This window comes from Myotis yumanensis, unplaced genomic scaffold (assembly GCF_028538775.1).
Source record: "Myotis yumanensis isolate MYYU_CA2020_CCGP unplaced genomic scaffold, mMyoYum1.0.hap1 SCAF_7, whole genome shotgun sequence".
Classification (NCBI taxonomy): Eukaryota; Metazoa; Chordata; class Mammalia; order Chiroptera; family Vespertilionidae; genus Myotis; species Myotis yumanensis.
In genome coordinates this window covers 17,762,071-18,317,643 of record NW_027223758.1, presented here as the reverse complement: position 1 = coordinate 18,317,643, position 555,573 = coordinate 17,762,071, and the positions used below count along the sequence as shown (strand labels likewise).

General features: G+C 43.2%; 11 protein-coding genes, 1 long non-coding RNA gene, 1 other non-coding gene and 2 pseudogenes across 25 annotated transcripts; 8 read left to right on the top strand and 7 right to left on the bottom strand.

Moving 5' to 3' along the window:
• Positions 1-21,317: 21,317 nt before the first annotated feature.
• On the bottom strand, positions 21,318-50,520 carry OVOL2 (ovo like zinc finger 2). The gene is made up of 4 exons (XM_070421429.1): positions 50,180-50,520; positions 49,294-49,535; positions 36,596-36,785; positions 21,318-21,986 (listed from the first exon to the last, which is right to left on the bottom strand). Exons 1-4 carry the CDS (start codon positions 50,277-50,279, stop codon positions 21,673-21,675), a joined length of 846 nt encoding a protein of 281 aa, XP_070277530.1. The 5' UTR covers positions 50,280-50,520; the 3' UTR covers positions 21,318-21,672.
• A 35,908-nt stretch (positions 50,521-86,428) lies between these two features.
• PET117 (PET117 cytochrome c oxidase chaperone) lies at positions 86,429-90,399 on the top strand. The gene is made up of 2 exons (XM_070419869.1): positions 86,429-86,598; positions 90,249-90,399. The coding sequence occupies exons 1-2, from the start codon at positions 86,449-86,451 to the stop codon at positions 90,390-90,392; spliced, it is 294 nt and encodes a 97-aa protein (XP_070275970.1). The 5' UTR covers positions 86,429-86,448; the 3' UTR covers positions 90,393-90,399.
• Positions 90,400-90,703: 304 nt separating this feature from the next.
• KAT14 (lysine acetyltransferase 14) lies at positions 90,704-152,119 on the top strand. 6 transcript variants are annotated; one of them, XR_011472103.1, is made up of 13 exons: positions 90,704-90,969; positions 93,005-93,123; positions 94,950-95,144; positions 100,213-100,334; positions 106,442-106,623; positions 108,960-109,376; positions 109,494-110,059; positions 115,703-115,839; positions 116,979-117,154; positions 118,502-118,692; positions 122,258-122,346; positions 148,578-148,684; positions 149,594-152,105. XR_011472103.1 is itself a non-coding variant. In XM_070419865.1 (12 exons), the coding sequence occupies exons 1-12, from the start codon at positions 90,711-90,713 to the stop codon at positions 148,624-148,626; spliced, it is 2,502 nt and encodes an 833-aa protein (XP_070275966.1). In that variant the 5' UTR covers positions 90,704-90,710; the 3' UTR covers positions 148,627-152,119. The 6 variants fall into 6 exon arrangements, 5 of the variants coding, with proteins under 5 accessions (XP_070275966.1, XP_070275967.1, XP_070275965.1 ...); XM_070419865.1 differs by having other exon boundaries at positions 148,578-152,119; XM_070419866.1 differs by lacking the exons at positions 148,578-148,684; positions 149,594-152,105 and having other exon boundaries at positions 117,045-117,154; positions 122,258-123,090.
• On the bottom strand, positions 143,182-146,173 carry LOC139013674 (uncharacterized). The gene is made up of 3 exons (XR_011472104.1): positions 146,063-146,173; positions 145,272-145,381; positions 143,182-143,303 (listed from the first exon to the last, which is right to left on the bottom strand). It is a non-coding gene; the product is annotated as an uncharacterized lncRNA (long non-coding RNA).
• A 4,466-nt stretch (positions 152,120-156,585) lies between the features above and the next one.
• On the top strand, positions 156,586-164,799 carry ZNF133 (zinc finger protein 133). The gene is made up of 4 exons (XM_070421428.1): positions 156,586-156,614; positions 160,890-161,016; positions 161,154-161,249; positions 162,904-164,799. The coding sequence occupies exons 1-4, from the start codon at positions 156,612-156,614 to the stop codon at positions 164,502-164,504; spliced, it is 1,827 nt and encodes a 608-aa protein (XP_070277529.1). The 5' UTR covers positions 156,586-156,611; the 3' UTR covers positions 164,505-164,799.
• Positions 164,800-168,012: 3,213 nt separating this feature from the next.
• On the bottom strand, positions 168,013-228,716 carry DZANK1 (double zinc ribbon and ankyrin repeat domains 1). Of its 4 annotated transcripts, none has more exons than XM_070419860.1 (21): positions 228,431-228,716; positions 225,908-226,024; positions 223,223-223,376; positions 217,837-217,951; positions 216,351-216,444; positions 215,289-215,371; positions 209,001-209,086; positions 203,065-203,182; positions 201,157-201,270; positions 199,574-199,666; positions 194,178-194,300; positions 193,193-193,357; positions 191,730-191,934; positions 188,097-188,200; positions 186,066-186,140; positions 184,212-184,308; positions 183,039-183,139; positions 180,417-180,497; positions 179,758-179,885; positions 169,829-169,903; positions 168,013-169,158 (listed from the first exon to the last, which is right to left on the bottom strand). In XM_070419860.1, the coding sequence occupies exons 2-21, from the start codon at positions 226,014-226,016 to the stop codon at positions 169,035-169,037; spliced, it is 2,244 nt and encodes a 747-aa protein (XP_070275961.1). In that variant the 5' UTR covers positions 226,017-226,024; positions 228,431-228,716; the 3' UTR covers positions 168,013-169,034. The 4 variants fall into 4 exon arrangements, with proteins under 4 accessions (XP_070275961.1, XP_070275962.1, XP_070275960.1 ...); XM_070419861.1 differs by having other exon boundaries at positions 225,908-226,021; XM_070419859.1 differs by lacking the exon at positions 228,431-228,716 and having other exon boundaries at positions 215,289-215,356; positions 225,908-226,031.
• A 146-nt stretch (positions 228,717-228,862) lies between these two features.
• On the top strand, positions 228,863-244,775 carry POLR3F (RNA polymerase III subunit F). 3 transcript variants are annotated; one of them, XM_070419855.1, is made up of 10 exons: positions 228,863-229,236; positions 230,742-230,859; positions 233,436-233,503; positions 233,844-233,864; positions 233,993-234,060; positions 234,796-234,908; positions 238,308-238,451; positions 238,645-238,752; positions 239,567-239,758; positions 241,016-244,775. In XM_070419855.1, exons 1-10 carry the CDS (start codon positions 229,175-229,177, stop codon positions 241,091-241,093), a joined length of 972 nt encoding a protein of 323 aa, XP_070275956.1. In that variant the 5' UTR covers positions 228,863-229,174; the 3' UTR covers positions 241,094-244,775. The 3 variants fall into 3 exon arrangements, with proteins under 3 accessions (XP_070275956.1, XP_070275957.1, XP_070275955.1); XM_070419856.1 differs by lacking the exon at positions 233,844-233,864; XM_070419854.1 differs by lacking the exons at positions 233,844-233,864; positions 241,016-244,775 and having other exon boundaries at positions 239,567-239,899.
• RBBP9 (RB binding protein 9, serine hydrolase) lies at positions 243,605-253,605 on the bottom strand. Its single transcript, XM_070419858.1, has 5 exons — positions 253,473-253,605; positions 252,037-252,079; positions 250,746-250,851; positions 246,644-246,729; positions 243,605-245,825 (listed from the first exon to the last, which is right to left on the bottom strand). Exons 1-5 carry the CDS (start codon positions 253,569-253,571, stop codon positions 245,590-245,592), a joined length of 570 nt encoding a protein of 189 aa, XP_070275959.1. The 5' UTR covers positions 253,572-253,605; the 3' UTR covers positions 243,605-245,589.
• LOC139014829 (U6 spliceosomal RNA) lies at positions 249,448-249,551 on the bottom strand. The gene has a single exon (XR_011472355.1). It is a non-coding gene; the product is annotated as a U6 spliceosomal RNA (small nuclear RNA).
• A 3,767-nt stretch (positions 253,606-257,372) lies between the features above and the next one.
• LOC139014266 (small ribosomal subunit protein uS14-like) lies at positions 257,373-257,843 on the bottom strand (annotated as a pseudogene).
• A 256-nt stretch (positions 257,844-258,099) lies between these two features.
• SEC23B (SEC23 homolog B, COPII coat complex component) lies at positions 258,100-304,233 on the top strand. Its single transcript, XM_070419853.1, has 20 exons — positions 258,100-258,494; positions 263,267-263,501; positions 265,481-265,538; positions 268,185-268,271; positions 269,380-269,616; positions 269,938-270,023; positions 270,861-271,005; positions 271,641-271,799; positions 272,388-272,503; positions 277,845-277,968; positions 279,431-279,511; positions 283,975-284,064; positions 284,786-284,892; positions 286,446-286,599; positions 290,047-290,124; positions 293,020-293,181; positions 295,845-295,931; positions 297,563-297,718; positions 298,054-298,119; positions 302,430-304,233. Exons 2-20 carry the CDS (start codon positions 263,281-263,283, stop codon positions 302,517-302,519), a joined length of 2,304 nt encoding a protein of 767 aa, XP_070275954.1. The 5' UTR covers positions 258,100-258,494; positions 263,267-263,280; the 3' UTR covers positions 302,520-304,233.
• Positions 304,234-312,611: 8,378 nt separating this feature from the next.
• On the top strand, positions 312,612-328,021 carry SMIM26 (small integral membrane protein 26). Of its 3 annotated transcripts, XR_011472102.1 has the most exons (6): positions 312,612-312,773; positions 314,875-314,925; positions 315,028-315,223; positions 315,836-315,960; positions 326,067-326,135; positions 326,501-328,021. XR_011472102.1 is itself a non-coding variant. In XM_070419852.1 (4 exons), the coding sequence occupies exons 1-3, from the start codon at positions 312,656-312,658 to the stop codon at positions 315,180-315,182; spliced, it is 324 nt and encodes a 107-aa protein (XP_070275953.1). In that variant the 5' UTR covers positions 312,612-312,655; the 3' UTR covers positions 315,183-315,223; positions 315,836-319,264. The 3 variants fall into 3 exon arrangements, 2 of the variants coding, with proteins under 2 accessions (XP_070275953.1, XP_070275952.1); XM_070419852.1 differs by lacking the exons at positions 326,067-326,135; positions 326,501-328,021 and having other exon boundaries at positions 315,836-319,264; XM_070419851.1 differs by lacking the exons at positions 315,836-315,960; positions 326,067-326,135; positions 326,501-328,021 and having other exon boundaries at positions 315,028-315,349.
• Positions 328,022-329,559: 1,538 nt separating this feature from the next.
• On the top strand, positions 329,560-480,921 carry DTD1 (D-aminoacyl-tRNA deacylase 1). Its single transcript, XM_070419857.1, has 6 exons — positions 329,560-329,710; positions 338,983-339,073; positions 341,932-342,167; positions 364,778-364,884; positions 472,272-472,443; positions 480,384-480,921. The coding sequence occupies exons 1-5, from the start codon at positions 329,668-329,670 to the stop codon at positions 472,422-472,424; spliced, it is 630 nt and encodes a 209-aa protein (XP_070275958.1). The 5' UTR covers positions 329,560-329,667; the 3' UTR covers positions 472,425-472,443; positions 480,384-480,921.
• LOC139014464 (interleukin enhancer-binding factor 2 pseudogene) lies at positions 352,980-354,042 on the bottom strand (annotated as a pseudogene).
• A 32,840-nt stretch (positions 480,922-513,761) lies between the features above and the next one.
• On the top strand, positions 513,762-514,232 carry SCP2D1 (SCP2 sterol binding domain containing 1). The gene has a single exon (XM_070421427.1). The coding sequence runs from the start codon at positions 513,762-513,764 to the stop codon at positions 514,230-514,232; it is 471 nt and encodes a 156-aa protein (XP_070277528.1).
• Positions 514,233-555,573: the final 41,341 nt, after the last annotated feature.

Below are 555,573 nucleotides of genomic sequence, written 5' to 3'. Positions count from 1 at the left end.
TTATGGCAAGTTATCCGATCGTTCTGTGCCTGATTTCCTCATTTGTAAATTGGGGAGAAATACCGGTACCTACTATTATAATACAGCAGTACAGTGATGTAAGCGCCTGGCACATCATGGGAACACAATAAATGTTAACCGCCATCATCATCAAATGAACACACCTGGACGCATCTTTGCTGGCCCCAGTATGTGCACAGCTTAAACGTTGCTGCCCGGTTCCCCTCCCAAATCATCTTTATGTTCCCACCAGTGATGTCTGAAATTTCCTGCTTTACCACACATTCATTAACAAGAAGTTTAAGACTTTTGTTTGCCAACACGATGGGGTGAAAACAGTTCGTTTTTACTTTTTGTTTTGAACAGCATTATCGCTTGAATGAAATCTGCATGAAAACGTGATTGCCACCTAGTGGTGGGAGAAGTAGACTGCACTTAGCGGGCAGAAGCCAAATACAGTAGGGATGGACCTATCTGGAGGAACTGGGGCATCTCAGTTCCTAACACAGGTCTGGTTGGATTTAAAGTAACTGTGTGAGAGGTTTTCTCTCCGTTTGTAGGCAGCTTCATGATTTCCTTCTCACTCTTCCTAGTATGGCGACATGGAGACCTGTCCGCACAGCCCTGTGAGGCTTCCTACAGCTGAATGAATCTGGGTCACTGGCTCCGAAAAGAGAAGTGAGATAAATTAGGAACAAGGCTATTTACAAACTGGCAGGAGACTGTGGCTCTAAGCAGGGCAGGATTTTCATGGAGATATGGCCAAATGCAGGCATCGGGGCTGCTCCCTCAAACCGCCTCAGAGGGCTGAGCTGAGAATCTGTCTGTTAACTTCTTTCCAAATCAGGGGCTGGTCCTGTCTACTGCAAAGACTCCTAAAGTCATAATCTAAAAAGATTTCAGGGTGCATGAAAATGTTAGCTATTGATTATCAAAGAGATAAAATATATTTTAAAAGATCTATACAAAAATGTTCCATGAAAGCAAGGGTGTAAAAAAAAAGTTGCTGAGCCTGGCTGGTGTTGCTCAGTGGTTGAGCGTCGACCTATGAACCAGGAGATCATGGTTCGATTCCCAGTCAGGGCACATGCCCGAGTTGTGGACTCAATCCCCAGAGTGGGGTGTGCAGGAGGCAGCCAATCAATGATTCTCTCTCATCATTGATGTTTCTACCTCTCCCTCTCCCTTCCTCTCTGAAATCAATAATAAAAAATATATTTTAGCTGTAACCGGTTTGGCTCAGTGGATGGAGCGTCGGCCTGCAGACTGAAGGGTCCCGGGTTCGATTCCGGTCGAGGGCATGTACCTTGGTTACGGGCACATCTCCAGTGGGGAGTGTGCAGGAGGCAGCTGATTGATGTTTCTCTCTTATCGATGTTTCTGACTCTCTATCTCTCTCTCTTCCTCTCTGTGAAAAATCAATAAAATATATTTAAATATATATATATATTTTTAAGTTTTTCAAAAATTGCTGAACTGTTATATTACATGTCTTTAAATAAGTACAATCACTAAATTAATGGGATATTAAAAGTTAAGAAAAGGAAACAGAGTCCAAACAACAAGCAAAGGTCAGCTGTGATTAGAAATATCCGTTCAGACAGATCTCGACTGTCCCACAGCCCCAGGCTCACGCCCATTTCTAAGCTCTTGTTTGTGATGATACTTTTGCCAGAAATAATTTCCCTTCATCCCTTTGTTCAGCCAAATCTTAATTTTCTTAGTGTTTGGACCTGAACCTCAGTCCTACCTGAGGTCCAGCGCAAGTCTTCCTAACTCTGCAGGAAAGAAGATGGTGTATGTGCAGAAAGTAGGAGCCTCAGAATCAGGCAGACAAGGGTTCAAATCCCAGCCCTGCGGCATTAGGTGAATCACTTTACCTACTTCCTCATCAGTAATTTGGAGATAGCACTGACCCCAGTGTTGTCAGAGCAGGCACTGGGCAAATACTTGTTCCTTCCTCCTTGGAATGACTCCAAACAGCACGTGATGACTGCACCCTTCACTGAACTCCTAAGGGGCCATTATTTTTACCACTTGCATTGATTCTTGTTTGTATTCTGCCTTTTTCTGTCACTTAACCATTTCAGATGTGTATATCCATATCCCCAGTCATTGGGACACATCAACAGCACTGGACAAATGTGCTGGACAAATTCACTACACATATTCTCCTTGTTGCACAAACGGTCCTACTTTTCCATTACCCTAATCAGCAGTTACACATAAGGAGTGGGTGCGGTTTTGTTTTGTTTTTTAAAAAAAAAACAAGACTTGGGTAATAACTACAGAACATGATTCAGGCTTCAGATGGTCACTGATTAGGAGATCTGGGTACATCTTGAATTCAAAATCAGGAAAGTGAAAGAAGTAGACAAAAGACACACGGAACAATTTTAAGAGAGATTAAGTGAGGGACAAACAACAAAAGGAAAGTGTCCTGCCCCAGAACAACAGAAAAAGAGCTGGGGACCAGACTGGCCCACCGGAGACATTGTGGTTAGTTCTAGGCAGCCCGTTGCTAAGAGGCTGTGGGTTCTGTGAGCTCAGTGATTAGAAAGTAGATGCGGAACTAGAGGAGCCAGCCGGTGAAATCAGAGTTGTAAGATGGGATGTGTGCAGCAGTACAGAGATGGACAGGGTGGGACAGAAAGCACACGGTTGCAAGTTAGAGGTTAATTCATCCCTTCACCCACAAATTGAGTGATTGTTTTGTGCCAGTTCGTGCAAGACACTGAGGATCAAGACAGACATGGAGTTTGTAATCTAGAGGAAGGGCGGGCAATTAACAAGTGAAAAAAGTAGTATGAAAATTACAGATTGAGAGAATCACTGAGCCAGCAAGGGGATTGAAAGTTTGGATTGGGTGATCAGAGAGGGCTCCCCTGAGGGATGACCTAAGATGAAACCTGAAAGATGAAAAGTAGCCAATGTAAAGAGCCACAGGAGCCCTAGCCGGTTTGGCTCAGTGGATAGAGCGTTGGCCTGCGGACTAAAGGGTCCCAGGGTCCCAGGTTCAATTCCAGCCAAGGGCACATGCCCGGGTTGCGGGCTCCATCCCCAGTCAGGGGCATGCAGGAGGCAGCTGATCAATGATTCTCTCTCATCATTGATGTTTCTATTTCTCTCTCCCTGAAATCAATAAAAATATATTTAGAGAGAGAGAGAGAGCCACAGGAAGAGTATCCTCAATGCCTAGAAGAAAGAGAGCTTACAGCCCTGACTGGTTTGGCTCAGTGGATAGAGCGTCGGCCTGCAGAGCAAAGGGTCCCGGGTTTGATTCCGGTCAAGGGCATGTACCTTGGTCCCCAGTAGGGGGTGTGCAGGAGGCAGCTGATCAATGTTTCTCTCTCATCGATGTTTCTAGCTCTCTATCTCTCTCCCTTCCTCTCTGTAAAAAATCAATAAAATATATTAAAAAAAAAAAAAAAAGAAAGAAAGAGAGCTTACAGTCTGGAGGAGGGACATCAGAAGACAGGGGTGGTCAGGAAGCAGTGAAGAAAGGAAAGGAATTGCAGACCAGGGACAGGTGGGCATCCAGGCGATGCTAAGTTCAATAGGCCATGAAAGGACATTGGAGTAATTCTAAGGAAGATGGAAAGGCAGGCTAAGCAGGGGAATAAAGTCATCCCATCCCCTTTCAAAAAGATCAGTCTTATTTGGAGAGCGGAAAACGGGGACAGGAGTTGAGTCAGAGACCAGCTGGACAGCTATTGCAATAGTCTTCTTGCTCATGAGTCAGTGAACCGTGGCCCACAGACCAAATCCAGTCTGCTGCCTACTTTAGCACAGTCCATGTGCTAAGAATTGTTTTCACGTGTCACATGGAATTGAATGAGAAGTCTTCACCCCCTTCTGGTGTAGCTTGCTTTCTGAATGCCTCGGATCATTATCGTGGTTAGGAATTCTAGCTGTCCAACATCAGACGGCAGCTACCACATGAGTACAGAGACTCTGAACTGTTTTTTTTTTTTTAAAAAAAAAATATGTTTTTTAATTGATTGATTTGAGAGACATCGACTTGTTCCACTTATTTATGCATTCATTGGTTGATTCTTGTATGTGCTCTGACTGGGGATGGAACCCAAAACCTTGGCGTATCAGGACAGTCTAACCAACTGAGCTACCCGGCCAGGGCGAGACTCTGAACTGTTAATGACACATATGTGACCCTCAACTGGTATCTGGCTCTCAAGACTCAGCTTTTGTTCCCTGTTCTGTGAGCTTCCTGGCCCCTTCAGTGGTGATCTACCTCCCACAGCATTTGACATGGGCCTCTGTGTTAGTGGTCACTTCTACTTGTACACCCATCTCCCCCACTAGACAATGAACAAGGATCTGGTTTTTTATTTCCTCTGCACCCAGTGCTAGCACAGGACTGACTTGTGGCAGACAGGCCATGCTGTTCCATGTAGCAACACTATCATGCCCTGTCCATATCCCCTCAGCACTCACTGTTCCACATGATGGTGCAATGAAGTTTGTGTCCCCCAGAATTCATAGGTTGAAGCCCTAATCCCAATGTGATGGTATTTGGAGGTGGGGCTTTTGGGAGGTGATTAGGTCATGAGGTTGGAGCCCTTGGGAATGGGACTAGAGCCCTTATAGGAAGAAGCCAGAGACCTTGTGCTCTTTCCACCACATGTGGGGACACAAAGAGAAGTCAGTGGTAGTCTGCAACCCGGAAGAGGGCCCTTGCTAGAACCCAACCATGCTGGCTCTCTGATCTCAGACTTCCAGCCTGTGAGAAAGAAATTTCTATTGTTTACAAGCTTCCCAGTCAATGGTACTTGGTTACAGCAGCCAAGCTAAGACAGATGGCTTCTTATTAAAAACCTTAGAACTGCATGAAGCTTTTATCTGGCTGCAGGGTAGGCCAAAGTTCCATGGAGTTAATTCTCTTGGAGGCAACCCTTGGCCAATGAAACAAGAAATTAGTGGCTGAATAACCCAGTTTACTCACCCTTCAGGTGGTACAGCTCTAGGGCATATTCTACTATATAGCTGCCCAGAGCTCCCCAGCTGACTGAGGCCCAGCGACAACCTGCTGTATTGGCTTTCTTCTCTTCCCTGTTTCACTTCCCCAGGACAATGTCAGTAATAAGCCACTGTCTCAGGGTCTACTTCCGGGACAGTTGGTGAGATGGTTCATTGGATGAATGGATGACGTTGTTTAGCAGCAAAGAAAGAAATGGAAGCCAGTTTGTCTGCTATCCCCTGGTACATGCTGTTGCTTCCCCAGTGAGTCTACATCTAGACTATATTGGGGCACGTGCATAGCCAACAGTTCTGACACAGGAAATAGCACTTCCTAGCTGTCCTCACCATCCTGCTATTTGTCATCCCATCCATCTGCTGTCCCCATGAAACACTCGCCCACATGAGCTAAAATGGTACACTGGGCTTGGAATTAGTTGAGAAAACGTCAGGCCTAGAGAACAGGAGAGAACCCAAATAGCAACTGTGTGGACCATGGTGGTGGCCATGCCAATCTGCCCCTTTACATAGAAAGCAGGACTCTTGGAGCCTAGGAGGCCTCTCTAAAGGAATCATTAGATAGCCGGGGGTGCAAGGCAAGCCTGGGAGTCATTAGAAGCTGGGCCAGTGCCCCCCATCATGTCCTCCCTGGTACATGGTGCTCTTCACCCCTTCTTCCAGCTGGCTTTGCATCAGCTACTTCTTCTTGCCCCCTCTTTGGGAACGCGGGCGATTCTCCAAACACAGAGCTGGATTTGTTTAAAGTTGCCAGTTATTTTCAAATGTTTATCTGTTAGTTCTCCAATCAGTCTTCAATGTAGCAGGAGTTCAATTAAAGTGTGTGGATGTTGATGCCTACGGTCAGTTGCAGGATGTTCCTTACAAAAAGAACAGTGTGTGTCCCTGAGAGCTGAGGATTAGATTACTTTTCTCAGAGGGAAAGGATCATTCTATCACCAAGGCTATTTTGATCTTAGAAGAGTGGATATTTCTATATTTGCTCATTGAGTGTTTATTAGGCACTGTCCTAAGATCCGGGAATAAAGCAGTGAGCAGAACCAATAAATTTCCTCATCTCACAGAGATCACAGTCCAGTGGGAGAGATGGACAGTAAATTTAATGCATGTTAAATGTCAGGGAAGTTTAAGTTATGTGAAGAAAGACAAAACAAAGAAAGAAAACAGAGAAGAGGGTATAGTCTGCGCTGCGGTGGTCAGGGAAAGCATTCAGTGATGTACTGCTGCATGAGAAAACACCTCAAAACTAGTTGATTAAAACAATTGCTTTATTGTCTCTCAAATTCCAGTACTGTCTGGGCTCATCTAGGTGGTTCTTCTGCTCTTCACAGATTTCTGGGGGGCTGCAGGGTCCCGAAGCCTGACTAGGCCGGAGTGTCCAGGATGACTCATCCACATGCCTGGTGTGCTGGCAGGGAAGGTGAGGAGGCTGGGCTCCTCTCTCCAAGTAGTCCCGGGACCTTTCCCTCTCCAGGTGGCTTGTCCATGTGGCTTCTCCCATGGCCTTTCCAGCAGAGCAGTCAGACTGAGACAGGCCAGTAAGCCAGGAAAAGCGGAATCGGGAAACTGAGACCAAATAGTTAAACAGCAGCTTGCAGGCAAATAGAAAATCAAGATGCCAAGCAGGTTCGGCCATCTTCCCTAAACCAGGGACACTTAAGAATAAATGGTTTGCACTTCCCCTCCCCAACCAGAGGGTAAATAGCTTAAATCACCCTACTCAGGGAGACAGCAGAAATCCAATTAGTGCCATTTGCCAACCACACCCAAGGACAGATAAGAGAATAAGCCTCATTTTGATACATCAGCATAACACTGATGAATATTCTATTGATATCCTCCTCCCAAATCCCCTTAAATGCCCAGCCTTTATTTTATTTACTCTTTTTTATTTTTATTAATCCTCACCCAAAGATATTTTTCCATTGATTTTTAGAGAGAGGGAAAGACAGAGAGAAGGACACATGCATGTGAAAGACACATATTGGCTGGTTGCCTCATACACGAACCCTGGGACCCTTCAGTCCGTGGGCAGAAGCTCTATCCACTGAGCCAAACTGGCTAGGGCAATGCCCAGCCTTTAAAATTCCTCAAAATGAAGGTCAAAGACACCCTCTCCCTCTCAGGAGTGCACCCGGGCTCCCCACACCCTACACTTCCCTCCCCCACAGGCATGCATCTCCCAAACTCTAAGGGACCCCACAAGGTTTGCAACCAGGACAGCAATGGGCAGTGATAGTTCATCCCAGGCAAACCCCTTGAGCCTGTCCCCCAAAGCCCCTTTTCCTTTGATTTCTTAGTGAGCTAAAGCAGACCAGCCTAGGTTCATTTCACTGTCCCCCGCTTTAACAAATGCCCTCTCAGCCAATCCAGCGTGGCTCAGTGGTTGAGCATCGGCCCATGACCCAGGAGGTCACAGTTCAATTCCCAGGCAGGGCACATGCCTGGGTTGTGGGCTGGATCCCCATTGGGGTGCATGTAGGAGGCAGCCAATCAATGATTCTCTCTCATCATTAATGTTTCTATCTTTCTCTCCCTCTCCCTTCCTCTCTGAAATCAATAAAAATATTTTTTTAAAAAAGAGGACACGCAAAGGCCCTGAGACAGGAATGTGCTTGGGATGTGTGAGGAAAGCAGAGCCCACTGCGGCTGGAGCTGAGTAGTGAGTGGTGAGGTCAGGAGGCAGCCAGGGCCACATCCCCTCAGTGCTGCAGGCCACGGAAAGGAAGGATCCAGGAGTTATTCTTAGTGTGATGGGCAGCCCTGGATTTGCCAGGATTCACAATAGCCACCTGACCTGGGTGCTGCTGGATCCTGAGCCTGAGGTGGAGACACCCCTCCTGTTCTCATTAAGGCCTCCAGGACCACCCTGTTTGCAGCTTCCTCTCCTTCGAACTCTCCACGCACCTTCTCTGCTTGATGATGTCCCACAGCTCTTAGCACCACTCACATTCTCAGATTTTACTAGGTTTTCTTATCTATTGTCTACCTTCTCCCTCTAGAACAGTGATGGCAAACCTTTTGAGCTCGGCGTGTCAGCATTTTGAAAAACCCTAACTTAACTCTGGTGCCGTGTCACATATAGAAAATTTTTGACATTTGCAACCATAGTAAAACAAAGACTTATATTTTTGATATTTATTTTATCTATTTAAATGCCACTTAACAAAGAAAAATCAACCAAAAAAATGAGTTCACCTGTCACCTCTGGCACGCGTGTCATAGGTTCGCCATCACTGCTCTAGAAGATACACTCAAAACTGGCAGGGATTTTTTTCTGTTTTGTCTGTAGGCCCATAACTAATATTTGTTGTAGGAATGAGCTAATCAGTCACTGTAGCCCCTGCTGGGGCTCACACAATGCTTGGGACACATGGGAGGGTGTGCCTAGTAAATACTGTACGACTGATTAAATTGGCAACAAAATAACTTTTATAGTTCCATTTCTCTTACCCACAAGTGACCTTCCAGTAAGCAGTTATCCAGGGAAAATGAAGAAAGAAAGAAACAAGCCTTCAAAGCAGAAAGTAGTGACTAATGGTCACAGGACAGGCCCTCCCTTCGCTTGCAGTCCTAGTGTGCTCCTTTAAAGCCGTGCATTAAAAGAGGAGGAGCTGCGATAAAATAAGGAGGAAAGTGACTGGAAATTGAAATACAAGTGGAAGGTGCAGAACACATTGGGCTGCAGGACACAGGGACAAGCGGGCCTGCGGGCCACAGGGCCTTGCAGAAGCCATGCCTACAAATGGGTGTGACCACAGGCAATATTTACGATGATGACTAAGTCACTTTTAACAGCAGATGGGATTTATTGTCCTCTGTTTAAGATGAGGAAGTACACATATGTAAGAAAGATTTTCATTCACAGCAAAGAGCAGGCACCCAGCGAGGGACAGAAAACACCTCTCAAAGGGTGCTAGCCCTCACCTCCATCCCCTACCCCGTACCTCCTTTCCTATGGCAGCGCCTTCCATTCTTCATGTAGGTCCCAGCCTCATGGCTTCATGCTTTCTGTGGTTCAGCAACCGCTGGACTTCCCCTCTCCACCTCACACCCTGTCCCGGAACTGCCCCCTCCCAGTCAGTGGTCCTTGTGCTTACCAGACACTTGGAAGTCTCTTAATGGACTTGAAAGATTCAAACTGCAACTCCTGATCCCATCCTTCCCCCAACCCAGCTCCTCTGGCAGAGCAACTCTTCCAGTTGCTCAGTCCAAAAGCTTTGGAGCCATTTTTTTCCCTTTTTATTTTATTTATTTTTTGATTACCATTTATTTCCCCTATATGGAGCCATTCTTGACTCCTCTCTTTTTCTCATAACCAGGGTGACCATGTCATTTATTATACAAACTGCAACTGTCCCAAACAAATAAGGTTGTATGGTCTGTCCACTAACCCACATCCAGTTCATCAACAAAAAACAGCTGTTTTTTTAAAAAATATATCCAGCATCTGGCCATTCTCATCTTGCATTATCACACTGGCCCAAGCATTCATGGTGTCCTGACTGTATTTTTGCAATGGCTTCCTAGCTGGTCTCCCTGATTCCACCCAAATCTGTTCTCACAGCAGCAACAAGTCCATTAAAACGGAAGTGAGATCTTGTTACTCCTCTGCTCAAAACTCTCAATTGTTTTCCAATTCATTCAGAAGAATAACCTGCACTGGCAATCTGCTCCCCAGGACCTCTGGCCTCATCTACACTCTCCCCTTCTCTTCTCACTCCGCTAAAGCTACACTGGTCCTCCTGCTCTTTATAGTCCGATATACCCCTACTTCCTGGCCTTTGCCTTTGCTGTTCCCTCTGCCGGGGACACTCCCCCAGATAACCACAGGACTTAGTCCCTCACTTCCTTCAGGCCTTATATGCCTGACTCCCTATATAAATGCTCACAATTTCCACTGACTTCACATATCCATCCTCATCCCAGCCCTCCTTGGCTTAGGTGAAAGATTCTATTTTCTAAAACTGGCCATAGCAATTTGCCTGGCCCTATTGGTGATACAGCCTCCACCTGACTCTCCTAGGACATTCTTCCTTGGAACCCATCACATCAGAGGAAGCCCAGACTAGCTCGCACAGAGAGACCATACAGGGAGCCCCATGTGGAGAAGAGTCTAGACCAGTGATGGCGAGCCTATGACACACGTGTCAGAGGTGACACACGTGTCAGAGGTGACACTTGAACTCATTTTTTTGGTTGATTTTTCTTTGTTAAATGGCATTTAAATATATAAAATAAATATTAAAAAATATAAGTCTTTGTTTTACTATGGTTGCAAATATCAAAAAATTTCTATATGTGACACGGCACCAGAGTTAAGTTAGGGTTTTTCAAATGCTGACATGCCAAGCTCAAAAGGTTCGCCATCACTGGTCTAGACTCCAGCCAACAGCCAGCATTAACCACCAAATGCATGAGTGAACAAGCCTTCAGATGGTTAGAAAGCCCCAGCCTTCAGTTCTTCTAGCTGACGCCCCAGACATCATGGAGAAGAGGAAAGCCATGCCCTGGGCCTCTGTGTTGTGACCTGTCCGAATTCCTGACCCACAGAACCCCTGAGCTTTGGCACGATTTGTTACAGTCATAGTCAGTGGAACACTGATGTGATTTCTCTCTACAGTAGCTAACACAGTCTATGTTTACTTGTTTATTTCTTGTCTGTCTCTCCCCCAAGAGAATGGGAGTCCTGGTGAGCAGAGACTTGGGTCTGCTTTTTCCCAGCCTCGGTATCTGGGGAAGTACATGCCACACAGTGGGCGCTCAGCAGATATTCATTGAACAAATAAATCTTCGCTAATTAAAGAAAACTGCTTCTCACTGCAATTCACAACACCTGCTGCGGCACGTGAACTTTTCCTAAAGAAAGCATTCTCTGGTGTTTTTTGGACCTGCTTCCCGTTAAAAAATATCTCTTGGCAACCATCTGGAAAATGACAAAGTTGGATCCATACCTCCCACTATATACCAGGAAGTAGTTCAAATGGATCAAAGATTTATACATGATCAAATGAAACCATTAAAGCCCTAGAAGAAGGCATGACTGAATTCGGATATAACGTTGGAGCGAGAAGGCCTTTCTAACTGCAACTCGATCTCCAGCAGCCATCAAAGAAAAAGATGAATCGATTCAAACGTCATAAAAAAATCACAAAACGTCTGCTTGGCCAAAAAACAAACCAGCATGAGCAAAATTGAAAGATAATCTGGGAGGGGGGAAAAAGATAATGATCATCTGGGAGCTAAACTTCCTAATACATTTAATTAAATAAATAAACTCCTAGAAGTTGGGCAGGAAACAAAAAGGCCAACAACCCAGTAGACACATGGGCATTCAGGCAGTTCTCAGAACAGGGAACTACAAATGGTCCTTGATCATAGCAGAGACATACAACTTCTTTCTCTCACACATAGTAAGAGAATGTATAATAAAACTATCCTGAGCCCTGGCCAGTTGCTCAATGGTTAGAGCGTCAGCCTACAAGACCAACGGGTCTGGGTTTGATTCCGAATCAAGGGCATGTACCTGGTTGGAGGCAACCAACCGATGTGTGTCTCTCTCACATCGATGATTCTCTCTCTCTCCCCCCCTCTCTCTGCCTTCCAGTCTCTCTAAAAATCAATGCGGGGGGAGGGGGCGGGGGGGGGGGGCGGGGGGGGGGGGAAGGATATAAAAAAAACCCTACCCTGAGGAACGATTTCTCCCCTATCAGATTGGCCCAAATCCCAAACCATGACAGTACAACACCAGCAGAGTGGTGAGGAGAGGAGCACTCTCTCCCATTGCCAGTGGGACTGCAAAGTGGTACATTTCTGTGCCAAAAAACTGGGCCAAATCAATCAACACTGTGGTGGGCATACCCTTAGCCTCACAATTGCACTTCTGGGAAATTACCCCATAGACATGTTTGCACATATGTGAAATGGCATGTATAAAGTTACTCACTGTAGCATTCTTCATAGTAGTAAAACATTGGAAATAACATAAATATCCATAAGTAGAAGACAGATAGTCTTAATTATGGTATATTCAAAATACAACACAATACCAGATTGCTATAAAGAAGAATGAGAACACTTTTTTGTTTTATTATGAAAAGAACTACTAAATATATTTTTTAAAGAAAAATGCAAGGCTCCAAATAATATACATAATGCTATCTGCTAATTGAAAATAAAAACAGTAGAGAACAAGGATAGATATATTCATATTTGCTTACATATGAGTAAAGAAACTCAAGAAAGTTCTATAAGAGTTTAACAAGTTCAGTGAAGGAGGTGGCGGCGGCGGCGGGGCCCGGGGCCCGGGCCCGGGGCCAGGAGCCCTGCCCAGGAGGAGCCAACAGACTTCCTGAGCCGCCTTCGAAGATGCTTTCCTTGTTCTTTGGGTCGAGAAGCAGTTCCCCCTGAGTCCCCTCGGCCTTGCTCCCTGCCCCTTCGCCCCTGCTACGGTTCGCAGCCTGAAGATATACGAATGGTCAATGAGCACATGAACAGACGCTCAGCAGCAGTGGTCAGAGCACTACAAATGACAGCCGCGACGAGATACCACTGCGTACCCACCAGCCTGGTGCAAACGAAAGACGGATCCTATCAGGTGCTGGCCAGGACCTGGAGCAGCTGGAACTCTTCATGCACCCCTGATGGGAATGCAAAATGGTAGGACACCCTGGAAGACTTTTTGGCAGTTCCTTATCACTACGGTGTCGGGTGAATTTCCCGCCAAAATATAAGATGGCGCAGGCAATTATTTAGGTTTCCTGCGCAAAAGCAGAGTTAGTTTAAAATGCCTATATCTTTTGAAGTATGGGTTCGATTGAAATTAAATTTTCGGTTTCTTGTGTAAAAAATGAAAATTTATTCAATCACAGACATTTTTTTTATCTATTCAGTACATAAATAATTCGATATATATAAACTAAATACGAAAAACCCAAAAAATACTTATTACCTAAAAATATACACATATTTTTAAAGTTTAAAATAAAATTTTCATAATAAAACAAAAAACAAAAAAAAAAAAAAAAAAAAGAAAGTTCTATAAGAAGCTAACAGTTGTTGACTATTACAGAGAAGAGGGGCTTGGCAGATGAGAAACAGATTTGGAGGGAAGATTTTTTTCTGTATACATTTTAATTTTTTTTTTACCTCTCCCACAAATACCACATAATTTGCAATAAGTGATTCACTCCTTTAGCATCAGAAGAGGTCCTCTCTCAAAATGTAAATATTCCCTGGAGAAGTAGCCAGAGCTTATGGACCTCAATCTTTTTCACCCTTAAGAACCCATTCCTGCTATTTCTCTCCCTCACCTTGGAAACCTCCAAGTGAATCAGCCCCCAGCTGCTTAGAACATAGGCCGCTAAACAGATTGGTGGTCATGCCTTTCCCCTCCCTCCCAGGGGTAACCACAGCAGCCAATGACTTGCCTCTGGCCTCAAGGTGAGACAGTATCTATGATGCCATTCACACTGCAGAGCTTTCCCTAAGATCAGGCCGAGGTTAGACTGCAATTGAACCCACAGCTTTGCCTAGTTTCTTCCTCTCTTGTACCTTGTTCCTCTTACCTCATTATTGGTTTATCCCTAGAGCCTCCCCCAATAAATCACTTACCTCAGACTCTCTCAGGCTCTGCTTGTAGGAACTCAACCTAAAACATCAACCAAAACTTCTAGTCAAGATGGCGGTGAAGGTAAATGCGGTACTCGCCTCCTGCCACAACCACATCAAAATTACAGAACAATCATCATTCAGAACCATCTGAAATCTGACTGAATGGAAGTCCTACAACTAGGGATTTAAAGAAGACACATGGAGACTGGTAGGAAGGGCAGAGATGCTGAATGGGCTGGTCCCACACCCACATGTAGCAGATAAAAATTGGGAGGAATATCTCGCCTGCAGAGGTCGCCCAGCCCAGGGTTTCAGTGGCAAGAAGAGAAGTACCCATAATTTCTGGCTGTAAAAACCAGTGTGTGTGTGTGTGTGTGTGTGTGTGTGTGTGTGTGTGTGTGTGTGAGGGGGGGAGGGGGGGAGGGCAGGTGGTAAGAGATCAACTGAAGGACTTGTATGCATGCATATAAGCATAACCAATGGACATAAGACACTGGGGGGTAGGAGAGGCCGGGGGAAAGTCAAGGGGGGGAAAAAAAGGAGACATATGTAATACTCTTTGTAATACTTTAAGCAATAAAACAAAATTTAACAAAAGAAAGAAAAAATAATAATATATTTGATATGTAAAAAAACAAACAAACAAAAAAACAGTGGGGATTGAGGCTGTGAGATAGAGGGCTCCTGGAGTCCAAGGCAGTTCCTCTTAAAGGGCCTGCAGACAATCCTTCTGAGCTCCAGTGCTGGGGCAGCAACTTAAAAGGCACCAGAGCCCTGGCCAGTGTGCTCAGTGGTTAGAGCATCAGCCTGTGTACCGAAGGGTTACAGGTTTGATTCCAGGTCAAGGGCAAGTACCTGGGTTGCAGGTTTGATCCCCCACCCCAGTCCAGGGCATGCAGGAGGCAACCAATTGATGTGTTTCTCTCACATTAATGTTTCTCTCTCCCTCTCTCTCTCTCTTCCTTTCCCTCACTCCCTTCCACTCAATGGAAAAAATATCCTCGGGTGAAGACTAACAACAACTAAAGGCACCAGAGACATACAGGAACAACTAAATTACCTGGCATCAGGATGAGAGTTGCGGTGGCAGCTTTCTCCCAGACAGAAGTGCGGGCAGAGGCCATTGTTCCTTTGATGAGCCCTGAGCCAGCAGGTGGGCACCGGAGCTGAGACTCAATCAACTTGGCTCACATAGTTCACCCTACCCTGGTGATTCCCTGAGGTCCTGCCCTCCCAACTTATAGGCCCACACAAACCATTTCCAGTGGCTTTTCATACAAATGGCCCCTCTTGCCTCAGGCTTTGGACTTTCCTAAAATCTCTCAAACAAGCAATATCTGGCCTCAGTGTGCCTGTACTTCTCGCTAAATGGCCCTAGGCCCGACACCAGCAGCAGCTCACCTTGGTTCACAGCTTGGCCTTGCTTGGGTACCTCAAAGCCCAGCACAAGTACCAGCCATCTGCAGATTGCTTTGTAGATCATTCCGGGTGGCCCTGGGCAAAACACAGACAGCAGCTAACCTTGGACTGCACCTCCTGGGAGGCCCCAGAGTGAAGGCACCCAGTGGATAGCTTGAGACCATGTGGAAGCACTACCTCCCAACCACCTCCACAAACGACACAATCTAGGGGTGGACTCAGCAGACACTAGAGCCCATAAATCCTGCTCTATGTGGTGGGCCCCTGCACAGCTGTTCCTTCATGGTGGTCAGTGGTGGCAGCCAGTCCTTACAGTTGATCAGCCTGGGCATAAATCCCTTCCATTGACATGCCAAAAGCAATGAAGGCTCAACTACAAGAGGAGGGTGTGCACAGCCCACATGGGGTGGGAGGAAAGTGGGACACACACCTACTACATTAGGCCACTCTACCAAGCCTGAGAGATGTAGCAGCTCTACCTAATACATAGAAAAAAACACAGGAAGACTGTCAAAATTAGGAAACAAAGAAACATGTCCCAAATAAAATAACAGAAAAACTCTAGAAAAATCACTAAACAGAATGGAGACAAGCAATCTACTAGATGCAGAGTTCAAAACACTGGTTATAAGTATGCTCAGTAAACTTAGTGAGAACTTCAACAGCATAAAAAAGGAATAATTAGAAATGAATGTCACACTAAGTGAAATGAAGAATAATTTTTAGCAAATCAACAGTAGAATAGATAAAGTGGAGAATCAAATCAGCAATTTGATAAAAAAAGGAAAAAAATCAAAACAGAAAATAAAAAATCCCGATAAATGAGGCTAGTGTAGGGATCCTCTCGGACAATTTCAAGTGTAACAACATTCACATAATGGGGGTGCCAGAAGAGAGAAAGAAATTGAAAATCTATTTGAAAAAATAATGTCAGAAAACTTCCCTAACTTAGTGAAGGAAATAGACATATAAGTCCAGGAAGCACAGACTCCCATGCAACATGAACCCAAAGAGGCCCACACTAAGCCACATCATAATTAAAAGGCAAAAGTTCAAAGACAAAGAGAGAATTTTAAAAGCAGCAAGAGATTAGCACTTAGTTACCTACAAGGAAGCTTCCATAACACTGTGAGCTGATTTCTCAATAAAAACTTTGCAGGCCAGAAGTGGGTGGCAAGAAATATTCAAAATGATGAAAAGCAAGAACTAAACCAAAATTACTCTACTCCGCAAAGCTATCCTTTAGAATTGAAGGATAGAGACAAGAAAAAGCTAAAGGAGTTCAGCACCACTAAACCAGTGGTCGGCAAACTCATTAGTCAACAGAGCCAAATATCAACAGTAAAACGATTGAAATTTCTTTTGAGAGCCAAATTTTTTAAACTTAAACTATAAAGGTAGGTACATTTTTATTAACTTAATTAGGGTACTCCTAAGACTTAGGAAGAGCCACACTCAAGGGGCCAAAGAGCCGCATGTGGCTCGGGAGCTGCAGTTTGCCGACAACTGCACTAAACCATTATTACATGAAATGTTAAAGGGTCTTCTTTAAGAAGAGGAAAAAGATAAAAAATATGAACAATTGCCGAAACCGGTTTGGCTCAGTGGATAGAGCGTCGGCCTGCGGACTGAAAGGTCCCAGGTTCGATTCCGGTCAAGGGCATGTACCTGGGTTGCGGGCACATCCCCACTGGGAGATGTGCAGGAGGCAGCTGATCGATGTTTCTCACTCTCTATCTCTCTCCTTTCCTCTCTGTAAAAAATCAATAAAATATATATAAAAAAATATGAACAATAAAATGGCAATAGATACATATCTATCAATAATTAAATCTAAAAAACAAAATAAACAAACAAGCAGAACAGAAACAGACTCATAGACGCAGAGAACATTTTGACATTTGCCAGGTGGGAGGGGGGAAGGAGATGGGTGAAAAAGTGAAGGGATTAAGAAGTACAAATTGGTTATTGGAGAATAGTCATAGGGATGTAAAGTACAGCACAGGGAATGTAATCAATAATATTCTAATAACTATGTATGATGTCAAATAGGTTCGAGATTTATCAGGATGATCACCTAGTAAGTTATGTAATGTCTAATCACTGGGTGTACACCTGAAACTAATATAATAATGTATGTCAATTGTAATTGGAAAATAAAAAAAATAATTTAAAAAAAGACATCACCAAATAAACCACATTGATTGATAACAGACCCCTCTCTCCAAAATGAATCACCAGTAGGTACTTCTAAAACAGGGGTGGGCAAACTTTTTGACTCGAGGGCCACAATGGGTTCTTAAACTGAACCAGAGGGCCGGAACAAAAGCATGGATGGAGTGTTTGTGTGAACTAATATAAATCCAAAGTAAACATTACATAAAAGGGTACGGTCTTTTTTTTTTCTTTTTTAGTTTTATTCATTTCAAACGGGCCGGATCCAGCCCGCGGGCCGTAGTTTGCCCACGGCTGTTCTAAAACCATGAACAAATTTCCACAAGAGCTCATCCATCTACACCCTACCATCTAGAGGCCTATGGTTCCAGAGCTGCCGGCCTGAGAACCAGTGCCCTAAGACGTGACCCTGCACATGGTAGCTGACTCTTCTGACAATGAACTGAGAGCAGGACAAGCAAACAGGGTTGGGAGGAGGAGGGAGACAAAACTAGGGTGGACGTCATTGGTTTGGCTTGCCATAGTAGAGACTGCGAGTTGTCCACCATAATCCATTCCCACATTCTGGCATAAAAGAGCATCAAGACGAGAAGGCTGCATTTTCCTACCCCACCCCCGTGCCACATCCAGGCCAGCAGCTTCAGAGTAAGTGACCTTTCCATACCTGTACCAGACCTGGTGCCACCCTACCCAGGTCTCCAGAGCATTTAGTTCTATGTGCTGAAGGATGCTTATGGACCACCCGTCACACTGCCCGAGAGCTTTTCCTGGCACAAGAAGCATGTTTGGCCAGTGCACAGGGAAAGCTGGAAGGGACCAGAAATGAATGTCCCCAGTGCCAGCATCTCAACTAAATCCTCAAGGATGGGGAGGTAGTAGACAAATGGTTTCCTATGCCCCTCAAGTGGGGTTACTCTGAGGCAGGTCTGTACTGTCTCCCAGAGATCCCTGCAGTGATTAAGCTCCAGTTGTCCACTGCAGTAACTTCCTTATCTTCCCTTTGTTGGCTGCCTTCCCTTCCCTGTCACACTTCCCCACTGCCCTGCAGAAGCTTCCTGGGATCACTCTCCAAAGCGATTGAGTAGAACTTGAAACCTTGCCTTGGAGGAACTCAAACCAAGACAACTCTCCTACTGGCAGAAACTCAGAGACCCAGTTCAACCATGCATATGTTGACAATGTCCTAGGGCAGTGATGGCGAACCTATGACACCCGTGTCGGAGGTAACACGCGAACTCATTTTTTTGGTTGATTTTTCTTTGTTAAATGGCATTTAAATATATAAAATAAATATCAAAAATATAAGTCTTTGTTTTACTATGGTTGCAAATATCAAAAAATTTCTATATGTGACACGGCACCAGAGTTAAGTTAGGGTTTTTCAAAATGCTGGCACGCCGAGCTCAAAAGGATCGCCATCACTGTCCTAGGGCATGGCAGAGCAACGAAGGAAAGAAGTCTGGGTCCCCAAGTGATAGCATGGAGGAGAGACACCCATCAATCCAGGACTGCTGGGTGAGAAATGACCTTCTTAAAAAATAAATAAATAAAGTGACCTTCTCTCTTCTTTAAGCCACAGCACTTCTTAGGAATCTTTGTTACTACAGCCATAGGTGTCTTAGCTAGTACACCTACTTAATATCTATTTTCTCTCTGGTCACAGCACCCTGCTTTTCTGCTGGAGAACAACTCCCAGGCCAGAGGTATAGCTGACCTGCTGTCTCTACCCCTGCTTCGGGGGAGGCAGGGGCATAAGACTCGGGCCTGGAGGAAAAGAGCCCCTATCTCCCCCAGCAGGGTAACTGGCTCAGGGGCAGGCCCAAGAGCCAAACCAGGCCAATCAGAGACAAGAAGCATCAGCCCAAGATGGTTGGCTAAAAGACGAACCCTCCTTCCGCTGGGCTGCTGCACTGTGGGATAGAAGTCCAAGGGTGGGTGGTCATCTAGCTTCCACTTGAGCCTGCCTGAGAAAGAAGCCACCTGGGGGGAAACTGGGTAAAAGAAAGAAGAAGGACGATGACTTGATTTAAGCACTTGTACTTACCATCCCTGAAGCAGGAACAACCCTAGACTTAGCTAATAGATCAGCATTCCTGTCAAAGACCTTTTAAGCTGGATTTCTATCACCTGCAACCAAAAGAGTTCTGCTTAGTAAAAATCTGACCCCAAAGAGAACATCACATCAGCTAGTTCACAATTCCTGTGCAAAACAGGCCACAGGCCGTTCTTCCAGCCAGAGCAATTTAGATATTTCCTTACAGGAATGTTCGTTTTGGTTTTTAAAATATATATATTTTTTTATTGATTTCAGAGAGGAAGAGAGAGGGAGATAGAAACATAGATGATGAGAGAGAGTTGGCTGCCTCCTGCACACCCCACACTGGAGATCGAGCCTGCAACTTGGGCATGTGCCCTGACCTGGAATCGAACCGTGACCTCCTGGTTCATAGATTGACACTCAAACACTGAGCCACCGCCGCCAGGCAGGAATGTTCCTTATGTTGTCTAATGACCCAGAAAACTGAGGAAAGCAAACCAATTCTAGCCTCTCTCTCCTCTGTATCAAGTGTTAGGAGACACAACACAATGTTAACAACTTGCCCACTGGAGCCAGGGTTGAGCCTCAGTGCAGGCTGACCCTGGAGGCTGCACTTCATCCCATGGTGCTGCTGTGGGTCCCTTCCAATGGCCACCAGTTGCTGGCCTCTGCTGTCACCTCATCTGCTCACAGGTACAGAGAGCTGGCCCCCAGTTGTGCTCCGAGGATGGCTCCAGAGAACATGTGCGGCAACATGCAGGTCGTAGGTGCCCTGCAAATGGGCAAATTTCCTTCCTTCTGAAAGAAAAGTGCTGATTTGGGAAAGAAGTGTCATGGTATATGCTACTAATACCGTCCAGATATTGGCATAATGGCTGGCCCACAGTGTGGAAGAGGAAAAGGTGAGGGAAGGTGGAAGAAAAGGAGGGAGAAAAAAAGGAAGGGAAGAAGAGAGGAGGGAGGACAATGGAAGAGGGAGGAAATAAGGAAATGGTCTCATCATCCAAATGTTTCCCTAGGCCAGTGGTCGGCAAACTCATTAGTCAACAGAGCCAAATATCAACGGTACAACGATTGAAATTTCTTTTGAGAGTCAAATTTTTAAAACTTAAACTATATAGGTAGGTACATTGTTATTAACTTAATTAGGGTACTCCTAAGGCTTAGGAAGAGCCACACTCAAGGGGCCAAAGAGCCGCATGTGGCTCGCGAGCCGGTTTGCCGACCACGGCCCTAGGCCATGGAGCGACCTGGTCCCCAGCAAGGTTTTCTTGATCTTCCAGGGTGGAAATGGACCTGAGGCATTCAGCCCAGTACAGGGGCAGGACAGCATGGTGCAGCTTCTGAACACGTCCCTCAGTGCTGGGGACTGGGGTAATTACCTCACTCAGCCACCACCGTGGTTTCCTAAGGGTTCTGGGCCCCTCCTGCTGCCCCTCCAGGCATGGAAGCACAATGAAACTTCCTCACCATCCTGTCCCCATGGCCTGGTGCCGCCCTTTTGCCCTATAATGGTCTCAAGTTGGTTTATTGTTAACCTCCCAGGCCTCCTAGGGGACCGGATGCAGGGAGCTAAAGGTCACTGCCCTCAGCAGTCACCTGCTGCTGCTGCTGCTGCCCCTCCCACAAGAGCACTGTGCCTGCCAGTGAGCCTGCCTCACACTCCATGCTTGCCACACGGTGTCCCCAGTGCTGGATTCAAGGAAGGGAGAAGTGCCTTCATCCAACAATCCCAGTCCCAGGAAGTCAGAGGCCTGCAGTAGCCCCACAGCCACAAAAAGTGACCAAAGTCAGTTACCTACTGATTGGACCCCAGGCACCTCTGGCCACCAGTGAGGGAGTCAGTGGTTCAGTACTCTTAAGATTTGCCTCTTCAAACCCACCCACTGACACAAAATGATCAACCCCCAAATAACTTGAAGTTGAAGGTCACACAATAAGCCTGAAGCAAGGAGCGACATAGCTCAACCCTCTCCTGTTTGGTTATTATAAGGAAAGTTTCAAGAGGACATTTCATGTATTAAAATAATTCCTATAAACTCTTTCAGGATAATAAAATTCATTTTTCTCACTTAAGTAGCATTTCAAGTGGAAGTACTTTTATTTCAAGGCACCATAATATGATGGTCTCTCTAAGAACACATCTGCTTCCATGTATGAAAATCCTAAAAAACACACAAAAAGTTCTGCACGGTGATCACAGCCACCTACCGATCAACTTTCCTTAACATGAGTGTGTTCAACAGGGCATGGGTGACGGGGGACCTGTCACACTCATTACAACTGACAGCCTTGGAGCAGATCCCCCTGCCGAGGCCCCAAAAGGACAGAGAGATAAACTGAACACTTGTAATTAGAAAGAGCTAGTGGGACCCTCAAAACCAAAAGTCCATGTAAACGTGTCAGCACTGGCGTCTCCCCCTTCCTCCTCCTCACTTCTCCTCCTCCTCGCTCAGGTTGGCATTCCCCTGGAGTGCGGATGTCAGCTTGTTTTGCAACAGGGCTGCCAGTTTTTTGGATGTCTTTTTGAGAAACGCGCTGCCCGGGTGGGCACTGTTCACGTGCAGGTACAGGTCCTCCTGGGTGGGGCCTGTGTAGCCACAATCCTCACAGACGTAGAGCTTGTCCCGGCGTTGCTTGTAGGCATACTGCTGCTGCACCCCGTGGATTTTCTTCAGGTGGGACTCCAAGGAGCAGCGCTGGGTGAAGGCTTTGTTGCAGACGTCACATTTGTAGGGGCGAATGCCTGCAAGGGCAAGGGGCAGACACATCACCGGTTGGTCATGGCCAAGCCAGAGCCTTCCAACTAAAAAGCCATAAAACACCATCATGCACATCGAAACAGCAAATGACCCGATTCAAAACCAGGCACAGGAACTGAACAGACGTTTTTCCAAAGCGGACATACAAATGGCCAACAGCACATGAAAAGGTGCTCAGCATCATTAATCATCAGGAAAATGCACCTCACAACCACAATGAGATATTACCTCATACCTGCTACAATGGCTATTATAAGAAAGACAAGAGATAAGAAGTGTTGGCAATCTTCACCGATACAGCTCCTAGGGCATTGGAAACTAAAGAGAAAATAAACAAATGGGACTACATCAAAATAAAAAGCTTCTGTACAGCAAAAGAAACCATCAACAAAACAACAAGAAAGCCCACTGCATGGGAGAACATATTTGCCAATGTTATCACCGATAAGGGTTTAATCTCCAACATTTTTTAAAAATATATTTTATTGATATTTTACAGAGAGGAAGGGAGAGGAATAGAGAGTTAGAAACATCGATGAGAGAGAAACATCGATCAGCTGTCTCCTGCACACCCGCTACTGGGGATGTGCCCGCAACCAGGGTACATGCCCTTGACTGGAATCGAACCTGGGACCCTTCAGTCCGCAGGCCGTCGCTCTATCCACTGAGCCAAACAGGTTAGGGCAAATCTCCAACATTTATAGGGAACTCATACAACTTAACAAAAGGAAGATAAACAATCCAATCAAAAAATGGGCAAAGGACCTAAATAGACACTTTTCAAAAGAGGACATTCAGAAAGCCAAGAGACATATGAAAACATGCTCAAAGTCACTAATCATCCGAGAAATGCAAATCAAAACAACAATGAGGTACTATCTCACACCTGTCAGAATGGCTATCATCAACAAATCAACAACGACAAGTGCTGGAGAGGATGTGAAGAAAAAGGAACACTCGTGCACTGCTGGTGGGAATGCAGACTGGTGCAACCACTATGGAAGACAGTATGGAGTTTCCTCAAAAAGTTAAAAATGGAACTCCCATTTGACCCAGTGATCCCACTTCTAGGAATATATCCCAAGAAACCAGAAACACCAATCGGAAAGGATATATGCACCCCTATGTTCACAGCAGCACAATTCACCATAGCGAAGATCTGGAAACGGCCTAAGTGCCCATCAGTAGATGAATGGATTAGAAAACTGTGGTACATCTACACGATGGAATACTATGCTGCTGTAAAAAAGAAGGAACTCTTACCATTTGCAACAGCATGGATGGAACTGGAAAGCATTATGCTAAGTGAAATAAGCCAGTCAATGAAAGAAAAATACCAAATGATCTCACTCATGGATAATTAAGACCATTATAAACTGATGAGCAAAAATAGATACAGACACAGAGCAACATCGAACAGACTGTCAAACTACAGCAGGAAGGCCGGGGAGGGTTGGGGGGGTGGGTAAGAGATCAACCGAAGGACTTGTATGCATGCATATGAGCATAACCAATGGACACAAGACACTGGGGGGTATGGGAGGCTAGGGGAGGGTCAAGGGGAGGAAAATAAAGGAGACATATATAATACTCTTTGAAATACTTTAAGCAATAAAACAATTTAAAAAATAAAAACTTGAAAGCATAAAAAAAAGTGTTGGCAAGAATGTGGAGAAAAGGGAACCCTTGTGCACTGTTGGTGGGCTTGTAAATTGGCACAGCTACTATGGAAAACAGTATGGAAGTTTCTCACAAGAGTAAAAATAGATCTACCAAAAGATCCAGCAACCCCACTTCTAGGACATATATCCAAAGGAAATGAAAACAGGATCTCAGAGAGATATCTGCCCTCCCACATTCATGGCAGCATTAACCACAACAGCCAAGATATGGAGACAGCCTGTGTCCATCAATGAATGAACAGATAAAAAAGCCGTCATCTATTTATACAATGGAAGATTATTCAGCCACAAGAAAAAAGGGAATCCTTTGTCAAATTTTTTGACAACATGGATGGATCTTTAGGGCATTATGCTAAGTGAAATAAGCCAGACAGAGAAAGACAAATACAGCATTGGTATTACCTATATGTAGAAATGTTAAACCTATAGAAATAGAGTAGAAAAATGGTTGGTAGGGGATGGGGAGTGAGGGTAGAGAGAAAAGTCATCATGACCAAGGATTCAAAAGGAGGAAAATGGTTAAGGCAGGAGACAAAACTGTCCACAAAAGTTTACGACATCCACATGAACAAACGTAACCAAAATGGATGCAAATATAACAAACACACACCACCTGGCTTGGGAAGGAGGAGTTTCATTCTTCCTACTTGTACACCATTTTAATGTTTTGATTTTAAGGTGGGCAAAATAAACACTGTTTTTATCTTAGTTTGAGTTTTCCAGGAACCATACTCTGCGACAAAGATTTCTGTACCAGTTACTTGGGATGGGTCTCCAGGAAGCTCCCGTAGGGGAGTGAAGAATTGAGACAGGGATACAGGAAGAAGCCCCTACAAGGTGGGGTCATCGAGCCAGCCCTTGCCGTGGGTACCAGAGTCCCATCGGCTAGGCAAGTTGGGAAACACTGCAGAACACTCACCTCTGAGTCACCTGCCCCCTGGGAGCTAGGTCTTTACCCACCAGCTCCAACAGCAGTGTTGAGGGCTGCCCTTGGGTCAATCTGAACTTCTGGCCTGCCTCACATAGGTAGAGTGGGCTCCAGCAACACAAGAACAGGGTGCAGGCGTGGGCAGTTGCTGCAAGGATGGGTATGCCCAGAAATGGCATGGGCTGGGGGCAAGGGCAAGACGCTTTTGTCAGCTGCTACAGTTATGAAAGCATTTCCACACTAGATCTCCTGCTGGCTTTAGAATTGGGTTAATATTAGTGGGGCTTGCCTTCCAAATGGAGAGTTCCCATGTGCCAAATATACCATGGAGCTCAGTCTTACCAAAGCACAGTCTCTCCTATTTCCACCATCAGTACTCAACTCGACCATGGGGAGGTCGGATATCAGATCAAGAGACTTAAGTAAGGTTCTAACTTAGGCTCTAAAGTTGGGGATCCTGGCTGTAAAGTAAGCACAGTGTCACATAAGCATGAAGCCCCGGAGAGGGTGAATATTGTGTTTGGGGTATATGGAGCAGAGGGGGGGGGGCTGCCACCACAGTCAGACCACCCCACAGCCCAGAGGTCAGGAGGGTCACGTCCTGGAGGAATCCTATTAGTCTCAGGCATAAAATTAAATGGTATCCCCAAAACTCATCTATCAAGTAAATATTTAAAAATCAAAACATAGAAAAAATACAGTATGATAAGTTATTAAAATTTTAAATAAGGACAGGATCCATCAATACCATGTGCAGCCACACTGGAACTTGAGGTGAAAGGAAAAACATGCACCCTATGCTATATACACACACACACACACACACACGTATATACTACATATTTTTAAAATTAAATGTATTGAGGAACATTGGTTAATAATATTCTATAACTTCCAGATGTACAAGATTATAAATTGAATATCTATGTATTCTAGTTTCCTTTCCTTTTTTTGTTTTGCTGTTAATCCTCACCCAAGGATACTTTTTCTATTGATTTTTTTTAGAGAGAGTGGAAGGGAGGGGGAGAGACAGAGAGACAGAAATATCAATGTGAGAGAGGGGCAGGGGATCAAGCCTACAGCTGAGGTACGTGCCCTTCAGTCTGCTGGCCAGCACTTTAATCACTGAGCCAAACTGGCTAGGGCAGAAATTAGGATTTTTAAAGATTAAGAATTTAAATATGTGTAAAGATACAAAAATTAGTAATAGGGCTCTGGTTTCCTTTCTGTACCATATATTTGATCCATTTACCCACTTAGCCCTATTTCTCACCCTCTTTTTCTGGTAACTACCATTCTGTTGTATCTATGAGTTTGTTTTGTTAGTTTGATTCTTTTGCTTTATATTCCACATGAATGAACTCATCCAGTTTTATATATTTTTAAGTTATTTTCCCCCATAATGTTTGAGTTGTTGAAAAATATTGAAAATAGATGTATTAAATGAAAATGAAAATACAACAACCCAAAATCTATGTGACACAGGAAAGCAATCCTAACAGGGAAATTCATAGCAATACCGGCCTATATCAAGAAACAAGAAAAACCTCAAATAAACAATCTAACCTTACCTAAAGGAACCAGAAAAAGAACAATAAAGCCCAAAGTGAGTAGAAGGAAGTAATAAAGATCAAAGCAAAAATAAGTGAAATAGAGTCTAAAGTCAAATGAAGACATGACAACTGACACTACAGAAATACAATGGATTATAAGGAAATATTATGAACAATTATATGCCAACAAATTGGACAATCTGGAATGGATAGATTCCTAAAAACATACAATCTCTTAAGATCAAATCAAGAAACAGAAAATCTGAACTGACTGATTACTACCAACATAATCAAACCAGTAATCAAAAACTCCCACAGCCCTGACCAGTTTGGCTCAGTGGCTAGAGTGTCGGCCTGTGGACTGAGGAGTCCCAGGTTCGATTCCGGTCAAGGGCATGTACCTTGGTTGCAGGCATATCCCCAGTAGGGGGTGTGCAGAAGGCAGCTGATGGATGTTTCCCTCTCATGGATGTTTCTAATTCTCTATCCCTCTCCCTTCCTCTCTGTAAAAAAATCAATAAAATATATTAAAACAAAAAACTCCCAACAAACAAAAGTCCGGGACAAAGATGGCTTCATAGCTGAATTTTACCAAACATTCCAAGAATTAACACCTACCTTTCTCAAACTATTCCAAAAAATTCAAAAAAAGGGAAAGCTTCAAGCTCAGAATACTCAAAACAATCTATCAATTCAATTCAATCCTTATCAAAATATCGATGGCATTTTGCACAAAACTAGTATGAGTAATCCTAAAATTTATATGGAAGTACAAAAGACCCCAAATAGCCACAGCAATCTTGAGAAAGAAGAACAAAGTTGGAGGTATCAACTACCTGATGCTACAAAGCTACAGTAATCAAAATATCATCCGGCCAATGCAGCTCAGTGGTTGTGTCAAACCAAGGACCAAGAGTTCACTGGTTTGATTCGCAGTCAGGGCACATGCCTGGGTTTCAGGCTCCATCCCCAGTAGGGGGAGTGCAGGAGGCAGCCAATGGATGTTTCTATCTCTCTATCCCTCTCCCTTCTTCTCTCTCTAAAATCAATAGAAACATATTTAAAAAAAAAAAAGACATAGCTACTTAAAAACAACAACAGATACATAGATCAATGAAATAGATTAGAGAGCCCAGAAATAAACTCACCCCTATATGGTCAATAAATCTATGACAAAGAAGGCAATATGCACCCCTATATTCATTGCAGCATTATTTACCTCCAAGATATAGGAGCAACCTGTGCCCATCTATACATATAAAAGCCTAAGCAACTGTTACGACCAGATGACCAACGACTGGACGACTGGCTGTTAGCTATGATGTGCTCAATGCAGGAGCTGCCCCCTGGTGGACAGTGTGCTCCCACAGCCAACCTCCCACGGCTGGCCAACCTCTCAGGATCCCTTCCCCGAGCCAGCTGGCCTGCCCCAATCAGGACTGTGCAAGACGGCCCTGATCGTGCACCGGGCCTCTAGTTGATACATGAATGGATAAAAAGTGGCCCTGGCCTGAGCATTGTCCCATCCATGCACTGAAAGGTTACCGGTTTGAATCCTGGTCAGGGAAGCCTGGGAGGTCTGCACAGCAAAGGCTAGAAGATTTCGTAGCCCTGTCTCAAATTGGGTGACTGCAGCACATTTTGTGTGTGTTTTTCCAGGAAGGGGTGGGAATGAGCCTGGCTTGGAGGACAGGTGACTCAGAGACACAGAGATGGAAAGGAAACAGCAGGCCCTGAAAACTCTAGTTACAGCAATTCTGACTCTATACACCTGCCTCCCCTCCCCTCCCTTCTCTGTAAATAACACATTCACACCTCACTCATTGGTGTAGGCAGACACGCCATACAGCAGCCTCTTGGTAACCCTTTCTGGAGTTGGGAACAAGCCCCTCCCTCCTGAAGCCCCTCATTCCCCCCATGAATTCAACAGTGGGAGATAAAGGTGACCAGACAGAAGCCCTGGACAAGGGGGACTGATGCCAAGTCCTGCCTGACATTGGGGTCTCGCCACCTTAGAGCTCACAAGCAAAGGCCAATCCTGCCCATGTCTGTAGTGGGATACTAAAAAACACCATCCCTGCTCCAGACACCATTCACCTACTGACACCTAGAGAGTAACAGAGTCCAAGGCCACTGAAAACCCAGGCATCACATGCCTGCTACTCTTTAACTGAGACCATCGTCAGATTGCTGAACACCCTCCCCCCAGCTTAGTTTTCTTACCTGTAAAATAGAGATAATATTCATACCCTTGCAAGGCAGCTCTGAGGATTAACTGAGACATCACATGCAAAGGACCGGCACATTCTAGGTGCTCAATGGGACACAGCTGCAAGAGCTTACAATATAGCTCAACATAACACAGATATTCGCCATTCATAAGTGGGGATGTATTTAGTATTTGTCTTTAAGTTGTAATTATATCTATGCTTTTCGTATTTGTATGCACTTTTGGATATATTATTTATTTCACAGTAAAAACAAAAAAAATGTTTTTTTAAATGATGGTCATTAGGTAGAGAGAAGGGAAGAGACTTCCTTCACTGTCTGTTCTTTTTTTTTTATATATAAATTTTATTGATTTTTTACAGAGAGGAAGGGAGAGGGATAGAGAGTTTAGAAACATCGATGAGAGAGAAACATCGATCAGCTGCCTCCTGTACACCTCCTACTGGGGATGTGCCCGCAACCAAGGTACATGCCCTTGATCAGAATCGAACCCGGAACCCTTCAGTCTGCAGGCCGACGCTCTATTCACTGAGCCCAACCGGTTAGGGCCACTGTCTGTTCTTTAGAATGTGTGCCCTGGGCCTATATTACCTAGGTTAATATTGTGTGCTGGGTTATCAAAAAGGGTTTCTCCTTTTCAGATTTGCTATTCCTACTTCCAAAATCAAGCTTCAAATCACCCAAGAAAATTCTTTGTTATTGGCGCTTTCTGCTTGCTTTCCTTATTGTAGCTAAGGGCTGCTTTATTGACCTTTATGCAAACATGAACTTCAGCGAATAACTTTTTACAGGCCTCCGTGTGGGAGTGGATATTTAGGGCACCCTTCTCAGAAGGTAATGTGGCAATGCTCATAAAAAAAAAATCGTAATAACTACCCTTTGGCCTACTATAGGAACTTTATCTACAGAAAGACTCACAGAGGTAGGCAAAGGCTATACAAGAATATTCATGGTAGTACTGCCTGAATATTTTTTTAAAAGAAAGAAAGAAAAAGAAAAATGCTGAAATGGAAATAACTGTTATTAACTGGGGCAAGGGGAAATGATGGAGCCTCCATATTTGAAAATATGTCATAATCATATTTAAGAAATGAGCCGAAACCGGTTTGGCTCAGTGGATAGAGCGTCGGCCTGCAGACTGAAAGGCCCCAGGTTTGATTCCGGTCAAGGGCATGTACCTGGGTTGTGGGCACATCCCCAGTGGGAGATGTGCAGGAGGCAGCTGGTCGATGTTTCTCTCTCATCGATGTTTCTAGCTCTCTATCTCTCTCCCTTCCTCTCTGTGAAAAATCAATAAAATATATTAAAAAAAAAAAAAAAAGAAATGCTCTGACAATTATTAAAAAGAGTGAGGTGTGTCTACCTGTGCAGATGTGAAACAATCTCTAAGATATACAGTACATTAAAAAGCAATGTGTACTTAAAACTTCTGCCCCGCCAGCATGGCTCAGTGGTTGAGCATCGACCTATGAACCAGAAGGTCACAGGTTCAATCCCGGTCAGGGCACATGCCCAGGTTCCAGTGTGGGAGTTGCAGGAGGCAGCCGATCAATGATTCTCTCTCATCACTGATGTTTCTATCCCTTTCTCCCTCTCCCTTCCTTTCTGAAATCAATAAAAAACATTTCTTTTTTTTTTAGATTTCTGGGGACATGGATGGAACTGGAGAGCATTATGCTAAGCGAAATAAGCCAGTCAGAGAAAGATAAATATCACATGCTCTCACTCATATGTGGGATATAATAATCAATATAATTTGATGAACAAGAATAGATCCAGAGACAAATGGTAGGGGGGTTGGGTAGAGAGCAACCAAAGGACTTGTATGCATGCATATTAGCATAACCAATGGACACAGACACTGGGGCGACGGGGGCTTTCCTGGAATGGAAATGACTGGGGGCGAGGGGAGTGGGGCGGGGAGTCAATTGGGGAAAAAGAAGACATATATAAAACTTTAGATAATAATAAAAAAAATTTCTGGAGGAAATTAAAACTTTTTTTAATGATCTTAGAGAGAGGGAGCAAGGAAGAAAGGGGGAGAGAGAGAGAAAGAGAGAGAGAGAGAGACCCATGTGAGAGATAAAACAATCATTTGATGCACCCTAACAAGGGATTGAACCTGCAACCTAAGCATGACTGGGAATCGAACCCATGACTTTCTGGTGCACAAAATGATGTTCTAACCAACTGGGCCATACTGGCCAAGGCTGGGAAAAACATTTTTTTAGTTAAGTGGAGTGGAACATGGGCATGAGGAGGGAGGCTTACTTTTTTTTCTGTCATTATTTTCCCGTTCATATTACTTTTTTTTTTTTTTTTTTTTTTTTTTAAATATATTTTATTGATTTCTTACAGAGAGGAAGGGAGAGGGATAGAGAGTTAGAAACATCGATGAGAGAGAAACATCGATCAGCTGCCTCCTGCACGTCTCCCACTGGGGACGTGTCCGCAACCCAGGTACATGCCCTTGACCGGAATCGAACCTGGGACCCTTCAGTCTGCAGGCCGACGCTCTATCCACTGAGCCAAACCGGTTTCGGCGTTCATATTACTTTTTAAGCTAAAAAGTAAGTCAAAATAAAATAGAGGAGAGACAGTTTAATGAGCGCAGGAGGCAATCCCACAAGACCATTCAACTCGCTAGAGGTGGAGGATACTTTATTCTTTTCCCTCCATCTGCCCCACTCCAAATTTCTCCCAATCTGCATTTTTCCCGATCCAGTCAATCCTTCCCTTTAGACTCCAAAGAAAGACACCATTGTTTCCTCTTCTTCAATCAAAATGGGATTTGTTTGCCTTCTGTCCCTCTCAGTGTGGCCGATGGAAGATAAGGTGGAAGGTGTCCCAGAGGCAGGACAAATACTTCCCTTTGGTTAGTGCTCCCTCCCCGCTTCCCTGACCTCAAATCTGAATTCCTCCACTCCTCTCTATGGAACTCAGAAGCGTCCCCAGGAACCTTGGACTCCTCTATTACAGAGGTGGAAATTATAACCAACATGGGTTATTTCCCCTGGCACCTTGCTCCCCAAAGACTAAGCTGGGGATCCCACAGATGTATATGCCCTTTTCAACTGTGTATAGTGGCTTACACTTTCTTCTCTATAGCTTTTGTATTGGCTAAAGTTTTTTGTTTTTTTTTTTTACAGAATAAGTATTAATTTTACAAAGGAGAAAAATAAAACACTTTCTAGAAAACTGTACTTGTCTGATGAGCCTGGCACATCTGGTCATAGCTGTAAACAATGCCCAGACCATGCCTGACATGTGGCCCTCAATAAATGTGATTCCAACATGCTCCCAGGTGCTGCCAGGGCACGGACTACAGACACTGTGAGTAACGAGGCTGTAGACAGAATGCAGAGTCTAGCACAAGCAAGTGTTGGTAGTGTTATTTTCTACTTAAATTCTCCCCCCCACCAAAAGCAAACCATCCCCTCAATGCATTCATAGAATGCATCCCAACTGGTTCAACTCAAATCCAAACATGTATTCTCTATAAACAGGCCCACTATGTTTTTCATTGGCTGTTAACTGAATTTACGTTGGTTTTTGTAAAGCTCATGCCTCCCCTGCCCCCGCACCATTTTGACCTAAGGTGGATCAACAGCCATAATTTTCCCCGATAGCCTCAGCAATCCTGTCGACTTAAATAGAGCAAGTCCCTCTCTTATGTGTACTGGATGCTGATGGTCCCCAGTCCAGACCCACATTCAGGGCCAGCGCATCGTCCCCCAGCTATCATGTGTGAGGAGCTAACAGTGCCTGGCTGCCTCCTTCTCCAAGGAATGGGCACTGAGTAATTGACCTCCCTGCCCAGGGAGGAGGCAGCCCTCAGCCAATGCCTGGCTGGCGTGGAGTGGAAATGTCCCCCGCCTGCCTGTAGACAGGACAAGGCTGTGGTGCCATCCACACTCCGGAACCCCAATGGGATCGGGCTTGGGCTGGACTCTAGCTCAGGGCACTCAGCTCCATCCTCTACCCTGTCCCGCTCCCTCCTCCCTTATAGGTTTCTTCTGGGCGTTCTCCCTCAACAAATGATTTTATAAGAATTGCCATCTTAGGATCTGCTAAGACAATTTGGATTGAAAATAGCTATTTGTTTCCTGAAATATTTTCACAAACTGTTATGGAGTTTTTTCTGCTGTAGTTTCTCTCTCCCAATCTTGAATCAGATGTCATTTGGCTAGCATCCCAGCTCTCCATCTCACACTCCTCTGATTTACTGTCCTCTTGGAGAAGTTATATCCGAAAAAGACATCTTAATCTTTTCTTTCATCTGCTTAAATATTAAGGTAAGACATTTTCAGGCTCTGGTTTCCCTGGATCTTTTCCAAGATGTTTCCTTGGGTTTTGAGTCCTTCCTTAAATGCCCTGTCCCCTCAGTAGTTGCAGGGCACAGGAGGAGGTGGGAATGGGGTGGGATTAATCCTGATTCTTTATCCCACTGTCTTCACCAACCTCATCAATATTGTCGCCACAATCTCAGAGGGTCCTGGGATCCCTGAGAAGTCTTTTCATCACTCATGGCCTGGCTAATCACACTATGAGCAAGCATATCCTTCACTCAACTATCTACTGTATTTGTGTTAACAGTGTTCATATCTTTGCTTCTGGTCTAAATCCAACATTCACTTAATAGTCAATAGCAAAAATCCAACATTCACGTCTCAATCAAAGGCAAGACGGAATTCACAGAATTCTAGTGATATCTTTTGGAAACAGGAAGGTTGTTCAATGAACTAAAAAAAAACCAAACACGTCTGAAAATCACACATTTTTGCTCTTTTTACTGAGCATCTGTTTTGCACAGAGCTCAAGAGATGGCGGGGCAGGTCTCTCACACCAGGAGGCAAGCCTATTCCTCCAGCTCCAGGCACAGCAGCAGCCCCGCTAACTGGTCAGTAAGCTCCTGGTTCCTCTTTCTAGTCCATTATCACTTGAAGGTACATCTCCATCCGAAAATAGACCAGGGCAGGGAAAACAAGTTGAAGATATTCTCACAATTTTATTTGTTTATCACTTTAAGAGTTAAAATTATGACTAAAATTTTAAAAAATGATTATCTGTAGATTTCAATTATCTAAATTAGAATGAAAGCCACTTTGCAATTTTAAAATGTCTAGTAGCCTCATTAAAATAAGTTTAGAAAAGGTCAAATTAATTTTAATGATATATTTTTATCTAACCTAATATATTCAGGTATTACCATTTCAAAATGAAATTAACATTAAAAATATCCTTGTGTATCCTTTGCCTACCAGTGTGAGTCTTTCCTGTAGAATTCAGGAGGTTGGTCCCCCAAGCAAGGAGGGATGGGAGTTGATAGACCAATACCTAGCTTCCTCGCCCCTAGATCAATTCTGGGATGCATTCTATATATTTCTTCAGGGGACCCCAATGGGATTGAGTGCCAGTTGCCCACAGTGGTAACCTGCTTATGTAGTCACTTTAATTGACTGTCTTCTCTTCACTGTGTCTCCTGGGACCATCTCCCAAATAAACTGCTTGCATAGTCAGCTAACTCAGATATGAGTTCTTAACTACTATGCCAGTGACTCAACTTGTAAACTCTTGCCTGAGAAGCAGTCAGTCCCTAATATTTCCTGGTTGATTCTACGTTGACGGCACTGATGAGTAAATAGCTCCACCAGCTATTTACTCCAAGTGAAGGTACCGAACAGCCAGCAATGCTCCCTTTGTCTTAAAGGACAGGATTGAGGAAGTGACACAGAGTCTACCAGGAGAAGAAATAGGCCATGTTCTCAAGGACATCCTCAGACAGAGATGAAAAGCTGAGAACTCTCCAGGACAACCAATGACAAACGACTGCATGAGCTGTCCCCAGTTTCTCCAGCCCTTGGGTCAGTTGTCTATGAGCCTATATTTGCAGCTACTTGATGGGTTCATTGATAGCCTTGGGACCCTCCTCCACTGTGATACTCCCTAAGCATTCTCTCTGCCTCAACCTAAGGTACCAGCCTGGCCACACGGAGGTCAACCTTTTACTGATTCACTGGTGCTAGGGACCCAAAAAGAAGCCTTGTACTCAGACACTATAGGATTCCATTTCTATCATGTTTAAAGCCAGGCAACAGCAATTTATGCTATTGGAAGTCACAATATCGGTGCCTCTTGGGAGAAAGGAGATAGTGATTCATTTATCTTTTTGTTGTTGTGTTGCTCAAGATTGAAAGGGCAGCCCTAACCGGTTTGGCTCAATGGATAGAGTGTCGGCCTGCGGACTCAAGGGTCCCAGGTTCGATTCCGGTCAAGGGCATGTACCTTGTTGCGGGCACATCCCCAGTGGGGAGTGTGCAGGAGGCAGCTGATCGATGTTTCTCCTTCTCTCTATCCCTCTCCCTTCCTCTCTGCAAAAAAATCAATAAAATATGTTAAAAAAAAAAAAAAAGATTGAAAGGGCAGCTGGAGAAGAGCAGTGGGCCCCAGTTATGCACAAGCATGTGCTCTGGAGCTGCAGCCTAGACCTCCCCGTGCTACTCCCGGGCTTAGGAGATAATGATTTGAAGGGGGCACGAAGGAGCGGGCAGGAACTTCCAGGCTCTGGAAATACTGTTTCTTGGTCTGGGTGCTAATGATATGGGTGTGTTCACTTGGTAAAAATTCTTAAATTTGCTGAATTATGCACTCTTTTGGATGTATGTTACACTAAAAAAAAAATCCCTCCAGAAATAGTTTTTAAAAAGGAAAAAAAACACAAAAACCACCTAACCGGTTTGGCTCAGTGGATAGAGCGTCGGCCTGCGGACTGAAGGGTCCTGGGTTCGATTCCGGTCAAGGGCATGTGCCTTGGTTTCGAGCGCATCCCCGGTGGGGGGCGTGCAGGAGGCAGCTGATGGATCTTTCTCTCTCATCAATGTTTTTAACTCTCTATCACTCTCCCTTCCTCTCTGTGAAAAACCAATAAAATATATTTAAAAAAAACAAACAAACAAACACAAAAACCTTTTAGTTCATCAGCTCACCCACTAAGGTGGAGGACATTCTCCCCAGGCCAGGGAGGAGGCTTATGGCCAGTACTCTAAGAACACAGAAGCATGGGGCCATAAAAGAAATCTGAATTAGAGGATCTGAGAAGGTCCTACGGGGTGTTGAGGGATTGGAAACTCCATCTGGAGGGAGGAGTGGACATTTTCCCATTCCACTAAAATGCCAGAGGAAATCCTAAACTCTGAAAGGGCTTCAGGGGTCAGAGACACTATCTACAGTAAATTCTATGAGGCTGTAGGGAGAGTGGGTAGTAACCAGGATGAGGCTGAATGGGCTGGGATGGGATGGAATTGGGACGGGCTGAGATAGGATGGGGATTTGAAGATGGGTCCCAGATCCTGAGGGGCCTTACATGAAGCTCCTCAAGATGAGGAGTTTGGATTTCCTCCTGCCCAGAGTTGGAGACTTTTTTAGCAGGGAAGTAGCATCCTCAGAATTCTCCTCAAGGGATCATTCTGGCACGGTGTGGACCATCTGACCTCCGAGCTAAAGGAGAAGCTTGGAGGTCAGATGTTTCTAAGATAAAATAAACGAGGCTATCACCAAGCAGAAGAGCTTAGAGAGAGGCCTGCGAGCACCCCCAGGATTCTCTGTGTAATGAGCTGGGGAGGACCTAGACTCCCACTTCATGAGAAGGGAAACTGAGGAAGGCCCAAAGGGAGGAAGACGCTTGCCTGCCAGCCTCAGGTAGGAGGCTCAGTCAGCTCTAAGTGAGCGATCATTTCCTTCTCTTTTTGAGTTCTTGGGAAAAACAAGATGCTATTTGGAGACAGGCTTACTTCCCAAGAAAGGTGCATAAAATAGCACCAGTGGGACCACAGGAACCACATCCCTGCATTCAGGCGGGACTGAGGGGCCAAACTATATCTCACAGCATTGCGTCAGGCATCAATTCTCAGAACGTCTTCAGCCAGTGATTTGTCTTGAGTTATGCTAAAACTTGTATCATTATCCCCATCTTAAAGGGGGCGAAAACAGGCTAAGTGAGGAGGCTTGCCTGGCCCAAGATGACACAGCTGGATGTTGGCACAGCCTGGAGGTAAACCCAGATGGGCTGGCCCCAAATGCCCCATCCCATGGTCTTTCCAGAAATACAACACTGTCCCATCTGGTTCTTTGGTGGGAGGAAAGCAGCAGGAACTCTTGGGCAGAAAAACAAAACTAAAATTAAGCACATGACCCTTCCTCACCTGTATGTGTGCGGACGTGCCTCTTCAGGTCAAAGGTGTCATTGAAGCCCTTGCCGCAGAAGGTGCACAGGTGCCTCTTCACCTGGTTGTGGCACTTGAGGTGCCGGTTGAGCATACGCTGTAGGCGGAAGCACTTGCCACACAGGTCACAGCTGTGAACCGCCGAGTCGCCGCATGTGCCTGTGGTGAACTGGGACAGAGAGAGAGGCTGTGAGGACCACAGTGCAGGCGGGCACATCTCACAAGCTTACTATGGGCGTCCACCTCCCTAAGCCTCTAGGCTTGGCCTGCTTTTGGCTTTGGGGAAGATGGAACAACTGGCAGTTCCTCCCAACATTCATTCTCCCCTTCTTCCTGAGAACAGACCTCGGATTTCTAGCAGGACGTTGTCCCCAGCTAAACATCTGCATTCCCCACCAAGTCATGGCTCTATGGCCACCTGGCCGATGAAATATACTCTCTCTAAGGGGGGAGGATGTTGCCCTCTCTCTCATTTTCTCCTTTCTTGGACCACAATGGGAAAGCCAGTGCTGAGGATGGAAGAGCAGAAAGAAAGGAGGAATCTAAGTCCTGATAACATAGAGCCTGTGGTAGAGAGTCCCTAAAGACAGCTGCAGTCAATTCCTTCCTCCCTGTTCCTGCATGCTGCTGTATCCATCAAGAGATGCAGACTATCTCCTCTCCCCTTGGACCAACTGGATGCAGAGATAATGTGTCAGTTTCAGGTATTAAGAGGCCATGCAGCTTCTATATCCTCCCTCTAGGAAAGTGAGCTGCCACATTAGAATCTAAGACCACCATGCTGCGAGGAAGCCCAAGCAGCCATGTGGAGAGTGGAAGGCCACATGGAGGAGCACAGAAGGACCAGGTATGAACAAAAAGCCTCACTGGACCTTCTAGCCCACCCATGGCTGCCACCAGATGAGTGAGTGCTGCCTGGAATAGAACTACCTAGCTAAGCCATGCCCCAGTTCCTGATGCACAAAATCATGAACAAACAGAATGATAATTTTGGGAAGTGACTTGGTTGGGAGCCCACAGCTTCATTACCAGCAAACTCACAACTAAATTTCAGACTCTGGGCTCCCATTCCAGCATTCTCTCAACTATGTTTGCCATCTCTAAGAAAGAAAACTGAGTCTATTATGGGAGTCCACCTGGATCGTTCTTCGGTGGTGAAAACCACCAGATCTAATATATTCATCAAAGGTTTCCTAGTTACCAAATCAGATCCTTTAGAGCAGCGGTTCTCAACCTGTGGGTTGCAACCCCTTTGGCAGTCAAACGACCCTTCCACAGGGATTGCCTAAGACCATCCTGCATATCAGATATTTACATTACGATTCATAACAGTAGCAACATTATAGTTATGAAGTAGCAACGAAAATAATTTTATGGTTGGGTCACAACATGAAGAACTGTATTTAAAGGGCCAGAAGGTTGAGAACCACTCCTTTAGAGGAATGATCCAACTGTTCTGCCAAAATTCTACTCATAAAAGAGCCTAAAAAATGTATTTTCAGACAAATATCATTAGCAAGAAAAGTTTGACCTTTCTGGGCTCGAAATCTTTCTAGCCTCAAATACCCTCCTCCTTTCATCCACCCTGGGTGTTACCCTCCGCTGAGACCCAGCTCAACTGTTCCTTCTCTGATGTAGCTCCTCTAACGACTACAGCCCCTGCCTGCACTGTTCTCTGACCCGCAAGACCAGTGCCTCTCAAACTCAGAGTGCACACAAATCCCCTGGGTGACTTACTAGAATGCAGGATATGATTCAGGAGGTCTGATGGGGTCTACACACTGCATTTCTAACCAGTTCTGCATGAGAAGTGAGGCTGGAGCCTCACACAGTCCAGTACTTTATTCCATCTCATTCCAGAGGGTTCCATCACTCACAAATGTTTCCTCAGAGCTCATCCAGTGTCCTCAATGAAGTGCCTTGAGTCAGCAAGTGTTTGTGCACATTCCTGCCCCCACCCCCACACCCCAAGCCCAGACTCAGGTCAGTGCACATTCAGAAAGTGTCGATGGGCAGTGGGTTCACAGGTGGCAAGATACAAAGAGATAGAAAGAGACCTGAAGGAGGCCCAAGACTCCAGAACTGGGTTTTCCAGTTAGCCTCCTCTGTACCAGTTCTTTTTCATTGGCTCAGAGTTTAATTTGTCTCAGCTGACCAACTAGTGCCTAATCTGTAACAGGTCCTGTGCTCAGAGCTGAGGGAGTACAGTCACCTGGACCACCTGTCCCCAAGAAGCTGCCAGTCTAGTGGGGGAGCGGACTGGTCAATAGGTCACTGACATCTGGAAAGCCCAGGTGCAATGTGCATCTCGGAGGAGCACCTGCCTCTGCCATGGGACAAGGGGGAAGGTGCCTTTAGACTCTAAAGTTTAGAGGAAGTGAGCTCCTCAGCCAGGTAAAGATGAGGAGAAAGAGAGGAGGAATGGCAAAGAATATTCCAGGAGAGGACGGTGGGAAACAGGGACTGTGTGTGGTTCCACACCGCTAGCCTGAGCCCCAGGAAAGCAGATAATGAAGAGAGCTGTGGTAGCAGAGAATGGCAGGGTCCCCCTTAGGGCTCTACCTTGCAGGGAGGTGAGCTTAACTCTGTTCAAAGAGGGTGAAGGGGTTGGACAGTGGAAGATAAAGGAGGACAGCTACTGGGTTGAGTTTGATGACTCAGATGGATAGTCATCATAGGCCTCCAACTTCCTCATGCCCCACCTCTGCCATGTGTTCCCCGAAGGGGTAGGACCTGGCACCCAGCCTGAAGGAGACCCAGCTGTGCCCAAAGCTTCCATATTCCAATCACCAGGACAGGTCACGGTCTCCTCCTGGTCTTGCCTCCCTTGAAGAGAAGTGAAAATACTAAATATGGCCCATGTCTTGGCAAAGTGAGTACTTTGAGCTTCTCAAGGTAATGATAAAAGTCATTTGAGAGGTAGTGAGGGGCTAATAAAATAGAACAAAGACAACTGACCCTTGTAATTCTAATTAAAAACATGTAGAAAGTTAGAACTGTCTTTTGAAAGTCCTATAGAATGTGCCTGAGGACTGGACAACTACATTTCCAACCTGACCTCTTGCTTACTTTAATCACTCTGGTAAATTCCTATTTTTAAAATGCTCAGCATGTAATATAGATACCTTCTAATACAGTCCAGGATGAAAAATCTCAAATCACTGGCACTATTTTCTTTGAAAAGAATAAAATCTTAAAGGTCAGAGGGAAGGGAGATTAGTGACAACTTAAGGGAGTGCAGGGCCAATGGATCATCTGACCAAGATATAGAAAACTTTTTAACACAGGGGAGAAAATGAGAATGGGGAGAGGGGGTGGAGACCGAGGGCACCCCATTCCCAGCGGGAACTTTCCTTTGGTTTTCTTGGAGCAAAAATAGAAGTTCTCCAAGCATGCTTCAGCAAAGGCAATTTTTCCATTTCTCCACCTTCATATACATCCCCATTTCACAGTATGAATAACTGAGTCAGCACAAAATGACTCACTTAGGGAATTCCCCTAAGGTGCAACCACCAATTCATGAAGTGATACTTGCTAGCTATAGACATCTATGACCAATCCAGCCACCGCACATTAAGTTATACTTGAAGCTTTAAGAGACAGCTTTGTTGAAACAAGATGTAAGGCTAATTAAATAGTAAAAGATCATGGCTGATGAAGCCAGCTTCTCCCAGACTAGTCCACTTCCCAGAAAAAAAGGGATATTTGTAGGATAAATTTCTACATGTGAACTTTATCCCAGAGTGAATTTCACATTTTCTGCCTTGAAATGTGGTCTGTTCTGTAATAGCAACAGACTGGAAACTACTTATATGTCTGTCAATAGGAATTTGTTAAAAATAAAAAAAAGCATTTCATTAAAGCAGCTGGAAAAAGAAAAGCATCAATTGTCAGCCACGTGTGTGAACCCTCTTGGATGTCCCGTCCAGTCAAAAGGCTCAGAAGAGTCCAGCCACACCTGTCATCTGACTGCAATAGCATGAGAAGCCCCAGGGAAGACCAGCCCAGCAGAGATGAGTCATTCCACAGAACTGGAAGACATAATGATAAATTATTTTAAGGTGCTAAATTTGTGGTTATTTGGGAAGCAGCAATAAAGTAAGTGGTATAGTAACCAACGTATCACATCCTCTCCAGAACACCAGATCTGCCACATTTCTGTCTCCCAAGATGGGCTGCATAAGAAGAGACACATCTGATCTCTGGAATGACATCCTGTGAGCCAGAGGACCAGCAATCCCTCCCTGGGCACATGTCTGCTCACTACACCACTCTTGCTATGTTTACACAGGTTAGACCTTACACTCGACCTCCTAAAGTTTCAAAATAGGGTTAACCAATTTTACACTGTTACTCTACTCTACAAGTAGTAGACCCAAACTAGTTACCCTTTAGTCATCTTAGTTACAAAATGAGAGTGGAATGTTGAAACAGAAATGCTAAGGATCAAATAAAAACCTAGACCTGGCTAGTTATGTGATGTCATGTAATATCCCTGGGCCACAACTTCCTGCATGTAAACATAACAAAATGGTATTAGATGAGCTCTATGGCAGAATAAGAGGCTAAGAGCATCTTTTTTCCAACTTCCTAAGTTCGGATCCTGTTCTGCCACTTACAGACTGTGGGATGTAGGCAAGTTACTCAACCTCTCTAAGCTTTAATTTTATCACCTGTAAAATGTAGATAATAATGATATTTGCCTCTTAGGATTATTAAGGAATTAAATAAGAAAAACTACTTAATAAGCCTAACTCTTATAGTTAGACCAGCTCCAAAATTCTGTGATTCTAACTAAAAATCAATTGGTCAAGCCCTAGCTGGTTTGGCTCAGTGGATAGAGCATTGGCCTATGGACTGAAGAGTCCCAGGTTTGATTCCAGCCAAGGGCACATACCCGGGTTTAGGGCTCAATCCCCAGTGTGGGGCCTGCAGGAGACAGCCAATCAATGATTCTCTCTCATCATTGATGTTTCTCTCTCTCTCTCTCTTGCTCTCTCTCTCTCTCTCTTGCTCTCTCTCTCTCTCTCTCTCCCTCCCTCCCTCCCTCTCCCTTCCTCTCTGAAATCAATAAAAAAATATATTTTAAAAAATCAATTGGTCAAAACCCCTCGTTTACTTATTTGGCTTTTGAATTTTTCTTTCTCTGATGAAAGAAAAAGGGGATTAACTTTAGTGTGAGCCACAAGTCCCCAGTCCTTCATCCGAAACTAAAATCCAAAAAGCTCTGAAAACTGACATTTTCTCCCATCTTCCTTGATAATAAAACCTGACACAAGTGAGCATGAATCTACACACAGACTTTATCCCTTTGGTATCAATATTCATGTGTTTTGATACAGAAATTATTAATGTGTTTAATTACAGGGTACTGCTCCAGACCCGCCAGGGGTGGTATTTATACCATGCTACTTTCTAAAAGCTTAATAGTCTCACCCTTAATCCAAAATTAACACTTTGCAAAAGGCTTAGTAATGAAGTGAGGAAGCTACTATGGAAGGTGGGAGATGACATCAGTCTGGAGATTAATTCAGGACAAGAAAAATGAAGACAGAGAGCAAGCAATTCATCAACCCCTCAGCTTGGCACTGTCTTGCTCGCTGTCCTGTTTTCTGCAAGGTCTCGGCTTTCATTTTAAAAAACACACAAAGTTCCCCTCTAGTTTTTCTAAAAAACAGGCCTCTGCAGCAGAAACAAACCGATCATTGTATCAGTGCTGCTGAAAACTTCAGGAGCATCTGGGGAGGTAGGCCTTCTGACCAACTTCAAAACTGGCTATGGTCACTTACCTGTCAACCTTCTAAAGTGAAAAATTTTATAATCCTTTATTTTCTGCTGATGCTTCCATCAAATAAGTTCATTAAATTAATGGTCCTATTTTCTGTGGGAGGGTACTGTGAGTCCAGGCTATCTTATGGCGGCCACATGAACAAGATTGCCAGGGGCACATTTGCTATGCTGGAGTGCTCAAAACATGCGAATTGTATTTCCCCAATTCCTTTGGGATAAAAACTTCCCTCCTGGTCCCATGTAGCATATCCTTAGGCTTCACCACTCTGCTATACGGCAGTGGAGAAGCTTCTCAAATGCAGAGATGATGAAGGAAATATATTCTTATAATCCATAAAAAACTGAGGCTCAAAGAGCTATAAAATGCCCATGGCCATATGGCTTTTAGGTACCCACAATGAGATTTTGAATGTGGTTTGTCTGCCAAACTAGTGTCTGCCGTTGAACTGTAAGGGAGGGGGAGGGAAGGACTCTGTTGTTTGTCTCATATGGTGAGAAACAGCTTCAAATTCCTTTATGTCAGACCGTCAGCACTAATGATAAAGTGTTAAAAATCTCCCATAATGCAATACAATAACATTGAAAGAATAAGGATCCTTGAGTTGGGCTTTGTCACTAACAGCTGTGAGGAATTCAACAAAACCTCCTGGTCTTTACCTTTCTCCCCTTCAAAATGAGGAGACTGCCCTAGCTGGTTTGGCTCAGTGGATAGAGAGTCAGCCTGTGGACTGGGGGAGAAGGGGATGTGTCCTGGGAGGGGGTGGTCCTGGGTTTGATTCCAGTCAAGGGCACATGCCTGGGTTGTGGTCTCCATCCCCAGTAGAGGGCATGCAGGAGGCAGCCCATCAGTGATTCTCATCATTGATGTTTCTATCTCTCTCTCCCTCTCCCTTCCTCTCTGAAATCAGTTAAAAAATAAAAATAAAAACAAAACAAAATGAGGAGACTGGACCATGTAAACTTTAAAGGTCCCTGTAGTGGATCCTATGTACACACAGTCAGCCTCTATTCCTACTCTTCTGGTGAGCCTTCGTATACTGCAGAGGCCAGTAAGCTAGCAACTGCATTTTCCAGACTCCCTTGCAGCTATGATCTTTACATGTAACCCAGTAGGAACTTAGGTTCCACCAATTACTAGGTTAACTGAAGAGAGGAAGGCACGTGGCAATTGTTTCACACTCTGCATTAGCAGAAGCATCATGATGCATGATTAGGCAGCCATAGAGGAGGCAGCTGCAGCTCTCTAGGTTGCCCAATTCTGCAGTGTGGCTCTCGGAGGAGAGCCTGGGAGCTCAGCCTGGTCTTTCTTTAGTTCATTTGTTGCCCTAAAATCAACCATTCTCTGCTTAAGCAAGCTATAGTAGATTGTTTTCTGTAACTAAACTCATGCAGTCCCTTCCAACAATAAAAACCCACTTCAACCCAGTGAGTGTGGCTCATGGTTCAGTGTTGAATCATGAACCAGGAAGTTCATGGTCAGGGCACATGCCAGGTTGCGGGTTCAATTCCCAGTGCAGGAGGCAGCAGATCAATGATTTTCTCTCATCACTGATGTTTCTATATCTTTCTCCCTCTCCCTTCCTCTTCGAAATAAAAATAAGTAAAAACTTATATTCAAATTAAAAGCTGATGCAGTTCACATGTATTGTTCTCTTATGCCTCCTTTTTTTTTTCCTCTTTAAATTAAATTTTTTCGAGCATCTATTCTAAGCATTTTCCCAGATCTCCCTTTTCTTCTTGCTTCCTGTTTTCCTCCAAATGCTATCACTTACATCTAGGGACTGTTGACCCCTTCTTCCCCATCTGTATTTCTGTTCTGTGTTGACTTATGTCCTCCCATGAATCAGGCATTGCTGTACCAGATGCTGAAGATACAAGCCTGCCTTTGGTGTGTCCAGTTCAAGAGGAGTCTGGTCAGCCAAATGTGCAGTCAAGGAGATGATCAGTGAGTTACAATGGAGGCAGGAAGAGGGGCATCCAATTTTCTTGGGAGAAAGAAGACAATTAGGGACTGCACTTATGGTCCCTTCCAACTATCAAATGGATGTGTTTTTATAAACTGCTGTACTTAAGTCTACAATTCATAACAATACTTAAAAATAAACTAATTGGCCATCACTAAAGAATTCTGGTGAACCAACTGATTATCTTGAAAATTGGTAAATAAAAAGAATTTTACTCTGCCTTTCCTAAGTGAACTGTCTCACTAGGAAACAGGGGAAGTATCTCTCCATAGAAGAATTTCAGCTAATAAAGAAGGGACAGCCCTAACCAGTTTGGCTCAGTGGGTAGAGTGTCAGCCTGCGGACTCAAGGGTCCCAGATTCGATTCCAGTCAAGGGCATGTACCGTGGTTGCGGGCACATCCCCAGTAGGGAGTGTGCAGGAGGCAGCTGATTGATGTTTCTCTCATCGATGTTTCTAACTCTCTATCCCTCTCCCTTTCTTTCTGTAAAAAATCAATAAAATATATTTTTTTAAAAAAAGAAGGGACAGAATTAGAATATTACTGATCTATAAACCGTAATAACCTAAAATATTTAGACCTCGAGCATCAATGGCTGCTAACATCACAAAGAGACAACCAAACATTATGTAGCTCTTGATGGAAATAGACACCCCTACTGTGACAGATTTTAGCTATAATAAACCTGATCAAACATCTACAGCAGTGTTGGTGCAATACAACTTTCTGTGATGATAGAAATGTTCTAATCTGCTCTGTCCAATACAGTAGGCACTAGTCACACATCGCTACTGAGCACTTGAAATATGAGTCGTGCAAGTAAGGAATTTAATATTTAGTTTTACTTAACTTTACTTAATTTAAATGTAAGTAGTTATATGTGACCATGGCTACCATTTTGTACATGTAGCTGCAAATCCAACTACCATTTAGAGAAAACATATGGGAAGAAGGAGCATTAGACACCACGGTGATGCATTCTGCAAAACCCAGATTGCTGGACTCTACAAAACAAATTAGCCATCTCTTCAACAACTAACTAAAAAAGTGAGGGAGGAAAAATATATAAATTAAAAGACACATCAATGAATTACAATGTGTGGACATTATGTGGACCTGATTCAGCAAACAAAAAAAAAATGAAGTTATAAGACAATTAGCAATGTGAACATCATTGTTAATGTGAGTATAATCATGTATTTTGGTCTTTATCTATTAGAGACACATTCAAAATATTTATGTTGGCTGAGATTTGTCTCAAAATAGTGTTGGGGGAGTGGATGGAGGAAGGATGGTAGTAGTAGCCTTGGGTTCATTGTTGTTAGGACCAAGTGACAAGTATTCCACAAGTATTTAAATTTTCATAATAAAACATGATGGAACAAAAAAAAAAGACACACATTCACACATCCATGACTACTAGAAGACTCAGGCTACAGAGCCAGATAAAAGGCCAAGAATACTTTTGAAGGAATTCTAAACTCAATTCCTTTGAAGAATCCTTGGGAGAAACCAAAGGAAAAGAGAGAAAAGAATGGGATGGGGTAAGAAGACATTCACTTCTAGTCTATACTTGCACATTGGTCCCACCAGCCACTCTGAGTCAGGAATGAATAACATCAGTCAATTACCTGATTTAATTTCTGAGTCACTTTGTTTCTGATAAGCCTTGGGAGGACAGTGGTGATTGGGGTTGGGGGGAGGGGGTATCTCCCACCGCTAAAGACCTGCAAATGGATCCAGCTTTACAAAAGGGACTTAAAGCGACTTATACCTCTGGCATGAATACTTTCCCAGAGGTACACCATCTCCCCACCCCAAATCTGTTTTATAAATTACAGAATCCTCAGTAGTAAAGAAACAATTTCATAACCTACCCTAAGGCACACAGTTGAAAGATAGCTAGGCGGGGAAATAAAACGACTTAACTGGCACTTACGAGTCCTGTCCAGATCCACTGATCAGCACAATCAGGTTAGCAAATCCCTTGTTCCTACTGTAGGTAACAAAATAGCTATCAGTCATTGTCAGCTAACTTCCTATTGGGCAGTTCATACATGCACAAAAAGTGCTAAACATTTTGCACCCATTATCTCATTTAATCTATGCAACACTTCTGAGAGGATGATTCTATTATTTCTCCACTTTACACAACAGGGAACTGAGGCTCAAACAGGTCACATATCCCCAACCACACCTGATGGTATAGATCCGAGGTTTTCCTTCTCAAAAACCTCCCAGAAAAAACACACACAACACAACAAAAACCTTCCAGAGCCCCACCCACAACCCCAAGGGAATTTCCACACTTCTTGATTTAGCCTCTTTACCATCCCACCCGGTACTAGCTACATTTCCAGCCTCACCTTCAACTTTTTCTGACCCCAATAGTTTCCCATCCTGCAGTCAACACAGCTGAGTTCTTTCCTTACTCAAGTTTTGGGCTGAGCCCATACCTCCCCTTCTCCATGGGCCTCAAATTCACACAAGAAACTTTCCCCTGCTCAGAATTTATCACATCTTTGCTTGTGCTTCTGGGTTAGCATTCACATTCCTGTCGTAGTTAATAATTAATATTTGAGTCTTCCCACCTACCCAACTAATTCTAGCTAGAGTTCCTACAACTTCCACTCTTAACTCATTTATCCACAACTCTCTAAGTATCCTTATTATCCCCACTGTAAAAGCAAGAAAACTAAGGCCCAGAGGGATTGGCAATTTGCCCAAGGTCACACAGCTAAGAAGTAACAAAAGCCAGAGCCTGGAGGCTTAGTCATTTCTGTCCAATGATTCTGGAACTCTAGGATGGGAGCATTTTTATGCTGGCTGCCTGATACACAGCAGGCACTCCATGCTATTGGATGGGATGTTGCTTTTCTCTGCAGATCACACTTGCCTTTCCTCTGGTCCTAATAGCCAACAGCCAAATGTCTTCAAGTCATTGAAACTGCAGTCATTACCACAAGGGTCTCATCCTTGAGAGACTTTTCACTTCTAGTTAGAAGACTAATTCCTAGAGAGTTCAGCTTGCTTTGCATAGAAATCTAGAGTTACCCAATGCGCTAAATTTAACCAGTCAACTGAAAATGGCCAATATCACTACTAATAATTCTGGAGGCTCAAAGCATCTTAAAGCCAAGATGTCTCCTATTTGTGGGTGAAACTGAGAGGGAGAAGGAACCAGACTGTCCTCCTGAGTAAACTAACACTCCTCTGGAAACTATGTTAACAGTTGAGGGGCACACTCTATGCCCCACCCCCATCCCTGGGGCTGCACATAGAGGGTGATCATGGAAATAGATTTGGTTTATTCATTCCCTTAAGCCAGATAGCGCTGTTTGCCTGAGGCAGCAAAGAAAGATCTCCTAAAATGGTGGTAAAGGGACTGGATATTTTCCCTCTGCTACTTTTTCTCAAGAGTAATGTGGGCATCCAGGGGCAAACTGTCTGCAATCCATTCCAAAACAACGTTGCAATTGTCCTTCCTCCCAGGCGATAAATATGCAAGTGGGACACTGTAGAATTTCCTGGAGGGCAGAACTACCAGCCTCAGGCAAACTGAGCCCTCCCACTTAACCCCATCTGGCCCACAAAAGCCTCAGGCTAGCTGACTTTGAACCTCCGCAGAACCTTTAACACTAAGCAGTATGCCTACTTGGCAGCATCTTTTAAAGATGTCTTTAAGATTCCAGCACAGGCCTCTAGCCCCAATTCATAACCAAATTCACCCCCAGACCACCTCCAGCCAAGCCCTCTGAGCTATGCATCAGAAAATATGCATAGGGGAGGGGTGGTCTCTCCCAGGAAAAGTAGCGGAGACTTTCCTAATCCACAGCCAACGCTAGGGATCTTCTTCCCCAGTTCCCCACCCCCCAGCCAAGCCCCAGGAGCCAGGAATATGCAAAGGGAAGAGCCCGCCTGTCCCAGGAAAAGTAACGTAAACTTTCCTAATCCATAGCAAACTCTAGGCTTCCTCCTCCCTATCTCCTCCTCGGCAGCCGGACCGCGGGAACGCCCAAGAATTATCACCTACAGCGAGGACCTGGAGTCCGCGAAGGGTCACATTCTGGCCCATCCGGCTAGCGACGGGGTTCGTGTGATCCCTGAAACACCACTCCCTGACTCCAGGTGGCTGTGAGTCAGTGGAACGGGACTCCTTAACCTAGGAGGTAGCGGATACCTTCGAGCAGGCAATCGTGTGAGCACAGAAGAGCGTCCGGATAAGATGTAGCCTACCATTCTAGAAGAAGACGGGGGGGGGGGGGGGGGGGACTGAAGCGCGAAGATAGAGGGGAACAAACACCCCAGCCCACTGAGGACGCGGCATGAGGCAGTTTACAGTTGACCTCATTTGTCCATCATTCAAATTCAAGAAAATTTGAAACAGACCCATTTAAAGGGCCCTGCAGACCTGGTGTCTAACGGGCACTCCATAATTGGCACTGGGAATCGCTGTTATTATGAGTGGCCCACTGTGTGCCAAGCTGCCACCACTGTCTCCAAAACTAAAGAAAGAGTGTGAAATTTAGAATTCACAGAGCGCTTGGAGTTCCGGTGCCTAGGTCCCTCCTCTCCAACCACCGGGACCTCGACGACCTGATTATTCTCTGGCCCTTGCGCACCGAATGGGAGGAAAGAAGCTGAACCTGAGCCTTTCAGGTAGTTCCATAGGCCGCCGACTGACTGTGCCCGCTCGGGGAGCTGGCCTTGGGGGCGCAGGCGGCCGGCTCCCCTGCCGACCGGAGGACGCGCGGAGGCGCCCTGGCCGCGGCCCAGGGGCAGGTGCAGGAACCGCGCGGCGGACGCGCCAAAGGCTCGGGAGCCGGGTGCGCGGGCGGGCGCGGCAGGGAGGGGCGCTGGCCCCGGGAGCCCGACGCCAGGGCGTGGTGTAGGTGGCGGCGCGGGCAGAGTCGGCTCCGTACCTTGATTTTCGATCTGGCGACCGGGCGCTGCTTCGCCGCCAGGTGTCCACCGGGGTCCTCGGCATCTCCAGGCTCCAGGGTTTCGCGCTCGGGGGTGCGCGTGGACGAGTTGCTCTCGGTGCCTCCAGGCTCCCCCGCGCTGCTGCTGCCGCCACCACTGCTGCTGCCGCTGTCGCTGCGGCAGTCCTCGGGGGGGTCGCAGAGCAGACGGCCCAGACCCACTGCGAAGGGAGGGGCCGAGCCTAGACACACAGACACACGGCGTCAGGCCCGGGCGCCCGCGGTAGTTTGACCTGAGGGCGGTGCCGCCGGTGCCGCCGCCGCCCCGCCCCGGACCTGGGCATCTCGCCAGGTGGGCAACGCCGAGGGGGTGGGCTAGCGAGCCCCCGGCTCGGCCTCCTGAGAGAGCTCGGGGTTCCGGGGGCTGCTCCTCGGTCCGGGTTCCCGGGCCACGAGGAAGTGCGGGACCCCGCGCGCCAAGTTTCCTCTACCTGGGATGGGGGTGGAGGGGTCTGATATCTACGTACCCAGCCCCAGAGGGGATCACCGACCCTTGTGCAACCCATGAAGGCGTGGAATTGGGGGCTAGTAGCCCCTACCGGCGTTCAACCCCACCCCCTTCTTAGACCACCTCGGCCCCCACTGCAGCCAACGGTCCCGCCGCCGGGCAATTAAAGGCGCCCACTAGGGGGAAGGGGAGCACGATGCCCAGGGTTTCCCAGCCTCTCACTCTCTCTTTCCGCACCTCTGAGACTTCCTACTCCCCCCTGGAAGACGAAGCAGGGGGCTGGGGGGCCACCCCCAGCCGATGAGCAGAGGGAACCCGGTCACCCCTGCCCTCACCCCAGGAGCCCCGCGCCAGGCCTGGCCCCCGAGCCGTGCTCACCTGGGATGTAGGTGTCTGCCCTTTCCTCGTCCGGGAGCTCATCCCAGCTGCGGACCGAGACCCCCGGGCTCCTCCGCTTTACCAGGAAGACTTTGGGCATGGCGAGGCCCCCTCCCGGCCCCCTCGTCCCGGCTGCTCACCGCTAGGGACCGTAGCGATGTCTGGGTCCCGGCTCCTGGCGGCCAGAGCCCACCTTCCCGCCTAGCCGACCCTCTCCCTCCGCCCCCCGCTCCCCGCCGCAGCGCGGCCCCGGCCTCCCTCCGGCACTACTGGCGACTCCCAGACTCCCGGCTCGGCGACACCTATGCCTTAAATCGCGGGTGAGACCACGCCGTGGTAAAGTTTCATAAGGTGGAATAGAAAAGGCACCAGGAAACTTGGGAGTGAGCATGCGCCCTGCAACATAACGGTGTCAACAAGCTCGCTACCTGTCCGACCGGTTCCGGCGGCCGGGGCTGCCTGTTCCAGCCCTTCCTTAGGCATGAATGTTTGCAAAAGAATTTAACGTCTGATTCTCCCCCCTCCCCTTTTTAAAAAGGGGAGAACTTTTTTTTTTTTTTTTAATCAACCCCCAACCATTCCCCTTCACAGGCACCTCGGGGCAAACTCTGAGGTAAACCCTAGGTCCGCTTCCCAGGGCATCCCTCCCGAGACTTAGGGCCTCCTGAGAATGCCGCCCCCCCCCCCCACACACACACACATACCGCCCGCCCCCCCCCCCCCCACAAGAGCTTTTGTCTCCGACCAAAAAATGGACTTTGTGAATCGTTCCCGGCGGTTGCTGAAATCTTGGCCGGCGGATGGGGGAGGCTGTGGGGAGACTCCCCAGGACTGTGATCTGGTAAAGGGGGACCTTGAGGGCTTAAGCTCCCATCAACTACAACAGTCCCACCAGATAAACACAGTAATAATGAAATATAAAAAGTCAGCATCTTTAGAACACATTGTTTCGTACCGTGCAATGAAAGAAAAACAAGTCGGCTTGTTCCACCAACGTAGCTCCCACCTCAAGACCTTGCACCCCAAGAGCACCATCACCAGAAATTGTAACACAATGGAAATAAACGCCAATTGCGCTTTATGCAAACACAGCTTCGAATCGAATTTCTTATCCTCGCCCACTTCCATGCTTGCCCCCCCTAGCCCGCCTGCTCCCCCAGTTCTGAGGCTGGGAAATACCTTTTCGGGAAGCCAGCAAGAAAGCTGCATCCCCTTACTGCCTCAACTGGGGAGGTGGCTGGAAATTTTGTATTTATTTTTGGTTTTGCTTTTCCCTGCCTACCTTTATACCTGGAGGGGAGGGGGAGAGAGAGAAAGATACCAAGTTTCTAAGAGCAGTCCTGCCCGCGTTGGGGGACACGCTACCCTCCCACGGCCCCTGCTCGGGTGCGCCCAGGGCAGCCCAGCACCGCCTCCACCACTGTGGACGGCGCACCCTCCCGGGGGCGGTCAGATGTGTGCCAGCTCCGGGGACTGCGGGGGCGCGCCTGGCCAGGGGTTCCCTGGCGCCCTCAGCTTGCCCCTGGGCCAGACTCACCTGTCTGTAACCTGAGCCGCTACCCGCCCAGCCCACAGGCCAGGAGAACATGCACAGCGGTTTCCCCGTTCTCTTCCGCCCTGGAATGGCCCTGAGGGACACAGCCGCCTGGTAACGGATTTCTCCGCTCGGCTGGCGTGCTCCGCGGGACGGAGAGGGGGCGCAGCGCTAGCGACCGCGGAGGGAGGGGGCGCGCGATGCCTCAAAGTCTGCCCTCAAGGGGTCGCCCTCTCTGGGCTCAACCCTGTCTGGACTCCAGATTTTCTTTGAGAACTACCAAGAATGAAAAAAAAAAAAAAAAAAAAAAAGACTTTGATCTGTGTAGCCCGGGCGAGGGCCGGGAGAAGGAAGACATTTGTACAGCAGCGTAAGGAAACGAGGCTCCCTTCTAGTCTAGGAGGCTGATGGCGCAGCATCTGGGAGGCTCTGCGAATGTATTTGTATCTGCCGACAAACTGGAGATGTGCTAGGAAGAAGGAGCTTGGTTGAATGGAAGTAAAGATGAAGCAAAACGACAAAATCGGATTATTCCTCATCTTAAAAATATTTCAAACTTCGCTTTGCTCAACATTCCTTATTTTACAAAAACGCGAACCCCATTAACAGAGCTTTTTTTTTTTCCAATCAAAGCGATGAGTGACAGGATCACTTTGTCCATTATTTGAGAAGATTGTAGAATAATGAAATATAAGGCTAGACACCTCGAAAAATGCCAAGTTTGGAGAATTGGGGATGAAAATAACAGGGATAACTACACTTTTATTCAATGATTGTTGGATGTTATTTGTTGGGTGTTTCTGAGCGAAAGGAATTACAATGTGTTATTTCTCTGATTCTTGATCAGACTTGAAAAGGGTTTATCAATATTATTAACATTTTCAAAAGAACCAGTTTTGCCTCTGTTGACTTTTATCTGTTTGTAAAGTTAGTTTTCTATATATTATGAGGAGCTCATTGAGCACCCCCTAAAAGTGGAATAAGAAATAAACCAACTTATTTTTTTAAAAAATCAAAGCTTGTAACTGGAAGAGAAAGAAAACATGACATGGTCCACACCCCACCCACTATTGGGGAGAAAAGATGGCCCTGCATATTATCCTTGGTAGGTGTGTATCCAGTCCTGTTAGAATATTCCAGTGCTGGGGAGCTCACTTTTTTAAAAAACAACAACAACAGACTATTCTCTGTTTAGGCAATGATGTTAGAAAGCTTTTCCTTCTGCTTCATGGAAATCTGTTTTCCTGTATTTTCATCTCCCCATTTTGCCCTCAGGGACTGCTGAGACTATGCCTGGGCCCCTTCTCCCTGGTAGTGCTTAAATGTGTGAAAGAAGCCATTGGTGTTCTCACTTAAGACTTGTTTTCTCCAGTAATGAATGGTCAGGTTGAAAATAGACAGGTACAGCCCTAACTGGTTTGGCTCAGTGAATAGAGCATCTGCCTGTGGACCAAATGGTCCTGGATTAGATTCTGGTCAAGGGCACATGCCAGGGTTTCGGGCTCGATCCCAGTGGAGGGCTTGCAGGAGGCAGCCAATCAATGATTCTCTCTCATCATTGATGTTTCTCTCTCCCTCTCCCTTGCTCTCTAAAATCAATAAAATATATTTTAAAAAAGAAAAAGAAAATAGACAGGTACAAACCTGCTCAGTGGCATCCTTAGAGCATACAGTTATAAGAAACGGTTAGGACACTAATCAATGGAAATTTTACCATATTAATAGATTAAGAGACTGAATGAAAAAGAAATTAACCCCCCCCCACGTTCATCTGTAAATTTAATACAACTCTTAAAAATACTTGAAAAAGGGTATTTTTGTGGGACCTGACAAACTCATTCTAAAGTTTATATGAAAGGACAACCAAACATTCCTGAAGAACAACAGATGTGGAAACTCGCTCTATCAAATATCAATAGTAATTACACTAGTGTGCCATTGGTGCATAGCTAAACCACCAGTACAGAACAGAGTCCGAAACAGACTCACACCTGGGCAGCCATTTGGTTTATGAGGGCATTGCAGAGCAGTGGGGAAAGATGTGCTGCTCAATAATGTGGATATGGAATTGAAACGCTTGGTTATGCATTTGGGGGGGGGGGGGAGAAGGGGATTTGAATAATGCACATACATATCAATTCTGGTGGATTAAACATTTAAATGTGGGAAGGAGGGAAGGAACGAATGAAGGAAGGAAGGAAAGAAGGAAGGAAAGAAGGAAGGAAGGAAGGAAGGAAGGAAGGAAGGAAGGAAGGAAAGAAGGAAGGAAGGAGGGAAGGAAGGGAGGGAGGAAATATAAGAGAATATTTTTAGGACTATAGGATAGAGGAGAATTTCTTAAGACACAAAAAAACAAACCATAAGCCTGGCCAGTGTGACTCAGTGGTTGAGTGTCGATCTATGAACCAGGAGGCTGAGGTTTTGGACTCAATCCCCAGTGCAGGGCGTACAGGAGACAGCCGATGAATGATTTTCTCTCATCATTGATGTTTCTATCTCTCTTATCTCTCCCTTTCTCTCTGAAATCAATAAAAATATTTTAATGAAGATTTAATTTTTAAAAAATCGAATCAATCAATCAATCAAAAATTTTTAAGTTAAGAATCATAAAAGGGAAGCATGCAGGATCCTTGGGCTATGGAACCGTTCAGTATCTGTGGTAGGTGGTACACAAACCTACAAATGTGATGCAATTATAGAACTAAATACACACACAGCCCTGGCTGGATTTGCTCTGTGGTTACAGCGTTGGCCCTTGGACTAGACAGAGGGGTCTCAGGTTCAATTCCCAGTCAAGGGCAAGTACCTTGGTTGCAGGTTCCCCAGCCCTGGAAGTGGGGAGTGTGGAAGGCAACCTATCAATGTGTCTCTCTCACATCGACATTTCTCTCTCTCTTCCTCTCCTTCCTCCCTTCCACTCTCTCTAAAAATCAATGGGAAAAAATATCTTCGGGTGAGGATTTAAAAATAAAAAATAAATACACACACACACACACACACACACACACACAATGAGTACAAGTAAAACTGGGTAAATCTGAATAAGACCTGTGGATTGTCTCAATGCCAACACCCTGCTGGTGATACTGTACTGAAGTTCTGTAAAATTTACCACTGGGAAACTTGATGAAGAGAATACAACTGCATGTCAATGTGCATGATCTCAAAATAAAAAGTTTAATTTAAAAAATTGAAAGTTGCTAAGATCTTAAAAGTTCTCATCACAAGAAAAGAATTGTAATTATGTTTAGTTAAGATGGATGTTTAAAAAAACTTGTGGTAGCCCTGGCTGGTGTGGCTCAGTTGGTGGGCGTCCTAAGCATGGAAAGGTTGCCAGCTTGATTCCCAGTCACAGCACATGCCCGGGATCCCCAGTAGGGGGCTTGCAGGAGGCAGCCCATTGATGTTTTGTTCTCAGATTGATGTTTCCCTCTCTCTCTCTCTCCCTCCCTTCCGCTCCCTTCTTCTCTCTCTAAAAATCAATTTTAAAAAACACACACTTGTAATCATTTTGTAACATATTCGTATACAAACTCATTATGTTAGACACCAAAAACTACTGCAATGTTATAGGTCAATTATATTTCAATTAAAAAAAAAACCATAGGCAGCCTAGCCAGTTTGGCTCAGTAGATAGAGCGATGGCGTGTGGACTGAAGGGTCTCTCGGGTTTAATTCCTGTCAAGGACACATGCCTGGGTTTGGGGCTCGATCCCCAGTAAGGAGCATGCAGGAGGCAGCCGATCAATGATTCTCTCTCATCATTGATGTATCTATCTCTCTCCTTTCTATCATGCTCCCTTCCTATCTAAAATGAATAAAAATATATTTTAAAAAAACATAGGCAAATCAAGAAAATGATTGATATAGAAGTCAGGATAGTGCTGATCACTTGGGGAGAGGAACAGGTGTATAATTAGGGAAGGACAGATGGGGATTTCAAAGTAAGTTGTAACCCCCCGCTCCCCGCCCCCCCCCCCCCCCCCCCCGCATCCACAGTTTTACTTTCCATGGTTTCCGCTACCTGTGGTCAACCACAGTTCGAAAATATTAAATGAAAAATTCCAGAAATAAACAATTCATAAGTTTTAAATTACTCACTGTTCTGAGTAGCATGATGAAATCTTACTCCTGCTGGGGACGTGAATCACCCCTTTGTTTAATGTCTCCATGTTGTATGAGCTCTCTACCCAGTAATCACTTAGTAGCCAGGTAGGATGTCAGGTCCACTGTCTTAGTATCATAGTGCTTGTGCTCAGGTAGCCCTTATTTTAGTTAATAATGGCCCCAAGGCACAAGAGTAATGATGCTGGGAATTCAGGTATGCCAAAGAGAAATGGTAAAGTGCTTTCTTTGTGTGGAAGGGTATATGTGTATAGGAAAAAAACATTTTATATCTATATATATGAAAGCCTAAGCGACCATTCGACTGTTTGACCAGTAGCTATGATGCTCACTGACCACCAGGGGAAAGATGCTCAATGCACAGGCATGGAAACATGGAACAGACTGATGAATCTCAGAGGGAAGGGGGGAGGGGGAGGGCGGAAAGAGATTAACCAAAAATCTTATATGCATTCTAGAGGTCCAGTGCATGGATTCATGCACACCAGTGAGGTCCCTCAGCTTGGGCTGTGGGGATTGGGCTGAAATCCCCTTGGGGGTCCCGGATTGGTTCAGTACTGTCCATGGTGTCTGGCATCCACTGGGGGTCTTAGAAAGTATCTTCTGCAGGACTATTGTACTGGTAATTCCAAATTTATTAACCTAGAGGGTGAGAATAATATTATTTTACCAAGTATACATATTATAATTACTCTTGTCTATGTTATACATGTCACAATAATTTTTAAATAAGAAAACCAAATCAGTTGGTGTAGTGAATATGGGGCCATGTTTGAGGAAACCCAAAACTCTTCCCACATCTCTATTTTTTAATAATTTCCCCTTAAGAGTGAGTCTCTCTTCCTCACAAGGACACAGAAAATTGTTTTCCCAGACTTCCATGCTCTGAATGCAAGCATGTGACCCAGGTTCTACTATACACACAAACTCATTAGGAAGGCTACTGTGCTGAGGGAGAGGGCAGCCGCAGAACCCCTATTGGAGAAGCCTGGAACTGCAATTTGAGCATCATTTCAGGCTACTACTCCCTTCAGAGACTGATTCTTTGGTCTCCTGGAGATTCCATGAGCTACCTACCATCCTATATAATAAAAGGCTAATATGTAAATTATCCCCTTAACCAGGAGTTTGACCAGGAGTTCGGCCAGGGGGTGGGGCCAGCCCACCAACCACCTCGGCCCCTCCCCCCTGGCTGGCCTTGCCCCTGATCAGCCCCCCCCCCCCCCAATTGGCCCTGAGCAGGTCTGGCTGGACCCCACCTGTGCACAAATTTGTGCACCAGGCCTCTAGTTCTTTAATAAATCCCTTTTCTGATTAAACTAGCTAGAGTGGGTTCTGTTGCCACATCTTGGGTCATCTATTCTGCAATTGGCATTGTCTCCTAATCAAGGGTAAGATTTGGTGTCCCACCATTCCCACACTACTATAATTCAAAATAAAAGCAGTACTAAACCACAAAATATATATGCTTATTTTAAATCTCTTCTTTCTAGACTAATTTGCAAGATTCTGGTTAGACATCGAAGCAAAATCACTTTCTCCCTTCAGTCCTTCTCTTTTATGCCCCTGCTTTGCAGGTGTCCTAAATGTATGCCTAATCTGCCTCTAGTCCTGCACTGTTCAAAATAAGAATCACCAGTTGGTCATATGTGGCTACTGAACACCTGAAAGGGGTCTGAACTGAGATGTGCTAGAAGTATAACATATACACTGGATTTTGAAGACTTACTACAAAAAAAAGTGCAAAATATTCCATTAATAGTGTTGTATGTTGAGTTATAAGTGAAACAATACTTTAGATACATTGGATTAAACAAAATATGTCATTAAAATCAATTTCAGGCCCTCCAGTGTGGCTCAGTTAGTTGAGTGTAGTTCCATGCACCAATAGGTCACCAGTTCAGTTCCTGGTCAGGGCACATACTCAGGTTGTGGGTTTGATCCCCAGTGGGTGGCATGCAGAAGGCAGCTGATTGATGTTTCTCTTTCATTGATATTTCTCTCTCTCTCTCCCTTTCCCTCCTTCTATCCCTAAAAAATCAATAAAAACATATTATTTTAAATCAATTTCAGGATTTATTTTATTTTTTAAGGTGACTACTAGAAATTTTAACATTATATCTGTGGTTTGCATTGCCATTCTATTGAACAGCGCTTGTCTAGACTAGTAATGGCTGGCATAACGATCCTGGGTCATTGAAACAGACTCATAGAGACTAGCCTGGTGTTTGCCAGAGGGGAGGGGGCTTAGGGAATTGGGTGAAAGAGGTGAAGGGATTTAAGAAGTACAAATTGGTAGTTACAGAACAGTCTTGTGGATATTGTGATAACTATGTATGGTTGCTGGGTGAGTAATGGAAATACCAGGGCAACACTTTGTAAAGTATATGATTATCTAATCACTATGCTGTACCCCTGAAACCAATACAAAATAATGCTGAAAGTAAACTGTAATTGAAAAATTAAAAAATAAAGTTTTAAAAAACTACATAAAACAAAGAGCCTATGTCATTCTGGAAGGCTGTCCTTAGGCATCCCCACATTTTCTTGGTCAGCATTGTGATTTGGGGGTAACAGGGAGATACCACTGAGAGGCCAATGATTTGGCTTGGAAACCTGGCTCTGCCACTGACAAGCTCTAGGAACATGGCAACATCATTAACATTCTCTGAGCCTCAGTGTCTTCATTCCTAAAATAATATCTCATTTATGTGTCTTTTACCCTCCTCTCCGAGAATCAAACGGGACCATGTTTGTGAAGGTGCTTGTAGAAAGCATGTTCCTATTGTTCAAATAACAATGACCAATGCTTTCCATGATGTACATAAGACTGTTTCACAAAGCAGCCCTTTGTGGGAGAGAACTACTCCGTATCACCAGTGAGTAAGCAAACACTTAGCAAGGTCAAGAATCCCTGTCTCAAACTGCAGCAGGATGCCAAGAATGTACGTCAGGAGCTCAGCAGAAACCAGCAGTGTGTCCATCAGGGCCCCTGGTCGACCTCGGATGTGCCATGTGTGGGGCCTCCTTGTGGGAGGGTTACTTAGTCCGTAGACACACTCAGAATTTTCCTAGAACAAGATTCAGTGTCTCTTCCTGCTTCAGGTCGCACCTGTGTCTGGGGAAGGAAAGAGTCTACCTGAAGAGGACACCTGGTGTTTTCACTTGCCCTCCAGCATCTATTCCCCCAACTTCCAGTAACTGAGCCTGCAGTTCTGGGCAGGCTGACTCCACCCCTCCTGCGGGAGGTGGGCCTCTAGAGCAGCGGTTCTCAACCTGTGGGTCGCAACCCCTTTGGCGGTCGAACGACCCTTTCACAGGGGTCGCCTAAGACCATCCTGCATATCAGATATTGACATTACGATTCATAACAGTAGCAACATTAGAGTTATGAAGTAGCAACGAAAATAATTTTATGGTTGGGTCACAACATGAGGAACTGTATTTAAAAGGCCAGAAGGTTGAGAACCACTGCTCTAGAGCCTTCAATTTGGACACAGCGGTTGCTTCCAGGGCAGACATGAGATTCAAACTGAATCAGCACTGGAGAGGAGCTGTTTGTTGTTTAGACTCCCGTTCCCACCGTAGGCTGAGAGAGGATGAGATTCAAGCCCCGGGCAGGTAGCCAACTTTGCCACCAGCAGCTGCCTGAGAGTGATGCCACCACAGAGGAAAGCAATGCCAGGAGATGGAGAGAATAAGAGTGAGTTCTCATGACAGTACTAGCCCTGCCTGAAGCAAACCTACTGCTGGAGTGGTCAAAGAAATTCTCTTCCTCTTTCTTGCTTAAGCCAATTAGAGTTGTGCTTTCTCACTTGCTACCATCAGTTTCAACTAAATAGCTATTAGGACAGCACTTGCTCACTATTCTGCTCTCCCGTGACTCATGGAAAAGACATGTCCTTTCCCAATGAACTACAGGCTGGTTCTTCAAAAGCCACAAGATCACAATTACTTTTTAGCTTACACACTTATGAGACAGAAGGTATGGTTCTGTAAATTAAGCACATACACATGGAACAATAAACCTCTGTCATTTGGGTACCGTAAAAATGTCAATGTAAATAGATATATATGTAAATAGGTAAATTTCAATGCAAAAATTCAATGTAAATTGGCAGTAGTTGATTATCATTCTGAGTTACTGATCTAACAATCTTCTTGAGATGCTTGTACTGTAGGTGTATATGAATCCGGATCCACAAACTCAGATGAGAGGACATCACATAATTTTATATCCTTTACCCTGGCTTCAAGGTTCCATCCCAATATGGTGGGCTTGCCATGCAGCCACCTTCTTCCTCTTCTCCTTTTGGTCCTGCCCCCAGCAAAGGGCATGAAGCTTCACTGCTCTCTGAATCTTGAGTCTCCCCGGCTTTGCAACCCCCTGCTCTCTCTCCATGCTCTTGCATCCACATCTCTATATCCCCCATTCATGAGTTTGGGCTTTCTTTAAAGACTACCTTAAAAAACTATGCTTCCAGACCTCCCCAAAGACAAGAAAGGCTGAAGGAACATCTACCTGAGTGGTACTGCTAGAGCAAAACACAAATTAATATCTTAATAATTTTCCTACCACAAGGCTTCCCAGCAGAGTGTCATCATTGTTGCCTGTCAATCACGTGCAAGGCTCTGAGACTGTTTGAGGCATATTTCCTGGTCTATGGTAAATGTTAACATGGAGGTCCAAGGTGAGAAAATTATTCTCTTTTTAATTCTGTTTTTACCCTTCTGATTAGGTCTAGGAGAAAGTCCTACCTTGGTGTTAATAGCTCTTTAACACCTTTCTAACACTCACTAAAGTCCTTTTAATGAGCAATCCAACCTCGGCCTGTCATCCTCTGGTAGGCAAGCAAGGGCTACATGGCTGAAACTTAACAACATCATTTTGTTGGTCTATGTCTCTATTTTCAGTTTGACCTCAGCTTATGGCAAGTGATATTGGCTTTCTGTTTCTAGTAGTGATATAAAGTTTCCTTTTAAAATACATTTATTTAATGATGACTTATTTAAAGATGAGTATCACGTAGATAATATGTGTTAGTCTAGATCAGCGGTTCTCAACCTGTGGGTCGCCACCCCTTTGGGGGTCAAATGACCCTTTCACAGGGGTCGCCTAAGACCATCGGAAAACACATATATAATTACATATTGTTTTTGTGATTAATCACCATGCTTTAATTATGTTCAATTTGTGACAATGAAATTGGGGGTCACCAAAACATGAGGAACTATATTAAAGGGTCTCGGCATTAGGAAGGTTGAGAATCACTGCTCTAGATTGTCTAAGAAGCAGATACTAGGAAGGGATTAAACATGCAAGACATTAGGGGATATGCCTGAGGGAAAATGGAGAGGGACCTGGGAAGACTTTGGAGAGCTGTCAGACCAGGATAGAAATCTGACCCCCGTGAAGGAGAGCGGGGAAGGGAGGGAGGAGGTTTGATGAAAGTGTCTTTAACGGCTGCGCAGTTTTAAGGAAGGTTCAGCCAGGCTTTCAGGGAGTCCTCAGCCAAAGTCACGTGTCAGAGGAGTCCCATGTCTCCTGGGTGGGTCTGCCTCAGTATCCCTGCTGTGCTCAGTCACTGGCTGGAGCAACCCATGGGGAGCATGGCCTCCTCCCCAATTCAGTGAAGGACATCAGAGTGTAGTGGCTGAAGCTCAGAGTCAGGCACACTCCCTACAGTCAGAGAGTTAGAGTCACATGCTCATAGTCACCATGTGATGGAATTGGTAATGCATACAAAAAGCTGAAATCTTCTAGGTGATGTCAGAAAGAATGATTTGGGGGGCAGTACTGTTCTAAAGGAAGGTGGCCTTTCAAGTGGGAGAGTCTGACAAGTTGATGTCCTCACCTCTTTTCCTTCCTCTCTCCCACTGAAGTAGGCTGAAAAATGCCCCCCACCCCCACCCCACCAGAAGATATTCATGTCCTAACCTCTGGGACCTGGGAATGTTATATTATTTGGGAAAAGGATCAATTTGATTACATTGACAAGATTATCCTGGATTACCTTGGAGGTGGGCGGGGCTTAAATACCACCACAAATGTCCCTATAAGAGGGGGACAGAGGGAGATCACATGGACAGAAGAGGAGGCCATGTGACCACAGAGTTGGAGACTGGAGTGATGTGTATAAAGAATTGTTCTCTTCCCGCAGGCATATCTTAAATACAATAAAAACTATTGGCAATGATAAAACAGTAAATTGTCCTTTTGATGGTGAATACCTCCTGCTTCAGATATCTCTTGCTGTGTAACAAACTACCCCCCCAAAACTCAGTGGTTTAAAACAACATTTCATTTGAACGTGATTTTGTGGGTCAGTAACTTGATCAGAGCACAGTGAGAGTAGCTCAGCTGTTCTATGATGTCTGGAGCCTCAGCTGGAATGGCTCAAAGAGCTGAGGTCTGCTTGGAACAACTGGAGTCATATGTCCAGGCCTCAGTCCTTGCAGTCAGCTGGGTTCTTCAGTTCTCCTCTGCATGGTTTCTCCATGAGTTTTCTTGGGCTTCTTCACAGCATGGTAGTCTCAGGATAGTTGGACTTCTTCCATGGGGTTGGCCCCCCACAGGGAGCAAAAGCAGAAGCTACCAGACCTTCTAAAGCTTAGGCCTGGACTTGCCTCATGTTGCTGCATTCCTCTGGTTAAGGCAAGTCACAAGATTAGCCTAGATTCAAGGGAAGTAGAAATAGACTCTGCCTCTCAGTGGGGAAAAACACACAGAATTAGTGAGTCTTTAATTTACCCCACCTTCCTCCCTCCCTACCTCTCTTTCTTCATCCTCCCTTAGCCTTCTCTGCCACTCTGCTTTCCACAAACATGTGTGGAATCTTAAAGTCACCATGCTAATTATAGGTGGAGAGATAAAGCATAGTCCTTGACCTCAAGAAGCTTACAATTTAAATGGATAAAAATTAGCAAACCAACAATCACAATAGAGTAAAAAGTGTAATGGTATGTGTACACCCAGAATCTTTAAAAGAGAGGTCAATATATCATTCATATTTGTAATCCCCACACTTTATTTAGAGCCTGGGTCAGGCCCTCTACAAACACTAATTGAACCAAAGAACTCATGACTGCCACCAGTTTGGCTCAGTGAATATAGAGCCTCTGTCTGCGGACTGAAGGGTCCCAGGTTCAATTCCAGTCAAGGGCACATGCCTGGGTTGCAGGATCAGTCCCCAGTAGGGGGCATGCAAGAGGCAGCCAATCAATGATTCTCTCTCATCATAGATGTTTCTATCTCCCTTCCTCTCTGAAATCAATAAAAAAAAATATTAAAAACAAACAAACAATAAAAAACTTGAGCATGGATGAGTTAATACGATCACTGAAGAGAAATAAGTTTAGTAAAATTAACTGCACAGTTATTAATTTGCCTAATGATAAATATCTCAGGAATTAAAATTTCTATTGTTTGGCATAAAATATTAATTTACGTATGCAAAGTCTTTGAAGCACCCAAGTCATCTAAAAATTCTCAATTTTTTTTTTTGCTGAAAATGACTGGAGGGAGCATTCTGACATCACTGGGAATCGTGGGAGAAAACAGGAGTGGGGACCAACAGAGGCAGAAGGGTCCTGAACCGTGAGTGGGATGGGAAATTTCATTTATCTCATAGTTCTGCCTGGAAAACTGCCACTTAACTGGCACTTGTCACATTGAGACAAAAGTTGCTCGAGAAAACACACAGATCCTTGTTTGTTTAAGCCACTGCTTATCAGGTTATCTGGGAGTTGCAGTCAAACATCTAGTTTTTCTAACAGTATACACAGAACTCGGGGCCCTTGGGTCGGAGGATGTTGCAAAGCTGTGTGGGGTCAGGTTCCTTAGCAGGAGAGCCGAAAATGGGAGTTCTTGTCTAATTTCTTTTTCTTTTTTTTTATTGATTTTTTACAGAGAGGAAGGGAGAGAGATAGAGAGTTAGAAACATCGATGCATCATGCAGCCCCCTACTGGGGGTCGAGCCTGCAACCCAGGCAAGTGCCCTGACTGGGAATTGAACCCGGGACCTATCCGTCCACGGCCCGACGCTCTATCCACTGAGCCAAACCGGTCAGGGCAATTTCTTTATAGGGGTGGTGCTCACAAGAAAACCTTGTAAGGGAGTGAGGGGAGCAGGACCCGGCAGGAGGAAAAGCCAAACGAGGATGTGGTTTCAGGTGAAGTCACTCTCAGCCTGATCCCTGGGGAGCTCAAAAGTATAAATTGCAACATTGTGAAAGTCTGCCTTGAAGCAGGGGAACTGGGCTTTGTACCCCATAACAGCCAGCACTGCCTGTGACCACCCTGTGTGTTTGAGGCCTAGGGGAGGGGGATGAAAACTGTGTGGCAGCTCTAATGGCCCAAGGGCCAGAGCTGGCTAAAGTCGCAGGTGTGAGTCGTTAGCAGCAGCACCTGCAGCAGCTGTGGGACAGTAAAAGGGATCCCAGGGGGTCTGGGCAGGTCACCAACAGCATCTGCTACAAAAGATGGCTAATTCTTTCCATGACTTATGACGAACCTTAAAATTGAATTTGCATGCACACCTATCAGAACAACTGAAATGTACAATTGCACTGGCCAGGATGTTTCCCAAGTGCTGGTGAAGACAGGGAGTGATCAGAACCATCTTGCATTGCTGGCTCAACCACATAGGAAAAGTACTTGGCTGTACCTACCAAAGTTAAACATCTGATGAAACTATGACCAAGCAGTTGCCCTCCCTCAAAGTATACCCAATAGTTGTGACAACAATGTGTGGTGCCAGTTGGGTACTGGAAATATCGAGGGGAACACTATGTAAAGTATATGATTGTCTAACCACTAAGCTGTACACCCAAAACCAATACATAATAATAATATAAAAAGCTAAAAAAATACCGTAGCCAATAGAAGTGAGTACTAACTATGTCTACCAAAAAACATGTAATTAAAGTCAGCAATAAAAAGGAATGGATTATTGGTGAATATCAAAGGAATTATTTGAGTGGAAGAAGCCAGCCTCCAATGGTTACATACTATACAATTCCATCTTTATGACATTCTCAAAAAGACAAAGCTGTGGTAATGGAGACTAGATTGGTGATTGTCAGGGATTAGGGGTGAGGACTAGTAGGGAGTTCTTTGGGGTGACGGACTGTTATCTTGATTGTTCGGTGGTTGTATATGTTTATACACACGTTAAAATTCATAAATGGTGTACCAAAAAGACTATAAATGAATAAAATAATTTTTAAAAAAGATATGTGTACAACTGTTCATAGCACCTTATTTATGACAGTCTAAACTGGGAACCTCCCAAGTGTCCATTAAGGAGACTAGGTATGTAAATTGTTATGTCTATGCTAAGAAACCTTGCCCAGCACTGAAAAAGAACAAACTAGCCCTAGCCGGTTTGGCTCAGTGGATAGAGCATTGGCCTGCTGACTGAAGAGTCCCAGGTTCGATCCGGGTCAAGGGCACATGCCCAGGTTTCGAGCTCGATCCCCAGTTGGAGGCGTGCAGGAGGCAGCCAATCAATGATTCTCTCTCATCACTGATGTTTCTATTTCTCCTTCCCTTTCCTTTCCTCTCTGAAATCAATAAAAATATATTTTTAAAAAAGAACAAACTATTGATACGTGCAATAGCAAGCATAAATCTCACAGAATATATGTATTTTTTATTGGTTTCAGAGAGGCAGGGAGAGGGAGAGATAGAAAAATCAGTGATGAGAGAGAATCATCAATGGCTGTCTCCTGCATGCCCCACACTGGGGATCGAGCCCACAACCCAGGCATGTGCCCTGACCAGGAATCGATCCATGACCTCCTGGTTCATAAATTGATGCTCAACCACTGGGCCACACTGGCTGGGCATCTCACAGAATATTAAGTGAAAAAGGCCAGACACAAAGGGACCACATCGTATGATCCCATTTACTAGTATATAATGCTCAAAAACAGGCAAGATGAACCTAAGATGATGCAGGCAGGATCGTGACTGGGATGGGACATAAGGGTACATTGTGGGGTACATAGAAACGTGCTCTATCTTGATCTGGATGGTGACTTCATGGACGTATTCATTTGTAAAAGTTCATTAAGTTCTATATTTCAGATGTGTACTTTGACTTGTATAAGTAACACCCTAGTGTTTTAAAATGCTTACAAAATTTAAGGAATTATTTTCATCTGCTTTGTATATGCCTAGGTGATGTACAAAAGTACTGAACTTCACTGTGGACTCTTGGTTCCTTGAAAGCAGGCTCCCTATCTTCACTTGACAAACGGACAGGGCACCGTGCTAGACTTGGCTTCTGCCCTCAATAAATATTTGCTGTTGCTCACCAGGTGTCTGAAGGTTGGGGCGCCAGGTGCCCGCAGGAAGGCCTAAAACAGCCCAGACTAGCAGGAAAACCTAATTCTTGGCTTGGAACATATCTACCTCTCTGTATATGGGGAACCAGTCAACAGTACCTGGAGCTACCCTTTTGGGATGCATATTCACCAGCTGGAGAAATTTGACCCAGTTCCTCAAGCTTCTTTTACAACATAGCCTGGTCCCATGAGGAAGTGGGCCATGGAAAGGTGTGGCCACGTAATGGCACCATTAACTTTAATTTTACTATCTTACAACTACACCTGTTACTGGTGAGACCAGGAGACCTCGGTTCTTGTCTTCTTGAGGGAAAGATTTCAATCAAGAGACAAAGTGTAGAAAAGCAAGCAGGAATGTATTGACTGCAGTAAAAAATATACTTAGAACAGTGAAACAAGGAAGGACATAGAAGTAACAGGACAGCCTAGATAGACTATCTTTACAGAGCTGCTCTGGCTCACTGGGAAGTCAGAGAAAAGGGGCCCTGGAGGCAGGTTCAGGGGGTTAGCCTGGGATGACTTGCCACTGTGCATTGCTCCCCTGGTTGCAAGTCTCCTGGGTCCCTTAGAGGTTAGGAAATTTGTGCCTGTGGGGGAAGGAGAGAGAGAAGAGAATGGCATGGGTGTGGTCCCTGGAGGGAGAGCATTCCGGGACCTTCCTTTTCATGGGTTTTGGGGGCTGGGTGTTTGGGGGAGGTCTTAGAGAATCAATAGAATATTCATCAGCTTTGTGTTGATGTACCAAGGTGGGATTTATTCTCTTAATTTGTCTGTCCTTAGGTGTGGTTGATAAATGGCAATTAATTGGATTTCTGTTGTCTGTCTCCCCAAGTGGGGTGATCTGAGAGCTATTTGCCCTCTGGTTAGGGAGGAGAAGTGCAAACCATTTGCTCTTGGGTGTCTTTGGTTTAGGGAAGATGGAAATGACTAGGTAGCTGCAAACTGCTGCTTAACTACCTGTCTTAGTTTTCCTATTCCTGGAATTTTCTTAGCTTCTTACTATGCTATAACAGACCTGTTTTGCTGTTCCCAAGGGAAAGGGATGGAGGTTAAGGCCTCGTAGATCAATGTGTCTTCCACAGACAAGCCTTTATGGATCTCAAAAATGACTCTTAGCTATGTACTACAGGTAAACTAGATCTCTCTGTAATACAGAGCCTGAAAGAAAAATATACCCAGATGGAAGGAGACATTCAAAAAATAGATGAATGAATTTGTTAGTCCTTTGCCAACATCTGCCAATCCTTGACATATTAAAAATGACTGTCCTTGTTTTGCAAATAAAGTCTTTACAGAGCCAGAGGTGTGGGTCCAGACGATCAAAGCCCACTAAATCCTTTTACCTCCCCCAAAACCTCCACTTGGCTCAAAATGCTTATAGATTATTGGCTTTCTGAAATCAATGTCCTCCTAGGAGAAGTTTGCATATCTTTCCCTGTACCTTGTCTTTAAGAACTCTTATTTGGGCCTCTGTTTTTATTTATTTTGTTGTTGTTAGTCCCACCTGAGGATATTTTTCCAATGATTTTTATAGAGAGTGGAAGGGAAAGGGAGAGACAGAGAGAAAGAAACATCAATGTGAGAGAGACACATTGATTAGTTGCCTCCTGCACCACCAAGGATCGAGCCTGAAACCAAAGTATGTGCCCTTGACCAGAATCAAGTCTGGGACTCTTCAGTCTGCAGGCTGATGCTCTATCCACTGAGCCAAACCCACTAGGGTTGGGCCATCTTTTAAAAAATGAAAGTTTTGGGGAGGAAATCCTTATTAAAAAGAAAAAAACCTTAGCCATTTGAGCAGATCAATTAACTTATTTCAGCTGTTACACATTGATTGCTAGACAAGTCTTAAGTTCACTTATTTTTGGCCTTTTATTACAGAAAAGCTAGAAAACATACTTGAAACTTAGTGACTATTTTATACTTCATTAGAAACATGTCTCTCAAAAGTGTGAATGTGTTTGCCAATAAAGGCGACTGTTTCTAGAAGTTATAAAATCAGATGAATAAAGTGTGATATATACATAAACAATATAATATTATTTAATCTTATAAAAGAATGAAATTCTGATATCAATAAATGATTCAATAAATTAATAAATGGGGAAGAGAAGAGACGAATCTCTGATGCAGAATTCCAAATCAATAATGTAGCTTCTCCATTGAATTCAGTGATCAATTCCAGTGCCAGAGGAAAAACTGTGCTGGACTTATTGAGAGAAAGTCTATTGTCTCCAACATGTCACCTTTCTAAGGGATTTTCAAGAGAAGTTTTGAATGTGATTGTTTGCTTATATGCTGATGGCTGACTTTAGAACCTAAGCCTGAAGAAGATGGGACCCCAAAGTATTAGCCACCTGTAGAGCCCTCCTTCAAGGACCATACACAAGGCAGGACTCCACATTTGCTTTTTAAATAGTCATAATGGCGCATTATGGGGTGCCATGTCATGTGCTATTTCTGCAATCAATGGGTGCTGACATTGTAACATTTACACAAAAGTTGGTCACTGGCATCAATTCAGCTGACACTCTCCACCTTATTCCCAAACAAACCACTTCTCCTGGCCTCTTCTTTCTTTCTCAGCCCTGCCCCATACAACTTTCTAATTCATTGCCTTATGCCTCTGCCCTCACCTATTTTAGTTGTGCCACCAACTATTCCACTTTAAACCTACCAATGTGTTCTCATTAATGCCTCCTACTAGAGTACTGATGATTAATGTTCTCTAAGACAGAGGTGACTTGGAAACCAGCTCTCGCATATTAGCTGTGAGGACCTGGCCCTGATTCAAGCCCACATAACACAAGCCAAATTACACACTCAGTGGTGGAGGCATTTTTCAAGTCCCGCCCTTGTGTGAGTGAAGGTGGAACAAGCTTTATGTGACCATGTTGATCAAACACGGAGATGACTGTACTCCCCTCCACTAGTTTTCATTTCTTGGTTCTTCTCCAAGCCTTCTTTTTGATGTTTCCTCTTATTTAGACGAGGCTGAAGTGGGGAAGGGCATAGGGTAGCGTGCTATTCTAAAGAGTTTGGGGCTTTATCCTGAAGAAATGGGGAGCCACTGAGAGGTTTTTAAGAAAGTCAGCTTCATGTTTTTGTCTTAAAAGGCAAGTTCAATCTGGTGGCAGTGGTTATGTCTCCTAGTGATTTTGCATAAGAATTATCATGCAAACAATCAATTTCTAAAGGACTTCAAGTTTTTCTTTTAATTTTTTTTTTTTTTGTATTTCTCACTTTTTATTTTATTTTATTTTATTTTTTTTATTTTTTTTATTTTTCGCTTAAAGTATTACAAAGGGTATTACATAAGTGTCCTTTTTTCCCCCCCGCCCTTGACAAACCCCTACCCTCCCTTACCCCCCAGTGTCTTATGTCCATTAGTTATGCTTATATGCATGCATACAAGTCCTTCGGTTGATCTCTTACTCCCCTCCCTCCTGCCCCCCAACTCTCTCTGGCCTTCCCACTGCAGTTTGACAATCAGTTTGAGGCAGCTCTGCCTCTGTATCTATTATTGTTCAAAAGTTTGTAATGGTCTTTATTATCCATGAATGAGTGAGATCATGTGGTATTTTTCCTTCATTGACTGGCTTGTTTCACTTAGCATAATGCTCTCCAGTTCCATCCATGATGTTGCAAATGGTAGGAGTTCCTTCTTTTTAACAGCAGCATAGTATTCCATCGTGTAGATGTACCACAATTTTCTAATCCATTCATCTACTGATGGGCACTTAGGCTGTTTCCAGATCTTAGCTATGGTGAATTGTGCTGCTATGAACATCTGGTTACATATATCCTTTCTGATAGGTGTTTCTGGTTTCTTGGGATATATTCCTAGTAGTGGTATCACAGGGTCAAATGGGAGTTCCATTTCCAATTTTTTGAGGAACCTCCATACTGCCTTCCATAGTGGCTGCACCAGTCTGCATTCCCACCAGCAGTGCACAAGTGTTCCTTTTTCTCCACATCCTCTCCAGCACTTGTCGTTTGTTGATTTGTTGATGATGGCCATTCTGACAGGTGTGAGATGGTACCTCATTGTTGTTTTGATTTGCATCTCTCGGATGATTAGTGACTTTGAGCATGTTTTCATATGCCTCTTGGCTTTCTGAATGTCCTCTTTTGAAAGGTGTCTATTTAGATCCTTTGCCCATTTTTTGATTGGATTGTTTATCTTCTTTTTGTTAAGTTGTATGAGTTCCCTATAAATTTTGGAGATTAAGCCCTTATCAGATATGACGTTGGCAAATATGTTTTCCCAAGAGGTGGGTTTTCTTGTTGTTTTGTTGATGGTTTCTTTTGCTGTGCAGAAGCTTTTTATTTTGATGTAGTCCCATTTGTTCAGTTTCTCTTTAGTTTCAACTGCCCTAGGAGCTGTATCAGTGAAGAAATTGTTTTGGCATAAGTCTGAGATTTTGTTGCCCTTGTATTCTTCTAGAATTTTTATGGTTTCCTGTCGTACATTTAAGTCCTTTATCCATTTTGAGTTTATTCTTGTGTATGGTGTAAGTTGGTGCTCTAGTTTCATTTTCTTGCATATGTCTGTCCAATTTTCCCAACACCATTTATTGAAGAGACTATCTTGGCTCCATTGTATGTTCATGCCTCCTTTGTCAAAAATTAATTGAGCATATTGGTTCGGGCTAATTTCTGGACTCTCTATTCTATTCCACTGATCTATATGTCTGTTCTTGTGCCAGTACCAGGCAGTTTTGAGAACAGTGGCTTTGTAATACAGCTTGATGTCTGGCATTGAGATCCCACCTACTTTGTTCTTTCTCAGGATCGTTGCAGCTATTCGGGGTCTTTTTTTATTCCAGATGAATTTTTGGAGAGTTCGTTCTAGATCTTTGAAGAAGGCCATTGGTATTTTAATGGGAAGTGCGTTGAATGTATAGATTGCTTTGGGTAGTATGGACATTTTAATGATGTTGATTCTACCAATCCAAGAACATGGTATGTTCTTCCATCTGTTTATGTCTTCCTCTATCTCTTTTTTCAACGTCCTGTAGTTTTCTGAGTAGAGGTCTTTAACCTCTTTAGTTAAGTTTATTCCTAGGTATCTTAATTTTTTTGGTGCGATGGTAAATGGGATTGTTTTTCTGATCACCCTTTCTGAAAGTTCACTATTGGTGTATAGAAATGCCTCAGATTTCTTGGGGTTAATTTTGTATCCTGCTACATTGCCAAATTCATGTATTAAGTCTAGTAGCTTTTGGATGGAGTCTCTAGGGTTTTGTATGTATAATATCATGTCATCTGCAAATAAGGACAGTTTTACTTCCTCTTTTCCAATTTGGATGCCTTTTATTTCTTCTTCATGCCTAATTGCAATGGCTAATACTTCCAGTACTATGTTGAACAGGAGTGGTGAGAGTGGGCATCCCTGTCTTGTTCCTGTTCTTAGGGGAAATGGTGTTAGTTTTTGTCCATTGAGTATGATGTTGGCTGTGGGCCTGTCATATATGGCTTTTATTATGTTGAGGTATGATCCTTCTATTCCCACCTTTCTGAGAGTTTTTATCAAAAATGGGTGTTGGATTTTGTCGAATGCTTTTTCTGCATCAATTGATATGACCATGTGGTTTTTTTCTTTCAATTTGTTTATGTGATGTATCACATTTATTGATTTACGGATGTTGTACCATCCTTGCATCTCTGGGATAAATCCTACTTGGTCATGGTGTATGATCCTTCTGATGTACTGCTGGATCCGATTTGCTAAGATTTTGTTGAGGATTTTGGCATCTATGTTCATGAGGGATATTGGCCTGTAATTCTCTTTCATTGTGATGTCTTTACCTGGTTTTGGTATTAGGGTGATGCTGGCTTCATAGAATGAGCTTGGAAGCGTTCCTTCCTCTTGAATTTTTTGTAGTAGTCTGAGGAGGGTAGGTTTTAGTTCTTCCTTGAATGTTTGGTAGAACTCCCCTGTGAAGCTGTCTGGCCCTGGGCTTTTGTTTGCTGGAAGCTTTCTGATGACTGCTTCAATTTCTTCCATAGTTATTGGCCTATTGAGGTTTTTAGATTCTTCCTGATTGAGTTTTGGAATGTTGTATTTTTCTAGGAATTTGTCCATTTCCTCCAGGTTGTCTAGTTTGTTGGAGTAGAGTTGCCCATAGTATTGTTTAACAATCATTTGTATTTCTGTGGGGTCTGTTGTTATTTCGCCTCTATCATTTCTGATTTGGTTTATTTGGGACCTCTCTCTTTGCTTCTTGGTGAGCCTGGCTAGGGGTTTGTCAATCTTGTTTATCCTTTCAAAGAACCAGCTCTTGGTTTCATTGATTTTCTGTATTGTTTTTTTGGTCTCTATTTCATTGATTTCTGCTCTAATCTTTATTATCTCCTTCCTTCTGCTCACTCTGGGGTTTTCTTGTTGCTCTCTTTCTAATTCTTTGAGTTGTAGAGTTAGATGATTGACTACCATTTTTTCTTGTTTTTTGAGATAGGCCTGTAGAGCTATAAACTTTCCTCTCAGGACTGCTTTCATTGTGTCCCAGAGGTTTTGGGTTGTTGTGTTTTCATTGTCATTAGTGTCCAGGAAGTTTTTAATTTCTTCTTTGATGTCATCAGTAACCCAATCAATATTTAATAACATGCTATTCAGCTTCCAAGTGTTTGAGTATTTTGGGTTGTTTTTATTGTAGTTTATTTCTAACATTATGCCATCGTGGTCTGCGAAGAAGCTTTTTATGATTTCAATCTTCTTGAATTTGTGGAGACTTTGCTTGTGACCCAATATGTGGTCTATTTTTGAATATGTCCCATGAGCACCTGAGAGGAATGTATATTCCGCAGCTGTGGGGTGAAGTGTTCTGAAGATGTCAATTAAGTCCATCTGATCTAGTGAGTCATTTAGGATTGCTGTTTCTTTGCTGAGTTTTTGTCTAGCGGATTTATCCAGTGATGTCAGTGGTGTATTAAAGTCCCCTACTATGATTGTATTGTTGTCGATCTCTCCCCTGATATCTTCCAGAAGTTTTCTTATGTATGTGGGTGCTCCTGCATTGGGTGCATATATGTTTACCAGGGTTATATCTTCTTGTTGTATTGATCCCTTTAGTATTATGAAGTGGCCTTCCTTATCTCTGGTTATGGCCTTCACTTTGAGATGTATTTTGTCAGATATAAGTATTGCTACCCCAGCTTTCTTTTCCTTTCCATTTGCGTGAAAGATATTTTTCCATCCCTTCACTTTCAGTCTGTGTGAGTCCCTTCTAATGAGGTGGGTCTCTTGTAGACAGCAGATGTATGGGTCATGTTTTTTTATCCATTCAGCCACTCGATGTCTTTTGGTTGGAGCATTTAGTCCATTTACATTTAAAGTTATTATTGAAAGGTACTTGTTTGTAGCCATTTCTTTTTTTGTGTGTGTGTGTGGCTGTTTTCTTTCTGAGCTTGATATTTCTTCTTTTTACACCAGTCCCTTTAGCATTTCTTGCATGGCTGGCTTGGTGGTGATAAACTCCCTTAGCCCTTTTTTGTCTGTGAAGCTTCTTATTTCCCCTTCAATTTTGAATGATAGCCTTGCTGGATAGAGTATTCTTGGATTCAGTCCTTTGCTTTGCATCACTTTGTAGATTTCCGTCCATTCTTTTCTGGCCTGATGTGTTTCTGTTGAGAAATCATTTGATAATCTAATGGGAGATCCCTTGTATGTTACTTTCCGTCTCTCTCTTGCAGCCTGTAAGATTCTCTCTTTATCCTGAACATTTGCCATGGTAATTATGATGTGTCTTGGTGTGGGTCTTTTTGGGTTCACCTTGTTTGGGACTCTCTGGGCTTGTGTGACTTTTTTCTTCCCCACCTCAGGGAAGTTTTCTGATATTATTTCTTCGAATAGGTTTTCTAATCCATGTTCATCTTTCTGTTGTTCTGGCACCCCTATTATTCGTATGTTGTTTCGTTTCATGTTGTCCCAAAGCTCCCTTAGGCTCTCCTCCTGTCTTTTAATTTTTTTCTCCATTTGCAGTACAGTTTGAGTGTGTTTTGCTTCCTTGTCTTCTAATTCACTAATTCGGTCCTCCGCTTCTCCCAGTCTACTGTTGATACTTTCAATGGAGTTTTTTATTGAAGCTATGTCACTCTTCATTTCTTCTTGGGACTTACTTAAGTTGTTGATTTTTTCATCTGTTTCTTCTAGCTTCTTGCATAAGTAGTTGAGTTTTTCATCTGTTTCTTCTTGCTTCTTGAACATCTGGTGCATGTACTCTAGGAACCTTATTCTGAATTCTTTTTCCGTCATGTTGCATATCTCTGTCTCACTTAGCTGCTTTTCTGGCAAGTCCTCCTTTTCTTTCCTTTGGGGGTTTCTTTGCCTACCCATGTTTGATCTCGCTGACATATGTAGATGTTGAGATGTTCAGTGGCTGCTCCCTGGGTGGCAGGGGCTCCTTGGGTTGTGGTTGCTGCTCAGACGGTTGCGGTAGCAGCTGCTTTCCAGTTGGCAGCAGCTCCTCTGGTGGATGTTGTTCACAGCTGTGATGGCTCTTCTGGCTGGTGGGGGGAGGCTTCACGTACAGCTGCTGTTCCACAGACAGAGGGTGTGGTGATCAGGAGGCTGTGGTGATCAGGAGGCGGTCTGGGAAACGCTCCTCTCTTACCAGCACTGCATGGTCTGGGAAACGCTCCTCTCTTATGGGCACTGCATGGTCTGATCAGTTCCTCAGGATGCCCCCTTTAGTCTCAGTTCTCCGCAATCACAAAATCCAAATCTCAAATCTCCTGGCGCCAGCAAACCCGCGGAACTCCTTACCCCGGTCAGGGTCTGTGTCTGTCCCAAGAGACGCGGCTGTCTGCCATGCGGTCTCCCTCCGACCCTCTGGGCTCAGGTCTGGCAAACTTTCCTGCCCAGATCCCTGGTTTTTAACCTTTCCAGGGGAGGTCTGCCCTTCCCGGCTGCAAACCGTCTCACCAGCTGAGTAAATTTGCCAATTCGGGGTGGGTGTTGTTAGTTTCAGCTGCTTACTCCGTTTGCTCCGGGACAAGACCTGGGACGCGTCTGCCTATATCGCCGCCATCTTGCTTCCTTCTTTTAATTTTTTAAAATACATTTTTATTGATTTCAGAGAGGGAGAGGAAGGGAGAGATAGAAATATCAATGATGACAGAGAATCATTGATTGGCTGTCTCCTGCACTCAGACCTCACATTGGGGGATTGAACCCCTGCAACCCAGGTATGTGCCCTGACCAGGAATCAAACCGTGATCTCCTGGTTCATAGGTTAATGCTCAACCGCTGAGACTTCAATTTTTGAAAACAACTCAGTGAGGGTTGGGTATCCCGAAGCTCCTAGACCTCCAGTTATAACTGAGTTGGAGCAGATTTACTTCTACGGCTTCCTATTTTAATGCCACCACTAGCCCCTTCTCCAGCTCCCATCAGAACTGACATTGAAGGGACAGAAGCTGTGGATGTAGAACCATTGTCCCCTCCAGGAGAGCAGTGGTCATTCTGGTCACATTTGGGTCAGTCCAAAGCTGAGAGGGATGGGAGCTGATGTGATTTCAGGATACTCAGACTCAAGAATAGAATAAAGGCAGATATAAAGTTTAGAAGTTTTGGCCTAAAAGCAAATTGTGTTAATTAATCATGCTTCCTAATCTTTGTCCCACCTTGTTAAACATTAAAAACAGGGAATTTGTATAGCTCACTGGGATCAACTTGAGGGAACTTGAATAATTTCAACTGGAGTTTACAGATAATAATTATTCCTATTTTTTTAACATAATATTCTTATAAAACAAAAAACTATGATACTATAGATTATGAGACGAAAAATAAAAACAGTATTGGGGCAGATTTAAACTGAATTTGTATAAAATTTCCTGATAACAAGTTTGTGATTTTTTTAATGAAAAACTAGACACAAGGAAAGGAAATAATGGTGCACTTTATAAGCACTGCATTGTAAAGTGGAAAATGCAATGTCTTAAATAAAACTGTATTTAAATTGGCACCATAAGTAAGAAAAACTAGAGCTTATTTCTTTGAGTCTAACCTTTTTTTTTTTTTTAATATATTTTTATTGATTTCAGAGAGGAAGGAAGAGGGAGAGAGAGAGAGAAACATCAGTGATGAGAGAGAACCATTGATTGGCTGCCTCCTGGAGGCCCCCCACTGGGGATCGAGCCCGCAACCCCGGGCATGTGCCCTTGCCTGGAATCGAACCTGGGACCCTTCAGTCCGCAGGCCGACGCTCTATCCACCAAGCCAAACCAGCTAGGGCTTGAGTCTAACCTTTCAATAACATGTTTTATGTTTAAAATGTCTGTACAGCCCTAATCGGTTTGGCTCAGTGGATAGAGTGTCGGCCTGCAGACTGAAGGGTCCCAGGTTCGATTCCAGTCAATCAGTTGCAGGAGGCAACTGATCGATGTTTCTCTCTCATCAATGTTTCTAACTCTCTATCCCTCTCCTTTCCTCTCTGTAAAAAAAATCAATAAAATATATTTAAATAAAATAAAATAAAATGTCTGTACATAGCCCTAGTGGGTTTGGCTCAGTGGATAGATCAGGTTTGATTCTGGTCAAGGGCATGTACCTTGGTTGCAGGCTTCATTGGGGGCCCCAGTCAGGGCACATGTAGGAGGCAACCAATGGATGTTTCTCTTTTTCTGTTTCTTCCCCTTCCTTCCACTCTCTCTCTAAAAATCAATGGAACAATGGGGGAACAAAGGGGACATATTAATACTCTCAACAATAAAGAATTCTTTAAAAAATAAAATAAAAATAAATGGAAAAATATTCCCTGGTGAGAATTAACGAAAAAAATGAAAATAAAATGTCTACACATAATTCCTGATCAAGATGTTTTAAATGATAATCTCTTCAATTTTTGATAGTCATCATGGAGGAAAAAACCTTTCTTGGTGCAAGAAATAATTATAAAATATAAAACCATTTTTTTCAGTTCATAACTTTACATAAGATTTTTCTGAGGAGAACCAAGATGGCGGCATAGGTTAACGCCAGAGTTTGCTGTCTCGAACAACCACTTCAAAAATACAACTAAAAGACGGAACGAACATCATCCAGAACCACAGGAAGGCTGGCTGAATGGAAGTTCTACAACTAGGAGGATCCGAGAATCAGAGGAGGCGCAGTGCTGAAGTAAAATACTAAGGTGCGGAGTGCACGCGGCTCGGGCTGGTGGCTGAGGGCGTGGTTGTCTGTTTCAATCCAGAGGGAGCCTCAGACTCAGAGCTCCAGATCCGGGAGAGTCTCTAGGGACCCAGACTAAAACAGGAGAAGCAGGACTGTCTGGCTACGGTCCCTCCGAGGTTTGCAGCTGTTGCTGGGACAGAGAGGCAGAGCCCCTGGGGACGGAATGAGAGCAGCCATAACTGCTCCCTCCTCTGCCCTGTTGATCCCGTGGGACCCGCCCCGCCCAAGCCCTGCACAGAGGCATTTGCCGGATAGCCTCAGGCAAAGGCTAGATTAGCACCTCCCTAGAGGACACAAGTTCTTCCACTGCAAACACAGCTGATTATCACAGCCAGTCGGCTTGGAGGTCAAATCCCTCTAGTATTAACTATAACAATCAAGGCTTAACTACAACAAGACTGCACACAAAGACCACTAGGGGGTGTACCAAGAAAGCGTAAAGAATGCGGAGACAAAGAAACAGGACAAAACTATCAAGGGAGGATATTGAGTTCAGAACCACACTTTTGAGGTCTCTCAAGAGGCTTCTAGAGTCTGTTGATAAACTTGATGAGATGTACAGGAAATCTAATGAGACCCTCGATGGTGTGATAAAGGACCATCTAGAAAGTAAGCATACACTGACTGAAATAAAGAATATTATACAGACTCCCAACAGCAGACCAGAGGAGCGCAAGAATCAAGTCAAAGATTTGAAATGCGAAGAAGCGAGAAACACCCAACCGGAAAAGCAAAATGAAAAAAGAACCCAAAAATACGAAGATAGTGTAAGGAGCCTCTGGGACAGCTTCAAACGTACCAACATCAGAATTATAGGGGTACCAGAAGATGAGAGACAGCAAGATATTGAAAGCCTATTTGAAGAAATAATGACAGAAAACTTCCCCCACCTGGTGAAAGAAATAGACTTACAGGTCCAGGAAGCGCAGAGAACCCCAAACAAAAGGAATCCAAAGAGGACCACACCAAGACACATCATAATTAAAATGCCAAGAGCAAAAGACAAAGAGAGAATCTTAAAAGCAGCAAGAGAAAGAAACTCAGTTACTTACAAGGGAATACCCATACGACTGTCAGCTGATTTCTCAACAGAAACTTTGCAGACCAGAAGGGAGTGGCAAGAAATATTCAAAGTGATGAATACCAAGAACCTTCAACCAAGATTACTTTATCCAGCAAAGCTATCATTCAGAAGTGAAGGTCAGATAAAGAGCTTCACAGATAAGAAAAAGCTAAAGGAGTTCATCACCACTAAACCAGTATTATATGAAATGCTGAAAGGTATCCTTTAAGAAGAGGAAGAAGAAGAAAAAGGTAAAGATACAAATTATGAACAACAAATATGCATCTATCAACAAATGAACCTAAGAATCAAGTGAATAAATAACCTGATGTACAGAATGAACTGGTGATTATAATAGAATCAGGGACATAGAAAGGGAATGGACTGACTATTCTTGGGGGGAAAAGCGGCGTGGGAGATCCGGGAAGAGGCTGGACAAAAATCGTGCACCTATGGATGAACACAGTGGGTGGGGAGTGAGGGCGGAGGGTGGGGTGGGAGCTGGAAGGAGGGGAGTTATGGGGGGAAAAAAGAAGAACAAATGTAATAATCTGAACAATAAAGATTTAATTAAAATTTCAAAAAGAAAAAAGATTTTTCTAATAAGTCAGTCATACATACAGATCTGAGCACAAAATGTGTGTGCCACTTGATTCATTTTCACACACAATTAGTACCAGCAAGCAGATCAAGCAACAGAATGATACCAGCATCCCATTTGCCTTCTCCCAGCAAGTACTCTCTCAACAAGGTGACCGACCGCCTTGCCGACTTATGTAAGTGGAATCTTTACAGATACACTTGCACATGTCTTTTGGTGCTCACATGTATGCAGTTCTGTTGTGCTTGTATCTAGGGGTGAAGTTACTGAGTCAGAGGGTTTGAACCAGTTCAGCTCCAGCAAATACAGGTCAAGTGGTCCAGTGACACTGCCACCAGGATACAGAACATTCGGTTGTTCCATGTCTTTGCCAACATGTCTATTGTCAGTTAAAGCCATTGTTTTATTTTAACAATGATTTATAAATTTACAGCAGCAGAAATTATATTGAAAGGATCTAACAGCTCTTTTCTTCCATTAACAATGTTAATGTTGACATTTTTTTTCTCTTCCTGACAATGTGACTGGGTTTTGAATCTGAAAGAACTCAGTCACACCAAGTCTTTGGAAACAGCAAAGAAACTCCAGTCCACAAATGTGGCCAAGCACATTGAGAGGTGAGAATGCTCATGCTGGGAGGTCACCAAAAGGCCCACTTAGCTGCAAGCAAACAGACATCTCCTACATTTGTGAAGACAAGAATTCAGGGCCACTGCCCCCAGGGGTAGTGAAAGGAGCCCTTTCCAGGTAGTGAGTCGTATGACTCCTGGAGGCGGCCATTGGAGACTTCTGGCGGGGATGCTGTGACATGCATTATCACCACATGCTGATCTGAGTGGAGGCATAGTATTAATTAATCACCTCAATCAGTAAGCCAAGGAGGAATCGGACATATCATTGTCCCCTTAGTACAGAGGAGGAAACTGAGGCCCCGAAACCGAAGGGATGAGTGAAGCCAGAAGTCCTGCTTTCCACCTCTGTGTTTCAGCAAACTTCAGAGACGCCAACTTCTGAGAACAATATCCCCAGGGAGGGCTGCAGGGCTCTCCTATCAAAGCGAGGAATGCAAGACCCCAAAACAGAGTTGCAAAGGGCCACGTGAATGGGCATGTTTCTCAGAAGCCCCCTGAGGCAAATCCTGTTACCTCAGAACCTACTTAGAGTCCCTGTCCATTTTTCTGTCCTCTTCTGTTTTTACCTCTCTCTCCCATCCATGTATCTCCTCACATCGCCTTCCCTCTCTTGCCTGTCTCTCCCCTCCCATTTTTAAGTAGCTAAAATATGGAATTGAGCCCCAGCTGGTTTGGCCCAATGGATAGAGCGTCGGCCTGTGGACTGAAGGGTCCCAGGTTCGATTCCAGCAAAGGGCACATGCCTGGGTTGCAGGCTTGATCCCCAGTGGGGGGTGTGCAGGAGGCAGTCGGTCAGTGATTCTCTCTCATCATTGATGTTTCTATCTCTTTCTCCCTCTCCCTTCCTCTCTGAAATCAATAAAAATATATTTTAAAAAATATGAAATTGGAAGATTCTAAATTTACATATTACCCTTCTATCTATTGACCAAAGATATATGTTCTATTTTAAATGTTTAAACCAGGCAAATTTAATCTTTTATGTCTTTTGAAAACAAAACTAAAAACCAACCAGGTTGCTCTATAATTTTTACCCACTTCTCTGTGCCTCAGTTTCCTCACCTGGAAGATGGAGATACTAACAGCATGTATCTTACAGGGTTATTTTGAAGATGAAATTAGTTGATATATATAAACACCTTTATTTTTCATTCTTTTAACAGCTTTATTAAGATAATAATGTATCATAAGATTTATCCTTTTAAAGTATACAATTCAGTGGTTTTTAGTAGCTTCAAAGAGTTGTGCACCCACCATCATGATCTAATTCTAGAACATTTTCATCACCCCAAAATGAAACCCATTAACAGTCCCCAATCATTCCTGCCCCCGCCCCGCCCCCCCCACCAGCCCCTGGCAATCAGTGTTCTGCTTTCTGTCTCTATGGAATTGCCTATTTTATATAAATGGAATCATATTATACCTGGTCTTTTGTGACTAGCTTCTTTTTATTTAGCATAATGTTTTCAAGATATCATGGTTCATCTGTTATAGCATGTATCAGAACTTCATTTTTTTTTCTGAGTATGTGTATATATGTAAATAATTTTTTTCTTCTTAATGCTTTAAAAATATCTAAATTTTCATTTGTTTCTGGCTTTATTGAGGCATAATTTACAAAGAAAAGTTGTACATATTTAAGGTGTACAACGAGATCATTTGACATACTTATACATTATGAAATGATGACTGCAATCAAGCTAATCACACACATCCATCACTTCACATACTTTTTTTGTGTGAGGTGAGAATGTTTAAGATCTACTCTCCTAGTAAGTTTCAAGAATACACACAGTATTATTAACTACTAGGGGCCCAGTGCACGAATTCATGCACCACAAAAGGAACTGTGGGCCACGAGGCTGCGTTGGGCACAGGGATGGGCCTTGGCCCATCCTTCGCACCCCTGCCCAGCCCCTTCTGCCGCAGCCCTGTCTGCTGTCTGCCTTCAGCCCTGCTCCCGCCACTGCTGCTGTACTGCACTGATGGTGCCGGCCTCACTCTCACCGCTGACAATCTTGGGGCCAGCAGTGGGTGTGAGTGCTGGGCAGGACTGCGGCACACAGGAGCAAAGAATTTTCAGTAACCACCAGAGGCTCACCCCGATGACAGCAACGGGAGCCCCACCTTGGTCTGGCACCACCCCCCCCACCTGCTCCACCATCCTGCACATGGCCAACGTCCGCCATGTTCTGCACTCTGCCACCTGCTGCCCATGCCTGCTATGTTCCACGCATGGCCCCTGGTGGTCAGTGCACGTTTTAGCGACCGGTTGTTTGGTTGTTCTGCCGTTCAGTCTATTTGCATATTAGCCTTTTATTATATAGCATAGTCACCATGGTGTACATTAGATTCTCAGAATTTATAATCTTATAACTGAAATAGTCAACAAGTATATGAAAAAATATTTAACATTACTAATCATCAGGGTAATGCAAATTACAACTGCAATGAGATATCACTACACACCTGTTAGAAAGGCTATTATCAAAAAGACAAAGGGTGCACTGACTGGTTTGGCTCAGTTGATAAAGCTTTGGCCCATGAACTGAAGGGTCACAGGTTTTTTTGTTTGTTTGTTTGTTTTTAAATATATTTTATTGATTTTTTACAGAGAGGAAGGGAGAGAGACAGAGAGCCAGAAACATCGATGAGAGAGAAACACTGATCAGCTGCCTCTTGCACACCCCCCACTGGGGACGCGCCCGCAACCAAGATACATGCCCTTGACCGGAATCAAACCCGGGACCTTTCAGTCCGCAGGCCGATGCTCTATCCACTGAGCCAAACCGGTTTCGGCAGGGTCACAGGTTTGATTCCAGTCAAGGGCAGGTTCAATCCCTGCCCTAGTCTGGGTGCGTGCAGGGGGCAACCAATCAATGTGTCTCTCTCACATCATTGTTTCTCTCTGTCTCTCCCCTCCCTTCCACTCTCTCTCTAAAAAAAAAAAAAAAAATCAGTGGAAAAATATCCTTGGGTGAGGATTAACAACAACAACAACAAAAAGACAGGGGATAAGGATGTGGAGAAAAGGGAACCCCTAGTGAGCTATAAATTGCTGCACTGTAAATATAAATTGATATAGCCACTATGAAAAACAGTATAGAAGTTTCTCAAAAAATTAAAAATAGAACTACCTTATGATTCAGCAATCCCTGGGTATATAACCAACGGAGATTAAATTGGGATCTCTTTTTTAAAAAAAATATATTTTATTGATTTTTTACAGAGAGGAAGGGAGAGGGATAGAGAGTTAGAAACATCGATGAGAGAGAAACATCGATCAGCTGCCTCCTGCACACTCCCTACTGGGGATGTGCCCATAACCAAGGTACATGCCCTTGACCGGAATCAGACCTGGGACCTTTCAGTCCGCAAGTCGACGCTCTATCCACTGAGCCAAACTGGCCATGGCTAAATTGGGATCTTGAAAAGGTATCTGCACTTCCATGTTTACTGCAGCATCATTCAGATTATCCAACATGTAGAAATAACCTGTGTTCATCGGCAGATGAATGTATAAAGAAGTTGTGATATATACACACAATGAAATATTTTTCGGCCATAAGGAGAAGGAAATCCTCCCATTTGCCACAGCATGGATGAGCCTGGAGGACATTATGCTAAATGAAATAAGCCAGGCAAAGAAAAACAAATACTTTTTAAAGGTCTAACTCATAGCAGCAGAGTGGAATGGTGGTTGCAGGGGCTGAAGGCTCTAGGAAATGGGGAGATGCTAGCTAAAGCATAAACAGCTGCCAAATGTGTGCCTGAATGTGCTAAATGTTTGCTAATGTCATGAGGTCATGTTTTTTACCCTCCCTGTGGGTGTGTTGGCTTCAAATTTAAGTCTTAGACCTTGTAGTAGAAGTTCCACCTGTACATATATCTGTGATTATTTCAGTAGCACCTCTCACCCAGAGTCTCCAATGGTTAAGCAGGATTTTTTCCATTTAATCAGCATTAGAGATGGTTTACCACAGAGAGAGAGAGAGAGGAATTTAAGAGCAGTTTCTGTAGGAGAGTTGTTGGAAGATTCTGACAGAGCACTTTGTCTTGAATCTTCTGTGTTGGGTGATACTGACTCTAGAGCAGTAGACCTACACCCACACTTTGGGGGAACAGTTCATTGCTGTCTAAGCTGTGGCTGCTATAACAAAAAATACCATAAACTGAGTAGATTAAACAACAGAAATTTATTTCTCACAGCTTTGAGGCTGGGAAGTCAGAGATCAGGTGCTGGCATGGTTAGGTTCTAGTGAGGGCCCTCTTCCTGGTTTGCTGATGGCCACCTTCTTGCCGTGTCCTTACACGGTAGAGAGGTAGCTTGAGCTCTAGTGTCTTTCTCTTCTTACAAGGACAGTAATCCCATCATGGTCTCTACCCCCATAACCTCATCTAAACCTAATTTCCTACTAAAGGTTTTCCTCCTGATACCATGCCATCAGAGGTTATGATTTCAACATAAGAATGGGGGGGGGGGGGGCGGACACACAAACATGCAGTCCATAACCATTCCTACTCGTAAACTGCTTTTTAAATTGTGATTATTTGATATGCCAGTCTGTCTTTCTTGCAGAAATTAAGCTGCGTGAGGGATGGCGTGGGGATGGGGGAACCTTGAATCCACTGCTCCTGGCACATTCAGTCAAAGTTTGTTGGAAAAAAATAAAAAGTCAATTAGCAAGTCTGGACTTGTATTCATTACTAGAAACTCTTCAAGTTGTCCCAGAAAACTGCTTTTGTTAAAACACTGCATACACTTAGAAATATACTTAGACTGCCGAAACCGGTTTGGCTCAGTGGATAGAGCGTCGGCCTGCGGACTGAAAGGTCCCAGGTTCGATTCCGGTCAAGGGCATGTACCTGGGTTGCGGGCACATCCCCACTAGGAGGTGTGCAGGAGGCAGCTGATCGATGTTTCTCTCTCATCGATGTTTCTAACTCTCTATCCCTCTCCCTTCCTCTCTGTAAAAAATCAATAAAATATATTAAAAAAAAAAAGAAATATACTTAGACTAAATGGAAATCATGATAATGAAAAAAAAAAGGTGGTTTTAGTGTTTGATGGCATGCAGTCATTCTCTCACAACCTAGCAATTTATGTGACAATAATCATACAATACATCCTGCTCAGGCTTATAAATATTTAAGCAGATAATCCATCGTTTAATTTGACACTGTTAACATTTAAAGGCTCTTTCAAAAGTATAGTAACAAAATATTTTAAGAAGACGTTGAAAAATTAGTGATGACAGGATGAAAGACCATCTAATTCTCTGGGCTGCAGTCTAAGGACATGTTGATGGTTTATTGGGAAACAATATCTGGAGAAGACAATATAAAAGTAGTCCAATTGTAGTAGACTACAATTAAAAGTAGTCTAGTAGTTTTTTTTTCTTTACAGAAATATGCAAATACACCCTGAATTAAATTGCTTCTGACTTCAAGGTCTATTAGGGCAAGACTCCTGTTTTCCAATTCAACGGTTCATTCCTCCAGCTGAGAAATATGTTGTGAACAAAATGACACTTGAAAGGATTTTTTCAACTTTTTTATTATTTCGTTTTATTGTATTACATTTCTTCAGAGCAGTATCACTCATGCCATTTACACTTGCATAACTTAGGCTGGAATAGTAAAGCGCTACAGAAATGAATGTCAAAGAAGCCCTTGGTGAGGTTAAGATCGAGGCCAAATTAATATCATCCAAAGTTGTTTCCTTAGGAAAAGTTTGTTTTCTATGAATTCTGGCAAGTAAGAATCATTTAATGACAATACCTCTTCATTAGAAAGCCAAACGTCTTTCTGCACCTTGGACAGAACCTTCAGCTATTCTCGAAGCACTCCTTCATTCCATCATTTATGTTTCTAGTGATGTGGGCTCAGGAATCCTGTTGTATAAATGGCGGGAACTGAGGCTCAGGGTGTCAAAGTGATCTCTTAAGGATTACCTGGGCAAGGAGGTAACCAGCTCTTTTCATATCAGGGAGCAAGGAGGTGTCGCTGCCCAGTCAGCAGGCTCTTTAGCCAGAAGATTATGATTTTAAGAAAAATCAGACCCTGACCAGCCACCCCACAGCGTCAAGGTGAAAGCAGATGACTGTGTCTACATTTAACTAGCAAAACTCCATCTCCTGGTGGCACCTGCCCCGCCAAAGGGACAATGAGGGCTGAGTTTGGTGAAGCTGCTATTGAGCAAATAGCAGCATCGTCGCGGGTGGTGGTGGTTGGGGGGGGGGGGGAAGGTGATACAATGAAGAGGTGCAGGCATGGAACCCTCCAACTCACCCCGGCGAGGAGCTGGGGCTCTAATTTATTTATTTACATTTTAATTTCTTTATTGATTAAGGTATTACATATTTGTCCTCATCCCCCCATTACCTTCCCCAACCTCCCCCCGCCGCCCTCACGCCCTCACCTCACTGCTGTCTGGGTCCATTGGTTAGGCTTATATGCATGCATACAAGTCCTTTGGTTGATCTCTCCCCCTTACCCCCTCCCTCCCCTACCTTCCCTCTGAGGTTTGACAGTCTGATCGATGCTTCCCTGTCTCTGGATCTGTTTTGGGGGGCTCTAATTTAGAATTTGAATTGGGAGTGCTTTAACCCGGCCGCCTGTAGGGTAAAGAGAGCATCCCTCCGTTCCCCAGGCGCCACCCGCAGTCGCACTGCCGCGGAGCCGCTCGGCTCTCGATTGCTCGCGCCTGGCGGCAGCGGCCCGCATCGCAGTGGCTGGGGATCTGCGCTCCAGGGGTCGGGTCTGGCTCGCACTGGCGGCGACGCATGCTCGGCGGCGCCCTGGCCCTCGCGTGGTGGGAGGGGGCGCCCGGCGCGGGGATGTCGAGGAGCTCGAAGCTGGTGCTGGGCCTCTCGGTGGTGCTGACGGCGGCCACCGTGGTCGGCGTGCATCTGAACCAGCGGCAGGACCGGCAGGTCGGTGTCACGTGACGGTCTCTTCCGGGCCCGGCGGCGGCGGCGGTCTTGGGGGTCTCCGGTCACTCCGCGTGGTTTCCTGCTGGTCCTGGTCTTTCCTTCTCTCCCGCCCTCGCCCCCGCGGCGGTGCGGCCCGGCACCCGCACACTCACCCACGCGTCGCGGGCTCGGCCTGGGGCGCTGTACCCCCCCACCCCCCACCCCCGGCCGCTTGCGCCCTCGAGGTCCAGGCCACCCTCCCGCCCGCGGGCGCCTGGGAGCCCGGCCCTCGGCGCTGAAGTTTGGCTCCGCGAACGCACGCCCGTGGGGTGGGGAGCGGCCCCGTTTTCTAGTGGCCGCCAGCTGGCAGCGACACGACCTTTCAGAATGTCACTGGGGCCGCAGGAGGTGGAGGAGGGGAGGCGTTTCCTTGGGGTGCACTCAGCAGGTTATGGCCTCTCCACCCCCAGGCCCACGATTGGTCCTGCGGTGTTTAAATGCGAATAAGACTTTATCCCACGATAAAGAAGCATTCCCGCATCCGCCTTCTTGCCTTTGGCCTAGGTAATTTGGTGAGATGCTTGTATGTTGTTCTGTTGTTTTTATCTTTATTGTTGAAAGCAATACACGTGTTCCTTTTCTCCCCTATTGACCCCTTCTAGCCCGTCCCGGGCCCCGCCCCCGGCCTTCGCCTCACTATTGTCTGTGTCCATGGGATCCACACAAGTTCTTCCTTGATCTCCATGAAAGCTAGATTCTGTGAACGTTAACGATGCCAGCCTCCAATTTTTCTTTTTTTGGTACTTACATCCCTAGAAATAATACCCTGACTTGCTGATCACTGGCCTGACTGACCATTCTATGTCTCTCTGCTCATACTTTCTTATTCAAGTTAGTAAACGGTTAATGACTGATCACTGTGCGCCAGGAACTTTTGGGAAACAAAGATAAGGAAGCAAAGCCGCCCCAGAGACAGACTAACTGATTGAAAACAGCGCTGCATGTTGAGTGTGGGAACCGGAACTGGGTGGTTGGTGAACTCTCAGAGGACACCTGGGCGCGGGTATTGGTAGAGCCTAGTTGGCCAGGGGTGAACGCAATGACCTGAATCAATAGTAAAGTCACTGCTTGCATTGGACTGTGCTGTGTGCTCGGTATTCAGATATGAAGCAGATGAGGGCTTTGTCCTCGGTGTTCACAATCCACGGAAATCAGAGGAGAGGACACCTGTGAAGATACAAGAATTGTGTGGAGGAGGGAATGGGGTGATTAATGATGAAAGGGCTTGGAAGAGACTAGAGATTTGGGATTCTAAAGGGGTAGCTTTTGTATTAGAGGCAGGAATCTTCCTCCCAAGAAGGAAGAAGATGGTGATCCCAAGAAAAATTGAGAGGGAGTAGAGTGTGTCAGATATAGCTTCGAGGTCAGTGAACAGGGAATCTCAGTGTCAGGTAGGACTGGATTATTAGAGCTTGGTTCTGAAACCTAGCCACACACCCGATGTTCCTGGAAAGTTTTTACAATGCAGCTGAGGCTGGGCCCTACTCCAGGCCTATTAAATCAGAATCTCTTGGGGATGGGGATTCTGCTTAGATATGTTTTGTTTATTGATTTTAGAGAGGAAGGAAGAGGGAGAGAGAGAGAGAAACATCAGTGATGAGAGAAAATCATTGATCAGCTGCCTCCTGCACGCCCCGCACTGTGGATGGAGCCCGAAACCCCCAGCAAGTGCCCTGATCTGGATTGAAACTCAGTCACCGAGCCACACCAGCTGGGCTTAAGTATGTTTTAAAAGCGACCCAGCCCTAGCCTGTTTGGCTCAGTGGATAGAGCGTCATCCTTCGGACTGAAGGGTCCTGGGTTCGATTCCGGTCAAGGGCACATGAAGGGGTTTTGGGCTCAGTCCCCAGTAGGGGGCCTGCAAAAGGCAGCCAATCATTATTCTCTCTCATCATTGATGTTTGTCTCTTTCTCCTCCCTTTCTCTCTGAAATCAATAAAAAATATTTAAAAAGAAATAAAAGTGACCCAGAGGATTCTAGCAGGCAGCCAGGGTTAAGAAACCCTGGCTGCCTGCTAGAGTGGAAGAACAGGTAGATTTAGATATTTGGAAGTTAGAGATGAAGAAAAGATTGACCAGCATAACCTGTGTTTATCTTATCTTACATCCAATCATTCATTGTGGGCTTACTTTCTAGCAGTGGGGAAGAGTTGGCCAAATGATTGACATGGTGGATATGTAAGAAGGTTCAAGGAAGCAAGAAATAAATAATGACTGTTGTTTCTTGACTGTCTACTACATACCAGGCACTGTACCAAGCATTTTATATACATTATCTTTCATCCTCATGGGAACCCTGCAAAACAAGTAGTACTTACGTGAGGAGCCAGAGTTCTAGGTGTTAGAATTGGAATAGTGGAGAAGCCTTAGTGGTTAGTAAGTGAGGTGGTTCGTAAGGTAGTTAAGTGGACCTCACAGGAAAGATGTGGGAGGCGGTCAGCATGCCCATTGAAACTTGGAGGAAGAGAGCAAATGATGGATTCAAGAGCAAGATCCTAAGCATGTACTCAAGTCTCTGAAAAGGGTAGGATCTCAGACAGTTGTGGCGGGATTACAGTGGAAGGTATGAGCTTTGGGGGTGGGGTGGTGAGGAGCACAGGATCGGAAGAATTGGGGAGGGAGGAGTGGAATGAGCACTTCCTTTTCTGTCTTTGGAGGTCTTGCCAAGGGTTCAGGGATCAAGAAAGTTGGTTTTCAGTTGAATTATTAGTCTTAGGACCCTCTACTCCTCATAATAGGGAATGAAGCTCTAAGCCTCGAGGTCCAGCAAGTAGATACTTGGTGAAAGTCTCTTAAATAGATATCATAATAATTTTTAAAAAAAGTTCAGACCCCTGCCCAATCCCCATTAATTCTGCCTCACAAGGCTGCTGTTAGAAACTTATTAGAGTATTTTGTGACCTGTGACTATAAAATGTTATTTATTAGTCATGACTGGATTGATGCTTTAAAAAGTCTTGTCTTTGGTGCCAGGTCCATGTTCTTTAGTGCTTATCAAAGTAACTGCCATTGATGGGCCTTTAATTTTTCCTCTGATAGTAGCATTCTATTTTTTTTCCTTCTCTGTTAAGTAATTGATTAGTAATTTTGTATAATTTTTACTTTTTCTCTTTGTATACTAGAAGCTGGGTTTTTTCACTTTTTTGCATCTACCTTATAGCTTGTTCATATTTTAGCAGTCTTTTTTTTTCTTTGATGTTTATTCAGCTAGGAAAATTGCTAACAGGAAAGTAGTTCACAGAGTTACTGTAATAATTCTTATCAAATATTTTAAGTGTCATATATCAATTAAAAGTTTTAAAATTCAACAGTGACAGTTTTTCTTTTTTAATTGTTATTTCCATTTAAATTTTCTATACTCAGTGTTCAGCAATTTTTTAAAATATGGTCAATAGTCATTCAAGTAATAACGTTATAGCATACTCCCAGATTAATTTGATGGTTTCTTTATTACATTTTACATTTATAGAGAAAGTTAAAAGAGTAGTTGGATATTTGGCGTCTGAAAGTTTTAAGTGTATTTTGGTAACACTGTTATTTGGTTTTGAATGTAACAAGGATGGGAACCACCTGTTCAGGGTGCTACTGAAATCTGTTTCTTACATTTTTAGAGGCTTCGTGACGGAGTGATCAGAGACATTGAGAGGCAAAATCGGAAAAAAGAAAACATTCGTCTTTTGGGAGAACAGATTCTTTTGACTGAGCAACTTGAAGCCGAAAGAGAGAAGATGTTATTGGCAAAGGATCTCAAATAACATGACTTGAAATCAATGTGAAATATTGATGGGACAGATAGTGTTGAATGTGTATGTGCATGTGAGTGTGTTGATGGAGAATAGCTTAGTAAGATTTTCAACCTTTTTTTGGTCACTGTCCTTTTTAACTCAATCAAGGAAAAGGACAATGGATTATACTAAATTATTACTTTAAAAGTTCATTATATCTGAGTAGAGAATAGGGCAGACACTCTCCTGAAGAGTTTTTGTTTGTGTAATCCTGATAAAGGCCTCTTTAAGCTTGGTCAGAGCTTAGGATTGTTACGGAAGCAATTCTGACCCTCTGAGAAAGAAGGGATGGATAGTAACATCCACCTAGGTAGTTTGATAAGTCGCCATGATGATGAAGCCACAAGAACCTCTACCTCAGAAGGACTGGAGGAGGGTGAGGTGGAGGGGGAGACTCTCCTGATTGTTGAATCGGAGGACCAGGCATCAGTGGACTTGTCTCATGATCAGAGTGGGGATTCCCTCAACAGTGATGAAGGAGATGTGTCCTGGATGGAGGAGCAGCTGTCCTACTTCTGTGACAAATGCCAAAAATGGATACCAGCCAGTAAGGAGCTTCTCGATTCCTCTGATCTGTCAGTTTCTATGTGTTTGTTTTTCTAACCTGTGGGGGGAAAAAAAGAATGTAAAATAGACCTAAATAAAAAGATAATTATTATATTTTTAGTTTAGTTGATTAACTACAAATTTATATAAAACAGACACATTTATTCTTATAAAAATTACTGTTGATATTTATCACATTGTTAAAATAACATTCTTGATGGTAACCCAATAAAGACTAGAAAATTGGATATCCTGTGTTACTTAAAAAAATTAGCCAGATTTTTCTAATAAGGCTATGTTAAGACTTTGGGGCCCAGTGTAGAATTAAAGTTCAAGTTCATAAAAATTACTCTTAGTATTTAACTTACATGGAAAATTCCTGCTATGGTAGGCTGAAGTAAGGCCAGAATTAGCAGATTAGAGTTGTATGCTCTTTTTTTCCTAGGATCATTCTTGTTATCTCTTTTTGGCCTCTATGATCTGCTGACAAGAGATAGATACACACACATGCTCCCCTGATACTTTAATTTTTCAACTCAGTCTTTTCACCTGCTAGCTTCCTAGTTCTCAAGGAAGATATGCTTTGCCAGTCATCATGTGTCTTACCACAACAGGGTTTTCCTTTTAGGCAGAGACTAGTAAAGACGTATGCACTAGAGCCGTGGTCGGCAAACTGCGGCTCACGAGCCACATGTGGCTCTTTGGCCCCTTGAGTGTGGCTCTTCCTAAGCCGTAGGAGTACCCTAATTAAGTTAATAACAGTGTACCTACCTATATAGTTTAAGTTAAAAAAATTTGGCTCTCAAAAGAAATTTCAATCGTTGTACTGTTGATATTTGGCTCTGTTGACTAATGAGTTTGCCGACCACTGCACTAGAGGAATTCTTTGTGTAATAGAATTTGTAACTAGGTAATTGTGAAGTGGGTTATTTTCTGGTATGTGGAAATGTTTTTGGTGAAGATTCAACTATTCAGATTAATAGTTACTACTAACACATAACTTTTCACAGAAAACAAATCTAGACTTCATTATAGGTACATTTTGTTTGTGAGGTGTCTCTTTCTGCTTATTAATTCAGGGTCCTGCCTGAAAATCTCAGTGGCTTTCTCCTTGTCCTGACGTATACATCTTAACCTGCCCTTTATGATTATGCCACTGCTAACTTCTTTAGCCTCTCTCTCTAGTATCCTATTATCCTCATACATAAACAGACCTCTGCTGTTAGGGTGAGCTTTTAATTCTCTACAAACAAGTCTCTCTCATCCCTGGGACTCAGCACATTTTAATTTTCTTTCTGGAATATTCATCTCTAGCTTCCATGCCCTTCCCCCATACACACAAGCACCTCTTTTCCCCTGGCCAATTCTAGTCATCCTGTAGAACCCACTTTTTCTAGCTCTCCTATCTTCCCTTTTATGTGCCCTCACATTGCCCTTACTACTGCAGTGGTTTTCATATCTTCCAGAGCATGTGTATCTTTAAAAAATGCAGACCCAGGCTCCACTTCAGAGATTGATTTATTTCATGTGTCGTAAGCCAAGACATTAAAACAAAACCATTCTGATGTACAGTGAGGATGGAGAACCACTGTGCTGTTGTGATTACCTATTTCCTCATGTTTCCCCTACAGAATTTGTAAACTGAGAGCAGTTACTATGCCTGTCTTGGGCATAGTATTCCCAGTTCCTAGCCCAGAGCCTGATACTCGGTGGGAGCTCAGGTATTTTTTGAAAGAGTGTGTGAAGAGACCTGTAGGAGTCTGGAATGTTAACAGTTGGAAAATCCAGTGAGCAATAATAACTGCTTTTTCCAACATCTTCCAAAAGTTAGGGAACCAAAGACCTTCATGGGCATACCCTGATGTTGGAAGAATAAAAATCTCTATTCCCTTCCCTGCCTCCTTCTATCATGAACCGGCTGAAATAAAGGAAAAACAGTATGGGAAACTTAAAATCTGGTTGCTAAATGAATTAAACCTTTGAGTTACCCCTCTTCTTAGATAAACCTATGATATACTTTTTTGTTCTTCTCCTAGGTCAGCTGAGGGAACAGCTCAGTTACCTTAAGGGTGATAATTTCTTTAGGTTTACTTGTTCGGATTGCTCAGAAGATGGCAAGGAGCAGTATGAAAGGCTGAAGCTAACATGGCAGCAAGTGAGTAAAGGCTCTTCCCATAGAATTCAGGAGGTTGGTCCTCCAAGGAATTTATTGGAATATCTACAGAAAGAGGAACTTATATGAGATTTTGAGCTGATTGGAGGGTCACTTTTTATTTCCCCATGAAAATTATATATTGAATGTGTGAAGAAAGGAGTTCTTAGACGGGACTCACTGCTAACTTAGTGAATTGGGTTTGAGATTCTTGAAAACTTCACACATGATATCATTTTTATCTATAATACCAAATTTTGATTTTAATTGAAAATGAGGGTCACATTTTTCTGGCAGCCTTTTTTTGAACAATGAAACCATTTTTAAAATTGTAAAGATGGCCACATAGGAAATAAATTTGGAAGGCATGGTTGATTGCAGAAACCAACATAATCCACTTTTCTGCATTTGAATGCAAACCTATTTGAATATTTTTTGTTTGATGAATACTTATGTCTGCTTTTTAAAAAATCCTCACCCTGTTAATTTAGAGAGGAAGGGAGAGAGAGAATCATCAATCTGTTGCCTCCCGCATCCCATCTGGCGATCAAACCCACACAATCTAGGTATGTGCCCTGACCAGGAATTGAACCCACAATCTTTTGGTGCCCAGGACAGCACTCCAATCAACAGCCACCAAACCAGGGCCCTATGTCTGCTTTTAACCATCTTCAGTACCAATACCATAATCCAACTATATAGTCTGAATAATAGCTTTTTATTGATCTTTGGTTATATTAATTTTTGGTTTGTTTTTATATTAATACTAGTATATCTATAGTAGGCACAATGTACATATAGTCTTTAAGCTCTAAAATGAATGAATTATGCATTTTCAATTTTATGTTTATTGATTCAACAAATTTTGAGTGCCTGGAAACTACTGTGATGAACAAGACAGCTATAACCCGTGCCCCAGGTGTGACATTCTAGACATTTCTTTTAGATTGTAAGCAGACAAATAAGTTAGTTACCCATAGCACTTTTTTGTTATGAAGGAAATGAACAGGGTAATGAGAAAAATTGTAGATTATACCATCTAGGCCACTTCAGGTGTTCCTTGTAAATTGTAGTTGCTTTACCAGCCTTAGATGTCTTAGTTATCAGAGCTTTATTAGATAGCTCATCATGAAATCTGTCAGTGCTCAATAGAAAGAGTGAGTCTTTGACTTGTCTGAAAATGTATTAGTAGAAAATGAAGTTTGTATTGAGGATATAGTCTCATGAATATTGTAATTCCAATATTTTTCTCGAAGCATACATGAGATCTGCCTCTAGCCAAGGTCAGGTTAATATTAATAGGTTATTCTGATGTGTGCATATGTAGGCAGAATTGCATTTGCCTGCAGGTAGCTTTTCAAAAGCTATAGTATGGAAGAGCAAATATATGTATTTTTGTTATTTTCAAGAATGTGAGTTTTCTGTGAAGGTTCTTTTTAAAAGAAAAAGTAGTGTTTATTGTGTTGCTCAGAATATGTAATATTGGCTCAGTTTGCACATTTAGTTAAACTAACATCCCTTGAAAATTATTTTTTACTTCCAAAGACACACTGATGGTAGATAATACTGGTCTGATTAAATCATAACTTAGATCAGACACATCTGGTTCTTGGCAAGCTACTGATCAGTGTTTCTGTTGCATCTTAAAAACTCAGTCTCATTAAAGAGCTGAAAGAGACTCAGTTGGTCTTGAGTAGATTCCATTGATGCCACCAAATACTGGTTATAGATATATTGGAATGTGAATTTTCTGTGTGTTTTTTAAATCTTAAACTTTGTATTTGTTAATTTATCAAAGTAATACATAGAAATGCTTGCTTGTATTACAGAATACCAACAGTAAAAAGAGGTCTGATCTCCTGACTAAAAGGCCTCTTTCTCCCATGTCCTCTTTCTGTCTCCTGCACTCCTCTTTGGTGGCTTCTGAACAACAGTTTGAAATGCAGGAGAAATTTTATCATGTGCTTGGGAAGGAGAGTGTATTTTTTACATTCTTGTCCTGGACAGTTATCCTTACCTTGCAGGTAAAGAAAGAGACCATGTTGGTTTTTCAAGATGCTTGGGAAGTGCCTGCTGTGGCTGTGCCAGCCCTGGGCTAGGCCCTGGGATGCACTGGTTCACAGGGCTAGCTTGGTCTGAGAGTGGGAGAGCAGAAAATTGAACTGGGATTAATTCTTTTAGATTATAAATTCCAGGACAGGAGGAAAACTATGTCCTTTATATATTGAATTTGTAGTTTCCTCAGAAAATACTGTGATAATAGATAAAAGTTGTTTTCAAGTAAGTATGTGAATTTTAACTTTTTTTTTTTTTTAAATATATTTTATTGATTTTTTACAGAGAGGAAGGGAGAGAGATAGAGAGTTAGAAACATCGATGAGAGAGAAACATCGATCAGCTGCCTCCTGCACATCTCCTACTGGGGATGTGCCCACAACCCAGGTACATGCCCTTGACCGGAATCGAACCTGGGACCTTTCAGTCCGCAGGCCGACGCTCTATCCACTGAGCCAAATCGGTTTCGGCAACTTTTTAAAGTCATGAAATGTTTCATATATTAAAAAAATAGTATCAGAAATAAGTAAATTAATAGATACTTCTGTATTTACCACTGAGATTAACAGTGAATCCTGTTTCTGGGTTACTCTAGGAGTCTGAGAGCGGCCAGAAGTTCACTTCATTCTTTCCTTAGAGTATTTTTTGAACAGTAACTTTTAAAAATTGAGGTAATATATACATAGCGTAAACGTTTAAGGTTTTAAGCATTTTTAAGTGTACAATTCAGTGATATGAAGTATATTCACATTGTTTGGCAACCATCACCACTATCCATTTCCAGAATTTTCTTTTTTTTTTTTTAAATTAAATCTTTATTGTTCAGATTATTACAGTTGTTCCTCTTTTTCCTCCCCATAGCTCCCCTCCACCCAGATCCCACCCCACCCTCTGCCTTTACCCTCCCCTCCACTGTCCTCATCCGTAGGTGTACGATTTTTGTCCAATCTCTTCCCACATCCCACACACCCCATTCCCCCCCCAAGAATAGTCAGCCCACTCCCTTTCTATGCCCCTGATTCTATTATAATCACCAGTTCATTCTGTTCATCAGATCATTTATTCACTTGATTTTCAGATTCACTTGTTGATAGATGTGCTATTTGTTGTTCATAATTTGTATCTTTTACCTTTTTCTTCTTCTTCCTCTTCTTAAAGGATACCTTTCAGCATTTCATGTAATACTGGTTTGGTGGTGATGAACTCCTTTAGCTTTTCCTTATCTGTGAAACTCTTTATCTGACCTTCAATTCTGAATGATAGCTTTGCGGGGTAAAGTAATCTTGGTTGTAGGTTCTTGGTATTCATCACTTTGAATATTTCTTGCCACTCCCTTCTGGTCTGCAAAGTTTCTGTTGAGAAATCAGCTGAGAGTCGTATGGGTACTCCCTTGTAGGTAACTGACTTTCTTTCTCTTGCTGCTTTTAGGATTCTCTCTTTGTCTTTTGCTCTTGGCATTTTAATGATGATGTGTCTTGGTGTGGTCCTTTTTGGATTCCTTTTGTTTGGGGTTCTCTGCGCTTCCTGGACTTGTAAGTCTATTTCTTTCACCAGGTTGGGGAAGTTTTCTGTCATTATTTCTTCAAATAGGTTTTCAATATCTTGCTCTCTCTCTTCTTCTGGCTCCACCATAGTTCGGATGTTGGTACTCTTGAAGTTGTCCCAGAGGCTCCTTACACTATCTTCATATTTTTGGATTCTTTTTTCTTTTTGTTTTTCCGGTTGGGTGTTTTTTGCTTCTTCGTATTTCAAATCTTTGACTTGATTCTTGCGATCCTCTAGTCTGCTGTTGGAACTCTGTATAATATTCTTTATTTCAGTCAGTGTATGCTTAATTTCTGGTTGGTCCTTTATCACAACATCGAGGGTCTCACTAGATTTCTTGAGGGTCTCATTAAGTTTATCGGCGGTTTCTAGAAAATTCTTGAAAAACCTAATAAGTGTGGTTTTGAACTCTATCCAGTAGTTTGCTTTCCTCCATTTCTGTCATTTGTGACCTGTTTCTTTGTCTCCACATTTTTTATGCTTCCCTGTGTTGATAGAGTGGCTTTCTGTGCTAGGTGTCCTATAGGGCCCAGTGGCTCAGCCTCCCCGATTACCTGAGGTGGACACTTTTGGTGCACTCCTTTGTGGGCTGTGTGCACAGTCTTGTTGTAGTTAAGACTTAATTGTAGTTGGTATCACTGGGAGGAATTGACCTCCAGGCCAATTGGCTGTGAGAATCAGCTGTGTCTGCAGTGGGAGAACTTCTGTGCTGGAAACACCCTTATGGGGCAAGACTTGCTTCAGTGGGGCTTTGGTGCTCACTGAGTCTGCCCCCTGAGTGTGTCCCTTATGGATCTGAGGAGTTGTAATCTGGATGGTCCCACTCTGACCACTGGGTACACTGGCTCTTGGATTTCTAAGGAGGTGCTAATTTAGCCTCTGCCTGAGGCTACCCAGCAGGAGCTATGGAGAGATCTGCAGATTCCTCTTCTTTGTTTGGGGTTTGGAGGTGCCCAAATGAGGCCCAGCTGTGAAGCAATGCAAGCTGCTGTGGGGCTTTGGGCCTTCTTTTGGAAGTTCTGGGTCTTTCTGACCCAGCCGCAGTTTGTTAGGTAATTTTCAGATTGCAAAGGGCCAGGCCTTTCATATGCAAAAGCCTATGCGCACAGCTTGGGTGGGGCGGGGTCTCAGGGAATCAACAGGGCGGAGCAAACAGCTATGGCTGATCCTCAGTCCTACCCTAAGAGGCCCCGAGTCTCAGTGTCCCGGTAATCGCAGCAAGCAACTCTGAGAGAAAGCCGCCCTCGAGTTCCGACCGATGCCAGACAGTCCAGTTTCTCCTATATGAGTCTGGGTCCCCAGAGACTAGCCTGGAACTGGAGTTCAGAGCAGTTGGGAGCTTGAGACTCCCTCCCGATTGAAAAAGACAACTGTGTCCTCAATTGCTAGCCCTTTCCACATGCGCCTTCGTACCGCTGCACTTTACTTCCGCACCTCCTCTGAGTCTCAGTGTGCTTTTCTCTTTCCTTCTAGTTGTAGAATTTCCACTCAGCCAGCCTTCCTGTGGTTCTGGATGATGTCCGTTTTGTCTTTTAGTTGTATTTTTGAAGTGGTTGTGTGAGGCAGCAATTTCCGGTGTTTACCTATGCCGCCATCTTGGTTTCTCCTCCAGAATTTTCTTATCTTCCCAAACTGAAATTCCATATCCATTAAATAGTAACTCCTCATGAACAATTACTGCTTTTTGGTTGACCCAATGCAAAAATCAGTGAAAGAATTTGAAAAATCTGTTCATGGGGTTAATTATTTGTTAGGCCGTCTGCAAGTTTTACAAGTTTAAGGATGGCAGAAATTGAAACTCAGTGGAAACAGCAGAATTGCCTTCAGGCATAAGTCTTCTCGTGGTACCATTGGGAGTGATGCTGTGGACCCAGATGATGGGGCATGAATTGTACTTCATTAGATTCCTTACAGCTTCAGGACACTCCTTATGGAAATAATTATTTAAGGATTAAATTTTTTTTTCAAATATATGTCTCCCATTTGTCCCTCTTTACCCCCCTCCTCCCAGTTCTTACCAACCCCCCAGGTCTTCACCATCCTAAAAAAATATTTTTATTGATTTTAGAGAAGAAGGGAGAGGGAAAGACAGATAGGAATATCAATGATGAGAAATAATCATTAATCAACTGCCTCTTGCACATACCCTACCGGGCATTGAGTCCACAACCTGGATATGTGCCCTGACTGGGAGTCTTAACTGTAACCACCTGGTTCATAGGTTGACACTCAACCATTGAGCCACACCTGCCAGGCATGATTTTTTTTTTCTTCTCTTTAAATTCTCTGTCCCCTTTTCAATTTCATTGGCCCAAAATTAGTCATTATTTTTACTAGGTTGAATACATGATTTTGAATAGCTTGTATAGTTTTGTTCATTTACATAAAATTACATAATTACAAAATTACATGTAGACACAAAAAGAAATGTCTGAAAGGACAATCACTGAAAATGTTAAAAGTGATTATTTTTTTAAAATATATTTTTATTGATTTCAGAGAAGGAAAGAGAGGGAGAGAGAGATAGAAATATCAGTGATGAAAGAGAATCATTGATCGGCTGCTCCCTGCATGCCCCACACTGGGGGTCGAGCCTGCAACCCAGGCATATGCTCTCCACCGTGACCTGGATGCTCAACCACTAAGCCACGCCGTCGGGGCTGATTAGTTCTTGATTGTGGATTTAAAGTGATCTTTACGTACTTCTTTCCTCTTTTTTCTATTATTGAAGTCTTTTACAATGAGCATGTGTTATTTATAGTCCTAGAAAATATTTCCCCATTTGGAGACATGAATTTATTATCTGTAAAATACCCAGGTTGTTCTAGATTAGGAGTTTTCAGATTGAACTCTGGGGAGTGAACCCTTTGAGAAGGGGCAGAGCAGCCAGGCCTTTCAGGTCTCTGCCCCTTGTTGATTGCTGATTTCATTTGAAGAAAAGTTTCCACAGCTAAAAATGATTAAATACTGAGTAGATGGTGTGTCACATTATTTTCAGCTCTGAAATTCTGAGTCATTTGTTTCTGCACTCTAAATAGCTTAGAAAAATATATATGCAGGGATGATTTTCAAAATATTCAATAGAGTTAGCACTGTTGGTCAAGATGCTGGCTGGAGTAGATACCTGGAGGCCTCATGATGGCCAGTAGTTAACACTTTTGTTAGTTCTGCATTGTGGAGGATGGAGGGTACTGGGCTGGGGGTTCACCCCAGGACAGTGGTTACTTATCATAATCAGCCAACCACACATCAGCCCTGCGTGTGTAACACGTAAAGAAAGACTGCACATAACTAAATGGATGAGTCAGACTCATCTGAGAGCAAAAAGGAAAGTAAAATTCTATACTGAGAATATTCCAAGATATTATCCTTCCTTTTTCCCCCCTGTTCTCCAGCATTACTATTTAGGATATAAAACAACAAATTTTCTCCCTCAAGATTAACACCCTTAATCATGCTTCTGTCCCAGTCCTTGTTTGGTTTGTTTTTCAGGTTGTCATGTTGGCAATGTACAACTTGTCTCTGGAAGGAAGTGGACGTCAAGGTTATTTCAGGTGGAAAGAGGATATCTGTGCTTTTATTGAGAAACATTGGACTTTTTTACTAGGGAATAGGTAATGTGATTTTTTAAAAAATCTTATACTTGAACAAAGATATAAAGAATGAATATAAGATGTGAGCCTGCCTAGTGTAGCCCTCTAGAGCAGCAATTTTCAACCTTTTTTATCTCATGGCACACACAAACTAATTACAAAAATTTTGCAGCACACCAAAAAATACATTTTTGCCAGTCTGACAAAAAAAGAAAAGGTATAATTTTGATTTATTCACACTGGACAGCTATTGTTGTGTTTGCTATTGCCATTTTTTTTTATTTGACAATCTAAGGGAAAAGAGGTCAGTGCCCCTGACTAAATAAGGTATTGCATGTTTTAAAAATTCTTGTGGCACATATGTAATACTTTCAACAATAAAGAATTATTTTGAAAAATAAAAATGCTTGTGGCACACTGGTTGAAAATCACTGCTCTAGAGAATTAGAGTATGCATTTGCTTGTGGCAATTACAGAGAATTTTGTAATCCAGAAAATGTTCCTTTTTTAAGTTAAAAAACTTGTTTATGAAAAATCAAAGTGAAAGTATATACTATTAAAAGTGTAGTCACTCGTCCTATTTCAAGAAGTAACTATTGATTTATACTGAGCATTAGGAGATTTTGAAGAGATTTGTAGAATGTTAAAAAATAGTTTGATTAGATGAGGTTGTTTAATAGTTGAATAAGTAACTATTTAATTGGAGGAGGTAGCATTATTACTATCCTTTTAAAATCATTGCCTTATCAGAAGAAAAATAATGGCAGTTATTGACTGCACCCATTTAGATTTCTTTTCATTAATAGAGTCATTATTTTGTATTTATTTTTATTAACTAGAAGGGAGAAACAGTTTTATACTTTTTGGTATGACAGTGCTTAGCAAGATCTAGATACGTTATACATATGGCTTAGTCATTCATTCCTCTTTTCATTTTAATACTTTTTTTTTTTTGCTGCTGCTAAGTGCACTCCTCCTTTGTGGCTGTTTTAGTTCATCAGACTTAGGGATGTCAGTGCACAGATATTGAGACCATACGGTGTCTTTTTGTTTGCTTGTGTTTTTTTAGAGAAGGAGGAAAGGCGGGTGGAGAGAGAAATATACATGAATCGGTAATCTGTAGCCTTCTCTATGCTCCCCGACTGGGGATTGAACCTGCAACCCAGTTATGTTCCCTGATTGGGAATTAAACCTGACCTTCTTGTACACAGGACAATGCTCCAACCAACTGAGCCACACTGGCCAGGGCTTGAAACCATGTGTTTTAACTAAATGTTCATGTGAATCTACTGAGATTTTTATTGCTATTCTTATTGCTATTTATAGATTAATGAGTTTACAATTGGATTGGTCAGTTCTGTTTGAGATTCTGATTGTTAATTGCCATCTGAAGTCCTGTGTGGGATTCATAAATCTTGCATATAGAGTCAGTATAGACAAGATAGGTAAAGGCTCTGAACACAGCAGGTCAGAGCAGGGAGTTCGTACATGTCCTCTCTCTGAACTCACTACAGCCTCTATTTCCTCTGGTGCTGAGAAGTCACAGCTCTGCTAATGCTGCTGGGAAATCAGGGAAGGCATTTAAAAGGAGGGTCGACATTCTGAAGGCTTGCTGTGAGGAAAAAATAGAATAGATTCAGTACATTTTTACAAAAGAAGTTATTTTTGTTCTTGAGTAATTTTAGTGGTACTAAGAAAAGAATTGACAGTATAACTGGTTCTTTTTCTTAAAAAAAGGAAATCTGTTGTCTTAGTTCAATGATTTAGCGCTATTTGTGGGACTTAATACATCCCATTTATAAGGGACAAAAAAGAAAAAAACGGATAAAATTAGATCTTGGAATGTTTTCATGATCTCAGTGCTGCTCTGTTTAATGGATTATCTTCTGGAAGAACTTCGATTTAAATTGCCTGTTTTTAAGGATTTTGCCGTTATTTTAACAGAAGTTGTTAGTGTCATTTGTTCATTTCTAGAGCCTGTTCTTTTTAATGTTTACCGAAAGGCATTAATTACTTTTCAGCTGCTGTGTAGTTTAACCATTGAGACTAGTAGTTTGGGCCATAATAATGTATCACTTGAATTATCATTTACTTATTTAAAATTATCATTTACTTACTTAAAAAATACATTCACTTTAAAAAGAAACTTCACACCACCTTGGTGAGCAAAAAATAATATAATTTGCCATAAATATAATGAAACTATAAAAATAAATGCACTAAAAATAAAACAATGCCATTAAGTTGTAGCTGGAGCCCATGGTCTATTGAGTCAATCTGAGACCTTCTTTCTTGATCAAAAGGGGTGGGTACATGTGTTAGAATTTCAAGCAATAAATTTTCTCCTTGATCTAACCAGAAGGAGGAAAGAGAAGGAAAAATTACTCTGTGATTCCTTGCCACTCAGTTTCCTGCCCAGTGCTAACCTTTACTTTGGGAACTCTGCTTTATTTTATTTTGTTTTTGTCTTTTTTTCTGTTTGTTTGTGGTTTTTTTTTGGTCTTTTTTGTTTTGTTGTTGTTATTGGGAACTCTGCTTTAAACATCAGTGATTGGAAAGTCACCTGAAGCTGCTCCCTGATGTGATTACCATGTGCTCAGATGTCTCTGTATATGAACATACACAGAGTTACTACACCCTAGAGGACCACGCTGCAAAAGAGCACTTACAGTCATAATTTTTTTATAACTATTAAAGATTTTAATTCTGCTATCCATAGACCAGTGATGGCGAACCTTGACACGCGAACTCATTTTTTTGGTTAATTTTTCTTTGTTAAATGGCATTTAAATATATAAAATAAATATCAAAAATATAAGTCTTTATTTTATTATGGTTGCAAATATCAAAAAATTTCTATATGTGACACAGCACCAGAGTTAAGTTAGGGTTTTTCAAAATGCTGACACACTGAGCTCAAAAGGTTCGCCATCACTGCCATAGACCATATTTTAAATTCCTAACAATAATACCATTTCTCATTTGCCGTAAGAGATAAGCTAATAGCCCTGGCCTGTGTGGCTCACTTGGTTGAAGCATTGTCTGGTGCACCAGAAGGTTGCAGGTTCGATTTCCGGGCACATACTTAGGTTGCAGGTTTGATCCTCGGTTAGGGCACATGCAGGAGGCAACCAACCAATCGATGTATCTCTCTCACTTCGGTCTTTCTCTCTCTCAAATCAATTTTTTTTTTAAAAAGAGCTAAGCAAATAGTATATTGTGTAATGAAGTTCTAAATTTGAATACATTTTCTTCCAGATATTTACAGGATTTGCTTTTATGCCTTTAATTTTTATTAAAGTTTAAGTGTGTAAAGGATTATTTAGGGTCAACCTAAATAACTTTATGTACTTATTGTAGAAACAAAAAGTATACAAAAGCTTTATTAATTACTATAGTTTAATTGCCATTGTGTGTGATCATTTAATTTGCTTTTACAGTCCTAGCCTTGAATTCTTCCAGAAGATATAACTTTGATTATACCTTTGAAGAATAATTTGAATGTTTTATTCTGTTACCATATTTCATTGATTTTAAGATGCATAATATTTCAAATTTTGATTTCTCTGACAGCTGGATATAGCTTACAAGTAGTGATAATGTGTCAAAATTTGATAGTTTCCTTTCTTGTACATAAATGATATATCTTAAAATCAGTAGATCTTATATTTGATGAAATATGAGACAGCACATTCATAGTATTTAAAATTCAAAAAAATTATATGACGATTCTGGGGAGATGGCAAAGTAGGAAGCACCAGAAATCTGTCTCCCTACTTAGAAAACAATTGGAGTTGTAGAATCTGTCTGATACAACTATTTTGGAATTTTGGAGTCTGTTGAAGACTTGCAACTTCCAGGGGAAGGTTTGTACAGTAAATTGCTGTTGATTTTAATCACTTTCAACTCTTAGCACTGTAGCTTCTGCCTGTCCCACACCTTTCAGCCTGTAGTAGGCAGCAATGTGCACGCTCTTAGAGCAGCTTGCACACAACTTATGGGAGCCAGGGAATACAAAAAGAACACTCCTCCAAATATTGTGATCTGTGCTCTGATCACTGATTGCTGCTGCTGATCATAAGGTTGCAGACAAAGGTGGGCAGCCATTGTTGCACCTTCCCTATTGTGGCCAGCCCCTTTCCCTCTGGCTGAACCAACTTTACGGGATTAACAGGCTGGTGCCTTCTTTTCTCCCCTTTATTTTTCTCTTTGTTCTCCTTTTGGAGCTAGACATTGAAGGCTAAGATATTCAAAAGCAACTACATTTATATATACAGAGGAAATTAGAAAGTCACTACATGTGCTCAGGGGAAGGTGCAAGCTCAGAAATGACCCAAGAAGACCTTATACAACTCATGCTGATATTTGGCACAGGGGGACAACAGTAAAAAAACAAACTTTGGGTAAGGATAATCTAATGTCCAGAGTTACTACATTATTAAGTTAAATTTTCAATTAAAAATTAGAAAGAATACAAAGAAACAGCAAAAGGTATGGCCCATTCAAGGGAAAATAAATAAACCAACCAGGACTTCCTTAAGAAGACCTAATGGATCTATGAAGGAAAGACTTTAAAACAATTGTCTTAAAAATGCTCAAAGGACTAAAGGAAGATGGGGAGAAAGTCGAGAAAACATTGTGTGAACAAAATAGGAATATCAATAAAAAGGTAGAAAACCTAAAAAGAAATTCTGGAACTGGAAAGTACAATACTGTAATGAAATATTCACTGGAGGGATTCAAAGGCAGATTTGAGCAAGCAGAAAAAGATTTAGTGAACTTGAGGATGGGTCAATGGGAATTATAAGATCTGAGGAAGAGCAAGGAAAAAGATCAAAGAGAAGTGAACAGAGCCTATGGGACCTGTGAGACACCACCAACTGAACTAACATACTCATTGTGTGAGAAAGCAAGTAGAATGGCTTCCCCCTTGATCATATTCTTTGGGCAAGAAGAGGGGGCTTGAAAAGTTAGAAAAAGTTGAGTGGAGGAGACTAAAGGAGTGAGAGTGCTCTGTGACCAAAACATTGCCAGTGAAAGCTAAGGTGTTATTTGCCCCATCACAGACAGTGCTTATGCCTATTAAAGTGCTTATGCCTATTAAAGTTTTTTCTTCTGTGTGTTCTAGTACATCTTTGTTCTTAACACATTGTATATGGAAAACGTATTTATATGTTTTACGTTGACTGGTAAACACAATTTCCAGTGAGTTTTCCAGTATTTGTCTGTTTAAAATTTAAGAAAAATAATTCAGTATACATTTTATAGTAAATCACAAAAAGTTTCATTGAAAAAAAAATACGTAAAACTAAAGTTATCGTAATTTTACTGAACGTTGCCATTTGCACAAAAAATTAGCAAAAACGGCCCGCATACAATGTGCTAAGAATACTTTTTTCTTTTGCCTCCTAGCAATATTTTGAAACTGTTAGTCTGGCCTTCTTATGAAAGTATTTCTGGTGATTGACGTATGTTTTCAAGGTGGAAATAAAACAGTTGCCTTTGAAAGAATTTTCAACAGGAGGAATCTGAATAGTTGACATTTAACATATTTAAAAAATTTTGTTATATACATTCTTTTTTTTTTTTTGCAAAGTTATTCCCCCAAAGTTCAGTTCTTTGTGGAACACACAATATAATTTTATTCCCACTCTGCTGTGTAAAGGCCAATAGGAACAGAGTGAGAGATGCATCTGATACCTGGGTAAAATGAACTATTTACCATGGCTAATGATTCTCCTGCATGCATTCTTGAGAGCTGTATTTAATTCACATATAAAAGCAACTTGTTTAATTAAAATTATAGAACTTGGTAATCATGATGATGGTAATCAGAATTGTTTTATAAGCTTTGTTTGAATTATGTCATTTAATCCCCACAATGACCTAGTGAGGTAAGTTCTATGATCCTAATTTTAAAGATGAGAAAACTGAGACAGCTAGAAAGTGGTAGAGCCAGGATTTGAAGCCAGACAGACCTCAGAGCCTCTCTTAACTTACGTTCCTTCAAAGTTTTCAGGTTCAGAGCATATCGTAGGCCAGGAGTCATAGAGTATACATAGAGTGTATTTTCTATATAATGATAGAATTTAAAAAAACAATCATTTTTAAATTCTTGGACTCTCCAGGAAAAAAACTTCGACCTGGTGGAGCACAGTAGCAGGTTGCCTCAGCGTGGGAAGTCCTATGTACTTCCGTTCAGGTGCTCAGGAATTCGGAGAACCAGGATGGTGGAAACTTGTTCACAACAAGCCCCCGACAATGAAACCTGAAGGAGAGAAGTTGTCTGCCTCTGCTTTGAAAGTCAAAGGTACTGCTGTGAGAGCAGTGTAGGAGGTGCTAGCCAGCCCAAAGCCGAGTAAGGGTGAGCTCAGGAGACAATCCCACTTTACCAGGCAGAGCTCATCTGCTCTGGAGGGACTCTGCTTGGCAATTTTATTGTGACACATTTTTTTGTATCCTATAAATAAATACTAAATAAAAATGGGATAATTTCCTAATTAAGTTACCAGTTTTAATAAATTTCCTTTGATACCTGAAAGGTTCTCTATTTTAACCTGATTCTGTTTTTAAACTTTTTATTATGGAAAATTTTTTAAATGTGCAAATGTGCAGAGAATAATATAATGAATCCCTACGTACCTTTCACCTCATTTCAACAGCTAACTGCTGGCAATCTCATTTTATCTAGACCAGGGGTGAGGAGCGTCCAGCCCTCAGGTCGTATAAGGCCCACTTAATCATTTGGCCTGGCCTTGCCAAGGCATCAGGGGTGAGTTAATTAAATGTTTGACCAAATATAGCGGCTGATTTTTAAATTGATACTTCTGTATGGCCCATGAATGATGTTATAAATATCCTAATGGCCCTTGACATAAAAAGGTTCCCCACTCCTGATCTAGACCCATAGTACTTTCCCCCAACCCTCTACCCATCCCACCCTTGGATTCTTCAGGAGCAATCCTAGGTACCAACATAGCATTCTTAAAAATTTCAGTATGTATCTCTACATGGTGTGAACTCTTTCTTTTTTGTAGTCTAACCATAATACCATTTTCACAATTTTAAGAGAATTAATAGTAATTCTTTACTGTCATACATTTGTCTGATTTTTTTGAATCTAAAAAGGTTTTAATGAGCTTTTACATTTAGAAAAAATATAATTGGAAAGAAAGTCAGGTAGGATTAAGGATATAAGGTCTGGAAGTTACTCCTCTGCACCCACCCCTTCCTGCAGTTTCACTTCCCAGAGTAACCACTGTTGACTCTTGTGAATGCATTCAGAAATCGTCTGAACATTTAAGCATTTTCTTATTTTTTTAAAAGAAAAACTGTAAATGGACTCACAATACTTATTCTCCATTTTTCCCTCCACTTACCAGTATACCTTGGATATCTTTCCATAGCAGTACATGCAGATCTGCCATGTTTTCTTTCTTCCTTCCTTTCTCTTTCTTCCTTCCTTCCTTCCTTCCTTCCTTCCTTCCTTCCTTCCTTCCTTCCTTCCTTCCTTTTTAATTAATTTCAGAGAGGAAGGGACAGGGAGAGAGAGACAGAAACATCAATGATGAGAGAGACTCATTGACTGGCTTCCTCCTGCATGGTCCCCACTGGGAATCGAGCCCACAACCCGGGCATGTGTCCTGACCAGGAATTGAACCAGGACCTCCTGGTTCATAGGTCAACACTCAACCATTGAGCCACGCTGGCCAGGCTGCCATGTTTACTTTTATTTCATTGCATTCCATTGAATGGCTATATGATAATTTATTAAACCCCTGTTGATGGACATTTTGGTTATTTCTAGAACCTTTTATTGTTGTTATTTTAAACAACAACATGGCCCTAGCTGGTTTGGCTCAGTAGATAGAGTGTTGGCCTGCGGACTGGAGGGTCCCAGGTTCGATTCCAGTCAAGGGCACATGTCCTGGTTGTGGGCTCAGTTCCCAGTAGGGGATGTGCAGGAGGCAGCTGATCAATGATTCTCATCATTGATGTTTCTGTCTCTCTCTCTTCCTCTCCCTTCCTCTCTGAAATCAATAAAAATGTATTTTTTTAAAAAATAAATAAACAACAATATAATTGTACACTTTTGTGTGCATGTGAAAATTTTTGTGTAATTAATTCCTGGAAGTGTGTTACTGTATTAAATGCATGCTCATTCAAAACTTTAATCCGTATTACCAGGCTACCTTCCAAAAAGTTATAATAAAACTTATGTGCTGGTATGAATATGTTTATTTCCCCATATCCTTGCTGAGCATTATCAAACTTTTAATGCTTACCTATTCCAGTCGGTGGAAGATAGTGTTTAATTGTTTAAATTTTCATTATAATTTTTTTCTTGTTAAGAGATGTCTAAGTCTTCATTTAAGGCAGGGAGGGAGAGAGAGAAAAATATTGATGTGAGAGAGAAACATCGATTGGTTGCCTCTCATATGGTCCAGGGCTGAACACGAAACATGGTCATGTACCCTGACCGGGAATCTAACCGGTGACCTTTCAGTGCATGGGACCATGACACACCCACCAGGGCAAACATTTCTCTATTTTGAATGTGGTAGTAAGTTTACAATAATAAATTAGTAAAAGAAACTAAAGTTGACTGGTTATTTAAAAATTGAGTTATTTATTCTTTTCCATCAGCCTCAAAACCAACTTTAGATCCCATCATTACTGTTGAGGGACTTAGAAAACGGGCGAGTCGCAATCCTGTGGAATCAGCCATGGAATTAAAAGAGAAAAGATGTCGTACTCAGGAAGCGAAAGACATTAGAAGAGCCCAGAAGGAAGCTGCTGGCTTTCTTGACAGGAGCACTTCTTCGACCCCTGTAAAGTTCATAAGCCGAGGCCGCAGGCCAGATGTGATTCTAGAAAAAGGAGAAGTGATTGACTTTTCATCCTTGAGCTCCTCTGACCGCACTCCGCTGACTAGCCCGTCTCCGTCTCCCTCTCTGGATTTCTCTGCCCCCGGGACCCCTGCCTCTCACTCAGCCACGCCCAGCTTGCTTTCAGAAGCAGATCTGATTCCAGATGTGATGCCACCACAAGCCTTGTTTCACGGTAAGTCTTGCCTTTCATGGGTCTTTATTTTATGCACGGCCCATGATGTGAAAGGGTATGTTTTCACCTTGTGTGCGGTGTGCTCTATTTCTTTTGTCCTGTTTTATACTTCCACAGATGACGATGAGTTGGAAGGTGATGGAGTCATAGACCCAGGAATGGAGTATGTCCCGCCCCCTGCTGGGTCAGCAGCTTCTGGGACAGTGCCTGGGGGCAGGAAGAAGGTCAGAGTACCTGAACATATAAAGCAGGAGGTAGAGAGTGAGGAGGAAAAACCTGACAGGATGGACATTGACAGTGAAGACACAGATTCCAACACATCTTTGCAAACAAGGGCTCGAGAAAAGAGGAAGCCACAGCTGGAAAAGGACAGGAAACCCAAAGGGCCCAAGTACACCCCTGTTAGCATCTATGAGGAGAAGCTGCTCCTGAAGAGGCTGGAAGCTTGTCCCAGTGCCGTTGCCATGACACCAGAAGCTCGGAGACTGAAGCGTAAACTGATTGTCAGACAAGCAAAAAGGGATAGGGGATTACCACTTTTTGACTTGGATCAAGTTGTTAATGCTGCTCTTCTGTTAGTTGATGGGATTTATGGAGCCAAAGAAGGAGTTTCTAGGCTTCCAGCTGGCCAAGCCACATACAGAACCACCTGTCAGGACTTCAGAATCCTTGACCGGTATCAGGTGAGCTAGCACACATGCTAAAACCCTCGAGGCAGGAGTGGAGGTGGGGCAGGCAGCACCAGGGAGTGGGCACAATTAGGCAGTGACTATTCAAGTCCTGAGTAATTTTGGGAGAGAGAATAAAACAGCAAGAGAGAAAAATAGAAAAATTGCTGGGCTTTATTTTTTGAAATTGTTCAGTATGAATACCTCTTAATACAGCTGGGTTATTTTCCTCTTTGGGCATTTCAGGCAGAACCTAGACATTTTCTTTGTATCATTTAGTCCCTAAGTACATGGTTTGTGTCATGACTTTGATTGATAGTTTTGTTGAGAACATAAGTGTACCAGACCCTGTGCTGAGCAGGGTCTGAAAACATGTAACCATCTGTGGGTTAGAAGACAGCGTGGAGACATAGCAGCCAGGGGAGCAGTGTGGTGTCAGCGTGGCTCAAGGTGACTCAGTGGAACCCAAGGCTAAGTGTGCTCCTGGAACAATGAATTCCACTCAGAGCTGCCAGAACACACCTTCACACAGCAGGAACGAGAGGTCTTAGATTCCCTGTATCTGTGCTAGCACTGCTCTTACCCAGCCTCTTACTAGTTAGCTAACTGAGAGCTGTAAAGTGAAAACTTGTTTTTTATTTACTTTTCTTTGATTACAGGTGAGGTTACAACTGTAATCATGTTCCCTCCTTGTTTCTCTGTGAATTGCCTATTGGATTCTTTGCACATTTTTCTGTTTTGTTCTTCTTTGGCAACAAAAGTGGGCTCTTCTCTTTGTTGCCATTGTTCTGGTATTATTCAGTGTGTACCATGTGTGGGTTTTTTGTTTCATTGTGCTCAGCATTTGGTGTGTGGGCCCTTTGAATTTGAAAGTCCTTGAGTTCTGGAAAGTCTTCTTAATTTCCTATCTTCTGTTTTTTCTGGTCTGTCTTTTCAGAGCACCGCTATTAGGACAAGGGTTAGCAGACTTTTTCTGTAAGGGGTCAGATAGTAAATAGTTTCTGCTTTGCAAGCCACACAGTCTCAGTTGCAACTATTTAACATTGCTGTTGTAGTATGAAAGCAGCATAGGTAAGATAATGAATGGGCATGGCTGTGCTCCAATAAAACTTTATTTACCAAAACAGGCTGGATTTGGCATATGGGCTGTAGTTTGCCCATGACCCCTACTCCAGATGGATCCCCTTAATTTTCTTTTTTTCTCCTGTTCCTCATCTTTCCTGGGAAGTAGTAACCTGCCTGCCTGCATCTTAGGAGCCAAGTAAGGGAGGCCAGGAGCCGACCATTCAGCTGGAAAATTTCCATTAAGTGTCGCTGTTTTAGGACAGTACTTCCACCCTTGGCTGTGCCAGGGCCCCTGTGTCCAGAATCTTTCTCCTTTGAGCTTCTGCAGAGTCTAGTCTTCTGCCCATGGAAGGGAAGATCATTTTTGGATATGGGCAGTGGGGGCTTTAACCTCTAAAGTAAAGGACTCTGAGCTTTAGTAGGACCTGGCCTTTCCTATTGCTGCCCTTTCCTGAGGCTCTGAGCTGCAAATCCTGCTGCTCCTGGCCTGGCCTCCCTGCTGCCTTAGGTTTTGTCTCTCAAGTCCAAGTCATTTGGCACTTTTTCATATGCTTTTGTTGCCATCATCTGTTCATTTGTTCTCATGAGCTTTTCTTTTTAATATCTATACTTTATTTTTTTAATTATGAAATGTGTCATACCCATAGAAGAATGCCCAAGGAGAATGCATAGAACATATGAGTATAGCGTAGAGAGTAATAAAATAAATGCCTGTGCTTCTAGCTCCTGGGTTTAGAAACAGCATTACAAACACCTGAGAAGTCTGTACACTGCCTGCTCCCCCCCCAAGAGGAAGTCATTCTCTGACTTATTGTTAATCATTCTTCTACTTTTTTAATGACTATATCCCTAAACACTGTACTTTTATTTTTAAAAAAATGAAGTGGGAAACACTTAGCTGTGGAAGGAAATTACCTCTTAGATGAAGGTTTCCAGAAGATAAAGCTAAGTAGTCTGTGGGCGGTTGTTGTAGATAAACTGTGTCCCACAAAAGGATATATTGAAGTCCTAACTCCTGCTACAGGTGAATGTGACTTACTGAGAAATAGGCCCCTGTACATATAATTAATTAAGATGAGATCATGCTGGAGTAGGGTAGGCCCTTAATGCAATACGACCAGTGTTCTTAGAAGAGATGAGACACAGAGAGAGACACATGAGGGAACACCATGTGACGACTGAGGCAGAGTGCTGGGTCCACAGCCAAGGGATGCCAATGATTGCTGGCAACACCAGAAGCCAGGAGAAAGGCACGGGACAGTCTGTCCCCCAGAGTGTTCAGAGAGCATGGCCCTGCCGACACCTTGACTTCTGACTTCCAGCCTCCAGAACTGAGGGAATAAATTCCTGTTGTTTTGAGTCACCCTATGGATACAACAGCTCCAGGAAACATACAGTTCTGTTCTGGCTGCACCTTCCATGAGCCCCTCCTGGAGAAGTCAGTGGTCAAGGTCACCACCCGAGCTGTAGCGTATACCAGGGAATGTGACAGAAGTCTGGGCCATGGCAGTGGAGCCCTCTGCATTTCCTGCCTGGGATGACATGCTTCCTTCCAACTTGTAGGTAGGTCAGCAGTTATTTGTGGGGCAAGTATCCTCAGCTGATGCAGGGAGTAGAGTGTCAGAGAACTTGGTGAAGACAAGCAGGGCACAGATGCGATTCTGAGCTACTACTCCTTAGGGTTAAAAGATGGTCCAGTAGTGGGCAGGGATTCTCACAGCCTTTGTGTTCCATCTTCCCTCTCACTTTTTGACTTCTCTCCAATTGGATTGGGGAAGGGAACCAACAATCCACCTAGCTCCCCATTTTGTTTAGACATTTAACATTTTCCAAACTTATTTGACTTTGGGACTCCCCCCACTTCCCGCACCATTTTGTCATTCAACTAACATTGAGTACCTCATATATGCCAAGCACTATTCTCTTGGGCGATACTGCAGTGAATTAAGACAGATAAGGTTCCCCACCCTTATGGAGTTGCCACCGGTGAGCATCGAGGTGACAGAACTAACTCCCTTAACAAACAGGATCACTTCCCACAAGGTGAGTCTGCAGTGGGATGGAAGAGCAGAGGGCAGCAGCCACTTCAGACAGGGTAGTTAAGGATGGGCTTTCTGTAGAGGGAGGGAACACTTGAACCAAGTTCTGATCCACAAGGAGGAGCTGGGCTGAGGAAGGTTCAGGGCAGAAGACTCAGGCACAGGACCTAAGGCAGGAGTTAGTTTGGTGTCTGAGGCTGGAACATAGTGATGATGGAGGAGGGGGATGATGGGAGATGAGGCCACAGAGGTAACAGGGCCAGATCCTGCAGGTCACGGCAAGGAGTTTGAATTGTATTATGAATTTACAATGGAAAGCCAGATAGGAGCTTTCCTCAAGGGAGGTGAATTTAGTTTTTAAAAGGAGAATCTGGCTGTGTGTGGAGAATGGATGATATGGGGTAAGAGTGGCGGGCAGCAGGGAGACTGATAGGAGGCACTGGTAGTGACCTGGACAGAAATTGAGGGTGGTTTAGATTTGGGAAAGCAGTGGCAATGGAAAGAAGTTGGGGCCCTGTATAATATCTACAGAGTTCCACAGAACTCACCTTGAGACATTGAGTGGATAGTCTACCGCGGGCTAGTGGTTCAATCGCTGGTGTTTCAGTTGTCTATTGCTGCATACATATCATCCCAAAACTTCGTGGCTTAAAACAGTGACTATTTAATATTTCTTCTGATTCTCTGGGTCAGCTGGGCTCAATTGTGTGGTTCTTCTGTGGCTGCGTTTAGCTGAGAGCTGGGTCAGGACTGGAATGAACAGGACGGCTTCTCTTCCTACAGATCCTGTCTCTCTGGCCTCTAGCCGCTTAGTGGGCCAGCCTGGACACCATGGCAGCTGGACTCCGGGAGGGGAAAAGTGGAAGCTGCCAGTCCCCTTTAGGCCTGGGCTCAAAAGTCCCAGAATGTTACTTCTGCCACTTTCTGACTGGTCAGTCACAGGCCCGCCAGATTCATGGGGAGGGAAATTGACTCTGCCTTGTGATAGGAGGAGCCACGTGTACCCAGAGGTGGGGAAGAACCATTGGGGCCATATTTGGAAACTGTATTACACAGCTTTCAATTTCACTTTGAAACTTACTTTAAAGTCCTGGAAGAATTTCAAAGTTGGCTTTTGAAAGTTTTGGTGTCCAGTTTGGTAAGATCATAAGAGAAAATTATAAAAGAAGGAATTTTTGCTCTTCTTCCAACAAAGTTATTTTCTAGGCTAAGAGCAAACTGATTCTACAAAAACAACTCAAGTTTCTAAACTTTATCCATTCCTTGGCAAACCACTTTATAAGTGTGCCTTTTAATCTTCCATTTGAACTCTTTGCTATAAAACCCTAATTGCACATGTTCTGTTACTACATGACTGAGGGCCCTGGAGCAGCACTCGCTGAAGAACAGACATCTCCAATCAGTCTCCCAGGGCCAAACCTACCTGTTCAGTTAGGACACCTGCCTAAGGAGCCAAGACAAACCACATCCTCCTTGAACCTCTGGTAGGGCCGCTCCACTATGGTGATTTGTTTTAGGGATGATAATCTGTATGGTCCTACTTTTGTCAAATTTACTCAATGGAATGGAGACATATTTTAATAAATCCATATATAAGTATTGCAATAATAGGTCCCCATGGCTGTTTGGGTAACAGACTATACTCATAAAACCCGACCCATGTATATATGTTACCTTCATGTCACTGGTGCTGGTTAATATTTGATGAATTGACTGAAAGTGTAATATAGATAAAATGAAACCTATAGAAGCTATAAATCCTGTGCTCAATCCTGCATTTCACTCAATTAAATGACTTTAAACATTTTAAAATTACTTAAAAATTTTTTAAATTATTTTTATTTGATTTTTTGTTAATCCTCATCTGAGGATATTTTTTCCATTGATTTTTGGAGAGTGGAAAGGAGCGGGAGAGACAGAGAGAGAAACATTGGTGTAAGAAATACATGTTGGTTGCCTCCCGCACATGGGGCCAGGGATCAAGCTAACAACAGAGGTACATGCCCGTGATTGGAATTGAACCCAGGACCCTTGAGTTTTTGGGCTGATGCTCTGTCCACTGAGCCAAACCGGCTAGGGCTAATTATTTTAATTTGAAACTATTACAACAAGGATGAGTTTTCCATATCTTATTTTATACAATGACTTTTTTTTAAAATCCTCACCCAAGGATATTTTTCCATTGATTTTTTTTTAGAGAGTGGAAGAGAGAGGGAAAGACAGAGAGAAATATCAATGTGAGAGAAACACATCGATTGGTTGCCTCCTGCACACGCCCTGACCAGGGCCCAAGCTGGGGAGGGGCCTGCAACCGAGGTATGTGCCCTTGATCAGAATCAAAGCCGGGACCCTTCGGTCCATAGGCCGATGTTCTACCCACTGAACCAAACCGTCTAGGGCACAATGAAATTTTTTTTAATGAGCTTTTCAAATATGTGATGTAAAAAAGACCTTTCCGATACATAAAAATGTCATAAGTACTAATTATCTGTGGGAATTAAACCAATCTTTTGAATAATTTTGTTTTTATATAACCAGTGTTTCTTTCTCATAGACTGCCCTGCCATCCAGGAAAGGATTTCGGCACCAAACCACCAAGTTTTTGTACCGTTTGGTGGGATCGGAAGATTTGGCTGTGGACCAGAGTATTATCAGCCCTTACACTTCTCGGATCTTGAAACCGTACATCAGGTATATGGAGAAGAGCATGATGTTGAGTGTGTCATGAGAAGTAATGTTTGTGGTTTCTGCACTTCGTCTCTCTGCCGGAGTGAAGAAATACCAAAACCTGTGAGCAGGAGTCATCAAGGGCTGAGTCTGTGCTCTGTGTCTAGCTCAGCCTTGACTCGTTTCAACTGTACTTGTTTGCAGAAAGGATGGCCCTTTGGTAAAAACATAAAAAGCAAGGATAAGTTAACTCTATTAGATATCATTATGATGATCATATTTATTGTTTCATTTAAAATTTTAAAGTTGTATATATTTAGTAGTCTGTGAAATAAAAAAATAGCAGCGATGTCTCCATCAGACCTATGCCTGGACTGGATGTTGGGACAGTTTCTAATGATGAGTCTAGGGCGGGTGAGGAAGCTTTTTCCTGCCAAGGGCCATTTGGATATTTATAACGTCATTTGCGGGCCATACAAATTATCAAGTTAAAAATTAGCCTACTGTATTTGGTCAAACATTTAATTAACTCACCCCTGATGCCTTGGCAGGGCCAGACCAAATGATTTCGGGGGCCTTATATGGCCAAGGGGCCCGACATTCCCCACTCTTGGCTAGGCTGTGCTGCAAAGCTGAGCTGACAAGAGAGGCCCCCAGTGCTATCTTGGATGTGGTGACAGAGCACATGGTCTCCGTATACCATACTTGTTCTGCAGCTCATAGTCACCTGCTCCGTGCACAGCACCGCCTCCCAGGCAGACAGGTGGACAGGCAGTGTGGAGCCTGCTCTGCTTCCCCTGGCGCTAGTGGTCCGCAGCTGCCCTGGCAGGGTTGGATCTCCCCTGCCCTGGACTCTGTCTTGGCCAGAGCACTCAGAAGGTTAAATTAGGATGCTCTTTGTTTCCTCACTCTGTTCATAACCCTCGCCAGCACCAGTAGAGTTCCCAGCAGGTACAGAGGGGCTTGGTCTGACAAATGTTGAAAGAGTAAATTTTAAATTTATACCAAAGAGTCCTGTAGCTGTTGTCAAGCTAGTTGCCATATAAAGTAGTGCAAATTAACTCAAAATTTCAAGCAGATAAGAGTTTGCATGAATCAAATGGCTAGGAATAATATTGAGTATTTTTTTTACTTGAATTTGTTTATTTTCTGTGGTACTGGAGGCGTGATTATGAAACAAAACCACCCAAACTGCAGCTCCTGTCACAGATTCGTTCCCACCTGCACAGAAATGACCCTCACTGGATGCCGGAGCCCGATGCACCTCTCGATTACTGCTATGTCCGGCCAAATCACATCCCAACGATCAACTCTATGTGTCAGGAGTTTTTCTGGCCTGGTATGTTCCCCTTTCTCAAACTGGGCAGATGGGTTTTCTATAGAGTAAATTTTAATTTTTTAAATTAGTGTATGTCATGTAACCCTAACATTTTTACTTATGATTTTATTCAGTTTGTGTCTACTAATATAGAAATATTAAAATAGAAATACCTCTTTCTTTTCTAAGATCAAGGGAAAGCCTACATTTAAATTAATAAACAGTGTTTTTGTTTGTTTCTCTTCCCTGTTTGTCTCTGCTTCCAGAATAAAAGATTCATCCTGTTTGCTTCTACATATGTTTAGATATCAGGTAATATCTATCAGCCAAACACAGACTGGTAGCCGGGGCATTTGGACACTTTTGAATTTGCTTAATAATTCTGTATGCTTTGCTTACTTAGCTGTTCCTTAGAAAGTATTAGTAGAGCCAAAAGGTGTTTTTAAAAAGTCAAATACCCCAATCATAGACTTTAACCCAATATGATTTGTCATTTTATCAGCCTTAATATACTGACTGTCTCTAATGACCAGAGCCATCAATTAAAGAAGAGCATTTTCATTGCTAAATATAAACACACTTTTTGTGGATCTGCTTTACCACTATGCTTTGAAACATAAAGCGGGAAATACGTCTTCCAGATGTTAGATAAGATTCATTGGGATGAGAGCTTTGTGATCTTTATTGTCTGGCAATCATGTAGTAGTGTGTGTGGTGGCAGAGCTGTGCTTGCTCTTTTGAGAGTGTATGGGGCTGAAAGGAACATTCTGGGAGCATTTACTATTTCCCTCCTGTACACTAGGTGACTTTCATACGCTATGCTAGGACTCATTTTTTATTTAAGCTTTTTATTGTAAAATGTAGTGTTTGTACAAAAGAGCTTATAAATTGAATATGTCTGAGGTAAAGAATACAATGATATGGACACTCAAGGGATCTTTCCTCCAACTCTGTGAGGAGGCCTAGGGACTTTCACCTTAAACATGTAGAAACTAAGCCCAAGACATTTAGCAATGTGCCCACTGATACACATGGCCAAGGAGCCTGAGCTCAAAACAGGTGTGTTCAGTTCTGACCCTGTTCACTCTGCTACGCCCCGCCCCCGGCCCCCCCCGCCCCACCACCACCACCCATCCTGCCTCTTCTTTTAACGTGTACTTAGAAAAGATGATGTTAAGTTTGGTATATTCTAAAATTCACTTTTAATTTTATGATCTGAATGTGGTATCTATGGTAGTATCTTTGTCTCATTTTGTTTTGTGGGGTTTTTTTAGCACACAGGTGTAGCTGCAAGTACAGACTGAACAGCTTGGTGTTCATTAGTTTCAAAAGGCACATGGTGTGAATCTGATTGTTTCTTTTCTTTAGGCATTGACCTTTCTGAGTGCCTGCAGTATCCAGACTTCAGTGTTGTCGTCTTGTATAAAAAAGTTATCATTGCTTTTGGCTTCATGGTTCCTGACGTGAAGTACAATGAAGCTTACATTTCATTTCTGTTTGTCCATCCTGAATGGAGAAGAGCAGGGATTGCAACTTTCATGATTTATCATCTGATTCAGGTATGTATTCTGTGTTCATCTTGTACCCACTAGCTTCTGGGCCAGTGATGGCGAACCTTTTGTGTGTCAGCATTTTGAAAAATGTCGGGGTCCAACCCCAGCAGGTCCAGGGGTTCCCAAAGGTGTGGACGGAGTCGGCGAAGAAGGAATGACACGGAGACAGCGTTCAGTTGATCAGCAGCCTAGCCAGGTTCTCTAGTCAGATTCTCCAGCCAGGTTCTGTCTTTATTTTCCTGTTACATCTGTATTTATACCAGTTGATTTTAATCCTATCCATTCTATTCCAAAGGTTAGGGCGTTTGTTATCTCCATTCCAAGGTCACTACTCTATTGTTCTGTTAAGCTACAAGGAAGTAACTGAAGGAGATTATCCTAAGTAAAGATTATGTAGCTTAAGCATGATTGTTCGTAGTTAAAGTGATTAACTAACTACCCACTTGGCACTTAGTTAAGGGGTTTTACTGATTTATTCCCTTCCTTAGTCCTGTTAATCCCTAACTCCAGGGAAAAATCCCCACCTGGGGAAACAACCTTTCTCGGAGAGGTGACCTTGGTTAAAACACATAGCGCTAAGAAGGGGAGCAAACATATTAAGAACAGTATGCCATATACGCCAGGTCCCTTGAAACATATGCTGTGCAGATGTTTCTTCCCTGCAGCGACTGTGTCAAGCGACTGCTTCCGGCAGAAAAACCCTAACTTAACTCTGGTGCCGTGTCACATACAGAAATTTTTTGATATTTGCAACCATAGTAAAACAAAGACTTATATTTTTGATATTTATTTTATATATTTAAATGCCATTTAACAAAGAAAAATCAACCAAAAAAATGAAGTGACACGCGTGTCATAGGTTCGCCATCACTGTTCTGGGCTCTTTGGAGAGAATTGGAGGAGGGGTGAATCTGAGCGGGGCCCTCCCAGCACAGCCCAATGGAATATGAGACCAAGTAACAGAAAGCCAGTCGCCATCATTTGTGAGGTTATTAAAACACACAGACAAAAATCCTCACCTCTCTAAAATAAGATTGCTACTTATTTTTTTATTTTTTGTTAATCCTCATCCAAGGATATTTTTTCCATTGAATTTTAGAGTGGAAGGGAGGGAGGAAGGGGGAAAGACAGAGAGAGAGAGAGCATCAGTGTGAGAGAGACACATTGATTGGTTGCCTTTCTGCAAGCAGTGGGATCAAACCTGCAATCCAGGTACATGCCCTTCACTGGGAATCAAACCTGTGACCTTTAGATACATAGGCTGATGCTCTAACCACTGAGTAGCACCATCCAGGGCTAAGATTGCTATTTAGACCCATATTTTAAAGAAGCCAGTTTGTAAATATGTGTAGTAAATAAAATGAGACAATGCCAAAGGGAAAGCATGAAGCACTTGTACTATCCATGTTGGTAATGCTGCTGCTCTTAGAATCAGCACCGCCACAACTCCGACATGGAGATGGAACTATGATTTTTAGTTTTAGCGGTTTAAAATATTTTAGCCAAGCTGTATCAGTCAGTAGTACATAGTCTGTAATTCTTGATTTTTTTTCATTTTACCATCACTTTATAACCTAGTATGAACCTTCAAAGACTTGTTTTTAATATCAAATTATAATTCATCCTTTGATATATCTGGATCATCTTTGAAGAAAGTATACCATATATTTATATACTAACATCAGAAAAACATGCAAAGATTTTTGTTTTCACCCAGAATTTTTCTGGTAACTTTTCTTTAGAAACCAACTGGTATGGGCAATTTTGTGTTACTGGTCAAGATTCCTTTTTGGTTTTGGATTTTTTTTTATTATTGAGGTATAATTGACATACAACATTATATTAATTTCAGGTGTATAACATAATGATTTAATTTTTGTATATGCTGCAAAATGATCACTACATTAAGTTTAGTTACCATCCATCACCATACATATTTTAAAAAATTTGTTTTTCTTGTGATGAGAACTTCTAAGGTTTACTCTCTTAGCAGCTATCAAATATGCAGTGTAGTATTATTAGCTATAGTTGCCATGCTTCACATTACATCTCATGACTTATTTATGTTGTAACTGGGAGTTGGTACCTTCTGATTCCCTTCACCCATTTTGTCCACCCTCTACTTTCCCCCATCTTGGCAACCACCAGTCTGTGTTCTGTATCTATAAGCTTGGTTTTCAGGATTCCTTTTAAATAGAGGATGGAGTTGATAAAATATTTATCCAATTTTTGATGAAACTTGCTCAGTAATTCCCAAGTGTTGGCCAGAACCTTGAGAACCATCGTCTAGAAATTGCTTTCTCTCACCTCTCTCAGCAGTTAATATGTGCTACCTGTATTGTCTTGGACTGAGACCTTCTCAGTGATTTCTACCACACCCCCCTTTTCTCTGCCCCACTTCACTCGCAGAATTGACCTCTACTCTGTGTTCCTCCTTCTAGCCTACCAGACTGCCTGCAGGATTTATGCCTTTCCCTTCACTGGCAAGGGCTTGGGGGCAGGCAGGGATGACAGTTTGATGTGTCTGCTTGACACAGGCCTGGCCCAGTCAGTCCCCACAGAGCATTTCCTGGGTTGGAGGAAGAGTGTTCATCTTTGTTTGCAGGTATTTAGCCCACAGCCAAACCCCACAGCCCAGGCCCAGACACAGCCTTCCTCAGTCAGTAGCACTCAGTGATGGCCTTGGTCAGACTGTGCTTATTTGCAGTGGAGAGAACACTGGCCTTACCTCAGCACACATTCTTGTCCTTGGTGTACTAGACGCAGATGTGAATTCAACAGAGTGGAAGGTAGCCGTCTGCCTTTGACAGAGTTCTTTATTGAGGCCTTGGGGGAACCATGGACTGTGAAGTCTTAAGGACCCTATCAACTTCAGTATTTCGGTGCCTTCTTCGTGAAAAGAAGTTCTTTATTTATATTACTTTTGGGCAGCTTCAGTCTGTGTACCTAATTACAGAATCTAAGGACTTGCCTTGTATTGGTCGAATGATTATTACTCTTTTCTCCTAGGATTGGGTGATGGTAAGTATAGAAATCTCAGTTCTGAGAAGTGAATTTTGTCACTTTGGGAGGGGTGGGAGGTGGACTTTAGGATTTTGAAGGTCTGTGTAGATTCTTCAGGTTTTATAATTAAATGTAAGTCCTAATATTTCATATTTGGTCACATAATTTAACATCTAGTTGTTAAAAGCAGAACTTACCTTTTTCACTATTTCTTCAAAATTTTCATGGAGTTTGGTATAAGTATGTTTGACATGTAAATGTAATTGAATTATAAATAATACAGTTGGTAATGAAATATCTCCCTTGGCCCTTTGCTTCAGAGAGAAAAAAGAATACTCAGCATGCCATGCATTTCCTCAGTGTTGATGAATGCTTCAGGGAATGTTTTGATCAGTGGCAAAGTGTCATTCGGTTTCCAGCTGTTGCCAGGTGTTGCGAAGTCTCAACTTCAGTCCCTGACATCTCTGGTTTCCAAAACCAACTACCTCCTCTTAGAAGAGTTTCTTCACCTACTCATTTCCCTCGGGCGTTCTCCTTTTCATCTTGTATTTTTCCGCTCTCTTGACAGACCTGCATGGGCAAGGATGTCACTCTGCACGTCTCAGCAAGCAACCCAGCAATGCTGCTGTACCAGAAGTTTGGATTCAAGACTGAGGAGTATGTTTTAGATTTCTATGATAAGTATTACCCCTTGGAGAGCACAGAGTGTAAACATGCGTTCTTTCTGAGGCTCCGGCGCTGATGGGACTTGGAGAGAGCTCTTCACAGAGAAACACATATGCTTCTACAGACAGGTCTTCACATAGACCTTACTCATTTCACTGTGAGTCTAATCTCTGCGGTTAGACATTCATCCAAACTCTCAGCGAAGATGAGGAAAGAGGTGGGCGGTGGAATGAGTAGTGACCAGCCCGTCAGTAAAATCGCTGTGTCCAGTCCTTTCTGGAGAGGCCTTCAACCCACATCTGGGGACTCCACAGTTAACTAGCACTGAGATGCTGCTGTCCTCTTTCCATCAGACAGTTTGTAAGATTAAAAGTATCTAAACTGATACTCTTGGTGAGAGAGAATTCATCTGTCCTAATTTAAAGAATGAGCAAATGTGATCGCTGTCAAAGATTCATGCAGAGTCCTGGGATGGTGAGAGATTATGAAATGGTTACATAAAGGGATGCCAACCCTTTTCCCAGACTTGATGTGCTGTCATTGAACCCAGCAGGACTTTAAGTCACTGAGGTTCTGTTGTCTCCCTCTGACTTTGGTCACAGTCAAAATAAACTAAATGTTGTCTCTATACATTACTTCGCCTGTTCTGTTAGCATCTCACACCAGGGGTTGGCCTGGGAGTGGAGGGTCTCAGCCTCCCTCTGCCTGTGAAGTTGGTTTGGTGTTGGAGTGGCTGAGCAGCCTGGATGGAGGTGTGCGGTGGAGGTGTGCTGGGGGCAGACCTGTATGGTCTGCAGGACTAGGCTGTTTGGTGTGGGGGGGTGTTGGAGACGGACTCTTTTTTTGTTTGTTTTTTCATTTATTTACAGAGTATTTACTAATAGTTAATACATCCCAGACATTTTGATGGTATTTGGAAGGTTAACATGATAAAAGTGAGTTCTCAGAATGCTCAGGTTAAGAGAGAATCATAAAAATGGGGAAATTATAAATGACCCCCTGAAAATTGGCATGAAATGTGTAACTCGTAAAGGCATTGCTCCCAGGGATACATTTGATACAAATTTCTTGGATTGCACACTTCTGCCTAATAGAGAATTTTTCCCCCAAAACATTAACACTGCATGTGGGGAGTTAATAGGTTTACAAAAGAAAAAGCATTTCCTTGAGCAATTTACAGTTAAACAGCTTTAAAATAAATTTATCTTTATTGTTAAAAGTATTACACATCCCCCCCCAGACTCCCTTCATTTCACTGTTGTCTGTGTCCATGGGTTATGTACATATGCATATAAGTTATTTGGTTAATCTCTTCCCACTGCCACCCTACTCTTCCCTCAGATTCCTCAGTCTGTTCCATGCTTCCATGTCTCTAGATCTGTTTTGTTTGTCACTTTATTTTGTTCATTATATTCCACCCATGAGTGTGATACTTGTCTTTTTCTGACTGACTTATTTCACTTAGCATAATACTCTCCAAGTCCCTCCATGCTATCTCAAAGGGTAAGAGAGCCTTCTTTTTCACAGCTGCATAGTATTCCATTGTGTACCACATCTTTTTTAATCCACTTATCTGATGGGCACTTGGGCTGTTTCTGGAACTTAGCTATTGTAAATAGCACTGCTATGAACATAGGGGTGCATATATTCTTTCTGGTTGGTGTTTCAGGATTTTTAGGATATCTGGGTCAAATGGCAGTTCTATTTTTTAATTTTTTGAGGAAACTTTATATTGTTTTCCATAGTGGCTGAACGGTCTGCATTTCCACCAGCAGTGTACTAGTGTTCCCTTTTCTCCAATACTTGTCATTTGTTTATTTGTTGATGTTAGCCATTCTGGCAAGTGTGAGGTGATACCTCATTGTCACTTTAATTTGATGATTAGTGACTTTCAGCATTTTTTCATGTGTCTCTTGGCAATCCGTATGTCCTCTTTGGAGAAGTATCTATCTAGGTCCTTTCCAATTTTTAATTGGATTGTTTGTCTTTCTTTTGTTAAGTTGTATGAGTTCTTTATATATTTTGGAAATTAAGCCCTTATCAGATATATCATTGCCAAATATGTTTTCCCATACAATGGGATCCCTTTTCATTTTGTTGATGGTTTCTTTTGCTGTGCAGAAGCTTGTTATTTTGATATAGTCTTATTTGTTTATTTTTTCCTTTATTTCCCTTACCCTAGGAGATGTATCAGCAAACATGTTTCTATGAGAGGTGTTTGAGATTTTGCTGCCTATGGTTTTTTTCTAACAACTTACATTTAAGTCTTTTCTCCATTTTGAGTTTATTCTTGTGTATGGTATAAGTTGTGATCTAGTTTAATTTCTTTGCATATATCTGTCCAGTTTCCCCAACACCATTTGTTGAAGATACTGTCTTTACTCCATTGTATGCTCTTGCAAATGGCTTTCTAGATGTGAAGAGGAAAGCTGTCCAGGCTTCCTGGCGGAAGCTGCTTTTAGAGCTCAGTCAGCAATGCCTGTTCTACACGGAGCACTGAGCTCAAGTAGAGCCTGGTGTGTTAAGCAGGTCTTTCACATCTGTCACCCTTCAGTAAGATGCCGGCAAGTATTACAGCATTCCCACTGCCACTGCAGGGCATAGCAGCAGTGTCGTGGGAAAGTGGAGGTACTTCAGTCTGGGGCCAGTTACTCAGTGCCTTATAGGTTGTGCATCTCAACATTTACCAGAACTATGTGATAACAAAAAGAGTAAGTAATATCTTTGCTACCTATCGCTACATAAGAAACCACCACAAAATCTAGTGGTTTAACACCATACCAGTTTATTATCTTGGAATCTGTGGGTTTTCTGGGCAGTTCTCTCTGCATGGTGCCGGCTGGGTCACTGGGGCAGCTGCCATCACCTGGGAGCTCAGATGGAGGTGCTGGCCAGGGATATTGATTCTCTCCCAGGTGGGTCTCTTGGAATGGTGGCTGGGTTTCAGGAAGGAGCATTCTTCCAACATTCCAGGAGAACAAACCCCAATTGCAAGTGCTTGTCAAGCCTTTGCTTATAACGTGCTTACTACTGACCCATTGGCTGGGGCCAGTCACCTGCCCAAGCTTCTAGTCCACGGGGGAGCGCTTCAGAAGGGACAAATACCAGGATATGTGGTTCATGAAGGGCGCCACCAAAGTGCAGCCAACCACAAAAGGCCATTACAGAAAAGTCATCTAAAGCGCGAACACCGCCCCAGTGTTTGGCTCAGTGGGTAGAGCATCGGCCTGTGGACTAAAGGGTCCCAGGTTTGATTCTGGTCAAGGGCACATGCCCGAGTTTCGGGTTTGATCCCCACCCCAGTACAGGGCGTGCTGAAGGCAGCCAATCAATGATTCTCTCTCATCACTGATGTTTCTCTCCCCCTTCCTCTCTGAAATCAATAAAAATTTAAATAAATAAATAAAGCTCTAACACCTAGATGGCATCTGCCCAGCTTAGAATAGTTCCCCTTTGGGGCCTCTGGGTAGGCCATTGCTGGTGGACACCTTATTCATGCTGGGAATTTTAGTGAGTGTGTGTCCAGTGTCTCTAATCATGCAGGAGCTCTGGGGTGGCCACAGTCTTTTGTATTTTATTTTGTTTCTGGGTTAGTCTTAAAGAGAAATGGAACAGAAAGCATGAGACTGTTGCAGACAGACGTGAGGTGAGAGGCCTCTCTCTCCCTGAGGCCTGGTTGTGGTTCCTCCTCAGAATCCGGAAAGACACCTCCTTACCCCCGTCCCATTCTCATAGTAAGTGGCCTCTCTCCCCTTTTAAAGTCTTATTGAGATAAAATTTGCATACTATAAAATTTACTAATTTTAGATGTACAGTGCAATGATTTTTTTAGTGGATTATTACAGAGTTGTGTAACCATCATCCAATCCAGTGTTAAAAACATGGGCCCAGAAAGATCCTGGTGCTCCTTTGCAGTCAATCCCCACTCCCACCCCCAGCCCTAGGTAACCACTAATCTGTGTTCTCTCTATAGATTTGCCTTTTGTAGACACGTCAACATGTCAAAGGACCTTTTTTTGCTTTACCTCAAGTTGGTTTCTGTTACTAGCTACCAAAGAGGCTTCTCTAACCCAGAAGAGCCAGTCACTGTGGATATGGTATAAAGCTTCCAAGGCCTTTTATGCACACAAGTCCTTACATATACCAACTTTTTTCCATATACTAATTTTTAAAAAAAATATATTTTATTGATTTTTTACAGAGAGGAAGGGAGAGGGATAGAGAGTTAGAAACATCGATGAGAGAGAAACATTGATCAGCTGCTTCCTGCACACTCCCTACTGGGGATGTGCCTGCAACCAAGGTACATGCCCTTGACTGGAATTGAACCTGGGACCCTTGAGTCCGCAGGCCGACGCTCTATCCACCGAGCCACACCGGTTAGGGCTCCATATACTAATTTTTAAAATGAATTGTGATCACACTGTATATTTTGTTCTCTTATATGTATAATTTTTTTAAGTGATCATAGCATTCCAAGTTATCAAACATTTTTTATATATTTTTTTATTGATTTCAGACAGAGAGAGGGGGGGAGGTAGAAACATCAATGATGAGAGAGAATCATTGACTGGCTGCCTCCTACCCGCCCCCTCCTGGGGGTGGAGCCCGCAACCCCAGCATGTGCCCTGACCGGGAATCGAACCGTGACCTCCTGATTCATGGTCCATACTCAACCATTGAGCCACACTGGTCAGGCATTGATTTTCTCTCTTAATCCTCGTAGAGATCCTTCCAGGTCAAAAAGCATAGGTTTAGCTTACTTTTAAACAGAGCTGCAGAACATTCCATAGGTGTATAAGTATCACAATTTCTTCAACCATCCCCCCATTGATGGATAATCTGCCAGTTTCCCACTTGGGGTGACTACAGCCAAGGCATCAAAAACCATCCTTATACATACAGCCCATTGCATTTGTGCTGAGTACTCTGAGTCACTTCTGAAATTAGATTTCAAACAGAGTCAAGCAGCAACACAAATTTCCTCCAGTCCATAATGTTCAGAGCTCTTCTGCAGAGGGAGTAAGGCTGGTCTCCAGGATCCATTGGCTCACACCTCATGTCCAGTAGCATGCAAGCCTGGCATTTTCCAGAGCAGGACCGAAACATCCTCTAGGAAGCTGGCCACACCACATTTCTCTTTCAACACGAACAGACTGTTGAGACCTGTCTGCTATCTCCTAGCAGATGCCTCATCTTTATATGGCAGATGAGTCCAACATTACCACCTGTTGACCGAACTTCACACATCCCTTCTCAGCTAGTTCACGGGTGTCTGCTAATTATATACTTTAGAAAGGTTTTGCTAGAAATTTTAGGCAGAGCCCAGGCTTCTGTAGGTGGGACTACAGATGGTCCACAAGCAGCCAGTTGCAGACTTAGGTGGAGTCAACTTGTATGACAAATAATTTGTCTGAGATCATAATTTTGATCTTCACATGGGGCACAATGCCTTACACCAGGAATAATAGGTAACATTCATGGAATATTGTTTCATGTCAGGCACTGAATTAAACACTTTTACATAGACCACCTCATTTAATTTCCTCCACAACTCTGTTGTATAATCCTGGTCTGTTACCTATTGCCACGGTAATTCTGCATAAAACCATGCCAAAAATTGTGACGTAATATAGCCACCAATTTTTTGCTTATGATTCTGTGAGTGAATAATTTAGGCTGAGCAGTCCTTCTGGTCTCATCTGGGCACCCTCATGGGTCTGTGGTCAGCTGCAGGTCAACTAGGGAGCTCAGCTTCTGGTAGTTGGCTGGCTGATAGTAACATTTTAAAATGAGACCAATTATTAGAAGTTATGAAAAAAAGAAAAACTACCAATGAAGTGAAGAAGGGCAGCTACTGTCTAAAAGGGTGTAGCCCCACTTCTCCCTCTCCTAGTGGAGACCTCGAATGTGCTATCTTAGTAATGACTTGGGAGCAGTAGTGTTAGGTGCCTGCAATATCACTAGAAGACTTCTAGTTCAACAAGTTGGTCAGCAGGATATAAGCAGACAGTTAACTGCAATCTGAATGACTCACACTCAAGAACTTTACACCCCAGGTTTTCAACGTAATTTCCAAGAGAACAATAAACTCACAGGCTGGGAGAGAAGGTCATGAGTCAGGACTGGACCAAGACTAGGAGAGTATGTAACACAACCATCTCACATGGCTTGGTGTCTCATCTCTTCATCACCTTTCACAGCTGGGGAAACCAATTCACCAGATTATGTGGTGAAGTCAGATGGACCAGTCTCCTTCCCAGTGGTGGTAGCATCTGGGTACAACTGTATAGTTTTCTTTCTGCACTAATTTCATGGGTTTGTTTCCATGGAGAATACATTGGGGCTCTCTTATTCATATATATATATATATTCACATATATATTTACACATATATATTTACATATATTTTATTGATTTCAGAGAGGAAGGGACCTATGAATCAGGAAGTCAGGAATCAAACCTTGATCTGGTTCATAGGTCAACGCTCCACACCAGCCAGACAATTTCTGCAAAAAGTGTCATTGGGATTTTTGATTGTACTGACTGTAGATCACTCTGGGTAATATTAACATCTTAACAATATTGTCTTCTAATCCAAGAACATGAAATGTCTTTCCATAAATGTCTTATTTATGTCTTCTTTAATTTCTTTTAGTGATGCTTTGTACTTTTCAGTGCACAAATCTTTCATCTCCTTGGTTAATTCCTAAGTGTTTTATTCTTTCTGAAGCTACTGTAAATGGAATTATTCTTTTAATTTCCTTTTCAAATTGTCCATTGTTAGTGTATAGAAATGTAGTTGATATTTGTGTGTTTGTTTTGTATACTGCTCTATCTCTTGTTTTTTTTAAATAATTTTTTATTTATTTCAGAGAGGAAGGGAAAGGGAGAGAGAGAAACATCAATGATGAAAGAGAATCACTGATCAGCTGCCTCCTGCATGCCCCCTACTGGGGATAGAGCCACAACCCAAGCATGTGCCCTTGACCGTAATCGAATCCGGGATCCTTCAGTCCGCAGGCCAATGCTCTATCCACTGAGCCAAACTGGCTAGGGCTCTATCTCTTGCTTTTAAAAAATGTCTGCATTGGGCCAAAACCGGTTTGGCTCAGTGGATGGAGCGTCGGCCTGCGGACTGAAAGGTCCCGGGTTCGATTCCGGTCAAGGGCATGTACCTGGGTTGCGGGCACATCCCCAGTGGGAGATGTGCAGGAGGCAGCTGATCGATGTTTCTCTCTCATCGATGTTTCTAACGCTCTATCTCTCTCCCTTCCTCTCTGTGGAAAATCAATAAAATATCTTTTTAAAAAAATGTCTGCATTGGGACTTTCCCACACAATCAATATTTACACAAACCTCATCATACCCTGGATAGCATTTCATGGTATGGGTATTCTAGCCTGTTTTTGTACCTGAGCTGAGAATAGTTTTAAAGTAGTACCCACTTAATTACCTCTATTTTGCCTCTTGGCCCACAAAGCCTTTTAAGAAAAAATTTGTCAAAACCCTTTCTAGAACACACTTGGCCAGTCTCCCATTGAAAGGACAGTTGAGTTGTTTCCAACACAATGCTATTATAAACAACTAGAGGCCCTGGTGTAGGAAAATTTGTGCACTGGGGCGGGGGAGGGTTTCTCAGCTCAGCCTGCGCCCTCTTAAGGGATGTCCACCTAAGCCACAGTCGGACATCCTTAGCGCTGCTGCAGAGGCGGGAGAGGCTCCCTCTACTGCCGCTGTGCTGGCCAGCCATGAGCTGGCTTCTGGCTGAGCGGCACTCCCCCTGTAGAAGCACACTGACCACCAGGGGGCAGTTCCTGTGTTGAGCGTCTGCCTCCTGGTGGTCAGTGTGCATCATTGCAACTGGTCTTCCTGGTAGTTCTAGGGCATTTGCATATTACCCTTTTATTATATAGGATGGTTCTCTAACATTCTCTTCACTGATTTGCCCTCAGATAGATCAATAGGGTAAATCTCTAGCAGAGGAAGAACTGCTAGATCAAGGAATACATTTTAATTTTTGATAGTGAACCCCAAATGGACCTGGAAAAAATCACAGCCATTTTCCTCTCATCAGGAGTGCCTCTTTCCCTACATGCTTACAATGTGAATTATTGATTTTTTAATTTACCAGCTCTCAAAAACCAACAACACAGTTCTTTATATATTAAGGCAATTGAGCCTTTGTCATATGAGTAGCAAATATTTTTTCCATGTTAGTTGTTTGAAAAACTTTTAAAATAAATATTTCCCCCTAAATATCTGTATATAAATGTAGCAGTTTTTTCCTTTATGGCTCCTGGGTTTTATGTCTTACTTAGATCTCTTCTTAAAGATGATTTTTTAAAAAAAATGCTCGAGTTTTCTTCTGGTACTTTTATGTTTTTAAAAGTACTTTCATCCATCTGGAATTGACTTTGGTGTAAGGAGTAAGGTATGGCTCCAGCTGGCACTCAGCTGTCCCAAAGCCATTTATTGAATAATCCATCTTTTTTTTTTCCCACTGCTTTGAAATGCCACCTTTCCATATGTATTTGGGTCTATTTTTGGGCTCTCTAATTTGTCCCATTGATCTAGCTGTAAATTCATATGCTATTTCAAACTTCTTTAATTTAGTTTTATAATGCTTTTTATTATTTGGAAGAATAGTCTCTCCCTATTAGCCTTCTTTGTAGGATTTTCTTAGCTTTTCTTGCATATTTTACTTTTCACATGAACTTTAGAATCATCTTGTGTAATTAAAAAGTAGATCTTTTCATTGACTTTGCATTAAATTCTTAGATAAATTTAAAGAGGAAAAGTATAATATTGGTCTTTCCTATTTGAAAATAGGGTATTCATTCAATTAAAAAAATTCTTTGCTAATGCTTTATGGTTTTGGTTTATATAAATTCATTTTAATTGAGTTTATTCCCAGGTATTCTATCTTTTGTGCACTGTAAATGGGATTTTTCTTATATTATTCTAATAGGTTTTTTGCACATGAAAAAATGATTTCTTTGCATATTAAATTTGCAATTAGCCACATTATTGAAATTTCTTATTTCTATTCATTTTTCAGTTGACTCTCTTGCATTTCTCAGATACACAGTTGCATTGCCTGCAAGTAACAATTTTACTTTCTCCTAAAAATTAATTACATGTGTACTTTTACTACAGGATTTCATTGCAGGGCCATGTAAGGAGCTCCTAGTTCTGTCCTCCTAGAAGTCTATGTCTACAGCTGGGATATACCAGCTTCAAATGGCTCTTCTCTCCATTCTGGGCCCCAGTGGCTGATTTCCCACAAGCATAAAGCTTAACAGAAAGGAGTTTTAAGCAAAGGAATGACAGGATCATATCTGGAGTTAGGAAAACCACCCTGGCCAGAGTGAACAGACTGCCTAAAAGGACCGGCAGAGTCTGCAGAAGACTGGTAAACAGACCAGCACAGCCCTCATGATGAGAGGACCCAGCAGCTGGGACGTGGGCAGAGGCCAAACCTGAGGGAGATCAAGGAGGTAGAATTTGTTAAAGTTGTTATTACATGTCACATATTAGCACTTGAAGCCCAGCTGTCCTAGGATCATTTCCCATCACTTACAGATGGAGGAACTGGAGCCCAGAGCAGTAATGTGCCTAGGTCTCCTGGCTAGCAGATGATGGTGCCAACACTGGGCTTGGCTGTTAAACCCCTGAGTGACACTAGAGGGCAAGAGAAGGAGCCACTGAGGGCTGGGGGTTTTGGAGGCTGCCACCCAGCAGGAGAGCCAGCAGGAGCATGGGAAGAGTTCTGGGGCCGGGGAGGAAGATTTCCACTCTGGATATGCTGTGTGGACAGTCTGACAGACAGTGGGGTCTCTACCAGGTACTGAGACACCCATCCTTTCTGCAGCCCTGAGGGTGGCTAACTTAAGATTAGGTGTCATTCAAGTTCAACAGTGGGAGCTGAACTTCTCCACAACAGGCCATTCCCCCTGCAACATGCCCTGGGCGCTGCTCCATCTGCCACATTGACCTTTCTCATGGCACCTACCTGACCGCTCTGCCACTTGCTATCTGGGAGACTGTGGCCAAGTTTTTTAACCTTTCTATGCCTCCATCTCCTCATCTGTAGAGTGTGTATGTTAATGGTACCTCCCTCAAAAGGTTGTTATGAGGATTAAATGAAATAATATTAACGCACGTGTAAGTGCTATTTAAGTATTTGTTAAGTAAATAAATACAATGAGAATTTTGTATGGGATATACTATGAGTATTATAGGACAGTTTTATTTGGGGGTTGGAATGATGTCAAGAAAGATAATTTTGGGGTGCCTCTTACCTGAACTTCCTTGCTATGGGCCAGGTAGACCCAGAATTCATCTCTCCTTGACAGTCCAGTGTCTATGGGGAAGTAGGCCATTTTATGATTCTAATTTTTTAGTTCCTTCTCCCACTAACAGCTATGTCAGGTCTTTTGTAATCATTTGTTTCTTGTGTGATATATTTTTATCATTAAAAAACCTTTTTATGAGGTATATAAACTCAGAAAAGCATATTGTAAGTGTACATTGCAATGAATATTCCCAAATTGAACACACCCTGTCATCAGATCAAGAAACAGAGCGTGGTCAGCCCCTCCCAGTCCCTCCCACCCCCAGGGTCACCACTGACTGAGTGGACATCTGACTGCGTGGCTGTGCTCTGCCTGTCGTCACACTTGATATAAATGGAATCCCATGCCAGCTCTGGCTTTTTGGGCTCCACACTACGTATGTGAGATACATTCATGCTGCTGAGTGTAGCAAGAGTGTGTGTATTCTCATTGTGTGAATGTTTCTGTCACATATTTTCATTGCTATAAAAGACTGTTGTGTGAATAAACCACGATTTACTTATCCATCCTTCTATTGATGCACATTTGAGTTGTTTCTAGTTGGAGGATGGTACAAACAAATACAGAGAACACTCTTTGGGTGGTTCCATGCACTCATTTTTCTTGCTATATCAGAGAGTCTGGGTGGAAATGGTGCCAAACAGATTTCCAAGGTGGTTGTACCAATTTACACCTGCCTGGAATTAGTTAACTTTAAGAGGTTGGACCTTTCTTTAATAGTTCCTATATTTCAGTAATTCAAATGAGTCCTGGGATGGCTTACGGTGATCCCAACTGTCTTCATTTTCAATAGAGGATTGTAAAATGGCGCTCAAGGAATATAATTTGCTTTTCATTTACTAACGTTAAAGAGAGAAGTTAATTTATTTACCCAAAGACCCAGAGAACAATGGAGACTAGCATTCTTAAGTCACTCTTCACTTTGTTAACTATCAATTAATTAACAGCATGCTGGTCAAGATCTGGGGCTCTGGAGCAAGCCTCTCGGGTGTAGGTGCTGGCTGCCCCACCAGCTCGCCGGCCATCCCAGTGCAAGGGATTTGACCCCTTGTGCCTCTGTGTCCATTGTAAAATGGGTATACAATAGTACTTACTTCATAGGATGGTTAAATGAGATTTTCTATGTGAGATCCTTAAAATAAGGCATGACACACAATAAATGCTCAATAAACATTGGTGGTGGTTGTTTTGGTATCCTCAAAAGTGGATCAATAATTTAAAAATAAGAATCAAGGCAAAATGTATTAAAACAATGCTGTTAGCTGCTGTGCTTATTAACACACGGACCTCTCCTAGCCAGAAGCCAGGTATGCAGAAACACCACCTGAGAGAGCAAACACAGTGGGTTGTGAGAAGCCAAGTCGCCACACTAAGGCTCAAGTTCAAGACTGGAGCATAGCTTCTCACTCACCCCAGTACAGATGGTGGGCCCCATGTGTAACTGAAACTAAGGTTTGGCTGCCTGCTGCCACAAAAACCAAACTCATGAGAGATGCTCGTGAAAAAGGAAAGAGGTTTATTCAAGTGCTGGATACCTGAGAAGATTGGCGACTCTTGTCTCAAAGCCCAACTTAACATCTCAGTGTAGGCAGAGGTTTTTTTGTTTTGTTTTTTAATATATCTTTATTGATTTCAGAGAGGAAGAGAGAGATAGAAACATCAATGATGAGAGGGAATCATTGATTGGCTGCCTCCTGCATGCCCCCTACTGGGGACCAAGCCTGCAACCTGCATGTGTGCCCTTGGTGGGAATCAAACCCTGGACCCTTCAGTCCACAGGCTGACGCTCTGTCCACTGAGGCAAACCAGCTAGGGCGGCAGAGGTGTTTTTTTAAGGAGAAAAAGGCAAAGCAGAACAAAGAAATAAAGGGGTAGAGGGGCAAAAAGTTCTCTATGTGCAGGTCAGCACCGTTAATTCTGATAAGGACCTCAAAACTGGTCAAGTGATGGTCTGATGTGCATCATCCTGATCTTCATCATCCCGGTTCTACATTTGAAGGTCAGCAAATCTGAAACTGGGATGACTGAAGGTCAGAGTCTGCATCTTCTGAAGTTAGTTCTGGGATTCTTATACAAACATGCTGTTTGTCTACAAGCTACATATTATTATAGAGTCAACATTTACAGAAACAATGTCAAAAGAATGGTGGTGTGGCTTACAAATTCCCACTGTTACACAAGTCTGGTGAGCTGCTGGTTAGGGGAGAAAGAGGATCACTGCAGGCAGGTCTGGCCTTGAGGTGTGACCAAAGGATCACAGGAGCAGAGCAGAACAAACAAGAAGATTAACAAGACCTCAGTCAGCTCAGATCTGTATGGTAGGAAAGCACTGAAAAGATTTCCATTGTAGCGGAGAACAGTATCTGACATTTTAAGTGATAATCCCAAGGCATCAAGAAAAAGACAAATATTGTCAGCTATAATTAAAAATAAGTTAAGAAAGAAAAATTCAAGTAATATTCTCTACCCTCTGTCTAGAAAGTAAACAATAGATATTTTGTTCTGATAAAGAGAATTTAGGGTTCTTCAACATTTTAAGAGGCAAAAAAGAGATGTAGGCCAAACTTTAGGGTACTTAAAAATCATATCACAATTACAAAGTGAGGTTCTTATTTGAATCTTGATTCTCTTTTAAAATCTGCTAAACTGCTAAATGAAATATCAGAGAAAGAGAAGGGTTCAAAACAAAAGGAATTTTATCTATTACATAAGAGAGTCTGAATCTGAACAGCTCACTAATTTAGAGTAGGATCTGGGGTTAAAAGGTTGGCCAGCAAATAGAATAGAGCAGGCACATGAAATATATGAAGAGCACAGAGTAATGAGTTCCTCACTCCTAAGGAGTTTCTCTTTAAATGGTAAGGGAGAGAGAGCAAAAGCTAGAGCAAGAATGAAAGAAAGAGCATGTTACAAGGTATTTCTAGGTCTTTATTTCCACATTGGAAAAAAATGCTCAATCTCCTACAGGTAGGTATGAGAAAAGCACCCTGAGTGGAAACATGTTAGCAATGGTAGATTAGCACCACCTATTAGAATACTGTGGGCCCAGTGCATGAATTTGTGCACCTTGAAAGGAATTGTGGGCCGAGAGGCTACAGTGGGCACAGGGGTGGGTCTCAGACCATCCTTTGCACCCCCACCTGGCCCCTCCTGCCATGGCCCCCTGGTCCCCTGTCTGCCTGCAGCCCTGCTGCCATGGCTTCCATGCACTGATGGCACCCGCCCTGCTTGCACCCGATGACAGTGCAGAGCGATTGGGGCCAGGGCCAGCAGCAGGTGTAAGTGGGGCCGGTGCCGGCAGTGGGTGTGAGCTGTGGCTACCGGCCCCGCTTGCCCCTCAGGAGCAGGGGGAGGTGGAGAAGCCCCGAGGGGTGATCGGGGCCGGCAACCACCGCTCGCACCTGCTAACAGCACTGAGCAATTGGGGCCAGCGCCAGGCGCTGGCAGTGGGTGTGAGTGGCAGTTCTGGCGCCGGCAGCGGGTGCAAGCAGGGCCAGCACTGGCAGCAGGTGCGAGTGCCGGGCAGGACTGTGGCACATGGGAGCAAAGAATTTTCAGTAACCACCAGAGGCTTGCCCTGATGACAGTGACTGGTGCCCCACCTTGGTCTGGTGCCCCTACTCACCTGCTCCACCATCGCGCTGCAGCTGACACCCTCTATCTTCTGTGCTCTGCCATCTGCTGCCTACGCCCGCCATGTTCTGTGCACGCCCCCTGGTGGTCAGCACACGTCATAGCAACAGGTTGTTTGGTTGTTCGTTCCACGGTTCAGTCTATTTGCATATTAGAGTTTTATAGAGAGAGATGTAGGCTGTACTATTTCAAACCCATGCTTCCTTTCACTTTTTTCATACGTATCTTTCATTATACAAGTACTGAATTCAAATTTTCTACCTATATCCACAGATATTCTGTTCCACTCCTGAATAAATGTCTTTTAAAAAGTCTGCTAGCCCTAGCCTATTTGGCTCAGTGGCTAGAGCATTGGCCTGTGGACCAGAGGGTCCGGGGTTTGATTCTGGTTATGGGCACATACCTTGGTTGCAGGGTCCTCCCTGGCCTGGGCCCTGATGCAGGAGGCAACCAATCAATGTGTTTCTGTCACATCAATGTTTCTCTCTGTCTTTCCCTCTCTCTTCCACTCTCCCTAAAAATCAGTGGGAAAATATCCTCATTTGAGTATTAACAACAATAACAACAACAAAAAGCTGCTCCAGAGTGTGGAATCTCCGAGAGAAGATGGGAGGAGTGGGAGGGGTTGGGCAGGTGGGAGGTAATCAACCAAAGACCTTGTATGCATATATGTATAACCCGTGGACACAGACAATAGGGTGGTGAAGGATGGGGGTGGGATGGGCAGGTTGGAGGGGGTCAATGGGGGGAAAAAGGGGACATATGTAATACTTTCAACAGTAAAGATGAAAAAAAGTTAATAAATAGAGTACAAAGAGGCTGAAAATAATATAGGATAAGTGGGTGGCATGAACTTGTAAAAAATATAAAAGTAAAAATAAAAAGCTCCAAAAGCAAAAATTAAGAAAATATGTAATGTATTTTTTAAATTTTTCCATCAAAATTGCTTTAAAATATGAAAAAGAAAAGGGAGGAAAGGAAGAAGAAAGGAAAAAAGAAAGTAGAAAAAAATAGTAATGTATTTTACAAGAATGTTAATCCAGAATATTATTTAGGAAGTTTTTGCCATATGGAAGAGTAGGGGTTGAGGTTGTCAGCAACCTAGAACTCTTTGATGAGTTTGTTGCTGAGATCTGTGGGTAAACAAGTGGTGGATCGTCAGGGACCCCGGCATCGCCCTGCCTGTGCCGCACATCTGTGGCCACGTTGCTAACCTCCAGGTACCAGATCAGCACCCACTTCACTGTATTATCTATACTAATAAAAGGGTAGTATGCTAATTAGACCGGGCTGACCGGCCATCTTCTGGATGTCCAACTTCCTTCCAGACAAAGCCATCTTGGTGGGGACTGAGGCAGAGGCCATTAGGGGTGAGATCAGGCCGGCAGGGGAGGGCAGTTGGGAGCAACAGGGTGGTGGGGGAGGGTTGTTGGGGGTGAGATCAGGCTGGCGGGGGGGGCAGTTAGGGTCGATCAGGCTGGCAGGGGAGGGCTGTTGGGGCAAGATCAGGTCAGCAGGGGAGGACCTTTGGGGGAGAGATCAGGCCAGCGGGAGGGCACTTGGGAGCAACCAGGGCGGCGGGGGAGGGCAGTTGGGGGCAAAATCAGGCCAGCAGGAGGGACAGTTGGGGGTGATCAGGCCAGCAGGGGAGCAGTTAGGCGTCGATCAGGCTGGCAGGGGAGTGGTTAGGGGTGATCAGGCTGGCAGGCCGAAGCGGTTAGGGGCAATCAGGCAGGCAGGCAGGCAAGTGGTTGGGAGCCAACTGTCCCGGATTGTGAGAGGGATGTCCGACTGCCGGTTTAGGCCCCACCTCACATGGATTGGGCCTAAACTGGAGGTCGGACATCCCCTGAGGGGTCCCAGATTGGAGAGGGTGCAGGCTGGGCTGAGGGACACCCCCCCCCCCATACACAAATTTTGTGCACCAGGCCTCTAGTGAAGAATAAAGAGAATAATGGATGAAGGTGCTCTCACTTCATGTAGGAAACTAAAAGGGGCAAGGAAACAGATTTGCTTGTGGAATGATGCTCTGGGCAGGCAGGGCAAGCAAATGGCAATTTCATTTGTTTATTTATTTACTTAAATTTATTTTTCAGTCACAGTTTAAATTTGATATTACTTTGTGTTAGTTTCAGGTGTACAAGCATAATGGTTAGACAATCATATACTTTATAAAATGGTCCCCCTGATATTTCAAGTACCCACCTGGCACCATACATAGTTATTACAGTATTATTGACTATATTCCCTATGCTGTACTTTACATCCCCGGAACTATTTTGTGACGACCAATGTGTAGTTCTTAATCCCTTTATCACCCAACCCCTCAAACCCCCTTCCCTCTGGCAATTCTTTTAGAGACGTGCACAGAACCCTAATATTTTAGTACAATTGTGTCCCCTTATCTACAGGGTATGTATGTCCCAAGACCCCCAGTGGATGCCTGAAACTGAACCTTATGTGTACTACGTGTGTGGACCCTTTAAGTATTTCTGGGGCCAGGCCTACATTTGCAAAACGGCAGGACTCTGCCATGGATAGCTTGAGCACCTGTTTGCTAATTGATTCAGGCTGCACCTAATCAACTTAGCTAAGAACTTGAATTTAAAAATGGTCAAATAGATCTCTATTAGAGCTTTTATAGTTCACATCCCAGGTGATGGGCCACTGTGACACCAACCTCCATTTCCTCCTCTGTGCAATGGGTACACATCCTCAAGGTGGTAGGAAGATGCCACTCTGTTGTTAATGTGGAGAGGTCCTTGAGGAGAGGGCCTAGGAAGCCGGACCTGGGTAATTCTCCTTTGTGGGTGTGCCCCAGAAACTTCTGCTCCTGCCTTGCTCACTGAGAGAGACTGGGTGATTCACCAGGTAAATCTGGGAGCAGCACCGAGGGTCCAGCCCATCTTCCCAGACACGCAAGATCCCAGGTACCGTTCGTTCTTCAAGTATTGGTGTCTTCAGCCAAAGTTCCTGGGCTCTGGCCGCAAACCGTGGGAGAGTGGAGCACCCACTGGCTCCTCTCTGTGGGGCATCGTTAGGGCATTAGTCACCAGGGAAGCCCTTGAGCATTTGTTTAGTTAATGTAGCAACAAGAAATGTTCTATGCTGGCAACTTGGGTATTTCAAACTGTCACCTCCAGAAAGCCCCATGGAGCCATTGCCCTTTACTCAAAAGGACAGTGGCCCTGAAAGCATAATGCCGGAACGTGGGCGGTGAGCCTGGCTCTGCTGCTTTGTATAAGCACAGGAAAAGATACTCTCTTTTTCAAAAGCCCTCCCGAAGTTATTTGGGCTCAGGGTGTCACTCCCTGGTCACACCTAGATTCTTGACTGATTTATTAAGTTCTCTGGGGAAAGGTTTTTCTCTCTTATTTGCTTGGCTCCTGTTCAGAGATGGTTACAAGAAGTGTGTGAAGACCTGGAGGCTCCAGTCACATGTGGCCCCCAGAGCTGCTTCAGCAGTTTCACGGAGCCCGAGGAGCGGGGCTGGGCTGGGGTGAGCCATTTACCTAAAGGTTTGGACACATGGGCAAGTTGAGGGCAATGCTGACCATTCCCAGAGATCAGGCAACAGGGAGTGTTGGGGACTGTGGTGAGCTGGAGAATGCTTGCCCCTTCGAGAGCAGCCCATGCCCCTCCAGCTAACGCTGCCTTGTGGGAATAAGTGCCCAGCTCTGGCAGAGCTTTTGATTTGTGACGCCCAGACAGCATGGCTCAGTGGTTGAGCATCAATCTATGAACCAGCAGGTTGAAATTCAATTCCTGACCAGGGCATATGCCTGGGTTGAAGGCTCGATCCCCAGTAAGGGGCGTGCAGGAGGCAGTCGGTCAATGATTCTGTCTCATCATTGATGTTTCTCTCTCTCCCTCTCTCTTCTCTCTGAAATCAATAAAAAAAATTTTTTTTTTTTTTAAAAAGGAAGGGTCTGCCCTAACCGGTTTGGCTCAGTGGATAGGGCGTCAGCCTGCGGACTGAAGGGTCCCAGGTTCGATTCCGGTTAAGGGCATGTACCTTGGTTGCAGACACATCCCCAGTAGGGGGTGTGCAGGAGGCAGCTGATCGATGTTTCTCTCTCATCGATGTTTCTAACTCTCTATCCCTCTCCCTTCCTCTCTGTAAAAAAATCAATAAAATATATTTTTTTTTAAAAAAGGAAGGGTGTTTTAGCACATGTTACAACATGAACATCCTTGAGGACATTATGCTATGAGAAATAAGCCGGTCACAGAAAGACAGACACTGTATGATTCAACTTATGTGAGGTACTGTACTTAGATTTGTCTAATTCTTAGAAATTCGACAGAAAGTATAGTGGTTGCCAGGCACTGGGGGAGCTAGTGTTTATCGGGGGAAAGAGTTTCAGTTTGACAAGATGAAGAGCTCTGGAGATGGCTGGTCATGATGGTTGCACAACATCGTGAGTGTATTTAATACCATTGAACTGTATACTTAAAATGGTTAAGATGTAAATTTTATGTGTATTATACAACATTTAAAAAATTGGGAAGAAATTTAAGCATAGTGCAGTCTGAACAAAACTTGTCTTTGGGCTCAGCCGAGCCGCAGGCTGCTCGCGTGTCCCCTCTGCTGTACATGAGCCTGCACAGCAGCCCGCCCACTGGATCCACTTCCCTGCCCAGCCAGCTCTGCAGTCCCAGGGGCTGGGCACGCTGGGTTTGAATCTGGCTCTGTTTCTTACCAGTCACGAGATGTCAGGTACGTCTCTGGGCAGGTTGGGGTTATAAAAGCTTTGTGCGCTCGTGTTTGCTTCTTGCTGAAGGTTTCTGGAGGCAGTGACCTCAAATGCTTCAGCCCAAATGCCCTGGATTCACTGGTCCAGGTGTGACCTTTGTTGCTGATTGGAATACGCCCTGAAGGAAACTAACGTTAGCTCAGTTCCTCACCATAGGACCTGGTTACCAACACACTGATTTGAAGCGGTTCTTTAGAATTACAGACTCTCTTTGAGCCTGTGCTTAACAATTTAAAAAGAGGGCAGCATAATCTCCAAGGCAGGCTGAAGGCAGATGTTCAATGGGGCCAAACGCAGCATTGTGAAAAAAAGAGGAGGGAGAGGATGTGGTAGCAAAACAATTTTTAATTAATTTCCCTTCACAGTTTTATTAATTTTTTTTTAATTTTAGGGAGTGAGGAAGGGAAAGGAATAAAGGGACAGAAACATCGATGAGACAGAGACATCAATTGGCTGCCTCCTGCAGGCCCCCTACTGGGGATCAAGGCCAAAATCCGGGCATGTGCCCTGACTGGGAATCGAACCTAGGACCTCTTGGTCCCCCATAAAAAAGAAACAGAATTTCTCGAGGATGAGGCCCAGAAATCAGGATTTTTAAAAGATTCCCAGGTAATTCTAACGTGCAGCCAAGGTTGAGAACCACTGGTCTAGAGCCATGGTCGGCAAACCGCGGCTTGCGAGCCACATGCAGCAATTTGGCCCCTTTGAGTGTGGCTCTTCCACAAAATACCACGTGTGGGCGCGCACGTACAGTGTGATTGAAACTTTGTGGCCCATGCGCAGAAGTCGGTATTTTGGGGAAGAGCCACACTCAAGGGGCCAAAGAATCGCATGTGGCTCGAGAGCCGCGGTTTGCCAAACCGCAGTTTGCCGACCACTGGTCTAGAGGAAAGACGGAAAATGAGATGTAATTGTTTTAGCAAGAGGGTGTGATGAGGGCTACTCAGGATGGGTAAGTGACCTCGCTGGAGGAGAGAGGTCAGGAAGTGTCTGCTGGAGAGGTTGCCGGAGCTAACTTAGTCCGGAGAGTCAGTGGGAGTGGGGAGGGGAGAAGTGCACGGGGAAGAAACTCGTGCCTGCAGAGTAAGGCCCCAAACCAGGGCCCAATATTAGGGGCTGCTTTGACATCTGGTGAAAACTGGGGAAGCCTCAGATGCCCTAACCACACATCCCCCTCCACACTGCTCCCAGGTCCCCCTGCAAAACCACCCTCCTTGTCAAGGGGACCAGTCACAGTTCCTACTTAATCTCTGAGCAACGGGTTTTGGTTTCCTGTCAGCCCCTGGAATTGTTCAAACAAGCCAACCGCATTCTCCTGCCTGAGCCAGAGGTCACCTCAACTTTTTGATGCTGCAAAGTCAACCTCCTCGGGAAATAGGTCGTTCACTCTGCTTCCCAGTGCAGCCCTGTGTGGCCCTGCAGAGCGTTGGTGTCCTCCTCGCTGGCCTGTCAGTGTATGTGACCAATAAACATCAATCTCACCTGTCCAGGGCCGTGTGTGTACTTGGCCATGCCCATCACTGCTGCTGGAGATTTGCCCAAATCAGAGGGGGTCTCTCCCCTCCTCGGCTCTTGTCACATTCACGTGAAAGAATTCAGATGAGTGGCAGAAAGCAGTGTTGAAGCAAAGCAGGCAAATTTATTAAGGAAGCGAAGCAACTGGATTTATTAAGAATACAGTTGGCATAAAGCACAAGCAGGCAACTCAGCTTGTCAGCGGGGGTTCAAGGGTTTTATACTTTCCCCCACTGGATATCCTGGGCAACTGACTAGATTTCAAAGTCCCCCTTTTACATTGTTGTAGTTTTTCCCAGGATTTATGAGACTATCTGGTGATTTTATTGGCTGCTGACTTCTTTGTTCAGGAGTGAGATAAACTCCCCTCACCACCCCTCCCCTTCCTCCTGCCCCAGCGGCTATCTATCCTGCCTGACAGAACCAGTGGGCAGAATCCCTCCCCCAGCATCGGGATGACAGGAAGTGATGAAAACAATGCGCGTTGGGATGTGCACGGAGAGTCACAAATCTACGTTGCCAGAGGATCTGGGGGGGGGGGGGGGGGGGGGCGCCAGGGCAATGGGGTGGCTGCTAGGGAAGCGGGCCAAGACCAGCTCATGAAAGTCCTCGTCTCTTCAGGAGCCTCTGGAGGGTGTTGAACAAGGATGAGAACTGGCCACATCTGAGTTTTTGTTGTTGTTTTCTTTTTAAATATTTTTATTGATCAGAGAGGAAGAGAGAGGGAGAGAGAGAGAGAAACATCAGTGATAAGAGAATCATTGATTGGCTGCATCCTGCAACCTGGGCATGTGCTCTGACTGGGAATCGAACTGACCTCCCAGTTCATAGGTCTACACTTAACAATTGAGCCATTCCGGCCGGGCTGAGTTTTAATTAGTTGACTCTGGCCAATGTGCGGGCTGGGGTTGAAGGGGATGAGATTAGAGGCAGCAAGTCTGATTAGAGAGCTACTGCAGACTTCCAGGTATGAGCATCTCAATTAGGACCGGGAGTGTGGGATGGAGAGGAAAAGAGCTTCTCAGAAAGTGTTTATGACAGAAAATGTAGTCCATTTGGCTCCATGTAATCAAAAGGCAGCAAATATGTACAAAACCCATTAGTGAATGAAGGAATATTCATCAATCTCTTGATGGGTCCTGGAAGGACTGCAGGGTGAGGCTGTGCAGGGTGATACTCCCCAAGGGCAGCCAGCCCGAAAATGAGTGAAGGCTGTGGGCCCACCTAGCACTCAGAAGAGATCCGAGACAAAGATACGCCCCCCACCCCCCACCCCAGGCAGTTTACAACTTCTATTTGTAAACCTGAAAGATGACTGTGATCACATGCAAACTGCTGATTCAGGCTGGGCGTACTGAGTTTTGAAAAGGCAAAATGCCATCTCTCTGTTTTCTCACATGAGATAAGAGTTGGTCTTTTTAGAACAAAAAAAACCCCGGCACTCAACAACTTTCATTTCTTCCCTTTGGGCAAGATTAACCTTCAAACATGTTGACTAAAGTGTGAATCAACCAACGGGTTCAAATTTAGGATTTTCCTTTAGCAAGACTAGGGAGTGTTACCAGGTCCCTCTGGACTGTGATTTCAAGAGAAAATTTAGAAGGATGAGAAACTCAATGAATGAAACACTACAAAACTTTGTGTCAGTGGTTCTCAGCCTTGCCTCATAAACATCTGGGGAGCTTTTAAAAATTCTTGAACCCAACTCCGTACCCAGAGGTTGGAATACAGTTAGAGGGGCGAGGCCCCAGCAGCTGCAATTATGTTATCTTCTTCAGAAAAGCTGTAGGGGAGGTGCCTGCAAGGTCCTTAGCTCAGGCACTGAAGGAAGAGAAAAGCATATTGTGAAACCAGCAAGGGATATTTTACATTGAAGGACTGTTAAAATCACAAAGTTTGCCCTAGCTGGTTTGGCCCAGCGAATAGAGTGTCAGTCTTCGGACCGAAGGGTCCCGGGTTCAATTCCGGTCGGTCAAGAGCACATGCTGGGTTTGTGGGTTCGATCCCCAGTGTGGGACATGCAGGAGGCAGCCAATCAGTGATTCTCTCTTTTCATTGATGTTTCTACTTCTCTCTCCCTCTCCCTTCCTCTCTGAAATTAATAAAAATATATTTAAAAAAAAAAAGATTTAACAAATTTCCTCCGTGACGTTGGCTTTGACTACCCCACAGGCCCCGTGAGCAACTGTAAGATTTTGTGGCCTTCCAGAGAATAGCAATTGACCAGGTTGGGTGGCTAAGTTGCTTAGAGTATCATCCTGTGCACCAAAGGGTTGCGGGTCCGATTCCTGGTCAGGGCACATATCTAGGTTGTAAATTCAATCCTCGGTTGGGGTGTGTGTGTGTGTGTGTGTGTGTGTGCGCGCAGAAGGCAACCGATAGATGTTTCTCTCTCTTTCTCTCTCCCTCTTTTCCTCTCTCTCTCAAGTCAATAAAAACATATCCTCACGTGAGGATTAAAAAAACAAGCATTCTCAAACGCAAGAAGCTTTTGTTTGCGCCCCTTCCCCCTTGGATGATCCAGACACACTGTGGGAATTCTAAAACCCACATAATAACCTGGAAGCCTCAGAATTGCTCAACTGTTGAAGTCAAATTCTCCCACGGTGGAAATGGACAAACAATGTGGCTTCCTCAGCCCAAATTTACTTACCTTGTCCTCCACTTCCCAAGACACTGGAAATATGCACTACAGTGGTATGAGGACCCTCAGAAGTAGATTGCTGGAGACAGGAATGATCACACAGGGACACACCAGTACCTCTGGAGAGAACCAGGTTAAAGACGGTAGTAAGGAAAAATGCTTCATTATAACACACCATCCTACATATTGACTGCCATTCTTAATTCTTTTATCCTTCTACTAGAGGCCCGGTGCACGAATTCATGCACAGGTGGGGTCCCTCGGCCTAGCCTGCGGGGATGGGGCCGAAACCGGCTCTCCGACATCCCCTGAGGGGTCCCGGATTGTGAGAGGGCAGTTTTTGGGTGATGCACCCAGGAATTGGGCTCCCTCCTTTCTGGTTCCAGGTGCGTCGCCTGAGAACCACAGCTGCCAAGTCACTGCAGCTCAGCAGCTCCTGTGTTGAGCGTCTGCCCCCCTGGTGGTCAGTGTGCGTCATAGCTACCGGTCAGACAGTCTAACGGTCAGACGGTCACTTAGGCTTTTATATATATAGATGTCCTTATAAAAAAACCCATTGTGATCTCCTTTAGAAAGCTGCTGGTTATAATGAAACCAGGCAGAGACAAAGTCCACTAGAGCAGATTGCACTAAAAACAATCTGCTGTAATTGTTGTGGCTCCATAATCATCTTCTTCCAAGAAGCTGAGCTGATAATCATTTGCAGACATGACCTCATTTATCTATATGACAAACCTATCCATAGGTGGGGTATTATCATCCCATTACAACTTTTGCACTTAGGACTGTCTCAAGATCACCTGGGAAGTTGGCCGTAAAGATGAGACTGGAAACTGTGTGCTGCAATTTTCGCTTTCGTTCTGGGCCTGTTAGAGCTTGTTGCCACGAGCTGCAAGGAGCAGCAGACAGTGGGGAAAATGCGCATGCATGGTGCCGTCCAAATGTGAAAACAGCAATATCCACGCCTGGGTGCTCGAACACCCTCCAAAAAAGGAAACGGAAAAGATTCTAACACGTCACTGAAAGAAACCGTAGAATATCTCTAACACACATGCCAAAAGCACGTGGGTCTCCCAAGTGTTACACTGTGAAAATAAAAGGGGGGAAGATAGATGAATAAAAAAAAATCATGAAATCCAGAAACATTCCTGTTAACAAAACAGTGCAGAAACGGAAGAAAGTTTCCTTCTGGAGCCTCCACTGCCAGAGGTGCTACAATACTCGCGCATGAGAGGGACTCAAAGCCAGGGAAGAAATACATAGAAATGATTTCCTTTTCAGGACATCTAATTTTAATCTCCATTTCACTGCAATCTTCTTCCTATTTGGTGTATCATTGAGTGACAACCAAGAATCTGAAGAGCCTCCGGGTCGTCTCAGTTCATGCATAAACCCTCAACACATGCGATGTACTCATGACCCTATGTGGTGGACATAAGTAACTACCTTGAGCTGAAGATACCCTGGCCTATTGTTAATTTGAAGCTATTTCCAAAATCAGAAAAGTTAGTTAACTAGAACTATAATAGAACGCTGTTTTAAAATAAAATTGGAAGCCCTGACCGGTTTGGCTCAGTGGATCGAGCATCGGCCTGCGGACTGAAGGGTCCCAGGTTCGATTCTAGTCAAGGGCATGTATGTACCTTGGTTGCGGGCACATCCCCAGTGGGAGGTGTGCAGGAGGCAGCTGATCGATCTCTCATCGATGTTTCTAACTCTCTATCCTTCTCCCTTCCTCTCTATAAAAAAATCAATAAAATATATAAAAAAATAAAATAAAATAAAATTGGAAGCATCTCGAATGCATCAAGTTAAGAGTTTGGTTTCCACCTGACCCAGTGATGGCGAAGCTGTCCTAACCCACCTTCAAGACTTCAGGGCGTCTTGTGGAGTGAGATGGAGCACTAGGCCTGGCTGGGGGGACAGGCACTGTGCATGGCCTGGGTGACCTTGCACAAACCACCGTCCCTAAGCCTCCAGTTTTCATTGTAAAGGAAAAGGGCCAAAGCAGAAGACCCAGAAGCCTCTTCCTTGAGCTCACGCCTGCTTATACATGAATTTGCTGGATTAAACTGTACACTTTGGGGGCAGTTTGTGTCCCCCTCTGTGATATGTACCTCAGCAGAGCCAGAGAATTGTCTGATTGAACTTTGTGCACCAGAAGAATGTTAAAGACCTTTCAACACTCACTACATTTACAGGAATATTTCTCTACTTCATCATTTCCCCAATGAGACTGTGAGCGTCTTGGGTGCAGGAGCAGGGTCCCTCCCCTTTGAGTCTCAGCAGCCTGGCTAAGCAGGACACAGTCGGCACCCAATCCATGGCTGTGAGCTGTCCATAGGTTAGAGCATGCTATTGAACTAATATAAATATATAACTAATATGTCAAACTACTATAAATGTAATATAAATGAATATAATTGTGGGAGATATATTTGTTTTTTAAATTAACTTACGTAAAAAATTATAATCTAAGATGACCTTTGTGTTTCTTTTAAATAAGTTCGTTAAAATCTTGTTTCCAGGCAAAAAGAAAATGAATTTGATATCAATGAATTTAAACAGGCAAGATAACAGGAGCCATTCATATTTTATTTTTAGTAGAATTTTGAACTCCAAGGAATTAAAAATATATCATATAAACAAGACTGAATTAGCTTTTGTAACAATTTTGAGCAATAAATTGAAGAAAGATAGAAAAGGTAACAACTTAATATCTGACCCCTTGTTGGAGCTCATAAATCAATTCCATAACTCTAAATTTTCATTTCAGTGATTTTTTTTTCCTGGTGTCTGTCTTTCTTAAAGATAATCACTTTATAGTCAACAGCACACATTCTTTTATTTCATTTTGTAAAGCCACAGTCCAACAGAACCCCAGAATGTCAAGTGTACAAAACAGGAAACTTTCTGGTGAAAGTTCTGATTTTTAATAATCTGAGTTTTGCCTGGCTGGTGTGGTTCAGTGGTTGGGCATAGACCTATGAACCAGGAGGTCACAGTTCAATTCCTGGTCAGGGCAAATGCCTGGGTTATGGGCTCAATCCCCAGTAGGGGGCATGCGGGAGGCAGCCACTCAACGATTCTCTCTCATCATTGATATTTGTCTCTCTCTCCCTCTTCCTTCCTCTCTCTGAAATCAATACAAATATATATATTTTTTAAATCTGAGTTTTCTAGTTAGCTAAACAACCAATGGCCTGCCTGGGCAACAACAGTCTCCTCTGTTCCATTCCTAAAGCGCATCAAAAGTCTCCCAACAGTCCCCGGAGTCACCTGCCTATCTCATCATTCTTATCTTTCCATTTCAAGGTTTCGACCAAGTCTTGCGGATTTGGAGTATCAAGTTCTGAGGACATAAGGAGATACAATGACATCAAAGGCAGTGAGGAGCTGCTGGAGGTTTACAAGTAGTTCAGGTGAGTGGTCAGATCTCTGTGAGATAACAGGAGCCCAGAAAATTGAAAGGTGAGCAGCCTTCTGAAGGCCAGAACACTGGCTAAGAAACTCTTGCCTTACTCCAGGGAGAACGGATAAGGGACCAAAGCTACTTCCAACTCTGAGGCAGTGGAACACAGAGGAGCTGACAGGTTTAAGAATCTAGAGCAGGCAATGGGTGCCTGATAAATGATTTGATGTTGGGGTGAAGGGAAAGGGAGATGTTGTGGAAGACTCTGAAAAAGGTGATTAATCATTTGTGAAACTAAGAGGAGAGTAATGAAATCTATGGATATCATTGGACTCAGGAGAAAAAAGATTAGGAAGGAAAAGAATGGGGTAAATTGCAGACCTGCTGAACTTGAGATACTTGATGGTCAAGTGAAGACATCTACCCGGCATTGGAGATGAGGTCTGCAGTTCCAGAAACTGATATGGGACAGATCTTATATTCTCCCACACATACAAACAGAGTTTGGTTTTGGTTCCAGAGATTGCAGAGCCATTGTAACTCCAAAGTGATAGAACAATACTCATTCAGCAGAGGTGATAAAAGCATGAAAGCTAATCTGGCAGCTGAAAAAGATGGCCCAATGCCAGACCGAACTGGGATGTCTTCTGTGTTTTGTTTGGTTTGGTTTTTGAAGGTGTGTGTGTGTGTGTGTGCAAATTTATTTGCTTGTTGTTTGTTGTGGTCATCTAGACATTAGCTAACTGCCTTCTCCCAAAAATGTACTTAATTGCTAGGATATGGTAAAGACTTTCTAATCACTGGCATGACATTTTGTGTTTGCCTCCAGGTGAGAGGAGTCGTCACTAGGGGGAAAGGTAGAAATAAGGCAATTACAAAATTAAGTTATGAAATATGTTGCTCTTCTTCTCTCTTCCAGGACTTGATTAGAACTAGCAGGAGACCTGTTTGATATCACCGTGCAGGATGTGCACTGAACAAAACAAGAGAGTGCAATTCATTTATTAAACTTTGTAGAAATGAGTATCTTTCAGGAAAAATTTCAGGAAGATGGAAGTAAAATGCCTTGAGGAAGAGGCATTTTTCTAATTTGCACAAAGATGCTGTCTGGACTAATAGAAGCTTTCCTTTCCTGCTGAAGATAGTTGGTTCACTGGTGAGAAATGTAAAAGCAGTAACAATAATGTATATATTCATTTCACCCAAACATTAGAAGGCTGAAAGGAAACACAATTCATTCATTCGCTAGTTGCTAGAATTATACTAGTGATCAACCCGGAATCCAGTCTTTAGCCAGAACAAACATAATTTATGATATAATCAGGTTAAATTCTTGTTGTAGTTAAATGCAATGTTCTTTTACCAAAAGGAAATGTGTAGGATCTCTAGCTTCTACTTACATCTTGTGGAAGTGGAGAAGGAGACCAGAAGATATCTTGACGTAAGGTTTTTTCTAGGATTCCAGTATCAATTCCTTAGGTAGAAGATGTTTTCTCACATGAACAACCATCTTAGTCTGTTTGGGCTGCAATAACAGAAATACCTTAGACTGGGTGGTTTAAACAACAACTATTTATTGCTCAGAGTCCTGGAGGTTGGGAAGTCCGACCAAGATCAAGATGCTGGCAGATTCTCACTACTTTCACATATATATATATTATTGACCTCAGAAAGGAAGGGAGAGGGAGAGGTGCTTTAATGATGAGAGAGAACCATGGATTGGCTGCCTCCTGCACACCCCACATTGGGGATCGAGCTTGCAACCCGGGCATATGCCTTGACTGGGAATTGAACAGATGACCTCCTGGTTCCTGGGTCAATGCCCAACCACTGAAGCACACCCAGCCAGGCTCACATATTATATTTTAATTAGAGGCCCAATGCATGAAATTCATGCAAGGGGCTCAGCCTGCCAAGCCCCGGCTGCCTCGGCCTTTGCAGCCTAGCTGCCTCAACAGCCCCGGCTGCCTCGAGGCCCCAGGGCCCCACCCACTGGTCATTCTGGAGGGTCATACCACCGTCTGGTCTAATTAACATATTAGCTCTTTATTATATAGGATGCTGTTAAAATTAATTGCAAAGAATGATATGCAACTTACATCTATTGTATCTTCACTTATTTACTTTTTTTAAAAACTTACTTTTAAAATATATTTTATTGATTTTTTTACAGAGAGGAAGGTAGAGGGATAGAGAGTTAGAAACATCGATGAGAGAGAAGCATCAATCAGCTGCCTCCTGCACACCCCCTACTGGGGATGTGCCTGCAATCAAGGTACATGCCCTTGACCAGAATCAAACCTGGGACCCTTCAGTCCCCAGGCCGACACTCTATCCAGTGAGCCAAACCAGCCAGGGCACTTATTTACTTTTTAATGTATTTATTGCCTGGTACCTACCCCCCCCCCCCCTCCTGGAAATTATAAGCCCCTGAGAAAGTAGACACTCTGCCTTGTTTATTGCCAAATCCTCAATGCCTAGAACAGTGCCAGGCAAATAGTATTTGCTCAATATTTCTCTCTCTCTCTCTCTCTCTCTCTCTCTTTTTTTGCTAAGAAAATGTATTCAGTTTTGTAAAACTAAGATTTAAAAGGATTTACTCAGGATGAAAAGAAATCAGGAACTGGGCCAATTTAAAACTATAATAATAATCATGCTGATGAGTATGGTGATATTTATTGAGAAATTACTATATGTCAGGCCACTGTTCTAATGGCTTAAATATATGGACCCATTAAATCCTTACATGACTCACTGAAGGTAGATTAAAAAATTTCCCCCAAGTCAGCCAGTTGGTGAGTGGCATTCCAACTTGGACAGCCTAATTCTAGAACTTGGGCTGTTCACCATAACTGGTGATGTAGCTGCCATGGTTAGTCTGAAAACTAATATCCTTCCACCCAATTACTCCCCTGAGATTGATATACACAGACAAACTGAGCTGGCTTTTTTGTCTAACTCTCTCCAGAATGTTCTATCTATACATCTAACTCATTCAACAGTCATTTTTTTCAATTACCCCATTTTGCTGGGGGGGAAAATTCCTGAACAGATAGCAGATTTCCTACACCCAGAGTTATTTTATTTGGATACTATGGTGTTTGTAAGGGCCACATTGTTGGTTAGCTCAAATATGGCTCCACATATGAAATACTTTCCATTTCAGCCCACCATCTTAAGATGTTCATAAATATAAGCTTTAATGGGGGCAAGGGCTTTGTTTTGTTAATGCTGTAAACAAACAATGTTGGCACATAATAAACCCTCAATAAATATGAATGAATGAATCAAATCATGCTCTGAGAATCCTTGTACATTATGTTAACCCCCCCCCAATAATTATGTTAATTATGTGTTTGATTTTAGAACAGTAAATTATCCTAGATTATAAGAATATGAGTCGCCGAGACTGGTTTGGCTCAGTGAATAGAGCGTCGGCCTGCGGACTGAGGGGTCCCGGGTTCGATTCCGGTCAGGGGCATGTGCCTGGGTTGCGGGCACATCCCCAGTGGGAGATGTGCAGGAGGCGGCTGGTCGATGTTTCTCTCTCATCGATGTTTCTAACTCTCTGTCTCTCTCCCTTCCTCTCTGTAAAAAATCAATAAAATATATTTAAAAAAAAAAAAAAAGAATATGAGTCATTATCTTCTTCAATGATATCCATTCTTAAAACACAATTAAATGGTTCACTCTCACAAATATTTGGAAAGATGCAAAATCAACAGATTTCTCTGAGGCCTTGGCTACCCAAATTGTTTAGGAAGAAGACTGGCCTCTGGGCAACTGAACCCTGACTTTTTAAAAAATATATATTTTTATTGATTTCAGAGAGGAAAGGAGATAGAGATAGAAATATCAATGATGAGAGAAAATCATTGATCAGCTGCCTCCTGCACGCCCCCTACTGGGGACCAAGCCCACAACCTGGGCATGTGCTCTTGACTGCAATCGAACCCAGAACCCTCCAGTCCTGAGCCAAACCAGCTAGGGCTAAATCCTGACTTTTGAGAAGTTGGCCTGCTCCCATTCTCCACCTGAATTTTCAGAAGGGCCTAGGAAGGGAAAGGAATGGATCACTGTGTTTAGGGCGCCCCCTGATGTTCAATGATGTTGAGGCTGCTTGGAAAACAGGGGCAGGGCTTTCAGTGGATGAGTGTATTTGGTCAAAGGTCAGGAACCACCCACTGTACTTTCATTCCTAGATAGGACCTTAGAGGTGATTAGTTCAAGCTGACATTAGAAATGGGGAAACTGGCGCCCTAAGAAGTCAAATGTCTCATCCATGGTCACTCAGCTGGTTAAATCTCAAACAGGAAAGAAGCTGTATTCCCTGACCCACACCTCCCACTAAAGGAAACTAAACTCATAATTCCAGTCTCTCCACCCTTTTTATATTTATTTTTTTGAAAAATTTTAATATATACATCCTAATTGTTGACAGTATTACAAATGTCTCCCTTACTCCCTCTCCGCCCCCAGGTCTTCACCTTATTGTCCATCTCCATGGGCTATGCCAGTGGTCGGCAAACTGCGGCTCGTGAGCCACATGCAGCTCTTTGGCCCCTTGAGTGTGGCTCTTCCACAAAATACCATGTGCGGGCACGCACGTAGAGTGCGATTGAAACTTTGTGGCCCATGCGCAGAAATCAGTATTTTGTGGAAAAGCCTCACTCAAGGGGCCAAAGAGCCACATGTGGCTCACGAGCCGCAGTTTGCCAACCACTGGGCTATGCATATAAGTAGGGGTGCATAGGGGAGCATATAATCTGATTGGTGTCTGGGGGGATTTAGAATATATTCCTAGAAGTGGAATCACTGGGTGAAATGGCAGTTCCAGTTTTAATTTTTTGAGGAAATTCCATACTGTTTTCCATAGTGGCTGCACCAATCTGCATTTCCACCAGCAGTGAACTAGTGTTCCCTTTTCTCCACATCCTCACCAGCACTTGTTTATTGAAGATAGCCATTCTGGCAGGTGTGAGGTGACATCTCATTGTGGTTTAAATTTGCATTACTCTAATGATTAGTGACCTTGAGCATTTTTTCATATGTCTTTTGGCCACTTGTATGTCCTCTTTGGAGAAGTGTCTATTCAGGTTTTCTGCCCATTTTTTAAGTTGGACTGTCTTTCTTTTGTTCTGAGTACTTTATATATTTTGGAAATTAACCCCTTAAAGATGTATCATTGGCAAATATGTTCTCTCATACAGTGGGTTCTCTTTTCATTTTTTTAAAAAATATATTTTGATTTTTTAAGAGAGGGAGAAGGATAGAGTTAGAAACATCGATGAGAGAGAAACATCGATCAGCTGCCTCCTGCACACCCCCTACTGGGGATGTACCCGCAACCAAGGTACATGCCCTTGACCAGAATCGAACCTGGGACCCTTCAGTCCATAGGCCGACGCTCTATCCACTGAGCCAAACCGGTTAGGGCTCCCTTTTCATTTTGATGGTGGTTTCTTTTGCTGTGCAGAAGCTTTTTATTTTGATGTAGTCCCATTTGTTTATTTTTTCCTTTGTTTCTCTTGCCCTAGCAGATCAGCAAAATGCTTCAAGAGATGTCTGAGACTTTACTGCCTATGTTTTCTTCTAGGATATTTATGGTTTCATGGCTTACATTTAAGTCTTTTATCCATTTTGAGTTTATTCTTGTGTATGGTGTAAGTTGGTGGTCTAGTCTCATCTTTTTGCACTTGTCCAGTTTTCCCTACACCATTTGCTGAAGAGACTGTCTTTACTCCATTGTATGTTCTTGCCTCTTTTGTCAAATAATTGACCGTAATGGTGTGGTCAATTTCTAGGGTCTCTGTTCTGTTCCATTGATCTCTGTCTTGTGCTGTTTTGACTATAATGACTTTGTAATATAGTTTGGTATCCAGAATTGTGATCCCTATTCTCCGCTCACAGGAAGTCAGACAGCCCCTCATCTTGGAAGTCTTCCTTGGTCTCTTATCACCAGAATCCTGTGATCCCTGACTTTCACATACAGGAAGCATCACTGGACACTTAAACATGGATGTCCCTGCGTTGATCCTCTGAACTTTTCTGTGTTAACAGCTAATTTTTAGGTAAATGACTAAGTCATAGGGACTGTGAGAGAGAGACCTGAAAAGGTTCTAAATAAAACGGGCACTAATCTAGGGCCAGGGCTGAATTGAAATTCACTACAAACCAGACACCAGGCAGCCTGAGGGAAAGAGAAGGGAATGGATCCATCCTGCAAGAGCTAAGAAGAAATTTTAGAAAATTCTCATCTCTTCCTGGTTCTCTGGGACACGTAGAAATTTTCTTGGTCTTCCTAGAGAAGGAGTATGTTTCGGAGCGCCTACTATGTAAGGTAGAGAAGTGAGAGGTGTCCAGGTGGAAATGCCCTCCCACCAGTGAAGTGGGGCTTGCTCTCCGGCACCTCAGTTGAGGTGTCCCCAGATAGCAGCAGCACAGCCCAGTTCTCAGAGTAAAAAAAAAAAAAAAGACCCTGAGAGCCCTAGCCGGTTCAGTGGATAGAGCTTCGGCCTGTGGACGGAAGGGTCCCCATTTGATTCTGGTCAAGGACACATGCCGGTTGAGGGCTGGATCCCCAGTAGGGGGCGTGCAGCAGGCAGCTGATGAATTATTCTCATCATTGATGTTTCTTTCTCACTCTCTCCATTCCTCTCTGAAATCAATAAAAACATTTCTTTTTTTTAAAGACCCAGCCCTAACCGGTTTGGCTCAGTGTATAGAGCGTCAGCCTGCGGACTCAAGGGTCCCAGGTTCGATTCCGGTCAAGGGCATGTACCTTGGTTTCGGGCACATCCCCAGAAGGGAGTGTGTAGGAAGCAGCTGATCGATGTTTCTCTCTCATTGATGTTTCTAACTCTCTATCCCTCTCCCTTCCTCTCTGTAAAAAATCAATAAAATATATTTTAAAAAAAAAAGACCCAGACAGCCAAGCCGACAATGGCTCAGCCCCGCGCTATGGCCTAAGAGGTCCTCTTCCCCAGAAGATAAAGGAGTTTCCCTATAATTTCAGGGACTCCAAAGGAGGAAAAAGGTCCCAGGTCACCGGCAGTGGAGTGTTTGGGTTGAGGACTCGTGCCCTGATGAACCCCCGGGGAGAAGGCTGCACCCCTCCCATCTTCCTTCTCGCCTTGGGTGTAAATGAAGTTAAAAGGGCATGTGACCTGGACGAGACCTCATCCCTCCGGCGCTCACGGAATACCGGGAACAGGTTACAACCCACAGCAGGAGCTGGGAAACTGGACTGCCGAATCCCCTCTGCCCCGCATCAACTCCAGAATCGGAAAGCAGCCTCCGCTCACGTCACTTCCGCGCGCTGAGGGGCGGGGCCGGATGCGGAAGTCACTGCGGGCACCCCTGGGAAGTGTAGTCTTTGAGGCGAAGGCGTTAGAGAGGGATCGGCACAACGGAGTACTACGGCCATGGCCCTGTACATGTTTTGTGAACATGGTTTGAAGAAGAAAAAGTTGAAAGCCAGGTGCCACACTGGTTGTTCTCCAGGGATCGGAGTAAATTTTTCCGAAGTGCTCCCTTGGAGGCCAATGGGAGCGCGGGCCAGCTGCGCGCTCCGGCCGCGCCTAGCATCCTGGGAGGTGGGGCGTGGTCCCGGCGCCGTGGTGGATTCTGGGTAGTGTAGTCCGCCCGCGTGGCTGGAGTCGGTCCCCAGCTGGTGGCTGGATTGACCCCTTGTTCTTCGGTGGCGCAGGTGAGTGAGGCTCCCGCGGCACCTTTGCCTCACCGTGCCCTTCCCTGCTCCGGAAGGTGGGTCTAAAAGCCTTGCTGTGGGCCGGGGCTGCGGATGGTGCCGTGGGCGGGCGAGGAGGTAGTGATGGGGACGTGCTGTCGTGGCTCAGGCCGTGCGCTACCGGATGTCTTATTTGGGGGTGTGGGTGCGCATCCCCGACGTGACTGAAGCTCAACCTTGAAGTCCAGTGATGGTGGGTGCTGAGCTCCGGCCTTTCGTCCTAGGGTTCCTGTGGGTTGCGACATGTTTGGCCTTGGCCGAAATACGGGTATTGGGAGAGGGGGTTTCTCGTGCCACAAGTCCCTGGGTTTCGGGGGGTTGAGTTAGTAGGCTCTGGGGGCCCTAACATTTCCCAGGTGGTGGAGTGGGGGCTGCCATTGGGGTTTTGGTGGGTGAGGGCTGAGAGTCTCGCATCGATCCTCCCTCTCCGTTTTGCTGAGGCGGGGAGCGGGGTCCCTGGCTTGGACTAGGTGTTGGAATGGCCATTTGGGCGCGATCTTAGGGTCTCAAATCGGCAGGTCACACCTGGGCTCGGGCCTTGGAAGCAGTGGGGCTGGGGGCCACTGGGCAAGTTTTTCAGAGATGCGGAGGACTGTCCCTGTTCCCAGGAATCATGAGTTCCCCCATCTCTGGTGTGGCCAGGCTTTCTTAACTTTTTATTACAGAAAATTTCAAGACAGAAGTAGATAGAACTTCATAGACCCATCACCCAGATTCAGTGCTTACCACCTCTTGATCATTCTTGATTTCATCTCAGAATGACACCCTGAGAACCCTTATAATCCACAGTGGTTTCTTATCACCCAGAGCCACATTTCATCCAGGCTCTGTGACTTTATAGCTGTGTCCCCTTGGGCAAGAGACTGACCTCACTTGTGCCTCAGTTTTCTTATCTGTGAAATGAAGATAGCAAATCCGTACTCCATTGGGTTGGGGAGGTAGAATGAGGTAAAACTTGTGCAGGGCCTGGAACAGCCTCTGGTATATATGTATATGCTAAGTGCCTGGTAGGTGTTAACTTTCCTTATTAGAGCAAAGGTGAGAGAGGGTCAGCTCAGGGCCAGCGCCAGTAGCAGGTCTGAGCTGGCAGCGTTCACAGCCCACAGATCAGCTCTCTCCCCAGCAAGCTGCCCACTGTCTTTTCCAATGTGACAGCTCCATTCTTCATGCTTTTAAGGAAGAGGAAGCCCTACCCTGCTGGATCTTGAGGGTTTCCGGTGACGCTCCTGAATCTTTTTGTTCTTGTTCTGCCGCCCCTACGTCTACTGCCTGCCCAGAGAGGACTTCCTCGTGGGCAAAGGGAGGCTCCTGGGCTCTGGCAGCCCAGCTTCAGGGAGGGTCCTGCTCACCTTTTGCATGCTGCAGGGTTTCCTTTGCTCACCTTTGACATCCAGAGATCAGAGCCCCAGCTGGCTTCCCCAGGAAACGAGGCCTGTGGTAAGAGTGACAGTTTTCACAGGGACTGTTCTTCAGACCTGGGGCCCTTATTCATGACCTCTCGGTCCTGGCCCAGCATTTCTTCCCTCGGCATTTGTTCAGACTGCTCACTTCACAGCTTGTCTGCATCTGAAGTTGTCAACATTCTGCTCTTTTTCCATCCAATACCCTCACTTACTCTTTTCCCCTGCTAGACTGGTTTGCAGCAAATCTTCATAGCATTTCACCTTAAACACTTCAGTAGGTATCTAACACAGAAGGACTTCTTAATTTAAGGGAACCACAATCTTATTGTTATACCCAACAGAATTAATATTTGTTTCCCTGGTTGTTTAAATTTTTTTTTTCTTTGAACAGCCCTTGTCAGGAGTGGAAGAGGAAGACATTTCTGGAATCGAGAATGCTGGTTTTCTCTGTCCCTGCCTCCCTTTCCTCCCATTTCTTCTGATCTGGTTGGTTAATAGCTGCCGCTGCTACCAGTGGTGCAAGCCTGGTCTCTTGAGTTTTCCTTGCCTCTTTCTTCTTTCCAAACCTCCCTCCCTTTTAATTGGCTGTTGTATCCTCTCAATTCTGCCTAAGTGGTACCCCTTAGTTCCTCCTTCCTTTCCTTTGTCTCTACTCCTGCACTACCCTAGCTTCCTGTCTCCTCTCCACCTTCTTGCCTGTCTCCCCCACATTCCCCTTTCTCTTAAATTGGGCTTCTAAAGTATAAATACAGTCATGCACTGCTTATCGATGGGGATATGTCCTGAGAAGCGTGCAGTCAGGAGATTTTGTCATGATGTGAACATTATAGAGTGTACTTACACACACCTGGATGGTATACTAGTAAGCCTACAGATGGGAAGTAAAAATGGTGGTCAGCAGGGTTTGAGGGTGAGGAAGAAGTTACTGTTCAATGGTTACAGAGTTTTAGTGTGGGATGATGAACCAATTCTGGAGATGGATAGTGGTGATGGTTGTACAACAATGTGAATATACTTAATCCTACAGAAATGTACACATAATGTACACATGTGCCGGTCAGGGCACATGCCTGGGCTCGATCCCCAGTCGTGGGTGTACAGGAGACAGCCAGTCAATGATTCTCTCTCATCGTTGATGTTTCTATCTCTCTCTCCCTCTCACTTCCTCTCTGAAATCAGTAAAAATATTTAAAAATTTTTAAATGAGTCGAAACCGGTTTGGCTCAGGTGATAGAGCGTTGGCCTGCGGACTGAAGGGTCCCAGGTTCGATTCCGGTCAAGGGCATGTACCTGGGTTGCGGGCACATCCCCGGTGGGGGATGTGCAGGAGGCGGCTGATCGATGTTTCTCTCTCATCGATGTTTCTGACTCTCTATCTCTCTCCCTTCCTCTCTGTAAAAAAATCAATAAAATATAAAAAAAAATTTTTTAAATGATAAAAAAATTGTTGTTCTGTATATTTTATGGTAATAATTTAAAAAACCTACAGATGTCTATACTCCAACTATGCTGTGTTTACCAGTAGGTGCCTTATTCCTCCCAGGTAGTCCTCCCTGTCCACGTTGTGGCTTCCTCTCTCCCTTTGCTCACAGTGTCCTCTTCTCTGCTTCCTCTATCTGGAATACCTAGCACTTTTCTCTTGTGATTCTGGTCCATCCTTCAAGACCAAGTTCTTAGGACTCTCTCATGAAATCTTTCTTTTTTTAAAAAAAATTTTTTTCTTTATTGATTAAGGCATTACATATGTGACCTTATCCCTCCATTGCCCCCCACACACAACTCCCCACTCATGCCCTCACCCCCAAGTGTCTGTGTCCATTGGTTATGTTTATATGCATGCATACAAGTCCTTTGGTTGATCTCTCCCCCTTACCCCAACCCTCCCCTGCCTTCCCTCGGAGGTACTAGTATGAAATCTTTCTTGATGTATGTATTCCAGTGTGCCCTCCATTTTGAAAAAATATTAAGGATATGAATAGAACTGGGCAGGGGGGTGAGAATGGGGTGTAGAAATTAATTTGTAGATTGACTGGCCAAGAAGGTTCGCCCTGAGCATCTACAGTGTGGGGCTGTAAATTTGCTGTTATCCACATTTCACAGGTGAGAAAATTAAGGCACTAGTTGATGGCAGACTTGGGTCCTGAACCCAGGAATTATGATTCAAGACCCTCCTCTTCACCACTTCCTGCTTCTCAGGCCTGAGAAGGCTGAGGGGCCATGGGATTCAGGGGAAGGACTGAGTTGTAGTTTATTCTATGCCATTATTGAATTTTATGAACTTTAGTCACTCAGATGCTTCAATATTTTGTTGTTGTTAATCCTCACCTGAGGATATTTTCCCATTGATTTTTAGAGAGACTGGGAGGGGGAGAGAGAGAGAGAAACATCGATGTGAGACAGACACATTAATTGATTGCCTCCCGCACAAGCCCGGACCGGGACTGGGCATTGAGCCTGCAACGGAGGTACATGCCCTTGATCAGAATCGAACCCAGGACCCTTCAGTCTGAGGGCTGATGCTCTATCCACTGAGCCAAACCAGCTAGGACCAGATGCTTCAATATTGATTCATTTGGTTATGCTATTTAATTTTTTAAATTCTTAAAACTCAGAAAGTCTTTTATGTTTTACTATTGTTTAATTTTTATATGTTGTCTGCTCTTCTCTGCCTGGATTTAAAGTTCTGAGAGTTAGGGACTCTTTTTTTACATATACAGGGTGTCTCAAAAAATGTATATATACTTTAACAGCTGATAGCTGAATTTGGAAAATGAAATGTATTTTAATAAACACGGCCTTTATACAAAGTGTGTATATACGTTATAGGATACCCTATATTCTCCAAACAGTTCAGCCAGGGTCTTGAATGTATAGATTCACAAGTGATGCTTGCTGGATAGCCACAGAGGTTTAAAGGTTTTAGAACACTGGCACCAGGGTCACAGTCAAAGGCAGGATTTAGATATCTCTCCTGCGTCCCCCAGGGACGCCTTCTCCCTGCTCCTTACCTTGAGTCGTGGGCAAGGCTGGCTCCTTGGTGAGCAGGACTGTGTTTTGTTTTACAGGCACACATGGCATTCCGGGATGTGGCTGTGGATTTCACCCAGGAAGAGTGGATGCTGCTGAGCCCTGCTCAGAGGTCCCTGTACAGGGAGGTGATGCTGGAAAACTACAGCAACCTGGTCTCACTGGGTAAGCCTAGCATCTCTGAGGACCCCCATGCATGCTGCTGGGCATTTTAGGATCTGCTTGAAGCAGCCATCTTGCCTTCTGACTTGGCCCTTGAGTCCGTAACCTGCAGCCACCTTTTTTTCTTTCTCTGTGAGCAGGAATTCCATTTTCTAAACCAAAGCTCATCACCCAGCTGGAGCAAGGGAAGGAAACCTGGAGAGAGGAGAGAAAATGCCCACCAGCCACTTGTCCAGGTGAGTGGGGAACTGGGCAAATGGATCATAGCGCTGCGTGTGGGCAGCTTGGGGTGGGGGAGAGGAGGCATTGCTCAGGTGTAGGGAGGGAAGACTATCGCCTCACGTCCCTGGCTGCTGTTTGCATTGCCTGGCACAGCCGCCTCCCTTCCAGACCTTCATCCTTACCCTAGGACGGGCCTCCCTGGTGCGTCTTCTTCCACTAGAAGCCTTTCTCCCTCCTACTGAGTTTCCCTCTCTACCTCACTCAGTTCTCTTCATATTCATAGACTTCTTTCTCGTTACTTTTTGTTTTAAAGATCAAGCAAGAATGTGGAAAAAATCTGAGTGAGCTAAAGAAATAAGGCAAGCCCAGGGAGAGGGAGGAAGGCTAAAAATCCAACCAAGAAATCGAAATTGAATTCTTAAAAAACTGTGAGCCAAAAGTAGTTTTTACATTTTTAAATAGTTACATAAGTATATAATATCCTCAATTTTATACCTCTTACCCTCAAAGCTTAAAATTATTTGCTATCTGACCATTTAAGAAAAAGTTTGCCGACCTATGCTCTAAGGAATTACGATATACAGCCCTAACTTTTCCTGACCTACTTATTATGTAAAAATGTAAGAACATTGCAATTGCACAGTTCCATTTTCCCCTTCCCCCAACATTCTTTATTCTATAGTTCTTATTTGTATTACGCTTACATACATTGTAAATTCCCTAATACGATATGTATTTTTTTAATCAAGAAGAAATTATCTTATATGCATTCAGATAATTTACCATTTTCTGTACTCTTCATTTTCTTTCTGGAGATCTGAGTTTCCATCTGGTATCATTTTTCTTTAGCTTAAATAACTTGTTTAACATTCCTTGTGCAGGTGGCACTGTATTTGCTTACGTTTTGTTTTTCTGAATGTTGACATCTCCTACTTAAGTACTATAAGAAGAAAATTTTTCTTTTATATTGATTTCTGGGGAAACTCACTTATATTAATTATAGAAATTATCAGGGATTGAACTGATCAGGAGCTCCAGCAAGGAGCATCTCTTAAGGCTGTTTGTGTTGCCCATTGCTGTCGACCTGCTGCATTATGGCACAAAGAAATCTTCTAATAAACATTCGTTAGTGAGTGGGAAAACTAGTTCAGGCATCTCACACACAATCTCTCTAGCCACTCTTTTGTGCTGCTGCTTACACTAGGAGTTCTCCAGTCTAAATGACTGCTCTCTCAATCTATCCCTTTGTCTTCATAGGGAAATAGGGAAAGACGTGGCATTTCCACATGGGTCCTCTGCTTAGAGATCTCTCGGTCACCGAAAATACTTGCGGACCCAGATTATATAAGGGTGGGTGGTTGTGAGTTAGAAGATGGTTGTAGTAAGTGGGGAGACTGTTGCATCTTGGCCCTATTTACAGATCTGAAACTGCCTGTGATGCTTTTACAGTCTGACACATAGAATAGGTTCAGGAATGGGTTTTCTGGATTGTTGTGGAAATTGGAAGATGTTGTGATGGGCTGGAAAAGGATCATGTAAAGGTAGGTCTTGTTTGGGTAGCACTTAAATTTTAAGCATTTTGAAGAACAGGGGATTGAGTCTCTCCATCAGAATTACTGGGGTTTCCCTCCTGAGTCTCAGTTCTGCCTCTGACTCTTCTCTCTGCAGGAGAACCAAAGCCAGAACTCCACCTCTCTGCTTTCTGCCCTCCGGATTTCTCTAGTCAGAAGTTCCACATGCAGCACATGCTGTGTAGTAATTCCCCTTGGATCTTCCCATGCTTGTGTGCAGAAAATCACATCCAGCCGGGGGATCTGTGCCAGGGGGACCAGAAAAAGCAGCAACAGACCTCTGATCCAAGTTGCTGGAGTGATAAAGCAGAAGGTCAAGAAAGAGAAGGCCCCAAGCCTTCATTTGGAAAGACAAAGAAAAAAGCTTTAACAGCATCATCCAAGCCACCCCAAAGGCAGCTAGTCAGCTCTAGGAATGGCATCAGAGGGGCGGAAACAGAGGCCACCCCTGCTCAGGCGGAGAATTCTGAGGAAACAGACAAATTATTGAAGAGGATAGAAGTCTTAGGATTTGGAACAGTCAATTGTGGAGAATGTGGACTGGGCTTCAGCAAGATGACAAACCTGCTTAGTCACCAGAGGATACACTCAGGGGAGAAGCCATATGTGTGTGGGGTGTGTGAGAAGGGCTTTAGTCTAAAGAAAAGCCTTGCCAGGCACCAGAAGGCACACTCAGGGGAGAAACCTGTTGTGTGCAGAGAGTGTGGACGAGGATTTAACCGGAAGTCAACACTCATCATACACGAGAGGACACACTCAGGTGAAAAGCCTTACATGTGCAGTGAATGTGGGCGAGGCTTTAGTCAGAAGTCAAACCTCATCATACACCAGAGAACACACTCGGGGGAGAAGCCCTATGTGTGCCGGGAGTGTGGGAAAGGCTTTAGCCAGAAGTCAGCTGTCGTTAGACACCAGAGGACACACTTAGAGGAGAAGACCATCGTGTGCAGTGATTGCGGACTAGGCTTCAGTGATAGGTCAAACCTCATCTCACACCAGAGGACGCACTCAGGGGAGAAACCTTATGCCTGCAAGGAATGTGGGCAATGCTTTAGGCAGAGGACGACCCTTGTCAACCACCAGAGGACACACTCAAAGGAAAAGCCTTATGTGTGTGGAGTGTGTGGGCACAGCTTTAGCCAGAATTCAACCCTCATCTCACACAGGCGGACGCACACCGGGGAGAAGCCTTATGTGTGTGGCGTTTGTGGGCGAGGCTTTAGCTTGAAGTCACACCTCAACAGACACCAGAACATACACTCAGGGGATAAGCCCATCGTGTGCAAGGATTGTGGGCGAGGCTTCAGCCAGCAATCAAATCTCATCAGACACCAGAGGACACACTCAGGGGAAAAGCCCATGGTGTGTGAGGAGTGCGGGCGAGGCTTCAGCCAGAAGTCAAACCTCATTGCACACCAGAGGACACACTCAGGGGAAAAGCCATACGTGTGCAGAGAGTGTGGGCGGGGCTTTAGTCACCAGGCAGGTCTCATCAGGCACAAGAGGAAGCACTCGAGGGAGAAGCCTTACATGTGCAAGCAGTGTGGACTAGGCTTTAGCAATAAGTCAGCTTTAATCACCCATAAATGGGTACATTCAAAAGAGAAGCCCTGTGTATGCAGAGTATGTGGCCAAGGCTTTATCCAAAAGTCATACCTCATCTTACATCAGATGACACACCAGGAGGAGAAGCCTTAGGTGTGCAAGACGTGGGCGAGGCTCACCTCAACAGACGCAGGAGAATGAAATCTCTCCACCACAAGCTGCCACTCCAGACTGACAGACCTATTGAGCAATCTTCCGACCTGTTATACTCTCTTTAAGAGTGAAAGTGCTGGTGAGGACTAAATACTCAACATTTTTACACTTTGATGAAACGGGATAGAAAAATGCATTCCATAAGTGGTCAGAGGACATTTGGCTTCATTTACTTTCTTCACACTAAGTCTTCATGTTTTGTGGCCTTCTATTCTAATAAACGTTGCTTCTTTACAACTCTCTTACCTTAGCCTTGTACCTCATTTACTCATCTTTAAAAATAGGGAATCAGGAGTGGTACAGATAATCTTGAATTCCTAAGTCCACTCTTCTGCAAGAATTCAGTTCCTTGGAAGACCTAAGAACTGAGTCACTAGTATATTTATTAGAAAGTCTATTCCCTTACATTGGGAGAAAATTTAGGAACTGTATTCAGAGATCTCAGGTGAGGGGAGGAAACCTCCCAGGTTTCTTCCAGAGAATATGGCTTCCTCTGGAGCCCACCTGCACCTGGAGCTGCCTCTTCCCTTGGCTGCTGTGACAGCTCCCCTTCTGGCATCTCTCCTCTTAGCTCTCAAATGTCTATTGTTGTCTTTGCTAAACAATCTCCTAACCACCTTTCTTGCTTTTTGTCAGGCTTTCATCCCTACTTCTCCCATTATGGAGCGTCCTTAAAAATACACTGTCCCCAGCACTCCAATCCCAGGGGGTCTTTCCATTTTGACCAAACAATACCTTAGTGTCACAGCCTGGGGTCTCCAATCACACCCATCTGAGACCACCCTTAACTGTACCTCCTTATTGGCACTCTAACAATATAATGGTCTTTAACCATGTTCTGTGCTCGGCCCTCCAATAACATAAGATTCTTAAAGCCACACTCCAAAATTAGTTGTGTAATACGAGGATTTAGAACTTACAGTCTTGCTCCTCAGCACTCCATCTTAGACTTGTCTAAGGTCCCTTAAGCCATACACTCTCAGTAGTTCTCCAATTACAAGGCTAAAGATATTCAGCCATGTTTAAAGATTGTTAATCATATCTCCTCCATTGTGTTTCAGTCCAATGGTTTTGCCCAAAATAAGTGGCCTTTAAGGTAAGGATCATTTCAAGGATGTGGGAGTAATACCTTTCAGAAAGGAAGGGAGAGGGAGAGATAGAAACATCAATGATGAAAGAGAATCATTGATTGGCTGCCTCTTGCACACCCCCTACTGGGGATCTAGCCCGAAACTCAGGCATGTGCCTTTGACCGGAATTGAACCCGAGACCCTTCAGTCTGTAGGCCGATGCTCTATCCACTGAGCCAAACCAGCTAGGGCTAGGACTGACTTTTCTAATTTCTAACTAACTCAAAACCTTGAAGCCATAATGAAAATAGGTCAAGGTTGGCTACAGAAAAATAAATTCCGCAAGGTAGCCCACACCTTCAGCCAAAATAAAATACAAACTGGAGGGAAATACTGTAGTCCATATCACAGAGAGATCTGCATAATGTTACTAGACATGGATTTTTAAAATTAATGGTGGAGCCGGAGGCGGAGGAAGAAGGAATTCAGCTTTGCCTGAGAACAGTCAAGTTCTTACCACCCTCATTATTTTAGCAATGGCAGAGGGTGAGGCCCATGCTTACCACGAGCAGGCTCCATTTTCAAACTTATCAACAGAGTAGTGGGCAAAAGAGTGGTTAACAGCCCTAGCTGGTTTGGCTCAGTGGATAGAGCATCAGCCGTGGACTGAAGGGTCTTGGGTTCATTTCCGGTCAAGGGCACCCACCTGAGTTACAGATGGATCCCTGGCCCTGTTTGGGGAGCATGTGGGAGGCAACCAATCGATGTGTCTTTCACATCGATGTTTCTCTCTCTTTTCCCTCCCTGCCTCCCTTCCATTCTCTCTAAAAATCAGTGGAAAAATATCCTGGGATGAGGATTAACAACAAAAAATAGTAAAGTTCATAATCAACTGACTAAGGAAGTGAGATCATCCTAGGTGGCCTAGCTGGGCCTGAGTCAACCAGTTGAAAGGCTTTAAATGCAGAACTGAGACTTCTCTGGAGAAGAAATTCCCTGGTGGGCAGGGAATTTGATCCGATTAAACACACATTCGCTTCCATTTACAAATAGTCTCAGCATCTGTTTCCGGAGAGCCCAGCCTGGGACAAGCTCCATGGTTAAAGACACCAGTGTCTCCTATGGGTTCGTTTGTCTATCCAAAGGTATTTTGTCCACTGATTTTTAGAGAGTGGGAGGGAGACTCACATTGTGAGTCTACCATTACACTGGTTCCAAGTAATAATAAACATAGCTCAACTTCATTTATTTAAAAGATATAATAACTCTAAACAGATTGAAATGAAACCCTGGAATTCAGTAAGAATATGTTGTATTTATCCCAGCAACAGAGGAGGTATGACTCAAAAATATATACTAGCAATGTAATTTTCTAATGAGAAAAAATAAATTTATTTCAATGAGTGCTGAAAAATCCTTAACACGGTTTTGATTCCTGATATTTTAGTAACTTAGGAGTAAGTGGAAACTAAATTCCACTACTGGGAAATTTACTTTCATGTATGTGGCTTGTATTACATTTCTATTACATAGCGCTGCTCTGGGCTCTAGAAGATACTCTGCTTCTATAGCATATACAGAACATCTCCAAATCAATAAAAACAGAAAAGGAACTCAGTTGGCCAATAAACACGTGGGAACTCACTCACCTTGATGGTAAGGAAGGAATGGCAAATTCCAGGTCACGGGAGCCCTGTGGGGACGTGGGACGAAGGCATGAAGCAGCAACCAGGCCTCGGGAGGAGATGGCAGTGGATTCAGATGCAGGGAGGACACTGAGCCACCAACCACTGCACATTCAGCCCCGGGGGTCAGGCCATCCCACCTGGAACCCTGAGCACCAACTGCAGCAGTGTCTGGTGCCCTAACCCAGCTTCCAAGAGTGATGGCTATTGTTTCACTGCCACCTTCTAAATCTCGAACCCTGTGCAGTTTACCTTGCGGCCAACCCTGACTGATCCATAATGAAAGAGAACTCTGGGAGAGGTGGTCCTGGCTAAGCAAAGTCCATCCCCAGACACCAAACCAGAGGATCACACTCCATGGGTCTCTGCAGACACTGGTTATCCTTGCAGTGTCCTAACACAGCCTGCCAAGGGTGTGCCAGGGGAAGACGGTGCTGGCACCACCCGACTCCACTGGGAGCTTGGATTCCAAGGACTATGTCTGTCCTCCCTATAGACAGCCACCACTTTCAGGAAATAAAGTGCAGGTAGTGATAGCAACCACTTAACAAAGTCTGTTATTTATTGTGCTAAGTTAGTTATTTTATATTAATGAATATTCTTGTTATATACATTAAAGGAAACAATTTAGGGACTCCACAATTCAATCACCAAAGACTGAAATAACATTCTGAAAAAAGGAATAAGTCAAAATTAGGCATTCATGCAAGTACTTTATTTAAACCTTATTTGTCACCAAATTACAAGCCATAACAATAGGAATATCCACGAGTTCAACACAAGAAAAACATTTTTAATAAGCCAATCTGAAAAAGACAAATATCACATGATCTCACTTGTTTGTGGAATCTAAGGAACAAAATGAATTGACCAACAAAATAAGACCCAAAGCATAGAGACATGGAATAGACTGATATACCTCAATGTGGGGTTGCGGGGGGGACGAGAAAAGATAAACCAAAGACCTTATATACTTATAGGCATAGCCCATGGACACAGGCACTAGAGTAGTGAAGACATGGGGGTGAGTAGGGTCTGGAAGAAGGGAGGCAAAGGAGGGGGGGAAATGGGAGTATCTGTAATGCTTTCAATAATAAAAGACATATTAAAAAAAGAAAAACATTTTTAAATAAACTCAGTCTTTATATACTAATTTGGAACCACCTATAAGACACATTAAGCAAAAGAACAAGACAGGACAGTATGTAGTTCACTACTACTTGTCTCACAAGAGGGGATATCACCAGACACTGATGATATATGTGTGTGTTATCTATATTTGTATTCATGCCTACTTTACCTGCACATGCATACACTACTCACACGGCTTATACAACCCTATACTTTTTCTGGAAAGACACAGTTGATACTCTCACTGGCTACCTCTGAGGAGGGGAAGTGGGTGGCTGAGGGACAGGGATGGGAAGCAGATTTTTCACTACACAACACTTCTTTTTAGCTTTGAGCTTTGTGCAATTATTATCTATTGAAAAAGAAATTCTAAAACAAGCAGCAATAAGACATGCATCAAGTTCATCACCATCACATTAGGAAATACCCATGCTTCCACTGTCATATAATTAAAAGACAAAAACATCTGAGTTCATCTTAACCACAATTACCAAACCTCAAATACACATTTCAGAAGGAAACGAGCAAAGAACTGCCAGAGCTGGATGGTTTCTTTAAGTGAAGCTCCGTGGAGGCCCTAGCGTCTAATAGTCATCAAGGCCCAGCTTAGCAGCAAAGAGCGAGGTGATGAGGTCATCCCCAATTGTCAGAGCCAGGTCACGGGGCGTGTGGCCTCTAATATTCTTCTTTCGGATGCTTGCATTGCATCTGGGAAAGGAATGGGGGTGAACTGAAGGACATAGGCACTTGGACCTGAGCGCCTGGCTCTTTCTTGACACGAAGGCCAGTCCGGGAGCCTCCTGGCCCCACCTTCCCAATTCTGTCCCCAAGAGGCCACCATGACCCTCAGCCTCAAGGGTGGCTCTTAAACAAGTGAGACCTTTTGAGGGACTTCCTGATTTCAGACGTTCAATTGCCAATCCTGGCTCTTGGTCCTCATTGCATCAAAGTCCTACAACTAAAGGTGTTTAAGAGGTGGGCAACATCTTAATTGCGTGTTTAAAAGTTCCTAATGGCCCTAGCTGGTTTAGCTCAGTGGATAGAGTGCCGGCCTGCAGACTGAAGGGTCCCGGGTTTCATTCCAGTCAAGGGCACAGGCCCAGGTTGCTGGCTTGATCCCCAGTAGGGGGCATGCAGGAAGCAGCCGATCAATTATTTTCTCTCAGCATTGAAGTTTCTATCTCTCCCTCTCCCTTCCTCTCTGAAATCAATAAAATATATTAACAAAAAGCTCTAGTCCCAGTAGCCATGGTGAGTGGTGGCCCCCATTGACGGGATTAACTATACATTCAGGCACCAGGGCCCTCTGAAATCACCCCAGGTCAGCAGGGGAAGCATTGTGGCCCTCAGAAGTCCCCCAAGCGGCCAGGGAACTTACCCCAGTAAAGCAGCGATACACTCCCTTCCTGCCATGCCAAGCAGAGTTGCTTCATGAAGAGCTGTATTTTGGTACCTGTTTGGAGAAAAAAAATCACCCTGGCTAAAAAAACTGGAGAGGGAGCACATGACCAAAGGGGCCTTGGTTTCACCCACTGACCTCTTTAACAAATTGAGATAATCTCTTGAGTCTCCCCTCACTGCCGCTTCCCTTGGAGAAATACTTTGATGGAGGCTAAGCTGTGATGTTAGGTAGAAAGTGAAACGTCTATGGACACATTCATTTTTTATTATGTATTTTTAAAAATTTATCTGACACATTCATATCTTAAAGTGAGAAACCCCACAAAGATCTGGTTTGTAGGTGATTTAACAAATGCTAATAAACACTATTTTAGTAAATCTCCTGCCAAAGTTTATGGAACATATTAGACACAGTATCACCACTGGATTGGACCTCTTGGGCATTGTCTGTATCAGCAGTCGCCAACCGGTGGTCCATGGACCACTGGTGGTCCGTGAGGTCCGAAAGGTTGGCGACCACTGGTCTATATGATAATAACCTTTCAGGGCTGAGGCTACTATTTCTTTAAAAAAAAATATATATATATATTATTGATTTCAGAGAGGAAAGGAGAGGGAGAGAGAGAGAAACATCAATGATGACAGAATTACTGATCAGCTGCCTCCTGCACACCTGCTACTGGGGATTGAGCCTGCAACCCAGGCACGTGCCCTGACCAGGAATCAAACCATGACCTCTGGTTCAAAGGTAGACACTCAACCACTGAGCCACACAGGCTGGGCAGAGGCTCCTATTCTTGTGTAGGAAAATGACTTTGGCTTCAGTGAGTTGAGTTTGTAGGCTATGAAAATAAACAGCGATCTTAGAACCCACAGAGCACGCTCTAGAGGTGAGACAGCATATTTTGCTGCATGCCAGACTGTCTCTCCACCTTGCCTGGCCAGGTTTGGCCCGGATAGAGAGCAGTGGATGCCTGAAATGGAGGATGGGGTGATACCTGCATTCTAGAACTCATGAAAGGATCCTGATCAGAGATGGCAGGAGTGATGGTACATGGGAGTCACGATTGGACTAGAAAGGGGATGAACAATGGAAGTTCTTCATTCTCCCAGACCTGCTCTTTCCCCTGATACCACCACTCCATCCCCTGCACCTGCAAATATACCTGCAGCCATCAATTTATCCCAAAGGAAAGAAAAATATGCTGACCTCTTCTCTGAAAAAGATAAATGGTGCCTCCAGAAAAAAATCAGGTAAGCAATTACCATGCCCAGAGGGAAGTCTTCCACTTGTCTCCTTCTGAGAACAGCTTCATCTACCCCAAAACTCTCCAGTTGACAAACTCCTCTCAAGTACACAGAATCCCACTCATTTAGCATATTCCCCATTTTAATATGGACAGACAACAAAGGACCACAGACATCTGAGAAAAACCAAAACATGCAACATAAATTTTTAAAAGATGAAATCTAATTGGTATCCTCAGAATGATTGAAGACAATATCAGACAAAAACATGAGGCCATGAAGAAGAAACAATAAACACAGGGAGGCAGAAGGAAAACAACCATGTGATGACAAAGGAAGAGATTGGAGTAATGCAGCTACAAGCCAATGAATGCCAAGAGTTGCTGGGAACTACGAAAAGCTAGGAGGAGGCAAGGATAATTCTTCCCTGGAGCCTTCAGAGAAAATATGACCTTCTGACACCTTGATTTCAGACTTCTGGTCTCTGGAGCTTTAAAAGAATAAATCTGTTGTTTTCAGCCAAGAAAAAAAGGAAGAAGAAACAATAAGAACATAAAGTAGCTCTTAGAAAGTAAACATATGATTGTTGAAATCAAAAGTATTAAACAGAAGGGTTAAGAAAATCTCGTAGAAAAAGGGAAAAGGGAGATAAAAATATGGGGAAAAGTATATATATAGGAGATCAATTCAAGAGGTCCACCATCCAACTAATAGGAATTCTAGAAGGAGAGAACAGAAAAAAAAATGGAGAGATAAAAGACATCTCCCTTGAGCTGAAGAAAACATGACTTTTTAGACTTAAAAGGGCTAACTGGGTGAATGGAAAATGGCACATGAAAAAAAGACACCCTTGTGAAACATCAAAGATAAATGCTTCTAGAAAGAACAAATAGGTCACAAATAAACAAAAATTTGCTGTAAAATTTTCATGGCTATGTGGGATGCTAGAAAGTAAGAGAGCAAGGCTTTCTAAGACTTGAGGAAATTTTGTTTTGAACACAAATTAATAGTAGTCAAAGTATTAATCAAGAATGAAGAAAAAAAAGCCATTTTTAGGCCATTCGAGGACTCAGAAAGTTATTTCTACACACGCTTTCTGAAGAAGTTACCTGAGGCCACACTTTATCCTGACAAAGGTCAAAAGCAAGAAAGAGGAAAATGTGAACAATAACTACAGGTGAATTCCAATAAAATAAAAATCCCACAATGACCATTGTACAGCAGGGTTGGAAAGCTAGCAGGCAAAATCCAAATAGGAAATGTACTCTAAGAAGAATGTCTCTAAGAAGAACGACACTGAAAAAGTAGGAAGTCAGACAGGATTATGAATTTGGTAACGCTATGTTCTTTTTCAAACCTGAAAAAAAAACAAAGGCAATCATAAATTCCAGGAAAATCAAAGATACAAAAGTTATATGTTAGTCATAGTTTATGAAAGAATATGAAATGCGACAGGATTTTGAATAATTCATGGTGTGTAAAGAGAATCAATTTGGCATTTCTGATAAGAAAATTTTACTTTGAGTGGTCTAGGGGTCATTATCTCGATCCACAAAGAAGAAAATGTAATCACAACATACCTCTTAATTCTTCAACGACCAATATTTATATAGCTATTACAATGCAATTGCTCTTTGTGCTTCTCAACTATTGAAATCAATGCTTGGAATAAATTATAATTAGGATATCTAATCACAAGGAACAGGAGTCTTCATTATGTTAACACAAGAAAATATAACTGTGATCAGCCTTGTAAAAATAATAATAGAAATAAAATAGTAATAGAAATTGTGAGATGGAAGACGAAGAAGAGGAAGAGGTAAAGATAGGGAGCAGTAATATAGAGTTATATGCATTTATATACAAGGCAGTCAAAAGATACCATTGAAAGATAATGGTCAAGGCCCTGGCCGGGTAGCTCAGTTGGTTAGAACATCACCCTGATATGCCAAGGTTGTGGGTTCGATCCCTCGTCAGGGCACATACAAGAATCAACCAGTGAATGCATAAATGAGTGGGACAACAAATCTCTCTCTCTCTCTCTCTCTCTCTCTCTCTCTCTCTCAAATAAATCTAAAAAAGATAGCAATCAAAATATGAGTTTAGGAACATTATTTATAGCAGAAATTAATAAAAGAACCAAAAATAGTAAAATAGTAATAGAATGATTAAAACATGAATATGGGGATAGAAATAGTCAGGTGGGGTCAGTGAGCCAAATCATCATCTGGCATGGCAAGAATCAATAGACAATACCTAAGCATGACAAATCAGGAATTATCAGTTTTAGCATATTATTTAGTGACAGAAGTAGCTGACTCCCAAGAAAGTTAAAAAATATTTCAATGTAGCTCTAGCCAGTTTGGCTCGATGGATAGAGCATCGGCCTGTGGACTTGAAGGATCCTGGGTTCAATTCCTATCAAGGGCACATGCCCAGGTTGCAGGCTCAATCCCCAGTATGGGGATGCAGGAGGCAGCTGATCAATGATTCTCTCTCATCATTGATGTTTCTTTTTTTAAAAATATATTTTATTGATTTCAGAGAGAAAGCGGGGGGAGATAGAAACATCAATGATGAGAGAGAATCATTGATTGGCTGCCTCCTGAATGCCCCACACTGGGGATCGAACCCGCAACCCAGGCATGTGCCCTTGGCTGGAATCGAACCTGGGACCCTTCGGTCCGCAGGCTGACACTCTATCCATTGAGCCAAACCAGCCAGGGCTCATTGATGTTTCTATCTCTCTCACCCTCTCCCTTCCTTTCTGAAATAAAATATATATCTAAACAACAACAACAAAATATTTCAATGTAGTTGTCCCTAGGGACAAGAAATGGGGATTAAGAAGTGAGGACATGATATTTCATTTACATAATAATCTCCAGGTCCCTCCATGCTGTCTCAAAGAGTAATAGATTCTTCTTTTTTACAGCTGCATAGTATTCCCTTGTGTAAATATACCATAGCTTTCTAGTCAGCGAAAGACAAATATCACATGATCTCACTTATATGTGGAATCTAATGAACAAAACTAACTGATGAGTAAAATAGAACCTGAGGCATGGAAACATGAAACAAACTCAGAGGGAAAAGGCAGGAAGAAATTAACCAAAGAATTTATATGCAAAGATGCATTGCCCATGAACACAGAAAATAGGGTGGTGAAGGCCTAGGGCAGGGTAGGAACTGGGTGGAGGGCACAATGAGGATAAAAGGGAGGACATCCATAATACTCTCAACAAAAAAGGTAAAAAATAAATTCAGCAAAAACAACAAAAAAAGAAGTGAGGGTAGAGGACTGATAATCTCTTCTTCTATAGGATTTGACTTTTCAATCATGTGCATGTCTTACTTTGACAAAATTAAAAAATTATTTGGCATGTAAGAATTGTTTTCAATAAACAAATACAAATTTTTTAAATCTTTCTGCCAGCCCAGATGGTGTGGCTTAATAGTTGAGCATGACTCATAAACTAGGTCACGGTTCAATTCCAGGTCAGGGCACATGCCCAGGTTGCAGGCTTGATCCCCAGTAGGGGGTTTACAGGAGGTAGCCGATCAATGATTCTCTCTCATCATTGATGTTTCTCTCTCTTTCTCCCTTTCCCTTCCTCTCTCTGAAATCAATAAAAACATATATTTTTTTAAATCTTTCTGCCAGACTAATCATAAATAAGGAAATCTCACTTTGGAACAACCTCTCCAATAGTCCTCTGCACCTAAAGCAAGTCTGTTCCAGACTAATTCTGTGTCCCTGGTCCAAGGGGGTAAGTTTGAATCCTTTTCTGACCACACCCGCTATTCTTCTACCTGACTTTATTATCTGCAGCACTTATTCTCTGAAGTTACTTATTCATTTGCCTGTTTATTGTCTGTCTCCTCCACTAAACTGTAAACTCCACGAGGGAAGGATTTTGTCTTCATCACTGCTGTATCTCCATTACCTAGAAGGTAACTGGCACACAGTAGGTGCTCAGTAACCACTAGTGAAATGAATACATCCACAAAAAGAATGAACAGACAAATTAAAGGAAGAAGTATTGCCTCCAAGGTTGAAGCCTATATGAGTTGCAAGAATTTCAGGTAAATATAATTATGACCCTCCCCATACAGAAGTGGAAGGGTAATCCTCTGATTTGGGCACCAGAATCTGAACTGTCCACTTAAATAGATGGCTCTCCATTTTCCAGAGTAAATGAGAAACTGAGTACTCTCACTGATTTTCACTGCAACAGCACTCCAAAAGCATCAAACACCCTAATGGTTCGAGATCTTATCTAGTTTTAAATCTTATCGTGCACATGACTTCTGTTATTAAATAACTTATTTGGCCAAGGCTCCTGGTGTCAAGCAAATCTGAATGGTCTTTTTCCTCCTATTTTCTAAGAGGCAATAGATGGAAGTGTCAAAGCAATGTGCCTTATGTCAGAATTTCCAAAGGTTTGCCCATTGGTTCTACATAGTTTCTTCAAGCAACTAAGTTTTGGGGATCAGTCTTCATATTGTTGTTGGTGGTGTTGATTATATCATCATCATCATCATCATCATCATTATCATTATTATTTTTATCAGGTCAACATAACTGACCTCTCAGGTACAGGAGGAAATCCCCAGTGTCCAATAGCATTATGAGGCCATTTCCTTACCAAGTGCCATGTTGGGCTGTCTCGTAAAAGCTCAATTCATATTAACACATTGTGGATGGATCACGAGAATTCTCGTGTTTTCTATTCTAAGGCTTGTGGCCAATCATACTTTAAAAAGATATTAGCTTGTAAGAACATGTAATAAATAACTTCAAAATGCAATGGGTATTTAATTTTAAAGTGTGCCTTTAACATTTATGTAAAACTTTTTTGTACTCATTCAATAGAAACTTATCTGGCCACTGGGTAAAGCTAGCAATAGAACTACTGGTCCACAATGTGTTAAGAACAGTCTCTATAGCCTCACTACTCGAACTATGGTACCTGGGAAAGTGGCATCCTCCTGGATCAACTGTATATGCATTTTAACAAGGTCTTTGGATAATTCGTATGTGCAGTAAATTATGAGAAGCTCTTATCAAGTCCAACTTCTTAGAATTTGATATATTAAAAGACTATAACATGCCCTTTCTTAATTATGAAAACTCAGGCCTAGGAAGACTTGGTGATATCTATTAAGAGTAATAGAATATAGAACTTAAACTAACTTAAATTGTATTAACCAGTTCTAACACCTTTCACCCTGGGTTTCATTGTGTGGTCCATATTTCCCATTCAAAGCCTGCTACCATTTATTAATGTCCAATTATTAGGCTCTTCATAGGAACTACAAATACATGGTCTCATTTTCTCCTCCAAGCAATTCTATGACAGTAAGTATTATTATCTCTATTTTATGGATAAAAAGGCCTAGCAAGAAGAATATGCTCATTTTCTCTACATTTTGCTCTCTTCTGCTCTACCCTGTTCTCTGTCACCACAGAGGAGTCTATGTGCTCTCTCCCCAAGAGCAGAATTTCCAGCGCTCACCTTCTAAGTTTACACTTTTCATGAGGTCTATTGGATTACCTCTGCCTGCCTCTCAGTCATTCTGATCGTTTGTTCATCTACTCAGCACACATTTGAATGCCAGCCTGATGTCCCCATTTGTGCCAGGGCCAGGGTCCTCTCTCCAGGAGCTCAGGGTACCAGTTGTAAATGCAGGCAGAGGGGTACACAGCATGTGATGGGAGCACTGACAAAGGATGTCTCAGTCACACCAGTGACACCAATCTCCTCCGTATCTTTCAGCTTTCCTTCTCCCTAGTAGCATATGGCTTAACTGTTTGCCACTTCACCCCTCAGGTTCCTTGGGTCTTTATAAGACACTTACCATTTGAACTTAGATATGCCGATGGAGTCGCCACATTTCCTAAGTAGACATAATGATCGTCTTTCTTCACAACTCTCCCCAATCTGAGAGCAGAGTGTGTATTCCATTTACAGTTTAGTTTTGGGAAATGATGAATTGTGACTTTGCCAATTCTAATTTTGTATACTGCTCATCAAACAACTTAACTCAAATATGGAAAGTAGGGGGAAGGGAGGGAGGAAGTGGAAAAGGGCATAGAGGGGATAAATGGTGATGGAAAAAATAAAATAAAATAAATATATGGAAGGTGTGCTGGGTGGAATACACCTCCTTGTCAGAACCCCATGCTTCAGAGTAGTTTGTGAGTTTGTTCCTCCGAATAGCGGTGTTCTCTCATCAGACCTTCTAGAACATGTTTTGTACAGTAGTTATACCTTCGTGTTCCTGGAATTTGTATTTTAAAGAAATTTTACTCTTAACGAACAAACAACTCAAACTGTTTATTCAAATCTAAGCATCATAGTGGATTAAGGTACATTCTCTTTGTAAATCTTGAATTACCTCACTAACAGAACAAATCTCCACAGCTGAACCTCTAAGAAATAGATTGCGGGTTGCATTTTCTTCACCTGGAGCAGATCTGAGAGATTAATTGTCTGAAACTCCCGTGAAGAAGGGCAGATATTGTCCAAAGCAGACAACACTCCTCTGTGTCCTTCTCCCAGTGAGACCTTGAGTCTGTTTCTGAAGTCTGCGAAGAGGTATCAGCTTCAGTGGAGAATGTGTACCTAGCCTTTTCCTTCCTGTTGAATATGAGTTTATTCTGATAGAAATGATACAAACATGGTAAACAGAAACACTAGGGAGGGCCTCTGCTACCTGCCAACCTCCTTAATGGAAGTGACCTCATGTGGAAGCCAATGGGGCTGCTTCTCTCCACTAGCCAAACATGCCCGGGAGGGAAGGCGCATTTCAATCCGGGTGTGCTGAGGACAATTCACTGGGCCTCTTCTCCAAGATAGCCAGGTCTCCGGCTGGCTTCTACCTGAAGAGCAGTAGGGTGAATGGAAACTTGAGATCATGTTCCTGAATCCACAGAGGTCCAGCTGTGGGGCAGAGGGCAGGCTGACCTAGGCCTAAATACTTCAAACCAACAAATATAAACCAGACTTGCATCATTTGGCTTCCAGTGGAAAAATGTGCTTTCCTCTATTGGCATAAACTGAAAAGGAAGAAGAGATCTCTGAGCTCTATTTAGGGGGAAGGCATTCAGTCTAGCTTTCCTCCCTCCTCCCCATGTGAGCTAAATTCTGCTAATAGTACCCAGGAGCATGCAGTAAGAATGGCAAAGGGCTATTATACACCCTTGAGACAGATGGCATAACCACAGACTTAGTAGAAATGCAATGAGATCACATGGATAAATGACATGGTGGGTTCAAATGGTGATGAAGCAAAAATAAAAACTGAAGAACACCAAAGAAAACCAGTGAATCTGTTGCCCATCCAGAATAGTTTCATCCTCTTAGCTGGGTTTTTCATAAAGCTAGGACTCATCAGACTTAAGCATCAGCTCAAAATGTGCTCAATATATTTTTGTATTAACCATAACATACTTAAATGTTATAAGAAAAGATTATCTGAATTATACAAATATAAACTATACCTTCACACAAAACAAAGTAGTAGTATTTTTATAGCTAATGATGATACAAGTGTGGGATAAAGAAGTTGACAGAGTATGATGAATATGAACCCTACAAAAACTTAAGAAAGTAAACTCCAGCCATCAAATGTTTACACCAATGTGCCAAAATCCTGCTATAAAATAAAACTAAAAAGGGGGTCATGCCTACTGGTATAGTATAGCTGTCTTTTTGGGCAAAGACTAATAAAAATGCACATCAAAAATTAAGAGGGATATATTTTGAATAAAAACACTAGAAGAAATTTTGAAACAGAGAAAAACAGAAGCAAAACTACTGAACTTTTGTCCCCTATGCTGGCTTGAGATACTCAGCAGTATGATTCACAGACCTGGGCTTCGGCCCTGTCTTAATAATAATTCAGGAGGCAGTAATGTTAGACACCTGGGATGCCCCTCGAGACCTCTAGTTCAACAGCTTGGTCAGCAGGATAGGCAGTTAACAGGAAGGACCCATACTCAAGAAACTTTCCACCCCAGGTTTCCTACTATTTGCAAGAGAGCAACAGGAACACAGGCTGGGAGAGGTCAAGAGGCAGGACAGCACCAAGACTAGGACAGTAGGTAACAAAGTCATCACACATGATTTGGCATCACTCTGTCCTGCTTCACAGCTGGGGAAACCAAGGCACCAGGAGATTATGTGGTGAACTCAGATGGACCCGTCTCCTCCCCAATGATGTTAACATGTGAGACAACTGTATATCATTTTCTTTGTGCATTAACTTCATGGGTATATTCCTGTGGGGCTCTCTTCTCTTATGGACCTTAACAATTCAGATCATGATGAAAACATTGGTTAACACCCTAAGCACTAAGAACCTGCCAGCCCCACGATAGTATACAATTCATGAATTAACAAAATGTACCATCCTTTATAAAAGCTACTAAAATTTAGGCAATCCAAAGGTCCATTTTGAAGATTTCGTTCTATCCAGATTTAGAAAATATGGGCGGTTGAGTCTCTCACTAAGGCCACAATGGGTGCGGATGGTGCCTAAGTGGATGAATTGCACAGGGCATGCATGTAGCTGATCCTGCTGCAGCAGAGCTCAAGGTACTGGCTGGCTGCCGCATGGCGCCAGAACTCTCCTCCATTGTGTCTCACTTACGGTCCCCACGGCCGCTCGAGGTCTGCTCCTCTCTGCACGAGGACTGGGATTGCTTCATGGTGCCTATTGATCACAGCCACGGTAATAACGGGTCGGTCTTCATTGTCACTGCAGTTGGGATCTGCTCCCTGCAGCACATGGAAAAGGACAAGCCTGCCACAAAACCCTGCACTCAGGAGCATCTAATCGCCTTCTTAGTCACTAACAAACATCCTTGATGGAACTAAACGGCTTTAAATCCACAGAGAAGGGAATCAGGAACCCCGAGACCCAACAAAGAACAGACAGAGCTGCCATGTCACTCGGGTGGTAAAACTTCTGTTTCCACATCGGGAGGAGTAGGCACCCAGACAACCTTGCTTCTTTAGGAAACATGACGGTCACATGGGATCTCACAGACCAGGGATTCTGTCCACCTTCATGCACGTTATCTGGGCTCATATGCACTTTTCTGCCTATTTCCTTTGTCATAAAAACTAGCAACAGGTAACAACAATTCATGTAAAGCTTTGGACTTGCCATTTAATCGATTCCCAGCATTAAAAAATTTAACTGGCCCTGTGATAATCACAACATTGGACAGAACTTCCATCTGAAAGAGACAGAGATGAAACACAGGCTGGAACCCCCAGGGAGACTTGCTCTTCGGTTGCACTTACTTCATCAAGCAACTGTTCAATCACAGAGACTCTTCCTTCCCCTGTCGGTCCGACTTCCTTCAGCAGGAGCCTGTTTTCGGGCTGCAGCATTACAGAATGTGGTCATTTCCGCCGCCGCAAAATACGTTTACTGTCAAGTCCCTCTTACCCAGGCTCAACCCTCGAGGTAAATGTTTCCTCTCCAGGGTTAAGTTCTGAGCCCCAGGGACAGGGGAGCATGAGCAGAGCGTGTGTGTGTGTGTGTGTGTGTGTGTGTGGTCTCCAACAGCCAGCAGCACTGAAAAAACCCACCTAATGTACATTTTCCTGGTCTCTGAAACGCTGCCTTGATGAAGGACACCACACTCACATTGTTTTACATTATTAAAGACAGGGATGCAAGGAGAAATCTTACCAAAACCAAGAAACGCCACACTAGTTTTTTATGACTATTTCTAGGAGAAGCAACCAGGTGAATCCTAAAATTTACTTTGCATGCTGGTATAAAGTGCTCAAAGTCAGCCTAAGTGTGACAGTTCACAATACATGCACCTGAGGTGTGAGTGAACCAATAAAGTCAACCTCTTGCTTGGGGGGAAAATAACCTCCCATCTACCTATCATCAGAAATCTGAAGATTTTATTATTATAGTTTCAAAATGCAGTGAAATTTATCTTTATATCATCTTTCCTTATGGAGAAAGGAGTGCAAATGCTGGCTACTGGAAGACTAAAAGAAGCAGTCTAGAAAGCAGGAGACATTACCTCTATTATGTTTCTGCCACTGGATCCCACCCAGGGGTGACTATGGGATAGTTCCGGGACCACCATTTCTCGGTTTATAAAGCGGAAATAATACCACCCCTCCCTGGCTCCCTGGAAGCCACAGGGATGAGGGCACTGGCCAGGGCCTCTGAGCCTTTGGAAGAAGATGCAAGGTTCACCCTGTGTCCTCCCAGTGAGCAGCTCAGAACAAGGTGCTCTAATCCATCGGAGGGTGGGGGCAGTTGTTTATACTGAATTCCATTCCTTATGGGAAAAATGTACTAGAATGTCAACTTCATGAGGTCTGAGACCTGTATGGCTTTTGTTTATTTTCAACACCTAGAACTGCACATAGAATAGATGTGCTCAAAAGTAATCACTGGATGAATGAAGAGATGGTATAGCTTCTGTCACTTGTTCCCTAAATGAGAATGAGAAGATAAAGGCACATAACACTGGGGGATTCAGATCATGTACAGAATAACTGGGTAGAATTTCCAAAATGGTAAAATTGTTATGAAGTTTATGGAATCCTATACTTCTCTTATACTTTCTGACAACATTTCAAAGGTAGAGTACAAGGAATCATAAGCAATTAAGTTTACAACAATTCTCAGGTATTCTTCCCAAATTTATTAGTGTTTATGACACAAGATGAACAGCAGAGTCCCTGCCTCCAGAGGAATCACAATGCAAGCTAGGCGGCGGGTTTGTGCGTCCTGAGGACCCTGCGGGCCTGGCTTAACTGAAAGCTGGAGGGCGTGACTGACACTGTGTCCATCCCTACTGCCAGCTGGAGACCCAGGCTCTGCGCTTGTTGCCAAGCTTCTCTGTTCTCTGCTGCAGCCAGAGGACTGACTACAAGGTGAGGTGGTTTACGGAGCAAGGACACCCACTGTCTCTTTCTGCAAAGCTCCCGCTGAAATTATTTAAACTCTACCAGCTGTGGAAACTCTGAAAGGATGCCATCAGTGGATCAGAAATGGTAAGGAATCCAGAGATTGAAAGTTGATGGGATCTGACTGACAAGGAAATCTAACCAAAGAAAAAACCCGGGTGAAAACCAGGGTGAATGTGCTTTCTTCAGGGAGCCCTGCGGATGCTCAAAGTTAATCAACAAGGAGGGTGGAAGCTGAGTGCTGGGCCGCATCATGAGTGTGTCATTAGAGGGCGTTATTGTAAGTAGCTGAGATGGCTGGTGTCCTCCTCTCCAATGCAAGGACAGGAGGCTTTTGCTTTCTGCTTAAACCCTGATAGCTATTCTCCAGAGAGTTCATGATTTGCCTCACAGGCACCTCCTGGGAGCACTGGGGCCCAAGAAGGGCAGAGCCCCAACCTCTATGACAGACATAGGGAAGGGTCTGGAAGACAGTTCACACTGGAGTACTTCGAAGCACCACCCTCACCACCAGAGGAAAGGCCTTCTTGTACTTTCTCCTGCCCCTGCCCACAACCCTCCAGGGAAGCCAGCCCCAAGTATGCCCATCCACCCACACAGAGACTCCAGACCCACCCATGCTGGGCACCCATGCCAGGTGCTTGTGAGAATCAAACTAGCTCTTCATTTGTTAATGTGACCAGACAACCAAGGATCATCACATTTGAGACAAACCAAAAATAAGAACGAGAAAGATGGGCACACAGAACTGACACCAGAGGAAGCAGAGGTGATTCAGGACACTGATGAGAATTTTTAAATAATTCTAATTAATCATCTTGAGATATTTTAAAGGATTCCAAAAAATCAATACAAACTGTCATGAAAAAAGGAACAAAAAATGAAAAAAAATTTTCTTCCATTAAACAAAAAATCTCAAAATAAAACATTAAGTAGACAGGCCAAAGAAGACATCTGTTAAGGACCAAGGGATACACATACTGTAAGCTGCTCCTTCCTTTCTTGAAATGTTCTGGTCTTGAAAGTCTTCGTCCTCTTGATTTTTTCAGTGGTATCTGAGGTGCTATGGCAGTAGTCGCTCACTGGAATGACAAAGAGTTGTGGACCAAAATGATGCCCCCCAGCCTCTCCCTACAGATAGAGAACTAGAGTCTAGTGCCATGCTCCTCAAGAGGATAAAATAGATTTTGTAGAAATTTCTGTTTGATTAAATCTGGTACGAAGGATTCCAGTAGCCATTCATCTCAGTCCAGGACCAGGGAGGATGGGGGTAGGGGGGAGGAGAAGAATAGAAATGACTATAGTTTTTAGTCCCCAAAGAGCATCCACCCCTGTTTATCTCCCTAAGCCTGTGAAAGACTTCAAAAGTCTCACCCCTGCCTTCAGGGAAGCCAGAGAAATAAAATGGCTGGCACATGAAAGTAAGACATATGGTTGGGCTGGCAAATTTTAAGCAATTCTGCCATCCTTGCCAAGTCAGTGTGTTCCTGTTTAATGGCTTTAAAATCAATGGGAGGACCCTAGCTGGTTTAGCTCAGTGGATAGAGTGTTGGCCTGCAGACTGAAGGGGCCCTGGTTTGATTCCGGTCAAGGGCAGATGCTTGGGTTGCGGGCTCAATCCCCAGTAGGGGGCATGCAGAAAGCAGGCAATTAATGATTCTCTCTGAAATCAATAAAATATATTTACAAAACCTATATACTAAAAGCCTAATATGCTAAGTGTCCAGTCGGCCAGTCAGCCATTCAACTAATCAAAGCGTTATATGCTAATGATATGCTAACACCACTCAACCACTCGCTATGACATGCACTGACCACCAGGGGGCAGACGCTCCGACCAGTAGGTTAGCTTGCTGCTGGGGTCCGGCCGATCGGAACTGGGTGAGATGGGCCGGACACGCCCGAGAGCCCTCCCGCGGTCCCTCTCTGGCTGGCCAACCTCCCGAGTCCCTCCCCGGCCCCGATCATGCACTGGTGGGGTCCTTTGGCCTGGCCTACACCCTCTTGCAATCCAAGCTAAGGGACCCCCTCCCCAGTGTACAAATTTGGTGCACCGGGCCTCTAGTAAATAAATGAATAGTATCTACTGTACCAATGTTAATAGTAATGTACTTATAAAAAAAATAATAAAATCAATGGAAGGGCACAACTTACCCAAACTATACCTGCTGCCAAATATCCCGTGACCACCCTCGGTGACAGTGCTCAGAAAGTGGTCGCTGAAATTCATCGCCTTACTCAGGTAAAAGTTCTGGCCAATAAAAAAATGCAAGCACCGTGATGATAAGGCTGCTGTGTCCTAACACCTCCCTGCCAACCTGTTCCTCTTTCTGTTAATGACAACTCTGTCCACACCTGGACATCCTTCCTACAACTCCGTCACACCCAGGATGTTCTGTTCATTCAGCCTCTTAAACAGGTCCTCAGTCTGGCCCCTCCTCTTGGTCATTACAGCCTCACACCGGGATTATCACATTAGCCTCCCAACAAGTTCCTGCCAGCCCACCTTCCATGTGGCTGCCCACTCACCCTTTTTATAAGTAACCGTGTCCTGACTCTGCTTAAAACCTTTCTGTGTCTTGGAATTCGGTGGCAGGGTGGGGATGCTTAGGCTGTAGAATTTAAATCCTGGTTCTGTCACTTACTAGATTAGGGATCTTGGAAGAAGCAAGTTGCTTAACTTCTCTGAGCCTTTCAGTTCCCTCACCCACAAAGTGGAAATATTATGACCTGCCTCAAAGGGATGTTGTGAAAGTAAAACGAGGTGAAACAGATGTTTATAAAATGAGGACAGATAATACATAGGCCAGGCTTGAAATCCTGTATCCATCCTACCCTCACGTGGCTGCCGGCTCCTGCCATAGGGAATCACCTGCTACTTTCTGAACACAAAGTGCAGGCTAAGAAAAAACAGTGAGCCTGGGCATATTTACTCCCCTTCTACTTGATAGATAGCATGTTGTAGATGCTATTGGTGCCCACCCAGTTCCCCCTAACTGGTCAGCTGCTGTGTTGGTTGCTAACAGCTCACAGCTAACCCCCTTCTCCTGCCCTCAGTAGTTGGGTGCTGCCTTACCGTAGAAGTTATGCCCCGCCCCTCTCTGCCTCAACTGGGGACAACTGTGTGGTGTCATTCACAATCCAGAGCTCCTCGTGGATCCAGCTAAAGCCAGACATTACTTGTGACCACTTGCTCATTTAGCTCCTTCCCCTGCCCTGTCCCAAGTCCTTCACTCCCCTTCTCCTGAAATACCTCCCTGACCTAAGCTCTGCTCTGGCCACACCAGAAACATGGCATTTAGTGCTTTACTTGGTTACAAAGCACTTTCATATGCATTATCCCTTGGATATGCCCAGCCTCCCTGTGAGGTAGGCAGGGCCCATGAATCTAAATTTTAAAGACATTGTTAACACCCTGCTGGGGATGGCCAGGACCTAATAAATAGGAGTTCCTCTCCTTTTCCTTGCCTTCTTTACCCATCTTCTCAATCCACTGATTCTTCTTTTGTATATTTCGACTTCTTGTCCAATGACATTTAAAGTTGCCAATATCACTTACACACTTACAGGCTCTGTGGCAATGCCCCAGTCACCATATAAGAGGGCAGACCAAAGGAGACATGGCCACAGCGGTTGGTTTCTTTTTTATAGGCAAACAGGTCATAGTACATGTCAGCAAACAGTTTTGTCAGTCTTTTCCCAAAGCAGTTGTATCACAGACCTGCCATCAGATGTCAGTGAATAGGAATAAGGCTGAAAATCACAGGCCCAATCGGGTGGGTGACAATTCTTGTTCTCACTGTATCACTATGTGCCCGAAAGCTGGCTTCTCTCAAGCTTAGCTCAGTTATTTATCTAAATCCATGAAAGTGTTGGCCTAATTCAAGTTCCATAATATTTGAAATTTTCCTTTCTATGAATTACACAGAAACACTTCAATAAATCATAAGCCATAATTTACTAGTTCAGTCAATTCCCCAATAAATAACTTCTGAAGGTTTCACTCACCTTGTTTGAGACTTGAACATAATTCAGCCTGATGCTAACTTCATAGCCATCTTCATGGACAGTAGCAGAAAGAAGCTTTTAAAAAAAGTATTAGAGAGGAGTCACAACTGTGGGTATGGAACTCAGTGCCCTGAGCTACAACAAAGAAATTCATGTTAAACTGTAAATTTAATCAAATATTTAATTACCACAAAATAAGGCAAAAAAGATAAACAGAAAAAAAACTAGATACTATAGAACACAAATAGCAAAATTGCAGACACAAAACTAGCCATATTTATAATTTCATTAATTATAAGTAAACTAAATAAATACTCCAATTAAAGAGCAGAGACTGCCAGAATGGATAAGGAAGCAAGATCCAAATTTACACAAGAGACATGCTTTAAGTTTAATCAAGCCCTATGGCTGGATGCCACCACCTTGGAAAAGGTGTCCTGGGGGCCAGGTCTTGGCAATCAAAGGCAATGATTATAGTTGAGCAGCTTTCTCTGTAAGCAGTGGGAGGGATTTAGATCAAACCAGAGATCAGCAAATTCTTTAAGGATCATATGGTAAATGTTTTAGGTTTTGTGGGCCATAGAGTGCTTGTCATGAATACTCAGCATTGCCATTGTAACACAAAAGCAGCTACAGAAAATAAGTAAATGAATGAGTATAGCTGTGATTCGATAAAACTTTATAAAATTGGATGGCAGGCCAGAATTGTCCCACAGGTCATAGTTTGCAGACCGCTGGATTAGGCCAAAAAAACTAACTAACCATCAAAATAGATGATCAAAGAAAATTGAGCAATACTTGATCATGAAATAGTTTCAATGTTGGACTTTTAGTGGCAGAGGAGCAGACAGGTTGATTTTCAAAGGTTCCTCTGGTCTCGTGACAGAGGAATAGGTCTTCTACAAGGTGTCTCTTTACAACAGCAGATAAAGGGCATGGTGTTTGGGGCCTGACAGACCTGCTTCAAAGCCTGAATCCCTCTGAGACCTAGCAGTGCGGTCCTAGGGAAATCACCAAACCTCTCTGAGCCAGTGTCCCTGGGTGTCAGGTAGGGTTTGTTCTGATTATCTACTGCAGTGTAAAAAATCCCAGACTCAGTTGCATCAAACAACTCCCATTTTTATATGTTCATGGATTCCAATGGGGCCCAGCAGCAATGGCTTGTTTTTGTTCTATACATCTGAGGTCTCAGCTGCAAAGACTCACATGGCTAGAGGTGGCTTCATGTTTGGGAACTGGAATGACCTAAAGTCTCATCACTCACTGCCTGGCTCCTGAGCTGGGATGACTTGAGGACTGAATTCATCTGGAGCTGCAGACGGGTGCACCTAATGTGGCCACGCCATGGGCTTGGGCTTCTCACAGCAGGATGGCTGGGCTTCAAGGAGTTGTGAGATGAGCATGCCAAACGAGAGGAATCCATGTGCCTATATGACCACACCTTGGGACTCCCAGAGCATCATTTCTGACATACCCTTGTCCAACAGTCACAAGCCCACCAGACTCAAGGTGAGGAGATATAGATTCCATCTTCTAAAGGGAAGACTGTCGAAGAATCTGTGGCCATGTTTTAAAAACTGCCACAGTGGTAATACTCCTACCTTGAAGGTTTGTTTTGAGGACTAGAGATGATAAATATGATACAGATATTGTTATATGGTTAAATCTCATAATTACTATTGCTAATATAATGTAGGGTTTAAGAAGACAATTTGGCTGGGTTAAGCTATTCTGGGTCATTTAGCTCTGACCATCAGGATTTCCACAGCATGTGGCATCTAAAAGCATGAGATGCTCACAATTTACTGTCTTAGGTCAGGTGCCCAGGAGCAGAGCCTAGGACCAGACTCATGTGCAGGTGATTTACAAAGGCAGTGCCTGCAGGGGAGGGTAGTAAGGAAATGTAGAAAGCAGGACAGCAAAGGGAAAGGAGCCAAGCAAAGTACAATTTCAGGTGAAGCTGGCAGAGGGTACTTCAGCCTGATTCCGTGAGACACTGTGAGGTGGAAGTTCCATTCAGAGTCTACTCACCTTTCCCATCCTGGGTTCGGCAATCAAGGCCCGAAATTCAGAGTTGTTCTGAGTATAAGCCCTGAGGTGAGCAGAGATGTGATCCAACTGTTTTCTCCAGTATCCTAAAGAAGAGGAGAAACCCATCCACATGGTTAATTCTTCTGAGGCTAAGAAAGAAAATGCTGATGTGGATCGTGTATTCTCAGAAAGGTTGTTTTCCTTTGCCAAACTTTGTGATGGTTTTTACTTACTTGAACCTCAGCTAGTACTATAAGTTCCATTTTTGTTCCCAGCTTCTTTTTACACATGATTAATTATAGAATATTCTAGAATCTTAAAAGAACATATTTTGATTGTTGCACATTGGGTCTTTTTCTTTTATTCTTTTAAAATTATGTTTACATTAACCATATTGAGATATAACATTAGTAAAATGCACCTACTTATACTAAATGTACAATTTGAGTCCTGGCCAGGTGGCTTAGTTGGTTGGAGCTTCGTTCTATACACCAAAGGGTTGCGGGTTTGATTTCTAGTGAGGGCACATATCTAGGTTGCAGGTTTAATCCCTAGTGGGGTTCGTACAGCGGGCAAGCGATCAATGTTTCTTTCTCTCTCTCTCTCTCTCTCTCTCTCTCTCCTCTCTCTCTCTGTCCCCCTTCCTCTCTCTCTAGCAACAAATCCTGGGTGAGTATTAACATATATATATATTTATATAACCTGTATATAAAATTTACAATTTGAGCTTTGGCAAATGTATACATCCCCATCAATATGTTGAACACTTGAACATCTCAATTACAAAAGACAAGCAACCAAATTTAAAAATGGAAAAATGATCTGAATAGACATTTCTCCAGAGAAAAAATATAATGGCCAACAAGCACATGAAAAGACAATATCACTAGTCATCAGGGAAACATTAATTAAAAGCACAATGAGGGACCACGTCACACCTATGAGGATGGCGACAATGAAAATATAGTAAGTGTTGGCAAAGATGTGAGAAATCAAAACCCTCATACAATGCTGGGCAGAATGTAAAATAGTGCAGCCACTTTGGAAAGCAGTATGGAAATGTTAAACATAATTTTATCATTTGGCCCAGCAATTGCACTCCTATGTATATACCCAAGAGAAATGAAAACATGTCCACAGAAAAACTTATACATAAATGTTCACAGCAGTATTATTCATAATAACCAAAACTCAAATGTCCATCAACTGATAAATGAATCTACAAAATGTCATAAATCCTTATAATAGACTAGAGGCCCGGTGCACAAAAATTTGTGCACTCGGGGCAGGGCGGGGGGGGGGATCCCCCCGCCCGGCCTGTGCCCTCTCGAAGTCTGGGACCCCTCGGGAGATAACGACCTGCTGGCTTAGGCCTGCTCCCGGGTGGCAGAGGGCAGGCCCAATTCCTAAGTGCAGCCCCTGGTCAGGCTCAGAGCAGGGCCGATTGGGGAGTTGGGGCACCGCCCCATCATGCACAGAGCAGGGCGGATGGGGAGGTTGCGATGCCACCCTCAGTCACGCTCAGGGTAGACTGATTGGGGGGTTGGGGCACCGCCCCCTGTTACACTCAAGGCAGGGACAATGGGGAGGTTGCGGCGCCACCCCTTGTCACGCACAGAGCAGGGCCCATCAGGGGGTTGGGGTGCTGTCCCCTGTCACGCACAGAGCAGGGCTGATCAGGAGGTTGAGGAGCTCCCCGCTGTCACTCACAGAGTAGGGCCGATAGGGGAGTTGGGGCACCGCCCCTTGTCACACACAGAGCAGGGCGGATCAGGGGGTTGGGGCACTGCACCCTGTCACACTCAGGGCAGGGCCAATGGGGAAGTTATGGCTCTACCCTGTCACACACAGAGCAAGGCCCGTGGAGGGGGGTTGGGGCGCCACCCTCTATCACCCACAGAGCAGGGCCGATCAGGGGGTTGGGGCGCCGCCACTGTCACACTCGGGGCAGGGCCGATGGAGAGGTTATGGCTCTACCCTGTCACACACAGAGCAGGGCCCATGGGGCGGGGGGGTTGGTGCGCTGCACCCTGTCAAACACAGAGCTGCAGGGCAATCAGGGGATTGGGGAGCTCCCCCCTATCAGGCACAGAGCAGGGCAGATAGGGAGGTTGTGGCCCCACCCCCTGTCACACACAGAGCCGCAGGGCGATCAGGGGTTTTGGGCGCTGCCCCCTGTCACGCTGATCCCAGTGCCGGGAGGCATATTACCCTTTTGCTATATAGGATAGAGGCCTGGTGCATGGGTGGGGGCTGGCTGGTTTGCCCTGAAGGGTGTCCTGGATCAGGGTGGGGGTCCCCACTGGGGTGCCTGGCCAGGCTGGCTGAGGGGCTGAGGGCTGCTTTCCGGAAGCGAGTGACTGAAGCTTCCAACCGCTCCTTCTTTTCTTTTCTTTTTTTTTTTTTATTCTGGGCCAGCTTTAGCTCTGAGGCCTGGCCGCTGAAAACATCGATACAATGTTGCTAAAGCCCGGCTGACTGAAAGCCGGTTTCTGGGCTTTTGTTTATTTTCTTATTTGCAACATAGTAGATAGTTGCTTAGAGTTGCAACTGAGAGGCCGGAAAGTGAGGTGGGGAATGTTGGAGTCTGCAGTCACTGAAGCAAGCCTCATGTTTGCTTCCAGCTGCCTGGCTGCCGGCCGCCATCTTGGCTGACAGTTAATTTGCATATACTCACTGATTAGCCAATGAAAAGGGTAGCGGTCGTACGCCAATTACCATGTTTCTCTTTTATTAGTGTAGATTATTATTCAGCTATAAAAAAGAATGAAAATCTAAAACATGCCAAAATATGGATGAGCCTTGAAACATTACACTAGGTGAAAGAAGTCAGTCACAAAAGACCATATGCTTCCCATTTATATAAAATGTCCAGAAGAGATAAAAGCACAGAAAGTGGATCCATAGTTGCCAAGCACTTGGGAGAAGAGATGTGGGAAGTGACCACTTAAAGAGAATAGGGTTTACTTTGGCGTGATAAAAAGTTCTGGACACAGAGTGGTGACAGTTGTATAATATTACTAATGTACTAAAGGTTGCTGAATTGTACACTTTAAAATGATTAAGAGGGTGAATTGTTATGTCAATGTTACCACAATAACATAAAGAGATAATAGCAAACAGCAAAAACAACACAGGTTAACATTTCTGCCGTAATAGTAGAAGTCCATGTGTGCTATTTAATTTACAAACTAGAAGAGGGGACTGTGAGTCAAAACATCACAATAGCCGAAACCGGTTTGGCTCAGTGGATAGAGCGTCGGCCTGCGGACTGAAGGGTCCCAGGTTCGATTCCGGTCAAGGGCATGTACGTGGGTTGCAGGCACATCCCCAGTAGAAGATGTGCAGGAGGCAGCTGATTGATGTTTCTCTCTCATCGATGTTTCTAACTCTCTATCTCTCTCCCTTCCTCTCTGTAAAAAATCAATAAAATATTAAAAAAAAACAAAAACATCACAATACTAAAAGTTAAAGGAAGAGCAGTTTAATTCCAATGAAAATTCCTTTAAAAAAGTAAAATAAAGGGACTTATTTCTTATATATAAAAATAAATCTAAAGGAAGAAAAACTGAGATTTTCTTTCAAAGAAAGAGTGAGTTCCCTCCTGACAAGAAAGCATATTTTTATCCTCACCTCTTCCTGGGCTGACGGCTGTAAGGAGAGGCTTATGGTCACTCATTTTCTCCTGCCTCTGCTGATGAGAAGCCATTTCCAGTTCCTTTTTTGCTAGCAGGTTGCCAGATGGGTAGAACAGGCCAGTGGTCTGTGTACCTACATTCTTCTTAGTCCCATCATGTTTGGGTAAAGGAACATTCAGGGACTGCCAGGCAGATCGGGACTACAAGTGAGGCAGAAACATAAAATATTATAATATAATTTTATTAATCCTTCATATTACCCTCGGAAAACAATTGTAATCAGAAGTAAAAGTATCTCAAAAAACAACAACTGTATTTTAACCTAAAAGAGGGTTTTCAGCCCTTGCCTCATCTTCCTTGCTTCTGTTTTCCCAGCAACTCCTAGCCCCATCCCCTTAGCCATTTACTGTCTCAAATTCAGCAAATCCACTGATGTTCCCTGTTCTGCCTGAGGCCTGGAAGAAATCTATCTTCCCAGCCCTACACTTCATTAAAGCACAGACTTTACTATCCATCCACACCCAACCTCTGGGCACCAATATTTCCTGTGAAATAGTCCCTTGCGTCTGGACCTGAGGACATAAGAGAAATACATGTAAGGTTATGTAGGTTGTGCACTGCATCTAAAGGAGTACTAGTCACATAGTGGACATGATATATTTGCATATTTATTAGGATAATTTTTATGGTGGATAGAAAATGTCTTTCTAACAAAATTAGTATATTATAATCAATTTCCAACAGATGGCACTCAAGTGTCTTCAGGAAAGATCACATTTGCACAAAGGTGCCATGTAGACTATTGGCAGTCCCAGGATGTACAACCCAATTTGGATTAAGAAGGCTATGAATTTCCTAAAAATGAACACAAAGTTACTAAGTGCATGTGCATTCTCTCTAATAATTATTCATTCTTCTAATGAAGAGATAAGAAGAAACCTGAAGTACTCATATAGTTTATAGAGAAATTCGTGAAAGGCTAACACAAAGCTGGTGAGTGTTTAAGTCCTTCTGAAAATAACCTTGTGAAATTTTCCTCAAACCATGTCCAGTTTTTATAAATGGAAAAAGCAATTTTATATACCTGATCTAAGTTTCTAAAATATAAAAGAGCCTTGGGGAAAGTTCTTCATGTGCTACATAAGACATTCAAGAGAAGTACTTCCTCTCTCATATATTTTAAATCCACTTCTCCTAAAAGATATTATATCTATTGCCTTGCAAATGCAATTAGACTTCAATCTATTGTAAATAAATGATAGATATTTGATTTCTGAAGAAATCACTCGAGTGTTTAAAACCCAAATTAATTAATTTTATTTTCACACCTAGTTGAAAAATCCATGTGAAAGGTCTAAATGTTTTGGCTCTCTTTCCCTGGGTTCATTCATAGAGGAGAGCACACAAATTCACTTACAACCTCTTCCCAGGCACCAGTTCTTACAGTGGAGGCCTCACCTCAGCAAAAGGGCCCGGTTCTCCGGCAGCTAGAGCCCGGCTGTTGTCCACACTGAGTTTTGCCAAGGACTTCAGGTAAATACCACAGGAGCCACAGAATCGGGCAGATGGGTGATTGTTGGCCCCACATTTGAGGCAAACAGAGAAGCAGGTAGCGACGACAGGCTAGAGGACAGAAAATATTTTTATAATTTCATTTATATTAGGGTCATACTTTTCCCATATAAATTATTTCCATACCAGTCATCAAAATAACACATGCCCATACCCTCCATCCTTGCAATTCTACCTTTTAGAATAACTGTGTATTTTACCCTATGGATGGACAAGTACACAAAGAAGTGTATTCAAGACCATTCCCTGAAGGATTGTGATTTTAGAGAAAATAACTAGAAACAACCTAAATGTCCAGCAATAGAGGATGGCCTAACTATATCATGGTACATACAGACAGTGGAATATTATGAAATTGCTGAAAAGAATGAGGAGGTTACTAACTAGATGTATTGCTAGGTGCAATATCTCTAAACTACCACCAGTTTACTTACTAATGCATTGAATGGCTGAAATAACAGCTCACATACTGGGTAACAAAGATTGCTTCTAGGGAGAGGAGCTGTGGGACAGGGATGAGAAGAAAGACTAACCCTTCACTAAATCTTTTGTATTATTTACATGAAACACTCAGATAAATAATTTTGAGTGCTTTATTTAAAAGGTAAGCAGACAATTCATAAAAGAAAAAATATCAATAGTCAACAAATGAGTGAAAAAGTTTAATCTCAAAGAAATACAAATTAAAACAGCAATGAGAGACCATTCTCAATTTAAGAGAATTAATCATCCTGGTCTCCAGATTCTTAGGTGCTAGGACCCAAATCCCAAGGTGTGATTTCAGCAAGGTCGTGGAAGAGGGGGAGCCTGGCTCTTTCTAGGGTCGGGGTGAGGGGCTCTGCACCAAGAAGCTCAGTGTTAAAATACCCACCGTGGCTCCACACCAGTCACAGAAGAAAGCACCCGGGCGGTTCTGGCGACCGCATTTGGAGCAGGAAATGGTCTCCCCTTTCAGAGTGGGCGCGGGACCAGCTTTATCTCCACTGCACATGGACTAGTGAACACAACGGCATTAACAGGCAGATTAATACTATCTTCTCCAATCCCCCTCCCACAGAAAAGAAAAAATCAACACCAGACCCGGAAATAAGGTATTTCTGCCCAAAAGAGAAAAACTATCCTAAGCTTCACCAATTAATAAATTTGTACAAAGAGCATGCATTCCTTCACAGAGAGTTGATGAAACTGCTGCCTTACACAACTTAATATTCTTCGGTATCTTTAATACCAGAGGTAGCAAGCCTACTGTTGATTTACTATACCAACATTAACAAAGAAAGAGTGTAAGGACAGCTGAGCTACCTAAGGTGTCACCATTGAAGTTTATCTTCTATCATTTGGGGTTCTGGTTTCGATCTGGAAATGTGAATTTATTTTCCACTCCTGACACATGTAAAGAATTACTTTGGGAAGGGAGATAGAATTGTTCCATAAGAATTTCTGACACTTTGATAGGTAGACCTATATTAGAATCTTTGCTCCTACTACTTACTTACATTGCCTAGTAAAAGGTTTTCTCATCAAACAACTAAGGATGATATTCTTCATCATTGCTACATAGTTACCTACTACATGCAGGCACTGTTCTGCACACTGCCCCTAATACCCTCACATCAGTTCGCACAACAGACCTGTGAGGTGGATGCCATAATCATCTCTGTTTTACAGAAAGGGAAACTGATACACAGATAGGGTAAGACCTAAGATTTGAACCCAGGCCCTGACTTTACCCATGACTCCACAAACCCTTTTCAATACAACAGCTTTCTCACAGGTCTGTAGGGGGATCCCCGATGACTAATGAAAATTAATTATGTAAGAACAGTTAGCACAGGGTCAAGCTCCCTAGGTCAGCTTCCTCCCCTTCACATCTTTCTTTCCACTAGATCCTGATTTCTTTAAGGAAAAGGACTACCATTTCACATTTTTTCCCTACCAGCATAGTGCCTGGTACCTTAGCACATGGGAGTCATTTAACTAGTTACTAAATGAAGGAATAAATCAATGAATAATTGATTTAATCAATAACTAAACATGGTATGGTCATACCTTCCATGTATATTACTACTAAGAATGCATATACTAGGGAAAATGCTTTCTAAGGGCAATTTTTCCTCAAACATCATTATTTCAGTTAACTTTATTTGCCCAGCTCTATCCTGTTTTACTTCGGGGACTGTTCTGTTATCCTAAAACAGACAGAGGCCACAGAAGCCCCCAACATCCAGAGACTGAGCAGGAAGATCTGCTTTGTGTACACTGACCCTCAGCCCATTTCGGTGAAGTAGAGGGAGATGCCTTGGGATAAATCGAAATAGAAACCCTTTGCACACTTTTGCTTCAGACTTAAGTTTCAATTTATCCTGTTAAAAGAGGGTTTTGATAAAACTTGCCAACCTGGGTTTCTAAATATAAAGCCTTCAGATCTTTTGCTTAAATACATCTACTATTTAAGTGAATTTTAAAAATATATGTTTTTATTTATTTTAGAGAGGGAGGGAGGAAGGGAAAAGAGAGAGAAAAATATCAATATGAGAGAAAAATATGTATCATGCCCTGGAATCGAACTGGTGATCCTTTTGGTAAATGGGACCAAGATCAACCAACCCAGCCACACCAACCAGGACAAGTGAATTTTTAAAAATATAACACTGCTTTAAAAAAGAAAAGTAATCTTACCACATTCAAATTAATGGTGCTAAACAAAGAAAAGGTATACAGCTATCAGATTGGACATGCACTGTTACTTTAATGGCACTTCAATGATAAATACTATTGTGACATCGAAACCCTGATATACTATTCAAATAGAAATACAACTTTGAAAACAAACTCAATTTTGTAATTGTTCATGAAATAGTTTTGTTGATAAGTGAGACCCAGAAACAACTTCATCACTGACAAATCAATTTACTTTACTATTTATGATTTTTTAAAAATATATTTTATTGATTTTTTACAGAGAGGAAGGGAGAGAGATAGAGAGTTAGAAACATCGATGAGAGAGAAACATCGATCAGCTGCCTCCTGCACATCTCCCACTGGGGATGTGCCCGCAACCCAGGTACATGCCCTTAACCGGAATCGAACCTGGGACCCTTCAGTCCGCAGGCCGACGCTCTATCCACTGAGCCAAACCGGTTTCGGCTTACTTTACTATTTATATAAGAAGTCTAAGATGCCTGAGAAAATAAATTTTTGTTTGGCAATTTACTTCAATCTATCTGCAAGATCACCCCAAGAATTCCAAAGAACTAGTTCTCTTTGTTCATGCTTTTCCAATCTCACTATTTTTCTCTCTGGTGCCTTGAAAAATTATAAAGTACAATTTCATGATGGGAGAGTGACATACAGTCTGAAGACAAGTTAATTTAGAGAGATAAACAAATAGCAGTTAACAAAATCCTACCCTAAAATTACATCTGATTTGATTTGGGAATAGGTGGGTTTTCTTATTAAATTTGTCAGCTCATTAGCATGTTTTTAGTCTCAGTTCTGAAAACACACACACACACACACACACATTATAAAGTCATCTTTGAAAAAAACTATAGATTTTCCTTCTGGTAATGATGGAGTAAGACCATGCCAAATGACTCCACACAGAAAAGAACTCTAAAATCTGCTCTTAATGCAAATATAGGCACTGGAGAATCAACAGAAGCAGATAGACTCTTGCAGCAAGTACCTACAGGAGGGAAGGGGATTATACAAAGTTAGTTTCCGTTTAGCCTGGTTCTAGGAACAGTCCACATAGCGCATGTAAAAAGGTAGGAAATGTATTTCTGGGTAGGAAAACCAAAAGACTGAAGCAGAGTAATATCTGGCTACTGAAGAGGTAGGGGGCTCTCAGAAAGAAGACAGAGAAGAGATCCCCAAATTCTGTGTATTCACATCTCTTACTGACCTGTGAACACACATGCACAGAACACTCAATGCAGCTCAGCTAAAGATGAAATATATAAAGAAAGACCAAACGTTCTGCTCCCCTCTCTCTCTTTCCCAAATAAAGCATATTTATTGGATTTTTAGTATCTTGAGTAATTTTAAATTGTATCTAGCGTTATACATGTTAAGTTGTGGTTCTTTTGGATTCTATTACTATTCTCTGATAAAAAGTGTTTGGTTTGTTCTTGTTCTTGTTTGTTTTGTTTTTATTTAGCAGACAATTATACACTGAGTGGCCAGATTATTATGAACGGCCAGATTATTATGACTACCCCATCGGTACTTCATTGACACTTCCAAAAGTACTGGAATATTGAAAACTTCCTAAGCAAATACTCTCAAGATTTTATTATTATTATTATTTGCATAACTAATTCACTTCGTTGTACTGATGGGGTGGTCATAATAATCTGGCCAGTCATAATAATCTGGCCACTCAGTGTATATATAGCTGCCTGATAATACCAAGTTTTGGTGAGGATGTAGAGAAACTGGAACCCCCGTATTTTGCTGGTAGAAATGCAAAATAGTGTGGCAATTTTGGAAAAAAGTATGGCAATATCTTACAAAATTAAACATGAACTTAGGTAGTATCCAGGAATCTTACTCCTCAGCATTTACCCAAGAGAAATGAAAACTACGTCTACACAAAATTTTGTACGTAAATGTTCACAGCAGTATTATTTATAATAGCCTGACACCAGAAATGAACACAAGTGCCCATTATTTGGTTAATAGTTGTATTATATCCATTCTGTGGAATAGTACTCAATGATCAAAGTTATTAATACATACAACAACATGAATGAACCTCAAAAACATTGTGCTAAGTCAAGAAAATAAAATACAAAAAAATTACATACTTCTGTAAAAGGTGAAACTACAGTGTCAAAAGCGATCAGAATTTTCTGGGGGTAGTGATTAGAGGAGCTCAAATGAAAGGGGCATGAGAAAACTTTTTAGGGTAATGAAATTGTTGTATATCTTCATTGTGGTAGTTTAAATGATTATGTATAATTACTGACATTTACTAACCTGTATAATTAAAGTGAGTGAGTTATATTGAATATAAATTATGCCTCAATAAAAATTGTAACAAAAAGAGTTCCTTCAAATCAACTAATCTTATATTGTCAGTAATTAGACACAACCTTAAAAGACATCTTGTTCAACTCCCCTGTTATGGGGTTAACAAGTGTCTCCTCCAAAGAGATATGTTGGAGCCCTAACCCCCAGTACTTCAGAATATGCACTTATTTGAACATAGGGTCTTTATAGAGGTAATCAAGTTAATATGAGGTCATTATGGTGGTCCAAAAGAGAAGTTTGGACACAGAGACAGACACACAGAGGCAAGAAAATGTGAAGACACACAGCGAGAAGATGGCCATGTGGCTGAAGTGATTCGTGCACCGGCCAAGGGAAGCTTGACGCTAGGAAGGAGGCATGAACAGTACCTTCCCTAGAGCTTCAGAGGAAGTGTGGTGCTGCCAACACCTTGATTTTGGACTTCTGTCCTCCAGAAACGTGAGATGATAAATTTCTGTTGTTTTAAGCCACTCAGTTTGTGGTGCTTTGTTTTAGCAACCCCAGAAAAACCAACACACCCCCATTTGATACTAACCATACTGGCCACAGTAATCATCACCCATTTGTCCAGTTTCCCAAAGAATGTCTCTGACGTGAAAACAAATCCCCCAAAGTGTCAAGTTTTTCCCTTCTAAGTTGGCTAGGAAATAGAGACTTCTTTTAGTATTGTTAGGCCAGGGCAAGAGTCACCTGGAAGTAATTTTTAAAGCCTCATCTTCTCAGAAATATTTTATAAACATAAAACAGATCATCTAAACTGAACCCATTCGCTCTACTTAACTTGCATACACTCCTATTCCTTCATCTTAAACGCTCGAAATACGCTGGTAGGAAACCCAGAAGTGGGTGCGGGCAGTGTTCTCAATTTCAAAAAATAGCATGGTACAGTTAAATAAAGACATACCTGACTATAAATCAAAATGAATGGATCTATTAACCAATGGCTGCTGCCAGCCTTCCATGCAAAGTTAGTAAATAAAATGGTAAGAAATTGTAGATTTTATTGAATCCCCATGAAGACTTTGAAAACAATTTTGTATTGGTAAATATATAAAGTTCTCTTCACATTTGGAAACATTGCTTTCTGTTTACCATGAGAGGCTTTTTTGTTGCTGTTCTCTCTCCCTCCTCCCACCTCCTTCCTGCTCTGCAGATTATATTTATTCATTATCATTAACACTGAATCTTAGCAGCCACTAAATATAGGACAGGCACATGCAATCAACCTACCTCCTTTGATGAAGGCAGGGTGCTCTCACAGGTGAGGCAGTATTTCAGGTAAGGATGATTCCCTGTGCCACAGGTGCGACAGATTACCTTCTCCTTGAAAACAGAAAATAAAAAATTCGTGTTCCTCTGAGCAAAAAACTGTGCAAACAGAGGCATGAAGCCACTTTAAGAACAAGATTAAAAGTCAACATTAATTGCAATGTTCAAGTTTAAATATATGAAGTAAAAAGTTGTCTAAGTTAGCTGTAGTGCAATTTGTCTTCTAAATCCATGTTCAGGGAACACATTTCTATGTATTCCTTTTTTTCTTAGTTTTTTTTTCTCTCTCTCTTTTTCTTTTTTTCCTCAGTCCCTCCATCACCCCCTGATAGCTGTCCGCATGCTCTCTATGACTGTCACTATTCTGCTTGTTAGTTCATTTTGGTCATTAGATCCCACACTTTAATTATGTTAATTCTTCCTATCCATGAACACAGTATATGCTTCCACTTATTTGTATTTTCTTCAATTTTTTTCTTCAGTGTCTTATAATTTTCCAAGTACAGATCTTTTGCATCCTTAAATTTATTCCTAGGTATTTTATTCTTTTTGAAACAATTGTGAATGGAATTTTTTTCTTAGTTTCCCTTTCTGATACTTCATTATTGGTATATAAAAAGCCAACTGATTTCTAGATATTTATTTTGTATTCTGCTACTTTCCTGAATTCATTTATCCATTCTAGAATTTTTTTGGTGGAATCTTTAGGGTTTTCTATGTACTGCATCATGACATCTGCAAATAATGACAGTTTTACTTCCTCCTTTCCAATTTGGATGCCTTTTACTTCTTTTTCTTGTCTGATTGCTAGGGCTAGTATTGTATTGGTAAATATATAAAGTTCTCTCCACATTTAGAAACATTGCTTTCTGTTTACCATGAGAGGCTTGGTAATAAGAGTGGTGAAAGCAGACATCCCTGTCTTGTTCCTATTCTTAAGGGAAATGCTTTTAGTTTTTGCCTATTAAGTCCAATGTTGGCTGTGGGTTTGTCATAAATGGTCTTTATTATATTGAGGTATGATGCCTCTATTCCCGCTTTGCTGAGAGTTTTTTGTTTGTTTTTTTGTTAATCCTCACCCAAGGATATTTTTCCATTGATTTTTAGGGAGAGTAGAAGAGGAAAAGACAGAAACATCGATGTAGAGAAACACATCGATTAGTTGCCTTTTGCAACTAGCCCCAACCAGGGCCCAAGGCAGGGAGGAGCCTGCAACCAAGGTATATGCCCTTGACCGGAATCAAACCCAGGGCCCTTTGGTCTGCAGGCCGATGCTCTATCCACTGAGCTGAACCAGCTAGGACTTGCTGAGAGATTTTATCATTAATGGCTGCTGGATATGTATTCTTCTTAACATGATAGATCCCATTGATAAATTAAACTTTTGGACAACATGCCTTTCCAAAAATTCGAGTAGATTTTGTTCACAGATATTGGCTTATCACTTGTTAGCCAATTCCATCAACTGAAGAAAAACAATTAATTGTCCAAACATTACTTTCCATATATTTCATTCATGTTTTTACAAAATCGAATTTCATTACCTTCAAGTGGAAGCCGGCCGGTGGTTGCATCTGCAGAGCAAGAGGAGCCTCACATACCACACAGAAGGAAGTGTTCATGGGCACCATGCTTCCACATTCTGCACACAAGCCCAACTGGGCAAAGAAAGAGGTCAAGTTTGTCATGGGATGCAAAAACTGAAGGTATAAGTAGATCATAGAATGTAAGATTTAATTTGCTTTTGTAAAAACATTTTTTTAGTAATTACCTCTATTCTTATTTTTTCATATGAAGATTAAAACCATGTTTATTTTAGAAAACAGAGATATAAAAGAAAGGAAGAAAGAAAGAAAGAAAGAAAGAAAGAAAGGAAGGAAGGAAGGAAGGAAGGAAGGAAGGAAGGAAGGAAGGAAGAAAGAAAAAACATCCTCCAGCACAATACAGTGAGGAGGTTGATAAATCCTCTCTCCAAAAAAGCAATTAAAAAGTTGGTAAAATTGTTAAAAACAACCATTTCGGACTCAGAACATCAACCAAAGACTGACAACAGACTGAAAAGTACTTAAACTTCAAACAAGAACACTACAAGTCTGCATGGTCCTTGCATGGGGCCACTCCTATCCCCGTCTAGCTTTATCGGCATGGTAGCTCCAGCAGGGCAAGGCAGGCTGTGAAAACCACAGGCTTTGTAACTAGGGTGAACAGGACTCACTTGATTTGGAGCCCTTCTAAGGTTACAATCTCAGTGGCAAGCAAAGAGGATGGGTCAGTGGCTCCACTATTTTGAGATTGTGGTTCTGTTTAGGGCAATCAATGAACCAGCAAGTAGCCAGGAATTTAACAGGTAGTTTGAGGAAGTAAGTCAACTATAAGGGAACAGTCAAGGTGTTGGTAAGGCCACGCTCTCTCTGAAGCTCTAGGGAAGGCACCATTCCACGCCTCTCTCCTAGCTCTGGTAGCCTCAAGCTTCCCTTGGCCTGTGGATGTATCACTCCAGTCAGCTCTGCACATACCTTTAGTTGACTAGAGGCTGTGTGCATGTGCAGCATAAACCAGAGTGGGTCCATGCCACCCACTCATCCCTGTCTGTACATGGAGATACAATAGAGCTCAGCATAAAGTAAAAGCTGGGGCAGATTTGAAAACAGCCTGAAGATGGAATGCTCTACCACATACCTTTAGTTGACCGGAGGCTGTGTGCATGGCCAGAAATTGTGCTCAGATACCTCGATCCAGTAAGGCTTCCACTCTCTACTCATATATCTATTTATGACCATCTTTTATCCTTAGTGTCTACCTTTTTTAAATGGTCATTTTCACATTCATTGTCATTTCACAGATCCTTTTATTTCCCCCCAAAAAACAAAAATATCAAGGAATAAAGGATGAATGTGTTTTGGTGCAGGTATTAATTTTTAGTAAGCCAACTATATTTTCTAACTAAATGCAAACTTAGTAGTAAGATAATATGAATTATTATCTATACTTGGCTAAAACTTTTAAATTTAGATATACTAATCTATCTTTAGCCTATATAAACAGCTTCTTTGGACAAAATGATGTATTTTATGACTATATATAGGCTGGTAATTAATACATCTGATTTATTTCTAGAATATAATTCCTTATTATACCCAGATTGTGAACAGAAATATCACATAAGTAGGAAATTAATATTTAACCATTTATGCATCATTGAAACAATAAGATTTCACTCTTTTTGAGCCTGTGCTTCTACAAGGTCACACACCAAAAAAAAAATTTTTTAAGTGGCATTGCAAGCAAGTTTTTTCATTCCTAAGTAAGGAGTCAGACAGTAAGAGTTTAACCTGCCAGTAATATTTTCAACAAGTATTTATGTTTGTGGTTTGTGCCAGGTACTATTCTACTGCTGCAAATAAAGATCAGATAACCCAATGAAAGAAACTTTTAAGGACTCTGCTGCTCACCTGAGCTCCTTCTGAGGGTGAGAGACGACAACCAAATACAGGTGGAACAGGAAAGCCACAATCTTGACAGAAGCGAACCAAGGGATCAGATGGGCGAAGGGCGAGGCACTGGGCACACCTACAACAGAAGAGGTTCCTGATTGGTCATGTACTGATGGGTTCACATTAAGAAGTCAGGTGAAAATCTAAGTGTTCAAGAATCTTTAAAAATAAAAAAAGTAAAATACTCTCATAGACTATGGAACAAGTTCTCTAGTCATTTTATTACAAAGTGGACTCAAGCTGGAACCACTGGTACCCTTCACCTACAGGCCATCTCACTTCCTGAATGCAGCTGAAGTTAGCAGCAGCCTAGAAGCCACTTCTTGTGGGGTTCTGACTTGTCCTATCACATTGGATTGGCACTGGATTTGTGAGGATAAGCCAAGGGAATTCTAGTAATGTCTACATTGCACTTTTCTAACTTTCTACCTGAGCAGTGAGCCCAGTCTGTGTGACTCTCTGGAGGGTCACTGTCAGTTAAGCTCTGCCTTTGTCTCCACTCACCTGGTTAGAGTTCCAAGGCCCTGCCCCAGCAATATCTGTCCCAGTTTCCTAGGCAGATGTATCCCATCATTTAGCCCTCACCAACCTACCTGGGTTCTGAATATCAGCCAAAGTGAGAGCATTGACAAAATTCAGCATTCTTTTATTATTAAAAGCATTGAATAAACTAGGAACAAAAGAAAACATCCTCAATATGCTAAAGATCACATACAAACACCCCAGAGCTAACATCATACTCAGTGGTGGATGACTGAAAGCTTTACCCCTAAGACCCACATTCACTGTTTCTATTCAACATAGTATTAGAAGTTCTATACAGAGCAATTAGGCAAGAAAAAAATAAATAAAAGGCATTCAAACTAGAAAGAAAGAAGTAAAATTATCTCTGTTCATGGATGATAGGATCTTATATGTAGAAAACCCTAGAGAGTACACCTAATAAGAAAATTTAGAAAAGTGGTAGGATAAAAAAATCAACACACAAATATCTGTTGTATTCCTATGAACAATTTGAAAAGGAAATTAAGAAAACAATTCTATTTATAATAGTATCAGGAAGAATAAAATATTTAGGAATCAATTTAACTAAGAAGGTAAAAGACTTGTACAATGAAAGCTATAAAACTTCTCAGAAAGAAATTTTAAAATGACATAAATAAAAGGATAGACATCCTGTATTCATGAATCAGAAGACTTACTATTAAGATGAAAATACTAACTAAAGCAATGTATAGATTCAATGCAATCCCTATCAAATTCTCAATGACTTTTTTTGCAGAAAGAAAACTCATCCTAAATTCATACGGAATCTCAAGCACCCTCAATAGTCAATATAGTCTTTAAAAAGAACAACAAAGTTGGATGACTCACACTTCCTGATTTCAAAATTTACTACAAAGCTAACTAATACATGAAGTATTGTTCTAACAGAAGAACAAACATATGGACAAGTGGAATAGAATAGAGGGCCCAGAAATACCCAGTATACCTTTGCATGGATGGTCAAATGATATCTGGTGAGGGTCTGAACACCATTCAATGGGGAAAGGACAGTCTTTCTGACAAAGGTGCTACGAAAACTGGATATCCACATGCAAAAGAATGAAATTGGAACCCTACTTACAACATATACAAAAACTAACCCAAAGTGGATCAAAGATCTGAATGTCAGAGGTATATCTATAAACCTCTTAGAAGAACCCATAAAGGACAAGCTTCATGACACTAGATTTGGCAATGATTTCTTAGATATGCCATCCGAAGCATAGGCAGCAAAAGAAGAAATACATGCCCGGCTGGCATGGCTCAGTGATTGAGCATCGACCTATGAACCAGGAAGTCACTGTTCAATTTCCAGTCAGGGTACATGCCCAGATTGTGGGCTTGATCCCCAGTGTAAGGCGTGCAGGAGTCAGCCAATCAATGATTCTCTCTCATCATTGATGTTTCTCTCTCTCTCTCCTTCTCACTTCCTCTCTGAAATCAATAAAAATATTTAAAATTTTTTAAATTTAACTTAAAAAAACCTTTTGTGTATCAAAGGACACTAACAAGGGAGTGAAAAGACAACCTACAAATGGGAGAAAATATTTCCAAATAAAATATCTGATAAAGGATTAATGTCCAGAGTATATAAAGAACTCCTAAACTTAAAACTCAAACAACCTATTAGAAAATGCGCAAAAGACTTGAATAGACATTTCTCCCAAGAAAATATACAAATATCCAAGAAACACATGAAAAAAAGCTCAATATTACTTGCCATTCTGGAAATGTAAATCAAAACCACAATGAAATACCACTTTATACTCATTAGAATGACTATTATCAGAAAAATAAAAAATGAGTACCAGTGAGAGTCTGAAAAATTGAAACCCTTGTACATTTCTAATGAAAACGTGAAATGATGCAGCTGTTGTAGAAAACTGTTTGGAAGTTCCTCAAAAAGTTAAACATAGAATTGCTATATAACCCACTCTTAGTCAAATACCCAAATGAATTGAGAGCAAGGATTCAAAACAGATACTTGTGCATCAATGTTCATAACAGCATTATTCAAATAGACAAAAGGTGGAAATGATTCTATCTATTAACAGATAAATGGATTAACAAACTGTGATATATACACACAATGAAATATTATTTATCTTTAACTAGAGGCTCAATGCACGAACTCGTGCAAGGGGCTCGGCCCTCGCAGCCCCAGCTGCCTCATTGGCTGTCCCACCCACTGGTTGTTCCAGAAGGCCGTTCCAGAAGGTCGTTCTGCCATCTGGCCTATTTAGCATATTAGCTCTTTATTACATAGGATAAGAAATTAAATTCTGATACATCCATGATAACATGGATGAACCTCGAAAATATTATGCTAAGTGAAATCAGACACAAAAGAACAAATGTTATCTGATTCCACCTACGTGAGGTAAGTAGAATAGACAAAGTCATAAAATCAAAAAGTAGAACAGAGGTTACCAGAGACTGGAGAGAGGGAGTAATGAGAAGTTATTGTTTAATGGGAACGAGGTTCTGTTTAGAATGACAAAATAGTTCTGGAATGGATAGTGAAGATAGTTGCACAACTTTGTAAATGTACTTAATGCCATGAAATTTTACACTTAAAATGCTTAAAATGCTAAATTTTATTTATGTATATTTAAGCACAATAAAAAGTATAAAGGACCACAAAAATCATTATCTATATAATAAAAGCCTAAGCGACCATTATGGCGGAACGATTAGAACGACTGGTCGCTATGATGCGCATTGACCATCAGGGGGCAGACGCTCAATGCAGGAACTGCCCCCTGGTGGTCAGTGTACTCCCACAGGGGGAGGACCACTCAGCCAGAAGCCAGGCTCACAGCTGGCAAGCACAGCAGCGGTGGCAGGAGCCTCTCCCACCTCCACGGCAGTGCTAAGGAGCAGCGAGCCAAGCAGCAAGGAGCAGTGAACAGGCGGGCAGTAAGGAGCAAAGGGTCCCAGACATCCCCCAAGAGGTCCCAGACTGTGAGAGGGCGCAGACAGGCTGAGGGACCCCATCCCCAGTGCACGACTTTCATGCAACAGGCCTCTAGCATAAAATAAAAGTAATAATGTATTATGGGTTCAGAATATTTGTAAAAATAAAATGTATGACAATAGCACAAAAGCTATTGATATTCAGTTATTGGAAATATACTGTCATAAGGTTCTTATGCTATATATTAAGTATTATAATATTACTTGAAGGTAAACTATGATAAGTTTAAAAAGTACACATACTATAAACTCTAGAGCAACCACTAAAAAAAGTTATTGCTAATAAACCAACAAAGGAGATAAAATGGAATCATAAAACATACCAATTAATCCAAAAGAAGGCAGAAAAAAAGGCAACAAATAAAAAATAAGATAAACAGAAAACAAATAGCATGATGGCTGATTTAAATTCAAACATATCAATAAGTAAAATAAATAGGCTCTCAACATCTCAATTAAAATGCAGGGTTACCAGATATAATTTTTAACAAAGCAAGACCTAAAACACCAAAAGATACATCATGCAAACATCTTGAGAAAAAAAGAGTGGCACCAGAACAGGCATACACAGAAATAAATCCATGCCTTTATGGTCAATTAATATTTGACAAAAGAAGCAAGAAGATACAATGGGGTAAAGAGAGTCTTTTTAATAAATGGTGTTGGAAAAATTAGACAGATACATACATACAAATGAAAGTAGACCACCAACTTACACCATACACAAGAATAAACTCCAAATGGATAAAAGACTTAAATGTAAGTCACGAAACCATAAAAATCCTAGAACAAAACATAGGCAGTAAAATCTCAGACATCTTTCATAGTAATATTTTTGCTGATATGTTTCCTAGGGCAAGGGAAATACAAGAAAAAAATAAACAAATGGGACTTACATAGAACTAGAAAGCTTCTGCATAGCAAAAGAAACCATCAATAAAATGAAAAGGGAACCCACAATAAGGGAGAAGATATTAGCCAATGATATATCTGATAAGGGGTTAATTTCCAAAATATATAAAGAACTTATACAACTTAACACCAGGAAGGCAAACAATCCAATTAAAAAAAGGGAAAGGATCTAACTAGACACTTCTCCAAAGAGGACACACAGATGGCCAATAGATATATGAAAAATGTTCAATGTCACTAATCATCTGAGAGATGCAAATTAAAACTACAATGAGATATACCTCACACCTGTTAGAATGGCTACCATCAATAAATCAACAAACAACAAAGTGCTGGTGAGGATGTGGAGAAAAGGGAACCCTGGTTGGTGGGAATGCAGACTGGTGCGGCCACTGTGGAAAATAGCATGGAGTTTTCTCAAAAAATTAAAAATCGAACTGCCTGTTGACCCTGTATCCCATTTCTGAGAATATATCTTAAGAATTTTGAAACACCAATTCAAAAGAATATATGCACTCCTGTGTTCACAGCAGCCTTATCTACAATAGCCAAGATCTGGAAACAGCGTAAATGCCCATCGGTAGATGAGTGGATAAAAAAGTTGTGGTACATTTACACAATGGAATAGTATGTGGCTGTAAAAAAGAAGGAACTCTTACCCTTTGTGACAGCATGGATGGACCTGGAGATTATTATGCTGAGTGAAATAAGCCAGTCAGAGAAAGACAAATACTATATGATCTCACTTATATGTAGAATCTAATGAACAAAATAAACTGATGAACAAAAGAGAAACAGAGGCATGGATACATGGAATAGACTGATAGCTATCAGGGGTAAGGAGGAAGGGGGTACTGAATGAAAGAAGGTGAAGGGATTAGCCAAAGAATATATATGCATAACCCATAAACTACACAACAGTGGGGTGATGGCCAGGCAGGCAAAGGGGTGGGGGTGGGGGTGGGGAATGGAAACATCTATAATCGTGTCTACCATAAAAAGAAAAAAATGTTTAATATATGCAAAACATGGACAAATCGCAAAATAATTAGGCTGAGTTAAAGAAGCTGGCAAAAAAGAAGAGTACATACAGAAACATTCTAGTTACATATGGAATGAAATGCAAACTAAGCTACAGTGACAAGACGCAGATCAACAGTTGCCTGGGGATAAGGAGAGGCACAAGAGAGAAATTTCAAAAGGGTACACACTTTTGGAGGTAATAGATTTGTTTATTTTCTTACTGTGGTGATAGTTTCAGAGTTATATTCATATGTCAATTGTACTCATTAAATAAATGCAGTTTATTGTATGCCAATTATGCCTTTAACATCTGTAAAAATTTAATAAAACACAGTTAGGGGTAGGCAAACACCATTATGTTCCATCCTTAAATTCTTTTTGACCATAATGTGTCGTAGAAGGACTTAAGAAACAGTAAAGGGAATGAGATTACTTACTTGAGAAAGTCTGTCTCCCTTTGAATTCTCATGATCTCTGTGGCTGTCAAACTCGGATGGCCAGTTATGTGCGCAAAACTAGGGAACTAAAATTAAGAATATAACAGAATCTTGGTAAAAGCTGTGATATAGCAAAATTTCACTACAAATTGTAATATTTTGTCTTACATCCAGCATCCACCCTTTAAAAATCAAGATTGGGAAAGTCATAGTTAATGATTATCCCAGTACACACCATTAAAAAATTAAAGTGCTAGTCATAATCATATATGTAGATTACATTAAAAAGATAAGTTTAGGCCTGGACGGTGTGGCTCAGAGTGGTTAGAGTGTGGGCCCCGCACACTGAAGGGTCGGGGGTTCAATTCTTGGTCAAGGGCATGTACCTGGCTTGCAGGTTCATCCCCAGCTCTGGTTGGGATGCATGTGGGAGGCAACCAATTCATGTATCTCCCTCACATTGATGTTTCTCTCTCTCTCTCTCTCTCTCTCTCTTTCTCTCTCTCTCTCTCTCCCCCCTTCTCTTTCCCCCAGCCCCTTTTCTCCCTCCTTCTTTCTCTAAAAAAATCAATGGAAAAAATATCCTTGGGTGAGGATTAACAAAAACAAACAAACAAAAACACAAAAAACCATAAGTTTACAAGAAAAGATATCTGAATTTACCATCAGACAGACCCGATTTCAGTATTTAAACCTAAGTTGGCTCTATTTTCTCAAAGATTATATCCCTAGGAAACTCAAAAGGACACACCTAAAAGAATAAATGCAGCAACTTTCTGCTGTTATCCACAAACATTTAACTCACTTTGACATACTCATTTAAGCATTCACTTTGTACCAGGTTACTGTGCTTGATGCCAGGAGGGGACTAGGATAGATACTATAGCACATAGCCTATCCTGGGACTCAGGTGGTTTTATGTGATCTGTATGTTCGAGTGGTAGGAGAATGGGACAGAAAGAAGTTTGGAGAAGGAACATGAAGGAAAGAAGCTAACAATTATTGAGGGTCTGACAGTAGTAAAATGTGCCTGGCCATTTTTGTAGCCATTTTCTCCTTGACACTTCACAATGACCTTATGACTTGAGTACTATTATCCCCGTTTTATTTTATTCTCATAAAATTTTCTTTTGATAATTTCAAACTTACAGAAAAGTTGCAAGGATTATACAAATAACTCCTGTATAACCAGTATGACCAACTGTTCATGTTAACATTTTACCCAAGTGTGCGCACACGCTCTCTCTCTCTCTCTCTCTTTCTACCATGGAAAATAAACTGCAGTCATGATGCCCTGTCTCTAAATACTTCAGTGTGCATTTCCTATGAACAAGGATGCCCTCTTACTCAACAGAATTATCAAAACCAAAAAAATTAACAGTGACATAATACTATTATCTAACCCACAGATCTTTATTTAAATTTTATTAATTGTGCCAATGTCTTCACAACTATATTTTTCCTGGTGTAAGATTCAGTCTAGTATCATACTTTCATTCAGTTGTCATGTCTCTTTTGTCTCCTTTAATTTGGAATAGTTTCTCAGTCTGTCGTGTGTTTTTTGTTTTAATAAATATTTATTGATTTCAGAGAAGAAGGGAGAGGGAGATAGAAACATCAATGATGAATCATTGATTGGCTGCCTCCTGCATGCCCCCTATTAGGGACTGAGCCTGCATCATGATGGATAAAGACAGACTGAGGCCGTAGCTGGTTTGGTTCGGTGGACAGAGCAACCTGCGGACTGAAGGGTCTGGGTTCGATTCTGGTCAAGGGCACATGCTCGGGTTGTGAGCTTGATCCCTAGAAAACAGAGTGGGTGGGGAGAAGAAAGAACCCAGGGGTTCTGGCTGAGGCACACCACGGCACTAGAAATTGGAAGTGAAGGAAAGGGCTTAACCTTGAGATAAGGACAGTTAGTCTTCCAGGCCAGTGATTCTCCAACTGGACTGATCATCAAAGTCCTCCATGGAATCCATCCAGACTTATGAAATCAGATTATTTAGAAGGATTTCAGGAGGAATAGCTGAGAATCTATACTAATAAAAGGGTAATATGCTAATTAGGATGGACGTCTTCTGGACATCCTTCCAGATGTCCTTACGGACAAAGCCACAGTGGCTGCCTGAGGCTCAGGCAAGCCGCGGATGGCAGCTGCCGCTGCCAGGGCAGGCCCGAGGCTCAGGCAAGCCATGCATGGTGGCTGCCGCTGCAAGGGCCTGAGGCTCAGGCAATGAGGGCCAGGCCGAGGCTCAGGCAGCCACAGTAGCCAGCAGTGGCTGCAGCAGAGGCATGATGGGGGCGTTGCCTTCCCCTGATCAGCCCGGTCGCCTCCCCCAGAGGGAGGCCAGACTGCGGCTTCTGCCCAGGGGGAGCGGGCCTAAGCCATAAGTAGGACATCCCCTGGGGGCTCCCAGACTGTGAGAGGGGGCAGGCTGGGCTAAGGGACCCCCCCACCCAGTGCACAAATTTTCATGCACCAGGCCTCTAGTCTGTATATATAAATATATATAGTTTCCGCCAGATGTTCCTGATGTTCAACCAGGTTTGGAAAACATGCTTTTTAGCCACACACTGGGGATTTAGCCTGCAACCTGGGCATATGCCCTGACTGGAAATCTAACCAGTCATAGGTCGACGCTCAACCACTGAGCCACGCCGGCTGGGGAGAAAACATGCTTTTTAATTTTATACTTGACTAGAGGCCCAGTGCATGAATTCATGCACCAGTAGCATCCCTCAGCCTGGCCTACGGGATTGGGCTAAAACTGGCTCTCTGACATCCCCTGAGGGGTCCTGGATTGTGAAAGGGTGCAGGCCAGGCCCAGGAACCCCACCGGAGCATGATCAGGGCTGGGGAGAGACATGGAAGGTTGCAAGCTAACCTACCAGTCGGAGCGTCTGCCCCCTAGTGGTCAGTGCACATCATAGCGACTGGTCAATCAGTCAACTGCCTGCCCCCTGGTGGTCAGTGCACACCATAGCGAGCAGTTGAGTGGCATATCATTAGCATATTATGCTTTGATTGGTTGAACAAATGACCAGACAACTGGACACTTAGCATATTAGGCTTTTATTATATAGGACTAGAGGCCCGGTGCACAAAATTCATGCACGGGGGTAGGGGGGTGGTCCCTCAGCCCAGCCTGCACCCTCTCACAATCTGGGACCACTGTGGGATCGGGCCTAAACCGGCAGTCGGACATCCCTCTTACAATCCAGGACCGCTGGCTCCTAACCGCTTGCCTGCCTGCCTGCCTGCCTGTCTGTCTGATCACCCCTAACCATTCTGCCTGCCTGCCTAATCACCCCTAACCACTCATCTGCCTTCCTGATCACCCGTAACCGCCTCTGCCTGCCTGATCGCCCCTAACCACTCACCTGCCTGCCTGATCACCCCTAACTGCCTCTGCCTGCCTGCCTGATCACCTCTAACCGCTCACCTGCTTGCCTGATCACCCCTAACCACTCTGCCTGCCTGCCTGATTGCCCCTAACCACTCGCCTGCCTGCCTGATCGCCCCTAATCACTCTGACTGCCTGGCTGATTGCCCCTCATTGCCCACCTGCCTGCCTGATCACCCCGAACCACCTCTGCCTCGGCCCTGCCGCAGCAGCTTCGTCTGGAAGGATGTCCAGAATGATGTCCAGAAGGTCATTCGGCTGTCTGGTCTAATTAGCATATTACGCTTTTATTATTATAGATTATATGTGTGACCAGACTTGGAATCATGGGTACATAAGAAGCAGTTTGTGGCTGTATAAAAAATGTGACTCCATATATGCTCTACCTAGGGCTCAGATTGGAGGAAGAGAGAGCAAGAACTCTTGGGTTGCATTTAGATGCCAAAATTCTAACTTGGATTTTATAAACATTGAAAAATCAAATTGCTATAACAGTAGTAGTAGATGGCCACTAGTATAAGGGCATCTTTCTTGTATTATATGGTAAGAAATGTATTGATATAGCTTTTATTTCTATTATAAATCACCTCCATCTTATTTAAATCCAATGGGAAAGTCCCTGTGCTTGTCTAATTTGAATCCCAGCAACATTTGACATAGATGGCCACTGTCTTCTTCCAAAACCCTTTCTTCTCTTGGCTTTCTATGTTTGTTTGTTTTGCTTTCTTCCTACTTCTCAGGCTCTTCCTCTTCTACTCAACCTCTAAAGTCAAGGATTTTGTCTTGTGCTATCTTCTTTTTCTGGACAGCTTTATTTATTAATTATTGTATTTTTCATATGAACAACTGTAAACCTACTTTTGCCCACTCTGGTATACTAAATATTTCCACATATATGTATTTCTAGCCCTGGACTCTACCCTGGGTTTGAACTTGCATGGCCAACAGTGTATTTAACACCTCCACTTGAATTTTTTTAATTTAAGAGAGAGGGAGATAGATTTATTGTTCCACTTATTTATGCATTCATTGTTGCTTCTTGGTTTGCCCTAATGAGAAATCGAACCCACAACCTTGGAATATCAAGATGATGCTCTAACTGACTGAGCTATCTGGCCAGGGCCTCCACTTTAATTTCTAATGAGTCTTTGAACACCTGCTCCTCCCTCATCTTTCTCTCCATTAATGATACCATCACCTCCAGATGCTCAGGGCAGAACCTTGAGAGTCACTCTTGATTCTTCCTTTCCCCTCATCTTATCTATCGAATCCCTCAGCCAAACCTGTCAGCTCTATCTCCAAAACACTGGATTCCCACTGCCTCCTATGATCACCACTTGCACAACCTTGGTAGAAACCACCTTCATCTCTCATTTCTCCCAAATGATATTCCCCTCTGATTCCTCTACAGCCCAATCTCCATACTACTATGGCCAAAGAAAAAAACTTTTATTCCCCTCCTCTTTTTTTAAAAAATTTTATTCAAAATTGATTTGAGAGAGAGAGGAAGGGAGAGGGAGAGAGAGATAGAAATATTGATGGGCTGCCTTCTTCTGGGGATTGAGCCTGCAAGTTGGTCATATGCCCTGACCGGGAATCAAACTGGCGACCTCTCAGTGTATGAGACGAAGCTCAACCAATTGAGCCACACTGGCCAGAGCCCCCTTCTCTTCTTTTAAATGTAAATAAGATCATGTCTTACCATCCAAATGAATTCCCTTTACAATTAGAAAATCAAACTCCTTACAATGGGACTCACCCATAGCATCTGCTATTCCCAATCATGCCTGCCCATTAGAATCACTTGTGGGTGAATTTTTGAAATAAAATAAAATAAAACCATGCCCAAACCCCATATCAGACCAATTAAATCAGAATTCCTGAGGTTGGCTTCCTGGGATTGGTTTGAAACCCCTCAGGTGATCCTCATGTGCAGTGATGTTTGAGAACCACAGTGCTCCATGCTCTGGCCCCAGTCTACTTCTCGCACCCCATCTCTCACCTTGCTCTCCACACCAGCCTCCTTGCAATCCCCCCTTTTCTGTACTTGCTATTACTGCTGCCAAGATCTTTACAGGGTTGGCTTCTGTTCATCTTGAAGGCTCAATTCAAATGTCATATTTTCAAGGAAGCCCTCTCTTATTACCCTGAATTAGAATACTGTCCTTCCTTCATGGTCATTCTCTATCCCAGTGGTTCTCAAACTTGAGTGTGTATCAGAAAAAGGGCTAATTAAAACAGATTAGTGGGCCCACTTCCCAAGTCCCTAATTCAGTAGACCTGGGAAGGGGCCTGAAAATTTGCATTTCTTTTTTTTAAGTATTTTTTTAAAATTGATTTCAGAGAGGGAGGAAGGAAAAGGAAGAGAGAGATAGAAACATCATGATGAGAGAGAATCATTGATCAGCCGCCTCCTGCACGCACCCCCCTCCCCTCCACTGGGGACCGAGCCTGCAACCCGGGCATGTGCTGCCCCTGACCGGAATTGAACCCAGGGCCCTTCAGTCCGATGCTCTACCCACTGTTCCAAACCAGCCAGGGCTGAAAATTTGCTTCCACGTGATATTGACGCTACTGGTCTGTGAGGTCCACACTTTGAAAACCACTGCTCTATTCCATCACCCAGTGTTATCTTTTTCATTATATTTATCCCAAATTAAAATTTTTTGTTTATTTACATATTTATTATCTGCCTACCCCCACCCCCAATAAAATATAAGTTCCATGAGTATAGGAGGCTTTCTTATCAAACACAGTGTCTCAGCTCTGAAACAGTTCCTGGCACGTGGTGAAAGGCTGAGAAACACTACCTTAAAGTATTTCATGGGAAACATTAAAAAGGCAGTAGGTATTCAGTACCCTGAAGATTTTCCTTAGAAGTTACCTGGGGTGGATTTCTGGGTGGTCTAGAAACCGATTCTTCACGGTAAGGGGGCCTTTCCAGGTGGCTGTCTGAAAAGCAAAGATCTTTCGATGTTTTAGACTTAGTTCTTTCACCTACCTCGAGGTATACAAATACATCAAAAACATCGTTCTGTGAACAACTGTAATTATATATATAATCATGCGAATGTCTTCATAGACAAAACCTTTTATAAGGGACCACCGTCATCACAGTCTTTCTTTAAAGTACCAACTATATAAAGATGACCCCACTCAGGTGAATTAGCACTGAGAAAGAAAAAATTAGCCCAGACTAAGAAAATTAAAATCTGCCCAGCTACATTCCAGGTTAGAAAAATAGATAAATCCAACTGCAAGTTTATAAGGAAATATTTCTCCCCATAACACAGTGCAGCAGTAAAATGTCCTAAGAGCACTCCCTTTGAGTGACATTGTTTCTTCCCTGCCAAGAAACCTTCTTCTCTAAAAATCAGGTTTTCAGAAACTGGTGTTTCAAAGCATCTCAGTAAGAATGAAACATCTGACTCTTGCCTGAGGACCTAAGTTACTTTGACATCGACAAGAAGCCTTAATTTCCAACTCAGTGCAGAGCTTCAGAGAAGGGTTTCTGACCACAAGGGTCACATTTATCTTTGTTGTTTCCAAGATAAGAGAACACTGGTTCCCTTAGGCAGCCCACACCAGATAGTAACCACTTCACATTCAGCCCTGTTGTGCTTTGAGCCTTTCAAACACTCTGCTTTCATTTCCATTTCACACAAACTCCACTCTTCCCCCAAACCCTCTACTATCTTTTCCTTTGTTTGGTGATACACCCCATGGATCCTCTTGTGTGTTGCAAGGAGTCATAAACCTGACTTTGTTGGACTGCTAGGTTAGCCCTCCTGGATAAGCCATTAGCTTAGATAGCATTAAAATTCAAATTATGGCTTACTTTACTGTTCCAGTATTTCTTATTCCAACCCTTCTGCAGACAAAGTAAGTTATGAACCTGTTTGGGGTTTAGAAAACTAAATGTTAACCTCATCCTCTCATGTCATACCTAGATGTCTATGGTTAACATTCCAACCAGGTTTATGTTCAACATTCTTAGATTTCTTCCTTGGTTTTGGTGCAACAAATCCATTTTTCAATTCCTAGGAATGAAAACATTGCATGTTAGTGTCTTAATTAGGCCCACTTTAGAATGTGAACATTAAGTCACATGGTAGAGGCAGTGTCATAGCGTATACTTCTTACTTGAAAGGATTTACAAAGTGACTTCTGCCTCACCTTACTCTGGAAATACACAGCTTTGTATCTGAGCTGCTTGGCTGACAGCATAAGCCCCACCAGATCAAGTGGTCAAGATGAGAGGCAGGTAGCAGCACACGTAGGCAGGATGTTGCCATCATGGGAGTCTGATAATGACCAGGGAACTACCAAATCCAGGGAGCAAAGACAGGGTGGGGTCAGACCAAGATAGGACTTCCGTACAGTACCTGCCCACATACAGTCCTTAACACTCCTCTCTGGGCTTTCTTCTCCATGGACTCAGTCTCTTATGCTTGACCAAGCCTGTGCACCTGCTGACACATGTAGGCTCAGCCTCTGCTGGCTGGCCCTGCCTTGTGTAGATCCCTTCCCTGATCATACTTGAGCCCCATGTTCTACCTACACCCACTGCTTTGGTTCCACAGCCTCCCCTCTGGCCTCTTGGACCACTGTTGGGCTGACGGGACTCCCCAGAAAACTTTATGTCACCCCCAACACGACCTTTGTGACAGACTCTTTAGTTGATTGCCTTCCCATGGGTTAGCCCATCTTCTGATCCTTGGATCTGTCTCACTGAGGTCCACAACACAGGGTCTGAAGTTTCAAAAGTCATTTTTAGATAGGTCTCGTTCACTCCCCAAAGTGGGGCTTTGCAGCTGCTTGGGAATAAAGATTTCAATGTAACAGGAGGCTATACCCACTGAGGGCTTCTCTACTAGTCTGGTGCATCTATTCAACAAATATACACGCACCGCCCTCTCCTACCTGGCCCTGTGCAAGGAACTGAGTACGGCAGACGTACTCTCTGTCACCTTGAAGCTTACAGTGCAAGGGGATGATAGACAAGGAGCAAATAATCACATATTCACAGCATTTTATAAAAGGAGAAGGCCTGGGTGCTAGGGGAGCAGTGACAGAATACAGAAAACACAGTTTAGTTTGGCTGGAGTATATACAGGGGAGTCACAAAGCAAGAAAGGATGACTTAGGACAGAAAGTGATCCTTTGAGATGCCAGCCTAAAGGTTTGCTACTTCAATAGGTAAGGGGGAGTCACTGAGGACACTAGAACATGGGCAGTTCTGATAGGTAGGAAAATCTACAGGCAGACCAAAGCGGGGAAATCAGCAAAGATACTTTGCAATGGTTGATAATGACCATGGTTGTGGGTAGAATGACTGTGGTGATGAAATGAAAGGGAAGATGTGACCACTAAGAAAGGAGGAACCAAGAATGTGGTAACTATCTGAATGTATTATAGTTTCATTAACTTGCCTGCTTTGAAGAATCTTCGAGAATGTTTTCAACACTGTCTTCTGAAGAGGCTGCATTTGGTGGTTCATATTCCACCTGAAACATCTTTGTTACAATGCCACTCTGTCTGCAGTCTCTGAAAATTATTTTAAAAAGAAAAAGTCTATGTATTACACAAATATTCCAAAAAAGCCGGATAGCAATTAAGATAACTCTATTGAAGTCCCTTAGTCTAGCTACTAAATTTAGTATATTTTAAATTGAAGAAGTCAAAACATAACTTTTATAGTCTTTCTTTACATTATTCTCATTTAGATGATCTATTGCTTTGTAATAAACTGCTTCAAAACATACTGTTTTAAAACAAATCTGTGAGTTAACCAGGCTCAGCTGGATAGCTCTTGTCTGCAATCTCTCATGTGATTGCAGTCAGATATTGGCTGGGCGGGAGTCAACTGAAAGGTCAACTTGGCTGGATGTTCAAAATGGTCTCTTCCCTCATACTCACAGCCTAGGCTAGGATTTCAATTCTCATTCTCTCTCCCTCCCTCCCTCCTTCCTTCCTTCCCTCTCTCGTGTCCCCCCTCGCCCCCCCCCCCCCCCCCCCGCCCCGCTTGGTGGTTAGCTTGGCCTTCCTTACATATGGAAGTCAGGCTTCCTACATGGTGGCTGGCTTCAACCAGTGTTTATGTTCCAAGATAACAGAGCAGAAACTGCTACACTTTGTGATCTAGCCTCAGCATCATTTCTGAAACATTCTATTGGTCAAAAGTAAGTCATAGGACCAACCACATTCCAGTGGAGGGGCTACACTGGGAAGCATGGTTAATTTTTGGAGACTATCTACCATATTGACCATAAAGATTTTATACTTCAAGTCTCAAACTATTCTAAAACAAAGAATCAGGTTATCTATATATCATTCCATGTGACTCAAGGGAATTTTCCTGTAGATAGCATAATATATGTTGCTGTGGTAGATTTAAACTGCTAGTCCTCTAATGCTACCATGTTTTCAATCTATTCATAATATTTTACAATTAATCTTGTTCCTCTTTGATGCAAAAGAAGTTCCATAAGAAAGCCATGTAGAGGTGCCCATAACTAAAAACTGATGGTGATTTATTCTGAGCACCAGCAACTCACCTAACACTATTTTTTTAAACATATATTTTTATTGATTTCAGAGAGGAAGGCAGAGGGAGAGAGAGAGACAGAACATCATGAGGAGAGAAAATCATTAATCGGCTGCCTCCTAAACGCCCCTTACTGGGGATCAAGTCCACAACCCGGGCATGTGCCCTGACTGGGAACTGTACCAGTGACCTCTTGGTGCATGGGTTCACGCTGGGCTGGACTCCATCTTGACTGAAAAAATCCATCTTAGAGGCCTGACTATGACTCCTTGCTTTCAGTATCAAATTAATCTAACCACATCCTTAAAGAAAAGATTGTAAAAAACATTCTTCCTTAATATCATGTTCTGCAAAATGGTTGTTTTGTACAGGACCACTGAGTGGTCCACTGACCATGGAAAACATCTTATGATTACCCAGGATCAACCACCAGATGGCAATCATGGGACAACTGACCTCATCCTCATTCCCAAACCCTGCACCCACCCCTGGCCCCTATATGAGCATTCCACAAAAACCTCAGGAAGCTCAACTTCTCTTTTCTGGTTGACTCCCCTGTGCACAAGCTCTTTTCAATAAGCTCTATCTGCTTGATCTTGTACTGAGTTTAGTGCACATTTCTATGACATTGAGACTCAAGAACCTGGCATTCAAGGTCCAGTAACAAGAAACCATGTGGCCCTAATCGGTTTGGCTCAGTGGATAGAGTGGCAGCCTGCAGACTGAAGGGTCTCAGGTTCGATTCCGGTCAAGGGCATGTACCTTGGTTGCGGGCACATCCCCAGTAGGGAGTGTGCAGGAGGCAGCTGATCGATGTTTCTCTCTCATCGATGTTTCTAACTCTCTATCCCACTCCCCTCCTCTCTGTAAAAAATCAATAAAATATATTTAAAAAAAGAAACCATGTAAAAAAAACTCATGCTAGCCTGCTAAAGACACAAGTCAACCAGCACCAACCACCAGAAATGTGAGTCAAGCTTTCTATCCTGCTCAAAGTGAGCCAAAAAATGACTGCAGCCACCCATGCCAATGACCTCAGGCAAAACCAAGAGAATAACTGCCCTGCTGAATACACACCAAAATGTTGACCCACAAAATAATGAGCAAATAAAATGACTACTCTTTTAAGACACTAAGTTTCAGAGTGGTTTGTTACGTAGCAAGAGCTCACTGATTCAGCAGCCAAGGCTGAGAAGCACTGGTTATATAATTTTGGAGATCCTTTTCTTTCTTTATTATTTATGTTGAGTTTTAAATTTATTATAAAGTAACGGTCTTACATTTTGGAAGCTACAAAATTATCAAGAAAAAAAAAACAAGCTCTGGCCAGTGTGGCTCAGTTGGTTGAGGGTCATCCCATGCACCAAAAGGTCACCGGTTCCATCCCTAGTCAGGGCATATACCCAAGTTGCAGATTCCATGCCCAGTTGGAATGAGTACAGGAAGCAACTAATCAATCTCTCTCTCTCTCTCTCTTCCTCTCTCTCTCTCTCTCTCTCTCTCTCTCTCTCTCTCCCTCCCTCCCTTTTCCCTTCTCTCTACAATCAATAAAAACATATACTTTTTAAAAAACATACACAATACTATATTTTATTATATTATACTATATTATAGAGGCAATGACTGCTGAAGTTGACATGTTTTCTTCTGCTTTTTTCTCTATATTTTTAAAGTATGAACATAATATAGTATAATTTTTATCCTAATTTTTTCACTTATGTCATAAATATTTTCCTGTATCATTCAAAACTTCATGACCACAATTTGTCTCTCTCTCTTTTTTTAATCCTCACTGGAGGATATTTTCCCATTGATTTTTAGAGAGAGTGGGAGAGAGAGGGGAAAGACAGAGAGAAATATCTATGTGAGAGAAACATCAATTGTTTGCCTCCTGCACGAGCCCCGACCAGGGACCAGGCCAGGGAGGAGCCTGCAAACCAGGTATGTGCCCTTGACCAGGATAGAACCCAATACCCTTCGGTCCATAGGCCGACACTCTACCCACTGAGCCAAACCATCTAGGGCTAAAGTCCTTTGTCTCTTTATTAAGAAACTAATTATCTTAAGTACCTAGAAACAGACTTGAATGAAGCAGTGTAATTTCCAGAAAGAACTATTTTATCACAAATGTATACAAGCACTAGTTTGTTTTTTTTGTGTGAGGAAACCCAAATTATTTTTTATATAAATATTTTCTCTAAACTGAACACACCTGAAATACTAACACTGCTTTCAGAATAAACAATTAGCAGGCACAGAGCAAGATGGTAAGAAGCATAAACACTTTATTTTTTAGACTCTTTAGAAGCTCTATTAATTCCTCCAAACTATATATTTGCCATTACATTAATACTTCATTTCACTACTACCTGCAGCTTCCAAAGGAGCCTGTCTTATAGCATTAGGTATGAGAGTACTATTTAGCTTGTTAATTTTTTAAAAATATATTTTATTGATTTTTTACAGAGAGGGAGAGAGATAGAGAGTTAGAAACATAGATGACAGAGAAACATCAATCAGCCGCCTCCAGCACACTTCCCACTGGGGATGTGCCCGCAACCAAGGTACATGCCCTTGACCGGAATCGAACCTGGGACCCTTCAGTTCGCAGGCTGACGCTCTATCCACTGAGCCAAACCGGTCACGGCGCTTGTTAATTTTTAAAAAATATTTTTATTGATATCAGAGAGGAAGGGAGAGGGAGAGAGATAGAAACATCAATGATGAGAGAGAGACAGAAACATCAATGATGAAAGAGAATCACTGCCCACCCTCTACTGGGGATCGAGCCCACAACCCGGGCATGTACCCTTGACTAGAATCGAACCTGGGACCCTTCAGTCCACAGACCGACCCTCTATCCACTGAGCCAAACTGGCTAGAGCTAGCTTGTTAATTTTTAAAGATAATTAAGAAGACTTGTTTTGATAGAAGTGAGTTGACAAGTAGGAAAAAGCTACAAATGTCAATATTTAATAAAGAAGAATAATGTGTATTAGGGGTTTGTTTGATTTAATTTTTATTTTATTCTTTTTAAAAATTATCAAATTCATGCCGAAACCGGTTTGGCTCAGTGGATAGAGCGTCGGCCTGCAGACTGAAGGGTCCCAGGTTCGATTCCGGTCAAGGGCACGTATCTGGGTTGCGGGCACATCCTCAGTAGGAGATGTGCAGGAGGCAGCTGATCGATGTTTCTCTCTCATCGATGTTTCTAACTCTCTATCTCTCTCCCTTCCTGTCTGTAAAAAATCAATAAAATATATTTAAAAAAATAAATAAATAAATAAATAAATAAAAATTATCAAATTCCAAAACAATCTTTGGTGTAGAATTTATAACTCTCCTCAGAAAGCCATGCAGTAGTTCAATCACCAGAGAGAGCCCTGATAATCTTTTTGAAAGCAGTACCTTGGCCAGCCAGTTGTTGAATTGGGGCCTAATAGTGTTCCAAAGATGTGGACAAACCTGTCTTGCTGCACAAAATAATCCCCCTATCACAGACTTGCAAAGCAATTGAGTTTTTCTCTACAACACAAGGTTTCCAAATTAAGATGTGTTTCCATATTGGTAAAATGATAAAAGTCATTGAATAGGAAAGAAAGGAATAAAGTAGCTAATATCCACAAATGGAAGAGACAGTAGCTTTCAAGGCCAATTAAATCAATACAACATAAAACAGAATGATTGTGATGGTTGTAGGCTATGTCCTGGGGAATAAAAGAAATATCCACTGCCAAAACCGGTTTGGCATCGGCCTGCGGACTGAAAGGTCCCAGGTTCGATTCCGGTCAAGGGCATGTACCTGGGTTGCGGGCACATTCCCCAGTGGGGAGATGTGCAGGGGGTGGCTGATCGATGTTTCTCTCTCATCAATGTTTCTAACTCTCTCTCTCTCTCCCTTCCTCTCTGTAAAAAATCAATAAAATATATTTTTAGAAAATATCCACTAAAAACAGTATTTTCTCTAGAGCCTGATGAATCTCTTCAGAGGTCCCAAACCCTGAAAAGGTTCCTGAAATTCCAATATAGAATTCAAAATAAAAACAGAATATTATTAATATACATAGCACTCCATTAAGCTGTACTCTTATGATTTCTGCACTTTACAGTATACCTCAGCAGAAGACAAAAGTTACAGATATATGCTGAAATTAAAATAATTTTTCTTTTATGCCTTTCTAGTCCAGCACTAATTCCCACTGAAAGAAAGAAATAAAATTAAAACATCATTATATTATAAAGTTATTTTAATCACCAGGCTCTTAACTTACTTAGAGACTGCAATAGCTTTAACTTGTATTTTTCCATCAGGCAGAGTAATAGGCTTTGTATACTTAAATGTAGTATTTTCACCATAACCAATTCTCTTTAGAAATTCAGGCTTACTGCCATCCAAGGTATAATATATGCTGACATCTGGGGTATCTGAAAAACCCAAAACAGGATAACTGCAATTAGCATTAAAGTACCAAGTCTCTGAATAATGCCAATGGATCCGTTATTTAATGAGATTTTTAAATATATTGTAGAAATGAATACCAATAACAATTGGTTCCTTCTCTATGCTAAGCACTGTGCCTTACATGAATAAGCTCATTTCATCTGTACAATCCCATTAGATAAGCCCTATTTTATACCCACTTTATAGTTCAGAAAACTTGAGTCCCAGAGAGGTTAACAGCAGAGTTGTGATTTGACTCTTGGTAAGTTGAGTTCATAGCCCACACTCTTGAACCACTATGCTATACTGCATTTCCAATAGGGCATTAATTCAAATAGAGTAGGGGTCTATTTTAAAACTAGAACAGCCATTTAGAAAGCAGGAGCTATTTTTTCATTATTATTATTATTTTTAGTATTGCTTAAGAAATGCTTTTATACTTGGACTTGGTAAATGATTCATTCCTACAATCTTGGAAAATTTATAAAGGTAATAAATTAAAATAAATCTAGATTCAAAATGTCAAAAAATGATAGACAATTAAAGCTCTCCTTCCCACTCCCAATATCAGCTGCCCCAGGCAATCAATGGGATCTTGACTATCCTTTCAAAAATATTGTATATCAATACAAGCATAAATGTACGTGTTCTTATTTCACTTACTCTTTTTATACAAAGGTGGTATATCATACCCTGTTCCACAACTTTCTTTTTTTCATTTAACAAAATATCTTGTATATTGTTCTATACTGGTACATAAAGAGTGACCTCAGTCTTTGTTATGGCTGTGTTGTATTCTCTCTTTATAGAGATGAACCACAATTTAACCAATGCCCTACAGATGGACATATGAATGTTTTCTTTTTCTTTCTTTTGCCATTACAAACACTGTAATGAATAACCTTGAAAACTCTTCTTTTTATAAGTATATTTGTAAAATATGTAGAACTAGCACTGTTGAGTCAAAAGGTATGTGCATTTGTAATTTTGGTTAATATTGCCAAACTTCCCCCCATAGAAGCTCAAACAACTTGCACTATTACCAGCAATTCATGAAAGTGCCTGCTTACCCACACACCCATGTCGTGTGCTATCAATTATTTTATTTTTACTAATCTGTTAGGTAAAAGTAAAAAAGTATCTTGCTGTTTTAATTCACATTTCTTACATTTTGAGTAAGACTCATTCGTTCTTTCAACAAATACTTACCAAGTACCTATTGTGCAGCAGACACTGTTCTAGGCACTGGGGATACCCCAGTGACCAAAGTCCCTGCTCTCATGGAGCTTCCATTTTAGGAAGGACACACAGACAGTAACAAACAAAAATGATATACAATCTGTTCAATGGTAATTAGATGCAACGGAGTAATAAAGCACGGGATAAGGTCTGCTCAGCAAGCAGGTGAAGAGGTAGGTAGAAGCATATTCTCACATGAGACACTTATATTTCCTTTCCTATAGAATGTCCTTTCACATCCTTGTTCATTTTTTATTGGGTTATTATTATTCTTTTTGTTACTGAATTATAGAATCTTTTATTTTTGAGACATTTTTAACGTTAGAGAATTTGGATACCCTATTATTCATATCGTCATTTGTCAATAAACATTCAATTTCTAAGAGTCATGGGCACATATATTAAAATTTGTATTTTGCTTTGAAAATTTTAAAAATAATATTAGCTTTTAAGATAAAGGGAGACAGTATAATGTAATATATTCTTAGTTGGAACTCTTGGTCTAGGAAGCACAGGGTCATAACATAAAAACAGAAATAATTTTTACATATAACACTTAATAAAGTACATTGGAATCTCAGTCTGTTTTAAACAAGTATTTGTTCATATGCTTTATCTATAAAACTTTCCCTCTTCCTTATAGTATACATATGTATATGTAAATATGTATGTGTGTATATATGTGTATATATACATCACTTTTGGCATTAGTAGGAAATATTTTTTGTTATAATAGCTAAGATTTATTTTGGCATTATTACATGCCAGACCCTGCATACCTCACATCAACTCACTTAATCTTCACAATGGCTCTAAATAGATATTATTATCACTATCTTACAATGAGGAAACTGAGACTCAGAAAGGCTAATTAATATACCAAAAATTACTAGAGGTTGTCAAAGCCAGGTTTCAAGCTCCAACCTGAGTGGAGAGCCTGTGTTAGTATATCAAATTTATTATTCCAACAAAATAATGAGCATCCTGGGAATATTTGGGGAAGCACTGAGACATCTTACCTTGGCCAAAGTGAGTCAAGGCATTGCTGCAATTAAGTACCTATACAAATGAAAGGGTAGTCAAAGCTAACCGTTTCAATCTAAATATACACCACTCTATAAACCACCAAGTATAAGTGTTGCAAATTTTGGAAGTTTTATAAACTTCTCAAGGTCCTGGTTATAGAAAACATACAAAGAAGAAAATCAACAACCAGATGAACATAAAGAGCATGACCATGTTATTTTAAAGCATTTCAAGTATGTTTTATTTTTACCTGATTTCATTTCCACAAGTGTATTGTTATCAATTTCATGGTTGGCTTTTCCAGGCTGAGGCACTCGCAGTGGTATGATCTGAGGAACACACACTGAACCAGCAGTCATTTTCCCTGCTTACATTTTTAAAAAAGTAGATGAAAATAAATTCCAATGGCCACATATATTTGAACACACATACTGAAGAGAAGTACTTCATTAAAATACAGTAAAGCTAGTAAAAACTAAAGAGAATACTATTACTATATCATCTAAAAATATTATTCAACTTTTATTTGAAATAATTATTGCTTCAGCTGTATTTTTGCTATTGAGGTCTTCTGTGGAGTTTTGATTATCTAAATTATTACCTTACTCCTGGGGAAAGAGCATGAATGAATGAGATGTGGGAAAGGAATTTTTTTTTAATGTATTTTTTAATTGATTTCAGAGAGGAAGAGAGAGGGAGAGAGATAGAGACCTCAATGATGAGAGAGAATCATTGATTGGCACACTCCGCACTGGGGATCGAGCCTGCAACCCGGGCATGTGCCCTGACCAGGAATTTAACCGTGACCTCCTGGTTCATAAGTCGATGTGCAACCACTGAGCCACACCGGCTGGGCAAAAGGAATTATTTTAACTGTTTGAGTCCCAAGCAGCGCAATTGCGCTAGTTGGTATTTCTCGACATAAAATAAAACAAGCGCTATCACGCTGTTTGGGTCTTTTCGTACTCATTTAGAGAAAGCGCGGTTGCGCTGTTTGGGATTCTTCGACAGTGTTTTTTCAATACCCCCTGGGACTCAAACGAATCGTATGTTTTCTCAACATAAAATCTCAGCAGCACAATCGCGCTGCTTGGGACTCAAACGGTTAAACTAGAGGCCCGGTGATGGATTCGTGCACTGGTGGGGTCACTCAGCCTGACCTGCGGGGATCAGGTAGAAACTGGCAGTTTGACATCCCCCGAGGGCGTCCCAGAGTGTGAGAGAGCACTTTGCAAAGTTGCTGTTGCTCAGCAGCTCCTGTGTTGAGTGTCTGCCCCCTGGTGGTCAGTGCACATCATAGCTACCAGCAGGTCGGCGGGTCAGCCAGTCGGCCAGTTGCTTAGGCTTTTATATATATAGATGAGCAAATTAAATGAACGCATCAGAACAGAGACCATGACTAATAATCTGGTCTGAGCTTCCTCTGAATCATTATCAGCCTTTCCTGCCTTTTATTCCTGTGCTACCTCTCTTGACTTCAGGGCAAGTCATCATGCCAGAGAAACAGAAGTAATTTTATATGCAGCATGAAATGTTAATTTAGAGCCAGCTCTTTTGGGAAAGCTCCAGGTTCCAGGCCCTGCAGTTGTCACCAAGTAATTCTTGCATTTGAAAGCTGCAAAGAAACTTTAGAAGGATGACAGAGTATCAAACCTCAGCTGAAAGAAAGATGGCACCAATAGAAAAAGTAAGCAACAAATACAAAAGTCTCCCACTCCATCTACTATATTTATAAATAATTAAGTATGAGTGTGGAGGCTTTACTGACCTTTTCCCTGGGCAGTGTCATAATTTTTAATATGTGAAGGATTCAGGAGGAAAAAACAACCGACACCTTAATATAGCAACCATTTCCCATCACTTTTCACCCAATTCAAATTCCAATGATTATGGATAGATTTCACTCAACATATTCATTCCATTTTTATTGTTTACTTATTGCACCATCACTCTATTATTTACAATTTTCCACATACTTATATAATCTTATTTGTCAATTTGTGGGTGGGTTTTAAGGATATTATTAGTTTTGGTGGTTGCAATTCTAAATAGTGCTGCTCTGAATATCTTGAGGCCTTAGTTTTGTCACAGACAGTATTCCCCAAAATGAGATAAACAAATGGAGGAGTGAACTTAATGCCTGGTTACCATAGTTCCAGGATAGAGGTCAAGAATTTGAACTGCAAATACTGACAGATCACTAGCCCCTCAGAAAGGATGGCTGGCCTTGGGACACTTGCTCAAACTCACATTTCCATTTATGTGAGAGGCAGTTAAAATAAAAATAGTTGAGCCCTGCTGATGTGGCTCAGTGGTTGAGCGTCACCTGATGGATTCCTGGTTAGGGCATATGCCCTGGTTGCGCGCTCTATCCCCAGTAGGGGGCGTGCAGGAGGCAGCTGATCGATGTTTCTCTGTCGTCATCCATTTCTTTCTATCTCTCTCCCTCTCTCTCTAAAAATCAATAAAAACATATAAAGAAATAATATAAAATAAAAATACTTGAAAAATTACTTCAAAATAAAAATAGTTGTGGAGGGAGTAATTCGCGCGCAGTAACTAGGAGCTGCCTTTGGAAGGCCGGGGCGGCGAGTGGGCCCCAAGAAAGGGATCAAGAAGTAGACCAAATTCAACAGGCCCAAATGGCATTGTGGGGAAAACAGCACCCTAAACCCCCAACTCCATCCACCCACTCTCCGCCGCTCAGATCTGGAACCCCGACTGGTCCCGGCCCCCGCCCATCGGGGGCCGTCAGAGACTCTCTCTTCCTTACCGCAGGATTGAGGGAGGTCCTCCTCCTCCTCTCCGCAGGATTGAGGGAGGTCCTCCTCTTCTCCGCAGGATTGAGGGAGGTCCTCCCCCACCTCCTTTTCCTCCTCCTCCTCCACCTCTTCCTCTATCAGCGGCCACCAAGACAGAATTAGGCCCTCCGAGGTACCTCCGCCGTCCCCGGCCGGGCGCTCCACCTCTCACTGCGGGGGTACCTCCGCCGTCCGCAGCGAGCTAGCCCACCTCTCACTGCCTCCTGCCTTCTCCTTGGTCAAGGTCTCGGTTACCACTGACGCTGCGAGCCTCGCCCCGCCTACTGAGAACCGAGCAGGCGATTGGCGGAAAAATGGCTTCCTAGCAACCAGCTCCACCCGTGACGTTTGACTGGGAGAGTGGTACCCGCAGGAACCGTAGGCGTCCGAGAACACGCCTTCTCAGAGGTTGGAAAATGCTAAAAAGTGGTGTCTCAACGCAGAATGAGGAAAGGAAGCTCGTTCACCCGACAGGCATTGACATTCTGGAAGCAAGAATAAGAGGATGTAGGGGGGAAATGGTTAAAAAAAAAAAAAGAATAAGAGGATGTAGCGGCGCCCGTGAGTGAGGCGAAGCAGGCGCGGCGTGGTCACCTCAAGTCGACAGACAAGGAAGGACCGGCTGCGACACGAGGAAGAAGGCCCATCGCCTGGGCACCGCTGTTTGCCAGGTAGCTACGCGTTTCTCACCCGGCTGGTGTAGGAACCGCGTCCTCATGGCTGAGGTGAAGGTGAAGCTGCAGCCGCCCGACGCGGATCCAGTAGAAATAGAAAACAGGTAACTCAGTGGGTGAGGAACAAAGGCATTGGCGCAACCAGGGCATATGCCCTAACCAGGAATCCATGCCTCGGTCCCCGGCGGGTCATTTGGGCAGCCGGACCCTTTCTCCGCGGACCGTCGGGAGATACCGGACAAGTTCAGTGAGCACGCAGGGAGGGGGTTGCCGGGTTTGGATCCCCTTCCCACCCCCGGAGAACAAAACTCTTATGAAATTCCAAAGGAGTTCGACAGTTTGCAACTTTGTGTAGCTGTCCTGATGCTGTTGGGGAAGTTGTGATGATGCACTACCTCCCTGTGTGAAAGTGATCGACGCTCAGAGAAGAGATGGCGTTTTTACCTGCAGTGGTTCTCAACCTTCTGGCCCTTTACAATTTCTCATGTTGTGACCCAACCATAAAATTATTTTCGTTGCTACTTCATAACTGTAATGTTGCTACTGTTATGAATAGTAATGTAAATATCTGATATGCAGGATGGTCTTAGGCGACCCCTGTGAAAGGGTCGTTCGACCGCCAAAGGGATCGCGACCCACAGGTTGAGAACCGCTGAAAGGGCTCTAGGATGCAAGTTCTGATCCAAAGTGGCTCTTGTCGCTGTGGGAACTCCCACGACTGGACGTGTGGGCGAAATTAGGGTGCAGTTTGTGATTACAAAGCAACATTAAACCACAAATGGTTTCGGTGCGGAATTTAAGTCAAGATTATTGTGGGGCACCTAAAGCCTCTCAATTTTGTAATTCCCTAGCAGCGCACTACTATTGTTAGATTGCCACATAGTTTTTTTTTTTTTTTTTTTTTTTTTTTAAATATATTTTATTGATTTTTTACAGAGAGGAAGGGAGAGAGATAGAGAGTTAGAAACATCGATGAGAGAAACATCGATCAGCTGCCTCCTGCACATCCCCCACCGGGGATGTGCCCGAAACCCAGGTACATGCCCTTGACCGGAATCGAACCTGGGACCCTTCAGTCCGCAGGCCGACGCTCTATCCACTGAGCCAAACCGGTTTCGGCAAGTTTTTAAAGAACCCAATTTTCTCAAGCTATTATGAATAACATACGAGGATCCCATGACAGTGTGAATATTTGGGCTTATTTCTGTTGGGTAGGGATAATTCCCAAAACGCCCCAGTTGTGGTGAATTGTCATAAATGTTGGCTTCCCACCAGAAATACCTGATTTGTGTCCTGCTTTCAGACTTATGGCTGCCCAATACACTGTATCCTAACTTTGTGTACTTGCATCTGAGAAAATTGAAGTTGCAGCATTGATATTTTTTTCTGTGTTTTCATTAGACTTTTGTTCTAGTTTAGAATTCATATTAGTGAGAAAAAAGTTCTCTTTAAATAATAATGCAAACATGTATTTTGAAAGCTTTGATTCAGAACCATATAGAAACCCAGACTGTCTGCTAAATGTGAAGACACCACAATTTCAATTTTTTCTGCTAGTTTCCCCCCCACTAAAAATAAAAAATGATATCATTAATGCCTTTGTTCCTAGGATTATAGAATTATGTCACCAGTTCCCTCATGGAATCACAGACCAAGTAATTCAAAATGAAATGCCTCATATAGAAGCTCAGCAGCGGGCAGTGGCAATCAATAGACTGTTGTCTATGGTAAGGTGAATCCAGCTAGTTAATGTAATTACATTTTTAAGTTAACATTGTCATTGCTTCCTATTATTACTCATAAAAACATTGGAAGAGCCTGGCCGGTATGGCTCAGTAGTTGAGCATCAACCTCTGAACCAGGAGGTCACAGTTCAATTCCCAGTCGGGGCACATGTCCAGGTTGTGGGCTCAATCTCCAGTGTGGGGCATGCAAGAGGCAGCCAGTGGATGAGTCTCCCACATCATTGATGTTTCTATCTCTTTCCCTCCCTTCCTCTCTGAAATCAGTAAATTTAAAAAATAAAACAAAAAATAAAAGCACAGTTATTTTAAAAAAAACATTGGAAGGTATGTTAGGTTGTGACTGATAAGATTCTAAACCAGGAAACAGCTCAGACTGCTTTATTTGTTAACCTAATTGCCATTAAGATACATAAAGGCACATAGGCATAGTTTCTTCTGACCTTCTGTTTGCTTCCTACTCCTGGTGTTGGCCATTCCCTATGAAACACATCCCCCTGATTTTTCTGTGAATCATCACAGAGCCAACTCATTAAGGTATCACTCTCCACAATCTCACCCTGAGCATTTCAAGAGGCAGGAATGAGTCCAGTTAAATGTCACCAGTGCTGGGCCTCAGCTCCCAGTGATAGCAGTGGGTTTTTTTCAGTGAAGCCCTACCTATTCGTACCTTTTCTGTTTTCCTGGAGCCCTAATGTCATTCTCTACTGTCCTAGTGGTACCCCATGTTCTAAATCTACCTGTTTCTCCTTCCTTTCCCCTATCATCAAAATTCCCATGTCCTGAGAGCATTTCAGTTGGTCTTAATAGCAATTAGGTAAAATATTTCTATACTAAGTAATCATCTGAAGGCTGGTTTGCTTTTTTAAAAATTATTATTACTGATTTTTTTTTTTTTTAGAGGGAGGAAGGGAGAAAGAGAGAGAAACATCAATATGTTGTTCCACTTACTGATGCATTCATTGGTTGTTTCTTGTACGTATGTGGTTTATCAGGACGACACTCTAACTAACTGAGCTACCTGGCCAGGGCTAAGGCTGATTTGCTTTTTTAAATCTACCAGCTTTGTTGGATTTCTAAGGGCTCTGGATATGGAGATTTGAGGACAAGTAAACTTTCTGTTAAAATGTTCCCTTCAGCCCTAACTGGTTTGGCTCAGTGAATAGAGCATCAGCCTGCGGACTGAAAGGTCCCAGGTTTGATTCTGGTCAAGGGCATGTACCTTGGTTGCGGGCACATCCCCAGTGGGGGGTGTGTAAGACTCAGCTCTGCTGTTGTCTCCAGGAAGCCTCCCTGAATCCCACATTGGGCCATAGCTTCTTCTCTGAGAGCCCATCCCACCCATTACTTACCTCTATCTTAACGCCAACCAGATGGTAGTGCAGTTAGGTGTATGATTCGCTTTTAGAATTCATGTTCGTACCCACAAACAACAATCATAGTACTGGTTCATTAAATGTTCATAGATTGAGTTAAATGACTGAATGGAACCTCTAAATTGAGCTTTGTGGTTCAGATTTGCCACTTAGTGGGGTCTGGGGAGGGAGGGTATTACTGTTCAGCCGTATGTAAACCCATGTCCAAATCATGGGTCTGCCCAGTCTTAACATGGAAATGGGGGCTCTCTTAGCCACGTCTTCCCCGAACTGCCAGAAGCCCAGTGGTACAGCCATCGGGGTGCTCCTAAGTTTAGATCCAAGGACATTTAGAAGTATGTTAAGACATGCTTTATTTTACTTTTGACTTGTTACAGAAAAACAAAACTGCAGGTCTTTTATTCATTGGTTAACTCTTCTGCCTAATTTTCATGTAACACAAATCGAAATCACACATATCAGTAAATGTCACTATTAACTTTGTAAAGTTTAATCATCGTGTTAAAAAATGTTTTTACATGTTAGTTTCTATTTGAACTTTATATTATGTAAATTATATTTTATTTATATTATACTTATTTACATTTATTGAATTTGTTTTAGTTTGAATCACAATTTATTGAGGACAAGTGAACTTTCTGTTAAAATGTTCTAAAGATGCTTGTTTATAATTCTTTTTTTTTTTTAAATATATTTTATTGATTTTTTACAGAGAGGAAGGGAGAGAGATAGAGAGTTAGAAACATCGATGAGAGAGAAACATCGATCAGCCACCCCCTGCATATCTCCCCACTGGGGAATGTGCCCGCAACCCAGGTACATGCCCTTGACCGGAATCGAACTTGGGACGTTTCAGTCCGCAGGCCGACGCTCTATCCACTGAGCCAAACCGGTTTTGGCTATAATTCTTTATACATTGATTATATAACCAAGCCAGGATCTAGCATATAAGTAATTGTTAGATATTAATATTTTAGAAAATGATGAGATAAAGAGCTAAATTTTAAAAAATGCACTGTATGTGATAGGGGAAAACTTAAATCTCAAGTTAAGAACTGACAAATAACTATGGGAGGTAGGACATTTAGTCTGTGTAAAATATTAAAGAATGCATTAGCATTTGTCATTAGATTTGATGTATCTCCAAAGTAATTCACTGCTATTTCCTATCTTTAAAAATTTTAGGGTCAGTTGGATCTCTTAAGGAGCAATACAGGCCTTCTGTATAGAATAAAGGATTCTCAGAATGCTGGGTAAGCACATAATCATATCATTTTAAGAAAACTTTGATTATTACCAAAGTAATACATGTTTTTGGAAGAAAGCCAATACAGAATTGCCTAATGTAAACCTCTTGCATATCATCCCTGCCTCCTATCATGAGTTCCATTTCCTGGAAATAACTGCTTATAATAATTTGGTAAATATTTTTTCTTCTAGATATATAAATACATATAGATGATTATATATTTATATATAATCTCTCTTTTTTTCTTTTTTTAACAAAAATGGGATCATTCTATTCATACTGTCTTGCAACTTGTTTTTTTCACTTACTCTGTCTTGGACATCTTTTCATTATGGTACATACAGCCCTGTCTCATTCTTTTTAAGGTAAGTCTTTATTTTGGTAAATAAGTCAATGTGATGGCCTTGTCTGCTAATTCATTGAAGTAGTCATGTAGATTATTAGATTATCCTGTACGTCTTTGCCTTCTTAATTCTACTTTATTCCCCTGCAGTAAAATGAAGGGATCAGATAACCAAGAAAAACTAGTATATCAGATCATAGAGGATGCAGGAAATAAAGGTAAGCGTGTGAAGGAAGAAGGAGAAAAAACATTGACTTTGGACCAGATATAGGGACTGAGATTCTTCCCGGGGAATGGATCAGTGTCTGTGCTGCTACTTATGTAAAAAGGAGAGGAAAATAATATACTTCTATACGGGGGGCTTGGGAGGGGAGAGGAAGTCGGTTTACAATTGTGAGTATGCGAAACGGTGTATTCTTTTTTTTTTTTTTTTAATATATTTTATTGATTTTTCACAGAGAGGAAGAGAGGAATAGAGAGTTAGAAACATCGATGAGAGAGAAACATCGATCAGCTGCCTCCTTCACACCCCCTATTGGGGATGTGCCCCCAACCAAGGTACATGCCCTTGACTGGAATCGAACCTGGGACCCTTGAGTCCGCAGGCCGATGCTCTATCCACTGAGCCAAACCAGTTAGGGCAAAACGGTGTATTCTTGTATTGTTTATTAATTATTGTATTATTTTCCATATGAACAACTGTAAACCTACTTTTGGTTCACACTAGGATTCTAAGAAATTTCTATAGAAACTAGAACATATAACATATATTGTTTTAATATTTTTGTTACTTTATGTGAGATTCTTGCCTCTATGACACTTAATTTTTCCTATAGCTATGCCCTAGCAATATATAGATACCTATTTTGCTGGTTTTGGTATGAGATATAAGCAATGGGATTATAAACATAAATCCTATAGTTTTCAACTTATTTTACTTTACTTTCTTATAGGAATATGGAGCAGAGACATCCGGTATAAAAGTAATTTGCCATTAACAGAAATTAACAAAATTTTAAAGAATTTGGAAAGTAAAAAGCTTATCAAAGCTGTTAAGTCTGTAGCAGTGAGTAATTTTCTCTTTTCTTCCAAATGTTTATTATATATATTGCTCCAACTATATTTCAGGTTTTTATTGTTCTTTAAGCTGTGTTGTGATTTAAAACAACTGATCAAAACAAGATTTTTTAAAAATTTAGCTCATAATTGGTTTGGAGATGCTACTTAGATATGTAACTTCTTACCCACTCAAAAATCTAAAGCTAATTTACTCTATTCAGGAGAGAATTTTTGGAATCTTGAACATTTTTCCTGGATTTTGTGATGTGTAAGAATTTACTTCATCCTGGTATATTAGATTACTCATTGAACAAATATCTACATGTGCTTGCTATGTGTCAGGCACTGTTCTGGGTGCTTGCAATACATTAGTGAATAAGTCAGAGAAAGATCTCTGCCTTGGTGGATCATCTCTTCTAGCACATAGTGTTTCTCCTCCTCATCTCACCCTACACATCACATCCTTCAGGGGCTCTATGCTCCAGAGCTGTGTCCACCAGGGACATCTGCTGCTGACCTCACTGATTTTAGTATCAGAGGAGCCAAAATTCCCCTATATTAAAGTTTGCTTGAACACAAATTTCAACATATAAGAATTTAATATTCATGCAAATTGATGCAGGCACTATGGAAAACACTAGAGAGGTTCCTCTAAAAATTAAAAAATGGAACTGCCTTATGATCCAGCAATTCTACTTCTGGATATATATCCGAAGAAACCAAAAACACTAATTCAAAAGAATATATGCACCCCTATGCTCATTGCATTATTCACAATAGCAAAGATATGGAAGCAACCTAGGTAGACAAGTGGATAAAAAAACAGCGGTAGCCCTGACCGGTTTGGCTCAGTGGATGGAGCATCGGCCTGCGGACCCAAGGGTCCCAGGTTCGGTTCCGGTCAAGGGCATGTACCTTGGTTGCGGGCACATACCCAGTGGGCTGTGTTCAGGAGGCGGCTGATCGTTGTTTCTCTCTCATCAATGTTTCTCACTCTCTATCCCTCTCCCTTCCTCTCTGTAAAAAATCAATAAAATATATTAAAAAACTAAAAACAAAAAAACAATGGTAATATATATAATGGAATATTAGCCATTATAAGAATAGAATCTTACCATTTGGGACAGACCTAGAGAGTATTATGCTAAGTGAAAGAAGTCAGATAAAGACAAATATATGATTGTACTTATATGTGGAATCTAAAGAACAAAATATGTTAAAAAAAATAAAGAACAAAATACATGAATAAATAAAACTGAAACGGACTCACAGATACAGAGAACAAATTGATGGTTGCTAGAGGGGAGGGAGTTTGGGGGACTGGGTGAAAAGGAAAAGGGATTAAGAAGAACAGATTGATAGTTACAAAATAATCACAGAAATGTAAAGTATAGTATAGGGCCGTGGTTGGCAAACCGCGGCTCGCGAGCCACATGCGGCTCTTTGGCCTCTTCAGTGTGGCTCTTCCAAAAAATACCACGTGCGAGCGCGCACATACAATGCGATTGAAACTTCGTGGCCCATGTGCAGAAGTCTGTATTTTGTGCAAGAGCCACACTGAAGGGGCCAAAGAGCCGCATGTGCCTTGCGAGCGTGGTTTGCCGAGCCGCAGTTTGCCAACCACTGGTATAGGGAATATAGTCAATAATGTAATAACTATGTATGATGCCAGGTGGGTACTTGAAATATCAGGGGATCACTTGTAGGGTATATGATTATCTAACCACAAGGCTGTACACCTGAAACAAATATAAAATAATATTGAATGTCAACTGTAATTGAAAAATTAAATAAAATAAAAAAACATCAGGTGAATAAAAAACATCAGGCCAAAGAAAAATGATTTGATATTCATTTGATTTTATTTATCAATGATATTTATGTCATACCACTCCCTAAGTTAGAATATTATTTCTGTTTCACATTTTTAATAGGTAAGTTCCAGTATATACAGAAGTAAAGAAAATAATATAATGAATCCCCACATACCCATCTCCTAGCCTAGCTTCATTTCTACAATTCTCCTATATCTTTATTTTTAATAGCTTTATTGAGATATTTACATATTACAAAATTAATTCTCTTAAAGGGTATGATTCATTGGGTTTTAGTGTACTCACAGGATTGTGCAGCCATCACACTCTTCTAATTTTAAAACATTTTCCTCACCCCAACATGTGACCCCACTAGCAGTCACTCCCCAACCTCCTTGTCCCAAGGCCCTGACAACCAGTAATGTATGTTCTATCTCTATAGATTTGCCTTTTCTGGACATTTCCTATAAATGGAATCATATGTGTGGTTTTTTGGGTCTGGCTTCTTTCACTCAGCATGATATTTTCAAGGTTGCAAACCAAGTAGTATAAATATTCCTAAGTCCATACCGGTAGACGTTTGAATAAATAAATGGGACAGATCAGACAAATCCACACAGAAGAATTCCAAATTTATATAGACACTCCACCCTAAAGAGAGTAGAGCATAATTCCTAATCCTTAATTGTGGGTGGTGCATGGTAACTTTCTTCCAAGGAAAGGGCAGGGGAAAAAGTAACTACAGTGTACCTTTAGCCAGGTGATTAAGGTTAATGTCAACACTGATAAGTCATATTGAGGACAGTCATCACTTGGTGACAATCAGATACCCTTGATATGATGTGATAAGAAGGTCATTTGATCTCTGTGATCTTTCTTCCAGTCTAATCATCAGAAAAACATCAGACCAAATCCCAGTTAAGGGCATCCTACAGAATACCTGACCAGTAATTCTCAAGACTGGCAAGTTCATCAATAGTAACACTTAAGCCGAAACCGGTTTGGCTCAGTGGATAGAGCGTCGGCCTGTGGACTGAAGGGTCCCGGGTTCGATTCCGGTCAAGGGCATGTGCCTTGGTTGCGGGCACATCCCCAGTGGGAGATGTGCAGGAGGTGGCTGATCGATGTTTCTCTCTCATCGATGTTTCTGGCTCTCTATCTCTCTCCCTTCCTCTCTGAAAAAATCAATAAAATACATTTTTTTAAAAAAATAATAATAATAATAACACTTAAAAATTGTCACAACTAAAATTTGCCTCAGAAGACATGACAACTAAATCTAATGTGGTATCTTGGGGAGAAAAATGGACCAGAAAAAATGACATTATGGAAAAACTAAGGAAATATGAACAAAGTGTAGATTTTAGTTCATAATAATATATCAATATTGGTTCATTGTAACAAATGTACCCTATTAATGTAAGATGCTAATAATAGGGAAAACTTCACAAGGTAAATGGAATTCTATTACCATTTTCACAATAATTCTGTGAATCTAAAACTCTAAAATACAATGTTTTGAGCTTTTTCACATCTTAGTTTTGGGAGATTGTTAGCTTATAAGCACATCTTCTGTGCATGCTTTTTCCTAGGCCTCAAAGAAAAAGGTGTATATGCTCTATAACCTGCAGCCTGACCGGTCTGTGACTGGTGGAGCCTGGTACAGTGACCAGGATTTTGAATCTGAATTTGTAGAGGTGCTTAACCAACAGTGTTTTAAGTTCCTACAAACCAAGGTAAGGCATAATTGAGTAAACAATCATTTCTTTTTAAGTTCCTTCATAATGTTTAATTTTGTAGGTCTTGTTTTATAGGCATTAAATTGGTAATTTTTACTAAACAAAATATGTTCTGTTGATTTCACTTTGTATAAATTGTATTCAGAAAACAGTAGTGTTCTTGCTGAGATTTATGTGTCTATCCTTACAGGCAGAAACAGCCCGAGAAAGCAAACAGAATCCAATGATACAAAGAAATAGTTCATTTGCTTCATCACACGAAGTATGGAAATATATCTGTGAATTGGGGATCAGTAAGGTCAGAACTCGGTTTCTAATTTTAATCTTATTTTTAAAAACTTATTTATCATAGTGGTATAGTTTACAGTATATGCCAAACATATTTGACCCATACCCTTTTTTCAGGTGATAACCTGTGAATATTCTGCAGAACACACTTTGAGAAAGTACTATCCTGAGCCTGTTAGGCAAAGTTGGTCATTGCCATTGGCATTGTCGGAACTGTGTGTATTTGGGCTTGGGAGATAGAGCAGCAGAGCAGAGCCTGGTAGTACACTTCACTTTCAGAAGTTTGTTCTGACTTTCTCAGGCACATTTCAATATATGTGCCAAACAGTCATCACATCAGCTGTCATTTATTGGTATTTTCCTTCTTATGAGATATATGGTAGGATTGGCATATTTTTTGAAGACCTTTACATAAGTCCTATACATAAGGAAACTGTGCTGAATGCTTTTCATGATCAAAGAAGAAATTGAAGTGAACATTTGGACAAGTCATTTTTCATTTCCCAGATTTTTCACTTATAAAAAAACTAGTGATTTTGACTAAAGACTGTTCTATGTCTAAAGTACTTTCTGCTCAAGCATTTTATAAATCTCCATCCAGTTCTTGCCAAACTTGACTTTATAAGACTTCTAGGTATGACATTAAAGAGCAAAGATATCAAACTCAGTTTGAGGTAAGATTTCTGTCCCTAGCATTTGAGTGGTTTGTGCTAACTTGGATCATTGTTCAGCCTCTTTGTGTTTTCGATGACTTGTTTTTAACTCCCTCCAAAAGAATGTGTCTTTGTCCTTTTTGTTTCATTTTTAATATATCCCCTTTACAGGTAGAGTTGTCCATGGAGGACATTGAAACCATCTTGAATACACTCATATATGATGGGAAAGTGGAGATGACTATCATCGCTGCAAAGGAAGGCACAGTTGGCAGTGTAGACGGACACATGAAACTGTATAGAGCAGTCAATCCAATCATCCCACCTACAGGCTTGGTCCGGGCCCCCTGTGGACTCTGCCCGGTGAGTTCAAGAGGCTTCACGTTACACTTGACTACCTCCAAGTGCAAATGCCACATAACGTACCAGCAAGCACACCCCAGTTCTCTGACTCTCAGGGTTGACCAAGAATTACTCAAACCTCCATGTAATCTTGATATTTAATGAACAAATCATTGCCTTACATAAGAGATCTGTGTTTTCTGCTCTTAGCCCTAAAATGGACAATTTTTGACAACTATTAATCATTTAACCTAAGTAGTGTGAGAGATGAGATTTGCTGAGAACGTACCATAGTCAGACGTGTTTTTGAAGATTTATGTGATTTCATTTAATCCTCCTTATGTCCCTTTGAGCTACTGGTGTTATTTTCCCTTAAGTAGGAGGGAACTTAGGCTAAGAAAGACCTAAGAGCATGTAGCTTAGAAGTAACAACCAGGATTCAAACTCAGAGGTAATGTTCTGTCCCCTGCAATATGCCCAAGTACTGTTCATTCATTCATTCCCATATAGTTTATGAGTGCCAATTGTGTGCTATAGAGACTGCTCCAGCCCTCATCGCATTTATATTCATGGGCTGCTAGTCTGTGTTTTATTTCATTACTAGAGGCCCAATGCATGAAATTCGTGCGAGAGTAGGCCTTCCTTCCCCTGGCTGCTGGCGCCGGCTTCCCTCTGGTACTCAAGACCCAGGCTTCCCTCTGGCCACTGGCAGGCACCCGGGACCCAGGCTTCCCTTGCAGCCCCAGCTTCATCTGGAAGGACATCTGGTCTAATTAGCATATTATGCTTTTATTATTATAGATACTGGCCCTTTTCTATATATCTAAGCATTCTATGCCATGGTTTCAGTTACTAGAAAAAAGGCTAGCATATTGGAAATTCTATTCGGCACCCTTCACAAAAAGTAGCTAAACAGGAAACATTTGGTTAGTCAAAACTAAGTCATTCCTATGTATAGATTTCCCTTGTATTCCTGTGGTACCCGCTGATAGCCTTTTCCCCAGTGGGCAGGTGAACATGGTCATCTTAATGCTGTAGTAAAAGGTTTCCCATTAAGTAACTTTATGATCACAGAGCAGGCCTAATTACAGTGTGTCCTTAAATACAGACCTAATCTCCTTCAATATGAAAGTTTTGTTTTTAATAGTGCTTTAAGTAAATGGTTGGGTCTTGGATAGTTCGTTAATAGAAATTTGAGTTATAGTTGACACTTAATTTTACTTTATAATAATTTTTTTAAAACTTCAGTTTGAATATAAACATTTTTCTGTTTTAAAGGTTTTTGACGACTGCCATGAAGGTGGTGAGATTTCACCATCTAACTGTATTTACATGACAGAATGGCTTGAATTTTAATAGAGTGCTAGGAACTTTATCACATCTTTCAAATGAAGTTACTTTGGGAGCAAGTAATTTAACTCATGATGGAACATCAAATTCCCTTGAAAGCAAACTTCACAATAATGGATACAGACTTACTGCTATGAAAATATATTTTTTAAACCTATGAAGACTATATTTATATTGGTAGAATAGCCACCAGAATATGAAGCAGGTAAGTGAAATCCATTCTTTAATAAAATACTTTGAAGTTCTGGAGGACAACATCTGAAGCTTTCAAGACTTGACTGTCCAAGAAAAAAGAAGCCAACAAATGCATATTTACCAATGGATAATGGCTAGAGCCTAAAAATGCTTGTTTTGAAGCTATTTATTAAGGTCTTCATTGGAGATTGTTTATATCTGGTTCAGTATCACCATTTCTGTTTTCTCAATGGTTCCACTGAGAAGAAATTAAAACAGGAAAGGCAGGAGTAGCAGACCAGTCTGTGCAAACTTGGGGCGTGAATGGAGAGGATAGTTGGAACATCCTTTTCCACATTCTGTTCCTTTTTATGTCAGATATTCTTGCCCTAGCTGGTTTGGCTCAAGTGGATAGAGTGTGGGCCTGCGGACTGAAGGGTCCCAGGTTCAATTCTGGTCAAGGGCACATGGCTGGGTTGCAGGCTCAATCCCCACTAGGGGGTGTGCAGGAGGTAGCTGATTAATGATTCTCTCTCATCATTGATGTTTCTATCTCTTCCTCCCTGAAATCAATAAAAATATTTTTTTAAAAAAAGAAAGGTTCTGCCCTGACCGGTTTGGCTCAGTGGATAGATCGTCGGCCTGCGGACTGAAAGGTCTCAGGTTCGATTCCGGTCAAGGGCATGTACCTTGGTTGTGGGCACATCCCCAGTAGGGGGTGTGCAGGAAGCAGCTGATCGATGTTTCTCTTTCATCGATGTTTCTAACCCTCTCCCTTCCTCTCTGTAAAAAACCAATAAAATATATTTAAGAAAAAAAAAGAAATATTCTTTTGGAGGATTATGCCACTGCATTTACCTCAAACCTAAATGATGACTATTGTCAAGGATGTTTTCAGTCCATAAATATTATTCTCATCCAAAGGATTTTTTTCTCTAGACCTTCTTTGTTAAAGTCTTACAAGTTCACTCTGTGGCTAAGTTGTATTATTTAATAGAATTTTTCCTATATTCTTATTATTTAAGTAACATTAAAACTAAAAATAATCCATTGCCCTGCACTCACACTTTATTTTGGGAAGGGGTACCATTCTTCTTGTTTCTTTTCCTTATTCTGTTCTAAAACTCATGTCTAAACTGAGCAGAAAGCCATTATCATTGTCCTTAGTTCTAATAGCACTTTCAGTTCCATTCTTTAGACATAGAAAATACTAGCTTACTAGTATTCGATGTGTTGCACAGATGTTAGCTGGAGGGCTTTTTAGGTTCTCAGCTGTTGTATTTTCCCTTTTAACTCCATTTAAAAGTTTCTGTGTTGCCCTGGGGGCAGTGTAAGTTGGTTGAACATCACCCCATACACAGAGAGGTCACCAGTTCAATTTCCAGTAAGGGCACAGGCCCAGGTTGCAGGCTTGTTCCCCGGGGGGGGGGGGGTGCTGATTGATGGCTCTCATCTATGTTTCTCCCTCTCCCTTTCTAAAAGCAATAAAAACATAAACGTGCCTGGCCTGTGTGACCCAGTGTTTGAGTGTCAACCTAAAGGTCACAGTTTGATTCCCAGTCAGGGCACATGCCCAGGTTGCGGGTTCAATCCCCAGTCGGGAGCATGCTGGAGACATCATTGATGTTTCCATCTCTCTCCCTTCCTCTCTAAAATCAATAAAAATATATTTTATAAAAAAGTTTCTGTGTCTAGGCCAATAGTGTGATACCAAAGGAAAGGAATTCAGGCTCAGCTACTCCTGAGGCCTGAGTTCAAACACCAGTTTGGAGATACTCTTAAGTCAGGGGTGGGGAACATCCAGCAAGAGGGCTGTATAAGGTCCACAAAACCATTTGGTCTGGCCCTACCAAAGCAATTATGGGGAGGACTCGAAATTCAATAAATCTAGGAGTGTAAATTTATCAACAAATTTATATTAAGTGAATGATGTTATAAATATTCATATGGCCCTTAGCAAAAAAAAAGGTTCCCCAGTCCTGCTAAGTGGACAACCAGAAGAGTTATTTTGAAATAAATGGGATTAGTAAAATAAATTCAGTTCATTAACCAATTTTTAAGAATCAAATTCTGTGGCCACTATACAGAATTAGCATTTGATGACACTAGCTCTTTGAAACAAATATCACTTTCAGTATTGGATATATATAAGATAGAATCTGGGAGCCTGTAAACTACAGGTTTCTCTTCTATCCCCAGTGAGAGTTGGAATGGTAATATCTGTCCTTCCTGGGACCTGGCCTATCACAGAGGCATAGTCTTATTTAATAAGCAAACTGAACTTAGAGGAGAATTAGCATTGGAGAGCAGGAACCAGTTATAAATATAGACTTTGCATTATGTCTTGATTTTTTTTTTTCCAAAGATTTATTTTTAAAGCTTACAATCAATGGCTAAAACATAAAAGTATCCATTGCCTCACTAGAATAAAGATTCTCTTTAAACATTTTTTTCATAGCATGTTTTAAATTCTGAAAATTAACCGAAGGAGAAAAGAGACAATTTAAAAATACAGCACCTTCAATGACAAATGTATCTTTATGTACAGGAGTAAACTTTGACCAAAACAAATAGTGGGGCTCTAGACTCAAGACAACACCAAAACAAGTTGTGAGTGAAGTACTAATCCTTACAGTTGATTTTCATTTAATATAAGGTATTTTGCTCACCTGAGAATAGATATTCCCTGGAGTCTGGCAAGGCCTTGCTATGGTTAATAATGAGCTACTAGTATATAGTCAAACATGAGAATCTATGACTTGATGGCTTATTGATGTTTCTCATCGATCTTTCTCCCTCTCCCTCTCTAAAATCAATAAAAACATAAAATAAAAAAGTTTCTGCCCAGCATGCCTGACTCAGTGTTTTGAGTGTCGACCTATGAACCAGGGGGTCACGGTTTGATTCCCAGTCAGGGCACATGCCCGGGTTGCGGACTTAAACGAATAGTTTATGTGGGATTCTTCCATGAAGCTTCTCTGATCTTAGTTTGGTGAGTAAGTTTTATGGAGCCATGATTTTTATGATAACCAACTAAGCAAACTAGTTAAGTAATTTCAAGTTGAGTCATATTAGATGGTGGGTCAGGGAAGAATATAAAATACATGCCCTAGACTCCAGTGCTGTCCAGTTGTACTTTCTATAATTGTTTGAGGCAACATTTAGGGATCGTAATAGGCAAAAATTGTTGAGAAATGAAAAGGTTAAATTATATATATATCATGATCAGAAGAAAAATGGGAAATGAAAGAGATATAAAGAACCATGGGAGTTAAAAAGTAGAACTCTACAGAATAAAAACTTGAGGAATGGAAGGATTATTTTAAAAAATAAGACTAACAAAATCCAAATTGTTTACATGATTTTATCTTTTGACATTATGTTCATTTCTCAGGCTTTATAGGGAATCTTTTAAGGCACCTGGCTAAATTAATAATTATGACAGAGGCCACAAATGGATGGCTTGGACTTTTGTGTGTGTTGCACTGTTTGTAAATTTTTTATTTACACTGTACTTGCCAACTAATCCATATGTACATATGGATTATATATATATATATATATATATGCATATATATATTCCCTAAATATAAAAATCATTGTATAAAGTTTTTTCCTCAAAAAAATCAGAAATTTGGCCACACCTTGCCACATTCCCACATGACATGAGTTCTCCACATAGCCCTTATCCTCCCAACTGTGGTCTTACACAAATAAAATTGACTTCTCATACTCCCTGCCTAACCCTTGCAGATCCCTGCCTCATAGCATCCTTATATTTCATTGTCTCTCAACCTGTTTGAAGGACGGAGGGTTGGGAGGTAAGGTGTCAAGGGTGAAGGCCCTAGTCTGGGTTTAATATCTTGGGCCAGCTCAAAACAGCAGCTAGTGTTTTGAGCTCTAAGCCAACACTCTAGACCTTTAGTCATGTTTTCTTTCTCCCAACAAAACAAATTTTACTTTAAAGAGGAGGAGTACCGCGCCCGGCTAGCTCAGTCGGTAGAGCATGAGACTCTTAAAGAGGAGGAGTACAACTCTTATACATCAAATTTATTTAGTTTTCATCTGGGCTGGAAATCAGGAAACCTGGGTTCCATTTGTGTCTTACTCACTTTGGATGGTTAACGTGTCCTTAAGGTCCCTTATCATAAGGAAAATACTGCTTTAATTCATAGCAATTTGGAAAGAGATAGATTCTATGGAAAATGGAAATGCTACTTGTAACTTAGTTTGAACATTGAAACTTGTGTTTGTTTTTTAGGCATTTTTGATGATTTACCTATAATCTGATCATTGCTCTACTATATTGGTATGCAGAATAGCAGAAATCATTCTTTTTGTGCTGACTCTTTCAGCATAGACTTTACCACATCAATCAGTTCGGGAAACTCCGTCTTCTGAAAGTGGCCACGGTCAGTGAATTTGTAAAATTTGGCTTCCAAACTATCTGCCACTTCTTGTTGTTCCTTCCAGGGTAGGAAAGGATCATCAGTGGAGCCAAACTGCACAATGTGAGGGCAGTTGGCTTTGATCTTCTCCCACTGCCAGGGGCGGTTGAAGTAGCCTAAGGAGAAAAATATATATAACCTATCAGTGCCAATGGATAATTTCTATTCTAGCCATTCTGAAATAATTAGTCCAGACCGTAGCAGACACACAAAGAATCAGAACCTAAGTGGTTTTCAGATCTGTAGGGCTTGATATCATAGGTGTTAGGGCCAAAGGTGATCCTGAGTGGGGAGGGGAAAGGATTGAGAAAAGACAGACAAGGGAATGAGAGCTGGGTCTCGGTGGGATGCTGCTCCCTGATGAGGAGACAACGCCAGCACCCACAAGCTGTGTCTTTATTTTATAGCAGATGCCACGAGGCAAAGTAGGGGCGTGATCGAGTTGTTTACAGCATTCTCGTGAGTTTCAACCTCACTTAACTACATGCACCCGAACTCTATCACAAGGCACGTGAGGCCACGTGTTCGGACCATAGGTTCAAGCTTACAACCATAGCTGTTGGCTATAATTGTGCTGGGAGGGCCCTGCCCTCCAGCTGGGACTTGCACGTGGCAATGAGAGGACCCTGTCCTTTCATTAGTCTGAGTCTTGAACCTGGCCAAAACACTGTAGCCGCGCCCCACAATAGGTACTTGTGAAAGGGAAGTATGGCTCATATACAGTCAGGCCTCGGTTCAATTCTAGACCATGGATTAGAAATGGTTACAAGCTCTCAAAGTGCCAAACTTATAGCTAAAGATGGATGGTAAATATTTTTCATCTGCCGTTAGATTTGTTTAAGCCTAACCAAAAGACAACGCTGTTATATAACCTGAACAAGCAGCCCTGTGACTAGAGGACGAGCTCTTCTGGGGTTTCTGCCTTCAAACTTACCACTTGCACGCTCGTTTTCATCCCCTAAGTCTGATGTGTATGCAGACACTAATACAATCGCATACACTCGATGTGTTTCTGCATACCTGAAGAGAGAGAAATGATGTCAGCTAATATTTAGTGTTAAATCTGATCACCAAAAAGTCAGTTAACCACTTACCTCATTTGGTTTAGCTTACAAGAAGCATGTGCTATATGCTATTGGAGTTAATATGAGAAATAGTAAGGAAACTGCAGAACTACAAGCCCAATGGTTACTTGATGAGTTTCTACTCATTTTTCAAGGTAGTCAAACCTCTTCTGCAATCCTTTCCCAACACACATAAAAGCGTAATCATTTTCTTCAGTGTGTGCAATCTACCATTAGTATGCATCAGCATTACTTGATTAACACATAGATTTCCAGGCTCAGTCCTAAAGTATGATTCAAAAGGTTGGGAAGCCCGGCAGGTGTGGCTCAGTGGTTGAGGGTTGGCCTAAGAACCAGGAGGTCACGATTTGAATCCGTCAGGGCACATGCCTGGATTGCGAGTTTGGTCCCCAGTGGGGGATGTGCAAGAGACAGCCAATCAATGATTCTCTCTCATCAGTGATGTTTCTCTCTCCCTCTCCCTTTCTCTCTGAAATCAATAAAAATATATCTAAAATTTTTTAAAAGGTTGGGAACAGGGCCCAGGAATCTGCATTTTAAGGTATGCCACCTCTCCCAACCCTATTTTAAGAAATTCTGTAAATAGCAGAAATGTACCTCTTTTACCACACACTCCACAGTGCATTTGATTTTCATGACTCTAGTCACTTTAAAATTTATATAGATAGATAGATAGATAGATAGATAGATAGATAGATTTCAGAGAGGAAGGGAGAGGGAGAGAGAGAGAAACATCAATGATGAGAGAGAATAATTGATTGGCTACCTCCTACAAGCCCCACATGGGATCTAGCCCACAACTGTGGGCATGTGCCTTTGACCAGAATCGAACCTGGGACCCTTCAGTCTGCAGGCCGATGCTCTATCCACTGATCCAAACCAGCTAATGCTGAATTTTTTTTGTTTTAAAGAACATCAACAGTTTTTAAAAATTTAGGCCAGCTGTCTTGTACATTATCCCATAACCTGAATTTGCCTATTTCCTCATGATTAGACTGATGTTAGACATTTCTGGCAAGGATATACTTAGATGATGTGAATCTCCCAGGTCACCCATCAGAGTTACCTGAAGCCAATTGGTGCCATTATTGCTGAGATTAACTTTGATTACTTGCTTAAGGCAGCAATTTTCAACCATTTTTATATCATGGCACACATAAACTAATTACTAAAATTCTGTGGCACAAACAAAAAATATACTTTTTGCCAATCTGACAAAAAAACGTCATTTTGATCCATTCTCATCTGATGGTTATTATGTTGGCTGTTTTGTGTTTTGTTTTGTTCTTATCTGACAGTCTCAGGAAAAAGAGGTCGGTGCCCCTAACTAGTCAGGTATTGCATGTTTCAAAAATTCTTGTGGCACACCAGTGTGCCTGCTGTGGCATGCAAGTTGGTAATTGCTGGCTTAAGGGTGACATCCATCAAATCCTTCCATTGTAAAGACATTATTTCCTGCCCTAGCCTGCTTGGCTCAGTGGATAGAGTGTCAGCCTGTGGACTGAAGGGTCTCGGGTTTGATTCCGGTCAAGGGCATATGCCTGGGTTGCGCGCTTGGTCCCCAGTAGGGGGCATGCAGGAGGCAGCTGATCAATGATTATCTCTCATCATTGATTTTTCTATCTCTCCCTCTACCTTCCTCTCTGAAATCAATAAAAATATATTTTTTTAAAAGAAATTATTTCCCTTTTGTGATTAACAAGTAATGTGTGGGGATGGTCCTCTGGGACTCTGTCAATCCTCTACAATCCCCCATGGTTTTGGTATCTATTTTTCTCTGTCTACCTTAACCCCTAGAGTGGTGGGGAGCGCGATCGCGCTCCTCCTGCAGTGTCATTGTTAGATGCTAGTAGTTCACTCTTTATTGACAGATGGCACCTAAGTGCAGATTACTTATGATGCCGAATGTTTGTAGTTCTAAAATTGACCATTGGCATTTATCTGCCTAATTTTTTACAGACACTATGATTTTATGAAGTTTACTCAGATTTTGTAGCCCTAAAGCTTCGAAATGGCATCCAGTTCTAAGTCTGCTTTTATTAGTGATGATGATATTGCTAAATATGTCAATTCTTGCTGTGAAGATGACGATTTTGTGGAAGATATTGGAGAAGGGTGTCCCTCTATTTTAACATTATATGTTTGTTCAAATTTTTTTCTACTAGTATTTTATAATACAATCAGCAAACAATATATGTAAAAGATGAAAACAAATGTAGTAAAGGTTTCCTTAAGTTTTTGAATATGTAACTTCATTCACTTGCGATTCATAATTTTTTTTCCTAAATTGCTGTAAAATCAGCAAAAATGCCTTGGCAATTTTAGCATAGTTCCTAGGATATTGGTTGGCACTCAAAGGGTTAACTTTAGAAGTTAGTTATTAGAATGTTGCTCAAAATCCTGCAATCAGTTGCAGGGATCTTTAAAAGAAGGGACACCTTTATTAGCCAATGGCTTGAGAAATATTCGGTTGGCCTTGAGGTGGTACAGATTTTAGCATAAAGAGATTTCTTCATTTTCTAGACAAGCCCTGGCAGCTTATAAACACTGACTGTACCATAATTCTATAACTCCATATTGCAAAGCATTATTATTCTTGTAGCTTTGATTAGTGTGGCTGAAAGGTTATGGAATTGGGCAAGATTCTTTTTAAAAAAATATGGAACGCTTCACGAATTTGCGTGTCATCCTTGCGCAGGGGCCATGCTAATCTTCTCTGTATCGTTCCAATTTTAGTATATGTGCTGAAGCGAGCACTGGGCAAGATTCTTTGACATGCAATTCATGTGACATCCTGAAGGACTGTTTGGGATGACACTAGATGAATAAAAACCACAATCCTTTGTCATCCAGCCTGGCAAATATGGAAGAAACCCAACCCGAACAGGCTTATTCAGCCAGCTAAGTCCCTAACCCCTAGGCCTTACAACCCTAAAGGGAGAGATGTAATGTTCTTTGGTGATCATCAGGAACATGCCCATGAATCCTAAGGACTTGGGGTTTAAGGAGAGAAGGAGTAACAGCCTCTAACCCAGGGGTGGGCAAACTTTTTGACTCGAGGGCCATAATGGGTTCTTAAACTGGACCGGAGGGCCGGAACAAAAGCATGGATGGAGTGTTTGTGTGAACTAATATAAATTCAAAGTAAACATCATTACATAAAAGGGTACGGTGTTGTTGTTTTTTTTAGTTTTATTCATTTCAAACGAGCCGTATCCGGCCCGTGGGCCGTAGTTTGCCCATGGCTGCTCTAACCGCTAACAAATATTTATTGAACACCGACCATATGCCAGACACTCTTCTAGACACTGGGGTTTTAGAGGTAGAGGGAACAAAGTCCACCCTCATTTATCTTACATTCTATTGGCAGGAGACAAGAAATAAACAGGTTATCAGATGGTGAAAAATGGTATAGATAATAAGGTATAAAGGGAATCAGAGCCAGCGAAGTGAGGTGGTTGTTTCAAGTGGAGTGATTAGAAGAGGCCTTACTGAAAGGGAATATTCGAGCAGAGCCTAAAGAGGAGGAGAAAACCAGGCTGGTATTTAGGGACAGAGTTCCAGGTAGAACAAGAGCAAGTACGGGCCTAAGGTAGGCGCACACTTAGCATGTTAAGGAACTACAATGAGGTCTGTAAACCAGGCTGGGGGTAGTGAAGGTAGAGATGACATCGGAGCTACTCAGAGCCTTGAAGGCCTAGAAGTTTTTCTGAAGGGAAGAACAGCAGCTGGGGATGGAGCCACTAACTTTTTTAAAAGATCACTGGATCCCAGTAAAAGAAAAAAAAAAGGTTTTAATCACTAACCAAACCAGGAAGCATTACGATAAATTATGTTTCCACTTTTGAAGTCAGCACTATTTCCTCTACAGTGGAAACCAAATATACACAAGGTATTTCCCAAGAAGATGGTTGGAGCCCACACAGGGTGATAATTCAACAAGGATCGCACCTCATGGCCGCGATGGCCCCGGAACTGTGGCCTATGATGATGGTCCTCTCGTCACAATGCAGCTCTGTCTCCATGAAGGGCAGCCAGATGCTCTCTCGAGCTGTAACTAAGGTTCAGGGTAAAGAAAGAGTCTGTCATTTGATAGGGACAGCCTTCATCTAATGCTGCCCGCCTTTCTAATAGATGACTACTCAGCAGTTCACCACTTTAAAACTTCAGGATCACAGTGGCAATGGAGCCATTTTAATAGAGACAGTGCATGTTGCTGTTTGAAAGAATCACATCTGTAGTTTTGTTTTTATTTTTTACCATTTTCTTATAAGAAAATACTGAGGAGATAATAAATTTTATAACTCTGAAGCTTTAAACTTTCCAACTTAAAGGACAATGTTCTCTCTCAAATTTGTACATTATTTCTTTTCAAAACAGAAATTCCTGAGACAAGTCATAGCCAAACTCAGAACAAAAGTGTCACTGTTGCCAAAACCGGTTTGGCTCAGTGGATAGAGCATCGGCCTGCAGACTGAAAGGTCCCAGGTTCGATTCCCGTCAAGGGCATGTACCTTGGTTGCGAGCACATCCCCAGTAGGAGGTGTGCAGGAGGCAGCTGATTGATGTTTCTCTCTCATCGATGTTTCTGACTCTCTATCCCTCTCCCTTCCTCTCTGTAAGAAATCAATAAAAATATATTTTTTTAAAAAAGTGTCACTGTTATATTTTTTAAATATTAGGATCTCATAAATGCTGTAAAGTTTTATCCTAACTCTGCCTCAAGTGGAACACCCATAAATTTTGCCTGGAAATAATTGTTGATTTATAGAAGGGAAAATGAAGTTGCTTGCAAAGTTGAAAATTAAATTTTACCAAGCCCGAGTATTTTTATTTTTTCCCTTTTTAAATCCTCACCTGAGGATGTTTTTATTGGTTTTAGAGAGAGAAGAAGGGGGGTGGGAGAATCATCGATCGGTAGCCTCCCATACATGCCCTGACCAGGGATTGAAGGTATGTGCCCTGACTGGGAATCCAACCTGTAACCTTTTTGGTGTACAGGATGATGCTTCAGCCAATTGAGCCACCTGGCCAGGGCCCAAGTGCTTTTCTTGGTCCTTACTAGAATTGTCTATTAAATTTTTTTTTTTTATATACCCTCCTCCCCAAACTACTTGGGATCATTCATTCTTAGGTACATATTCTCTTAGGCTGCTCTACTATGATATTCTTGTTCTCTACCAGGAAAATGCAAGATTAAAACCCAACAAGATGAGGCTATAAAAACACTTTTAATACTCACTTGGGTCAGGCATGTTTTTAGCCAAACACTGGAAACCAGGTATCTATGACATGAAGGGGGGGAAAAAGCTATAATAAACAGCTTCATTACAACTAATACTTTGCTAATAAGAAATGAGACACCTGATATGATCTTTATTCAGTAAGTGTTTGCTTATGTTATGAAATGAAGTGGGTTAAGCACTACAGGATTACATATGAATATACAATCCTTCTCAAAAACATCATGTGTCTGTTATTCTATATCTAGCCAGCTCTGTAGGTCTCTATATAGAAATACTTATATCTGTAGAGAGGGTATGATTGAATGTGTTCTAGACAGAATGACCTGGAGCCAAAGAGACTGTGTGCCAGGGAGCAGATAAAATGTGGTACAGAAGGTTGGAGATCCCATCCTCTTCGGCAGCTCCAGCCATGGTTTTCAGCCACAACCCAGGTATTTTATTCTAGAAATTTACTTCAGAGCTCTAGAGGTCAGCAACCCAGGAAGTAATCTTATTGTCTGGTTATGAAGAGAGTTAAAAAACAACAACAACAAGATGTACAAGACAACCTAGAGTAGAATGCCATTTCTATAAAGCTCACAAAGAAGCCAAATTAATATGTGTTTAAAAGATACATATAGCCCTAACCTGTTTGGCTCAGTGGATAGAGCGTTGGCCTGCAGACTGAAAGGTCCCAGGTTTGAATCCCGTCAAGGGCATGTACCTTGGTTGCGGGCACATCCCCAGTGTGAAGTGTGCAGGAGGCAGCTGATCGATGTTTCTGACTCTCTGTCCCTCTCCCTCTCCATAGAAAAATCAATAAAATATATATATTTTTTTAAAAAGATAGAGGTTGCAAAAGTACTTTAAAAAGAGGAGCAAATGAAAATAAAATCAGGATGGCAGGGAAATGGGATGGGAGCACACAGATGACTTCTATTGGTAGTGTTCTAGATTTTAGTTTGATGATGGATTCTCAGGAGGAAAAAACCATGCAGGTATCTAGAGACAGAGCGTTCCCGGTAGAACAAGAGGAAGCATGGGCATATACATTAGGATTAATAATTCACATACATGTTACACATATCCTTTGTATACATTAATTAATATTACATGTTGAATTTTAAAGAATCTGAGCCAGGGAGCAAAGGGAACAGCTATAAAACTTTATGGGAACTTCCAAATCTGAACCAGCAGCAGATACGGGGAGGGGGAGGGGACTCGGTCTCTGCAGTTCCAGGAGGTGGTGCCTTGTACTCTTGACGGCTTACCCCTCAGAGAAATCCTCCAGGGAGTTTTACCAAAGTTAAGAAGTGTAGCAAAGGGGAGAAATGAAAATACACAGGGTTTGGGGTTGAGGAGGAGTGGGGAGACACGTTCAAATTTCAGTCCTCCATCCCTTCCGCCCCTCCAGCTCCAGGCTGATTTCCCAGCGCAGCGAGGCGTCTCTTACCTGATCCAGCCTCTTCTTCACCCAGCAATACCATCCGTGGACCGCAATATCCACGCCTCCGTTCCCGGGAACAATTACCGCCTTGCAAGGAGAAGCCATGAACGCAGGTGAGCCAGAGTACCCCGGCTCCCGATCCTGCAGTGGTTAGAGCCCTAAAGTGAGCCTGCACTGCGGCATTCTGGGGATTGTAGTTCTAGGGTGCCAATAGGGTAGTTCATTCACTCTAGCCTTCCTTACCCCACAGGGCACCCAATGGATATCACCTTTTACTTTGCCTCTTACTGGCGCTCGCATTCCCTCCTCCCTCCCTTAATTAAGACAGGTTGTGACATACCCAGAATGTGTTATCTCTTTACTAGTAATATGGGTATTTCCACAGGAAAGTGTGCTTTTAGTCCCAAACATACAGAACACAGTTGAGGATTCATGGAATCCTTATCATTTTTCCTTCTGATTTCAAAATAATTCTTAGTATAATAGTCAATTTCAGCCCTGGTTGTTATTTTTTTATTACTTTAAACACGTCCTTTGAAGAGTTTCGCAGTTTGTGTTTAGAGAATATGGATAACAATAACAAACCAATTTAGAGACTAGGGAAACTGAGATATCAATGAAATGGTTTACCTATTATAATATGGCAATCCTGAAATTTTAGGAACTGGTCCTATCTTATATATTCAAAGCTTATTGCATTGAAGTGGACAGAGTGTGTATTATAAATGGGAATGAAGAGGAAAGTACTTATTCATTGCTCTTCCCACGGACTTACTCACTGTGTTCATCACATGTGTGTTAGCATCTGACATTGAGAAACACTCCAGCAGTTTATATTTTGAGAAGGTGCAAATAGATGATCAATGATACACTGCCACAGTACGTCTAGAAAAGCAAGACATACTTTTCTCTCTTGGATCTTAGACTCCAGATTTTTTTTAAAAGGTCAGTGTTATTTAACTTTAAAAGTGAACTTATTCACTGAAGAAGAAATGAACTACTGATCCACACAACAACATGGATGAGTCTCAAAAGGATTATGTTGAGTGAAAGATGCCAAACAAAAAAGAGTATGTACCATATGATTCCATTTATTCAAAACTCAGAGAGTCCTTCCTTGCATCTATCATTTCTCAAATTCCTCCAGGTTAAAAATTCAATATGCCTAGGTGCCATATTTTGGGGAAGTGTGTCCTGACCCCTATCAAAGTAGGGGCCAAGGATAACTCTAGCTTCCAGGATGAGTAACTGGGAGAAGAATAGTGTTTATAAGCGAAATAGAAAATACAAGAGGCAAGTTAGTTTAGGGGGGAAATATGAATTTAGTTTAGGACATAACAAGATGGAGATGCCCGAGAATATCAAGATATCCCGCATGTTGTTGAATATATGAATCTGATGTTACAGAAGTATAAGCCTGAAATATAGAATGTAGATTATACACAATGTATCATATCTCAGGAAAATTGTGGAAGATTTTGAAATAGTCAAAAGAGAAGTTTCTATGTAATACTGGGCATTTTTAAAAGGACCCCATGGAGTGATGTGATCGTTAGGAGGTGTGTGTCTTTCTCTTTGACTAAAGTGTTTTACAACTTTCAAGAAATAGAAATGAACTTTACAGGAATTGGATAATACAGTTGTTTTCTTTGCATAATAATGCAAATGTTTCCTGTTCACAACAATGAAAATGAATTTTGCATGGTAGACAGTATGTCTCTATAAATCAAAATTTTCTTTGAACCAATTTGAACATCCTTACTGGTCCTCTTTTTAATGAATGAGTTATGTAGAAGCTTTTTTTTTTTAATTGATTTTTTTTTACAGAGAGAAAGGGAGAGGGATAGAGAGTTAGAAACATCAATGAGAGAGAAACATTGATCAGCTGCCTCTTGCACACTCCCTACTGGGGATGTGTCCACAACTAAGGTACATGCCCCTGACCGGAATCGAACCTGGGACCCTTGAGTCCGCAGGCTGACGCTCTATCCACTGAACCAAACCGGTTAAGGCTGTAGAAGCTTTGACATGTTCTTGTCTTATATTTGTATGAGGGCCATGTTTCCTTTTTGAAACTTTTAACAATTTTGGAGGTTTCACCAACATCCCAATGGATTCACCTGATAAAACCAGGGAAATCATGTTGCTGAAGAACATGAAACCAGATTAGTACATCTCTTAAAGGGGCTCTGACTGATTGGCTTATGAAGATAAATACACTTATATAAATTACCTGTTCCTTAAATTCCCAGAAAATAAGGAAGTTAAACTTCTAATACTTTAAATGTGCTAGATTTTTTTTAAAGCCTTCTTACAGAAATTTCTAGTACAGAATCTAGGTGCAAGAATTAAAGCAAATCTTGGCCAAGTTATACTTAATGTTTGACTAACAAAACACACCTATGTCTTTCCTCAATGTAAAGTATAATAACACGTATTTTATTTGAACTCACTCCCTTACTGAGAGAATAATTAATTTGAATCTCCTAAATTTATAGAAGTGTAATGATCAAATGAACTAACATTACCCTTACATAATGTTTTAGGAACATGGAAATGTAAACTTGCTCAACAAAACCGAATAATTATTCTGACAAACTTTTTATATTAACAGTAATTGTTTCATAGTACATCGACTTAAATGAATTTTAAACCTCGTAAATACCAAATCGAGCTAATTAATCATAATTCTTGGATGCCTAGATACGTTCTAAGCGTAATTTTAAGTTTATATAGTTTTGCTTAGTTTTACAGGCTACAGAGAGGCTACATATCTCTGGGTCAGATCTGCCGGAAGCCGGTCCACCCTTGCTGCTTGACACAGTCACTGCAGGGAAGAAACATCTGCATAGCTTGTTTCAAGGGACCTGGCATATATGGCATATGTTTGCTCCCCCTCTTAGCGCTATGTGTTTTAAACAGGATCACCTCCCCAAGAAAGGTTGTTTCCCCAGGTGAGGATTTTTCCCTGGAATTAGGGATTAACAGGGCTAAGGAAGAGAATAAATCAGTAAAACCCCCTAGTGTTACAGAAATACTATGTACTACTTATGAAGAACTTGGACTAAGACTGTTGGCAATAAATTTGGGACTTGTTGGGCCCACATCCCCAGGGGTCTGCCCACCAGGGAAAGCACCAAAGACTATACCCCTGAAGACCCACTGACACAGGGCAGTCCCAGGGGCTGGGAGGACATAACTTTTACTGGGTAGGATAATCTCCTTCAGTCACTTCATTGTAGTTTATCAGTAGAGCAGCGACCTTGGAATAGCCCTTATAATGGAACACAGAGATTAACCTAGACAAGATTAAAATCAACAGAACTAGATACAGACAGGATTTTTGGCAGAGGTCAGATAAGAAACTATGGAAATAAAACAAGGAACTGTAGAAGGTTACCCAAAACATAACATGATGTGATTATAGAGGCATGCTTATAGGATCAAATGGTATAAATACAGATGTAACAGGACAATAAAGGGAGAACCTGGCTATGCTGATCAACTGAACGCTGCTGTCTCGGTGTCATTCCTTCTTCGCAGACTCTGTCCACACCTTTGGGAACACCTGGACCTGCTGGGGCTGGACCCCAACACAGATCAATAAGCTTAACCTCATTGTTGCCTCTTATAAAAAGGTTGGTGCCTGTGGGAGTTGCGCTCTGCGTAGTTAGGAGGTTTACTTCGTCCTCTAAAGTGCTTGACTATGACAATTCCCAACTATTCACCACCTCTAGGACGACAGGGATAGAAAAGCCGAGAGGAGCTGTGCTTCTAGCGCAGCCTCCGCAGAGAGCACAGCCATCAGGGCGAGCGAGGAGGAAACCTTGTAACGCAACGAAGCATAACCAAACCTGTGGAATTCACGATGAATCTTTTCTTTTTAATATTTGAAGGGTTTTTTTGTTATTTGTTTTTACGTACAAAGAAATAGCATTCTGTCTTCAGGTAGATGTCTTGAATGACCCATTCATGCAAGTTCACTGAGTCCACCCTAATGAAACCTACGTCCCTCGTGTACTGACGTTAACACTGGCGGCACAGGTTGAGGCCATATTTCCGGATCAAACCACGCCGGTTTGAGCAGATGCGTCAGGAACAAGAACCCTGCCCTAACCGGTTTGGCTCAGTGGATAGAGCATAGGCCTGCGGACTCAAGGGTCCCGGGTTCGATTCCAGTCAAGGGCATGTCCCTTGGTAGCGGGCACATCCCCAGTAGGAGGTGTATAGGAGGCAGCTGATCAATGTTTCTAACTCTCTAGTCCTCTCTCTTCCTCTCTGTAAAAAATCAATAAAATATGTTTTTGGGTAAAAAAAAAAACGAGAACCCTGGCCGAATTTCCCCGGATGGCTCCAGTAGAGTGGCCGGTGACCCATCTTGCTCCCTCTGCAGCAACAAGGCAAAAGGCACGATGAATCTTAACTAGACCCAGAGACCTGCCGCCACACGTGAGTGCGAGCACTGGCATCCCCACACTCACCGCCCCCACACTCCTTCCGCCCCGCCCCACCCTTTCCCGCGCGCTGACGCCTCTTTCCGGCCGGCTTCAGTTTCCTCTGCGCAGGGCCACCCCTTCTTCCGGGGCCATACGTCACCGTTCTCGCTTCCCTGTAACTAAGGTGATGAGAGGACCTTCCCACTGAAGCGGGCGGATGTCATGTTGGATCAAAGCGTGCACCTGAGGCGTGCTGGCTGCGCCTAGAAAACAGTCCGGCTGGCGCCGAGGTTTTCTAAAGCGGAAACGTTTAGCGGTGAACGTGGAGAAATGTTCTGAGGCACTGCGGTTTTGTAGAGCGAGGCACGAGTGTCTTGCCCTTTTCCAAGATGGCGGCGCGGCTTCTCTGAATGTCTTGCTTCCGCTTGCCTGACGGAGGAGGCGCTTTTTGATTGGCCCGTGGACGGCGCCGGGAGTGACGCACAGAGACGCTGACCAATCGACTTAGAGCTGAGCTGGACTTGGCGGTGGGAGCTGCTGCCGGTGTCTTGTAGGTGCGGACGGCTGCGGCCAGGTGGACGGCTACGGCCAGGTGAGTGGGGGACGCCGGAGGGGCCAGAGGTCTGAGGGCACAGGCGTGGGAGTGTAGGCGGCGAAGGGTTTGCTTCCGGGGTGAATTCTTTTACCCGTGGGCAGAGGAACGGGTGCAATTGGTGATCCAGGGGTCTTCTGAGAGTGACGCTTTCCCCGCCAGGCCGGCTTTCTCCAGGCGGCAGGCCGGCTTCTGATTAGGGAGGTCTCTGAAAGGAGGGGTGGGAAAGGACCCAGACCCCTTTTTCAGTTTTTGAACTCGCGTTTCGCGTGAAATGACTTCTGTTTCTTGATAGAGCTGAAACTAGAACACCGGACTTCTGACTGCCTTGGATTTAACTTTTGGTTAAACTTGGTTTCTGTGTCTTCTATGCCTTGGTGGATGGAGTAAGAGGGGTTCCGATTTTTTTTTTTTTTTGTCCGGCACTTCTCGGATCTTTCCAGCCCTTTCACATATTCATTCATTCAGCTGTTAATCTCTTCAGATCCCCTTCCCCTTTGAGAATTTGGCGTAAGCCATAGAACCATTTCCTTAGATGGTACTAGATGCACAGCCATTGACGCACAGAATTTCGCCTAAGTTTCAGAGGTTGTTTGAGCCTCAAATTCTGAGTGGGTTATGTGCCCATGGTTAAGAATCCATGCTGTACTGACACACTTAAAGGGCAGACTCCCTGAGCACCAAAGCCCAAGGAAGCAAGTCCTGCTTTGAAGGTCAGTTTCTGCACAGCAGCACCTCTGCTGTAGTCACAGCAGGTCCTCGAAGTTGATCGGCCTGGGGGTCAGTTCCTCCCGGTGATGCCAGCAGCAATCAAGGCTCAATTACAACAGGACAGTGCCCACACCGACGTACCTGTAGCACCCAGCTCAGGTGAACTGGGAGGCTGTGCCACTGAACCCTAGAGGACACCTACTACACACGGCCACTCTACCAAGTCCAGGGCACGTAGCAGGTTACCGAAGTACATAGAAAGAAGCATAGGGAAGCAGCCAAAATTTGAAGACAAACCCCAAATGAAAGGACAGGAAACGTTTCCAAAAAAAACAAAAACAATGGTTATAGGGATGCTGAAGGAACTTAGAACTTAAACAGCATGAAAATGGACATGGAACCCTGCTGGTATGGCTAAGTGGTTGAGCATCAACCCATAAACCAAGAGGTCACCAGATGGATTCTAGGTAAGGGCCCATGCCCATGGGTTGTGGGCTCGCTGCCCAGTAGGGGGCTTAAAGGAGGCAGCCGATAGATGTTTCTCTCCTTGATGTTTCTATCTCTCTATCCCTCCCCCTTCCTCTCTCTAAAATCAATAAAAACATAAGCAAAACAAAAACAGACATGGAAACCATTAAAATGAGCCAGTCAGTGTGAAGGATACTTTTAGGGTCCCTGGAGAAGGAATGCATGAGGCCAAAAGGGCTAGAGGATTATGAGTTAACTGGAGGCCCGGTGCACGAAATTCATGCATTAGAGGGAGGGAGTCCCTCCCCTGGGAACTGACCTTTAGACCTCTTCACAATCGGCATTCCCTTTTGCTTATATTACATTCCACTTGCTAAGACCATTATCTTTCCCCTCTGGACCTGCCCAGAGAATTCTCCACCCGAAAAAGCCCACCCAGAGTCCTTTAAAGTCTCTGATTCCTCTTGTCCCTGGATGCTGGCACCATTTTGGTTTTCCAGATGACCTAATCTATATAATAAAAGCCTAAGGGACCGTTACCGCAGAACAACCAGTCGCTATGATGCAACTGACCACCAGGGGCAGATGCTCAATGCAAGAGCTGCCCCCTGGTGGTCAGTGTGCTCCCACAGGGGGAGTGCTGCTCAGCCAGAAGCCAGGCTCATGGCTGGTGAGCACAGCGGCAGTGGTGGGAGCCTCCCCTGCCTCCATGGCAGTGCTAAGGAGCAGTAAACCAGGTTGTAAGCAGCAGCAAGCCAAGCAGTAAGGAGCAAGCAGGCAGGTGGTAAGGAGCAAGGGATCCCGGATTGTGAGAGGGATGTCCACCTGCCGGCTTAGGGGATCGGGCCTAAGCCAGCAGGCAGACATTCCCCAAAGGGTCCCGGACTGAGAGGGTGCAGGCTGGGCTGAGGGCCCTGCCCCCCCCCCCCCCCCATGCATGAATTTTGTGCACCTGGGAACTGATCTTTAGAATTCAATTATTTGATCAGACCTAACAGATACACTAACTGAAATGAAGAATAGTTTATAGGAAATCAACAGTAGAGTAGGTGAAGCCGAGAATCAGATCAGTGATTTGCAATGTAAGGAAGCAAAAAACACCCAATCAGAATAGCAATAAGAAAAATAATCCAAAAAAATGAAGATAGTATAGGAAGCTTCTGGGATAACTTCTAGCATTCCACCATTCACATCATGAGTGTGCAAGGAGAAGAAGGAGAGCAAGAAGTTGAGAACCCATTTGAAAAAATGACAGAAAACTTCCCTAACCTGGTGAAGGAAATAGACATACAAGTCCAGGAAGCCCAGAGAGTCCCAAAGAAGATGACCCCAAAGAGGCCAATACTGAGACACATCATAATTACAATGCAAAAGGTTAAAAGATTCTTAAAAGCAGCAAGAGAAAATAAGTTAGTTACCTACAAGAGAGCTCGCATAAAGCTGTCAGCTGATTTCTCAACAGAAACTTTGCAGGCCAGAAGGGGGTGGCAAGAAATATTTAAAGTGACGACAGCAAGGACCTACAACCAAGATTATGCTACCCAGGAAAGTTGTCATTTAGAATTGAAGGATCTATAAAGAACTTTCCAGACAACAAAAAGTTAATGGGGTTCATTACCACTGAATCATTATTACATGAAATGTTAAAGGTTCTTATTTATTTATTTATTTTTAAATATATTTTATTGGTTTTTTACAGAGAGGAAGGGAGAGGGATAGAGAGCTAGAAACATCGATGAGAGAGAAACATGGATCAGCTGCCTCCTGCACACTCCCTACTGGGGATGTGCCCGCAACCAAGATACATGCCCTTGATTGGAATCGAACCTGGGACCCTTGAGTCCGCAGGCTGACGCTCTATCCACTGAGCCAAACCGGTCAGGGCAGAGGTTCTTTAAAAAGAAGAAAAAATAAATGATAAAAAATGTGAACAATAAAATGACAATAAATATCTATCAAACAATTGAATCTAAAAAACAATAAACAAGCAAGCAAAACAGAAACAGACTAATAGATACAGAGAACATTTTGATCATTGACAGATAGGAGGGGGGTTAGGGGAATGGGTGAAAAAGGTGAAGGTGTTAAGTACAAATTGGTTGTTACAGAGTAGTCATGGGGATGTAAAGTACAGCATAGGGAATATTGTCAATAATATTGTAATAGCTACATATCGTGTCAGATGGGTGCTAGATTTATCAGGGTGATCACTTCGTAAGTTGCCTAAATGTCTAATCACAAGGTTATACACCTGAAACTAAAATAATATTGTATGTCAACCGTAACTGAAAAATAAAAAATGTTTTTTGGTTTTTGTTAAATAATACATGCTGTAGAAGAAGGCATGAGGGGAAGAGACAGTGGGAAACTGAGAGAGCAGGTTTTACTATGTAGTTGCTTGAGGACATTGGATAGAGCCAGTACCTGTTTTGAGAAGGGAAGTAGCCAGTGAAGCCTGTTGAGGTACTTGCTGAGAACTGTGATCTTAGAATGATATCCATTTGCCATCCAGGAAGCTACAGAAGTGCCTCCTGTGTACAGTGCTTCAGTTTCCCACTTTTGCCAGAAATAACAAATATATGCCATAGAGTTGCATGCGGAACAAATATTTGGAATTTTTGTGGGTAGGTTATGTATAGTAGACTAATTCATTCGTTTTTCTAGCCATATATTACTATTATCTTGGTTCAAATCATTACAGTAAGGCGCTTCTGATAATAATATGGAGACAATTATTATTCAGCACAGTATGAAATGAGCACTAGAGGCCAGTAATATTGTAGATTCTTTAATTTGCTTCCCCTTGAGGTGCTTGTTCTCTTAAAGCCTAATAGCTGAGATGTGTGTTAGCTTGCATTTTAGGATATAAACAGGATGTATAAAATATTCTATGGAGTTGGTGTTATTGGGGTTTGAAAAGGTTAGTCTGAATGACTATTTTATTACTGGAATCTCTCAAGGCATGGGCATGAGCAACCATGGTGAGAGTAAAGAGGTCTTGGTGAGGAAGTCACTCAGCATAATAGCAAACTTTCCTTTGTAATTTTGGTGATTCCAAGTAAAAATTCACTCAGAACTGGTGGCTGTTCCCATTATGAATTGGATTCCCATATCAATATCCAGTTCTTTCCTCCACAGGTAACAAAGGGAGAAGGGAAAAGGGCACAAAAACAAGATCACTTGACATGTAAAATTTAGTAGTGTTTATTTTAGTAGAGCAAGGAAGGAAAGAGATTAGGGAGGAAGGTAGCTGGATGCTGAAACAGAGTTTGAGACTAACCCTTGGGCAAGGAGCTGAAATGATTGGCTGAGATGATGAGATGACATGAGGTTTAAATGCAGCTTAGAGATGATCAAATGATTGTAAGCCTCCTGCTCCTTTTATTTTTTTAAGTTTTAGAGAGGAAGGTTGAGGAACGAACAGTAGTCAAAGATAATCAGCTTTTGGGGGTCATCGGGAAGCAAGTGTTGTCATCCTACAGTGACAGGTTCTTCCAGACTTAGTGTTAAACATTGCGCTAGGGGACCTTTTTTTTTTTTTGTCTTTGAAGTTTAGTTGACAATTTCACATACAATTAAAATTTTATCTTCAGTTTCTTTTTAGACTATGGCAACGTATCTGGAGTTCATTCAGCAGAATGAAGAACGGGATGGTGTGCGTTTCAGTTGGAATGTGTGGCCTTCTAGCCGTCTCGAGGCTACGAGAATGGTTGTACCTTTGGCTTGTCTCCTTACACCTTTGAAAGAACGTCTAGACCTGCCCCCTGTACAATATGAACCTGTGCTGTGCAGCAGGCCAACTTGCAAAGCCATTCTCAATCCACTTTGGTATGAATTCATTTTAAAACTAGTAAATGATCAATACAGTAAATTATGACATTTCTGTGATTCTCATTTAAGTGATTGAATTTGGGCAAGGCATCAAATTTGAGATTAGTAAATGATGAGATTCTTTTTTTTTGTTTTAAACATGCTTTTTATTGATTCCAGAGAGGAATGGAGAGGTAGAGAGAGATAGAACATCAATGATGAGAAACAATCATTGATTGGTTGCACACCCCCTACTGAGGATTGTGCTCGAAACCTGGGCATGGGACCTGACCATGACCTCCTATTTCATAGGTGGACCCCAACCACAGAGCCACACTGGCTGGGTGATGGTGAGATTCTTAGCTGATGAATGCTTTTAGAAATCTCCCTGATACCCAGGCCAGGAAGCTCAGTTGGTTAGAGCATTGTCCCGATCTGCCAAGGTTGCAGGTTTGATCTCTGGTCAGGGCACATATAAGAATCAATCAATGAATGCATAAGTAAGTAGAATAACGTGTTTCTCCCTCTCTCTTTCCTATCCCTCCCTTCTTCCCTCCCCCCCTCACTCTCTTTCAAAATCAAATAAAAATTTAAAAATAAAGTGATCTCCCTTCAGATAAAATTAGAATTTATGAGGGAATGAGGTGGAAGTAGAGGGAAAGGATTTGAAATTCACTTTTTTGGGGCTGATTTTCAGTTTGTATTTAGGTGAATTTTAGATTTTATTGGTGCCCTTTAAAGCATTAAAAAAAAATCAAAAAGCTTAGACAGTTTTCTCATACCTATTTAGTATAATGATGATATAATAGAAGAAATTTTAACTCTTTTCTTGTTTGTTTATAAATTTTTATTTATTGATTGATTTTTAGAGAGAGAAAGACACACACACACACACAGACATGGATTTGTTGCTCCACCCACCCATGCATTCATTGGTTGCCTCTTTTATGTGACCTGACCAGAGCTGCAACCTTGGTGTATTAGAATGACACTCTAATTAACTGAGCTACGGGCGAAATTTTAACTCTTAATGATTTTATTGTTAAGTATAAATTTTTTTGTCCCTATGATATTTCTCTTAAATGTGGGTACTATTTGAAAGAATTTTTTTTTTTTAAATATATTTTATTGATTTTTTACAGAGAGGAAGGGAGAGAAATAGAGAGTTAGAAACATCGATGAGAGAGAAACATTGATCAGCCGCCTCCTGCACACCTCCAACTGGGGATGTGCTCGCAACCAACGCCCATGCCCCTGACCGGAATCGAACCCGGGACCCTTCAGTCCGCAGGCCGACGCTCTATCCACTGAGCCAAACCGGCTACGGCTGAAAGAATTTTTAAATAGGTGAAGAATGTCATTAATATTCTTTAACAGATAAAATTCTTATATGAGGGAACATTTTTTACTCCATTCCCTTGCTTTATGTAATGTGTCCACATATAAGATGTTGCTGCCTTCTTTTAAAATGATAGTCACTTATTGTTAATTTTCTAAATGTAGAAAGTGGAGTGGGGAGGGAGGCAACTAAAGTATCTTGAACCAATTCTAGGAATTTTATCAACTCAGAAGCATGCCTGCTCAACCTTTCTTCAAGTGAGCTAAGTGAAAGCCTGGGAAGTTTTTCCCCATGTGAAATATACTTCTTAGTATTGAAATTTAGTAGTTTCACATATCTGAACAATAAAGATGTTAGAAAAATTACAACGACTATGTTAAGATAACATGGCAAAAGGATATAAGCCATTTTAAATATCTAGGAAATTGGAAAAGAAGAAAAAAGGACTTACTAAATGTCTCATTACTGCTGTTTGAAGGAAACCTTTGTTGTATTTAACAGCCAGAACTTTAACTGCAGTGAATGTGTTACATACCTTTATCCATACACCCATATAGAATCACATCTATGCAATTTACTAAACTTGAAGTTTATATTTGAATGCTTTCTACCTTAAAATTGAACATGTTACCTAGTTGTGGTATTTTTTTTTCCACAGTCAAGTTGATTATCGGGCAAAACTTTGGGCCTGTAATTTCTGTTTCCAAAGAAATCAGGTATGTGAATATTTTTTAAAGTATTTTCTTTGTTTGAATTGTACTACTCTGGAAAAAATTAAGTGATGTTGAATTGTGCCTTGGCAGGCAGCAATTTCTGCTAAACTCAAGGTGATAGCTCTAATAAGTTCTCTGTAGGCAGTGAATATGTTACCACAAGAGAACAGATATGTTGTTTATATTTCATTTGACTTCAGTTTATTCTAATTGGATAGTGTACATTACTGAATTTCCATTTTCTGATCTTTCTAACTTTTAGAGTCCAAGTATCAGTGTTGGGCTTCTTTTGACTTTAAAAATTTTAAACTACTAAACTAGAAGGTGCTCACAAGTCACAAGAAAGACTCTTTAAAATGAATGTGCCTATGATGGAAAGGTTCTAGAACTGGATTGTGGTGATCATTGCACAATGCTGTACATTTATAAAAAGTCATGAAATTGTACATTTAAAATGGATGGTTTTTCTTGATATATAAACTACCACAATAAAGCTGTCAGAAAAAATTTGTGCCCAACATAATGTACAGTGCTCTAGTAGATCTTAAGGTATAAAAACATGCATTTATTTATTCATATATTTTATTATAATTACAATTAGCAGTCTCATTCTCAGATATTGCAACAATAAGCCCAGGGATGAAAAGAATAATGTAGAGTTGATGAGTAACTATAGGCTTGGAAACTATAAGCAGATACCATTCCCAAATTATTTCCATGAGAGACTCAGAAGTATATATAAATCTTAAACATTTCTACCTCCTAGTACATTTTTAAAAAAATATATTTTATTGATTTCAGAGAGGGGGAAAGAGAGAGAAACATCAATGATGAAAGAGAACCATTGATTGGCTGTCTTCTGCACGCTCCCTACTGGGGATCAAGCCTGCAACCCAGGCATGTGCCCTTGACCAGAATCAAACCCGGGACCCTTCAGTCCGTAGGCTGACATTCTATCCATTGAGCCAAACCAACTAGGGCTCCTAGTACATTCTGAATTGATATCTGTGTTTAATATAATTTATTGTGAAAATTCTAAGGTATCCAATGACAATGTCAACAGAGTAAAAAGGAGACCCATAGAATGGCTGAAAATACTTGCAAATCATATATCTAGTAAGAGATTAATATCCAGAACTCCTAATACTCAAAGAACAAAAAACTATCAATCAACCTAATTAAAAAATGGGTAAAGAATTTGAATAGATATTTTTCCAAAGAAGATATACAAGTGGCCAATAAGCACCTGAAAAGATGCTTAATTATTAGAGATGCTTACCAAATGATGCGACATTTCCACTTCTGGATATGTACCCAAAATAATTGAAAGCAAGGTCTTGAAGAGATACTTGTACATCCATGTTCATAACAGCGTTTTCACAATAGCTAAAGAATAGAAGCAACTCAAGTAAATGGAAAAACACAATGTGGTATAATGCCTACAATGCAATATTTAGCCTTAAAATGGAAATTCTGATATGTGCCATAACTTGGAAAAACCTTAAGGACATTATGCTAAATGAAATAAGCTAGTTACAAAAGACAAATACTCTGATACCATTTTGATGAGGTACTTGGAGTAGTCAAATTCTTAGTCACAAAGTAGAACTGTGGTTTCCAGGGGTTGGGGGAGGGGAAAATGGAGAATTGTTGTTTAATAGATTCCAAGTCTCACTTTTTTAAGATGAAAAGTTCTGGAGATGGATGGTGAAGACAGTTGTACAACATTATAAATGTATTTAAGATCACTGAACTGTACACTGAAAAAAGATAAAGATGGTGAAATTTATATGTATTTTACTGTAATAAAAATTTGGGGGGAAAAATTTAACCTATGAACTATGAATTTAAAATGTTTGGAGGGAGTTTTAAAAACAAGAAAATGCTTGTGGCATGTTAAGCGCAAAAAGCAGGTCACAAAATTGTATATATAGGACAACCTCAGTTGTGCGTAAGTAGGAAAAGTCTGCAAGTAAAAATGCCAAGATGTTGACAGTGACTACCTCACGGTGATAGGATTGTGAGGGTTTTTTCTTTCTGTTTTCTTATATTTTCCTGTACTTTCCAATTTTTCTACAGCAAACATGTATTACTCTATTGATAACAGCTGAAATAACCCAAATAAAAGCTTTGGTCTTCCAGCGGTTCTCAGCCTGTGGGTCGAGAACAATGAAAATACATCCTGCATATCAGATATTTACATTACAATTCACAACAGTAGCAAAATTACAGTTATGAAGCTGCAACGAAAATATTTTATGGTTAGGGGTCACAACAACATGAGGAACTGTATTAAAGGGTCGCGGCATTAGGAAGGTTGAGAACCACTGCATAGACCATTGATACAGCTAAAATCTCTGCCTTTAGTTTGCAGGACAACACTTAAAAATGGTTTTTAATAGTGCATTTTTTAATCATTTAGAAGTTACAATTAACCTAAAGCTGCATTAAAAAATGTTATAATGGAATGTAAATATAAGGCATGGTTATAGACTTTAAATTCTGATTTTTGTATTTTAGTAATATACTTATTTTGTGTTTTCAAAATTAATATGTTATCATTAACTATTATTACAAATGGGAAATAAAAGGTATAACATACAAAGTTTTTGACCCTAATAAAACATGGCTTTGTTTTCATCTCTTCAGTTTCCTCCAGCTTACACAGGCATATCTGAGGTGAATCAGCCTGCTGAATTGATGCCCCAGTTTTCTACAATTGAGTACATGATACAGGTTTGTTGCACATTTAATGTTAAATATTGAGATTCTCTTGAAATGCTTTATCTTCCATGTGGAGTTAAAGCTATGAGGGCAGCAAGATTCTAAACATTAAGTTATGGCTCGTGTGCACTTTCTGGCATTTTCAGGTCTTGGGAGAAGGCTATAAAAAAGAGGTAGCACTGAATAAATTCAAACCCTGTCCTTCACAGCCTTCTCCATTTCAGTTGATGGTACTTCATCTTCTAGTTGTTCAGCTTAAAAAACCTTAGATTCACCCTTGACTTTCTTTCTCATCCCATATCTAATCCATTAGGAAATCCCATTGGGTCTATATTCAGAATTTATCCAGAATCCATCCAATTTTCTCCCACTGCTGCTATCCTGGGCCAGCCACCACCTCTCACTTGAAATACTGGGGCATTCTCCAACTCTCCTTCCATGTGTTACCCTTGTCCAGAGTAACAGATAGTGTCACAACCCTTTGTGAACCAATTCTGTGTTACCACTCCGACCTCAGTTTTTGCTAGTTTCCTCATTCAGCCAGATGGGCCTCCTTGTCTTGCCTCCTAACATGCCAGGAACAAACATGCCAGGAACAAGCATGCCTGCAATGCTCTGCCTGTGGGCCTTGCTCTCACTTGTGCTCAGGTGGACTCTTATCCTCCTCCCTCCCTGTCCTCCAGGTTTTTACTCAAATGTTACTTTTTTAATGAGACTGCCCTGACCTGCCATTTAATACTAGAACCAGCCCCTTACCTACACTCCTGGCATTTGCAATCCCCTTACCTTCTCCATTCCAGAAAGTTAGCTCCTTGAGGCTGGCAGGGATCTTTGCTGCTTTGGTTCACTGAGTTATCCCAGGACCTGGAACAATGTCTGATACTTAGAAGGCTTTCAAAAACGTGGAATAATTTGTTAGATACAAATAGTTTTTTTCTTTTAGTTTTTTTTTCCAGTTTGCTTTAATAGAACCTGTTATTAAATGATGTTTGTTTAGCTCTTCTTATCCCCGGACAGTAAATATAGTTGAAGACTTGTTATTTACATACTGATTTGACTTAAAAGAGCTCGATCTGTCTATTTGTATATTGATTACTATGCTGTTTTTCTCTGCATAAAGCGAGGTCCACAGTCTCCTCTAGTCTTCCTCTATGTGGTCGACACATGCCTAGAAGAAGAGGACCTTCAAGCACTCAAAGAATCTCTACAAATGTCCCTGAGTCTCCTTCCTCCAGACGCTCTGGTGGGTTTGATCACGTTTGGGAGGATGGTGCAGGTTCATGAACTCAGCTGTGAAGGAATCTCCAAAAGTTATGTCTTCCGAGGGACCAAGGATTTAACTGCAAAACAGATACAGGTTTGTGCTTTAACTTGTATACAAGCAGGAGCAAAGTTTTTTTTTTAAAAAAAACAACATGTTTTTATTGATTTTACAGAGAGGGAGAGATAGAAACATTAATGAGAGATTGATTGGCTGTCTCCTGCATGCCCCCTACTGGGGATCGAGCCCACAACCTGTAGGCATGTGCCCTGACGAATCAATCTGGTGATCTCTTGGTTCATGAGTCGATGCTCAGCCGCTGAGCCACACTGGCTGGGTGCAAGGGTATTTCTTAAAAATTAATTAGTCCTTTGCTTTCAGTGTTAGAGGAAATGAGTCTTTTTGGTTCTTTTTTAGGATATGCTTGGCCTGACCAAGCCTGCCATGCCCATGCAACAAGCAAGACCTGCTCAACCACAGGAGCACCCTTTTGTTTCAAGCAGGTGAGGTACCGATGTAGAGTGTTGCACATACAGTAGTTGGCATGCAGGGCAATCCACTCAAGGGAAGAAAAATGTTAAAATTTTTAGTTTCTTATTTTTAGAGAAAAATAAATTAGGTCTAAATGATATTTAATGTTTAATAATGTATTTAACACAGCAGTATCTGTGTATCATATGTAACTGAATTATAAATGTTTTTACATACATGTGTGGCAAGTTCATTCAGAATGCTTTTCCTGTTAGCCTTGTATCATTACAAAGGGTTTGAGACCATTGTGCCCCTCCTCTTAAACACATGGCTGCTGTCCTTTTTGATTCATAAATCTGGGAAAACTGAAAAGGCTTCTGTTGGGTGTCCTCAAACCTGAAATCAGGCACTTACTTCACTTAGCCCTTTGAGTGTCTGGGGCTGCCCTGGGCCGGGTTAATATTCAGCAAACATGATAAAATGCATTGCCTGACCTGCTGGGACATTCTCTTATGCTGTTAAGAAACCAGTGTTACTCTCTATTACTCCCAAGGCTCAAGAGAAACACAAATTATGAATCTTCAGAATGATGAAGATTGTCCACATAATGAACCTTACGATTCGCACCTATTTAAATTGATTTTTTCCATGTTACACGTATAAATTGCTACATATTAGGCTTTAAGATGTATTTTTGAATAAAATTGCTTTGAGTTGTTTTTGTAGTTAGAGATAACTTGGAAGAAAAAATTACAAGTTTTTTTATTCTGAATAATTATTTTAAAGAGCAGTAAATATGTATTACTTAGAGCTGAAGACCTGAGTACGTTTTAAAACCAGGATGAATGTGTCTATTCAAAATCATGCAGGTTTCTGCAGCCTGTTCACAAGATTGACATGAACCTCACTGACCTTCTGGGGGAGCTGCAGAGGGACCCATGGCCCGTAAATCAGGGGAAGAGACCTTTGCGATCCACTGGTGTTGCTTTGTCTATTGCTGTTGGCTTGTTGGAGGTAACTGAGAATTGACTGGATTCTTCAAACCAGGGGTCCTCAAACTTTTTAAACAGGGGGCCAGTTCACTGTCCCTCAGACCGTTGGAGGGCCGGACTATAGTTTAAAAAAAAACTATGAACAAATTCCTGTGCACACTGCACATATCTTATTTTGAAGTAAAAAAACAAAACGGGAACAAATACAATATTTGTATTTGCATGTGGCCTGCAGGCCGTAGTTTGAGGACCCCTGCTTCAAACCATGCATACTTGCTCTCAGAAGTAGCTTTCAAACTGTGCTTGAGAACCAGTTGCAACCTAAGTCAGCTGACTGTTAATTTACCAGAAAGTGCTTCAGTTATTATTATCCACCTTGAAGAAGCCCTCGATGTTTTAAAATTTACCAAGTTTTCATGAGAAACACACCGCAATTAGGGCAATGTTAAGTGCTCACAATAAATTAATAAAAATGTACACAACCTTCAGGTTGGAAGAGATATGGCTGCTTCTGTGCATTGTCATCTCTGTTATTCTGCAATATTGGTATTCAGTATAGCTGATGAGAACTCATGTTTGTAGTATATTTTCAGGGAAACAGAAAGATACTGGAGGTGGAGTTGTCTGCTTCTAAAATGCTGCCATTTACTGTTTTAGGGCACTTTTCCAAACACCGGAGCCAGGATTATGTTGTTTACAGGGGGTCCCCCCACCCAAGGACCTGGAATGGTGGTTGGAGATGAATTAAAGGTTCCTATTCGTTCCTGGCATGATATTGAGAAAGATAACGCACGTTTCATGAAGAAAGCAACCAAGGTAGGTGCTTCTGGATACAGGCTGTAGTCAAGTTGTGGTAGCCCAGAGCTGGGTTTAGGCTCCTCTGGAGTGGCAGCTACTTTGCTGAGGCCATGCTTCATGGTCAGCAAGTTGCTCTTGCTGGGATGACCTTGCAGATCTTGGCTGCTGTTAAATTACTGAGAACTTAGAGTAGGTGGCTTTAAAACTGCCAAAAATGTTTTGAGATTGAGAACTCTCAATTATTTGGATTTTTTTTGTTTGTTTTTTAAAATATATCTTTATTGATTTTAGAGTGGAAGGGAGAGGGAAAGAGAGATAGAAACATCAATGATGAGAGAGAATCATTGATTGGCTGCCTCCTGCAGGTCCCCTACTGGGGATAAAGCCTGCAACCCAGGCATGTGCCCTTGACCGGAATCGAACCTGGGACCCTTCAATCCAAAGGCTGATGCTCTATCCACTGAGCCAAACCAGTTAGGGCTATTTGGATTTTTTTTTAAAAACTATCTCCATATCCCTATATTTGATTATTTCCCTTTGGAATAATAAGGCATATCTGGGGAATAATTTTACTGTTTCCTAAAGCTGGTTTACTTTTCTTCACAGCACTATGAAATGCTTGCTAATCGAACTGCTACAAATGGCCACTGCATTGATATTTATGCTTGTGCCCTTGATCAAACCGGACTTTTGGAGATGAAATGCTGTGCAAATCTTACTGGGTATGTTGACAGCAAACACCTGGAAACGCGAGAGTGTTTATTTTAAGGAAAAAGAAATGTGTGATGCAACAATAGGAAAGGACAAGGCTGACTTAGTTAAGTATTCAGCTAGGTCTAGGCTGTGGCTTCCATGGCTGGGAAGGTGTGTGGGCCGGTTGGACGAAGAAACACTGGTGAAAAGGAAGTCTCAAGGGTTCACTACGAACAAATCTTTATCAGAGTAACTTCCTTTCTTTCTTAGAGTTGTTATAGATACTAGAGCAGGAAAGAAAGCAAGCATGAAGTATGTGGCCTTCAGCAAAGCACTTGCTTGTGAGAAGAGAAATTGGTCCAAATGCCAGAGCAATTAGGAGACCCTTCACCTGGCTTAGTGACCTTTCCTCGTGTCTATCACTGAGCATGCGCTAAGCTTAGAGGGTGCATCCCAAGGCGCACTGACTTAGATCCTAAGTCCATAACGTGCGCACAGTGTAGAGCAGTGGTTCCCAAACTTATTTGGCCTACCGCCCCCTTTCCAGAAAAAATATTACTCAGCCCCTGGAAATTAATTTTTTATTTTAATAGCAGTTACTCATCGCCCCCAGTTACTCCATGCACCTGTGGCCATCACCGCCCCCCTGGATCGCTGCAGCGCCCACAGAGTGGGCGGTAGCGCCCACTTTGGGAATCAATGGTGTAGAGCCATGATTCCCAAAGTGCAGTGATGCCTGGCCAGCAACCTTCAAGACTCTTGGGGACTGATTAGGAATGTATATCCTCAGGCCTCACCCAGACCTGATTCAGGAACTGTGGAGGTGCAACTCAGCAGTCGGTTGGTTTTTTAAAAATATATTTTTATTGATTTCAGAGAGGAAGGGGGAGAGAGAGAGAGAGAGAGAAACATCAATGATGAGAGAGAATCATTAATTGGCTGCCTCCTGCACACCCCCTCCTGGGGCTAGAGCCTGCAACCCCGGCATGTGCCCTTGACCAGAATTGCACCCGGGACTCTTCAGTCTGCAGGCCAACGCTTTACCCACTGAGCCACACTGGCCAGGGCCGGCAGTCTGTTTTAAGCACCTCTCCAGGGAATTGTGGTGCAGGTGAAAGTGAACGAATCACTGATGCACAGCACTGATCTGAAGCTGGAGAATCACCTGAGAACTTGAAAAACTCTTCCCTTTGGATCTTGTTTTCCAGAGATTCTGACTTGATTAGTGTGGGGTGTGGCCTGGACATCAGCATTTTTAAAGTTCCCTCAAGTGATTCTGAGCAGCAGAATTTGAGAACCACTGGTGTGGACCTTTAGTACTTGTATGGCTGAGCACAGGCAGCATCAGCCCACCTGAAAGCTTGTTAGGAACGCAGCATCTTGAGCCTTACCCTAGTCCAGTGATGGCGAACCTTTTGAGCTCTGCGTGTCAGCATTTTGAACAACCCTAACTTAACTCTGGTGCCGTGTCACATATAGAAATTTTTTGATATTTGCAACCATAGTAAAACAAAGATTTATATTTTTGATATTTATTTTATATATTTAAATGCCATTTAACAAAGAAAAATCAACCAAAAAAATGAGTTCGCGTGTCACCTTTGATGCGTGTCATAGGTTCGCCATCACTGCCCTAGAGTCTCTAGGGCAGGGCTCCTCAAACTACGGCCCGCGGGCCACATGCAAATACAAATATTGTATTCCCGTTTTATTTTTTTACTTCAAAATAAGATATGTGCAGTGTGCATAGGAATTTGTTCATAGTTTTTTTTAAACTATAGTCCGGCCCTCCAACGGTCTGAGGGACAGTGAACTGGCCCCCTGTTTAAAAAGTTTGAGGACCCCTGCTCTAGGGCCTAGACCAGTGGTTCTCAACCTTGGCTTCATATTAGAATCACCTGGGAACCTTTTTAAAATCCTGATTTCTGGGCCTCATCCTCTGGAAATTCTGTTTCTTTGTTATGGGGTGGGGCCACAACATTAGTAACAAAGAAACAGAATTTCCGGATGATGAGGCCCAGAAATCAGGGTTTTAAAAAGGTTCCCAGGTGATTCTAATGTGAAGCCAAGGTTGAGAACCACTGGTGTAGACCTATTAATCCTGCATTTGAATAAGATCCCAGGTGATTTGTATGCACAGGACAGTTTGAGAAGCACTGGTGGAGGGCTGTGTGAGGGCCTATGATGCTGCTGGTCCTCACTGAGTAAAGACGCGAGAGAAGAAGATGGAACCCAAGTCACCTGAAGTTGTATTGGAGAGCAGCAGACGTATTAGGTGACACTAGCTATATCAGAGAGCCACATTTAATATGGTGAACTCCTACAGTGCCCTCAGGAGTTCCTGACTTGGAATAGCCACACCAAAGCTGTGGTGTATTTGTGAATATCCCTAAGTTTGTACACCAGAGTTTATGTGTATGTATGTTTCTTCTGTGGAGAGGAACCATCACTTCCATCAGATTTTCAGTAAGGTCTTTGACTCCTGAATGAGTTTAGTATTTAGGTCACATCACCTTTTTAAAAAATATAGATTGATTTCGGAGAGGAAGAGAGAGATAGAAACATCAATGATGAGAGGGAATCATTAATTGGCTGCCTCCTGCATGCCCCCTACTGGAGATCAAGCCTGGGACCCTTCAGTCCGCAGGCTGATGCTCTATCCATTGAACCAAACGGACTAGGGCTCACATCATCTTTTGTATAAATATAGTATCAGGGAAGTGTGTTACCAGTAACATTTCAAAAAAAAGATTTAGAAGTTTTAGTTGATAGCTCACCTAAAATGAGCCAACCGTTTGGGAAGACTTCCAGCGAAGACAAGGTGATCCGACACTGTGCTATAGGAGTTGATTATCTTCAAAGAAGATCATCGTCTTGATTTCCTTGGTGCTTGTCACGCCTTATCTCCATTGTATCATCTTTCATTCTGAGCATTTCTGTTCAAAGGGGGTGTATAGAGGAACTGGAAATATTCAAAATGGAGCAGTAAGAGTGATGGAAACAGCCTGAAACTATGCCATATGGAGAATGATTGAAGGAGCTAGAAGATAGATGAGGTGTGAGAGCTATATTCAACAATTGCATGCCTGTTTAGTGGAGAAGGAATCAGATCTGTATGTGACCAAAGAGTTGAATCTGAACCAGGGTGGAAGCTGCTTGGAGACAGAATTTGACTCAGTGTAAAGGAAGACCTTTCTTAGCAGTCAGCACTATCTAAGCATGGAATGGACTCCTCAGGAGGACGTAAGCTCCCGATGCTGGAAGCGTCTAATCTGGATGATAACCTGGCAGGTGTTTTGGTAGAGGGTGGGTGTGAGTCAGTATTAGGTTTGTGTGACTGTGGCAGAAAATCCCAAACAGATTTTTCTCTCTCACTGGAGGTATGCAGCAGGGCAGGTATATTGATTTTCTCATTATCAGGGGCTAAGGCTCCTCTGCTGCTCCACTACCTTAATGTACTAGCTCTGGTTCAAGATAGTTACTGAGCTCTAGCCATGTTATAACAGCAGGAAGGAGGAGGGTTGAAGAAGCACATGTCCCTTCCTGAAGGAACATCCCCACCTCCTTAAATCACAAAGGCCACTTCCAGTAGGCAAAGCTGAGTCACACAGCCACATGCAAAGCAGTCTGGGCAACAGTCTTTATTCCAGGAAACCACGGATCCTATGATAATGAAGGTGGGGAGGGTAGATATTTGGGGCCAAATAGCAATCACTATCAGTGGAGGAGCTAGACACTGAAATAGCTGGACCAGATTATCTTGTATTCTTCCCTATTCTTAGATTCTGTTTATTTGGAAGAGGAGGAGCTTATATTTATTGGCCTTAAATTTTTTGATTTGTTAATCCTCACCCGAGAATATTTTTCCATTGAATTTTAGAGACAGTGAGAGGGAGGGGGAGAGACAGAGAGAGAAACATCTATGTGAGACACATCAGTTGGTTGCCTCCCACACACACCCCAGCTGGGGCTGGGGGGCTGGGGATCGAGCCTGCAACCAAGGTACGTGCCCTTGACTGGGAAATGAACCCGGGACCTTTAGTTCGAGGACCGACACTCTACCCACTGAGCCAAACTGCCTAGGGCTTGAGATCTATTTAATGCTGGAGGCATAATCCATATCAAGCTGTGCTCATCTGCCCAAATAACATGAAATGCTGACATTTTTTTTCTAATATGTTTTTATTGATTTTAGAGAGCAAGGAAGGGGGAGGGAGCGGAGAGAGAGAGAGTAAGGAAAACATCATTCTGCTGCCACCTGATCCAGTGCACAACCCTGGCATGTGCCCTGACTGGGAATCAAACCAGTGACCTTTTGGTGCATGTAATAATGCTCATCCAGCTGAGCCACACCAGCTATGGCGAAAAATTTTGAACAATGTTTTTCTGTAACTTCAAAAAGAGATGAATAGAGATATTTGCAAACTAGAAAACAAAGTCATGTAAAGCCAGGGGTTCACTGTTTTGAGGCAATGAATTAAACTGAAAAGGATTTCCCACAGGCCTGGGTATTTTTCCATACCAAAGACTTGTGAGAAGAGTTGGGGATGTTTTCTCAGTAGATGACCTATTAAAACCTGCACCCTTGGGTTTATTGATTAGATGTTTGGGTTTTGTTTTTCGTTTTGTTTTGGTTTTACTTTTTATTTTGAAATAGTTGTGGGTTCACAAATTGTTAAAAAATAGGACAAAGTAGTTCATCTGTCTACTGCCAGTGGTACCATCTTACATAAATATAGAGTGGAATGTCAGACTAGGAAATTGACATTGACACAATACAGTTAGCTCTATTACAGACCTTGGATTTCACCAGTTTTTACAAGCATGTGTGTGTGTGTGTGTGTGTGTGTGTGTGTGTGTGTGTATAATTCTGAGATTTTGCCATGCCTATAGATCTGTATAACTGCCACAGTGATCGAAACACAGAACTGTTCTAAAGTGTTCTTTTCTTTATGTTTTAAAAGTAGTGTTTGTTTGTTTTTTAAATATATTTTATTGATTTTTTTACAGAGAGGAAGGGAGAGGGATAGAGAGCCAGAAACATCGATGAGAGAGAAACATCAATCAGCTGCCTCCTGCACGCCCCCCACTGGGGATGTGCCCGCAACCATGGTACATGCCCTTGACCGGAATCGAACCCGGGACCCTTGAGTCCGCAGGCCGACGCTCTATCCACTGAGCCAAACCGGTTCTGGCAAGTAGTGTCTTTTTTAAGTACAAATTGACTTTTCTGTTTCCATTTAAGTTAGCGCTTTTATGAACATGGTTTCTTTTTTTCTTCCTTCCTCTTTAAATTCTTGTTTGTAAGTACTGAGGGAACATCTGAATGGCTTTCAGGCATTCTAAATACTAGCTTTTTTTCTTTTCTAGAGGCTACATGGTGATGGGAGATTCTTTCAACACATCTCTCTTCAAGCAGACATTCCAAAGAATTTTTAGTAAAGACTTTAATGGAGATTTCCGAATGGCATTTGGTGCTACTTTAGAAGTAAAGGTACAGTAAACTGTTAAAACTTTAATGGAAGAATAGTGTTCTTACTTATTTAGTAGTCAGACTTGTGAAAACCCCAACCCGTGAGACACAGGTAAATTAAAAGGTTGTCAACAACGTGTATTCTTTCTATTCCTTTGTTTCCTTTTTAAAAAATGTATCTTTATTGTTGAAAATAGTACAGATATCCCCTTTTTTCCTATCCCTTGGCTTCCTGAGGATGGCCTATAAATTAATGTTCTAAACAAAGAGTTGTCTGGCTCTCCTGTAGGCTCTGCTCTAGGACAGTAGGCTTAGAAGGGTTGGGGAGTTGAGCACAGAGGCAGCACCACAGTGTGGAGCATTCTCCCAGCTGTCAGTATGGGTCACTGCATGCACAGAACCTTGGTTTATGCTTAGTGTCTGCCCCAAGTGAAGCCAGAGTGCTCTAAAATAGTGCAGAGTGTGTTTGGGTTTTGTTTTTCCATTAGGACTGATCGGGTCCTATATACTTGACTATAAATCATTGCAAAAACATTAAAAGGGGCTGATAGAACATACGATTGAAATCAGTACTTTGAGAGTTGGAGATGATTGTTAAATCATCTTTGTTAAACTTCAACATTCTCAAATGTTTGAGGTTGTATTTTTTAATATGAAGAAGTATGGACTTTGCTAAAGTGAATTTCATTTAAAAAGTCTTAAGTGTGTTTGTTGGTCTTGTCATCATGTTGGAGTTCATGAATTAAGTGTTTTGTTTCTTTCCTTTTTTTCCCTTTTTCCCCCCACTGATTTTGAGAGTGTGTTTATTAAAGCTGGGGACAGTGAAATAAGGAAGGGCTAGGGATAGAAGAAGCAACAGTTGGGGCTGCTTTGGCTCTCTAGAAATGTTACAGGAAAGAAATGAACCCAGTTGGGGCTGCTTTGGCCCACAGAAAAGTCAGAGAAAAGGGGACAAGTTCAGGGGAGTTAGCCTGGGACGAGTTACTGCTCCCAATTGCTTCTCTGTTTGCAAGTCTCTTGGGAACTCAAAGAGTTTAGGAGATGTACGCCTGAGAGGGAAGAGAGGTGTAAGCGAGCTCCTGAGAGGGAGAGCACCTGAATTAATTATTTTTAAAGCAACGCAAAGCAGTATATGCACAGTTTAGAAGTTGTAAATAATTATGACTGTACACATGGAATTAGAAAAGAATGTAGTATTGTTAGAATTGTACAATGTGTACAATGATTTCAGTGTTGAGTAAGCTGAAAATGTTGCATCAACTTTGGAACAAAGATAATAGTTTCTAAGAGAGGATTTTTACCAGAGTTTTAATCAGATCACAGTGGCCCTGGAAAAGCTCTTAAGAGCATTTGTACCATGATCCATGTGGGATTTCCTCTTGGTGGAATGATAATGCTGCCACGTTTTTCCTCTAGGCTTTAGTGAGAGCAGGGTGGTTCTCAATGATTTCTAACTTTATACTCTTATTTAATTCTGTTTTAGACCTCTCGGGAACTGAAGATCGCAGGAGCCATTGGTCCTTGTGTATCTCTGAATGTGAAAGGACCATGTGTGTCAGAAAATGTAAGGAAAACTTTCTCCATTACCCTTACCTCCTGTGCCCTGGGGATTAGCCCATAAGAAATGTCGGAGCTTGATGACCTTGCCTTGTGTTACTTGAACTCTGAGAGGGGTTTTATTTCCACTTGTCTATATGTCTAAAGCAGTGGTTCTCAACCTTCTGGCCCTTTAAATACAATTCCTCATGTTGTGACCCAACCATAAAATTATTTTCGTTGCTACTTCATAACTGTAATGTTGCTACTGTTATGAATCATAATGTAAATATCTGATATGCAGGATGGTCTTAGGCGACCCCTGTGAAAGTGTCGTTCGACCACCAAAGGGGTCGCGACCCACAGGTTGAGAACCGCTGGGTCAGTGAGGAGGCGCCGAGAGGTTAAGTATCTTGCACAGGGTTAGAGCTGATATGGAAGAGCTAGAGTGTAGGTCCCTCTGACCCCACTACCCATGTTTGGGTCACTGGGTTCAACGAATCACAAAGCATTATAGTTAGCACAAGGTAAGCGTTCAGCAAAATCCTTCAGTAATAAACCCCTATGCTTGTTGCTCTTAGAGATAATATCTTTGTCTCCCTTCTCACAGAGCATTGTGAGTTGATTGGGCAGTGGATGACACTTGTATATGCAGGCATTTGTGTTCCTTGAGTAAAAATTTCAAACATGCAGAGAAGTGTAAAGAAAAGTAAAATGAACTCCTGTATACCCACCATTCAGAATCAGTAATTGTTAACTTTTTAAAAATATATATATTTTTATTGATTTCAGAGAGGAAGGGAGAGGGAGAGAGAGATAGAAACATCAGTGATGAGAGAGAATCATTATAGTTCCTCTGATAAAAGCAGGGCAAATGCTCATGTAAGGAATTTGAAAAAATGTACCTTTGGAGCTCTGCAGGGTTTGTGGCCATGTTGGGCCTTGGAGCTATAGGGGAAGAAAAAAGTTTTCTTAGCTTCATTGACTGGGGCTCTGCAAATTAGACTTGTTCAAACCTGTTAACAAGTGGAAAACAAACAAGTTTATTAATATGTGTACCACACATATACATATCACACATATATATTCAGTGATGAATAACTCAAAGGGCTGGGTAGAACTTGGAACTAGTATCATCTTAACAAAAGAACAATAAATTTGTAGAAAAGTGACAAGACAGAGAAAAGGGACTTTGAGCTTTTAGGGTATCAATTTATAGAAAAGTAGATATATGGGAGGAACTAATGGAAGGTAAGGTTATTTCAGCAAGGTTTGTTCTGTAGATTCCTCTGGGCTGATAAGCATCTAATGTTGTCTTTGGTGATTAAAAATCATTCTGCTGCCTGACTGTGGTGTGGCTCAGCAGTTGAGCATTGACCTATGAACCAGGAGGTCACGGTTCAATTCCTGGTTGGGGCACATGCCCAGGTTGCAGGCTCCATCCCCAGTGTGGGGCATACAGGAGGCAGCTGATCAATGATTCTCTCTTATCATTGATGTTTCTATCTCTCTCTCCCTTCCTCTTTGAAATCAATAAATAACATTTAAAAAAAATCTTTCTCCCCTTCCTGGTAGAGAGGGGAAGGCAGAGAGTTTTTCTTGTGTCTGCTCTTTTTCAATTCTTCAGCTCAAAATAATCCTTGTATGAGAGTGGTATATTTTGGGTTGGCATACTCTGAACCCCTTGATTTCTCATTTGAAACTTTCAGAAATTTCATATATTAAAAATTGAGCTGGTAGGTATGGAGCGAAATTCGGGAGAATAGGTTAGCAAGGCAAGAAAGGCACGCAAGCTTCTTTTTCTTCTTTACCATTTTTCCTGGGTGTGGCTCTTTCAGCAGATGTTACCTGCTTTTAGAAATGCCACTAAAAGGGAAGACTAATATCCACGAATCCATCCATTTTACAGTCTTGCTTCACTGACACTGATGAAACGGAGTTTGTTCTCTCCGTTGATTGGGCAGTGGATGACACTCTCCACCTTAGAGCTGCTATGGAATTTCACTTCAGAATCTTCCCTTTCCCATCTGACCATTACTTCCCTGAGATTGCTGGTTCTGTGGCTAGGTACATAAGCTCCTGACATGGCTTTATATCAAGACCACACTGATATCAGCTCTACTCACCTGATAGTGTGCACTTTCGGTGGATTCAGAGTAACATAGAAGTAATATCATGGAGTGGCGTGCTCCACCCAGGAAAGATAGCCTCTGAGGTGTGGGAGAGGGACTCAGCACAGGAATCCTGGCAGCTGTCCCTTCAGCTCTCTCCTCAGAACCACAAACCCCAGTCTCTCCTCACGTGACTCTAATCTGCTCTGCCCTCCCTCTGCCGGAGCCCAGGGTCGCTTTAGAAACCTTCCATTTGAAATGATGGCATGAACGTATACTCAAGATTCTACTGAAATGACAGCAAAGATTATTTAAAGTACCATGCAAATGAGTAGGTTGGAAATTGAGAGAGCATGTTATCGAGCATGTTATGTAAGGATTTTTTAGAAAGTAGAAAGCAGAAGGGTCAATACGGTATCAAAGATAGTGGATTGATCATATGCACAAGCCTTCAAGTCTACCCCAGACCTCTAGAAATAACAGGAAAGAGATGAGAATTTTAATAATGCTGCTGGATCCTAGAAGAACACTGAAAGGAACATGGGATTGCATGAAGGAGGAAATTACAACCCGAAACACAGGAGTAAGAGGGTACCTGTGTTGGGTGGAAAGGGCTGTGAGGTGCTCCAGGGCTCTCTGGCATCTCACAGACAAAGGTAAGGGCCATGCAGGGAGGGGGTTTGTGTGAGGAGGAGTGGGTATCTGAAACGCTCATGCAGGGCCTCAAAGGTGGCAGTACATTAAAATCCAGTTGAACTGGGGGGACCTCAGCATGGACCTGAGCACCCCATCAACCCAGGAGCTCAAGCCTCATATGACATTTCTCTCTTTGACAGCCTTTTAGCTATGTTCTAATCTCCATGAACTCAGCCCTCATCTCTGTTGACTGAACATTAGCTCTTCTCAGTTTCCTTTCCTCCGCAGGAAGTTACCTAGAAAGTGGCCTTATCTCTGGGGACTCAAATTTATGCCTTGGGTGCATCAATTTCCATCATCCCTTCCACTTGCTCCTCTGTTTCCAAATCTCATGAATTTGCCCTTGAACCAGCAACTGCAAATACCAGCACCCCAGAGCTTTCTATAATCTGGGCCAGCTGGCTTTTCACAGACTGTCCCAGCTTGCCTCGGAGAAATACTTATTAAAATATTTTTGCAAGGAAAAAGAAAAAAGTGATATCATGACTCTTAATGCATAATCACATTACTTTCTAAACATGGCATTCCTCTTTCCTCTTTTTTTTCATATTTTTATTGATTTCAGAGAGGGAGGGAGAGGGAAAGGGAGAGAGAAATATCAATGATCGGTTGCCTCCTGCATGCCACCTACTGGGGACTAAGCCCACAGCCTAGGCCTGTGACTTTGACCAGAATTGAACACAGGACCCTTTAGTCCGCAGGCCGGTGCTCTATCCACTGAACCAAACCAGCTAGGGCCATGGCATTCCTTATTTTGATGAGGTGTGTTAAAATGTGTAATACTCGCTATCTCTAGAATGATAGCATGTATGTTTCAGAGTCTAGTTATCTCAGTAGGTGATTCTAGGTATCTTTGATACCTACAGCCTTTTCTTCCAGATGGCATGCTTAAAACAGTGATACTGCTCACATTTTAGTGAACCTCATATTTATCACTGGAGTCATTCAACTAGTCAATAAAAAGCAGTCTTCAGCCTGGCCAGTGTGGCTCGGCTCGGTGGTTGAGCGTGGACCCATGAACCAGGAGGTCATGGTTTGATTCCCAGTCAAGGCACATACATGCCTGGTTTTAGGCTTGATCCTCAGTGAGGGGTGCAGGAGGCAGCTGATCAATGATTCTCTCTCATCATTGATGTTTCTCTCTCTCTCTCTCTGAAATTAATTTTTTAACAAAGCAGCCTTCATACCACTAAAATCTCAGTTCTTTTACCAAGAACTTATATGTAACTTTTGCACAAAGGAATTAGATTAAAAATGAATATTAGCTAACATTCTGTAACTATTTCTTGTTCTAGTAATGATGAAAGAAGTGCATAAAACTTTCAAGCTAAGAAGATAGTTATTTTTCTTTTCTCTTATTTTTCCCCAGCCATGATTTGTTTCTTTCATTTGATTTTAGTGTTAGGTGCCAAAGTGTATGTATATGTGTTTGTACATGTAAATATACAGATATATTTTGTGATTAATGAAAATTGATCAGAATACCAGTGCAGAAAGCTCATAGGACTGTAAATATAAATGTTAAACCGTATTATAATTCATAATTGTACTTTTTCAGTTAAATTTTCATTTGGAACGAGATATTCTAAGTGCCCTATCCTTTTCAGTGTCTGTGCTTCTTCATCAGCATTTAACAACAGGAGTAGCTTTTTTGTTTTGTTTTAATTTCTCTTCTCACCCTTAGGAGCTTGGTGTCGGTGGCACGAGTCAGTGGAAAATCTGTGCCCTGGATGCCACATCTACACTCGGCATTTACTTTGAAGTAGTCAATCAGGTGAGTTGGATTTCTTCATAAATATTTGTATCTCGTTGTTGTGTTTTCTGATTTATTACAAGACTGGTGGCCTCTGGTTTCTTTCTGCACAAAGTGATGCTGCCAGTCTGGCATGGTCTCTTTAATTCCCTCCAGGGTTTTGTCAGAGTTAGGCAGCAGATTGTTTTCCTCACTTTATTGTTGAACTGATAAGGTCTTAGAAGAGTAATGGCTTTTATCAGCCATTGTTATATTGGTGATTTTTTCTTTAATTCTTTTTATTAGTGAATTTTTGGGTGTGTTCTTTCCCCAATGTTTTATTTTTTAAAAGTTAAAACGTAAAAATTAAAAGAATTGTACAGCAAATATTCATATACCCACAACTTAGATCCCATAATTAACATTTACTGTATTTGCTTTGTCACATATTTACCTATTCATCAATCCACCTTATTTTTGATTCATTTCTAAGCAAATTGAGTCATCAATGTGTTTCATCCCCAAACATTTCAGTATGCATAACATTAACTTGATGTCAGTATTTATTTGAATTTGGTTCTTTTTTTTATTGAGGTAAAAATTATGAAGAATGAAATGTACAAATCATAAGTATACCATTCAAAATTCAAGAACCTCACCGTCACCACCATGTCAGTCATTTCAGGAAGAGCCCATGTGCTCTGACTGTGCGTTTGAGTCATGTCTAGAACAGTAACGCAGTGTATGGCCTCTCACCCTGCAGCACAACGCCCCGATCCCCCAAGGAGGCCGAGGTGCCATCCAGTTTGTCACGCAGTATCAACACTCCAGCACCCAGAGACGCATCCGTGTGACTACTATTGCCCGAAAGTGAGCAAACCCAGTTTCCTTTCTGTTGAGCTACTGACCAATGTTTTGCCCTATGAAAGATAATTTGTCAATTAGATGAGCATCGCCCCGTGCACCAAAAGGTCACCAGTTTGATTCCTGGTCAGGGCACATGCCTGGGTTGCAGGCTTGATCCTCAGTCCGGGGCATGCAGGAGGCAGCCAGTCAATGTTTCTCTCTCACATCGATGTTTCTCTCTGTCTCCATCCCCGGCCCCCCTAGAATTAATTTAAAAAAGGACACGGACCTTCCTTTAAAAAATAATGTATCAAGGACTTCTTTGTCAATAGCATGATAAGGTGCTAACTCATTCATTTTAATGGCTGTTACATGGTTTGGATGGGATGTACCACTCCTTTACTAAAGGCCATTTCAGGTCTTACCTTCCTTCCAGCAGTGCTGCCTTCATAGTTCTAGGTCTTTGTGTACATGAGTATTTCTTTCCAGTCATTTCATAGAAGTGGAATTTTGGATACTGCAAAACTACTTAAGTTAATTTGTGTTTTCCTTAGTAGTGTAAGGAGAATACCCTGGCTTCTTATTAATAACTAGAGACCCGGTGCCCAAAATTCATGCACTTGGGCAGTAGAGTGGGGAGCTCCCTCAGCCCGGCCTGTGCCCTCTCACAGTCCAGGAGCCCTCAGGGGATATCTGACTGATAGCTCCCCATGGAGAGTGGGCCTAAGCCAGCAGTCGGACATTCTCCCACCACTGCCACTGCACTCACCAGCCATGAGCCAGGCTTCTGGCTGAGTGGTGCTCCCCCTGTGGGAGTGCACTGACCACCAGGGGGCAGCTCCTGCGTTGAGCATCTGCCCCCTGGTGGTCAGTGTGCATCATAGCGACTGGTCATTCCACCGTTCAGTCAATTTGCATATTAGCCTTTTATTATATAGGATGGTATTACTAATCTTTAACATGCAAATATAGAGCAATATGTCACTTTTATATGTACTATTTCATTTATCAATGGGTTGATCACTTTCCCTGTTTATTGAGCAGATGTATTTCTTCTGTGATAGCCTCTGCCCATTTTATAAAACCTGTTTTTTTCCTTGTTTATTGATTTGCAGGGACTCTTTGTATATTTTGTTTGTTGCTTATACCTGTTCCTGGTCTATCTTTTGTCTTTTAGCTTTGTTTATATTGTCTTTATTCATATGGAAAACTTGTATATGTGCTCATTCTCTTTACCATGATGCCAGGGAAGACATTTTGTGAATTTGTAAAGACTTAGATTTTTGTAAGATTGAATTAGAGGAAGGAACACTGGTCCCTTTTGGGTATCTATTTTCATGATGTCTTCTAGAATATTGGGAAGTTCTCTATAATTTTCTTTTGTACTTAAGGCCTTCAGAAATCACATGAGGGTAAAAGAAAATGAGTGTAAAACTGCTGTGATTCTTTACTGACAGTGCAGTTTGAATTTGTGTTGTTTTAGATGAAGGAACAGGACTTAGGTTTCTTTATCTTAGTGAAGAGCTGGCTTTCTGGTCTCCTCAATAATAAGCATGTATTAACTCTGGGATTGTCAGTTGGGCAGATGCACAGAGTCAGTTCAAACACATAGAGGCAGCATTTGACCAGGAGGCTGCAGCGGTCTTGATGGCCCGGCTGGGAGTCTTCCGAGCGGAGTCAGAGGAGGGGCCTGATATACTCCGGTGGCTGGACCGACAACTCATTCGACTGGTAAGTTGGGAACTGTGGCACTTGGTTCCATCTTGGTCTCTCTCTACTTTTTGTTTATTTTTTTTCCCCCTTCTCTCTTTTTTTTTTTTTTGTTCATCCTCACCAGAGGATATTTTTTCCACCGATTTTAAGAAAGAATGGAAGGGAGGGGGGAAGGTTAGAGAGAGAAAGGGGGAGAAACATTGATGTGAGAGAGACACATTGATTGGTTGCTTCCCGCACACACCCCGACCGGGGCTGGGGATCAAACCCTCGACCCTCCAGTCCGTGGGCTGACGCTCTAGCTGCTGAGCCACACCAGTCAGGGCTCTGCTCTACTTTTAGCAAACAAGGTCAACAAGAATTTATCAGTTGCTTACCTGGTAAATACCAAACACAACATTCTGAGAGTGATAACTATTAAATAGGCATTTTTCTTCAAGGGCTTACATTACAGTTGGGAGAAACAACACGCACAGGACATTTAGAGAATGATGCAAATCTGTGTATTTGAGAGTTTTTTTAGATGAGTCACTGTGAATGCTGTGTTCTGTATTTTCGATCCAGATCTTGGAGATTTTTTAAATTTTTTTTTTTTTTTTTTTTTTTTTTTGGAAATAGGGGTCCATGGCCCAGTGAGTGTAGGGAGATGTCTAATGTGTCATTCTGGATCTAATCAGAAGAGTAAAGCCACACAGTAATCTCAACAGGGAAAGGTTTATATCAAGAATTACTATCTTGGAACTGGAATAATGAAATAATGAGGGCTGTGTAGTAAGATGTGAAGAAAATGCAAAATAGTATAAGAATAGCAGGTAAAAGGCACAACCACTGCTTCTAGGCTGAGGTAGAGCACCCAAGGAAGAGCTCCCCCTAACCCTCCCACCCCACCCCCAGGCTTGTCTAGTCCTAGGTGGGAAGGCATGGCCATGGTTCACTGGGTCTTAGGCAGAGAAGTGCCATGGTGTTGTGCCATGAATTTCACCCTCTTGAACTAGATGAAAACCCACACTGGAGGCTGAGGAAAAGCTATGGGATAGCTGCTGGCTGCCATGTGCTCCAGGAGCCGGGCCTGGGGAAGCCATAACGCTACTGCTGGGTTGCACACACAGGAACCCAAAAGCAAACCCTTGCCTCCAGCATCCTCTCTGACAAAGCTCAGCACTGTGCCAGCTCACAGAGGAAACGTTTTTAAAGAACCCAGGCAGAAAGGGTGAGTTTGCAGCCACGAGCCAATAAATCAGTAACTGTCATGCCTCATACTTTTACTGTCTTGGAAATTCATGGCAGGTATTTGTGATCAGAGGCACTGAAAGCCCAGTAAAGAAACATATTTAACTTTGTTTAGCTCTTTGCTTGCCCTTGCTGTTTCGCGGAACCATTTTTTTCCTCCAGGGAGTATCAACATTTCAAACACAATTTGAAACTTGAGCAAGTGGTTGGCTTTATGTGGAAAGTGAGCCATGAATCAAGTCTTTTAATAATGAGTGGGATAGTAGGAGAGAACAAAGCAAGGCTTGCCAAGTGGAGGGCCCAAGCCTGTGGGAGGTGGCTGTGCATTCAGCTTATGCTGGGGACATTGGCTAGGAGGCTGTCACAGAGGCCAGATCGTGCAGTGGGGAGAGAGGCAGTGAAAGTGCAGCTTAATTATGAAATGTGTTCATTTTAAAGTTGTCGTTGCCTTAACGTTAGAGAGAAAGGGAACTTAGGTGTGGTTCCCAAGCAGGGGTGTGATAGCAGCATGATTCTTGTATTTACATTTACCACTGCCATACGAGGTAAATTTGGAAAGAGAAAAGACTACACTATTAAGGAGACTGATGGAGGGGTTTGCAGGCTCAAGGGAAGCAAGACCAGGGTGGCAGCAGTACAATTAAAGTGGAAGAAGGTTTGGAATCAGAATGAATTCTAAAGAAAGAATTGATAAAACTTGGTGAAACTATATGTGAAATTAAAAAACAGAAAAATCAGCACTGACTCAAGTTCTAAGGGTGCGTAACTGCAAGAATGAAGGTGAGGTAGAAAAGGAGAGCAGCATTAGGGTGGAGGAAGGTGAATCTTTTTTTAGTTAAGAGTTTAACTTATTTTTAATAGGCTCAATGAGAAATTGCAAAGTGTGTCCGCAGAGAGCGATCCTGTAGTCAGGTGGAGGTCAGCACTGGCCGTGGAGGAGGAATTTGGATGACATTGGTCTGGCTCTACTGTTCATTTGTAGCTGAAGCAGTGAGGATGGGAGCAGGGGGCCAAGAACTAACCTCTAAGGAGCCCTCAGTTGCAGTAGGAAGATTAGGGGCTGTTGAAGAAGGCAGAGAAGGATTGGTTGGAGGGTTGACGGAAAATAGGAAAGTGTTATTTCAACTGCTGAAGGAGAAAGTTGCCAAGAGTGTGGGGAGTCACTTGGCTTGAGTGTTAGGGAGTTGAGGAAGAGGAGAACTGCAGAGACATCAGATTTGGTGGGAAGAAGGTGAATGTCAGAGATGGGCTTTCTTTAAACGGGGGGCAGCCTGATTGTCTAATGGCCAGAGGAAATGTGTGAAATTAAAAGGAAATAAAGGCAGAAAGAGAAAACATTGTTCATAAATTTGCCTTTGAAAGGAAGAAAATTTAGTTACAGAATGGTGGAACATCAAGGATGATATATAATTGGTAATATTTCATGGTCTTAGAGGGTTTTTTGTTTGTTTCTTTGTTTTCATTTTTTTTTTTTTTAATATATTTTATTGATTTTTTACAGAGAGGAAGGGAAAGAGATAGATAGTTAGAAACATCGATGGGAGAGAAACATCGATCAGCTGCCTCCTGCACACCCCCCACTGGGGATGTGCCCGCAACCCAGGTACATGCCCTTGACCGGAATCGAACCTGGGACCTTTCAGTCCGCAGGCCGACGCTCTATCCACTGAGCCAAACCGGTTTCGGCTGTTTTCATTTTTAATATGTATATTTTTTATTGATTTCAGGGAGGAAGGGAGAGGGAGGGAGAGAGAGAAACATCAATGATGAGAATCATTGATCGGTTGCATCCTGCACGCCCCCTACTGGGGATCAAGCTCGAAACCCAGGCATGTACCCATGACCGGAATCAAACCTAGGACCCTTTAGTCCGCAGGCCAACACTCTATCCACTGAGCCAAATTGTTCAGGGCTTGCTTATTTGTTTTTAATGGAAGGGGTGCCTGAGAACTCATCTAGCCCCTCACTAGTCAGAGTCGTGTTTGGCCAGCCTGGCCTGGGTGCTGTTTAGAATGTAGGATCCCCAGTCCCTCCCCAGTCTGCCAAACCAGAATTTGCATTTTAACAACACTCGGGGGATGTGTCTGCCTGTCTATGGCTGTGAAGTGCTGGTCTGGGACTCACAGTCAGTCAGTGGCAGAGTTGAAATTGAAATGTAGCTCTTACTCCAAGGATTTTTTCAGGTGACACTAACTTAGGGTTTTCCTCCTGCTTTTTGTTGTTTTCTCTCAACAGTGTCAGAAGTTTGGACAGTATAACAAGGAAGATCCCACTTCTTTTAGGTTATCAGATTCCTTCTCTCTGTATCCTCAGGTAAGTAATATACATTTCTAAAATAATACTAGAAGAATAAATTGTGATAGAAATAAAACTCGCTGTTCTCAGGGCAAAGTGAAGACTTGGTATGTTTTGTGACTCAGGTTACAGGAGATGAAGGTTCTTCACTTGTCTCTGTGAGAGGCAGTTCCTGAGCACTACAGAAGACAGAGATGGCACGCAAAGAAGAGAAAATAACTGTATAAACTTTCATGGAAAGGCAAAACAGGATCGTTCTATAAGGCCCCAACAAATATCTCTAATTTATAGAAGTTCTGGGTGGACAGTCATCTACCTCAGCAGCAAACAAACAAAAAAATGAAGCACATAGGAAGATGAATATAATAAAAGGAGACCATGTTAATATGACAGATGTTTAATGATATGTCCATGGTTATTATGCTGCGTCATGACTAGGAGAACAATAAGCAGCTTCTGTAAATAACTGTTTTTTGCAGAAACTAAGCATTTGGGAGCCATTGGACAAGGGAAAGGAGGGGTAGTGGGGGGAACCTGAAGTAGTTGTCAGAGATCTGGACATTTACCTTTTCTGAACCTTCATCCCCATTTTTTTTTTTTTAATATATTTTATTGATTTTTAACAGAGAGGAAGGGAGAGAGATAGAGAGTTAGAAACATCGATGAGAGAGAAACATCGATCAGCTGCCTCCTGCACACCTCCTACTGGGGATGTGCCCGCAACCCAGGTACATGCCCTTGACCAGAATCGAACCTGGGACCCTTCAGTCCGCAGGCCGACGCTCTATCCACTGAGCCAAACCGGTTTCGGCTTCATCCCCATTTTTAAATGAGGAAACTAGAGCTTAGTTCAGTGGGTGGCTGTGAGGGTTACATGAGCTGAGGCCAGTCAAGTATTTAGTACTTTGTAAACGTGAGCCATGGCTCCACAGCTGGGGCCTGGGCCTTTCAGGTTGGGCTCCTCGCTGGTGCAGCTTTTCCAGCACTGGAAGCAAACTCAACTTTATTTCATCTTCCCTCAGAGACACCTTTATGAGGAATAAATTTGAAAAAAGCGGACCTAGATATCCAAATGTGCATTATCCTTTCAAATACTTGCTTTGGAAAGTGGACACAGTTTTCTTTTTTTTTTTAAATATATATTTTATTGATTTTCCACAGAGAGGAAGGGAGAGAAACAGAGAGTTAGAAACATCGATGAGAGAGAAACATCGACCAGCTGCCTCCTGCACATCTCCCACTGGGGATGTGCCCGCAACCCAGGCACATGCCCTTGACAGGAATCGAACCCGGGACCCTTCAGTCCGCAGGCCGACGCTCCATCCACTGAGCCAAACCAGTCTCGGCAGTGGACACAGTTTTCAATCATGAACTTGTATAGCTCTGACTCTTAGGGTTAAAAAGGGCTCAGAGGTCACCTTACTCGACCCCTGGCCCAGGATAGGGCTGTGTGGTACCTGATGTGTGCCTCTTCTCCGGCCTGTGCCCGAGCACTTGAGGCTGAGCAGTGTTGTAGAAAGAGCCAGAATCAGGGCCAACTCCCAGCACTGGCTCTGCTGCTGCTGATCTTGGATGAGGTCCCAGACCCCTGTGAATGCTGGTTTCCTCTTTAAAAGGAAGAAGTTAGTCTGGAGTCTTTGTATAGCTGTGGAACCCTTCCTTCCAGAGGACTATCTTAAAAGCTAGTACATAAGCAGACTGACTTGGGTGCTGCTCTAGTTTGCCCAGGCACCACCCGACCCACTGGGTCCCACCACAGTACTCCACCACCTCACTCCCAGGGCCTTGTGGTTTCACTAAAACTCAGGAGCACACATAGTATGAAAACCACTGAGTAAGTTGGTTTTAAGATCCCCTCTCTTGGGGCATCTAGGATAGAGGTCAAGAGCCCAGCCGCTGAAGCCAACGGTCTGAATTAGAGTCTGGCTCTGCCACTTAGTAGCAAGTGGCCCTGGGCAAGTTGCCTACCTACCCCTTGGTTACCTGATGTGTAAACTAGGGATGGTAAGAGAACCTACCTCATGGGCTTATTGGAAGGATTGCATAATTCTTGTCAAGTGCTTTATGCCTTGCACATAGGACGCATGGAACGTCAGCCGTGATAATCATTTAGGAACAATGCTTCAATATGTGGAATCTCGGGAAGCTTTATAGTTCTCAAGGCAGCTGATTTCCATGTTCTGGTAACTCTTCAGAGTGAGTTAAAAGTCTGCCCTCCACCTTCTAATTCTCAGGGTAAAGCACATACCTCTCCACCATCATCATTTTGTCCCTCTCTCCTTTACATACCTCACTCCACATACTAGCCTGTGTCTGAGCTCTAACCTCTCATTTGCTGTTACTGTGACGAAGTCTCCTGCTGACCCTCCAGCCCACCCCACTGTAGCAGTACTTGCCTATACAGGGGCTCAAAACATGCTGCCCCAAATGTGCCTTTTCCCCACTGGACTGTGACCCCTTTGACAGCAAACATTCTGCCTCTGCAACCCAACCCAGTGACTCCAGAAATAAACGCTTTATCTTGCCCATTTTATGTGCAACCTTCGACACACCCAGAGACTTCCCCTACCCTTTAAAAATACTTTTTAAAAATTTCTAATTGTTAAAAACACAAAATTTACCATCTTAACCAATTTTAAATATACTGTTTAGTATTAGCCATATTCACATTGCGGTGCAACAAATCTATAGACTTTTCATCTTGCAAAACTAAAGTGCTATACCCATTCAACAACTTTCCATTTCCCTCTTCCCTCAGCCCCTGGTACCAGCGTTTTTTTCTCTGTTTTATGAACCCAGAGGCCTTTTTCTTAAAGTCTAGGTTCTCCTGCTTCAGAGACCTAAAGCAAGTCTACTCTTGGGTATCTGAGGTTACAGCTATATGCGTTTGTCTTTTTTTCTTTGTGAATGCAGTTCATGTTCCATCTGAGAAGATCTCCGTTTCTTCAAGTGTTTAACAACAGTCCTGACGAGTCGTCCTACTACAGACACCATTTTGCCAGACAGGATCTGACCCAGTCCCTCATCATGATCCAGCCCATTCTCTACTCCTACTCGTTCCATGGACCACCAGAGGTAAGGTTTTACACGAATGCCTTTCTCCCAGTTAATTTTAAAATGCTTATTTTTTGGTTATTAATTCACTTATTTTTAACAAATTTTAGCAATAGGCCATATGTTGCACAAAACACTAGTAATTTCACTGACATAAATAAATATTACATATCTACAGCTATCGTGTACCTTTTTAAATTCAGGTGTCACTGCTCGTAAACAACATTCAGGGAATGATTAGCGAGTGATCACAGTGCATTGTTTATGGTAATTGGTTGTTTTGTCACATGGTGTGATTTTCTACAGCACTTTTTTTTTTTTAATATATATTTTATTGATTTTTTACAGAGAGAAAGGGAGAGGGATAGAGAGTTAGAAACATCGATGAGAGAGAAACATCAATCAGCTGCCTCCTGCACACTCCCTACTGGGGATGTGCCCGCAACCAAGGTACATGCCCTTGGCCGGAATCGAACCTGGGACCCTTGAGTCCGCAGGCCGACACTCTATCCCCTGAGCCAAACCGGTTAGTGCGGCACTTTTTTTAAAAAGTATATATTTTTATTGATTTCAGAGAGGAAGGAAGAGGAAGAGATAAAAACATCCATGATGAGAAAGAATCATGGATCGGCTGCCTCCTGAAAGTCCCCCACTGGGGATCAAGCCCACAACCTGGGCATGTGCCCTTGACCAGAATCGAACCTGGGACCTTTCAGTTCGCAGGCTGATGCTCTATCCACTGAGCCAAACCAGCTAGGTCCCTACAGCACTTTTAACACGTGCTAGTGATGTACTTGCACTAAGCAATGCCCCAGCCGTGTGCATTTGCTTACTCTTGGTAACTGGTGAATGCATGCACTTACTAGACTTATTCAGTCTAAATTTAAAATTACTGTAATATATATAGAAAACTTTTCTATGAAATTAAATTTTTCATACATACTTAGTTTCAATTCCACAAATATGTTTATGAAAGTAAAAACAGATACACGAACTAATTTGTCCATTTTTAAACATACATATTTGGAAAACCTACTTTATCATATAACGGACTTTTGGCTTTTTTTAAAAAATATTGATTTTTAGAAAGGAAGGGAGAGGGATAGAGAGATAGGAAGATCAATGAGAGAGGAACATCATCGATCAGCTGCCTCCTGCATGCCCCCCACTGGGGATTGAGCCCAAAACTGGGCATGTGCCCTTACTGGGGATCAAACCAGCAATCTCTTGGTTCCTGGGTCAATGCTCAACCTCTGAGCCACACCAGGCGAGCCAGACTTTTGGCTTTAACGGACACCCCCTTCCCTAAATTAGTCCATTGTATTGAAGTTTTACTGTATTTTTTTTTTTTTTAGCAAATTTACTCATAGAGCAAAACTAAAAGAAAACTTTTGGGTCTTTATAGTAGTTAAACATTATTTCTGAGTCTTAAATATATATATATATATAGGAAAAAGTCACGGGCATGTAAAGCTATTATCTGTGGAAGGCAGGATTACAAGTGAAAAACTTAAAAAATGGGTAGGTACTTTTTTCATTGTGTTCAGATACTTTGACCCAGTAATTCCATGTCTTGTATTCTCTCTGAAGAATATATTCCTATATACAGAAAAGGCTTTGTTCAAAGAAATAGTAAATAAACCATTAGAATAGAAAACTTGAAAACAATCCAAATGCTCAATAGTAGGAAAAAAAGTAATCTAAGAAATATTCACAGTTTATGTAACATCATAAAATAGATACATCCTTATGTTAAAAACATTACATGAAAAAAATTAACACATTTCGTACCGCTCAGGAGTTTTCTCGTGTTTCGCGCGCCATCTGTTAGGGACCGACCGCTCACGAGTGTTCTCGTTTTTCACGCCCGTGGAGAAAGGAGCGAATCTAGATACTTATGTAAATTTTGTTTGGTCCCTCTTCATAGAGGAAAATGTTTTACGCAGTACCATACGTTAAAAAAGTACTAGGAACTTTAATTGTTTGATTGTTTAATTGTTTTTGTAAATAAAAATGTTATAATTATTGAAAAGCAACACCTAAAGTGCATTATGATGATTTAAATAACGTGCAGTGTGCCCAAAAACATGCGGTCCCTGGCGTATGTCTTAGAGATTTTTATGCGGTACGCAATGTGTTAAGATAGGGACTTTTCTAAATTACGTTTTCTAAAAAGTCCACAAGATTTACTAGTAAAAACTATATGGAAATAAACCAAACTATCAATATTTTTTGTCATTGGGTTCAGATTTCCCTTAATAAGTATAAGTTACTTTTATTACTGAAAAGGAAATCATAAAAAAATATATTTTGCAGTAAACTTTCCAAACTTGTATTAAAAGCTGTGCTTTTTCATATAGCCATCCCTATGTGGGCTTGAGAGAATGTGTCTCTGATAGATAAAATCCTTTGTCAGCATGAAACAGAAAGTTTGGAATAACTTTTGGTTCAGAAGTTATTCTTTTAGAGCAAAAGACGTCATTAATCTCCCTTCCCAACTGATGAGGGGTTGTTTGGAGCTTCTTTCTTTTACAAAGTTGAGACTTAGAACTGTTAAGTCAGGAAGCAGAAAGTGGGAATGACAAGAAGAAGCTGCGAGCCAGCGCACCTGGTGCCAGTGGTTGCTGTTTTGGCCATGTGGGGACCAGGGAAGACCAATGTCATCTCTCTCCCTTTTTCTTTAGCCAGTACTGTTGGACAGCAGCAGCATTCTAGCTGACAGAATTTTGCTGATGGATACTTTCTTCCAAATTGTCATTTATCTTGGTGAGGTAAGATGATATTTTAATTTCTTTTCTTACTGTTGTTTTTACTTTCTTATTAATTTAGGGTTTTATGCATTTGCAACAAGAATCTGGGCTTAGGAAACCCATAGTTTATTATAATGAGTACAGTGGCTTTTATTCTAGTGAATAAAATATTTTTTCAAGTCCCTGGGGTATTTGTATATTAGTAATTCCAATGATATTTGCTGTAAGTAAATCTCAGGTGGTCTTTTCAAATTACCATAAGTTATTGCTTTCTGAGTTGTCAGGCAAGATCCGTTACTTTTCCTCATTAAACTTATATGCACTATTACCCTTTCAGAGTTATGTTAGAGTTAGTAGTAAATACGTGTTTGGGACTAAAGTTTTTATTTGAGATAACGTGGCAGTGAACCTTAGGCTGGGCCCGTGGGCCTCTAGGAGGACTATGGATGGCTTTTAGGACAGAGTCCATTTCTTTCTCAAAGTGGCTCATTCCCTAAGAAAGGGAATGGTTCCTCTGACGAAAATTCTTTAACTGAGCATTATATTCAGGGAGATACTCTTTTTCTTCTATTGTGCATTCTTTACCTACAGTAAGTTGCTTTGGTGGTTGACTTGACTTCCTAGTGTCTGTACATTAGAAATGATTTCAGATGTCCTGAAAACATACAAATTGTGTTTCAGAATTCTGTTAATAACTTAGAATTCATTTTCTAATACTAATGAGCATTGTATAACTTTAAACTTTTTTCAGCATATTAACACCCAGTTTGCCAGTCATGGTAAGCCATCAGTAATGGTCCTAGACCAAAGGCTGTTTGTGACCAGCTGCCTTTCCCACTGGTTCCTTTAAGAACAATAAGTCCATGCATTTATTGAGCACCTTCTGTTTGCAAGTGGTTGGTTCTAATGACAAAGACAATGTGACATCATTCTCACCTTCCAAAGCTCTAAGTCTGCTGGTAGGTGGTGTTCTTATGACCCAAGTTAGCTTATGGTAATTTCCTCCATGCCACCAGTCAGTCAAAAAATTAAGACCTAGAAAATGGTAATGAAAACTCTCAGAAGGGAGAAGAGGCTGCAGAAGGAAGCATCTAAAGAGAATTCTCTTTCTGATATCAGATTAACAGTTCGCATGTGAAAGCATTTCAGCTTATTTATAAAGATACTAGAGGCCTGTTGCACGACATTCCCTCTCACTGTCCGGGACCACTTGTGGGATGTCCGCCTGCTGGCTTAGGTCAGTGCTTAACCACTGAGCCACACCGGCCGGGGAAAACTTGTTATTCTTCTCTCCCCCCCTCAAAAAAATATATTTTATTGATTTCAGAGAGGAAGGGAGAGGGAGAGGGAGATAGAAGCATCAATGATGAGAGAATCATTGATTGGCTGCCTCCTGAACACCCCACACTGGGGATCAAGACTGCAACCTGGGCATGTGTCCTGACTGGGGATCAAACCATGACCTCCTGGTTCATAGGTCGATGCTTAACCATTGAGCCATGCTGGCTGTGCAAAACCTGTCATTCTTGATGTAAGGCTTCTTCACTGGAAGCAAGTTTGGGGGTGGAGAGGTGGTATTAGAATGTCAGAAGTGTCAAAGAAGGCTATTGTTCCAGCATTTCCACAGTTTTGGTTTGTTTGTTTTGGTGTAGACCATAGCCCAGTGGCGTAAGGCTGGGTACCAGGACATGCCTGAATATGAAAACTTCAAGCACCTTCTGCAGGCACCGGTGGATGATGCTCAAGAAATTCTGCAAGCGCGCTTCCCAATGCCACGTTACATTAACACAGAGCATGGAGGCAGTCAGGTTGGTTTTTATGATACATTTTTATGGCAAATCCAAATAGTAGCATGGTTAATATTTTATGTAGTGACATAAATTGACATGCAGATAAACTTCCAATAATGACTTCTTTTTAAATGAGCGGTCAGAATATGATAGTGTAAAAGTAGAGGATTGTCAAAATAAAATACATTTTGTGTTTCTGGAGCCCTAATAAATCAGCAGCTATTGGCCTTAAGCTAAAGAAATGTACTCCTGTGCAGTAAAAAATTGCTAACAAAAGAAATGTAAAACTTTCCCCCCCTAGTATACTAATATTAATGCCACTTTAATCTTTAAATCTTTTTTTTTTTTTTAAGGCTCGCTTCCTTTTGTCCAAAGTGAACCCATCTCAGACACACAATAACCTATATGCTTGGGGACAGGTAAGAAATTGTCAGGTATTTGGGGAAGTGGCCCGGTTACTTAAAAAACAAACAAAAAAAAACACTAGTTTCAAATTGGATTCTTTTTGGCACAGAGACAGAATAACTTGGGAAATTTACTGGGGGGAAAACTTTGAACACAGCTTTGGGTTTGTGGGTGTCTACCCAGTGTGGGATCCCTTTCTGCAATACACAGCATAATATGACAGGTTCAGGCCCGAGGACAGAGCACCATAGTGTGGCCTTCATTGGCTCTCATAGACACAGCAGCATTGCCCCAAGTCCTCCCTCTCTTCCTTTGTCTTTTCTAAGAGGGCAAGGCAAAAGCATCACAAATGCTCACCATTGTTTCTTGTCTTCTTTACTTTTCAGCCTCTGGTTCCTTCTTTATCTAATTATTCCAACCATTTATGTCTTTCTCAAATAAGTCTTTTCTTTCCTTCTGTTTTCTTATAACATTTTTAAAATTAAACTTTTTTTGAGGTAATTGTAAATTTATATGCAGTGGTAAGAAATAATACAGAGATTTCCTATACCCTTTACCCAATTTCCCCCAATGGGAACATCTCTTCCTCTACCTCTCCCTTGCTCTCACTGAAATCAATAAAAGCATGTCCTCAGGTGAAAATTTTTTTTAAAAGGTGCTAGTCTTTTGTTGAATTATGTGGTGTGTGTATATTTCTCTCACTTGTAGCTTGTCTGTACATTCTCTTCACAGGGTCTTTCACAGAGCACACTTTAATTTTTATGAAATCCACTTTATCAGTTTTTCCTTTTATGGATTGTGCTTTTGGTACTAAGTCTAAGCATTCTTTGCCTAGCCTTAGATCCTGAAGATCTCCTGTGTTTGTTTTTCTAATTTTATGTTTATATTTTAGTCCATGACCAATTTTGAATTAATTTTAGTATAAGATATGAGGTGTAACTTTAATTTTTGCAAATGGATGTCTAATTGACCAAACACCATTTGTTGAAAAGGCTAACTTTCTTCCACTGAATTGCTTTTATCTTTGTCAAAGATTAGTTGGGCATATTTGTGTGAGTCCATTTCTGGGTTTTTTGTTCTATTGCAAAAAACACTATTGATCAATGTTTCTCTCCCTCTACTAACACCACAAAATCTTAATTATATCTGTCTTGAAATCATGTAGACTGATTTTCCCCCCTATTTTGTTCTTTTTCAAAATTGTCTTTGCTATTCTAGTTTCTTTGCGTTTACATATGAATTTTAGAATTATCTTGTCTATGTATGTAAAAAATCTTGTTGGGGCCAAACCGGTTTGGCTCAGTGGATAGAGCGTCAGCCTGCGGACTGAAAGGTCCCAGGTTCGATTCCGGTCAAGGGCATGTACCTGGGTTGCAGGCACATCCCCAGCAGGAGGAGTTCAGGAGGCAGCTGGTCGATGTTTCTCTCTCATCGATGTTTCTAACTCTCTATCTCTCTCCTTTCCTCTCTGTAAAAAATCAATAAAATATATTTAAAAAAAAAAAATCTTGTTGGGGTTTTGATATAAATTCATTAAACTTCTACATCAATTGGAAAGAATTGACATCTTTACTATATTGAGTCTTCTAAACCCATGAACTCAGTGTGTCTCTCCATTTATTAAATCTTTTTTTTGTTGTTAATATATTTTTATTGACTTCTGAGAGGAAGGGAGAGACGGTGAGATATAGAAACATCAACGATGAGAGAGAATCATTGATTGGCTGCTTCCTGCACACCCCCTACTAAAGATCGAGCCTACAACCCGGGCATGTGCCCTTGGCCAGAATCGAACCTGGGACCCTTCAGTCCCCAGGCCGATGTTCTATCCACTGAGCCAAACCGGCCAGCGCTTTAATTCTGTTTTGATTTCTTTATTCACTGTTATATATTTTCACTTTTTTTGTTTTAGTGATTGTTAATGGTATTGTGATTTTTAAAAAAATATATTTTTATTGATTTCAGAGAGAAAGGGAGAGGGAGATAGAGATTGAAACATCAATGATGAGAGATAGTCATTAATCGGCTGCCTCCTGCATGCCCCCTACTGGGGATCGAGCCTAAAACCTGGGTGTGTGCCCTTGGAGGGAGTTGAACCCGGTACCCTTCAGTCCACGGGCCGACGATGCTTTATCCGCTGAGCCAAACCAGCAAGGGCTGGTATCACTTGGGTTGCGGGTGAATTTCCCGCCAAAATATAAGATGTCGCGTTAAAATGCCTATATCTTTTGAAGTATGGGTTCGATTGAAATGAAATATTTGGTAACACGCAGTTACAATCGGCCCGAGTTTACACGTTTCCCGCACTCCACCGCAAATCTATATGAACCGAGTTTAAGACGGCTCCCGCGGAGTACGCGCAATTCACGCGAGCCGACTTAACTCGTTTCCCGCAACCCAAGTGGTATTATTTTAATTTCAGTATCCAAGTGTTCATTTCTGGTATATAGAAATACAATTGGTATTTATATGTTTATTTTGTATCCTGTGACCTTAATAAATCACTTATTACTTCTCTGGGAGTTTTTTTGTAGATTCTCTGGGATTTTCTTTTTTTTTTTTCTTTCAGAGAGAGGAAGGAAGAGGAAGAGAGAAAGAGAAACATCAATGATGAGAGAGAATCATCAGTTGGCTGCCTCCTATATGCCCCCTACTAGAGATTGAGCCTGTACCCCAGGCATGTGCCCTGATCAGGAATTGGACCTTGACCTCCTGGTTCATGGGCCAAGACTCAACCACTGAGCAACACTGGCTGGGCAGTTCTCTGGGATTTTGTGCATAGACAACCATGCCACTTGCAAGAGGGGAGAATATCTTTTCTTGTTCTATTGTCCATTTTCAGTTTCATTAATTTCTACTTTAATCTTTATTTTCTTCCTTCTGCTTGTTTTATGTTTATTTTATTCATTTTCTAAGTTCTTGAAATAGAAGCTTAGATTATTGACTTGAGACTTTCCTCTTCTCCATTGAATCCAGTTAGTGCAGCCCCAAGTCTGAGATGTATGAGGCAAACAGAAAACCCAGGGAATTCACCGCTGTGTTGCTCCTTGGATCCCAGGGTCCCTAATTTGTCTACTATCTTCTCTCTACCTTTCAGAGTCTTCTTATGTTTGTTTTATATAAAATGTCCAGGGTTTTTAGTTATACCTAGAGGAAGGAATAGGGAAAGTACATCTACTTCTTCCTAGAAGTCTTTTTTAATTTTAATCTTCCAAAATTTTCTAATTATAATAGTAGTACAGCCCAGCCGGGGTCACTCTGTGGTTGAGCATGGACCTATGAACCAGGAGGTCACGGTTCGATTACAAGTTAGGGCACATGCCTGGGTTGTGGGTTTGATCCCCCAAAGAGGGCATGCAGGAGACAGCCAATTAATGATTCTTATCATTGATGTTCCTATCTCTCTCTCCCTTTCCCTTCCTCTCTGAAATCAATAAAAATACATTAAAAATAATGGCAGTACCATTTTCTTTTTAAATATCTTTTATATATTTAGGTGATATAAAATGTGTATATCAGGTGTATATTTTTTTTCTTTCTTTTTAAAAAATATATTTTATTGATTTCAGAGAGAGGAAGGGAGAGGGAGAGATAGAAACATCAGTGAGAGAGAATCATTGATCGGCTGCATCCTGCACGCCCCCCACTGGGGATCAAGCCTGCAACCTGGGCATGCGCCCGGACCAGGAATCGAACCAGTGACCTCTTGGTTCATAGGCCAGTGCTCAACCACTGAGCCACGCCAGCCGGGCTCTTTCTTACTGTAAAAAAACAAAAAACAAATTTGGGGTCTTACTAGAAATCGATATTTCTATTCAGTTCTTTCCCTTAACACTAAATAAATTGTAAGAATTTTCTGATAGTACAAATATCCATCTTTTTAGTGGAGATACTGATTCACTCATTTGTGACTATACCATTAAAAAGCTTCTGTTGTAAGCAGGGCATTTAGGAGCATTGGGCTAGGTGCTGTGGCAGAGTAGTGGGGAAGATAAGAGGCAGGGTGTGCAGGCCTCTAGGAGTCTATGCCTGGTGGGGAGCCAGACTCTGAATGAGTCATTAGAACTGTGGAGAGAGGGGAAGTAGAAGAGCATATACTCAGAACTGTCTACTAGCAGGATGGCGTGAGCCTAGCGGGTCAGAGGGGGGTTTTGTGAGGAATTGACACTTCATTTGAATGAATTAGCTGGGCAAAGGATGGGGTTTGATGGGAGTTCACATAGCAGAGGGGCAGCACTTATAAATGTTCTGAGTCCTTAATAATTCATGAATTCTAAATAGTTTTTAAGATACCTACCAATTAACCTTTATCATTAAATTTCAGGAGACGGGAGCACCCATCCTAACTGATGACGTTAGCTTGCAGGTATTCATGGATCATTTGAAGAAGCTGGCTGTCTCTAGTGCCTCTTAAGCTGGGCACGTGAGCTGGAAATTAAAGAAAACACTGTCCATTGTGTTCATTGTTGTTTATAAAAGCTTAATAGCATTCCTTTTACTTTTCTTGTGGATTTTAATAAATAATCAAAGGAAGTGTTGTATGTAACTATAATTTATTTGTATTATCTGTGCCTCTTTTCTTGCATTATAAAATTATAATGTCATATAACGTCATACATGTTTTGGTACTTATAAATGTTTATATGCTTTTTGTATTCTAACTTTACAGTCTATATAAAATCAAAGGTGATTATTTTGGCAGCCTGTTTTGGTGAAAACCATAATGGTCAGAAAGGAAATAAATTTGAATGACAAAAGAAAGCACTGGCTAAAATAATGCTAATACAAATTTGATTTCCTGATGTCTGTGTGTGTATGTGTATTTTTTAAGTGACAGCCCCAAAATATATTTCCTATGCTTAATCCTCATTTTCTGTCTGTTAACAGACAAAGGAAAAGTTTGAAATAAGTGAAGCTTTGTTGAGGTAGAATGGTCTAGAGTGGCACTGTCCCTAACTCACAACATTCCCTGTAAACAGGCCTGCCTAGGTAGACATAAGGAGTGGCTCTAATAGAGTGACAACACTTTATCTTGGGCACAAGTAAAATAACTTGAACAGGTACTGCTTTTAACCAGTTAACTGCCATGCGTCCAAAACAAACCATCCCCACACGCCATGATATTTTGAATTTAATTTAAAAAATCACCCGACTCTGGAGTTGAATAAAGGATGTCATCTTCTTGCGAGGTGCTTGGTTCGATTATTTCTTCATCTGATGCCATTTATGGGGATTGAATTTTATTTGCACAATATAACATATTACAACAATAAATTCAATGATAAAACAATAATTTTCAATTCTACAGAAATATCAACAAAAGCCAGTGCAAAATAAAAATAAACCGTCAACACGAAAAGCCTCGAAAACACTAAATTTTGTTGATGCTCCAAAGACAAAATATGTAAAAAAGTAATGAAGAATGCACATCATGTTTACCATTTTAGGCACGAAATTCATGACACAAACAAATCTCAAGTGTCACAATGAACAAAAAAAATCTCAAGCGTCGCAGTGTTTATCTCTCGCGCATCTGAGTGGCAGACCTATACATGGAATTGGAATTTCTCCCATATGCGCTGGAATATTTACAAATTTAAGTTACCATAATTTTGTTTACAAACCCAGAGATGTCACTAACAAGTCTGATTTTAAAATTGGGCGACCAGGGTTGATATGCGAGGTTTGCGGCTCTAGACACGTGTGGCGTGTGGGGAAGGTCCGCAGGTTGCGTCTACACGCTTATGGCATACAAAGGGTTAAATCAAAGTGTAATATATGCATGGTAAAAGGGGAAAAACAAAAGCAAAAAAACTTAACCTAAAGAGCTTATAACCATATCAATTTCCTCTACTCCCTAAGCCCAGACTCTACTCTTCAGAGGTAACTGCTTTTAACCTTTTCTTTCAAACTTTTTGTTGTTGATGTATCAGTTTTAGCTAGTATATCTCAATTCCCATTTTAAGAAAGAGGATTTTAATACCTTTCTATTCAGCTGTGATCAGCTATACCTTATTTGTATATAATCATGGTTCATAAAATTTACAATCTAATCTGTAACCATAGTTAATGTCTTTTATCTGAAACTTGATTCTGGAAGTTGAAAACTAATAAAGATTATCTGCACAGTCGTGGTAAATATTGTTCATATCTGAGTCAGGTAGTAGTAACTTTTTCTCCAGGGGTTTGATGTCCCAGTCCCTGTGCCACTTGAAGGACAACATCCCTAATGACAAAAATCACTTTTCCTACATTCTAGCATTCCACAGGTTGGTTTGCTTACCTTTTGGATTTTGACTTATACTTGCTATTGTTTTCCCTAGACTTTCTAATTTTTGTTCTTTGAGAGAAGATTTTTGTTCTCTGTTAAGGAATTCTAGCTTCATATCCTACTGAATGGAGTATTCTTTAGAGGTTATTAATGTTCCCTTTAAACATAGGCCAATTGCTATGACAGCTATCATCCAGGAATTCCTTTTTGCTTGGACTCCTGGGTTCTACTCTTCTGTTCCCTAAGTCATTTTTCCATCTAACATGATTTTTCCTTAAAAAAGTATATGGAAGATAATTCAATGAATCTTTCTGTCTTCATACTTGACAGCTTTGCTGAGTGTAAAATTCTAAACCCCAGATAAATTTATCTTTCAGAATTCTGGAGCAACTAATTCAAGCAACAAGTAATTCTAATGTATTTGCTATATATAGGAGTAGTCTTCTAGGCACTGGGAAGGTAGCCAATAAGACAAAAATTCCTGCCCTCATGGAGCTTATGTTCTAGTGAGGGGAGACAAACAAACATTAGAAGTAAATTACATAATTTATTAGAATGAGTGCTAAGTAGAAAAGTAAAGCTGGGAACTATTAATTGGATGTTGGACCATCTGGATTGATTCTGATGCTCTGTCTTTTGAATTTGTATGTCCTTACTGTCTTTTTGCCTCTGCTCTGCATTCTTGGGAGGGTTTCCCATCTTATGGTGTTTAACAGTTACATTTAAAGGCCAAGAGCGTTTATTTTCTGTAACTTTTCCATAGAATACTTTTCTTACTTTTTGGATATAATTTTTAATTGAGTTACATCATATAAAAGAGTACATAAAACTGTGTAACCAGATGAAGGCTGAACCGTTCTCCTTGGGCCCTAGCCGGTTTGGCTCAAGGGCACATGCCCGGGGTCCAGACTCGATCCCCAGGAGGTAGCCAATCAATGGTTCTCTTTCATCATTGATGTTTCTATCTCTCCCTCTCCCTTCCTCTCTGAAATCAATTTAAAAAAATAAATTTTTTTAAAGAAACTTCCTCCTTGGGCCTTTCTGTTTCAAATTAACAGAAGAATGTGGTAGACCCAGCTCACCCCAAGTGAAAATGAGTTGCAGTGCTGGGGGCAGACGGGCACTACTGGGTGACCTAACGTAGAAGATGCGACTGTTTCCAGGTAGAACGTGGAGGGTGGGGGTTAGTGTTCCACCTGTTAGTGCCCCGTCCCAAGAGGGGCACATGGAGCCCTGTGTGCCTCTGAATTCCATCTCAAGGCAAAGAAAGCCTCTGATTTAGCTGAGAGTATGAAATGATCAGTTATAAGTTTTTAAAACTCTGGAAAAGTGACAGGATAGATGGGAGGAATCTGGAATCCAAGTGCGGTCTGAAGAGAGGAATGTGTATAGACAGGTTACAGAGGGATGGTTAGGCAAGAGGATGAGTTTGGGTTCCTGGCTTGGGTGACCATTCTCTGACTTACAGAAAAGGAAGGAAAGGTGTCTTCCTGTGGGGGGGATACATTTTTAATCTCGGACATTGTGAGATATAACAAAGTGTGAGCAGGATGGCAGTAATTAATGTGGATTTGCTTGTAGGAGGAGTAAGTAGCTTTGAGAGTCATTAACATGAAGGTGGGGTAAAGTTGCTCAGGATGAGAAGAGAAGTAAGCTTGGCACAGAATACTGATTCTTGTTTTGTTTTTAACACCTTTATTGAGGTATAATTTACATGCAATAAACTGCGCCCATATAAAGGGTACAATTTGCCAAAACCGGTTTGCCTCAGTGGATAGAGTGTCGGCCTGCGGACTGAAAGGTCCCAGGTTCGATTCCGGTCAAGGGCATGTACCTGGGTTGCGGGCACATCCCCAGTGGGAGATGTGCAGGAGGCAGCTGGTCGATGTTTCTCTCTCATCGATGTTTCTAACTCTCTATCTCTCTCCCTTCCTCTCTGTAAAAAATCAATAAAATATATATTTTTTAAAAATTAAAAAAAAAATAAAATAAAGGGTACAATTTGGCAAGTTTTCACAATACTGTGTACACTCATGAAACCGCCACCACCAACATACAAGAACATTTCCATTGTCTCCATGTTTTCTCAGGCCCCATTTTTAGTCCTTTCTCCACATTCAGCCATAGGAAACCACTGGTCAGCTTTCTCTCACGACAGATTAATTTGCTTCCAGAATTTTATGTCTGGTGTCTCTTCTGTCTGGCTTTCACATGGCATAATCCATTTTAGAGTCATCCAGAAGTTTCATGTAACAGTAGTTCCCTTTTTAAAGACTTAAAACTGATTTCAGAGAGGAAGGGAGAGGGAGGGAGAAAAACATCAATGATGAGAGAATCATTGATTGACTGCCTCCCCGCTACTGGGGAAGGAACCGGGACCCTTCCGTCGCAGGCCAACCCTCTATCCACTGAGCCAACTGGCGAGGGCAGTAGTTCCTGCCATTGGCGAGTAGAATACTACATTTCATTTACCCATTCACTATTTGATGGGCATTTGGGTTCTCATTTTTGTCTCTTATGACTAGAGCTCTGTATATATCCGTGTGCTGTGTGAATGTACTGTTTTCATTTTGGCGGGGGTGGGGGTGGGGTAAATAGGAATGGAATGTGTGAATTGTGTATGGTGGGTGTAGTTCAACTTTTTAAGAAACAGTCATTATTGCCCTGGCCTGTGCCGCCAAGTTGGTTGGGCAACATCATGTGCACCAAAAGGTTGCCAGTTCCATTCCTGGTCAGGGCACATGCCTGGGTTGTGGGCTCAGTCCTGGGTAGCGGGTGTGTACGAGGCAGCCAATAGGTGTTTCTCTCTCTCTCTCTCTCTCTCTCTCTTCCATTAAAAATCTTAAAACGCCCTAACCGGTTTGGCTCAGTGGATAGCGTCCGCCTGCAAAGTGAAGGGTCCCAGGTTCGATTCCGGTCAAGGGCATGTACCTCGGTTGCGGGCACATCCCCAGTAGGGGGTGTGCAGGAGGCAGCTGATCGATGTTTCTCTCTCATCGATGTTTCTATCTCTCTATCCCTCTCCCTTCCTCTCTGTAAAAAAATCAATAAAATATATATATATTTTTAATCTTAAAGAAAACACCACTATAAAAGATTTTTTAAAAAATCAAGCCCCGGAGCGGTGTCCCTTACACTGAAAGGGCCCGGGCTCTCGGTCAGGGCACACCCCCAGGCTGCAGGTTCTACCCCCGTCGGGGCACCGGGATATTCACTCTCACACTGATGTTTCTCTAAGATCAATTAAAAAGAGAAAAATTGACGGTATGGCAAAGAGGTGACATTCTATGTTCCCACCCCTGAGAGGTCTGATTGCCCCAAATCCTTACCACTCCAGGCGTTCTCCGTCGGATCTTCAGTGATTCCGATAGGTGTGTAATGATGTCTGGCTGTGGTTTAACTTATATTTCCGTGGTGACTAAGCAAGTCCCTGTGCTTATTGCCATTTATAGGAGCGTGGCGGCGGCGGGTCCGAGGGAGGGAGGACGTGAGAGGGCCAGAGTGTGCGTGAGGGGCAGTAGGATTGCGGGGAGCCCTGGGGGTAGGTGGTCCGGCTCTCAGGGCCGAGAGCCGAGGCTCCCGCCAAGGGCACGTCCCGGGCTGCCTGGGGCGGAGCCGCGCCATCAGGAAGGGTCAGCCGGGTCCTCCTCACGCGGAGCCTGCGGCCGGGCAGCGGCTGCGCCCCGCCTCGCCTCCTACCGGACTCGGCGGGCCTGAGCCCACCGGCACCCCCGCCCCTGAATCCGGGCACCCCCGCCCCGGAGTCCGCTAGCCCCAAGGACAAAATATACATAAATGTAAAAAGGAATATTCCCTAGAAAAGGTATTACGAGCAACTTGTTCTAGTAAAACGCCACCGTAAAATTTGCATATATGTAAATACGCTAGACGGAAAAATGATATTCAAGAGTAAATTCAAGCTGAAAAGGGAGTAACTTAAAATGTTCTTCCATGTATTGTTCCTAAAATGAAACTGATAATTACAGAATAAGCTGAAAATTTTTATTCAAGCACTGGAAGTAGCCACCGTTAGTGAAATAGGAGTTGCTTTTACCCGAGATGTGCGCTACAAGTTTGACGGGCATCTCTCTCTCTCCCAATTTTTTTTTTGGGAGGCAACCAAAATTTTTGGTGGCCTTGTTTCGGCAAGGCTTTTTTATAACGCTGGTTAAAAAGTAGAAGAAAGTGGTTGTACGGTTGTACAGGACTTAGAAAGGGTTTTAGCTTTCTTAACTGGTAGTGAGTGAAAAGTTAAAAAAAACTTTGTGTACGTTCGGAGTTATTTCCTAACCCAGTTTCTTTAACACAGTGGGTAGTGATTTAGGACTGCGGAAGTGTGGGGGAGACTTGCCAGCTCAACCGCTAGGTGATCAATGACTCACCATTAATGTTTCTTCTCTCTCCTCCTTTATCTCTAGATTATAATGTTTTTCTATTTAATTTTTTTAACAAGAGTATTCCTTATAATATATGCTTAGTTCATGGACAGGGCCAGTAGGTTAGTGAAGACCTAAAGGAGGGAGTGGGGAGGGGCTGGGAAGAGGAGAGTGGAGATTGTGTGAAAAGGGGGAGGCTGGGAAAGGGGGAGGGGGGAGGGGGGAGGGGGGAGGGGGGAGGGGGGAGGGGGGGAAAAGAGAGTAAGTGGGAGATACATGTGATGCTATCAGCAATAAAAATACAGAACAACATAAACTGATGAACAGATCCAGAGACAGACAGAGAAGCATCGATCAGACTCTCAGACCTCAGAGGGAAAGTAGGGGAGGATGGGGGTAAGGGGGAGAGATCAACCAAAGGACTTGTATGCAAGCATATAAGCATAACCAATGGACACAGACCCCAGGTGGGTGAGGGCATGAGTGAGGCGGGGGGGTGGGGGTGGGGGTGGGGTCAATCGGGGGTAAGGACACGTATATAATACCTTAATAAAGAAAAAAAATATTTTGAAAATGAACATTGGGAAATAGGACATTTGCAGAATCAAAAGTGACGGTTAAGAAAAAATGAAACTATTCAAAATAGGTGACGAATTTGTATCTGCAGTATGTAACAAGCCTTACAACTCAAATTACAGAGACAATCCAATTATATAAAAAAGGCAAGCAACAGATTTCAACAAATATTCTTAATTCTTGAATGCACAATGAGCCTCCGGACCTTTCTACTTCCACCCTCTGTGACTAAAGACAACTAGGACATTCTCAAAAGTGGTTTTTTAAATATATATATACTAGAGGCCCGGTGCACAAAAATTTGTGCACTGGGTGGGGGGGGGGGGGAGCGAGGGGGGGGTCCCTCAGCCCGGCCTGTGCCCTCTTGCAGTCTGGGACCCCTCGGGAGATAACGACCTGCTGGCTTAGGCCTGCTCCCGGGTGGCAGAGGGCAGACCCAATCCCTAGGTGCAGCCCCTGGTCGGGCTCAGAGCAGGGCTGATTGGGGAGTTGGGGCGCCGCCCCCTGTCATGCACAGAGCAGGGTGGATTGGGAGGTTGCGATGCCACCCTCAGTCACACTCAGTGTAGGGCTGATTGGGGGTTGGGGCACCGCCCCCTATCACACTCAAGGCACGGTCGATGGGGAGGTTGCGGCACCACCCCCTGTGACGCACAGAGCAGGGCCAATCAGGGGGTTGGGGCGCTGCCTCCTGTCACGCACAGAGCAGGGCCCATCAGGGGGGTTGGGGCTCCGTACCCTGTCACGCACAGAGCAGGGCCGATCAGGGGGTTGAGGAGCTCCCCCCTGTCACTCACAGAGTAGGGCCGATAGGGGAGATGGGGCACCGCCCCCTGTTACACAGCAGGGCGGATCAGGGGGTTGGGGCGCCGCCACTGTCACACTCAGGGCAGGCCCGATGGGGAGGTTATGGCTCTACCCTGTCACACACAGAGCAGGGCCTGTGGGGGGAAGGGGGTTGAGGCGCCGCACCCTGTCACACACAGAGCAGGGCCGATCAGGGGGTTGGGAAGCCGAACCCTGTCACACACAGAGCTGCAGGGCGATCAGGGGGTTTGGGCGCTGCCCCCGTCATGCTGATCTGGTGCCAGGAGACCTCGCGGCTCCGCTGATCCTGGTCCTGGGAGGCATATTACCCTTTTACTATATAGGATAGAGGCCTGGGGGCCGGCTGGTTTGCCCTGAAGGGTGTCCTGGATCAGGGTGGAGGTCCCCACTGGGGTGCCTGGCCAGTCTGGGTGAGGGGCTGAGGGCTGCTTTCAGGCAGGCAGTTGACTGAAGCTCCCAACCGCTCCTTTTTTTTTTTTTATTCTGGGCCAGCTTTAGCTCTGGCTCTAGCTCTGAGGCTTCCGCTGCTGAAAGCAGGTATCTGGTTTGTTTGCCGTTCTATAATCGAAACAATGTATAACTCCAGCTCTGAGATCCTGGCTGGCTGAAAGCTGGTTTCTGGGTTTTGTTTAGCTTCTATATTTGTTACAATGTTTCTTAGAGTTGCAGCTCAGAGGCCGGCAAGTCAGGCGGGGAACGTTGGAGTCTGCAGTCACTGGAGCAAGCAAACCTCATGTTCACTTCCAGCTGCCTGGCTGCCGGCCGCCATCTTGGCTGACAGTTAATTTGCATAAGGATATGCTGATTAGCCAATGGGAAGGGTAGCGGTCGTACGCTAATTACCATGTTTCTCTTTTATTAGTGTAGATATTCCTATTGATTTCAGGGAGGACGGGAGACTCTAGGTCAGTGGTTCTCAACCTTGGCTACACATTAGAATCCGGAGGATGAAACCCAGAAATCAGGATTTTTAAAAGTTTCCCAGGTGATTCCAATGTGCAGCCGAGGTTGAGAACCACTAGCTCCAGGTAGAAACATCAATGATGGCCGATAAACACTGATTGACTCTTTGCTACACCAACGGAGTGAAATACTGCAGCTCACAAACTCACTCGGCTAAGCTGAAACAAGCTTTGTCTTTCCTTTTAACCAGTTATAAGTAAGCCTTGTCGAAACAAGGCCACCAAAAATTTTGGTTGCCTCCCAAAAAAAAAATTGGGAGAGAGAGAGATGCCGAGCAACCTTGTAACGCACACCTCGGGTAAAAGCAACCCCTATTACAGTGAAGTGGCTACTTCCAGTGCTTGAATAAAAATTTCCAGCTTATTCGGTAAATAGAAGCTTCATATTCAGAACATATAATTCGAAGAAAATTTTAAGTTACTCCTTTTTTAACTTGGATTTACTGTTGAATATCATTTTTCCCGTCCTGCACTTGTGCTTACGTATATGCAAATTTTACTGTGGCTTTTACTAGAAGAGTTGCTCATAAAATTCTGTCCAGGAAATATTCTTTTTTTTTTTTTTTGTATATTTTGTCCTTGGGGCTAGCGGATCCCGGGGCGGGGGTGTCCGGATTCCGGGGCGGGGGTGCCCGTGGGCTCAGGCGTCGGTGAGTCCGGTGGGTGGCGGGCGGGGCAGGCCCCTCCCAAGGAGGACCTTGCAAGCCCTTCAAGATGGCGGCAGCCTCCAAGCCGTGTCGGGCGGGGGACGGCGGGGGGGGGGGGGGGGGGGGCGGTGCCTTGGGCAGTAGCAGAGTCATTTTGCCCCGAGAGCCCCACCGTCTGCCCCCTAGGCTCCCGCGCCGTCGTGCCGTCCCCTCACACACGCTCTCCCTCTCGCTCCCTTACTCTCACTCTCTTTGACTCCACACCCGCCGCCCGCCAGCTTCCTCCCTCTCCCCAGGTTTTTATGTTTTGTGCTAAGAAACTTAAAAACTCTTTATGCCAAGGTAGCAAAGATTTTTCTTCTCTATGGTTTTTTTTTTCGTTTATAGTTTTAGCTTTAAATTTCAGCCTGTGATCCATCCATAAATTTGGGGTGTGTCAAAATATCACTTTCTAGACGAGGATGGGCAATGTAGAAAGAGCCCCGAAGGATTCGGAGGTACCGAAGAAAACGTTTCTGGAGCCGTAACAGGAGCACGAGGGGCCCGTGGTATCTGATGCTTAGAAATGTTTTGATTAAGGCTGGAAAGGACTATGGCAGTTTATTGCGTGTCCACTGCGGCAAGCACGTCAGTTTGCAAGTGGAAGTTTGCTCAGAGGGACTCATTTGGCAGGTCACTTGGCATGCAGCGTCTTGGTTCGCAGCAAGGCACCGGAACCAAAGTTCCCCGACCTGAGCCCAATTGCGGGCGCGGCTCGCCGGACTACACGCCCCAGGATGCATCGGGGCCAGCTCCCCATTGGAGGAAGCGGCGGCGGTGGCGGCGCGCGGACCGGAAGACCCGCCTACACCCCTAGTCTTGGAGAAGACCTTCCTTCCTCCGGCGGCGCTATGCGTCCGGACCAGGCCTCGCTTTGGTACCGGCGCATGTCCTCTGTTTACGCTTTGGGCACCTGGACCCTGTTGGGCGCCTTGATTCTCTCCGGCCGCAAAAAGAGCAAACCATTAGGTACGGCTCTCCCGCAAGACCGTCCGCGGGACATGCAGCCTTCCGTGGGGCTCGCGCAGGGGTCATAGGAGCAGCTTCGCTGGGAGCCAGCCCTAAATAGTCTGCAAAACTTGGGGAACGGCTGTTTACAGCCATTCGGTTTAATGGAATCTGCCAGGAACTGCATTTTAAATTCTCTTACCCAAATCTTATATTTTTGAGTGAGGCCGTGCCTTATACTAAGAATTTGAAGAATCAATGTAACCTTAGAGATGGGAGTTTTCAGGCACCGGACACGGGTGCTTCTGAAACATTAGCCCTTTGTCGCGTTTGGCGAGCAATTTCAGCACTTATACCAGCTAAGGAATATTATTAAAACCTTACTGGAGCCCACGCCGGTTTGGCTCCATGGGTAGAGCAAAGGCCTGCGGACTGAAGGTCCCAGTTCAATTCTGGTCAAGGATTCGTTCCCGGTTTGCAGGCTCGATCCCCAGTAGGGAGTGCGCGGGAGGCAGCCGGTCAATGATTCTGATCATTGATGTTTCTACCTCTCCCTTCCTCTCAAGTCAATAAAAAATAATATTTAAAAAAACCCTTACCAGAAAGGAACTCCCTTAGCTTTAAAAACTTGCTTGGAAATCTGTACTGCTAATAGATATCTGGTTGCTTGTGGCTGAATGGGAGGAGTGATAGCAGAGTATGGGGTTTATTTTTGTGGATGAAAATAGTGTAAAATTGTGTAGGTTCCACAGATCTGCATGTACTGAAAAGCATTTGTTACATTTTATTTTACAGTATTATTATTATTTTAATTTAAATTTTTTATTAATCCTCACCCAAGGATATTTTTCCATTGAATTTTAATTTATTTTTTAAAAAATATATTTTAGCCCTAACCGGTTTGGCTCATTGGATAGAGCGTCAGCCTGCGGACTCAAAGGTCCCAGGTTCAATTCCGGTCAAGGGCATGTACCTTGGCTGCAGGCACATCCCCAGTAGGGGGTGTGTAGGAGGCAGCTGATCGATGTTTCTCTCTCATCGATGTTTCTAACTCTCTATCCCTCTCCCTTCCTCTCTGTAAAGAATCAATAAAATATATTTAAATATATATATATATTTTATTGATTTCAGAGAGGAAGGGAGAGGGAGAGATAGGGAGAGAAACATTAGTGATGAGAATCATCGATTGGCTGCCTCCCTGTATCCCTCCCTCCTCCCCCCCCCCCCCCCCCCCCCCCACACACACACCCACCCACTCACTGGGGATGGAGCCTGCAACCAGGGCATGTGCCCTGACTGGGAATCCAACTGTGACCTCCTGGTTCATTGGTTGAGGCTCAATCAATGAGTCACACCAGTTGGGCTTTTCACTGATTTTTAGAAAGAGTGGAAGGGATGGGGAGAGACAGAAAGAAACATGGATGTGAGAGAGACACCTCCATTGGTTGCCTCCTGCGGCCAGGAAACCTGCAACCAAGCTACTTGTCTTTGACTGGAATCGAACCCCAGACCCTTCAGTCCACAGGCTGACTCTCTATCCACTGAGCCAAACCAGCTAGGGTTATTTATTATTATTTTTTAATCCTCACCCGAGGATATTTTTTCCATTGATTTTTAGGGTGGAAGGGAGGGAGGAGAGAGAGAGAGGAAAAACACATCCTTTGGTTGCTCCCGGACCACCAGGGCTGGGATCAAACCCGCAACCTAGGTAGGTGCCCTTGAGTGGCAGTTGAACCCAGACCCTTTGATGCTGGGCAGGCGCTCTAACCATTTAACAACACTGGCCAGGGCAGCGTTACATTTTAAAGGAGTAATTGTATGATATGTTAAGTACATCTTGGTAAAGCTGTGATGTGGAAAATCTGCTGAAGATTACATTTGGTGATGAAGATTATCAGTGGCCTGAAAGTACACATGCCCACGCAAGTATTGAGTCTAACCATTTCATTGTCTGTAGTGGTCATGTTTTATTTATTTTTCTTTTTTACAGAAAGAAAATGGTGTCAGGAATCTAATGGGGGGTGGGAGTAATTCCTTATTTTACTTATAAGACTTTACTAATAGTTTACATGACTGTTATTTAAGTTAGAGTTAATAATTCAGGTGTTTTGTTTTTTTAAAGGTGATGAAGTAGAACAAAAAGATGTCTCAACATATGAAAGCCCTGAGTCAGGTAATTCTTATTTTGTTTTATTTCTAAGCCTTGACTAAATAATTTTAATGACTGCTCCTTAAGTTAAATGTTAATAATTCAGGTGTTCCATATTTTTTAAAGGTGACGAATTAGACCTAACGAAGGAAATAACTGAGCCCCCGAAAGGGTTTTATGTGGAAACGATTGTCACATATAAAGAAGATTTTGTTCCAATGACTGACAAGATCCTCAACTATTGGAAATCATGGACTGGTGGCCCTGGACCAGAATCATGATTGACTGCTGGATTCCGAAAACCAGGACTTTGTTTCAGCATGTAAATGTGATAGATGCCTTGATTTCAATTTTATGTTTTTGAAAAGTATATACCTTTAATTTAATCTTTTATGTAAAATATGATTACTAATAATATGCAATAAATATTTCCTTGAGGAAAAGTAAACTTGCATATTCAGGAAGTGTTCCTCTATACCAATGGTTCTCAACCTGTGGGTCGAGACCCCTTTGGCGGTCGAACTACCCTTTCACAGGGGTCGCCTAAGACCATCCTGCATATCAGATATTTACATTACGATTCATAACAGTAGCAACATGACAGTTTTGAAGTAGCAACGAAAATAATTGTATGGTTGGGTCACAGCATGAGGAACTGTATTTAAAGGGCCAGAAGGTTGAGAACCACTGCTCTGTACGTACATGAGTGAAGGGTTGAAGTGAAGTTTTACATGGAGCTTCCATATGCTTGCTTTCTGAAACTAGTTCATGAACTTTATATTTTATGTTGCTGTCAGACACGGCTTTAGTGGTCCGTTTAAGGTTAGGTTCAGCAAATCTCCATGTTCAGTATGGGATTTAAAGCCAATCTGTGGATACTATTGGGTGCTTGGTAAGAATGTTATGAATTAAATAGACTCTATCTGTTCTTTAGGACCAGAACAGGTATGGATTAAATCCCAACTGTGACTACCAATATTCTAGACACGGAGTACAAAGTTGGGACAACGTGGTTCCTGTCCGAGAGTGCCGCACTGGTCCCTTGATTGCAAGTAACAAGTGGGCTTAACTCAAGGGATATTTATCAAAAATTGTGTTTGGATACCTCAGAATTAAAGCAAATTATGTTGTAGGCCTTGGAAGTCCTGGCACCATGAACTGGAATGCAGCCAGCCACTCATTGAACCTGCCTGCCTCTGGCTAAAATAAATTCTAATAAATTCTTTTTGTTTTGATTTTAGAGAGAGGAAGGGAGAGAAAGAAGAAAACATTGATTTGTTGTTCCACTTTTTTAAAGGAAATATATTTTAATGATTTTTTACAGAGAGGAAAGGAGAGGGATAGAGAGTTAGAAACATCAATGATGAGAAACATCGATCAGCTGCCTCCTGCACACCTGCTATTGGGGATGTGTCCACAACCAAGGTACATGCCCTTGACTGGAATTGAACCTGGGACCCTTCAGTCCACAGGCCAATGCTCTATCCACCAAGCCAAACCGGTTAGGGCTTGTTCCACTTCTTTATGCAAGAATCATTGGTTGATACTTGTATATTCCCTGACTAGGGATTAAACCTACAACTTTTGGGTATTGGGATGATGCTCTAAACAACTGAGCTACCTGGCCAGAGCATCTAATAAACTTATAAATGTTTTCTACAAATTTGGACGTTCTTATGTCAACATAGGTATACTTAGAAATGGTTTTCTAAGCCTGGTAATTTGGTAACTTGAAACTTTAAAGGTTTGCTAGCTAAATTAAATGATGGATATTCATTGAATGTCTAGACCATTTCCAAATATAATAAAGTACTGAAACGTTTCTTACTGAATGTAGGTTTGCCTACTTTTTGCTTCTCACAGAGGAACTAAAGATAGTTGAGTCTCTTAGTTAACCTGTTTTGTGCCACATTAAAAAAACTGTACTGTGAAGAAAATACTTTTAGAAATTATAAAATGTGTTTATAAATGGTATAACAGTTCACAATTGTTTATTCCTTAGTTATCACTAGAAATTAGGATTTTTTGTTTTGTTAATCCTCACCCAAGGATTTTTTTTTTTCCTATTGATTTTTAGAGAGTGGAAGGGGAGGGTAGAGACAGAGAAACTGATGTGAGAGAGACACATCGACTAGTTGCCTCCTGCACATGGCCTGACAGGCCGGGGATCGAGTCTGCAACTGCGGTACATGCCTTTGACCAGAATCAGACCTGAGACCCTTCAGTTCACCAGCCGACGCTCTAATCACTAAGCCAAACTGGCTAGGGCAGAAATTAGGATTTTTAAAGGTGAAGAATTATATCATGTGTAAAGATACAAAAATTAATAATAGAGAAAACAACTATGTATACAGGAAAAATAGGATATATTTGGCTTTAAAAAAGGTACAAAATGGGGAAATACGTTTTCATTAAGGAAAATGAAGTAATTGTGTCCTGATTTTTTCTTTCTTTTTTTAAAAAAATATATTTTATTGATTTTTTACAGAGAGGAAGGGAGAGAGATAGAGAGTCAGAAACATCGATCAGCTGCCTCCAGCACACCTCCTACTGGGGATATGCCCGCAACCAAGGTACATGCCCTTGACCGGAATCGAACCTGGGAGCTTTCAGTCCACAGGCCGACTCTCTATCCACTGAGCCAAACCGGTTTCGGCCTGATTTTTTCTGAATGGATTAGAGAACAAGTTTACACACTAAAAGGGACACTGAAAATTGAAGCAAGTTTATGAAAAAGGAAACTTCAGGAAATAAATTTTATGAGTAGTGAAGCTGAATAAAATTGAAATAAATTTTCCCAGCTGGTATGGCTCAGTGTTTGAGCATTGACCCATGAAGAGGTCCCGGGTTCAATTCCCCGTTAGGGCACATGCGGGGTTGTGGCTTGATCCCCAATAGGGGGCATGCAGGAGGCTCGATCCCCAGTAGGGGGAGTGCAGGAGTCAACTGATCGCTATCCCTCTTCCTCTCTCTAAAAAAAAAATCGACATTTAAAAAAAAAAGATTGAAATAAATGTAAGTGAATTTAAATATCAAAAGCAATCTGATGTAAATTTAGAGTTTGGTTTTCTCTCTGCTAAAAAGGACAAAATTTTATTAGATTATTGGTCTACTACTGATATTTTGAAAATTTTTTCTGTCTAGAAAACAAAGAAATGTGTTTTATCAAAAGAATTTTCTGTGTTTTATGTTTGAATTAGGTCCTTGATTACCTAAGAAAACTGAATCTCCTTAATAGTAGGAACCACGCTTTTTATTTTATTTTTATTTTTTTGTGGAGAGCAGCTACAGTGTTTGGACAGGTTCAAGCCTTGGACTAATGAGAGAGCACAGTCCTCTCATGGCCACGTGCAAGTCCCAGCTTAGAGGGCAGAGCTCTCCCAGCACAATTATAGCCGACAGCTCTAGTTGTCAGCTTGAACCTATGGTCTGAACATGTGTCCCCATCTGCCTGAGTGATGTGGGCTTGATAGGGTTCAGGTGCGTGTAATTGAGTAGGATCGAAACCCATGAGAATGTTGTAAACATCTTGACCACACCCTTACTTTGCCTCGTGTCATCTGCTATAAAATAAAGACATGGCTTGTAGTCTGTGGCACTGACTCTCCATCAGAGAGGACAGCGTCCCACCCAGACCCAGCTTTCTTCTCTTGTCTGTCTTTTCTCCATCCTTCACTGCCCCCTCTCAGGGTCACTGAACCTGGCTGAGCTAGCGTGGCAAAATAAGGCGCCCTGGGGCTGAGTATGCTATAGCCGTGCCAGCTCCACACAGTTTTTAAAAAATGTTTTTATTGATTTCAGAGAGGAAGGCAGAGGGAGAGAGAGAGAAACATCAATGATGAGAATCACTGATCGTCTGCCTCCTGCATGCCCCCTATTGGGGATTGAGCCCACAACCTGGGCATGTGCTCTGACCGGGAATCCAGAATTGAACTATGACCTTCTGGTTCATAGGTCGACGCTCAACCACTGAGCCACATCAGCCAGGCAGGAACTACGCTTTAAAAAAAATTTTTGGATTTATTGGTGTGACACAGGTTAACACAGTTATACAGACTTCAGGTGCACAATTCCACAACACATCATCTGTACGCTTTATTATATATGTACCACCCCAAGTTAAGTCTCCGTCCATTACCATTTACCCCCTATATCCTCTTCCATTCCCCATCTCCCCACCCCCCAATCACCACACTGTTGTCCATGCGAAAGAACTAAGTTTTGCTAAAAATTATGTAAGGTACTGAATTTGTCTTTTGAAATTTTTTATGGTCACTTCAGTTAAATGACTATTAAGTATTGCTTCATAATGACATTGATCCTATTTAGTCAAATGTCCAAACCTTTTGAGATATTTCCATAATCCTCCCACTTTCAAAATATAGAGTCTTGACCTGAAAGGGGGAGAGGGGGCTGCGCAGTCCCGGTCCCAGTGCTGCCCCTTCCACAGAGGCAGCGGCGCGGCCCGGTCCTGGCGCCAGGTCTCCTCAGAGGCTGTTGGGGTGCAACCTGCTGTGCCTCAACCTCCCCCAGCTCCTCCCCCAGCTGGCCAGCACTAAGAAGCAAGGGCTGAGGGCTCCAACTAGTAGGTTAGCTTGCTGCTGAGGTCCAGCTGATGGAGACTGAGCGAGACAGGCCGGACATGCCCTGAAGCCCTCCCTCGGTTCCTCCCTAGCTGGCCAACCTCCGACATTCCTCCCCAGCCCTGATCATGCACCAGTAGGGTCTCTCAGCCTGGCCTGTGCCCTCTCGCAATCCGGGACCCCTCGGGGGGTGTTGGAGAGCTGGTTTTGGCCCGATCCCACAGGCCACCCCACTAGCGCAAGGATTCAAAAAATAGAAATACATACTTTTTTTATTGATTAAGGTATTACATGTGTCCTTATCCCCCCATCGCTTCCACCCCGACCCCTGCAACTCATTCCCTCACCCCCCCTGGTGTCTTTGTCCATTGGTTAGGCTTATATGCATGCACACAAATCCTTCAGTTGATCTCTTCCCCTACCCCCACCCTCCCCTACTTTCCCTCTGAGGTTTGACAGTCTGATTGATGCTTCTCTGTCTCTGTCTCTGTCTCTGTTTTTGTTCATCAGTTTATGACGTTCTGTACTTTTATTGGTGATAGAATCACATATATCTCCCACTTGCTCCCCCCCTTTATTTATTTATTTATTTAAATATATATTTTATTGATTTTTTACAGAGAGGAAAGGAGAGGGATAGAGAGTTAGAAACATCGATGAGAGAGAAACATCGATCAGCTGCCTCCTGCACATCTCCCACTGGGAATGTGCCCGCAACCAAGGTACATGCCCTTGACTGGAATCAAACCTGGGACCTTTCAGTCCACAGGCCGATGCTCTATCCACTGAGCCAAACCGGTTAGGGCTCCCCCCCCTTTTAAATCCCTCCACTCTCCTCTTCCCAGCCCCTCCCCATTCCCTCCTTTAGGTCTTCACCAACCTACTGGCTTTGTCCATGGACTGTGCATATAAGTATATTACTGTGGGGCCTTGACTTACGAGTGTCACGACTAACGAGTTTTTTGAGATACCAGCTGTCTCTCGGCCGATTTTTTGCATTGAGTTAATAGAGCAATTTGAGTTAATGAGCTCCTTAAAGAGCTCAGTCTCGGAACGAATTAAACTCGTAAGTCAAGGCCCCACTGTATAAGGAATACTCTTGTTAAAAAAATAAAATAGAAAAATACATATACTACTAGAGGCCTGGTGCATGAAATTTGTGCACTTACGGGGATCCCTCAGCTCAGCCTGTGCCCTCTCGCAGTCTGGGAGCTCTCAGGGGATGTCCAACTGCTGGCTTAGGCCCGCTCCCCACAGTCAGACATCCTTAGAGCTGCTGTGGAGGTGGGAGAGGCTCCCACCACTGCCGCTGCGCTCACCAGCTGTGAGCCCAGCTCAGGGCTTCTGCTGAGCGGTGCTATCCCTGTGGGAGCCCACTGACCACCAGGGGGCAGCTCCTGCATTGAGCATCTGCCCCCTGGTGGTCAGTGTGCGTCATAGCGACTGGTTGTTCCACCATTTGGTCGATTTGCATATTATCCTTTTATTATATAGGATGGGAGGTCAGAGGGAAGGGGGATGGACATAGACAAAAGTGTGGTGATGGCCAGAGGTGGGGGGACTGGGTGGAGGAGGGTAAAGGGGGGCAAATGGGAGACCTCTATAATAGTGTCAACAGTAGAATTAGCCAAAACCGGTTTGGCTCAGTGGATAGAGTGTCGGCCTATGGACTGGGGAGTCCCAGGTTCGATTCCGGTCAAGGGCATGTACCTGGGTTGCGGGCACATCCCCAGTAGGAGATGTGCAGGAGGCAGCTGGTCGATGTTTCTCTCTCATCGATGTTTCTCTCTATCTCTCTCCCTTCCTCTCTGTAAAAAATCAATAAAAATATATTAAAAAAAAAACAAAAAACAGTAGAATTAAAACAACAATGATATACACTACACTACACACCTATTAGGGGAAGAAAAGATACATTATGAACTATGTATTTACTACTTTTATAAAATTTAAAAAGAAAGAATTTTGTCCAGAAATGAGTGTTGTTGAAAGGTTTTTATTTTTTATTTTTATGTTAAAGCTAAGAAAGCGTCAGAGCCCCTGTGAGGGCCGGATTTGTTCTGGGGAAGAGAGCAAGCAAGTTGCAACCAGCAGCATTTTGGATAACCTGCCTGAAATGATTTAAAAGAGAAAGGGACAGATTCCCCAAGCCTACAGTTATTTGTAATTTATTTTCTTACTCTAAATAAAGTCATTTTTGAACCTTATTTAAAAATCCCCCTCCCCGCTAAAATTAGTCCTTCAGGTTCAGCAAACTTTAGGCCTCACAAAACCTGTGTTAGTCCCTGAGTGTTGGGGTCCCCAAAAGAGTTGGGATTCATTCATTATATTTATTTGCTCCATTTAATTCTTGTTCTAGAGCAGCGGTTCTCAATCTTCCTAATGTGTGACCCTTTAATACAGTTCCTCATGTTGTGGTGACCCCCAACCATAAAACTATTTTCGTTGCTACTTCATAACTGTAATTTTGCTACTGTTATGAATCGTAATGTAAATATCTGATATGCAGGATGTATTTTCATTGTTACAAATTGAACATAATTAAAGCATAGTGATTAATCACAAAAACAATATGTAATTATATGTGTGTTTTCCAATGGTCTTAGGCGACCCCTGTGAAAGGGTTGTTCGACCCCCAAAGGGGTCGCGATCCACAGGTTGAGAACTGCTGACCTAGAGGGAGAGTGAGGACAGTTTCGTACTCAGTAATTTTTATAACAAGAATTGTGTTGGAACCTGCTCCTTCTTCGGCTGTTTACGGGTTTACCTTACTGGGAACTCACAGACTTTAAGCCCTTTGATGACATGGTCAGAGCTGTATTGTTTCTACAATACAAGCACAAAGTTAATACAACTTTTATAAATATTTGTTGGAGAAACAGATACATTTCAGTGCCATGAGGCATTACTGTTCCTTCTGCTCCATCTCTTTACTGAGATCTTTGTGCAAAGCATAAGGCTGAGGGGATGAGCAGGGAGAGCGGAGTCAAGATGCTTTTTCCAAGCCCCAGATCCCATACTTTGATTTCACACAGTAGACCAGCGGTTCTCAACCTGTGGACCGCGACCCCTTTGGGGGTCTAACGACCCATTCACAGGGGTCGCCTAAGACCATCGGAGAACACAAATGTAATTGCATATTGTTTTTGTGATTCATCACTATGCTTTAATCATGTTCAATTTGTAACAATGAAATTGGGGGTCACCACAACATGAGGAACTAACTGTATTAAAGGGTCGTGGCATTAGGAAGGTTGAGAACCACTGCAGTAGGTGCATTTCTGAATGACATTTTGAATTGGGTATATTAGATTTTGCTAATATCCACTCCCTTTACTCATAGAGCTTATTTTTAATGATGTTTAGACGTTTCGTACTATGAGGTGTGAATACCTTGCTTATTTCCAGCATCTCTGCGCATCCTTCCTGTAGTGAAGTGAATTACCAACGCGGTGAGTCTATTTGGGGGTCCGCTTACAAGGGGCACCCGCACTAAACCCCGCTCACCCCGCGTGTGGCGTTGGGTGGCTGCTGGACATGAAACCATTTCTTTTGGGCCCTTTGCTCCCACAGCTCCCCCTTCACCCAGAGGCGGGGTCTGACCCTCCCTGACCTCTTCGTCGTGGCAACCGCGAGGCGTCTACCGCCTGAGGCGTCTACCGCCTGAGGCCTGGGCAGGCGGCCGGGCGCCGACCTCCCCAAGGTGGCGGCAACACCGGCGGACGCGCGTCAGGGGCGGGTCCCGCCGGCAGAGGCGGGGCAGCGGGGAGCTCTGGGGCGGCTGGCTGAACCCGACGGACTCGCACCGGCAGCTTCCCTCCTCCCCTCATCCCCTTCTCTCCTCCCCTCTCCTCCCCGCCGGCGGGCTGATGGCTGAGGGGAGCGGCAGCCGCTGGCGAGGCCGGGTGCGGGCTCGCGAGGGTGGGGAACCCGAGGCGCCGGTCCCTGGCAGAGGGGTGGGCACTTCTTTCCCGGCTTTCCGAGGGGGTTGGGGGGAACACGCGCCCCAGCCTCTGCACAGGGACAGAGCTGGGGAGGAGGGAGGCTGCCCCCGCCCCTACGACTGGGTGGGACGTTGCGAGAGTGGGGCTGTGAACCCCCAGCCCGGACCGACCCTCCCAGGGAGAGCTCCCTGCTCAGGTGCAGCCGAGCCCTTAGGAGTGGGAAGAAATGTAAGGAACTGGTCCGGGCGTTGAGAAAACCTGTTACAAACTTTTTCCTCTATTTTTTAAACACCGTTACAAGTAAGCCTTGTCGAAACAAGGCCACCAAAAATTTTGGTTGCCTCCCAAAAAAAAAATTGGGAGAGAGAGAGATGCTTGTCAACCTTGTAACGCACACCTCGGGTAAAAGCAGCTCCCGTTTCACTGCCGGTGGCTAGTTTCAGTGTTTGAATAAAAATTTCCAGTTTACTTTGTAAATAGAAGTCTTATTTTCAGAACATTTACGTGGAAGAAAATTTTAAATTACTCCTTTTTCAGCTTGAATGTACCCGAATATCACTTTATTTCCGTCTAGCCTTATTTACATATATGCAAATTTTTTACTGTGGAGGTTTACTAGTTCTAAAATACGTGGTAAACTTCCAGGGCATATTATAAAGGTAAACGATGGCTATAAATTAAGTGAATAGTCCATGGGCCACGAAGTTTCAATCGCACTGTACGTGCGTGCCCGCACGTGGTATTTTGTGGAAGAGCCACACCGAAGGGGCCAAAGAGCCGCATGTGTCTTGCGAGCTGCGGTTTGCTGACCACGGAACTCTATGGGAAATCCAAGATGGGCTACTTGATTCTTTCAGGCTCCTATCAAACCCCATTTTTTTTCTTATCTCTTATTGCATTTCTTCATCACCATAGTACTTTTCTGTTGTTGTTAACATAAATACGCAAGGGTATTTTTCCATTGATTTTTAGAGAGAGAGGAAGGGAGGGGAAGAGACACAGAGAGAGAGAAACATCTATGTGACAGAGACACATTGATGTGAGAGGCACACATTGATAGGTTGCCTCCTGCACTCGCCCTGACCCTGGCCAGGGATCGAGTGTCCACTGGCTGACGCTCTTTCCACTGAGCCAGACCGGCTGGGGCCACCATAGTACTTTTATTTTATTTATTTATTTATTTATTTTTAATATATTTTATTGATTTTTTTACAGAGAGGAAGGGAGAGGGATAGAGAGTGAGAAACATTGATGAGACAGAAACGTCGATCAGCTGCCTCCTGCACACTCCTTACTGGGGATGTGCCTGCAACCAAGCTACATGCCCTTGACCGGAATCGAACCCGGGACCCTTCAGTCCACAAGCCGAAGCTCTATCTACTGAGTTAGGGCCACCATAGTACTTTTAAACTGGACTTTATTCAACTGCTATTTAGTATGGGTTTCAATATGCTCCTGGTGTATGTTTCCCAGATGGGTTGAAGCCTTCCCCTACTGAAAGGCTGATACCGCCCTAACCGGTTTGCCTCAGTGGATGGAGCATCCGCCTGTAGACTCAAAGGTCCCAGGTTCGATTCCAATCAAGGGCATGTACCTTGGTTGTGGGCACATCCCCAGTAGGGAGTGTGCAGGAGGCAGCTGATCGATGTTTCTCTCTCATCGATGTTTCTCTCTCATCGATGTTTCTCTCTATCCCTCTCCATTCCTCTCCATAAAAAAAATCAATAAAATATATTTAAAAAAGAAAAAAGAAAGGCTGATACCCTCACAGTGGCAAAGACAGTGTTTGAAAATGTATTTCCCACTTAGTGTATGCCTTCAACAAACTCTGAGCAAATCATATGAACTTTTTAAAAAATTATTGATTTTAGAGAGAGAGAGGAAGGGAGAAAGATAGAGAGATAGAAACATCAATGATGAGAAAGAGACATGGATCGGATGCTCCCTGCAAGCCCCCTACTGGGGATTGAGCCCACAATTTAGGCATGTGCCCTGACCCGAATCAAACCAGGGACCTCTTCGTTCATGGGTTGACACCAGCTGGGCATAAATCATAATGAACTTTGATGGCAGACTTGAACACTTGCAATTATCACTGACCCTATCACTCAATTATCAGGCAAAATTGAGAGAACTAATGGGAAAACAGATTCACGCAGAAATTTCAGTTAGATGGGGCTGAATGAACTGATGAGAATGGTTACAATATTTATAACTTTTTGTTTGAAATATTGCTGGATTTTTTTTTTCAGATATAAGAAAAACAATTTTCTAAAGCTAGCTATGACTTAGAGCAATTTGGTAAACTATACCTTTGTAAACAGAATAGAAACATTTGTCCTTTTCTCTTGATTCCTCTAGAATTTGGAAATTCTCAGTGAGTGTTCTCATTTTCATGGCAATATTGTTATTTGCATAAGTTCAATAAAAATCTGTTCGCCTCATAACAGAAGACAGTTGGAAACTAGTTATGTATCAAGGATTTGACTGGAATGTCATATTTGACTCAGATATGACCAGACAGCTTTAAAATTGACTGATGGAAGCCAATAAAAACCCTTTGAAATATTGGCATAGTACCTTGCTTACCTAAGTCATCAGCAGCCTTAGGAGGTGAGTAAATGTCATTTCTTGGCAGGTACAGAAGCTTCAGGATATTTTGAGGAATTTGAGAAAAGAGGAACTCACCAAATCTATACTATTGCAGGTAAGGTCTGGTGGCAAGTTCTTGCCATGGCTTTTCTGGCCTCAAGATGCCTTTTTAAGTTCAATCTGAAGATTTCTTATGGAAAATTTCAGCACAGCATTGTTAAAAGAGCCTTTCTGCTTAATGACTACTCTTGCTGGACTTATACAACGAATCAGGCCAAGTTTATTGAAATTACTTATTTTGCAAAATGAATTAGACTTAACCTGGCTATCTTTGGTAAAAATAATTATTTTAGAGGGAAAAATGATGTTTCAATAGAAACTACAATATACCTTTGTGGATATTATATTCTAATGCTGTTCATTATTTTTTGATTTTTTTGTTTTCTTCTTGTAAATGGATTGGATCTTCAACTATCCTAGGTTCCTCCAACATCTGCCTATGACTCTCCAAACAAATGTTTCCAATTTTTCTTTCATCCTTTGACTTGGAATCATTGGGAACTGCAACTGCCCTTTTCCCAAGGCCATGTAAGCTGAAGATGGAGAACTTGATAATGGAGTTCAGAGAAATCACCACAACAGTTCCTATATAGACAGTCATTCTGCCTATTACAGAAAGATCACCAGAGACATTCATACTGCAGACCAGGAGAATCTATCAGACTGTAACTACCTGTCCTCACTCAATCTGATGATGATTCGAGACATATTTAGAAATCTTCTCAACTGCCTGCCTTCAAAACTTGGAAACAGATTATAGTCTGCTTTTTTTCTTTTGTTTCCATAGAGATGCTTTTTATTAAATACCAGCACTGTCCTTGCACCATAGGCTTAATTTTAGGAGCCCGCTGGCATCACTGCCTCCTGAAATGAGATACAACTGTTTACCTGAACTGAACTTTTCTCAAGAGTGAGGCTATCGCCCTAGCAGCTAGGGCCTAGCTGGTTTTGCTCAGTGGTTAGAGCGTCAGCCTGCTGACTGAAGGGTCCTGGGTTCAATTCTGGTCAAGGGCACAGGCCCAAGTTGCGGGCTCAATCCCCGGTGGGGAGCATGCAGGAGGCAGCCGATCAATGTTTCTCTCTCTCCTTCTTCCTTTCTCCCAGAAATCAATAAAAATATATTTTTTAAAAAAAGACTATTAACACCATTTCTGGAATGTGAAACTTCCAGGGTCAGGAAGGAACTGTGGGGGTTCAACATGTATTTGTGGTATGTGGATTGTTTTTGAGCTAAAGGCAGCTTTTAGCTGTGGGCTCCTGAGAAACTTCTACTCTGCAAATACTTAGAAGAACTTGGATTGGGGGTTTTGTCCATGATAAGAGGTTATTATCTAGAGCAGGGGTCCTCAAACTTTTTAAACAGGGGGCCAGTTCACTGTCCCTCAGACCGTTGGAGGGCCGGACTATAGTTAAAAAAAAAAAACTGTGGCCGAAACCGGTTTGGCTCAGTGGATAGAGCGTCGACCTGCGGACTGAGGGGTCCCGGGTTCCATTCCGGTCAAGGGCATGTACCTGGGTTGCGGGCGCATCCCCAGTGGGAGATGTGCAGGAGGCAGCTGATCGATGTTTCTAACTCTCTATCTCTCTCCCTTCCTCTCTGTGAAAAATCAATAAAATATATTTAGAAGAAAAAAAAAAAGAAAAAAAAACTGTGAACAAATTCCTATGCACACTGCACATATCTTATTTTGAAGTAAAAAAACAAAACGGGAACAAATACAATATTTGTATTTGCATGTGGCCCGCGGGCCGTAGTTTGAGGACCCCTGATCTAGAGGGCAGGGCAAACTACTAATTAGTTACTAAACCTGCTCTCCCTGCAATGGCTCTTTGAATCCTCAAGGCACCTGCCTCCTCGCTACCTCAGAATGTCTGATATGCCCATTCTCCCTTTCTGTCTTCAAATCTGTCACGCATGCGGGGTCTCTGACTCTTGTATGTATGCGTGGTTCCCATAAATAGGTATGAATTAAATTTGGTTATTTTCTCTTGTTAATCTGACTCATGTCTATTCGGTTATTAATTAGACCAGCTGAAAGAACCTTGAGGGTAGAGGAAAGTTTCTCCTTTCCCACACAGATTACAAATTTTTGGCAGAAATGCCACAAAACTGATGTTGTGTCTTTCTCAGTGCAATATCAGGGAGCATATGATGTTTTCCTCATTACTGGTGAGGTTAACTTTGGCCACTTAAGATAATTTAGTGTGTAGTGATGACATTCAAGCATATTAATTGGTATTCTTTTCTGGCCAAATGACTTTCCTTGTTCTTTATTTGAATGCTTCCTCTTGTAGGAGGAGAAAAAGTTTCCCTCAACATTCGTAGGGTCCCTGGGTGGGTCTGAAAATCAAACTGATAAAGACAGATGAAAAGGAGAAAAGCATAGACATTTATTTGTTTCACATGTGACTGCATCAATCCATACATGACATGGGAGTCTTCATAAGGAAACAGTGACCTGAAGAGACAGTTAGACCGGAGTATTTTTATGCTAAGTTTGTTGAAGAGCGGGCAGTTGTGGAGGAATAAGTAATAGGAGGTAACTGTCATAAATTGGGGGAGACCTAGCAAGGCCCGTTTGTTCTTCCTCTAAGCATAGGGATGGTACCTCTCACATGAGGTGTTTATGACCTGGTCCAGGGCAGAAGGGTCAGGGGAAGGTCTGAGTGGCTTTCCTGCTTCTGTTTTCTCAGATTCCAGCTTTAAATATTCAAGATGCCAAGGTGCTATGTTTTGGGGTAGCTTGTCCTGAAGCTCATCATTCTACACCCACCAGTGCTATTAGAGGACTTTTAGAAGAAGACACATTGAGAGGAACTTATTTTCATCAGTGATAATAATTTGTTAGGGTGATACCTTGTATAGTCCTTTGCAGCTTCCTAAGCACTTTTGCATAGTCTATTTTATTTAAAATATCCTAATAACCCTCTGGGGGGTGGGGTGGGCTAGTATTTGAATTAGAGGAAGAATTAGAATTACAGAATTACAGTATACATCTCTGTATTGCCATGATAGGGTTAAGTCAAAAGAATGCTTCAATAGTTAAATGGCTATTTTAGGCAGCGACTCCTGTCTGCTTTCTGAGAAGCCACTGAGTCAGGAAGACAGGGGAGAAATAATTTGGGAGGATACTGGGGCGAGGGATGGCAGAGAGGAAGAGGGGACACAATTAGAATTAGGATTCTGGACACAGCTGGGATTTAGGAATGATGCCTCCTGAGTCTGGGGAAGCGAGATGAAAAGGGCAGAAACTGGTCTGGGCAGAGTTGAGTCTGGGCGCTGGTTGGGGATCCGAGGGTGGTTGCGGGGGGGCCCAGCGGCGAGTGGAGCCCGACCGAGAACGGGGCGGGTCCTATCCCTGGATCGGCTGGGTCACAGCGAGGCCACAGGTGGGCGTGGCCGGCATGGGCGGGACCAACCTATGGGAGGGCGTGGCCGACATCCGCCGGCGGTCCCCAACCTGGCCGGCCAGGGCCGCGGCGCGCACTTCCTCGTGTCGCCGGTAGAGAGCGCAGGCCGCGGAGCCGCTCGCAGAGCCCGGAAGCCGGGAGGAGCGGGTGCGGCCCTACTCGCCCCAGCCGCCGCCATGAGAGCCGTGGTGCAGCGCGTCACCCGGGCCAGCGTCACAGGTCAGTCGGGCGGGGCCGGGTCGGGAGGAGCCGCCCCTGACCCCGCGCCCGCAGTCCCGGCCGCCCCCGCCGCCGCTGTTTCCCCGCACGGTCCCCAGGCAGCTCTGTCCCCTGCGGCCCATGCGCGAGCTCGGACCCCGGCCGGGCTCGGGGCACCGCCACGGCCCCAGATCGCTGTCCTTGTGCCTGGGGGGCCGAGCGCGTCCCTGGCTGTAGAGTCTCCCCTTTGGGTTCAGGATAAACACACCTTGTGATTCTTTCTATTTCGGTCCTGAGCACAGAGTGGCAGAACCTCCGGGAACCCCCATGGCCCGTTGTTCAGTGGAGTGTTGCACAAACACGTAGGGAGCATTTCTGGAGCAAGAACATCCTCCTTTTCAACATTCTGTTTTAAATCCCCCCCTTTCCCCGGTTCCTACACGTCTTATTTTTTTATGGAGCTTGACTCCCAATAAAATGCACAGATGCGAGGAGCTGCTTGTTCCTGTGGATGAGCTCTGACAATTGCGGACTCCCACGTGACCAGCCCCGGGCCAGCTCCAGAGCGTTTCCTGCCGCAGGACATCCTCTTCCTCCCTCGCAGGACCCTGCAGGAATGGGGTCAGATCCTAAGGAATTCAGGGCGAAATGTTTCTCTTTCCCACCAATTTCCTGTGGGCCACGCCACCCAACCATTAGTCATCACTTGATCACTGTAGTCCAGCGGTTCTCAACCTTGGCTGCACATTAGAATCACCTGGGAATCTTTTTAAAATCCTGACTTCTGGGCCTCATCCTCCGGAAATTCTGTTTCTTTGTTATGGGATGGGGCCACAACATTAGTAACAAAGAAACAGAATTTCCGGAGGATGAGGCCCAGAGATCAGGATTTTAAAAAGATTCCCAGGTGATTCTAATGTGCAGCCGAGGTTGAGAACCGCTGCGCAGTCTAATTTGTACAGTGATTACTGTTAACCGGGTCCAGATGATTCATGTAGATAACGTAGGCGTTTTAAAAACTCAAACCAATGGGGGGGAAAAAAGGACACATATGTAATACCCTTTGTAATGCTTTAAGCAATAAAAAAAATAAATAAAAACAAACAAACAAACAAAAAAAACCTCAAACCAAGATAATACAGATATTTTTTAAAAAATTTAATGAATAATTTTAGATTTTTTATAGCCTTTTCTACTTTTATTGGCAGAATTATAATATTGAATATAAAATATATTCACGTAGCTCCAATATATAAATTATAATATTATTTCAGTCCAGGTATTCTCCAAGCCAGTCTATATACCAAATATGTGTTCTTGTGTCTGCAAAAATATAAATCTCAAAATAAAACAAACAAAATTCCCTAAAGAAACAGCCAAATCCAGCAAAACTATATACAGGTGTTTAGATCTGAGATTCAGTTTTTCAACTCTGCCTAATGATTTCTAAGCTCTTCTGGTAACTGGTTTTGGGAATGGCCCTGGAGTAATAGGGAATAGAATAACACATGGATTTATAGAATTTTAAAACAATTTTTAAAGATTTCAGTTAATATTTAAAGTCACTAACCTAGGATAATTCATTATTTTATTTTATTTTTTTAAATTTTATTTTATTTTATTTATTTATTTTTAAATTAAATCTTTATTGTTCAGATTATTACACTTGTTCCTCTTTTTTCTCCCCATAGCTCCCCTCCACCCAGTTCCCACCCCACCCTCCGCCTTCACTCCCCCTCCGCCCTCACCCCCCACCCCACTGTCCTCATCCATAGGTGCACAATTTTTGTCCAGTCTCTTCCCGCATCCCCCACACCTCTTTCCCTCCCAAGAATAGTCAGTCCATTCCCTTTCTATGCCCCTGATTCTATTATAATCACCAGTTTATTCTGTTCATCAGATTATATATTCACTTGATTTTTAGATTCACTTGTTGATAGATGTGTATTTGTTGTTCATAATTTGTATCTTTACCTTTTTCTTCTTCTTCCTCTTCTTAAAGGATACCTTTCAGCATTTCATATAATACTGGTTTGGTGGTGATGAACTCCTTTAGCTTTTCCTTATCTGTGAAGCTCTTTATCTGACCTTCAATTCTGAATGATAGCTTTGCTGGATAAAGTAATCTTGGTTGTAGGTTCTTGGCATTCATCACTTTGAATATTTCTTGCCACTCCCTTCTGGCCTGCAAAGTTTCTGTTGAGAAATCAGCTGACAGTCGTATGGGTACTCCCTTGTAGGTAACTGACTGTCTTTCTCTTGCTGCTTTTAAGATTCTCTCTTTGTCTTTGCTCTTGGCATTTTAATTATGATGTGTCTTGGTGTGGTCCTCTTTGGATTCCTTTTGTTTGGGGTTCTCTGTGCTTTGTGGACTTGTAAGTCTATTTCTTTCACCAGGTAGGGCAAGTTTTCTGTCATTATTTCTTCAAATAGGTTCTCAATTTCTTGCTCTCTCTCTTCTTCTGGCACCCCTATAATTCGGATGTTGGTGTGCTTGAAGCTGTCCCAGAGGCTCCTTATGCTATCTTCGTATTTTTGGATTCTTTTTTCATTTTGCTTTTCCGGTTGGGTGTTTTTTGCTTCTTCATATTTCAAATCTTTGACTTGATTCTTGCGATCCTCTAGTCTGCTGTTGGAACTCTGTATAATATCCTTTATTTCAGTCAGTGTATGCTTAATTTCTAGTTGGTCCTTTTTCATAACCTCGAGGGTCTCACTAGATTTCTTGAGGGTCTCACTACATTTATCGGTGGTCTCACCAGGGTTTTGAGGGTCTTACTAAATTTATCGGCGGTTTCTAGAAAGTTCTTGAAAAACCTTAAAAGTGTGGTTTTGAACTCTATATCCAGTCGTTTGCTTTCCTCCATTTCTGTCATTTGTGACCTGTTTCTTTGTCTCCGCATTTTTTATGCTTCCCTGTGTTGGTAGAGTGGCTTTGTGTGCTAGGTGTCCTGTAGGGCCCAGTGGCTCAGCCTCCCCAATTACCTGAGGTGGACACTCTTGGTGCACCCCTTTGTGGGCTTTGTGCACAGTCTTGTTGTAGTTAAGCCTTGATTGTTGTAGGTATCACTGGGAGGAATTGACCTCCAGCCCAATTGGCTGTGAGAATCAGCTGTGTCTGCAGTGGGAGAACTTCTGTGCTGAAGACACCCTTATGAGGCAAGACTTGCTTCAGTGGAGCTTTGGTGCTCACTGAGTCTGCCCCCTGAGTGTGTCCCTTACGGATCTAGGAGTTGTAATCTGGATGGTCCCACTCTGACCACTGGGTACACTGGCTCTTGGATCTAAGGAGGTGCTAATCTAGCCTCTGTCAGCAGGAGCTACGAGGAGATCTGCAGATTCCCCTTCCTTGTTTGGGGTTTGGAGGTGCCCAAATGAGGCCCAACTGTGAAGCAATGCAAGCTGCTGTGGGGCCTTGGGCCTTCTCTTGGAAGTTCTGGGTCTGTCTGGCCCAGCTGCAGTTTGTTAGGTACTTTTCAGATTGCAAAGGGCCAGGGCATTCATATGCAAAAGCCTCTGCCCCAGCTTGGGTGGGGCGGGGTCTCAGGGAATCAACAGGGCAGAGCAAGCAGCTATGGCTGATCCTTAGCCCTGCCCTAAGGGGCCCCGCGTCTCAGTGTCCCGGTAATCGCTGCCAGCACCTCTGAGGGAAAGCCGCCCTCGAGTTCCGAGTTCTGCCCGCTGCCAGACAGTCCAGTTTCTCCCCGACTCAGAACTGGAGTTCAGAGCAGTTGGGGGCTTGTGACTCCCTCTAGATTAAAAAAGACAGCCACGTCCTCAGTTGCCAGCCCTTGCCTCGTGCGCCTCCGTACCTCTGCACTTCCGCACCTCCTCTGAGTCTCAGTGTGCTTTTCTCTTTCCTTCTAGTTGTAGAATTTCCACTCAGCCATCCTTCCTGTGGTTCTGGATGATGTCCGTTTTGCCTTTTAGTTGTATTTTTTAATTTGTTGTGGGAGGCAGCAATTTCCGGTGTTTACCTATGCCGCCATCTTGGTTTTCTCCCGATGAAAAGGTTTTTTGCTTTATGTGGTCATCATCAACAATGACTGAACTTTGGAGAATTTCAGTTTTGATATTTTCTCTCTTGAATTTTCCATTCTGGAATATTGAAAACATGTATTCTGTGAGATTTGCTGAATAGTTTGATTTTAGTTGACTATTTAAATTATATATTTTTAGTTAAAAACAAACAAATAAACCTACCTGCCATTAAAAAGATTAAGTGTGAATTGTGGGAAGGTGTTAATAAAATGGAATTCTCTCAGTGCTAGAGGAACCTTGGGGTTAGCCAGGCCTCTGGTTGAATTGTAATGGAAAGAGATTTTTTGTTTCCTTAAAAATGTGACTGGCTCCACCGAGATGTGGCTGTAAGTTAATGACATTTCATTTCAGGAGTCTAAAATGTCGCTTCCAATGTTATGGTTGGGACAGAGTACACGATTAGGAGTCATATCTTATTATGTGACAGACTCACTTTGTGAGATTGGCAGGCAAATTTTGTTGCCTTAGTGTGGTTATTGTGATAATCTAATTTAAAAAGCTTGGTTATGAAACATTTCCAGCATATTCATTTGGTTAAACAGGTGAATAGTACGTAATCCCCATGTCCTGTCACTCAGCTTTAGCAACTAAAATCTGAACAGAATCATGGAGCATTGGGAAGAGGATCTAAAATCGATGGGCTTTAATGTGTTAATTCGGGGTGATGAACCTCAAAGAAGAGGTTCATGGGTGATGCCACTTGTACATGGAGAAACTGACCAAACATCTCAGATCTTTTCTAGCCTGGTTACCTTTTGTCTAAAATTCTCACGTTGTAAAATTTGGAAATCCCTTTGTCTATAATAAAAGACCCCTTTGAATCTCCTAATTCTTCTGTTTGTTCCAGGAGGAGGGGCAAACTGGTCTAAAATAAGAGAGCAAACTGTCATATATAGGCTTTGGGACATTTGTTTCTTATGGAGATAATACTACATTGTAAAAATGTTGAAGCTTCAGAAAAGTGATTTGAATCACTTCAACTAATGATTGTACTTTTAAAAATCTACTCTAGGAGATAATCCTAATGATAGAAAACACTTTAGAGGGATAAGAAGGCAGAGTACAGAGAATTTTTAGGGCAGTGAAATGACTGATTGAGATACTATAATGGTGGATACATGTCATTATATATGTCTTTGTCCAAATCCAAAGCACCAGGAGTGAACCCCAATGTCAACTATGGACATTGGATGATTATGGTGTGTCATTGTAGGCTTATCAGTTATAACAAATGTATCCCTGTGGTGGTGAGTCAGTCCATTGCATGGAATGCAACTGTTCTACTGAATGGCATGCAACTGTTAAAAGATGTTTAGGAAAAGCTTATAACATGGAAAATCCTAATGCAATGTTAAGAAAAAAGATGAGACACAATTTATATACAATATTTACAATAATATTTTTCTTCCTGTTTCTTATATTTTCCAATTTTTCTATAATGCATCTTTACTTTAATGGTGGATATAGCTCAATAGTCATTATTTTTTTATTTTATTTTTAAAAAATATTTTTATTGATTTTGGAGAGGAAGGGAGAGGGAGAGAGAGATAGAAACATCAGTGATGAAAGAGAATCATTGATCGGCTGCCTCCTGCACACCCCACACTGGGGATCGAACCTGAAACCTGGGCATGTGCCCTGACCGGGAATCGAACCGTGACCTCCTGGTTCATAGGTTGACGCTCAACCACTGAGCTATTCCGGCCAGGCATTAGTCATTATTTTTATTTTTTAAAATATATTTTATTGATTTTTTACAGAGAGAAAGGGAGAGGGATAGAGAGTTAGAAACATTGATGAGAGAGAAACATCAATCAGCTGCCTCCTGCACACTCCTCACTGGGGATGTGCCCGCAACCAAGGTACATGCCCTTGACCGGAATCGTACCTGGTACCCTTCAGTCCGCAGGCTGATGCTGTATCCACTGAGCCAAACCAGTTAGGGCTAGTCATTACTTTTAAACTTTTAAAACATACTTTGGGGAAAATTTAGAAAATATATTGACATTATAAGAAAGTAATATATTTTTTATGACTGAAAGATAGTTCGTTGTATATATGCACCACTTCTTTATCCATTCACCTATTTTTTGAAAATATTTTTTTATTGATTTCAAAGAGGAAGGGAGAGGGAGAGAGAGATTGAAACATCGATGATGAGAGAGAATCATTGATGGGCTGCCTTCTGCATGCCCCCTACTGTGGATTGAGCCCACAACCCAAGCTTGTGCCCTGACCAAGAATCGAACCTGGGAACCTTCAGTCCTCAGGCCGCTGCTCTATCCACTGAGCTAAACCGGCTAGGGCTTTATTCACCTATTGATGGACAGTGAGGTTGCTTCATATCTTGGCTATTATAACTAATGCTTCATTGAACATATGGATGCCTATGTCTTTTTGTTTTAGTGTTTTGGGTTTCTTCAGATAAATACCCAGAAATGGAATTGCTGGTCCTTCATTGTCTCTTGTTATATAGTCTTTGTCTTACAGTCTATTTTGTCTGGTGTAAGTATTGCTAACCCAGCTTTATTTTTTTCACTTTCATTTTTATGAACTATCTTTTTCCAGCCCTTTACTTTCAGTCTGTGTGTGTCTTTCAATCTAAAGTAAGTCTCTTGTAGGCAGCATATCTAAGGGTCTTACTTTCTTATCCATTTAGCCACCCTGCGTCTTTTGATTGGAACATTTTTTAAAAAAAATATATTTTATTGATTTTTTACAGAGAGGAAGGGAGAGAGATAGAGAGTCAGAAACATCGATGAGAGAGAAACATCGATCAGCTGCCTCCTGCACATCTACTGGGGATGTGCCCGCAACCCAGGTACATGCCCTTGACCGGAATTGAACCTGGGACCTTTCAGTCCGCAGGCCGACGCTCTCTCCACCGAGCCAAACCGGTTTCGGCAGGAACATTTTTTTTTATTGATAAAGGTATTACATATGTGTCCTTATCCTCCCATCGCCCCCCCCCCACTCCCGTTCATGCCCTCACCCCCCTGGTGTCTATGTCCATTGGTGATTGGAACATTTAATCCATTTACATTTAAAGTAATTATTGATACATATATATTTATTGTCATTTTATTATTCATAAAAAAGAATGAAATCTAGCCATCTGCAACATCATGGATGGACCTAGGGTACTGTGCTGAGTAAAATAAGTCAGACAGAGAAAAGCACTGCTATATGATTTCACTTACATGTGGAATCTAAAAAACAAAACAAACAAACAAGCAGACCAGAAACAGACTCATAGATATAAAGAACATTTTGATGGTTGCCAGAGGGATGGGGGTTGGAGGAATGGATGAAAAAGGTGAAGGGATTAAGAAGTACAAAGTTGTAGTTACAGAATAATCATGGGGATGTAAAGTACAGTATAAGGAGTACAGTCAGTAATATTATAATAACTATGTATAGTGTCAGATAGGTACTAGATTTATCAGGGGGATCACTATGTAAGTTATATAAATGTCTAATCACAAGGTTATACGCCTGAAACTAATGTAATATTGTATGTCAACTGTAATTGAAAAATAAAAAAATTATTGAAATAGAAAAAAAGAAAATACTATTTATTTTTTAAAATATATTTTTATTGATTTCAGAGAGGAAAGGAGAGGGAGAGAGAGATAGAAAGATCAATGATGAGAGAGAATCATTGATCGGCTGCCTCCTGCATATCTCCTACCGGGGATTGAACCTGAAACCAGGCATATGCCTTGTCAAGGAATTGAACTGTGTGACCTCCTGGTTCATAGGTCGATGCTTAACCGCTGAGCCACGCTGGCCTGGCCTTGTCAGGTATATTTATAGATACTGTTATCCAACAGAAGCAAACAAGAAAATGGCAGAGTTGCCTCTCTTCTAATTGGAACATTAGGTCAGTACATGATAAAAGTGAAAAAACAGCCCTGACCGGTTTGGTTCCGTGGATAGAGTGTCGGCCTGCAGACTGAAAGGTCCCAGGTTCGATTCCGGCCAAGGGCATGTATCTTGGTTGTGGGCACATCCCCAGTAATAGAAGGTGTGCAAGAGGCAGCTGATCGATGTTTCTCTCTCATCGATATTTCTAACTCTCTATCCCTCTCTTCCTCTCTGTGAAAAATCAATAAAATATATTTAAAAGTAAAAAATATATATATATTTAAAAGTAAAAAAATATATATTTAAAAGTAATCTAATAAGATTTGGCAAAAAGTTGGCCAAAAAGATTAGAAATTATGAAGCTTAGTATTTGAAGGAAGGATTCGATTTTCCATCATAATGGTGCATCTTGGCCTAAGTCCTATGCCAACACTAACAGAAGTAGAGCATACATTTAACTATAAATACATACACAAATGTTTGGACTAGGAATATATGTTCAGATATTATTTTTATGGATGAGTTGCATGATTTAAAAAGATCTGGAAATCATTGGCTTAGAATGCAGCTTTAGTACTAAACTGGGAAATAATAGTTTGCTGACTTGAAACTTAACTTTTAAAGCATGGTTTTTGTGTATAATATACATATATATATGTGTATATATATATGTATGTGTATGTGTGTGTGTGTGTGTGTGTGTGTGTGTATATATATCCCAAGTTCAAAGGCTGTTAAATCACGTTATTTACCCATATCTTCAGAAAAAAATCACTTCTACTGTCATGGTAAACAACCTGCTTTCCTATTTATAATGGTCTGGCCCTCTAGCAACTTCAGCACGAAATTATAGCTAATTTGCTTACAAACGTCAGGTGGTCATAATAATCTGGCCACTCAGTGTATTTCTCTTTTCTGGAGTAAGTAGAAAAATTATTTTATGACGTGTGTTTTCCATTTTGTGCTATGTATTGTGTTACCAGATTTGCTGATTCCAAGACAAGCAGGCATCTCTTGAGAATTAATATAGCTGAGCTGGGTTCTCTGGGCAGGAACACTTCTGTTTTTATAGATTGGCAAACTCCATCAAAGAAAGTTTCAGGTGTCTCAGCCAAGGTCACACAGATAAAAATGTGGCCCTAAAATCCTGCTTAGTGGTTGTTCACTTTAGAGCACATTCGTTCCAGATATAAAATCAGGATGGACATAAATTAGGATTGTCTTACTGCATTTACATAACTCCTTTCATTTTTGAATACCTGCTGACTTTGCCAAAGAAGTTATAAGAAGTACGTGTGATATTTGAACATTCCTGTGGCTGTTTAAAAGTGTTTCATGGCAACTATTTCGTTCTGAGTCTTTTTTATCTTTTGTTTCCTTTCCAGTTGGAGAAGAGCAGATAAGTGCCATTGGACGGGGCATCTGTGTGTTGCTGGGCATTTCTCTGGAAGATACACAGAAGGAACTGGAGCACATGTAAGATGTGAATTTCTCTTTGTTTGCTTTTTGCAAACAAAAAGCAAAGTCATTGCTCTTTGTTTGTTTTTTTAATCCTCACCCGAGTATATTTTTCCATTGATTTTTAGAGAGAGTGGATGAGAGAGGGAAAGCAGAGAGAAATATCTATGTGAGAGAAATACATCAATTGGTTGCCTCCTGCACGAGCCCTGACCAGGGCCTGGGCCGGGAAGGAGCCTGCAACAGAGGTACATGTTCTTTTTTGTTGTTGTTGTTCTTTTTAAAGGGGAGAATGATGATTTATTTATTTATTTAAAAATATATTTTATTGATTTTTTTTACAGAGAGGAAGGGAGAGAAATAGAGAGTTGGAAACATCGATGAGAGAGAAACATCGATCAGCTGCCTCCTGCACACTCCCTACTGGGCATGTGCCCGCAACCAAGGTACATGCCCTTGACTGGAATCGAATCTGGGACCCTTGAGTCCGCAGGCTGACGCTCTATCCACTGAGCCAAACTGGTTAGGGCGGTACATGTTCTTGACTGGAATCGAACCCGGGACCTTTCCGTCCACAGGCTGACGCGTTATCCACTGAACCAAACTGGCTAGGGCTAAGTCATTGCTCTTTGAATTGAATATGTGGTAGTTGTATCCTATTAGAGCCCCAGTGCACGAATTCATGCACAGGTGAGGTCCTTCTGCCTGGCCAGCAATTGGGGGCTGATCGGGGCCCTCTCGCCCAGTCCCGATTAGGGCTGATGGGGGCTGGCCAGCTGGGGAGGGACCACGGGAGGGCTCCAGGTTGTGTTTGGCCCTCTTGCCAAGTCCCACTTGGCTGGACACCAGCAGCAAGCTAACCTACCGGTCAGAACGTCTGCCCCCTGGTGGTCAGTGCACATCATAGTGACTGGTTGAGCGGTCGACTGAACGGTGACCGATCAGTCGGAATTTAGCATATTATGCTTTTATTATATAGGATATATGTGCACGCACATACACATACTAGGAACTTCAATAGTATTTTGTTCTTATAAAGTGAGCCTGTTACTTTTATCAGTTTGACATTCGATGTAGTATGGTTATCTTCATGTTTCAGATGAGGAAACGAGGAAGAGTAACCTGTCAAATGTCACCCACTAAGTGAGCAGCAGAGCAGGAGTACCACTTAGCTTCTATCCCTATTTGCTGCTACTTCTGTGAACTCTTCTCTTAATTAAAAACTGAACCTCTTTTTTTTAAAATTTTACTTTTATTGATTTCAGAGAGGAGAGGAGAAGGAGAGAAAGATAGAAACATCAGTGATGAGAGAGAATCAGCTGCCTCCTGCACACACCCCCATTGGGGATTGAGCCCACTACCTAGGCATGTGCCCTTGATCGGAATCAAACCTGGAACCCTTCAGTCCACAGGCCATGGGTCTATCCACTGAGCCAGATCAGCTAGGACTGAGCCTCTTTTCTTATGAATGGTTTCTGCTTTATAATTTGAGAAATATGATGTGGCCCTGTTAATGCATTTTAAAATGCCCAGCTGTTCATTGTGCATTAAGGATCTGGGTCTCAGGGAGGTTAAATTACTTGCCCAAAGTCACATACACATAGTTAGCAAAAAGCCCAAATCCGAATTAGAATCTAGGCTACCTGACCTGGAAGCCAGTGCTCCTTTTACTAAAGTAGGGGGTTCGTCATTGCTGTTGCCCGAATGGCTGTCTTAGTACTCAGCTTTCCCCTCCCCCTGTTTAACCAGCACCACTTGACACATTTACTTCAGATGCTAGGATCTGTTTATTCTGTCCTTTGGTGCCCAGAGCCTGGGTATAACCCCACCCAATTGTCCCTTTTGTTTAGGTTGCAAAGCCAAGTCCTACTAAGGTATTGATGACTAATAGGGATAGTTCATTACCACTTCAGGGATGTTGGTGTTTTAACAGCTCTCCCCTGGATACTTGAAACAGTAGAGTGGTGTAGTGGTTACAAACTGCGGCTCTGGGTCTGAATCTCTTTATGTCTCTGACATTCTAGAGAGTTAATACTTACCTTGGTGGTTAAGAGATTTAACTCAACAGAAGACAAACCTTGGCTGTGGAGAGGAGATGGTGAAAAGTGCCCACTACAGAGAGGACCCATATAAAGAGTCAGTGAATTACTATTTGTAGAGCCCTTGAACATGTCTTCAACAACATCCAAAAAGGTGGCTTTCCATTGGTGCAATTTCAACTTTCATGCAGGTTGTTCTTTATCATGCTCTTGAAATCTGATCTTATAAATGTTACCTGGTCTTCTTCCTTGCCAAGGTGGCTGTCCTTTGTCATCCACATGTATAGGACTTAAGGAGCATGTGACATAGTTATTAAAGTATTTTTCTCCAGATCTTTTTGTTTCTTTTTTTCCCTCCAGATCTTTTTTTATATTTGTAGTAACACTAAGTTCTCTCCCGGGTATTTGCTGAATTGTTCATTTTGAATAGCTCCAAGAAGGGGTGTACAAATGGGGCACCATTTATGCCAGTGTAAAGATTGAATTCTTCTATAAGTAATTAGAGTTGGACCCATGCTGTGATAATGGATGGTTGTCATCTTGGCCCCAGTTCCAACTGGCACTGGCTGCTGCTGTGAATTAGAGGGACCCCCCCCACACAAAAAAGGAAATCCTCAAACTACCCTGTGAGGCAGGACCACTATTACCCTGTATTACAGATGAGGAAACTGAGGCACAGAGAAGAAAAGTAACTTGCTCAAGGTCACACTTTCTCTAAGTGATGGGGTCAGCATAATGTTCTTGTTTGGCAGGATGCTGGTGACATTTGGGGGGTATGAAATGTATTGGGGGGCTTGTGATTCCTTAGGTAGCTCTCACTGCTGTTTTTCCCCTTAGGGTCCGAAAGATTTTAAACTTACGTGTGTTTGAGGATGAGAGTGGAAAGAACTGGTCGAAGAGTGTGATGGACAAACAGTACGAGGTGCTGTGTGTCAGCCAGTTCACCCTCCAGTGTGTCCTCAAGGGCAACAAGCCCGACTTCCACCTGGCAATGCCCACGGAGCAGGCAGAGAGCTTCTATAACAGCTTCTTGGAGCAGCTGCGCAAGACGTACCGGCCGGAGCTCATCAAAGGTAGGCAGGAGGGGCCTGGGACACTTTGGAGCAGGGGGACAGAGAATCTGCAACTGCAATCTTTCCTTTGTCACAAAGTTTGTTGTTATGTTTATTACTGACTTAAAACAACATGATGGCTGCTGCCACTGCTTGTTGCTATACATGTCCTCTGAATGCCCGGATACCGTTCACCCTTCTTCATTCTTTTAGTCACATTTGAAAATGCTTAGCAACCCAGAAGTGTGTTTGATGTAGTGGTGTTTTATTTTGGTCACTTACTCTACCTGACAGAAATACAATGCAAGCTACAAATGTGAGCCACATGTCATTTTAAATTTCATAGTATTTAAAAAAGTAAAAAGAAACAAGTGAAATTAATTTTAAAACTGTATTTTATTTAGCTTACTATGTCTAAAATATTATGATTTCACCATGTAATTAATATAAAAAGCTAAAATGAGATAGCATGTATATTTTGTGTACTAACGTCCTCTAAATCTGGTGTGCAGTTTATACTTACAGCACATCTCAATTCGGACCAGCCACATTTCAAGTGCCCCAAAGTGGCGAGTGTCCAATGGCTGTAATATTGGACATATAGGTTTAGGTTTTTGCCTACCTGCTTATTGTCAAGAATGCCAACCTGATTTAACTAACCAAGATTTAGTCTAGAAAATGGCTTGGTGGAATAGTGGTCCTGGTTTGTGGGAGAATTATGAATCTTTTAAAAAAAATATATTTTATTGATTTTTTACAGAGAGGAAGAGAGAGGGATAGAGAGTTAGAAACATCGATGAGAGAGAAACATCAATCAGCTGCCTCCTGCACACTCCCCACTGGGATGTGCCTGCAACCAAGGTACATGCCCTTGACTGAAATTGAACCTGGGATCCTTGAGTCTGCAGGCTGAGGCTCTATCACTATCCACTGAGCCAAACCGGTTAGGGCATGAATCTTTTTAGAAAAAATATATTTTTATTGATTCCAGAGAGGAAGGGAGAGGGAGAGAGAGAGATAGAAACATCAATGATGAAGGAGAATCATTGATTGGCTGCCCTCCTGCATGCCCCCTACTGGGGATTGAACCCGCAACCCGGGCAGGTGCCCTTGACCGGAATCGAACCTGGACCCCTTTTGTCTGCAAGCTGATGCTCTATCCACTGAGCCAAACTAACTAGGGCGAATTATGAATCTTTTAAAGAAGGCCATTCATTTCTAGTCTGTTTTCATGGGGTTAAAGTGCATTTAAGATCATCATGTTTTGCCTTGAAAAAAATTTAAATTATTGTTTAAAGCAGGGGTCCTCAAACTTTTTAAACAGGGGGCCAGTTCACTGTCCCTCAGAGCGTTGGAGGGCCGGACTATAGTTTAAAAAAAAACTATGAACAAATTCCTATGCACACTGCACATATCTTATTTTGAAGTAAAAAAACAAAACGGGAACAAATACAATATTTGTATTTGCATGTGGCCCGTGGGCCGTAGTTTGAGGACTCCTGGTTTAAAGTATTACATATGTCTCCTTTTTCCCCATTGACCTCTCCCTGGCCGTTCCCACCCCCCAGCATATGCCCTCACCCCACTACTGTTTGTGTCCATGGGTTTTGCTTATATGCATACATACAAGTCCTTTGGTTGATTTCTTAAATCCCCCCCCCCCCCCCGCACTCCCCCCCCCCCCCCCCGCCTTCCCTCTGAGGTTGTATGGTCTGTTCAATGCTTCTGTGTCTCTGGATCTATTTTTGTTCATCAGTTTATGTTGTTCATTATATTCCACAAATGAGTGAGATCATGTGATATTTATCTTTCTCTGACTGGCTTATTTCGCTTAGCATAATGCTCTTTAGGTCTATCCATGCTGTTGTAAATGATAAGAGTTCCTTCTTTTTTATAGCAACGTAGTATTCCATTGTGTAGAAATACCACAGGTTTTTAAAAATATATAGATTTTATTGATTTTTTACAGAGAGGAAGGGAGAAGGACAGAGAATTAGAAACACTGATCAGCTGCCTCCCCTCCCCACCCACTGGGGATGTGCCCGCAACCAAGGCACATGCCCCCGACTGGAATCGAGACCCCTCAGTCCGCAGGCCGATGCTCTATCCACTGAGCCAAACTGGTCAGGGCAAATACCACAGGTTTTTAATCCGTTCATCTGCTGTTGGGCACTAGGCTGTTTCCAAATCTTAGCTATTGTAAATTGTGCTACTATGAACATAGGGGTGCATTCTGATTGGTGTTTCTGGTTTCTTGGGATATATTCCTAGAAGTGGGATTACTGGGTCAAATGGGAGTTCCATTTTTAGTTTTTTGAGGAAACTCCATACTGTTTTCCACAGTGGCTGCACCAGTCTGCATTCCCACCAGCAGTGCACAAGGGTTCCTTTTTCTCCACATTCTCGCCAGCACTTGTCGTTTGTTATGTTTTGCCTTTTTTCTTCAGTTGGTTATTAGAAAAGAATGTTTAGCCTTTTTGGTAATGTACCTCAATAAGAGACCTTTCTAAGTAGATTGTTTCTTCTGCTGCCATCATATCCTTTTATAGACATCGAGTAGTTATTAGCAGTTAACTCTGTAATATTTCCTACACTTTAACTTTCTCTGGATTAAACAAATCTATGTCTCCTCTTTATTTGATTTATTTTTTAAAAATATACTTTTTTTTATTGAGAGGAAGGGAGAAGGAGAGAGAGATAGAAACATCAATGATGATAGAGAATCATTGATCAGCTGCATCCTGCACACCCCACACTGGGGATCGAGCCTACAACTTGGGCATGTGCCCTGGCTGAGAATCGAACCATGACTCCAGGTTCATAAGTTGATGCTCAACCACGGAGCCATGCCAGCTGGGCTATTGGATCTATTTTCAACTGTAAGTCATAAAAGTTGTTGCCTGATTTTGAAGCTCTGCAGCAAAGGTCCACATTGAAGTTTGTCAGCTCATCAGACTTGATCATGTTTAGAAGAGTGATATTCCTACCCACTTTGGAATGTCCTTTTACTTTAATTCTCCTTTTACTTGTGTAAAGTGTCCATTTGCCATAAGGACAAATGGATTCTATATGATCAGGACACTCCTGCCTTAAATCAAATTCCAGTCTTTACTTGGGTCCTGGTAGGACAGAATATATTTGCCTTTTCTGGAAATATCCAAGTTTAGAACTCTATTCATAAGTTTAGTCATGGATACCTTCAGTCTCTTTTTCCCACCCTGTGTCCACTGAGATCCTTGACATGGCTTTGCTGCAAATGTGTTTCTTCCCAGAATTAGGAGTTAAGGAGATCCTCTGAATAATTATTTTTCTTTGCTGAGCCAAGGATTAAATGCCACCAGCATTGTCTTCTCTGCTTGATGTGTGTAGAATCTTCCCATGTCTGAGAAATGTCAGATGTATTTTAGAATGTACTGCAGGCTCTTGAAAGGGTGAGCACAAGCAATAGCATAAAAGCATAAATGAAGGCACTTTAAATGGGAGAACATTGATGATTGTAAGGAATGATGCAGTGAAAACAAAATAGCATTCATCTAAGTCCTTAGAGTGTTGTGTGCATTATTGGGTGCTTTGTGTTCCTAAAAATGTCTTTTACTGCTTGAAATGATGTGTATTTTATCCAGGTAATTATATGAGGTACCTGAAACAATGTACTGTAGACAATATAATTTTATAATGGATCAGAATTTAAGCTCATGGGATGTGATACATCTGATCATTTTGATAAAAAATTGACATGCATTGTACAAAGAATTTTAATTATAATTTATTTCAAAACCCTTTGGACTTTCAGAAGCACTACAGTAATATCAATTTGCTCTTTCAGCTTTTTATCTCTTTTACTAGAGGCCTGGTGCACAAAAATTTGTGCACTCGGCGGGGGGGGGGGGTCCCTCAGCCCGGCCTATGCCCTCTTGCAGTCTGGGACCCCTCGGAGGATGTCCACCTGCTGGCTTAGGCCTGCTCCCTGGGGGATTGGGCCCAAGCTGGCAGTCAGACATCCCTCTGGCAGCCCGGCAGCCCTTGGGGCATGTCCACTTGCCAGCGGGGAGCAGGCCTAAGCTGCAGTCCGACATCCTTAGCGCTGCTGAGGAGGCGGGAGAGGCTCCCACCACCACCACTGTACTGGCAGCCATCAGCCTGGCTTGTGGCTGAGCAGAGCTCTCCCTGTGGGAGCGCACTGACCACCAGGGGGCAGCTCCTGCATTGAGCATCTGCCCCCTGGTGGTCAGTGTGTGTCATAGTGACCAGTCATTCCCAGTCGTTCTGCTGTTAGGGTCAATTTGCATATTACCCTTTTATTATATAGAATAGAGGCCTGGTGCACAGGTGGGGGCCAACTGGTTTGCCCTGAAGGGTGTCCTGGATCAGGGTGGGGGTCCCACTGGGGTGCCTGGCCAGCCTGGGTGAGGGGCTAATGGCTGTTTTCAGGCTGCCCAAACCCCCTTCAGGGTGGGGGTCCCCACTGGGGTGCCTGGCCAGCCTGGGTGAGGGGCTGATGGCTGTTTTCAGGCTGCCCAAACCCTCTTCAGGGTGGAGGTCCCCACTGGGGTGCCTGGCCAGCCTGGGTGAGGGGCTGATGGCTGTTTTCAGACTGACCAAGTCCCCTGGCGACTGAAGCTCCCAGCCTTTCCTTTTTTTTTTTTTTTTTTTATTTGCTCCAGCTCCGTGGCCATGGCAACTGGAAGCAGGTATCTGGGGTTTATTTACCTTCTACAATTGAAACTTTGTTGCCTTCAGAGGAGGCAGCAGCCACCGGGAAGCTTGGCTTCTTCCATCGCAGGGGCAAGCAAGCCTCCTGCTCGCTCCAGCTCTGTGGCCACGGCCTGCTGAAAGCAGGTATCTGGGGTTTATTTACCTTCTATAATTGAAACTTTGTTGCTTTTAAGTGGAGCTCAGAGCCGGCGCAGGCTGGCTTCCTCCATCACTGGAGCAAGCAAGCCTCCTGCTCGCTCCAGCTCCTTGGCCACGGCCTGCTGAAAGCAGGTATCTGGGGTTTATTTACCTTCTATAATTGAAACTTTGTTGTTTTGAGTGTAGCTCAGAGCAGGCCGCAGCAGGCTGGCTTCCTCCATCACTGGAGCAAGCAAGCCTCCTGCTCGCTCCAGCTCCGTGGCTGCCGGCCGCCATCTTGGTTGGGTTAATTTGCATATAGTCGCTCTGATTGGCTGGTGGGCGTGGCTTAAGGTGTAGCGAAGGTACAATCAATTTGCATGTTTGTCTATTATTAGGTAAGATGGTCTTCAGTGGAACAAAATGTGTAGAGCAGTGGTTGCCAACAGTTGGTCCGTGAGGTCCGAAAGGTTGGCGACCACTGGTTTAAGGAAACCTTTGGAGCAGTGGTCGCCAACCGGTGGTCCACGGACCTCTGGTGGTCCACGAGGTCTGAAAGGTTGGCAACCGCTGGTGTAGAGCATGTTTTACTTATTTTTATTTATTTATTTTTAAATATATTTTTATTGATTTCAGAGAGGAAGGGAGAGAGAGAGAGAGAAACATCAGTGATGAGAGAATCATTGATTGGCTGCCTCCTGCACGCCCCCTACTGGGGATCGAGCCCACAACCTGGGCATCTGCTCTTGACCGGAATCGAACCTGGGACCCCTCAGTCCACAGGCTGATGATCTTTCTCTGGCTCTTCTTCAAATAATTGCTCTAGGGGGAAAATAATCTAGTGTACAAAGTCATCAGTTTTTCCCCTCTACTGCAGAATGAGCCAGAGGTTGAGGGTGCTTTATTGGACCCCCAGACTGATTGAGTGGGTCCAGGAAACTGGGTTCAGATGTGGCCCTTTGCAGCCCCCGAGGAATCTTCATCCTTCAGGAAAATGCTGAAAATGCTGTGTTCAATGGGAGGCCTTAAACACTCTCAAATTTGACTGATGACCATGCATTGGTTTTATAGCTAGAAAAAATATTATACCAAAACGGAATAGTTAAAAAGGATTTCTGCTCTTAAGCTGCTTGTTCCAGCCCTGAGCTATTTGTAGTGCGCCCAGGAAGCATTCACCTGTCGGCTTTGTTCAGCAAATCAGAAGCTGTCATGGGATTAAAAAGCGCTGCCTATGTGTTCTCTGTGGGTTCTGATCTATCATGAGCTTAAGAAATGTGCAAAGACATTTAAGGAGCGCAGCAGCTTTGTGGTTGTTCAGCTCTGTTCACTTTGTGGGGTGTCCATTATGTCCATGTCCCCTACAGGTTCATAATGCAGAGAGAAGGTGCCAGAAGGGGGGAGACAACATGGAGTTTTTGCTTCATGGTTAGTGTTAATTTTTGTGGATTTGTTTAATTTTCTACTCTTTTCACTACTGAAAACGTTTTAGCAGCGTGAGTGAGCTTTCAGTGGAAGCCTGTTTTATATGCTTTGGCAAGGACTGTGGTTAATGTAAATTTAGGAAATCACAATGTGGGATCACATCTGCATTGCTGATAAATGGCAAGGCTGGTCCTAACTGGTTTGGCTCAGTGGATAGAGCGTCAGCCTGCGGACTCAAGGGTCCCAGGTTTGATTCCCGTCAAGGGCATGTACCTTGGTTGCGGGCACATGCCCAGTAGGGGGTGTGCAGGAGGCAGCTGATCGATGTTTCTCTCTCGTCGATGTTTCTAACTCTCTATTTCTCTCCCTTCCTCTCTGTAAAAAATCAAAAAAATGTATTAAAAAAATGGCAAGGCTGGCAGACTGTGGCACACACTGATGTTGTTGTGCACAAGTTTGATGCAGATATGCGACTGATTTTGGTGAAATCAATGAATATTTTCTGTCCTTTTATTCTCTTTAGTAATTTGCTTATCAGCTTCCTTATCTATTTCTGCATATGTCTTTTTGGTCTTACACTTGAACTACGTTATTTCTGTGACGACAATTTATACCTCCCCTCTGCCTAAATGGCAAACTATCCATTTTTGTTTTTTAATTCCAGCCTTTCATGATTTCTATAGTTGATTATTCAAGATAAACCGAATTTTACCAGTTCTCCTTTCTCACCTAAATAGGTGTCTATGGTCACTTTAGAAACAGTGTAAGTTTATTTGCTATTGGTTCACTTGTGGGTGGACTCGACCCTCAGGCTGGCTCACAGTGAGGCTCAACCCCCAACACAGTGTGCAGGCTTCTGTACTTATCACAGGAAGCAGAATTCACCTCAGCAGGGTTTGGAGCCTGCCAGTATCTCTCTGTGGATATATTGCTTGTGAAGTTTTTTGATCTTGTTCTGTTGTTTTCTGATGGTGGCCACTGGGTTTATTTGGGCCTCTTCAGGGGGTTGCTGGTGCAGGCCAATGTCAGATGCTGTTTTTGACTGGCTCTCTGAACCGTTTGGAGCTATCAGCAGTCCACAGCTTGTGGCTCCCTCTGCTGGAGCTGTGTGTGTTTGGAAAGGACCAAGCTACCCACCAATATCTGTTTTTCCTAGCCCCGGGTCCGAAGCAGCTCAGACACAGACTCAAAGCACCCAGCGATCCACCTCTGTTTGCAGGCTGATTGTTTGTCTCAGTCCCTTAATGAGCCTCTGGCTGTAGACCTCTGTGGGGCAAAAACACCACAGGGTGGGGTGAGAGGGTTTCCAATGGGTGGGGCAAAAACACCACAGGGTGGGGTGAGAGGGTTTCCAATGGGTGGGGCAATCCCCCTTCCCCCCAACCCAGTGCTGCCTGGATGGTGAACATCTGCGTGAGGAAGATGGCCTCTGCAGTTTGGGGGAATGTCTCAGCACAGGGATCTAGGCTTCTCTCCTCAGCTCTCTCCCCAGAGCCACCAACCTCAGATTCTCCCCACACAGCTCTCATCCACTCTGCCTCCCTCTGCCGGAGCCAAAGGTGAGTGGCTGCACATGAAATTTTGTATGTTGGCCCCTTTAAAAGGATGCCTGCATTTCTAGCTGTCTCTCCTTGCCAGACAGAAACCCCACTGCTTTTCACAGCCAGATGATATGTGGGTACCTTTCCCAGTTCTGGTGCTCTGGCCTGGGGAGCCTGGCTTGAGTTTTAGACCCCAGACTTCTCAGTGGGAACTGTCCTGCAGCTGAGATATCCCCCTGGAACTTCAGCTGTTGCTCGTGGGAGCCCAGCCAGCCCTCTCACGCCTCTGCACTTCCTTGCCAGTCTTGATGTGGCATCCTCTTTATGTTCTTGGTTATAAAGGTTTCTCCAGTTAGTCTTCAGTTGGTTATTCAGGATGATTTCTCTACATTTTAGTTGTAATTCTAGTTTAGTCCTGGGAGAATGTCAGTGTAGCTTCCTTCCACTTACTCCACCACCATCTTGGAATCTCCTCCTAGGTATTCTATATATATATAAAATTTTATTGATTTCAGAGAGGAAGGGAGAGGGAGAGATAGAAACATCAATGATGAGAGATACTCATTGATCGGCTGCCTCCTGCATGCCCCATATTAGGGATCAAGCTTGCAACCCGGGCATGTGCCCTGATTGGGAATTGAACTGTGACCTTTTGGTTCATAGGTTGATGCTCAACCACTGAGCCATGCCAGCCAGGCATCCTTCTAGCTATTCTTAATTATTATTATTATTTTTTTAAAAAATATGTTTTTATTGATTTCAGAGAGGAAGGGAGAGGAAGAGAGAGATAAAAACATCAATGATGAGAGAGAATCATTGGTCGGCTGCCTCCTGCTCACCCCCTACTGGGGATTGAACCCGCAACCAAGGCATATGCCCTTGACCGGAATTGAACCTGGGACCCTTCGGTCTGGCTAGGGCTTAATTATTATTTTTTATATGAATTTTAGACTCAGCTTGTCTAATTCCAGAAAATAATCTGTTACTTTTATTTGCATTGCACGAAATTTATAAATCCTAAATGCTGTGGTCCATGAAAATAATCACCTTCTAGCACAGGGGTTCTCAAGCTGTGGGTCACGACCCCTTTGGGGGTCAAACGACCCTTTCATGGGGGTCGCCTAAGACCATCAGAAAACACATATATACTTACATATTGTTTTTGTGATTAATCACTATGCTTTAATTATGTTCAGTTTGTAACAATGAAATCGGGGGTCACCACAGCATGAGGAGCTGTATTAAAGGGTCGCGGCATTAGGAAGGTTGAGAACCACTGCTCTAGCATATTCCTTTATTCCCTCACATCCCTTGACCATTTTTTGGTGTGTTGACATTGCTTGGCAAAAGTCCAGCTCTGGTTAATGCCAGCCCTTGGACTACCTTGTGCCCGTGGAGCTGAATGTGGCTGGAGAAAACATCCACTGTGTTGACTGACCTCTTGTTCATGACAATGACCTACAGTGGGCCCAGAAATTGTGAAAAATTGACCTGTTTGTTCATTCTTCTATTCTCTCTACCGAACCTCCATCCTTACCTTAGCTATTGATCTTATGTCACTTTGAAGCACTCAGAAGGGAACTCCCACTCTTCCTGCCAGCATCTGCACCAGGACCTGGCTTTCCTTCTTGTCACACCAAATTCCTTGTGCTGGTTCCTGTTCAGGGACATTCTTCCTTCCATCCTCTCTTCTCCTAAGTTATTTTCCTTCTCTCCTGGATCATTCCCACCAGCTTGTAAGCATGTTGTTAGTTCTCCCATCTCAGAGACAGTCTTTGTTATCCCCCCTTCCAGTTACCGCCCCATTTCTCTGTTTCACATTACTAAAGACTCTCTAAAAGAGAGTTTGTATTCACTGTCTGTCTCTAATTCCCTCCCTCTTATTCTCTCCTAAATGCACTGCAATCAGCCTTTGTCCTCGCCCCACTACCATAACTGTCCTTGGTGAGGGTTCCATGCCCTCCACTTTACTAAATCAGTTCTCATCCTCAGTTCAACTGCATGGCCTTTTCAAAGTTAAAAAAAGTGAGCTTTCCTTGATAGCCAAGTAAGTATTTCATTTTTATTTTACTTTTCAATTACAATTGACATATAATATAATATTAGTTTCAGGTGTACAACATAGTGATTAGACATTTATATAACCTACAAAGCGATCACCTTGATAAGTCTAGTATCCAAATGACAACATGCATATTATTACAATATTACTGTCATTTTTTTTCTTGTAATAAGTTATTTTTTAATTTATTGTCTAAAGTTTTACATATGTCTCCTTTTTCCCTGATTGACCTCCCTCCCCCAGCCATTCCCACCCTGGGCAAGCCACCACCGCCCCAGCATCTGTGTGCATTGGTTATGCTAATATGCATGCATACAAGTCCTTTGGTTGCTCTCTAACCGCCCCCCCCCCCCCATTTGTCTCTGGATCTATTTTTTTTTCCTACTAGGAAGTTCTTTTTTTTTTCCTTAGGAAAAAAAAATTTCCAGGCATGAACAGTTGACATTTCAACAACAAAGTACTGGTTGAGAGAGGTTTCAAGGAGCTGGGGATTCTACAATATTTTGAAGAAAAGTTGGTAACCTGCTTCACTAGAGATGGGAGACTTCTGGCTACTAAGTCAATATAAGAATTCAGTGGGATGACATTTCCTTCCGTAGAGTTTATTTTTTTTTTTTTTTATTTTATTTTTTTTTAAATATATTTTATTGATTTTTTACAGAGAGGAAGGAGAAAGATAGACAGTTAGAAACATCGATGAGAGAGAAACATCGACCAGCTGCCTCCTGCACATCTCCTACTGGGGATGTGCCCGCAACCCAGGTACATGCCCCCGACCGGAATCGAACCCGGGACCCCCCAGTCCGCAGGCCGACGCTCCATCCACTGAGCCAAACCGGTTTCAGCCGTAGAGTTTATTTTTATTTTCTTTCCTGTCTCCCGTATCCCTCAGAAATGCCACCATATAAAGCCCAGAGCAGTTAGCTTAGGCTCCAATCTTCCCCTTGGGTAAGAAAGGGTGGAGAGAAGGGACAGTCACTCCTGTGCCTCCATGCTTTCCTCCTCCTCTCCTTGAGGTGGTTCTTCTGTATTCTCCTCCTCTTCCTCCCCTTCCTTCTTCTCAGGTGGCTTCTCATTAATCCTTTTCTGAAGGTGTCACTATCACTCCATCCCAGGTAGATATTTCAGAAGCAAGATAGCTGGCATCACCCTCCTGGCCAAGGATCTTCCTAAAGCCACCATGTGAGAGGATTCGGGCTGTGAAGCAGACCATGTCCTGCTTTCCCAAAGTCATGACTGTGTGTACTCTGAAGTTGCCACTCTCATAGGGGTCTGTGATACCCATTGACCCTGGCAAGAACAGTCCTGCAGCCAGAATCTGCAAGCAACACCTGTATGCCACATTTAGGGCCAAAGGCTGTCTGGTGGGGTTGTTCATCACAGCATAGTGCCCTAGTAGGTCAAGGATCCAGGGTGTGAGGGGCTCAAAGCCAGGAAAACGAATCCTCAGGTCCTTCAGAAGTCTGATGAGAACTTTAACTGTGGACTGAGAAGCATTTTCTTCAAACCAGCGAGCATGTCGGATGGCTGCTAAGGCACTCTGCAACACCTCGATGTCCAAAGGGAGTTCTGGATCCAGTTTTCGGGGATTGGGTGGCACGGTCGTAATGAGAATCTTCACTGTAGCATCAGAAGAACTGATCTCAAAGCCAGTTTCATTGGTCAGCATGGTCAAAACTTCAGAAGGATCCTGTGCTCTTAGGCTTTCTGCGACTTTGTTCCCAAGGGCAGTAACAGCTTCCAACGTTGGCAAAATCTTTAGGATTACCACCAGGTCAGTCACATTATGTCCTGTAGTCATTGTTCTCTTTTGATATGATCCAACCTGTCGCACTTCTTCAATTTGCACTTCAAATGTCCCTGGAGCCACAATCTAATTGTCAATCACATTGTTTATTTTTATCACCAGAGGAAGGATAGCGGCCTGTTCAGCAGAATTAGGAGCAAGGTCCTGATTTCTTTTCAGTAATGCCTCACTGGAGGAAGATTCATCAGGTGCTGACTTAACCCAAGGGAAGGCCATTTCACACAAATAGAAATCAAATGGGATATGTGGCACAGAGGACCTGAACCCTCCTTCTGGGCATCCTCTGGAACCAAAGTGCCCCCCATGACCTCGACCTCTGAGCCCTCATGGCGCCTTAAATCCTGAACAATGGAAGCCACACCAACTGCCCCTCTCCTCTGAGAAGCTGACCTGGATCTATTCTTCATCAAATTATTTTGATCATTATATTGCACATATGAGTGAGATCATGTGATATTTATCTTTCTCTGACTGGCTTATTTCGCTTAGCATAATGCTCTCCAGTTCCATCCATGCTGTTACAAATGGTAAAAGTTCCTTCTTTTTTACAGCAGTGTAGTATTCCGTTGTGTAGATGTACCACAGTTTTCTAATCCACTCATCTGCTGATGGGCACTTAGGTTGTTTCCAAATCTTAGCTATTGTAAATTGTGCTGCTATGAACATAGGAGTGCATATATCCTTTCTGATTGGTGTTTCTGGTTTCTTGGGATATAGTCCTAGAAGTGGGATTACTGGGTCAAATGGGAGTTCCATTTTTAGTTTTTTGAGGAAACTCCATACTGTTTTCCCCAGTGGCTGCACCAGTCTGCATTCCCACCAGCAGTGCACAAGGGTTCCTTTTTCTCTCCATCCTCTCCAGCACTTGTCATTTGTTAATTTGTTTATGATAGCCATTCTGACAGGTGTGAGAATGTACCTCATTGTTGTTTTGATTTGCATCTCTCAGATGATTAGTGACTTTGAGCATGTTTTCATATGTCTCTCGGCCTTCTGTATGTCCTCTTTCGAAAAGTGTCTACTTAGGTCCTTTGTCCATTTTTTGATTAGATCGTTTATCTTTTTGTTAAGTTGTATGAGTTCTCTGTAAATTTTGGAGCTTAAACCCTTATCTGAAATAACGTTGGCAAATATGTTCTCCCATGCAGTGGGCTTTCTTGTTGTTTTGTTGATGGTTTCTTTCTTTCTTTCTTTTTTTTTTATTGCCTAACGTATTACAAAGAGTATTACATATGTCTCCTTTTTTCCCCCCCCTTGACATTCCTCCGGCCTCCCCTACCCCACAGTGTCTTATGTCCATTTGTTATGCTTATATGCATGCATACAAGTCCTTCGGTTGATCTCTTACCCCGCCCCTCCCGCCCCCAACCCTTCCCAGCCTTCCTGCTGTAGTTTGATAGTCTGTTCGAGGCTGCTCTGCCTCTATCTATTTTTGTTCATCAGTTTATAATGGTCTTTATTATCCATAAATGAGTGAGATCATGTGGTATTTTTCTTTCATTGACTGGCTTATTTCACTTAGCATAATGTTCTCCAGTTCTATCCATGCTGTTGCAAATAGTAAGAATTCCTTCCTTTTTACAGCAGCATAGTATTCCATCATGTAGATATACCACAGTTTTCTAATCCATTCATCTGCTGATGGGCACTTAGGCTGTTTCCAGATCTTCGCAATGGTAAATTGTGCTGCTGTGAACATAGGGATGCATATATCCTTTCTGATTGGTATTCCTGGTTTCTTGGGATATAGTCCTGGAAGTGGGATCACTGGGTCAAATGGGAGTTCCATTTTTAACTTTTTGAGGAAACTCCATACTGTCTTCCATAGTGGCTGCATCAGTCTGCAGTCCCACCAGCAGTGCAGGAGTGTTCTCTTTTCTCCGCATCCTCTCCAGCACTTGTTGTTTGTTGATTTGTTGATGATAGCCATTCTGACAGGTGTGAGAATACCTCGTTGTTTTGATTTGCATCTCTTGGATGATTAGTGACTTTGAGCATGTTTTCATATGTCTTTCGGCTTTCTGAATGTCCTCTTTTGAAAAGTGTCTATTTAGGTCTTTTGCCCATTTTTTGATTGGATCGTTTATCTTCCTTTTGTTAAGTTGTATGAGTTCCCTATAAATGTTGGAGATTAAACCCTTATCGGTGATAACATTGGCAAATATGTTCTCCCATGCAGTGGGCTTTCTTGTTGTTTTGTTGATGGTTTCTTTTGCTGTGTAGAAGCTTTTTATTTTGATGTAGTCCCATTTATTTATTTTCTCCTTAGTCTCCATTGCCCTAGGCGCTGTGTCGGTAAAGATATTGCTACGACATATGTCTGCTATTTTGCTGCCTATGGAGTCTTATAGGATTTTTATGGTTTCCCGTCTTACATTTAAGTTCTTTAGCCATTTGGAGTTTGTTTTTGTGTACGGTGTAAGTTGGTGATCTAGTTTCATTTTTTTGCATGTATTTGACCAAATTTCCCAGCACCATTTATTGAAGAGACTGTCTTGACTCCATTATATGTTCTTGCCTCCTTTGTCAAATATTTTTTTAAAAATATATTTTATTGATATTTTACAGAGAGGAAGGGAGAGGGACAGAGAGTTAGAAACAATGATCAGCTGCCTCCTGCACACCTTCTATTAGGGATGTGCCCGCAACTAGGGTACATGCCCTTGACCAGAATCGAACCTGGGAACTTTCAGTCTGAAGGCTGATGCTCTATCCACTGAGCTAAACCGGTTAGGGCTCCTTTGTCAAATATTAATTGAGCATAATGGCTTGGGTCTATTTCTGGATTCTCTGTTCTGTTCCATTGGTCTATATATTTGTTCTTGTGCCAGTACCAGGCAGTTTTGAGAACAGTGGCTTGGTAATATAGCTTGATATCTGGTATTGTGATCCCTCCAACTTTGTTCTTCTTTCTCAGGATTGCTGTGGCTATTTGGGGTCTTTTTTTATTCCAGATGAATTTTTGGAGAGTTTGTTCTAGATCTTTGAAATATGCCGTTGGTATTTTAATGGGGATTGCATTGAATCTATAGATTGCTTTGATTAGTATGGACATTTTAATGATGTTGATTCTACCAATCCATGAACATGGTATGTTCTTCCATTTGTTTATGTCTTACTCTATCTCTTTTTTCAATGTCCTGTAAAAAATATATTTTTATTGACTTCAGAGAGGAAGAGAGAGGGAGAGAGCTAGAAACATCAATGATGAGAGAGAATCATTGATCAGCTGCCTCCTGCACACTCCCTACTGGGGACTAAGCCTGCAACCTGAGCATGTGCCCTGACCAGGAATCAAACCCAGGACCCTTCAGTCTGCAGGCTGATTCTCTGTCCACTGAGTCAAACTGACTAGGGCACAATATTACTGTAATTTTTAAACAGGAAGGAAAGTTGACTTTCTCTAGTGTTATTTTCTCTAAGTATTAACCTAGTGAATACATTTCCTAAGCATGAGCCATGCTAATTCAACCTTCACCGATTACCACATAGTGCTCTTCTAATGTATAACTACAAGAATTTTTCCAAGTGTTCCTGTAGAATTTTTGCATCTGAATTCAAAGGAAAATTTGGCCTATACTTTTTTTATATTCATGTTCTATTTTAGTAATAGAGTAATACTAGCCTTACAGAATGAAGTGGAAAACTTTTAATTGTTTTCTATTGTCTGGACTAATTTAAATACACGAGTTATCTGTTTCAGTAGAACATATCAGAACAGCTCTTTGGGTGGCCTTTCTTGGTCACGGTGCTGGTCAGGTTTTCCAGCACCATCAGGTGTCTGCAGGGGTGCTCTGGGTGGCACTTGGAGGGGCTATTAAGACTGTCCTAGTGGGCACTCCGGGTTGGTTCTCGGAGGGGCTACTATGGCTGCTCCAGTGGGCACTCTGGGCTGGTTCTCGGAGGGGCTATTAAGGCTGTCCTAGTGGGCACTCCGGGCTGGTTCCTGGAGGGGCTACTATGGCTGCTCCAGTGGGCACTCCGGGCTGGTTCTTGGAGGGGCTGTTAAGGCTGCTCCAGTGGGCTCTCTGGGCTGGTTCTCGGAGGGGCTACTATGGCTGCTCCAGTGGACTCTCCGGGCTGGTTCTTGGAGGGGCTACTATGGCTGCTCCAGTGGGCACTCCGGGCTGGTTCTCGGAGGGGCTACTATGGCTGCTCCAGTGGGCTCTCCGGGCTAGTTCCTGGAGGGGCTACTATGGCTGCTCCAGTGGGCTCTCTGGGCTGGTTCCTGGAGGGGCTACTATGGCTGCTCCAGTGGGCTCTCTGGGCTGGTTCTCAGAGAGGCTACTATGGCTGCTCCAGTGGGCACTCTGAGCTTGTTCTTAGAGGGGCTATTAAGGCTGCTCCAGTGGGCACTCTCGGCTGGTTCTCAGAGGGGCTATTAAAGCTGCTCCAGTGGGCTCTCTGGGCTGGTTCTTGGAGGGGCTACTATAGCTGTCAGGTGCAGAGTGCTCCAGGCTGGTTCTCAGAGGGGCTACTACGGCTGTTGATTGTTCAACATTTTAGTTGTAATTACAGTTCGAGGCTGGGAGGAGGTGAGTATAAATTCCAGCTACTCTGCCACCATCTTCTATCACCCCACCTTTGAAATCTTTAAAGTTGCTCTTGCTGTCTGTCTTTTACCCCCAGAGGCTCTGAACTAGGTCATAACCCTGCTGGAGAAGCACCTCCAAGTTCACTGTACTCTCAAAGTGAAGACTTATTCCCTAGTCTATGTCCCAAACTGTGTCCAAGAACATTGCCCAGCTCAGCACACCAGAGGCTCTGCAAGGTTAAGTGATGACTTTAGCATACTCCACTAATCTATATATGTACACTATAAAACACTAATATGCAAATAGACCAAACAGCGGAACAACTGAACAACCAAATAACCAGTCGCTATGACATGCGCTGACCACCAGGGGGCATGCACGGAACATGGCAGGCGTTAGCAGCAAGTGGCAGAGTGCGGAACATGGTGGGTGTTGGCCGCGGTGGGATGGTGGAGCAGGTGAGCATGGTGCCAGACCAAGGCGGGGCGCCAGTCGCTGTCATTGGGGCAAGCTTCTGGTGGTTACTGAAAATTCTTTGCTCCTGTGCGCCGTGGTCCCACCAGGTGCTCACACCCGCTGCCCGCGCTGGAATTGTTGCTCGCACTCACTGCCGACGCCCAGTGCTGGCCCCGATCGCCCCTCAGGGCTTCTTCATCTCCCTCTGCTCCTGAGGTGCAATCGGCAGCAGTGGCTGCTTGCACCCACTGGGCTGCTTGCACCCACTGACGGCGCCAGCCCCACTTGCACCGGCTGCTGGTGCTGGCCCTAATTGCTCTGCGCCATCAGTGGGTGCGAGCAGGGCCAGCGCTGTCAGCGTGTAGGAGCGATGGTGGCAGCAGGAGCGGGACTGCCGGCAGACAGGGGACCGGGGGGATGCGGTGGGAGGGGCTGGGCTGGGGCGCGGAGGATGGGTTGAAACCCGCCTCTGTGCCCACCACAGCCTTGTGGCCCACAGTTCCTTTCAAGGTGCACGAATTCGTGCACTGAGCCCCTAGTAAAATACATAAGAACTCATAATAAAATGCCATCAGCCTGGAGATGCATGGAATTTGAATGTAAACCCTCTTCTGTTAGCACAGTCCCAGGGAAAAGTTATAGGTCAAGTTTAAATTCTGTATCTTATTCAAGTACAGAGGTGTTCCAGTCCAAAGAATTAAAGTCTGAAGTCAAATCCTGATGAGTTCAGAAATTGCCCTCCCTGTTTTCTTATTCTGCTGCTCTTGGCAAAGGGGTGTCCATGCCCGATGGAGTTAGCTGTGTCCTGCTGTACTACACAGGAGTCCATGTAGGTCCTTCGGGACCTCAGACACTGTATTGTCCCTGCACATGCTCACTTGCACCTCAGTGAGGGACCAGGTAGCCTCTGGTGCAGGTATCCCAGGCAGAACGATGGCAAGGACAGAGCCAAGACATCTGAGCAAAGCTGACAGTCAGAGAAAACCATGCCTTGAGCCTCTTTGTTGTGCATAAAGGGATGCACCCAATCCATGCTCAGAATTTCAGCTCAGATGAGAATTTAGCTTCATTACCATGTTAATGTTCATTTTCCCTCTCTGGTTGGGAAGTAGGTGGCCCCATTTGGTGACAGGTGCCCTCACTCTCCTGTGAGCAGGCACTCTCTGTCCTCGGCTTATCTCCTGGTGCTTCTGGCCACGGAGTCCCATGCCTGAGATGCTTGAGGCCCAGAGGAGGCATCTCTCTTGAGTGGACTGAACTGGACCACTGCAGAGCCAAGCAGAGACCACCCAGAAGGGTGACGAGCCTGGGACGAATCCACAAGGGTCCTGGGACCACCTTTCCAGTTCCCTCCATGGCCCTGACTGTGGATGGAATTGGACAGTGGTTCTAATGCTGCCCACCTGGGCCTGGCCCTCGCTCTCTGAGAAATTTAGCTGTCAGGGGTCTAAAGGGCTTGAAGTATACCTTTTATCCAATGACTGAATATTTCCCCAGCCAAGTCACTTAGTGCCATTACTTGAGCTGCTGGTCTCTGCTGATTCCCAGAGCCCTTGCCTCTGCTTCGAAGACCCCGGAGCTGTGTCGGCTGCTGTCTTGGACTCCTTACCCCAGTGGTGGCACCCTGCATTGGCTCAGCCCTCAAGGAGCACTCTGCCTCTGTTGAGGCAGCTCTGTGCTTGTGGGCAGAGCTGCCATAGTGCCTGCAGCCTGACAGGGTCAGACTTCAGGGCTCCAGGCATGATGCAGGCCTGTGTGTGTAGACCAGACTCCTCCAGCTGCATGGCCCTCACCTCACCATATGCTTATTTTGAGGCCCCAAGTTCCACACATTTGCTTGATTTCTTGGTTACCAGCCTGTACACCGATGTTGGGGTCTCTATTAGTAACACTGTTTTCTCGCCTGCCCAGGCTCTGGATAGGTTGAAAGTAGAACAAAGGGGAAGCCTGGGTGGCAGAGGGAGCCGCCTTTGGGTGTGCTCAGATGGACTGGCCTGAGGCTCAGTGTCCAGTACTGGTGTCCAGGTGTGATCCCCAAGGATAGGTGAGCCCCAACCTGATCACAGCCGTGCAGGGCAGGCTCTGGAGATTGAGAACATGGCCCTTTTTCCTCCCACTTTTTCTCCAATGGCATGCTTTTTCAGTGCGCTTTTTGTCCCCCACCCCCTTCTCTTATTTGCCCATCTACTACCATGGACAGTAGTAGGAGTGATGGTCGTGTACTGTCCTGGCTATACCCCTCCCAAGATGACTGTCCTATCATCCCAGATCAAACTGGGCATGAGAGGCAGGGCAGGGCTTCTGAGGGTGGTCACTGTTCAAAGCATTGTTCAAAGTGATGGGACGTCAGCCTTTGTAAGTAAAAGGGGTGCCCTGGCTTGGGGTCAGGGCCTTGGGCGGCTGTGCTGGAAACCAGGACGCAGCAGGTTTGGCTCCAGTGGGGTCTCCTGCTCGGAAGGTGGCACAGACGTGTCTGACATGTGCTTCTCCCCCAGCTCTGCACACAAACCCAGGACTTGTAGCTGTAGAACGACTTGATTATGTCACCATGGGAGCCCAGAGGTAGTTTTGTAGCTCTGAATGTCTTTTAAGATTATTTTAAACAAATGTTTTTATTTTCCCTCGCCAATATCGTTTTTCTTGGGGGCTTTACTCTTTGATCTGGCCTGGAAAAAATGTTACCATTTTAAGACCTCTTAAAACCTGCCTTTAGATTTATTGTCTGCACAAATGGAGATTCGGATAATAGCTCTGTTCTTAATGGGAGAGAAACAGGAAAAGAAAATAAATTTCTTGCTTTGGAATGATAAACACGGTGAAGCATATGCCGTATATCCTGGCAACAGGAATTCAAGGTCGGAAATAATTCCTTTCCTCCTGAGTCTGCGTCAGCTTCCCTGGGAGTGCAGAGGCTGAACTTTGCTACTCATTGTAGCCATAATTTTAGCATGCAATTAAACACATGTTTCCTTCCCAGCTGATGTCTTTTTAGCTCTCTGACATGGATAAAACAAAAGCTCTGTAGATTTGAGCGGCCATTGTAACCTGCTAGGAGGTAGGAACTAGAGTAATCCTGCCTATAGCAATGCAGAACAGCATGGGTGCTTTTAATACAGTTTCAGTATTTCTGTCTGTGCTCTGAAGGAGCCAACAGTTGCCATGTCTATTTTTCTAAGGCCTTCCATGAGGTTAAGGATCGTTTGAAGGAGTGATACTAGGTGGGGAGGAATCAGAGGTGAAGACTGCGGTTGTGGTGGCGGTGGCAGAGGCTCACAGAGGCCACCTCACGCTGTGGCGGGTCTGGTGTCTGAGGGACCCCAGGACCTGAGAGCAGAGCCATTCTAGGCTTCAGGCTGACTCACCCTGGGCTGGTGTACCATTCACTGCTTTTCTCTCCCTTGGCCTCTCCAAGAGGGTCACTGGCACTGTACAGGATGCTCCCTGTGAAACAAGGGCTTCCTGCCCAGAGAGTGTGGTAACTAACAGAGTAAAGGATCTAAATAGGTTTTTCTACTTACAGTGTCTTAAGAGCCTGTCACATGCTGCTGTACATCGTGATCCTAGAAGGAAGAGTTCAACAAGTGTGGTTTTGAGAAGTATATGACCATGGCATTATTTATTTATTTATTTGTTTGTTTGTTTGAGAGAGGGAGGGAGAGGGAGGGAGAGATAGAAACATCAATGATGAGAGAGAATCATTGATTGGCTGCCTCCTGCACGGCCCCCACTGGGGATCGAGCCCGCAACCCAGGCTTGTGCCTTTGACCGTAATCGAACCTGGGATTCTTAAGTCTGCAGGCCGACGCTCTATTCACTGAGCCAAACCAGCTAGGGCATGAACAGGGCATTCTTTATTCAAGGAACAAAAAAAAAGGGCCACAGTTGGGGAAGCGTCATTCTGTTTGTATGAGGCCTCTTGAGCATGACTTTTCATGATAAAGGCAAACACTGATTTTGCACACATCGTGTCCTAGCCTCAGTCCCAAGCTCTTCCATGCATGTTCTCACTGGCATTTCCTCTTGTTACTATTCCTGTGATGCAGGCGAGAAACTGATCCATTGGGAGGCTAAGCAGCTTGCTCAAGGCCTCAGATTTAGGGGCTGGGCCTGTTCTATTTTCCAGCCTGAGTCTTGGTTGACTTTAAGTGTTGGACCCTATAGGCTCATCTGAGAAGCCTTTCTGATTCCCTTCCTATCCCCCAAGACAGGGACTCTGACCCTTCCCTGGTCTCAGGGCCAGAACCTCTCATGGCTTGTGTGCAGTACTATGTCACCATCACGGTGTGCCCATTCGTTCTTCACACTAGACCACAGGGTTCATGAGTGTTAGGCTGCCTGTGCCTTTGAGCTGCGTTTTCAGTCTCTAGCACAGGGCCTGGCACAGTTGCTGTGAGGGAAAAATGGTGAGTGATTCTTAAATGTGGACTTGATCTCATACACTCTCTTTGCTCCATAATGGTGGGTGGGAGCAAGAGTTCTTGGCGGTTCTCAGTTTCTGAGGACTCATACTAACTTTACTCTGTGGACCCAACTTTTTTCTTAATTTTTGATTTATCGGAGGTGGTATGCAAGTAACCCTCCCTACGTGTCAAAAACAGTGTGTTCCCTACTCTAAGAATCATCAGCAGTGTTTAGGCTCAGCGCTTAACAGAGGTCCTTGGATGGATGGAGTTGACGTTCTGATTATTCTATGACAACATCTCTCAAAGCGTATTCTTGGTTTTCTTTATAAATGTAAGTCAGCCTTTGGGGGTTAATCAGACACAATTGAGTGGGTTTTGGTGTTAAAACAGAAAATTGGGAATAGAACACACAGAGGTGCTCTTTTTGGGGCAGCCTGTGGACAGTTTGACAGTGCATCTTCTGGAAACAGGATCGTTCTGCTGCCTCAGTGGGGTAAGGAGGGAACGTGAGGCAGGGGGAGATGGGTGGCCCCCAGCTCTGGGCAGACCCATCCTGTGAGGAGTGAGGTATCTCCTCATTTTTCTGCCTTGAGGAGCCGTCTGTAGGTTGACTGGCCTTTTGACCCCACAGTGAGGGAACAGGACCTTCTTTTTCCCTTACACTATGTGGGCCAGTTACAGGGATGTTTATGAGATGGTTTTGAGGGATCCTCCTAACCTTTTTTCCTTTATATTTAAATTGTTTAAAAATTATGAAACATATGGAAAATGGATACCTGTGTACTCACTACCCAGTTGGTCATATTTATTTCAGATCTCTCTCAAATCCCACCACCTCTACCTTCTCTTCCATATGAATGTTGTTACTATCCTGTGTTTGCATTTGTCTTTCCTGCCTATGTTTTTTGGATACACACACACACACACACACACACACACGGATATATATATCCATAAATAATGTAACTTGTTTTGATGTTTAGAAGTATCATATAAATGATATAATGATGCATCCTTCTACAAGTTCCTTTATAAAGATTGCATTATGTTTTTGAGATTTGCCATGTTGACAGATGTGGCTGCCTTACAGTATTCCATTGAGGAATGAGGTAGTGTTTATGCATTCATTCCCCCACCAAGGAGACCGTTAGATTGGCCCACTTCTTTCTTTTATAAACACTGCCAAAATGAACCTTTGAGTGTTTCCATTTGTTTAGGAGTTTCTAGAGTAGTCTCACCAAAGAATTCAAGGTTGTAGGCTTCGTTCACCTTGAACTTTACTGCGTACAGCACCAAAATGCCCTCCAAGTGCTTATACCAGTTTACTCTCCTGCCATTTTTCAGTCCTTTAACCCACATTTCCCCCACCCTTCATGTTTGCAGGTCCTTTCATTCTTGCCAAGACTGTAGGGTGTGTGTGGTACCCCTGCTGTTTATTTTGTATTTACCCCACCGCTGGTGGGGTGGACCATCCCTGCTCCCCAAGCTTCTGATTACACTGAGATAGTTGTGCTTTATAGATGGGTAATCTGGGGTCTCCATCTCTTGAAACTGTTTGAATTGCTCTTTCAGATGGCAAATTTGGTGCCTACATGCAAGTCCACATTCAGAACGATGGGCCTGTAACCATAGAACTGGAATCTCCAGCTCCTGGCGCTGCTACCTCCGACCCAAAGCAGGTAAATCTGGCACTGGGATTTGTTCCCTGGGTGCCTGTAACATCGTTTGGCTTCAACTTCGTCCCTGGAGCAGTTCTCAATCTGTGGTGGACACAACACTTCATTGCACAATTTATTTTAATACATCCCTTCTCATCTGCTCACACCTGCCCCCATAGTGCTGTGGCAGGCAGGGACCGCACTTCTGCCTTGCCTCCTCCTGACTTTGGAATCCAGAGAAAATGCCCTTTACAGAGAACTGTTCTTTCTGTTCTCTGGCGAGGTGCTTTTTCACCCACATGCCACTGGGTGGCAGCAGAGTAGCGGCACAACTCCCCTTGGCTCTGGATTGGCAGGTTCGCCCATTCAGAATGGCTACCTGGAGTGGGTTTTATTCCAGGTGTAAGCAGATGTGTCAGCCGAGGTTCTTTGTAAAACCTCATGTCTCTAAAGCAATATCTGACCTGGATTTGCTGCCAACTCTGTAAGCTTTCAGAAAACATTAAAATTAAACTTGAGAAAGGAGCTCTGTTGATCGTCTTTGTAACGTGTGGTTCTCTCATAGATGCTCAACACTTCTAAAGGCTTTAATTAACACAAACACTTAATAGCCTTCCAGACAGGGGAGCGGGCAGGCAGAGGAGTGAGAACTGAAGGGACGTTCCTGTTATTGCCTCCCTCCCTTGCTAAGAGGCTGGGAAGCAGAATGATGCAATAGATGGGGGGAAGCATCATATAAACTTAAAGCTCTATGACCTGTTCAAAGTTATAATTTTCACAGGGAACATCACCTTTCTCTTTTGTTACTGATTCTTGTCTTGACAGAGAAGCAGGAACATGTCTGATGCAGCAGTGCTAGACTTCAGAGGTGATAATTGAGGTCCCTGGAATTACCGATAACATTAAAGAAATCACAAAACATCCACATGAAAATTTAAACTTTTTATACTGAAATAATTTGAGACAGAAAATTGAAAAAGGAGTCAGAGTTCTCATAAACCCTTTACCCAGATCCCCTGAATTTTGCTGTCTTTCATAGTCATAGTACACTGATCAAAACATTGAAATTAATATTAATACAATACTGTTAACTACACGACAAACCTTATTTAAATTTCACTAGTTTTCCCCAATGTCCTTTTTCTGTTTCAGGATAATCTCACGTTGTATCCAAGTAGTCTTCTCCAGTCTGTGACAATCCCTCTGTCTTTCCTTTTCTTTCATGGCCTTGATACTTTTCAAGACTACTGGTCTGCTGTTTTGAGGCATGTTCCTCAGTTTGAGTTTCCTGCAATTGCATTGAGATTTTGTACTTTGACAGGAATAGCAAGTAGCACAGAAGTGATCTTGTGCCCTTTTTAGTGTATCATAGGAGTTTCATGATATTGAATTGTCTTATTACAGGTGATGTGAACGTTGATTCCTTGGTTAAGGTGGAGTCTGCAAGATCTTTTCACTCTACAATGAATTTCAACCTCTTTTCCTTCGTCTGTCCTCTTGCTCGTTCATAGCAGTTGACTCTTTTTCTGTTTCACGGAGAAAGGAGCTATTGGTTGGCACTGACCCTGCCTCTCCATTCCCTCTTCCTGCCCTGGCACCTGAGCTGTCTTTCCTCGTGCTGAGGCCAGCATCCCCCCGCCCTGGACTGGTGCATAATTTGTGAGGCTCAGTGCAAAATGAAACTGAGGCAGCCCCTTGTTCAAACATTTTAAGGAATCTGAAGTTGGTGACAGCAGAGCATTAAACAAGGGTGGTGCCCTTCTGAAAGGGGGCCCTGCCTGTGATTGCACAAGTTGTGCACCAGTGGAGCCAGATTAACGAGGGCTATGGAGCCCTTCTCACCCTTCCCACCCTCCCCTTCTACCTTCTCGGCAGCCAGTTTGTCTCTCTCACTCATTTGTGTCTTTTAAAAAATATGTTTTTATTGATTTTAGAGAGGAAGGGAGAGGGAGAGAGATAGAAACATCAGTGACGAGAATCATTGATCAGCTGTCTCCTGCATGCCCCCCACTGAGGATCAAGCCCGCAACCCAGGCATGTGCCCTGACCCGGAATCGAACCATGACCTCCTGGTTCATGGGTTGACGTTCAACCACTGGACCACACTGGCCAGGCCCACTCATTTGTCTTAATCCCATTGGCTTAAAAATTTTTTTTATATACTGTGTCCTTATTCCTCCATTGTCCCCCCACCCCCTCAGTCCTGCCCTCACCCTCACCCTCACCCCCTGTTGTCGGTATCCATTGCTTATGCTTATATGCATGCATGCAAGTCCTTTGGTTGATCTCTGCTCCTTACCCCCATCCTCCTCTACCTTTCATTTGAGGTTTGAGCATCTGATTGATGCTTCTCTGTCTCTAGATCTGTTTTTTTTCATCCACAAATGAGTGAGATCATGTGATATTTATCTTTCTCTGACTGAGCCCGCAACCCAGGCATGTGCCCTGACCCGGAATCGAACCATGACCTCCTGGTTCATGGGTTGACTCTCAACCACTGGGCCACACCAGCCAGACTCACTCATTTGTCTTAATCCCATTGGCTTAAAATTTTTTAAAAAAATATATTTTTATTGATTTCAGAGAGGAAGGGAGAGAGAGAGAGATAGAAACATCAATGATGAGAGAGAATCATTGATCAGCTTCCTCCTGCAAGTCCCACACTGGGGATCAAGCCCACAACCCAGGCATGTGCCCTTGACCAGAATCAAACCTGGGACCCTTCAGTCTGCAGGCCAACACTCTATCCACTGAGCCAAACCCACTAGGGCCCGTTGGCTTTTAAATATTCCCAGGGATCTCCAATTGAGAAGTACCTCCATTATCTTCCTTCTTGCTGCCTCTTCAGTGTACTACTCTCATCTGCAGAGACTCTCACTGAGTTCCCCAGCGGCCTGCATGTTGCTTTGTTTCATGACTGTGAACTTCAAGGCCCACCTGACCCGACCACTTAGCAGCTCTTGTCACTGTTGCCCTCTTGCCCCTGGAAACTGTCTTGGCTCTTGTTTCCCAGGATACTGCTCTCTCCCAGTTTTCCTCTTGCCTCTGGTGGCTCCCTCTGGTTTTATTTTTTCATTATTCTGTAGTTTTGATGGATTGTTCTACTTTAATTGTATTTGAATAAAAAAATGTAGTCAAGTTTTTGTTCATTCTGAGTATTTTTCTAGAAGTGGTAGCGTATGGTAATACTTCATATCTTTAGGATCTTCAACCTTCTTTCAACTAGTGCCTCCTCTTTTCATCTCCTCCCCTCCCCTTTATTAATCCTCACCAGAGGATATGTTTTTAATTGACTTTAAAGAGAGAGGAAGAGAGAGAAACATCTCTTGGTTTTCTGCAACCTAGGCATGTGCCCTGACTGGAAATGAGACCCGTAACCTTTTGGTGTATAGGACAATGCTCCAAACCAGCTGAGCCGCCCAGCGAGGGCTCTTTTCTTCTTTAAAACAAAAGCAAATAGGCACACATTTTTAAACCTCCAAGGCATGCTAACCTAACCTATTAGGATAAGAAAATCTTTTATTAGTTATTTCTAAATCTTTTAGAAGCCTTTTTCTCAATTGTCCTGTGTGAGTTACAATTATTTATACAAATTAGCTGACCCTGAAGTCTCAGACCCTGGAAAACTGCGCAGATGTCTGTCCTCTGGCTGTCCAGTAGGTGGCGACGAGTAGGCATGGAAGGGGCCCATGTGATGGTGGCTGCTGGCCTTACCTATGGCCTTTCCCTGCCTTCTACCTTTCCATTCTCAATAAGAAGGCACTCCCTTTGGGCAGATAGCTAATTTGTTTATTTTTATGTTGGTAGGAAGACTGCAGCCAAATTATTATTTTTAAAATTTTTATTTATTTTTTCATTATTGATTAAGGCAGTAGTTCTCAACCTGTGGGTCGCGACCCCTTTGGCGGTTGAACGACCCTTTCACAGGGGTCGCCTAAGACCATCCTGCATATCAGATATTTACATTACGATTCATAACAGTAGCAACATTACAGTTATGAAGTAGCAACGAAAATAATCTTATGGTTGGGTCACAACATGAGGAACTGTATTTAAAGGGCCAGAAGGTTGAGAACCACTGGTTAAGGTGTTACATATGTGTCCTTATCGCCCCATTGGTCCCCCCGCTCCACTCATGCCCTCACCCACCTGGTGTCTATGTCCACTGATGAGGCTTATATGCATGAAATACAAGTTCTCTGGTTGATCTCTCCCCCTTACTCCCACCCTTCCCTACCTTCCCTCTGAGGTTTGACGGTCTGATCGATGCTTCTCTGTCTCTGGATCTATTTTTGTCCATCAGCCAAATTCTTTTTAGTGATAGGTTGACAAGCATTTCTATCAACTGAGCTTTTAATTCTAAGTGTTTTATTTTCCCATATGATTCAGCTACTGTAGTAGTGAAAACTGCATACATTACAAAGGAATGATTCCTTTGACAAGTTTTTAAATGTAGGTTCTTTAAACCATCTGAACAAATGAACAATGTGTGTGTGTATATATATATCAAGTGTCTTTTTTGTATACAGCGGTGTGGTGGGCACTGTGAGGCCGAGAAAGACGTGAGGCCGCATAGTCCCTGCTCTCAGGGGTCGGTTTAGGGCAACATGAACTTGGAAGGTTAGTAACAGTGAAAGAGGTAAGGAATGGTATGTGTCAGTTTAGACATGCCACAGCCCATCATGTCAGGCTTTTCTTAAAGCTGAGGCCGGAGTGCCCAGCCTTCTGTGGTTCTCTGTTACCTGCTTTACAGCCAGCAGTTCCTCACTCTCTTACGCTTTACCTAATCTTGCCTCCGTCTGTTCTAAGAACAGGTTGAGCTCTTTCCTACGTCTGGGCTCTGGGCTCAATGTCAGTGTCTCCTCCTCAGAGGAGGTCCTCTGACCCCCTTGATTCCAGCAAGCCCCTGCCGGCTACTCTGTCACGCTGCTCTGATGATTTATGTCATAGCACTTAGCACCATCTGTTATCTGCTTGTTTCCACGCTCCTCATCTGTCCACACCCTCCTACCATTTAAGCTTCCTGAGTCTTGTCTACTGCTGTGCTCACCCCACGAGGTGAGCCTGGTTGTAGTTGGTTTTGGAATCATGTGTCATGGGCCTGTGAACTGTGACATCTGTGAATGTCCTGCGTTCTGAGCAGGCTGGTGCCACTGCTGTCGCCACTGAGCTGGAGAGGCCTCCCGGGGACTGGAGGTGTTAGCTGACCTTTCAGGATGCAGAGGAGAGGAGGCATCTCAGTTGCTGTTTCTAAGCTTTTGCTGCAAATAGAGGTAGGCCATTGTTTGTACGAGTCCCAGGGCTCTATTCTGGGTGAGGCAGCTACTGCTGTGAAGACCGGACTGGTGAAGGTGACTAGTTGTTTGCCTGCCTCAGCCAGATCTGTTTTTGGAGCTGGCACTGAAGCCTCTGCCGTTTTGCCATGGCTGCATCACACTGTCCAGAGCACTTATAGGCTGCTGTGTAGTCCCATCATGCGCCCTGACAGTGAGAAGTCGGAGGAAGAGATTACATTCTTGCTCTGAAGGACATACTTCTAAAGGGAATAGGGAGTGGAAGTGGTAGCAGAACCACCAGACAGAAGCTGTTCTCCCTGTTGCATTTAAAATATATATATTTTTATTGATTTCAGAGAGGAAGGGAGACGAGAGAGAGATAGAAACATCAATGATGAGAGAGAATCATTGATTGGCTGCCTGCTGCATGCCCCCTACTGGGGATCGAGCCCATAATCCTGGCATATGCCCTTGACCGGAATTGAACCCAGGACCCTTCAGTCCCCAGGCTGACACTCTATCCACTAAGCCAAACCAGCTAGGGCTGCATTTTTATGGAAGAATGTGATCCTGGTAGGCACATCCTGATTATTACTTAGAAAGGATTGCTGAATGTGAATTCTTCTGTGGGTGACTAGATATTGGGAGATTTTAATACCCTGGTCAGCCATTCCTGACAGTAGAAACTTTTTCTTGCTCTTGTTTTAATCTTAAATGCTTTCTCTTTAGTTGGGGGCGGGGGTTTGCCTGGGTCTCACATGGGTGGGGTTGCATGTGTAGGGGAGCAGATGGGGGTTTTCCTGGGCAGAGGGGCATTTATAAGTGAAGGGCTCTTCCTGGAGCCCAGGACCCACCTAGTTTATAGTGTTGCCATTAATAATTTATATTCTCATTTATTTAATGGAATTGAAAGACTCCCTAAATTGAAATGCTGGAAGGAGATGAAGAAATAAACTTTCAGATACTCTTTGAATTAGCTCACGTGGTTGTTGATAAATCACTGGGGTAAGCTGACCAGTGAAAAATGGTACCTGGTTTCTAATTTTATGATTCTCGGAATATCGCCATCACTCTTATACTCCTTTCTATACACTTGTCTTATCATCAGCATTCATCATTATGCCTGGAAACTGGAATGTCCAGATCAAGACATTCATGATTTCTGTAGAATTGGGAAGAAAGAAGTAGGGCAGAGAGTGAAGTGGGGAAAATAACTCCTATTGATTTCATTTATTTGTTCTTCCAGTGACAGGGGCAGCATTTTCAGTGATACTTGCTGTGGAATCCAGACTAGGACATAGGTGGCAGCCCCATCGTAGGTGCACAAAGATGGGCTCACAATTCCTATACATTTCAGTTTGAGGGACAAATCTAATGAGCAGTATTCTGAATATAAGTAAGAATTATGTTGATGCCCTTAAGTTTGCATTTCTTTTTTTTGATTTCAGAGAGGAAAGGAGACGGAGAGAGAGAGAAACATCAATGATGAGAGAGAATCACTGATCTGCTGGGGATCAAGCTCACAACCCCAGGCATATGCCCTGACTGGGAATTGAACCATGACCTCCTGGTTCATAGGTTGAGGCTCAACCACTGAGTCATGCCGCTGGGCTACATTGCTTCATAGAAGAACCTTTATTTAATGTAGGTTTCCTTTTTAAAATTTTGTTTTTAGAGTTGAACTCCAGATGCTAGTTCCTCAATTTCTGTTGGTTTCAACTCAGTTTTTGCGTGGCCTGAGCCAACTTGCCACAAGAGTGTGCTTCTGAGTCTGGTTGCCAAAATGATACTGAGATCCTGTCATTTATTCTGATGATTAGTTCATTTTGTTGCATTGATTTATTGAACACACATTGACTGAGGGTCCAGTTTGTTTGTACTGAAGTGTCACTAAAACAAAAGTGGATTAGCAAGAGCGTCTCCGTGACAGAGTTTTTGTTATTATTCTTGTTCATCTTTGTCACAGTGTCATGCTGGGCATGGCCGTGACCCTGAGTCCTGGGTCCTCACCTGCCGCACAGAGGGCTTCCCAGCATGGCAGGGCTAGCACCTGCCAGACCTCTTGGGCTGTGGGGATCAGCTCTGGTTTTTCTTCAGTGTGAACACCCACTTTCCTGAGTTAGGAAACAGCACAGCCCTCTTCAGAGAGGATTGGGTGTGCAGGCGGGTTGGCTCCTGACCTCCCTCAGCCCTGAACTCTGCCCACTAGCAGCCAGAATGTGGATCCTGCCAGTGGGGGTACCCTGTCCGGGGCATGCATATCTGGCTGGCAGGAAAGATTGGGATCCTTGTAGACGTTTGTAGATGTTTCTGAGCAGGCTGGCTTTTCCTAGTTGGGGAAGTGTAATGGATCGCTTTTATTTCAGCATTTTAATTTGTTCCCATATAGACAATTGAACCAGCTGGTACACCATAGAATTAAAAAGAAGCCTTTCCAGGAGATACGTACGTGCCTGTGCCTCTCTGCCTGGGGACCCACTGATGGATTGACCACTCAATTGACCTTCATCTGACCTTCTTAAATCCATAGCATACAATACCAAAATTGCAAACGTTTAAGTTTGTTCCCTGCTATTGGAATATGGCTGATAAATTAAAAACTGATATGATCTCCTCTACTACCTTTGACACCTAAAACATTTCTAATCTCCAACTAGAGCAAAACACCTGTTTTGCTTTTAGCAACGCTCTCAGGGCGCTAACGGGTTAATGCATTTAAGGGCTTTATTTATTTGTTCCTGTGTAAGTGTTTTGGGAAGATTCTAAATTATTTTAATTTTCTAATCTCTTTTGTGGATGTGTTAAAAAAGTTGGTCTCTAAGAGAAGGAAACTTCTTACCTTACTGACTTGACCTGCTGAAGATTAACTAGCATCTTATTTTATTCCCAGAGGAGGGAGGTAAAGTTTATCCTCTGTGAATTTGTACATTGAACACAGCAATAATTTAATTAGACAGACTCAAGGCTTAAATTTGGGATTCTCAGCTTTTTAGCTAGTTTAGTAGGTGCTTTCTAGCCTCAGGCAAACGTAAAAGAATGTTGTGTAGGTCAGTGGTGTTTTGTAGGAAGCCTTGTCCAAACATTTGCTTTACTAACATGGAGAAGGAAGAATGATCTGAAGTGATAGAAATAAAAAATGAAGCTCTTCCTATAAGTTTTTCAAAAGGACTGCCAATAGATAAAACACTCAACTGCACAGAAGTGTTTTGCCAACATACCCTAGTTTAGGTGCAGTCTGACTGAAAGGGCTTTATTTTTTGTAATAAGTTGGTATCTAAGAGAAGGTAAGGATGGGTAAGTGGGGTGTGAATTCGGTCAAGTGGACTTCCAGGGGATCACGAACAGCTCTGGGCTTGTCCTCCAAGTTTTTTGTGTATCTGTGTGTGAGTGCCCTTTTCTGGAAGGGTCTAGGACTCTCATCTGATTCTTGGAGGGCCCCCCAAAAGTGGAGGTGCTGGTGGTTTGGGACTGTTGTGTGCAGGGATTTTGTACTCACTCTCCACCAGATTCACTCAGGAAGTGTTCGTGGTCCTCAGAGGCCTGTTTGAGGACCACTGGCTTCAAGCCACTAAGGGTGCATATTAAAATGTAGAATGTTGGCACTGGTCCCCTACCCCCAGGTTTTCTGAACCACAGTTCCTGGCATGTCTGGATGTGGAAGGCAGAAGAGTAGCCGATTTATGTTTTTAACCAGTTCTTCACGAGCTCGTCAAGTACACTGATGTTTGAGACCCATTGGACCTGAGGACATTGGAGATCGCCATTTTTATCTGCTCTAGGTGTTGGTCTCCTCTGGACCACCCTGTCCTCGGCTCCCCCCACCCTCAGCTGAAATGTCTAAGAATACTTTATAATTTATATTACTGCAGCTGCCAGGAAGCAAGATGTCTTGGCTTGATTATTGAGGTCATATGTGAGGCTGTTCTTATTCATCAATGCCCCTCGGCCCCTTAACCACCACCCCCTGTACACACAGCAGCAATGAAAGTATTCCCAAAGCCTTCCTGATACAATTACAGATGTGTCAGGGAAAAGCTGGTAGAGCAACAACAGCTCAATACATTAGTGACTGATGATGGGTCTCTGTGCTGAGTGACAGTGAGGCATGTGCTAGTGGAATAACTTGTTTCTTAAGAGAGATGAACCCACTGAGTGGGTTCCCCAGTGGCGGGGTGAGATTGTAGTGGTATAGCCTTTTAAGATTTTTAGTTGAAAAGCTATTTATAAATCTCTTAGTTTTTTGGGTACCAGACATGGATGGAATACCCTGCTCATCGGTCGACTTATTCATGGGACTAGAATAAAAACTCAGGATGATCAACACTTAAGTCCTTGTTTGGAGAATTTTAATTTAATGAAATGTATAAATGTCAAGGCTTCATGGGCAGCTGGCTAAGCATTTACATTTAAACACACATGGGACATTGTTCAGGGTTCATATTTTATCGTTCGTTTCTAAATCTACGTGTTTGGAGCTTGTCAGAGGGAAAAATAGATTTCTTTTTTGGAAGAATAATTTTCCTGGTGCTCATTGAACTTGGACATTTTGGGAAGTAATTGTCAGAAGGGCGGTAGCAGATCAGACATCCAGGGCTGGAGGAGGTGGTTGTGCCTGGATGCCGTGTGCCTTTGGCTGGTGGCAGGCATGGCAGGCCAAGGGTCTCACAATTGCTACCTGCCTTATTCCATCACCTTAGTCATTCTTGTCAATCTGAAATGCAGAATAGCACTCCCATGAAGATTCTTTACATAGAGTGTTTTACTTTGACTATTTTCCATAAAATGTGAAGTTAATTTCTTTTTCTACTTTTTAATCGTGAAAGTGAATCCCGAAAGCCTCAATTTCTATGGAATGGAAAGATCTGAGTTTGTGGCCTTGTTTCCATTTTCCACTCCTCCTACTCAGCTGGGAACACGCTGCCCACAGAATATGCCCAGCAGTGGCTCTACTCTGAGTCCCTGCACAGTTGGACTACAGAGGGAGGGCACAGGCTGTTATTAAATCCTGGTGTCACTGTTGGGTCATGGAATCTTGAGCAGATAAGTACATTTTCTATAAAGTTTCATTTCAAAATCCAGACTAGATCTGGCTTTATGCTCTGTGTATTCTTTTTTGTTTGTTTGTTTGTTTCATGTTTCCCTTTGCCTCCTTCACTTTCTCCTGGGAAGGGTCATGCAAGTAATGTGTAAATTTGGAAGTGCTAGTTTAGAAATCTTTTTTATTCATAAATTTTTATAGTAGTCCTGGGTAGAAAGGTATTTTTATAGAGACAGTTCTTTTACTGTCTTTTATTTTTCTCATGAGTCCATAAAATAACATTTTTATATCAATTTTTTGTTATATGTAATAGGTAAAATCAATATCCATTAAAAATTAGAAATTTGCCCTAACCGGTTTGGCTCAGTGGATAGAGCATCGGCCTGCGGTCTGAAGTGTCCCGGGTTTGATTCCGGTCAAGGACATGTACCTTGGTTGCAGGCACATCCCCAGTAGGGGTTGTGCAGGAGGCAGCTGATGGATGTTTCTCTCTTATCGATGTTTCTAACTCTCTCTCCCTCTTCCTTCCTCTCTGTAAAAAATCAATAAAATATATTTTAAAAAATTAGAAATTTAAGATACATTAAAGATGCTTTTAACTATAATCTCTCATTCTCAGAGGCAACACCATTAATAAGTTTTATGTATTATTTTCCAGACTTACTAAAAAATGTTTACCCACATTTACACATACTCATAGAAAATACATGGTATCTCTGGGAGTATGTATATCATAAAATTATAAAAATTGTAGTAAAATATACATTAAATAAAACCACTTTAACCATTAAAAATATGTTTTTTATCGATTTTAGAGAGGAAGGGAGAGAGGTAGAGAGATAGAAACATTGATGATGACAGAGAAACATCGATTGGCTGCCTCCTGCACACCCCCTACTGGGGATCGAGCCTGCAACCTGGGCACATGCCCTGACTGGGAATTGAGTCAGTGACCTCTGGGTTCATGAATTGATGCTCAACCACTGAGCCACACCGGCTGGGCTAACCATTTTGCAATTTTTAAGTTTATAATTCAGTGGCATTAAGGACATGTTGTTGTGTAGCCCTCATCACCATCCATGTCCAGAACTTTCTAATTTTCCTAAATTGATATTCTATTCATTAAACACCAACTCTCTATTCCCCTCCTTCCAGCCTGTCTCTGTGAATTTGATTACTTTAGGTATCTCAAATAAGTATAATCATATACTATTTGTCCTTTTGTGTCTGGCTTATTTCACTTAGCATAATGTTTTCAGAGTTCATCTGTGTTATAGAATGTATCACAATTTCATTCCTTTTTAAGTCTGAATAATATTTCATTGTATGTATAAACCACATTTTGTTTAACCGTTCATCTGTTGATGGACCTTTGGGTAGTTTCCAATTTGGCTGTTGTGAATAATGATGCTGTGAACATTGGTGTACAAATATCTGTCCAAGTCCCTGCCTTCAGTTATTTTGTGGAATTGCTGGATCATATTCACAATTCTTTGTTTAAATTTTTGACTAATTGCCCTATTATTTTCCACTATGGCCACACCATTTGCATTCCTACCATCAATGCATAGGGTTCTCATTTCCCAACATCCTTGCCAACACTTAACTTTTCTGTTTTTTATAATAGCCATCCCTATGGACTTTTTTCCTGAACCAGTTGAGAAAAAGTTGCATACCTGATGCCTCACCACCCCTAAAAACATTAATGAATATTTCCTGCAAACAAATGCATTTCTTTTTTTTTTTAAATATATTTTTATTGATTTCAGAGAGGAAGGGAGAAGGGAGAAAGAGATAGAAACATCATTGATGAGAGAGAATCATTGATTGGCTGCCTCCTGCATGCCCCCTACTGGGGTTTGAACCTGCAACCCTGCATGTGCCCTTGACCGGAATCGACCTGAGACCCTTTAGTCCACAGTCCAACACTCTATCTGCTGAGCCAAACCAGCCAGGGCACAAATGCATTTCTTACAAAACACCAAAATACTTATTAAAAGTAGAAAATATCATTGGCATTTTAATACCATTCAATCTTCAGGCCCTATTCATGTTTTAGCAGTTTCCCCAGTAACTAGTCTTTTATAGTGGTTCAGAATCACGTGTTACATTTAATTGTCTTTAGTTTCCTTCATTCTAGATAAGTTCTCAGACTTTCCTTGACTTCATGACCATGGCCCCGTGGAAGAGTACAGGCCAGTTATTTTGAAAAATGTTCCCCAATTTGGATTTTCTTAGCCATTAGATTGAGTGTGTGTGTGTGTGTGTGTGTGTGTGTACACATACCTATGTGTATGTGTGCACATGTTCTTGACCTAAATGGTACTGTATTGCATATGCTGTTCATTTTTTTAAAATAATATGTTTTTATTGATTTCAGAGGGGAAGGGAGAGGGAGAGATAGAAATATCAATGATGAGAGAGAATCATTGATCGGCTGCCTCCTGCACTCCCCACACTGGGGATTGAGCCCACAACCCTGGGCATGTGCCCTTGACCAGAATTGAACCCGGGACCTTTCATTCCGCAGGTCAGCACTCTATCCACTGAGCCCAGCTGGCTAGAGCTATATGCTGTTCTGAAACATTTTTTCCCCCCTACCTAACAATGTCATTTGTTTTGTTATGTCTATAGCTAGTTTATTCATTTTACCGACAAGATAAGATTCTGTCATATGAATATACTATATTTTGTTTAGTAGTTGTTTTTAAAATGGATTTATGGAGTTGTCAGTTTTTTGCTGTTACTAACGATGATGCCAAAATCACCCTTGTTTATTTTTCTTTCTGTGGATGTAGATTTTCTAGGCAATAGGTTTTTATTATTATTTAAAAAATTTGAAATATTTCAAATATGCTAAAAGTATAGAGAATAATATAACAAACCCAACTTTAGTAAATGTTAATATTGGCTCTAGAATTTTAAAAAATATATATTTTATTGATTTTTCACAGAGAGGAAGGGAGAGGGATAGAGAGTTAGAAACATCGATGAGAAAGAAACATCCATCAGCTGCCTCCTGCACACCTCCTACTGGGGATGTGCCTGCAACCAAGGTACATGCCCTTGACCGGAATCGAACCTGGGACCTTTCAGTCCGTAAGCCGATGCTCTATCCACTGAGCCAAAGCAGTCAGGGCGGCTCTAGAATTTTTTAATTTGGTAAACAGTTGTTCCATAAAATAAATGGGAGTTTTACTGTGGCTTGTTGAAAGTTAGTGTCTTACTGAGTTAAATTATTGTTGATGAAATTGCCTCAAAAGTGTGTAGCTTTATTCAAGAGAGAGATATTTTGGGAAAACCACCAGATTTAAAGAACAGAAAATATTAGGCTTATCACTCAGATGTGAACAGTGAATAAAATACCAGGTAGACTCAGCCAACTTTTATTTTAGTCTTTCCTCATGCCTTTTTAATACAATTTAATAAAATGAGACAGGGGGAGGAATCACAAAAGGTTAAGAATAATAGACCTGGAAGCCTTGCTCAGAAAATGGGTGTAGACTCATTTCTCATCATGGATCCATTCCTTGGCTCTGGTGTCAGGTGAGATGAGAAGTGTGTTCAGGAATTCCTTCCAAGACTATTTCAGTACCCAGGATAGATTTTTTTTTTTAAACCTTTAAAAAAAATTGACTTCAGAGTGAAGAAGGGAGAGGGAGAGATAGAAACATCAGTGATGAAAGAGAATCATTAATTGGCTGCTTCCTGCAAGCCCCCTACTGGGGATCGAGCCCACAACCCAGTTATGTGCCCTGACCCCGAATCAAACCTTGACCTTCTGGTTCATAGGTCGATGCTCAACCACTGAACCACACCAGCTGGGCCTCAGGATAGACTTTTGACAAATCAGTTCTGTACCCATATGTGATATTAGGCCAATCAAGGGAAAAAGAAGGAAATGAGACAGGTCAGAGCCCAGCTTACTTCACCACACCATGGGAAACAGAATTCTCTAAAGATAAATAAACATATAAATTCAGGACTTAAAGAGAAATGGCATGTATAGGAGGCATGAGGAATTTTATTGGGGCTGCTCATTTCTTAACCTGAGGAAATGGAGTTACAGAGGAGGATCTTAATTCACATGGCTGCAGGGAGAGATCAGTGTGTCTCTGGATTACAGGGTCTTCAGACCACTTGGAGGTCTCTGCCAGCAGCAAAGGAACGTGGCCAGTTTGTCTTCTCGCCAGTCCAGGAAAATGTTATCCATTTCGAGCTTTGGAGACCTAGTCTCAATACCTAGAAGTGAAGTCTCCGTGTTCTGTTGCTGGGTGTTTCATGGATTTTGCTTTCAATGCTTAATAGCATCCTCAGGAGAATTCCTCTTGGCTTGTCTATTGATAGTAGAATAAAAGGAACCACAGAGGTTTCTTAATATTCACAGCACTAGGATCCTGCTCCTGGCTGATATGGCATCTTTCAGTTTTTGAATTATGCTGCCTGTATCAGGGCTAAGGAGAAAAAGTCTGTGGCCTCCCGCCTGAAAGACAACAGCAATAACAGTAACCACACCCAGGAACTAGTTTGGGTCTTTTATGGATTCACTGTCCACAGTGTTTGAAGTACTATATATTTTATGGCTATAAAAATGGAATATCTGTATTTTAGCATACAGTAGAGTGCATGTAACTTGTTTCAGTAATCAGTTTAGGATTCTGGCATAGATAGTAATTCTGAGGGTTTTTTCCTGCTTCCTTTTTAGGATGCAGAGTATTTGGTATTGGATGTGATGCCGTCTTGGGCCTCAGATTGTTGCTGTAGGTCTTGGAGGCCTGTCGGTGCCACTGTAATGAGTTTCAAGGCTCTGAGAGAGACCAAAGCAGAAATGAGCCCTCTCTAGATAAGGGTGAGAGCAGGACAGCCACATCAGACCTTCACCGGGTACCGTTTCTATGACCATCAAGACCCGTGATAAGCTGGCAGCATTTTTTCTACAAGCGGCTTAAGTACCCATTGTAGAAGAAGAATGTTGTATGAGCTTGTGCTGCAGGTGCACACTGGTGAGCTTGTGGTCAGCATCTCAGCATGGAGGGCAGGCAGGGTTGTTCCCAGGCCTCCTTGTAGCCTCATGTCTACCATTCACCCCATCTGCCTCTTTATTAAAGGCTGGGGGATACATAAAATGCAAAGTATAGCTTTTCCCTTCTTGATTTTCCTTCCTGAAGGCCCTTGAGGAGTGTGAAGGAAGAGAAGAGGAGTAATCCAGAGCAGGACTGGGAGCTGGGTGCCTGTGACCTCTGGCTTGCCTGCTACTAGGTGACTTTGGCCACAATGAGAACCCCTCGGTTTTGGTGTTAGAGGGTTAGGCCAGATGATCCTTTAGGGCCTTTCTAGCTCTGGAAATCTGTGATTCTGTAGCGTTGATGGTTGGCCATTTGTAGGACCTCCTTCCTCATCTGTCCTCATTCGTTCTCTCTATTGACACTGTTTTTCCTTAGGTCTTTATTCTCCTGAAGAAACCCACAACCCCAGGTAGTTTTTAGAGCTCCACTGGAGACTATTAGGAGCCGTGCAGGCAGCGATCTCTGTGCCTTGATGGAAATCAGATGGCAGCAGCGGAGGGCATGTTAATGAGCCATATGGGCCCGTTGTGCTTCAGGCTTTTCAGTCCTGACCTTCTGCCGCGAATCAGTTACATTTGGCTTTAACTTCCCCTCTGCAGAACAAAGTAAAGCCCTCAGAGTGGGGAAAAGGAATTCCTTTGCTCCTCTAATCAATCAACCTAAAAGTCTCAAAGGCCAAGTATTTCAGAAATAACAAATGCAGATAACTTAACATTTGTATTAAAAATCTTTATCTTCCAGATGTATTGGTGTTTTTATTGGCTTTGAGTAGGCTAATTTCTATACTTGATCCATAACTGTATATTTAAAAATTGAATCAGTTACCTCCCTTTGTTTCCTTTCCACAAGTATTTGTTGACCACTTTTCATGTGCCAGATTTTGTGTTAGTCATGCATACAAGAAGAGAAGTAAGGCATGGTTTCTTCACAAGGCTTGTACTTCAATGATATGGAAATCACACTGGGAGGGTTCTGAGAGGGTATTATTGACCTGCTGCTGAGGGAGCGAGTGGAATGCATAGAGCCTTGGGGGGGGAGATGGTCATCAGAACAGGTGTCCAAGAGCAGGTATCAAACATCTGAGTTGAGTCTTGAAGGGTGAGGAAAAGTCGACTAGGTCTGAAAGCTTAGGACAGCAGCTGGCACATTCCTGGAAGAGTGTTAACAAGGGGAGGGAGGCTTGAACCTGCCTGGTGGGATAACAAGCAGTTGAGTCTGGTGGGGCTAGAAGGTGCCAGTGGAGAGGAGGGCGATGAGCCTGGAGAGGCATGCAGATGATGACAGTGTTCAGTGTCCTGCTAAGGAGCCTGGGGCTCGGTCCTTTGGCAATGGGCAGCCACTGTAGAGAGTTCAGCAGGATGAGAAGGTTAGATTCGCTCATTAGCTATGACCCTCTTGTAGCAGGATGGCAGATAGATTGGACTGGGGAAGACAAGAGAGGCAGCGGGACAGACCTGAGAGGTCAGCACTGCACTGGGCTGCAGAGTGTGAACCAGATGGACAAGGGGTGACAAGGAGCCATGGAGAAGGGGATTGATCAATTGTAGAGGATGAGGATGGTCAAGAATGTGGCTTGGATTTCTGGTGGAGGACCAGAGTGGCGATTTTCAACCATTTTCATCTCATGGCACACATAAACTAATTACTGAAATTCCGAAGCACACCCAAAAATATATATTTTTTGCCAATCTGACAAAAAACAGGTATAATTTTGATTCATTCACACCAGATGGTTATTGTTGTGTTGGCTGCTGCTATTTTTTAAATCTGACAGTCTAAGCCTTGCAGTGGTTCTCAACCTTCCTAATGCCGCGACCCTTTAATACAGTTCCTCATGTTGTGGTGACCCCCATCTACTTCATAACTGCAATTTTGCTACTGTTATGAATCGTAATGTAAATATCTGATATGCAGGATGTATTTTCAGGGTTGCGACCCACAGGTTGAGAACCGCTGGAAGGGAAAAGAGATCAGTGCCCCTGACTAAGTAGTCAGGTATGCATGTTTTAAAAATTCTTGCAGCACACGGGTTGAAAATCTCTGGACTACGGGTTGGCGGTGTCATTATCCTAGATGGAGTCCACATCAGGAACATTGCTTTTAAAAGATCCTTTTTGTTTCTTGAATTACTGTGGGTCTTACAAGTTGCTCTATTTGTACATCTTATCTCATCTTTCTGGTGCTGTTAATTTTCCTCGTGCCCAGTGGACCTTGGTGTTTGATGACCACTTTGTTTATGGTAGGAAGATGGTGCAGTTTTCTCATCTGATACAGTGGCAGGCTTTGCTGAAAGTGTCAACTGCAGGATCTGTAAATGTCTTTTCGTGTGTGTGTCTTGTACCTCGTAGCCTCAATCTAGGCCGCTATTTCTCCACCTTGGACACACATTAGAATCACCTATAAAAACTCCCCATGCTAGGCTCTACCCTAGATCCATGACACCAGATTCTCTGAGGGTGGGACCAGAGGTTGATCCAGTCTGCAGCCAGGATTGGGACTGCAGGTGGAGGGACCAGGAGGACAGGCCATTGTCCTGGCCCATTGCCTGGGTGGGAGTCTTTTGCCTAGGGCATCTACAGGTCTGGCTAGATCATTTTCAGGGCTCAGTGCAAAATGAAATGACAAACCCTGTTCAAAAAGAAGGAAAAAATACCTTTAAAGGTATTACAACGTAAAATTATTTCCTTTCTTCTGGGATCCATCTCTGGACTAGTCATGGTACTTTTTACTTACTATTTAAAGCCATTCTTACCAAGGACAAAAATAAAATTTTAATTGTGAAATTTATGGTTATCTTTAAATTGCCCAGGGCCAGTTTTAACAAATTTAATTTATATGTAGAGTCATTAAAATTACACAATTTGTATTTTGTGGCTTGTACATACATATTTTGTTCTTACTAGGACAGTGGAAATGTTGAACAAAACTAATTTACCTATTTTATTTTGCTTCTTGATAAAGGTACATTCTGGCAGCACTCTACCTTTAGTTTACAAATGAATAAAGAAGGACTGACAGGAAAGGAAAAAGATAGTTTTTGCTCTTTCTGCATTCAAAGCAAGTTCTGGTTAAATGCAAAGTGTGACCTCTTGGGTCTGTCAGCATCCTTGCTTGCTCAGTCCTAGACATAAACACACTTATTTTATGCTTCCTTCGAGTGCCCTGAACTCCCCCACACCATGGTCCACCGGAATTCAGAGTTCTCAGAATGCTGTGCGAATTTTGTGCTCTTGAGAATGCCGTCTGTGAATCTGTGCTCTGAGAATGCTGTCTGTGAATTCTGTGCTCTGAGAATGCCGTCTGTGAATTCTGCGCTCTGAGAATGCTGTGAATTGTGCTCTTGGAATGCCGTCTGTGAATTCTGTGCTCTGAGAATGCCGTCTGTGAATTCTGTGCTCTTGAGAATGCCGTCTGTGAATCTGTGCTCTGAGAATGCTGTCTGTGAATTCTGTGTTCTGAGAATGCCGTCTGTGAATTCTGCGCTCTGAGAATGCCGTCTGTGAATTCTGTGCTCTGAGAATGCCGTCTGTGAATTCTGTGCTCTGAGAATGCCGTCTGTGATTGTGCTCTTGGAATGCTGTCGGTGAATGGGGCAGCAAGGAACGGCAATGGCATACATGTGTATATATCCTCTGCTATGTGCATGCTTCTTTGTAGGACTTCACCCACAAAACACATATTCGAAGATAAAATTATTAAGAATTTCAAGGTGACGGTAGCAGAACATTAAACCAAGTGCAGATCCTTTGATCCAGAGGCCTTGTGTACTTGCTCAGGTTACCTGCCCTGCAATCCTCTGTCATATTGCAGCCTGTTCCTCTTCCGCCTCCCCCCAACATCCCACACTCCCAGCCGCCTATCCTGGCCACCTTTCTTCAGAATGGAGCCTGTCCTCCCTCCCTGTACTTCTGACCTTCCTATCCCAATCACCTAAATCATCTCTGCTGTGTACTCCTGGGCCCCCTACTTTGCTACACTTCTTACTATTTTTGTAAGACATTACAACTGTATGTATTGGTTATTTTCTTTTAAAAACTGTCTATTTCCCTGCTAGGATATAAGTTCCCCACAGGCAGGGATGCCTTAGACCCGTGGTCAGCAAACCGCGGCTACCGAGCCACATGCGGCTCTTTGGCCCCTTCAGTGTGGCTCTTCCACAAAATACCACATGCGGACACGCACGTACAGTGTGATTGAAACTTTGTGGCCCATGTGCAGAAGTCAGTATTTTGTGGAAGAGCCGGTATTTTGTGGAAGAGCCACACTGAAGGGGCCGAAGAGCCGCATGTGGCTCGCGAGCTGCGGTTTGCCGAGCCGCGGTTTGCTGAGCCGCAGTTTGCCGACCACTGCCTTAGACCAATGAAAGGAAGGCTGTAAGCAGTTCAGAATTGAATATGTGATATTTGCTGTCTAAGGATATCATGTTATAAAGTAGGCATTACAAATTAATGGCAGACGAAAGGGTTTCTCAGTAAGCAGTAATTGGGTAACTGGTTGGCAATTATAGAAAATTAATCACTTCAGTTCCTTACTTTATACCATACTTAAAGTAAATTCCAATGGAATTAAAGAGATAAATGTAATTCTAAAAAATCTCCTGGAGGGACTGGCCTTCCTAGATATCAGAGTGTATTACAACATGACAGTAATGAAAACCGATGGTGCTGGCAGAGCAAGAGAGAAACCTATTGGTAGACTAGATGAGAGACCTGAAAGAAAACTCGATTATTTATAAGAAGTTTGGTATATAATAAAGATAGCATTTTAGATCAATGGGAGAGAGGCAGATTTTCAAAAAAGGAGTTATCATAACTGGTTAGTTTTAAAAATTGAATACAATAGAGATATATGCACTTATGTGGAAAAACATTGTAGCTGTATTATTAGATGAAATAAGTCATCTCCAGAGCATACCAGTGGTATGACTCCAGTTATAGAAAAACAAAGACTATCTGTTGATGTGTAACCTGTTTATCTGCTTACCACTTTCATATGGGTCCTCTGCCTCTAGTAACTTTCGGAAAAGAGAGGATTTATCTTAAACCCCTCATGACTGGTCCCCTTGAGAGCTGCCTCACTGGTCTTTGGCCCTGTTGGTGGGGCTCAGCTGACTGTGCTCCTGGCCAGCGCTGGAACTCCCGGGTCCCAGTTTTAGGGAGAGCCCTGGGCAGCCAGCTCCACTCGAGACAGGCCAGTGCAATTTTTTTTCTTCCTAAAGCAGCGGTTCTCAACCTGTGGGTCGCGACCCCTTTGGCGGTCGAATGACCCTTTCACAGGGGTCGCCTAAGACCATCCTGCATATCAGATATTTACATTATGATTCATAACAGTAGCAACATTACAGTTATGAAGTAGCAACGAAAATAATTTTATGGTTGGGTCATAACATGAGGAACTGTATTTAAAGGGCCAGAAGGTTGAGAACCACTGTTCTAAAGGGTGAACTGAGCATCGAGACTTCTCAAAGTTCCCCAGATGATTCCAACATTTGGCTAATGCTGAGAACCAACTGTTCTAGTTTGATCTGGTAAGAATTCCTCCTCTTGGGGCATGACACAGGATCTCGGCTAAGAATGCCACTCCAAAGGGACAGGGCACAGGGCTCACTAGATTCCTATAGTTGGACAGGGATGGAGATGCATCTGCAGCATTTCTAACCGGCCCATTTATTAAAGTGTCCCAGTGCCTTCCAGGGTTTGCTGTCTAAGGGATGGGAGGTGGGGCTTTTAGCCACTGGTTCCTGCCTCCACTGGCTGGGCAGGCAGGCTCCCATGGCTTCCGAGATGGCCCTGAGGAAAAAGACCCGCAGTGCTTTCTTGCGGAGTCCAGGTTGTCAGCTGAGTTGGAAGCGTGCATGGTACTTACTATCTGCAGCAGCTGGGGCTGACATTAGAGGTGGGCCAAGGGGATAGCATACGGGCACTCAAAAGGGTCTGCATTTAAGTCTTGGCATATCCTCATGCACCCCATCTTTAAAGTTAAGTGCCCTTCTAGGCATTTTTGGGGCTTCCCAATAAATATTACCTGAAAAATAATAGTTGTAAGAATAAAATATTCTTTGAAGCAGTGAGGGAAAAGTCCTATTTCTGTTTTATGTTTTCAGTTTGGTAGAGTAGCTCCTAGGAGGATTGAAAGTCAACCAGATCCTTAGGCAACACTTAGCTCTGATTTGGGAATGGCAGGCTGAGCCTAGCAAGGCCCATGCAGCTTTTGAAGCAAGCCAGGTGCAGCCAGGAGGCATCAGCAAGTGGCAAGGGTGAGGGACAAGGGGGAGCATCATTCCATGGACATGTGTGGTAACCTCCTGGTTCCAGTTTTGTGAAGTGTGTCCCGGTGCTGCTATCTTGTCTTGTGTGTAGTCTTGAAGGACGTGGGTCAGGGATGCCTGCGAAAAGGATCCCTGCCTGGTCCAACCTGTGTGGGGACCTGCATCTCACTTCCGAAAGAGCACTCTCACCTTCCTGTGTAGGCATCCCTCAGGTGTAAGGGACAGAATGGCATTGGGGGTCAGAGGACAGGTGCTCAGGAGCAGGTGTTGGCTGACTCACTTTAAAAAATACAGGAGTGGGCAAAAGTAGGTTTATGGTTGTGAGTATGTGAGACGGAGTTTATTCCTGTATTATTAATTAATTAATTAATTAATTATTGTATTACTAGAGGCCCAGTGCACAAAAATACATGCACCTGGGGTGGGGGGCGTCCCACAGCCTGGCCTGCACCCTCTCACAGTCTGGGAACCCTCAGGGGATGTCCTACTGATGGCTTAGGCCCGCTCCCCACCAGCTGGCCTAAGCCGCAGTCTGGCCCCCCTCTGGGGAGGTGACTGGGTGGGCGATCAGGGGATGGTGCTGGCCGGCACGGCCTGCCCCCCTCCCCCCATTGCCCCTCGCCACTACTGGTTGCTGCCGCCTTCCCCCCTCCCCCATCACCATCCCTTTCCTCTGCCCACTGGCAGGTGCCTTGTCTGGCCTGGTGCCACCTGCTTGCCAGCCCCGCCCCCCACCCACTGGTCGTTCCCCCCGTTAGGTCGATTTGCATATTACGCTTTTATTTTATAGGATTATTATTTTAACCTACTTTTGCCTACCCCTGTATAATTTTACCGATGTGTGTGAGGCTACCTGAAGCAAAAAAAGTGTCATATAGTTGGGAATGTGGCTTTCAACAAGTGTATTGTGGTCAAATATCATGTTACCTAATATTAATTAAAGAATAATGACTAGATTCATAAAGTATCTTTGTTTGAACTTAATTATTGATCTAAAGCATACAAATATATGAAAATATTAGTTGAGTTTTGTTTTTGAATGTGAAATAAAAATATTCTAAGAAATTAAAGCAGCTTATGAAATCTAAATAATTTTATTTATTAGTGGCTTATACTCAAGTCATCTAAACAGACATACAGCCTGCTTTTTAAAAAGTTAGAGAGATGCTAATTCATAACTTCTAATCTGCCTTCTCTCTTTGTGTAGTAGGTCTGGTGTTCTTTCAAAACATTCTTTTATTTTTTATGTGAAATGTTGAGAAACTTTTTGGAAAAGTTTAACTTTACAAGTAGACTTTGCATTTGAAAAAGAAATTACTGTACATGAATGAGGATTATAGTAATAGCAGACTTTCATTGTTAATAAAAAACAAATTTGAGAATTAACAGTTTCCTTAGTTTCACACTCATGAGTGTAACTCTCACAACCCACTTGAGAGGAGAGAAACTCAGTTCTCTCCTTAAAGGACTTCCTCAAGGTCACATGACATGGCCTTGTAAGAGAATTAAGTTCCAACAGAAGACAGTCTTGTAGACCAAGATTTCTCCTGACTGAACTTCCTTAAGTACCATCTTTCTGATTTGTACTATGGTCTGTTTAAACAAGTAAAGCCTCAAGATTTGGCGCTTGGTCCTCCAGAGTCAGCTGTTCTATAAATGTATTCATGTTCTTGCCATTTGACCTTGGAAGCACACAATTGATCTTGGAAGTTCACTTGTAGTTGCACTGGGATTTATGGGTCTGCGTGTTCCTTTTCTCCTTAAAGGTTGGATGGTATTGATGAGAAGGCCTGCTTGCAAAGTTTACCCATTCAGTTATGTTTCTCCAGGCCAAGGCTCTGGGGATAAGCCTGGCCTGCTGTCTCCAGAACCTGTGTATCTTACAGTTAGAAGCATTGTCTATGTTTGACAGGCTGAAAAAAATTTTTGAGCCCTGGCTGGTAGCTCAGTTAATTGAAGCATTGTCCCGTACACCAAAAAGGTTGCAGGTTTGATCCTGACCAGGGAACATACCCTGGTTGGGGCACATTCGGGAGGCAATTTTTCTCACATTGATGTTTTTTTTTTCTCTCTCTCTCTCCCCTCTCCCCTTCTTTTCTCTCTAAAATCAATAAAACATATCCTTGGGTGAGGATTAAAAAAAAGTTGTAAAAGAAATTTTGAGTAAGAGGTTAGGTTAATAAAGGAAACTTCAGTTTTATACATATGCAAATAAAGTATCTTATAATGTTAAGAGAACCTCCTTTTTGAGCATTACTATTAACAGTAAGATTACATTATTATTTTAAAAAGTAATCATGACATAAAATAAATGTTTATGGATCATATTTCTGTATTATTTTAATCTGTAATTTAAAATATAAAGTTATTTCCAAGAGTGTTTTTGGTTATTATAATGTTTAGCTATGTTATGATATTCCATTTAAAGTTAATTTCAGTAACAACAAAACAAGAATCTTGAATTTAGGGTCAACAACACAGCCTAGGAAATGAGAATCCACTAGGAATGCTTCTTATTCAGCATTTTTGTTTTTCAAGGAAGGCTACGGGCCTTTTTAAATTAATCTAGACAAAAATAGCTTGGATTACCACTGGATTTATGCGAATGATTATAGTAGACTAATGAGTTAATCAGTTAGCCTCCCATTCTAACCACCAATATACTAGACCAATTGCTTCATCCGCCTGGGTTAGTTTTCTTGCCTTTTTCAGTGAGTGTAATCATTTCTGTTTATAGCAAGGGTTATTCAGTTTTAATTATGGCAATTTTTCTGAAGTATACATTTTAAAAACTTTGTAATAGAGAGAAAGTCAAACTCACATAAAGAGGGTAGTACAAAAATCTACCATGTATCCATCATCCTGGATCAGTGCTATTATCCATCACAGAAAATGCACATTTTTGGGTGTCCCAATGCATAGCACAGCTGTGGGCACTACTGGTTGGGAGTCCGGCTAGAGAGGGTGTGGGCAGAGCATACATCAGAGGGAATGTGTGGGGATGACAGAGAATAGTTCATTGAATGGCTATATGCTTTCCCTATTGGATGGTCATTTAGCTGGTTTTCATTTTTTTTCTAACACAGATAGGCAGCGTGGCAGTAAACATGCTTGTATGTAAATATTTGTCCATTTGTGTATTTCTGTAGGATAATGGAAGAAACATCTCAATATGAAGAGGGCTTGGATATTTTCATTCCCCCTTATGAAGATACTGCCCCTTTGCTTTTTTCTTAGAAGTTCTAGGTTAAATATCCTCAATGGAAATAACCTTATTGGGATTATTATTTTTTAATTGAATCTTTATTGTTCAGATTACATTTGTTCCTCTTTCCACCCGCCCCCCCCCCCCATAACTCCCCTCCTCCCAGTTCCCGCCCCACCCTCCGCCCTCACTCCCCACCCACTGTCCTCATCCATAGGTGCACGATTTTTGTCCAGTCTCTTCCCGCATCTCCCATTCCCCTTCCCCCCCCCCCCCAAGAATAGTCAGTCCATTCCCTTTCCATGTCCCTGATTCATTATAATCACCAGTTCATTCTGTACATCAGATTATTTATTCACTTGATTCTTAGATTCACTTGTTGATAGATGCATGTTTGTTGTTCACAATTTGTATCTTTACCTTTTTCTTCTTCCTCTTCTTAAAGGATACCTTTCAGCATTTCGTATAATACTGGTTTAGTAGTGATGAACTCCTTTAGCTTTTTCTTATCTGTGAAGCTCTTTATCTGACCTTCAATTCTGAATGATAGCTTTGCTGGATAAAGTACTCTTGGTTGTAGGTTCTTGGTATTCATCACTTTGAATATTTCTTGCCATTCCCTTCTGGCCTGCAAAGTTTCTGTTGAGAAATCAGCTGACAGTCGTATGGGTATTCCCTTGTAGGTAATTGAGTCTCTTTCTCTTGCTGCTTTTAAGATTCTCTCTTTGTCTTTTGCTCTTGGCATTTTAATGATGATGTGTCTTGGTGTGGTCCTCTTTGGATTCCTTTTGTTTGGGGTTCTCTGCGCTTCTTGGACCTGTAAGTCCATTTCTTTCACCAGGTGGGGGAAGTTTTCTGCCATTATTTCTTCAAATAGGTTTTCAATATCTTGCTGTCTCTCATCTTCTGGCACCCCTATAATTCGGATGTTGGTACGCTTGAAGCTGTCCCAGAGGCTCCTTACACTATCTTCGTATTTTTGGATTCTTTTTTTCATTTTGCTTTTCCGGTTGGGTGTTTTTTGCTTCTTCGAATTTCAAATCTTTGGCTTGATTCTTGCGCTCCTCTGGTCTGCTATTGGGTATAATATTCTTTATTTCAGTCCGTGTATGCTTAATTTCTAGTTTCTTTATTGTAGCATCGAGGGTCTCATTAGTTTTTGTGAGGCTCTCCTCAAGTTTATTGCAAGCCCTCAAAATTGCGTTTTTTAGCTCCATATCCTCCATTTCTGTCATGTTTTTTTGTCTCCGCATTTTTTATGCTTTCTTGGTGCACCCCCTTGTGGTCTTTGTGCACAGTCTTGTTCTAGTTAAGCCTTGATTTTTTTAGTTAATACTGAGGGATTTGACCACCAGGCTGACTGGCTGTGAGAATCAGCTGTGTGGAAAACTTCTGTCCTTTGGGGAGGTGCTAATCTAGCCTTTGCCTGAGGCTATCCGGCAAATGGCTCTGCGCAGGGCTTGGGCGGGGCGGGTCGCAGGGGATCAGCAGGGCGGGCGGAGGGAGCAGTTATGGCTGCTCTCAGTCCCGTTCCTAGAGGCTCTGCTTCTCAGAACCCCGGCAGCCGCTGCAAACCTCGGAGAGAAAGCTGCCCTCAGATTCCAACTGATGCCGGACAGTCCCGCTTCTCCCGTTTGAGTCTGAGTCCCTAGAGACTCGCCCGGATCTGGAGCCCAGAGTCTGAGACTCACTCCCGACTGAAAACGACAACCGCGCCCTCAGCCACCAGCCCGCTTTGCGCGCACACCTCGGTACCTTTGTATTTCCACACTGTGCCTCCTCTGAGCCTCGGTTTGCTGTTCTCTTTCCTTCTAGTTGAAGAGTCTCTCCTCAGCCAGCCTTCCTGTGGTTCTGGGTGATGTCTGTTCCGTCTTTTAGTTGTATTTTTGAAGTGGTTTGCGGCAGCAGTCTCCGGTGTTTACCTATGCCGCCATCTTGGTTCTCTCTATTGGGATTATTTTAAGAAATGCTAGCTGCCACAGCAAACACTTACTAGTAGAAGTCTCTGTGACTTACCACAATAACAGTTATTCTCACCGAAGTGCATTTTGGGGTGGCGGATCTAGGCTCCCTCCAGCTTGTCATACTGGCCTCCTGGGCACGGGAAGAGAGGGATGGAGGCACCTCACCAACTCTGATGCATCCCCTCTGTTCATGTTCCCATCTCAACCACTCACTTCATGGCAGGCTGAGAACGCTGTGGGAGCACTTACATTCTGAGTAAGAACTGTCTGCCCCTGTCCTGCAGTCGTTAAGGAAGAGGCCATTGTATATTTGACTGCCCTCCCTCTCCAGTCCCACATAGCACACATCTAAAACACTTGAAGTCTTTGCCCACCAAGGAAGAGGAGGTTTTCAATCAAGTGTAGACTCTCCTGTGTGTTAGCACCCTCCTTAACTGGGGCCGTGTTAAAATGGCTTTTCCAAGCATGCTCTGGAACACCAGCATCAGAGCCTTCAAGGAATGGATTTAGTATCATTTCAGTTCTAATGACAATGCTATTTTTGTTGTTTTTGCTTTATTACTTAAAAATTTTAGACATATAAAAAGTTACAAAAATAGTACACAGGGTACCTGTATACCTACACTTAGCTTCCCCTAATATTAACATCTTTCATAACCATAGTGTAATGATCTAAAACAGAAAATTAACACACATACAGTACTTACCTACAGATCTTACTTGAATTTTGTCAAAGGCAATGCTCTTAAATTAAAGCAGAATTGTTCTCAGGTTCCTGTTTTTACATCCCCCATGGATATGCATCGTCCATGGGTGGACTCTCTCTGCTCACAGGTACCCCTTACTTTATAAATGAGCATGATGAACTGAGAATCCCCAAAAGCACTCCAGTCTGGGTCTCACTGCTCAGTAATATGTAGCCTAACATTTGGCCTTTTGTCAACAATACAATACTGCTTTGTTGGCAATATGCCAGAAAAAAAACAAGAAGAAAAGCCTTTCTTATTTAGTAGGCAATAGGTTAAGAATCTCCAATAGTCTAAAACTCTACTCTGATCATAATTTTTTTTCATAATCTTCTCTGTGGCCACAGATAGCCCCTCTAACCTTATTTAATTGGGTTACCCAAGAATGGGCTTGGACACAGAAGGGTCAGAGTGAGGGAGTCTAGGTCAATCAGAAAATCAGTCTCACTAATGCCTTAATTGGAGTTTACTGAGTACCTGGAATCTTGTAGAGAAATAAGTGTTATTAATCATCTATTACTGTACAAAACATAGTGGCTTAAAACAACAATAAGACATGTATTATTTCATATAGTTTCTGTGAATCAGGAATTCAGGAGAAGCTTAGCTAGGTGGGTCTGGCTCAGGAACTCTCTCTTTTTCTAGGTTCTCTTGTGAGGTTGTAGTTAAGACATCAGCCAGGGCTGCAGTCATTAGGCAATTTGGGGTTGGCTATTCGCAGGAGACCTCAGTTCCTCTCCTCATGGGCGTTACCATGGAACGCTTAACATAAGCTTGACATCGCTTATGACATGGTGACTAGCTTCCCCCACGGCAAGCAGTTCAAGAGACAGCAAGGTGGAGGCCACAATGTCCTTTAGGACCTAGTCACGCACCATTTCCATGTTATCCTGTTGGTTATCAGGTCAGTTCTATTCAGCGTGGGAGGTGAGTACACGCGGCCTGAATACCAGCAGGTGAGGTTCCTTGGGGTCACCTTGGAGGCTGGCTACTACAGTGGGGGGTAGAGAAGTGACAAGTGGCACTGAATTTGTCATTTATTGAAAAGAGCATTAATTAAATCACATAATACTGGAGATTTGGTTCTTGTGGCCATTCTGGTGTTTTGTATTTTAATGAAAAACAAAACCAAGAATCATAAAAAGAAAGTGGGCCTTATCTGCATGGAGGTTTGGTGGGCAGAAGTAGAAATTTTTGAGTCAGAAGGCTTGAGTTCAGTACTGCCCTTTGCTGCCTGAGGGTGGTCATGGGGGCGTCTGTGTCTCCTCAGACAAAGGGGATGATGACCCTGCATTGTGACCCTCACAGGCTATTTTGAAGGGTGAAGCCACATGGGAGGGGACACATGAATTGTGCAGTGTATTATGGGAGTGTTAATTATGATAATAAGGGGGAGTTTTAAAATGCGATTTGTTCAATTAAACCTGGAAGCAACTGAGTATATTTTTCAGAACAAATATTTTAGGATTGAGTTTTATATTTTTTGTGCTGGATAAAGATGCTGGTGACTACAAGTGCCTTTATTATGAGGGGCTGTAATGTCAGAGCCATGGGGTTGGCAGGAGGTGCCTTCGCAGTTCTGTCAGGAAGTTTGAATCCAGGTGACACCTCCATCTGCAGTTTCCTTAGAGCCTTTCCATTGAGGCTGGGCCTTTGCCCTGTTTGTCATCTCTACTTGGTAAGTCATGAATTTTTGCTTCTGACTTATTTTCATAGACCAGTGTTTCAAAATTAAGGGTTCCCTTCTGTCTCTTTCATTGGGGGGGAAGCGAGAACTCAGTCACAGGCCTTATCCTAACTGTGGTTTTTGAGGTCTGTGGCTGAATGTGTGGGTATATAATCCCTGAGATCTGAACAACAGATCTCGGAAAAATGGCTAGAAAGTAAACTCAGCATCAGGCAAACTTTTCTGAAAATCCATTTTATAGGTAGGAAAAGCTTGAATTGTAAATATTTGGTGGCCAGTGTTTTAAAATAAGGTTTCTTCATTTGTATTATGTCTATATACACAAAGCTATTATTTGTTAAACCTTTCCAGAAATATCTTGGGGAAGAACATTCCAGGGAGAGCATAAAGGTCTGGGCTGAGTATTTTCTTAAAGGACTTAACTATAGGTCTAAATATCAAACTGTAGCCAGTCTCTCTTCTATTATACTTAATTTCTAATAAATAAGTGCTTATGTCTTTTACTTTATGTCTTTGCTATAGACATGAATAATTTAAAATATTGGTGAAATTTGACTATCTTTTCTAGAATGAAGGAATTGTTTCATTTCTCATTGGCCACTAAAGATTTGTAATTTGGGTTCAACCACCCCAGATAAACACACAGGTAATATGGTTACTGTGAGTGCAAGAAGAGAAAGATTCATGACTTTACTATTTGTTTTTCTTTTAAATGTTTTTCTTCTACCTGTATTGAGATATAACTGACCTATAACATTGTATATGTTTAAGGTATATAGTGTGACAATTTAATACACATATATATTGTTAAATGATTACCGCATTAAAGTTAACACCTCCATCACCTCACATAATTGTAAGTTTTTTTGTGTGTGTGGTGAGAACATTTAAGATTACTCTCTTAACAAATTTCAAGTGTACAATACAGTATTGTTAATATTGTTATCGTGCTGTACGTTATATCCCCAGAACTTATAACCTTAAGTTTTATATCCTTTGACCAACACCTTTGCCTTTCCCCCTACTCCCCAGCCTCCAGAAACTTTCCATTTTACTCTATGTTTCTATGAGGTTGGCTTTTTAAAGATTCCACATATAAGTGAAATCATACAGTATTTGTCTTTCTCTGTATGACTTATTTAGCATAATACCCTCAATGTCCATTCATGTTGCAAATGGCAGGATTTGTTTATTTTTTTATGGTTGAATAATATTCCCTTGTATATATGTATGTGTGTGTGTGTGTATCACATATTTTTATCCATTCATTTTTTGGTGGATACTTAGTTATTTCCATGTCTTTGCTATTGTGAATAATGTTGCAATGAACATGGGGGTACAAATATTTGAGATAGTGATTTCATTTCCTTTGTATACATACCCAGAAATGGAATTGCTGGATCATATGGTAGTTCTGTTTTTCACTTTTTGAGGAACTTCCATATTGTTTTCCGTAATGGCTGCACTAATTTACATTCCCACCAATAGTGCACAAGTGTTACTTACCTCTTCTTCACATCGTCACCAGAATTTGTTATCTCTTGTCTTTTTTATGACAGCCATTCTGTCAGCTGGGAGGTGATACCTCATTGTTTTGAACTCTATATCCAGTAGTTTGCTTTCCTCCATTTCTGTCATTTGTGACCTGTTTCTTTGTCTCTGAATTTTTTATGATTCCCTGTGTTGATAGAGTGGCTTTCTGTACTAGGTGTCCTATAGGGCCCAGTGGCTCAGCCTCCCCAATTACCTGAGGTGGACACTCTTGGTGCACCCCTTTGTGGGCTTTGTGCACAGTCTTGTTGTAGTTAAGCCTTGATTGTTGTAGGTATCACTGGGAGGAATTGACCTCCAGGCCAATTGGCTGTGAGAATCAGCTGTGTCTGCAGTGGGAGAACTTCTGTGCTGGAGACACCCTTCTGGGGCAAAACTTGCTTTAGTGGGGCTTTGGTGCTCACTGAGTCTGCCCCCTGAGTGTGTCCCTTATGGATCTGAGGAGTTGTAATCTGGATGGTCCCACTCTGACCACTGGGTACACTGGCTCTTGGATCTAAGGAGGTGCTAATCTAGCCTCTGCCTGAGGCTACCCAGCAGGAGCTATGGAGAGTTCTGCAGATTCCTCTTCTTTGTTTGGGGTTTGGAGGTTCCCAGATGAGGCCCAGCTGTGAAACAATGCAAGCTGCTGTGGGGCCTTGGACCTTCTTTTGGAAGTTCTGGGTCTCTCTGACCCAGCTGTAGTTTGTTAGGTAATTTTCAGATTGCAAACGGCCAGGCCTTTCATATGCAAAAGCCTATTCACACAGCTTGGGTGGGGCGGGGTCTCAGGGGTTAACAGGGTGGAGCAAACAGCTATGGCTGCTCCTCAGTCCTACCTTAAGAGGCCCCAGGTCTCAGTGTCCTAGTAATCGCTGCAAGCACCTCTGAGAGAAAGCCGCCCTCGAGTTCCAACAGATGCCAGACAGTCCAGTTTCTCCCCCATATGAGTTTGGGTCCCCAGAGACTCGCCCGGAACTGGAGTTCAGAGCAGTCGGGAGCTTGAGACTCCCTCCCGATTGAAAAAGACAACTGTGTCCTCAGTTGCCAGCCCTTTCCACGTGCGCCGCCGTACCTCTGCACTTTACTTCTGCACCTCCTCTGAGTTACAGTGTGCTTTTCTCTCTCCTTCTAGTTGTAGAATTTCCACTCAGCCAGCCTTCCTGTGGTTCTGGATGATGTCCGTTTTGTCTTTTAGTTGTATTTTTGAAGTGGTTGTGCGAGGCAGCAATTTTCGGTGTTTACCTATACCGCCATCTTGGTTTCTCCTCTAACATTTTCTGCTTTACAGAATCATTTCTGCCTCCCTTCATAAGCACCTACACATATATGTGCTTTTTAAATTCTATTCATGATGTTTAATTTCTCTTTTCTTGCTATATCTAAGCCTGAAATTAAAAGCACTTCGATATAATTTTTTAAGGTTATGCCCAGGTTTATTTATTTTTTCTTTTTTTATGCCCAGGTTTATTTAATTTTCTTATGTTATCTTTAATAAGGTTTTTTATGGCTAATTAAAGTACATTTATCATAAAAAAATTTATTTATCCTATATAATAAAAGCCTAATATGCTAAGTGTCCGGTTGTCTGGTCAGACGTTCAACCAATCAAAGTGTAATATGCTAATGATATGCTAAGGTCACTCAACTGCTCGCTATGACGTGCACTGACCACCAGGGGGCAGACGCTCCAACCAGTAGGGGTGAGCTTGCTGCTGGGGTACGGCTGATCGGGACTGAGTGAGATGGGCCAGACATGCCCTGGAGCCCTCCCGAGGTCCCTCCCAGGCCCCGATCGTGCATTGGTGGGGTCCCTTGGCCTGGTCTGTGCCCTCTAGCAATCCAGGACCCCTCGGGGGATGTCGGAGAGCCCGGTTTGGCCCAACGGTGGACCGATGGTGGACCGACCGGTTGCTACGACGCACACTGACCTCCAGGGCGCAGACACTCAATGTAGGAGCTGCTCCTTGGTGGTCAGTGTGCTCCCACAGGGGGAGCGCTGCTCAGCCAGAAGCCAGGCTCATGGCTGGCGAGCGCAGTGGCAGTGGTGGGAACCTCCCCGCCTCCACGGCAGTGCTAAGGATGTCTGACTGCTGGCTTAGGTCACTCCCTGCGGGGAGCGGGCCTAAGCCATCAGTCAAACATCCCTCAAGGGCTCCTTGACTGTGAGAGGGCGCAGCTGGTCTGAGGCCCCCCCCCCACCCCCCCAGTGCACAGATTTTGTGCACTAGGCCTCTAGTTTAGTATAAAAACCTTTTTAAAAAGATGTATTATCTGCTCTTTTTAGTAACCTCAAGAAAATTGCAGAATATAAGAAAACTAAATCCAGGAGACATAAAGAGAAAAGTAAATTTAACTAGATAAAATTAACCTTCCCATACTTTAAAGAAATTCAGAAGCCCTGACCGGTTTGGCTCAGCGGATAGAGCGTCAGCCTGCGGACTAAAGGGCCCCGGGTTCGATTCCAGTCAGGGGCATGTACCTTGGTTGCGAACACATCCCCAGTGGGGAGTGTGCAGGAGGTAGCTGATCTGTATTTCTCTCTCATCGATGTTTCTAGCTCTCTATCCCTCTCCCTTCCTCTCTGTAAAAAATCAATAAAATATATTTAAAAAAAAAAAAGAAATTCAGAAGATAAAAGATAGACTAGGAGAAAATATTTTCAGCATTACTTAATTGAATTTTTAAAAATATATATATTTTATTGATTTTTTACAGAGAGGAAGGGAGAGGGATAGAGAGCTAGAAACATCAATGAGAGAGAAACATCGGCCAGCTGCCTCCTGCACGCCCCCTACTGGGGCTGTGCCTGCAACCAAGGTACATGCCCTTGACCGGAATCAAACCCAGGACCCTTCAATCCGCAGGCCGACACTCTATCCACTGAGCCAAACCGGTTAGGGCTAATTGAATTTTTAATTGAGGTAATTATAGTTCATTTGGCATTAATTGTAAGAAATAACACAGTGAGGTACTGTGTACCCTTCACACTGTTTCCCCTCATGGCAACATCTTGTAAAAGCATAGCACAATATCACAACCAGGACATTGACATGACCCAGTTACACTATCTTTAGGTCGGGGTTTATTTCTTTACTTCTTTAGCCTATGGATGTCAAATTGATCCAGCATAATTTGTTGGAAGGCTGTCTTTCCTCAATTTTTATGCTTTTGTCAAAAGCCAGTTGGACTTTTTTGTGTGGGTTTATTTCTGGGTTCTCTATTTTGTTCCATTGACCTATGTGCCTGTCCCCCACCACCACCACAGTTTTTATTACTGTGGCTGTATAGTAAGCCTTAGTATTGGCTACAGTGATTCCTCCCACTTTTTTCTCTTTTGTCAGACTCCTTTTAGTTATTCGAGGAGCCTGTGCCTTTCCATATAAATTTTAGAATAAGCTTGTCTATGTTTTCAAAAAACTAGGCTGGGATTTTGATAGGAATTACATTAAAAACCTATATACATCAGTTTACAGAGAATTTGCTTCTTTTCTATGTTGAATCTTCTAATCCATAAATATGTCTCTCCATTTATGAAATATTTTCTTTCATGCAAATAAAGAACTAATACTTGGAATCTATAAAGAGCATCTATAAATCAGTAACAAAAATGGCCTAAAACACATAGGAAATTGGGAAAAGGCAATTCCCAGAAGAAATACAAATGGCCACTCTAGTTTAAAAAGGTGCTCAATCTCACTGATATTGCAGGAAATTCAAATTATAAGATCCCATGGTTTTGCCTGTTTAGATTGGCAAAATAAAAAATTGACAGTATTATCAATTAACTAGATGCATGAATTTGTGCACCAGTGGGGTCCCTCAGCCTGGCCTGCGGGATCGGGCTGAAACTAGCTCTCCGACATCCCCTGAGGGGTCCCAGATTGCGAGAGGGTGCAGGCTAGGCTGAGGGACCCCACTGGTGCATGATTGGGGTGGGGAGGGATGTGGGAGATTGGCTAGCTGGGGAGGGACTGCAGAGAGGGCTCCACGGCGTGTCCAGCCCCTCTCGCTCAGTCCTGATCCACCAGACTCCAGCAGCAAGCCAACCTACTGGTTGGAGCGTCTGCCCCCTGGTGGTCAGTGCATGTCATAGTGAGCAGTTGAGTGGCCTTAGCATATAATTAGCATATTACGCTTTGATTGGTTGAACAGACAACTGGACATTTAGCATATTAGAATTTTATTATATAGGATGAGAGTGCAAGGAAATCGACTCTGTGATACACATGGTGGGAGCAAGCTGGTGAAGCCTTTTTTGAAAGCATTTAGCAGTATTGGTCAACATTAGAACCGGACATAACTTGACTGAGCAGTTCCAATTCTTTGAATCTCTCATACAAAAGTCTGTGCTCATATGCACAAAGATATTGGTACAAGGGTGCTCAGTACTGCATTCAGGGAAACAACCAAAATGCTAATCAGTAGAGGAAAGGTTAGACAAATTATATCTTATCCATATGTAAAATATCGTGCACCAGTTAAAAAGAATGAGGGTGACCTATATGTGCTGAGATTTCGAATCAGATAAGAATAGGAGAGAAGTCCAATTACACCCCGCCACCCTCTGGTTCTACTTTCCTTTTAAACAGATATAAAGCAGCCATCTGGTCAATTCTGACTGTCTTGTCACATATTGAACTGACACAGCTGCTTCAGAAAATTCTCTTATGGTTCAGGGATGCTAAGTTACTGATAAATTAACTTTCTTTTTATGGCTCTTATCTTGAAGTCATTTTTATTGCTTTCATTGTGTACCAGCAATGAAGCATAAATGTCCAGGACTGGGGGAGGGGTCATGCCTCAGGCAGGAACAGTGGGTCTCTGGCTCTGCCTAGTGGTCTTGTCCTCTCAGTTCCCTGACCTTTTGTTATCTTACTTAGGTCAGAGGGCATTGCTAACCTCTCTGAGGAATGGCTTTTCCTCTTCTAGGGTTGGCATTTGAAGAAGTCTTATTTTCATGATCCAATTCAGGAGAATAGTTTCATAAGAAGTATCCATACAATAGTTGATTAAATTTCATTATATTCCCATCAAAATGAGTTATTCATTATATTTAATAAATCAAAGCATATTTTTTAAAATTTCAGAACAGAATTGCTTCTGTGAGTGGAGCTCATTTTCTGTATATTCTTGTCCAGTTAAAAACATTTTATTGTGAATTACTTAAGACAAATAAGAAGGAATAAGACAGTAAACACTGGTGTATCCACCTCCCAGCATAAGAAAATATTCTTTTCACTTGTAGCTTCTTGAAGATGTGCCAGTGAGGGAGGACTGGCCATCTTAATGCCCCTGTGCTAGTGCTTTAATGCCCCTGGGCTAGTGATTTAATATTGGTATCTGGGGTTCAATGGTTTACCATTTCTTATAGTGTCCCCTGCTTGCCCACATCTATAGCAGGGCTCAGTGCTGGGAAAGAGACTAGGCTGAGAAAATGACTTTTTTGAATTTTATGTAGATGAAATTTAGTATTTAATATAAGATTTATAGGAAGCTGTTCGCTGCTCTTGCTAACACTGTTGCAATATTGGTACCCTTAGGTGAGCTGGTGAGGCTCTTAATTCATTTGCAGTACAGGAGTCCATAGCTGGTCTGTTTCCTCATCTGCTTCCCTGTTTTCCCACCCATCTGTCCGACTGTCCATCCATCCATCCATCCATCCATCCATCCATCCATCCATCCATCCATCTACCCATCCATCCATCCTGGCAGCCCTTCATTGAGTCAATATTCTATGAGCATCTACTGTGCTATGGCTGTGTGTTTGGCATGGCCAGGCTGTGGAAGTCCTACTTAGAGCCATAAAAGTAGCTATAGACTACCTTGGACCAGCCCTGCCCGTCTTGTGGCCCTGCAGTGGCTTCAAGGTGGAGTCTGGGGCAGAGCCATGCTATACAGAGGTGCTGGAGTCTGGCATGGCACTGCTCATGGAGGCCATGCTCTCCAGCACAGGGTTGAGACTGATGCTTTGGTTGTTGGAATGGGCTGCCAGAGGCTTTCTAGGTGGCCATAGATACCTCCACCAAGGAGAACTGCTCAGGCATATGGGCCACTTATGTTTCTGGTTGGTGTGGGCTTGGTGGATGTGGGTGAGCAGTGTGTTCCTGCTGGCGAAGGCCTCAAGGTGGTGGATGCACTAGAGGTTGACCTTCTCAGGAGCTGGAGGTAGTGGGTGAGCATGTGCTTCTCTAAGCAACTTGGTCTGGGTGCAGGTGTTCTTGTAGACCTCCTCTACCCACAAGTTGCTTCCAGTGTCCAGGAGAGAGAAATAGGTAATTCCAGTCATTTAAGAGTTTATCTAAGAGAGGAGTGTCAAGGGTGCTATGGCAGCACACATTTGTGTATGTATATGTGTATGTTTGAGAGAGAGACAGAAACACAGAGAGACACAGAGAGAGAGACAAAGACACAGAGAGAGACAGAGAAAGAGGGAGAGAGGAGATATGTGTTGGTAAGTGAGGAGAAGGATATAGGACAGGACATTCTAAGCCGAGGGACAAGCTCTTGCAAAGACATGGAGAGAGAGCATAGCATATTAGGTATTTATTTCTGGGTAATAAAATACCTCAAAACTTAGTAGCTTAAAATAACAATATACTGGTAATTATCTCACATGGAAGGAAATTGACTTGGGATGATGAACACACACTACAATATACAGTTGATGTATTATGGAATTGAACACCTGAAACCTATATAATTTTATTAACCAATGTCACCCCAATAAATTCAATTTAAAAAAGTCAGGAACAGTTTAGCTGTGTGGTTCTGGCTGAGGGTCTCTCATGAGGTTGCAACCAAGATGTCAGCCCACGGCCACCACCATCATCTGAAAGCTCAGCTGGGGCTGGAGGATCCGCTTCCCAAGTATCTAACTCACGTGGCCAGGAAGTTGCTAGCAGCTGTCCTAGGGCTGCTTGAATGTCCTCACAACAAGCTGCCAGCTTCCCCAGGACAAGTGATCCAAGCGAAAGCAGGGTGGAAGCTGCAACATCTTCTATGACATAGCTTCGCAAGCCCCATTTCAGTGTCCTATTGGCCACACAGGCCAGCCCTATCCACTGTGAGGGGGTGGGGACTACATAGGGGGATGAATACCAGGAGGCAAGGATTATTGGGACTCTATTGGAGATTGCTACCGTAGTATGGCCCAGCGTCTGTAAGCTGGTCTGCATGACGGGGGCTAGTTGTGACTGGGGGAGTGGATTTGGCTGAGGAGCATGATACAAGCTTTGGACACTGTTTTGAGCACTTTGTATTTTTTCTTCAGTTTCATAGTCAGTTTTCATAGTCTTTTCATAGTTTTTCCCGTTAACAATATTGAGGAGGGAAATTTGTCTTTTTGATCTACAACTCTGGTAGAGGTGTGGTGTGCATTGGGGCTGCTAGTGGTGGCCTGTTTATAGGTCCTGCCCCTCACCCTTCCCAGGGCACCTGGAACTGATTTAGAGTCCCCAGTTGCCTCAAATTTTACCTCCCTCTACCTCTTCTTCCATAAGGGAGGCCTTGGGAACACAGGCTGGAGGGGCTAGAGACTTAATAAACCAGTGGTATCCAGAAAAAAAAAAGGCTATATGGGGTGTAAATCTTACCACTCTTATTTATATGTATCTCATTTTAAAAAATTTTGACTCTTAGGCCTATGTTTTCATGTCATTAGTGTGTGGTGTGAATACAATAGAAGATGTATGTAATTTATAAGTAAGTGATGTTCATTATTGTGGGGGTATGTGCCCCATGTCTTTTTACCCATGGCATGTATGATTAATGAGTTTCGAGATCGCTGCTAAGAGAGAGGCTGGTGCTGTGGGGTGGCAGGGTTGAAGGGAGTGGGCAGTTATGCCCAATGTCCCTTTCCATGACTGGTCGCTTTAATGTAGCAGTTCTCAACCTGTGGGTTGCGACCGCTTTGGTGGTTGAACGACCCTTTCATGGGGGTCGCCTAAGACCATCCTGCATATCAGATATTTACATTATGATTCATAACAGTAGCAACATTACAGTTATGAAGTAGCAACGAAAATAATTTTATGGTTGGGTCACAACATGAGGAACTATTTAAAGGGCCAGGAGGTTGAGAACCACTGCTTTAATGCCTGCAACACTGTCCTGAGAAGACCTGTGTTGGCAGAGTGCCTGCTTGGCCCTCTGGTGGTGGCTGCCCTGCCCAGCCATCCTTCAGTGACTGCCCTCTTGATCCAGATCACTTTTGGGAAGACTCCCTCAGGCATTGCCTGTTGTGAGCGACACTGCTGGCTGGAGTCAGAGTGCATTCACATCCGGCTCAGAAAGTGCTTGTGGTTCTGCCCTGGGTAGATCACTCAGTTTCTCTGAGGGCCCCTCTTGGTTTATAAAACAAGGGTGGTCCCCCTGTGCAGGGTGCTTCAATGGAAGGGCCTCACACAATATTCTTTTGCCTTCCTGTGCCCCATCTTTCATACAGTGGGTCAATACAGACCAACGCTGCCCTGATAGTGTCCAAAGCGAGGACTCCAGGGGGCTACCATTATCCCTCATTTAGGCCCGAGGGGACCCAATAACAAATTGAATTTTAGGTAGATCCTGGCTTACCCAGCCTGGTTACACACATTCTGTCTGAATGATGCCCCTGAGTTAAAACCATGGCAAGTAGCTTTGATAAGAATGTGAGATGTCCTTAGCATTTGGGACCCCTGTTTCTGAAGGGTAGCAGTCCAGTGTTTGAGGGAGTATCCATCCTTTGTAGCCTGGGTTTTCAAGGGTTACTTTGTATTCTGAAATTTTTTAAAAAGTCAGTTTTCACAGTCTTTTCAATAACTTTGAAATATATTTACAAAAGAATGCATCTGGTCTACCGGGTTTATTTTTATAATCCCTTGCATGTTACTAAAAAATGTATCTTTTTAAAATGTTCATTTTGAAATAATTTTAGACAGAGAAAATTACAAAAATAGTACTAACAAGTATCCGTATGCTCTTCATCTGGCTTACCCTCATGTTGACATCTCACACGAGAATAGCACAATTATCAAAAGTAAGAAATGAGCCTGGGTACACCACCATTAACTAATCTTCAACCCTTCTTTGGATTTTCCCACCTTTTCTAATAATGTGCCTTTTCTTTTCCAGGATCCAATCCAGGATCCCACATTGCTCTTGTCATGTCTCTTTGGTTCCCTCCAATCTGGGACAGTGCCTCGGTCTTCATGTTATCTATTTGAAAATGTGTAAATCTAAGTGTGTACAAATCCTTTGGACATAATTTTGTTTTCTTTTCAGTCCCTGTTGCCGTTAGCTATGACCTGGCTTCTTTTGCTGAGTCACAGCCAGTCATGTGCTTGGCACATAATAATTGCTCAGTAAATGGTAGCTGCTGTGGTTTCAGTCATACATGAGGCATGGGCATTGGTAATGCCACCAGTAATCTTTACTTACGGAAGAGCTCATCATTGGACTCCTTACATGGCATCTGTGGGCAAATGCTTTCAGTTCACTCAAATTTAGATTTCTAAATGCAGGTGTGAGATAGGAAAGTGCCAGGAGCAGCTGTTTTCAGTCTCAGGACATCTGGTGCAGTAGCAGGGGCTGGCTTGGTGTTCTCTCTTACAGATGCTCGGTGCTCATGCGAATCCATGTCAAGCCTGAAAAAGCCCAGATCTCACTGTTTAAGTTTGTGTACAGTAAATCACACTTCCTGTGGGTAGCTGGGCTGCTTATAGAGTGGCCTTCCCAAAACTCTTGGGGTGCTCTTGAAACACATGGAAGGCTCTGGAAGGATATGTGCAAAGGTGGCATTTGGTCTTTACAGACTATAGCAAGTAATTCATTCCTTCTGGGCTTGATATTGGGCATAAATATATAGTGGCGGTAGGTGGATGGCAGAGAGGAGGGAAGGTTGTTTTTATTTTAGAGTTTTTTGTAAAAGTGATGATTACCTGGACTCTGAAGTTGTACCTAACTTTTTATTTAACTCAAGGATCCCACTGTGGCCCTACCTACTTTGGCTTTGTGGATAGAGCATCAGCCTGTGGACTGAAGGGTCCCGGGTTTGATTCTGGTCAAGGGCATATGCCTGGCTTGTGGGCTCGATCTCCAGTGGGGGTGTGCAGGAGGCAGATGATCAATGATTTTCATTGATGTTTCTGTCTCTCCCTCTGTCTTCTTCTCTGAAATTAAAAAAAAAAGTCCCACTGTGTGTATGTGTGCGTGTGCGTGTGTGTGTTTATGAAGCAGATAGTCACATACAAACACACATGAAGAGACAGAGATTGAGAAGACCGGGTTTGCCCAGGACTGAGGGATTCTCTGGGATGTGGGACTTTCACTGCTAAAACCAGGCCAGGCCCAGGCAAACGAGGATGGCTAGTCAGCCTCTGAAGGACCTACATGGGACAGAAAGCGGTGTGGGTTGGGGAGACCTCAAAGATTCCCAGTGTGAAGTTTCTAGTCTTCATCTTTTGCCACTTGTTCATGTCCCTTTTAAAATAAATCTTCATTTAAATCATGATTGCCAACACTTTATTATTGTTGTTCTATCTACTCCCTCCTTATATTTTGCTGGAGAATTTTGAAGCTCTTCCCTGATATCCTCTCATTTCTTTACATTTTATTTTTTTAAAGTAAACTTTTGTTTGGGAGTAATTTCAGATTTACAGAATGTTACCAAGAGTGGACAGAGTTCCTGAATAACCCCCACCCAGCACATCCTATTGTTATCATCTTTCTTAAACGTTTCCACGGCACATTGGTCACAATTAGAAACGACATTAGTACATTACCATTAACCAAATTCCAAACTTTATTTGGATTTCACCAGGTTTTCCATTTATATCCTCTTTCTGTTCCAGGATCCAGTCCAGGGCAGCACATTGAATTTCATTATCTGTGACAGTTTCTCAGTCTTTCACAGTTAACAGAGAAAAAAAAAGAAGCATTTTTCATGACCTTAACAGTCCTGAGGAGTACTGGCCAGGTACCCTGTAGAATCCCCAAATATGGGTTTGTCTCATCTGTTTTGTGATTAGACTGGGGTTATGGCTTAAAAAAATAAAAAAAAATATTTTTATTGATTTCAGAGAGGAAGGGAGACAGAGATAGAGATAGAAACATCAATGGTGAGAGAGAATTATTGCTTGGCTGCCTCCTACATGCCCCCTACTGGGGATTGAGCCTGAAACCCGGGCATGTGTCCTTGATTGGAATCGAACCCAGAACCCTTCAGTCCGAAGGCTGGCACTCTAATCCACTGAGCCAAACTGGCTAGGGCAGGTTATGGCTTTTTAGAAAGAGCACACAGAGGTGAAGTGTCCTTTCTTTCTCATCATCTCAGGGGATATTTGACATCCATGTGACTTCTCTGGTGATGGGCACCTTGATCACCTGGTTGATGTTGTGTTGAGCAGGTCTCTCCACACAGAATTACTGTTTTTCCTTTCCCTTACTCTGTTCTTGGAAGTGAATCCCTAAGCACAGCCCTGGAAGGGGTTCAGCTAAGATTAAGGTCAACCTCCTGGAGGTAGAAGTATCTACGTGCATTATTTGTAGGCTTGTAGGACACCCAGATCGCTTTGATTTTCAGATAAGCAATGAAAACTTTTTAATGTAAGTCTGTCCCTTGAGATATTAGAACTTCAAATTTAACTGGTTGTCCTGTAATTTGTTAAATCTGGCAACCCTAATTCTTTGGAATTCTTCTTTAAGAAAAATTGGTTTCTTTCCTCTTTCATTTGATTTTTAGTTTGATTCCACCATCTTCTTGTTATTGTTTCCTCCCACTTTCTGTCATCCTTTCGCAGAGTTTGATATACTTCAGTGATTGTACTTTGTCTACTTAATTTTCTTTTGGAAACATGGAAAATAGTTTTGTTTGCCTCAAAAAATGAAAATTTTTGTGTGTGTGTTTAATCAAAGGATTTTTTTCATTACATCAGGCAAAAAGTACATTAGTTTCCAACCCCTATAAATAGAACCCAGAGTTGAAGGAAACGAGATTTGTGCTGAATTTCCAAGTGTGGATTGTGGGAGGGGCTGGGACGAAGGACGAAGGACGTTCTTTTAAGCAGCCCCAGGCGGCTAGTGTAGCAATAGGCATGTGGATTCTGCCTGAACTTGGCACTGCAAGGCACTTGTCATTGCTTAAGCTCCCCAACTTCTAGCAGGTGTGAGAGAATGCTAACTAAGTGGATATGGAAATGAAGGATGGCTGGGGTGGTGGGAATGCCAGAGAGATCCTGTAATTGTCCTTTTAAAAGAAAGCCAGACCTCTTGTTTCTGTGCGGTGCACCTGCCAGTGGTCAGCAAACTCATTAGTGAACAGAGCCAAATATCAACAGTACTTCTTCAAAATAGCCTTGCCCAGGCCGAAAACTGACTTCTGCGCATGGGCCACGAAGTTTCAATTGCACTGTACGATTGGTCCTAGCTCATCAGATGGTGTTGCATTTTGTTAAAGCAACAGGTCTGCAGCAAGATTACCTTGGGTGTCTTGTTCTCAGCAGCTGGTACCTGTCAAGTCAGGGCCTGCTACTCATCAGCAGCAGGTGTTCTAGGAAGTGGCCAGAGACCATGGAGTTTACAGAGGGCTCAGCTCCCTTAGACAAGAGACCTCTGCTGATCCATGGCCCCAACAAGCCTTATCGGGGCGGAAGGATGGCTGATGGCCAGGCAGAGAGGATGTTTGGAGCTTGGTGAATTGGATGTGGCTATGCCTTGCTGATAGTTGCCTTATTACCAGTTCTTTTGAAAGGATGTGCCTGGCACATAGTAGGTGATTTATTAAATGTTTGTCAGTTGAATGAGGGCATTCATTTTTTGTCCTGCCACTTGTTCAGGTAATCCTCAGTAATTGTGACATGGATCCATCAACCTTACCTAAACTGAATCCTGTCTTCCCGGTTAACAGTGCCAGTCACTTGCCATTGCTTATCTAAATCAATTTTCTTGAACCATGGGGTCTGACTCCTGCCAGGTCTCCACAGAAAGCCTCCAGCACTCCCAGGGCTCTGATGCCCTTTGATCTGAGTGCCCAATTCTTTTCCCTACTAGGATGGGGCTGCCTGTGCCTCTGCTTCTGGAAGGATCTTTCTTTGCCGCTTCGCCTGTGGCACCTGGCACAGTCTTGGACCCACAGAAGGCCCTTGTTGGATATGTGGGGAGTGGATAAATACCTATCTCCGTCTGGAATTCTTTGTATATCCCAAATAAGAAATGCTTACAGGTACAAAGATGTCCAGGGCAATTCATTAAAATATCTGCATATGTGTACAGTTCATACATTTGGTCTGAGGCTGCTAACTTTTCTTCCTAAGAGTATAAAAAGCATTGCTTTTAAAATAGCTTCCTGAAGGTGTTACAAATGTCTGTTTGGTTCTTGTATCCTGTTGAAGAGAGCAACATATGTTTGTCCATGTGTTTATATTTTTTAAGATACCAGATGTCTGTAGTACAAGTTTTTATTATCTATTTTTGAATTTATGTTTTGAAACTTAAAAACACATTTTGGAATACTGCTATAAGTGTAAGTGCTGAGTGCTACCTGACTGACTGTAGGATATATTTTGCCAAGCTGCTCTGAGTTTTGAATTTTCTTGAATTTCTGTTTATGGGATGCCAATGTATTAAATACACAGATGGCAAACAGTGAGGTCAGTTCTTAACAGCTCTAAAAAAGAGCAGGCAGTTATATTTTTGGTGAGAATTTTGGAGTGAAAGCAAAAGCCCTAAAGGATGACAGCCAAAATCTGCGTTATTTAGTGATGAGGAAGCCAGGGCTGGGCACTGGGACAGTGGTACCATTAGTGGTTCCCCCTTATCAGGTAAAGTCAACTTGACCCACACTTGTTGGCAAAACCCTGTCCTGACTGTGGCCCAGCAGAGAGCTCATGGAAGCCACTGCTCTGATGGTCAGTGGTCAGTGGCATAGAAATTGAGCCCTGCAGCAAATCTTCTGAGATGTGACTCTCTGGGTTGCTGCCCTTCTGTGTCTGGAGCCACAGTGGAATCGCTGAGTGAAATGAGCTACTGAGTTCTCATTTTTACACAGACCACAATCTCTTCTGAACTGCTCACTGTTTTTTTGTTTTTTTTTTATGAGGAAACTGAAATAGCTTTACTTGCCCTTTTCCAGATTTTTCTGCTTTTCCTTTTTATAGCTGAATATGAGGTCACCAGAAGGTTTCCTTTTCAGCTTTAATGTTATCAAATTGAACATTTTTGCAGCTGTGGCTCCCTGAGTTTTGGCTAAGGAGCATCTCAGAGGCAGGGAGTCTCCCTGCAGACCAGGAAGTGTCTTTGAGAGGCACAGCTCACCTGGGATGGCTCAGCTCCATCCTCTAACAGTCAGGGAGGGATACTCCGAGAGCACTTGTTTTCAAACTTTATAAGCAGGGTACCCCTTTGTAGACATAAAATTATATCTCAAACACAATAGAATACCAAAATGAGCTGCTGTGTGACATGGGACTGGGCGATGGGGAGGTAGGTGATAGAGGGCTTAGCGCTGTCTCTGTAGGTGGTGGTGGGAAGGGTGTCTCAGGCTACTTCTGATGAGTTGGGCATTTGTAGGCAGGTCATCTCACTCTGGGCGAGGTCTGTCCTTGGTGCTGCCCTCTCCCTCAGGCCAGATAGCTCTTACTGCAAGTACACTAAGTCAGTGCTGGCATTTCCTCTTTCCCCTGTCACATTCAGGATCTGTCATTGGCTCGGGCTCTGGGGACCTGCCCCTCTTCCTTGGTCTCCTGTTTCTCACCTGTATCCAGGGCCTGTTTGTCAATGTCTTGGTAATAATTGAAGCCATAATGTGAGCTGCCAACATTGGTGGAGCTCTCACTGTGCTGGGCCTGCTGTCAGTGCTTTGCTGTCTTGCCTCACTCACCCCTCACCCCAGCCTTTCCTTGTTAGGTGTGGATGACCCAGAATTTCCATTTCTTTTTTTTTTTTTTTAAATATATTTTATTGATTTTTTACAGAGAGGAAGGGAGAGAGATAGAGAGTTAGAAACATCGATGAGAGAAACATCAATCAGCTGCCTCCTGCACATCTCCTACTGGGGATGTGCCCACAACCCAGGTACATGCCCTTGACCGGAATCGAACCTGGGACCTTTCAGTCCGCAGGCCGACGCTCAATCCACTGAGCCAAACCGGTTTCGGCATCCATTTCTTATATCAGTGCTGAACTCAAATTGGAATTATTCTAATAGCCCCCCGATGGGGCTGCATGCCAAGGGTTTCTGTACTGTGTCTTGCATACCAGGGTTTGTTTAATATTTCTCAAACCCTTTAATCTTTGCAGCTCCTCCTGCAGTCTTTGCTGACTCCACTTCCCTTAGGGTTAAGATCAGACTTCAGCCCAGCACAGGTCCCTGTCTCAGGCCCGTCTCCCCTACGTCCCTGCAGGAATCGTCAGTGAAAGCACACACGTGTTTTCTTCTCCAAGGCTGTGCTCAAACTCTTTTCACCTTCATGGCTGCAGATCAGTTCACCTCCTTCCTGCTCTTTCCTTCCCAGCAGGAGTGTGTCCCCACTTTTGCATTGGAGCAGCAGGCATTGCACACTGCCGTGTGTAATTTGTTAGCATTCTCATTGTCTTGAAACGTAATTCAGTAATTTCCATCCAACTTCTCTAGAGCTCATCCCTTTCCTACAATTAAATTGTAAACCCTTTAAAAAACATATATTTTTATTGATTTTAGAGAGGAAGGAAGAAGGAGAGAGAGAGAGATAGAAACATCAATGAGAAGAGAGAATCATTGATCGGCTGCCTCCTGCACACCCCACACTGGGGATTGAGCCTGCAACTAGGGCATGTGCTCTGACCAGGAATCAAACTGTGACCTCCTGGTTCATAGGTCAACACTCAGCCACTGAGCCACGCCAGCTGAGCTAAGTTGTAAACTCTTTAAGGGAGAACCAGAACTTAAAAATTCCCCCACAGCACCCACCACAGTGCACAGAGTAGGCAGTGGACAAATATTTGCTTTTGATGAGAGTTCTAAAGAAGGTAAAGAAGCTTCATGTCGGTGTATGAGAACATGGTATTCCATTTTTTGCCAACCTTGCTCTTCATTCTCCCAACTTGTCCTGCATTGGTTCATGAGAGGTTCACTCAGAGCCAACAAGCGGAACAAAGAAGCCAGTGGAATTAAACTTTCTAAGGTTGCTGTATAACAGGCCAGTGAAACATGGCATAATCATAATCTATTGTACAAATGTGTAAGCTTGGAATTCTGAGGGCATGCACAATGAACTGTTTTGCATCACTTTTTCTCACCTATATGATGTGGGCCTACTCCACAGATTCGTGGTTAGCTGTGGCTGACAGCCTCATGGAAATGGGAACTGAGAGTGGTGTTGCCACTCCTTAGTCAGCATCCTTAGAAACAGTCTCCCTCTGTGTAAACGCGCTGGGATCTGCAGAACATCTGGGCCTCCGTTGCTTACTAGAATGAAGCAAGGTGGGAGGGGAGAAGCCACCCCTTCACAAGACATTCTTAGACTGAGGGGCTCCTTCCTCATTCTCTAATATATATTTATTTTATTCTGACACCATGGTCGTCTCATTACAGTTTACATTTTGTTCTCTTGCTTTAGTGGCTTATTTAACACTTGGGTTGCGGGAAACGAGTTAAGTCGGCTCGCGTGAATTGCGCGTACTCCGCGGGAGCCGTCTTAAAATACTTTTTTTTTTTATAGACTAGCAGTAGAATGCGGGTAACGTATAAATACGTAAACTAAAGTTATCATAATTTTACTGAACGTTGCCATTTGCGCAAAAAAATTAGCAAAAATGGCCCGCGCCACGCGCCACCTGTTAGCATCTGATGAAAGCTACCCGCATACAGTTTAATTGAGAACATGTCAATGACAAAAATGTTTAAAACACTGCAATTGCAAAGAATCTGGGGTCATGCAGAGGTTTTCATTGATCCCTGTGATGAATGAATGAATAGAATTCCCCTGTGAAGGGCCTTATTTTCATTATCTCTCAAGGCCTTTATCTCATCTCTATCAGCACAGAAGAGCTTAATGTTTTTGGCCAATTGCACTCTGACTTATGCTACTTTTAAAGCTTTGACTTCTTAACCAGGAGGCTGAAGCCAGAGTAAGCTGGAAAACGTATTCCTGTGCTATTTATTGCACGAGGCATTAAAAACAGCACCGATACAGTCATCTGTTTTACTTTTTATAGGCTCTGTCATCACTTTAATTGGATGTTAGAGCAGATGTTTTAAAAGGAATATTTTGGCATGACTGTATTTGTTTATTTAATTTCTGATGATTTACAGGACATTTATATCTACATGTTTTTTAAAAAAGAACTGTGGGCCATGGGAGCAGAGCAGCCCCTGAGCCCTTTCCCGACCCGTCCTGGGGAGGGGTAATGAGGCTGCTGGGCGAGCTGTACTGGGTGAAGGGGTTGGGGAGGCCTCAGAAACTTGAAAATCTAGGGGCAGCATGCAGAAAGCTCCCCGTTTACAGTCAGCAGGACATTCAATAGCAAACCAAATGTCAGACCACCTCCAAAGATGCCTTTTAAGAAATACAAAAGCCAAATTACCATTGTTTTAAGGAAAACAAGATTAAAAAGAAAATTGTCAACTTGTTTAGACAGAGCTTATGAATCAGTTAAGGTCTTTGCAACTTTGATACCTTTTCCAGTGGTGAACTGACCTCAGACTTGGACATGAGCATGGTTCATATGCCACGGCTTCATAGTCCAGTGATTATTTTTGGTTCTTTGAATGTGGGCAATGATAGAAAAGCTTGTCAATATCAACTCTAAAAAAATTTTTCTTCCATGTTTGGGCCAAAATATACATCCTAAATTGCTACTTCATAACAATGTCTGTAAAATAATTAATATTATAACAGTATTTTGGGGAGAGAGACCAAGATGGCGGCGTAGGTAAACACCGGAGACCGCTGCCGCAAACAACCATTTCAAAAATACAACTAAAAGACTGAACGGACATCACCCAGAACCACAGGAAGGCTGGCTGAAGAGAGACTCTACAACTAGAAGGAAAGAGAACAGCAAATCGAGGCTCAGAGGCGGCGCAGTGTGGAAAATACAAAGGTACCGAGGTGCGCGCGCAAAGCGGGCTGGTGGCTGAGGGCGCGGTTGTCGTTTTCTGTCGGGAGTGAGTCTCAGACTCTGGGCTCTAGATCCGGGCGAGTCTCTAGGGACCCAGACTCAAACGGGAGAAGCGGGATTATCCGGCATCAGTTGGGACCTGAGGGCAGCTTTCTCTCCGAGGTTTGCAGCGGCTGCCGGGGTTCTGAGAAGCAGAGCCTCTGGGAACGGGACTGAGCGTGGCCATAACTGCTCCCTCCGCCCGCCCTGTTGATCCCGCCCCGCCCAAAACCTGCGCACAGCCATTTGCCGATCGCCTCAGGCAAAGGCTGGATTAGCGCCTCCCCTGAAGGCAGACGTTTTCCACACAGCTGATTTCCACAGCCAGCCGGCCTGGTGGTCAAACCCCTCTAGTGTTAACTACAACAATTAAGGCTTGGCTAGAACAAGACTGCGCACAGAGACCACAAGGGGGTGCACCAAGAAAGCATAAAAGATGCGGAGACAAAAAAACATGACAGAAATGGAGGATATGGAGCTAAGAATCGCAATTTTGAGGGCTTGCCATAAATTTGTGCAGAGCCTCACGAAAACTAATGAGACCCTCGATGCTACGATAAAGAAATTAGAAAGTAAGCATACACGGACTGAAATAAAGAATATTATACCCAATAGCAGACCAGAGGAGTACAATAATCAAACCAAAGATTCGACAAAAAACACCCAATTGGAAAAGCAAAATGAAAAAAGAATCCGAAAGTGTGAAGATAGTGTAAGGAGCCTCTGGGACAGCTTTAAGCGGTCTAATATCAGAGTCATTGGAGTGCCAGAAGATGAGAGACAGCAAGATATTGAAAACCTATTTCAAGAAATAATGGCAGAAAACTTCCCCCACCTGGTGAAAGAAATGGACTTACAGGTCCAAGAAGCGCAGAGAACCCCAAACAAAAGGAATCCAAAGAGGACCACACCAAGACACATCATCATTAAAATGCCAAGAGCAAAAGACAAAGAGAAAATCTTAAAAGCAGCAAGAGAAAGAGGCTCAATTACCTACAAGGGAATACCCATACGACTGTCAGCTGATTTCTCAACAGAAACTTTGCAGGCCAGAAGGGAATGGCAAGAAATATTCAAAGTGCTGAATACCAAGAACCTACAACCAAGATTACTTTATCCAGCAAAGCTATCATTCAGAATTGAAGGTCAGATAAAGAGCTTCACAGATAAGGAAAAGCTAAAGGAGTTCATCACCGCCAAACCAGTATTATATGAAATGCTGAAAGGTATCCTTTAAGAAGAGGAAGAAGAAGAAAAAGGTAAAGATACAAATTATGAACAACAAACATGCATCTATCAACAAATGAATCTAAGAATCAAGTGAATAAATAACCTGATGTACAGAATGAACTGGTGATTATAATAGAATCAGGGACATAGAAAGGGAATAGACTGACTATTCTTGGGGGAAAAAGGGGTGTGGGAGATGCGGGAAGTGACTGGACAAAAATCATGCACCTATGGATGAACACAGTGGGTGGGGAGTGAGGGTGGAGGGTGGGGTGGGAGCTGGAAGGAGGGGAGTTATGGGGGGAAAAAAGAGGAACAAATGTAATAATCTGAACAATAAAGATTTAATTTAAAAAAAAAACAAAAAAAAACAACAGTATTTTGAAGAATTTTAGTTTCAAAGTCTCTAATGATAAAAGGGTTATTTTAAGGCCTTTTTATTCTTTTATACTATTTAAATCGTTGTCTCTGCCTTTTAAAAAATTTGGCTAGAAGGGGGAACTCCTTGGTTAAACCTAAAGCAGACAATAAATCAATTAACATCGTCAGTGGAAGTGGTCATGATGAACCCTGTAGTCTAGCGAATTTCCTTCTGGTTGATTGATACATTATCAGGTTTGGGGCTGTGCCATTATGACTGTACAGAAAATGTGTGTTACAGTAAGGCAGATAGATGCTGCTGAGCTCATAATAAGGCTTCCTAGGTGTAGATGTCTTTTTTAAAAATCCTCACCTGAGGATATGTTTTTATTGATTTTTAGAAAGAGAGAGAGAAAGAGAGAGAGGAGAGAGAGAGAGAAAGAGAGAGAGAGAGAGAGAGAGAGAAAGAGAGAGAGAGAAAGAGAAAAACATCGATGTGAAAGAGAAACATCTATAAGTTGCCTCTAGTATGCCCTGACTGGGCATTGAACCCTCAACCCTTTGGTGTATGGGATGATGCTCCAACCAGCTGAGCCTCCCAAGTAAGTATGTCTTTCGTTCAGCTGGGTTCTGCTGAACTTTCTCATCATTGCAAGCGCTAAGCATGATGCTCGTTTGGTGCAGAGCAAACACTCAGTAACTGTCTAATTAATGAATTGGCAAAAGAGTTTATAAGTAACCAGATGTCATTTGTATATAGGAAGTAGCTTATTGGTGGAATGCCACCTGCTTCCATGGTGGTATTATTATCTGTGAGTGTTAATTGATAGCCAAGCTGTTTAATCTGTCGAGTATATTTAAGTCCTAATTGAAATTCTGAGGTCTTCTTGGATCATGTGACTTTCATTTTCATGTGATGTCTTAAACAATTTGAGATCAATTGATCAATCTTTTTTTATTTTTATTTTTTTACCCACTTAAGCACCTTACAGTTAATAAAATGTTAAATCTTTTCTGGTGTGAAAAATGCTACAAATAAGAGCACATGATAGAACGTATCTATGAATAATTTCTTTTGTGTGATCATTATTTATTTTTACTTCCTAAATTGCTACTTCATAACAATGTTTTTAAAATAATTAATATTATAACAGTATTATAACAGTGTTTTATTGGGAAGGGGTGGAAGGAACTCAGTCCTTAGCAGGTTTCTACTGTTATATAATATAAAGAGAAAGGTCGAGTGATGAAAATTATTCTGTCAAGTTTATGATTTTTAAAAAAAAATATATTTTATTGATTTTTTACAGAGAGGAAGGGAGAGAGATAGAGAGTTAGAAACATCGATGAGAGAGAAACATCGATCAGCTGCCTCCTGCACACCCCCTACTGGGGATGTGCCTGCAACCCAGGTACATGCCCTTGACCGGAATCGAACCTGAGACCTTTCAGTCCGCAGGCCCGACGCTCTATCCACTGAGCCAAACCGGTTTCGGCGAAGTTTATGATTTTTAAAAATTTAAATTATTTATTAAGTTTATGATTCTTGACCTTTATAATGTCTATCCCAGTTGATTAGAAAAATAAAAGTGCAGTTTCTTTGAAATACTTATCTTCAAAAGAGCTTTAACTCTTTAAAGTATATGTTACATCTAAATCGACACTAAAAGCCTCACTTTTACAGGATAGGAGAAATGGTATTTCTAGTTCATTCCTAGGGAAATAAGCACAGAAGTCTTCCAGTGATGATAGAACTAGTTTGGTAGCTGAGCGGGACTAGAGTATTTTTCAGCAAAGTGAACAGCTAACCCACCCTGGCAACCTTTATCTAATTATGTTTTCTCCATTGAAAAATGTATTCAAAATGAAATAAACCCTACATTGAGATATCATTCTGTTTAGAATTCACAATTAATTTTTTTTATTATATTTATTCTATTCTGATACAACCATTTCAGAATCACTTTTAAAGGGCGAAGATGCCTAATTTCTCTTCTTATAGTACCAAATTAAGTTTCTCAATTTACAGTTTTCCTGTACTTGTATTGCTGAATTTCTAGTTTTTTTTTTATGTAGATTTATATCAAAGGTACTACTCTCCTACTTTGATGATTTTTTTCCAGTTTACTAACTTGATTTGATGATATAAATATACACAGAAACTCTTGCAATCGAAACATTCTGAGCAATAATAATTTTATTGACTTGAATGCCTGGGTTATCTTGATTTTCAGTTGTGTGTGTGTGTGTGTTGAGTTACTGAGTGCTGCGTAGCAAGTTGCATGCAAACTCAGTGGCTCAACACAACAATAAACATTTGTTTCATACAGTTCCTGTGGGTCAGAAATGTGGACTGTTTAGCTGGGTGGTTTTGGCCAGGGGTTACAGTCACAGTGTTAGCAGGATGGTCGGAGGGCCTGCTTCCTCTGTGGCTCTCAGGAGGCTGGTAAGCTGGTGCTGGCTATAGGCAGGAGGCCTCGGTTTCTTGCTACATGGAGTTGCACAGGGCCTCTGCTCCCAGGGGAGCTTGGGCAGAGCAGTGTGTGTGCCTGTCAGAGACCTGCTCGCTGCCTGGAACTGTGCTGCGGGAGACCCCAGCCCAGCCGCTGCAAGTGAGTTCTGTGTGGATCTTGTGGGTCGTACGTAAGCCAGACCATGTGTACATTTAAGTGACGTCCCAGCTTTTCCTCTTAGGAGCAGTGCTGTGGTGAAGTGCATTGTGTCCTAAATCTCGCTCTGTAGCCCGCGTCATTTCTGGGCATAAATTCCCAGACCTGTAACTTCTTTGGCAACGAACACAGATGTGTTCAGGGTTTTGATTCTTTTTATCAAGAGCCGCCTCTCCATGATGCCTTTAGAGTTAATCTTCACCTGGCAGAGTTTGCAGGTGACCCTTCCCAAGCGCTGGGCTGAGCACATCAATGTGAGTCTCTGCTAACTTGATTAAAAGATAGAAAAAGATAGAAAGTTTGTTTATCTGGAGTATGCCTCACTTAATAAAAAGTCAGTTAACTCCTAATTGCCTGTGGAAATTGCATGGAGGTAGTGGGAGGAGATGGGGAATAGCCTGGCCACTCGGAATGACCTGCCAACCAATCCAAGCAGAAACCCAAGCAGTGCCCCCTGCAAGAAGCTGTTTTCTCCACCTGTGCTGCAGGCAGTAAATTAGAAAATGGACTGTTTTATGTTTCGTCCCTCATTTCTGCCCACCCCAAAACTGACGGTTCTGCCGAGCCGCAGAACAGACAGGGGCAGAGAGTATAAGCACCGGAGTACTCGTCCCCAGCGAGATCAGTTTATCTTCAGAGCATTGAAGGCGGCCACAACCTTTGTGGGCTGCCCATGGTTCTTAGGATGGCATTTTGCTCAAGCTGTTCGCAGCTTCTGCGCTGGTTAACTGAGGGCTCAGTGATGGACAGACCTTTGGAGCCCAGCCTAGTGTCTGATGCTTGTGTGTACTGACAGCTACTTGTTGGTCCTTTGACTAATTCTGTCTCAGGCCCCAAAAGGGCAGGAATGGGAAGGAGAAGAGAACTACCATTTTACTCAACTCCTAGCTCCTACTTGCCAGACATTACTCCTGTTTTTATTCTTACTGACTGCCTTTCCTTTCTCCAAAAAAGGAAAAGAAACAGGCATTTCATCGACATTATTTTATTCAGGTGACAAAGTAGTTAATCACCATCATAAATAATGTGCAGCTTAAAAATTTCTCTTACGTGTGAACTTTATGAGCAAGTAAATATTTTCTCATTTGTGGTTTTTGTTTTCTCTGCTTGGATTCAAGAGCTTTACAACCCACAACAGCCCAGGCACATTTCAATGGCTTGAGGTTTCACTATGCTGTTTCTGTACACCTAAAGAAAACACAGACTTTTTTCCATTGAGGGGTGATAACATGTTGCATTCTTTTGTGAACTGGAGCCTGAATTTTGGACTTGTTACTGAGGAATCCATGTTTCTCTGTGCGGTTCTGATTTACTTAGGGATCATTTCAAGTGAAGAGTTGTTCCTAGCTTATTTTACTGTTGTTTTTCTTCTTGGAGCTGCTTTCTGTCATTTAAGAATACTGGGCACAGGGGGTGGGGGAAGGCGGTTGAAACTGGCTAACAGGCTTCAGATGTGCACTCAGTGCTCTGTCTCCTGTGGCGGAAACCCACCCAGGGCATCTTCTCAGGAGGCCAGCCTTCCAGGGCCTATGCCTTAGGTGTGTAGCAAACACTGCTTAAAGAACACATTTTCACTTTCCCATGTGTTTAGAACCTTCCAGATACTGTTTTGGTACGTTGTCACCATGTCTCAAAGGAGACCTGTGTTGGTTTTATGGGTGAGGAGGGCAGAGAACTAGGAGGCCTAGTCCCATGAGAACTAGCCCCCAAACTCCCTTTTATTTTCCTCTATTTCCTTGTCTTTACCAAATTCTTCTCCAAATATATCTGCAAAACAAAGGCAAAATTCAGGAGCACCTCCTCTACCAGAGTCTTAAGCAGTAGTTTGAGAAATGGAGTTGCTTCTTTTAAAAACTTAAACCACAACTCTCCTTACTGGACACACAAATGTGATCTTAAAATGTGCTGGTGAAGGAGAAGGCCTGCATCTACAACACGGCCTCCTAGCAGTGCTGGTCTCCTGTGGAACAAACGGTAAAGGCAGATTTTCTCAAGATTTTTGAGGTGATATGAGTGGAAATATAAAAGAAAGGCTTAGAAAAGAATTTGAAACCTAAAGGTGCTCTAAATGCTGGCGGGGCCAGCCAGGAAAGCACAGGAGAGAGCGAAGTGAAGCTGCGGTGTGTGGGGCTCTGATGCAGGCAGCCAGGGCTGAAGGGGCCCTTGAGAGCCTTGGAGCCATCTCTCTGGGTGCACCAGGCCCGGGTCACCTGATGCGAGGAAATAGAGCTGATTTTAAGGGGTTTCTAGGAGGGATGAGCTGTTAATTCAACTTCACTGTCTGGAAATTGTTATTTCTTTGGAAATTGTTATTTCTAGGTTAACATACTGCTTACTTTCCCCACATCTCACTGGAGATATACTGTCTTTTGAGTTCTGATACTTGTCATTTTCTGCAAACTTATTATAATAACTTCAATGAATTTATATTTTGAAGTTTGAATTTATATTTTGAAGTTTGAGTATAATATGAGGCCATATTATAATTGTGATATTTTTCTGAAAGAAGAGATCTGAAAAGCATATCAGAACTAAACCTTACAGCGGTTCTCAACCTGTGGGTCGTGAACAATGAAAATACATCTTGCATATCAGATATTTACATTACAATTCATAACAGTAGCAAAATTACAGTTAGGAAGTAGCAACGAAAATAATTTTATGATTGGGTGTCACCACAACATGAGGAATTGTATTAAAGGGTCACAGCATTAGGAAGGTTGAGAACCAATGCTTTAGGATCTAACATGCATTTTATCTGAATGCTTGATGTTGAGTTGAAATTGTCCAACTGAACTGTTTACCCTCCAGGAAGATAACATGTTACATCTTTGGTCTCATATTCATTTTCTGTCTCTACCTTCCATGCCTGTCTCTGTCCTGCCCCTTGTCACCACCCCATCCCCTCCACCTGCATCACCCCATCTCTCCCCTGCTCACCCCAGTGCCTATAGAAAATTGATTTTATTTCTTTTCAATATATTTTGGACTGAGAATCAGGAAACTCTCCCAGACACAGGCTTCTCCTTGCCGTCCTGACCCTGGGCTGTTAGGAGAGCTCTTTTCTCCATGTTTGGCCTTATCATCCATAGGATGGCTTATGAGGAGTGGGAGGAAAAGCTGCCCAGATCCCAGGCTTTATGTCCTGAGTACCCTTTGACTACTAAAGAAATATCAAATCTGCTATCACAGTTAAATCCATAGACAGCCACATCCTTCTCCAAGTCCCCGAGGGAGCCAAGGCCTTATCTCTAGTTTTCCTGAGACCGTACTTTTGAGTTGTGAAAGCATTTCTTGATTTACATTTTCTTTGATTGCATCTGAAAAGGCCTGTTGGCCTGACAACAGTTGCTATGGAGATGATACTTACGGTTAGTGCTGTGGGCAGTCACCAGAAAGCATAAGGTGCTTCTTTATTCAGGGTGTGGAACAGATTCTGTTATAAAGCACATGAAAGTGACTCACCCTAACCTTCTTTTCTCCTGAATATAGTCTGGGGATCTTCATGACATATATTCCAACTGTGGTAGTCATTATAATTTTCCACTGCTGTCTTTACTTTTCTAAGGAGTCTGGAATTTGAGGCATTTTTTTTTGAAGGACAGATATTAAAAATGACGTTTTAAACAATGATCCTCTGGTCTGATTTATATGGAACACTGACTTGTCTGACAGGAGGAAAAATGGATAAACTGCTGTTGGGAACTGACCTGGCTGTGATGACTCTTAGATTGTTTTGATAGGTAACAGTCACCAGCTGAATGTTTGAGGTGGGTGAGGGTTACTTATTCCCCCCACAACCTTCCTGCCAGAAGTGATGGAACAAGTGTGAGACCTAATTCTGCTGTACAGGATTTATGAAAGAGACATGCATTAACAAGCAGGCACAAAACAGCCCTACAAATTCTTCCGTTTGCTTGCTAAAACCCCAGCGCTCAAGCAGATACTGTATCTTCTAGACTTAGAGGGTGTGTGGCTCTGCCCTCAGGAGCACACATCACTTACCAGGCCTTACAAAAGACCCACGGGGATAAAGAATAGAGAATGCTTACTTCTTACAGCTGGTTATTTGTCAGCTTTGTGGGAAGATTGGTTAAAAACTATGAGCTAAATAAACTATTGATACACATTCAAAACAGAAGCCTGTCTATGGTGGCTGTAGGAATAAGGAACCAAAAGAAAGACTTTTATAGTGTTGAAAATTGTCCTTGTGATATATAAGTAACCTCACTAATGCAGGGAATAATTTAAGATGATGTTACTTAAAAAAAAAAAAAAAAAAAAGATGACATTACTAAAGTTTAACTCAGCTTCCATTCTGAACTGGGTTTACTTTGTACTTTGACCCCTAAGCAAGTGCTTTCAAGGTCACTTTGTGAAAACCAGCTAAGTAGTTGCTTTGCGATCTCCCCTTGGGCTGAGACACTGAGACCTCGGCCACACGGCCTGTCAGGAACCGACACAGCAGGAGTGGGCGGCCTGTATTCTAATCTGGACCACATTCTAGAGATAGCGACACCAGGGGCTTCATTATCCATACCTTGGCAACGGACCGTGCTATAACACTATGAATGTCAGAAGTGGACATTCCCTCGTGCAGGAGCTCCTGCATGGGGGGATGGGAGTTTATTACCTCTAGGTCAAACACCAGCTGGGCATGCTGAGCTGCCGGTCAATTTGGGGCATCTTATGAGAAATCAGATTTATTTGCAGTCTGGCTGGCTTGCAAGATGTGAAATTATTTTAAGCATTACAATGCAAATATCAGGTGAGGCCCTTCACAGACACTTTAATAACAAGATATCATCTACTTGAGCCACATTAATTTCCCTGGATTGCATGTATCATTTAGGTTTATCTCATTGGAAATTTTATGGGGTCCTTAAAGAGTGTCTTGTTTTTGGATGAAGGTGTTTTACCGGGAGGTTTTCAATATGGCAATAAATCATCATTAAAAAGGAACAATGATGGGAATTAGAGTGGGCAAGTTGTTAGAAACCATGCAAGCAAGGAGAGAGAAGAAAATATTTCAGGTTTTGAAAGAAAAACCCACCAATTTAGAATTATATATTCAGTGAAATTACCCTTCAAAAATGAAGGAGAAATACTTTCTCAGACAAATAAAAACAGAGAATTCATCACCAGCAGACCTATCTTGCAAGAAATGTTAAAAGAAATTCTTTGGGCAGAAGTAAAACAATATAGGTAAGAAACCTGCATCTCCATAAAGAAACAGTATAAGAGAAATAATAAATTAAAATGAAATAAATTTTTATTCTTTTTTGCTTCATAGAACTCTATGTTTTTAATTTTTAAAAATAAATTTTTATTTTCCAATTACAGTTGATGTACATTGTGTTAGTTTCAGATGTATAATCCTATGATTAGACATTTATATAACTTACAAAGTGATCACACTGAAAAATCTAGTACTATATATAGTTATTACATATTATTGACTATATTCTCTATGCCATACTTTATATCCCCATGACTATTCTGTAACTACCAATTTGTATTTAATCCCTGCACCTTTTACACTCATTTCCCTCTACCCCCCTCCCATCTGGCAACTGTCAAAATGTTCTCTGTATCTATGAGTCTCTTTCTGTTCTGCTTGTTTGTTTATTTTGTTTTTTAGGTTCTACATGAAATCATCTGGCATTTATCTTTTTTTTCTGACTTATTTCACTCATTACAATACTCTTTAGGTCCATCCATGTTGTTGCAGATAACAAGATTTCATTCTTTTTTGAAATCCTCATCTGAGGATATTGTTTCATTGCTTTTTAGCGAGAATGGAATAGATGGAAAGACAGAGAAATATTGATGTGAGAGAAACTTATCAATTGGTTGCCTTCTGCACGAGTCCCAACCAGGGCCCAGGCCTCCCAACCAGGGCCCGGACTGGGAAGTAGCCTGCAACTGCAGTATGTGCCCTTGACTGGAATCGAACCTGGGACCCTTCAGTCCGCAAGCCGACACTCAATCCACTGAGCCAAACTGGCCAGGGCTCATTCTTTTATATGGCTAAGTCATATTCCATAGTATATATGCACCACATCTTCTGATCCATTAATTTACTGATGGGCACTTAGGTGGCTTCCATATCTTGGCTATCTACACTAATAAAAGAGAAACATGGTAATTAGCGTACGACCGCTACCCTTTTCATTGGCTAATCAGTGAGTATATGCAAATTAACTGTCAGCCAAGATGGCGGCCAGCAGCCAGGCAGCTGGAAGCGAACATGAGGCTTGCTTGCTGCAGTGAAGGAGGACTCCAACGTTCCCCGCCTGCCTTGCTGGCCTCTGAGCTACAACTCTAAGCAACTGTATACTATGTTGCAAATAAGAAGCTAAAAAAAAACCCAGAAACCGGCTGTCAGTCAGCCCCGGACCGCAACATTGTATCGATGTTTTCAGCAGCGAGGCCTCAGAGCTAAAGCTGGCCCAGAATAAAAAAAAAAAAGAAAACAAGGAGCGGTTGGGAGCTTTTAGTCATCTGCCAGTCGGAAAACAGCCCTCAGCCACTCACCCAGACTGGCCAGGCACCCCAGTGGGGACCCCCACCCTGATCCAGGACACCCTTCAGGGCAAACCAGCCGGCCCCCACCCATGCACCAGGCCTCTGTGCTATATAGTAAAAGGGTAATATGCCTCCCAGCACCGGGATCAGCATGACAGGGGGCAGCGCCCAAACCCCCTGATTGCCCTGCGGCTCTGTGTGTGACAGGGGGTGGGGCCACAACCTCCCTATCCGCCCTGCTCTGTTCGTGACAGGGGAAGGCACTCCAACCCCCTGATCAGCCCTGCTCTGTGCCTGATAGCGGGGAGCTCCCCAATCTCCTGATTGCCCTGCGGCTCTGTGTTTGACAGGGTGCAGTGCACAACCCCCTGATCGGCCCTGCTCTGTGTGTGACAGGGTGAGGCGCCCCAACACACCCCCCCCCCCCCCCACGGGCCCTGCTCTGTGTGTTACAGGGTAGAGCCATAACCTCTCCATCGGCCCTGCCCTGAGTGTGACAGTGGCAGCGCCCCAACCCCCTGATCAGCCCTGCTCTGTGGGTGATAGAGGGTGGCGCCCCAACCCCCCTCCACGGGCCTTGCTCTGTGTGTGACAGGGTAGAGCCATAACCTCCCCATTGGCCCTGCCCTGAGTGTGACAGGGTACAGTGCCCCAACTCCCCTATTGGCCCTGCTCTGTGAGTGACAGGGGGGAGCTCCTCAACCCCCTGATCAGCCCTGCTCTGTGCCTGATAGGGGGGAGCTCCCCAATCCCCTGATTGCCCTGCGGCTCTGTGTTTGACAGGGTGCAGTGCACCAACCCCCTGATCTGCCCTGCTCTGTGTGTGACAGGGGGCGGTGCCCCAACTCCCCTATTGGCCCTGCTCTGTGAGTGACAGGGGGGAGCTCCTCAACTCCCTGATCGGCCCTGCTCTGTGCGTGACAGGGGGCGGTGCCCCAACCCCAATTGACCCTGCTCTGTGTGTGACAGGGTATGGAGCCCCAACCCCCCTGATGGGCCCTGCTCTGTGCATGACAGGGGGTGGCGCCGTAACCTCCCCATCGACCCTGCCTTGAGTGTGACAGGGGGCGGTGCCCCAACCCCCCAATCGGCCCTACCCTGAGCGTGACTGAGGGTGGCATCCTAACCTCCCAATCCGCCCTGCTCTGTGCATGACGGGGCGGCGCCCCAACTCCCCAATCGGCCCTGCTCTGAGCCTGACCAGGGGCTGCACCTAGGGATTGGGCCTGCCCTCTGCCACCCGGGAGCAGGCCTAAGCCAGCAGGTCGTTATCTCCCAAGGGGTCCCAGACTGTGAGAGGGCACAGGCCGGGCTGGGGGACCCCCCCTCCCCCCGCCCCCCGAGTGCACAAATTTTTGTGCACCAGGCCTCTAGTCCTATATAATAAAAGGCTAATATGCAAATTGACCCCTCTGGAGTTCAACAGCCTGGGAGTTCGACCACCTACTATGACGTGTGCTGACTACCTGGAGGCAGTGTGAAATGAAGGAAAGCCCTGGCCGGCAGCTGGGGAAGGGAGGCCGCAGCTGGCAGCCGGGGGGAAGGAAGGCCCTGATTGGCCCTGATTGCCGGCCAGGCCTAGGGACTCTACCAGTGCAAGAATTTCGTGCACCGGGCCTCTAGTTGTAAATAATGCTGAAGTGAACATATGGTTGTAAATGTCTTTTTGATTTGGAGTTTTGGGTTTCTTCAGATAAATACTCAGAAGTGGAATTGCTGGATTCTTCTTTGTCTCTTGCTATCATCTTTGTTTTAAAGTTGTATTATCTAGTGTAAGTTTTGCTACTGCGGCTTTTTCTTTTTTTGTTTCTATTTTCAGAAAATATTTTTTCCATCCCTTTACTGTGTGTCTTTTGATCTGAAGTGAGTCTCTTGTAGACAGCATATGTAAGGGTCTTATTTTGTTATCCATTCAGCCACTGTGTGTCTTTTGATTGGAGCATTTAATTCATTTGTATTCAAAGTAATTGTTGATAAATATGTACTTCTTGCCATTTTATTATTCATATTTTTGATTTTTTAATTTTCTTTGTCTTCTTAAAGAAGACCCTTTACCATTTCTTGTAATACTGGTTTGGTGGTGATGAACTCCTTTAGTTTTTTTCTTGCCTGGGAAGCTTCTTACCTGTTTTTTGATTCTAAATGATAGCTTTGCTGGGTAGAGTAATCTTGGTTGTAGGTCCTTGCTTTTCATCACTTCGAATATTTTCTGCCAATTCCTTCTGACCTGCAAAATTTCTGTTGAGAAATCAGCTGACAGTCTTATGGGTAACTAACAGTCTTGTGTAGGTAATTAATAGCTTTTCTCTCGCTACTTTTAAGGTTCTCTTTAAAGATTGTCTTTAATCTTTGGTATTTTAATTATGATGAATGTTTGTGTGGGCCTCTTTGGGTTCATCCTGTGTTGGGACTCTCTTTGCTTCCTGGACTTGTATTTCTATTTCCTTCACTAGGTTAGGGAAGTTTTCCATCATTATTTTGTCAAATAGGTTTTCAATTCCTTGCTCGCAGCAGTTGTGTTCTTGACAATATTGTATATGCTTTTATAATCTTTGTCAATTTAGTAGATAAAAGTGTTCTAGCTGTAATTTATATATCTTTTCTTAAAAGTGAGGCTGACTCTATAAATACTGTATTAGCTATCTGAATTTTGTGTGTGTGCAAATTGCTGTTCCTGTTATTTGCCATTTCCCCCCTCTTTTTCTTATTAATTGAAATCTTGTCTTTCCTGCAGCATGTTCTTCCTTGCAATTGACTGCTTCTTGGGCCTACTCAGATACCAGGTTAGAGAAGAAAGTCTTGTGGAAGAGATTTCATGAGAGGTTGAATCACCACAATGCATACTCATGCAGTTTTACAAATATTTATTCAGCATCTTCTTTGTGCCAGGCACTTTCTAGACACTTGGGATATAGCAGTGAACAAAAAAAGATACACATGTAGCTTGCATTCTGGTGTGTTGGGGTGTATGGAGCTCTGAGAAACGATACCAAAATAGACAAGTGTGTCAGATGATGAGGAATGTGATGGAGGAAGTAAGGCAGGGAAGGACAGCGAATTCCTGGTAAGAATTTTTAGGGAAGCCATTTGCACCAAGACCCAAGGGAGGGAGGAGTCATGCAGTCTTGGAAAAGTGGAGGGAATGCTCAGCATGGGTCCCAGAAAGGAGCAGTGCTGGGTGAATTTTAGAAACAGCCAAAGAAACTTGTGACCTGCAAGTAGGGTGTGAGGTTGGTAATGTTGGTAGGAAGGAGGTGAGGGAAAACTAGGGCTAAGGGATGGAAGGCCCCAAATCGGAACTGCTTTAGAAATAAAGGGGATGTAGATTGTAGAATTATCTTTGATAAAGGAGCAAGTGCTTCCCAACTCTGATAGCCCAGGCCAGAGTTAGTGAAATGTAAGAGAAAGAGGAGATGCATTAGATTTGTAATACATGAATGCAGTGTTTTGGATTATGGGTCCACAGTCCTTTGACAATAATGAAGAAAACAGTTGTCTAGAATTTGAGAAAACTTGTTTACGGAAGGCTGTTTGGACTTCTGCCTCATCATGTCATTGCATTCCACCTCTGAGGTTGTTCAGTGAGTGATTTCTACCTTTAGGCAGTAGGTCATTTCCCAAAAGAACAATCTAATACCAGGGTCTGGTTTCAAAGAGAGCAAAACAGAATACTTCTTTGCTTTTTTGAATTAGTAGAACCCATGCACCCAGCTGTCTATATTTGAAGCTATGTCTCAGTACAAGAACATATTTCCATGATTGTCAAAAGATGTTTTTTTTATTCAGTAATCAATTTGTTTATCCATTGTGTATTATTGATTACTTGCTATACCACGCACAGTACTGGGCATTGGGAGTATAATGATGAACAAAGCTGACACAGAGCCACTTCTCACTGATGGTTCAGACTTGTGGGGGTAGATAGGCATTCTCCAACTAATCCTACAAATAAGTATTAATTATAAACTGTATTAAGTGCCAAGACACGTACATGGAAGGTGTCATGAGAGTATGGATCAGGGGAACCTAGACTCATCTGGGGTGTCAGGAAAGCTTCCCTGAGGAAGTGAAGTTGAACTAAAGAATGAGGAGTGACAATGAGGTGAAGTGGTGTGGGAAGAACATTCCAGGGAGCAGGAGCTGCATGTGCAAAGGCTCTGAGGAAAGACACAACAGGGTAACTCAGGGGTATTCTTATATAATGGCTGGAAAATGTATCAGTATTTGTGTGTGTTGCGTGCAGTTGAGTCAGCTCTGACTCCTGGCAACTCTGTGAATGAGTGATGTCTACAATGTCTTGTTCTCCACAGATCTGCTCAGCTCCTGTAGACGCATGCCTATGGCTTTTCTTTATGGAGTCAAGCTATTTCACATTTGGTCTTTCTTTCTGCTGCCTTCTGTTTCCCCCAGCATTATTATCCTTTCCAAAGAACCCTGCCTTCTTACGATGTGCCGAACTTAGACAAAGTTATATATACTTTGGGTCATAAATAACTTACCCTTTAAGCATGTGGAAGGTTCCCTGTCTGGAACAATCTACTTGACTATAATAGGTGGCCCTTGACTTACAATGGTTTGACTTAGGATTTTTCAACTTTACAATGGTGGGTAAGCGATATGTATTCAGTTGAAACCATACATTTTAAATTTTGAATTTTGATCTTTTCTCTGTCTAATGATAGTGGTAGGATACTCTCTGGTCATGTCAGGAAGCGGTATCTAGATGCAGCTTCTGGTCAGCTACATGATGAGGAGGGTAAAACTACCTATGCTCTACAGTGTATTCATCGTGTTCGATGATTTTTTCTAACTGTGGGCTAAGTAGGTGTTCTGAGCACGTTTAAGGTAGGTTAGGCAAAGCTATGATGTTTGGCATTAAATGCGTTTTCTAGTTATGATATTTTCAACTTATGCAACCCCATTGTGAGTTGAGGAGTATCTATAGGTAGCTAAGTGTTATTTTTGTTGTCTGCTTTTCTAGTATTTGGTCTTTACCTGTGATGCATTCACAGAAATTACCTGAGCAAAGATCTCCTTCTTAGGGAAGTGGCACTTAATTGGGTAACACATGTACCTGGGAGGAAATGCCAGGAGAGCATGTGTTGGAGAGCTCAGAAGTCTGGCCCTCATTCGCCCTTGACTTGGGGGTGGGGGAGGGAGGAGGCTTAACACATAGCAGTTGGAGCCAGCACCAGCCAGGAGGGGATGACTGAATGAAAATAAAAAATTCAGAGCTCTCCGAAAGCATTACAGACCATTATGGGACTTGAAATTAGAAACATTGTGTGCATTTTTAATATTCTGCTAGGAAAGAGACTGTAGCCACATTAATGTTTAATGCATGGACCGTAATAGCGGAACAGCTCTCCATGGTCCAGTTAGTTCCAGTCTTGTCTAGAAGAAAGAAGTTGGGTTCTATTTTAGGACTGTGTTTGGGAACTGCATTCTCCTGTGGAATGAGACCCTGAGGGCTGAGTTGCCTTTTCTCTCCTATGAACGGATACATTTGGTGGAAGAAAAATGGTTTGTTCTGTGTTATTTGCCCCGACCCTTCCCTTGTATATATGTTATGTGTAATTTTCGGAGGTTATACAGTTTGGTAATTATAAATATTTTTACCGGTTTTCTCTCCAGATTTTCATAGAATCAGCTGTAGACTTTCTTTAGAGTAGATCTGTTTGGTACAGAAAAAGAGAGTGGAATACACATTAGTCTTTTTTAACAAAATATATTTTTGTTGATTTCACAGAGAGAAAGGGAGAGGGAAAGAGAGATAGAAACATTCATGATGAGTGAGAATCATTGATCAGCTGCCTCCTGCAAGCTTCACACTGAGGATCCAGCCCACAATCCGGGCATGTGCCCTGACCGGGAATTGAACCGTGATCTCCTTCATGGGTCCACACTCAACCACTGAACCATACTGGCCGGGCATGTCTTTTTTTATTTTTTTATTTTTAGCATTTATTTGAGCAATGATGCAACTGAGATTTTAGTTTGCTTGTGGATTAGAGTTATCCTCTATCACTAGGCAGATTTACTTGGACAGAGGTAATTGGGAGAGTATTTTATAAACTAATATTGTTTAGAATTGCCAATGTTTGTTGACAATAGAAACCAGAATGACTTTTAGTCAGTTTTATCATTGTTTTAAAACTATCTAGACCAGCACAATAGCTACATGTAGCCAGAGGTTACTGTATTGGACAGGGTAGGGCTAGACAGCACCCCACCTTATTGCTGCACCTGGGGTGGATTACTCCTTGGCCCTGTTGCTTGGAAGATCTCACACCTGAAACGCTGTGCCAGCTCACCTTTTGGTATTAGTGCTGTGAATAGAGGCAGAAGACAGAGAGGTTGTGCCCATGTCAGAAATTATCACTTTGCTTACAACTTAAGTGTAGTGATGAATGTATAAAAGAGTATTCTTTTATTGAGTGCTTACTATATAATAAAGATGTGTGAGCTATACCCAAACTGTGCTCTTCTCCACAGTTTATTCTTCAGTTAGTGTACACATTGGCCAATGCAAGGATTGGATGGAGATTTCCCTCTTTCATGTGTAATTCAATATCAGCATGATACCTAAGATAGGAGTTTAATGTTTGCAGATTATATGCTTTGTCAGTGATGGAGATAATGAAATGGTTTCTAACTTCTTAGAGTAAAGCCTCTGGTTTCTTAGAGGAAAGACTGTATCTTTGCTTCCTTTGGCCATTTCCAAGTGGAAATGTCTTTCATTTGGGGCATTTGGGGCAGGCTAGTAGAAGATGAAGAGCTCCTCTCCCCTGCCTTTATCACAGAGTCAACTGGTTTTGCCAGGACTAGAACAAACCCCCACTGGTGGAAGGGGTCATATAGAGAAGAGGTCAGATAGTCTGCCAACCCTTGATCTGGTTGTCTGAGTTCATAGCTCCAAGGGGTATGCTGGAGACAGGGTTAGCCAGGTTGGAATCAGGAGGGGCCCAATTGCATTCCTAGAAGAACAATTAGCAATTGGCACCATAGGCCTGGAAGTTAGGTATATTTTTATAAAACCACCCCTGACTGTCTTCCTGCTTAACAGGATAGAGCTGCACATGCATTAACCAAATTCTGAAAACAACTCCTACATTGAACTCTTTTAATGTGATATATGTTGTTTGTACATTTGGACATTTTCTGGAAACATTTATATTTTCTGCTTCTAATTGGCACCTGAGTAATCATGACTCAGTTTTTTTTTTTTTGATAACTGGTGCATTTGGTAACTAAATTATTCTTTGCTTTTCTCTTGACCTTTTATTACTTTTTCTTGTGATGGTTGGTGGTAGGTAGGAAGGAAGGGGCATTGTTCTCATGAGTCACATATCAATGAAGAAAAGTAACCTTCAGCATGAATCATGCTTATTTTATTCACTTAGTTTCTCCTCTTGCTTCTTAGCTAAGCACCTTGAAAGTAGCAACCATAACACCCACCCTGTATTCAGTGCCAGAGGTGCCCACCTGGAAGTGAAGGAGTTGTGCAAGAATAATGCCTGGAGCAGAGATTTGGGGCGTCATCAGCCCAGGCATGGTTTTGTGTTAGAAATTAGGACAGGTTACACCTGTGCTGACCAACAGGGTAGTCACCAACCAATTTACAGGTAGTCATGGGAATTTAAATTCATGAAAATTAAACAAAATTAAACATTTTTCTTAGTTCCACTTAGCCACATTTCAAGTGCTCAGTAGCCACAGAAAGTTACGTTGGACAGTGCTGTGGTAGGCATTTTTAGAGCTTTATTTATCCAGTCAACCGATATTGCTCAGTGTCTTCTCCTTTTCAGGCCCTGTTCTGACCACAGGGACACTGTAAGGAATAAGAAAGACAAAGCTGGGCACTCACAGAGCTACCATCTTGGTGAGGAACAAGGTGCAAGAAGCTCAACCAGAAATTCTCATGTAATACAGGTCAGCACCTCTGTGCCTACCACTCTCAGAGGACATGGGTGACACTGGGGATATGGTCCCACTCTCTCCTTGGAAGGGAAGAAAGATAATTAAACAGCTTATTTTACAAAAGAGAAGGATGATTAGTGCAAAGAAATTTAGCCTAATGCTTGCCTTGTGGTTAGTGTGCGTTACCCTCTCTGAGCCTTATTTTCTTCCATTTTAATAGTGTGGTTTTAGTATCTGTCTTATGGAGCAGTGGTAAGGGTCTGATGTCACATTCAGATGTCTTTTACTAGGCTGTGGGCACGTGAGGTAGTGCTGGCTCTAGAACATGTCATAAGATGCATTCAGGAGCCAGTAGAATGTCAGATTTCGGGTCAGAGTTAGCACCCAGACAAAGGAAGTGCACTCAAGGCCTTGTGGAACCACCAGTAACTAACCAGTGATATTGGAGGAAGTTAACTATCACCAGTAATAATACACTTATTCTGTGAGTGCTGTTTAACTGGGGAATATGCATGAGAATGAGTGAGCCAGGATCATGACAGCTTGTAGTGGAAGGTGAGAGTTCCAGTCTTTCCCAAAGGATCAAAAGAATCTGAATACTTTCATAACATGCTAATGAGCTCAAAAGCAGATGTCTCAGTGGGAAGGAGGAGGTGGACAGAAGTGATTTAGCTTAGCATGGTGGGCGCTGTGTGTTAGGAGATCTGTTTTGTGTGCCATTGACTGAATTGAAGACAAGGGAACTTGATAAGCCCCCACCTTCCTTCACCTGGCTACAAACATGTATGTCTGCCGCAGGTGTACTTTTCCTTCCTGGAAAAGATAGCGACACTGAGCTCCTTTATAGGCTTTTAAAAGAACTTAAAAGAATGTAGCGTGGAGATGTTAGTGACAACATGCCAAAGGATAAAAGCATTATTGGAATCTTAAATATGTTCTAAAAATGGAAGAGTTTGTTTCTGTAGCCCAATGTATTCTAAGTTCATTTGCTAGTATTTGAGTGTGTGTCCTGGTGTTTGAGCCTGTGTCCTGCTCATTTGCTGATGTTTGAGCCATTGGAACCCTTCTCATGCATCCTGTTGTCTCCTTGACAGTCTGTGCCGATGGAGCCATGACTGATCAAGCCTTTAGCTGAGACTGTACTGGAAAAGGGGACTGGCTTAATGTGTGTGTGGCTTTCCTGATTCTCTTTTTCCTAGAGGATAAAAGCTAAGTGAGCTGCTCTCAGTTGTGGTTTGATGCTAGAGATTTAACAGTTGTTGACTCCGAGTGGGGAAATAATGGGGTCATTACCAACCATAGAGTTTGGAACTCTTTCCCTAGGTCAAGGGTAACACTTGGCAATTGTCCTTGTAGAGGCAGCCATTGCCAGCCACATTCTTTGTTTACGGGAGTGGATTTGCCTTCCCGCACTGAGGTTTACTGGTATTTGGGGGTGTTTCACCTCTTTAGTACCTGGAAGGATCTCTTTATGAAGAGCATAATTGCAATTAGAAGGCAAAAAAATTTCAAAGATAAAATCTCTTGTTACTGCTTTAGATTTTCTCCTTGTGGTAATGTCTTTTGGAATAGAATCTTCTTGCTTTGATTTCCAATCAAATTGGTAACTGGCCAAATGGGTGGGATTGCTCCTGAGTTTGGGCAGTTCAGGGTGTTGTGGTTGACTTTGGAAAAGGAGTATTGAGCCTTCTTTGCAGGGAGAGGACCCACTACCTTTAAAAAATGAGATTTGATGCTTCGACAATGATGTAGGAAGTTGCCTCCAAGGAGCTAGACTAATAGCTAATCTCAGGAAAAAATAGCACAAAATGACCTTTTACTTGTTCTCTGAGGCAGAACAAGTGGAGTGCATTTCAAGGTAGAAAAACATTTTGTGTGAATTATACCCAAGGAAGCAGTGTGACTCAGTGCTCTGTAATTAGCCCTGTCCTGGTGTTTAAGCCTCTGAAAGGAAGTGCTGCCTTTGTAGTTGAGTTCTTTTTAATCTCCTCAGTGGTACATTTACATATTTTAATTGAATGTCTCAGGATTCCGCAGGTGAAACACTTTTGAGTGTTGGCATCATATCCATCAGGTGTGCCCCACCGAGGGCCAGGAGAGCCAGTGTACTGAAGGGGCTACACTGCAGCGTGAGCCCAGTCCTGAGGGCAATGTGGGTAGAAACTACCTGCTCTGGGGCGGCCTCCTGAACATTGTGTTGCTCCTGTGTAGCTTGCCATATTTCTCCTGATGTTTACCACCTTTATGCAGTTAATATCTTCATGAGAGAGACTCAGAGTTCAGATGACTCTAGTCTTTTTAGCTTCCTCAGACATTATCAGGATTTCAGTTATTTTCAGAATGAGTTTTGTTGGATAAAACGCCTGGTAATTGATTAGGGGAAACCTGAGACCTGCTTGGTCTCAGCTCAAGTTCTTCAGTTTAAACTACCTCTTTAGCTGTTTAAAAACACACATTGTTGTCTAAGTAAAATACCTCTGAATGCATTAGAAGAGATTATTTCTTGAATACGCTCTGTCTGGGACTTATCTCACTTGCTGTCTCTCATATATATGCATCTGGTCTTACCAAACATCCCCAGGTAGGGTGGTCAGTGTCTTGGGGACATGCCGACTTCTTTGGTCAAAGGGTACTGTGCTCAAATGGAGCCTTGGTTGCCTGAAAGAGTAAGTGGCTCTCGGTAAGCTAAACTGGCAGCTCTCTGTCACAAGAAGGCCTCCTCACGGCATCATGCATTAGTCCTATTGGAGACTGATCCAGTGTTGAGGGCAGATCTTAGAGCTGGTTCTTTTCTCTCCAGACAAGTGGACTTCGCCACAGAAAATCTTACCATATGTGATAACACTTAGCATGTGTGCATGCACACACACACACACACACACACACACACACACGTCTAATGCTGCCTCTTTTCTAGCCAAGGAGAAGAGTTCTCAGAAGGTATCTGGCCAAAGAGGGCATGAAGGGTTACAGCTTCTCAGAGCTCTTGCCCATGGCTTTCTCCATGGCCTGCTGGTCCTCAAGAACCAAAGGTGGGACAGAACTTCCCTGTGGACTCCAGGCCTAGGCTCCAGCCCCAGCACCCAGCCCACTGGCCCACAGGGCTCCCAGACAGAGGTCTGATGAGTGTGTCTTACTATGAGTGGGCAGGGCTTGGGGGTTTGTGGCACAGTGAGGGTGGTCAGGAGTTGGGGAGGATGGAGCATTCTCCCTACTTTTTAAAATGTGGCTTGTCCCAATTGAGAGGTGCTGTAGGTATAAGGTACACTCTGGATTTGGAGGAGTTAGTATAAAAAGAAGGTAAAAGATCTCATTAATAATTTTTAAAATAGATTATATAACATTAAAATTAATTTTACTTTTAAAAAACTTTATCAATATGCCTACTAGAAAATTTAAAATTACATATGTGGCTCTTATTTGAAATTTTTGTTATATTTCTATTGCACTGATTTAAGGCCTCTGGGCTTTAACTACTGGCAGGATAGTCTGGAGCTGTGGTCTGCAAACCCCGGCTTGCGAGCCACATGTGGCTCTTTGGCCCCTTGAGTGTGGCTCTTCCACAAAATACCACGTGAGGGCGCCCACGTACAGTGCTATTGAAACTTCGTGGCCCATGCGCAGAAATTGGTATTTTGTGGAAGAGCTGGTATTTTGTGGAAGAGCCACACTCAAGGGGCCAAAGAGCTGCATGTGGCTCGCGAGCCGCGGTTTGCCGAGCCGCAGTTTGCCGACCTCCGGTCTGGAGAATAAAGAAAGTACGTTTTCATATAGAGTGGTGTTGGCTGCCTCTAGGTCTCATGAAAAGGGTTATTTTCCTTAGGGACAGTTGAGAATTTTCCCCAACAAAGAGTGAGCAAGTAGTGTGTGTGCCGTGTATGTATGTGTGTGTGTGTGTGTGTGTGTGTGTGTATACATGTAAGTTGCCCAGGACTTTGAGATTAAAGTGACTATAATCTTAATTGTAAACTGTGAACTTTCTTCTAGCTACATATCTTTCTCCAGATCTCAGGATGGTATATAATGGGAAAACTGCATGAGGATTATTTGATGTAGTAAAATAGATGTTTGATCTCAAGAGAGCAAGAAAGTGCATTTACTGTTGAAATAAATTTTGTTTAAATAAAAATGTTTTTATATACAGAGAGGTGATTTTGCTGATGACTGGCTTGTTGGTTACTAATTTTAAAGAGAGCAATGTGTGTGTCCCTGATTTTTCCTCAAATGAAATTGTTCATTTAAAAAGTGTTTCTCGTTGTCTCCTCTTTATTCTAAGTGATAATTTCATTCTGTTAGGATAAACATGATGTACTAGTATCCATTGCTACCCGGAGGAAGAGAGGTCAGAGGGAAAACAGTGTTTTTCATGTTAATGGTCAAATTATAACTTTTAAAAAGTTAAAACCTAATTCTCATACAAATGGATAGGGAGCAAATAGCAAAGATTTAATTAATTCACTAATGAGGAAGCCAGTCAGATGGCAGTGGGATCAGGGGAGGCTGTGAGAGACTGATGGGAATGAATAGTCAGCTGCAGAATGTTAGAATAGGTTGCTGAGGTAAATATGAATTGCTTAATGGCCATCACATGGTATCTTAGGGATTTCTCTCTGCAGAACTCATTTGCAGGTTCTCAGTCTTCTAATATGTAACTTTGTAGGGGTCTGGGCCCTAATCCATAGTAAACAGTAAGTCACACAAGTTACGTTCTCTGAGAATCAGGTTGGGTTTGTAGATGTGGTCCAGGACAACACTGAAACAGTGCCCAGACATCTTTTGGCCCCATTTTCAAATTCTGGCTAATTTCCCCCAGTAGAATAGGCTCATCCCATATTTTCCAGTGTTAGATTCCCTGGGGCCTTTCCCACTCTTGTAAACTCTAAGTGGACTTTTGGATATTTTAGGATCATGAGGCCACCCGTGCCTACAGTCTGATTGAGCCTGCAGCCGGAATCTTAGTGACAGGGCCTGCATGCCCTAGGACAGTGACCTGGAGGCGATGCATTGCTCAGAGAGCAGTGCTTCTCTAACTGTGGGTGTGGAAGGGCCAGGTCTTTTTGTAGTTGTGTTTGTTTTTTCCCGTTAGTATTTTTGTTTTTCATGTCCACTCTCTTGGGGATGAATACTGTAACCGTGCACAGCAATGTCGAATTGCTGCAAACATTTCTGAATGTTCTGTCTACGTGTACTTAACCCTCCTCATAGACCTTCACAGACAGTTTGGGGCACACAGTAGTCTGTTGCCCTTGCTTTGAGCAGCATTGGCTTGGAGAAATCTCTCCTAGCACAGAGGCAAGATGGAGTCCCCCTCACTGCCCCAGTGGTGCACTAGAGGGGCTCTGGGGTAGTTAGCCCCACCTCCTGTGGTCTCCACCAGTCCTGTAAGCTGCTCAAAATACTTGTATGACGTAAGTCAGAGGGATGGGTTTGCAGTGCAGATATAGCTTCAAGACAAGGGTCCTCCCCTGCTCTTGCTCCCCCGCCAAATTGCCACTGCAAAGCCCCTTCTCAGTGGAAATTCTGCAGCCATCCGGCTGGCCGCCTCTAGGAAGAAAGGACTTTCTGTTAGACCACTGGCTCACTCTTGGTCTTCACACACGTTGAAAAGAAGACTTCACAATGTGCAGAGTATATTATTTCCCAGCCTTTGTTACAGAATAAGGCATTTTGAAAAGAAATGTACATAAAAAATAAAATCCCCATTAGCTTAGGGATACTTTTGATCTTTTGGAAGAGGTTGGCTTTTCTTTCAAAGGGCATCATCAAACCTTTATCAATCATTACATAAAAATGGACTTGTATTTAAAAGTTGCTTACAAACACATCAATGAGACCCCTTGCTATCTCGTAAGTATAGAATGACATTTTCCTTCCTAGCAATTTCCATTTCCTCTAGCCTCATGTGGCAGGGAGCTTCCGTAAGTGATGTGACCTTGCTCTGTTGAGGTGTGTGGCAGGTTGTCCTTCTGGAATCAGCATGTGCCTGTCCTATCCAGGTCTATGGAGTTAGGAGGCACTGTTGGGGGCGGGGTACAGTACCTCCAAGGGTCTCTCTGCCCAGTTAGGGTAATTGTACCTACATTCTTTGGTAGTGCTGTTTTTTTGTACTTGATGGTCAAACATGGTCTTCCTTCTGTCCTTTGGCTGTTGGGTTTCCCTGGTGAGGGGAGAGCTCAGGTCTCCTTGGAAATGGGCTGATTTTCCTTGTGACTGCGTCAGGTCCGAGTGGAGCATATCTGTGTTTGTTACCTCCACAACTCTATGGTCTGTGTAAAGCTCACCTAGCTTGCTGTTTACCTGAGGTCTTTGTGCATGGGAGAAATACTGATTTAAGGTGTTTATTTGGGGGGATTTGATCAGGTAGGGTGAATGCCTAAGCTATGCACTTAGGGACCATGGACAGTACAGTCATATTAATTGAATAAGCATGGTGACCTGAATATTAGAGAACAAAACTTACAAACAGGGAGCATCCTTTTTAAAAGTTCAGTTTTTTACTTTTCTCTCTAAATCCAAGAATCTGGCCATTCTGGGCCTACATAGAATGATGGTGGCAGTTGTTGCCTCTACGTCTCAGCTGCCTCCTTTGCAGGTGGCACTTCTCACACTCGGACTCTTTGCATCAGCTGTACCTTCCAGATCTCCTGCAAGGCATTAGTTTTGAGTTCCTTGATTTCACATGCCCTTGGAGGTAAATGTGAGGATGCAAAGTAGTGGCCAACTCTCCTCTGAGCACGGGTCAGTTTCCGAAGTCATCATGTAAGGTGGAAATTGGCTATGGCCCTAGTGACCCAGAAGAATTCCTCGAGGAGCCTGTGGTTTTACACAGACAGTAAGGTCCATATTTATATAAATCTTGGGGCTGTGTCCCAGTGTGAATGAGGAAATCCATAAAGGGTCATTGATGGCGACTCTTGTGAGCCACCATTCTTTTTCTTCCTTGTCGTCCTCCTGTTTGGATAAACAAGTTATTATTCCATTCTCCTGTGGTTATTTTTTCTCTGTGACTCTCCATCCCTTCTTCTGTTTCTTCTTGGAAAGTGTTGAAGGAGCCTCAGCCCACCTATCTGGACCCTCAAGTCTCAGGTCATGGCTGTGCCTCAGACCTGCGGGTTGTATCCACAGGTCTCCCCAGATGGTTGGACAGCGCTCCCTTCTCCATTGCCTGTGGCAGAAGCTCACCGAGGGCAGTGGTAGGCAGAATATCCAGGCCAATGGGAATCATCATCTCTTTACTTATTTCTGAGTGCCTGGTGATTGACTTCTTGTAAATTAAATGTACATGTAGTATAATTTATAATACTTGGTATAAAAATCTTAAAAGATTCTCTGGGGAACTTTACAGTTGAACGAAGGGAAGGGAAGCAGCTGGTAAAGACTTAATAAGCCACCTTACACTAGGACGTAGAGGCGGGGGAGGGGTGGGACATTGTCATTTGTGAGCATCTGTGACTGTGTGTGTGTGTTGTTGTTGTTTTTAAATCCCTAGGACAGTGGTTGGCAAACTGCGGCTCGTGAGCCACATGCAGCTCTTTGGCCCCTTGATTGTGGCCATGAAGTTTCAATCGCACTGTACGTGCACACCCGCACGTGGTATTTTGTGGAAGAGCCACACTCAAGGGGCTGCAGTTTGCCGACCACTGCACTAGGAAATCATATAGAAGTGGGCAACTGGGAAACTTTGAGCCTTCATCCTAATCTTATCTTTAAAAAAAATATATTTTTACTGATTTCAGAGAGGAAGAGAGAGATAGAAACATCAGTGATGAAAGAGAATCATTGATAGGCTGGCTCCCGCACGCTCCCTTTTGGGGATTGAGATCAAAACCCAGGCTTATACCATGATCGGGAATTGAACTGTGAACTCTTGGTTCATAGGTCAACGCCCAACCACTGAGCCATGCCAGCTGGGTCTAACCTTATTTTTGATGCTAGGATATATTAGGGTAAATCACTTATTCTGCATGTATTTGAGGGTTTGATCACTTTTGAAATACAGTGTTCTCACTTCCATTATGAGTAGAGCAACCCTGTGGTATATTGTCCAAACTTGGGGCACTTCTGAGAGTGCAACTGTAAACTTTGATTGTCCTGGGACTCCACAACATACGGTCACCCTCATTAAGAATATCAGTTTGGGCTATTCATCCTAAAATCAGAAATTTGTATAGAACTGAGAAATTAGGTACCATGTCTTATATTCTACCTATAAAAGAAATAAAAGAAAATAATAACAATAGAAATAATAATTATAGAAATATATAATAGGAATAATAATATAATAGAAAATTTTCTATTAAAACAATGTAAATTTAATTAAATATTTTTATTGATTTTAGAGAGAGAGGAAGGGAGAGGGAGAGATAGGAACATCAATGAGAGAGAAACATCAACATTGAATGGCTGCCTCCTGCACGCCCCCTTCCGTGGATTGAGCCTGCAGTCCCAGGCATGTGTCCTGACCTGGAATCGAACCAGTGATCTTTTGGGGCATGGGTCAATGCTCAACCACTGAGCCACACCAGCTGTGCAAAACTATATAAATTTAGTTTTATAAAGTAAATCTATACCAAGGTTCTTTTACAAAAAATAGAGCTTTTAACAAAATAAAGAAGGGCATTATACTTTCACAATCTTATTAAAATATTTTGAGAATTTTTTTATGGACAGTTTGAAGATAAACAGTGACAGTGTTTATTTTGTTAAGGATTCACATACAAAATAAGCTGCTTATTTAAAATTGCTAAAAAGATTTATAAATCTCACTGAAATCTTTAATAATCAGTCAGTTTATTTTTATAAGATTGGCATTTCTAATAAAATTATATTCCGTGACCTACAGTTTTATCTAATAAGATAAGCTTTATAAAAACATCAAAGGAAAAATCAGTACCTCAGTTATTTTAAATTGTTTTATCCCTAGAAACAACTGAATACTTAAGACTAGCCTGTAGATTAGAATACTGTGGAAAAAAATTCACGGCACTATTTCTGAAACAATAGCTCTTATGGAGGTGGCTGACCGTGGTGGATGTTACAGATCTGATTGCATATTGGTGTGCCTCTGGCCATAGACGACAGTGCCACTGAAGCCGTGTCTTCCTGTGCTGGGTTAGTTCAGAGTAATAGCCCGTGTTTTCTCCTTTGGCCATTTGTGGGTTAAGAAGGTTGGAGAGATTTCAAACAGTTTTTACCTAGTTGGATCCTGGATATTTTTGTATTCCTATAAATATTCTTGAGATTTTAATTAAGTTACTTGGAATCAGTTTGATTCTTATGGGTCTTGCTTTTATGATTTACTGAGGCCAGAGCATTGTTCAGTCTAGGGCTAATTGTTCCCTTTCTGAGCACCCTACCCACTGCCCCTGGGATTACGAGGTTCTGCATTCTGGCTGGTGGGAGAGGCACTATTCCCAGCCCTGCACCAGCACCAGGCACTGAATGGCTCTTTCCCTCCTTGAGTAGTTTCCTCACCCACAGGCACTACGTGCAGCGCTCTCCTCTCCAGGACTCTGCCCTGAGCACTTCAACTGCCTTGGCATCCAGGACTCCCAATTTCATCTTACCTACCCAGGGGGTCCTCCCAGGTCTGCCTCAGTTACTGACTATACTGAGGCCTGGAAACTCTCTCAAGATGGTCAGCAGGGCCTGTGGAAGTCTCACCTTGTTGGTTTCCTGTCTCAGAGATCACTAGTCTTTGTTGCTTCATGTCTAGTGTCTTGAAAACTTTTTTATATTTGTCTTTTCTTTCTTTTTTTGGTTTGAGGTGGGAGGGTAAATCTGGTTCCTTGTGCTCCATCTTGGACAGAAACAGAAGTCTCAGGACAGAAGTGTTGCTTTTTAAAATCTTCATTCAGTATAACCTTTTTTCTCCTATGGGCTGTTCTGGCTCACAGTCCTCTCTCTAGATCAAGGGTGGTATCTGGGTTGCCTTGAAGTTTTTTCTTCTTTGTGTTCCTTACGTAGGTCCAGACCTTCTTTAAGACCCAGCTTGTCTTACTTCCTCCACAAACCATTCTTCACTGACTCCCATGTGCATGGGACTTTCCTTTCTAGAGTACTTAGAGATGGTGGCAGTCAGCAGTGCACCGTCCTGCAGTGTTCCATCTTCGTTTTACAGCGATTAAGGCTTGTCTTTCTAATCTTCTTGAACCAGGGTCCTTGTTTATACTTTTTCATGCCTTTCATAGTGACTAACACAGGAATAAGTCCATAGAACATCACCAAATAATTGTTGTTGGGAACATCTTTTTTTGGCCAAAGGATGCCAAGGGGATGTCACATTGAGAATTAGTGTGTGTGTGTGTGTGTGTGTGTGTGTGTGTGTGTATGTGTGATAGAATAAGGTTGAAGTAGTGATTCTCACCTATGGTCAGATGCTCAACCACGGAGCCACACCAACTGTGCAAAACTCTATAAATTTAGTTTTATAAAGTAAATCTATACCAAGGTTCTTTTACAAAAAAATGGAGCTTTTGACAAAATAAAGAATGGCATTATACTTTCACAATCTTATTAAACTATTCTGAGAATTTTTTTATGGACAGTTTGAAGATAAACAGTAACAGTGTTTATTTTGTTAAGGATTCACATACAAAATAAGCTGCTTATTTTAAATTACTAAAGAGATTTATAAATATCACTGAAATCTTTAATAATCAGTCAGTTCTTTTTTATAAGATTGGCATTTCTAATAAAATTATATGCCATGACCCACAGTTTTATCTAATAAGATAAGCTTTATAAAAACATCAAGGGAAAAATCAGTACCTCAGTGAACAAGACTGTCCTGCTGCACTAGCAGTCTCCTCAGTCTGTGTTTCAGGTGGCTTTTATTCACCGTGAAATTGGAACTTGACCTGAGCTACCACATAAAACTAAACATTAACAATTGAGACAAATACCCTAAAATAAGGCCAATCTCCTCTCATATAGACTTTTTAATAAAGCAGCAGAGCATTCACTGCATCTGCAGAGGTACTCAATGGAAAGCAAGCCCCCGAATTCGAGATCTGCAGACTTTCTGGATATGTGTCTACTGTGACGCCCTCTCTCTCGTAGTTTAAAGAGGCCATGATCTTCCACTGACTCACATGGAACCCATTTCACCAATAGCTGTGCTGATGCTGTAGTCTTTTCTTTCTTCAGTCCATCTGAAGTTCCTTCCCGTACAGACCTCCCTCCTCGCCACACCACATAAGGTACCAATTTCAGCAGAGGGGTCTGGCAGCGCTCTCGTGGTTTAACTGTCACTAGATCTCCCTGTAATGGGATTACCGTTTTAATGCGTTCCCTTTCCCTCCCCGCCCCAGGATTTCCATTTCCCCAGTGTTTCTGGTATTCCTTGGGCCTTGGCTGCAGGGGAGCTGTTCTCAGAGCTCATTGCAGCCTTTGCTGCCCCTCGGTGGCCTCCTGCCGAGGCTGGCACACTGGGCATCCTTTGCAGAGGTCACTCTTTGAAAGATGCCTTTTTGTGCGCCTCTTCCAGATGCTCTTTCTTCCTAGTGCATGTCTTCTTGGCATTTTGAGAGCTGTTTCATGAAGTGTCTGACTTTGTAAGCTCCTACTGACAATACAAAAATGAATTCTAGACAGCCGCCCGCGCCCTCCCCCCCCCCCCCCCCCCCCCAAGCCTCCTTTCTCCTTCAGAAACATCCTCTTGTCAAAGTCTTCCCAGGGTCCCTATGTGTGGGTGAGGACTCAACTCTCCAGTTTTTTGGATGAACTAGCCCAGCAGCATGGCACACTGCCTTTGGGAACATTACACTCTGTGTTTAAGATCTGGGGAATGGGTCACAGTGGCCACAAGAGTGGTTGGTTGAGCTGCCCTGGTGTTTCTGGTCCAGACAGACTAGACAGGTCCTTAGAGCAGGACCAAGGATTTGGGGGGTCCACATCTTTAGCATCTGACCACAGCGCTCTTTACTCCTCAGTTCCAGCATTGTGTCATCCCAGGACATTTTTTTACTTTCACTTATCTCTGGTCCACTGAACATGCTCTTTCTCTAGACTGAGATAGTATCTTGCTAATATGGGCTATAACCCATTCTTACGGGCTCTTCCTAAGACCATGAAATCCTTGTCTTCCTCAGGGCAGGCTCTGTCTTCCTTGGTTGCATCCCCTTCTGGACCTGCCACGGTTGTAGATAGTGTGGGTCATTATTAGATGTTTTCATTGTCTTGATGTGGGTGATCTGTCAATACCTCATCATGGTCTGGGTTCTCATCTAGAGTCCTGGTCTAGACCAAGGGAGCTTGACCTCAAACCTCTACTCTACCTAGAATTGTGAAACTGGGACGGTGCGGAGCTCTCTGAATTTCAGTTTACCCATCTATCAAATGGGATGATTGTGAGGCCTACCTGCCCTCCCAGATCATTGTAAGACTTGAAAGAAAGGATGTGAAAGGGGGCTAGCAGGTGAGTACAGAGAGTTTTTGTGTCAAATAACTTAACCTCTTTGGTGCCAGTTTCCTAGCCTGTGAAATCAGAAATCTGTACTAGATGTGTATTTTTGGACCAAATAATCTTTTTGATTTTCCCATTTCTAAGCTGTGGGTTTATTTATATATTCACCTTTAACCTGAGATACCATGTCATTAGGCCTCATGTTCTCATGCATCACTGTGTGACTCATGTTGAAGCTGTTCTCATTGGCATGAATCCCCATATTCTGTGCCATCACTTCTTGCTGCAGGGATAATGATTTTTACTTTAAAGTTCTCTTCTGCTTGGACCTAATTTTAGAACTTCTCCTTGCCTCTACTATTCACAAGTAGACTAATTAGAAAAAATGTTTTTTCTCCTTTGTTAATTCAGTGATTCCTGGCTTATAAATGGGCTGATTAAGAGCAGATCCTGGGTGATGGGTTTAATCGATTCTGCTTCCTTTAGTGCTGCGTTAACCAAGCTGGAGGCAGCGGGTTACTGGCCATCCTCTGGGTTGGGCCCAGTGAGGGTGTCCTTTAGGAGAACTCTGACCCCTTCTCTCATTGTCCTGCACAGCCGGGAGCAGTTGAGAGTATTAATTTGAATTAATACCTAAGTCCTGGAGGAGTTTTAAAATTTTTTCCTCAGAACAAACTTGTTTCTTACTTCAATTAGAAGATCTGTTTAAACAGGCAGTACCTTCAGTGCCTCAAAGAGGGACTGGGCTGCTGATACTCCTGGCCATTCGGCCAAATTCCTGGGAGTGATATATACCAATGTCTGTTGTCTAGGGCAGCTGTTCTCAACCTGTGGGTCGTGACCCCTTTGGTGGTCGAACGACCCTTTCACAGGGTTCGCCTAAGACCATCCTGCATATCAGATATTTACATTACGATTCATAACAGTAGCAACATTACAGTTATGAAGTAGCAACGAAAATAATTTTATGGTTGGATCACAACATGAGGAACTGTATTTAAAGGGCCAGAAGGTTGAGAACCACTGGTCTAGGGCTTTAGCAAGACGCCTCTGGTTCCAGTACCCAGGCCTATCCTGGATCCCAGCCTCTGCAGGTCTTATTGTCCCCAGTTTCATGCTCAGTCAGAGCCTGAAGGCCAGTACAGACAAAGGAGATGGGAACAAAATGTTTTCCTGCAGTGGGGGCCAGAAGGGACTTGAAATTGACTTCATCTTTCCCAGAAAAGGAAATGAAATGCTGGAGACTGTGGCTGCAAATCTTTGCATTTCTGGTGGCCTTGGCCATCCGGTGAGGATAGTGTGTGGACTCCTGTGTGCTGGGGCCTGTGGCGGTGGTAATGAGCAGAGTGATGGTGTGGCCCTTCACAGGTGTGTTGTGGCAAGGTGCAGTTTAGGGCCCAGGACTCGTGTATGTAGTCCTGGTCAGAGCCCGAGGTAGAAGCTCCTAACAGTGAGTTCTGGAGCTACACGCCAGACTGGATGCTCCCTGAGCTCCTGGGGTGCGGGTACAGCTGAAATTGCACTGAGACCCTGGAAAGAGGAGCCCTCAGCTCAGCTCTGAGAGAAAACCAGGATGCTGGAGATGAACCTTTGAAGATGATGAGGATAGGGTGACAGGAAAGTCCAAGCCTGAATTTAGAGCTGGGCAAAACAGGATGGTGGAGTGGGGTGGGCATAGTCTGGAATTCCTACAGCACAAAAGGCAAGGTGAGGGTAGGTGGGAAATAAAACTAGTGAAGCAGTCTGAGGCCAGCTCATGGAGACTTTTCTGTAACATGCAGAGGAGTGTTGGCTTGGTCCCCTAGCAAATGGGAAGCTCTTGAAGAGTTCTAAATGGGGAGAGACTTTATTTTTTAAACAGTTTCATTGAGATGTCATTCACATACCATACACTTTATCCACCTACAGTGTACACCTCAGTGACTTTTAGTGTATTCTGAGTCGTGCAGCCATCACCACAGTGGATTTTAGAATACCCCCAGCACTGCAGACAGAAGCCCTTCACCCTTATCTATCACTCCACATTCCCACATGTTCCCCAGCTTCAGGCAGTAGCTGATCTCTTTTCCATCTCAATATATTTGCCTGTTTTGGACATTTCAGACATGGAATCATGCGGTATGTGACCTTTTGTGTCTGGCTTCTTTCACCTAGCATAATGTCTTCAGTGTTCATCCATGTTGTAGGATGTGTTAGTATTTCACTATTGTTTTCTTTTCTGAATACTATTCCATTGTATGGCTATACCACATTAAATTTATTCATTCATCAGTTGATGGAAATTTGTGTTTCCACTTTTTGCTTATTATGAATAATGCTGCTAAGGAGTAATGTTTATAGGCCACTAAATGGCATTTTGACTACATCACTTGAGCTTAGTGCAGGATAGATTGAAGGGTACAAGAAGGGGCCAGGAGTATGTTGGGTAGTTACAATAATTTCTGTAAATTTTTTTTCAGACTTCTTAAGGTGTGGAATCTTGTGTTTTAGCCAAAATCCCATGCAGAGCCCAGATAAAATGGAACTACCCTTGACAGTAGTGTGAAGGGCCTAGAATCTCCTTTCCATGGAGGTTTTGCTTTTTTGAAAATGGCTAGAAGCTAGCCATAGTGGTCAAAGAGAGGTTTCCCATGAGCAGTGTGGCTGGCTGGAGGAGGAGGAGGCCAGGACTGAGTGAGCGATGAAATGGAGAGCTTTAGAGAACCAAAGAGTGGGAGCTGATGGCTAAGAGAGTGGAATATTGGGTTCTAACTTTTCTGATGGTGAGCACTTCTGGGTGGTGGGGATGGTGCTGAAGTGAGGTGGCCGACGAACCTTGAGGGATGGGACCTGATTGGAAATAGTGTTGCTCAGAGTGACAGCAAGGCTTTGGACAGAGACTGTGATAGGGGCTCTGTGGAAGCCAGAGAAGGGGGATAGAAGGTTGTGTGGACCCAGGCTATGAATGCCAAAAAAGACTCTCCTCAGTGGGGGTGATATGGCTTGGAACAGTGGAAGGAGGGGAATAGGAGGAAGCAGGCTCATTTTGGGTGGTGGGCAGGAGGGCATGGTGGATTGAAGTCCTGCACTGGGGCCGCTGGGGGAGCAGTGTCCATATGGGAGAGGTGGCCTCAGGTAGGGCAGGGGGCAGGTTAATGTAGAAGAGGGGTGTTTACCGAAAGTGAACGATAGGAAAGAGAGCAAGAGCTTGGACCAGTGTGTGTGTGTGTGTGTGTAGGGAGACCATGGGTAGAGGCCCAGCCAGAGGGGTTCGTATTTGGCCCTTCCTTGACTTGGAGTCTGACAACGCTCTCTTGGTCCCTCAGCCTCCCTGTCTGGCTTAGACCACTTGCTGGACTGTAGAAACCCATCAGGGCACCAGAAGGGCCCTGAGGCCAGGCTGGTGGGATGAGCTGGCTAAAGGTTCCACTGGAGGGTGGGAAGATGGAAGACAGTCACAATGAGTTGGCTTTTTGGTCTGTGACAGCAGCATGGCATGGCTGGGGGATGGGAGTTCCTCTTCCAACAACCCTTCATCAGTCCCTCGCTGCAGTGTAATTGAGAACTGTGCTCCCTCTGTGACCTCAGTTTACAGTGAGCCATCTAGTCCATTGCTTCTCAAAGGTTAGGGTGCACATGAACCCCTTGAGGGGGCAGTTGTTTCAGCAAAGATTCTGATCCTGCAGGTCCAGTTGGCCTGAGATTCTGCCTTTCCAACCAGCTTCCAGGACATGCTTGGAGCATCTTGGAATAGCTAGAGACCAGTCCCATTTCCAAACAAGTTGTTGCTGCTCAGCCCCTCTGTGTTGGTGTCTGGATGTGGGAATCTGGACAGTAGAGGGAAGCAGAATATCCAAGTGATTTGGCCTTATGATGTCAACTATTTGGGGGGCCTTATTTGCATAAGAAACTTGATAGCAGACCTGTTTAGGATGTGACAGGTTTTTCTCATAGCTCAGAGCAGGGCTGACGTGTTAGGAAAAGCACCTGAACTGTACTCCCAGGTACAGTTTGAAGCAGGAGGATCAAAATAGTAAGATGGCTGTGAGCATTGCATCTATCCTTGAATTTCATTGTGAATGAACCTTGTGTCAGGAGGTGATAGTTCCTGATGGCATTCTGAAAATGAGTTGGGCCGATGATGAAGATATCTTGGAGTTGGTTAGAGCAGCTTTTGTTTGTACCAAAAAGCTAATGTTTTTATAAATACACTAGAGGCCCAGTGCACAAAAATTTGTGCACTTGGGGGGGAGGGGGGTCCCTTAGCCCGGCCTGTGCCCTCTCGCAGTCTGGGACCCCTCAGGAGATAACGACCTGCTGGCTTAGGCCTGCTCCTGGGTGGCAGAGGGCAGGCCCAATCCCTAGGTGCAGCCCCTGGTCAGGCTCAGAGCAGAGCCGATTGGGGAGTTGGGGTGCCGACCTGTCATGCACAGAGCAGGGCGGATTGGGAGGTTGCGATGCCACTCTCAGTCACACTCAGGGTGGGGCCGATTGGGGGGTTGGAGCACCGCCCCCTGTCACACTCAAGGCAGGGTCGATTGGGAGGTTGCGGCGCCACCCCCTGTCATGCACAGAGCAGGGCCAATCAGGGGGTTGGGGCGCTGCCCCCTGCCACGCACAGAGCAGGGCCCATCAGGGGGTTGGGGAGCTCCCCACTGTCACGCACAAAGTAGGGCCGATAGGGGAGTTAGGGCACCACCCCCTGTCACACACAGAGCAGGGCGGATCAGGGGGTTGGGGCGCCGCCCTCTATCACCCACAGAGCAGGGCCGATCAGGGGGTTGGGGCGCCGCCACTGTCACACTCAGGGCAGGGCCGATGGGGAGGTTATGGCTCTACCCCGTCACACACAGAGCAGGGCCCGTCAAGGGGTTGGGGCGCCTTCCCCTGTCAGAACAGAGCAGGGCGGATAGGGAGGTTGTGGCCCCGCCCCCTGTCACACACAGAGCTGTAGGGCGATCAGGGGGTTTGGGCGCTGCCCCCTGTCACGCTGATCTGGTGCCAAGAGGCCTCGTGGCTCCGCTGATCCAGGTGCTGGGAGGCATATTACCCTTTTACTATATAGGATAGAGGCCTGGGGGCCGGCTGGTTTGCCCTGAAGGGTGTCCTGGATCAGGGTGGGGGTCCCCACTGGGGTGCCTGGCCAGCCTGGATGAGGGGATGATGGCTGTTTGCAGCTGGTCACACACCCTTCAGGGTGGGGGTCCCCACTGGGGTGCCTGGCCAGTCTGGGTGAGGGGCTGAAGGCTGCTTTCAGGCTGGCGGTTGTTGACTGAAGCTCCCAACTGCTCCTTTTTTTCCTCTTTTTTAAATTTTATTCTGGGCCAGCTTTAGCTCTGGCTCTAGCTCTGAGGCTTCGATCTGGTTTGTTTGCCATTCTATAATTGAAACAATGTATAACTTCAGCTCTGAGATCCCGGCAGGCTGAAAGCTGGTTTCTGGTGTTTTGTTTAGCTTCTACATTTGCAACATAGTACATAGTTGCTTAGAGTTGCAACTCAGAGGCCAGCAAGTCAGGCGGGGAACGGTGGAGTCTGCAGTCCCTGGAGCAAGCAAGCCTCATGTTCGCTTCCAGCTGCCTGGCTGCCGGCCGCCATCTTGGCTGACAGTTAATTTGCATAAGGATATGCTGATTAGCCAATGGAAGGGTAGCGGTTGTACGCTAATTACCATGTTTCTCTTTTATTAGTGTAGATTTTTCTCCCACAGAAATGGAATCCATGAGAGTTTTGTGGTGGTGTGCTAACATTTCTTTTTAGAAATAAGTGACAATGATAACTAATGTTAGATTTCTAATAAAGTTGCCTGCTACATCTCTGGCTCCCAGTGGGGTATGTACATATGGATCCTGAGATTAAACAAGGGCACTCAGAACTGAGGTTTCTATGAAATTCACACACGTGTCATAACACTATTGAAGAGTACTTTCTCTTCTCTGACAGGCTGCCTACTTGAGAATTGTAAGTTTGTAATCAATAGTAGACTTGTTCTCTTCAGATTTCTGTTTGGAGGCAAGTCAGATTGTTGGAGCTGTTTGGGCAAAGGTATGACTGGAAATGAAGTGTCATCACTCACGTGTTTTAAGAATATTTTATTGTATAATATTTGATAGCTGAAGAATTCTGCAGCACACATCCTATATAATAAAAGGCTAATATGCAAATAGACCAAACGGCGGAACAACCAGAACAACCGAACAACCAAACAATCGATTGCTATGACGTGCGCTGACCACCAGGGGGTGTGTGTGTGGCACATGGTGGGTGTTGGCCGCGGTGGGATGGTGGAGCAGGTGAGCAGGGCACCAGACCAACACAGGGCACCGGTCACTGTCATCAGGGTGAGCCTCTGGTGGTTACTGAAAATTCTTTGCTCCTGCGCACTGCAGTCCCGCCCAGCACTTGCACCTGCTGTCAGTGCCGGCCCTGCTCACACCCGCAGCCGGCACCAGAGCTGTTGTTCGCACCCGCTGCCATTGCCTGGCGCCGGTCCTGATCACTCGGAGTCATCAGTGGGTGCGAGCGGCAGCTGCCGGCCCTGATCGCCCCTGAGGGCTTTTTCACCTCCCCCTGCTCTTGAGGGGTGATCAGGGCAGCAGCTGCTGCTTGCACCCACTGATGGTGCTGGCCCCCCTCGCACCCGCTGCTAGCACTGGCCCCAGTTGATCCATGCCGTTAGCGAGTGTGAGCGGGGCTGGTGCCGTCAGCTGTGGGAGTGGTGGCAGCGGGAGCGTGGCTGCTGGCAGACAGGGGACTGGAGGCACAGTGGGAGGGGCCAGCAGGGTCTCGGAGGATGGGCTGAGACCCGCCCCTGTGCCTACAGCGGCCTTGTGGCCCACAGTTCCTTTCAAGGTGCACGAATTCGTGCACTGGGCCCCTAGTCCTATATAATAAAATCCTAATATGCAAATTGACTGAATGACTGGTTGCTATGATGCACACTGACCACTGGGGGCAAATGCTTAACGCAAGAGCTGCACCCTGACCACCAGCGCTCCCACAGGGGGAGCGCTGCTCAGCCAGAAGCCAGGCTCATGGCTGGCGAGCGCAGTGGTAGTGGGAGTCTCTCCAGTCTCTGCGGCAGGCGGACATCTCCCGAGGGGTCCTGGACTGTGAGAGGGCGCAGGCCGGGCTGAGGGATGCCCCTCCCCCCCAAGTGCACGAATGTTGTGCACTGGGCCTCTAGTCTATATATATAAAAGCCTAATATGCTAAGTGTCCAACTGATCAGTCCACCATTTGTTTGACCACTCGAACAGTCGCTATGATGCACATTGACCACCAGAGGGCAGATGCCCTGACCAGTAGGTTAGCCTGCTGCTGGGGTCTGGCCGATCGGGACTGGGTGAGATGGGCCAGACACGCCCTGGAGCCCTTCCACAGTTTCTTCCTGGCTGGCTGGCCTCCATCAGCCCTGATCGGGACTGGGCAAGACAGCCCTGATCAGCCTGATCGCCAGCCAGGCCGAGGGACCCCACCTGTGCATGAATTCATGCACCGGACTTCTAGTCTATAATAATAGAAACATAATATGCTAATTAGGCCAGATGTCCTTCCAGACATCCTTCCAGACAACCTTCTGGATGAAGCTGGGGCTGCGAGGGAAGCCTGGGTCCCGGGTGCCTGCCAGCAGCCATAGGGAAGCCCGGGTGCTAGAGGGAAGCTGGTGCTGGCAGCTGGGGGAAGAAAGGCCTACTCTTGCACGAATTTTGTGCGTTGGGCCTCTAGTATATATATAAAAAGCATAACGATAGGATGAATGCCCAAGGATCTGCCTCTCAATTTAGATTAGAGCATCAGCTGTCCCAGAGGCTTCCTGTTTCCTGTCTTCACAAGTGTCTCCTGCCCCACCAGCCCAGAGACCACCACTGTCCTGCCTTCTGTGTTGATCATCCCGTTCCTCTCTCTCAAAGTGGCTCCTAGCTCATGTGTGTCACCAAGCAGCAGTGTCTGGCTTCCTTGTTCAAGGGCCTTGTCAAATGCTATCTTTCTGCACCTCACTTAAAAAAAATCTTTATTTCAGAGAGGAAGGAAAAATGAGAGATATAAACATTAACGATGAGAGAGAATCATTGATCTGCTGTCTCCTGCATGCCCCACACGGGATTGAGCCCACAACCCAGGCATGTGCCCCAATGAGGAATCGAACTGTGACCTCCTGGTTCATAGTCGACACTCAACCACTGAGCCACGCTGGCTGGGCTACACTTCACTTCTTTCTGTTAGGCTCGGCCTTGCTGTGTGTGCTGTGATGTTTCAGCAACCTCCACCACCAGACAGGCCCTCAGAGCTGAATTTATACTGTTTCCCCAAATTTCCTCTTTTTTCCCTCCTAGTGCAAGAGAATGTTCATTTAGCAAGCAAAGTGAAAGTATACTCGAAGAGAAGAATCGAACAGGCTGCTCAGAGAGCTGCCTTGGTCTTTTAGAAAAGCACAGAGACCGAAGTAGTGAGACAGCTGGGCTGTGTGGGCTCAGGAAACAAGTAACAGGGGCAGGAGAAGGGCCCTTGGAGGCAAGTTCAGGGGTTTGCTTGCTGCTCTCCTGTTTTCAAGTCTCGTGAGGAACCTTAGAGCTTAGGAGGAAAAAGCAAAGATGCACACCTGAAGGAAGAAGCCGCGGGTGTGCTCTAGAGCAGCGGTCGCCGACCTTTCAGACCTCACGGACCATCAGTGGCAACCGCTGCTCTAGAGAGAGAGAGAGCACGCGCCTTCTCTCTTTTTTTAATGATGAAGAAATGGGAATTCTAGTTTTTGATTACTGCAACCATAAATTTTCCATAGTAACACCTCAAATGATAAATCAGTCTGTCGAGAATGTCTCATAAAGAAATCCCTTTTTATGTACAGTTAGATTGCTGCACAGTTTTTACTATTGTACAGACCAATGCTATGAATGTTGTTTGCATGTATCCTTGTGCACGAAGCCATTTATTTTCCACAAGATCAATTCCAAAAGGTAAAATTGGGGATGTGATGTATATATACTTAGTGCTTTGAAATGTGCATTGCCTAATTGTGTCCCCGAGGTCCAAATTTACTAGGTACACTCTCCATTACCAACATATAATGATTCTTTCCTCAAACCCTTGCAAAACTATTATCATTGTTTAATCCATGTCAACTTGATGAATCATGAATTATATCATTATTTTTGTTTGCATCAATTTAATTGCTAATGAAGTTGAACTCTTCTTTCATAAGCTTATTAGGCATTTTGCATCTCTTCACATTGTGAGTCTGGATTTGAGATCTCAATAAGTTTGTTTAATAATCTTGTTTGCATTTTATATTTTCTTACTCACCAATTAGTTTTGGAACTTGTATCGTTTTATTGCTTACGTTACTTAGCATAATTTCCTTTATTATTCTCTCAAGAGGCTAGAGTTCTGTGGGTAATTTATTTACACATTTATTTTTAAGGATGGGAATGGCCACAATACTTTCTGAATACTTGCATTTTTGAGAATGTCCTGGTTGATATGGACTATTGGGGTCTCTATCTTTTACTCTCAGATGGCATTATCGTCCTGGTGGTTGGTTGGCTTTCTTCCTTCCTTCTTCTGTCTGCCCTTCTGTCTGTTGTCACTCATTCATTCATCCAACACACAGCTGGGTAGCGTTTGACTGTGTCCTTGTTCTCTGCTGGCATTTAGTGGTATGGAAGAGAAGATGGGTGCCCTCTGTATGGATTTCTTTTCCTAAATTTTCCTGGTGGTTGGCCCTTCCAGGATATCCTTGAGACTTTGGTTGTCCATGGGATGTCCTCCTGAATGACATCTTTGCTTATTGCCTTTTCTGTATCTGCTTTGATTTTTTTTTTTTTTTGGCAATTCCTGTTCTACAGGTGACTTCTAAGTCTCTGCTCTTTTTACGTATTGTCTTTTACTTCAAGTATTGGAAGAATTGCATGAGCTGATTTTTCTGAATCATTAATTTTTTCTATAGTATTGGACCTGTTACTACCTACATTTACTGTATGGTTTCTTTCTTAAAACAAATGTTAGATTATTTATTAAATAACTACACAATTAAAGTTATATAATATTTAAAGGCTTGTCATGTGAAAGAACTCCTTCACCTGTTTTTCCCCATTCCTGTCCTCTCCCCCACAAACAAGCACCTTTGACATTTTTTAAGCTATTTTTTTGTGTACTTTCTTTTCTACGCCTAAATAATAAACGTTTACTATTTCTTGATGTATTCAATTCTGACATTATTTATTTCATATTACTATAGATGGGGTCTTAGCACTATTCACTCCCTACCCCCTCCAAGTTTCCAGTATTATGATATCATTATTTTAATTGAATCAGTAAAAATTATTTATATTGCTGTGACTCTATAACTGTTAGTTACCACTAAGCCAAGTTGTATCCTATGATTTTTTTTTTGTTTTTGTTGTTCAGCCTTTTGCTTTCCTGGGAAGTGTGTACTTGTCTTTCTTTTCTTCTTGAAATCTTGCTGAAAGTATTGTATTTATACCTCTTGCTCCCAAACCTGTGTGTCCCAGGCGTTCTCTCTAGAGGCCTTTTTGTGGGAGCTCAGCCTCTCGCAGCGGTTCTCAACCTGTGGGTCGTGAACAAAGAAAATACATCCTGCATATCAGATACTTACATTACGATTCATAACAGTAGCAAAATTATAGTTATGAAGTAGGAACGAAAATAATTTTATGGTTGGGGGTCACCACAACATGAGGAACTGTATTAAAGGGTCGCAGCATTAGGAAGGTTGAGAACCACTGCCTAGGGTCTCACCATGCCCCTCTGGGGAATGGTTGTTCCCCTGGCTGCCAAGCATCTTGCCTACGGCTAGCCTTGATTTATCTTCCGGGTCATGTCCACTGTTTTTCCGAGTCCTAGATCTTCCTTTTTTCTGGATTAACGTTGTTTTGCACAATAATTCTTCAATGTTCAAATGTGCTTGTTGGCATTTGTACAGCATATAGACCAAGGGGGGCAGAGGAAAGAACCCCACCCCTCCTTTTTAAGACTTGCAAATTGAAGGAGCATTTTGAATCATTTAAAGAACACTATTAGTTTAAAATGCCCATGAACAGTTTTCTGTTACCAATTATGCATTGGAATACCAAAACTGAAATGTTTTAGTCTCTCCTTAAACTTTGCTACAGTTCACAATTATTAACCAGACATGTGCCAGCAGTGTGATAGATGTTGACTTAAGTCTAACATAGCTGTTGACTAGATAGTTGCTTGTTATTTCTGTCTTCAGGTAGCTTATGGTCTATGGAGCAATAAATGCACACAGGAGAGGAGAAGCCGTTTACTTGGTGTGTGGAGTGGAAGAAGGCTAGTCTCTGGCCTTTCAAATGCCATGGTCCATTGCTTCTCTGTTAGAGGAGGGGAAATGGTTACTTCCCTCCTGTAACTCTTGAAATTTTGGAATTAGCCCCCATCAGAGAAAAAGCCCAGGCCACAGGTGTGATGAAAATTGGGAAATATAAGAAATTCAGTCAATACCTTGCTTTCCAATAGGGTTAGAAAATGGAGTGCAACATAACAAAAATTCTGGCTGCTAGAATAGGAGTTTGCCATGGATAGGGGTGACCAGTTTTCACAGAATCTATATATATAAAAGGCTAATATGCTAAGTGTCCATCCGACCAGTAGCTATGACACGCACTGACCACCAAGGGGCAGATGCTCAACGCAGGAGCTGCGAGTTGCAGTGACTTGGTAGTGGTAGTTATCAGGTGACACACTCCGAAACCAGAGAGGAGGGAGTCAGATTTCTTGCAGGGCCATGCGATTCCATCTTCGGCTGTGGGTTATGTTGTTGCTGGGGCACTATCTGGTTTACTGCACACTTGTGTTCCACACCCTGTATGATAGCAACTTTGCAGAGTTCCCTCTTGCACTCCAGGACCCCTTGGGGGATGTCGGAGAGCCAGTTTCAGCCCAATCCCCGCAGGCCAGGCCTAGGGACCCCACCTGCAGGAGGGACCCTGCTCACTCCACAGACACCCTTTGAGCCATGGCGCCACTGTGGCTGGCCGGAAAGGGATCACGGGAGGTTGGCTCCAGGGTGTGTCCAGCCCGTCTCGGCCAGTCTTCCAATCCCGCCCCGCTGGCCACCTTCTAATTAATTTCCTTTCAGTGTGCACGAATCCGTGCAGTGGGTCACTAGTTAGCATATATAATAAGATGTCACAGGATTATACTCAAACTTGCTCAGTTGTCTCCTTGTGTTGCAGCATCTTTCAATGCCTGCAGTGGGGGTAGTCCTGACCACTGCCATTGCCCTCCAGTGTCTAGGAATGTAAACCAGTATAGAATTCTGGTTAAGAAAGGACCAGTTATCAAACAAGTAATGCATAATGAATAATCACATTAAAATGTAGCTTACTTCAGCCCAGCCAGTGTGGCTCAGTGGTTGAGCTTCAACCTATGAACCAGGACGTCATGGTTCGATTCCCAGTTGGGGTATATGCCTGGGTTGCAGGCTCAATCCCTAGTGTGGGGCGTGCAGGAGGCAGCTGATCAATGATTTTCTTTCATCAATGATGTTTCAGTCTCTCTCCCTCTCCCTTTCTCTCTGAAATCAATAAAAAATATTTTTAAAACACATGGCTTAACAAACGACAAGTGCTGACGAGGATGTGGAGAAAAAGGAACCCTTGTGCACTGCTGGTGGGAAGGCAGACTGGTGCAGCCACTGTGGAAAACAGTATGGAGTTTCCTCAAAAAGTTAAAAATGGAACTCCCATTTTACCCAGTAAACCCACTTCTAGGACTATATCCCAAGAAATCAGAAACACCAATCAGAAAGGATATATGCACCCCTATGTTCATAGCAACACAGTTTGCAATAGCTAAGATTTGGAAACAGCCTAAGTGCCCATCAGCAGATGAGTGGATTAAAAAAATGTGGTACAACTACACAATGGAATACTATGCTGCTATAAAAAAGAAGGAACTTTTACCATTTGCAGCATCATGGATGGATCTGGAGAGCATTATGCTAAGTGAAATAAGCCAGTCGGAAAAAAACAAATATCCCATGGTCTCACTCATTTGGGGAAAATAATGAACAACATAAACTGGTGAACAAAAATAGATCCAGAGACAGAGAAACACTGAACAGACTGTCAAACCTCAGAGGGAAGGCAGGGGAGGATGGGGTAGCGGGGTAAGAGATCAACCAAAGTACTTGTATGCATGCATCTATATATATAAAAGCCTAAGCGACCGGCTGACCATTGGTAGCTATGATGTTCACTGACCACCAGGGGGCAGATGGTCAATGCAGGAGCAGCCGAGCGACAGCAACTTTGCAGAGTGCCCTCTCGCACTCTGGCACCCCTTGGGGGATGTTGGACTGCTGGTTTCGGCCCGATCCCCACAGGCCAGGCTGAGGGACCCCACCGGTGCACGAATCCGTGCACCAGGCCTCTAGTATTAGCTAACCAATGGACACAGACACTGGGGCAGTGGAGGCTTGTCCTGGGGGGTGGGGGTGGCCAGGGAGGGGTTGAATGGGGGAAAAAGGAGACATATGTAATACTTTAAACAATAAAAAACAAAACAAACAAACAAAAAACATGGCTTACTTCAAATCATTAAAATGTTTCTGGTTTGGGCTCCCTCAAAGTAACATAATTTAGCTGTAGGTAGCTATTTTAGGAGGTCTTCTCAGGAAGCACAGTGAGGGGTAGAGGTAAGACAGGGAGGGCAAAAGCCTGCAAAGCATGGGTTGATGATTCCTGGGGACCCTCTGGGGGACTGTATAGCACATGTCCCAGAATTGGCCCAAGAAGGTGAGGAGGCTGGGAGTTTGAACCCCAGAACTGTCATTTTTCAGTGACTGAAATCACTTCTAGAGGCAGTAACTTCCTGATAACTTCTGGCCAGCCCTGCCTCAGGCCCAGCACCCTCCTGGAGCCTGGTGGGATTTTCAGGCAGAGACACAGCTGCTCCAGCTCAGAAGTCTTGGGCTTGCCGGCTGTTGTCCACTGACACTGCAGGTGACTTCTGGGCTGGGGGACACATCAGGCTCTGACAGCATCTGCTGCAGGGGGCTAACCTGGGAGATTTTAGGGCAGCTGCACTGACAGATAAACACACATGTGAGCTGACCTCAGACACCTTAGCATGACCTTCAATGGCCTAAAACAAACTCCCTCTGGGGCCTGAAGGCTGGAGCTGTTCCAGCATGTGCTGTGCAGTGTGTAGACCAAAGGAGACGTAGCTAAGTAAGAAAAATGGGAAAGGCAACTGAACACCCCACTCCCACCCCTGTTATTTTTGCACGCCTAAGAGGGTTTTCGTAAACAATGGGGAATTAGAAATAAAATTAGCTTGCATGATTTCAGATGGGAACAGATGCCTGCTTGCTTGATTTAAAAAAAAAATTCCCACAAAAACCTCAAGCAGAGTTAATAATGTATGAAAATTAGGTACCATGTGTGCACTTTGCTTCATAATGTTCTTATTAAGCAGCGAGTTGATTTAAAAATAACACAATGTGACAATTGACATAATGGCAGACTCTGTGGTGTGTACGGAAACATTCTCTTCGAATGTTCTATCAGGTTTTCCATTACACAAGAACATTTATAAAAAGCTTTCAGAATTATCATACACTATGAAATTATATCAATTTACAATTCAATGACACGAACTGCCCCAATACACATTACAATTGCTTTTTAAAATATGGCTTAGCCAGCCCTGGCCAGTGTGTTTGGAGTGTCATCCTGTACACTGAAAGGTCTCAGGCTTGTTTCTCGGTCAGGACACATACCCCGATTGCGGGTTTGGTCCCTGGTTGGGGCACGTACAAGAGGTAACCAATCGATGTTTCTCTCTCACATTGATGTTTCTCGCTCTCTCTTCCTCTCTCTCTAAAATCAATAAACATATCCTCGACTGAAGAATAAAAAAAATAGCTTAGCCAACTAGACATAACTATGGAAATAGTTTTCTACTGATTGTCTAAAACTTCACAGTAGATTCACATCTCTGTAGTCTTAAATTATTGCCAATAGCATTTGCTGATTGGAATTTGCCTTCTCTTCTTTCCCCTTTGCCCCCTCTGCCACTCTGGCTTGCAAGTAGCAGAAAGACACAGGGAGAAACAAAGGGTCATAGACCCACAGGTTTCCAATAGCTCAAGGGATGTCCTGGTTCTGAAGGCAAAATGAGTCTCTGCGAAGTTGACACATGGGCATTGGACCAGCAGGTGGAAGTATCCTCTTCTAGAGTTTGAGTGTAAGCCGCTCTCATTCCCTAAAGAAACCACTCATGGTGGTGTCCCAGTCCATGATGGAAGGGCAGCTGGCTGCTCTAGGTGCTGTGCTGGTGCCTTTGGGTTTATTATCTGCAGGATAGTGCTGACGGTTACCTCCCGTTGATGGGGTCTAGCAGAATGCACCACCAAGGCACAGGCAAGTCCAGTAATCAGGAGGTTCATTGCTGATCAAATATGTATGTACTAGAAGCCCAATGCACTAAATTCGTGCAAGGGCCTTGGCTCCGGTCCCCCGCCCGCCACCACCATGCTTGGGGGCCTCTGCTGCAGCCCCCACCCTCTGCGGCTTTGTCCAGAAGGACATCCGGTCTAATTAGCATATTAAGCTTTTATTATTATAGATGTATTCTACAGCAAGCTTTACATTGCCTTGAAATGTTTAGTTATTCAACAAGACAAATATCAGCTCATTTCAGATCTCAAATAGCTGCAGGGTGAGAGAATGATCCCACAGGGCAGTTTAAGTGATTTGACAAAGTCAGGACATTTTGTACTGGTGGTGGGAGTTGACAGGAAAGACAGTGAGCACTGAACTGAGGGAAGTTTGAAAGCTATTGATATGAGTTAACGGGCTAATGGGTTTGGGGCATTTTGTGGAAGGGAGCTGTGTTGGCATGTCCTTCCTTGGCAGCTTCCCGTGCTTGTCCAGTTGTGCCTCCTGACATCACCAGGGCTGCAGGTGTGGGCCAGCACCCTCAGAGTCGTAGCACCTTGCAGCATTTTAAAGTGTAATTGCAGAGGAGACATTTGATCTTTATGACTTGCACCATGAGGCTTTCTTGGAATCTTTGCAAGGGGTTGGTTGGAACAGAACTTTTCCATCTACACTATGGTCTATAAAAATCATAGCAACTGACTTCATGAGGTTGGAGTTTTTCTTTTGTTATTTTCTTCACTCTCTAATTAGGTTTTGCTCATATGCAGGACAGAACAGTCTGGCAGGAAGCATTCAGTATTAAAATTACTCAAAGGCAGGGCTGTGCCTGGCATGGCCCTAGCAAGAATAGAGAGAGGGTTTGCTGCCCTGGACCCGTTGCCAACCCCAGAAGCCCCTGTCCAGGTGAGCATTGGCTCCGAAAGGAGGCCAGGTCAGCCGGGCACTTGGCAAGGAGTTCAGAGACCTGGCACTCTTCCCAGCCTGGCTGCTGCTGCACGTGGCCTTGGGTGTGCTCTCTCTCAACTGACTGCACCTCCACTGCACTCAGAAGCAATCTGAGGAGAATAACAAGAGTATCTGCCCTTGACTTCTTGGAATGCCAAAGGTGACAAATTGTCAGAATCTAAGGGGCCATTTATTTCCCAAGTGTGAAGACAGGCTTTAAAGAGCTAAGATGAACATTTCAGGTTATGTCCATGGGCCTTTGAGGAAGGAGGCACTCTTGTGTGTGTGTGTGTGTACAGTAGGCTCAAAAAAGAGAAAGAGTGAGATCTGCAATGGTGTTCCTGGGAGTTCTGAGGAAATACGAAGACATTAGCGAGAAGCTGTAACTTCTCACCGTCAGTTCCCCAAATCCTGTTGGAAGCAATTTTCAGGCACCATCTCATTCTGCGGGCCCCTTCTATCAGGAGTCCTGGGCACCTGTTTTGCAAAGAAATCTGTTTTTTAGAGCCATTTCAAGACTGTATCTAGTGCCTAACAGCCTGGTAGGATGACGTTACCGGGAGCCAGGCAGGGGTGTTGGCGACAGCAGACGCAGGTTGTCTCTGCAGCTCTGTGTAAACCCTCCCAGCCTGGGCGGGTGTCACCAGCTGCAGGGCAGCCCACCTGCCTGAGCTTCTCCTGGAGCGAGCGGCATGTTTGGGAGGCCTGGAGTCTGGCTGTCCATGAGCACAGAGCGCTCACATTTATTCGTCAAGGTGTTCCTTGCAGTTCATTAGTGTCCACGGAAGCCTGAAGTTACTCACTTTGTTTGATGTCCTTGTCACTCTGGGCCATCCTGCAGTGTGAAAAATGCTTCAGAGGTGCTGTTTTGGGTGTGAAAGAACAGGACAGGTAAGAACGATTCCCTGTTTACTTGGTATTTCACACGTCTCAGAGCATGGGCACATGCTGCAGTCTGTTCGCAGTGCCCTGGGCAGTCAGCCCGGGAGGTGGCAGCCTGTCATTTATTGAAGAGAGGTGGAGGCAGGGCGGAGGAAAGGCCTGCCCAGGAGTCTCTGCTTTTCACTCTCCTGAGAGAATGGACTCACCTGTGGTGCACACTGCTGTGTGGGCCCCGTGCTGTCTCCTACTCTCAAATGCTGGTGAAGTGCTGTTTAGTCCCATAGCTGACATAAGCAAAATGTGGTACTTCCCTTCCTTCCAGGGCCATCACCTGGTCATTCTTCAAACAAATCAGTTCCTATTCATTCATTTCTGCACTCATTCATCCAGTGCTCTGTGTGTGCTACACTGTGCAAGCCACACCACTGTGGTCTCTTACTAATGGGGAACTTGTGAAAAGTGTGTTCCCAGGGCTCCCCAGCCTTCTGTGCTGCTTTGCCTTGTCTGGTCTGTACCACCAGTAGTACACTGACTCACCTGCTACCCTGATATGGGGCAACTCCAGTTACTGCCGATGGTGCACCCTAACCATAATTCACCTTTGCTCTTTCTGGCTTTTCCTCAGTGGTCCCACCCTCACCTTGGCCTTTGCTCTTCAGGCTCCTTGTGCAGCCCTTGACTTTCCTGTCTTCAGTCATCTGTCTGTTGGTTTCTGATCAGATGGCCTCCACTTCCTTATACTCCCACCTTAATGTGCTGACAGTGAAGAGTAAATACACAGAGGAGGATGCTGGTCTCTGGAATTTGCATGCCTTCCTAACCCTCCATCAGACCTTGACTCCCACCCCATCCTCAGCCCCAACGTCCATTGGCCCTCCCTCACCTGCCTATACCTCAACCTCCCTGAACTTGGGGCTCACCCCCTTGAGGCCCACCACTCTCTGGCCATCCTGTGCTCCTCGCCGCAATGCTCTGATGCTGATTGCTTTCTTTGGCTGCCCCCTGCTCTGTGGCTGGGCTCTGGGAGTCCCTGCCCTGTCTGCTGGGATGCACTTGCCGCTGATGCTAGCAGCTGGGATATGCCCTGTTCCATGACTGCCCCGAATCAGTGGTTGAGCTTGGGGCCAGCCTCGTCTCCCTTACTCTGGTATGCCCCTTCCACTGCCATTCACAGGCCACACAGGACAAGTGCCAGGCACACTAGAAAGCTGTCTCTAGGCCCATGTTTCCTTTGTGGCTTCCTTACCGCACTTTCTTATGTAGCCTTGTTCCCAGTTGATTAAAGCCAAATGATTGTTGTATTTGATCCATGCCACTTCTTCAGCAATCAGGGCAAAACAGATAGGCGAACTGAGGTCCTGCAGAAGCTTGTTAAATCACCAAGGAGCTGGACTGTGCTAGGGCCGGTTTTTCTTTAAATTAGACAAACGGAGATGGCCCTGAGGTCCCTCCCTGCACATTTTCTACCAATAAAGACAGGTGCCAAGAAGAATGACAGCTTGGCCGACTGTAAGCTGCAGGTAGACTGGTGGGGGTTGCCAGCACGCCCAGCTTTCTCCACTTTAAAATGGGATTAAAATAGTGCCTTCAGACCTGCCAGGTGCTTAGAACAGGGCCTGGCTCGTCTTAAGTGGGGACCTAGTTATTCACCTGGTAGATGGTCAGTTCCAGGAAGCCAGGCCTCTGCCTGGGCCCCTCTGCGTCCCTAGAATAGGGCTTGCCTTGTAGCTGGTGCTCAATAAATATCTGTTAAGTGAAGTTCCTAGATTAAACAAGAGGGCCTGTGGCTCCTTGGGAAGAATATGGAGTTTGGTATCTAGAGGCCTGGAGTTTGGTCCCATCTCAGCCACTCATATGCTGAAAAACCTTAAATAAGCCCTATAACCTACTGAATATCCTTTTTCTCATTCATTTCAGTGGGCATGTTATATTTTGATTTGGGCAAACCTACCTGAGTGTGGCTTACACAGTACGGAGCTTGATGTAACCTCCCCAGTAGGACAACTGGTTCCTTCACTGTGGCCCTGGACATCTGTGTACCCTGGACGTCCCCTCCTCGTTCAGACAGCGTGGCCTGCCATCATTCCAAAGCTCCGTTTTCTCCTGTCTCCTTGCCCCTGTATTTATGAGGAAGGACGCCTTTCTGTGAAGCCTCCCTGCAGCCCCTCAGGCCCTGTTGGCTGTGACTTCTCTCACGTGCCCTGGTGGTAGCAGGGTCAGGCACTGCCATGTCTGAAGTAGAAGGCTGCCGTGCCGGCAGGGAGGAAGGAGCCTGGAGGAGTACTGTATGTGTGGTGCAGGCAGCTGACGGTGGCTTCTCCAGGGGACGCTGGTAATAATATACCAGTTATTGGGTTGTTAAGAGCAAGCAGGATCACACGGTGGAAGTGCAGCATGTGGATCCATAACAGGTGACCCATGTCTATCCCATGGACATTACATTTGATACATGTTTAAAAATAATTGTGAATGCCCTAAGGTGGAGCCTGTTCTCTCCTATGTGGCCACAGTCTCCACTATGCCCTATTGTCTTATACTTAGCTACTTCACTCATTTTGCTACCTGCTTGGTTCTTCCAGGCATTTACGTTTGTAGGCCCTGTGGTAAAATATTGTAATATCCATATTCAACTAGTTTATTCTTTCTTATTTTTGTCTCTTAAAGCTTTTATCTAAAGTTTGTACTAGCATTCTCAGTGGGTGTTGTTTAAGTGATCAACTCAAACCCAAAAAATTAAGCTCCAAAGTGTTAAGCTGGCTAAAGTCATTTAAAACAAGTAATAGTGAAGTATTTGGGGCTTTGTTTTTGTTTTGCACTGTACATCTCAAAGTGCAAAGATTGAAACTCCAAACCCTGTAATCATCTAGTTTATCCTTATGTTATACAATTAGAGCAGGAATATCTTAATTACAATGAAAATCCCGTCTTTTCTCAGTGGATTTAATCACGAGTTGGGACAGTTTGGCTCTAGATATCTCAGTCTCCCCTGCTTTGGTCACCCCTTTCCGAGATCCACCATGAGAGGTATAGGCTGGCCATAGGATGGTTACCTGTTTGCGGCAGTTTCTGTGTGCCCACAGCTGCCTCGAAAGGTTGAATTTCTCTCTGAGGCACTAGAGCCAGTATGGTTTGGACACTCTCATCATCTCATAAAAAAACAAGCAAACAAGAAACCAAAGGTACTCCATTTCAGTGCCTGTAGACCACGCGTTCTCAGGGCCTGCTGTGGTTTCTGTTCTCCTTGACATGCATCTAGCTGAAAGCTGCTGACATTATACATGAGTCTATATGCAGTACCAATTTCTCTCCTTCCTCTTATTCTTTCTTTTCTATTTGTTTCTTCAAAAAAAAAAAAATCAACTGCTTTCTTGCCTTGAGATGTAAATTCCACATTGTGGTGCACTGGAGTTCAGTTTTCTGAGAAAAAGCTTAAGTTTATTAGGTGGGTTCACAGTGTTCTCATAGAAAACTTTACTCTGAGGCATGGAGCCATATGTGGTTAGGATTGTTTTAAGATAAAGAATGTAAGAGGATCAACATTACACTGTTTACAGAAACATGGGCTGTGCTTATTGCTTAAATAATTATCGCACCTGATTTACAACCATGGTCCAGGATGGGGTGGAAGGCCCAACTGGCTTTCCTGGCGCCTCTGAGTCAGTGCCAAATCAGAGGGGCGCTGCGGGGGTGGGGGGGCGGTGGGGGGCTGAGGAACCAGCTATGATTGGGAAGTGTTCCCCATCACCCTTCCAGGATCTAGTTTCTCAACAACATTAAAGAGTAGAAAGTGACTAACAGTTTGGATCACAAACAGACCTTTGCATGATATTGACTCTTAGCAGTGAGGGGAGGCTTGGTTTGGTTATATCGCTGGTTATAGTCACATTTTCTGTATTTACTCTAAAGAGGGAAACAAAACATGATTTTGAAAATAAAAATTATGCTTTTTCAGTGTCTAACTTGGATACATTTATGATTATATATATTGTGTATATATATGTGAAATCTGTAGCTACACACACACATAATGAACACATGTATAAACACGTATACAGACACTGATGTAAATGTAAACTGCTGGCGGCAGAAGGCAATGTATCACAGTTCACTGCAGAACATTGATTTCCAGATGTTTGGATTTCATGAACTAGGAATAAAAAAAAGAAAAAAAAGAAAAATGGGCACATGCCCAGATTGCTGGCTCGATCCCCAGTAAAAAGCATGCAGGAGGCAGCCAATCAATGATTTTCTCTCATCATTGATGTTTCTCTCTCTCTTTCCTTTCCTCTTATTCTTTCTTTAAAAAAAATCAACTGCTTTCTTGCCAACTTCATGTTTTCCAAGATCATTAAAACATTTTTTTTTTTGGGTGCTGGATGTTAACTAGACTTATTGTGGTGATCATTTCACAAAACAGTTGACCCCTGAACAACACAGGTTTGAACTGCATTGGTCAAACATATGTAGATTTTTTTTCAATACATACTATAAATGTATTTTCTCTTCCTTATGATTTTTTTCATAACATTTTCTTTTCTCTAGCTTACTTTATTATAAATATAGTATTTATTTTATTAATATAGTATATAATACACATTACATACAAAATATGTGTTAATTGATGGTTTATGTTATCAGTAAGGCTATTAGTAATTAAATTTTGGGGAGTCAAGTTATACATGGATTTTTGATTGCACAGTGAGAGTGTATATGTGTGTGTCAGGGCCCCTAATCCCTGCATTGTTCAAAGGTCAACTGTGATACAAATGCTGAATCATTATTTTGTGTACCTGAAACTAATGTTATATGTTAATTATATCTTAATCAAATAATTAATTAATTAATTTATTTAAAGAGAATGCATTTTTTAAAATATAGTATATTTCTTTATTGATTTCAGAGAGGAAGAAAGAAGGAGAGAGAGGTAGAAACATCAATGATGAGAGAGAATCATTGATCGGCTGCCTCCTGCATGCCCCCTACTGGGGATCGAGCCTCCAATCCCAGGCATTTGCCCTTGGCCAGAATCGAACCTGGGACCCTTTAGTCCACAGGCTGACGCTCTATCCACTGAGCTAAGCCGGCTAGGGCTTAATCAAATTTTTTACATGAAATTTGTATTTCATGTAAAAAGCACATAACATTAAATTTACCATCCTAATAACCATTTACTTATTTATTTAAAAAAATATTTTTATTGATTTCAGAGAGGAAGGAAGAGGGAGAGAGAGATAGATACATCAACGATGAGAGAGAATCATTGATTGGCTGCCTCCTGCATGCTTTTTACTGGGGATTGAGCCTGCAATCTGGGCATCTAACCCAGACTGGATTCTAACCATGACCTCCTGATCCATAGGTCAATGATCACCACTGAACAACACTGGCCAGGCCCTAATAACCATTTATAAGTTTTACAGTTGAACAATGTTAAGTACATTCACATTGTGCAGTCCAGGATCATTTTGCAAGAGAGAAAGAGAGACTCCCATCTACTATCCTCATCCTATATAATAAAAGCCTAATATGCAAATTGACCGAACGGCAGAATGACCGGTCTCTATGATGCGCACCGACCACCAGGGGCAGACACTCAACGCAGGAGCTGCCCCCAGCCCGCAGGCCCCAGGCCAGCCAAGGTGGGTGCCAGCAAGGGGTCCCCTAATCACCCAGCCGGTCGCCCCACAGATCGACCGTGATCACTGGCCAGGCTTAGGGACCCTACCCATGCGCAAATTTTGTGCATTTCATAAAAGAAAGAGCAGTTTAACATCAAAAGGGAAACAAGGAAAGCTGTCATCTTTATTTCCCCCCCTTTATTTATTTATTTATTTTTCTGTTGGCTGTTGGCATTTTTTTTAAATTAAATCTTTATTGTTCAGATTATTACATTTGTTTCTCTTTTTCCCCCCCATCACTCCCCTCCACCCAGTTCCCACCCCACCCTCCGCCCTCACTCCCCACCCACTGTCCTCATCCATAGGTGTACGATTTTTGTCCAGTCTCTTCCCGCATCCCCCACACCCCTTTCCCCCCCAAGAATAGTCAGTCCATTCCCTTTCTATGTCCCTGATTCTATTATAATCACCATTTCATTCTGTTCATCAGATTATTTATTCACTTGATTTTTAGATTCACTTGTTGATAGATGTGTATTTGTTGTTCATAATTTGTATCTTTACCTTTTTCTTCTTCTTCTTCTTAAAGGATACCTTTCAGCATTTCATATAATACTGGTTTGGTGGTGATGAACTCCTTTAGCTTTTCCTTATCTGTGAAGCTCTTTATCTGACCTTCACTTCTGAATGATAGCTTTGCTGGTAAAGTAATCTTGGTTGTAGGTTCTTGGTATCCATCACTTTGAATATTTCTTGCCACTCCCTTCTGGCCTGCAAAGTTTCTGTTGAGAAATCAGCTGACAGTCATATGGGTACTCCCTTGTAGGTAACTGACTGTTTTTCTCTTGCTGCTTTTAAGATTCTCTCTTTGTCTTTTGCTCTTGGCATTTTAATTATGATGTGTCTTGGTGTGGTCCTCTTTGGATTCCTTTTGTTTGGGGTTCTCTGTGCTTCCTGGACTTGGAAGTCTATTTCTTTCACCAGGTAGGGGAAGTTTTCTGTCATTATTTCTTCAAATAGATTTTCAATATCTTGCTGTCTCTCATCTTCTGGCACCCCTATAATTCGGATGTTGGTACGCTTGAAGCTGTCCCAGAGGCTCCTTACACTATCTTCGTATTTTTGGATTCTTTTTTTCATTTTGCTTTTCTGGTTGGGTGTTTTTTACTTCTTCGTATTTCAAATCTTTGACTTGATTCTTGCCATCCTCTGGTCTGCTGTTGGGAGTCTGTATAATATTCTTTATTTCAGTCAGTGTATGCTTAATTTCTAGTTGGTCCTTTATCACAACATCGAGGGTCTCACTAGATTTCTTGAGGGTCTCATTAAGTTTATCGGTGGTTTCTAGAAAGTTCTTGAAAAACCTTAAAAGTGTGGTTTTGAACTCTATCCAGTAGTTTGCTTTCCTCCATTTCTGTCATTTGTGTCCTGTTTCTTTGTCTCGGCATTTTTTATGCTTCACTGTGTCGATAGAGTGGCTTTCTGTGCTAAGTGTCCTATAGGTCCCAGTGGCTCAGCCTCCCCAATTACCTGAGGTAGACACTCTTGGTGCACCCCCTTGTGGTCTTTGTGCACAGTCTTGTTGTAGCTAAGCCTTGATTGTTGTAGGAAACACTGGGAGGATTTGACCTCCAGGCCAATTGGCTCTGAGAATCAGCTGTGTCTACAGTGGGAGAACTTCTGTGCTGAAGACACCCTTATGGGGCAAGACTTGCTTCAGTGGGGCTTTGGTGGTCACTGAGTCTGCCCCCTGAATGTGTCCCTTGTGGATCTGAGGAGTTGTAATTGGATGGTCCCACTCTGACCACTGGGTACACTGGCTCTTGGATCTAAGGAGGTGCTAATCTAGCCTCTGCCTGTGGCTACCCAGCAGAAGCCAGCTGTAAAGCAATGCAAGTTGCCCTGGGGCCTTGGGCCAGCTGCAGTTTGTTAAGTAATTTTCAGATTACAAAGGGCTGGGCCTTTCATATGCAAAAGCCCCCATGCACAGCTTGGGCGGGGCGGGGCCCCAGGGGATCAACAGGGCGGGTGGAGTGAGCAGTATGGCTGCTCTCAGTCCTGCCCTCAGAGGCCCCAGCAGTCGCTGCGAGCGCCTCTGAGAGAAAGCTGCCCTCGAGTTCCAACCGATGCCAGACAGTCCCGTTTCTCCTGTATGAGTCTGGGTCCCCAGAGACTTGCCTGGAACTGGAGCTCAGAGCTTGAGACTCCCTCCCGATTGAAAAAGACAATCTTGTCCTCCCCCGCCAGCCCTCTCCGCATGCACCTCCGTACCTTTGTATTTTACTTCCGCATCACACCTCCTCTGAGTCTCAGTATGCTTTTCTCTTTCCTTCTAGTTGTAGAATTTCCACTCAGCCAGCCTTCCTGTGGTTCTGGATGATGTCCATTCCGTCTTTTAGTTGTATTTTTGAAGTGGTTGTGCGGGGCAGCAATCTCCAGTGTTTACCTATGCCGCCATCTTGGTTTCTGGAAGGCTGTCATCTTAGCTGCAAGAAGTTCCTCCCTAACCTGTGGTAGAATAGTACAGAGAATCATAATCATCCAGGGAAAAGAAATAGTACAAAGAACAACATAGCCAGGAATTTTGCACAACCATTATTCTGATTTTTAAAAATGGCTAACCTTCTGTCGTCCTTGCTCCAGGTCTTTCCTGCTTGAAGTGACTGCACATGAACTGTTTGTTACCAGGCCATGGTGAGACAAGAGCTTTCACTAGAATGAAATGAGCCATACCACTAAGCACACAGTCCGGTAGCTGATACTTTTTCACAGCAAGTTTTTATTGAGGAAGGAAGTTGTGTGTTGGTTTACATCCTGGCACGAGTATCTTATCAGTGGTCCAAGTGCCAATAGCAAGCAGTTCATGTAGTGGCTCTGGTCAGCAGCCCTGTCCTAGGTCTGGTTGTATTTTTATAGAAGTGAAAGTTAACACTTGAAGCCCATATATATTCATTCCACTATGATCCCATTCTCTTCTCTTTCTCTCCAAAGTTAAGTAATGTACTGAAGTTGGTTTGTATTCTCCAGTCCATACTGGAACTGCATGAGCCCATTAGAATACATAGTGTTGTTTTGTGTAAATGGAATCCTGCTTTATACAGCTTTCTGAAATTTAATTTAGTTCACATAACATGATTTTAAAGACTTACCTATTCTGATACATGTAGAACTGCTTTACACTTTTGCTTCTTGTGACTATACCACATTGTATTTATTTATCCTCCTGTCAGTGGACATTTGTGTTATTTCTAGGTTTTTGCTAATACAGACAACACTGCAGTGCACATTCCTATAAGCCTTTCCTGCCCATGTGAGTGTGAATTTATCTAGGGGAGTTACCTGGAAGGAGAGTTGGTGGGTCAAAGGTGAAGTGATGTCTTTGTTCACAAAATCTAGTTAGCATGTTAACCAATCTAGTTGTTTAGTACCCAGCTTTTCAGATCAACAGGAATGGGAAAGATAACATCCCACATCAGCTATCTATAAAATTGGTTTTCTGGACCAAATTGAGAGCTTCTGATTGTTGATCTACCTTACGATTTAGCTCAAAGTCTGTCTGTAGTATAGAGATGATCTGGTGGCTTGGTCACGGTGACTTTTCTTTGTCTTTGGAGATGGAGCAGGAACCAGTTGAGAAAAGCCAGCCCTGTATTGTTTCCTCCTTTCCATGTGAACCAGAAAAATGTTTGCAGTCGTGGTCTGGGAGGCAGATGGAACTGGGTGTTGCTGTCCCTTGGACTGTTACAGATGACTTTTTTGGTCCAAGAAAATTCCATGGGTCAAAACTTGGCCAGTGTTCTCGGCACGTGTCTCAGCAGGCCTTTCGGGAGTGGCTGTGCTGTTGCTCAGACTGTCAGATGATCTAAGTTTCTTTTGATCATCTAGTCTGTGGTTTCTTTGGACAGTTTGGGGAGATATCCAGGGGAGAAGTAGACTCAGGATCCTTTGGGGTTGGATGTTGCAGGCATGTCCCCAGATGGTCTGGAGGACATCTCAGAGGGTTCCCATGGACAGTGTCCCTGTGTAGCCACCACCAGTCTGGTAGGAGCACGTGGAGTTTTAGCTGTGGATGAGTCAAGTACAGTCTTAAAGAACAGAAATGATGTCTGAATAATGTATTTTATTCACAGCCTCTCTCTTATCTTTAGCATATAGTGGAGTGTTTTGATCACTCTTTTAAAAAACAGAAAAGGGGAAGACAACTTGGTAAGAAAAAAAATATAGCGACATCAAAGAAAAACACACGACTAAGAGCCTCTCCATTTGTAGGGCTCCTGTTGATTGACTTTTCTCAAATATCACATGACAAGTTGAGTTATGGGGGGAGTCTGAGAGAGATCACATGGATGGCTAATCTTTGTTAATGATGCAGGTACCTGACTGATAAACATTTTGTGTATAATTTGGCACATGGGAAACCACTGTGGTCACCAGGTTATCCGAAAAAAGCTTTTTCAGTGGTTGCTATTTGTGAAGTAATTGGTGTTTTGGATATTTAGGCACATGTTTACATCTGTAAATAATTTTTTTTTTTTACTTTTGATAATCAGCTGTCAAAGCTGGAAAAACAACAGCAGAGGAAAGAAAAGACCAGAGCCAAAGGGCCTTCTGAATCAAGCAAAGAACGAAACGCTCCTCGCAAAGAAGACCGCAGTGCCAGCAGTGGGGCTGAGGGAGACGTGTCCTCTGAGCGGGAACCATAGGCTGCCGGATGGAGCTCAGGTAGGAGGGTCTCCTATCTGCAGGCCTCAATCCTACCACATTTTGGGCAAACAACAATGAATAGAGAACAGAATGACTCTTGACATCATTTCATGGACATTTAACTATAGCTCTTTTAAATCCACTGACTTCGAGGATGGAGAGAAAAGTCGAAATGCAGGAGAGTCAGGTACCCATGGCCTGGGGTGTTCACCTAAGAGGTTGTGTGTGTGTCACCTTCCTCAGTTGCCTATGACAGTTGACAACTGCTGCTATTAGCATTTCTAGAATGTTCGCAGATCCAGCAGCTACAGCTTCACACGAGCTCTTGACATTGGCCCCTCTTTCCATTCTTGCATTCGGCAGCTTCAGCAGAGACCGTTGTCATCTGCAGCAGCCTCCTCCTGTAATTTCCAGCCCAATGTTGCGCCATCACCCACGCTATCCCGCATGGCATTGCTAGTTTACTTTTATTAAAACGGGTGTTTATTCTCATCACTTCCATGCCCAGGAATGCGTCTCAGTCCACACAGTGATTTTACATGAACTCCACTTCCCTGCTTGAAGATCAGAGGCCTCTAAAACTGGATCCAGCCACCTGCTGGCCCTTTGCTTAAGTTCATTCCCCAGTGAACATTTTATTGAGAGCCTCTTTCTTGTCCGAGTTCTCAAGATCAGGGAGAAGCACAGAAGTAATTATGCTGCAGCATGGTGCATTGGGGTGGTGGTGGTGGGATGTGGGGTGGGGTGGAGAGAGCACTCTGATGTCTATGGTATACTCTCTATTGGAATTATTATGAGGCCATGAGGGTCTGTGTTCTGGTCTTTGGTGCGAATTCTGGAAGGAGACTGCTATGCAGAATGGCTCCAGGTTAACATGCTGCAGCGGAGTAGATGGGCCAACCAGACATTTAAGCATCAGGACATGGAAGGAGTTTCTGTAAGGTGTCACCTACCATGGGAAGGGTGAAGAAGAGAGCTGTGTGGGTGTCCATTGGGCTGACCATGGGTCTTGGTGGAAGAGGTGATATGGCCTGCCCTAGAGGTTATAAGGGAACGGCTTTAACCAGAAGGGCAGAGGGGTCATGACCTCATCTTTTAACATACGGACAGTCCCTGCAGATCTTAGAAATCACCTCCTTCTGGCTTCCTAGGTGAGAATGAGAGTTCCGTAGTGCTACTGAGAGCTGAGGTATGGCCAAGTCAGCCAGGGAGGGCCTTTGGCCACTGAGCAACAGTGCTCTCACTGGTGTGCACCAGGGCCCAGGTGCTCATTCACACCAGCCACCTGACCTCAGAGGCCACTGAGGACTCAGAGAGCTGTTTTAACACAAACATAAGACAGTGTGACTGTGCATTCAAGGTTTATCCAGCTGCTACTCAGCAGATGGAGGCTTGTGAGGAAGTTTGAATGGGCCCATGGAAATGCAGGAGCCACATTTTTTTTGTAAGTTATGTAGTACGGTTTGGGTTTTTGACTAATTGCAGGAGGAAAACCATTCATTTATTGACAGTTAGGTGTTCACTTGCAATTATTCAAACCAGAGATTGGGCAGCAATTGGTGGCTGGTGCTAACATCCAGGCATGGATAGATGTAAGCAAAGAGTCTTCCGAGCCTTCATGCTGGCTGCCTCTGAGACACCTACAGCCAGTTGAGGACCAGTGGGGAGCTGTGCTACCTCCACTTCAGGGATTTTAGCTGTATTCCCAGATTGTAGACCCTGAAGGTGGTTAAACTGAAGAACAGCTTTTACTCCAATTATATATTTGGGGGTTTTGTTGCCCATGGGTTTTGGTTGCCCCTTCTGATAAAGTTTGTCATCTCAGTAGACCCACAAAATCACTCAATGTTGATTTCTCTAAGAGCTGAATTAAATATGTAGTGACAAACAGAAAGTGACCTTGGTATTTGCTCTGTTCCACAGAAAAACAGCAGCGCCCCCCTCCCCCCACTCCCCACCACCTCAAAGAAGGGAGCTGTAGTTTTCATTTGCTTCGCTTTAAAAACAGAAAGAGCCCTAGGGGGAGCCTCACAGGTCCTATGGGGAGCAGCTCTGAGTTTCCAAGGCATGAAAGAGAAAGAAAAGGCAAAAGAAAATGCAATGAGAAGCTTATGATCTTGGGCATGTTTTTCTTGAAAATGAGTCAAAAAGCTGAATGGTTCAGAGGACATACCCATGGTGTCGACAGTTCTCTGTCACACTACAAATGTTGCTTCTTATTTATTAAATGGACATGGAACTGCTAAAATTAACCTCTACTTTTGTCCTCTGTCTCATTCTTTTCATGCTCCCTCACATCACTGGGAGGATTCAAGGTTTTCTATGAGGCTGCAACTCAGTTTTTCCCCTTTCTGGCCCACAGCTAAAGGTACTGGGCAACTTTTCACTGAAAGAATGTGGTTTCTACGTTTGATTGCAGGTAATGCTTATTTTGAGTATTTACTTAACTGCTGTCATTAGGGTGTGAGAGGCCCATACTCCTGAGCAGCGCTTCACATTCTGTCCTCAAATGTCAACACACTTGAGAACAAACAAGGAAATTATTTTGGAAGCTGCCATCTGTTTGCTTTTTCAACTTGACCTTTATCTGAATAGTAAGACATGTCTTAGCTGAGCACATTTCTTTTTAATAAGCTAGAGCAGTTTGTGTGTGTGTGTGTGTGTTGTGTGTTCTATTAAAAGGAAATTCCATCACTTTTTACTTTCCCACCCTGTGGAAGGTAGAATCTCATTCCCAGAGCTTCACTTTGCCTCCCTGTGTTAACTTTCATACCTGTGCCCCATCCATGTGTGGGTATTTCATGGTATAAAACTAGCTGTGCCTTTGAGGTGTTGTTTTTTTTTTTTTTTTTTTAACTCAAAACAATTTTGTTAGTGACTGCCATAGAGTTGGCAATATGCATTTTAAACTAACCCAAGTCCACCTTCAAATAACACTGTACCACTTCACATGTATTATAGGTACCTAATATAAGCATTTCCCATGTCCTGCCTCTCACCCCTTGACACCATTGTCATTCACTTCACTTTCCATATGCTATATAAACCAATACATTGTTACTATTATTATTTTATTAATATTCTTAGATGAATTAAGAATAAAAGTAGATCATATTTTATTTTAATTTCTTCTCTAATGCTCTTTCTTTCATTATGTGAATCCAAGTTTCTGACCTATATTGTGTTCCTTCTGTCTGAAGGACTTTTAGCATTTCTCGTGGTACAGATCTAAGAAAGTCTTTATTTTTCCTTCACTTTTGAAAGATAAATTTGATGGTATAGAATTCTAGATCATTGTTTTTTTTCTTTCAGAATTTTAAATATTTTTTTCTATTATCTTGCTTGCATAGTTTATTCTGAGAAATCCTCTGTAATTCTGATCCTTGATCCTCTGTAGGTAAGGTAGGTAGGTTCATGGCTGTCCCATGTGAACACCTTCCTGCCTTCCCTCTCTCAGGCCAACCCCAGGCTTCTTTCAAGATTTCTTTCTCCTCCTCCTCCTCCTCCTCCTCCTCCTCCTCCTCCTCCTCCTCCTTCTCTTCCTCCTCCTCCTCTTCCTCTTCCTCTTCTTCCTCTTCTTTCTCCTCTTCCTCTTCCTCTTCTTCTTCCTCTTTCTTTTCCTCTTCTTCTTCGTTTTTTTGTAGCTTATATATGATTTCCCTAGGTATGGTTCCTGCTTAGTGTTCTCTAAGTTTCCTTGATGTCTTCTGTTATTAATTTTAGAATGTTCTTGGCCATTATTACTTGAAATATTTCTTCTCTGTGTTCTCTTCCTTCTCTTTCTGGTATTCTAGTTATGTGTTTATTAAACCAGTTGCAGTTGCCCTACAGGTCTTGGATGATCTGTTCCTTCCCCTCCCCACCCCATTCTTTTCCCTGATTGGAGAGGGTGCAGGCTGGGCTGAGGGGATCCCCCCTGTGCATGAATTTTGTGCACCGGGCCTCTAATTATTAACATAATGCCTTTATAACGTTTTCTCTAAGCAGCTAATTCTATTATCTCTTTCTAAAGTTAGAGGCATACTGTTTATTTAATGTTACCTGCTTTTACAATTTACCGGAATATCATGAACATTTTTTAGATCATTTATTCTCCTATAGTAAAACCTTATTATTTCCACCTGCACATCAAATACTTAAAGCATACATTGATTATCCCAAAGCATTAAGACATGTAGAATATTTAATCTAAGCAGGATACCAAAGCTCATTTTGAGTTAAAAAACACAAGTTTTAATTTATACCAGGAGTGTGGAGTTCTCCAAAGGTCAGTGTCACAGTCGATTTCAGGATTTCAGTTATTAGTATTGCAGGTGAGGAGAGAGGAGAGAGGAGAGAGGGAATAATAGGCCTCAGGTTCTTAGGTTTGTGTTTGCATCTTGATTAAAATATAGGAAAAAGTGGTTTGCTTTTCTTGACTTAAAAATGGACATAAGATGGTTTACAGGAATTATATTGTATCTTTTCTACCCCCCCCCCCCCCCCCCCCGGTGGTCTTTCAGATATCTCTTAGGAAGTAATGCAGGACTTTGAAGGGTGAGTTTCAGAGTGTGAGAGCAGGCCTTGGGGGAAATTTCAATCCCTTGTGTGGGTCCAGATAGAACCAAAGAATATGGACTAGCTGTAGTCGCAGTCAGCCTCTCTTGTGTGCCCATGGACCTCAGTATCAGGCTGGACTCAGACTAGAAGGCTATTGATTCCATTGAGGCATCTGCTCATAATTAATTTCTTAAGAATGTGGCCTGTGTTGAGTGCAACCGGAAGCATTTTCACAGACATGGCACCATCACTTGCAACCCCATTATGAGAATCTTTTGCTTTTACTGAAGTACATTCAATTAGAATTTATTTCTTTTTTGACAGGATGATCTACTTTTTATTTATTTTTAAATTTATATATTTTTTGTTTTATTTCTTTTTTTAAAAATTTTATTTTATTGTTTAAAGTATTACAGATAGTAGTACATATGTCTTCTTCTTTTTCCCCCATTGATCTTCCCCCAGCCTCCCCTACCCCCCGGCACATGTCCTCACCCCTCCCCCCACCCCCCCAGTGTCTTGCGTCCATTGGTTATGCTTATATGCATACATACAAGTCCTTCGGTTGATCTCTTATCCACCCCGCGCCAACACTCCCCAGCCTTCCCACTGTAATTTGACAGTCTGTTCAATGCTTCTCTGCCTCTGTATCTATCTTTTTGTTCATCAGGTTATAATGTTCTTTATTATCCATAAATGAGTGAGATCATATGGTGTTTTTCTTTCACTTCCTGGCTTATTTCACTTAGCATAATGCTCTCCAGTTTTATTGTTGAAAGTATTACAGATGTCCCCCCCTTTTGTTCCCATTGACCCTTTCCACCCTGCCCCCTGCCCCTTCCAGGCCTTCACCACACTATTGTCTGTGTCTATGGGTTATGCACATATGCATATAAGTTCCCCAGTTAATCACTTCCCACCCACCCCTGCCTTCTAAGATTTATCAGTCTGTTCCATGCTTCTATATGTCTGGATCTATTTTGTTCATAAGTTTATTTTATTCATTAGATACTACAGATGAGTGAGATCATGTGATACTTGTCTTTCTCTGACTGGCTTATTTTGCTTAGCATAATACTCTCTAGGTCCCTCCATGCTGTCTCAAAGGAAAAGAGATCTTTTTTTTTTTTTTTTTTTTACTGCTGCATAGTATTTCATGGTGTAGATGTACCACAGCTTTTTTACCCATTCATCTACTGATGGGCACTTGTGCTGTTTATAGATCTTAGCTATTGTAAATTGCACTGCTTTGAGCATAGGGGTGTAGACATCCTTTCTGATTGGTGTTTAAGGTTTCTTAGGATTTAGGATTTAGATCTGAGGGGATAGCAACTGCTCTGTTAGGTTTGGGATTTAGTTGAACTCTTGGGTGACAAACACCTGCCTCACAAATCTTGGCAAGACCAGCTGGTTTTTGTTGCAACCTCAGAATTGCAGAGGGAAACTCAGGACACTTGGATATTTTATACCAAAGAACCTTCCATACCTCAGGCACAGAAGTATTGAAAATATCCCAAGAACAAGTGATTAGTTTATTCCCCGTCCCCATGCTTTAGTCTGGCACCTCTCTGCCTCCCTAATTGTTAAAAGGATTTGGAAATGAGGCTTTGCATTTTTTTTTCAAGGAATTTGTCCATTTTATCTATGTTTTCTAATTTGTGGGCATAAAGTTGTTTGAGATACATCTTTTTTTATCCTTTAGACATCTATAAAATCTTTACTGATGTTGCCTCTTTGATTCCTGAACTTTGTAACTTGTGTCTTCTTTTTTCTTGGTTAGTCTGGCAAGAGGTTGTTCGATTTTATTGGTCTTTTTATTTTCTCTTTTGTTTTTATGTTTGAAATTTCATTTGCTTTTGTTGTATTTATTATTCCCCTACTTCTGCTTGTTCTCAGTTTACTTTGCTTTTATTCTTTTAGTTCCTTAAGGTAAAAACTCGGGTTATTGGCTTGACAGCTTTCTTCTTTCCTAATACAGTCAAACCTCATTTCTCCCATATCCAACAATTAGGTTCTCCACCAAGTTGTTCACAGAAAAAATGGGTTGTCGAACCAAACTGCAGTCTTTCAGGCAACAAACAAAAGAGAGAATGCTTTTGTTGCTGGTGAAATCAACCATTAGTTCAATTTTAAAACATAAAGAGGCCATCAAGGGTACTAATGTTGCTAAGGGTGTGAAAGAAATAATGATCACAACCTAATGAAGAGGTAGAAAAACCGTTATTGATTTGGATAAACAAAAAGCAGTTAGCCAGTGACAGCATTTTGGAGGCAATGATGTATGAACAAGCAAGGATGCTGCATATTGACCTGAAAGACACCCCTGGACTGAGTACTAAAAGTGATTGGTGTAAGGCTAGTAGGGGGTGGTTCAATAAATTTAAGAAAAGAAGTGTTTATTTATAGACTAGAGGCCTGGTGCACAAAATTTATGCACGAGGGGGGTGGTGTCCCTCAGCCCAGCCTGCATCCTCTCCAATCCGGGACCGTTGGCTTCTAACTGCTCACCTGCCTGCCTGCCTGTTCACCTCTAACCACTGTGCCTGCCTTCCTGATTGCCCCTAACCACTCTGCCTTCCTGCCTGATCACCCCTAACCCCTCTGCCTGTCTGCCTCCCTGATCTCCCCTAACTGCCTCTGCCTGCTGGCCTGATGGCCCCTAACCACTCTGCCTGCCTGCCTGATTGCCCCTAACCACCTCTGCCTTGGCCCCTGCCACCGTGGCTTTGTCCGGAAGGATGATTGGAAGATGTCTGGTCTATCTGGTGTAATTAGCATATTATCCTTTTATTAGTATAGATTAAACAGTATATTAGACATGTACTGTCTATGAGAAAGGTTAAAACGGGGAATCATCTGGGGATCTAGTATGGATTAATTCAACTTACATTATTTCTAATGGGGAAAAAATGAATCGATTTTTGAACAAATCGCTTCTTGAACAGCTTTCCAGAATGAATTAAGTTTGAGAACCGAGGTATAAACATTTAATGCTATGAATTTCCCTCCAAGCACTGCCTTAGGTGAGTATCTCAATTTTGCCATGTTATATTTTTGTTTTCTTTCGTTTTCATTCACTTTAAAATGTTTTCTAATTTGCCTTGTGACTTCTCTTTGCTACAGAGGCCTCTTAGAAGTGTGTTGTTTAATTCCCAGATATTTGGCTTGGTATCTTTTTGAACTCTAAGAATGAATTTCTAATAAGTTGAAACTCTGGTGAGAAGGCATTTGAATTTACACATGACAACATGGCAGATTTTTCACAGTAAAGTGAAACCTTGTCATGCTATTTTCATTGTATGAACTTGAAAAAAGGATATCTTCAGCTATTTTATTATGCTTAGTAGTACTTTTAATAGGATTTTAAGGCAAGTATTGGAACCTTTCTGAGTTATGTGTCTTATCTTTGTTCTTTTTAGTGCATTATCATTGGCAGAACTGGATCCTGAAAAATTCATGAAAGATGCTAAGCACCTACACTGCTTTAAGAATCTGGAACTGAATTGTGAAAAGGAAGACAGAAGTAAGAAATTGGGAACCTGAAGAGCCCTGCAGAAGAAACACACACCAAAGGAACATTGCTGCTTTCTGTTGTTGCTGTGGTCCAAGGGAGGAGATGCGCGCTGCCAGGCAGGGATTGTGCCCTGCAGGGCAGACACCTGCACCTCCCTCACAAGAAGGTTTTGTTAGTTCCTATGATGTCTTGGCTTACTTTTGGAACAAGTGGGCTCAACATCATTTGTCATCGAGTTCTCCTTTCACACTGTGGTTCATTTCTGCTTGTCCATGATGGGTCTCAAATCCATTCATGCTGTCCATGTTCTTCCCAACACTGGCCAAGCCAGGGCCTGTGTGTTAAGGTGTAAAGAGAACTGTCACCAATGATAATGTATTGTGTGAGACCTTTGCATCTTGTAAATTTCCTCTTTTTTCTAAAAATAAAAAAAAAAAGATAAACCTCAACAGGTTATTCTTTCAAATAACCCTTTTATACAAGGCCTTCCCGTAGTGACCCACATAGGCCTCTCATTCCACAGTGAGAGCTTGTCGATGGCAATTTGTAGTTGTTGACATTTTACTTGGACATGAGATGGCAGGAAAGGGGAGTGCATGTGGGAAAGACATACAGTTTCAGAAAGGCCAGATGACTGAGGCCAAGCGTGGCTGCCATATCTGGTTTATCCACGTTTGGGAGGCCGGAGGAAGGCCTCAGCATGTTAGACCGTACAGATGCCCTTTCTCCTGGAATTGCTTGGTTGTCCATATATCCAAGACAATATCTCCAGTTATATGAAGACAGAACCACATTCTGCCAAGGAGTTTTTCAGTTCATTTTAATCTACGAGGGCCACGGTTATAGTGGTCATTTTCAGACATTATTTGATGTCAATAGTAATATCTATTTATAATATACTAGAGGCCCGGTGCACAAAAATTTGTGCACTCAGGGGGCGGGGGGTCCCCCAGCCGGCCTGTGCCCTCTCACAGTCTGGGACCCCTCGGGAGATAATGACCTGCTGGCTTAGGCCTGCTCCCGGGTGGCAGAGGGCAGGCCCAATCCCTAAGTGCAGCCCCTGGTCAGGCTCAGAGCAGGGCCAATTGGGGAGTTGGGGCGCCGCCCCGTCATGCACAGAGCAGGGCGGATCGGGAGGTTGAATTGCCACCCTCAGTCACGCTCAGGGTAGACTGATTGGGGGGTTGGGGCACCGCCCCCTGTTACACTCAAGGCAGGGTCAATGGGGAGGTTGTGGCACCACCCCCTGTCACGCATAGAGCAGGGCCGATCAGGGGGTTGGGGCGCTGCCTCCTGTCACAGAGCAGGGCCAATAAGGGGGTTGGGGCGCTGCTCCCTGTCACTCACAGAGCAGGGCCGATCAGGGGGTTGGGGCGCTGCCCCCTGTCACTAACAGAGCAGGGTCCATCAGGGGGTTGGGGCACTGTCCCCTGTCACTCACAGAGCAGGGCCCATCAGGGGGTTGAGGAGCTCCCCGCTGTCACTCACAGAGTAGGGCCAATAGGGGAGCTGGGGCACCGCCCCCTGTCACACACAGAGCAGGGCGGATCAAGGGGTTGGGGCGCTGTACCCTGTCACACTCAGGGCAGGGCCAATGGGGAGGTTATGGCTCTACCCTGTCACACACAGAGCAGGGCCCATGGGGGGGCGGGGGGTTGGGGCGCCGCACCCTGTCACAGAGCAGGGCCGATCAGGGGGTTGGTGCGCTGCACCCTGTCAAACACAGAGCCGCAGGGCAATCGGGGGATTGGGGAGCTCCCCCCTATCAGGCACAGAGCAGGGCTGATCAGGGGGTTTGGGCGCTGCCCCCTGTCACGCTGATCCCGGTGGCGGGAGCCTCGCTGCTCCGCTGATCCCAGTGCCGGGAGGCATATTACCCTTTTACTATATAGGATAGAGGCCTGGTGCACGGGTAGGGCCCGGCTGGTTTGCCCTGAAGGGTGTCCTGGATCAGGGTGGGGGTCCCCCTGGGGTGCCTGGCCAGGCTGGCTGAGGGGCTGAGGGCTGTTTTCCCGCTGGCAGTTGACTAAAAGCTTCCAACAGCTCCTTGTTTTCTTTATTCTGGGCCAGCTTTAGCTCTGAGGCCTCACTGCTGAAAACATGGATACAATGTTGCGGTCCGGGGCTGACTGAAAGCCGGTTTTGTTTAGCTGCTTATTTGCAACATAGTAATAGTTGCTTAGAGTTGCAGTTGAGTGGCCGTCAAGTGAGGCAGGGAATGTTGGAGCCTGCAGTTCCTGGAGGAAGCAAGCCTCCCTGCTCGCTTCAGTGCATGGCTGCCGGCCGCCATCTTGGCTGACAGTTAATTTGCATAAGGATACGCTGATTAGCCAATGGGAAGGGTAGCGGTCGTACACCAATTACCATGTTTCTCTTTTATTAGTGTAGATTAATGATTATATTAAACAGAGTTATCCTTTCTTGAAATACTCCTTGCCTGACTATAGAAGAGATCTTCTTGACATTATTATAATGCGGAAACTCTGTAACCTTTATAATAAATCTGAGTCCCTCTAGTCTGATCCAATTGTTTACTTCAAATAAAAACACAGAAAATGTGGGAAAGAGATAAGTTCAAATCACATCTCTGATGAACATTCAAGTATTTAGAATATGGAGTTGGAAAGGGGTTTGGCAGATTACTTTATTCTGAATTGATACAGATGGTCCAGGATAATTCATGATAGTTTAAACCTGGATTTGAAATCATTACATCCTAGATGCAAACCCCTGGCCAGCTCCTCCAGCTCTATGGACAGCTCTTCTGTTTCAGTTATTGTGGTTTTTACGGAGTAAATTCACCTTCAAGTTACTTGAATCTACAGTTTTGAAAAAACTCAGCTGTAAGGTTGTAGAACTGCTGAACAGGTTTGTCATACATTTCCCTGCCACTACACTTTATCCACACCAATTAATGCTGTCCACAGCTGCAGCCTGTCCTGGTGGTAATGGGTAATGAAGATGGCATTGAGAGCAGAGCTAATGTGCTTGACTTTGGGATGGAGGTAATAGGATAAAGTCCCTTGTATCCCACAATCTAGTTTCTGGATCTCATTTCAAAGGGGCTCAGACAAATTGTAGTGTGAGTAGTGCCATGTGTCGACTTGTGGAAGGATCTGAAAACCAGAAAGGAATAAGAGCTGAAGGGGAAAAACACCGAACTCTGAATATTTGAAAGACACGGACAAGACACTGGGTCAGGAACAAAACTAGGAGCAATATGTATCCGTTGATTAATATAGATGTTGGCTTGATCAGCATAAGTCCAAAAACAGGGTAAGTCCAAAATCAAGGTGTCACAGGGCTGTGCTCCCTACCAAGGCTCTAGGGAGGATCCTTCCTTGCCTCTCCCAGCTTCCGGTGGCTCCTGGTGTTCCTTGGCTTGTGACCACATCACTTCAATCTCTGCCTCCATCTTCACATGGCCTCCCCTGTGTCTGTTGCAAATCTCCCTCTGTCTTTTATGACACCTGTCATTGGATATAGGGCCCAGCCTAAATACAGAATGATTGCATCTTGAGATTCTTAACTTGATTACATCTGCAAAGACCCCTTTTTCAAATAAGGCCACACTCACAGGTTCCGCCTAGCATTGGGGGCAGTGTCCTCTCCCCTTTGGGGCTGTCCCACCTTCTGAGCTATCTTCTCAGCTTTTCTTACTGTTTTTAGGCCCTGTGTGTCACTGACTTAGTGCCTTGGGTGCTCTTGGAGTCCCCAGGCAGGAGCCGAAGGCCCCAGTATCTTGATAAAGCTCTCACTGGTACAAGAAGAAAAGAGAGTGATGGTCTCTGCCCTCTGCTGAATTATGGCTGAGTTCCCATTCCTGCTGGCCTGCTGCTTCCGCCACCCTCTTTAGATCCTGTAGTCCTCCTTCCTGCTCAGCTAAGGGTCAGATAGTCAACAGGAAGGACAAGACAATGTGTATTCTTGAAGAAGACTGCACTGACGAGGGGGCAAGCCCACCCTTGAAATTCCAGATGGATAATTGCTGCTGGTTGAAAACTGACAATCACTGATAATAAAGTTAATTTCAACCCCTACCTCCCCCCGCCCCCCCCCCCCCCCCAACAACAACAACATAGATGCTGGCTTGATAGAAAGCTTTCTAACAACACCAGAAGTGGATGGTGATGTTGGGAGCTATTAGTGTTTGAGCAGAAGTTCTGAGCCTTCTTATGTGTGGGGAGATTTTTAAAAATTTTAATTAATTAAAAATTTCCTCCCTCACAGCATGCAGGGAACATGATAAATGTTGGAAAATGTTTGCTACTTTCATAACATTGGATTGAAGGAAGGTTTTCTATCATCCTGAAGGTCACTTTCAACACCTAGGAACAGAGAAGCAGCAGTGTGCACGCTAATGACTGCCTCAAGAGGGTCAGATCTAACCACTGGGCAAGGTAATAAAGAAAAAAAAGAAAGTTCCAGGCGATAGCCCATGACATCCACAGCTGCATCAAACAGACAGCTAATTTCTCCCCTCCCCCACGCCCCCTCACTAGCTTTCTGAAGGTCATTTCTAACTCTTCCTGTGGGACCAATGGCTACATTGGATTTGAGGTGTAGTTCTACTTGCAGAGTATAAAACTCTCAGTCTTTACTCCCCTCCAAGCATCTCCAACTCCTCTTTCTGCTTGTTTATAAAGCTTTCTGTGTATTGTTCATTAAAATATTGTTTGAATGACGGTGGGAGACAAGAAGCGTACCATGCATAGCTTTTCTTGGCAGACTGCAGGCCAGTACTTTAAACAGAACGTTGTCTGATAACACCGGGTACCAGGCTACACTTAATCTTGCCTTTCGTGGTTTACTTTACAGGAGACCAAGCTCTTCTGGCGACACAAAACATAGGCCAAATAAAGACACCTTCTGGGGTGGACACTGCATAGATTGCTACATGGTTGGTGATCCTCAGGAAGGCATCTTCTCCATCAGGCTGCATCCTCACTGGATGGGCGCCAACTGGTAGACAGAGAATGTGATATTTCATTGATTTGATCACAAGGAACACAGTTCCACAAACTCACTGTCTCCTCAGTTAGTTTATTGCTCTTTTCTGCAAGTTATTGTCCTTATTTTATTTTTGTTGAATAATAATGTCCTTTCTTGTTACCTTTTAATCCTTCAGTACAGGACTCTGTCTAAGAGCAGGCTGCCTTCCTGTAGCTTCTTTTTTCTCCAGAACAGCCCATAGCAGACACGTCCCCATCACGGGCCAGTTTCCTCATCTGTAAGATGTGGGGGTCAGAGTGACTGCCATCTGAGTTCTGTGATTATCTGATGGCCCAGGGAGCCCAGCAAAGTGCTTTACATCCTAAGTGGTCTTGAGATGTTTAAGGCATGCTTTTCAGAGGATTAGAAATAATTTGCTATTTGAGGGAGCTTACATCTCACCATCCTCTCTAAAATAGGACTTCTGGCCTTGGAAACAAAGCTAACAACTCTGTCTAGGTCTCTAAGAGATAATAATGGTAATAATAGTAACCATGCATTTGGTGATTGTAGCACATGGATAAGTGAAATGAATGTCAGTAATTCATAAGACTTGGGAGGGAGGATTTGAAAATATTTTGTTGTATATTACCTTCACTACATGTGAAGTGGTATAGTGTTATTTGAAGGTGGACTTAGATTAGTTTAAAAGTATAGGGAAACTACTATATTTTCTGTAAGAAATCCACTTTAAATATAAACACTCTGAAGAGTTAAAAGTAAAGGGATGGAGAAAGATGAACCATGCTAACATTAATCCAAAGAAAGCTGAAGTAGCTATATTAATTTCAAACAAAGCAGACATCCGAACAAGGAGAATTATATGGATAAAGAGGGCCACTGTATAATGATAAATGTGTCAGTTCTCTAAGAATACATAACATTAGATGCATGTAACAACAGATCATCAAAATGAGGCAAAACTGATAGGGCTAAAAAGAGAAACAGACAAATCCACTATAGTCGCTGGAGACTTCAGCTTCTCCCAGTCAGTAATTGATAGGTCAAGCAGGCAGAAAATCAATAAGAATAAAGTTGACCTGAATAGCACTGTTAATCAACTTGATCTAATTGACATTTACTGAACACTCCATCTACCAAAGCAGAATACACATTTTTTCTCAAGCTCACATGGAACATTTACCAAGATAGCCCACATCCTGGCTCATGAAACACACCTGAACAAATTTAAAAGACTAGCAATCTCAGACCACAGTGGAATTAAACTAGGAATCAATAATAACAATACTTGGGAAATCTCTCAAATAATTAGAGAATAAACAACACACTTTTAAATAATTCATGGATCAACAAAGTCTTGATAGGAATTTTAAAATATCTTGAACTAAGTGAAAATAAACATGCAGCTTATTAAAATTTATGGGAGGAAGTAAAAGCAGTGCTTAGAGGGAAATTTATAGCATTATGTGCATATATAAGAAAAGGAGAAAGAGCTAAAATTAAAATATATTCATGCCCTCCCCCCTTCCCCCCCCCCCCCACACAAAGTACAAGCAAGAGGTAGCTCCACTGCTTGGAGAGATAATTGCGAAATAATAGTAATAGTGACATCAACAACAATTTGGTGGTGGTGATGATAATGACTGACAGTGATGATGATGGTAATGATGATGATGGGTGATGCCTCCATAGTGCTCTTTGTGTGCCAGATGCTGTTCTAAGCAGTTCTCATGTACTCGGGCATTTAGTACTTAAAATAGCCCTCTGAGGAGAGTACTGTTAGAATCCCCACTTCACAGAGGAGCCACTGAAGCACAGAGCCATTAGGTCTCTTGTCCAAGGGTACATAGCGACTAAGGGAAGGAACCAGGGTTTGAATGAGGCCATCTGGCTCCAGAAGAGGCAAGAGGCAGAACCATTCAATTCCTGTTGTATCTGCCTTCTCCAGAAGAACAGTGGCTAGAAAAATGTATGTAGACAATGAAAGGATAGAAGGGGGAACCTAAGATGCAATTACAGGGTATGCAAGAAATAAAGATGCTTTTTTTGACCTTTGAGCTGTTGTTAAAGTTTGAGAAATTATAGAGGATAGGCCTGCTGCCAGGAGGTTTGTGGAAGATAAATGCTGCACAGGAATTTGCTAGGGGAATGCCACGGGTCTGTGCTCCAGACAGCTCATGCATCAATGTCTTGGATAAAGTCACGCTGATCAAGTGGACTGATTTGTAAAGTGGAAAGGCAAGAGAGCCCTGAGCAATGCCAGAATCTGGAGACCACTTTCAATCTAATCCAATGATTATTTGGGTAAAACAAAACTTGCAAAATTTAAGCAAGACAGGACCTAGGTAAAGAGGAGTTTCTTCGAAAATGAACTTGGGGTTTAGCACACCTCATGCTGCAAATGAGCTGCAAATGTGATATAGCTGCCGAAACATCTGGTCTGTACCCAGCCTCACTGAAAGGGATCTGTGAGCTAGAGGTGCTCGAGCTGGACACCACATCAGAACACTTTGAAAATTTTAGATGCTTGTACCCTACATCCTGTTGGAGTAGGGCAGAAAGAAAAGCTGAGAAGGAAGGACAAGGATGTGAATATGGTATGGCCATTTGCTGGTTCTTAAAGGAGATCGGGCTCCCATCAGGTTAATGAAACCAGGAGGCCAGGAGCAGAAAAAGACAATATTCAAAGGAGGCTGAAGAGATCTTAGAATGGATTGAAAAAGAAAATATCTGTCAATAGCTAACAAGAGGTCATAGAGGGGGTGGAGAGAGAGGAATTAATATAACAGAGGCCACAGCTAGCAATTAAGTGAAGAGATTTTGTGACCCTTAGTAATATCTCATGAACAATGGGCTAGAGCATTGCTCCTGGTTTTAGGAAGCAAAATAGGAAGAAATTTCAAGGTTGACTGTGAGACCAATATGGACATTAAACAATTTTCAGACATTGGAAGGGAAGAGTCTGGTTATAAATATATATCAACAATGTCATGATTTTGCCATGGATCATCTCCAAGAAATGGAATCAGCCTCCCACACATCAACAGAAGACCTCTAATGGTGTGGTTGGCTATTATCCCCACGGTGACTAACACTGTAAGAATTAATTAGGACCCAGTGGTTTCTGGATGTTGCATGCCTAGCTGGCTAGAGCAAGTGGGCCCTCAAGTTTATTTAGAGCTTGTGCACTATCTCATTCACACTCACAAACTTGTGAAGTAGGCAGACAGTATATTATGCCCATTTTGCGGATGAGGAAACTGGAATTGGGGAGGTTAAATGGCTTCTCCAACCCAGGCAGCTGCAGAGACAGAACTGGAATTCAAGTCTCATGCTTCCTGGTATCGCCAAGGCCTCTGGTTTCTGCTCTGCTGCCTCCCAGGCTGAGGCAGGAGCTCAGGGGCGCTCCTATTTCACTGGCAGATGCCAGAAGGAAGTGCAGCTGGAGTCCACTTCATCTTGAGTCTTCCTTCCACACACACTCCCATGCCCAGCCCCACATGATGTTGCTGTTATCGTGTCAGAGCTTCAGTGGTTGCAGGGTCCTGTCCTCCCTTATTGATCAGTTGTCGATTGTGTTGGGAAAAACCCACTGAAAACCTAGTGGCTCATTCTCCCTGGCAGACCCTGAGGACGTGAGGGTTTCTTCCCAGCTCTGCTGCCTCCCTTGACTTCAGAGGCCTCTTCAACACCTTCCCCCGGCGTCCAAGCAGCAATAGTGGTCAAATGGTGGACCTGCTGGAGAAAGTGGAGCTGCAGATCGGAGACCCAGCACTTTCATTAACCAAATTTCTTGAAGCTACACCTGCAGTATCAGCTTAAGAAGAAGAGTTTGCCTTTATAAGTACAGAAAATGCATGTTTTCTGAAAACATGGTGGGGCCTCCTGAAAGAAGGCTATGATTCTTTGAAGCCCGATTACAGATTTAGCTGTGGAATAACTCATACTTCTTCACTTTCGATATTTGCACATGTGCCTTATGTATTGGATAATCTCCAGTAGTTCTGTGTACTCAAAATGATAGCTTTCTTGTTTTTATTCTTCATTTTTGTGAAAGCAGAATACTGTTGTTATTTTTTTTAAACGTTTTTCTTTTCTATTGATTTCAGAGAGAAAGGGAGAGGGAGAGATAGAAACATCAATGATGAGAGAGAATCGTCCATTGGCTGCTTCCTGCATACCCCCACTGGGCATGAGCTCACAACCCAGGCATGTGCCCTGACCAGAGAATTGAATCCTGACCTCCTGGTTCATAGGTGACGCTCAATCACTGAGCCACACGGCCAGGCCTGATGTTATTTTTGATGCTGGCCAGTATTTGTTTATCTTAAGTACTTCCTGTCTAAACTTTCATAGAATCTTTTATGGAAGTTAATTTTATCAGTAGATAATATCGTGGAGTTACCAGTAGCAAACTAGGTAGAACATCATTCTATTTGATTTGCAAGAAGATGCCAAGCATGGAAGAGTTTGAAGTTGAGCTTCATTTCATGGACCACGGAAAATAACTTGCAGGTTAGCAATGTTACATCGTGTTCCATTGGGCTAAGTTCCCTAAAACCAACCAACCATTACACCTGTCTACTTCCATATTCCCAGCACCTAGAACAGTGTTGCACAATCACTAAAAGTTTGTTAGATAAAATAGTTGACAACATAATTTAAATCTATTTTTTCTTCCTGTTTTTAGCATGAAGGTTAAAATTGTTTCTCTAAAAAATATTTGAGTCAACCTCATTGAGTTGAAGGAAAACATTCTTATTTTTAAAATGGAGATTTGAACTTTAACTGATGAAAGCTTTTTAAAACAGATGATAAATATGTTTTGCCTTTCTATGGCACTTTTTAAAAAGGCTTTTCAGAAAACGAAAGCATGTCTGGAAAGAATGCATATTTTTTCCCTATTTGTTTAGAAGGTTGACTGGTTCTACAGAAAATACTTCTTGCATTAGGTGGTGTTGTATATTTGACTGCTCTCTTTGAAGTGCCTTATCACAGGTATGGCTCTGCACTACTACTTTTGGAGCTTTGTAAGTAACAATTCTAAATTCTACATATAATAATTCTAAAGAAGTTACTTTGTTTTTAATGTATCAAATTTAAATGATGTGATTGTTTTCATATTATTTGACCTTATTGATACTATTCTTTTTTTCCTTGTCTTGCATCTTATGTTTCTCTCTCCCCCTACCCCCAACCTCTCCCTGGTTTGTGTCAAGCCAACTAATTTTCTACTATATAACTCTGGACATCTTTGATATGGCATCTTAATTCTTTGTAGATATGGAGATGTGTACAGAAATATATTCAAAAGCTCCACTATGGGCCTATGAAAGGGGACAAATGAATAGTCAAAGAATAGTTTTGTTTAGCACATTAGGTCATAGTTCTTGATTAATTATTTTAAGTTAAAGTTAATACATGTGGTATGTTCCTGTACCAAAGAGATGTGTGTTTTGATATTAGAAAAATATTTTTCTTGTGTCACAAAAACTGCAATTTTAAAATGTACAAAAATAAACTATTTTTTAAAAGCATAAAACCCCACACAAAGCCTTAATGGCTTAAAATAATAATCACTTATTATTTCTCACAATTCTATGGGTCAGAAATCTGGGCAGTTTTTTTGGGAGTCTTGCTTGGGTTCACGCATGTGGTGGTGATCAGCTGATGACTAGCCTGGGGCTGAAGAACCCAAGATGCCCCAACTCTCATGTCTGGATGTTGATGAGACACCTTGGTTCTTCTTCAGTGGCCCCTAACCCTCCTGTAGGCCAGCCCAGGCCTTCTCATAGCATGGCAGTCTCAGGGTCCAAGAAGGTGAAGCGGGGAGCTGCAAGCCTCATGAAACCACACAGCCTCACATCCACCATATTCGATTGGTCAAAATAAGTCAGAAAGCCAGCCCAGATCTCAGGGAAGTGCAGAGTAGACTCCATGGATGGAGCTTTGAGGCAGGGACAGCAATATCCCATTGCAAAGGGGAATGTGCTCACTGGGGCCATTATTATAATGATCTCCCATACGCCATGATCTGGTGAACAAAGTAAGCCTCTCTGTGACAGCACTTGCATATCAGCTAGTGATCTTCGGCGGCAAACAACAGAAACAGACTCCAGTTAACTTAAACAGAACAGTCGTATATTTAGAAGGGCAACAAAAAGCTCAGACTTGATGGAAGCATTTTACAATGAGACCTCAAAAGTGATAGAAAGAGGGCAGCTCTAGGCATCTCTGAAGCAGGAATTGCTGGACACCCTTTGTAAGGAACTAACCACTGGAATGACTCCGTTCCAGCTGATGCGTGCACGCCCTTGTGTGTGTGTGTATGTGTGTGTGTGTGTGTGTGTGTGTGTGTGTGTGTGTGTGAGAGAGAGAGAGAGAGAGAGAGAGAGAGAGATGATTCAGTTTCCTTGGGGAGCTGATTTGGAGCATGTTCCCAGTGCCCAAGTGGGTAGTGGGGCACCTTGATGGATTGGGCCACGTGGAGTGGGGATGGAATAGTATTCCAGAAGAGACGTGCAAAAAGAGGGAGAGGTGCTAGGTAGGCAAAAATGTCAGTTGTCTACTGATTTCTAACCACTTCCTGTGGGAACTTCTTTGAAATGGGGGGAGGCACCTGATAATGACTTACGTATGAACAAATCATTCTATCTCAATGCCTCTGCTCCCCCCAGAATTAAAACAATCATTAAAAACCCTTTTCCCCCTCATTCATGAAAATGTATTCTTAGATGAACTTTTGTCCCACTGGACCTAACTTCTTTTTTTTAAAAAAATAATTTATAGACTTTTTACAGAGAGTAAGGGAGAGGGATAGAAAGTTAGAAACATCGATGAGAGAGAAACATCGATCAGCTGCCTCCTGCACACCTCCCAACTGAGGATGTGCCCGCAACCAAGGTATACGCCCTTGACCGGAATTGAACCCGGGACCCCCCAGTCCTCAGGCCGACGCTCTATCCACTGAGCCAAACCAGTTAGGGCTGGACCTAACTTCTTAAATGCAAGTGTTCCTACAGAGTCTGTCATTTACTGTTTTATATTCAACATCGTATCTGAGGCATGTTGGCCCCTATGCTGAAAGCAGTCCTCACTTCCCTGCAGGTGACTCCTTTGTCTCAGTCTCTGGTATTGACCATTTCCAATATCCTGCGGGGATTCTTCACCCAAATCCAATGGACTCAACCTGCTCTCACTCCCAAAATATACTATGGTAGCTACCACATAGGGGCTCACTCAGCACATATTTCCATCGAGTCTGGAAAGATAAAAGTAACATTTTAAAACCCCTGTGCAGCCTGGGAGCCACACTGGATTGACTTCCACCAGGCAGACCCCCCACGTGAGGCAGGAGAGGCAGAAGTGAACCAGGTAAGATGATGGGGTTCCATGGGAATTGTGTGGGTGGCTGTGTGGTACTTGCTTTATCTGGGGCAGCATGGGACCTTCTACTGTCCCATCTTCTAAAGTCATAGGCTGTGGGTGGTGGCCGCAGTGGGGTTCTGATAGAGCATTCCTGTGAGGAAGTTGGACATATCTCCTGGCTGCATTGCTTCTGGCCATGTAGCACCCACCTCACCTCCCAGGCTTGGTTCCTGTAACTGGGAATTTTGTGAGATACCTAGTGGAACGAACCTTTTCTACTTAAACTAGTTAGAGTGGATTCTGTTGTCTGCAGCTCAGAACCCTGCCTGATAGAAACATGAGCTTCCCAGTCCTGTAGTGTAAATCATGAGCCATACTCTCTTTGTCCCCCACAAAACATGAGCCCTGAATCATTTTGCACTTCCATGGGTAGTATGAGGGGTCCAACTACTTTGTCTTCTTGCAGGCACCTGGTTTTATAAGCACTTTATGGAAGCTGCTGAAAGAAACAATGCAATTTTAAATAATATTTCAGTATCAAAATATGACTTTGGATAGAGGACAAGATACTAACACGTTACATACATCTAAAAACCTTTTATTACAGTAAAGAAATGAAAGTTTCTTATTAACCCTGGCTAGGTATTTTGAGTTCAACTCCTCACTTTTGTTGACCTATATAGACACAGATGAAAAATCTAGGGATGTCTTTAAGGTATTGTTTGATTGAAACTAGAAAAATCTCTCCAAATTTATAGATGTAGCTTCCCTAATTATTCGGTCTTTTCTTCGTGTGGGTGAATGGACTGTGGACAGAGCTGTCTCATCATTGGTCCAGGACAAGTTTCTTCACATTCCTCAATGTCCTATGAATGGGAGAGGCAATTATGAATAAAATGGTCCAGGTATGGAAGTTCAGTTCCAGGACCAGTAATTTAGTCATCATTTTCATGTTGAATTAGGAGGCACATTCAAAGACAAGAAGCAAATGGTTAGCAGCTAATTAATGGCCTTGATGAAATTCTTATCAATTCAGGAGACGGCACTGATTTGAAATCATTGCCAGCTCCCTCTGGTAATAAGTTGTGCTTTGTTGGCCCCACCCATTTCTCAAACTTCTTCCCCAACTCCCCATCTGTTGCAGAACTAGATGAGGATTTCCACCTACACACCAGCCCAAACTCAAACCTTGTTTGGGCTGGAATCTGACTTCAGGACCCCGACTTCAGTTTTTCATCTACAGGAAATTTTATTGTTTCCTTTTCCAAGACAATGTTCTCAGCACATGATCTCGGACATCCAGAGAACCCTTGAGTATCATTATCAGGGTCTTTTGCAAAGAGACTAGGGCCAATGTTGTGTTATGTTCTCTGGTTGGTGTGTGTGTGTGGTAGGGCCGGGGAGAGGCAGAGAGTAAGATAGGTTGGGACGCAGAGGGTGGTGAGTTCATTCATCCCAAAGAACCAAATAAATTACTCCTGGACAGCCCACAATTTCAACATTTTTCTGGTGCCTTTTCTTCCCTCCTTAGTTCTGATGTTGGGTTCTGGTGGTGGGAGCAGGGCAGCCCTTGCCGAACTTCTCTTGCGGAAGCGTCTCATGCTCTCTGCCTCTTACACAATAATTGCATTCATTATCTTGTGCTCCACTTTTGAGGCTTCTAGAAATAGGAAATTTGCTGTAAAGTCTCAGTAGAGGGAATCTCTTCTCCTACTAACAAGAAACCATCAAAAAGAGCACCCCATGGGGCTGCACAGTGTCCTTATTGTAAAATGTTAGACTCAGCCTGTGTCCTGGTTTTAACTAACATGCCAGACTACGGGTATGGCTGCAACTCATTTTTGAATTCCATGACTGCTACTTGGTCTGTCTTCTCATTTGTGTATGATTCTTAGGTGACAGATTTGATTCCTTTTTGATTCCTCTTCCTACCCAAGGTTTGACCCAGTGTATCAGTTACTTTTGTTTATGTAACACCCACTCCAAAATGTAGTGGCTTAAATAATTTAATAGCCTTTATTTTTTAGAGCAGTTTTAGGTTTACAGTAAAATTGAGGCACAGAGATGTTCCATATACCCCTGCTCCCCACACATGCACAGCCTCCCCCAGTATCAACATTCCACACCAAAGTAATACATTTGTTATAATCAATAAACCTACGTTGACATATCATTATCATCCAAAGTTCATAGGTTCACTCTTTGTGTTGTACCTTAGGGTTTGGACAAATGTATAGGGACATGTATCTACTACTATAGTATCACACAAAGTTGTTTTTCTTCTCTAAGATTCCCCTGTGCTCTGCCTGTTCATTCCTTCCTCCTCCTAAACCCTGGCTCCCACTGATCTTTTCACCGTCCCCGTAGTTCTGTCTTTTCCAGAATGCCATAAAGTTGGAATCATATAGTGTGTAGCCTTTTCAGACTGGCCTCTTTCACTTAACAATATGCATTTGAGTTTCTTTCATGTCTTTTCATGGCTTCATAGTTCATTTCCTTTTAGCATTGAATAATCCATTGTTTGAATGTACTACAGTTTATTCATCACCTACTGATATGTGTGTGTGTGTGTGTGTGTGTGTGTGTGTGTAGAGGATCAGAGGCCACGTGGTGGCTTCCAAATTTTGGCAATTATGAATAAAGCTTTGTACATTTCTGTGCAGGTTTTCATTTGAACATAAGATTTTAATTCATTTGGGTAAATACTAAAGAGCTGATTTCTAGATCATACTTTTAGGTGGTCATCTGTTTAGTTTTGTAAGAAATTGCCAAACTGTCTTCCAAAGTAATTGCACTTGCCCAACTGGTGTGACTCAGTGGTTGAGCGTCGACCCATGAACTAAGAGGTCACCGATTTAATACCCAGTCAGGGTACATGCCTGCGTTGCAGGCTTAATCCCCAACAGGGAGATGCAGGAAGCAGCCGTTTGATGTTTTTCTCTTATCACTGTTTCTTTATCATCGATGTTTCTATCTCTCTATCACTCTCTCTTACTCTCTATAAAAAACACAATAAAAACATCAAACATTATTTTTTAATTTTAAAAAAGTAACCGTACTGTTTTATATACCTACCAACACTGAATGAGAATTCCTGTTGTTCTACAGACTTGCCAGCATTTGGTGTTGTCAGCTTTGGATTTTGGCTATTCTAATAGGTGTGTGGTGGTAGCATATTTTTAATTTCTCAACATTCTTTGACTTGTCTAGGTAGCTCTTCTGACAGGTGACATGTATCCACCACTATGGTCCAGGAGGATCTCACTTCTATTTCTGGTGCCTTGGCTGGGATGGCTGGGATGGCTGGGATGGCTGGAGCCTTTCTCCATGTGGTCGCTTATCTTCCAGTGGGCTAGCCAAGGCTTCTTTACATGCTGGTAGAGGGATTCCAATAGCAAGAGAGGGCATGTCCAGCACTTTTCAAGCTTATCTTAAGTTTGGTACAACCCATTGTCTAAAGCAAGTCACATGGCTAGGCCCAAATTAAAGAGATGGAGCAGTTGCAAAATATTGTACCATATTTTCCCCATCTATAGCAATTGGAAACTATGATGTCTAACTCAGCAAGGGAATAATCTCTGACATCACATCAAACCAAGGTACATGCCCTTGACCAGAATCGAATCCTGGACCCTTCAGTCCGCAGGCCGACGCTCTATCCACTGAGCCAAACCGGTTAGGGCAATGTCTTCATTTCTTAACTGCTGAGAAAGACGTTATTAAGGTTAAGGGGTGTTAAATAATCATTCCTTTCCCTTCCATCTTTGGAATCAGTGGGAAAAAACTAGAGATCAAAGTAGTACCTCTGTTGCTGGCTGCTATCAGGCTTCCTGCTTCCTGCTTCTTCCCCTCAGCACAGACTTGGGATGCCCATGGGAAGGGAGGTTGGGTCTGCAGAGAAGGTCCACTCCCCTGGCCAGACAAAAGGAGCATTGTTCTTCTCACCTTTCAGGCCATGGCAGTCAAGACAGAAGGATCAGGGCAGAGATGACACAGGGGAGGGGGCCACCCAGGCTGTGGTAGCTGTGGCTCCTTCTCCCTCCTCACCCACAGTCAGCAAGGAGTGAGAGGATGGAAGGTTGGGTGGAAGTTCTCCTCCAGCACTTACTACTTTGACTTTTGTGTATGCAATTTTTTAATATGCATGTATTTTAAAAGCTTTTTGTTGAAGCATAATACAAATATAGAGAACACACGACATGAGAGTATGGCTTAGTACGTTTTCACAAATAACACTCATGTAACCAGAACCGTGATCAAGAATCAGAAAATTATCAGCTTCCTAGAAGTCATATGGACTCTGTTTTTTGGGAGGGGAGACTGACTTCTTTTGCTCAAAATTATGATTGTGAGCTTCACCATGTTGTGTGTATATGTCGATTGTTAATTCTCATTGCTGTGTAGTATCCTCCTCTGTAAGTACTCTGTACTTTATGGATCCATTCTACCCGTTGATGGTTGTGTGTGTAGTTGCCAAATCTGGCTGGTTAAAAATCACTGTAATATGAAAAATAATTTTTAAAAATTCTAATATGTGTCTTTTGTGCAAATATACAGGTATTTCTGGTTGATATGTCCCTAGAAATATCCCCTGGGGCCCAGTGATTGCACTTCTAGAGACACATCCAATAAAAATGCCTAGGAATTTTCGATACCGAAAACTATTTTCCAAAGTGGAACTGTTTGGTACTCTCACTGGCAGTATTATGAGAATTTTAGTTGCCACCTCCTTGCCTCCTACTACTTTGGAAAAGGCAAAATTCTATAATCTGTTCTATAGATGAGGGTGAAATACCAAGACAGGCAGAAAATGAGTCCCCCTATCACTGAAATGGGAAGAGCTTTTAAAAACGCATCAATCCATCTTATTTTTGATGCATTTTAAAGTTGCAAACAATTAACAGGTGGGATCTTTTTAGGTGCAGCAGCGTCCTACAATTAGGAGAGTGATCTATGATCCGACTTTGGAAACTCAAGTCTCACCCAACTCAGTGGAAGAAGGGTTCTGTGGACAAAACATTCCCTCCATGGAAATTGTGACAAAGTCCCAATTAGTGATGGTAGAAACAAAGTGGGAATGTTTCACTTTTCAGGAGTGCCGACAATGTGCTCCTTAATTTGAAAATACGGTACAAAGTGTTAGCAAGTGAAGAATAGTAATCAGTCATCACTCACCTTGACATCCCTCCTCTGCATCAGAGGCAAGAGAAGGGATCCTCTCGGCCGCACTTATTCCGGCTTTGGTCTAACTGCTCTGAGAAAGGACAGATGCTCTAACGAGGGGTAGCAGACACTGAAAATATCTGGAGGCCAGGGGAAAACATGCTGACAGCTTTCCCAGCAAGAAGCCTACCTTCCCTCTGAGCTCCTCAGAGCACTTTATGTGCAGAACCTAGCGAGACTTAATTTCCCTTTTGCAAATGGCGGGCAGTGGTGCAGGCAGGCTAAAAAGGCTCACTCGAGACTACATGGGAAACCAAATGTTCATCTCAAAATAGAAACCAAGAGCCCTGGGAAACGCGGACAGCTTGAGAAGGTCTTTTAATCTCTGAAGCCTTCTGTGTCTTTTCAGACGATAAGCTTTTCCCTCCCCACTACCGACAGGCTGCCACCTCTAACCTCCAGGATATTGTAAAAAGGTGACATTTAACAGTGGAAAATGAAACTCTAATTGACTTCTCCTAAAGCAGAAAAACAAGTGCCCTGGATTCCTTCTCTTGGCCAGGTGTTCGTAATTGCCCTCTCGGGCTTCTATCTCGAGGGAAGCTGCAGAGGCAACGTGGGGCAGTTCACTTGCATTGGTGTAGGAGCACGCTCAAGATTTGTTGTCACTGCACAGTGGAAGACACGGAGAGGCCCTCCAAGCAGACAGAGGCTTTGGGAAGAGGGTTCTTTCTGGCTCATGTCACTAGCCCCTGGGACCAAAGCAGCCCCTGAATCTCCTGAAGTATAAAAAGCTGGAGATGATCCCGATCTGGGTGTGTGGAGGCCTGTGATTATTTGGATTAGCTGTTTTACTTGCTTTGTTGTTGTTGTTGTTATTACTGTTACTATTATTATTATTTTTAATCCTCACCTGAGGATATTTTTCCATTGATTTTTTTTTAGAGAATGGAAGGGAGAGGGAAAGTCAGAAAGAAATATCGATGTAAGAAACACATAAGTTGGTTGCCTACATACGCCCCGACCAGGGCCCGGGCTGGGGAGGAGCCTGTAACCAAGGTACGTGACCTTGACTGGAATCCAACCTGGGACCCTTTGGTCCTCCGGCGGATGCTCTATGCACTGAGCCAAATGGGCTAGGGCTGTGGTACTTGCTTTGGCTAATGGAATTTTATCAGAGACAAAGTGAGCATTCTTGAAATGTATTTGTGCAGGAGGTCTTGCCTTTTTGTGTTGTGGTCATCCTCCTGAGAAGAGCATGCCCCACGGAGCCTGCTGATCAAGGAGGATGAGAGACACGTGGAACCTGGAGGCTAGCTCAGTCTAGATCGCCAATCCCTAGCTTCTCTGCAAACATGTAAGCAAGAAATTCTTACTTATTGTTGTGAGCTACTGAGTTTTGTGGTGGTTTGTTATGAAGTGCATTATGTTATAGCTGACTGATACAGGGCCATTGGAAGAGTTGGTAGAGAGAGCTTCTTAGTGTGCTGTAGACAAAATTTGCAAAGCTGCTCAGCTTGTTGTATAGCAAGTACCTAGTAACTGTGAGAGGAGCTGAGTTTAACGGGGTGATTGCATTTCATATATTTAAAAAAAGAATAGAGTGAACCACATTATGTGTTCTGCATGTCTGGCTTGCCTGTTGATATCTTCCTCTTGTCCTTGTAAGAACATCCAAACCTGTAGAGTTTTTATAAGTGTTTATTTGAGCCCAAATTGATGACAGTTGCCAGGAAGCAAGATCTCAAATGCTAAGGAAAATGACAGTTTGCAGTTTCTTTTATGCATTTAGAACTAAGGGGGGAACTCAGGAAAATTGCATGAGAGTGGGAAAAAGCAAGGAGGGGGATTGGATTTCAGGAATGTTAACAACATTATATGCTCTCCTGGGGGTGGTTATGCCTTTGAGGGGTATGGAAAGGAGGGTCACTTCTGACATTTCAAAGGCGTGTTAACCTAGATACACAAGAACAATGGACAGGGCTGGTTTAAAAAGCTTTCACTAAAGGAGTCGTAGGCCTGGGGCATGACTAGTCACCATGACTGCTCAGTTAGGAATTTGTGATCAGATCACCCTGTGAGGTTACTTTCTCTTATGTTTATTACAGCACCCCTTTTTCATCCCCACTCTTAATTGACTATAACTTTTATGAACCCTTTCCTAATGGTTTCTTTGCCAGATTTTCCTTAGTCAGTATGTTGACATCTGTCCATGACTCAGTCCTGGGCTGAACCATGAACACCCATACACCCCCTCCTCCCCTGCCAACCTGGATTCTTCAATGAATATTTAGCTATATTTGTTTTGTTACATGCCTATCCATCCTTCTATCCATCTTATTTTTTGAAGCATTTCAAAATATGTCTCAGATATTAGTATACTTCACCCCTTTGGTGAATTTTGACAAATGCATATATCCATCACCCCTGAAAGTTTCTTCATGCCTCTTTCCAGTTAATCCATCCCTACACCCCAGGGTAAAGAATATTTTGATTTTTTTCATTATCGATTAGTTTTGCCAGTTTTAGAACTTTATATAAATGGAGTTAGTAGCCTTTTGTGTCTTGATTCTATTTGGCATAATATTTTTGATATTCACCCACAGTGTTGTGTCTATCAGTAAGGATCCTCATTTTAAAAAAATCTTTATTGTTGAAAGTATTACAGATGTCCCCCTTTCCCCCCATTGACCTCTCCCCCCTGACTCTCTCACCTGCCTTCAGCACACGATTGTCTGTGTCTATGGGTTATGCATATACATATATGAGTTCATTGGTTGATCTCTTCCCTCCCCTCCCCTTGCCTTCCCTACCTTCCCTCAGAGGTTTGACAGTCTGTTAGATATTTCTATGTCTCTGGGTCTATTTTTGTTAATCAGTTTATGTTCATTAGATTCCACATATGAGTGACATCATGTGATACTTATCTTTCTGTGATTGGATTATTTTGCTTAGCATAATGCTCTCTAGGTCCATCCATGCTGTTGCAAATGGTAAGAATTCTTTATTTTTTACAGCTGCATAGTATTCCATTGTATAGATGTACCACAGTTTTTTAATGCACTCACCTGCTGATGGGCACTTAGGTTGTTTCCAAATCTTAGCTATTGTAAATTGCACTGCTATTAACATAGGGATGCATATATTCTTTCTGATGAATGTTTCTGATTTCTTGGGATATTTTCCTAGAAGTGGACTCATTGGGTCAAATCGCAGTTCTATTTTTAATTTTTTGAGCCTCCAAACTGAGGCTGCACCAGTCTGCAGTCTCACCAGCAGTGTATGAGAGTTCCCTTATCTCTACATCCTTGCCAGCACTTGTTGTTTGTTGATTTGTTGATGATAACCATTTTAATAGGTGTGAGGTGGTACATCATTGTCATTTTGATTTGCATCTCTCAGATGATTAGTGACTTTGAGCATTTTTTCATATGCCTTTTTGCTTTCTGTATGTCCACTTTGGAGAAGTGTCTATTTAGGTCCTTTGTCCATTTAAAAAAAATTGGATTGTTTATCTTCCTTTTGTGAAGTTGTATGAGTTCCCTATAAATTTTGGAGGTTAACCCCTTATTGGATGTATCACTGACAAATATATTCTCCCATGCAGTGGGCTCTCTTGTTATTTTGTTGATGATGTCTTTTGCTGTGCAGAAGCTTTTTATTTTGATGTAGTCCCATTTGTTTATTTTCTCCGTAGTTTCCTTTGCTCTAGGAGATATATCCATAAACATATTGCTATGAGAAATGTCTGAGATTTTACTGTCTATGGTTTCTTCTAGGATTTTTATGGTTTCACATCTTATATTTAAGTCTTTTATTCATTTTGAGTTTATTCTTGTGTATGGTGTAAGTTGGTGGTCTAGTTTCATTTTTTCACATATATCCAATTTTCCCAACACCATTTATTGAAGAAACTATCTTGACTTCATTGTATGCTCTTGCCTTCTTTGTCAAATATTAATTGAGCATAATGGCTTGGGTCAATTTCTGGGCTCTCTGCTCTGTTTCATTGGTCTATATGCCTGTTCTTGTGCCAGTACCAAGCTGTTTGGAATGCAGTGGCTTTGTAGTATAACTTGAAATCTGATATTGTGATCTCTCCAACTTTCTTCTTTTTTCTCAAGATTGCTATGGCTATTTGGGGTCTTTTTTGATTCCATATAAATTTTTGGAATATTTGTCATAGGTCTGTAAAATATGCCATTGGTATTTTAATGAGGATTGCATTGAATCTATAGATTGCTTTGGGTAGTATGGCCATTTTAATGATGTTAATTCTACCAATCCATGAACATGGTATATTCTTCCACTTGTGTATATCTTCCTCGATCTCTTTTTTTCAATATCCTGTAGTTTTCCGACTGCAGGTTTTTTTTTTTTTTTTTTTTTACCGAGAATTATAATTTTTAATTGAATAATTAGACAAGATCTTTTCAGATTCTCTTTACCTCAAAATGTGGGATTTCTATAATGTGTATACTGTTACAGTAAGTAACCACTGTGAAATAATGTACCTGAACAAACATCTGTCTGAAACAGGCATCTCTCCTGCACATCTGTCAGAGATTTTGCCCTTTGGTTGTCACCCTGCCTCCCCTCCCCTACCCCCGCCGCCCCCATGTCTTTTAGAATTGATAAATTTTTCAGAACTGCTGAGAGAATTTACCCAGATTAGCCCTATGGGCACAGGACTTTTGATTTACTGATTTCAGTAAAATGTAGGGGCTGACTGAGCTCTTAAGATTAACTGCTTCTGACTTTTCCCCAAGAGGTCATCAGCAGTGTATCCTTCACAGACCTCACAACAGTGTGTCCAAACTCGGTTTTGGGAGTGATGGAAAGACTTGGGAAGTTGTTCTTACTTCACTTTGGTTGGGCGACTAGAGTTCACAGCAGTGAGTGGGGGAAAAAATGAAAGAAAATAAGAATAAAGCGACATTTTCCTCCACAATCGCTAAATGCCATTGGATCACTTTAGCCATTAGACTTAGCTTGAGGTTTTAGATTCTTTCTTAAAATCAAAGCCACACTCATTGTGGCTCCTGGCTTTGCTACAAATCAATTTAGCTAAGTTAGTTCTACATTTCCCAGAATTCCCTTCCCTGCAGACTTCCACCCAGAAGCCTTGGAAGGCAGCAGTGACACAACTCTAGTCTTTCTACCCTGGGAAGGTCTGTGCTGGGAACTGTTACAGCTCCTGGGATGGTCCCTGATCTGCTGGCTCACCTTGTGGGCATTGGGCAGCACGCAGCTCCTCCTCTAGCCTTTCTGACTCTGGGGCAGGGCTGAGGGCTTACAGCAAGGTCAGCCACATCCCACCACTGTCAGCTTTCCTGACTTCTGGGCCAGGCTGCCCATCCTGCTAGACTAGCACTGGAGCTGTGTAACAAGCTACCATCCACAAATGTACCATATAAGGTCACATCACTATAACAAATGCCATATTCAATGTCATTTTATGTATGTATGTATGTATGTATGTATGTATGTATTTGAGATAGAAAGAGAGGGAGGTAGACAGAGAAACATTGATTTGTTGTTCCACTTATTTATGCATTGACTGGTTGATTCTTGCATGTGCCCTGACTGGTGATCGAACCTGCAACCTTGGCATATCAGGACAACACTCTAACCAACTGAGCTACACAGCTAAGGCTTCGATGTCATTCTTTTTTTTTTTTTTTTTAAATATATTTTATTGATTTTTTACAGAGAAGAAGGGAGAGGGATAGAGAGTTAGAAACATCGATGAGAGAGATCGATCAGCTGCCTCCTGCACGCCCCCTACTGGGGATGTGCCCGCAACCCAGGTACATGCCCTTGACCGGAATCGAACCTGGGACCTTTCAGTCCGCAGGCCGAGGCTCTATCCACTGAGCCAAACTGGTTTCGGCATTTGATGTCATTCCTAATGCTGTCTCTGTGATTGAATCCCAAGTGGGTTCACTCAGTGATAAACATTCTCCTCTACAGAGGATGTGCAGTGTTCACTGTTGGTTCCTTTCTCTTTTCCTCCCTAACATCCTTACTTGGTTCCTGGATCCACATTCCTCAAGCAGCCAGGAGATTCAGGAAAAGCTTGCTGAGCCCAATAGGAAAGGTTACTCAATGAACCTAAGCCAATCCTGGTGAGGATAATGGGCCCAGTCCTTTCCAAATGAGTCCTTTCCAAAGTCCTGCCTCAGGACTTTGATGGGAGGTCATTCTCTTGTTTAAGCTGGATGAGTTTTGCCTGTTTTGGGTGCTCATAGCTGAAAGTATTCTCAATGGTTTGGGGCAGTTAAAAATGTGCCTTTTGTTTCTGCCAACAGTTATAAAAGAGAGATTCTATCAAGTGTTTTGAGTAATGTTAACATCAGTTTCATCATAGGCAAGAATAACATACATTTTACCTAATTAAAAAAAGTTAATTCTTGGGCATGTGTGTAAGGAAAGACAAATATAGCTGTTCTGTTTTAGGTATTCGCATGTCTTTGGGCCTTTATTTAGCTTTGTCTTAAAATAAGTGCCCTTACATGGGCCAATGATGCCTTTGGAGCCAAGGGAAGGAGAATTTCAGTTTTACATTCTTAAAAGTCTCCAGTAAGTTACTGGGATTTTCAAATATGTTTGTACATGAGTTTGGTGTGGTTCAGTAACTTTTCCAGAAACAAAGGCTTTCTGGACTTAACACAGTCTTCCTGTGAGTATAGTAGATAATTACACCATTGACCTTTGCCCTTTCCTGTATCTACACTTGTCTTCGCTTGGGCTGCTATAACAAAAATGCCAAAAACTGGATGGCTTACTAGTATAAACAACAGAAATTTACTTCTCAGTTTTGGAGGCTGGAAGTCCAAGATCAGGGTGGCAGCATGTTCAGGTTTTGGTGAGAGTCCTATTCCAGGTTTCAGGCTGTCGAGTTCTCCTTATATCCTCACATGGCAGAGATCCAAGAGGCAAAGCAGGCTCTCTCATGAATCTTATAGGGCATTGATGAGGGCTCCACCCTCATGATCTCATATAATCCTAATTACCTCCCAAAGGTCCCGCTTCCTAACACCATCACATGGGGAGGTGGTAGGGTTTCAACATATGACTTTGGTGATTATATTCAATCCATTCTGCCCCTGATTCCCCCAAATTCATATCCTCATATGCAAAGTACATTCATTCCATCCCCAAACCCCCAAATCTTGTTCCATCATCAACTCTAAAGTTTGAAATCCAAAGTCTTATCTAAATACTAGAGGCTCAGTGCATGAATTCGTGCACAGGTGGGGTCCCTTGTCCTGGCCGTCAATCAGGGCCATCTTGCCCAGTCCCGATCAGGGCTGATAGGGGCTAGCCGGCTGGGGGGAGGGACCGTGGGAGGTTGCCTGTGGGAGCACACTGACCACCAGGGGGAAGCTCCTGTGTTGAGCGTCTGCCCCTAGTGGTCAGTGTGCATCATAGCAACCAGTCCATCAATTCAGTCGACTTGTCATAATGGTCGCTTAGGCTTTTATATATATAGACTAGAGGCCCAGTGCACAAAAATTTGTGCACTCGGGGGTTGGGAAGGGGGGGGGACCTCAGCCCGGCCTGTGCCCTCTCGCAGTCTGGGACCCCTTGGGAGATAACGACCTGCTGGCTTAGGCCTGCTCCTAGGTGGCAGAGGGCAGGCCCAATCCCTAGATGCAGCCCCTGGTCGGGCTCAGAGCAGGGCCGATTGGGGAGTTGGGGCGCCGCCCCGTCATGCACAGAACAGGGCGGATCGGGAGGTTGCGATGCCACCCTCAGTCACGCTCAGGGTAGGGCTGATTGGGGGGTTGGGGCACCGCCCCCTGTCACACTCAAGGCAGGGTCGATGGGGAGGTTGCGGCGCCACCCCCTGTCACGCACAGAGCAGGGCCCATCAGGGGGGTTGGGGCTCCGTACCCTGTCACACACAGAGCAGGGCCAATCAAGGGGTTGGGCGCTGCCCCCTGTCATGCACAGAGCAGGGACGATCAGGGGGTTGGGGTGCCGCCACTGTCACACTCAGGGCAGGGCTGATGGGGAGGTTATGGCTCTACCCTGTCACACACAGAGCAGGGCTGATCAGGGTGTTGGGGCGCCTTCCCCTGTCATGAACAGAGCAGGGCAGATAGGGAGTTTGTGGCCCCGCCCCCTGTCACACACAGAGCCGCAGGGCGATCAGGGGGTTTGGGCGCTGCCCCCTGTCACGCTGATCCCGGTGCTGGGAGGCCTCGTGGCTCTGCTGATCCCGGTGCTGGGAGGCATATTACTCTTTTACTATATAGGATAGAGGCCTGGGGGCCGGCTGGTTTGCCCTGAAGGGTGTCCTGGATCAGGGTGGGGGTCCCCACTGGGGTGCCTGGCCAGTCTGGGTGAGGGGCTGAGGGCTGCTTTCAGGCTGGCCGTTGTTGATTGAAGCTCCCAACCACTCCTTTTTTTAAATTTTATTCTGGGCCAGCTTTAGCTCTGGCTCTAGCTCTGAGGCTTCGTATCTGGTTTGTTTCGGTTCTATAATCGAAACAATGTATAACTTCAGCCCTGAGATCCCGGCCTATATTTGTTAGAATGTTTCAAACTGCCAGCTGAGAGCCAGGCAAGGCAGGCGGGGAACGTTGGAGTCTGCAGTCACTGGGGCAAGCAAGCCTCATGTTCGCTTCCAGCTGCCTGGCTGCAGGCCGCCATCTTGGCTGACAGTTAATTTGCATAAGGATACGCTGATAGCCAATGGGAAGGGTAGCAGTCGTACGCTAATTACCATGTTTCTCTTTTATTAGTGTAGATAATCTAAATCAGATGTGGGTGAGACTCAAGGTATGATTGAGTTATCCTAAGTCAGCTGTGAACCCATGGAACCCAAACAAGTTATGTGCTTTCAAAATACAATGCCAGGATGGGCATAGGATAAACACTTTCATTGCAAAAAGGAGAAACAGGGAAGAAGGAATGGGGCATGGGTCCCAAGCAAATGCAAACAGCAAGGCCAACTTTATGAGATGTCAGGCTTGAGCTTCATGTTCTTTGGTGTCATGCTCTGCTCTTCAGCCCCCTCAGGGGTGGCAGTCCCACCGTCTAGACCTGTTGGGACAGAGGTGCTGGATCTCTAACAGGCAGGATCTTGCCTCAGCGCTGCTCAGTGGCCCCACCCCACAGCTTTGGGCAGATACCACCTGGCCGGTTGAAGGCAAGGCAGTTGTACTTTTGAACCTAAGGGGGCAGTCTTGGTGACCTCTGAATTGCCTTCAGGGTGATTCTTCTCTTGTCTTGAAGAATGAGCATGTTCTCAACCAAATAGCTCTATAGCTCAAAATAGGTCAAATAGCTTCTATAAAATCCAAGTAATCTGATGGCCTTCCTTCATTCCTTCCTATCTTCTTCCCCTGCAGTTCAAATTGGCAGTTTTCCTTCTGGGGTGGCTAAGTCCATGCATGGTTCACACCCATACTAATTTCACTGTCAATGATAGCTTGCCCACACGTTTAGCGTACTTATTTTTTGCAGTGTGGATAGGCTAAGAAATTTCCAGATCTCTAAGGTCTGATTGCTTTTTACTTAACAATTCTGTCTTTAAGTCATTTCTTTCTTCTGCAAATTTTACTATAAGCAGTCAGGAAGAGCCAAGTTGCACTTTCAACACTTTGCTTAGAAATCGCTTCAGCTAGATATCCAGTTTCATCAATTTAAAGTTCTGCCTTCCACAAAGCCCTAGGACATGAACACAATCCAGTCAAGTTCTTTGCCACTTTGTAATGAGGTTGGCCCTTCCTCCAGTTTCCAACAGCACAATCCTCATTTCTGTCTGAAACCTCATCAGAATGTTTATATTTCTATCAACGTTCTGTTCAGGCTTACTTAGGTTTTCTCTAAGAAGGTTGAAGCTTTCTCTATAGCTCTTTTCTTTCTGAGTGTCTACCGGATTAACCTTTAAAGTTCTGTTTATGGAAATGTAGTGTTGTTTTTTTTTCTAGCATAAATCTCAAAATTTCTCTGGGTTCTATCCATTATCCAGTTCCTGAGCTGCTTCCACATTTTGTTTTTTATTTAAAAAAATATATTTTTATTTGTTTCAGAGAGGAACAGAGAGGGAGAGAGAGAGAAACATCAATAATGAGAGAGAATCATTGATCGGCTGCCTCCTGCACACCCCACACTGGGGAATGAGCCCGCAGCCAGGGCATGTGTCCTGACTGGGAATTGAACCATGACCTCCCGGTTCATAGGTCAATGCTCAACCACTGAGCAACACTAGCCGGGCTGCACGTTTAGAAACTTATATAGCAGTGCCCCACATCTCAGTACTAATTTTGTGTTTTAGCTCAGGCTTTTATAACAAAAATAGCGTAGACGAAGTGGCTTATAAACCATAGGCATTTATCTCTTAGTTCTAGAAGCTGGAAGTCAAAGGTCAGGGTGGCAATGTGGCTGGGTTGTAGAGAGAGCCCTGTTTCAGATTGCAGGCTGTCAACTCATTGTGTCCTCACATGGTGGAGAGCAAACAGGGTAAACATTCCATCTTGTGACTCTTTAATAAGGGCACTAATCTCATTCACGAAGGCTTTACGCTTATGGCTTCATCTAATCCTAATGACTCCCAAAGGCCACATTTACTAATACCATCATAGTGTGTGTGTGTGTGTGTGTGTGTGTTGGCGGGTAGAGTTTCAATAGAGTTTGTGCAGAGATACAACTTCCAGTGCATAGCAATACCCTTTGCCATGTAGCCTGGTAGTGCCCTCCCACTCTGACTCTGGGTTTACCCCTGTGATATTATTGGGCCAATAGGTATAAGCAGAGGCTGGAAAAGCACTCATGTAGTTTAGATTGTTTGCTCATGCCCTGCCCCCACCGTGACAATGTGCTTAGGTTTGTGTTGGGGAGAAGTAGTGTCACATGGCGCAGGCACCCAGCTGACAGTCAGACAACTGCCAGACTTGTGAGTGGGCCCAGAGGAGACCAGCAGGATCACCAGCTGAATCCATCCTAAATTGCTGGTCCATTAATCATGAGCTAAAATTAGTGAGTAGAGGGGTGGTTTGTTACACAGCATTGTTGCAGCAATTGATAACGAAGACATCTTTTACCCATCAGGGACAATTTGGAAGGCCTGTAAGAAGGAATTAAATGTCTTGGCTTTTAGGCAATCATACCTTATACAATTTAACTTAGAAGTTATCCACTAATCACCCACTTGGACATGCTTATGTCCTATTCAAAGATAAATGTAACAGTATTATTTTAAGTAATTATGTGTGTCTTTAGGCTTTTAGCTTTGTCCAGAAATGCGGTGCTCTCACACATGGACCACATCCCACCAATGGGAGCTAGTCTCTGTTCCACATGTGTAATAGTCTCAAGTGCATTAATCGGGGGCTTTAGGAATAGATTTTTATATGAGTTTCGTGAAATTTGGTGATTAAAGATGGAAGCAACATCCCCTAGATGCCCATGTAACTTCCTTATAGTGGTTAGAAGGATGCTGATGGAAAATCACATGTGACTATTTAACTTTACTACAACTAAATAAAGTTAATTCAGTTCCTCATCATACTGGCCGTATGTCAAGTACTCAACAGTGGCTAGTGGTTACAGCGCTGGACAGCACAGGTACAGGCATTTTCATTATCTCAGAAAATTCTAATGGGCAGTGCTGGTCTCAGTGCTTATTTTCAAATTTCTTATTTACAGAATCTTTTCTGTATAAACTTCTAGTTTCTGCTGCCCATTTGATTTTGACAGCCTCTCACCCTGTTCCCTCTGGGAAAAACGTGTTATTGCTGTCTAGGTTGTTTTATCAAACTCAAGCTAGCCTGTTTTGACACCTACATTGTTAAATATTCTCTTTGTTTATAGGCCACAAAGCTAACCATTGAAGCAGAGTCATTATTTATCACCTGTACTGACAGGGGGGTGTTCATTCCACCAGGGCAGAGAGGTTTGGGAGGGAGGGCAGTGGAAGAAACCCTGGTTTGAGTTATAAAAACCCCAACAAAATATGAGGGGACCATTGACACAGGCAACAGGGTAGTGAAGACCTGGGGGGTATGCAGGGTCTGGGAGGAGGGAGTAAAGGGGGGTGGGATGGGAGATATCTGTAATACTATTAACAATGAAAATATATTTAAAAAGAAAAAAACAAACCCCCCCCCCCCCCCACCAAAACACAACACCCAAAACCAAAATAAACAAACCTGAGGTGGGGCGGGGGGGGGGGGGGGAGGAAGAAGAAACTAAAGCACAAAAAGAGACTATTAGTTAAAATCGTGCTCTATGAGCAGGCTCCCTGAATTTACCCTCCCACCTCACCTCACCCCACCCCACCCCACTTCACCTAGATAGAACTAGCATTTGCCAGAGGACAGGGCCTTCTCCATTCTCTGGTTTCTTCAAGGAGGGATTTTCCTCCAAAGTGATTTCTCCCCAAATCACTCCTGGACTCTCTTCGCCTCTTTACTCACTTGGTTGAGGTGACTTTTTTGAGTGGCAAGTCTGGGAAGTATAAAGTGAGCTTCTTCGTGCCCAGAATTTTCCCTGTGAGGGCCCCTCCTGACCAGCCTCACACGCAGAACCCTCCCAGGAGGGTGGCTGAGAGGTAGGTGGGTCACTCTGCTTTGCATTGTGGGGTTTAGTTGACAGGCCCACTGGGGTCTCATATAAGTCTTTTGTTTGATCTATGCTTCTATCAGTGATAAAGGCAACATTTTGGTTTCTATCTGCCATTTCTTATCCTATTTCTCAATTTCTTTAGAATTCAAGGAGGGGAGAGAAATGCTGTTTATTGGATGCTCCCACAGACCCCATAGTGCTTTCTGAGGCTGCCCCATGCTTGTTTTGGGCTGCACTTGTGCACCTGTCCCCAGTTTAGCATGTGTCTGACCCCCAAGAATTCTTGGATACAAGCATGTCCAACTAGATGTTTGTGTAGATTCTACTACATGGTGGTGATGGTGGACAGGGGACTTGATAGAGGCTGACACAGTTTAAACTGAGGCTTGAATTAAAAACAGAGTTTTGGATAGAATTAGAGGATAGGATACAAAAGCCTAGATCTGGGAAGCTGAAGAAAGTTCAGGAGGGGAGTATAAAGCTCCCTTCAGCTGGGCTCCTGCAGGGACATGAGAGAAAAGTCTGGAGATAGGGATCACCAGTTGGTGCTATTTCTCTTCATCTCAAAATCACTCAACATCTTTTTTAAATTGAGGTATAATGGACATATAACGTTATTAGTTTCAGGTGTACAACATAATGATTTGAAGTCTAGAGAACATCCATTACCATACACAGTTACAAAAAACTATTTGTGTGTGATGAGTCACTGTAGTTTTAATTTGCATGTCCCCAGTGACTAATGAGGTTGAGGACCTTTCCATGTGCATAGTAGCCTTTCATACTGGGATTCCTTTTTAAGTGGAAATGCCACTGATAAAAGATAGAAACATGAAGGCGACATGTATGGGTTATGGAACTGTGCTCCCCCCTGACAGTCTAAGGCAGGAGTGGCAGCCCAGTTGGGGACCTATTTGAATAATGTGGAAGGGCCAAACCCTCCCTTGAGGAAAAGCAGATATGGGTGGCGATGGGGCCCATTTTTCTGTGGGTTGCTCACAGTAAACTTACTGGGAAATTGCCTGCCTCTTCTTTTTTTAAATCCTCACCCAGGATATTTTCTCTAGAGAGAGCGGAAGGGAGGGAGGAGGGGGAGAGAGAGAGATACACATCGATTGGCTGCCTCCTACATGTGCCCCAACCAGGTCTGGGGAACCTGCAACCGAGGTATGTGCCCTGGACCAGGAATTGAACCCTCAACCCTTTGGACTGAGGGCTGACACTCTAACCATTGAGAAAACCAGCTAGGGCTCTTGCCTCTTCACTTTAAAATTTCTATGCAGATATTGTCTATACCTGGAGCTCTCAGAATAGACTTGGTTTCAGAGGTCATTGGGTTTTATTTAACTGCTCCATATTGATAATACCAGCTCATCCATCATGTACCAAAGAAGATGTGCCAAAGCCTTTTTTTAAAATTTTCTGCATTCCTCCTAGATAGAACAAAGCTATCAGCATCTCCATTTAATGTATCTTCACTTCTTATAATAGCAGTATGGTTAGGGAAGGACACGGGCACCAGCTGGATGGAGCTTCCAATGACCAAATGTGGGGCAATTTGCAAGAAAACAAATAATGAGGATAATAGATTATGACCCACAGAATAAAACAAATATCCACAAGTTCATATTGAAACAAATACATAATTGAACAAACAAAGAAATGGGGGATAAGGGATAGCTCTTCCTTATAGTCGAATTCCAATCGTGAAAACTGAAGGGAGTGACAGGAATAGAAAATGACCATTTAGCACACATCACACGGATGGACCATGGGTGGGTACAGAAGAGACTGAGCTGAAGTATGATATGAAACAGGATATTTGCGAAGTCTCAAAGTATCTCCCCACAAGATACTTACTCATTACAAAGGGAGAAACAGTAACTACAGTGGAAAAATCTAGTAGCTACCACCTTGTCAAGTGATCAAGGTCAACATAACCAGCAATGGGACATATTGACACCACATCCCCCTGACATATTGCACTGAGAAGGGCACAACGGCAATTGAGTGATATTCCTGCCCCAAACCCCTCGTTCTAATTATGAGAAAGCATCAGATAGACTAAAAGTGGGGTCTAGAGTGATTCCACCTCTGTTTAGACATTGCTACCCTACTTACTAACTGTGTGGCTTTGGGCAAATCATTTCTTCCTGCCTCAGTTTTCTTATTTGTAAAATGGGGACAAAAAGTAGTACCTTCCTCAAAGTGCTGTAATGAGGACTTAAAAATGTTAACACAGCCATGGTCAGTGTGATCAGTGGTTAGAGCATTGGCCCTCCTAGTAAAGAGTCTGGATTCAATTCCTGGTCAAGGGCATGTACCTGGGTTTCAGTTCAATCCTTGTCCCAGTTGGGCGCATGCGGGAGACAACCAATAGGTATGTCTCTCTTACATCGATGTTTGTTCCTCTCTCTCTCTCTCTCTCTCTCTCTCTCTCTCTCTCTCTCTCTTCTCTCTCTCTTTCCCCAACCTCCTTCCCTTTTACTCTCTCTAAAAATAAATGGAAAATATATCCTTTAGATGAGTTTTACAACAACAAAATGTTAATACATGTACAGTGCCTGGAACAGTGCCAGAGTAAGGACTATGTTATTACCTGCAATTATTATGTCAGACCAGCAGAATCTTTTGATCGTCTTAGGGATATTTCTTTTTTATTTTTTCCTCCCTCTCACTGTGCTTCTGGAAGCTATCTGATTGATGCAGGCCCTGTGCTGATTCCTTCTCCAACCAGCTCTTTTGCTCTAAAAGCATTTCCCCCTCCACCAGCAGCGAGCTAAAGCCAAACCCAGCACCACAATCTGTTGCTTGAGGATTACCCACTTTTGAAGGAATCAGAATAACTGCTCTCTCAGCTAAGGTTGCTACTGGGAGACACCTGCATTGTAAGGACAGAGCTCATGTCACCAAAGAACCTTCTGGGGTCAGTTTCCCTGATTCCCAACATGGGGTCCAGACTCTTCTGAGCTTGTGAGACCAATAGCCCTGATTGGTTTAGGGCTTGGTGGTGTGGATCTGCCTCATAATTACCTGTCTAAGCCCTCACCCCATGTCACATGTCAGCATCTGATGAGCCAATAATACTGCAGCACACACAATGCAGCCTCATTCCCTGCTTGGGCCTTACCTTTGATGTCACAATCTGACCTGCAGCTATTAATCTGGCCATAGCTGCTCCCAAACCAGATGACAAGGTCAAGAGGACCAGCACAGTAAGATGTGGAAGAGAACTGACCATCAACCCAAGATCAAAGCCGAGGATGGACCTCAGGTGGGTCAGTTCAAGAAACTGGGTTCAGCTCCGAAACCTGCCATGCCACACCCTCTAGAGCTGCCGGAATTACAGAGCTTCCTGGTGTGTGAGGACATTAGCCATCACATCAAAGAAGCAGGGGCCCAAATGGTAAAGAAAGTGAATGCCATCTTCCAGCTGGACATCACCAAAGATGGGAAGACCATCCTGCAGAGGACCATTGATCTGAAGAATGGCTCTGGGGACATGTATCCAGGATCTGCCAGGCTCCCAGCGGATACTGTCTTCACAATCCCGGAACCTGTCTTTATGGAGTTGGTTTTGGGTAAAATAAACCCTCAGAAGGCTTTCCTTACCGGCAAGTTCAAAGTAAGTGGCAAAGTTCTGCTTGGCCAAAAGCTGGAGAAGGTTCTCAAAGACTGGTCGAAATGTTAAGCATGAAAAAAATACCAAGGAAATGATCAGAACTTCTCTTCAGTTAAAATGTTGAACAGATATCATGCTTAAACTGAAGATTAAAAGAAAAAGTATCCAATATTTTTACTCTAATTCTTCCTATTCAAATTTGATTAATTTTCCTGCTAATATGTAAAATTGCAGTGAGGGTTCTAGAGCAGTAAAGAGTATTGGAGTGGTGTATCACTTAAAATCTTTGTCTTTCTTTTCTTAGATTCCTTTATGTTGAAATATGCTAGGGTAAAAGCCACATGTAGAGAAATGGGTAGTTTTGACAGCTGGATTTTAAAAAAAATCATCACCTAAGGATATGTTTTTTAATTTACAGAGAGAGAGAGAGAGAGAGAGAGAGAGAGAGAGAGAGAAATATCGATGTGAGAGAGAAACTTGGATTGGTTGCCTCCCGTACTTGCCCCAACTGAGGATCAAAACTGCAACCTAGGTATGTGCCCTGACTGGGAATTGAACCCCCAACCTTTGGTATGTGGGATGATGCTCCAACCAACTGAACCAGGGTGACAGTTGGATATAAATGGTTCAATGCTTGAGTTCCTGATTCCTGAGAATTTTTTTTTCTTAGTTTGGTGTTTTGGGGAAATAGTGATGACCATCATGGAGTAGGTTTATATTCCAGTTGGTAACTTGGGTCTTTGAGGAGATTGACGGAATTCTAAGGGGGTTGCAGAATTCTAAGAGGGTGGGCTCCGCAGCTGTGTGGGTGGAACAAGGCAATAGAGGTGATGGTGTATCATGACTTCTGATGTATTTAATTCCGAGTGAGTCAAAGGGCTTGAAAGGTCACTTGTTTCTTAAACTGGAGTATGCATCACATCACCTGGAGGGCTAGTGAAAGCCCAGAGTGCCGGGCCTTGACCAGAATTTCAACTCTGAAGGTCTGGGCTGGGGAGAATGTCCATGTCTAATAAGTTCCCAGGTGATGTTGATGGGAGCATCCCTGAAGAACCCCTGCTCTTCATGCCACAGCTTTCAGTATTGATCGAAACTGTTCTATTCCAGACCAGTTGTCCTTATTTAAAGGCCCTCCCGGAGAGAGACTACATAGCCCTGGTGGGGGCCATTTCTAAAGTGTCAGGAGCTTGTGCACTGAATATTTTACAAAATTGAAGGTCATCCTGGGAGATTTTCCCCTCTGGAAGCCCGCTCCAGATGTTGGGAGAACTGGGATGAAGCTGTCTTCTGATGTAACTTCCTCATGGTTGAGTATGAGTGTCATTTGTTCCTGTGTGATCTGTATGTACCTTTATTTGGTAGGCTAAATATACACAGTGCAGACACTCTGAAACCCACAAGGAAGTTTTATTAAATTGGTCATGCTCAAGCACATGCCTACCGAATGACCCAGCTATTCCATTCTCAGGTGTTTTCCCAAGAGGAAAATGTACAAGTACAAAAATCTGTTCATGCTGTCATCGTCCCAAACTGGGAATAAACCACATGTCCATCACAGGTGAATGAATGAACAAATTGTGTTATGTCATACCATGGACTACCACTCAGTATCAAAAAAGGAATGAATCACTGATATGTGCACAACAGCACAATTGAATGTCAAAATAATTATGCTAAAAGAAGTCAGAGAAAACCAAGTACGTACAATATGATTCTATTTAAGTAACATAGTAGAAAATGCAAACCCTAGTGACAGGAAGAAGATCAGTGGTTGCCAAGAAAGGGAAGTGGGAAGGGTGAGGGGGTTTACAAATGGCCATGAGTAGTCTTGAGGTGATGGATAGATTCATTATCTTGATTGTGGTGATGGTTTTATAGGTGTATATAGGTCAAACAGCAAATTATACACTACACACACATATGCAGTTTATTAAGTGTCCATATAAGCTCAACAAAGCTGCTTTAAAAATCTGCTGCCCTCCATTCAAAATGAAGGCTTTATAAAGAGGACCTAAAATCCTACCCTTCCTCTGATCTCATTATGTGCCTGCCTTTCCAACCCCTTACTGATTTGGGTGGCTCTGCAGAGGCCTTCCTGAGTTCTCCAAGTCAGAAGGAGGCAGAGGGAGGGCTCATTGCTAACATAAGCTCATCCTCTTAGTGGGAAAAGAAGAGACCTTTTGTTAATTGTTATTCAACCTTATGGCAAGACATTGCTGAGGGTTTGTGAGTGGGGACATGGAGCTCCCCGGTTTCTTTGCTCACCTGGGTCATTCTGTAGGTGACCCACGGTGTTCCTGCTAGTGCTCGCGCAGGGCAGCGGTGGGTGTCTCAGAGGCTTTAGACTGATTTTTTGTACTGTTGCGAATGCTTTCTTGGTCTCCACTCCATTCAAGCCATGTTTATGAGTATCAGGCAAGGCTGGGCAGGTGTTCAGGATGCTGTTTTTAAGAAGTGGCTTCCCTGAGTGGTTCTATTCATACCATGAGTAGCCTTTGTGAATTGACCCTGAGACATAAGTTGCTTACAGATGGTCGCAACCCCTTTGGCGGTCGAACCACTCTTTCACAGGGGTCACCTAAGACCATCCTGCATATCAGATATTTACATTACGATTCGTAACAGTAGCAACATTACAGTTATCAAGTAGCAACAAAAATAATTTTATGGTTGGGTCACAACATGAGGAGCTGTATTTAAAGGGCCAGAAGGTTGAGAACCACTGGATTAGAGGGTGGAGCTGAATGGGAGGGAGGGCAGGGTTACAGAGGGTCATGCCTGGGCTGGCACCTGACCAAAGGGAGGCCCACCCCATAGGCTGGCCAGTGATCCATTATGACTTGGGACAAAAACATGACCTGGACCAATTAGATTCCTTTCTCAGGAATTTGGAACTGGGAAGCTGAGGGACGGAGCTATATGAGCAGTGGGGTTGGAGTCTGAAAGGCTGGGATGTACGAGCGGTGAGGGAGGTGCTGTGGGGATGGATGGGCAGCTACCATGGTAGGAGCTGAAGAGAAGGAAGAACAGAGGCCTTGAATAAGGAGAGAGCGCTGGTTAATTGAGGGAGAAGAGGCCAGACCTTGTGAAACACAACAGCAAACCCCTTTTCGATGAAAAGGATGAAATTGCTTGGTGGGGGATACCATGTGGAGTGGATTGTAGAAGCAAACGTAGTTTTGACCCATTGTCAGCACTTCACATCCGTGTAATCACAGGCCATGATTGAGCCACTCTGTACCTTAACTGCCTTGCCTGGAAATGGGGCCAGCAGCCCTTATAACATCAAGTTGTTGGGGAGCTCAACATGTGTTTTCCATGAATGTGAATTCCCTTTCTCTTTTGGATGAGAGAAAGGGAGGACTTTCACTGGCTCCCTACTATCTCCTGAAAAAGCCACACTCGGCTTTCACAGGCTTCTGGAGACCTTTTGCCTTGTCTCTGACACTCAGTTGATGCCCTAGAACAGCAGTTCTCAACCTGTGAGTCTCGACCCCTTTGGGGGTTGAATGACCCTTTCACAGGGGTCACCTAAGACCATCAGAAAACACATATATAATTACATATTGTTTTTGTGATTAATCACTATGCTTTAATTATGTTCAATTTGTAACAATGAAAATACATCCTGCATATCAGATATTTACATTACGATTCATAACATAGCAAAATTACAGCTATGAAGTAGCAACGAAAATAATTTTATGGTTGGGGGTCACCACACATGAGTAACTGTATTAAAGGGTCGCGGCATTAGGAAGGTTGAGAACCACTGCCCTAGACGGTCACATATTAACTCAAAACACACATCTCTGTGTTGCTTGGTCTGCCCAAGGTCGGCCAGCACCGTGTTTATAAAGTTTGAATGAGGATATTTTATGTGAGAATTGGGGTTTCTGGGTTCTCTTGAAAAATTGGATTATTTGGCCATACTGAGCTCATATTCTTGCCAGGCAATAGTTTGGGGGACATTCCGTTCAGGCCCACCCGCACCTTCCATGCTGCCTCTTTGACTCCCAGCCTGGGTCAGTGTGGTCCTCCATAACTGAGCTTACTGCTGTTCCCCTAGCTGGGTCTGCTTTGCTGGGCCCCATAGGTATTTGCATTCATGACCACAGCTGCCCCTTAGCTAATCTTACTCTTCTCCCTAACTCAAATACCCTGTGTTAGTTTCCCATTTCTGTGTAACAAATCACCACAGATTTCTTCCCTTAAAACAGCACTTGTTCTTCGTCTCACAGTTGCTGCAGCTCAGAAGTCAGGGTAGGTTCAGCTGGGTTCTCTACTTTGATCTCATGTCACAGCCTGAAACCAAGGTGTTGGCCTGGCTGGGCTCTCATTTGGGGGGTTGAGAGAAGAATCTCCTCTGAGCTCATTTGAGTTGTAGCCTAATTTAGTTCCTCGAGTTTATAGGACTGAGGTCCTTGTTTCCTCATTGGTTATGAACCAAGGATACTCTTTCAGCTCCTTTAAACCACCCACTGATCATGTGGTTCCTTCACTTGCAAAGCCAGCGATGGCATGTGGGGCTCTTTCTCAGGCTTCAAATGTCTCTGAACTCTTCTGCCTCTGCTTCAAAGGAATTGAGTGATTACATGAGGCCCACTCAGACAACCCAGGATAATCTCTCATCTTAATGTCAAATGATTAATCACTTTAATTACATCTGCAAAGTCCCTTTTGCCATGTAAGGTAATGCTGTGGACTGAATAATTATGCCCTCCCCCACCCAATTCATATGCACTCTTTATTCATCATGTGAGGATATAGCAAGAAGGTGCCAACTACAAGCCAAGCGCTCTCACCAGAACCTGACCAAGCCATACCCTGTTCTCAGACTTGCAGACTCCAGAACCAGAGAAATAAATGCCTGTTGTATAAGATATCAAGTCTACAGTGTTTTGTTATAGCAGCATAAGCTGATTAAGACAGGCAATGGATTCACGGGTGTGATATATATCATCTTATCCGTAGTCCTGGGGGTTGGGGCTAGAATCTTCTTGGGGGCCTTAAATTCTGCCCTCCTGAACCTACCATCTAAATCCCACCTACCCTTTAGGTCCTCCTCCATGAAGCTGCCCGGTTCACTTGTCATCTTCTCCCACAGTTTTTATGCCTCTTTCTCCCAGTGCTCTGATTGTGGGTGGGTATTAAACCTTGGTTTGCCCAGGACAGTCTCATTTTACATTGCTGTCCTGATGTTCAGTTAGTGGTGTCACCGTCCTCAGAAAGGTCTCAGTTTGGATGGCAGGTTATGTGGCTGACCTACGCACCTCCCAGTGCCAGCATGCTCCAGAGGGCAGGCATCAGTCAGGGCCTTGCCTGGTTGTGCTTTGTCTCATTCTCTCAATGCTTGACATTCACTGTATACTCCACAATTGTTGAGTGAATAAACAAACTCCTTAAATTTTTTTTTTTTAAAAAACATGCATATGGAAAACAAATCCAAACAGTACAAAGAAGTATATTGAGAAAATTCAGATTTTCATACTTCTTCTGTCCCCCTTCTCCCATTTTTGATCTCATGTCACAGCCTGAAACCGAGGTGTTGGCCTGGCTGGGCTCTCATCTGGGGGGTTGAAGGAAGAATCTGCTCTGAGCTCATTTGAGTTGTAGCCCAATTTAGTTCCTTGAGTTTATAGGACTGGAAGTCACCCACAGTTACTGGCTTCTTGTGTGTCCTTCTAGTATCTACTCATGGGCCCCAATGTGCATGTTCCACCTCTCACTTTTTTTTTTAGTTGCCCACAGACACTATTTTCCACCTTGCATTTTATCTTACTCCAAAAAATTAGGGATATCTTTCCTCTTCCAAGAATGCCTGCCTGAAGGGTCAAAGGGTGGACTTGATTTATACAACGGAAACTTCCCAACTTTCCTGTGTCCTTTAGGGAAAATCTCTTGACAGACTGCTTTATAAGAGGAGGGTGCAAAATAAACCCCTCTTCCTTGGAGATGGCATTTATTTCTCCCCCTTGTGAGAGCAGTCCTGCCAGTCCTTGGTGTCCCAGGAACATGCCTGTGCCCATGTCTTCTCCTGACTCTCTTGTGCTCTGGGCTTCCATCTGCCCAAGGCCCCACAGAGAGTGCTTGGTGTGATGGGCCTGAGCTGGAGGATTCTGAGGACCCTGCAGACACTGGGCTCTTTCCATCTGGGACCCTCAGGGTTGCCTGACGTCTGAGATGGAACCTTTGCTTTATGCATAACCTGTGGACACAGAAAATGGGGTGGTGAGGGCTGGGGGGAGGATGGGAGCGGGCTGGAAGAGGTTAATGAGGGAAAAAGAGGACCTATGTAATACTTTCAACAATAAAGATAAAAAAGATAGACTTCAGACAAATTATTAAAACTTAAAAAAAATAAAGTAGGAATCAACAGATAGAGCTATAGAATCAGGTACAGACACTGAGGTAGGAGAGGGTGAGGCACTCTCATGGATCCTACTCCACTCACAGGATCCTGTGTCCTCATAGCCATGTATTCTATCATTTGCCTGAAGCCCAAAGGAGACAGAAAACCTATCCTGATAAAGGATCTCATCACTCTCCTGTTAGAGGCACAAGGAATGCTCTCCTGGGAGACTGCTCCCTTTCCCAGTTTTATGTGGGTGTTGATGAAACCCACACTTGCCAGGTTTTATTTTTTTTGCTTTTTGGTGGGAGGAGGGAATCAGCTCAAAGTGATGAACTGGCCATCAACACCTGGTGCTGAAATGAGGGGCTCTTTCCAGGGACCAGCTCAGAGGTGTGGATGCCAGTCCACATGCTGGGCATCTTCTGAAAATAGCTCTTCATCTATTCTTTGTAGCCTCCTTTACACCTTTGATGGGGACTTGCATCTCTGACTCAGGGGAAAGTACAGGGGAAGTACTGAGTGCTAGGCCTGTGTGCTGCGCTAAGCATTGAGATGTGATGGTGAATGAAGTACTTCCTCTCAATCCAAGAAGGTGACCTCCAATTGGAAGACAATCCTTACAGCAGGAACCTGGGGTTCAAGAGAGGCTAAAAGCACCTTGAGTCTAGGCTGGTGAAAGGAGCTAGTGGCTGGGCTTGGGACACCACCTCCTTCAGCGCAGAAAAAGGCTTAGCGGTCCATTAGGGCCTAGAGGAGATGGAGCAAATGGCTCATGGCCCCCTGTACAGGCTTCTCTGAAGTCCCCTGCCTGGATGTAAACAAATCGAAATTCTGAGGCAACTGTTAGGGCCCCCACTTCCTTGCAGCCGATTTCTCCATTCCTCAAACGGGAAACAGGGCAGTCTCAGCTCCTACATGAACCCATTCACACATGTTTAGGCATGAGGTTAAGGAAGCACCATCAATGATGGCAAGTTTTCAATTCTGGAGGGTTTAAATTAGGGCAGATTTTGGATTTTTAGCAGTGAACTGCCATATTTCCTTTGTCCATTGACTGATTGATTGGCCCATCTAACAAATATTTATTGAGCATCTATCATATGTTAGGCATTAATGATATTAAGCTGCTAAATACCAGTTATTTATGAACCAGGATTTGCCCAGGGGTGTGTTCTGATTGGTTTATCCTTCACCATACTCATTATTTACTTTTTTTTTTTTTAATTAAATCTTTATTGTTCAGATTATTACATTTGTTCCTCTTTTTTCCCCCCATAACTCCCCTCCTTCCAGCTCCCACCCCACCCTCCACCCTCACTCCCCACCCACTGTGTTCATCCATAGGTGCATGATTTTTGTCCAGTCACTTCCCGCATCTCCCACACCCCTTTTTCCCCCAAGAATAGTCAGTCTATTCCCTTTCTATGTCCCTGATTCTATTATAATCACCAGTTCATTCTGTACATCAGGTTATTTATTCACTTGATTCTTAGATTCATTTGTTGATAGATGCATGTTTGTTGTTCATAATTTGTATCTTTACCTTTTTCTTCTTCTTCCTCTTCTTAAAGGATACCTTTCAGCATTTCATATAATACTGGTTTGGCGGTGATGAACTCCTTTAGCTTTTCCTTATCTGTGAAGCTCTTTATCTGACCTTCAATTCTGAATGATAGCTTTGCTGGATAAAGTAATCTTGGTTGTAGGTTCTTGGTATTCAGCACTTTGAATATTTCTTGCCATTCCCTTCTGGCCTGCAAAGTTTCTGTTGAGAAATCAGCTGACAGTCGTATGGGTATTCCCTTGTAGGTAATTAAGCCTCTTTCTCTTGCTGCTTTTAAGATTTTCTCTTTGTCTTTTGCTCTTGGCATTTTAATGATGATGTGTCTTGGTGTGGTCCTCTTTGGATTCCTTTTGTTTGGGGTTCTCTGCGCTTCTTGGACCTGTAAGTCCATTTCTTTCTCCAGGTGGGGGAAGTTTTCTGCCATTATTTCTTGAAATAGGTTTTCAATATCTTGCTGTCTCTCATCTTCTGGCACTCCAATGACTCTGATATTAGTCCGCTTAAAGCTGTCCCAGAGGCTCCTTACACTATCTTCACACTTTCGGATTCTTTTTTCATTTTGCTTTTCCAATTGGGTGTTTTTTGTCGAATCTTTGGTTTGATTATTGTACTCCTCTGGTCTGCTATTGGGTATAATATTCTTTATTTCAGTCCGTGTATGCTTACTTTCTAATTTCTTTATCGTAGCATCGAGGGTCTCATTAGTTTTCGTGAGGCTCTGCACAAATTTATGGCAAGCCCTCAAAATTGCGATTCTTAGCTCCATATCCTCCATTTCTGTCATGTTTCTTTGTCTCCGCATCTTTTATGCTTTCTTGGTGCACCCCCTTGTGGTCTCTGTGCGCAGTCTTGTTCTAGCCAAGCCTTAATTGTTGTAGTTAACACTAGAGGGATTTGACCCCCAGGCCGGCTGGCTATAGGAATCAGCTGTATGGAAAACGTCTGCCTTCTGGGGAGGCGCTAATCCAGCCTTTGCCTGAGGCGATCGGCAAATGGCTGTGCGCAGGCTTTGGGTGGGGCGGGATCAACAGGGCGGGCGGAGGGAGCAGTTATGGCCACGCTCAGTCCCGTTCCCAGAGGCTCTGCTTCTCAGAACCCCGGCAGCCGCTGCAAACCTCGGAGAGAAAGTTGCCCTCAGGTTCCAACTGATGCCGGATAATCCCGCTTCTCCCGTTTGAGTCTGGGTCCCTAGAGACTCGCCCGGATCTGGAGCCCAGAGTCTGAGACTCACTCCCGACAGAAAACGACAACCGAGCCCTCAGCCACCAGCCCGCTTTGCGCGCGCACCTCGGTACCTTTGTATTTTCCACACTGCGCCGCCTCTGAGCCTCGATTTGCTGTTCTCTTTCCTTCTAGTTGTAGAGTCTCTCTTCAGCCAGCCTTCCTGTGGTTCTGGGTGATGTCCGTTCAGTCTTTTAGTTGTATTTTTGAAATGGTTGTTTGCGGCAGCGGTCTCCGGTGTTTACCTACGCCGCCATCTTCTTCCCCACTCCATTATTTACTTTTAAAAAATATACTTTTATTGATTTCAGAGAGGAAGAGAGAGATAGAAACATCAATGATGAGAGACAATAATTGATCGGTTGCCTCCTGCATGCCCCACACTGGGGATCGAGCCCACAACCCAGGCATGTGCCCTGACTGGGAATTGAACCTGGGACCTCCTGGTTCATAGTCAATGCTCAACCACTGAGCCACCGCAGCTGGGCTATACTCATTATTAAACATCTGGACATCACTGCTGGTCCTAAGTGCTAGGGGACAGTGGCAAGCAAGCTGTGGTTCTCCTTTCCCGGAACTTTTATTTTCAGATCAGGATATATGTGGGCGGTGAGGAGGAAATAAATGGTAAACAAAAAACAAGATAATTTCAGAACGTCAGTATTGGGAAAAGGGAAGGAAGCGGAATGTGGCTGAGGGGAACTGGACAGTCAGGGAAGTGCTCTCTGAACAGAGGCTGCATGGAACTTGATGCTCCAGAGCAGACCCTGGGGCTCAGCAGTTTACTTGGGTTCGATTCCCAGTCAGGAGGTTAGCCTGTGACGGGTAGAGCTGCCTGCTTTCTCTTTCTCCTCCCCAATAAAGAAAAGAGCACGTTTGAGGACATTATTCAGACAAAGGAGTCTCCTACTTTTCAGCTGAGAAAGTTTCTTATTTGAATCCCTGAAGGTCTGCAAATCAGCATTGGAACATATTATTGGGGGATGTGAGACCAGGCAGGGAAGGGAGGAGATTGAGGGTAAGTGAGAGGGTCGCTGCACTGGGAAGCTGGGCTCAGTCCCATGGTATTGGTGGGGACAAAGGGACATTGGCGGGAGACCTTGGACCCTGGAACCAGACTGCCTGGGGGTGGGTGTTGCCCCAGCCACTTCCCAGCTGTGGGACCTCAGGCAAGTTGCTTTTACTTATTTTTTTGACATGCACTTTTCATAGAGAGAGGTCAACAGATCCTAAGTGTGCAGCTCAACAAACTTTCCCAAACGGAACAAACCCCTGTCACCAGCACCTGGCTCTAGAAATAGCCCACGACCAGCACCCCGGGAACCCCTCTCCCGCCCCCTCCTAGTTACTCTCTCCTGGAGGATCGCCATTATTTGATTTCTGACATCATAGATTTTAGTTCTGTCTGTTTTTGTATTTTCTTCCACTCAGCATTCTCTGAGACTCACGTGTCCTGTTGTGTGTGGTTACGCTTCCTTTGTTTCCCTGCCGAGGGGCTCCCATTGTACCCGGATGGTTTCCACATAGGGGCTGTTTCAAACAGTGCTGCTGTGAGACACTTGTCTCTGTGATCTAAGTCCCTTTCTGTCACTTTGTATTTGTTAGCCATGGTGTGGTGTCGTGTACACAGTAGGTGCTTCATGAATGTTTTTGACGTGGATCAAGAAGTGGGGCAAATCCAGGGGCAGAAAAACAGCCCATGTTGGGGTTGTTGTCTGACTCGCTGGGCCTCTGGCCTGCTCCATAGTCCTGGACTTTGGGCCTGTGGGGGCCCTGACCAGAGTGTGCCAGAGGTTAAAGGCCCATTCGCCATATGCAAGCGTGAAGGCACTGACACAACAGTATTACTATGTTCAAGGCCCCTGTGCCCTATGCATGCAGGAGGGCAGTGACTCAGCAGTAGCAATATACGTACTGGCAAGCGCACCCTTATATAACCTGCGTATGTTAATGTAGCGTGGACGTCACTAATTGGCACGAGGCCTCTTTTGTTTGAGTGTGTATATAAGTTGCCACTGACCAGCCAGTGTTTGACTGCTTTGTTCATAGTAAAGCATGTCCCACCTACCTGCTGTCACCAGTGTGTTCTTCCCATTTCCTGCACCCAGAGGGGTCAAGGCCCTGGCTGAGGAACTTGCTCCTACTAGGCCCCCCTTGCTGGGTTTTGGAGAGAAACGGACAGCAGGAAGGAAGCCTGCAGAGTGCCCGTGCTCACGCATGTCATGGAGTCCTCACAGGCAGCACCGGCAGATCCTCTCTTTTACTTTCCTTTGGGGGAACAACACACACAGTTCTTTCAGACCTGTGACTTGCTTAATCACAAGTAACATCTGTCACCTCCTAAAAAATCTGCTTTTTACCATGTTGTGGAGCACACTATTTATATAGCCCAGCAGTGTAATTAAATGGCTGTTTAGTTAACTCTTGAAAAACAGCTGGAGCCTCCCAAAGCCCAGGTGGCTATTTGCAGGCAGCCTGTGATATGGCTGGGAAGGCGGTCGTTGGGGATGTAACTGCAGGCTTCTGATGGGGGTGGAACCCGGAGGGGCCACAGTTGCTGGGGGCAGGGTGAGCGATCGGGAGAATCCTGTGATGGAGGGCTGCTGGGCCTCCTGGGGCAGCTGTGATGGTCTTTCCCATGGTCTGCTTGGCAGCCTCTGGAACTTTTCCTCCTGAGGAAAGGGTTTCCCTTACAGAACTGATCAGAAAGTGCCTCGCCTCAAAGTGGCATTTGTTGTTTTGTAGCCTGAGGAGGTTAAGCTGGGTAATGGTAGATTTTTCTGGAGATGTTCTTGCTTATTTCCAGGGAGCCACATATATTAGTCAGGATTTTAGCCAGTGAAGGCACAAGGGCACAAAGTCAGGGTGGAACTGGGAAGTGAGAATAGGTTTGTTTGACCCCAAATGTCATATTGAGAGAGCAGTATAGCGTCTCTGAACTCTTCCCATAGAATAAAATAGTCAGAGGTGGACAGGACTTTGGAATTCACTCAATCCAGAGTTTGCCCATTTAGAGCTGAATAAACTGAAATTCAGAGAATGCAAGACCATGGTTGCTGTGATTCCATGGACTTCGCTAGTTTCCAGGGAAACTGCTGAAGGTAGACCTGAGCTCTGTTTCAAGCTGGTGCTGAGTCTCACAGTGTGACCACCAGGTCACTTGCCCTCGCTGGGCTCCCGTCCTGCCTCTCTGGGGGTATCAGATGAGTTGGATTGGCTGTACTCTCACACTCCTTCCAGCTTCACATTTCTCTAATTCTGATGCCAGTGTCTTCTCATTGAACTACTTCTCATGTCTCTTGGGGAGGCAATTGGGGAGGTAGAAGGGGAGCCAGCTCCGTAAGGGATGGAAATCAGGAATGCAGAAGCAATCATTTTTGTAAAGGAAGTTTAATAAAGGGCAAATAGAAATTTATTTTTCTTTTCTCCTTTTAAAAAAAGAAAGAGCCAGTACCAGAGCTCAAGACAACTGACTGATGAGCTTTGATTGTTTTTCATTACAGAGACTCACTCAGAGATGCTCTCCCATGTTCATGACCACACAGCACACAGGACACACAGCGTGCCTATGCATCCTATCCCCTCTGGGACTCAGGCACACAATGAGCTGACATCAGTGAGCTGCTTCGAGGCAGCGAGGCCTGCGTGGGACTCAGGCAGTGGCTTCGATGGGAGTCTGGAGAAATCAGTTCTGTGGGGTTCATGGGCACAGAACCTTGGAACATTTGCTGAGCAGTCATTGGACAGCTTGGTTGACATAAATTGTCTCCTATTTATGTTTTCTCCATCTTGAGTAGCTCTCATATACGATTAGACATATGGCTTTCTCACATCTCCCAAATATTCTTTCTGAAGGTGGGTCCAATGTCTTTTTTTTTGAGTGGCAGTGTGCCATGTACTTACAGCCATGAAAATACTGCGCCACAAACTGTTTCATCACTCTGTGTCTTAAGGTGATGCTGACTGATTCTCATGGATCTACAGGTTGACTGTGGGTCTGCTCACCTAGGCTGGGCTGACCTGGCTCTGCTCCTTCCATGTCTCATCCCTTCCTCCTCCTCAGACCAGCAGGCTGGCTTTGCCAGGCATGCTTTTCCCATGGCAACAGTAAGGAGAGTAAACCAGGTGGTGCAAGCCTGTTCCAATCTTGTGCACACATCACTGGGCTAACACCCCACTGACCATAGTGAGTCACATGGCCAAACGGAGGACCAGAAGGTAGGGAAGTGTATTCCATTGTTATAAGTGGGGAAGAGAGTGAAATGCTGGGACAGTAATTATAGTCAGCATCCACTATAATAAAGTATAGGTTGTGGTGGTTTTAAAACATGCAAATTCTTGGACACTCCTCCCATCAAGAGGTAGAATGTAGGTCCCCTCCCTTTAAACCTCCGCAGGCCTTTGTGACTGCTTCAATGAACAGAATGTGGCAGACGTGATGCTGAGGGGCGTCCTAGGCTTCTGCTAGTGTCTCACAGACACACACTCAGCCCCGTGTGAGGAGCCCTGCCACCCGGAGGTTGCTGTGTGCAGGAGACTCCATGTGGGGAGACCAGAGAGATGTGGGGAGACTCCAGATTCTTAGTGAGGAGTCCTTGGAGGTGAGCGCAGACACTCTGAACAAGAACTGCTTAGCCAAGCCCAGTTAACCCCTAGGCTGAGCAAAACAAAGGATTGTTCTTATTTTAAGCCATTGTTTTGGGGTGGCTCCGTATGTGGTATTAGGTAACGGGAAAATCAAGATTACAAGTATTACTGACAAGGAGTGGAATTGCTCTACCACTTGCTGCCTAGTCGGTGAGCTTGGATAAGCCCTATGGCCTCTCTGAGCCTCAGCGTCTTTGTCTGTGAAATGGTCTGATGCTGGCCTCATACAGTTGGTGTCAAATTACATCAAACAGGTAGCACAGTCGTGGGTCATGCAGGTGTTCAGTCAGTGTCAATTGAATAAATAACCACTTACTGTTAAATTTGGCTCATAGAGTGTGGGAGGAAGGGGGAGAAAGACTGGCTGGGGGAGAGACTGGGGATCACAAAATGGGCAAATGGAATGACTGCATCAGAGCTATGGTATAGTCTAGACTACAAAGGATGGCTACCAGAGGCTGTTGAGTGCATTGTGTGTGTGTGTCTGCATGCACACACACATACACACAATGCATATGCTTCAACTCTTCCTTTAAAAAAACCCAGCTGGCCCTGGCTGGTGTTGCTCAGTGGTTGGAGCATCGGCTCATGCACCGAAGGGCCACAGGTTCGATTTCCGGTCAAGGGCACATACCTGGGTTGTAGGCACGACCCCTGGCATCCTGGGTAGGGCACATGCAGGAGGCAACCAATTGATGTCTCTTTCATCAAAATTTCTCTCTTTCTCTATCCCTCTCCCTCTCCTTCCTTCCCTCCCTCCCCTCCTCCCTTCCACTCTTTCTAAAAAATCAATGGAAAAAAATATTCTTAGGTGAGGATTAACCCCCCCACCCCGCCCCACTCAAAAAAAGGAAGCATATAAGAGAGTCGATCTTATTTATTTATTTTTTTTTTATTTTTTATTTTTTAAATATATTTTATTGATTTTTTACAGAGAGGAAGGGAGAGAGATAGAGAGTTAGAAACATCAATGAGAGAGAAACATCGATCAGCTGCCTCCTGCACATCTCCCACTGGGGATGTGCCCGCAACCCGGGTACATGCCCTTGACCGGAATCGAACCTGGGACCTTTCAGTCCGCAGGCTGATGCTCTATCCACTGAGCCAAACCGGTTTTGGCAAAAGAGTCGATCTTAAAAGTCTTCATCACAAGAAAAAATTTATAACTATATGTGGTGATGGCTGTTAACTAAATGTATTGTGGTGATCAAATCATTATGGTGCACACCTAAAAGGAATGCAATGTTATATGTCAATTATATCTCAGTAAAACCAATGGGAAGAAAAGGAAGCCTATATCTTTCAAGCCTTGATTGAAGTGTGTGAAATTTGCTTTCAGGGGCTCTCAAGGGAGCGCTTTGTTTTGTTTGCTAAGCTGTATTTCATTAAGTTGTCGTGACAAGCAATATGTAATTTGCTTGGGGTGATGTTTTAGGCAGGCTGATGAAAGTGGAGGCTAATGAATCCATGTAGTCTCCTTCCTCCGGATCCTGTAGCCAGCCTGCTTCTCTCCAATTTCAGCTACCAAAGAAGTATTCCTTTTAAAAAAACCTTTTCATTGACAAGCAGCATACATACATGCAGAAGGTGCACACGCATCCTAAGTGTGCGCTCAGTTAATTTTCACAGAATGAACACCCCCATATAACCAGCACCCATGTCAGGAAAAGACTATTCCCAGCACCTCGGACACCCCCTTCATATTCCCTCCTGGTCCTTACCTGGTCTCCCCACTAAGGGAAACCACAATCCCAACTTAAAATAACATTGTTTAGTTTCCCCAGTTTTTGCTTTTTATATAAACAATTGTACCCTTAGTATGTTTTGTGTCTGGATTTTTCGGCTCAACGTGCTATATACAAAGTGCATGAGTTTCTTGTATATACTTTGGCTCCTTCACCATCTTTGCTATGTTATTTTATGAATATACAGCGATTTATTTATCTATTCTACTGTTGGTAGGTTGTTTCCAGATTTGCTTCCCACCTATCTCCCCATCTCCCCAGTGTGCAGATTATTAAACATTCTTGAAACACTGAAAACATTTACTTACAATCTGATGGCAAATTTGAATCCATTCCCCTCTGGTTGCCCACACTGCCCATGTGTTTTCATTGTCTATTCTGGCCTCTCACTCACTTGGCCAGATTTCAAGGGGTGGTTGGTAAAAACTCATTCCCTCAGCTCCTTCACCCTTCTTCTGACCTCTCATGCCTGAATCCCCATTAGTATAATTCCCACAAGAACTAAAAACCTTTGGCTTTGGGCTCCTAGGCTGGTTTTGCAATTCTGGAAAGCTAGCCTTCTTTCTATTCCTGCTTTGAGAGGCCTGCCAAACCCATATTTTACTTTCCTCTCATCCCTCCCCGGCCATGTGCTCCACTGTTGCCGCAGCCACTCTGCAAGTTTCGATGTGGTGTTTTAGACGCTGGAGCATGTGCAGGCCACGGCTACTGTTTGACTGCTTCCTAGAGGAAGCGGCTATAAGGGGCCTGTGATAATAAGATGAGTCCCAGTCTCAGAGCTGTTAGGGTAGGGAAAAAAGTCTTAGAATTAATGTAATGCCATAGACCCACAGCGACCTGCGGGTCGGCTCTAAAACTGACCATCCAGAACCCTGACCGACCAGAAGTCTGCTGCCTCGTCATGGGTTGTAGCCGGTGTCTGAATACTTGGCTTTTCCTCATCGTTCTGAAATATTGTGTGTAAACTGATTACATTGCTCCACTCCCCACACCCTGCTAAAGTAAACCTAGTGACAAAACTCTGTCATTTTTCTGGAGCAACAGCCTTCGGACCAGGAGAGCTGTGTGGATGTGTTAATTGTCTAGTCACCAAACGATTCAACATCAAAGTGGCCCCAAGGAGGGTGAGGCGGTGCTGCCTCCCCTTTCCATCCTGGCCTCCTTCACACTTATCCTCAGTGTAGGGGGAGCCATGGGAGCCACGCATCAGGGCTGATGAGAATGAGCCTGTGTCAGAGCAAAGGGTTAATGTTCTGCCTGATTTCCCCAGTTGGCCCAGGGATACACTTTGGCACCAGCGATGGACGCTCTGGTCTTCATTGCTGCTCCATTAAAGTGCTCCCCCGGGACCCCTATAAAAATTTATTTGTTTGTGTTTTGGACAAGAAGTCCATTCAGAAAAAGAGTCGGCAGTTCCCCAGGGGAACTTTACTTCTTTATTTTTAATGACTTCGGAGCCTGGAGATTCAATATTTATTCCCCTCCCCGAGACTTTAGGGCTTGCCTGAGAAAGGGCTTGGAGGGTGGAAAGGCGATGGCTTATTTTTCTTTCTGGAGTTTCATAGTGGATGGCTCAGCAGCATCATAGCCAGGCTCTGCCTGTGCTACGCGTTGGTTCTGGACAATTTTTGTTTCTTAGCAAGCTTTCTGGAGACGATAGGGAGATAGTCGCTTTCATGGAGCAGATGGTTTGAACTTTGGAGAGGAAAACAAATGTGAGGCTTGAATAAAAGAGAAACTGTTCTGCTGAGGTGGAGGGAAGGCTTTTCCCGAAGCCCTGGAGAGAAGTGAGGTGCAAGAGGAAAGGAGAAGGCGGTGGTGTGAGGCTGGAGGATGGCAGGAGACCCAGCTGTAGAAGTTTGAATATTTAATTCCAGTTCTTCCCTCTCCTCCAGGATTGTGAACCTATATTCTCGCCATGGCCTAGTGCAGTGGTTCTCAACCTTGGCTGCCCATTAGAATCACCTGGGAATCTTGTTAAAATCCTGATTTCTGGGCCTCATCATTAGTAACAAAGAAACAGAATTTCCGGAGGATGAGGCCCAGAAATCAGGATTTTAACAAGATTTCCGGGTGATTCTAATGTGCAGCCAAGGTTGAGAACCATTGGTCTAGTGGATGGGGCTGAGTGTTCTCTCCTACCCCTTGACTTTAGGTTTTCCTGTTTAACTTGATTTGGCCAATGGGATATTAGCAGATGTGACATGGGTAGAAGTTTGAAATGCTCTTGGGCAGGGATTTTGCTCTGCGTCACACCTCACTTTGAGCATGGTAAAAACATGCCGGGGGTATTTGTAGGACCAAGGGCCATGAGGAACACACGAAGAACTGAATCCAACCCATAGCTTGTGCCAAGCACACTATCCACTGATATGTGATCAGGGAATACATTCTTATGCTGTATAGCATTGTGCTTTGGGATTCACACAGCACCTGTGGCAAGAGCTAATACAGAAATTATTTTACCCTCACAAACCTTTAGTAAAGTCAATAAACTCATAAAATAACTGAGATAAATGATTTAAAAAAAACTAGTGAGGGGTTGGGCTTAAGTCTGAATTACAAAGGAGTGTGGAGGGAGAAAGTAGCATTTGGAAGAAAGCTTGAGATAAAAGGAGGCCATAGCGAAAGCTTGGAACCTCACATGGAAATGGAAATTAGGGCTGGGCAAAATTTCACCAGCTCCCTGAGAGGTCCAGTTTAAGTAAGAAAGGACATGCAATTATGGATATCTAAAAGTCCAAAACCTACAGGCTGGAATCAGAAAAGAGCTGAAATTGTACTTCAAGTCTTGACAAAATTCTCTCTTGCTTGGGGGAGGGTGATATTTGGTTTATTCAGGCTTCATCTGGTTGGATGAGGCCCATCCACATTATGGAGATAAGCTGCTTTACTCACAGGGCACCAACTTAAATATTAATCTCAGGCAAAAACACTCTCGCCAAACCATCCAGAATAATGTTTGATTACACATCTGGCCAGTGTGACCCAGCCAACTTGTCACATAAAATGAACCGTCACAGTGGGCTTTCGTCATTCCCTGGCCCTGAGAAAAAGAGACCCACTGCTCCTTGTTGGCAAGACATTTGACTGAGTGCTTTTATGCACTTCTCTATTGTACCCAGAGGAAGTGGTGGGGCTGTTGTTGAGGAAATTTTGGGTTGGACCTACTGAATTCATCAAGCTTTGTCACAAATGTCATTTGTAATATCCCTACATTTTTTTTCTACTGAGTTATAAGCATATATCCACAATGTGCACATGTCAGTACAGCCTCATGAATTCTCACAAAGTGACCCAGAACATCATGAGCACCCCAGAAACTCCTCTCGTGTTCCCTTGTAGCCACCACCCACTTCCTAGGGTAACCAATACCCCTCTAAGACCACAGATTCATTTTGCCTGTTGGGTATTTTGTGACAGGTGTACTTTTTAAAGATGGCTGCATTAGTATTTTTCACGCCTCTTTTGACAATGTGATGCTGATATTCCTCCACTGAGAGGCAGGGTCTCTTTTCCCTCCCTTTAAATATGTGTGCACCAGTGACTATGGCACAAGGGACACTGTGTGGCTTCTGAGGCTGGGTTATTATAGGCATTACGACCGCTTCCTGATCTGTTTGGGATGCTCACCCTTGGAGCCCAGCTGCACGCAAGTCTATGAGCATGTATTCCAACCATAGCCCCAGTGGAGGTCCCAGCTGGCAGCCAGCATCCACCAGCACACAGGTGAGCAAAGAGCCTGCAGATGATGCCGCCTCCAGCTTTCCAGGCTCCTCAGCGGCCTCGGAGTACAGTGGAGATGAGCTATCCCCTACTGAGCTCTGCCCAAATACAGATTCATGAGCCAAAAAATATTGTTTAAACACACCAACTTTTGGAATCATTTGTTATACAGCAAGAGATAACTAGAAGATAATTTACACAGATGGTATGAGTCCTTTACTGACATTCAGTATTATATCTGTGTGATTCTTCCATGTTGTTGCATGTAGTTGCATATTTTTCATTTTTATTGCTTTAGAGTACATGATTACATGAACAACATACAATTTACATGTTCATTGTACTGTTGACAGACATTAGTTGTTTCTAGTTCAAGGCTATTAATAAGAGCCAGACATTCTAGTACATGACATTTGGTAAACAAAGCATGTATTTCTGTTGGGTATGTACCTGGAGTTGGAATTGCTGTGTTATAGAGTACGTCTATGTTCTGCTTTCATAGTTACTGTAAAAAGATTGCTGATATTTTTTCTAAGACAAATATTAAAATCACTTTTCCAGACTTGTCTGTGGACTGACCTGGAGTTTAGGGAGGGAGGTGAGATCAGAGGTGTCCTAGTTGTAGCTAGAAAAGACTCGAGGTCAGAACTGTTTGACTTATTCGCTCTGTAACCCCAGGGCCTAGGAGACTTGCAAGGAACATAAACTTTAACAGCACCACTTTGCAGAATGGGAGCTTTCTGGTGGAACTTGACCATGAAGAAGCCCTTTGTGAGATTCCTCTCTCTGCTTTCCCTTTGACTTATCTGTGAAGGCACAAAAAGTAAAAATTTGGCTTTGTCTTTAGAAGCTATCATTGCCACAGTCCAATGAAGTTTCTTATAGGTGTCCCATATTAAGAAGATTCCTAACCACAGGCTCTGCCCTCTAAATATCCCAGTGAAAGTAGGAAAAGGCTAAATTGCCCTTTTATGTGCCCTTTAGTTTACATTCTAAATGAAAATTAAACCCAACAGGTGTAGAACCCTGAATGCACATTTGAAGTGATCGCAGTATGAGGAACCATGACCAAGATCACACAGCCCAGGCAAAGACAACCATGTCACCATGGCTGCCTGCCCAGTAACAGATGTGAGGACGCCTGGGGCCCTGACTTCAGGGGTGATGAAATGTGAAAAAAATGTGCATGTTAGAAGTATGACAACATAGTACTTTGAATATCACTCCCAGCCCCAACCCGATCCATGAGGGCAACTTACCTATGTATCTGGATTGTACGTGCTGACTTTTAACCTCAACTTAGATAATTAAAAATTAACTTGAATGTGATTTCTGACTTCTGTTAAGAGCTTGGAATAAGTATTAGGCCTTCTCATTGTCTCAATGTCAGAATTTTCAGATAGTCAGATGGATATTTGCTGAGAGGTAACAGGAAGAAGCATTCCTTGTCCCATATCACTGCCATGTCAGAGAGCCCCTGCATGCTCCTAGCAGGGTCTGGACCTTCAGGAATGAGGTTTTGGATATTTGGGTCTGCACATCACTGCTGGGGCTAATGATGCCCAGGGAAGCTGCTGAGATGTCTGAGATGTTGACAAAGGAGAGAGAGAAGAACCTGGGAGAGAGAGAGAGAGAGAGAGGGAGAGAGAGAGAGAGAGAGAGAGAGAGAGAGAGAGAGAGAGAGAAAGATTGAGAAGAGAGAAGCAATGAGAAAGAAGGGTAGGAAGATGTGAAAGAGGACAGAAAGCAGCACCTCACAAAGATTGGTCAGCACCTCAGTGCATCTCAGTGGGTTGCTCTCATGTACTTCGGGTAAATTCCATAAAATAATGAACTTGAAGGGTTCTTATGAGCCTCAGTTTCCTCTTTTATAAAATAATCTCATTTCATTATCATCTACCTCCTTAGGTTATTATGAGAATTCATTGAGATGATAGCTATAAGGTCCTTATATCAGCACCTGGGGTAGTGGGGTGGTTAAGTGCTTCATTAATGTAGTGAATGTCAAAATTCTACACAGATAGTGATCTAGATGGTAAATAAAAAATCTTCATTTGTGCTGGAAACCAAGATCAACAGTAATTAATATAAATGTGAGGAGTCCGGCAGAAGGCTGGCCAGGACTCCTTTGGATATTCACAGGGTGAATATTTACATTTTATTACTTACTGCTGACTCGATGGCCTAAAGCAAACTCCCCCAAACCTGACAATCTTACTGTTTACTAAACTTTACCATTGATATGTCTGCATTCCTAAAAGGCAATTGTGTATTCTAGTAAATAAAAGCAGCTGGGAAAGGAGACTCAGCGGAACTTGACTGCTATGGTCGAGTCTTCCCCTCACTTCCCCTCATAATTTCAAAATTAATATTTCATCTTGTGTGTCAATTTGTGCATCAGCTCTTTCTCCAAGCCTTTGAACCCAAAAGCCATGCTGGCCGTGGCCTTTCATACATCTGATCAACAAATAACATTTTCCTCTGGAAAATATTCTTGCTAAAATTTTTCGATGCTACCGCACAATGTAATTGTTGCAAATATGGAGGCATATGAGACATTCTGGAATCTTGCAGAGCTCCAGGGCAGGGCTGGGGCCACCATTTGCCATGGGCAGGGGAGTCTATTGGTCAGAAGCTTATGCTGTGCTGGGGTTCTAATCCCAGCTCTGCCACTTGCCAGCTGCATGACTTTGGGTGAGTTCCATGCCTCTCTGAGCCTCAGTTTCTCATCTGTAAAAGGAAAATGATTACGGTATCCATGAAATAGAGTTGTTGTAAAAGCTAAATATGGTTAGATAGGTGAAAACTTGGCCGGGTCTGGGCACATAGCTAGCACTCAATACTTAGCCATTACATTTGCAGTGGAGGGATGGATCAAAGTCATGTTCATAGGGAACTCTGGTTAAGTGAACGCTGAAAACCATTTATTCCAGGTCAGACCAAAGGGGATGTAATGCGGATTAATACATCTTCCCTGTCCCTCAAACTCAACCCTCATTGCTAATTGCTGGCATGGATCAGGATGAGACATGGCTCATCTGGGGGAGGTTGTAATGAGCACTGAACACAGCTGTCAGGCAATGGGAGGCAAGCCCTCATGCCAGGATTTGGTCAACGGAGGGCAGCATCTTCTGAAAGATTTGCATCGGGTGAAAGATGAATGTGTTCTGGTTTCCCAAGGTCTGTGTCACCCCAGCAGAGTGTTGCCTAGTTACTTTTATGTCCTTATCTGTCCTATCAAGGGACAATTTATGATTCTTTTGAAGAATGGCTGCTCCCTCCTAGTGTCCTGGTAGCCCCATTCCCACCAGGGAACCAGGAGAGACCTCCAGGTTGTGAGAAAGTAGGAGAGACTCCTGTGAAGGAAGGACCTGGGCGTCTGCAGTTGGGTTCTGACTCAGAAGCCACTATCATAGGCTCCACTGTCCATGTGAGATCTCAAGGTCAAGGTGGAGGGAGTGGTTGGGACTGGCCTGCTGCACACAGTAGACCTACAGATGCCCAAAGGGCTTCTCCTTGGCTGCCCCCGCATTTGCACCCCCTCCTTTCTTGGTCTGGAGAATGTCCCAGCTTATTTCTCTTGGTGGAATACAGAACTTACCTCCCAAATATAGTGGCTTAAAAAATATGGGATGCCAGTGTTCCCACCCTCCTTTGTAGGCAGGGTGCAGATGTGTGCCTCAGAGCCAGTCAGCTCAGAGCCACCGCCTCCATGTTCAGACTTTCTTGCAATGTGGCTTTGCACCTCCTCCCATTGAGAGGGGAGTCTATTTCCAAACCGCTTGCACCTGTTTGACTTGCTTTAGTCAATAGAATGAATGAAAGATGATAGTGGGCCGGTTCTGGGCCTGTGCCTTAAGAGGCCATGCATGCTTCTGCTTGCTTCTTCCACACCTCTGCCTCCACCATGTGATAAGCCAGGGCTGGGGGAGGAGAGCTCTAATGCCCCTGAGCCAAGATGTCCCAGTTGAGGCCCATACATGTGACAGAGCCCAGACAAGATCAGCACAGCCCCATTTGCCGCTGGCTACAGAAACATGAGGGCATCCAGTTGAGATGAGAAGAACTGCCCAGGTGAGACGAGCCTACATTTCTGACCCACAGACTTGTGAGCTAAATAAATGATCATGTAGGGACTTTTTTTTTTTTTTTTGCAGAGCTATATCCAATGGATACACTGACCTTTGGGAGGCCCAGCAATAGCTCCCAAGGCCATGGTGGGTGGGTGGCCATTTGGGTCACATTGGGCTGTTCACAAGCTAATCCATCACCAACCTCATTTTTTGTTAGGAAGGGCTGAAGAAAACCTCTTTGCTATTGAGCTTAATAAGGGAAAGAGGGAAGTAGCCAAGCAGCTGCTTCTGTCCTTAGCATCGTTATTGGAGCTCAGAGCCGACATTTGTAGTTTCTCTGGTACCACTCCTCTCTCTACTCTGCTTCCTCTGTCCTGACTCCTCTGTTGCTTTTTCTATAGAAGCAGCTGCTCCCCAGCTTCTGCTATGTCTGTATCGCCAAGCCAATGTTGTTTCACAAAAGGCGACTGCAGAAGCAAAGCATTCCCATCTCTTGCCTGTTCAGCTGGCTTCTGAGCCATCAGGAAGCAGGGGGAACCCGCCTCCTTGTTGCTCTAAATGAGAAATTAGCAAACACAGTACAATAAAATTGCCCCAAATTGGAAGGATTAACACAAGGATGTGAGATGGACAGGAGCAAAAAACCCCCAAAACCATAATCAGGAACAATGGCAGGCGATGAATGAAGGGAAATGAGAACTCCCTGGCTGGTATTCAGAGCCCAGTCTTGCTGTTCCTTCCCTCATAGATCCCTCTCCTCCAGGCTTCCAAGATGGTTTTGTTTATCAAACACTTCCTTGCACTGCTCCCAGCCATAGGGCCGGGTGAGCTCTCAGGGGCAGCAGTCCCCTTGCACTCTGGGCAGCACAGGCCCATAAGGTTTCTTAAGGAAAGGATGTTGCAAACCCAGGCTGACTCCTGACTGGCTCACGCCTTCTCTCCTAATGACCTGATTGCTTTTGGAATCCCTACATCCTTTAACTACAAGGTAACCTTAGTGTGAATTCAGTGCAGGAAACAACTTAGGTCGGCGTGCCTCTGTTATCGGTCAGGTTGGAGAACTAACAGACTTGTTTTAACCTCAACCCCAAGTTAGAACTAGACTCCTCAGGAGGCAATTTCTCAGGGACTGATAGCAGTTTTGTGGTGGTCTGGTTTCTTGCAGATCTGTGTGACTTGCTTTGGGTGGCCGTGACTATGTTCAAATGATTCAAGTGAGATATCAATGGGTATGCAAAAGCTTTGAGATATACTCAGACTACTCTCCAGAAAGGTTGACAACATCTGGCCCCTCTAAATATGTGTGAGAGAGCTCATTTATCCAGCCCTTCACCAGCACTGGGATCATCATGAAATCGATGGGTGGGAATTGAACCCGCAACTCGGGCATGTGCCCTTGATCAGAATAAAACCTAGGATCCTTTAGTCTGCAGACGTACGCTCTATCCACTGAGCCAAACAGGCTAGGGCTTAGCTATAATTTTTATATTGCAGACTATCTACCTGCAGGCAGCACCAATTAAAAGGAAACTTGTTAGTTCAGTTATCTATAATAATAAAAGCATAGTATGCTAATTAGACCAGATGTCCTTCTGATGACCTTCCAGATGAAGCCAGAGCTGAGAGAGAAGCCTGGGTCCTGGGTGCCTGCTGGCGGCTGGAGGGAAGCTTGAGTCCTGGGTGCCAGAGGGAAGCTGGTGCCAGCAGCCAGGGGAAGGTCTACTCTTGCATCAATTTCATGCATTGAGCCTCTAGTCTTTCAATATTAAAGCTATCAAACAATTGTGTCACATCTTTTTTCTTTGGTTGCATTTAACATTTAGCTTTGTGTGTATGGGGTATGTTTTTGCCATTCAAAAAACTTAAATTTGGCATAATTAGGTTTATCTCTTCCCTCGCAGCTTTTTCTTTCAGTGCATAGATAAAACTCCTCCAACTAAGATCAGACAGATTTCTACTAATTCTACTGTAGTTTTTTTCTCTTACAGCTAACTCTTGAAGGCAGCTGAAATTTATTCTCACTTTAATTCTAGAAAATAGCATTTAAATGCTCTGATGAAGTCATAGCCTCAAACCTCCTCTTGGCATCAGGAAAATGTTGCCCCTAACCATTGTTGGCATCTTGAGAGGCTGAATGAACTAGAAGTCTGTGCTGCATTGACCCATGGCATCCTCTGTGGGGAGGGGCCAGGTGGACATGCAATTATCCATTGGCTCCTTGTTGTCTTTCCCGACCATTTCACCAGACCAAGATCTCAGAGAACTGCTCCAAGCAGGATGACGGTACATTAATCATCCATGCAGAACACTTTTGAGAGTAAAAGGGAGCACCATCAATTATGCAAGACCACAGGCACAAACTGGGGTTTTGCCAGGCAAACTGAAATGCTTTTACCCTACCTACAGGGGACTGACTCTCCCTCCTCTGATGATTAAGGATTGACGCCTGCTTCATGCAGTGACAGTGGTGTCTTGGCAGCTCACATTGCTGGCACCCAGCTTCTGGGCAAGCAAAAATTGACTGGCCAGACTCTTTGACAAATAAATATGTCTCTTTCCGGAGAGGAAGTAGGAGCAGGAGAGAAGTGAAGAAGAATCAGCATATGTCCTGTGGATGGTACATTATTCCTAAGAGAAAGGAGGCTTGAAAACACACCACATTTGGAAGGGATGCTGGCTAGGGGCTAGTTTTAGAGGAGGTTAGTTATATATGAGGAACCAGTTTGCACACCCATGAATCCCTGCTACTACTGAGTCCAGTGACTACATTCCTTGAATAAGAATGGCTTCATTTTTTTTCAGGAAAAGGATGATCTGGTTGGTTTTTTAAAAAGAGGCGACAGCCATGAATATTTCCCTCCCGTTTCTCCCCTTTAAGCCCCAGAGCACAACAGCCACAGGTGCTGAGACAGGATTGGCTGTGCAGGGATTTAAACAATATCATAGTCTCTTGCAGGCTTGAGGAGCAACATGCCTGTTTGGGTTTTTCTGCAGAAACGTTGCTCCGATTGCTCTGTGTGTGTGTTGTTGTGTCCCTGCTGTTTCACTTTATTGGATGAAGATGCGGTTGGCGATGGCATCATCATGTTGGGGGCGTAAATGAAAATAAAGCATGCCCTGGGAACAGGTCCCTGCTTTGAGAGTCAACTGTCTCATCAGAGAGCAGTTAAAAAAAAAACACCTTCTGGCCCAGCTGGTGTGGTTCAGTGACTGAGCATCGACCTATGAACCAGGAGTTCATGGTTCAGTTCCCAGTCAGGGCACATGCCCAGGTTGCAGGTTTGATCCTCAGTAGGGGGCATTGAGGAGGCAGCCGATCAATGATTCTCTCTCATCATTGATGTTTCTATCTCTTCATCTCCCTCCCCCTCTGAAATAAAAATATATATTTAAAAATATATTTCTGATTGAATCAGAATAAGGAGGGCAAGGTTTCTTCATGTCAATTGACCAGGTGGTGGAAGTGGATATAGTCGTTGACTGTGCTGCCCAAGTCCTACTATACAGGGTTTACTTACTGCTTCAAAGGGTATAACTGGAAAGTGAGCACCCTATCAAGAGGTAATGACTCTACAAAGAACAAAAGGTCTTACTGGTTTCCTCTAGCTGCTGTGAAAAATCATCACAACTGTAGTAGCTTAAACAACCCCAGTTTATTCCCTGATAGTCCTGGAGGTCACATGTCTGAAATCAGTCCCACTGGGCTAACGTCCAGGTGGCAGCAGGGCTGGTTCCTTCTGGAGGCTCTGAGGGGAGAATCTGTTTTCTTGCTTTTCCAGCTTCTGGGGGCAGCCTATACTCCTTGGTTTGTGGCCCCTTCCTCCACTGTCAAAGGGCATCGTTGCACTCTCTGCTTCTCCCACCACGTCATCTTCTCTGACTCTGACCCTCCTGCCTTCCTCTTACAAGACCATTATAATTACCCAGATAGCCCAGGGTAATCTCCCCGTCTCAAGGCCCTTAACTTAATCACATCTGCCAAGTCTTTTTTGCCATGTAAGGTGACATTCACAGGTTTTGAGGATTAGGATGTGGACATATACAGAGTTCATTATGAAGCCTACCTAACGTCACTTGATTAGCCTTTTGGAAATTAACTTCTGCATTTGGTCAAGGCCAATGGCTCCAAATACACCATTTCTCCTGGCTCTTTGAACTTGACAATGTATTTCCTAATTTATGAGAGGAAACTTGGAGGCAGTAGGCCCCAGAATAATGCCCCTTGCAGCTCCTAAAAGGCCAAGCACTTTACAAGCCAATATTGATGGAGGTGGAGGACATGTACACAAGCAGATCACATCATCGGATAACATGTCCAGAAGAATGTTTATAGAAAACAAACTCCCAGATGTCAATTGAGTTACAGATCATGGAGAGAGAAATGGAAAACAGGGCACATAAAAGGTAGCCAAAGGGAAGCAACCAGATGGAGCCCCCAGAGCTACTGGGAAAGACTTGCTGCTTCTCCTACAACACAGCTGTGGGGTTTTCAGGGGTCCCAGCTGGTTGGTTTTCTCTCCCAGCTTCAGAGCACCAGAGTGTCTTCTTGCATTCTGCCACTTGCTCCACTGTCTGCAAATGTGTAGGGGTTTTTGCGTGAGCTGTGTTAGAGGAAATCTCACAGCTGTTTGTGCTTGGTTTATAGCCAGCAGACCAGAGGACAGCACAACCGGGTCCTTCCAGCCCACCGATGCTTTCAGGTGTGTGGAGACAGGCCTAGGGTATGGCCATTGAGGGACAGAACGGATCTGCTCCCTTGATACGGCAGACCTGGGGGACCTGCTATTTCAGGATAGGGCTAAGAAAGCTCATGCCCTGACCAGATAAATGAAAATAAAAAATGTGCAGCTTCTATGAAAACCAGTATGAAGTTTCTTCAAAAATTAAAATGAAATTACCGTATAATCTAGCAATTCCACTTCTAGAAAATGAAATCACTATCTCAAAGAGACATCTGCACCCCCATATTCATAGAAGCATGATTTACAACATGCAAGACATGTTTGGCTGACAGATGAATAAAGAAAATGTTCCATATATATACAATGAAATACGTTCAGCAATAAAAAGGAATGAAATTATGATACATGCTATAACATGGATGAACCCTGAAGACACTATTCTAGGTGAAACAAGGCAGAGAAAGAAAAATACCTTGTGATATCACTTATATGTGAAATCTAAGCAACAACAACAACAAAAACAAAACCCAAATACCCAAACTCATAACACACAGAACAGATTGGTGTTTGCCAGAGGTGGGGGGTGGTAAGAAGTGTGTGAAGTGGGTAAAGGTGGTCACAATTTCCAATTTCCAATGATAAAATAAACAAGGCCTGGAAATGTAAGCAAGGTGACAATAGCTCATAATGCTGTGTTGCATATTAAGAAAGTAAATCTTAAAATTTATAAGAAAAATAAATTTTTGTAATTATGTGTAGTGGTTGTAGACAATGTGATCATTTTGCAATATATACATATATTGAATCATTATGGTGTACACCTGAAACCAATATAATGTTATATGTCAATTATATCTCAATACAATAAAAGAAATGTGGCAGAAAGTAAAGCCTCAAAATCTTGAAAATCACAGCTCCATTTGGGGCCTAAAAGAAGAAAATTCTGGGCAAACTGACTAAAGATGACTGAGTGGGTGCTTTCATTGTTGTTTCATGGCCCCCCCTTTTGATCATTCAGGTGGTCATGATTGAACATGTGGCATAAAGAGAATATTACTTTCTAAGTAGGCAGAGTGGGAGAGTGAAAGCCTAGAGTTGAATTCTGGTCTGAATCTCCCTTAGTAAAACCCCAAGCCTTTATGGACTATCCATAAAATAAAAGCTTTCTCTAAGTCAGTGATTTTCAATATTTTTGGGTATCAGGATCTCCTTCAGTTGTACTTTTTAATGGAAAGACTTTATAAAACCAGGGTGGCCTGCTTGTGTCCTACCAAAAGCAGATGCTTTGAGACAAGGGCTTGAACACTGGGAGTTTATTTGGGAGGTAATTCCAAGGAAGCCCATGTGAGGGAGTGAGGAGATGAAAAGAGAGAAGCCAATGAAGTGAGTGTTGACGAGCAGGGTTGCTCTGTGAGCAATGTGGGCTGCATTCCACTGAAGACCCCCAGAACTGCTTCTCAAAGGTGGCTCCCTGAACCGACAGCATGGGCATCACCTGGGACCTTGTTAGAAATGCAAATTCTCAAGTACCCACCCCACACCTACTGATGGGAAGCTTGCTCTGGTAGTGGGCTCAGCAATCCTTGTTTTTCAAGCCTTGCAGGTGATTCTTTGGCACACTGAAGTTTCCGCTGGTCTAGAACATACCACAGAATTGTCCCTTGAGAGGTTGTGGGATGGTGAAGCTAGAGTGATTGTCCATCCATTCTCTTATTGGTTGAGGTTGCTTGGTGACCTGGATTCCTTAGCACCTGGGTTCCCCTGAGCACAGTCTGAGCAAGGTCCCCTGGTGCTGGAGAAAGTTCTCAGAAGGAGAAGCTGGAACACACGTGTACTTCAGGTGGCTTGCTGCCAGTGTACACAGGAGCTGTCCACCACAGCTGCAGGTCAACTCAAGAGGTTAGCTGAGGGGCTCTGAGGTGGGGCAGCAACAGAGTCTGCTGTATGTACTAAAAATTTAGTAGCATCTATACATGTTTGCAAATTGAGATGCATTTAGGGTGTGCATAGATACATTCATTAGATTATGGCAAGGGACTAGTTGGAGGTGGAGAGCATACTTATATTCTTTGCTTATTTAAATCAGTATAGTGTTTGTACATCCATGGATTTACTTGTCACATGGTGTGAAATGATGTAATTTCACCTTGTCTCTCATGTTGTCACTTGGGTAGAGAGACATAAATTTTATTTTTCTTGAAAAATGGTTCAAGAAAAAGTCATCAGCTAGTGTTGGTCATGTAGATGAGAGAAGGTGAAAGTTCTCAGTTGGACAAGAGAAACATTATAAGAGAAACTATAGGCAAAGGTGTCAGGCTGTGGCTTTTCCAAATGTCCAAGTCTGTTGGACTGTGCCCTTCATGCTTCTCATTGATTCTGCCCATATAACACAGGGATGGGGGTTGGCAAGAATCAGGCAGGGTCCCAGCTCGATATTCTGGCACACAAAGCACAGGTTTTGTTTTAACAGAACTGAACCAAATGGGAAACTGAGGAAAAACTCAGTTGTCTGTTCCAAGTCATGTGATAAGGATTAGGCAAGGATTGGTGGACACTGAGTTGTGGGTAAAACCCATTCCAGTCTTACAATCCCAAGACAAAGTGCTAACCTCCCTGTTGCATGGTAGGGTGGGAGTTTCACAAGGCTGAATGGTAGTGGGAGTCACCTGAGCAGTGTTCCCGTTGCCTTATGTCCTTGCCCTTCCCTGGACTTCAGCTGCAGCAGCAGGTGGGATTCTCTGGGAAGTAAATGCTAAATCAGAGTTAGGAGTGCAGAAGTTCACTGGGGAGTAACAGCTGAAAAGGGAACAAGCAGAATTGGGTAGGGGGAGTCATCAGATCCAGTGCAGATCTGACACAGTCCATACCAGCCAAGCCTGTCCTTTAGAAGAATCTCACACTGGCTGGAAATGTCTAGGCCCTTCCTTGTCTCACTGTCTTGCTCAGTAGCTGGCTGGACACTGCTTCGAGAAGAATGTGAGCTTGGCCTGATAGTCAAGGTGGAACCTGAGGAGTTAAAGCTATCAGCAAGGACCAGCAACATAATTTGCAGGGCCCAGCGTATAATGAAAATGGGGCCCCTTGTTCAAAAATCACTAAGAATGTCAAGATGGGGACAGCGGAGCATTAAGCCTTCTATCCCTGGGGCCCTGTGTGACTGCATGGGTTGCACACCCTGAAGCCAGCTCTGGCTGCCACTGAGCACACTGCGTGCACCTACACAGCAGGTCCTGTCTGGAAGAGGATCTGAAGAGTGCACCCCCATTCTGCCACAGATCTAACTTTCAGTGAAGTCACAGGAGGTAGCTCAACCTCTCCCTGGGTGTCACCCACAGGTGTGAGGCTATTAACACTACTGGCATCCTGGAGAGACAAATCTGAGGTGTGTTCTCTGCAGTTTCTCAGAGGGATCCCACAGTGATAATCAGCTCAACAAAATGTATTTTATTGGCTTGCCCTTCTTCTCTGTCCCAGTCTCTTCACTCCTTCACCCCGGCTTCTTAGGATGATTTTCCAAATAAGCCACCTGCACCCAAGTGCTTTCTCCAGCTCTAAAATACATGATCTTGGTGAGGACTAACCCAGGAATTGGTGCCTCTGGCTGAACAGGGCTAGAGAAGGAAGAACTGATGTTGTTCACAAAGTAAGCAATGTTTTCTCAACTTTGTGGGGAAGACTGAGAGAAATAACTTTCACTTAACAAAGAGCTAACACCCATAGCTGGGAGACCTGAAGGCATCATTTTGCTTTGGCTACAATGTGCACCAGTCAGAGACCCACATTCTCATGGTCAGCCACCCTTGACATCATGGAGACAATTGAGGTTAGTTGCTTCTCAAATTTTATTTTTACTGATTTTTAGAGAAAGAGGAAGGAAGCGGGAGAGAAACATCGATGCAAGAGTGAAGCACCTATCGACTGCCTCTCACATGCCCCCCACCAGGGATCAAGCCGCAACCTGGGCATGTGTCCCCATGACCAGGAATCGAACCAGCAACCCTTCAGTGTACCGGACGATGCCCAACCAATTCCCCCACCTCCCATTCCCTGCCTCTGGCAACCACCAATCTGAGCCACACCGGCCAGGGAGAGATAATTGAGGTTTTATTGTTAATGTATTGACCATCCCCCCTACATAATGAGGGAATAAATTCTCTTCAGAGAATGAAAATGGACATGGGGCCTTTCCAATGAAGACACTGAGTTGGTGTTATGACATCTACATCAACAACTAATTTGCAGAACACAGGGGAGAAATTTCCAAAAAGTTGTTAAAGTTATGGCTGCCCTGGGTTAATTTCCCCCCAGTTTCATTGAGTTATAATTAACACATAACATTGTATTTGTTTTAGGTGTACAACATAATGATTTGATATATGTGTATATTGCAAAATGATTATGACAGTAGGTGTAGTCAACATCTATCACCTTGCTTATTACAAATTTTTTTCTTGTGATGAGAACTTTTAAGGTTTATTCTCTTAGCAACTGTCAAATATAAAATACAGCATTGTTAACTATAGTCATCATATTATACCTTACATTCCAAGAACTTATTTCTCTTATAACTAGAAGTTTGTACTTTTTGACAGCTTTCATCCAGTCCCTTCACCTCCCATTCCCTGCCTCTGGCAACTACCAATCTGTTCTCTGTTTCTATACCTTCTTCCTTCTTTTTAGAGCCAACATATGAGATAATGCTGTACAGTATTTTTCTTTCTCTCTCTGACTTATTTCACTTAGGATAATTGCCTAAAGGTTCATCCATGTATCACAAATGGTAGGATTTTTAAAAATGACTGAATAATATTCCATTGCATTTGTATATACACTGCATTTTCTTTATCCATTCATCCATCAATGAACTTAGGTTGTTTCCATGTCTTCACCACTGTAAAAATGCTGCAAATGAACATGGGGGTGTAGCTATCACTTAAAGATTATGATTTCAGACTATATATCCAGAAATGGAATTGCTGGATCATATGGTAGTTCTACTTTAATTTTTTGAGTGACCACCATACTATTTCCATGGTGACTACACCAATTCACATTCCCATCAAGAGTGCACAAGTCTTCTCTTTTCTCCACATCTTCACTAACAAGTTAATTTTGTCTTTTTCATAATTACTATTCTAACAGGTGTGAGGTGACACCTCATTGTGCTTTTTAAATTATAGTTGATATACAATATTGTATTAGTTTCAGGTATACAACTTAGTGTTTAGACATTTATATACCTTATGAAATTATCACCATAATGTCTAGTAACTTTCTGGCACCATATGTCATTATAATGTTAATGACTATATCCCTATAATGACTATATTCTCTATGTGACTTATTTTATAATTGGGAGTTTGTACTTCCTTTTTAAAATTTATTTTAGTTTTTTCAATTACAGTTTACATTCAATATTATTTTGTATTAGTTTCAGGTGTACAGCACAGTGATTAGGCAATAGTTTGTACTTCTCAATCCCCTTCCCCTTTTCCATGCATCCCCCTATCCACTACCCACCTGGTAATCATCAGTTTGTTCTCTATACCTCTGAGTTTGTTTCTGTTTCATTTGGAATGTTCATATGTTTTGTTTTTGAGATTTCTTATTGTGGATTTTGATTTATATTTCCCTGATTGCACTGACTTAATTTTTATTTGTACCTGTGTTTATATAGTCACTAGAGGCCCGGTGCACGAAATTCATGCATGGGTGGGGGGGTGTCCCTCAGCCCAGCCTACAACCTATCACAATCCGGGGCCTCTCGGGGGATGTCTGACTGCCAGTCAGACATCCCTCTCACAATCCGGGACCACTGGCTCCTAACCTCTCGCCTGCCTGCCTACCTGATCGCCCCAACACTCTGCCCGCCTGCCTCATCACCCCTAACCACTCTGCCTGCCTGCCTGATCACCCCTAACCACTCTGCCTGCCTGCCTGATTGCCCCTGACCCCCTCTGCCTGCCTGCCTCATCACCCCTAACCATTCACCTGCCTGCCTGATTGCCCCTGACCACCTCTGCCTGCCTGCCTCATCACCCCTAACCATTCACCTGCCTGCCTGATCACCCCTAACCACTCTGATTTCCTGCCTCATCACCCCTAACCACTCGTCTGCCTGCCTGATCATCTCTAACCACTCTCCTGCCTGCCTGATTGCCCCTAACCACTCTGCATGCCTGCCTCATCACCCCTAACCATTCACCTGCCTGCCTGATCACCCCAAACCACTCTGCTTTCCTGCCTCATCACCCCTAAGCACTCGTCTGCCTGCCTGATCGCCCCTAACTGCCTCTGTCTCAGCGGCCACCTCTGCCTCCCTCCCACTGCCACGGCTTCATCCAGAAGGTTGTCTGGAATGATGTCTGGAAGGTCGTTCAGCTGTCCAGTCTAATTAGCATATTATGCTTTTATATTAAAGACTAGGGGCCCAGTGCATGAATTTGTGCACCTTGAAAGGAACTGTGGGTCACGAGGTTGTGGTGGGCACAGGGGTAGGTCTAGGCCTATCCTCTGAACCCCCCCGTCCCCTCCTGCCATGGGCCCCTGTCCCTTTGCTGCTGGCAGCCCTGCTCTTGCTGCTGCCTCTCCCATGCACTGACAGTGCCAGCCCTGCTCACACCTGCTAATGGCACCAGAGCTGCCACTCGCACCCACTGCTGGCACCAGTCCCACTCACACCCAGCCCCACTCACGAGCAGGGAGAGTTGGAGAAGCTCTCAGGGGCGATTGGGGCCAGCAGCCTCCACTCGCACCCGCTGATGGCGCCAAGTGATCAGGACTGGTGCCGGGTGCTGGCAGCAGGGGTGAGCAGCGGGTGCGAGTGGCGACTCTGGCGCCAACTGTGGATACGAGCGGGGCCAGTGCTGGCAGTGGATGTGAGTGGCGGCTCCAGTGCCAGCAGCAGGTGCGAGTGGAACTGGCACCGGCAGCAGGTGTGAGTGCCAGGTGGGACTGTGGCATTCAGGAGCAAAGAATTTTCAGTAACCACTAGAGGCTTGTCCTGATGACAATGACTGGCATCCCACCTTGGTCTGGCACCTCCACTTACCTGCTCCACCATCCCGCTGTGGCTGACGCCCGCTATGTTCTGCGCATGGCCCCTGGTGGTCAGCGCAGGTCATAGTGACCGGTTATTTGGTTGTTCGGTTCCGCCTGTTTGGTCTATTTGCATATTAGCCTTTTATTATGTAGGATTATTCACCTAACAGGGGAGTGTCAGGGAGAATACTATTATTTGTAATTATTATAAGTGAAGGAGAGTAGATTGGGTTCATGATAAAGAAATGAGAGTCTTTGTTATAGTTTTGGAGATTGTAGCAGATTCTGTGATGAGCTGTCCGGAGCCACTTTACAAACCCCAATTCTTCCAGTTTCGGAGTGCTGTGGGCAGACAGCCCTCAGCTGTTAGCCCATGTCGGGATTGGCTGGCTGGAGGTACGACCTCCTTCCAGGAACATCCTGTATCCAATGACTGGTCAGTGTGGGCTGAAGACCCAGCCCTTCACCCTTCAGTCAGCTCTGAAAGCCACTTGACTCTCCAGGGAGCCAGATGAGACAGTGTTGTATCTTAGCTTTCCTCCTGCTTCTTTCCCTTCCCTTCCACAAACACTGATCCCTTGCGTCCTCACTAAAAAGTCTCCTGCAAATTCATCTTAATCCCAGAGTCTGCTTTCCAGGAAACCCAACCGGTCACAATAACATTATCCATGACATTATCCTATATAATAAAAGGCTAATATGCAAATCAACCAAAAGGTGGAACAACCTGTCACTAGGACACCCACTGACCACCAGGGGGCAGATGCTTAATGCAGGAGCTGCCCCCGGTGGTCAGTGTGCTCCTACAGGGGGAGTGCCGCTCAGCCAGAAGCTGGGCTCACGGCTGGCGAGTGCAGCAGAGCCTCTCCCACCTCTGCGGCAGCGCTAAGGATGTCCAACTGCCAGCTAAGCCATCAGTTGGATATCCCCCGAGGGCTCCCGGACTGCAAGAGGACACTGGCCAGGCTGAGGGACACCCCCCCCCCCCACCCCCCGCAAATGCATGGATTTCGTACACTGGGCCTCTAGTGTGTTAATAACAACCCTTGGCTGAGTAGGCTCTTGGCTGTGTCTTGACAAATTGGGTTTGTCCTAAGCTCAGAGTTTTCTGTTCAATAGCCCTTCTTCAGTGGTGGTTCCAAGAAGCCTCTGATGTTTAAAAGGCTGCTGATCTTAAATTCCCAGTGACATCTCTGTTCTGTAGCTAGGGCAAGTGTTTTTTTTTTTGTTGTTGTTGTTTGTTAGTTTTTTTTAAAAATTAAGGCATAACTACCCTGGTCAGTGTGACTCAGTTGGTTGGGCATCATCCCGAGCACTGAAGGGTTTGCAGGTTCCATTCCTGGTCAGGGTACATACTTGAGTTGTGGGCTGGATCCCCAGTGGGGGGTGTGTGGGAGGCAGCCAACTGATGTTTCTCTCACATAGATGTTTCTCTCTCTCTCTCTCTCTCTCTGTCTCAAAATCAGTAATAAAAATTAAATTGTTTAAATTGAGGCACAACTTATATACAGTAAAATGCACAGATTTTAAATTCACAGTTTAATGAGTTGTGACAAATGTTTATGCCAGTGTAACCAACACCCCCATTATGATACAAAACATCTCCCTCACTCTGCCCCCAGATTTTCTTTTCTTTTTTTTTTTTTAAGATTTTCACATAATTTTTATTCTAACCCCAGATTTTCTTGTGCCCTTTTCCAGTCAACACCTTCAGCACTCCCTCCAGCGGCAACCTCTATTAAGCTTTGTATGGCTCCTTCTAAAATCTCACATGAATGGAATCAGATGGTATTACACTCTCATATCTGGCTTCTTTCATTCAGCAAAATGATTTGAGATTCATCCAATGTCTGTTAGTTTGGCTGCTATACAAAAGTATGATAGACTGAGTAGCTTAAACAATTAAACAATAGAACGTTACTTCCCACAGTTCTGGGGGCTGGAAGCCTGAGATCAGGCTGCCAAAGCTTGGGTTCTGGTGAGAGCCCACTTCCTGGCTTGTAGATGGCCACCTTCTTGCTGTGCCCACACATGATGGGAGAGAGAGAGAGAGAGAGTGAGAGAGAGTGAGAAAGAGAGAGAGAGTGAGAAAGAGAGAGAGAGAGAGAGAGAGAGAGAGTGAGAGGTCTCCTGTTTCTTCTAATAAGGGTACAAATCCTATCATAAGGGCTCCACCTCATGACCTAACTACCTCCCAAATGTCTGGGATTTCAACTCATGAATATTGAGTGGACACAATCATTCAGCCCACAGTATCCAATTTGTGGCATATATTACCAGTTCTGTATTTTTATTGCTGAGGAATATTCCATTGTTGAGATGCAACACAGTTTATCCATTTTCCTGTTAATGGATATTTGGGTTATTTCTAGCTTTAGCCTATTATAAACATTCCTGTACAAGTGTTTGTGTGAACATACATCTTCATATCTTTTGGGTAACAAGGAGTTGGGGGGTCACAATTTAAATACGTGGCTAACTTTATAAGAAGAACTGCCGAACAATTTTCCAAAGTGACTGTATTTATTACCTTTTCTAGGGTGAAAGATTGGCCGATTGTCTTGATTCACTGACTCAGGCAATGTTGAGACCAGGTGGCAATATTGGAGTTTCTCACGCTTTTCTAACAAGTCCCTCTAATGTTGGGAGAGGAGCAATCACATTGTGGGGATGGAGAGTGTGATTTGAAGCAGGAGCCACATACCAGGATTCTCGTGGTTTATCCTAGAGACCTCCCCTGTTCCAATTCCCACCTTCATCCCTGGGGCAGGTCCCCTCAGGTGTACCTCTGGGGGATTTAAGCCTGTTCCTGAGAAACACATGTAGTTACTCCATTCGTTTTGCAGATTGCAACTCAGGTGCAGGGAAGCCAAGTAGCTTCTCTAAGGTCCCATGACTAACGAAACAGCCAATGACTAGAATCCGATTTTCTTCACTGGGAGCCAAGAAAAATAAAAATTTACAGTGACCCCTGATCACTCCCCCTTGTTCCTCAAGTTGGGGCAGTGAGAGATTTGGCTGAATGCTTTCTTCTTGGCCAAGGGGCGTTTTGTAATGTTTGAGACTGCCCCCCGCCCCAAGTCCCCATTGGAGCTTTAGTTTTCAAAGCAAATAAAACCCTAGCTTTCACTTTAAGCAGTGTCAGAGCAAGCACACATGAAATTCACATGGATTAAACTGTTAATATTCCAATGCCAGCAAGTGGCAACAGCGATTAGAAACACAAGCATCAAACTGTAGGAAACTGGCCCAGAATAGCAGCCTCCTCCAGCTCCCAGATGGGGAGATTAGCATGTAAGAAGGAAAGATGATGATAACAACGGAGACATCTGGCTCTGGGTTCTATCTGTTGGCAGAGCAAGTGTCTCTTCCCATTTTATGCAAGAAGTTAGCAGGGCGCCAGCCAGACCCACATGTTGGCTGGATTCATACCATGGCAGCTAACCCACAGGACCCTGCTACGTAAGGCCCTTGAACTGGTTTGTAGGTGTCCACCCAGACACCAGCCCTCAGCAGCCCCAGTGTGCAGAGAGGGGTGAGTGCCATGCCATGATGGTTTTGTCACCAAGCATCTTGTGATGGTGGGAAGAGAAGACATGAATTCTTCATTCCACCCTGTGTCTAATTTGCCATGAGCTGTGTGACTTCGGGCAAGTCATTCCACCTCCCTGGAACTGTTCCTCACCTATAAAAGAAAGGATTGTTTACTTCCTCATTTATTCTTTCTCCCTTGGTACTCAAAAGCAACTCTTAGCACATACTATGTACCTGGCACAGCGATAAGCTCTGGGGATAGAAAATGAGTAAAACAGGACTCACAACCACAGGGGTTGGGAAGATTGTGTTAAAGTCTCATTCTTCATTCTGCCCCATGTCTAATCTATCCTGCTTGTTTTTGATTTCATAGCCCTTCATTAAAGAGTGGAGTCTATTTGACTTTGACTTTGGGGTAGACCCGTGGTTGGCAAACTGCGGCTCGCAAGCCACGTGCGGCTCTTTGGCCCCTTGAGTGTGGCTCTTCCTAAGCCTTAGGAGTACCCTAATTAAGTTAATAACAATGTACCTACCTATATAGTTTAAGTTTAAAACATTTGGCTCTCAAAAGGAATTTCAATCGTTGTACTGTTGATATTTGGCTCTGTTGACTAATGAGTTTGCCGACCACTGGACCATGTGACTTACTTGGGCCCATAGCATATGGTAGAAATAACGGTGTGCTGATCTGAGTCTAGGCTTTAAAAGGCCTTGCATGTTTTCTTCTTGGCCTCTGCTATCGTCATGAAAACTTCGTGCTCAGGCTAGTCTTCTTGTTCCAGGAGAAGGAGAGACACCTGGAGCAGAGCCATGCCAGCTGAGGCTAGCCTAGACTAGCTGGTCCCCGGTGAGCTCACAAATACCTAAGTCAGGCCAACATCAGTAGAGCTCCTTAGCCCACATCAGCCTTTCCTAGCTGTCCTGTTTATCATGCAGCATGATTGGGGCCATAACGAGCTGCACAGAGCTCCCAGGCAACCAGACATTTCAATACCGTGGGGTGAATGCTCTGATAGAGGGAATTAAGGAGTGGTGGGCAGGTGGGCTATACAACTGACTCTTGAACAACCAAGGGATTAGTGGTGTCCGACCACCCATGCAATAAAATATGTGCGTATAATTGCAGTCGGCCCTCCACTTATGCGGATCCCAACTGTAGATAGAAAATACAAGATAAGCACAGAGTCCCAGAAGATAAGTGGGACTCAGAGAGGGTCAAAGAGGAGATAAAACCTTCACTAAGTCTTGGATGGTGAGTAAAAATTAGTGGAGGGAAGGGGAGCTGTACTAGATTAAGGATAGAATACTGGCAACTTGAAGTTTGAATATGATCCTTAGTAATATTTTATTAGATATGTGCCATGTTTTAGCACTTTTAAATTAGTTGTCAACATTCAAAAATAGGAATATTGCTTATTAAAATCCATATTTTGTATTTTCTAGAAAAATTAGAAAGTCTGGTGACACTGGGCCTATTTCTTTGTTTGGCAAAATGTCATGCAGGTGAATAGTGGCTGCCTCTTTGGAAATGAGTCCCTTCTAGTTCACTATGATACCTTGGTCACCCCACTATACTTGTTTAAGGTACTGCCCACCCTGAGTACTGCAGGCATCTGAGTCTTCACATCTGGACCAGATCAGGGCCATGCTGGTTCAAATTCACTAATTCCTATCAATGTGCTTTTCCCCATGATTATATTATTTTATTATCCAGATTTTGAATCAGCCTTTTGATATGTATCAGTTCTTTTTATCTCACTTTCTAATTAAAATTTTAATTTTGAAGTAATTGTAGATTCACATGCAGATGTAAGAAGTAATAGAGAGAGAGAGAGAGAGCCTATGTACCCTTTACCCAGATTCCCTCAATGATAATATCTTGCAAAATTATGGAACAATATTACAATCAGGATATTGACACTGATACAACTCACCCGTCCATCTTGTTTAGATTTCCCCAATTTTACTTGTACTCATTTGTGTGTGTGTATCTAGGTCTATGCCATTTATTCACATGTGTAGGCTTGTGTATTTACCAACACAGTTGTGATACACAGCATTTCCATTGCCACAGAGATTTCTCATGTTGCTCTTTTATAGCAATAACCATTTTCCTCCCATCCCTCTTCCCTCTCCCCATCCTTAACTCCTGGCAAACACTCACCTGTTCTCCATATCTCTAATGGAATCATGCAGTATGTGACCCATGAGCCTGACCTTTTTCACTCAGTATAATTCCCTGGAGAATCACCCAAGTTGATGTGTATATCATAGCTCATTTTTCTTCATTGCAAGTACATTCATGGTATGGATGTACTAGCGAGTTTAACTGTTCACCTGTTGAAAGACATCTGGGCTATTCTCAGCTTTTGGAGAAAAGCTGTAATGAATAAAGCTGCTATGAACATTTATGTATAGATTTTTGTATGAATATAAATTTTCATCTCTCTGGGATAAATGCCCAGGAGTACATTTCCCGGATCATATGGTAATGGCATATTTGGTTTTATAAGAAGCTATCAGACAGTTTTCCAGAATGGATGTATCACTCCGCATTCCCACCAGCAGCGTGTGAGTGGCCCAGTTTCTCCCATCATTGCGGACATTGGTGTCACTTTTTTATTTTAGCCATGTTGATAGATTTGCAGTGGTATCTCATTGTGGTCTTGATTTACATTTCCCTGATGGCTCATGATGTAGAACATCTTTTCATGTGCTTATTTGCCATCTGTATTTCCTCTTGGTGAACTATCTATTCTTAAGGGAGCAGGTGGCTTGATTCAGCTTCTGGAATCAAGCCGGGTTCAATTCTTCCTACCTTC

What these genes read in the sequence shown, in the direction of transcription:
- OVOL2 (XM_070421429.1), bottom strand. Translation starts at nt 50,279, where the DNA reads ATGCCCAAAGTCTTCCTGGTAAAGCGGAGGAGCCCGGGGGTCTCGGTC. An exon ending in GGCAGACACCTACATCCCAG is followed by an intron (nt 49,536 to 50,179) that starts GTGAGCACGGCT and finishes CTGTGTGTCTAG; the next exon opens with GCTCGGCCCCTCCCTTCGCA. An exon ending in TCGCCAGATCGAAAATCAAG is followed by an intron (nt 36,786 to 49,293) that starts GTACGGAGCCGA and finishes TCTCTGTCCCAG; the next exon opens with TTCACCACAGGCACATGCGG.
- PET117 (XM_070419869.1), top strand. Translation starts at nt 86,449, where the DNA reads ATGCTCGGCGGCGCCCTGGCCCTCGCGTGGTGGGAGGGGGCGCCCGGC. An exon ending in ACCAGCGGCAGGACCGGCAG is followed by an intron (nt 86,599 to 90,248) that starts GTCGGTGTCACG and finishes TTACATTTTTAG; the next exon opens with AGGCTTCGTGACGGAGTGAT.
- KAT14 (XM_070419864.1), top strand. Translation starts at nt 90,711, where the DNA reads ATGGATAGTAACATCCACCTAGGTAGTTTGATAAGTCGCCATGATGAT. An exon ending in CTCTGCTTTGAAAGTCAAAG is followed by an intron (nt 106,624 to 108,959) that starts GTACTGCTGTGA and finishes CTTTTCCATCAG; the next exon opens with CCTCAAAACCAACTTTAGAT. An exon ending in ACCACAAGCCTTGTTTCACG is followed by an intron (nt 109,377 to 109,493) that starts GTAAGTCTTGCC and finishes ATACTTCCACAG; the next exon opens with ATGACGATGAGTTGGAAGGT.
- ZNF133 (XM_070421428.1), top strand. An exon ending in CAGCAACCTGGTCTCACTGG is followed by an intron (nt 161,017 to 161,153) that starts GTAAGCCTAGCA and finishes CTCTGTGAGCAG; the next exon opens with GAATTCCATTTTCTAAACCA. An exon ending in CCCACCAGCCACTTGTCCAG is followed by an intron (nt 161,250 to 162,903) that starts GTGAGTGGGGAA and finishes TTCTCTCTGCAG; the next exon opens with GAGAACCAAAGCCAGAACTC.
- DZANK1 (XM_070419860.1), bottom strand. Translation starts at nt 226,016, where the DNA reads ATGACTGCTGGTTCAGTGTGTGTTCCTCAGATCATACCACTGCGAGTG. An exon ending in GTGACTGGTGTGGAGCCACG is followed by an intron (nt 193,358 to 194,177) that starts GTGGGTATTTTA and finishes TCTGTCCTCTAG; the next exon opens with CCTGTCGTCGCTACCTGCTT. An exon ending in AAAGGAAGGAGCAGCTTACA is followed by an intron (nt 180,498 to 183,038) that starts GTATGTGTATCC and finishes GTAATGCTGCAG; the next exon opens with CCCGAAAACAGGCTCCTGCT.
- POLR3F (XM_070419854.1), top strand. Translation starts at nt 229,175, where the DNA reads ATGGCTGAGGTGAAGGTGAAGCTGCAGCCGCCCGACGCGGATCCAGTA. An exon ending in TCAATAGACTGTTGTCTATG is followed by an intron (nt 230,860 to 233,435) that starts GTAAGGTGAATC and finishes TAAAAATTTTAG; the next exon opens with GGTCAGTTGGATCTCTTAAG. An exon ending in AAGGATTCTCAGAATGCTGG is followed by an intron (nt 233,504 to 233,992) that starts GTAAGCACATAA and finishes ATTCCCCTGCAG; the next exon opens with TAAAATGAAGGGATCAGATA.
- RBBP9 (XM_070419858.1), bottom strand. Translation starts at nt 253,571, where the DNA reads ATGGCTTCTCCTTGCAAGGCGGTAATTGTTCCCGGGAACGGAGGCGTG. An exon ending in TGAAGAAGAGGCTGGATCAG is followed by an intron (nt 252,080 to 253,472) that starts GTAAGAGACGCC and finishes TTCATGTCATAG; the next exon opens with ATACCTGGTTTCCAGTGTTT. An exon ending in GGGGCCATCGCGGCCATGAG is followed by an intron (nt 246,730 to 250,745) that starts GTGCGATCCTTG and finishes CTCTCTCTTCAG; the next exon opens with GTATGCAGAAACACATCGAG.
- SEC23B (XM_070419853.1), top strand. Translation starts at nt 263,281, where the DNA reads ATGGCAACGTATCTGGAGTTCATTCAGCAGAATGAAGAACGGGATGGT. An exon ending in CAATTGAGTACATGATACAG is followed by an intron (nt 268,272 to 269,379) that starts GTTTGTTGCACA and finishes CTCTGCATAAAG; the next exon opens with CGAGGTCCACAGTCTCCTCT. An exon ending in GTGCTACTTTAGAAGTAAAG is followed by an intron (nt 277,969 to 279,430) that starts GTACAGTAAACT and finishes ATTCTGTTTTAG; the next exon opens with ACCTCTCGGGAACTGAAGAT.
- SMIM26 (XM_070419852.1), top strand. Translation starts at nt 312,656, where the DNA reads ATGCGTCCGGACCAGGCCTCGCTTTGGTACCGGCGCATGTCCTCTGTT. An exon ending in CAAAAAGAGCAAACCATTAG is followed by an intron (nt 312,774 to 314,874) that starts GTACGGCTCTCC and finishes GTTTTTTTAAAG; the next exon opens with GTGATGAAGTAGAACAAAAA. An exon ending in ATATGAAAGCCCTGAGTCAG is followed by an intron (nt 314,926 to 315,027) that starts GTAATTCTTATT and finishes TATTTTTTAAAG; the next exon opens with GTGACGAATTAGACCTAACG.
- DTD1 (XM_070419857.1), top strand. Translation starts at nt 329,668, where the DNA reads ATGAGAGCCGTGGTGCAGCGCGTCACCCGGGCCAGCGTCACAG. An exon ending in CAGAAGGAACTGGAGCACAT is followed by an intron (nt 339,074 to 341,931) that starts GTAAGATGTGAA and finishes TTTTCCCCTTAG; the next exon opens with GGTCCGAAAGATTTTAAACT. An exon ending in CCGGCCGGAGCTCATCAAAG is followed by an intron (nt 342,168 to 364,777) that starts GTAGGCAGGAGG and finishes TTGCTCTTTCAG; the next exon opens with ATGGCAAATTTGGTGCCTAC.
- SCP2D1 (XM_070421427.1), top strand. Translation starts at nt 513,762, where the DNA reads ATGTGGAAGAGAACTGACCATCAACCCAAGATCAAAGCCGAGGATGGA.